General features: G+C 44.5%; 2 protein-coding genes across 17 annotated transcripts; one reads left to right on the top strand and one right to left on the bottom strand.

Moving 5' to 3' along the window:
- Nucleotides 1-31,453: 31,453 nt before the first annotated feature.
- On the bottom strand, nt 31,454-354,425 carry ABLIM1 (actin binding LIM protein 1). 15 transcript variants are annotated; one of them, XM_075935419.1, is made up of 25 exons: nt 278,619-278,772; nt 202,405-202,539; nt 175,785-175,968; nt 170,521-170,630; nt 152,273-152,399; nt 150,716-150,809; nt 111,804-111,891; nt 103,184-103,242; nt 93,777-93,839; nt 90,962-91,009; nt 84,170-84,247; nt 80,748-80,903; nt 73,445-73,480; nt 72,201-72,330; nt 59,735-59,839; nt 57,804-57,851; nt 54,697-54,843; nt 51,860-51,951; nt 49,928-50,024; nt 48,007-48,062; nt 47,649-47,709; nt 43,659-43,666; nt 41,748-41,822; nt 38,402-38,482; nt 31,454-36,436 (listed from the first exon to the last, which is right to left on the bottom strand). In XM_075935419.1, exons 1-25 carry the CDS (start codon nt 278,662-278,664, stop codon nt 36,323-36,325), a joined length of 2,238 nt encoding a protein of 745 aa, XP_075791534.1. In that variant the 5' UTR covers nt 278,665-278,772; the 3' UTR covers nt 31,454-36,322. The 15 variants fall into 15 exon arrangements, 2 of the variants coding, with proteins under 2 accessions (XP_075791534.1, XP_075791531.1); XR_012905702.1 differs by lacking the exons at nt 31,454-36,436; nt 93,777-93,839; nt 278,619-278,772 and adding an exon at nt 354,172-354,425 and having other exon boundaries at nt 41,748-43,666; nt 51,860-51,954; XR_012905695.1 differs by lacking the exons at nt 31,454-36,436; nt 93,777-93,839 and having other exon boundaries at nt 41,748-43,666; nt 51,860-51,954; nt 278,619-278,773.
- A 33,202-nt stretch (nt 354,426-387,627) lies between these two features.
- Nucleotides 387,628-447,601, top strand: FHIP2A (FHF complex subunit HOOK interacting protein 2A). 2 transcript variants are annotated; one of them, XM_075935415.1, is made up of 17 exons: nt 387,628-387,902; nt 404,100-404,178; nt 406,152-406,321; nt 410,621-410,725; nt 411,061-411,183; nt 416,049-416,321; nt 417,985-418,181; nt 419,428-419,542; nt 419,655-419,731; nt 419,838-420,030; nt 421,276-421,445; nt 422,381-422,524; nt 424,549-424,639; nt 426,507-426,650; nt 437,251-437,391; nt 441,841-441,944; nt 442,855-447,601. In XM_075935415.1, the coding sequence occupies exons 1-17, from the start codon at nt 387,858-387,860 to the stop codon at nt 442,958-442,960; spliced, it is 2,277 nt and encodes a 758-aa protein (XP_075791530.1). In that variant the 5' UTR covers nt 387,628-387,857; the 3' UTR covers nt 442,961-447,601. The 2 variants fall into 2 exon arrangements, with proteins under 2 accessions (XP_075791530.1, XP_075791529.1); XM_075935414.1 differs by lacking the exon at nt 387,628-387,902 and adding an exon at nt 400,890-402,432.
- The last annotated feature ends 11,939 nt before the right edge of the window (nt 447,602-459,540 follow it).

Below are 459,540 nucleotides of genomic sequence, written 5' to 3'. Positions count from 1 at the left end.
CACCCCAAACCTCCATTGTTGCAAAAGATTTTTGCCTTCGGGAAGGATGTAAGATGACACAATAGGCTACGTCTAGACTGACATGATTTTCTGCAAATGCTTTTAACGGAAAAGGTTTTCCGTTAAAAGCATTTGCAGAAAAGAGCATCTAGATTGGCACGGAGGCTTTTCCACAAAAGCACTTTTTGTGGAAAAGCGTCCTTGCCAATTGAGACGTGGTTTTGCGCAAGAAAGCCCCACTCACCATTTTCACCATCAGGGCTTTTTTGCGCAAAACAATTTTTAGCTGTCTACACTGGCTCTGTTGCGCAAAAACGTTTCCGGAAAAGGGCTTTTTCCCGAACGGGAACATCAAAGCATTTGCGCAAGAAGCACTGATTTCAGACAGTAGAACGTCAGTGCTTTTGCACAAAAGCAAGAGTCCTGTGTAGACAGCTGGCAAGTTTTTGTGCAGAAGCGTCTGCTTTTGCGGAAAAACTTGCCAGTCTAGACGTAGCCATAGTGAATATTTGTGAGTCAACTTCTACACACAAGCAACGACTGTGAACATGGGACACTAGGGGCTGGATTCACAGCCAAGATAAATGCAGCAAAAGGTAATCCTCATTGCTGGATCAAATGCAAAGGAACTGTTGAAAACAGGACAGGAAATCAGTTATACTGGAAGTCACATGACCCAACAAAATAAACTTGTGCTATTAAAAGAAAAAGAAAAAAAAGGTAGAAGTAAAAACTCCTAATTACAAATCAAAGTACAAAAATCATAGCAAGTGCTATAATAGAAACACAGATGGAATTCCTTATACCAATAACAACTACTTACTTAAAATTTTTGGATGAGCATTAGCTATTAAAAAAATAAATAAACAGCACATGCATTGCAAAGTGATAATACAGATAAGTGACAACGTGTTCAGAGTAATAGAAATAACATGTATAAAGTTGCAAAACTACAATTAAAATGGTTTACAAGAAGAGAGTGCAATTCAGAGAATCACATCAGCAGATAAAAACCAAATTGGGAACCGTTATGAGACTTCACGTAGACGTGTAGTGAGTGATAAGAGACTCTTTTAACTTCTCAAAATGTGTGACACAGAATTTGAGGGAACGGAGGTCAATTATTTCACTGCACCAAGTCTCCTGTAGCAGTAAAGTAGCACCAGGGACAGAAAGAAGGGAGTTTGGCATCACTACCGGGTTTACAATGGTGCCAATGGCACTGTGACACCGGGCCCACCCACACAGCTGGGTCTAGCCCCTCGCCTCCTATCAGGGCTGGCTATCGTGGATGGGGGGGTCCAGGTGTGGGAGAGTAGGTCTCTAGAGGGCCTGGGGGGGTGCTGAGCAGTGATGGGGTGGGAGGTGCTCGGCAGTGGGGAAGGTTTGTTTGTTTTGGGATGCTGAGGAGTGGGAGGTTTTGGGGGCACTGGGCAGTGGGGAGATCTATGTGTGTTGGGGGCTGTTCAGTGGGGGAGATCTATGTGTGTCAGGGCACTGGGAAGCGTGGGGCATCTGTGAGGGGAACTGTGCAGTTGTGGTGGTGGGACTATGGGGGGGCACTGGGCCGTGAAGGGGCCTCTGGGTGGCCCCAATGGCCTTTAATTGGCATTGGGGGGGAATCTGAAAAGGGGGGAAATGGGCAGCTCATGGGGGGGGCCCTGGCATCTGGTTAGCTGAGCGGCCTGTTTTCAGCCACCTCTGAAAGGGGTGGTTGATGGCAGCCATTAAGACAGTCCAGCATAACAATGCATCTCAGCAGCTGCCCGTTCTTCCCACTCTAACTATGCTGACACCTGGAGGGAGAAAAAGAAAAGACAAAAGAATAAGAATGGGGAAGGGAAAGGGAGACATGGGTGGGCACAAAGATCTCCTGGGGGGAGGGAAAGGGGACCACCCAAAGTCCCTCACAGGAGTGGGGAGAATAGAGAAGTCCTGGGGGAGAGAAGGGGGGAGACTGGAATAGGGTGAATGAGGGAGGGGGCATGGGACTGGGCATTGAGGCCCAGGCATGGGTGGAGGAGAATAGGGCATCATGGTATGGGAGAAATGGGGGGGGGGGGGGGAAGGGACATGCAGAATTCCTGGCATGCTGGGGGAGGGTGGTTCTCACAGAACTCTTTACCAGGGAGGGAATGGCAGTGGGGTCACAGTGAGCCACAGGTATAAGGAAGGAGGAGGGGGAGGAGTGCAGGGTGCAACTGAAATACAGAAGGATGAGGGTGGGAACAGACGGATGCAAGGAGCCCCTGGTGCATGCAATACACATACACCCCTCTGCTACCACCTACGCAGAACAATAAAAAGGGAGGCAAAGCTGAAGACGATCACTGGACTGGAGAGAGGCAAATAACAGGTGACATGATAAAAGTAACAAGTGGTCTAGAGAAGGCCGAGCAGAGAGTCTATTTGCTGTCTCTCAGCCAGACCAAGGGCACGTTCGATCAAAAGCCACTCATTCAAAACCGATGAAAGGAAACCAGAGAAGCAACTAGACAGGGGAACTCACAGCCACAGGTTTTCACTGGGACCAAGAAGCTAGCAAGAGTCAAAGAGGAATTGACGTGTCTATGGATAACAAGAATATCCTGAATTACAGTGCACTAGCTCACCTGAAGAAGTGGGCTGTGCCCACAAAAGCTCATGATACTATATACCCTCTTCCTCTGCCTCCTCCTTGTCCACGGGCCTGCCCTCCGGGAGGCTGACAATAGACATCTGCAGCTCAGAGCCCACAACAAGGCAGGGGGAAGGAACTGACTCCCCTCCCAGGATGTGGTAGAGGTGTTGAAAATACTGACAGGTGTGGGGTGCTGCTCCAGAGCGGGAGGTCTGCTTCTTGGTCTTCATGTACACTTGCCTGAGCTCCTTGACTTTTGTGCACACCTGTTCCTGGGGGCGATTGTGACCCTTCTGGCCCAGGCTGTCAGCCATTCAGCTGTAGATGTTGGCATTCCTGCACCCGATGTGAAGCTCTTGAAGGTTTCCTCCTCTCCCCAGACCTCAATGATATCCAGGATCTCTGCTCCAGACCAGGATGGGCCCTCCTCTTTCTCCCCCAGGCAGGGCTTTGGCAGCTGGATGCCAGCTCACTTGCATCTGTAGACAGCTTGGTGGGAGCACGGTTCTGCCATGGCACCACAAATGGGCTCTTCTGAGTGGCACAGGGCTGGCAGGGCCTGTCTTCCGCCACAAGCCCTTTCCCCTGTGGCTACAGCTTTAAAGGCTGCAGGAAAAGGGGAGTTATTGAGTTCTCATAGATTTGGACAGAGTAGCCACCAGGGCAGCTGTGAGAATCCCTGGTGGCCACTTATTTTGAAATAACCACAGCTGCCCCATCTACACACACCCTATTTTGAAATAGTTATTCCAAAACCGGTGTTATTCCTCTTGAAATGAGGGCTGCTTATTCCAGAATAAGCAAGTTATTTAGAAATAACAGGCTTGCTGTGTAGATTCACCTTGTTGTTTTGAAATAACATGAATGATTTCAAAATAATGCTGTAGTGTGGACATGTCCAAAGATACCACAGGACTACTCATTGGTTTTTAATGTTACCCTAAGTCTCAGAGGGGTAGCCATTAGTGTGTATGTTTAGACTACAGAGCTTTTCCAGTTCGCAATTTGCGTATCTTTTTTCTGACTTTTCTTTGTAGTGTAGACACAGCTCTACTAACAAAAGTTTGGAATGAATACATGCCTCCTGCGTTAGGGGAGGAGGCTCCATTGGCTGCCCCTGCCACCAGCAAAATATCTCAGCTGCTATTGGTCAGAAACTGGCCAAAGGGAGCTGAGATTTTTCTGAGGGGTGGGGCAGACCGCAAAGTCTCCCTCCTCACTTCCAGAATAGAGCAGCCATGTTTAAAGCAGCGGCTGTCATTGTGCTGTGCTTAAAGGTCATAGCGAGGCAACCCGCGGGCCGGATCTGGCCTGCTGACAGCCTCTTGCCCACCTCTGAGCTATATAGCCTGGTTCTTGGCTGTTTAACCCCAAAGTCATCCATGTTTGTGGGCATAAAGTCGAAGGCCACTTTAGGACATGTGCCACCCACACAAGCAATATCTACGCCTCCATTCTATGTACTCGTTACTTTATTTGGACAGTATGAATAAGCTCATGCAGCACAGAGGGCAGAAATTGGCCATCTCTCCTCAGTAGGCATAAAACTGGCTCCTATGCCATCTCATGATGCCTCTAATATAGACAATCCTAATCTACACTGGAAATGGGACAGAATCAGATAGATCGGGAGACCTAATCAGCTCCCTTCCCTTGTTAGATCAGTGAAGCTGGACTGTATCCTGGGATGTAGTTTATTTACACTTCTGTGTGAAAGCAACTCCATAAGTGTGGGAGACTCAAGAGCACAAGTAAATAGGAAGGAAGCCTGAATTGGCAAAGAGGGTAGTCCAACTACTCTGGCGCTCTTTCTTTTAGGTTTGTATAGAATTGCTTCTAACCAGGCTAAGGACTGGAGTAGAATCACATGGGATTCCAGTCCAACACTAAGAGACAATGGGGTTTTTGGAGGAGAGTAGAAGTTATTTTCCTAATAGATTTGTCCCAGCTGATTAGCAGTTGTGTGTAGTAAACAGACAGGAAGTATTCCTCAAAGTTCCCCCTCCCACTCTCCTTGTTTTCTTTCTTCTCTCAGATTTGATGTTTGGGCTGGTGAGGAGAAATCTGATCTCATCAAGACTGAGAAAATCTAAACAAAAGCCATCACCACCGGGTGAGAAAAGGCCTGGATTTGAGAAGACTTCCTTCAAACAACATGAAAGCCTATGTACAACAGGGAGATTCAGCTCAGAGCTGTTCAGAATTATTTCAGGAAAATCACTGCTGAGCCACACAACTCCTTTCTCCCCTCCCCCCCTTTCCTCAAGATAAAAACCCTTTGCTTAGAGCCACTGGATTTATATGAAGACTTTATCTGTAGCCCTTTGCCATTCAATCCATACTCCTACTTCCAGAAACAATTGACCTTGTCCTGATCCTGCAGTTGCCTAAGGTACTTGCTTATCCTGAAACAGGAGGGCTGTGTCTAGACTGGCCAGTTTTTCCGGAAAATCAGCCGCTTTTCCGGAAAAACTTGCCAGCTGTCTACACTGGCCGCTTGAATTTCCACAAAAGCACTGACTTTCTACTGTAAGAAATCAGTGCTTCTTGCAGAAATACTATGCTGCTCCCGTTCAGGCAAAAGTCCTTTTACGCAAAAGGGCCAATGTAGACAGCTCAGATTTGTTTTCCGCAAAAAAGCCCCGATCGCGAAAATGACGATTGGGGCTTTCTTACGGAAAAGCGTGTCTAGATTGGCACAACACTTTTCTGCAAAAAGTGCTTTTGCGGAAAAGCGTCTGTGCCAATCTAGACGCGCTTTTCCGAAAATGCTTTTAACGGAAAACTTTTCCGTTCTTCCTGTCTTTCCCCTTTCTTCTGTAGCAGTACCTACTGGAAGCACATGCTGCTGATGTATGAAGAGGATGTGAGAGGAATACTTTGTTCTTTAGAGTCTAGTAAAACTAGAAATTGCATGGGCTCTCTAGTGCAAAGAGCTAAAATTCCCAGCTTCAGCCCTGAAGCCAATAAGGGTTTCTGGCAGCACTTCATCTGAAGCATTCTCAGGCCCTTCCATTTGCCTGTTGGAGTGTGCCAGGACCTAAGTAGTCAATAGGAGACTCTTACCTTTCTTCCTTACATTTCTCATTGCTTTTTGCTTATGAGCAGGGTCTGAGAGGTAACAGGCCCTCAGAACTCTCCACATCCTAATTGATTAAAGGTCAATTCACTATCCCTTAAAACCAAGCTGCATGTTATATTTTAGAGTCTTATACCAGCATAAGACTTGCCTCTGCATACTAATAGGTGCAGCTATCATTATTGCCAGTGAATGCCACGTTAAGCATGTGTCTCAACATGTTGTAATTTTATGTCCTCTTCTATCTTAAGCTGCTTTGAGCAGCTAATTTGGCTGTAAAACACAAAGGCCATGAAAAGGAGTTTCTCTTCCCTATAATAAATTTTGTAATGTATAATTCCGGTCCAGGGACAGGCAAGGGACAGTCACTTGCTAAATAGCTTTGTTTGTTCTGAAACATTGCACTGAAATGTGATCATTTCCTTTTTGTTTCACCCTGGGCTACAATCAATTTGGTTGTTTCAAGAAACTGTTCAAATATTGACCAAAGATGTAAATGCACTACTGCTATTACACTTACCTATGCATCTCCTTTTGGCTCCAGCCCAGGTTTGAATGGGTAGTGTTTGTCTGAATATTTGTTGGGATTGGCTCTCTTCCCTTTTGCTCACTGAGGATGTGATCCTCTCCTCAGTTAGGTCCTGATCCAAAACCCATGTATGGACTTTCCATTGCCTCCTATAAGCACCAGAACAGCTCCTTCCATCAGTTTTTAGGCATTAGCTTCAGGACAGTGACTCTGAATTTCTATTGTAAAAATAGAATTGGGTTCAGTGTGCCAGCCAGCAAGCGCTTTGGGGTCCTTTTATCCACCCTGCTCCCCTATAGTAATATAGAACTGGTCTCTACAATGTATTACCCAGTGCTTTGTCCAGTCTAGTTTTAAGCGTCCCAACTGAGTCTTCAACCTCTTCCTTACAGACACTATCCCAGTCTGCTAGGCCTCAGAGGCACAATTTTCTACCTGATACTCATTTCATATTTTCCGTTGCTCAATTTACACTATTAGTCCTAATTATACCTTACAATTCTTCTCCTTCCATGGTGCTATTACACCCTTCGAATGCTTGTAGACCGCTTCCCACTTTATTTAGATGAAACAGCAAATAACTAGCGAGAGAAGGAGCTCTTTTAATGCTCTCTTCCTAAATAAGCCCCTCCAGCTTTATAATCATGGTCACTTCTTACCCCAATATTCCCTCCCATTTGTTTAAGTTTTCCAGTCCTGTGGCCAGTGATTCTGTGATAATGCAGTGTCATGTGGTGGTTAGCACACATCTCCCAGAGAACACTGCCCACCAAAGTTTTGCTCTCACTTGTGCACTGAGTGGGTTGTGACAGGTGGGGATTTGCAGCAGGGAAGAAAAATAGAATGCAAATCAACTTTGTGTTTCCACTTCCTGCCAACTTTTTATATGGCGAAACTAATTCGGCCTGGGAAAGCTTCCTTATGTAGGTGTCAAGGGAATATATGCCTCAGATCCATCCATTCAGCAAAGCACAGCCAAATCAAATTAAAAGTAAGTTTGTCTCATTAAAATCTTGAAAGGGGGAAAAAAAGCGGTTTAAAATATTTGTACTGTGCAGATAGGTGGGGGTGACAGTGGCTCAGATGTCCATGAAACAGCCATAAATGGTACGGCTTTAAAAACTGTAATGGTCACGCCCAGGTGTGTGCTTGCATGTTTTTATACTTTGTAGCATTTACACTGAGAGGTGACATCTTCAAGGATGTGGTTGAGCAAGGTGTAAAAGCCCTTAGCAAAGGTGTGACTGAACAACTCCTGTGGTACATCAGTCTTCAAAGAAGGCACTTGAAGATATTAAACTTACTTGACCAAGAGTTGCAGCAACTAAGGGGAGGGGCCAGGGCCCCATTTCTGCCTCATTGTACTCCATGGTATGTTCATACAAATTGGCTATAAAGCTGCCCTAATCGGCAAAGGGAGGAGTTTGAGCATTGGTGACTCTCCACGTACCATGGGAGGCAAACTTGAAACGTGACTGAGGGTGGATGCCATGGCCAGAGCAATGCTGTATGTGGGTCAACTCAAAATGATGCATCAGCCCATTGGATTGAACCATGAGGTTACTCTAGCCTGTGTGAAGGCCAAATAAGACCCTGGCTGAGCCAGATATCAGGGGGAAAATGTGGCACCTTTTGTTCCCCTTCCAGGTTCTGTGCCCAGGGCCAAGGCCTAAATCTTCAAAGGTACAGTCCCAACTCCACTGGGCTTCAAGCGGGTTCTGGAAGGAGCCTGCTTCAGCAGTAGGATGTTGCTTCAGTTGCCACCAGGCACCCACAAGTCTGCAGCCTCTCTTCTGAGAACGCCAATTGGGCTGTCAGACACACACTTGTTCACCAGGAACTGAACGGAGGCTACCACCTTATTACCTAGAGGCCTCTGAACAGCTCCCGTGGCTCACATTCTGTACAGCTCTACCTGTAGCCCATCACGACCGCCATAAACCATCCCGTCCCCCACCTGTAGGATATACTGGAACCAGTTGTGGTAAGTGGCACGGGCATGTGGCTCACTGTAAGAGCTCAGAATCCAGACTCTCTCATTCATGAGCATAAGCTGCAATAAACTCAATTTCTCCACAGAGAGCCAGCCCCCTGTATTTCAGACCAGATTGACTCTCTTGTTCCAGGAATTCACTGGAGTCTGCAAAGGCCCTTTTCCGACACCACAGGGGAAAGCACCCAGGGAAGCAAAACAGTAGCTAGGTCAGTGTTTTAGGCAGGACAGCAGGTGCAGGTGGGGGATAGCTAGCAGCGTGGTGGGAAAGGAAGGAAGTCCCTGTCTGAGAACATGGGAAGAAACTTCCGTCTCAGAAGGCTCACAGACATCTTAAGTCCATCCTGTTGCTTTTGAGGACCTGCTGCTTCTCTCTGAAGCACTGTGGGGGAAAAAACTATTCCTGAAAGGCCAGGTTCCCCTCTTCCACTGGTGGGCTATTGCTGACTTCTGTACAGTGATTTCTGACTGGCACTGATGAAAGGGAGACAGATTAGGCCAAATATAAACAAAAACAGGCGCTGTTTAGCTACTCAGCCACACAAAGTCTTTGACTTTTATACATTCCAATGATGCTTTACATTCCCTCAGCCATTAACTGCTTTTAAAGAGCATGTTTTTGAGGGTGGAGGAGGGAATTTCCCATTAAGAGCAACGGAGCTAGCAGTCCTTCGGGCCAGCTCCTCTTGGCTTGCAATGCTGTGACATTTCCTCTTCAGTCATCTGATCCAAACTGTTCGTGGTAGGAATTATAGTTAGCTTTGTAGAGCAGTGGGAAAGACTCTATCCCCTATGGAGTGCATCTCCTTTGGGTGGGAAGATGGGCTGAGAGTTGATAACTCCGCTCATTCTGGATTCTTCTCACTTCCAGTGCTGTTGTGGGGGGGGGGGGGCACTCCTGATCCACATCAGTGGGAGAAGTCAGTCATACAAGCTTGGTGTAGCCTCCTAGCTAGCGCATGATAGTACCAGTCATCCGGCTACAGTTAACACGGATATAAACGTGCTGGTACTCTTACTGGAAGGGGATTAAACTACATGGCTACGTCTAGACTGGCATGATTTTCCGGAAATGCTTTTAACAGAAAAGTTTTCCGTTAAAAGCATTTTTGGAAAAGAGCGTCTAGATTGGCACTGTCCATTTTCGCAATTGGGGCTTTTTGGCAGAAAACAAATCTGAGCTGTCTACACTGGCCCTTTTGCACAAACTTTTGCGCAAAAGGGACTTCTGCCCGAACGGGAGCAGCATAGTATTCCCGCAAGAAGCACTGATTTCTTACAGTAGAAAGTCAGTGCTTTTGCGGAAATTCAAGCGGCCAGTGTAGACAGCTGGCAAGTTTTCCGGAAAAACTGGCCAGTCTAGACACAGCCGATCAGTATAAGGCACTTTTATACGGGTGTAGCTGCATCCAGTTGAGAGCTTGTGAAAGTTATATCACGGTTAAAAAATAAATAACCCCTCCCCCCACACACACACCAATGTAGTTTGATGGATACATAAACTGTGTTTAGGCCATTAGGCCTAAATTACTGGTCATCTGAACATGCAGGGGGAATTCTCATCTCAGATATTTTGGCATTGGGGGAAAAAAGTTCAGAAAAGGTCGACAAAAATGATTAGGGGTTTGGAAGGCTGCCATATGAGGAGAGATTTAAAAGACTGGGACTTTTTAGCTTAGAAAAGAGAAGACTAAGGAGAGATATGATAGAAGTATATAAAATCATGACTGTTGTTGAGAAAGCAAATAAGGAAAAGTTATTTACTCCCTTCCATAACACAAGAACTAGTGGGTCACCAAATGAAATTAATAGGCTGCAGGTTTAAAACAAAACCAAGGCAGCATTTCTTCACACAATGTACACTCAGCCTGTGGAACTCCTTGCCAGAGGATGGTGTGAAGTACAGGACAAAAATAGGATTCAAAAAAGAACTAGATAATTACATAGAGGATAGGTCCATCAATGGCTACTAGCCAGGTCTCTGTCAGAGGCTGGGAATGGGTGACAGGGACATGATCATTTGATGATTACCTGTTCTGCTCACTCCCTTTGGGGCATCTGGCATTGGCCACTGTTGGGAGAACAATACTGGGCTAGATAGACCGTTGGGGTGAGCAGTATGGCCATTCTATGTTCTGAAGCATCTATCTGCATCTTTCGGTGCTTCAATACCCTGGGGATAGAACATCTACATTGCAGGCCTGGACAGAGAAGTTGCTGATCCAGAGCTGCCCTTTAAATACATCTTTACTGCAGCACCCTCCACCCATTCATCCCCATGGCAGTGAAACTCAGTGATGCAGGTTGTTGTTGTTTGGCTGTGTAGACATACCCTTAGCATCTTTCAGCATCATGGAGATTCCTACATTGGTTAAACTAATTGTCCCTCCCCAAAGTCTGGGAAAACATGAAATATTACATATTTTTACTACATTTTCACCAGCATTTTTGTTTGTTTAGCTCCCCCTCCAACTACGCAGGCTGTGGTTTGATGTCAATTGTGAGCTCACAAAAAGTTATTTATTCTGGCATCTTCCCCAAAGACAATGTTCTTTAGCAGTTGGCTTTTCTGTAGGCACAAACCACTTCAACCCAGCCAAAGTCAATAACCAGAAGCACCCTTCTGAAGTCAATGCTGCTCACATGAGCAAAGAATCCAGTGGTCCATAGATAAAAGCACAAATAAATTGACATGTATTCCAATGTGTTAAAAAATAACTAGATAACCACACATCCTTTGTAGCCTGATTGCCATAAATATTAAACCTCAGCACAACCTGCATAAGTGAAAATAATTTCTGGGGAACGTACCAGCTGCTATCTGTAAATTTATTTTCTATCTTCCTGCAGCAGAACTTTATATGAGGGTCAACCCGTCAGCTTCACTAGACAACAAACTAACAGCTTCAATTTTTCATGGAGGCCAGCAGAACTAAAGCACTCCTGCCTTTCCTAGCATCGTTAAGCTTTCCATTTAAATAGGCCAGATTCAGTACATCTATAATGAATTTATACTGAATCTCCCTTTCATGAATTTGCTGCATTCTATGGGGAGAAAAAAATCGCTGTAATCCAACTTCCTTTTTGAAAAGGCCTAATGTATCCACATGAGATCTTCTGGCAGAGACAACTGAGAGAATATAAATAGAAGTTAAAAAGAAGGGGGGGGGGGGCGGGGAGAGACAGAGAGATGCCAACAGGGTTGAGTAGCTGAAATTCACTGGTTTAATAGAAAGTTAATAGAAAGATGGATGATGACTGGAGCCACTGTTCTGAGAGACAATCAGGTCTTTATTTAGGCCCTTTTCCATTATTTGCATCTGACAAACTCTCTTGCAAAGGCAATTTCACTGTGCAGGACAGGTGCCTGCTGAGCAAGGCTATGACACGGACTCAAAATGCATAGCTCTGAACGGGCCGGGGGGAGGATGGGCTGGACCAAGGGGTGGGGTTGTGAATTTCAGAATCAAAACCTGGTCTTGTACTTCCTCTCCCAACCCGCGGTGGGGAACCTATGGCCCGGGAGCCACATCCCGCTCATGGCTTGTCTGGATCCAGTCCCCGAGGCATGGCACTTCCCCACAGCATTGGGGAGCTGAAGTTCCAGCCTGCAATGCCCACATGCCCAGGTCCTGCGCTCCCCACTCCACTCCTGCACCCAACCCTCTTCTTATCCCCAGCCCACTCCTGCACCATTCCTCCCTCCCAGACCCACCAGACCCTGCCTACTCTTTCACCCTCCCTCCCACCGAGACCCTACACTCCAAGCCCGCTCCCCACAGCCCCCCTTCTACACACTGAACTCTTCATTTTTGGCCCAAACCCAGAGCATGGGGGGGAGGGTTACAAAAACTACTACCTTGGTCAGGGGCAGATGACTGTTTTGCGGGGCCCCGGGTAGCGTAACTCCGCGGGGCCCCCCCCTTTGCCACGGCGCATGCGCAGGGCTTTTTTAAGCGCGGGGCCCGGGGCGGCCGCCCCGTTCGCCCTGCCCTATATCCGCCACTGACGTTGGTCCCCCCTAAGCTCTGGTGTGTGAGGGGACTGTGAAGGGGTGTTTTTTGCTTCTCACTTTTGTGCAGCCCTCAACTGATTTTCTGTGGGTCAGCAACCCCTGACCCAAAAAAAGGTTCCCCACCCCGACATAAAGAGAAGCAGCAAGGGTGTTGCATACATGGGAGCCTGATGCACAGAGAGGTCTGCGTTAAAGAGCAGTGAAAATGTATACTATTGGCCTGATATTTTCTTCTTTTCCCATTGGCCTGCTATTTTGTTCTTTTCCATTGAGATCTGGTAAAAAATATTTCAACCAAAGCCTTTTTTAGTAGAAAAATTATGCTGATTTGGTGATAATGAGGAGTTTTGTGCAAAAAGGAATCGTCCTCTAGCATACGGAAAAAACCTCCAAGCCCACCATCAAAACATATGTTTTCTAAATAAAGAGGGTTTTTTTGTTTTTGTTGGTGGTGGGGTTTTTTTGGGTTCAAGGTTTCCTTTAATTTAAAAGCAGAATTAGGAGTTTCAGTTTTTTTGGAAACAAAAAAATCCTGCGTTTGTCCACAGGTGACTTTTTTCAACTTTTTGATTTGCCAAAAGCTTTGGGGAAAAAAGAAGTCAGCCTTCAGATAGGCTAGTGAACCAAAAAAGCCACTAGTGGCATCTATCTAATTCTGTTCTAGTCAGCGTCTGTTTCTGTCAATTAGGAACAGGTGACACTGAAATGCGCCTTAGGTTTGCACTGGTTTAACTGAACTGGAGCAAGTTTGTCCTCAGACCAGTCCAATATCAAACCCTGATGCAAATGAGAGAGACTAGAGAGTGGTCTGCCTTTCACAGTTGAGAGAACTACATTACTCAGAGGTGTGACAAAAAACCCACACCTGTGACCAATATAGCTACGCCAACCTATCCCCCAGTTTAGATGCAGCTACATTGATGGAAGAATGCTTCCATCTACATAGCTAAAGTTGGACAGGGTGGGGAAGAGATGGGAGGTTGTTCCTACACTGGCAGGAAAAAGACTTCTGACCGTACAAGCTGTGTGTACACTCTAGGGTTATCTGGCACAGCTATGCTGGTGCAGGACCAGGAGCGTCCCTAGACGAGCTGCCAGCAACTGACGCCCTAAGCAAAACAGGCGATTGGCACGCAATCAGCACCCCTGCCTCCAAAGCCCTCAACAGCCATTTTTTTTGGCGCCCTGGGCGACCGCCTAGGTGGCCTGTATTGACCGGCCACCATTGTGCAGGACATAGCCTCAGGCCTGTGGGGATCTGTCAGACAAGGAAACAGCTGAGGAAAGGGACGGGGCCTGTTAGTTCAGAGGCAGTGTTTCTTGTAAGCTGAGGACGGGGGCACAAACCCAGGATAGACTCAAATGCTGTCCAGCTGATTAGCAGAGTGCCCACAGCCGGCAGCATATGTTTCTAGTGGTAGTGCACATCCACAGATGCCTTGGTGCACATAACAAAATTTATTCTGCTAAGGAATGGAAAAAATTTAGAGGGAACATTATCCAGAGATTATTCAAAATTCACACAGTGAGAGGATCTGAGGATAAGGGAGACACACGGTTATGTATCCAGTCTCTTTCCTTAACTGCATTCCAGTGCCAGGAGGCTCTAGCAGTCCAAACAACAGGCTGAGAATTACCCCTGAAGGCAGCAACACCAGACTAAGGCTTGTGTGGCTTGTGTCTATACTGCTAAGCTTACAGTGTGGCTGTGCTTTAATGCAGCAGTGTGGAGGTGCTCTCTCCCAGCCCTATAGGTAAACCACCTCCATGAGGGGAGAAGCTAACAGCACTGGGAGCAAGTTTACACTGACGCTTTACAGCGCTGAAACTTACTGCACTCCAAGGAGGTGGGGTGTTTTCACACCACTGAGCAAGAAAGTTACAGCGCAGTAAAGTGTGAGTGTAGAGGAGTCTTCAGATTAGTTAGTAGCAGGATAGCTCCTGACTCCCACCATCTCTCCAGAGATTTCTTCTTAAGGATCAGTCTCAATTCAAAGTTTTCTGCATGGTTGTAAGTTTCCCTGAAAGGCTGAAATGGAAACAGAGCCCATTCTCTGGAGGAATGCTTTGAGGCAACATCATGTGAAACTCTTAATAATGCGAGCCCGCACCTTTAACAGTGCATTTGTAGCTCTCAAAGAAATAAGCATAAACAACGAGGGGTTTTATTAGGGATGAAGCAAGCATCGTCATATAAGGGATACTGCATTGGCTGGCCTGCTTACCTTACATTCGACTCACCTGCCTCCCTAGCCACTGTGGGATTCACCATTGACACAAAGAATGTGGTGGTGGAACCGTCTTGCCAGGTAGCACCAGCAGCAGCCAGGGCAAGGTTCAACATCTAAGGATTGTAACCTGCTGGCTTGCCTATAAATATATACATTTATTATTTCCTCTTGATTTTGATTATATGTTTATTGTAAGTAGTTACGGTAGGTTTATATTGGCAGCTTGGCTGTAACACAAGAGACTTACGGGCCACGTCTTGTATGCTCAGCTAAGGCAAAATTAGTATTTTTTCTGGGACATTTTAGTTAGACATATGGTGATAAAATAGAGTGACTTTCCATGGTATAGAGGCTTCCAAGAATACCCTCAAATTTACCAGGTACATCATTTAGAAAAACCTGAACTAATTGATTGAGACCAAACCAAACAATCCCCTAGCACAGAAATAATAAATGATCGACAACCACAAAAGATCCATGGCAATGAACTGATGTATATGATAGTAAGTTGAGATCAATGACACACTGATCTACAGGGAAAAGACACTTCACCATTAGTAAAGCGAGGACATACAAATCAGGAGAAAAGGAAACATCCCCTGCTAAATATGCACCAAACATAAAAACATCAGTAACATATGATAAAAGAGGCATCCCAGCCTAGCAGAGATAGAAGGAGATGTAGTCCTTAAGTGGTGCCAGAATGATGGCCATCATCATGGGGAAGGGACAGATGATGGCTAACACCCCGGGTTGTTCTAGAAGGAATGCTATGAGCATGGTATGGAAATATAGATGTACATTTCTTATTTATCTTATTAAATTGGGGTGTTTGTGACTGTGCTTTAACTATACACTTGTAAATATACAAGAGTTCTTATAGTGTGAGTGTTGTATCTGTGCACATCAGGGTTCCCAACCATAAAATCATTGAATACTGGGTCTGATCCTCGGACAAAGGACCTATTAACCTAAAAGTGGTAACTGGAAATTCATAAGCAATCTTAGATCAGGGAAGAAGGTTCCTCCTCAACCAACACAGAACTGGCTTGAGCTCCCACCCAGTAAGCTGGGAAATTCACACAACTCCTCTGGATGCCTCTGAGAGACAATGCTTCCCCACTCACAAGCACAGAGTTTGAGTGTAGAAAAAGAAACTTTTAATAAAAGTGGAGGGAAGTAACTTGGCATTAATTTGGGAAAACACCACAAGTAGAGTTCATAATCAAAATCATGAGTAAAAGTCTCACCCCAAGTAGGCTAGGCAATGTCCTTTTCCTCTCAGGATCTTAAGTCCAGCAATGTAAATGTTCTCTTCATACGCCCAACCCTTCTCTACATTCCACTCACAGTTGCTACCCTTGGTCAGGGTAGACCCAGAGTTCAGAGATGCATCTGCAGAGTTCACCTTCCATTCTGAGTGGGGGGGAAGGTAACGAGAAATCTCACTCCCTCCGCTGGTCACTCGCCATCCGCTTGCTCTCTGGCGCCACCTTGCTGGCAATTCGTCTCACCTCTCTATCGCTGGCTGCTCATTACGTCTCTCCATCGCCACTCTGCTGGCCACTCAAGCTCTCACTCCCCATCTACTCACTGCTGCTGCCAGCTTGTGGTGGATTTGTGTCTGGGCCAAACCTAGTGATTTCAGCTCTTGGCCGAAAACACAGTCCAGCCACAAGAATCTGCTGGAGTAAATTTAAATAATAAAAGAGACTCCTTATGGAACCTGTTTTAGCTCTATCATTGAAATAGTGGGGGAGAAACAGGTTGAACCAGTCTTACAGCTCATGCCTGGAGGGTATGCAGCCTGCTGATTCAGAATCCTGCCCTCCCCAGCTTAATCTCATAGGGCTCTGGAAGTGGAGCCACTGTTCATCCAACTTTATTTTCACTGCCAGTGTCTCTCTCCTTTCTGCCAGGTTACACACAGACATTCTTCTTTTGTATTCTCACAATCATTACAGACATTACAATAAGTGTTAACACAATTTGTGATCTAACACCAGTCAAGCTGGTTGCTGTGAGCCAAACACTATTTGATTACAATGAGCAAAACACTATTCCATCAGCTGAATTTCTGCCACATCTAAGCAAAGCAGAAGCAAACTGTATTTACATAGACACACCCAGGATTTCGCTCCCATTCTAGATAGCTGTAATGGAAGCATTCCTTCAGACCCTGCTTACAAACACATTACAGAAAGTCCAGTGGAGAGCAACAAAAATTATTAGGGGGCTGGAGCACATATCTTACGAGGAGAGGCTGAGGGATTTGGGCAGATTTAATCCACAGCAGAGAAGAGTGCGTGGAGGGAGGGTTTGATAGCAGCCTTTAGCTACCTGAAGGGGGGTTCTAAAGAGGATGGAGAGAGGCTGTTCACAGTAGTGACGGATGGCAGAACAAGGAGCAATGGTCTCAAGTTGAAGTGAGGGAGGTCTAGGTTGGATATTAGAAAATACTTTATTTCCCTATGAGGGTAGGGAAGCACTGGACTGGGTTACCTAGGAAGACGGTGGAATCTCCATCCCTAGAGGTTTTTAAGTCCCGGCTTGATAAAGCCCTGGCTGGGATGATTTAGTTGGGATTAGTCCTGCTTTTAGCAGGGGATTGGACTCGATGACTCCTGTGGTCTCTTCCAACCCTATGAAGATATGATTATCCCTGTATCCCAGATGGGAAAAATGGAGAGACAGACTTGCTTAAACAGGCCCATGGCAGAGCCAGTAACAGACCCAGTTGTCCTGAATCCATTGGGCCTCCATGCCTCTTTTAGGCTAGTTACACCACTGCACATGCTGGTACTTTCCCTCTCCCTGCAGCTTAAAGCAGCCACACAACTGTTCCTGTCCTGCACACTTCAGCTGGGAGCTTCAGGGCTGGTTCCTCCATATAAACTGAGGTGGCGGAAAACCTTGTTTGACTGGGAACTCCCATGTTGGCTTGCAGAGGGGCAGTGTGGTCTCCAGGTAGGACAGGGGATGGAATAGTGGTTGCAACTCTACGCCCTTTGGGGAAGAATTCCAAAACTGAGCAACCCTATGGGGCTTGGTCTCCTCAGCCTTTGCGTGTGTGTAGGCCTGTTGAAATTCACTCCCATTGACGAGAGGGCGATTGGTTTAAAGGTCCGTCATCTACCACAAACCATATCAGATGCCTTTGAATGGGACTGCAAAGAACTCTAGCATAAAATGATTAACACTGAGGTTGTTGCTGTGGATCTGCTTTTGGTGGTGCCTTGATACCGCCAGTTCACTGTTAGGCGTGGTTGAGTAACTGGGACATAAGAATGGTGGGAAAAATAACTCTCCCTCATGCTCAGTAATTACTCTGGAAACTCCAGTGTCTCAGCTGTCAACAGGCACGTTGCCTCCCAAACACTAAAAGGCTGAATGTCTGCAGACCAGCTGTCTGAAAACATTTTTACAATTGCATGAGGTCAATTAGCACCACATACTATGCAGCCAATACAATGCAAACTATGCAAATGGGGGACAGATTTTTTGAGGGGCCACAAACTCCAGCACACCCCATCCAAGTAGTGGAGACCCCACCAAACCAGCCAGTAACCTGGAGTTTTAGGAGTTAAGTCCTAGCATTTATGATTAGATGGATACAAGTGGCAACCTACATGCCTTGTATGCACCACAGCTCACACTATTGGTAGCACCAGTGTGGAAACATAATTCAAGATAGGGACACCTTGTAAAGCCTGGATGTAGCTAATCACACTCTTGCCTGACTGAATATACCTGACAATTTCAGGCAAATGGGGCTAATCTCGGAAGCTAAAGCAACATTTTCTGTTCAGATGTAGCCTCCCCATCACACTGGGCTCTTTTCAGAGCCCAGAGCATGACAGTGCCCAAAGAATGTATTGCTTGCACCAAACTACCTCCCCCACCCGGAAGAGCACAAACTATGAAAAATATGCAGTTGCAAAGCAACAGGCATTTGTTAACTCTTCATGGGGAACTGGATTGGGTAATCAATTAAGATATTCACCAAGGCTACATCTAGACAGCGGCACTAGTTTAGGATACCGGAAGTATCCCGAAATAGCAATTCTGCATCTTTAAACGTGCCTGTTATTTTGAAATATATTTCAAAATAACGGGCACACTATTCTGGCATCCCTGTAACTTTTGTTCCATGAGGGTTAAAGGACTTGTTGGAATAGTGATTTATTTTTAAACTAGCTGGAGTTACCTGGCATTGCTCGGGAAAGTTGATATAACTGAGTTGAGGAGCCTGAGGGGGAAGGGAGTCGCACGCCTGCCGCCGGCACCCAAGCCCGCCCTCTGCGTCCTTGTCCCTCCGCAGGCCTAGTGAGTGACCGTCTCCACCTCTTCCCCCGGGAAGCTGCTTCTCCCCCCCAGGGGCGGCCCGTCCATAGAGGCGAACTAGGCGATTGCCTAGTGCGCCAAGTTAAATGGGGCACCAAATGGTGGCGCAATGTCATTGAGGGGTTTGGAGGTGGGGGCGCCGATTGCATGGGTCGCCTAGGGCGCCAGTTGCTGGCAGCTAGTCTAGGGCCGCCCCTGCTCCCCGCACTGCCAAGCTCTGTGCAGCCCCGGAGAGAGGCGTCGCTCTCATATCTCTTCCTTCCCACAGTACCTTAAAACCTTCTCCTGGATGAAAGTTTGGTTGTGGGAGCTCTTATAGTGTCCAAGTTATTAGCGCACAAACATACAAACATCCTCCTTTATATATTATAGAAGTTATAGAAGATAAGTGCCGTGCAGACAGTGCCAAATTTTGAAATGAGCTATTTTGAAATGACCTTGAAATAATATTTGCATAGCACAAATTGCGTAGCTTATTTCGAGGTAAGGGTGCTGTATAGATGCAGCCCAGGAGTTGTAGATAAGCATCTGCTCTGACGGCACAATTTGATTTTGGAACGTTTCAACTAAGGGCAGGCCAGCATGAGAGTGAATATGACAATGATGTGGAGGTGGTGGTGGTGAGCAAGGTGCCTTCACTGGTTATTCTGACTGGTCTCGTAGAATGACACCAGGTGAAGCAGAAGCTTGTTGGTTATGGGATTCAGGGAAAGCAAAGCAGAACCGGATCCAGTGCTGTACAGCACCACAGACGCATACCCCGAGTAGGACATCAGCTGGGGTTCTTCACCGTCTCAGGGCTGTAGCATCATGGAATGAGACGCCTGCCATGCCACAGCCTGGCATGCAAGGGTTCCTTTCTACTGTCTCCTCCACATGCAGAGCTTGACAGGGTGTGGGCCTTCATGAACACCAGCATAGGGCAGACCCTTGTGCTCCCTCTCTGTGAGTGCTTGTCTGTCTTTTGGATTCCTTCACCTCTTGTGCAACCCACCACACGCCCCCCGCCAGCGTACGTGCCCTTCACAGCAGGGCTGACAGCCATCACAGGCCCCTGGGCAAGATGTGTGAGGGGGAGCTCAGCTCTGTGCTCCCAGAAGGGGTGGGGCCTATGGTGAAAGGGGTGGAGCCAAGGGCATTCAGCCATTAGCACTGCCCAGGTTGGGGGGCGTGCCCTTTCCAAAGCCCTTAGAGCCGCATGGTGCAGAGCTCCAGCAGCAATTCAAAGGGGCCTGGGGCTCCAGCTATCGTCACTGCCGTAGTAGCGACGGTGGCAATCGGGAACTCCAGGCCCCTTTGAATTTCTGGCCCCAGACAACTGCTCCCTTTGTTCCGCCCTGTCAGCAGGCCTGGCCTGGCATTAAAGCAGTGCGACTTCACTTTTAAAGCAGTACACTGCATCTGCCCTGGAGACATGCACCAGAATAACTACAGTCGGGAGGAGTGACCCTCTGGGCTGGTCTCTGAGATCCGCACAAAGCGAGGGGATGCGAGTCCTCTGCCTACATTCATCTATTCAGTGAGATCGATGAAAGCAAGCACAAGGGTGTACTGGAGGAGATGGGGAGAGAGGCAATATCACAGGGCCTTCGCTGGAAGCTTATGACAGCAGAGCTAGGACTGAGTCTTTGAACACAGACAAAGCATTGAAGAAGGATGGGGAGAGGAGAAATAAAAGTGAAACTATTGGGACCACCACCACCCTGGAGAAACACTGAGCATTGGTGATGGACCGTCTGATGGGCCAGTACCCTAGAGCCCATCAGCTTGGGGTACAGCAGGGCCTTACAGGCCCTAAAGCTCTGAATGTAAAGGAGACAGCAGAAAGGAGTCCTTACCTGCCAGGAACCTCACTCCATTGCTCACTTTTTTTGTCTCTCTTGGGTCTGGCAAGGATTTGCTCAGACCAGGTAGCTAAGTGCAAGTCACCTCTTTTGCAGGGAGGGATGTGCGGGGTGGTGGGGAGGAAGTGTCATTTATTAACTCTTCTTACAGGGTGCAAGAGAACCCCTTTATTGGGCCTTCAAATCCAGCCCCTCTGCCAGATCTAGGCTAACACCCACAAGCATCTGCTTGTGTAACCGCCTGCAGACAGAACTGAACCTGGAGCTTAAAGCATGAGCTCAGTCCACAGCTTGAGCTGTGAAGCCAACCGGCTCTCATCTGAGGCTGTAGAGCTCACTCATTCATATCTGAAACAAAAAACAGGACCGTGTAGCACTTTAAAGACTAACAAGATGGTTTAATAGGTGATGAGCTTTCGTGGGCCAGACCCACTTCCTCAGATCAAATAGTGGAAAAAATTGTCACAACCCTATATACCAAAGGATACAATTAAAAAAAATGAACACATATGAAAAGGACAATTTTCTTCCACTATTTGACCTGAGGAAGTGGGTCTGGCCCATGAAAGCTCATCACCTAGTAAACCATCTTGTTAGTCTTTAAAGTGCTACACGGTCCCGTTTTTTGTTTCAGCTGCACCAGACTAACACGGCTACATTTCTACCATCATTCTTCTCTCTCGCTGTAGGTGGTCTAAGTGCCACTGCATGGGACTGTGAACCACATCCCGTAGGCTTGTAGGTTACACTTTCACATTCAGGAAGCCTTGACCTGTCCCCCAAGACTGGGCTACCATGGCAACAGCAGATTAGAGAGGATAACATGCCACTGTCCTCCCCCTCTTCCTCCTCCTACTCTATTCAGCAGGGTTGGGGAACCTTTTTTGGGTCAGTTTCCCCTCACATACCAGAGCCGAGGAGGGACCTAGCTTCATAGATTTTGTGCGCTCCAGCCTTATGGTGGGGTATCAGTGGGGCTGGAGTGCCAGCATGAGCTCCATAATGCTGGGGAAGGGGAGGAGGGTTGAGCCTCAGAGGCCAGATCCAGACAAGCCAGCGGATGCATCTGGCCCCCCGGCCTTAGGTTTCCCCACCCCGGGATCTCTTGTCTCTAGGGGAGCACTTCCTTCCAAGGAACTCTGGCAGGCTTTTTGTCAGGCTCATGTTTTATTAATTAGTTGTTGATCGTCAGCTAACTACTTACAGTTGGGGCCTTAAAACAGCCTATTATGCGTAAACAAGGTCCTAGTTTTCCTTAAAGGGCTAACCATCCTGGGACAGGCTTTCTTGAAAATTATGACCTGCGCAATAAGGGCAGAGTAGAAAGGTCATGTGATTTAGTGGTAGGGTTGCCAGATACTTTCACAAAAAATACTGAACATGGTAGGGAAAAAGTTGGTTGAGCAAAAAAACCAACAACAATAACAAAAAACAGGGGACCAAAGTTGTTGAGCAAAAAGAAAGAAAGAAAAAAAACGGCGTCTTTTAAATCCCCACGCTCCTCCCACCCACACAGGACACGGCAGAGGAAGAATGTCCCAAGTGGCATTCCATTTTACATGTCCAGTATTTTCTGTTTTTTTTACCAGAAGCCGCAAATACCGGACTGTCTGGGCGAATACAGGACACCTGGCAACCCTATTTAGTGGTTGTAGTACAATCAAGGCTGGGATCCAGGACGACCCTGACTGCTAATCCAGATCTGCCAGGCTACATCTACATTGGCAAGATTTTGCGCAAATACTCTTTAATGCAAGAATTTTTGCGTTAGAGTATTTGCGCAAGAGAGCGTTTACACTGGCATGTGCCTTTGTGCAAGAGATGTGCTTTTGCACAAGAGCATCCAGGCCAGTATAGATGCTCTCTTGCGCAAGAAAGCTCTGATGGCCATTTTAACCATAGGACTTTCTTGCGCAAGAAATTCATGTTGCCTGTCTACACTGGCCTCTTGCGCAAGAACAGTTATGCAAGAGGGCTTATTCCTGAGCGGGAGCGTCATAGTTCTTGTGCAAGAAGCACTGATTTCACACATTAGAACGTCAGTGTTCTTGCGCAAGAACTCCACGCCAGTGTAGACAGGCAGCATGTTTTTGCGCAAAAGCGGCCGCTTTGGCACAAGATCGCACCAATGTAGATACAGCCCCACTGACTTTGCAGTTTGGTTGAATTACAAACTCACTACTTCAGTTTCCCCAAAATGGTGATTGCAGGATTTCCCTCCCACAGTGGGTTGCAAACCACTTGGATGAACGTGTGCTCTTGTTGTTTGTGCAGTAGAATGTGGGCATAGAAGTATAATATTAAGCTCCTATACAATGGTTTCTGTCAGTAGCTCTTAAATGCTTTACAAAAGAGTTTTTTCACTGAGGAGGAAACAGACTCAGAGGGAAACATGCTTTTCAGGACAGTGGCAGATCCGGGAATTGGACCCAAGCCTCCAAAGTCTTAACATTAGATCAAATGCTAAAGTATACTACTGAGACAGACCAGCTCTAGGGCTTGTCCTACCCCTTTTACAGGTGTCCTGCATGTGTACTTTGTCTTACAGAATATCATACACGTGCTGGAGAGGTGGTATACGAAATGGATGATACCTGTGAGCCTAACTGGGCAAAGAAATCAGAATGGGCACCACAAGGGCTGTATGTTACTTCACTCAAATCTTTCTCTATGGTCAATTCTGCCTCAGGAACATGAAAAACTTGTGTAGTCTGGTACTGTATTGTTTTGTTTGGCGCCTAAAGGGGGGAAACACCAGATAAGGTCAATGATCTGTAACCTGGAGAATAGGCTGATAAGAGAACACCATCTAAACATGCACAGGGATTTAAATGACTTGTGTTTCAAAATCTTGAGCACTTGCTTACCATCTTCCACACTGTGCCCTTAAATGCATTACTGAGAGAGGAATCATTCAATACTCCAATAAATCTTTCTTAAGGCCGTCATGTTGCAGTCGTCAATTCCCTGAGATTCCTCCAGGGAATGACAATTAACTCAGGGCTAATTGGCAGTTATTTAACATCCAAGAGCTTGAGGGGGTAGCTGAGTTAGTCTGTTACAGGAAAAAAAAAAGCAAGCAAGCAAATGGTCTGGTAGTACTTTATAGGCTAACAAAACATGTGGATGGTATCATGAGCTTTTGTGGTCACAGCCCACTTCTTCAGATGACCGGAGTTAGGCATTATGGCCAAAAAGTAGATATTGCTCTACAATGATTGGTTCATTCACCATAGAACTATTTTGGATGCTTGGGTTGTTTGCAGCTTCACAAGGCACAGCCAGGTTCACTTAGGCTCAAAATATGTGGCAAACAGTAAATGTCTTTAATCAGACTCAAGTGTGGTTTGTTAACTTTGTGTGCATTATTATTGGTTTTTATTTGTATTGGTTAAGCACCCAAGATCAGAGCTCCATTGTGATAGGCATTGTCCAAACACAAACTCTGTTAAGTGACTTAAAAAATAAGAAATGGTCCTGCAGCACCTTAGAACCGAACAAAAAAATGTAAATGGTATCATGAGTTTTTGTGGGCACAACCCACTTCTTCAGATGAATGGAGTAAGCAGTCCAGGGCACAAATAAATAGCAGAGAAAGAGAAGGGAAGGGGAGGGAAAGAGAACGAAAAAAAAAAATAGGGGGGAAAACTCTTGTCAATTAGAGTGTTCATGCTAAATGGGGTAAATAGAGTGGGTTGAAAGTGCCCAGTGTTTAGCTTTTTATGTAATTAGCGTGTGGAATGTAGCGGCCTATCCAGTTCATGTCTTTGTTCAAACCTTGATTACAGGTGTCAGATTTGCAAATGAAGGCAAGTTTCACAGCTTCTCTCTCCAGCTGTTTTTTGAAATTGCTTTGTAATATAGACATTTTTGATCCATTAGAGAGTGCCCGGCTCCAAAGCGCTTACATGCTAAACAGAGAAGAGTCCAAGGGTGGGAGTGGAAGGAGAAACATAGAGAAGCAAAGTAACTTTCCGAGCACCTCTGTAGCAGAATCAGGATTAGAATCCCAGCTCTCCTGGTGCCCAGTGTAGGGGCCCTCTTCAAAAGGCAACTGGCACCCACTGGCATTCTAAGCACTGTAAGTTGTAGATTTGTTCAGAAGAAAGCTGGGACTTGAGTACCTTAGAAAATTTTACTGGCCAAAAGCATAGTGCTGCCAGCAAAACTATTTTGGCAGCACAATTCACACGTGGCTGCCTGTGATGGCGCAATATGCAGCACCAGGTTGTATTAGCTAGGCTACGTCTAGACTACAAAGACAAGTCGGAAAAAGATACGCAAATTGCAATTTGCATGTCTTTTTCTGCTTTTCTGTTGAAACGAGGTTTACAGGGATGGCGAAAGAGTGCATCTGCTTTTTCAAAATGCCTTGGACGTGGCATTGCTTTTCCGGGAAATGTGGGAATTTGGGGTCCAAACCAAGCATGGATGCAGGGAAAGATCTAACAGAAGGAAAGGGGTACTGTTCAAGCTTTCTAATGTAGACCTAGACTTGGATGAGAGGCTGTTTATAATGACTGTATTTGACAGGAGTCTTGCTACTATGAGTAAAATTGACTATAAGATTTGTGCGATTTTGTTTTTGTTTTGTTTAGCAATATACCCATTTTACAGTTAGGAAACTGACATGTTTTCCATCAGTAGACAGCCCCCCACAGCAGCGCCTGGTCCCCTTACCAGTGGATTTTTTAAGATGTGGAGTATAAGACGACACCATTTTTACTAGATATATTAAAATGTGTTTATTAAGATAAATGTGTAACAACTGAAAATTTCAGCAGTTACACCTTTACATGGGGGGAGACAGCTCCTAGGGAGGCACCTGCCTCCCCCTTGCTGCTGCCTCTGTATCAGAGGCAGCAATGCAGGGAGAGAGGCAGGCAGGAGCTAGTGCTCAAGGGGAGTCGGCTTTTAACTCCTGCCTGTCCCTCCCCACCTCTACCTCTGATACAGAGTCAACAGCGCAGGATGGGGAGGGGAGGCACACAGCTCTGGAGGAGCTGGTACAAGCAGGGAGCTGGCTTAAAAGCCAACGTCCTGTGCATACTGGCTTCTGCCTGCTCCCCCAAACTGCTGCCTTTGATGCAGCAGCAGCCTGGTGGGGGGGCGGGGGCGGGGAGAAAGCTGCATGTAACCGTGACTGTTAACCAAGCCCAGACTCATCGGTTAATGGTTTACACATGTACACTTTTACAACCCTAATTTTTACATAGCCACATTTAATAGTGGGACTATATAGCCAAAGCTGTTGATACTCCAGAAGTGCACTTTCAACAAGGCTCAAGCCTTTGCTCTGGGATGGTGGAATTTTCAACACTGCACCAGACACCTACTAGATTGGGGATTCGACCTGTCACATGGATCCCAACATTGTTCTGCCCACCGTTCAATTATGGGCTCCCATCTGAGCAAGGTGCACAAACTTCTCTACAAAACCCTTGGGCTCCTGCAGTACATGGATGCTAAAACCCTGTGACCCAAGATACATACATGGGTAGTTATATCATCATCATCTGAGGTTGCTCATGAAGGAACTGGGCACAGCAGCCATCTGAAACTCAGTGGCCCCTTGGACACATGGTCAGCTTCCTGTTTAAACTCTGCTGGATGGCTGATCTTTGCAAAACCTTGAAAATAAGAGTGTGTGTGAAAGAACAATTTGTAACAGGCACTCCTTAAGCAAATTCTCTCTCGCTCTCTCACTGAGCCATAGAAAACAGTCAATATGCTTCCCTAGGGTCCCTTTTTATAATAGAAAATAGCAAGCAGGATTGAAGTTTCATTTATTTCCCACCCTTTCCCCAAACTATACACAGAAATGCAAAGGAAATAAAACAACAGTGAGTAGGTGGGGAGGGTGGCGAAAAGGATATTGTACTCTTGCTACATGAGTGTTTCAAGAGATTTTTTTCTGGTGGCAGATGAGTATTTGTGGATGTTGTTGAGGTCCAGAGAGACTTATTTGAGATGCCCTGTGTTTGTTCTTGCGGGAGGAAGTGGTCTCAAGAGTGACAGCAAATTAGCACTGACATTTGACTCATTTTGCTCTTATATATGTACAGTGGTATTTTTAACATGCTATGAAGACTCTCCTAGCCAGATGCCTTGCTGGGCTGTGAGATGTTGTGCATTCCACAGTCATTACTCAGGGGTTAGAAATCCAAGATTATTTTAATAGGGGTAGGTACAGGGTGGAGATGACTGGATTTAACAAATGTTTTGTTTGATTGTGTCTCCGTATATTTATATGGTGAGGGACTAAAAATCCATTGGTAACACATGGAATAGACGCGTACATGGAACTGATGAGCTGAATAGATTAATGAACATCCAAAGGCCATGTCCAGTAGTGTGTGAAGATATTTATGTCCCCAGCTGCCCTGGATAGTCCCACTGAAATATGTGCTGCTATTTTATTACATTGGTGGGTAGATCACCTGCATCTCTCCTGAGGTCCTGCTGGCCCAGGCTCCAGCGGCCTACTCCCAGAAGAGGCACAGGCCTGCAACTGCCCACTCAACAGGGGGCTCTTGGCCTGCTGGTACAGCCCAACAAGCAGCTGGAGCCAGGTGGGCTGTGCTATCTCTGTCAGGTAGGCGCTGCTGGTGGGTTCCTAGGGAGCCCTCCACCCACTCTCATTAGTGCCAGGGGTGCCCTTTACACAGCCTTGTGCCCCTCCGGAACATCCACCCAGAATTTGCATGGGGAGTAGATGCTGTGTGCATGGACCTTTCTCTCTACCTTGGGCTGGATGGTTGCCATGGTATTTGGAGACGGTGCATTTAAGGGCTGAGCTTCCCTGATCGTGAGTACGGGCAGAGTGCTGTGAAACACTGGCTGTTTGACATAGCCAGTTGGACCCAGGCCTAGAACAAAACCAGTCTCTAAGCACTGATCACAGACCACCTGAATGTTCTGAATATGGGGGCAGAGAATGGGCCATTCTCCATCGCCCCGAGCCCTGGCACTTCTTGGTTCAGGTGGCAGGAGATGGTGCTTAGAGCACCCATGCAGCTGCAGAGGAAAACCCCTCTCTGGTGCCAGCTGTCTGAGAACAGAAACCTCCTCTTCTCTGCAGGTCTGGAAACTCAGAGAGACTCAGTAGCTCCCCACTCGTAAGGCGGGTGATGTCTCGGCAACTCCAGCACCAGGCTCCAGTCCTAGATTGGTCTGTGAGTGCGCCACACTGCCCTCCTCTGATTTACCATTTGAAATCCAGAGACAGCTGCTTAAGCCTGATGGCGGGGCAGGCTTGTTAGTGATAGCCCTGTCCCATCTATCACTCCCACCTCGTATTATCCTTTAAGAAAGGAACAGCCGTCCCACTAGTACTCTTACTACAACAGGCCAAGAGAGGTGAGGACTGTGGTTGCTACAGGCTGTTTTCTTGTACCTACAGCAGGCCCTTGTTTGAGCTGCTCTTGTGAATGCCCCAGTAGCAGATATCACAAGCAACCAACACTTCCTGTACTGCTCCGGGTTAATGTTTCCACACAAGACCCTGCTGCTCTGGTCCTTGAAATGAGAGGGGGAAAATGGAGGTTATTAGGCAGCAGGCAACTTATTTCTGATAGTCTGAGGGCTGGGCAGGAAGTGATTGCAAAATGGAAAGTACAAAGTGAAACACAGGGGGGTCTCGATCAGCAAGGTACTTAAGCCGATAGGCAGCCCTTACTTAACTTGTAAGCTCTTTGGGACAGGGACAGTCTCCGTTCGAATTGTACAGCGAACTGGGGCTGGGGAGGGGAGAGATCAGCACCTTACACACATGTAGCAAGGCATGTTGGAATTAAATTCTAATAGGCCCCCAGCCCCAGCTGTGGAGACTCCCTGGGCAGCAGAAGTGATGTGTGAGGGAGGGGAGAGAAGACAGGATTGGGGGGACATCAGAAGAGGGCTTGCACCACGGGCACAGTGCTGACATCTTGTGTGCATGTGTGGAAAGAAGGTTGGAGGATCTGCAGCTAAATCAGTTCCTGTGCCCTTTAGTGGGGACTCTAGGGCTGTTATTCACAACCACACTTGCAGAGGGGTTTTTCCGTACCCACATGCACATCCCCAGCACCCAATCCAGCTATGGCGGCTAAGGAGTTGACCTCAAATAGCAACCACAGGGACATAGCAACTCTCCCATTTTGGCTGCCCTGCCAAGGTGCCATAGGAAGCTCAGATCAGTTCAGGGCAGCTCTACTGTGGCTCACCTAGAGAGCTGGGCTAGGGCGGGCCTGGTAGGAGGCCCTAAACTGCACAGCATGAGAAGTACAATTGCATGTAACTTCCATTTGCACGTGCGCCTGCACGCACGCGCACACACACACACAGTCTTGGAAGCTTCACATGGCACTTCCATGCCAAAATTGTTTGCTTTCTTTGGCAGCATTTCTCTGCTGGGCACAGGGTGGAAAGGGCTGAGAATCCAGCTGGTGCACTTAGTCCCCACAGCTGCCATTGACATGAGGTAGGGCTGCAGCTGCTCAGTGTTAGGATCATTCAGCTAAACAGGATAATGCTCATTATAGAGCGTCTACTGCCTATTTCCAAGAATGTAGCCTATTCAGAGATGGGAGGTTAAACTGAAGACCGCCATGATGCGACACATTTAAGCATACGTCTAACCTCTCGTCAAGCATGTGATAAGTCCCATTGACTTCAGTGAGTCATAGTTAGAAGAATCTTGATGAATCGCTTAACGTACAAGTTTGAACAATCTTGCTGCAAGGCAAAAATGGGGTAATTAGTCAACAAAACAGTCTTATTTTTACGGTTTGTGTGCTTTTACAGCTATTAGCATGCTTTTGAACCCTAAAGTAACTGCACTGAATTCTGAATTCCCACTAGTTCTCTGTGTGTGCATGTGTGCGCACGCACGCATGGTAACTTTCTTATGGGAAACCCTGAATACTGTACGGCTAGTAAATATCCTTTGTACTTCATCTGCCTCCATCTGTTCAGCTGTATGTTTTTTTCCCCCTCAGTAAACATCCTGCTTTATAAATCTTTATAAAAAGAATTTTAATAAAATACTATGAACATGAAAAAATAAATAAAAAAGGGAATGAAACAATTTGCATCCACCCCTTTAGAATAAAGCACAAAACTTTATTCATTGACTTGATTTGAGTACAACAGTGATGCAGATTATAGAGGCATAGGAGTGCCATGTGTGTTGCTTGCAATATGAAAGTGGAGAAATCAGTAATTGTACAGAACAGCAACCTAGGTCAACTTCTCAGTTTGCAAACAAGCGGACTCGCTGTACAGACAGACATCAAAGCACTTTTACTGAAAGACTCGGCAACAGAACTGTCCCACAAATGAAAAAAGAATCTTTCAAAAAGATGGGGTTGTTAGGTTTCTGAAGGGAGGGGAGAAAACACAATGAAATCTAACACAAAACAAAAAACCCATTGCTGAAACCTCCCAATTTAAAATGAAATCTAGCTTTTTTATCTCCAAAAAACGTAAACCCCCAACCATCTGTAAAGCATTTCAAAGGCATTTAGGTGCCTAAACCAGATAGGCATCTAATTACCATTGACTTTCAATTCCTCTCTGCATCTTTAGAAAATAGGCACCTAAATACGTTTGAAAATCTGGCCCTGCGTGCTGTGTCTGATACATCCCCTGTAAATATTCTGCAAGACTGTGCAGATTAAATATCTGTTTGCCTTCAGAGCAAACAGTAAGGACTGCTTCATCTCAGTAAATAACCCTCACAAAACACGCCGTATCAATATTCTCTTGTGTGGAGGAACATTTTTAGGAAGTCATGAACATAAATACATTTCCTTGTTAGAAGCCCTTTGGGAAATAAAGTATTTAATGGCAATAATATTAATGGCCAATTATCCCTCTACTTCCTGCACTGGTGCTTACATTTAAAGGAATATGCTTGCCGGTGTCAGGCAGATGCCTGACAAGGGGGGCTTGCAATTGGAACGTCCAAATCTTTGCACAACACTGGGGCTCTTATAATGTAACTGGGAGACAAAAGATGGGGAAGGGAATCTCAAGACAAAACCCACACCAGCTGCCAACCACTATGGGCCTTGTACCCAATTACTGGTGGTGTTTTCATACGGAAGGAGAAAGGCATGTTCTCGCATCACAGAGCTCAGTAACACTTTCTGTGCTCCTCATTACATTGTCATAGGACCGTACTCCAGATCTAAACAGCCTTCCCTGGCATGCGTCAGGGAACCCTACTGCCCTTGTTTACCTAAGCAGTTCCATGAAGTCTGCGTGGGTGAACAGTGCAGTGGCTCTCGGGCTACTTAAGTGACTGCTGACTGCAGGATCGGGGTGCACAAAGATGACTGTGGCTCCAGGACAGGTCGGCTTCTTGCCCAGGCCCCTCCAATGAGGCAAACAGGTGTGTGGTGAATTTTCTTGTGACTGGTTCTCTCAGTGGATATAAAGTAACATCCAACATGTGGAGCGTGTCGTAGCAGAACAAGAAAACGAACCACCCCTCCCCCCACACAGAAACCCTGACAGAGTGTCAATAGAGATGGAAGAGGAGAAAAGGAGGAGGAGAAATGATTTTTCATTCATTACATACTCCTCTATCCTAAAGCCCATCCTTTACAAGTGCTGAGTATTCCCAGCTTCCACCGAAGTCAATGGGAGCTACAGGTGCTCAGGATTACTCAGTATTAGGTCTTTGGGATATAATCCAGCCAGTGCTGAGTGCGGTCCTCTCTTTCTCTCTGGGGTCTGATTCGGCAGTCACTTTTTACATCAGTTTATCTCCACTGACTTCAGTAGACATACTCCTGATTTACACTTGTTCAGATTTACATTTATCCATGACTCCAGTGACTTCAAAGAGATTGGTTGACCTGACATTTTTTTCCTCTTAAGCACTTTAAATTCACCTCTGAGGAGTTCTAGAGGAACCTCCATCCCTAGAAGTTAAGTGGTGGAATCTCCATCCCTAGAGATTTTTGTCTGGGCTTGACAAAGTCCTGGCTGAGATGATTTAGTTGGGATTGGTCCTGGACTCAATGACCTCCTGAGGTCTCTTCCAGCCCTAGGAGCCTATGATTCTAACCTGGATGACCCAGACCCACTCTCCACCCCCAAGGCATCCCTGCGATATTTATAACAGAAAAAAAATAGTTCTCTCTTTGGAAAGATTAACTTCAGCTTTAAAACTGGTCACAGCGTAAACTCCTTGAGAGGGACAACTGCTTATGAATGGATTTGGCTTCAACGAATGGTGACTAATGCAAGTTTAATTAATCTTTTCAGATTATTCCTCAATAATAGGACTTTTGGAACTGCTGGCTGAAGGTGGCTTTCCAAGGTAAGCCTACGAATGGGGAAAGGATGACAAAACCTTCACCACCAGACCGAGCTAAACTTTGAAACAGGCAAACATCAAAGGAAAGACAGCCCATTCCTGCCAGGAAGAAACAAGAACATGATTGGAATCACAATACAAATTTTTACACCTTGTAAAACTGATAATTCTCTCATCACTTTTCCAGCCCCCTTTGACAGCATACAGCAGCTGATCTGAGTTTACAAGTCACCATAAAGCATATTCCAGGAGCAGCTACTAACCAGAAACTGAGAACACATATGTATTCTTGCTAGACAACCTTTAAAATGTTTGATAGTCTCCAATCTCTTTTAAATGCCATTAGGATGAAGGTGTTATTTGCTAAGGCAGGCAGAATAATATAATAATATAATGTTTTAAAAGGAAAAAATGTTTCATGTTTCATTATTTCAGTGGGAAGTTGAGTGTATTGGACAAGTCTAAAAACTTTCAAATCTATCCTTCCTGTTACCAGCTGAATCCTAAAACATGCAAAGAAGACATGATGCATGCAAAGAAGACATGCAAAGAAGATATAGTGTATTTTCCAGCCAGAGTTTAAATGAATTCACTTACAATAGCCCATTGTCATTGGACTGGTCAAGTCTTCCTTATCTGACACAGAATTGCTTGGTGACGGAAGATAGGACAAGAAGCTTTGGGCTTAAATTGCAGCAATGGAGGTTTAGGTTGGACATTAGGAAAAAACTTCCTAACTGTCAGGGTGGTGAAACACAAGAATAAATTGCCTACAGAGGTCGTGGAATCTCCATCACTGGAGACATTTAAGAGCAGGTTAGAAAGACACCTGTCAGGGATGATCTATGGTGATTGGTCCTATAGTGGGGGCAGGGGACTGGACTTGATGACCTCTTGAGCTCCCTTTCAGTTCTAGGATTCTATGATTCTTTCTAATTTATATAAAAATCCTTTTTCTGTCTCTTAGTTGATGGCGGGGGGACAAAAACAGTAAGTCAAATTATTGATTCATATGGCACAGCATTCCTCAGCAACCTCATCATTGCTGGGATGGGTGCCGCACACCTGAATGAATAGCAGTGAATAAGGGGTAGCATTTTCAAAAAAGAAGTGCCTATAACCAAATTCTGCACCGACTTCCACCCTGGCCTTGCATTAGTTTGCACTCAGAGCATGTGAGCATATCAGCAATCAGGTGTCTGCGTACTTCAAATATGCATTCATATCTGCAAATGGGAACCTATGTGAAGAGCAGCATATCTGCAGGGAAGTTGAAGAAGGAAGGGGAATTTTTACCTACATCTTGAAGTTAGATCCAAAACCAACAGCATATGGGAGTGGTGCTAGGGAAATGATTCACAAACTAAGAAGCATTTCCCTGGGGCGATGTCTCTGTTTACTTGCCTCCTCTGGCTGACATGAGAGTAGAAAAATTTGTGGTGAGAATTAATAGCTCACTGGAGAAAACAGGCCCCAAGGCTGCAGTAGTGATTCTTAAAGACATGGGATCTCTAGGACTTGTGTGCAGGGGGACACTCAAGAAAGTTAAGATGACAAATAGCTAAAGATGTGAGGTGAAGCAGTTGCCTTAGTCAACAGGAGTGGAGAATTTAGCTACAATGAGCACTGGTTTCTTCTGTAATTAACATGCTTTAATTTCACACTTTTATTTGATTCATCCTAACTTTCCTGAACAGCCCCATGTATTTCTTAGTACTGGGGAAACCCCCGGTTGTGAAGGACAATGACATCAGTGTCTTTATCATCGGTGCTCCTTTTCAGGAGTTTGCTGAGATGTCTGGGCCTCTAAATTGTCTTCTTTCATTTCTTTCTAGGCAGGGATAGTGACAATAGGTCAAAACTGGTAACAAATAGGTACAATCTAACCTGAAAGTCAGACATTTTGAAATTCAAATGCTGTTTTTCAACTCTTCCACTGGATAATCTTCCTTAGTCTGTTGTAGAAATGTTTAATAATACATTTATAAATGGAGGGAGCTGAGCCACATGGTTTGCAAGCTTGCAATTTTTTCTATACCACAAACTGGAAAATTATAACTTGGAAAAAAGATGTAGATTGATCACCAAAATAACTGTTCACAAGGATCTGTCACATGCTGTTCGTGTGTATTCCTCTGCAGGTTTGGGGCCTACATGCTTTCAGGATTGTTTTTTAAACTGACACCCGATTGATATCCAGGTTGAAATGCAGCCATAATCTGCAAGAAGCAAACAGCACATTTCAGCAAGTCCCAACCCTGCCAAATTTAATCAGAAGATGTTTGCCCCTTAAGTATGCTGTGTTTGGTTTCACTGGTTATCCAGATTTGCATCTCACAGCTCAGCAGTTACACCCCCATGTGCTTGTTCATTATAATTTAGAAATGTGTGTTCCGCTTGTGATGAAACATGAAGCACAACACCACACAGAAGTGACTCTTGCTGCAACCCCACTGAAGTCACTGGAATTACCCCAGGGATTCATTTGGGCCCAAGTTGCACTGTTCACTGAACTTCCGTGCTCTTGCTTCGTTAGAGGTAATGGCTGCTGGTGAGACATGGTAGTGCCTCCAACAGCTCATCCCGTGGTCTGCACCATCCTTTTACCCTGGCTGTGCTCTCCAGCATGCAGGCAGTATGGACCCCCTGGGCTGTCCGCCAGATACTGAACTCTTTGCTCAGATCTCTTCAGGGGAACAGCACGGGCTCTGTTGGATTAGGCTTCTCTGGGACAGCAGTGGGAAAACGTGGTTTGGTTAATTCGGCACACTGAGATGATTATAGGACAGCACGCAATCCTGCTGGAGTAGAAGGGTAGAATTCAGTACAATGATCCAGAATCTCGTGTCTCCTGCATGACTTTGGCCACCACCTCCTTCTCCGGAACAGAAAACATGAAGGGCTCTGGTCTCTCCCATGGTGACTATATCAATTCTAAAAGGAAAATCTTGACATCCCTCTGTAGACTAGTGCTCCCATAAAAGAGATGGATACATTAGCAGTTCAGTCCCAATGAGGAGAAGAGATGGACCTTTCAGCAGCTAAGCTAGCTTCAAAGAAGTTAATGTGTTCTTCATGTCCAAGCAGTGACGTTATATATAGGCAAGCCTCACACTTTGGAGCACAGTAGGAAAAGAATGCAAGCAGTTATGAGTGTAACTCATGAAAAAAACCCTTCCCCTCCCTACAAACCGTGCCAGGCACAATGGAAAAAAACAACAAAAACTCAAAATACCAAGACTGCATCTTTGTAGCATCTAAAGAAAGACAAACAAATTCCAAACCTTCTTTTCAAAGCATGAGTGAAAACTCGTTAACCACAAGCAACAACAAAAAAAAATGCTCAACTTGATATGCTGCCCAGTATCGTCAATGTCTTACTGCAACAGTGATTTAACCAACGAGCCAGTTGTGAGATCACAGTGCAAGGGAGAGCTATTTCACACAGAAGAGGGATTAAATTGCATGTCTGCCCACCCAGGAAAAAAAATTCTCTGCTGATGTAACTCAGTGCAGCTGAGCCAATTTTCACCAGCAGGGAATTTGCCCCAAAGTCCGTGGGTGTGCACCAGGGCATATTTGAGAAGATTTTCCCTTTAATCCTTTCACTCCCTCCACCCACCACTTTCCCCAAAACCTTAGACTAAACAAGAAAACTTCCACTCCTCCACCATTCCCTTGACTTAAACAACTGGTGAAGCCTGCCATGTGAATTGAAGCAGAAAGTGTGGAGGAGGAAAGATCTGAAAACATACACAGCAATCCACTATTGATATCCTAGCATAGATGTGGTACAAGTGGGGGATTTGTTTTCCAATAATTTGGTTGGTATGCACCAGAACAGAGCAAACTGTCTGCCTCATTCTTTCAGAAGACAAAAAAGATTCTGTTTTAAAACAGTGCCAGTTAAGACATGGTTTTGCAAAAAGAATTAAATTTTGCCATATGAGTATACTACAGAATATATATACATATATATTCACTTCTTGATGTGATTACAATTCTTTCATTCTACTAGGCAGCTTAAGAGCACTTCCTGGATCTAGCAATAGAGTCTGTCATATTATGGACAAAAATAAAGGGAATATTCTTGAGGGAGAAGAAAAGAGCTGCTTTCTATCATGTATACAACATGTAAAAAGTTTACACATGTGAAAACTACCATCAAGTTTCTGAACACAGAAATTTTTACCCCAGTGGCAAATGTTCATCTTGGCCCAACTGCTATCAATATAGGTGCCTGTGTTAGATTTTCCCTTTTAGGTGGATGAGTAAGTTGTTCTCCAAAGAGAATTTGGACTTCATAATATAATATCCTATGCAGTTTTTTTTTTACAGGGGTATAGATGTAGAGTGAAATTAAAAGAGTTTAGCTTTCTTCTTCATGTCATTGCGTCTCCAAAGAGGTAACTTGTCAAACTCTTGTATTGTCATGCCAAATATTTCTTGAAAAACTTCTGGTGCTAAGTGGCGCTGGAGAAAGGGAGAAAAGCAGAGTCAGTGAGTCAGTCACAACCAAGGGGAGGCAAATGGAGAATGGGATTATGAAGGATTTTCCTTCCAAAGCACAGCAGCAGTCTCCGGGAGCTAGGGTTAGTTGGCAAGCAGCTCCAGTGCTAGTCACAGGGACACGATTAAAGATCCAGGGTCACAGACTGAAAGAGCGCTAACAAAGCTCCCAAAATGCACCACCAATGAATCAGTATCACCACATCTTATATAGTGATTTCCCCAGTAGGACCCCAAGCGCTTTTCAGTATCATCTCCATTACACAGCTGGGGAAACTGAGGCACAGAAAAGTGATGCCTGTGACTGCCTAATGACCCAGCCAGTGACAGAGCCCAGAACTGAACCCAGGTCTCCTGAACCCTAGTCAGGTGCACTACCCACTGGGCTTCATTGTGTCCTGTTAATTAGGCTTCTCAGCTCACTTTTGTGGCATAGGTATTATTTCCATTTAAGAATGGGAATTACAGAGCAATAAAGGGGAAGTTTTCATAAGGATTGCCTTTCTTTCATAGCAATAAGCTGGGCTAGCTGGTATGTGTAGCAGCATGCAGTGCATGTGTTGGGGATGGGAAAGGTATGGAAGCTATGGTTCATCAGCATTAGCCATGTCAGGTATCTAAAAGGGTGTCATAAGGAGGAGGGAGAGAACTTTTTCATCTTGGCCTTTGATGATAGAACAAGAAGCGATGGGCTTAAACTGCAGCAAGGGAGGTTTAGGTTGGACATTAGGAAAAAGTTCCTGTCAGGGTAGTCAAACACTGGAATAAATTGCCCAGGGAGGTTGTGGAATCCCCATCTGTAGAGATATTTAAGAGTAGGGTAGATAAATGACTATCAGGGATGCTCTAGATAGTATTTGGTCCTGCCATGAATGGAGGGGACTGGACTTGATGACCTCTCAAGGTCCCTTCTAGTCCTAATATTCTATGATTCTATGTCCCCTCGTCATGCTGTCTCAGACTCTCCAGTAATGGTCTAGAAAAAAATGACCTATAAGAGTTCTAGTAGTCTGTGATTCTAAGATATGATTTGTTTCTCCCTCAGAGGCTGCTTAGAATGTGCTAATTGGGGGATTATGCTCTCCCCTGTGCATGAGTCCATAGATCAGATTAATTCCTTTAGAAACATATATAAACAACCGTGATATTGTCTGGATGTTGGTGGCCTCCTTCAAGGAGACCGGTTTCGTAACCACAAGCAGCCAGAACATCACACTGTTTGTTGTCTCCCAACTGCCCAAGTTTCCTTACCCCACATTCATGAACAATTTTTATGTGGCAGTACAGAAATAACCCTCATGCTTCTAGACATAAGCCAAACACTAATAGGAGCTGGAAAGAAACTTCTGCTGTGGGCAGGTAATTCCATAACAGGGCACTTTGGAGTTCCTGGCTCTGCCAGAGCATCTGGCAGGGGGTCTGCAACAATTTGCATCGCAGGGATGCTGAGAGCCTTTGAACCAAACTCTAAACCCTGCTTATGATGGAAACCATCCCAAGCTAAGGGTGTTGCAGCACCCCCAACAGCCATGGCATCTGGAACCAGCCACTGTCCAAGACACGATACCAGACCTGATCTCATGTTCCTATGATTACTGGACAACATTTTACCAGTTTCTGCATTCCCATCAATTGATGGGCAAATACAAATTACTCAAAATTATACAAAGGATATTTGAACAGCTCTGTCAATTAAGTCATTCATAGTCATTCCTCACTGCGGATTTGCAATTGCTATAGTACTTAACCCTTCACTTTTGCTACCACCACCTGAATCCTTCCTCCTCACAAATCTCCATTTCTACACTAGGCATTTGTGAGAGGACTTCTTGGTTCTAACCAAGGGCCACATCTCTACATATGGCCATTCAAATAAGGAACAGCAATAAACTTCAATTGGCAAGTATGTTTAGAAGCTTGCTTCCTTACCTCAAGCCTGGTTCTGTCTACATCCCTTAATATTTTATTTCGCCCTCTGTTGGTCACCATGAGCATTTCATATGGAAAAATCTATGAGTGTATAAGAGGGAGGGGGAAAAAGATATAATTTACATTCTAAACAAAAGAACGTACATGCATTCCTCACCTAACCACACAAACAATGCTCAAAGAAGGAAATTACAAAACTATAAGAAAAAGTTAATTTAAGTTGCCTGAAAGTGAAGTCCAGTCTGTCTTGAACAAATACTCCCTCACTAACATAACCAACTCAACCACGTTTCGTAGGTACAATGCACATCAGCACCATTTTCATTTCTGTATAAACACAATTCCCACAGACTTATATAAAGATATATCTATATCTATATGCATGCTTTTAGCCACAAAGATGCATCTCTAGTCAATGTTTTACTCCTTGGCAAGTTAGCATGGAATTTATTTAGGCAAAAATATGTGGCATTCATGATTGCCATAATGTGCAGAATTCTAAGGAAAATAACTAATGTTTATTGTTCTTCAACCACCACCACCCCCACCAGAAAGTATAATCAGAAAAAGGAGCATTTCTTTACTTTGTTAGGCAGGCAATTGGGCCTTGTGTTGAGTGACATTTATCAGATGAATTATTTTCATGTTGTTTGTTGATTTATAAACAAGTCACAGGTTCTCACTGTGTACTTTTGACCTTGACATCGATGGATGGCTTGCAGGAAAAGGTTTTATAGGTAGCAATTTATCTTACATGCCTTCCCCTTCTTTAATATGGCATACATCCATTGAATCTTCTATAAAATATTTGATGAGGTTTTCTGGTTTGATTAACATTGTACTAGATATTATGTATAATCAGTTTTTGGGACTAAGAAATATCATGCTCTTCATTTTTTGGATAGGTTTAATGCCAGAGTTTAGAAATGAAAAGACTTGGAGTTTTTCCTGTCAGTTATTCCCTAATCGGTCTAACCCAATCAAAATGATATGCCACAAAAAAGAATAAATAAAATATGATGTCTGAAATACGTACATAAAATTCACAGTGCTGGAAACTAAAGTTCTCTGTTTAGTTACCAAACATCTACAGCATAGACAACAATGGTGTAGGTGTTCCTTTGCTGAGACACTCATGTGTCCTTGCTGTAACTGAGAGACCAAGTCTAAAGATAACAGAACTGCTAATGGTCCACTCTCTTTTGTCCATTTTCTCTTTGGCCTCACTGCTGAGCATGCCCATAAACTTCTCAATTAGGGCCCAACTCTTACTGAAGTCAACATGAGTTTCTCCATGGGCTTTGGTGCTAACTGGATTAGTCTTTATTGCTAGCTGTGGTGCTAATTTTAGTGATTTGGACATTTGACCAAGATCACTAATTCCTCTCTCAGAAACCCCTATGCAACCAACCAATATGAAAAATACACTTAACATTCTTAGAAATTAAGATTATCACTGTGACCAAAACGGTGTCTTGTCCTGCCTCACTAAGTTCATTTCATTGTCATCAACTATCCCAGCAAACTTTTCAGAAGAATAACAAATAAGATTCAGTCATAAATGAACATACCATTGAGTTTATTGTGGTTAATAACTTAAATAATGTGTACTTAACCGTATCTTACAACCAAGATGTCTTAGTAAAGTCTGACACTCTCACAATTGTACAATTAGTTCTACTCATACTTTACATTACATGGTTTCTGTTCAATACTTAAAAGAATACAATATACAATTTTATATGAAGTGTAACGTGCCATAAAACAACCACAGTGAACACAGGGAAAACTTATTTCAAAGGTTTGAGGTCATCACATTTTATGATTAAAAATTCATGACATAGCTTAGTTCATAACTCTTGGTTTCAGAATACACAAGTGACAACCTCCTTTTGAGGTATCCTTTGCTTGTTTCTATTGAGTGGTGTTCCATGAAATTCACTGTTTTCCACATTCCACATTTTTTTCCTGGGCAATACACACACACATTTTGAACCAGACCCTCAGCTCAATGAAGTTGGTGTTGCTCAGCTGAATTTACTTGGGCTACACCAATTTATACCTGCTGAGGATCAGGTCCTACATTATTAAATGTCAAGACAAATCAAACTTTTACTTCAACAAACTCATAAATGTTACCCTCAGGAAAATGGCAGAATTTGCCTCCCAAAGCAAGAAAAAAACCCAGTGATTTAAAAATAGGTTGCCTTGGTACAGCAATGGTGGCTGCTGCATGAAGCAGGCATTATATTGGAGCAAGGAGACAGAATACAGCAAGATCTGGGAGTGGGGGATCCCCCAAGGTAGACGTATCTTACTATATATTTTAGAAATGTCTGAGAGTCCATTTGTTCAAGAACTCCTCCTGAACGGTAAGAGCTAGGTCCACCATATTTGGTATGCAGGTTTCTCTGATCACAACTTAAAGCAAGATCGGGGTTTGATTGTGCCAGAATAATGGGACATGCCTGGAATTTGATTGTTTCTCATACAGTGGAAAGGAAAGAGTCTGGTAGGAGTTTTGTTAGAAAGCAAATATAGGGAAAATGCATCTATACCAGGCAGTTTCACATTATTTTTTAATAAGGAGAATGATCTTTTCTTATGGGTTAGTGCGTGCCCCCTACAAAGGTCTGTGCCTGTAACCCACAGGTACCAGACATGTTGTAAGGAGAAACATAACAGTTTTGCTGAAACTGCATTTGTTCTACTACCAATCAGCTTATACAGTTGGATAAGGTGGACAGTGTCCATGTACAAAGACTTCTCTTCCTGCTCCCGTAACTTGAGTATCAAAATGTATTTAATTTTTAGGATCTGATGCTCCTAGTAAGACCCGTATTCAGGTCTCTTTCCATGGCCTGAGTGGTCTGTAGAGGCCCTAGTGTGAGAATTAAGCCTTTCCCTTTCCACCAATGCTCTGTAACTAACCCTGCCTCACTGCAGTTACATGTGCCTGTCATAGAGATGCATGTTTATCCAGGTTTAAGCATTGTGGGCTCCTGCTATTTTGGGTCTTTGAAGGTGGCAGCTTCACTGCTAGCTAGAGAACTAGCTGCATTTGGCACCACTCAAGCACTTTCAACCTTTCAGTGTTGTCCCGTGAAAGCCCTCTGAGAGGCTGCATGCTGTGGCTGCTCTTGCCCACCCCAGGAGCAGACAGGAGGTGCACCCATGCCAGGTGAGGTCCAATGCAGAGGGAGAGGTTTGGCACATAAGGAGCAACAATTGGGATGAGGTAAAAGAAAAACAATGGGGATTCAAGACATTTCCTATGGCATCTCGTCTGCAGTACATAGTCAAACCTTCACTGTCTCGAAGGAAAGTGAGTAACAGCTGCACTTGCCTTTGGTTCCAACATGTTAGGCATAGACACTCCTCTGTCCATTCTCATTCCAGGGACATGACCATCCGGGAGGGACTGCATCGGATACAGGTATACGTCAGACACACAGGTTACATACACACACGGGGTAAAGGTACTCATGTAACAGTGAAAACAGAGTGAATTTATGCTCAAACTTTCCTCAGCGCTTAACAATTACTCATCATAGGGATCCCTCTCACCACTACTGCTTATGAGCTCCGGAGCCCATCTCCAATTTTCCTTCCCTCAAAGGCTCTGATTTGCTTTCTGCTCAGTAGGCTCTGGAAATGGCTCATTGTGGAACCCACCCGCAGTCAATGTAGGGGTTACTGGAGAGTGGTCATACCTTTCCCACCCCTGTGACTGAACGTGTTTCTCTCTGGGCTTGTAGCTTGGAACCTGAACTCAGACTCCACATGATGACATGCCATGGTACTAGTCAACCACTTGGTTAGCCTGCCCCTTGCAACTGTCATAGCCATTTCCTTCTGTGGATTACATTTCATTCACCCTCTTACAAGTTGGAAATCAACAGTCTTCCCTGGAAAGTATTTTTGCTTGTGAAGAAGTCATTATTCAGTAGCAAAATGTCAATTATATCAATCGCTTCGACACAGTTAAGAGTGTGGCTTGACTCTGAAAAAGTGACTGCAAAAAGGGCACCATGAAATTCCCATAACAAATGCCACTCAGTTATATCCAAGATGCTCACTTTACAAGTAAACTTTTTCTACCACTGTAATAAAGGCCTCTTACAAAGATTCCATTTAACCCGGGCTGCCTACTTTTCCATTTTATCCTCATTGGCACCCATGGAAATCTAATGCCTTTTGTGGATTTGCAAAGGGACAACTGACCGAAACTTAGGGCAACTTCCACTGAGATCAATGAAAAGAGATTCTTTTACCTCAGTGGGAGTCATATCGGGCATCTAGTGAACAATTCTGCTGAACATGTATCAGCATGAACAGTCTCCAGCTTACAACCTGCTGGGTATATTGGCTCTACGGTGATACCATTTTATTTTTGTCACACAGGAAGCAGCTCTTGGTTAGGAAGGTGCCATTTCTACTTAGTTATTGTTCACAGCAGAACCACACTTTATACATAGTATGTGGCAAAACATAAATATCTCATGCAATCTGTTATCCTCTCACCAGAGATCAGTTTTTGATATGGTACATAAACAATTTGCCCAAGGATTTAAATTATTATCAATATGTAGCATCTATATTGCAATAGCACCTACAGGCCAATTATGTTGGGCCTTCCTTGGGCCTTCCTATGTACAAATACATATTGTGAACATTCATTAGGATATGCATTGGCAACAAGTTATTAGGATCTGGAAAGGAGGGCCTTGGCACTTGCAAAAGCATCTACTGCTGGAAGACCTACGATGACCTCATCATAGGAGACCACTAGCCAGACTTCTCAGTTGGAGGGTGAATTCCTTGTTCACAGCTATGGGAGAGTTTGGGGCTCACAGTACGGAAAACAGGGGCTCCCAGAATGAAGAACAATGTGTCTAGACCACCCTTTGGTTGGAAGAAGACAAAGGGGAGAGAGAAACCATGGTCAGATATCAAGAAGCAGGAACCACTAAAGATAACTTTCATTTCAACATCAGTTAGCTTTGCAAAGCAGATCACAAAACGGGCGTGCGGGCCTTCTCACCCATACAGTTCTGGGACTGTAACAGGAAGAATCTGTTAGCTGTGCCTGTCCCTTGTCGATAAAAGTCTACATCGTTGATTATGCTTAAACATGCAGATAACCCGAAACAAATGTCTTAAAAAACCCTTCCCTGAAGCAGTCATTCAGACTTGAATAACGGAATGGATGTTTTTATCTCTGGTGTTAGTTGATGGATGAAAACCCGTACTCTACCTGGAAATCTGAAAAGCAAAGGAAAATCCTGTCAGCATTAAAATGCGGAACATGGATTGGTCACAAACATCAAACAGAATATTTTAATTATTGAGTGAAAGCAGAAGTTTGTAGCCTACAGCAAACAGCAGCTCACTGTTCACCACTTTAACACTATTGATGCTTCCTAGAGATATAGGAAGATAGTTATTATCAATTAAAAGTGTATCCTGTATTAGCTTCAGTAACTCATCTCAGCTTATTTTATAATTAAGCATGAAAAAGAAAATGGTCTCTGTCACAGTCAATCTACAGCACTGTAACTTGATGCACTGATGTTGTTTGGGATACGTGAGATATTTTGATTGACTTGAATGCAAAGGCCTGATCCAGTTTCTGCTGAAGCCAAGGGAAAAATTTAAGGCAGAAGGGAAGTAGAATCTAAAGCCTTATCCCAATGAGAAAATGGTACCAAATTTAATGGCACTGGTTTGGAAATTGACTTCATTAAATCAGTACACTCTTCCTGTGTAAGTACTAAGTCATTAAGCTAAAGAACATGAGCAGTAGGGTACAGCTAGAAGAAAGATATTTATTGTGGGTCAATTCAAGTAATGTTCATAAGTGCAGAAATGCAAATTAGTTAAAGTAAATAATCACCATCAAAATATTATTTTCTGCAGGGATGTCTACACTGCGGGCTAAAGTCGAGTTAAGATATGCAACTTCAGCTATGCTAATTGCGTAGCTGAAGTCGAAGTACCTTAGCTCAGCTTTTGGTGCTGTCTACACAGCAGGAAGTCGAAGGAAGAATATTCTTCCTTCGACTTCCCTTACTCCTTGTAAAATGAGGGTCACAGAAGTCGGAGTAAGAAGCCCGTTATTTCAAAATTATTTTGAAATAACGGGCTTGCCGTGTAGACGCATGCTCTGTTATTTTGAAATAAGCATGCAGTGTAGACATAGCCTAAGAGCACACTGAACTCCGACCACATCAGCAAACATGGCACTCTTAGCAAAGGGTAGGGACTTTGTCTGTGTCTCATGGATTTTCTAACTCTCCCAGAGCCATGAAGATTTACTGTAGATGGGCCTGGGGAAAACTTTTTGCGGAGTCAAAAATTTCAAAGGTCCAAATGATGCAAACATTTTTTGTGGAAATTTTCAGACTGTTTGAAAAAGTATTTTAAAAATGACCTGACAAATTATTTTATCCAGGTCTATGGATTGCATAGTTCAGACAGAATCTAAGGGTGAGATTATCAAAGAGGGCCACTGGAACTCCTACTGAAAGGCCAAAGCCGCACAAGATGACGGTACAGCTGGGAACAGAACCCAGAAATCTTAACTAACCTGATCCAGAGGCCTACTCCCTAAAATGAGATATACAGAAACTAAGTACATATTCTCTGTGTACGGGATACGAAAAATACATGGAGCTCTCTGCTGCACGCTATTATGCCGGGCATTGGTTAGCATCTCTTCACTTGGAGAGGAGAGCTGAATATACAACATAAGCCACATTCTTAGAGCAGTGGAGAAAATGTCACAGGGACTAGGAAAGGTTTCAACAAACTCAGATATACCAGATCATTTGTCATTCCTGGCTAGATCCATCTGGAGAAATAATCACGTCTGGAGAAGCACCTGCCTATTGATGCATACAATGTACATCTGAACAACCCTGCAGCGCTTTTAGCACATGTAGAATTTGACATTTGACTGTTTAGTACTAAAGAGGCTTGTCCGTCTCTATATTCAGTACAATGGCAGATATAAAAAAATACCAGTTGTCCCTGTTCTGCTATGTAAAGTAAGTTCCAAGTAAATCATAGAGAAGACGACAAGTGTAGGCTCTGCACTGTTTAATACAGATGAAACGCAGAGAAGTTGGCTTGATTTTATCCTGTAGGTTTCTCCATCAACTGATTCATCCAGCACCCTGACGTTTTACATGGCAATGAAGTGCTGTGAAATACCTGACATGCTCTGGAAGTCTAGAATAGCTCACTGGGGACTCCTAAATGCTAAATTTGTGCATGCAAATGACTGGGATCCTGCCCTTTAGAACCTCTCCAGTCCTGGTCCACATGCTTGGGGCCATCTGTTCTGCCTGAATGCCCTGAAGGTTATCCCAAGAGGTTCTTCACTTGTCAGATAAGCAGTTAACCTCACTGGCACCAGGACCTGGGATTTCCTACCCTAAAGATCTTTTGGAAAACGAAAAAAATGATACTAAATAGCAGATGGCAGCTTAGCACACCCAGCTGCCTGACATAATAAGGCCTGAGTTCACAGTCACGTCCATTTTTGAAGCCTAAAATTATGTCATAACTTTAGCCGTGTGTTTGTAGCCAGGTTATGACACCCACGTCTGACCTGTTACGACACACAGGTTGAGCCGTGTGCACTCCTAAGCATTTTGCCCAGCAAACCTTGTGTCAACCTAGACTGAGCATCCACAGTATCTAACTGATTGCATTGTGGGAAAACCATAGCACCTCTGAGTTCTGGGTTGGGAGGTACACAAGGCGGTACAAGCAGCACGTGGGACAGAGCACTCTGGGGGCTCTACCACAGAGTAGGGAGGAAGAAAGTCTGGCCAGTCCAATTACATGAGCAGGATTATGGGTCCCGTATGAGAAGAAAATAATATTGTTACCTCTTGAGTCAGCAGAGCTCACTGTCTGAGGTGACACATGGCTAGCTGTCACCACTGCTAACCATGTAGGAAACATGATACATGGGAACGCAACCCTTGTTTTAAAATGAACTTTTTTTTTTTACCTGCTCATTTACAAATAATCGTGCAAACAGGGCCTGATTCCTAGGCGAAAATCTGAACGAAGGGCACCTTCCCTTCTCCATACGATAGCGACTTTCCCTGGCTGGGAAGGCCTACATGAGACTCTCTTCATGGACCCACAAGACTATTCCAACAAGAGGCATGTCATGGTGCCACTGCCATTGTGGTTCTCCTGGAGGCGGTCAGTTTGCAGAGCAATGGACTCTCACTGGCAGCACTAGTTCCAAAGCAACTAGGCTGGCCCTCAAAAGGTGAAGCTAAAGAAAGTTTTAAAAGGACAAAGCATTTCTCCTGCTTTGGAGATGACTGAGTCCCCTATGATGTCTTGTGTCACTTCATACTTTGGCACCTATGTGCCATAATCAGTACAACTTGCGGCACACTGCAGCAGTAACAAGTGATATAGGCAAAGGGTCCAATTCCAGTTTCACTCTCAGCATTTGTACACAACGTAAGCCAGTGGGGTTGTGCAGGGAGTGACTTCTGATTTGCACCAGCAGAGCAGATATGGGAACTAGAACCTGATGTGCCTGAGCTTTCAGAATGAACGTTAGACATGGACATGTTGACCACTGTGGTCCCAGACTCATTTCTAAATTAGGAAACAGAATCTACACCTCTGAGCAGCCTCCAAGTGCTCTGTAACAGCACCTTGCCATTTTTATCTGGTGCATTTCTCACAACAGAAACAACATGTTTGGCCTAAAAGTCCAAGGCAATGACAAGAGCTGGGATTAGAATTTAGCACTCCCCATCTCCTAACCTGGAGGCTCATGGTTCCAGACTTTACTGCCCACGGTTTAAAGTTTGCAGGTCTCTAATACAGCGAAGCAGAACTCAGTGTGTATGCCTGAATTAATACATAAGGTTTGATTCTCATTTACACTAAAACCCCTTTGCAATGTCAGAGCAAAGCCCTTCTATAAATGAGAATCTAACTCAAAGAGTTTGGAAAAATAAAGCTGACAAATGTCTGCTACATGACAGCTGTTTTGTTTTACCAAGATCAGACTAATACAACCACCTCTCTGTACATATTTTAAATTAACTATGGAGTTTACCGGACGGGGATAAAAATGGAAACACAGACAGGAACCCAACCACATTTACTGCCTTAAAAAGGAACTGCAGAAACCAAAGCGAGAGTCACAGTTCACCCTGAGATCAAAGCAAAACAAGAAAAAAAAAGCCCAACTCAACCTTACCTCGAACACCACTGCTCACATCCCCATAACTATTGTACTGACCAAAGTCTGTAGACACAGGCTGTAACAGGAAGGAAAAGACAAGACACATAAAGACACAGTTCACATCTGCATGAAAGTGCAGGTATTGCTCACAGGAAGGGCTTCAGGACTTGCCACATGGTACACATTTCTAGTAAAATCTAGTCAATGGGGTGGGGGCAAAGCTCCCTGTAGCAGGTGAATTTTGTTTTATGGATCTTAATTTTTAAAGCAAGATCCATCCAATTCAGAAGCCTGATGGGATCGCCAGGGAAATCAATACCACAGACTCTGCCTTAACTCCACCTTTTGCTTCTCCACACTGCTGCCATCTTACCCTATGCAGTCCATTTCTTCCGTAGCCAGGGAGGGAGGAGGTTTTGGAGGCTGAGGCTAAATGGGGAGGAGAGAAAAGGTTTTTTTTTTTAATAAAACACCAAAAATCCACTGGAAAGTCCTAGTCAGACCATTTGGGGAAGCAGATCTCAAATTGTGGACTAAGGCTCCAGAGCAGGCCCTGCTCCCAGGGTGGCAGTGCTCCGGCTTTGGCCCACTCAGTCAGTCTTCAGTCCCCCTTCCAGGGGCTGTGTGGTAATTTGGGTTGTCAAAAAAGGGCATAGTGCAATGAAGCGTGAGAAACAGGACTAACAAATATTAAAAACCTGGCTAAGAGAGCCAAATACGTACACAACACCATGACTTCACTGGGAGCAAGGTTAGGGACAGTAGTAGCGGTTGAACCACAACCATTCTGGGGCTTTGGCTTGATTAAGCATCTAGCTTCCAAAGCTTATCCCAGCTGCATTAAGGAAACTTGCCTGACCAGGATACAGGCTCCAGCCCTTCTGGTTTCATCTAAAATAGCAAGGAAACAGGCCCTCCTGTGGTATCACAATGCTTCTGCTTAATGTCTCAGCGGATGCCAGAAAGCACAGCAACATTTTGGCATTTCTTTGGCTTTCAATGTTAAGCACGTGATCAAATGTGTGGTCCTACAGTAGCATCTCCGGAGTTAAAACATGTAATTCATTTTCCATTACAGGGACTTTCTTCCTTCTGCTCTGCAATTAGCATCCCTCCCCCTCCTCAGACAAGCTGCTTCAGTCAAAAATGTAAGTAAGCCCTGTGGTCTCTGGTTCAAGGAGACATTAAAAAATGGTAGGTGCAAAGGACCCGGTGTTCTGGAGATGAGAGATATTGATAAAGGCACCAGTTTGTCTGACCAGCAGTCCACAGATCTGACAAACGGCAGAGGCGCTGCCAATTAGCAATGATCATGTAACAGTGCAAAAGGGCATGGAAAAACTTCCACTGAAGGTGACTCTCTAGCCAATGCATTTACTTATTTTGTGAGTTCTGATGGCATTGGAAAGCCCCCAAGCCCTGTGGCCATGAAAGGTGTCAAGAGAGATGTAAGCCTTAGCCTGCTCCTTCTCTTCCTGGCCAAGGCGGCTGGCATTGCTGTAGACACCGCCTATTAATATAACAGGGAAGAATGAAGACTGTTGTTTTGCTGTGCAGCCATTGCCTAGGATGCTGGAGTAATGGCAATAGCTGGTTCCTCAGGGAGCTGCTCTTGACCTTTGTTGGCTTGGAGCAGACTTACGATGCAGGGCCTCAAGGGCAAGGAAAATGAAGTAAAACACGTGAGAGATAATCCTTGGCACTCTGGGAAGGGCATAAAGGTGCACCGGGGGAAAAAAAAAAAAGGTTAAAAATATATATACAAAAGGCCAAACTCTTGGCGGCATCGCTGGCCCTCCTACAAGCAAAGAGTTGAGCACAGCTGAAACGTTTGCCGTTTCTCTGGAATGCAACGCATCCGACTGAAATGCGAGCTTCCACAGGCAGACAGTGACTCACTAAGATCCAGTGCTTTGGAATGTGTTGCCCTGCTCTCTACGGCATTGCTGATTTCCTCTTCCCCTGTGGGAAAGGTTAAGAGGCTATGTGAAGCTCAAGGGCAGGCAAGGTGTGTTTAGTTTGTTGTAATTTAATTAGCTAGCCAACTAGTTTGTGCTAAGTGTCCACTGGGCCCCGTTACCAGGACCAAACTTTACATCACACATTCTGTCGAGAAGGCGTTATCCCTCCAAGAAGTTCCTTCTAAAATCCGCAATACGGTATTATTTCTAGATTAAACAAGTGTAGACCAAGACATTCAGGAGTGAACGCCCAGTGTCCAAGCACACACTCCACGTGGGCTTCCATGGACCACTTAAGAGACAGTTTTCACCTCTTTTGCTTCCATGAATTACCTGGAGAATCGTAACGGCTGGCTGGAAGAGGTGGCCTATCGCGAGTCTCCTTTTCCATTTCTTCTTTTAATATCAATTGCCCCAGACCTGAGTTAAGCTATAAAAGGGAAGAGAAAATATACAGTAAAATTCCAATTGTCCGGCATCCAGTGGTCCGGCACTCCCGATAGTCCGGCACCAACTGGAACCCGGAAGTGCTCCGGCCAGCCGGACAATTGGAGCTGCTCAGTGCTGCTTTGCCAAGTCCGTTGCTGCCGCTGCTGAAACTGACCCGCTGCTTCCCCAAGTCACCACTGCCGCTTGCAGCCCCAGCTGGCCTGCTGCTGGCGGCTGTGCAGGGCTTCCCCTGCCTCCCTGCAAAAGAGCGGAGGGTTCACCCCATGCCGTGCCGTTCCCTGCTGACCCGTCACAGCCCTCCTGCCAGAGTACCTCCTGATACTCCGGCATAGCCGATAATCCAACACCCACGGGTCCCAAAGGTGCCGGATTATCAGAAGTCTACTGTACATGTATATACAGGTTGAACCTCCCTGGTCCAGCACCCTTGGGACCTGAGCTGTCCCAGACCAGGGAGTTTGCCAGAACAGGGGAGGTCAGCTGCTAGCTGCCCCGCTCCTGGGCTCCTCTCCCGGGGCATCCGTGCCCTGCTGCTTGTCCCATTAAGCTGGTCCACCACAGCTCCCTACCTTGTTTCCCACCACTATCAAGGTCCCCAGTGGGGACCACTTGGCTGCTGCTGGTCCCGCTGCTACAGAGTGTTCCCGGCTGGGGCCACATGGACACTGGCCATGCTGCTGCCGGGGGTTCCCCAGCTGAGGCTGTCTAGCCACCCTGCCCCGCTGCTGGGGCTGTCCTACCGCCGCTGGGGATTCCAACCGCCTGCCCCACTCAGTTGGGAGTTCTCCGCTGCAAGCTCCTCGGTCATCCCAGCCCCAATGCCACTGGCAGTTTCTTGGGGTTCCTGGCTGGGGCCACCCGACTGCAGGCAGCCCAGCTGGGGATGGGACTCCTCAGCAACGTGGCCCTGCTAAGAGCAGGAGATTCCTGGCCCGGGTGGGAGATCCCAGGCCGCCCCACTGACACTGGGGGATTCCTTGGCTGGGGCTCGGGCTCTGGCTGCCACCCAACCCCATTGATGCTGGGGGCTCTAGGCCAGGGTGGGGGATTCCCAGATGCCATCTGGCCCAGCTCTGGGGTTCTTTAGTCCAGCAACATCCCAGGCCCTGCTGGACCACAGATGTTGCCGGACCAGAGCGTTCCGGATTTGGGAGATTCAACCTGTGTAGGCAAAGCACACTGGTGGATCCGTTTATTAAAACAGTCAAAATTGCTCATGAAAAGTCCATCCATGGTGCATAGTGGAGGATTTTGAACAGGGGTCTCAAACTGTCTGTAGCCATTGTGCAAGCTGGCATGGAAGTTCTGGTGGGCTGGGGGGTGGAGGGGACTGTCTGTTACCATTGCCCAAATCTGCCTTTTCCTGCTATTGCCCTGGCCTCTCCAACCCATGGCACCCTATCCCCTGAGAGAGCGGCTCAGGCATTACTGGGGGCCTGGCATGGGACAGTAGCAACAGTCAGATCCCCTGTATCCCGCACGGTGGCGGAAACTGTGGGGCACAGTCAGCGAGTACACTCATTCTGCTCCACTTTCCTGCAGTTTCTGATGCTTTGGGGAGCACTGGGGGGCCCAAGTGCTGCTGCTGCACAGTGCCAGGCCCCCTCTGGTAATCCCCAAGGCCACGTCCTTGGGGGGGACCAGGTACGATGGGGGGAGAGGGCAGAGTGGTGGCAGGAAGGGGGCGGGACTTGGAGAACGGTAACAGAGAGCCCCCTGCTGGCACTCCTGGGCCAGATTGTGCCCATGGGCCAGGAGTTTGAGACCCCCAATTGTGACTATTCAGAAACAGCATTAAGATAAGGCTATAACAACCTTCATGAGCTGCTCCTCCTGTAGCTGCCGACGTCTCTGGAGCTCTTCATCTTCTTCCTCTCTGCCGCTTGATCTGCGTCTCATGTCAGCTCCTGCTTCCATAAAACCATGGTATAAAGAGAACTTTCTCATACCAGTCCCATCATTACAAGGACTACTACACAGCATGACCTAACCTGATTTGCTGAAGCAAAACACTGAGCCAGACAACCCACTGCCAATACCCTTCTGGTCTCTCACTTATCTGCAGCGAGGAATGACACTGAGCTGAACACTGGTTCCCAAAGCGTTTAGACTTCCTTATCAATCTGGACGTCACACCCTTTGGTTGCACTAGGCAGTGGAGATATGCATTTGCTCCAACTGAAAGTGGAGTTGGGCTATTCCAAAACCCACTCCACTTACATAGCAATGAGACTGGAGCTGTTTTGATGTCCCAGTTTCATCACTGCAAGACTGGGGTTTGGACTAGCCAAAGTTTCACATGTGGTTAGAACACGCACAAGTGAATTGAAGGGGAGCAGCAGTAGTGTAGCTGGACTTAACATAGAGGTTTGCTATCAATTTAACAGAGAGGGGGAGCCTAAATCACCTGTCAACAGAGAGTTGGCATTAGAAGTTCTCTCTCATGCACCAATAGCTAAGAAAAATGGCCTGATTCTCATTTGCACTAAACCACTTTACACCACTTTGACAGAATGGAGGTATCTGAAAGTGGATAGAAACTATATTAAACCCACTTTGTGGCCGATTCAGACTGTCAAAGTAAAGCAGCTGTAGCATACATAAGAAGGGTTTAATGATCTTTAAAGCATAGTAATGAACAGGCTTGATAACATGGCTACAGGCAGTTTTGCTAACAGCAGTATTCTCCCTGTGGGACATATCCTGAATTCCTGACTCATTTTACAATCAGTCCAAGCTCTCATTATAACCAAATGGGAGTTTTTGAGTAAAAGCCAAACCTTGCAGTTGAACCATTAGGCTGTGTAAATTCAACACAATACTATCCAGGGAATGGCAAAATGGTATAGCGTGGAGGAAGTTAAAAGGTGACACAGGTTAAGATATGTTTGCCAGACATGCCATTTTGCTCAGTCTGTCTGTAACGCTCTCTGCAGAATGGTAGAAATGCTCGTTTTTATTTCTTAATTGGTGGGGTCCAGTTTAGCTCTGTGTGGATGACATCGGACTCAGTACGTAAGAACAACCATCCTGGGTCAGACCAAAAGTCCATCTAGCCCAGTGTCCTGTCTGCTAACAGTGGACAATGCCAGGTGCCCCCGAGGGAATGAACAGAACAGGGAATCATCAAATGATCCCTCCCCTGTCATCCATTCCCACCTTTTGACAAACAGAGGCGTGGGCCACTGTTCCTGCCTGCATTAATCAACATTGAAATTCATCTGCCATTTTGTTGTCCAGCCACCTAGTTTTGAGAGATCCCTTTGAAGCGCTTCCCAGTTTACTTTGGACTTAACTATCTTGAGCAGTTTTGTATCATCTGCAAATTTTGCCACCTCACTATTTACCCCTTTCTCCAGAGCATTTATGAATATGTTGAATAGGGTTGATCCTAGAATGGATACCTGGAGAACACCATTCGTTACCCCTCTCCATTCAAGCAAATCAGGCAACGAAACACAGACTCAAGACTTTGTTTCGGTTGTAAATACAATTACTTCATACTTTAGCTCTCAGATTGCTTTTTTTCCCCCTGAGAAACTAAACATGACTGTGCAGAAACTATACTGGCCCGAATGTACTTAGGGATGTTCTGTGTTCAGCCGTAAGTGAGCATTTTACATAATTGGCATGATTAAAAACACTCAAAATGCAGTCCATTAGCAGATGGGTAATGACTAAGAGGAGATGATGGCCAAATAGCCAGCAAGGAACCCACCAGACAGACAGACAATGCATAGTCTTGTAGTTGTCATTGGTGTTTTTAATTATGAGTTATCTATCTGATGTTACAGGTTGTGAAGTTTCAGTTGGCATGTATAAGATATTTAAGTGAACGGATTCCTTTTAAAAAGTCATTTATATTATTTGCCTCATCTCACTAAATTCCTAACTCGTTACAGTTTTATGAAGAGTTACACAGAATGTGCTGTTAAGTGTCAAATTCGTCACCCAATTCTGAAATAACCAACCTAAAGAGTCTGCTTTGTGCAGCTCTGAAGAAGTAACACATAAATTAGCTGTCTAGTGTCCCTCCTGGTCACAAGTGCAAACGAAAAAAAATGATTGTGTATGAGGTTTAAAGAAAACATAATGAATGAGACATCTCCAATGCAACAACATGGAAGAGAAAGGTATACTTTCTGTGGAAATGGTGTAGATGAGAAACACAACTTTTAGCATGGTCTCATTCGGAAGGTATCTATGCAATGACTGTTCGGTCACATTGCTTTCAGCATTGTCACAGAAAAAGCTACGTGGCCAGAGAAATGTCATTTTTCACAATATATTTACTTTTAACATAGGCCTAGCAGACGAAATGAACGATAACTGAAAGAAGTCAGGCTTCTATGATGCAGTCAAGACATTGCACCATCCATAATCAATTGCACAGAACTTATCTCCTCTATGAGTTAACATCCACATTAACAATCCCAAAGTTCTTTTACGAGACCTGTTTTCTTTGCTATTATTATTCCTAGCACATGACTGCTCAGAGGCCCTCATCAGAATCAAGGCCTCATTGTGTGATGTGGTGAGTAAACAGCAGCAGACACAGTTCCTGCCCCTGAGAGCTTACAGTTTCACTATTAGTTTAATGTATTTATATGTACCTTGTAATCCACGTCACTTAGTTCATTGTTTTTGCATACCTACAGCCGCAAGTGAGGGAGGACCTGGCCAGTGGTCCGTCTCAATCTTTGGTATCTCGTTGGGTGCTGGAGCATGGGCTGCTGGGAACTTGGAGGACTTGATGATATCCTCGGAGGACTTGCTCTGTGCTGCCAAAGCAGCTGCATCTAGATGGCAATCAGGGGAACTTAGCTATGTTATAGCCTACATCAGTGTCATGGTTTTCCTTATTTTGTTAATATTTTATACTCTACAGCAGTTCAATTATTAAAAGTGTATGCAGTGATCCTTTGGCTGCCTACTTCCTGCTTGCAGTAAGTTAAATTCTTTCCTTCATCCATGTCTTTGACTCAAATCTATGCTCTCCCTACAGTACAAAATACAGTATTTCACTGGAGTAGCACACTGTTAAAATGATCAGACAGATAGAACTCAGGCAAATACACCGCGCAGTGTTTTGCTTAATCTCCTGATGTTTGCTGATCATTAATGAAGACTTCAGTGTGCTGGCTTGTCTTCCCTTTAGGGTAAGAAAGCAAAAATAGTTCAGTGGAGTTGCACTAAGTTTAATTCCACCACATTTAAAAACATTTCCTATGTCTTTGGGGAAAAACTGCAGCAGCAAAAGGGTCTGCAGCAAGCAGAGAAAGGTGTTAGTCCTTTGAACCGCTCTGTCTCTAATAAATCATTCATGTTCAGTAACAAAAGCAAGCTTGAGTTTAGTAATAAATGTTAAATTCTGTTTAGATCAATTGTGCAGGAGAGATACAGTTATCCGACATAAAATGCACCATTGTGCTATATTTAAAAATACTTGTCAGGAATTCCAGAGTATTATCTCAATAGTGTGGCAGAAATCTAAAATTCAAATCTGGACCAAATGCTCATATAATGCAGGAATGTTCAATGTGGTTTTTGTTCGTTGACAAATGAAAAAAAACTAATGTTTTACTTTGCATTAAAAACACCCTTGTTACTTCTTAAAATACAAAATATCAGCCTCAGTCAAGTTGTTTTATTTTTGACCATCAAACTAGAGATGAATTCCTAGAATTATTTTTATTGAAAGACATCTTCTAAAACAAGCAACTAGGAGGCTGAAGCAGCTGTTTTTTAAAACAACAGATTCATTACATTTTAACGTTTATGGATTTAATTTGAGATTGTCAAAGCAACATAAGAAACTGGGATGCCCTTATTCCCATTAAAATTAATGGGAAATGCACATCCAAATCCTTTAGGCCACTATGGGTACTGCAAGGTTATTTTTCAATAACGTTTGTAATTCCGGAATAACCTTATGCACGGTCTACACAAGAAGCCTGTTATTTTTAAATACATTCAGAACAACAGGCTTTTTACTCCAATTTTCTGTAAACCTCATTGTATGAGGATTAAGGAAGTCAGTGGAATAGTAATTTATTTTGAAATAAGTGCTGTGTAGACAGCACCGAACTTCCAAATAAGCTATTTCAAAATAAAGTATATGCTACTGTGTAGACGTACCCTTTGAAAATATCTGTCTTAATGTGTATTGGGAATAGAAGCAATTTTAACATGGGGAGGCATTTCTGCATAAACATGCAGAAATCTGGGGAAGCTGGTTAGGGGATAATAAAAGCATGACTTCAAACAGTACTTACGTATTAGAATTGGTGAGGTCAGTGGTTAAACATTCACATGTTAATGGGAGGGTGAGAAGACATTAAAACCATAAAAAAACAAAAAGAATATTAAAAAATGTAAATGAGAATATGGTTTAAAATTTTTTTTAAAAGAAGAAGCTCTAAAACTGAAGTCTAAAACTGATGTCTTTTTCTGGGGCTCTGGTTTCTAATCTAGATCTCCAAATTTTTTCTCTTGTAAGATCAGCTGCTCTCTATTATCTGCTCATCTAAAACTTCTGTCTATCTGTTACCTAATCCTACAAAGAAACTATAATGGTTGGCGTAGAGTCTGTAAAGGCAAATGTAATTCCCTCAGGAAGTACAGTCACATGTTCTCCCACCAATATAAATATAGCCTTTTCCTATTAAACACTCAATACTCCTAGCAAAAGGCAACAGTGAATGAATTCAGCAATAACAGAGACCATGTTCCATAGCATCAGGCAGTAGCAAATCAGTTGACAGCTCCCATTATTATTATTATGGGAAAATGTTTAAACTATACACAGTTTGGAAAGAGGTTTAGAGTAGGAATGAAACTAAATATTGGAAAAACAAATAAGACTTTGCTATCCAAGCTCCTCCACTGGCTTTGACAGTCAAATCAACCTCCCCAGCGATACACTGCACACAAGACCTTCAACAACTCTACTTGTTCTTAGCACTTTAAGCAAATTTGCATTTGGAATACTGGTCAGCAAATAAATATCTCCATCTTTATGGCAGAAGCACAGAGTTGTACAGGTTGAACCTCTCTAGTCCGGCACTCTCAGGACATGACCCAGGCTAAACCAGAGAATTTGCTGAATCACATGAGGTCAATACTGGCCAGCAGCATTACCATCACTTCCACCGCTTATGGAGCTCTTAGAAGACATTTCGGGGTAAATCGGAGCTAAACAACAGCACAGAACACTGAGAACCAGGACTGGAGTCTATAAACAAACTTTATGGAACCATGGGAAATTTGGCCACACTCATGATAAGTGGACACCCAGCTAACTAAAATCATGCCAGGCCATGGATGATGGTTGACCAGAGTGTGCCAGAGTAGAGAAGTTCAATCTGTACTTTATTTGCCTGAAACAAAGGTTAATAAGACATATGATGAGACCCTCCTATTTAAAAAAAACAGTCTTACCATGATGAATTCCTGTACTCAGGAAAAATAAACTCAAAACCAAGAGGGCTAGGTACGGAATCTAAATCACATTAAAGACACAAGATGAAATCCTAGTTCCATGTAAATCAACAGGAATTTGGTCATCAACTTCACTGGGGCCAAAATTCCACTCATTGTGTCCACTTGGCAATCAGCCCAATAGAAGTTATTTTTAAACTAATAGTTCCAATTTGCACTGTGTACATGAAACACTGAATGTTTTCTGCTATGTTGTATACATGTTTAACTAAGTGGAATCTCCTACTTAGAAAATACAGAGACGAAAGAGGGTTTTTACCATGTTGTTTATAGATGGGTGGTTTCCTGTAAATGTTGATGCCTTGATCTGTGGAATTAAAAAGCAGAAATGAGTGAACATGGGGAAGACTTCAGCTACAAATTAAAAAGAAAAAACCCAACACCAAACCAACAGACACACTAACCCAAGGACTTAGCACAAGAAGAAGCCAGAAAGCTAACTAACACTACATAGAGCTGGATTACTTGAGGAAATACTAGAACAGGTGAAAAGTCACGGACATGTGGTATGAAATCCTTTGGCATTTATTTTGCAACATGTTGATGCATCTAAGACACGAGCCATTCATTTTAAATACTTAGAAGTTTATTAATAGCATAAAGGTTATAGAGGAAATGCAAACAAAGGAGATATTTTGACTGTGAATATGCAAACAATTTGGGGACAGCAACCCCAAATGACGACTGTCTGGAAAATTGTGCTTCAGCAATAGCAGCTTAATTTCCCTTCCAACTGATGAGTTGGACCGCGGGTAAAGCAATGTAGTGAACCTACAATTCCCATTAAAACCCACTGACCATGCATTCTGATCTGCCAGTTTGACGAACACAGCCAACTATTACACTGAACTGGGCCAGACAGACGCTGCATGTTAACTAGTGTTGTGCTAAACCAAACCACAATGTGGACTGATAATTATTTCTATGCAACAAATATTGTACAGCACATTATCTTTATACATTAGATTTTAACTGCAACTCCTAGAACCCTTACATGTATTTCTATGGCATCCTCTACAAGAACTGGGAATCTTTTTAAATAGATGCTGCTCATTTAGAAACAGGCAAAGTTTCATTCTAAAAAACAAAACAAAACCTTGTTCTTCACAAAAACAACAGGTAAGTTGATCCAAAATTAGTGCTATATTGCAAAACCAAGTATCAGAATCCCATTATGCATAATGAGTGCTATTAGGGACTGAAAATCCGTATTGCAAAATAACCATTCACTCTTGTATAATAATATATTTTGGTTACACTAGCACAATTGTCACAGAAAATGTTGAGAAGTATACAATGCACATCATAGGTCCAATGAGCTAAGAGAGACAACTTTACCTTTAGTATCAAGGAAATTAACCTTAGAATTCTATGAAAATTAAGGTAAAGCCTGCCTGACAATGCCCTATTATCACTGATTAAACTAGGCAAATTCAGAACACAAAGACACAGTGGCTTTTTTTTGTTCCTGCTAGTAGACCACGGTCTCAACTTGAATAGCAAATAACTATAAATACTGTGAGGATATTTAAGTCATGTAATAGATTCCCTCCTGCCTACACTGGACATTTCCTCATTCCACCTAAATGCAGGAACTGGAAAGTTTTTCACAGTAGAAAAGTTGTAAATTTGACTTAAAACAATCTGTCCCTTGTAAATAGGACATGGTGACTTTACGTATCCTTGTATGGGAAGTGAAGTTAGTTACGAAAAGACCTCACTTTGATTGGTCTTGCTCAAGAGCAAAACAAGTCAGGAGTTGTCTTTGTCACATTTAACTGCTCTTGCTGGAGAGCATCATCAGTGCTCCAGGCCCTATTTCCCTCTCTCATACACTACTACTGTAAGGCAGGAGTAATTCTTCCAACCACGTCTCAGAGAGCGAGCTGACATTCAGTGCCTGAGCCTTCTCTCACTTCCCCGAGTTCTGTTAACTAATGCTGAGCCACAACCCATTCTAATGCTGAAACCCACGACTGACAGGGCAAGATAAAGACACAATCCCTTCCTCCACATTTGCTAAACACAAGAGACACATCTCAGCAAGTTCAGGAGCAGGTCCCTATGAGTCAAAGCACTATGTGCACATACCAAATAAAACAGCATGAAATAATGGAGACAAGACAGAGGTGACAAAGGCTACATTCTACACTGTGACAGGACACCAAGACACAGAGTGCCAGCTCCTACCTGGAACATGGAAATGTTTAGGGGCCTGAACGTAAGTTGGAGTTAGAGGGCGACTGTCTGGCCGATAAGGGACAGGGGAGTTCCGGCCGCTGGACGGCTCATTGCCTCCAATGAGAAGAATGGAGAAAACAAAATGAGAGAAGGGAGAGCGAAAAAGAAGCAAGCATAATAAAAACCCAACCAAAAGACAGTTAACTCAAAACTCCAGGGAGGAAGAGAGGTTTAAAGCAAAAAATAAAAACAAACAATATCCAACAGACTTGACTAGCATTGGATGACTTTGCTTTTCAATATTCCTTCAGAGACAGAGATTCACATTCAGACTGGAGTGGAGTTTTAAGCAGCTCACATTCATGCTGACAGCATGCACGCAGGAACTGTGTGTTGGCAGCCTGGAGCTGAGAAGGGCAGGATGGGAGAGAGGAAGGGAAGGTTATTTGGCAATGGTTCAGTACCAAGGTTGACGGCTTTGGTTATTAGTTACAGGCATGTGGTATCATAGTTGATATGTAAACCCAAAAAGAAATGTGTTTCCAAGCATGTAGAAGCAGATGTTGGCAGCTGGAATACAATCCCCTAAATCAAAGGACCACAGACTTTACAGAAGGAAAAGAGCTGTTAGATCACCTAAGCCATCTAAGAGCATCATTCCCCACAAATCTATTCGCTTAGCCATGCAGGAACTGAAATTCTTCAACTTGAGTCTTCATTATATGACTATTCTGTTCTTTCCCCTCCCAGAAGATCCACCATAGTAACCCAGGTGCACTGAAGGTTGCTGAAATGATGCAGAAGGATCATCGGAGTGCTTATCCTCCCACTCCAGACATCAAGATTGGAGAGCAAGGTTTCATCCACCTGAGTTCACGGACACTAACCAAAACTAAGGACGCGATGGCCCTGATTCTCCATGTTCTTGCACCTTCTGCCATCATTTACACCTGTTTGAAGAGGAGGAGAGGTGCACTCACTGTATACAAAGGTCGTGACGCCAAAGGAGAATCAAGCCCCACTGTATTTTTTTAAATGTGTAGAAAGACACCAGTGCCAGCCAGAGCTAAGTGACACCGTAAAAAGGGAGTAAGAGAAAAGGAAAAATGGGCTTTAAAATGTGACAGTGAATAGAACTGCTCTTCTCCAAGGAGGACACATTTTCTAGTCAGGCTTTCTTGTGAACTCCAACCGGAACCTAGAGCTCTTGGCGAGGCACGTTTTCTATATTTTATCTGATTACTGAATTTATAAAAGTATTTTTGTTTCCGTTTTTTTAAACACTAACAGGGTGGCCAGTTAACTGAAAACGAAGTAAAATGGCAAGGCAATGCACTGCACATGCTACCCTGAGTGAAGCATACATGTAAATGCCAAATTTTCTAAGGCGCTGAAGGAAGTCACTTGCACCCTTATGACTTGTCTATGCACACGATGGAATTGACACACAAACACTGTGTTTGGGCATGATTTACATGCATTAAATCTGTCCATTCAAATACCTGTGCAAACAGGTATTTGCACCACTGATTGCTTGGTCCTATCACAGTCCCCAAATGTGCTGTTCCATCAGATGTGCCATGTGCTATGGTTTCTTCTATTCGGCTATGTCTAGATTGCATCCCTTTTTCGGAAAAGGGATGCAAATTAGACGTATCACAATTGCTAATGAAGCGGGGATTTAAATCTCCCCCACTTCATTAGCATAAAAATGGCTGCCGCTTTTTTCAGCACGGAGCTTTGCCGGAAAAAAGCACCAGTCTAGACGCGGATCTTTTGGAAAATAAAGCCTTTTCCGAAAGATCCCTTATCCCTCTTAAAATAAGCGTCTAGACTGGCGCTTTTTTCCGCCTAAGGGATCTTTCGGAAAAGGCTTTATTCTCCGAAAGATCGACGTCTAGACTGGTGCTTTTTTCCGGCAAAGCTCCGTGCCGAAAAAAAGCGGCAGCCATTTTTATGCTAATGAAGCAGGGGGAGATTTAAATCCCCGCTTCGTTAGCAATTGCGATACGTCTAATTTGCATCCCTTTTCCGAAAAAAGGATCCAATCTAGACGTAGCCTTCTAGTACAATGTTGCTGACTCCGGGTCAGCCAACGGCTAATTTTGAAAACAATGTATCAAGCCAGGAGTAGCACAATGTACCATTAATTAAAATGACATGGTTATCTGTGTGTGGCAATTCAATGATGTAATATTGTGTTTTGAAGTCACACTCCAGGGAATATACCATTTTGGTTATGCTAACTGCTAAGAGAAACTAGTTTCTATTAGAACAACATAAGCCACTTTTTAGTAAGACCCCCACCCCACCTCCACTGTAAATCTCAACATACAGCTACAGGTTGAACCTTTCTAGTCCAGCACCCTCAGGATCTGACCAGTGTTGAGCCAGAGAATTTGCCGGACTGTGATAGGTCAATATCGTCTAGCAGCATTACCAGCACTTCCCCTGATTAACGGGCTCTTAGAAGACATTTAGGGGTAAATCTGAGCTAACTAACAGCACAGAACACAGAGCCAGGACTGGTGGCTGTAAACAACTTAATGGGACTGCAGCAAAATTGGCCACACCCATGATAAGTGGACTTCCAGCTAACTAAAATCACGCCAGACCACGGATGTTGCCGGACCAGAAGGTGCTGGATTAGAGAGGTTCAACCTGTAATTTGACATTTTAAACTTGTGTACAAACACATCATTGTGTCTTCCTGATCCCACTGGTTGTAAGTAGTCATACATTTAGCATGAAAAGCATTTCATTAGAAAGGGTAATCAGAAGCGATCCCTTGCAGCAAACAGAGAAATGAGTTCAAAACAATGGGCTTTGTGAGTAAAACTTACAATTCCCATCTTGCTGTCATTTTACTGGCTGAATGCTGCTGGGGACAACATGGCTGACTTTGAGACCTTCACCACAATTTTTACAGATGGCAAAGCTGATGCCATTGGAAACTAGTATTTGAACCAGGGTTGCGTGTTCTGATCCCCGCTACCAACCCTGTCCTTAGGCCACTAACTAGTTCACATGTCTCGTCTCTGTGTCTGGAAGAGTCAGAAGATCATTGACTGCCATGTTTGGGGTAAGGCTGAGGCTGGCTTTGCAAGAATGTGAATGTGTTAGTGCTTCTATAAATAATTAGCTGCTCTGATGCCCTTCTATATTCCTTTTTATATTGACTGGAAATTATTGAGTACAACCACATTGACTAATCTGTGCTGAATAATCCCACATCTAGGAATCTAGGTGATGTAACAAGTTATATAACAAACAAACTATTATGCCCCAATAACCTGGTAACCGAGATTGAACCATGTCTTCCTGCACTTGATGCTTCACAGATGTTTCCATTCTGTTGTGTTCCCTGAGGTTCCCCTCTAACAACTTCCCGGTGACACCTGTCCCTAGTGAGGAATGATACTTCTGTGTCTCTCCTAGATGGGACCCCTGTCCATCACTGCACAGAATAGTACACTTCACAGCTCTTCTGGACTGGTGCCTTGTACTGCTACTTAAAAGCTTCAACTACTACTACAACAGAGTGGCTGCTATTTGAGAAGGAGTCGTCCTATATTACGACAGATCATTTACTCTCCAGAACCTGGTTATAACAGTCCCTAGAAAATTGCTGAGAAGAGTTACACAGAAGGATAGCTTGATCTACTGAGAGGCTCAGAAAATGATGGTTCTTAAGAAAAAAGGGTTTATGAACACTCCTTAAGTACAGCATATACATCATATTGGCTCTGAACTCTGTGTGTGTATGTGTGATGGGATACAATAGAGAGTGAAAAGACTTTCTGGGCAAATGAAACCATATTCTGACATAGCATTTGCCCCAAAATTTTACATATTGTTTTCAACAGTGGTCATACATGGTTAAGTCCATCACCATTCAACATCTCATTAGACAGAGAAATGGAAAATTTGTTATTTCAGCAAGTGAGTAAAAGAAACACATGCAGATTTTGAGAAGAATACTCATCACACCCACCCTGCATGCATGAGGATAGCCGCATGATTGAGACAAGACATACCTATGTAGAATGAAGCTGCAAGGAAGATAGAAAAAAAAAAGTAAAAAACATACAGCGAGGGGGAAAACATAAGGGTGAAATGAGAGCACAATGGACTAAGAGAAATGAAAAGTGATGCTTGTCAGCTCTGAGACCCAATCTGGAAGTCCAGCATCTTTGCCAGGCACGCAGGAGATCATCTCAACAGGAATGACCAGAAGATGGGTCATTCTTTCAACAGAAATTACTTTTCTCTTTACTCCAAACATACCAAGTTCTGGTTGCTGAGGAGAATTTCTTTGAACTGGATAAATGGAATCAGCCATGAAGTTCTAACTAAAAAGGGGAAGATGTTTATGATGGAATGAGAAAACCCACTGGAAAAAAAAAAATCTACGGTGTGCTTCATTTTCAAAACCTCTAGGACAGGGCACCTCAATCTCAACTAATATCAGGGGTCTTGCTGGAGTGTCCTCCTAGAGAAAGCCACTGCTGCTCCAGAAAGCAAATGTTTCTTAGCATGATACTTCTAGAGTTACGTATGGAATGGACATCACAAAGGGAATTTTAGCCTGTGAGTTGTCTCTATGGTCTGTGTTTGAAATATAAGGAAAAAAGAGCACACGTGTGTGAAAATATATGTAAATAAATGGACTCGCTCCTCTGCTCCTTCATCCACCATGATAACCTGCGGCTGAGGTGCAGGCATTAGACGAGGTGCAGGCTTGAGGTATGTAATTCCTTCCATGTCCGCAAAGGAACAAGTCCCATCCTGCCTCAAACACAAGCCTGTGTTAGGGCACCTTGTAAACTTCCCGAGCCCTGCAGCAGCCACAAAACACACTGGAACCTGCAGGGAATGGCTACGCCAAAGAAAAGAAGTTTGTTCTTAACCTGGGTTATCTAACTCAGATTAGGAGAACAGCGAGAAGACACGGCAACTCAGCTTCCACTCTGGTTAGTAACTTGAATTCAAGCCCATTAGGGAGCCTGGGCTGGAACTCAGGCATTTTCACTACTCTTTCAATTGAAGTTAGTTAACCTGAGCTAAAACCCACCTTTTTTGCAGTGTAGACCTACCCTCCATCTGCCACCACTGAAACTTGAAACACCTTGGGAATGCTAACAGGTGGGGTGAGGAGACAATCGGCAGGGGTTTTAATCTATAAAAAGCATCGTGGTGCAGCAGTGTCAGAAGTGGAATTCGGACAGCTTTCCCTGCTCCTTTTCCTTGGGATTTTGTTTCCTTTCACTAGCTAATTCTCTTCTTTAACTCAGGGATCTTACGCTTCAGAGATAAGCTGCTCACCATTTAGAACCAGGAAAAACTTCTGCATAATAATGCATGTTCCTGGCCCCTGCTGTACTCTGAACTGCCCAGCATTGCATCCCGCCTCCCTCCCCCCGGCCGCAGAGGCAACCCTGACTGAATGCCAATCAGTATATGCCTTTCTCTCGCTGATTCCTTATCCCCCTGCTGCCTTCTCTCTTGTTTACTGATGCTACTTTCTCTTTGCTTGCAAGGCTGGCTTGCAGCCAACAGTCCAGGAATCCCAGGCCTGGCTCACAGCCCAGTGCATTCTGGGATGCCTCTGACCACCAAAGAAGCCCCACTTCAGACAGCTCCAAATCTTTATGTTGTCTGCCATAGAAATAGGGCTAAGTTCACAGAAGCAAGCACAGAGTAATAAATATGCAGCCTCAGCCAGGTCCTGTCAAGTTATAACTGAGGGTATGCCTAAACTACATCCATCTGTTGGCAGAAGGATGCAGATTAGACAGGTCGACATTGCAAATGAAGCGGGGATTTAAATATCCCACGCTTAATTTGCATAAAAATGGCCACCGTTTTTGCCGACTCACAACTGTCAGCAAAAAGCGGCAGTCTAGAGGGGGATCTGTCGAGAAAGAAAGCCTTTTTCGACAGATCTCTTATGCCTCCTGCAAGGACGTTTACAGGATCTGTCGAAAAAGGCTTTCTTTCTCAACAGATCCCCCTCTAGACTGCCGCTTTTTGCAGACAGAGTGCTGAGTTGGCAAAAAGGCAGCCATTTTATGCAAATTAAGTACAGGATATTTAAATCCCCGCTTCATTTGCAATGTCGACCTGCCTAATCTGCATCCCTCTGCTGACAGAGGGATGCAGTCTAGACATACCTTGAGTCTCTGAAGATCTGAATAACCATGGCACTGACAATACCAGACAACTCCCACCAGTTTACAGCACTCCTCAGGCTGTTGGGAGCCATCGTTCAGCAACGGGTAGGTATTTCTGGCCTCTGCTTCACATGTGAAGTAGGAATGTTAAATATCAGTTAACTGAATAGTCATTTAACCTCACAAACTCTTATTGGTTACTCGACTATTCCATAGTCCCCAGGGGTGGGGTCAGCAGCCAGTGTGCGCCGACCCCACTCCCAAGAAGCTTCCTACCACACTGTGTTGCTGCCTTTGTATCTGAGGCAGCAGTGTGGCATGCCACGGGACCTCGCCCATGAAGAAAGCCAGTTTAAAAACCAGCTTCCCATGCAGACTGGCTGCCTGTCACTCCACACGGCTGCTTCCAATACAGAGGCAGCAGCATGGAGTGGCAGCAGCCCCTGTCTGGTAGAAGGGAGTCTGAGCTCCCAGACCCGGCGTGAGCCAGAACTGTGTAACACTAGGGCTTTTACCGGCATGACTAGGTCTATAAAGATTCACAAGTCTTAACAGTTACATTTTATAAATGTAGACCTGGCTTAAATGAGTCTATGCTGGCATAATGCATACGCCAGGAGTGCTATCAAATACGGAGTTGGAAATTAGAGATGTTAATCATCATTTAAAACGTTAACCAGTTAAACATTAGGTTTAACCAGTTAAGTTTGGAGCAGCCCCCTGCCTGCAGTGCAGTGGGCCCAGGCCAGGCTGGAGCAGCCCCCACCTGCGTTGTGTGTGGGAGGCTGCTCCAACATGGCCAGGCCATTGGTTAACTGGTTACCCATAAACATCACCCTTACGGGTAACCGGATAATGGGAAATGAAAGAAGAGAAAATGCACACCTTCTGACTTGTCGGTGTCTAAGTTACATCATTTTAGGGTTCCTTATGTTACAGAGACAAGATGGGAAAGGGAATATCTTTTTTTGGACCAACTTCTGTTTGAGAGAGAAAAGTTTGCAGAACCTGCACCCAAATTCCCTCCCAGACTCCACATCTCCTCTATTAATATAGTAGAAATATGCAGTCCGTGATAACTTATCAAAATTCATGGAGTGGCCCTCCTGCAAAAATTATTGCCCACCCCTGCTTTAGAGAGATTACACATGTGCCACCGGATTCTATTTAATGAAAAAAATGTCTGTCATCATGAGCCTTTTACAGCCTCAGCCAATACTTATCATCAGTTAAGGATCAAAAGGGATAATTTACATCATTAATTTAACCCCCGTTATGAATCCTGGCTTGTCTGATGCTTGGATTTCATTAATTTAAGATTTCACATGACCAGTTACATTCTTGACCAACTGGAATACAGCTTGCAAGGGTAAAGCCTTATGCTTTAGATATAATGACCTACCTGCACAGACTGTATTAAGTCAATCATGCACAGTGAATCAGGATTATACCTCCCTTCACTTATATTGGCTTTACAATGTAATTCCATTGACTTCAGTGGATTTACACCGGTGAGACAGGAGGCCCACTGCAAAGTAGAACTGTAGCCCTGTGCTGTAGTATTCAGTGGTACCTTGAGCTTTGTAAATAATTTGTACCCTTTTTCCCATGCTTCTAACTACTGAGGATGGGCTCAGTCCTGGGGGGGGAACCTCCCCACCCCAATGGCAGACCTGATCAGCATAGCTTAGCCTAGGCTAGCATTGGAGTTATATTGATTTACATCAGCCAGAGATACGGCACTTTGTTTCAATTTTAATTTCATTTTTTTATCTCTAACTGATCCAAAATAAAGTGGGTTCCTGTTTCCAGATGCACAACATGCCTGAACACTGGAAGGGGCGGGGAATCAGATGGAAGGGATAGGGGAGGGCGACAGAGGTGCAGAGAGCTGGCTGCTCCAGCGCTGCCCCTTCCACCTGAGACCCTGCCCCTTCTGGAAGTGTGGAGCCCCTCCCTTTCACCTTGCTCAGGGGCCTGGCAAAATCTCTCAGAACCTCTGATGCTGATTTATACCAGTTCAGACTCTAGCTCAGTGAATATTACTTAAGCCAAAGTTCTTCATACAAAATCTCTTGATACAATGGTGGAATCTTCTCTTTTTTTTAAACTACTAATTTACCTTATACAAAATATGGTCTTTCCCTGAATTCCCATTTAGTAATTTGGATTGACAGGTGATCCACAGATTTAATCCCCAACGGCCTTATTGAAATAAGTGAGAAGGAATCTGAACAGAGTTTTCCCGTGTTATCTGTTGAAAAAGCTGTTCTTTTAACAGCAATGGGAAAGGGATATAAATGCCACTGGGAGGAGTTTGAGCATTTATTTAGATTTATAGCAAAAGAATGTTGAAATTGCAAAGTTTATGGATCAACTGCATGCTGAAATGAGCAGTGCATCTATTTTTAAGGGTCCCCATGTTTCAAGTACAAAGTGAACTATCTTCCTGTGACAAAAGAATCGGAAGGAATGGGTTGGAAGTGCGTACTAATAAAAATACCTATAAAAATACAAGGACCAGAACAAGTAACAGTGACCTGAGTGTTTGAGGGAAATAGACGGTTGAACTCTATTAGCATTACTTGAAAGACCAGGGCAACAATCTGTTTGCAATTCTTTTATTGGTAACGCCAATGATGTCCACGTTTGTTGCTAGTACTGGAATATAAAATATCCTTAGCTCAAGCTACTGACTCTTTCCTGAGCTCTCACAACTAATGTAAATTGCAACCTTCTCACCCAACCGACACTCTCCATTTCACCAGAATGCTGGGGAAATGAGAGTTCCAGCTGGCCTCTGCTCCAGTAAAAATGAAAATAAAATACAACTTCCACAGTCGGCAAGAAGCAGAAATAGAGGTTAGTATCTGAAATGAGCACGCTAAAGGGGAGGAAAGCAAAGATGACAAATTCCCACCCCCTCAAAAAAAATCAATAGAAGAAAGTTTGAACAATTTCAGATTAAAAAGAAAGATTTTAACATTTGGTCAGACAGTAAACAGTGCCCTCCATAATTAACAGTGATGAGTTTTCTTGTTGCCACTGCTCTTTGCATGATGTAAAAGCTTTTGATTTAGTATTCTTAGTTGGCTGATCTTCATCCAGGCAATATTAGCGGGATATTTTTGACTTACATATTTATATTTTAAGGATCTAAAATTAATAAGAATTAAATTGGACATGATCAGTCCAATATGGATTACAGGCGGATGTGGAAATAAGAAAAATTCAGCCCGTTTCTTTTCTAAGTGTTTGATGATAATGCTTTCCTTTATATTTATGACATGCAATATACTTTCTGGCGCTTTAACTAGGGCCCTTAGAAATGACATATTTCCTCAAAGAGAAGATGCTATGTCAGTCTAACACTGTTGTAAGTGAAATGACACATTGTGAGGCATGCTGGGAACTACACAGCCAATGGCCACCTTATGGAGATGCACCTTATTAGCTTTGTCCAAATGCTAATAAATCTCCATTCCATAGGGTACTAGCTGGAAAGGCCTGGCTCCTTACCTTTGACATGGGGAATGAAGTGGTGTCGGAATGGGGAGTTAGGACGGGAGTCATTGTGGGTGGAGCTTTGACTGCTAGTGTGCAGGTGTGACCACCGTTGCACACCAGTAGACAGCAGCTCTTCAGCAGCAAGGAATCATGGGGCAGGACAAAATAAAAACAAAGAAAAAACAAAAAATAAGAAAGGCAGGAAAAGAGACTTCACAAGGAAAAACTACAGAACAATTGGGAGTCTGAAAGGTAGGAAGACAAAAGATTAAAGTAACATCAGGGTTTAAAAATATAAGGCAAAGTTATAGGAAGTATTTGAAAACAGGCTCAGATTTATACATCCCATTTAGAACAATATTCTCTGACATTCAGAGCTACTGATTTCCCAGAAATTAGCCTGCTATCCTCATGCAAACATCACAAACTCTGAATCCAAATTCATTTAGAAAACAGCTAATTTGATAAGTGTCTACCCAAACAGCAGCAGTCCAGAAGCATGCAAAATGTCACCTATTGTAAGACATTCCAAAGGGCAGCTGAGGCAGGGAGGAAAAAAAGCCTGCAAACTTTTGCAAAAGCATAATGCATGAATTGCTTAAAGAAATGTAATGCACTGGCAGTGTAAACTAAAAGGGACTACTTTAAAGTGGTCCACTTCTTTCTCAAGGGTTGCCCTGGAGCCAGACAAAGCAAGAAATTATTTAAGGGGAACTCGGTTTAATCATACAAAAAAAGTATGTGTTCTTGCCAATAATAAGGTTATGAAATAGGTATTGCTTTAATTGATCAACCCCCAGTAATGCTGGGTGAAAATTGCATAGTATTACAAATGATTAGTTCAAAGCATGTTTGGAAGATAAAAATTGAGAACGCTAAAGGAAAATGGTATTATGTATAAAACAGAAACAAGTGAATAATACAGATTTCTTGGGAAATGAGACAAAAATGTGATAAAAGTAGCTATGACCGGACACAAAATCCTCCAAAATTCTGTGCTGCACAAACTTTGGCAGATTTTAGATTTGCATAAAAACTCTGGGGCTTGAGCTCATCTCTATACTGAAGGATTGCTGGGGAACGTGTAACAGAAAGATTGTTCCACAGGAAAGTACTTGACACAAACATATGGCATTTTTAAAAACTGAAACAATGAGACTCGGTGTCGCAGTACACTTTGGAATAAAGCCTAGATTTGTCCAGATCTGTGAAAAGCAAACACAAGATGTGAAAAACCTTAAGAGATCCGATAGCACTAAACAGAAGTTTGCAGCTTTTTCATAGTTTGTTAGCCTCATTTGGTTTTAGCTACAGTACACATCTTAAAACAGCACCATCATGTTCTGAGCATTTTGTAACATACGATGTTGACTTTCTCTCCCACATCATGAAATTATGTTCTTAACATGAAATATTTTTTTATATTTTTTTATATTTTTTTAATAGCAGTTTTCAACTCTCCATCACAAGAAGACAATTAAGTCATTCAAATGCTATACACTCATTCTTTCATGGATTTCTACTTTTAAAAATACAGCTCCTACTACATATGGCTTTTTAGTATTCCAACCATTTGCTGCTGGGTAATCAGTTGTATGAATGCATTGCTTAATTTAAAACCTCATTACAAAGATTTATTTCATCAATATGAAGTGAAGTCTTATCAGATCTGGAGGAGTGTTAAAATAACCTTTGTACTCACATTTGAACAAAATTCCTAACGCAAAAATATGTATAAATGTCATAAATATAATCAACAATTATAAATGCATTGGGACCCTGAAGCAGTATGTATACTTGACTATTTTGTACATGCAACTAGCTTAGGTTCATAATTATTTAAATGTAGTCCTTGGCAACTGACTAGGCTTTTAATTCATAAATTCTGTCTGGCAAATACAGACAGTCCTCGGGTTACGTACAAGATAGGGACTGTAGGTTTGTTCTTAAGTTGAATCTGTATGTAAGTCGGAACTGGCGTCCAGATTCAGCCGCTGCTGAAACTGATCAGTTTCAACAGTGGCTGAATCTGGACGCCAGTTCTGACTTACATACAGATTCAACTTAAGAAACCCAGGCATCCCCAAGTCAGCTGCTGCTGAAACTGATCAGTGGCTGATTCCAGGAAGCCCCGGGGCAGGGGCTTTCTGTAGTCAGCCACTGGTCAGTTTCAGCAGTGGCTGACTTGAGGACGCCTGGGGCAGAGCAGCTGGGGTGCTGCCGGGTTGGTCCAGTAGCGCCAAGGAGCGGTGCTGCGGGACCAACCGGCAGCGCCCCACCTGTTCTACCACAAGCCGGGAGCTTTGCTCCACGTCTCCTTGGTCTGCTGGGGGGGGGGGGGGGCACTAGCTGCACCCCCCCTCCCCCCAGGAGACCAGGGACACCTGGAGCAAAGCCGCAGCGGCGGCAGGATGCCGCGCCTCCCCGGCTTTGCCACAGCAAAGCCTCAGAGGCGTGGGACCCCTCCACCTCCCCGGCTTTGCTCCAGGTGTCCCTGGTCTGCTGGAGACAGTCCCCAGCAGACCAGAGGCACCGGGAGCAAAGCGGCAGCGGCGGCGGGGTGCCGCGCCTCTGAGGCTTTGCTCTGGCCCACGAAAGCTCATCATCTAATAAACCATCTTGTTAGTCTTAAAGTGCTACATAGTCCTGTATTTTATAAATAGACATGAGCATTTTAAAATCTGCAGCCAGTTTTCAATGCTAAAAGATTGATAGTTTCTTCTCTATTTCACTAAATAACATAATAAGGAAACACAAGGCTTCAAACTCTAAATCACTGACGCAGTTACCCTTACCAGGTCTATGGAAATGCTGAGGGGAGCGTGACATTGTGGGTGTGTAGCTGTGTCGACTGTACACTGGAGAACTAATAGAGCCCTGACTAGTTGACCTTTGAATCATCCGATCACGAACATCCTGATAACCCTGAAGAATAAGAAGTATTAGAAGCATTAATACTAATGCTACAACTACTAAAATGTTTAAGTGAACTTCAGACAACTTTCCAACTATGTGACTTTCAATGCTCTGAAGATATCAATGGAACCTGCTAAAGGAATAACATCCTTTCATTGTAATATCTGTTTCATTATCCGACAGTTCTATCTATCTGTTCATCACATAGTCTCTCACAAAATCCATCACTGTAGAGTCCTGACAACTAAGTTCTAGAGTCTTGCAATCCCATTTGACTTTCAGGCTGAATTCTGGTAACTAATACGTAAGCCTCAACTTTCATAATTGACTAGTGATTTGGGATATTTCATCCTTAAGATGACCTATTTTTCAGAAAGTGCTAAGCCACAATTGTCTAAAAATTAGGCCCTTTTCAATGTTTCTCAAGTAACAACCCAAAAATTGAGGCACTCAAGATCACTGGTCACTTTTGTAAATCTTGGAACCTAAAAAAACCCAAACAACCTTCTGGCAGCATACTTTTTGAAGACCATAAGCATGTTCATAAAATTACTGTAGAAACTGAAGCATGCAGAGGTGGTCAATGTACATTTTACTTGGGGGGGGGGGGAGGCAAAACATGTGAAAATGTATATATAATGGCATCCACTAAAATCTTACGAGTGTCTTTACATTTTCTTTGTGTCACTATGATGTTCACAGTCCCCCCCTAGAGGAATGCCACAGTAATGTTTTCTCACAAAGATTGTAAGTATAAGCAATGTTCCAGATGCTTAGGGACAGATCTTCAGCTGCTGCAAATTAGTACAGCTCCTGATTTGGTCCTGATCTATTCGCCACAACAAAGAATTCATAGAAGTGACCTTTGCTGTATAGACTTTGATAAATGCCTCCGCTTTGCAGACATCAAACCCTGCAGTGGCTTCATCCTCCATAGCACTCTGATAGATAGCACTACATGGCCTCTCTTTGGATTTTCCTGTATTTTCAATCATCAGAAAAATTATACTATGTAAATAACCACTAGACTTGGGCTGCCTAGAACGATTAATAACTGCGCTTCCAGGCAGCAATAATTCTAGCAATAGTGACACATTGCCCCAGAGGGCTCCATGAGACTTACTTCTGCCGACGGGGTGGGAGACAGCGTCCTTGGAGACTGCAAGACACGAAAGAAAGAATGTTACAGAAACAGTGTTGCTCCTCTTTGCCAGCAAATGCTGATTTCAACACATCTAGGTGTGTTTAGACAACAACATAGAAGTAACTGGGGCCATTTTAGCTCCAAAGCTGGGTTTTCTCCATGCCACCCAGGGCCTGGGCTCTGACGCAGCTTAAGTTTCTGGCCACCAAAAAGCAAGTGTGATTACTTTAATTAAATATCCTGTAATGACATATTTGAACCATCTAACAGCAACAACTATAATGTAACTGTAAGATGAAAATTAAAAGGCTACATCAGTGTCTCCAAAGTGGCCCACAAATCCACTCTGAGCCCTGGTCTACCCTAGGGAGTTATTTAAAAGTAACTCCCCTTATTTTGAAATAAACAGAGTGTCCACACTACCAGGCTGGTTATTTCAAAACAACAACTCCTGCTTTCCACAAGGAATAATGCTTATTTAAAAAAAACTTTCAAAATAGCCGTAGAGTGGATGTCCTACTGCTGCTATTTCTAAATAACTACTCCCCAGAGTCAGTCAAAGTCATTACTCCCCAGTGCTTACTGGGGCTCTAAGTCAAGGTAGCATGTCCACATTAAGGGAGCCTACCTGTAGTGGCTTCCCTGTAGTGTGGACACCCTATTTCAAAATAGTTATTTCAGGAGTTATTTCACAATAAGTTACTTTGAAATAATTTTCTAGTATAGACATGCCCTGAGAACTGCTACCGGGTGGCTCCAGTTTGTTTACTTACCGGCTCTGCAGTCACAGAGCCTCACGACTCCCTTTGGTCACAGGAAGCAGCATGTAATGCAACCTTCCAAAATAATTAATTCACCAAAAGCCAAGAGACCCAATTCCCACACCAAGCAAGGAAGAGCAGTAGCAGAGAAATTGTGAACTTACGGATTTTGCATAGCTTGAAAATTTGCAACTCTTACAAACATCTTCAAAGTTCAGCTCAGATGTGTATATATATACACACCCTGGAACAAACCTTATCACTATATATTACAGAAGTATTTCCTCCTACCTGTGTATCTATTATGTTAACAAATTAATGCCCACATTACTTCATATTATTCTGAGTTTACCTTCACTTCCCAACTAACTACTGTAGCCACTGTCACTAAACTATTGGTCTGGTTGTCTTCCAGTAGATGGCGCTATGCGAAAACTTTTTCTATTGCAGATTTTTAAAGACACAAAAACAAGAAGGAGTTCTGTGGCACTTTAGTGACTAACATATTTATTAGGGCAGAATAAATGCCCCAATAAATCTGTTAGTCTCTAAGGTGTCACAGGACTCCTTGTTGTTGTTACAGATACACGCTACCACAGCTACCCCAATGAGACTTCTAAAGACACAGAACAGGGATTTATCAAGAAATAAACTGGATAGTTTAGAGCAGGGGTGGGAACCTTTTTGGGTGGGAGCCACTGACCGATAGAAAAATCAGTTGGCAGGCCGCACACAAGTGAGAAACAACCCCCCCCCCCCAAAAAAAACCCCTCTCGGACGTGGCCCCCGACTGAGAAGAAAGACACTCCCCACCTTCCCCTCCCCTTCTAGCACCCAAGCTAAGAGATTTTGTGGGCACCAGCCCTGCGGTGAGTAGCAGTGGGTCTGGAGAGCCAGCACAGGCTCTCCAATGTTGGAGGGGCCCTGAGTCTCAGGGGCTGCATCCAGGCAAGCCAGTGCCACATCTGGCCCCTGGGTCTGAGGTTCCCCATCTGGTTTAGAGAGACTATTATATCAATTTTTAAAATGGGTTAAAAGGAAGAATGTCTATTGCTACCCTATATTGTTCCCCGGAACCTCAAAGAAAAAAAATAAGGGGGCAGAGCAGCTGCAATTGCATTTTATCTGCTCTACTGCTGCAGAGTATTTCTTCCTGAAAAAGGCTCCCTAAATTCTGAGCAGTGAGCACCCAGCTTCACAGGCTAATGCAGGAAGCGGGCAGAGTCAATTATCTGTATCCTTAGGTCTGGGGCTAGCAAACTTGTGTTTGAATCTTTTGCAAGACAAAAAGTTCCATGTGCTCTCTCCACCTCCATGCACCTTCTCTGAGGTGACTGACTTTGGTGCTGTTTATTTTGACAAGGTTTCTGTACAACTTGGGGAGAAAAACTCAGTCTGATAAAGCTGCATTGCAAAGAAACATGAGGGATGGATGACAAATACCAAGACGTTCTATTACACAGCAAAACATTCATGGGTAAGTGCCAAACAGGGGATTTTGGTTGCAGGACTCAGCAAAACTCCTATATCTTCAACCCGCACAGCAATAACCCCCACTGGGCTGTGGCAGAAGAGGACCACCTTTCTGAAGGGATGGTAGCAAATTATTTTATTTTAATTGTATCAAGTGGATGTTGAAAAAATACAGCCCATTACAAGATGCATTACAAAACTGATTAAAGCACAACATCAGGTGAATGCAAGGCTCTCATATTTTATCTTTATAATGTCAGGTTAAAAGGCACATGCAACAAATCAACAGAGAGGAACAGAGCTGATTCAGAGTGTGCCCAGAGACCTGATTTATTACTTACAAACTATGACGGACCACAGCTTCCTTGGACAGCCCTTGTCAACGAACACCCCAAAGCCAAGAAAAATAATGCATTACCCACCAACCATGGCAACCACATGTTTCACAATGGCATCATGTGTAGACCCAGCATTAACGATGCCTTAGATAGTGATAATGCAGTGACTAAGGCTAAGTCTACACCGGCACTTTACAGAACTTTACTTTCTGGTTCAGTGGTGAGCTCCCCCTGAGTGCAGCAACTTACAGCAATGTAAAGCGCCAGTGTGAACTACGGGTGTTAAGAAGTGGGCAATTGTGTGAACTGCTGAAAATCTCAGCAGTTACATGGTTATATGCACTTGCAGCACAGGGGAGCAGCTGGGTCCCCAGAAGCCAATGTGCGCATAACAGCTCCCGCCTGCTGGTCTCACTCCCAGGGAGCTGGCTGCTGCCCTGCACTGCTGCCTTTGTATCAGAGCCATGTTCCCAGTGCTGTTACTGCCCTCCTCCTGGGGGTGGTTTACATAGAGTGGTGCCATGGCTGCACATTACACTTTTAAGCATAGACAAGATCTGAGAGGGAAAGTGGCTGCTGTTACAGGCTAGATTTACAAGAGAGCTTTTCCCCACAGCAGACTGCACTCTTTTTGGGAATATGACCACTTTGTTAGGTACAGTACCTAAATGGGTACTGAGCGCTTGAGAATATGGTCCTGAACGGGGCTTAATCCTGCATCTACTGACATCAAGCACAAAATGCCCAATAATTTCAGGGTTGCAAAATCAGACCCATACTCAGAAAAAGCCTCCCTGTGGCATTGTACATGGACAACTGAGGAATTCTTTGTGAAAGAAGCATCTTGAAAGGCTATCCCATGGACCTTTAATGTCAGCATGCAATGTCACCCAGCAGCAAAGGAAGGGAACTCAGCTAAATGACTCTTTAATAGACTGTCATGAATTAGAGAAATTGCCTTTGAGCTCCTTTTTAAAAGCTGAGTTATGATGTTGCATTAATGACCATCACAACCCACCTCTTTTAGTTTCTCTTCTTGTTGTTGGCAATATATTAGGAATATGAGTAATAAGTAACATGGTGTATGTTGTAGTCAGAAATGCATAATGCTATGTGCTTAGCACAATCACTCCAGTAAACAGCTTTGACTGAATGTAGATTTCAATGTAAACGCGTATTTATCACAGCTAAATCCTAAAGTCAACTTAGCATGTTTAATTTCATTAGCTGTTCTGTGTCAAATATTGATAGAGTTTGTAGTTGTTAGTATTGATCAATATGTTTTCACTACCCAGAAGATCTGTCTGAAAATATTTACTGTGCCCAAAGCATATAAAGCTGCATGGAAAATGAAATTCACCAATGCAATGTGATGACACACATCTTGGAAGTGTAATGTTTGTCAACCTTCATTTAAGGGCATGTCACTGATACACCAGTGCACATCATGTCTTCCTTAAAGCTGAATGCTGTCCTTAATTGAGCACAATTCTAAATGAAATCAATGGGACGCATACTCAGTTAAAGTACCACAGTCTTTAGTCCTGAATGAATAAAGGCCAGTACACTAGACTTATGTCTATGACATTTTAAGAAGGTTAATTAATTGAAGACTGATTTATATTCTAAACAATCTTTGTTTACACATTTGCATGACATTTCCAGATTACTAAAATAGACAAATCCAATCCAAACACCGCATGAAGAGAGAGATATAGTTGATTGGAAATACGCTTCATGAGATTACATATAGCCCTGTTTACGCTAGGGAGTTACTTAGAAATAACAAGTGGAGCGTCCATACTACCAAGCCCATTTCTTCAAAACAACAGGCTGGTTATTTTGAAATAACTCCTGCTTTCCACGAGGAATAATAGTTATTCCAAAATTGTGGCAGTGTGGATTCTCTGCTGCCACTATTTTGAAATAACTACTCCCTAGACTAATTCCAGCTAACTACTCCCCAGTGCTTCCTGGGGTTCTAAGTTGAGGTAGCATGTCCACATTAAGATAACCTGCCTTGGACTAATTTCGAGGCTTCCCCCTAGTGTGGACACCCCATTTCAAAATTATGATTTCGGGAGTTATTTCAAAATAAGTTATTTCGAAATAATTTCCTAGCATAGACATGCCCATAGAGTGTAAACTTATTTTTCCCATGCAGAGTGCAATTCCTCTCCATGTCTGTATGTATCTTATTTCTTAACAACAGCGATTTAACACTACTACCTAAAGGCCCTGGTCAAGAATGGTGTCTTATTGCATTTGACAATGTACTAACACAGAGCAAGAGATGGGGCCTACCCTGAAGCACTTTCGGTTTGAAGAGCAAAGACAGACAAGGGCTGGGAAGAGAAAGAGAGGCACAAAGAGTGAAGCGATTTGCCCAAGGTCATGCAGAAGTCAGTGGCAGAACCCAGGCCTTCTGACTCCCCATCTAGTACTCTAGCCACTAGCCAATACTGCCTCCCTAGTCCTGTAGATTTTATTTTACTTTGCTTTTTCAAAAATGCAAGTGAATTTAGTGCTGCTGAGGCATTGGGTTGAAGAGATGTCTCTGAAGCCTCTTATTTATCAACAGAACAAGTACCACATGAGGGCTGCAAACAAGTTTCCACCATGCTGCTTTGTCAAAGAGCATCAAAGGTGGCCAGATGCCTCCCCCTGCAAAAGGAACGGGAACTTCATTTTCCCTTGTCCATCCAGGTCTCTCTTCTGTGGCTAGCAGGGGGCAGTCTGATGTTGATTTTGATGGCAGTTTTTGCAAGGAGCGCTCCTGTCAGCTGGGGTCTGGTCAGAAACCACCAATTCATTTCACACTGACCTGTATTAGCCCTCAGTCAGATTCACCGCACACTTGGATTAGAAGTGAAAAAGCTCTGTGCAGTGCAGTCCTGAGCTGTGCAGTCCCCCGCACCCTCAACTGTTGCTGTAGTTTAAAGGCCCACACAGAGGAAGAGAACAGCTCCTATAAACTATGCAAATGGCCAGTACAATGGTAAGAGTCCCTAGGGACAATAGCCTGCATTTTCCAGCTTCCTATTCACTAGGCAGCAGACGGGTTTGTTAATGGAGCAGAATTTCAAAGACATGGAGCTGGGTGCCCAAACGCCACCTCTGAAAAAAAGTCTCCCCAAAAAGGAATGATTTATGTCATCTCTCCTTCCCACCCCTTTTTTCCACACTTAAAAATAAGGCTCAGTTCGGGCTAATTTCTTCCATATTGTTAGAGGAAGAAATAGATGCTCTGACAAAGGCTGGCATAAAGACTGCTGTGAAGGCAGCATCCATGTACACCGAACACACACACAATTTGCTTGGTTGTAGAAGGTTGGCTCCTCCTAAGGCTCTGAGGTTGTCCAAACGAGTGGGCCAAATTCTGCTCTCAGTTACACCCAGTGGAACAGAGCAGATTTGGCCCACTATCTGTTTAGATCAGGGGTGGGGAACCTTTTTGGGGTTGGAGGATACTGACCCACAGAAAAATCAGTCAGGGGCCACACGCAAGTGAGAAGAAAACACACATAGAGAAAGAGAGAGAGAGAGAGAGAGAGAGAGAGAGAGAGAGAGAGAGAGACAGACAGAGAAAACCGCACCTCACTGACATGGCCCCTAACTGACAAGGAGAAAGACACTTCCCACATTCCCCTCACACACTAGAGCCTAGGAGGGCGCAGGCTAGTAGATTTTGTGTGTTCCAGCCCTGCGGTAGGATGGAGGTCGGGTGGAGTGCCAGTGCAGGATTCCCAATGCAAGGGTGAGAGCCCCGAGCCCGGGGCGGATGGATCCAGGTAAGCTGGCCTTAGGTTCCTCACCCCGGTTTAGATCTTCATTTCTGAAAGGGCCTTTTATGCCCTAAGGAGGCCTGAAATGATCAATCTACTTAGAATCAAATGTACTGGGACTTGGGATGGCCATCCCAGCAATGTGCCTTTATGAGCAGGGAAGTCCACCTGGAGGAAGAGAAAGAAACCTGCAATCTGACAAGCAATCCCTTTAAAGCACAACTTTCAGAAGAGAGAGACCAAATGCTTGTTCTTATTGAGGCAGGATATAAGGCTTATTATCAAATGGCAGATACTGCAATTAAAGCTTCTATCGAGCAAGCCAACACATCATCCTGGATATTTCTATGTAGCACCTCATCTGGATCTATTCCATACCTGGAAAAATGCATGGAACCTTGATTTCCCCATGAGATATGCACGCTGAAGACCCAGTGTTGTTAACCCTTCCATTGCACACAATACTGTGATATTCATTTAGAGTCCTGGCGATGCACTAGGAACTTCAGGGGTTTAAAGTGAGCCATTCCTGGCTTGTGACACAGTACCAGAGTGGTGTTTGCCTCATGCAGTAATCTTGGAAGCAGCCATCAAAGAGTTAATGTCAGTTACAAACACAGATGAATAAAGGAACCCCCCCCCCCACACACACTTTAATTAGTTACTGGTGTTAGCGGAAGGTCAGAGATACAGAGCAGCCGTACACTTATTTCTGCAGCTGGCCCAATGATGAGATATGAAGTATGAGTCAACACTACAATTTCTTCCTTTACTCACAGATCAGATAGATGCAAGCACTTGGACTGAACAGCAGCAACAACAGAACTGAATAGCGTTGGTTACAAACTGTTTTGAAAGAGGATAGAAGCGTAGCTGGCTTTGAATAATAGCGTAAAACAGAACGGGTCGCTCATGAATTCATTACCTCTCCAAGACTCTGTCTCTCCTGTCTGTCCTCGGAGGCAGAAGTGTAGAATGGCTCATAAGTAATTAGGTCTGGACGTTCAATGTCATAAATGGCCTTGACTTTGGGAATAGCTGCTAAATCCTTGTAATCAAGGATCTCATTGTCTACTTTTGCCTGAAGGTCAAAGACAGAAGATAAATTAACACACACAAATGCACTAGTAATTTCTATTTTTACACAATTCATGCTTTAGGGGAGTTTTCTTTCACTTAAACCCTTCTTGACACTTGATTTTGCATCCGCTGATACACAGAATTATTTTTTAGAGAGTTTAGGCAAGAAGCAGCATGGTCTAAATAGATTAAACATAGGAGCTAGTGGGTCATAGTCCTCAGTTTGAAACCCCAACTCTGCAAATGACTCACTGAATGACCTTGGGCAATTCACTTCACCTTTCTGCTTTGGCTTTCCCCAACCTGCAACACATGTATAAACACCACTGGCTTCCCAGGTCACACAGATGTTGAGAGGATTGCATATAGCATTCTGAAGATGGAAAGCCCCTTCCATCTTTATTATATTAGAGCAAAGAACACCCTAAAATGAAATAGAAGGCAAACAAGACTCCAGCTTGCAAAACATAGCCACAAAATGATATGTCATGTCTTCAGAACTATCCCCACTTAGGATGCGTCTACACAGTGCTGTATACTCAAAATAAGATAAACTATTTCAAAATAGATTCAAAATAAGATACGCAATTTGCGTAGTGCAAATTGTGTATCTTATTTTGAATCTATTTTGAAATAGTTTATTTTGAAATTTGGCGTGTCTATACAGTGCCAAATTTCAAAATAACGTGGTACTTCAAGACATCCATTAACCCTTGTGGAACGAGGGTTGTCGGGATGCCGAAATAGCACGCCTGTTATTTTGAAAAATATTTCGAAATAATGGGCGGCTTGTGTAGATGCAGGATAGCGATCTCGGGATACCTCTGGTATCCTGAAATAGCTGTGCAGTGTAGAGGTACTCCTATTTACATTTTGATTTGGCACCTATCATCATAGTATCAGCCAGCCTGACTAGTAGATGCTGATTAGGCGTTAAACACTATGGCTACATCTACACTGGCATGATTTTCCAGTAATGCTTTCAATGGAAAAGTTTTCCATTAAAAGCATTTTCGGAAAAGCGTGTCTAGATTGGCAGGACGCTTTTCCGCAAAAAAGTCCCAATCGCCATTTTCGCAATCGGGGCTTTTTTGCGGAAAACAAATTTCTGCTGTCTACACTGGCCCTTTTGCGCAAAAGTTTTTCGGAAAAAGACTTTTGCCCGAACGGGAGCAGCATAGTATTTCTGCAAGAGCACTGACAATCTTACATGAGATCGTCAGTGCTTTTGCGGAAATTCAAGCAGCCAGTGTAGACACAGCCTTTGACATCCATTCCATAGTGCGATTTCATGGCTTGTTTGCAGCTGAAGGGCCAACTTTGGAAATGAGCTCCAAAGAGAGCTGCTTATTTACTAATCTGAAGAAGGAAAGTGCTGTAATGTGATACACCAAAAAATGTCATTTGTTTTTACATTACTTGGGTTAAAGGGAGAATACTGAGATTAAAAAAACCCACAAAAAAACCACACATCACAAGTTCTTACCTGCATTATGCAAGCAGCTTGAATTATTGAAACTGGATGAGCTTTAAACATCTAATTTCCTTTTCATCTCCTATGCTGAGTTTATACCTTTTGCATTTCACTAAGCTGAACTGTAAAATTAGGTTGGTCAGTTTCTACCCAGGTTTATTTTCACCCACACTAAACACAGACACAAATTTTCACAGCTGTATAGCATCTAGCTACCCATTACAATCTACTTGGCATGGCAGTTCCCATGCAATCCTTTGAATTAGAGCCACAAAATGCTGCACTTTAAATGCTGCATTTTAGAACCTCCGTCGCAATATTCCTACAGGGACTGCTGAGAAGTACAGGAACGTCCTACATAATGAACCCCTAGTTATATCAGAACACAGTTATATCAGAATAATGAGGCCTGATACCAATATGGCTTTATTTTACTTCCTGAATGGAATAAGCTATACTGGTAGAATCACTTTTTTACTCGTGTAACTGCACCCACACTGGGGAGCAGGGGTTCCTCCTTTAACTATGCCAGTATAACTTAAGTGGCAAATCTTTCTAGTGAAAACAAGCCCAAGATACAGGAAATGTCACAGAAATGCCAAAGTATAGCAAAGCAAGTTACTCTACAACACTGCGAAATGCTCTCTGCAACATTAAATGACTGTCAGAAGAAGCCCACAGCCTTTGGTGACTATGAGCCTATTAACAGGTGTGTAAGCAATCAGGGGATAACTATAAACTATGGGAATGGGCAGAGTTCATCTCATTTCTATAAGCTTTGGCCCTTTCCTCCAAACTATCTTATCCTAGTACCACAGGCCCCTCTCCTTTGGGACAAAGATGAATTTGCATTATCTATGAATGCAACTGACCCAGCTTGGGCTGTTGTTGAGCCTGGAACCTGAGACCCCAGCACCAAATGCAGTTGGGCTAAACAAGTTCCTCTGAGGAAGCAGTAGCACACTATAAACTTCTTATGTAGGCCAGCTACCAGAAGGAAAAACAAAGACTCTCCTACTGCGAGTTACTCTAACAGCAGAAAGCCTATTACACACAGTACTGGGCTTTCTAATCCTGGCCAGGAGAGGGAGTAGTGGTGCACACACAACACTCTGTCATGCAGTACAGGTTGAATCTCTCTAGTCCTGCACCCTCGGAGCCTGATAGATGCTGAACCAGAGAATTTGCTGAACCACAGAAGGTCAATATTGTCTAGCAGCATTACCAACACTCCCACTGCTTACTGGGCTCGTGGAAGACATTTAGGGGTAATTAGAGCTAAATAATGGCACAGAAAACAGAGCCAGGACTGGTGGCTGTAAACAAACTTTATTGGACCGCAGGAAACTTGGCCACACCCATGATAGCGGACACCCGGCTAACTAAAATCACGCTGGATCATGGATGTTGCCAGACCAGAGAGTGCTGATCTTGAGAGATTCAACCTGTAGCTGTTTTGAGGTTTTAGCCCTTTTGCCCCTGGGCTTTTTTTTTTTTATTTAAACCTCCTAGAAGGGAAATAAGGCTCTGGATTCTCAGTTTTCACAAAGCAATCTAGTACACCATGTGCTACACTTGATAGCCACATCAACTAGGGGATAACAAATTTGGCACTGTGTAGCTTACAACAACTTCACTATGCAAACATTCTATCTGAGATTTGCAAAGATGTGGGCATCCAAATCCCATTAGTTTTAATGGGAACTGACCTTCCAAAATCCTCAATTTGAAAATCTCATCCTTTATCTAGTTGTCAAGAGAGCATCGGCTTACTAATAGCAAAATATACTTACATAGATAGTATGGCCTGGTGAGCCAGGGATACTGGAACCTGGTCTGGAATAAATACTTTCAGATGATGTTCTTGTAGGCTGTAAAACAAATGTTCACTTGTAAGTCATCTATCTGCAGGTACAACACTGAGAATTTAGATTGTTATTCAAAAGCGGAAAGATTCATTTGCCTTCAAATGAATTAAAGTTGAAGAATGTAAATGCACCCTCCAGCATTCCGGGGAATTTCACAAGCTCGTGATGCAGGCAACGTTTCTGTTTTGGGGGGTTGTGTGTGGGAAGAGGGAATTTCCTAAGGCACACTGTGAAAAAGAAAGATTCACAACAAGAATGAACAAAAGGGAACATCTCAGAGAGGCAGTGTAAAAGCACTCCAAGATGTTCTTGTCAATGTCCTATTGGAAAAAATTATTTGACAAATGGCCAACCCTTCTCAGTTCCACTGGTGGTGGTGGGGGCGGGGGTGGGGGTGGGGGAGAAGGAGCAAGATTCCAATCCCGCACAGCAGCTTACCCATTTGCTACCACTCACTGTATCAGGGCCTCAGTCCCTGGAACTACATTAACGTGAATGAATGCAGAACTGGGCCCAACACCTGTCTGTAAGGGGACAGAAAACTCTCTCCTCTGGAATAGTTCACAATCCACATAACACAGTTTAGGTGCAACAGTTGCAGGTAAAATTCAGGCTGAAATTCTACTCTACAATGACTCTGACATTTAGTGCCACTGCCTTGCAACTGGAATCTACTGCAGTACAAAGTGAGTGCAATTATAAACTCAATGGAAGCTTTTGGCACATCATCAATATCCAATATATTACTTCCACATAGGGCACTGTGGATAAATAAATTCATCCGCGAGTTCAAATTTCCATGAAACAGAAACCCACTTAATCAAAAATCTCTCATCTCTTTTTTGAAGAAAACTAACAATGCTTTGCAATGTATGATAACTCCCCCTACATCTACCAAGTAGTACGCACATTGATAAAAGTGTTAGTGTAAATTGTCCTGATCTAGAAATTAACGTACAAAGAGCCTGATCCAAAGCTCTCTGAAAATAAAGGCAATACTCCCACTAATTTTAGTGTGTTCTCAGTCAGGCCCAAGATTTCTCTCTGAAGATTCAAAGCCCACATTCACCTCTTCTGGAGAAAATCAGAAGTCTACAAAAATAATATTCTCAAACCAGAGGTTAAGTAATGGAGCTACTTAAACTGTGTAGAGCCACTTGTCGCCCAGTGGGTGACTCTGGTTGAGTGTAGTGGGGTATTGTACTCCAGGGCCCCTGAAAAATGAAACTGTTGGCAAACTTGCTCCTGTCACTTGTTGGCCTGCGACACATATCCAAAGAAACAATGACTGTCCACTGGAGAGAAAAACAACATGGGACAGTCTGACTCACAGATCTTATTTAGGAATCTCTGCCAAAAACACAACTAGGCCACTGGGGCTCTCTTAGCTCTCAGCAGATATTTCCTGAAAAGTCTTCAGCAGAGTAGCAGCCATGCTCCCAGGGTCCTTTTAGCTTTTACGTTACTATGAGCAAGCTAATGGGGCATCATTAAAAGCAGGCGGAATTCTTTCCCACCTGATTTGACATGTGTTTTAGAAATCCCATCAAAGAAACATACATTTGGGGCACTAGGGGAATTCAAGGACTTGGAAAAGGTACCAAGAAAATTAAAGATTTAGCTCAAATGCAGGAGACTACAATGGAGAACAGATGAGGACACTGTGGGATACCTCTCTTTTGCTCTCTTTCCCTAGCAGAGCTGAGCATATTTTCTTAACTGGATGTTGGACCCTCTCAGTAGCTACAAAATCCCATAGTGCAGAAAGAGAGCACTGAAATGTCTACGATACTCGCTTCCTTCTGCTCCTCCCATAACACAACCATGAGGAAAATAATGTAAATTAGCAAAAACAAACAAACAAAAACCCATCAAGAATTAACTGGGGGAAAAAAAGTCAGGCTGTTAATGAGAAATGTTCATTCCCTTTAACTCTGACATTTCATATGGCTGCTTTGAGTAGAGTCATATGGTCATATGTAGCAAGTTGTTTCAGTTACCATGGTGATTGTTTTTATTACAAAGCATAAGGAACAAGATTAAATAGCTGAGGTGCGATTCAGGGCATCTTCCCTCATTACTCACCACCTGCTTTTAGCCAAAGATTTGTCTATTTTTTCTAATAAATACAAACACATTGTGAGATTTCAGAGGAACTACAGTCTTCTCTGTGCCATCCTCAATCCCCATACACTCTTTGGAAGGCAACAGACAGAGATGTTTGTACATCTTGGGAAAAGGGCGTTTTATAGTTACTTTAGGGGCTCAGAAGTTGCCAAGAAACAATCACTTGGCCCAAGTGTTATTTTCTTGCAGTATTTCTCAGACTCACCTCCCTCCTTGGCCCCTAAAAATATGTTCTGAGATCTCCTCTCCTATTTAGCAACTTGTTTGACTGTGTTTTTTTAAAACACTGAAGATATGTCTATACTTGGGAGTCGATCGGCACCACTGCAATCGAAGAAGTGAGTGTCGATTAAGCGGGTCTGCTGAAGATATACTAAAATCGATGGGAGAGCACTCTCCCATCATTTTGTACACTCCACGTCTTTGGGAAGTGTAAGGGAAGTCAACAGGAGATGCTCTCCTACTGACACAGCAGTAAATGAATCTAACAATAGCGACAAAAAGTCCTGTAGCACCTTATAGACTAACAGATGTATTGGAGCATAAGCTTTTGTGGGCAAAGACCCACTTTGTCAGATGCATTCTATAAGGTGCTACAGGACTCTTTGTCGCTTGTGCAGATCCAGACTAACATGGCTACCCCTCTGAATCTAAAAGTTGACTTCATTTGCGTAAATTGCATTGTTTTAGGTTGGGACTGCAGTCCCTAAGTTTAGTTAGTGCAGTCTGCTTTCCAAGTTTAGGCCCCAGTCCTGCAAATACATACACTCCCTTTTTCTGGTCTCGCATCCCATCTGATTTTGCATGCTTATTAGCTTCCCATCAATTTGGCTGTTAGAAAAATGGCTGTTTGCCAGATCTGCCATACCCTTACACCCATGCTTCTGTTCCCAGTCTCCAACTGCACAAGTTTAATGCTCAATCTACTGCAAAGCTCTGCGAAGATCTCTCTCATTAGTAATTATTATTATTTGTATTGTGCTAGCACCTTGGGACCTCATTCACAAACAAGGACCCTATTGTACGAGGTGCTGTCCAAATACACAACACAAAGGCAACCCCTGCTCTGATGAACTTAAAGTATTTATAGAAACCCAACAATCAGCATTGAAAGGGTTTTCTTCAGTTGTTCCCATCCAATGTCTTGCTTAATTTTATAACTCTCTTCTTAAGAGGCAAATCTTTTCCCATTGTTTTTCATACCCCATACATCCTTACTTAGCCACACTGGCCTTTCTTGCCCTTTTTTTTCCTGTTTAGAGTTACGCAGGATGAATTTCAACTGCAGTGTCTCCAGACTCCAACTGTTTCCTAAACATTTCCTATGTGACTACACATTTCCCACACCCTCTGGACTTTTAAGGCTTCGCTACTTTTACAGCTGCTCCACAGTCAAATACATGCATGCTGCTTTCTTATCAGACCTATGCTAAAGATAATGGCAATGCTACAGTCCCTGTTTTTTTCCAAACTGTAGTTACTTGGCTACTCATTTCCTAAGAGGTAGCTTCTGACTATCCATCTATGAATAATATTGCCACCCTTCTTCAGGTGTGCTCTTTAATGTATCATACTATGCATACATATCCTCAGGCTTGTCGACTCTGCTTTACAAATTTCAAGAGTTTTTGGATCCACTTTTACACAACTTACATCTCAGGGCTTGTCTATGCAGGGACACTCTTGAAATTGAATCCAAATTAACGTTCAAAGTAGATTAGTTAAACCATATTTAACAGTGGTACAGATGCTCTTTTGCAGAGGAATGCTGTTAGGAAAGTAGCCTTAATTTAGCTTAGTTTAATTTACTTAAGTGAGTTAAAACACTTTAATTTCTCAGGTATCCCTGTGTAGACAATCTCAGAGATATTATCTAAAATAACTAACCGTCCTCCCTGGCCTACACCCACTTTTGTGACTTTACATATCTCTAAATGTCAAAACAATTTGGGCCAAATTCTGTACTGATATCAACTGAGATGTAAGCTGGATGAGAATGGTTTAGAACACACAAAATTAGTAAAACAGCAACTCTCACTCACGGCCCTTGGGTGAGCAATACGAGAACTTCTTGCATGCCGGAAGAAGGAGGTTACCTACCCCTACGGTAACTGACGTTCTTCGAGATGAGCATCCCTGTGGGTGCTCCACATTAGGTCGGTGCACTGCCGCCGAGCCCAGTGATGGAGATTTTGACAGCTGTACGCCTGGCCCAGGCAAACACTGGCCGAGAACACCACGCGCTCACTAACTGCCTACACTTCACATGCGCAAGTCCCCCCCCCAGTTCTCTCTCTACCCCAGAGTCCACTGCCAGACAAGCATAACCCCAAAGTAGAGGGGAGAAAGGGAGAGTAATGAAGCACCATGGGGACACACATCTCGAAGAACATCAGTTACTGTAGAAGTAGGTAACCTCCTTTTCCTCTCTGAGAGATGTCCACATGGGTACTCCACATGAGGTGACTACAAAGCAATGTCAGGAAGGCAGGCTTTGTAATCAGGAAGGAAGGCAGTGGATAAGACAGATTTTGAGAATCTGAGGTTTGACAGAGGGCCCTTTAAGAGTATTTAGCAAATGTGGTCCAAGGACCACGTAGCAGCCGAGCACGTCTGCTAGTGGGACCTTCCTGAGGCAGGCAATAGAAGTGGAAATTGCCCTGGTGGAATGGGTTGTTATTCTGTCTGGAGGAGCCACTCGTGCTTGCTCATAGCTGAGCTCGATACAGGCTGCGATCCAATGCGACAGTCTCTGAAGATAGCGTACTGCCCTTATTGCGGTTCGCTTTGGAGACAAAGAGTCTAGGAGAGGATCAGAAGGGCTTGGTGCATTGTAAATAGAGAGATAGAGCTCTATGGAGATCAAGAGTATGCATCTTGGTTTCTAAGTCATTCACATGGGGCTTCAGAAAAAAGGTAGGTAAATGAATGGTCTTTGGGAGGAATCTGAGATGGGTGCGCAATGTGACCTTGCCCTTGAAGAAAATGGTATAGAGAAGGCCGGCCATGAGGGCTGCGATTTCTCCCACTCTTCTAGCTGAGGTAATGGACACAAGGAATGCTGTTTTCGTGGACAAGCGCAGCAAGGAGCATGAAGCCATGGGTTTGAAGGGAGCCATTGTAAGCGCGTTAAGTACCAGATGGCGGTCCCATGGTGGCATAGGTGGGGCTACATCTGGATAAAGTGCTTGGAATCCCTTCAAAAAGCAGCGTGAGGGTGGATGCACGAAGACTGAAGTGTCGTTGATACTGACATGGAAGGTGGTGATAGCAGCAAGATGGACCCTGATGGAAGCTGGCTTAGACCAGTCTGTCTGAGGTAGAGGAGGTAGTTGAGGATAGTTGGTATTGGTGCTGTGGATGGTGAAAGGTGCTTTTGAGTGCACCATACTGCAAACCTCCTCCATTTGTGTGCAGCGTAGGTAGTTAGTAGCACGTGGCGCTCTCGGCCAGCATATGCATGGTTCAGGGGTACAGTTGTCAAAATACGTCACTGGGCTCAGCAGCAATACACCAACCTAATGTGGAGCACCCAGGGGAACATCTCTCAAAGAAGAATGGGCATATAACATAAGAAAAAGAGAACTAACTCTTTTCACACTTCCTGTTAGTTGGTGAACCTTCTACAATCTTGGTCTGACTTCTCAGCATGTACGTTACTCTTGTTCTGCACACCCATTGATGGTCAGATGGGTGCAGGTTAAGCTACATTGACCTGTTTTCTGAGCAACCCTGGCATATTACTAATACCACATTTGTGCCTGCCGAGTTTGACTAGGATGCTCCTAGGAGTAGCCTCCCCAATCACAGCAGTGTTAAGCAATGAACCATTTAGTACTTCCATTAAACACCTCTCCCTGCAATTTTCATAGTGTGTTTTCTTTACTCTCCCTTTAAGAGGATAAAAGCCATCTACATCTCTACTTCTCCTCTCTCTCTCCCCCCCCCCTCCCTCCAAAACTCCAAGCATTTGTGACCTCTTTGTTGGATACAGGAAATCTAAGAATGCATTTTAAGAACGGAGAGAAATGCATGAGTATCATCATTGAAGCTAAATGATGGAATCAAATCTTAACGGAAGCATCTGTATCGCTTCTTTGTACTTTCCTCCTCTTCAGCAATCTCATATTTTTATTTATTTTTTCCTCTTCTTATGCATTTGTATTAAATGGAAAAAGTCTTTCCTGCTATTTTTATGACAATTCTGTTAGGCCATTGTGCATTTCAATTCTGGATTATGGTATCTCTCACACACATATGCCCCAATTTGTTCTTTAATTAATATTTATTCATATAACAGGCTGGCTCGCCTTGATTTACCTCTATTTTTATGTCATCATGCACTGCACATCATTTAAACTGTTACATTATTTAAAAGGAAAAAAATTAAAAAGAAAACACTAGAGCCATCCACATCACCCAAATGCCGTAATGTGATGGCTGTGCCTTTCTATGCTACAGATGTTCAGAGTCATGCTCTATGGAAAGATATGGGGGCAAGCAAGCAGATCAGAAGCGATCCCATGAACATCTGGTTGACTGGATGCACTACTATGTTATAAAAGACACTGCCAGTGTTGTTTACAGTACCTGCCTTAGTTTTTTGATTGAGTTCATTATGCAAGGCGGTGGTAACAGCTGTAGAAGAAGGGATAATTTTTCATTCTACATATAGTCACTTAACAATAACATTGTTAATACAGTTAAAACAGACGCTCCTTAGCTAGAGTCTAGTTTAAGTGTGGTAAAGATTTATATAAAACACCACTTTATAATTTAGCTTTTTCTGAAATCACTTCCACTTGATAAATAGGATTTTGTTATAAAAATAACTTATAGTCCTCATAGAACAACACAGATAACTTTGATCCTTTGTCTCTGACTGTAAAGTTTTCCAGGGGAGATAAGTTACATAAGGTATGGATCCACAGCCTAGTGAAGTCACTGGGGGGAAAAAATCACATTGACTTCAATGGGCTTTGGATCAGGCTCCTACTGCATCATAATTATTATAAATGGTGGTGTATGTGACCCACCAAGAAATCAAATCCTAAAGCATTCTTCATGCATGCCTGTTATTTTGCCAATTAATTGTGGCTTCTAGTTTCTCTTTCCAGGAACATTCATATGGAGAGACTAATTATTTCCTCTTCTAACAATCTACAATGCACGATCATCAGGAAAGTAAAGACCAGATTTATTCACAAGTTTGGTTTAGTTTTAAAAAAATAACATGCACACACGCATGTGTTCACAGATAGGAGCAACTTCATTCCATCCTAAGTGTAGTGACGCAAATAAGCTATCAAGACAAGTCACTGCATACTAGTAACAGCCAAACCAACTATGCCACAAAACCATGCAAATGAAGGTTTCCTCCAACAGCGGTGTTAAATTGGCACCATGAAAATCCTTGCTTCCAGAATCTCATTGACTTCACCAACGTCAGGATTCACTGTTCTTAGATTCTATCATCAAGAGTTTATCTTCTTACAGATTGTTAACAGACACAATTTTCTTAAGAGACTGTAAATGTGGTTTTTAAAGACTATTTAAAGACTCCATGTGTGTAATTTATGCTGAACTATAATGCTTGACTCCTTTTAGAAAAACTTTAAAAACAACAAATAGTCTGCTAGCACTTTATAAAGATTAACAAAACATGTACATGGTATCACAAGCTTTTGTGGGCACAGCCAGCTTCTTCAGATGAGAAGAAGTGGGCTGTGCCCACGAAAGCTCATGATACCATATACATGTTGTGCTAGTCTATAAAGTGCTACCAAACTATTTGTTGTTTTTAAAGTTTATATCCTGTACAGACTGACTTGGCTACCCCTCTGATCCTTTTAGACAGACAGCTACTGGTGTGATTGTTAATGGCCAAAGTCTGCACTCCACTCCTGAAGCCAAACAAGGCAATGGTGGATAGAAAGATTTTATCTTTATGTCATGGAAATTTGACTTTTTGAGGAAGAATTAGAGAATTTTTTTGTATCTGGCACATGGAGGGAAGCAATGAACCACATTCTGCTTGAATCACACCCTGGGAAATCAGTGTGTAAAATCAGGCTAGATTTTGAGTTTGATTATGTGGATGCCAGCAAAATGAGAGGGCAGCATTTGACCCTAAATCACCTACATCTTTACAATGCAGACTAGACATCTTAGCAAGCAGACTAGACTGTCGGGTTGCTCTCTTAATGGACAGGCAGGACAGACCATACTGAGGAATTGTTTAAAGCCTGCAATTCTTAGAAGGAATCAGGAACAGAGCATCACAGAGGAAACTGGATATGGGCTTGAGTCCACTCTTACTAAAGACAATGGGACTCTTTCCATTAACTTTAATGGGTTTAGTCCTCGAACAGTGTTTCTCAACCAGTGGTACAAGTACCCTTGGGGTACTTGAGAGAAGTCTGGGGGGGGATACGTCAACACAACTGAAATTTGGAGAAAACTGAATTTTTGTTTTAAGTTTTACAGCGTTTTTATATTTTTGTACGTTTTATACCCAAAAATGTCATCACTCGCCTGGCTACGATTAACTTGTTTAAACAAATGTGTTGCAATGGTAGAAAAAAATGTGTGTGTCTGAAAACTGCAGGTACTAGGTGTACTTATATATATTTTAAAGAGGTACTACAAAAGGTAGAGAAATACTGCCCTAGAAGAACTATGCTGCAGGAAAGTATCAAACCCCTTTGCACCTGCTGGACTCAGAGAAGTCTGGAGGAAGAAGAGCAGCCTAGCATGAAGGGATAAACTCCATAACTCCAACCTGGATAAGCCACAGGTCAAGTCACTGCCTACAGGGAGGCAAGAACTAATGGGCAGCACATCAGCCTTCCCTTGACCAGAACCCATTCAAAAAATAGAAACTTTACAAAACAGATATTAGTCAGTTTAGCTCTGTTAAAATACCCAGTTGGAACTAGTCAACACTTATCTAGAATTCGATGTTTGAATGACATTTTTTCATGAAAAAAAAACAAAAACATTGTGAAAAATGTCTCCATTGTTCCGAACCAGATGTATAAAAATCACAATAGTTTTCATATGAGCGGCTCGTTAAGTAGTGTTTTCATTTGTAACTTTCTATTTCAGAACAACCACTTTCTGTAACCCATTGAATAATCACACCAAAGTGATAAAGAGCAGCAGGTTATTTTTGTGTGCTTAAAAAAAAAATGGAACCATAACATTGAACAAACAAATTAAGCAGAAGTATGAAAGAGCAAACAAGATGCATTTTGTAATGGAAAAGATAAAGTTAGTGCTTCAATGGGTGAGAGAAGGCATAGAAAGCGGTGAGAGATAAGCAGCAGCAGCAGACACTAATGCAAAATAAGGAAGTCTCAATAGAGTAGGCTATTAACCACAGTATGAAAACACCACAGCAAACCTCTGTGGAGCGTGGTCTGCGCAGAATCAGACTCTTTGGATAAAAGAAATCAGATGAGGAATGCTGCCATGAAATATAAAAGAAAACAAAAGAATGAAAAAAAGAAATATTTCTCCTGGATACAGAATAGCACAACAAGAGTTCAAGGTCTTTTGCAACAACGATACTAATACCTATTTTCGCTAAGTTGGACAGTAAATTGGGTGCCGTGTAACATTGATGTCCCATATGGTTAGCTGCGAACCACCAAACAGCCAGACAACTGTAAAATAAATTCCTGGCACGGATGAAGAGTTGCATTATTTCCTATTTGTTTTGGCTTGATAATTCTCCAAACAAAAATCTAATAGGGAAAAAGTTCTGAAGCAATCCTTGTTCTTATGAACTCCACCTAAGAGTCAGCCAGTGAGAGCACAGATTAACTGGTATTCTAGTGCACTCTCTGATATAAAACAGAGGTTGCTGCGGACTTCTGAAGCTGTTTCAACAACACATTTGTTTGGTTTTAAAAGGAAAGGAAATCCAGCAGAGCAAAGAGCCCCCAGAAAATCTATATCTGCCCAATACTATGGGATCACAAGTACTCTCAATCTGCCATTTTGAGGCAGTGCTATTGCACTGTACACATCTCTATTAATTTAACTGATATCAATTAAGACCATGTGAGTGAAAAGTGCTTGCTGGTTTGGGTGCATAACAAAAAAGGAAAGATATTTGAAAGGAAGAACTGCCGTTTCATCGGGGCTGGAACTAAGTCAGAAGATGTGTCAGCTTGGAGCATATTTCCAATGTCAGTGATAGAGTTAGGAGTGCTTTGATACAATTAGAAGTCCCATGGGTCTCTGTCAAGGGAACATATTGTATACCTGCAGCCACACACCAATAAATACAAGCAGTCTGACTCCCTACCACTGCCAAAACAGACTGTTTTACATCAATACAGCGGAATGAACAATGAGCCCTAAATTAGCCTAAAAGCCTGACAACCTACTGCAGCTTCCACTCAACAGCTCAACCTACTGCTCCTTAATCAGGGAAAGGCCTGACTCTCTTGGAGCACTCTTCACAAAAGGGCATGTGTTCACCTTCTAATTTCAGATGAGAAGGCATTAAGATACTAGAACTAGAGTCTAGTGGGTATCACAGAATCAGCTAATGGGTATCGGCTGATGCTGTGATATGCCTGTCATGGACAGCAGGACTTGTACAAATGACACAGTTCAGAGTGGGGAAAGCCCCTGGCCTGAGAGAACATCTACCATGCTTAGTGATTTCCAAGATTTCCCAAGCTGAATCAGCCCCTCTCTTCCTAGGGAGAGGAAAACGGTGATGATATTTTCCTGCACATTTTGAGAGAAAAAATGTCAAAACCTTGGTTGAAAAATTTGACCACCTCAGCTATTTAATAATCACATTCTCCATAACTGTAAAGTCATTTCTATAGAAACTTGGTATGAATCTGAAAAGATCAGTTCAGACAGTCACCCATACGCTACAATAGGAGCCTCATTCTCCTCTCTAATATCAGTGTTTTTCTACCAAGGCTATGTCTACACTGGGAAAGTTTGGCGACAAAAGTGTGTTGACATGCAAAAATGAAAACTGGTCAAATAGTTCTTTCTGCCTCCCACTGTCAACATTCGTGGCCATATTGTTAGCTCCCTTGCTGACAGAGAAAAACAATGTGGGAAACCAACCCATAGCACAGGGTTATGAGAACAAGAGTTGAGCCCTCTGCTTCTTGGGATTCTCTTGTAGCTCTATGAGCTCTGAGGTAAAGAAGGTAAAAGCAGCACAGCAGTCTCTCCAGACCTACCCCTTACACCAACAGTCTGCCTGCCACCATGTTTGTAGCAGGGCAGAACAAGAGCATTCCAATTATTTGTTCTTTGTTTGTTCCCTAAAAGGAACAGCTAACTCAACCATCAGATACTTCCCAAAGCTTTGAAATGGGAGGGAGCACATGCCTGAAGGACAGCAGAGATCACAAAACACTGAGCAAAGCCATTGAGGCAGGCATTGTGGGATACTGGTGGAAACCCGTTCTCTCTACAAAACGAACAGCAGAGTCCAAACTGTCTCTTTGTTGACAATAAAACGAGAGGGGGAAACAAAAGTTTCTTGCAAGGCTGAAAGCTTTTTGGTCACCAAAACTGGGTGTTTCCCCCAACAAAAGTTGCATTGTACAGCTCTCACTGTTTTGTTGCCAAAAGACCAGTGTAGACAAGGCCTGATTAATATTTGTACCTGATGCAGAGTCTTCAGAACAGAATCGTCTCCCAATAACAACAACAACCTCAAGGTCTTGCAGATAGCTGCAGCGGCACAGGAGCCAAGCAAACAGAGCTGTAAACAGGGGAGTTTGAGTGGGCGTTTGTAAAGGGAGTTTGGATATTGGAACTTGTTTGGAGTTTGTTTTTGCTGTGGAGAGGGTGTTTTGGTTTGTTTTTGTGTTCAGCGGACTAATAGGATTTTGGTGAGAAAGTAGATAAAACACAGAGGCAGTAGTGGCCATGGCCCAAGTAGTAGAGAACACAAGGAGGATGACTGGATGTGGTAGCTGCGGTATGTACATGATTCTGGAGGGGGTACCTGAAAGGAGTTTTGTTTGCATGAAGTGCCGCTTGATAGAGCTGATGGAAGAAAAGATCGAGGACTGGAGATGCAGGTGGAAACTCTGGTTGAGTTTAGAAGGGGGTTTGAGCAGATGATGGGGCAAAGGCATGACGTGGCTGAAGGGGAAAGCTTAGATATGCAGATGGAAGAAAGATCAAGGGCCTCAGAGGGGGGACTGCTGGGTGAAGAAAATGGACAGTGGAAGCATGTGACTCAGAGAACCAGGCAGAGGAAAAGATGGGTCAGTGAAGGAAAAATAGAGCTCAAGAACAGGTATGTGGAGCTGGAAAATGAAGAAGGGGTACAGCAGGTAGATAATGAAGATGGAAGGGTGAGGAAGAAGAGAAGAGTGGCTAGTCCCATAGATAAAGGGGAAGACTTAATGGAGACAACACCAATAATGAGCATTAGGATTACAAGGGAAAATAGGAATGGCAAGGACTTGCAGCCAGAGGAAGCTAGAGATAGACCAGAGAATTTCACTGTCACTAGGAAAAGGCAGGTCTATGTGATTGGGGACTCCTTATTGAGAAGAATAGATAGGCCTGTAACCAGAGCTGATCCAAAGAATAGAAGGGTGTGCTGTCTGCCAGGTGCTAAGATACGAGATGTGGAACTGAGGTTGAAGAGAATTATTAAGGGAGCAGGAAGGAATCCATTGATCATCCTTCATGTAGGAACAAATGATATGGCTAGATTCTCGCTGGAACGAATTAAGGGAGACTATGCTAGGCTGGGGAGGATGTTCAAGGAAATTGAGGCTCAGGTGATCTTTAGTGGGATTCTGCCTGTTCCTAGAGAAGGGCAACTAAGATATGACAGGATTATGATGATCAATAGATGGCTTAGGCAGTGGTGCTATAAGGAGGGCTTTGGGATGTATGGTCACTGGGAGGTATTTATGGACAGAGGACTGTTCTCTAGGGATGGACTTCACCTAAGTAGGGAGGGAAATTGACTTCTAGGATGTAGGCTGGCTCAACTTATTAAGAGAGCTTTAAACTAGGAATTTGGGGGAGACGGTTGGGAGATGCCCAGGTAATCTCTACGCCGGATTTTAACACTGAGAGGGAGGAAAACGAAGAAAGAAAGGATATAGTTGGGGGTAGGAGAATGAACATGAGGAAGGGTGGGGTGGATACTAGTCTAATAGGTCATATTGGAGGTATAACGTCTGTGCCAAATTGGGTAAAGAATGTGAATGAGGCCAAACAGCAAAAATTAAGATGTTTGTACACCAATGCGAGGAGCCTAGGTAACAAAAAGGAGGAACTAGAGCTATTGGTCCAGGAAGTGAAACCAGATATTATAGGAATAACAGAAACATGGTGGAATACTAGGCATGACTGGAGTACAGGTATTGAAGGGTGTGTGCTGTTTAGGAAAGACAGAAATAAGGGTAAAGGTGGTGGAGTCGCATTGTATATCAAAGATGAGGTAGATTGTAAAGAAATAAAAAGTGATGGAATGGAGAAGACAGAGTCTGTTTGGGCAAAAATCACATTGGGGAAGAAAACTATCAGATCCTCCCCTGGGATAGTGCTTGGGGTGTGTTATAGACCACCAGGATCCAATTTGGATATGGATAGAGACCTCTTCAATGTTTTTAATGAAGTAAATACTCATGGAAACTGTGTAATCATGGGAGATTTCAACTTTCCAGATATAGACTGGAGAACAAGTGCTAGTAATAATAATAGTGCTCAGATTTTCCTAGATGTGATAGCTGATGAATTCCTTCATCAAGTAGTTGCTGAACCAACAAGGGGGGATGCTATTTTAGATTTGGTTTTGTTGAGTAGCGAGGACCTCATAGATGAAATGGTTGTAGGAGACAACCTTAGCTCGAGTGATCATGAGCTAATTCAGTTTAAATTAAATGGAAGGATAAACAAAAATAAATCTGAGACTAGGGTTTTTTTATTTCAAAAGGGCTAACTTTAGTAAATTAAGGAAATTAGTTAGGGAAGTTGATTGGACTAAAGAAATTATGGATCTGAACTTAAAATAATTCCAGGCCTCCTCCACTTTAAAGTTGCAGAAGCTGTCAGAAGCCTGTATCCCTAGAAAAGGGGAAAAATTTATAGGCAGGTGTGTTAGACCAAGTTGGATGAGCAAGCATCTCAGAGAGGTGATTAAGAAAAAGTAGAAAGCATATAAGGAGTGGAAAATGGGAGGGATCAGTAAAGAAAGCTACCTTATTGAGGTTAGAGCATGTAGGGATAAAGTGAGAAAGGCTAAGTCAGGTAGAGTTGGACCTTGCAAAGGGAATTAAAACCAATAGTAAAAGGTTTTATAGCCATATAAATAGGAAAAAAACAAAAAAAGAAGAAGTAGGACCGCTAATTACTAAGGATGGAGTGGAGGTTAAGGATAATCTAGGAATGGCCCAATATTTGAACAAATACTTTGCTTCAGTCTTTAATGAGGCTAATGAAGAGCTTAGGGATAATGGTAAGTTAACAAATGGGACTAAAGATAAGGAGGTAGATATTACCATATCCGAGGTTAAAAGCCAAACTTGAACAGCTTAATGGGAGTAAATCGGGGGGCCCAGATAATCTTCATCCAAGAATATTAAAGGAACTGGCACATGAACTTGCAAGTCCATTAGTAAAAATTTTTAATAAATCTCTAAACTCAGGGGTTATACCATTTAACTGGAGAATTGCTAATATAGTTCCGATTTTTAAGAAAGGGAAAAAAAGCGACCCGGGTAACTATAGGCCTGTTAGTTTGACATCTGTAGTATGTAAGATCCTGGAAAAATTTTTGAAGGAGAAAGTAGTTAGAGACATTGAGGCTAATGGCAATTGGGACAAATTACAACATGGTTTTACAAAAGGTAGATCGTGCCAAACCAACCTGATCTCCTTTTTTGAGAAAGTAACAGATTTTTTAGATAAAGGAAATGCAGTGGATCTAATCTACCTCGACTTTAGTAAGGCATTTGATACAGTACCACATGGGGAATTATTGGTTAAATTGGAAAAGACAGGGATTAATATGAAAGTTGAGAGGTGGATAAGCAACTGGTTAAAGGGGAGACTACAGCGGGTCATACTGAAAGGTGAACTGTCAGGTTGGAGGAAGGTTGCTAGCGGAGTTCCTCAGGGATCAGTTTTGGGGCCAATTTTATTTAATCTTTTTATTGCTGATCTTGACACCAAAAGTGGAAGTGTCCAAGATAAAATTTGCGGATGACACAAAGTTGGGAGCTATTGCCAATTCAGAAAAGGATCGGGATATCATACAGGAAGATCTGGATGACCTTGTAAATTGGAGTGATAGCAATAGGATGAAATTTAATAGTGAGACGTATAAGGTTATGCATTTAGGGATTAATAACAAGAATTTTAGTTATAAGCTGGGGACACATCAGTTGGAAGTAATGGAGGAGGAGAAGGATCTCGGAGTATTGGTTTGGATCTCGGAGTATTGGTTGATTATAGAATGACTATGAGCCACCATTGTGACATGGCCGTGAAAAAGGCTAATACGATCTTGGGATGTATTAGGCGAGGTATTTCCAGTAGAGATAAGGAGGTGTTAGTGCCATTATACAAGGCATTGGTGAGACCCCATTTGGAATACTGTGTGCAGTTCTGGTCTCCCATGTTTAAGAAGGATGAATTCAAACTGGAACAGGTACAAAGAAGGGCCACTAGGATGATCCGAGGAATGGAAAACCTGTCTTGTGAAAGGAGACTCAAGGAGCTTGGCTTGTTTACTTTAACCAAAAGAAGGCTGAGGGGGCACATGATTGCACTTTTTAAATATATTAGAGGGATAAATACCAGGGAGGGAGAGGAATTATTTAAGTTTAATACCAGTGTGGACACAAGAACAAATGGATATAAGCTGGCTAGTAGGAAGTTTAGACTTGAGATTAGATGAAGGTACCTAACCATTAGAGGAGTGAGGTTCTGGAATGGCCCTCCAAGGGAAGTAGTGGGGGCAAAAGATCTATCTGGTTTCAAGATTAAACTAGATGGGTTTATGAAGGGGATGGTTTGATGAGATAACATGATCTTGGTAACTAACTGACCATTCATTACAAGCGGGAAATAGGTCAATGGAGGGATGATAGGAGTTACTATAGAGAACTTTCTGGGTGTCTGGATGATGAGTCTTGCCCACATGCTCAGGGTTTAGCTGATTGCCATATTTGGGGTCGGGCAGGAATTTTCCTCCAGGGTAGATTGGCAGAGGCCCTGGAGGTTTTTTGCCTTCCTCTGTAGCATGGGGTACAGATCACAGCTGGAGAATTCTCTGCATCTTGGGGTCTTCAAAGTATTTGAAGGCTTCAATATCTGAGATATAGGTGAGAGGATTATTCTAGGAGTGGTGGGTGAGATTTTGTGGCCTGCACTGTGCAGGGGGTCAGACTAGATGATCATAATGGTCCCTTCTGACCTTAAAGTCTATGAGTCTATGAGTCTTATATAGCAGTTTTCATCAATAGAGGACAAAGTGCTTCACAAAGGAGATGAGCAGCTTTATTCCTATTTTACAGATAGGGAAACAGACTCAGAGCAGTGATATGACTTTCCTAAGATCACTCAGTAGACCAATGCAGAACCAGGAATCAAACAGGAATACGTTTCAGTCCAATGTTCTATCCACTAGGCAATGGTATAGTGTTATGCATAGGTCATCTGGCCAGTATACAAGAGGGTATCTGCACTGCTTATTGAAACTGGGTTGGGGCCAGGTCTTACCTACACTTTATTCTTTCATTGCAAATTTTGGGTCTGTTCCATTCAGCTCTGTCATCCCTGCTTCTGTCCTGGGAGACAGGCCCTGTAGCGTTCTCTGTGTACTTAGAAATTTACCTCCATCTGTTTCCATTCCCGTGCCTCAGTATTCACACTGCATTGTAATCCTCGCTTATAATTGATGGTCCTGGGTCTCACTGCCATGCTAATGCTAAATGTCAGTGCTTGGACCAGGGTCTCAGGGGGTCTGGGGCTCTAATGCACACCTTAGAAGGCTCCTGAGGTCCTGAGTGCTTGGCTGACTCAAGACTGATTTGTGTGTGAATGGAATGGGGGCGTGGGCTGAGACGTGCGTGGGTGCCTGGTCTCAGTGTGCAATGCAGACATACCTCACAGGTACGTTTATACGGCAAAAAAACCAATGACGCGGGTCTCTACTATGGCTTGCACTCCAGTGCTAAAAAGGATCATGTTGACATTCAGGCTCAGAGTGGAGCTTGAGCTCTGAAATCCACCCCTCCCTCCCAGCTCCAGAGGCCCCCCCCTCCCCCCCCCACCCAAGCGGCAACTGCTCCCTAGCTATTTTTAGCACTGTCACACAAGTCTGCGGTCCTGTGCTCTGGAGCAGAGGAGACTCACTGCGCAGACCTACCCTGAAGTGCTCACGCTGTTATGGTCAGCAGCAAACGACAGAAAATAACCCAGTTCTGGAAAGAGAAAGTCTTTTCTGAGCAAGTATCTGTTCAGAACAACTTGGAAGGGCTGAACCAGGGAAGAGCTGAACCAGGCGGCAGCCATTAGAACAATGCTTTGCATTGCTTCCCCAACACGGCCTGGAATCTGCCACTGGATTGTTAGCCCAGTTGACATTCGCTGTAATGTTGACACGGACACCCTCAAACATAGCAGCCTCCTGTTGGCTACATTCATAATAAACGCATTAAGGAAAATGTTGTACAGTGTGGTGGGCCAGCATCACATTGCTTAAGAGAACTACTACAAGCAGAGCACACAACGAAGATGGCATGATGTGCAGGGAACATCCACCCCAGGGCCTCTTGGCCCATTTTTCATCTGCAACCTGTGATACTTGAACCCAGACATTATCTCCACACTCAGAGGCGCGCACATTCCTCTTTTCTGTGCATAAGCCAACTTGTGCAATTGGGGTAATTGACTGCATGGCAAACTAAGCAATTAATGCCCACAAAGCCCTGTTTGCACTTCTCACACAGCCAGGTTCTCAGCTGGTGTAAATCAGCTTAGCACAACTGAAATAATCAAGAATCTAATCCAGAAACTTTGTCCCCACAAATTTCTCTTGGTTCAGGGCTGATTTAAAATTTGGTCCTAAATATTTAGGGCCAGATATAGCATTAAGCATATTTCTTCTCAGCATACAAACCAGGATAAATTAGGTTTAAAGGATAAACTTAAAAAACAACAAATATCTGGTAGCACTTTATAGACTAACAAAACATCTAGATGGTATCATGAGCTGTGCCCACGAAAGCTCATGATACCATCTACATGTTTTGTTAGTCTATAAAGTGCTACCAGACCTTTGTTGTTTTTTAAGTTTATCCTGTACAGACTAACTCAGCTACCCCCAAGCTTATGTTTCAAGGGTTCATTTCGATGGTGAAGGAAGATCGGTCCACACTGAGTAACACTGCAAATTGCTCTAAAGAACACAGCACAGCTGATAAACAAGGTACAGAGATGTCATGACTTTGCAAAATTAACAAGATTCATCCATGAATTTGTTCTGTTCTCATTTGTCCCTTGAGATTTTTCCCTCTTAGGAATCAGGCTGTAAAGTGAACACTGTCCTGGAGATAATGTTTCCCTCGGAGTAATATATTGCAAGAAATACATAGAGATGGTGAACATAGGAAATGCAGTGGCGCCTCTGGAGTAATAACACTCTACTTGCTGCCACGATCGTTATGAGGAGGCAATAAAAACTCATGGGAAATCACTCTCTGTCAAGGAGAAAGATCAGTTACTAGGTTGCAAGTTATCTGGACTATATCTGATCTTAGCATATCCCTTCCTGTTTGGTTATCTTACCCGTAGCTTATCTTCTGCCTTAGTGGACTGCTTACAGTCGGGATGCCATACAGTGGAACCTGGAATAAAATAATGCATTACTCAAGAGCAAATCAGATGATGTCAGGTCACAGAAAGCAGAACATTAAAATAGTAAAAGCAGATACCTCATTGCAACGCAGTAATCTACAAATTTCCACCCCAGCACAAGAGAAACATGTGAGAAATACAGTAACATTTAAACAAAAAGACTTTGCCCACCTACAGTGGCATCTAAGGGTCTCAAAGTACTTTTCACATATTAGCAAATTAAATCTCATGCACAGCCTGTACAGCAGGGCTAGGATCGGTTTGAATCAGATATTGCAGCTGGAAGAGACATGTTGACAGGAGTCAGGGAAGGAGACTGGTTTAGTGGCTGGGGCACAGAAGTGAAAGAAGTGGCTCCTATATCTAGCTGTGGTACAGAATTCCCATGTGATCATGCACAATCCCTTCCAACTAAGCCCTTTCATCTTTTCTCTCACTAGCAAAACAGAGGTAATAACACTATTACACTTAGGGGTTGGGTGAAACCCGATTGAAACCAGCCTTGATTGGTGGAGAATGTGCATGTGTCTATGTGAGAGAGAATCAGCAGAAAGAGAGGAGCAAGAAGCCTCAGACCAAGTTGACACTAGATCTGGAAGATTGGCTTAAGGTGTGCAACTCCAGCTACGTAGAATACATAGCCAGAGTCATCTTACCTTAAGCCAAACATGGCAGCATCCCCATTGAGGGAGGCTGACAGGAGCAAATGCTCCCATCGGCTTTTCTTACTCATCGCAAGAGCAGGAGTACCAGACGCCGGCAATGGTGCCCTCAGAATTCAATTTAACGAGCCTTAATGAGACTCGCTAAATCGAACTCCAGAAGATCAATCGTGGCAATGTAGGTCTTCCACGGAGTGACGACAAGGAGTGAGACACAGCTTGGGAGTCCTGGTGACATGATCCTGAGGAAAACACAGAGCTTTTTGGTAAAGCGCTGGCTGAAAGAAGCTTAGACCGCAAGCAAAGAAACTATCTCCAATTGTTTGATTCCTTCTGTAATCAGGGAAGCAGGACTTTATACACAAATGGGATTGCATCAAAGAAATACCTGACTCCATCGCCAATTTCTGCTCCGAATGAAAACTACCCACAAGACCCCAAAAATCAGCTAACCACTTGGGACAAAGAAGAACAACAATACTTCATTACTCTCCTCCCCTAAATGGTGCTGTGAGGCTAAATTCATTGAGACTCGTAAGTGTCTTAGATGGAAGGCACAATAGATGCAGAGTATTATAAACTTAGCATCACCAAATCCCATTCACCACCACTGAGGATTCAGGATGCATTGAGGACTAAGGGAAAGAAACAGCAGCACAGCATCTTCTGTGCTAAAATCCTAACTGCTGCACTATGCCCGAGTAGCCAGTTCAGGGGGACACCACAGTGGGCAAGGAACCTCTCCGCTAGGCCATGGAGCAGTTCCCTGGAGGTTGCACATCTGTCACATCTCCCCTGCTGTTATAAGAGGGGCATTAGCCAGGAGAGCTGCATAGGGTTAAATTCAACCTCTCACCTGACCAGCCCCACTCCCCAAATTGCTGTCCAAGGATCTAGCACACAGGAGGGCTAAGAACCCTCCATACCTGGGCTCCTCCCATGCACGGAAGGGCCATATTTGAGGGCGGGATTTCACCTTCCTCCGTAGTGTGAGGAATGGATCGCCAAGGTAAAATACCCTCCGTGGGCTGAATCTGGCCCACCAAGCTGCCAGATATAGCCTGCGAATACAGTGGGGAGCCTCAGGCAGACGCCCTGCCTGCCCCTCTGCACCCTTCTGAGAACTGCGGCTGTTGAGGGGTTCTGTTGGAACAGCTGTGAGCCCGGGGGAGGGAGGAAAGGGTTCGCGTGCAGCTCTCGCCCCCAGCACAGTCCCATTGGCAGGTTTCTGGCCAATGGGAGCTGCTTGTTGTCAACAGGCAGCTTGCGAAGCACCCTCCCCTCTCAGGCTTGTAGCTGTTCAAAAACCACATGGCCCCTGCAGCTAGTGTGGGTGTGGGACAGACAGGGAGTCTGCTTGAGAAGGCTGCTGGCTGGGAGTCAAGCCGGTAAGTCTCCAGGCCAGAGCCTGCCTCTGGCACCCCAGCCCTCTGCCTTTCTACTCCACATAAACCAAACCCGCTACCCTAAGTCCTGCACCCATATCCACTCCTAGATCCTGCACCACAGTCCCCTGCCCTGCAACCCAAACCCTCTGATCCCCTGTACCCTACCCCACATAACACAAATCCTCGGCCCCCCACGTCTCCATATCCCCACAAAGATCCTGCACCCCAATCCCTTGCTCCAGGTCACAACCCAAACCCCTGCACTCTAGTCCCCTAACCCAGGTCACAACTGCCTCCTTCACACAAACTCTCTCCCAGAACCCACATCCTCTTCTGCATCCCGATCCCTTACTGCAAACACTCTTCAGCACCCAACCCCATCCCAGACCCTGCACCTCCTCCATTAAAATGGAAAAGTGTGACCTTTGACCTTTCCAAATTCTTTGAGTGACCTCCCCTCCCCCCCAATCAAAAATTATTGCCCATCCCTGTGCTAGGTTCATGCGGGCATCTCTCACCTAACCAATTCCCTGCATTGGCAGGACCTTGGGCACTGGTGGTACCTCGCACTCCCCTGTTCTCTGCCTGTAGCATAACAGTTTAGTCTCCCAAGAAGAGAAATGCTGCTACTCGTTACTATCCAAATTGAAACTGCTTCTGAAAAGGGGCTAAATCTGAGTGGATTTTTTTACCCTGATTATACCCAAGTGTGGTCAAAGCCAAATCACCATTCCAACCACACGGGAGCCAAACATTTGCCTGCAGGGATGACCCACAAAACCACCAAAATCCCTGGCATTTCAGCCTGACTATTATCTCATGTGTAGGCCCTGGAAATCATGCCCAACAAAGGCCAGGTTCAAAGGTAAGGGTCAGGGCAGCTCTGAGGGAAGCCTTCATTTCAAAAGGTCCCTTTCTTGTGCTGAAGCCCAAACCCTCAGGAGCGATTCCAATTTGCCGGCAGCACACAACGTAAACAGCATCAACAGGAGCCTGGAGGAACACGCGGACTGAATCACAGCATCAGATGCCTAGCTTTGAGTCTGAGCCAAGGAAGAAGAAGAAAGTGCTGATTCAGCAGGGGAAGCAGTCAGCGATCGGGGGAAGTGTAACAAAGGATGTCATGTACCAAAACACCAGCCTCTGGGCCAGGGCTGCAAAGGTCACGAGGAAACAAGCCCTTGAAGGTTCACTGAGAGGCAGGATGTTCTTGTGGTCAAAATGGGCTCAAGAAAGCCCAGGTTTCGTTCCCAGCTCGGCCACAGGCTCCTTGTGGGACCCTGGGGAAATTCACATCCTCTCTCTTGGACTTTGTTGCCTTTCTGTAAAACAGGCAATATTACTAGCCCTTTCTCCCACCCTGTGTCTGTCTTAAATAGTTACATCGCAAACTGTCTGGGGCAGGGGCTAGATCTGACCATGTATATATCCAGCGTGTAGCACAATGGGGCCTTGATATCAATAGGGGCTTCTAGATGTGAACATCCCATGGGCAGAATCGGGTGGGGAAGCCATTCCCCAACTTTTGGGGTGAAGCAGAGTTGAGATGTGATTTTCAAGGAGGAGCTGGGCTAACAGCTTCAATTTTGGAAGAAGAAAAAAAAAAAGTAGTCCTGTAGCACGTTGGAGACTAACAAAAATACATACATAGTATCGTGAGCTTTCATGGACAACATCCACTTTAGGTTTTGCCCACAAAGCTCATGAGACTATATACGTATTTTTGTTAGTCTCAAAGGTGCTACAGGACTACTGGTTCCTGCCCCTCCCCCAAGTTGCAGACTAACACGGCTACCCTTCTGAGATTTTTTTTTAACCTCAGCTTTGGTTCACAAATTGGAGAGGTTTAAAAACACAGCCAACTGCAAATCCAAACTCAGATGAAGCAAGTATGAGGTTAGATGTGAATATTTTGCACAGTCCTGTACTGGCTTCTAGGTTTTATCCACCCAAATGTGCTTATTTATTTTGAAACAGTTCAGAGCTATGTAAATCCTCTAGCTCTAATCCCAGTTCAGTTTAGTTACCTTTCTATTGGAAACTCTGCAGGACACTGCTGCTAATCCCTGCATTGGCATGTGTTTGTTTGCTCCTTGGCAGACCCCAAACAAAACGTTCAACTGTCCAACCTTTTATTCTGCATGCCTCAGCACCACAGCACAGAGCAAGCTCTCAAATGTACAAATTCAGGTTAACAGAAAATGACTGGAAAATGTGAAAGGCTGAGTGAAAACTACAATAGGCTGCTCTAAACTCTAAGCAACACCTCATCTTGGCACCCATCGGGTGAGACACATAGTTTATCAGATAAGAAAACACATGGGAGAAAGAAAGTATTTGGTGCTATTCCTAGATATCCCCCTAGGCAAACCCATAGGCCATTGTTATAGAAAGGTAATCTGAGTCTAGAAACCACAGGTGGAATAGTTTGTTTTAACACACACTGTTCTTTTTGCAGGTTTCCTGTGTTTTCATTAGCTGTAACATTCAAGTAAATACACTGGATACAATTCTGGCCCCAAAATTCACACTGACAACAATGAGGCCAGGATCGTATTTGTGTTCTTATGCAAAGAGCAGTGGAGGAATGAGATGCAGACATAGGCAATGCCCAGTAGAGATGATAATTATGAAAGAAGGGAGCTTCCTGCTTTCACTCATTTTAATGATACACCCTTGGCTATAGTTTATACTTCCCCTCAACCCTGCAAAAGGCGTGGGAAGCTACCACCACTCCCTCTGGTGCCGGGGGGAATGGCTCTTTTGGGGGAATCTACATTGATGGTGTCACCATAGTCCTATGAGCTGGAGCTAAGAAGGACTTTCACCATGGGAAGGACTTTCAGGTACACTGTACATAGAACTAACAAGTTAAGTACAGCCTACAGCAAGCAGGGAAAATTCTCCCTGAAGAACAGGGTGATACAGCCAGTGCAGCAAGTTGGTAAGTAAGGAGCAAAGTAGTGTAACTAACTTGCATTATTTTGCCACTAGGTGGGGAAAAAAGGGTTTAACTTGCATCCAAGGGGCAGGGAGGTGAAGGAAAGGACTTAGCAGCAAAGAAATGAAGAGACAAAGGAGCCAGCTGCCTCTCCTCCATTATCCCCCAATCCTCTTAGGCTACATTTATCACCAAGATGTGTGTGGGTATAGTTCTCGTTGGCTTTACGGTGTTCAGTAGTGCTGTTTCACAGCATTCAGGATGCTCTGGGAGCGAGGAGGAGGAGTAGGAATGCAGCAAACTCAGGGGAGGAGGTGGGGACTTGAGAGAAGAAGTGGGGCAGAACAGGGGCACAAAGAGGCAGGATGGAAGTCGGGGCGAGGGAAGTTTGAGTATTCCCAGCTAGAGGGGAAGTTGGCATGTATGCTATGGTTCTACAATAGGAGTTACATGTATTTATATCAAGGGCTGAAATGGGTCACCCAACAATCCCCACTCAGTGTATGCATCCCCATTCAGTGACTGCCAGATTGGTGCAATTTACACCAGTTCAGCACTTCCTACCATTAACATTGTGATGCTGGCAGACCAACGTGTCAGATCTTGCCAAGGCTCTAAGCATCAGCTGAGCACTGAAATTCATAGCTGGAAAGCAGACTAGCTCACATGCCTGTTAGTATTGTTCCAAATAGAGACTAGACTTAGCAGAACGCGATTAGTGTGGAGCCTATGGAATACTTGTAAATTGCTGTGAGAATTAATTTCACTTGTAATGCCTGTATCCCAAGCTATAAGGGGATATATGAGTTTTGGTTTATAAGTGTAAAAATGCTGGAATGGTCGATCCCCCATCAAGCTACATAAGCTAAATGGGCCATTGTGCAACATCAGGATTGGGTGTGAAAGGTTAACCAGTTAACAGTCAAGCATCACCCTAAACAGGTAATACTTACCACTTCCGGTTTACTGTGGGGGCTGGAGCAGCTCCCTGCCTGCTCCAGCCTCGCAGGGCCCACCGCAGGCAGGGGCTGTTCCGGCTGGCCAGATGAAGCACCCCCTGTCTATGGCAGGCTCAGGTTACACCCTGGCTTCCAGGGAGGTGGCTTCTCTATGGCAGGGAAGCCTCTTTCTGGGAGTGTGGAGCAGGAATAAAGCTTCACTGCAGGCTCTGCAGTATAAAGTTCACATGTGTAGCCGCTAAGATTTTCAGCGACTTTTTACATGCCTAATCAGGTTACAGGGATGTGGTTAAATGGCCTGCTGAAGCGGCTGTGGGCAGGAAAGCCTGTCCATTTCATGTTGGAAAAAAGGGACAACACAGGCAGAATTCTCTCTCTTTGTTATCTGAACTCTTACAGGGCTGGTGCTAAGAAACAGAAGAAGAGATCCCCGGGATCAACCGTGTTAGCCCTTAAAGACATTCAGTGCTGACAGATTACTACAGCTCTTACCTTTTAGAGTCACAGACTAACTCACTTGTGCATAAATGTCTGCTTGTTTTCACCTGTAAATAACTCATTTCTTTTCTTGGTTACTGTAAGAGTGGCTATATTAAGCATTGTCTTTAGAGGTCAACTGCAGGAATAAACTAACCTGGGGTCTTTTGAAACTGGAAGCAGCTTGAATCTTTTCTGATCTTTGAGCATGGCAACCAACTATCAACGAGTCTAGTTTACCTGGCAAGACTGACTTGAATGGACTGCTGGTGGCTCTATTGTAAGAGGGTCACAGTGCACCAGGGGCTCACATTTGGTACATGGCTGCTGAAATCTAATTACAGAACAGAGCCAGTTTGGGGTGTCTACCTGCTTTTTGACAGTCTGCCCTGGCACTCCCGGTTGTGAACCACTGCAGACAGCATGTCAGACATCACCACTGATTTTTGGTTGAACAATTCCATTTTCTTTTCACTGATTCATATTTTTCAGACCCTAATTAGACCTGGTATCCCCCTTTGTTTTATAATTCATCACTATGGCCCTACTGAATTCATGGCCATGAAACACATCACAGAATGAAATATGATTTCCCTGATGAAATCTGCTTGCAGCCAGGATGTTCCTGCTCCGTGCAGAAGACTTTTTACTCCGACTCCTGTAACCCTCATTATACAAGGAGTAGGAAAAGTCAGAGGAAGAGTGCTACACTTCGAAATAAAAGCTGTGTAGACAATCCCAATTTCAAAATAAGCTACGCAACTGATATAGCTCAGTTTGCGTAGCTTATTTCAAGTTAAGTCCTGCTGTGTAGATGCACCCTAATGTGCATATCATTTACAAGGCTGCAGGGTCAAGCAAGCAGGAGGAGCTGGGCTGGGAAGAAGGAATTATAACATGTGTCTTCAATAATAGCGAACAGAATACAGAAATCCATCAGCCCAGTAATTCTTCCTTTCAACTATCTTTTCTTCTTGATGGATTGCTCCAGTGGGAACCTTCCTTGAATTCTTACAATTCAGTTCACTCTCATTTAGACTGCCTGACTCCACATCCTATTTATCTCTTCCCTAGTCACTTAGGGCCATGTATTTAAAGTTCTCTTGACATGTGCACACTCAGAAAGAGGCTTCTCAGGCTCATTCCCAATCTTTCAGGCACTCATCAACTTTAACTTCTTGCTGGTAAGGATGTATACTAGACATCTTCCTACCTATATTCAGTTAAACTAGGCAAAGTGGAACAAATGACTAGCCTCAGAGTTGAAGCAGCATTTCCTTTGAAAAAAAAAAATCAGATCCAAATTTGGATCAAGTGGGCATTTCAACCAAAAAGAAGAATATTCTCTTTTGGATGTGGGGGAAATATGAACAAAGTGTGATTGGCAGTACTTAAGGGAATAGAAAGAGTTAGACGGAAGATAAAAAACTAAGGAGATGAAAATGGACAGAAAAAAAGAAAGAAGTGGATTTGAAAAGAGATTTTAGAACACTTGAGCATGGAAGTAAGTAGAAGGGGATAAAAGAGCAACATGACAAGATAGAAGGGGAATTCAGACAAGCAAGCGTGAAGAAACAGACAGAGGTTCAGAGATAGAAGTTACAGAAGTATTTGTCTCTCACACTCACACTTTAAGCAAAGGCCCATTAAAATTGTTCAGGTTCAAAAGAGAAGAACATGAGAGCAAAACAATTAGGAGGAAAACAACCAATATGGCTGCTCACTCATTCTGGTGTCCCACATGCAGTAATTTGTACACCAAAGAAGGATTGTGTAAGACATCACTGTCAGAGGCTGATGACTAAAATCTACCTTTTGCTACATGTTTAAAAGCACAATTTGGGGCAACCACAATTTGGAGTCACTGCAGGGTAATTATCAGAAAACAGCAATGATAACAAGACAGCTGGAATTGCAGGTACCTAAGTTTTCAGAGGATGGCTTCTGAACTGCCATGACCTTGAGAGGGGAAAAAAAGGAAGTCTGCCCAGCAAATGAGTCAGATCCTTGGCTGCCAGACATCAGACAGGCTGGTAGAGGATTGATGATGATATGATGTTTCCTGGGTGACTCTCTGACCCTCAGCCTGTTTCTGGCATGGTTGGGGTAGGAAGACATACTTACCTTGCAGGTACATTTCTTCTCCTTCTGTGAACATTTGGTTGCATCTGCTGCATCGTGCACAGCTCGGATGGTAATGCTTGTCACCTGCCTAAGGAAAAAGAAAAAGGGCAATAAGGAAGCAATACACCATCTTATTATAATTCATGGATAGGTTTCTGCCTGTCTCCCTCTTGTTTCTTTTTAATGTATATGATGCTGCTTTGAAGTTGTCATGGAATACACACTGCTTAATAGCTGCAAGAGTTTTCCCCACACTGTCCCAACATAGTGGGTCAATTTGTGTAGTTACTACCTGAATGAGTTAGCCTTAATGGCCAATTAATTCCTTGGCACTCTTTTCTGTCACTGGAGCACTGTGCTAATTTAATGAGGGATTTGAGGGTGAATTCCTGGTGCCATCAATTTATTTCACACAGGTCACCCAAATGACTTCAGAGAGTAACCTCAATTCAAGGACTTGCACTAGCGGCCAGACCTGAATTTGAATGAGTGACTTAAAGGTGCTAAATACTCAAACTCCTATTAGCAAATCTAAAGTCCCTGAGTCATTGAGACTCTAAAATACACTGAAACGCATAACAAACAAGACTGATTAGATTTTGGTACTCTATAATATAATGTAATATATGACATGTGCCAGCAATGCCCCCCGTCACGTACATTGGACAAACTGGACTGTCGCTATGCAAAAGAATAAATGGACGCAAATCAGACATCAAGAATGGCAACGTGCAAAACCAGTAGAAGAACATTTTAACAACTCTGGACAAATAGTTACTGACTCGCAAGTTGCCATTCTCAGGCAAAAAACCCTCCCCAAAACCAAAAAAAACCCCAAACCCTTCAAAAACAGAGTGATACGAGAAACTGCTGAAATGGAATTCGTATGTAAATTTGACACTGTCAAAATAAGATTTAAGTAGAAACATGGAATGGCTCACTCATTACAATACGTAATTTCCCTTCAGTTACTCTCATGTTCTCATTGCTGTTGGAGGTGAGCCCATCCACTCTGAATTAACTAGTGCTGATGTCCCCTCCCCTTCCCTCCCCTTTGCTTTCCTTGGATCTGAAGAAGTGAATTGTATCTCATGAAAGCTTATGCCTTAAAAAAAACTGTTAGTCTTTAAAATGCTACCGGACTCCTTGTTTTTAATGTATTAAGCTTGAGTTTTATTTTACTTAGTAACTTACTTTGTTCTGTGTGCTATAACTTATAACCACTTCAATCTTCAAAAAATCATTTTTGTTCACTATTTAACCCATGTAAAACAGTTTTTTGGGGGGAGAGGAGGGAGCAGATGCGTATATCTTTTTTACGTGAGAAAGATAGCAAACAACATGGCTGTGTCTACACTGGCATGAGTTTCTGGAACTGTTTAAAACGGAATACTATTCCGTTTTCAGTTTTTTTGGAAAAGGAGCATCTACATTGGCAGGCTGCTTTTCCGGAAAAGCCCTTTTTCCGGAAAAGCGTCTGTGGCCAATGTAGACGCGCTTTCCCGGAAAAGAGCCCCGATCGCCATTTTTACGCTTTTTTCCGGAAAAGACTACTGGGCTGTCTACACTGGCCCTTTTCCGGAACAGTGTTCCGGAATAAAGACTTATGCCCGAGCGGGAGCAGAATAGTTTTTCCGGAATAGCGGCTGATTTTGTACAGTAGACCGTCGTTGCTTTTCCAGAAATTCAAGGGCTAGTGTAGACAGCTCATTCCGGAAAAGCGGCTGATTTTCCTGAATAAGTGGTCCAGTGTAGATACAGCCCATGAGTTTAACCTGAATAAAACTATATAGTGTAAGATAGATTTATCTGGGGTGCAAGTCCCATTGGGGCTGCGCACCTAGGTGCTGAGGTAAGTCCCTTTAACTGAGCCTACCCAGAGATGAGCTGATATCAGCATCTGTATTATATTGCTGTAGGCTGTGTGCTCTGTGCCAGTGCTAGATGAGGCTGGAGGGCATGGCTTAGCAAGACAGAGCAAGGGGGGCACCCAGGAGAGCAGGAAGGTTAGCTCAGTGACATTTCAGTGCATCAAGTGACAGTCCCAAATGGATCTCTGTGACTGAACCCATTACACATATTACTTTCCTTTCTCATCCCAGCAATCCCTCACTCACTCTCCTCGCTCACATACTCACCCACACACAGATCACAGCAATTTTACCAGAAATCTAACAGCCAGAGGACTAAACTTGCAAGCCACGGAGAGATGGCAGGAAAAGTACATCCATCCTTTTATTTAGGGGAACAAAGGCCATGGTAAGAGCTGGTGTTTTGGGTACTAGTGACTTGGGTATTGCAAGGTGCTACAGATTTAGGCACTGCTAGTTGACTGTCAGCTGGGGGGGGGGGGGAAGCTGCTTTTTTGTTTTCTAACAGAATAAGCATTTTTCTTGGAATTCTATATCAAAGAAAGGAAATCAGATTAGAGAGAACCATTTATAAACAGCCTCCAGTGTCTTTTAAGTCTAAGCTGAGGAAGGAGAAGACGACGACCCAGGCATGGCTATTTCTATGATTTACCAGCTGAGGATATTACAAATGTTCTGTATGGAAAATATCTGTACCTCTTTCTTACCTCTCTCTACCCACATGTTATCTTACTTATATCATTATTCATGGATTCTTACCAGATCCTCTCTCCTTTCTATAATTCTGTATGGCATATGGGAGACACTTTATGGTTTTATTGATACCGATATTATACAATTTCAAGGAAACAGACCAGATATGCCATGTGAAAATGTTAAAATTTACCAAGTTCCATAATCTTGCTTATATGTTGGTAGCACCTTTCTATTACAAATTATAGACATTTAGGGTATATCTGTATTTGCAAGGTTGTGCTGTGTCTCTGGGTAACACCCATGGACAGAATGACATCAGGACTGAGCTGTCTGATGGTCCATCAAAGGACATCAATGCCAATGAATCCATTGAAAACATCAGGGAATACACCAAGATTGTGGGGCGGGGGATCTACCTCTGGACAGAACTCTAAGGCTTCCAAGCCATATGCCAGGCAACTTGTGTTTGGAGCAATGGAAATACAAGCTGCATGGCAAAAAACTAAAAAAAAAAAGGCAGCTGCATCCACCATCCCCGCCATTTTGTTTTCAGTTCAGTCCTGAACTCTTCATGTTCTTTATCTTTATAATAATCCTTTTTCTCTTTATATATAATCCTTTTAGGCAATGAAGGAGGGGCTGGCAATTGTATTTTGGGGAAGATCCAAACTTATATTGTGCTAGCAGAAGTGTAGTGAGGGTGTTATGCGCTTGAGGACAAAGGCAAAATTCCCTCCGCCCGGTGGGGCCTCAAACCTGGTGCATGGCTGAGCCCAACCCTGGGAGGGGTGGGGGAGCTTGTACTGCATCTTCCCCCGCCCCCTCCAGCTTGGAGGTCAGGCCCCCGCACGTACTAACCCGCTAGCGGAGATGAAGGAGAGTCGGGCTGGGGGCAGGTACATGGGGAGGAGGCTCCAGCTGGTGCATGGAAGAGGAGCAGGTGAGCCAAGGGATGACAAGGGGAGAGGAGGGGGACTAAATTGGCGCCCCCCCCAGCATGGCATGCGGGTGCAACTCCCTCTCCCCCCCCCCCCCCCCCCCCCCCGCTATGCCACTGTGCACTGGTAACATGGTTAAGCCTTTGGGTTAACATTTTATGTATGGAAGCAGAGTTTTTAAAATCATTTCTCATTGTACTGGAACTACGTGCTGATTGGGACCCAGAAAACTGGCCTGCGATAAAGGGGGCTGGGTAATTCCTGTTTTGTTTCTTGAACACCAGGGTGGGGAATCAGCAGCACAGTCTGTGAATAGTTGGAGAGTTTCACTTGGGAGTATCTGCTCTTCCTTTTGCCGCCTGCCCTGACCTTAGCAATCCCAGAGGGGGCTGCCCCAGGCACACCAGATCCACCCTCGTGCCAAAGAGACTCATTTCAAAACTCACCTTTGCTGCCCCAGCATTCCCCTCCCCCACACTGAGGTGGCAGCAGCAACATGTGTACTCCCTGCATTTAGAATTAGTGCAAGGGAACAGCGATGTTAAATATCGGTTAATTGAATAGTCGAGTAACTTCATGAATTCTTAGCAATTACTCGGCTATTCTATAGTCCCCGGGGGTGAGGCTGGCAGCCAGTGTACTCCAGCCCCACTCCCAAGGAGCCCCTGCCACCCTGCACTGCTGTCTCTGTATCAGAGGCAGCAGTGCGGGGTGCCAGGTGGGAGCTGGTCCTCGAGGGAAGCCAGTTTAAAAACTAGCTCCCCTCACGGACGGGCTGTCGCCCTGTGCTGCTGTCTCTGATACAGGGGTGGCAGCAGGCCCTGTACAGGAGGGGTCTGAGCTCCCGGACCCGGCAAAAGCTAGAAATGAGCTGGGCTTCCTGCCTACTCAGCTCCTAATATACTGTAAATGCAGAGCTGCAGCAGGGGTAGGTCCTGGACCCATTGTGAGTCAGGACTGAGCCAGTCTGCTGGCCAGCCAACTAAGCACTTTCCTGGTGCGGGGTGGGGGAGGGAAATGCTTATCAGCTTTTGCTTATCGGTTAACCCACTATACTATTACATCCCTAAAGGGAACAGTCCAGGATTCCTTCCCCTCCCTGGGGTAGCAGGGGACATTTTAGCTGGGCAGACATTTAGCAGGAATGTCTCTTGCTAAGTAAGGTATGAAACACGAGCCACACTAAACACCTCACAAACCTTCACCAGGGACTTTGCCTAACAACTAATCAACACAATGTAGGGAAAGGAAGCCGAATATTAACGGCTAATTAGCAAAGCAGATGAACAACAAGAATGGTGTTTCCTTTCTACAGTTTCAGTTCCCTTCCACAGCTCTACTGCTTGCTTCTTTGTTGATCTGAGACTGCATGGACCAAATCACCCCTGTTTAACCCCAGGAGGTTGTACATATCCTCACAGGAGGCAGAACAGGGCTGTAAGAGGCTGGCAGTGGTTACTCGCAGTACGTCCACACAGTCAGCTGATGTCAACTCTGTTGAGGCAGGGATAGGTGGATTTTGCTGACTCCGAGAAAAGTGACTCATTATTTCACCTGGACAGAAAGGAAATGCAGGTGGCTAAGGTGTGATCAGAGCAATCCTAGGAGTGAAGCACCCCTGTGATGAACTTGATGTTATGGTATACTGGAACAGGATACCATACTCCAAGAGGCTCTGGGAGACAGACCCATAGTCTCCTATAGACAACCACCTAACCTCAAGATGATTCTTACCAACCACCACAGGACATACCACACTAATACCAACCCTGGTACCTTGCCTTGCAACAAACCCCGTTGCCAGCTTTGTCCACATATTCATTCTGCTGATACCATTATTGGACCTAACCAAGTGAGTTATAAGATCAAGAACACATATTCCTGTGCATCCAGAAATATAATCTATGCTATCATGTGCCGAAAGTGTCCGTCTGCTATGTACATTGGACAAACATCTCAGACACTTCGCCAAAGGATTAATGCCCACAAAACAGATATCAGACAAGATCACAAAGAAAAAATAGTTTCTTGCCATTTTAACCAGAAAGGACACTCTCTCAATGACTTAACCACCTGCATTCTGCTAAAAAGACCTTTTACATCTGCACTTGAAAGGGAATCCTCTGAACTGTCATTGATGTTAAAATTCGACACTCTCCGAGAAGGAACGAACAAACACTCAAACTATCTTACCCATTACCAAGATAGCTTCCCCAATTATCACCTCTAATACCATTAGCTCACTAACATCCCACTCTCCCCACCTCTAATATCATCAATTCACAGACACTTACCTTCCTTCCCTCCCTCCCCCCCGCATCCCCCTCCTGTTCTGAAATGTGATTTGTCCTTTTCATATGTGTTCATTTTTTTTAATTGTATCCTTTGGTATATATGGTTGTGACTATTTTCTTCCACTATTTGATCTGAGGAAGTGGGTCTGGCCCACGAAAGCTCATCTAATAAACCATCTTGTTAGTCTTTAAAGTGCTACATTGTCCTGCATTTTGCTTCAGCTACCCCAGACTAACACAGCTACATTTCTATCACTATTCTTTATGTTATTGTTAGTTACTTCGTTAATTAAACTGAACCCCAAGCAAGGGTCAGTTGTTGACTCTCCAGTGTGTAGCCTTTGTTTTGGAGCAGGTGGGGAAAGGCACTTAGCAAAGAGATGCAGGGCCGCTCTGAGTTGACACTGGTGTGGGGCATACCACACAGGGAATACTTTGTTTTTAGGGTAAATCCTTTCCTAGCTGCAACAAGCCTGAGTAACAGAGTCTGTGGCTCAGGGAGGCTATCAAGGAAGGAATCTTCCCATCCAGAAAGGACTGAGCCACACGACAGCAACAAATAAAGGCCTGCACTTAGGTTAGCCCAGGGGGTGGGCAGTAATTTTTTTTTTTGGGGGGGGGGGGGGCGAGGGAACGGGACTCCAAGATTTTGGAAAGTAGTCAAGGGCCGCATTTTTCTGTGGAGGGGTGTGGCATCGAGGATGGAGGTTGGGTACAGAAGGGCACTCGGGATAAGGGACTAGGGTGCAGGAGATGACGTGAGGTCTGAGGGAGTTTGAGTGAAGGAGGGGGTTCTGACCTGTGGCAGGGGAATGGGGTGCAAGGTCAGGGAGGGAGAGTGGGTGCAGGAGGGGCAGGGGTGCGAGAGGCAGGCTCTGGCTGGGAGGCACTTACCTAAGCGTCTCCCGGCCACCAACCCTGCAGCATCCCAAAGCAGGCTGTGCTCCCTGCCTCTTGCAGCTCCAGACTGCTTAAAACTACAGGCTGTAACCTCCATGTGGCTCTCAGCTGCAGGGGCAGGGAGGGGGGGGAAGACTTGTGTTGCCTCCATCTCCCGGGCCAATCTCTCAGCTCCTATTGGCTGGTTGTTTCCAGCCAACTGGAGCTGAGGACTGGGCTAGGGGTGGGAGACCACACAACGCCTCCCTCTCCCTCCAGAGCAGAGAGGCTATCGGAGCAGCCCTGTGCTTAAAACAGCAGCTTCTACGTGCCTGAGGATCCCGGGGGGGGGGGGGGGGGGGGTGGCTGGATCCAGTGGCTTGGCAGGCCTGATCTGCCCATGAGAGGTGTCTTGCCCACCTCTGTGTTAGCCACTGGTGTTGCTCTTACCTTCTGCACTGGTGATGTCTGGTGAACTAACCTGACCTAGCACTTCCTTGCAGAGCACACCCACACCAGCTCAAGCAATGGCCATACTGGAAGATGCAGAATCGCCCCTTTCTGCATGCTAGTAAGTCTGATCAGAAGCAATCTATGGCTCTGCCTCATCTCTAGCATTTCAGGGCAATTAGGAAGTAGCATGAGTTTTTCCAAAGGGGCTTCATTATAAAATAATCAGAACGCTTATCGACACTCCATGTGTCCTCTCCCTTCTCTGTACGCTGGGGTGAGGAACTATCACCCGCAGACTGGATCTGGCCCGTTGCTTCATTTCCTCTGGTCTGCAGCACGTCTCTGCACAGTGGCCTGGAAACTCTGAGCCTGTAGCCCATAGGTTCAGAGCACTAAGCGTATACTCCAGTCGACCACTCCCTAACATCCCTAACCCAAAACCCACCTCCTACACCTCAATCACCTGCCTCAGCTTGGAACCCTCTCTTACTCCTCACTCCCTCCCATCCCCCACCCCTCAGCCTCCTGCCCCAGCCCTAAGCCCCCTCCCACATCCAAGCTCTCTCTTGGTGCCTGCACCTTAAACTTCCTCTTGCACCCCAGCTCCTTGGCCCCAGCCCAGAGCCCCCTTCTGCACTTCAAATCCTGTGACCCCAGCCCAGAGCCCCCTTGCACTCCACAGACCTCATCTCCAGTTCCAACCCGCAGCCTGCAACCATAGCCAGCACTCTCTTCACAATCTCCTGCCCCACTCCAGAGCCCCCTCCTGCACTTGACTCTGTCATTTCTGGCCCCACCTGAGCCTAAGGGAAGGCCACAGCTCCATGCTCCCCATGGGGCTGTATCTGTGTGTGTGGCCTCTGACTGACTTTTTTCTGTGGGTGTGTGGCCTGGTATAGAAAAAAGGTTCCCCACCTCTGCAATCACATGCAGAAGAAAGAGAAGTCATCAAATCTCAGCCAGAGAAGATCAAATCCAGCTGCAACAGCAGCAAACAAAATGGGATTTAAAACAGCCATAGGAACAAAGCATTTGAAAGGCAACAAACCTCACACAGCTCAGAACAAGATAAGGCCTGTCCAGTACAGAACATTGCTGGCATTTCAGTTCCACCTCCCCTCAGCTGTATAAATAGAATTCTCCTTTCCTTTGTGTCACGATAGATGGAAGTTTTATCCTGCTACTGTGTTCTTGTTAACGAGGACTGAATATTATCACTACCTGTAGCTCTAAGTACATTCATACTAAGCCAACCCCTCTTGTAAATTTGATTCCCAGGAGTCTGGGCATGCAGCTGTTCTTTCCCCCAGAGTTACAGCCACTGGCGGATTATCTTGTAGGCCCAAGGGGCCAGTGCCCCCACCTGTGGGGACCACACTAGGGTTGCCAACTTTTGGAATGCAGAAAAACCGCACACTCACTTATTCATTCACTTACACGGGGCTGGACAGGAGATTCTGGGGCCATGGAAGAGTTACCGATGTAGCACTTCCTTGCATAGCAGACCCATACCAGTTCAAAGGGCTGTACAGGAAGATGCAGGATCACCTCTTTGTGCACGCCAGTAAGTCTGACCAAAAGCAGTCTATGGAATTTTGCCTCATCTCCAGCATTATACACCTAGCATATCCCCGCTGTGCAGAACTGCTCTCCTGCCCCTCTCTTCTCGTATGGAGCTGCCCCCGCCCCGCATCCCCTCTCCTCCTGCATGAAACTGCCCCTCCCTCATTTTAAACCAGTTGCATTAGGATAGGCAGTTCTAAATTATTTAAAATAATAAAGGAAGCAAATTAAAATGCAGCAACTGTATATGGTTCCTTTGTTGTCTTGCATAAATAGATAGCTTCTCCCCATAGCTGTTTTTCAAAAAGACTTTTCCAGCTAGCTCAGTACGCTATATATAAGCTATCAAGGCTTTTCCGGGTCCCCTCCCCCCCCACCCTCACTCAGATACATTCTTTCCCTAGATGAATGAGCCTTTTACAGAGACAAATGCCCGAGTTTTGCCAAAAAAGCCAGGACTGTGTTGGTCCAAACGGGCCATGTGGTCACCCTAGACCAGGCCTGAGCATGATGCAGCCCGCCAAGCCACCAGATCTGGCCCACAGAGGCAGCTCAGAGCCCCAGGTAGGCTCCCCTACTTGGCCTGCACACCGCTCAGAATCGTGTCTACCTGGCCTTGCTTCCCTTTCAAAACTGTAATCCTCGAGGGGAGGGAGAAAGCTTCAGGTGCTGTTCCCACCCCCAGCACGATCCCACCGGCTGGTTTCTGGCCAAAAACTGGCTAATGGGAGCTGCCTGTTTGAATAATAAACAGCCACAGAGCACCACCTTCCTCTCCTCCAGCTCAGTTAAGCACAAGGCTGGGCAGGCAGACTGGTTTGGCTGCTGGCTGGTAAGTCTCCTGGCCAGAGCCTGCCCGTCACCCCAGACCCTCCCTTCCTCAATCCTCTGTCCCCGCATTTCTGCCCCCCTCCTACAACCATATCCCTTCTCAGATCTGGCACCCCGGACTCCTGCCCCAGATCACCATCTCCTCTTAGCCTAGGTTACCATCCCCAAACCCTGCATCCCAGTCCCCTGCCCTAGGTCACAACCGCCTCCTTCACCCAGACTCCCCCCAAATTTCATTCTCCCTTCTGCACCCCAATCCTTTACCCCAAGCTCCCTTCTGCACCCAATGTCCATCCCAGACCCTGCACCTCCTCCATTAACATCATGGAAGAGTGCAGCCCTCGACCACTTTCCAAAAGCTTGGAGTCACCCCCATCAAAAATTATTGCCCATCCCTGTCCTAGACTATAGTAAGAGCTGTGTGGGGAGCTCTGGACCCTCCACTTGCCCCAAGGCAAGGAGCCAGGGTACCTAAGAACAGCCCCCAGCCCATGTGCCTGCCCCCCAAGAGTGCGTCATCCAGACAGGTGGAGTTTCCAGGGTTCCCCACAGCAGTCCAGGCTCCCTAGGTAGCTCTTAGCACAGCCTGACTTCTGACCAGGCCAAGATGAAGGACCATGGGGGCAAGGGGAGGAACAGGAGTTAGGGCCCTAGAGTTGGCGGTGTGGGGGCCCCAATAAATTTTAATCTGCCTCTTGTTACAACAGGAATGGCTGGTTCATCGCCATCAGTCAGTTTCTCAAAAGGAATTTATATTTTTCATTTTCCTCCTACTTTCTGCCTCTGAAAATGTAGCCAGTATCCCCAAAGAACTACAGCTTGCAAGAGAACAGTGCCTGGGGCATATTGCTCTGGAGAATTCTGCAGCATGTTTAGAATGGTAGATGCTTTAGCTGTATTTATTATTTATAGCACCTCAAGGAATGCTGGGTACTCCAGAGCACATAAGACAACTTGTGTCTGCCCTGTGATATCATGGGAGAAGGGTAAAGGGAGGGGAGAGAGGTCCTGGGGTTAAACCTTGGCTGGAAACCTGGATTCAATTCCTGGCTCTGCCATAACATGTGTGAGCCTGTGCAAGCTGCCTCAGTTCTCAATTTATAAAACACTTCACAGGGATACTGTGAGGATGCTTCATGAGGTGCTCCTATTATGTATCAAAGGAAGGGGTGTCACAAATAGAAAACTAACAGCTCCCCAGCCTCCTTATTTTCCTTAATTACACAGTTGCTCAGTAAAAGGTAGCACACAGCATGATGGAGCAAAGATTTTCTATAATCTTTGGTGACCTTGTCAGCATTACAGAAGAGGTGGGTTTGGAAGAGGATTTGACAGGGGAGTGGTGAAGCTTGGCTTATTAGCTCAAGAACAGTGTTTGATGCACAGGAGTAACATAGAATAAAGCTGGGAGGCTGCTGTGGAAGACATGGGTGACTGGACCTTCAAAGCGGCACTGGCAGAAGGGGCAGGGCTGGTGGTCAGAAGAGAAGTGTTTGTTCAAGAAAAGTCAGATAAGGAAGGAGGCGCAAGAGAATATCTGCGTCACTTTCACAGTAACATAGTCGCTATACAAATGAAGGTGGAAAATTTATCCTTATTTTGAATTCTCCCCTACCATTGTCATCCTGCCTCATATGCGTGTGATCCAGTTTTCCTCTGACACACTGTAACCATGATATTAGCTGATATTGGTAGAAAAGAAAACTTGAGAAAGCTCAATGGGCCTTTTTTCAAACTTAACAATGGAATGAGGCCATGATGCTGGTTGCACTGATATACATGGAGACAAACAAGTCACAGAAGTACATACCGTATACATCCCAGTGTGTGCGTGTCTGTATGGAGGGAGAGAGAGTTCGGCCCATACCAAGCAACAAAGCATAAGAGATTCTATATTTGCTAAAGTTGCCTCCAAAGCATTCCCAGCAGTTCTCAAGAAAAGCAAGGCCTACAAAGCTACTTGTCACATGTTATTACAGCCATGTCAGACTTTGAGATCAAGCGAGTCCTGCTGGGTTCAGAACCTCTCCCAGTTAATGAGGAAAAGGACTCTTGAGAAAGCTGAGTCAGGTCCTGAAGAGATCATCCCCAAATAAGGAAATAATAAAAAGTCAAAAAGAAAAATGAATCCTTTCCATGCACTCTCCACATTCTACACCACCTCTTGCGAGGGACTTATCTGCCCTGCCAAGAGATTCAAGGATTGCTGATGTTTTATATAGTCTAAGTAGCCAGTAGTCATAGGGATGTCTCAGGAGTAAAACTCCAGTCTCACTACTTCTGAAAAGTGCTAGCAGTCAGTGGGAATTGAAAGCAGCAGCAACCTATTCTGAGTTATAGCAAGCCTTTATCCTTGTTACAGTTGGACATTGTCTGAATTGTCAGACAACTATGTGAAACGAATCCGTGGTCAAAAACTTTAAGTTTGATTGCCAAAGAGTCAGTCAGTTAATGTTATCAGATGCAGTGGGCTTCATGAGAAGATAACCCCTTACGGAGTGTCTTGATGCTAAGCTACAGAGTGTAATTGTGTAAAGGCCAGTTATGATCAGCAGATGTAGAGCTACCCATTTAGCTAGGACACCAAGGTATGGAAAGAATGTAATGTAGTCATTCATAGTCATACATTTTTTATTCTTTTTCATCCTTCCAGCTCTGGCCTCAGAGTCACTTCATGTTAGAAACAAGAGATGTACAATCCCAATATCTCAACCAAGTCCCATGGTTCAGCCTTATAATCAAAAGTTGCTAATTCCCTAGATGTTATACTCCTTGTTCTGTAGCTTGTTCCTTTCTATTTGACATCAATCGCTAATTTGTGCTCAAACATTCTATTCCTTATCCACTTCCTCAGATGAGCAGAGAGTTTTGCCCACAAAGGTTCATGTATATATTTGTTAGTCTCTATGGGTAAGTCTACATTTGCTCCCTCTTTCGAGCAGGATGCAAATGAAGACATTTGAAATGGCAAATGAAGCCGGGATTTAAATATCCCATGCTTCATTTGCATATTTGCGTTATGGCACTATTTCAAAATAACAGACGCTGTTAAGACGTGGTTATTTTGAGAGAAACCCTTCTCTCGAAATAACCCTTATTCCTCATACAATGAGGTTTACCAGTTATTTTGAGAGAAGAGTTTCTCTTGAAATAACCGCGTCTTAACAGCATCTGTTATTTCAAAATAGCACTATTTCGAAAAAGTGCCATAAAACAAATATTCAAATGAAGCATGGGATATTTAAATCCCAGCTTCATTTGCAATTTCAAATGTCTTCATTTGCATCCTTCTCGAAAGAGGGTGCAAGTGTAGACATACCCTACAGTGCTACAGGACTACCCATTGTTTTTTTTAAAGTTACAGACTAACACGGCTACCCCTCTGAGACTCCAGAATGAGTTTTTTATGAATAGCTGTATTCAGACTTCATCACAATTTTATATGAAAATCTCTAGCTTTCTGGAAAAACTGTCATTTGAAAAACTTTTTTCCAAAAATATTGCAATTATGCTACAGTTGAGGGAATTTGGTTTAAAAGATTTACAGGTCTCCTTTGAAAACAGTCAAACTGATTATAAGTTTATAAGATTTCCCTCCCCCCCCCCCCAGGTTGACACTTCAGGTAGTTGGCCAAATTTTAGCTGAAATTAATTTATTATGAATGAAAACCACAACCCTTAGAATAAGAAGTTTACAATTGAATCTAACTGACCCCACTGGAGAGATGCTACTGGACACCAACATGTAAAATAGGCTTACGTACAAGGCTTGGTTAATTGACCACAGATGTGTGGATGGCACTGAGTTACAAAGTAAACTTTGACAAATGGAGTGTTAAAACTGCATTTTTCTCTAAACTGCTTTGTTCTCAAGTGTGTATTAACCTCTCTCACTAAAAGAAACTTATGCTTTTTTAACCAAAGTAAGCAGTTCTATTATCAGTTTAAACTGATGACTATATACAGTTATCTCATGACCTTCCTGTTACTTTTCCTTTCCCACAGGCAAATCCATCATAAAGTTTTAAGCTGAGACTTGTCTGGACATATCAGATAAGCACATAAGTAAAATGCACATGTTATGCATTCACCAAATAGTCATCTAACTTTCTTGAATTGCAAAATTTTACAGAATGAGGAAACATTGGCCCAAAAGAAAAAAATAGTTTAAAATAATGGTAACCATTCTATTGAGTCTGATAGTTTGAAGAGTTATAATGAAGCTACCCTGCGTTGGGCTCAATTTTCCCCTCCTCTGTTTGCTTCAACAGCACTAGGGTTACCAGATGAGTTTCAAAAAAAATACCGGACACACGTGATCTCAGAACGGGATGGAGGTGGTGGGGCGGACCGGCCAGGAAGGGAGCGGGGGAAGGGGATGGAGAGAGCAGAGCTGGCCAGGGGTAGCGGGTCTGGCCAGGGAATATCGGGGGAGGAAGAGGGGAACCGGCTGGCGGGAAGCAGGGCAGGCCGGGAGGAAGTGGGGGGGAGTAGGTCTGGCGAGGGGGAACCAGCCAGCGGGAAGCAGGGCTGGCAGGCAAGGGGTTGGGGGGGGGGGGGGGAGAGGGAGCAGAACTGGCCAGGGGAGGAACCAGCCAGCAGGGAGCGGGTCTGGCCGGGGCGCACGCAAATCCCGGGCTGCTGCCCGTCCTGCGCACGATCCTGGAGGGACACACGGGGAAGTTCGGCCCCAGGGATTCCATCCTGCTCCAGCCCCGCCCCCACTCTACTGCGTAATTGCATACTGCCTGGCTGGTAGACACGCTCACGAAGCTATGTACTGATACTCATGATAAAACTTAATTAGAAAACACTGGAAATTTATATGTCTGGTATTTTCTCAATTTGTTTCCCAGACAGAAAGCTCAAATACCATACTGTCCAGTTTAAAACCAGACACCTGGCAACCCTAAACAACACAACACATGCATTGCTGTAGCAGAAACCAGGAGTGGGATCTCTTTTCTTAAGAAAAATGTGGCATTCAGTGCTCGTAAAAGGATCCTGATTGATCATCTTGGGAATACAAGTCTTTTAAGGGAATCAGATCTAGGTGCCTGAGCATTTGAAGAACTGCGTTTTACTCCATGCTCAGTCTTGGACTCCCCGTGTGACTTTGGACAAAGTTTTCCCCGTTTATAAAATGGAGATAAATAATATTTAACCCATTCTGGAAAGAACTTTCAGAGGAAAAGGCCTGTATGTTATCCTCAGAATACTGGTGATAGTCTGAGCAGAAAAAGTTTGGAAACAGCTGTGATGTAATCCTTACTGAGACCTCACCCTCCAGTCTGGATTCAGGACCGTGCAGCAGAGGTTGCTATTGACAAGTTAGTTGCACACACAGAGCACTGTCAGTGACAGTATGCACTACATGTTAAACCTCTCCGAGAACACTAAGACTTACGCATGTTAGAACATTTAATAACTGTAGAAAAAACTGTTTCCATATTATCTATGGTACAATGCCACTTTTGCATGATTCAATCTAGACTAACCTCTGCTAGTCACAGAATGGAAAAATGAGAAACCCTTAGAAGTCTACAACAGAAGAGGTCACAGGGCCTGGTCTTTTGCATCATGCTGTATATATAGGGCCCTTAGTTTCAAAAAAATACTGGACACATGATCTCAGAACAGGATTGGGGGGGGCTGGCAGAGACGAGGTCAGGGGCAGCGGGGCTGGCTGGGAGAGATTGGGCGGGGAGGGGGGAACCGGCTGGCGGGAAGCAGGGCTGGCCAGGAGAGGGTTGGGGGGAGTGGAGCTGGCCGGGGGGAAGCAAGGGGGGGGGGGCGCAACCGGCCAGAAATTTCACCCAAGTTTAATGTAATTTGTGCCTCTTTATCCCTGTGATTGACTACCCCACATCAGAGACAGAGAGTTGTGATTTCAATCTGTTCTTAACACACAATGTCAATTTGCCTTCAAATCTATTTGCACCTTGTCAAGAAGCCCCTTGGATGCAGAACACGGAGAAAGCAAAGGTGCACATCCCTATATATCAAGTGAGCACCCATTCCCATGTGTGGTACAAATACAGGTGTATCTGGGTTGACAGAATAGCATTGCACACAATATCAAGAAAACCCACTATGCAAATACACATACAGTATGCGCCGCAACCCAACTGTTATCTAAGGAAACCTAATAAGGCTATGTCTAGACTGCAGGCTGCTTTCAGAAGAAGCTTTTCCAGAAGAGATCTTCCAAAAAAACTTCTTCTAAAAAAGAGCGTCCACATGGCCAAAGCACATCGAAAAAGCGATCTGATTTTTCAAAAGAGATAGCATCCACACTGAATGGACGCTATCTCTCATTTAAGCTGTGATTACTATGGATGGAGCACCTGTTCTTTTTCCTCTTTCCTCTTCTTTTGAAAGAACTCCCTCTTCCCCGTCCACACATGTCTTTTTCCAAATGAGCTCTCTCATAAAAGGCTTCTTCCTCATAGAAAGAGGTTTACCAGTGTCGGAAAAACCTCTCTGTTCTTTCGATTTTTTGTCAAATGAATGCGATTGTAGTGTAGACGTAAGTGACTTTTTTTTTTTCCAGAAAAATGACTTAAAAAAAAAAAAAAAAAAAAAAAAAAAAAAAACCTCTGCAGAGAAAAGACAGCCTAAGTGTATTTCAAAGTTCCTCCACCCTTTCTTTCCCTATTGCCTACAAAACACACTTTTATCTTTCAAGTGCTCTGAGAACTCTGACCTGATTACACAAATGTTTTCCTCTTGTGCAAGTACAAGAGCTTAAGATTTCCTATTATTTATGACTTCATTCCTGTCCTCCTTTCCAAAACAACAGCACATGGGAGCCAGAAATGTAGAATAACAGAACTCCGCTAGGATTTCTCCCATGCTATTAGGTCTGACAGAGGAAGAATGAATTACCAACAGACATTTTCTGTCAGCCAAAACACATGATTACATGCATTTTTGATGTATTACAATTGCACAGCTGTACTTAGGCCTCCTACACTGCAACGCCTTTGCAGCCACCTGACAAATAGTGATTATAAAATGTACATAAGATTTTACTTTTATGCCAAGTTTTAACCACCATTAAGGCCCTGTGCATTCTACAACTAAAACTTGACCTGTTCACATTAACAGCACAAGGGCTGTTCCATTCAGAGCAGTAGGAAAATTTAAACGGCCTCTAACTCCATTCTGGCTTGAATTTTCCACCGACTTTTATTGATTTAGCAAGTTACTGAAGATGTTCCGCCTCAGACACAATACTAAATGGATGATTCCTACGCTTAGAAGAACATCAGTCTACATGGACAGTCACTAAAATTACCAGCAGGTGTGAAGCAGAATTTAAAAAAACTTTGAAGATAGAATTCTAATGTGATAAAACTGTCTTTGTTTTGGGATGGTACCTTTAAAGCCCCGTCCCTGTAGCTCTGATAATATTGCAATGAGGCCCACAAATACTTAGATATGTATCCCTCTACACATTTTCAACCAAAATCAGGATAGAGAAGTGGTGAAACAGCTCAGATTTTTCCAATTTCTTAGATAATTTTTTAATCTGGTAGGTTTGCACACATGCATTTATTGTAACCCAAATTAGGAGACCGTCTTCACCAGATGTACTGTAGACAGCAACATTATCTCAGTCACTTCTCCTTTTTCACTGAGGTTTCCGGCAGGTGAACACAAACATGGCCAAAAGGAAGTAAGACCCCTCTTAATATTCAAGAATAAGTTTGAGGCTATTTGACTTGGGCTACATCTACCCTACAGTCCAGACAGATCTATCCACCAGGGCTTGATTTAGTGGGTCTAGTTAAGACTAGGGATGGGACGTTTTAACCAGTTAACAGGTAAGCCTCACTCTTAATGGGTGAGGTTTACTAGTTAAGATTAACTGGTGGGAGCTGAAGCAGCTCCCTACCTGCTGCGGACAGGGGGTGCTCCAGCCCTGCAAGGGAAGGGGCTGCCATGAACAGGGGCTACTCCAGCACAGCCCCTGCCTGGGGGAGGGTGGCGGTGGGCACACTGCAGGCAGGAACTGCTTAGACCGGGACCCTGGTGCACCCCCCGCCTGCGGGGCACCTTGGCTCTCCACAGGCAGGGGCCACTTCAGCATCCTGGCAGTAGCAGCCTGTCTGCAGCAGACCTGGGTTCCCTGCGGGAGTAACCCTTGCCTGACACAGTGAGGGGCACTGCAGCTCAGCAGTGGGCCTCGCCCCGATGCTTGACCCCTTTTAATCATTTAACCGGTTAGCCAATGAACTGGGGATGTAAAATCCCGTGTTAGACCTGCCAAATTGACCGCAGATCACTCTCCTTCAACCCTGTTCCTCGACCCCAAACAAGAAGAGTAAGGGAAGTTGATGGGAGAGTTTCTCCTGTTGACCGCCTGTGGTGTAGACCCCATGGTAACTGAACTTAAGGTCCATCGACTCCAGCTACGTTATTCACATGGCTGGAGTTGTGTAACTTAAATTGACTTTCTGTTGATGTGTAGCCTTAGTTTAGATGCTCCCCCACAAAGCGTAACAACTGTCAGGATCCTGTCTGAGCCTCATGATCTGACTTACTCTGGCCATTAAGGAAATTAACATTCTGTCTAGCCCTTCAGCCATATAAAACGTGCTGGGTTAGTGTCTCACATCCAGATGTCATTCCACTGGCTGCAGAAGCCCCATGTTCAAGGGAAGCACTAATGGGTGAAGGAGTGTGTGCAAGTGACTGAGCAGGCTACAAGTGCCAGGTAAGGTCCAACTGCCTCCCTTCCTGAGGTCTCTAGCTGTAAGGTAAATCCAACCAACCCCACCCAGAACACACGCCGGAGACTAAGCTTCCCCTCCCCTTCTCCTCCGTGTCTGGTTTTTTCCTAGGGTTTCCTATAGGATATCCCTGTCTCTCTCAATTTCCCTCTGACTACACTCTCCTCTCTTTCACCCAGGGAGGGAGTGGGAATAGGAAAGCTGGTTTAAAGGGAGCGAAATTTACTCAGTGGCTTTATGCAGGGGTCGGTCTCATGCTACAGAGGGATAAACAGAAGCAGGAGGATCTTACGGCCCTTGAACACAACCAGATTATCTCCATGGGGGCACGTCTCTTGATAAAAGAAGACGAGAACACTGCACAAGTATTCTTTTATCAGGATAACTCTAGGAATCAGGATGGCAGAGAGGAATTGCATAGAAATCACTGAAAACCAGCCCTCCCATTGATTACCCCAGTACCGCAGCCTGCCTTGCCACTTGCACTGATATTTCATGCCTCGTTCCCATTCATGATTTAGACTTCTGCATGTGCTAGCAGTGAGCACTGCTGTCATGCTAATGTATCCCTCAGCGTGGGGGATACATTAAGCTTTACAGTTTATTGGTGTTATCACAAAAGGTGTTATCAGACGCTTGCTGTCACACTCCTAGGGTTAGAAGGAACCACCGGGGTCATCTCATCTAATACCTGCCCAAATGCAGGGTTTATTGCGCCTAAACCATCCATGACGGGTGGTTATCCAGCGTCCTTTTGAAAACCTCCAGTGAAGAAGCTTTCACAGCCTCCCAAGGCAGCCCACGAAAGCTCATGATGCCATCTACATGTTTTGTTAGTCTTTGAGGTGCTGCCAGACTTTGTGGTGGTGTTTTCAGTTTTTCCAGTTACAGACTAACTCGGCTACTCTCTGAAGCCTTTGTCTTACTGTTAGGAAGTTATTCCTGAGATTTAATCCAAGTCTGCTGTGCTGTAGTTTGAATTTGTTGCCTCTTGTCCTGCCCCCTGTGGAGAACAACTTTTCTACCTCTTTTTTTGTGGCAACCTTTACAGTATCTGAAGACTAGGGATGTACAATTTTGTTTCAAAAGGTAACTGTGTATCCGCTAAAAATCCTAGAGGTTACATGGTTACAGGCTGTGGGTTCTGCCGTGTGAAGCTTTATACTGAAGAGCCCGCTGTGAAGTGTCCCCTGTAGTGGGTCCTCTAGCCCCTGCTGGTCCTTTTCATGGGGAGTTCTTTGCTGCCTCAGCGAAGCTACTTCCCTGGGAGCAGAGCTGGAAAGGGCTACTGGCCCTGCTCCTGGGTAGGAGACTTCACTGCTGCAGCGAAGCTGCCTCCCCGGGAGCAAGGCCAGCAAGGGTGCTGCGGGCTCTGCGGCCAGCTCTCTGGGAGACCGCATATAACCTGAGATGGGGTGGGAGGGTGCAGGCCGGGCCAGGTCCACTACGGACAGCACCTGTTCCAGGCAGTTGGCTGGAGCAGCCCGTGCTTGTGATGGGCCCTGCGGGGCTGGAGCAGTCCCCTGCCTGAGGCAGGCAGAGAGCTGCTCCAGTCCCTACCGGTTAACAGGACCCAGTAAGCATTACCTGTTTAGTGGCACGAGGCTCAGATTTTGGAGCTATCTGATGAAGGCCGTAGGGTTTTGAATGTCTCCAGTGGTGTCAGGCCTTTCCCTACTCTGGCACTCCGAGTGCAGAAGATGAGGGTCCGCAAGAGAGCTTCAAAACCTTGCCTCTACAGCGACCAGTTACAAAAAACTTCCTCCCAGAATCAATCACTCACACACACACACACACACACACACACACACACACACACACACACACACACTTACTTTGGGGAATTGCTGCCACCATCATGTGCTTTTTTATCCCTAAAAAATAGGTGTGAACACTTGAAATCGCCAGAGATACCCCCAAGCTCTTTTGCCCCAAAACAGCTTGAAAAAAGGAGAGAAACAAGCTGCAGTCTCTGGTAGCTGACCCCTCAGTCAGAGGCATGCAGATACACACACAGACAGATCTTCCAGGACACAAGAATCAAATCACCACCTTAAAAAAAAAAAGGTTTTTATTACAAAACGAAAGATAAACATGATAAAGAAGACTTGGTTGCTGGATGTTACAGAGCAACTAAGGAAAACAAATTAAGACACAGAGAAAAGTCTCTGGGCACAATGCAAGGTAGTAAATGGGGAGGAGAGGCATAGATTCACACAGAGCAGCTCAAACCAAACCACAAAATAAAGAAAAATTACCCTGAATGTGACTAGATCCACTTTTTCTTACTTCCAATTTTCTCTGTGCTCAGTCCATTCCCATGACCCAAATTCCTTGGAGGCATGGTAGTCCTGCCTGGGTTTAAATCATTCTGTATCTCTCAACTCCTGATTTATCTCTCCCACACAAAGAAAGCAGGCAAGGTATCTATATCCAATTCAAATTTCAACACTCTGTCTCAATTGCTTCTCCCAGCCCTCTGGCCAACACCTTTGCTAACTACCTGGGTTTAACCCCTTAGTCACCGGGTGCTGGTCAGGATGCTTGTCCATGAGGAAGTAGTGAAGCCTGAGAATGTTTGGAATAGTGTTCCTGATGTAACTCTGGAATTGAACAGTTGCCACTGAGTGTGTCATTTGAAGAAAGTGGGGTTACACAGTGTAACCTAATTTTATCTACGTACTGTAGATTATTGCAGATCAGGAATAAGAGGAGAAAAAAAACCCTGGTTGACTTAATTCTCCAATTGGTTTTGTGAGATGTTTGGTTTTTTTATAACTACCATGTGTATTGAGCTCATTTGTTATGGAAATCATTAAGATGCACTAAATACAGAAATTCACATTGTAACCACAGGATGATGTGAGATGCACAGTGTGAAGTGGGTAAACATTAGCCCCGTTTTTTAGATGAGATAAAAGTGGCTTGCCCAGAATCTCAAAGGATGTCTTTAGCAAAGCCAGGACTCCCAGCCCTATAGCTTAACCACAAAGAGCGTACCCTTCCTTTGTGCAGCTCTGAGATCTTCTTCAAACACTCCCACTAAAGAGAAATGATGCTTGATAGTCTTGTCATTCTGGCTTAGCGCACCCTGTCCCTGCAAGCCCTCTTCTGACAGGAGCTGCTGCAGGAAGTGTGCAGCCTTCAGATGTACGGTTTGGCACTAGTCCCAGCCCAATTCACATCCTTTTTGCAGGTTAGGTCCAAACAAATCTGGATAAAAGTTACAAGGGCCACAAGAAGGGAAGACAGATCCTAAGCATGCGGGCTGGCAGAGTACACACCAACATAAAAGAACAACAGGGTAGAAAATGAAGACAGGCTATAAGAAACAAAAATCAAAACAACAGTATGTTCTAACATGAACCCAGAGGATTCATAAAGTACTCTCTGAACTGACGCATATGTGCAAACTAGGGATACAAGAGAGTAGTCAAGTCAACTACTCACATTCTGTCCCCCCACCATCTTGCTGCCTCTATATCAGTCAAAAGCCAGTCCCCCCACCCCCAGCACTGTCTCTACCCCTTTTCCCCCGCTGCTGCTTCTATCAGAAACAGCAGCAGGGAGGAGGGGGGAGAGTAGGGGAGGCTGCTCTGGCAGCAACCCCTTTCCATGGGGGGAGGAGGAGTCCTAGTGCCCATGTGAAGGTGGCGCAGACAGGGGCTGCTGCTGGCTAGGCAGGCAGCCCAGCTCAATCCTGGCTCATGCCAGGACCAAACCTTGCTGCATCTCTGCAATCTAAAAGACAGTAGGAGCCAGGCAGCTTGCCTCCTGGCTCCTACTGTGTTTTAAACTGCAGAGCCACAGAAAGGTTTGGTACCCGTGCAAGCTGGGACTTAGCTGGGCTGCCTTCCTCCATCGAATAGTCGGTAAAAATTCTATCGACTACTCGATGACTAAACAACCTAATTTTAACATCCTTAGTGCACCTGAATATGATGTATGTTGTATACCGGGGACTCTTCTGGTTTCCAGAAACAAACTAATCTAAGAAGCCCTTTTCACTCTGATTATTATGATTGAATACCTGTTTCAACAAATATAAACACATACAGCTGGCTAGGTTTCTGTGCCTTTTGGTTAATTTCAGTGTGCAATCATCAGTGCCTGGGGGGTACCTTTGGGGCTTCCTTCCAACAGTCTGGAGACAGTGAGTAATAAACAACATCTCAGCAGTTGTCCCATCTAAGCAAGTGTACATATTCTTCATCATTTGTTCATTCTGGTTGCACTGTTCCCAACCCCAAAAAATCACAGTAATTATTAGAATGGATTTGAATACATCCAGTACACACATTCTCAGGAACCTTGTGTTTGTAACGTTAGTTTAAAAAAAGAAAAGAAAAGCTAACACTAGGTTTAAAATGTGCATATCAGACACCGCAGAACAAACAGTTAACCTAGCAAATAGTGAAGGCAGAGAAGTGTCTCTAATTCTTTTCCACTGGAATAACTTAGAAATGTCTAACCATCTTCCTCCGCTTGAGGCTCAGAGTGTACTCCAAGAGCAGAGCTTTTCATATTTTACAACAATCCATTTCCCTCCTCTCTCTTTCTCCATTTTCTCCCCTCTGATGTGCAAAACATCCAATTAGGGAGACAGAACCATGCAAGCATCTCCTTAAATCTTCCTCTGCATGACCAATTGAAAACATTTCCTGAAAAGTGGAGATATACAGGCATTTTTATTTCCTGCCTTGTTTCCTTCATCTTCACATAAAATCAGGGCTTCCAAGTACCATAGGAAAACTATCAGACTTCACTGTGGGATAACGAGTGTAGGGCATTCCAATACTATGAAAATGGATGGAATAGGTAAAATAGGAACAACGACCCGGATCCTGAAAGAATCTAAACACCTTTGAAGATCTGGCTCAAAGTAACAGGTGATATGTGGCATCACAACTTACTAATATTGAACTCACATAGCAAATATTTATGTTGCCTACACAGCTGTTGCTTCTTTATTCTGAAGGAAGCAGCTCAAGGTTACCACTGAAATAGCACAGGCCTTATAAGTTTTTTTACTGCTTTACTCATCAGGGACCACAGTTTTCCAGTCCTGATGCAGTAAATTCAGTGAATAGTAAGACACAATAGGTCTATTTGCATAAGCATTAAGCGTCTCCAATTCCACTCTCTCCTGCATGTGGAGGATAATGCCTTAAATCAATTTCAGATTATTTATGATACTCAGTTAGGAGACCTCTACACAAAGCCTTTTTGGTACATACACAGATGTAAGAATAGCTATGTGTGTCACTGCTGTTGAACAGGTGCACTTTTATTGAGTGGTACTTTCCTCCCAGGAGGGAAAAAGCTTACTAGATTCCAATAAGTAAGTGCTGGAGAGCCCAGATGTCTGTCCAGAAGAACCCTTATATCTGTATGGTCTTCTAATGGGTTTTGAGCAAATTATGTATAAAGTGCCTTAGTTTTGCTTCAGGAGGCCATTTCAAACACTTAATCGCCCACAAAAGACAAATGTGTGTAATATGCCTTCATTTGTGAAGAACTTGCTCAGAAAGTGGAGCCAGTGGGCATCCAAGTTTCTGCAGGGTTTCCAAACTTGCCTGTTTTCCCAGAAAAACCACACTAACAGAGCAATGCAGTCAGCAACCGGAGCCCTATATGAGTTGTCAGTAAGTAAATCAAGACCTGGAATCTATTAGGCGTGTGCCCAACCCATTTATCAAATATGTTCTCAGGTCTCAAAACTATGGCAGGGATTTCAAGCTTGCAATTGAATGTTGCTGTGTTCTGCCTAACAAACATCTTTCACCAGTACCATTATTGACCTGCTCCTGCTCCTTTGGAAGTTGACAGTAAATTCCCAGTGACTTCAATAGGAGCAAGAATAGGACCTGACAGTGAAACATCTGCACCGTGGAACCTGTTGCATGTAGTTTAACCACAAAATGCATGTTCATTGTGGTCTTGTCATCTAAGGTTACCAGGCGTCCAAGAAGGGTCTGCTGAGCGAGACAGAAATGAGAAGTAACCCATCTTGGGTTACAAATAATTTCAAACTGCTGCAAATGGCTTCAGCTTAACCACATCCCTCTCCCACAGTGAAAGTCTAGCCCTGAAAAAAAACCTGGGCAGATGCTTTGTAAGCTCTTTGGGGCATTACTGTCCCAAAGAGTTTACTATAGTTTCTTTCATACTTGTACAACGACCTAGCTGTGGCCTTTACCAGGAATATAATGCAAAGTTTAAAAAAACAGTGGTGATGACAAAAGGAAGCAGAGGGAGCTCAGAGCTGACCTCAAAATGGAAATGCAATAGTATGTTTGCCTTCGCTTAAATCCTACCAAGAGGAAACCTATCATGCTGATAGCAGCAAGAGCCAAAAAATTGAAGTTTTAGTGTATCTTCTCAAGTTCAACGGTAAAACGATTAAAGTGGCCCTTGGTTACTTGTATTTTACCAAATAAACATTTCACTAAAAGGGTGATACTTGTCCTTTATCATTTGTGTGTGTGTCCCGTCTCTTGAGGTGTTTTAGCAGGTTTTATATTCTCCCCTTTGGGGTCCTGTATTTTACTTTTGAGTGAGTGAAAAATTTTGTAAGCCACCTCAAATATTTTAAATAGAGTGGCAGGGTAAAAATATTTTAAATAAATAATAAATTATTATTTTACAATAGATTCCCTTGGTATGCTGATGGAATGCACAGCTATGTGATGATGACAGCTGGCATACCCTCCTACCAGTGTAGGAAACAACTGGATGCTACTGGTATAAAGGCACTTCTTGCAATGCCATCTTGCTACATTTTGACCAGCTTGGTGCACATTAGTGATTGAAAATAAAGCCGAAGTAACACACAGGAGAATGCTTGGCTAAAATCAAAAAGTAAAGGGGCTGCAAAAAGAAATGTCTTTGATGTAGTAACGTATTCCAAATAGCAATTCATACAAATAAGCCATGTATTCTGTAAGTACCTGCAAGATTCCACAAGTCTTTTTGTGGCAATAATGACACTTTAAATTGGTTACATTGCAGTGACTTGTCACAACCTGTTTTTCCTTATTCAGCATCTCCTACATCCTCTTAACATTCCTTAGTGTAGTGTGGGAATGAAAATAGGCTCAACATCATTGCTTACTGAGAGTCACGCCCTCTCCTGGAAGCTGCCATGGCAACTACACTTTTGCTGGGGCACTGCCAGCTTCGGCATACTCTCTCTTTCACAATCAGAAGTCTAGTCTTTTCAGAATGGAGATGTCACTCATCAGCTTTATAATCCTGTTGGTTAAGAATCCACCTAACTTTTATGCAATACCAGCTGCTCTCTCAGAAAGGCGTTTTTATATAAACACCCCTGCCTCTGTAATCTCCACCCTAACTCATCTGATGAAGTGGGTTTTACCCACAAAAGCTTATGCCCTAATAAACCTGTTAGTCTCTAAGGTGTCACAGGACTTCTTGCTGTTTTTCCCATATCATGCAACTTTGCTTAGTACTTTAGGATTTTGGAAGTACTGTACACACACGAACTCCAGAATTCTGCAATATTGATCCCAAACACTGTAGCTTACACTGTTGTGTCCTGTCCTATTATTGTCTATCATTTATCCAGAAGGAGTTTCTAATTTTCTGAATAAAAACAAATTAAATCCTTGCCCCTTGCCCTTGCTACGCAGTCTGAGACATCCACCTGTTTCCATGTGTTATTATTAAACTTTTCATTTCCTCATTTTCAAGCAAACAAAAGCCATCTTTTAAAAACAGAAGCGTTTCCAAAAGTAACTGACAAGCTGAACTAAAAGGCAGTGAAAGTTTTAAATTGATCTCAGCCTTTATTGCTATACAGTAAAACCTAGAGAAATAATCAAAGAGGAACATGTTTACTAAAAACTACTCAAGAAGAAAAGTTCATAGCTTTCAAGCGGCTTCAGTGCACACTAACAACTAAAAAGTACACAAGCTCCATTTAAACTCCATTCAGCATATAAACATAAAACTGTATTAGCTATTTTCTCCTTTTCTAAAAAGCAGAATGACAGAGTCCCTCTGATGCACATGACAACATGAAAAGTACTTGAATCCATCCTCAACTGGATGTTGTGATTCATAAACTATTCAGCCACATTGCAAAGTCACACACGCTCTCTTCCCCTGTCCCCAGCACAATATTCCCATTTCTCAGCTAAAGGTGGCATTTACATCTTGTTTTCACAAGGAGACAGATACCTTCTGCTAAGGCTTCTTTAATCTAGTTCCCAGTGTTGCTGAGTCTGCTGAGCAGTGCACTCCGCCCCTCTTCACATTCAGGGCACTACGAGAAATGCCTTGCAGACACCAAACCGTCCTCAGCTCATGCTCTCACTGAGCCAGCTTTCAGAGCTTCCGATTATGTAAAGTATGTTTCTTACTAAAACACACCCACCATCCCTGCCCCTCCACTGCTCTTCGATCGCTATCTAGCACACACCCCCCAAAACGGAGAAAGAACAGATTCTTTTGCCTGCCTACTAGACACAGTCTAGTAGTTACTGGGGCAGTCCATTGTGAAAAAAGCAAAGGGGGATGCTATAGGACCCCTCTGCAGGCAGTACCATTCCTTGGTGTTCAAGTATGAGAATAGGATGTCAGGTAGAACAACTCAGAAAGTTTCTCCTTCAGAGAGAAGTTTGCGGTTAGACTGACACCAGAGTCTGCACGGGTTATTTCATATTCCTTTCAGTGCTTACGAGTTCAAACGTTCATGAACTGAACAGCACAGATAAAGTGCACTTTTTTAAGACCCTACCAGTCTGACAACATTCAGAAAAGGTCCAGAGAGCCCCTTTATTTCTAATGTCTTTTTTTAAAAATTGACCACCCCATAGACTTTCAGTTTGACCTCACTGAGACGGAAGGAGCCACTGTTGGGTACTTGTGTACCCTGGGCAGGGACAGTGATTTTACACTGGGATTCTCCTCCAGCCAAATTCTTACCAATGTGAGAAGAGCGGTGAAGAGCCTTGTTCAGTCAGGCACCTATTGGCAAGTATTTGTATTTAGAGCTGTGGGGAATTTTTCAACCAAATGTTGTGTTTTTTTCACTGAAAAATGCTGGATACAACTAAACAAAAAATATTTTGTGGAAATTCATCAGTTTGGACAAAACCTTGTCCAGGTGGTTTGGAAGGTCCGGTGGAATTTCCTGGGGGTGAGAGATGGTGTTATGAATGCCCCAGGTGGGAAGGAGAGACAGCAAAAGAGGCAGTTGCCCTGGGGCCCAGGCATTGATGAGGGGCTGGTGGCACACTCCAGGGCTGGCTGCTCCAGCCCCCAACCCTTCTGCCCAAGGTCCTGCTAGGAGTGCAGAGCCACTCCCCCCCACACAAACATACCTTGTCCCAGGGAGGCTGTTAGCTCCCCTGTGGGTAGGGAGACTTACCTGGGATGGGAAAGATCAAGGGTCAAGTCCCAAGTCCCTGCACTGAATCAAGCAGAGGAAGAAATTGAACTTGGGTCTACCACATCTGAGGTGAGTGACCTAATCACTGGGCTACTGGTTGTTTAGGAGTGTGATGGGGTGCAGTCACAGCAATCCCCTTGGGATTGTTCCCTGGTGTGCTGATCATGCCACTGACATCTTGCCCTTTTGGGCTCCCCACCAGCCTGTCCTAATAGGCAGATCCTCTGGTCTCCTCCAGTCAAGGCACAGAGTTGGGTAACTGTCCCTCAGCAGAGCAATGCAGACACTGAACTACTTCAGCTCTGGGAAGATGGATTTTTAGGGCATAAAACCCAAGAAACCAACCCCCCAAACGGGACCAAAACTCCCCAAACAAATCCATATTTCTCTGTGTAAAAGTTGTACACAGTGAAAGCTCATCAGGTAAGCCCCCTTTATCAATGAAAGCGGGATATGTACAATGGTTGTTCACTTCCAGGTAACAGTTATTTACATTAGACCTGATAGTAAACAAAAGTGTTTGTATTAAGTAAAAACAGTAGAATTTAAGTAGTTGCAAGTGAAAACAGACCGACCAATGTAAGTTACTAAATTAAAATGAAAAGAAAACACATGACTAGTTCTAATTCACTAAGGGTATGTCTACACTACCCTCCTAGTTCGAACTAGGAGGGTAATGTATGCATACCACACTTGCTAATGAAGCCCGGGATTTGAATTTCCCGGGCTTCATTAGCATAAGCGGGGAGCCGCCATTTTTAAATCCCCGCTGCTTCGAACCCCGTGTAGCCCGGCTACACGGGGCTCGAACTAGATAGTTCGGACTAGGGTGCCTATTCCGAACTACCGGTACACCTCGTTTCACGAGGAGTAACGGTAGTTCGGAATAGGACCCTAGTCCGAACTACCTAGTTCGAGCCCCGTGTAGCCGCGCTACACGGGGTTCGAAGCAGCGGGGATTTAAAAATGGCGGCTCCCCGCTTATGCTAATGAAGCCCGGGAAATTCAAATCCTGGGCTTCATTAGCAAGTGCGGTATGCATACATTACCCCGCTAGTTCGAACTAGCGGGGTAGTGTAGACATACCCTAAGAAACCTATTGCAAGCAAATTCTTACCCTAAGAGCTGTTCTTATGTTAGGCAAAATCTTCAAGTCAGAGACAATTCCTTTTACTCCATCATGGGTCTCAACCCTCTCTGTATACTTTTTGGAATATGCCAAGCCAACCAAAGACCAAGGGCTAATAGCTTACCATTGCTTAAATAGACTCTCCCATAGGGCAAGAAACTTGTTTTACATCCCCCCCTTTCTGTGGAAAAATATCAGGTTCAAAAAACAGATCCCGGTACCAAGTGGTATAGTCACGTGTTTTCCTAGGACCAACCACCTTCTGGACTTAAAGAACAAACAAGGCTATTTACATGTTCTTAAGTTGATCAAGTCATTAATGCCGGGGGAGGGAGGGGACACACTAATTATGGCACTCATTACCACATTTAAAACCATGAACAGTCTCATACTTCATATTTCTAACTTCTCATATAAGAATGATACTTGCACCAAAATAAGATATACAGCAGATATTAAAATTGATAGATTACATGAGGTATTTTGTTCAAAGCATCTTTGAGTTATGAATATAAATATACACAAGCCAATTTTCATAAAGCATGGGGAATACTGTCATGGGTAATAAGTGATATTTCCCCCCCTCAATCATTTTTTAAAATGTTGGTTTTGTTCTGATGCAGACCAAAGCCAATTTCTGAAACTTCTAATTTTCCACAAAATGGATTTTTTGTTTTCCGGCCAGCCTTACCTGTTCTCTGCCTGAGATCATGTCCCAGAAGAAATGTGTGCAGGGCTCTGCCCACAAAAACCACCGCTTGGTCCATAATCAAATAATCCAAGATGGCTGAATTAGAACAGACACTGATTGCTGTGTGCGCCTCTGCTGATGAAGATTTCTCAGCAGCTTGTGTCACATATATACATGCACCCTGATGGGGGTTGGGAAGGAGGAGGCTGCTGCACCAGTGTCCCCATCAAGTAGTGAAATGTCCGGCGGGGCTTTCCGGGACACTTCACTACTTGATGGGGCACCGGGACAGAGTATGTAAATTCATGACAGTCCCGGAAAAATCGGGACATATGATCAGCGTATATATACACAGTATGCAAAGTCCCATTTACTATAATAGTAACACCAAACTGCAGACAAGGTAAATCACAGAATTAACACAACACACAGTCTTCCATCATTCATTTAGGCTGCTCTTTGTTGTCTCTTTTCTCTGGGTTTGCATGTTTATTCAGACCACAAACAGGGTATGTGTCTTTTCATGTGCCACAAAGCACCCATCAAACTCTGGGTGCTATTGAACTTAAATACTTATAAATTCTCTCACAAGTTTCAGTTCTTTTTATAAACCCAGGATACCTTTAGAAAACATCAGAGGCAACAGCTTCTAACTCCTCATATTCTCAATCTTTCCTTTGCAACAACAAAATGCGTTGTTTACAAAAGCTGGGTGTTTTTTTTTTTCATTTTAAAGCAAGACAAGCCTTGACTTGTCTTATTACTACAATTACATCCACAGCTCAGAATGTGATGTGCTTTGTGATATCAAATGGGGATTGCCATGAAAACAGCTCATCTAAACAGCGTACGCAAGAGAAAGAAAACCAATGCATGAGTGGCTTTTAAAAAGTTTCTGAAAAGCATTCTTCATTGTTTTACTGAATCCACCCACATCAAAAACCCAAGCACTAAATTTGTATTTATTAGGAAAGGCCTGTCTAGGGTAAGCCTTTAGCACTTTTGAAAAATCTGCCCTAAGTGCAGGAGCCTTACTCCCATTTTGAAACGTGACATAGGCACTTAATAGTCAATGCACTGAGGTAGGTAGATAACTTTACACATGAGACTAGTCCCATTTAAATGTTGGGAGAGTCATGACCTTAGACAATACTCCTTTATCGCAATAACACTTTCTATAAATACCAAGTATTTAATTAGTATTAATTATTTACTACCTGAAGCAAACAAAACTCTTCACAGGAACCTATCTGAAACTCATCTAAGAGGCTCTCCCAAGTTCATGAACAGTTCTGACCCCCTGCGCTGTGCAGGGGGTCAGACTAGATGATCATAATGGTCCCTTCTGACCTTAAAGTCTATGAGAGAACAGGGCCCTACTAAATTCACAACCATGAAAAATTCACTACGGACTGTAAAATCTGGTCTTTTGTGTCCTTTTACCCTGTACTATACAGATTTCAGGGGGGAGATCATAATTGCTCAAATTCGGGGCCTTGACTCAAAAAGGGAGTTGCAAGGGGTTTAGAAGGTTATTGTAGGAGTGCTCACATTACTGTCACCATTACTTCTGCGCTGCCTTCAGCACTAGGTGGCCACAGAGCAGCAGCTGTTGGCAGCTCTGAAGGCAGTGCACTGCCAGCAACAATGCAGAAGTAAGGGTGGTAATACCAAACCATGCCACCCTTACTTCTTTGCTGCTGCTGGTGATGGTTCTACCTTAAGAGCTGGGCTCCTAGCCAGCAGCCACTGCTCTTCAGATGTCCAGCTCTGAAGGCAGCGCTGCCAATAGCCGCAGTGCAGAAGTAGCAGTACCGCAATACCCTTTACAATAATCTTGTGATCCTTTCCACAGCTCCTTTTGGGGTCATGACCCATACAAGTACAACACCAAAATTTTAAATAGCTGACATCATGAAATGTATTATTTTAAAAATCTTAGGACCATAAAATTGACCAAAATGGACCCTGAATTTGGTAGGTCCTATTCATGAAATCAACGAGCCTAGTTCAATCAGCGTATGGAAACAAATACTTGGTTACATACAAACCACTCAACAGAAAATTATTGGAATTATTGAGAACACACAGTTCTGCACTAGCAGGAAGGAAGAGGGAAGAAACATTTTGGAGCAAATTTGTGGGCACCTGTTGCTTGTGAAGAGTTATTCCTTAGTATCATCGTCTCTTCTTCAACAAGGGCAAAAAAATACTTTACTCAGCTATAGCAGGCATTTCTCTTTACATTTTAAACATCAGTACATCTCTAAGCTGGTGTTTGTCTAGGTCTTTCTAGGTGTAACAGATGATGAATTCCTGAATGCCAACATTAAAATAACAGCATGCTTCTGTACAAACACACATTGCTGTGCTCCTTGTTAAAAAAAAAAAAAAAATCAGGAGAGCCTCAGCATAAACTGTCACATGGACCATAACTGATAGGAACTTGGCCATTTAAACTGAAGTTAGATGAGCCTATTGGGTCATTGGCATTTCTCTATTCAGGTTAATCTGTTAAGGGGTTATTGCACCATAACTTGCAAGATGGTGGACCAGTTTCAAGAGCTCATAGGAGACAAGCAAATATGAATACAAGAAAGGAATAGTCTTCAGAACACGTGATACTTCCAGGGCCAAACAATAACCAAATCGTTAAGAGTTGCTTCATCAATAAGGCCCAATAAATTTTTGCTACAAGAGATCATATTGCTGCTTGTCTTTTGAGACAAATATTAAGCAAGATCTGTTATAGAAATAAACGGATAGAGAAACCAAACGAATCAGGGATTTGTTAGCACATATGGAGCCTTTGATGTTTAGCTCACTAGTTCAAATCCTGCTTGTAACAGTAGAGACCAAAAGCCAGCATGGCAACTAGAATAGGGTTTTGTCTACACTGACAATTGAGCAACAAGCTTGTCATTCACAGAGGCTTAAACTATACTGCAGAGTCCGCAGTGAAGCTGGCTCCCCAGCAGTGGGGCTAGCAGGGGCTTCTGGCCCCGCTCCTGGGGAGCCGGCTGTCACTCCACATTGCGGGCTCTGCAGTATTGTATTGCAAAGCCCACAAAGCAGTCGGCTCCTTGAAAGCAGGGCCAGGAGCCGGTGCGCACCAGAAGCCGTCTTATAAGTTTTATACTGCACAGCCTGCCCTGTGTGTAACCACTGAGATTTTTAGCAGTCACACGTTTACATTTTTAAACAATTTTTTACATCCCTGCTTTGTCTGCAGCAGTACTCTCCTGCCAACAGAGCAAGCTCCGCTCATACGGGTGGAAGTGTTTCGTTGGCACTTCAGTGTTTACACTGGCTGACTTTTAATGATATAGTGTGACTAAAAGCTGTGTAGATCTACTCAGGAGTTAGAAGACCTGAGTTTTATTACCAGTTCTGCTGTGTGACCTTGGGCAAGTCACTTACTTGAGTGTGGCTCAGTTTCTTCCTCTGAAAAACTCAGACAATTACACTTACATCCTTTGTCAAAGGTTCTTTACATGTGTGGCTAAAACATATGCACAAAGGCCCAATTGACTTTAATGGGCTTTGAGAGCTAACTATTATTATAAGTGGTAGGTTATGCAAAATGAGCTGGGACACAATCTTGCAACAATCTAGCCTGTGTTTATCTTTACCCATGTGAGCAGTTACACAAATGCCTAGCAGTTTGCAGGGTCAGGCCCAAGATGTCAATTTGACATCTTTCACTGGCTAAGCTTTAAAACACCAAACAAAACAAAACTTTAACTTTAGTGGGAAAGTCTATTTTTTTTTAAAAAAAGAACAATCCAAATTCTTTTCATGCCATTCTATCCTGATAAGGAAAGCTTTTCATTGACGCCAAGAGGAAATGAGCGATTTCCCATAAATAATGGTTCCTTTCTGGTAGCAAAACCTGCAAAGGATCATTGGCCTCTGTTGCCTTGACTTCTATTCACATATATCCTTAATGTACAATAAAATGTATGACTCCTTGTACATGGATTAGATTTTCTTCTTATTGGATATTTATCATTTTCAATGTGTGTACATGCAGGCTTCAGCTCCCAGCTATTTGTCATCAGCAGTAATGAACAGAATTATAAGCAAAATCTCTGACTCAAACCCGTTACTTTTTTCACCCCTCGGTTTTTTTGTTTGCTTGGTTTTTTTAAACTAGATTCAGCTTGAGAACATAAGAACGGCCATACTGGGTCAGACCAAAGATCCATCCAGCCCAGTACCCTGTCTGCCGACAGTGGCCAATACCAGGTGTCCCAGAGGGAGTGAATCGAACAGGTAATGATAGAGTGATCTCTCTCCTGCCATCCATCTCCACCCTCTGACAGACAGAGGCTAGGGACTCCTTTCCTTACCCATACTTGCTAATAGCCATTTATGGACTTAACCTCCACTACATTTATCTAGTTCTCTTTTAAACCCTATTATAGTCCTAGCCTTCAGAACCTCCTCAGGCAAGGAGTTCCACAGATTGACTATGTGCTGTGTGAAGAAGAACTTCCTTTTATTTGTTTTAAACTTGCTGCCCATTAGTTTTCCAGAGCCTGGAAAAATAGGATCCTTCATTTAACCACAGAATCAGAACACCAACAGTTACCACTGTCTCCAACAATGCACTTCAGACTTGACCTAATTGATCAGAACCAGGGGAAGGCTGGAAAATATTCATGTTCTTTCATCCATTCGATACTTGGCCTCTCTACAGAGAATGCCAAAGGTGTCAGTATGGGTGCATGTGCTCCTTTGTGAGTGCAGTATTAAGGGACCACATTTTCAAAAGACTCTAATTTTGAGTGCCTCCATTTTTGAGTGCCAGATTTAAGATATCGGGGGCCTGATCATCGGGGGCCTGATCTTCAGAGGTGTTGCGTCCCCATGATAATGAGTCTGCAGGTCTTAGAAGTTTCCAACCAGGCACTCAAAATGGGCGCACACTTATAAAAATGTAGGCCCTCATCACTGATGCTACCAACTCATTTAGCAAAATGAGTTTTTATGCCATCCCTTTGTGCTCTCCCCATTTTACCATAAGCAGCTGTGAAGAAACACAGTTACACTGCATCAAGTGTAACAGGAATAAATGAGCTTTCCAAAGGGACTGCCTATCGCTGCCTACTGATTCACTAGAAAGGTATGTGTGTATGATGGATGGTGGAGGTTATTTCTCCTTTGCTACTTGCATAAAACATGACATTCCCAGTATAATACATATCCTCCTTTTGAAAAATAAACTGAAAGCTCTGTAGGATCAATTAATACTAATTTTGTTTCCAAGTTAAAAACAAAAACGTGTAAGTGCCTTTTTCCACTGGACAGCAGAGGAAAATCTGTGATGTCACAACCTGCAGTCTAATTGCTCATGCAAATGTGATACTTTGTGCCCAGGAATCAGGCAAACACACAATATTAATCTCTATTGAAAAGGTTAAATTTTAAACTATTAGAGGAATCTGGGGGGTTATGAGTAATTCATCCCCAGCAAATGAGGGAGGAATCAGCTGCACCTGTACACCCAGTCTACAATATTTTACAAACCCTGACACAAGGCAGCATCCTAGGAACCAGTCTGCCAGCTAGTAATTGCTGCTTTAGCCCTAGTACTTGATCACACCTTTTCTCTGCCCCAAAACACCTGCCTGTAACCAGCTTCAACATGCTTTGTTGGGGGCGGAGGGAAGGCAGGGGGCGGAGGGAAGGCAGGGAGAAGGAGGAGGAGAAGCCTGGGACTCGGCTGGCTGAGAAAAAAAAAAAAAAAAAAACTATGCCAGGTTTATATCAGCCCATGTTTCCTAGGAACTTTTTTATTAGCCCTTCCCCTAGAAACTATTTAAGGACATCACCCCCTTTGGAACAATAGTTTTCTAGCAGTGCAAAAGGACCTTAGCAGTAGCCAGGAATGTAGCCCAATGTTTCACAAATTATTGTTTCTAAAATGGTCTATCGCTCCATTTGAGAGCTGTTTGCTAGGGAAGAGTATTTTAATGCCACTCTCACTTTGAGATCTAAAGAACTTTATTTGTGGATTAACCAGGTTAGTAAAATACACTGTCATCTGTGTTTAAGCCAATGTCTCAATCAGAGACTCTCTCTCTCTGACTCATTTGGCAAGATATCAATTTTTATTAAGTGAAAGTCTCTAGTTAGTCTACTGACACCAGTCAAACATTAAAACTGATTAGGAAGGAGGTACAGTATACTCATTACTGTATTTGACTTTCATGAGTTTATACATGATATTGATAGAAGTTCATACATGGGGCTGTTGCTGCCCCCTACTGTATTACTCCGAATTATGCCAATGAGTGTTGTCCCTGTTCAAGCAAAATTTCCAGAGACTTACCAGAAACAACACGGGAAAGTGTTCAAAAGGTAGAGGAAAAGATATGCAAAAATAAAACTCCAACGTAAGTATATATGCTTCATATTCACGGTCAAATGGCTCTATTTTAGCAAGGTGTTGTGACTGTTTAACGCGCAGGTGAATGAAAAACTAATAGTACTTTGTCACACACTGAGCACTAGAAAATGAAACCTGATTTGGTGCAGCTGTTTAACTTCCGCTTTGATTTCTTTTCAGTTGTTTGTTTTTGAAAACAGGAAATAATATTCATGTAGCCAAAATCACCGTGAGAAAAACCAACCACCGGAACATTTGCTGAGCCTTAGAGCTCTTGTTCCTCAAAGCAAGACCCCAATGGCGCAAAAGCCAGGACTTCAGCTTGCCAAGGTGAGGACTAGACAGATGGCTGAGGCCTGGCTTGTCAGGCTAACTTAGTCGCTATTTTCAAAGGAATTCGTTCATTTATGGCACAGTTTAGCTCAAGCTACTCAGAGGTCCCTTCAGAGAGGCAGGTTTCTTTTGAAGAACGATGCATTTTCAAGCCAAGATGATCTCAGCTCAGACTTCCCTTACTCACAGCCATTGCAGCAAAGGCAGCCTTTCTTGAACAATACAGAAAAGAGGGAGCTCATTCTTACAAACTCTAGTCAGCTGCTAGCATCCTCCCCTGTATTACTTTGGTTGCAGGGCCACAGAGAAAGTTCAGCTGCTGTACAAAGGGTATGTGTCCCCTTCCTACAGTAACAGTAAGAAAGCCACCCAAGGTCAATTTTTGTTTTTTAATTTATGAAGTCCCAGGTCATCTTAGTTTTCTTCCGTTTGCACTTCCCCCGCCAGTGCATATTATTTTTAAAGCACAGGTCAAACTATAAGCTGATATAAAAGTCAGAGGGAGCCCTTCTCCCTGCTCAAATGAGTCTCTTCCCGCTGATTACCCATGTGGGTCTCCAAAAGGATTACACACATATTACAAGGGAGGACGATAAAGGGCCTGACTAATTGAATAAAGAACAGATTTATGCACGAGGCATAAGGGATTGGTCGAAAAAGGCTTTCCTTGCCTACTGATCCCCGTCTAGTCTGCCGCTTTTTGCCGTCAAATTGCTGCGTCGGCAAAAAGCAGCAGCCATTTTTCTTCTAATGAAGCACGGGATATTTAAATCCCCGCTTCATTAGCAATTTCGGTATGTCTAATTTACATCCCTCTGGCGACAGAGGCACGGATGGCCCCATTTCAGATGGGTTAGCATTCAGCACTAGGGATGTAATCAACTACTTGAATTCCTCCCACCCCTCCTTGCTGCCTCTGGTACGGAGGCAGCAAGGGGGGGGGAGGAGAAACAAGAGAAGGTGCTAGGGGGAACCAACTTAAAAGCCAGTTCGCCCCCAGCATCATCTCCGCTGTGGTGCTGCCTATCCACGCTCCCCCACGCTGCTGCCTCTAACAGAGGCAGCATTACAGGGAGTGGACAGAGGATGATGGTGTGAGGCAGCCTCTTCCCGCAGCAGGCTCAGGCTCACCACAGGCAGAGGCTGCTCTGCATCCCGCGGAGCAGCCTCTGTCCATGGTAAGCCTGGGCCTGTTGCAGGCAGAGGTTGCTCCGGCAGCAGCTGCTCCAGCAGCAGCCTCTGTCTGTGGTGGCCCGGGCTGGTCGTAAACAGAGGCTGTTATGGTCAGGCAGGCAGCCCGGCTCAATTCCAGCTCACACCAGGTCCAGGACCTACCCCTGCTGAGGTTCTGAAATCTAAACATGCTAAGAGCCAGGCGGGCAGGCAGCCTGGCTTGTAGTACGTTTAAACTGCAAAGCCAAACCAGGGGGAAGTCCTGGACCCGGTATGAACCGGGACTGAGCTGGGCTGCCTTCCCTTATTGACTAACCCAGTAGTCGATTAGCCAATTAACCACATCTTGACATCTCTACTCAGCACAGCTCAGTTGTACCTCTGTTGCTGTTACCCATGCTACGAGGCTATACCGCTATTTATACTTGCACAAGCTTGATGACAGTCATTGCAAGTACCTATACACAAGAAGGGAAATCACACCCCTAGCTTACAGTGTAGAAGTAGCTTAAGGGCAGACATTTTGATACTCATAAGAGCTATTTGACCAAGTCCTCATACATACACTCTTCCAAAAACACCCTGCTGGTTGAAATTCTTTCCCCTCTTTCTTTCAACAATTAACTGCAAATTAAAATTAAGCATATTTTTAAGTAATGTTAAATATTAAATGACACTGAAACAAAAGAGGGACCTAAGCCACGTACTTCAGATTAAGAACTGAATCCAATCTAAACTAGCTCTTTAGAGTTTCATGGGCCCACAGAGTCAGGAATCATGTTTGCCTCTCACACCTCAAGAGTAGTGTGTTCTGCACTGGGGAGGGTCTTGTGACTTTTAGCCAGAGTTCAACCACCTAGCATCTCTACAGCTATGAAGAGCCTGATGTCACCGTGTATGGATCACAACTCTAAGGGCTACTAGTCATTGCCAATGAGACTAAGATCAATACTAGCAGCAAGGAGGATGTGTTTCTAACCAGTGTATAAATGGATACTCTCCTTCCTACAGACAGTGACTCCGGAGAAGAGCTAGTTTGGGTGCAAATCCAGGCTTCTGATTGTGCCTTCACATACCTACATTGTAATGCCCTCCCATCCTCCATTTCATGGTCTCAGTATCACACATATCACCTTACCTCAAACTCCTCTCTTCCAGCAAATAGACAGCTCGTGTTCCTACCCTTCTTCACAGCAGTCAACTAGAGAGCATTTATTACAACATTCAGTACTTTTTCTAATCTTGACCCAGAATGCGCCAAACAGTCTCATCACCAACTTTGTGCAGTACCAAACAAAAAAATCATCTTGTGGACATCTCCACAGAAACCTGAGCAATCCCTTTCTCAACTACACATTCTTCCCTGGTGGCTGGCAGGGCCTCAAAGCCCTTAGAAACAAGCAACTCTGTGCCCACTGAAGTCGATGATAAACTTCCACAGGACAAATTCTGTGCATAGTCTGCAGTCAGGTGAGTGAACCCAGCTGTTAAGCAATAGATTATATATTACTTACCTCTAGGACCTTCCCGGTAATGAACTGGTGACATGCTTCGCATTTGACCCCAAAGAGAACCTGGTAGTCCTTTTCGCAATAAGGGGAACCATCCCTGAAATAAAATATCCAGAAGGTACAAGTTACAATGGGGCTTGTATTTTTTCCTTTGTCCGTAGTGGAAATTCCCACTGACAGCAATAGGTGAAGGGGCAGAAAGCAAGGGTAGCTATTTTGCAGCTCAAATGAAATGGCATTATAGTTTGCATCTTTTTAAGGGTCATCATTTCACATATAGGATCATTTCATTTCAGAGAACAAAGAGGAGCCATTCAACCACAAATGTGGGCTAGATTCTCTGCTGTTGTCAATGGATATAAAATCAACTGAGCTATGCCCTTTGATATCCTTTGTCCACATTCTATCGTACATATGCATGTGCCTGCTGCATCTCTCTATCCATTACTGTAAATAAATCCTTGGTAATCTTGATAGTGTATAAACACAGGCACATCTCCACATGAGTGGCATCATGAAAATTCAAAAGGGAGATGGGCAATGCTATCTTTGTATGTCTGAGGAATTAATTAGGAACACCTTAGTCAATTTAAAGAATGTATATGGTAGCAGGTACTACCTTATACGTTCCTTGTTTAATTTCATAGATGCCAGCCTGTTTATATATATGCCCATGAAAATGAGTGATAAAAAGTTTGCATCTGTCACATACTCTAGTGCCCCTATATTTTTTCTTCCCCACCTAGATGTTTGAAGGGGCTTTGCCTAGACTCCCTCCATCTTGCAGCTAATGCGCTCTTTCTGATTTTTCTCCCTTGCCTTGATTTCTCCTAACTTTCCTCTTCATTAGTCCCTAATCCGGAGAAGGTAAACATAATGTAAGGTCAATCCTACCCATATTCTGGTCTCTGTTCTAGTAAAGGGAGAGACATGTAATGTTTTTCTTTCTCCTCAAGTTCACAAACTTGAGAAACAAAATAATTGGACAAAATGGCACAAAAGCCAAGCCTTGGAAACACAAAAGAGACATAGGGGAGTTCACACAACCCTCTTCTGGATCAGGAAAGACTTGCAACCCTCCTACTCATAGTATTTATTTTGTTAATTCCTGTTAATCACTTTTTGTTACTTACTCTAGTCAGCCTACAAGGGGAAAATTCCCCGTCGGTCTCAGTTCCAGTATTCTGCTTCTACTATGAGGGAGGATTTCAGTGTGATAAGCACAGAAGAAAAAAAACTGACTTGGGAAACTAGAATTAAAAAATTGGAGCTGTTGAATGACAACATGCGCCACATTTAATGAAATGAGAAAAGCTCCAAGCTCATTGTCACCTTTGTTTATTATTGCAATTCCTAAAATCTTGGGGGTGAAGGTGTATAGCCTGCCCCTCCATATCCTCCAACATATGCCCCCACAAGTGATCAGCACATGCCAAAAGAGCAGCTTTTCATAAGCGCGGTTTGCCCAGCAGATTGGAAAAGAATTTGGCCGCATGGTACTTTTGGAAAGTAACCACAGATTTCATGCCAGGCAATAGAAAAACACAGAAGGCTCCTTACTTGCTGATGTATTCCCCAGTCAGGACTTTGCCACAGGCCTTGCACTTAAAACATCCCAGGTGCCACTGCTTATCCAGTGCTAGTAGTGCTTGGCCATTTTTTATATCTCTTCCACAGCCAGCACAATCTGCAAATAAATAAATACACGCACGGTCAGTGACTTGGCTTTATTTATCTTCATTAGCCTACCTACTGAATACCACTTCTAGGTTAACTAGAAGGGGTCATTGCAAAGCAATCAAGACACCTATATTCCCACAGAACAGCGGTTTCTCCAAGTGTGGTCTGTGGATCACTAGTGGGCTGCGACCATCTTGTAGGTGGGCCATGGACTTAGGACTCACCCTCCCCCCCATGCAGTGAGGAGCTGCAGCTCCGCCCTCCCCCATGAGGTTGGAGCACCAGCACCACCTTCCCACTGTGGGGGAGGGGCAGGCCAGCTGGGGGAAAGGCACTGTAGGAAGCCACTTGTCTGGAGGCTTTCCCTTATGCTCCCATTGGCCGGAATCATGGCCAATGGGAGCAGAGGGGGTGGTGACTGGGAGCAGTGGGAGGCACAAAGCCAGGTAAGTGCCCCCCATTTCCCTCATGCCAAAACCCCACACCCCAATGTCCCTCATGCACCCTCTTCCCACCAAGACCTCACACCTGCAGCCTGCTCCAGCCCCCTCTGTTCCACTCAGACCTCCACCCCACTCCTGCACCCAACCTCCCTCCCAGTCATCTCCCCTAGCCCACTCCTGCACCCTCCCTCCCAACTATACTTCCACCCCTTCTTGCACCCATTTTGTCATCATGGATGGTTGGCTAGAACGACTGCCGTAAGGGGTGAGCACACCTCCCAGCCCCATCCCAGGGGACAAGGAACCACAGATGCCTTCTCCTCCACACTGAGCACACTTAAGAATAGCCTGGAAGACACCATCACACCTTCAAAAATGCTGATTTGCACCCAGCCCAGCTCAGCCAGCCCTGCAGATTTTATGAGGAATTAACAAAATATGCTTTCCCTCACAAGAATGTCTTCAAGGGAGCCTCTTGTTTATTTGTTTTTGCTATCAGCAAAGTCTGTTACTCCAAGAGAGCTATATCAAGCAGCCATGGGCTGACAATTTCTAATCTATAATGAAATGCTCCTCGGTAGTTGTCCTTCTCAGGCATTACTTTTTCCCCTCCAGATGGCAGCAAAGCACTAAATGTTACATGGGTACTTAGTACCAGCAAACTTTCAAAGACTCAGGATTTGTAAAAGAGGCAAATTGTTACAGCTAGATAACATAACAAAGGCTTTGGCGGTAACTGCAGTATAACAGGGCGTATCCTCTCTTACACATAAGAAAGGAACAACTCCCATAGGCATTTATGGTGCACCAGAAATGACATTTACATGAGAACTTCTGTTCTCTGTTTGGAATCAACACTAAACATTGATATTTTGATCTGCTTTGATGGCCGGAATCAAGCAAACAGAGCCCCATGCAATGGCACTGAATGCCCTCTGCCAGAAAGAGCTAGAGATGTCATGGTGTTTCATATCACCTCAGCCCAGCCGTGGGCTGCCTTTCCATTCACATCCAGGCTAGTTAAATCTTTCCCTACAAGGACACACCAGTGGGCAGTGAGATTTGAAGAGGAGGATACGCTGGGGCCCAGTGAAGAATTGCAGACTTCCCCCAGACGGTGCCCCGAGCACAATTTGAATGTTGGAGGGTCCATAAGAATAATAGCAAGAAAGAAACCTGATTAGGAAGGAGGCTGCAAATGGTATTGGAGGGTGCTGGGATCTAACTTGATATCTTAACCTCTGAGCTGAATATCACATCCTCGCCCTGACATCAGGCAGTTGAACGCGAGGATCATTAACAGAATAATGAAGACATTTCAGCCCAATCAAGGCACCTGAAGGAATATCTGCCCAATCAAACTCTTCAGGCATCTCAAACAGGTCACTGATTGTCACAATGCAAACTCAATGGACAGACTGAGGATCCATGAGACATTCCCACCGCCTGTCAGTTTGCCCCAGTACAAATCCATGGCTTGCAATAAAGGTACTCCAGATTTATGCTGGTGAAAATGAGAGGAGAATCAGGCCTGAAATGGACCATTAACTTTATGGATAACAGTCCAAATAAAGAAAAGCACCGAGCAGATGCTGAACAGTTGCCATCCAGAAAGAGAGAGGAAATTTGAGACCAACATAAGATTCTGACATGGTAACATATGTCTGAGCCTCCTGATGTTGTGTTACAAAGACACGCAACATCAAGATTTCAAGATGACTTTGCCTCAGAGGGCAAAGTCTAAGGAGTGGCTACAGAAGATACCATTGCAATGACAAACTGATGGGTAGTAACAGTTCCCTCCAAGTCTCTGCTTCAGGTAACATGCCACCTCAAACCTCCATCAGCTTCCATGGTCTTCAATATACAAATGCCACTCACTTATCACCTCTTAATTTTAACCCGCAGTTCTACTAATAGCTTCCATCTTTCCAGAGGTTGAATAAGGCAAAACGTTCCGATTGTGCTGTTCCTATCCTAGGACTGGACTCAACTCGCAGTTAAGTTTTGATTTTTATTATGATTAGAAAATCCATTCTGCCCAGTTAAGCAAAACCGCCCTTCAGATTACACAAACATTAGAAATACAGTATTCTTTTGTACTGACAGCAATGATGACATTTCATACTTAACCTGGCTTTCCCTCAGCAGGACCCCAAGTTCTTTACAAAGGTGAGCGAGCATCATTAGCTCCAATTCACAGAGCTGTTGAGTGACTGTGCTATGGTCACAGTGAGCTAATAGCGTGTGCTGTCCTACTAGACTATAGTTGCCTTTTAACAGAAATGTTTATCTCCTCTGGCGAAACAGCTGTTTGTAAATATAGCAAGCTAGCACTTCTCACGCAGCTACTACAAAAGGAGAAAGGAGATAAATATAGACGGGGTTAAGGGCAGGAGACCCTTTGTTCATGAACATTCTACAAACAAAAGCCACTCACTCGTGCCTGTGCAACACGCGCTAGGGACTTGGAGTGAAATACAGAACAGCGTGGCTAGGCTCAGCAGCAATGCAAGGCATGCTCTGCTATGGCCCAGGCGATACACTGGCCCAGAATAGGCCAGCAAGTAAAGGAGTTACAGGGGCACTTAGGCTGCAGGGTCCAGGATTATGTGAATTCAGTGGCACTAATGCCCTACATAGGGAACACGGAGCAGCAGATGCCCCTAGTCAATTACACAGGCTTTGGGCTAGAGTGACCAATGTTTCCCTTCCTCTGCACAACACAAGCCAAATGCATCACGTCCTGCTCAGCACGGCCCCCAGCAAGCCACATCTTCCGCACAGCAATATAAAACGCTGGGGCTTCCTAAAGCTCCATTACTCTGCACCCGCTAAGGAAGGGTTATATTCCAACACACCTTTTCTGTCTCGCACGAGCTCTGACCAGGCCAGCTCAGTCTAACGATACACCCCCACAAGTTTACTCTCCATAGCATTTACCATCCATAACAGCGCCACATCTAAAGCGCCCAGAGTGCTAAAGCAAGTGTGAAAAAGAACAACAGGCTGTGGAAATGGTACACGAATGAGGGCGGGGTGGGGGAGGGACTTTACGTTTTAATATGACACATGGTTAAGATCTTCATCCCCCAACCAGCCTGTACAGCCTCATTAGAGAGCTCTGTGAAGCTGCATGTCAGGACCGTAGTGGCAGATGAGCTGCTGCTCCTGATGCTTCGCTGCTGAAGATCTGGACAGAAAAGACATTTGCCTTTTGCAGCTTCTGCATCACTCCCCATACCTGACAAAAAGCGAGGCATCCTGCACAGCAACTCATTTGTCACTGTCTAAATTAAGCAGCAGGTTTTCCCCTTTTGCCTCCTCTGACCAATAGCAGCGCTGCTTTCCCACAGCTTGCTCACATCACATGCAACGCTCCCCAAGATGGGCTCTGAGCCGATAGGGCTGCATTAACCCTGAGCATGCTGCGTACAACTTCGCCCAAGGCTGTTTGGATTGCCTGCCTTCCCAGAAATCTGTTGGTGAGCTTTCCTATTTCCTGCCATACACCTCTCCAATTCTCTACACAAAAAGGTTACCCCCTTTGCTCTGGCTTCTAGCACCATACTCACTGGCAGAGAGCACATCCAGCACACTGCCCTCCTCATCACCAGGGAGCCTGCACAGAGAGGTCAGCATGGCTGGCCATGAAGGAACCATGTAGGTCACCCCAGAGATGCAATCATCCTCCTGAGTAGCCCCTGGCAGCAGGCATCTAGCCACAGCATATAGATGTGCATCCCAAGGGAATCCATGTTCCAGTGAAAGTATCCCCAGCCCGGTGCCAACGTGGCAGCTGGTACAGAGACGTCGGCAAACAAATCAGAGTGGGCAGTTTTTCCTTTTTTGTTAAATAAAGGAAGCAAACGGTCTTAATGGGAATCTTCATTCACTGTTTAAAATTAGACAGGCTTAAAGCCGGTGCTGAACAGGGGTTTAGATGAGTAGAAGTAAACAGCAGTGAAATCATATTGCAGAGTTCACTATTTTCGCATGATTCTTATCCACCCAAGCAAAGAGCTGATATTCCTAGCCACATTCCTGAGGCACTGAAGGCTAATCACTTTTGCTTTCTGATTCCTGAAAGTTGGCAAAGCACAGTGAAGGGTTCTTTCAGGTAAACAATTAACCACAGCGTAAGGCCTAACAATTACTTCTGCTCTTAAAAATTCAAGGACTTCAACATGACTGTGAAAGTTTATTGAATTCACGTGGGATACTGTTGCCAAAGGCTTAAAGTGTGACCTATCTCTACCCACTTGCCAAGTACCATAGTGTATGTAGTGTGCATACAGTGGAGAGTAGGGATGTAAAGGGTTAACCAGTTATCTGGTGAGCATAACTAGGCTGAAGACCTGTTGATTTGATGGTGATGCTTACCAGGTAAGCTGTACCCAACCGGGCCCACTACACTGAGCCATGGGGATGAAGGAGAGAAGGCTGTTCCAGCATAGCCAGGCCTGCTGGGCCACGGTTGGGAGGCCACTCTAGCCCAGACAGGGCCTTTGCCCACGGAATCCCAGTTCATTGCTTAAACTAACGGAGGGAGCTAAATTTCCCAAGGGAAGTAACTCTCTTTGAAGCTGAGCTCTATGAATGGCAAGTGGGCAGGCAAGAGGGGAAAGGTGATTTTAAAAACTGTGAAAAATACCTAGATAAGGTCCTTTTAATAGATTGGAAACAACTCACAAATGATGCAGCCTGGGAGCACTGGATTTTAACACAATCTATGTGAACAACAGTGTGTTAATCATAAACTGTTTATAAAATGTCTGAGTTAAATATCAGTTTGTGATATAAACATTGACCTATCATTATAAGTATCCCCCCAGATTACTCTGAGCCAATGGGGGGTACAAATATTTCTTTTTTTCCTGTTTGTTTACTTACTTCATTTGATAGCACCTTGCAAATAATTATTTTAACCATTTCCCCATGAGGGGTTGGGTTTCCCTTGATTGTGGAGGGTTTTTACATAGTAATTAAAAAGTAAAAGGGAAACATGACTATGTAAAGCTACCAAATGGGGAGGTCTCATGGACAGGTTAATAGCTCCAAGGAACCTTGTGTAACTGATTAGATTTCAAGTGGACAGATCCCTTTACATTCTATTGAGTATTTTAGTCTATGTGCACACACACACGTGTACAATCACACATTCTATTGGTTTGCAGGAAAACATGTCTGTTGGGAAGGTTAAGAAAAAAGCTATGTGGCAATTTGAGGGCTGATTGGATTTGATAAAGTAGTATATTCCAGCAGACCCCACCACACTGTCTGAGCAAGTATCACTCCTTATTGTGACAGGGTTGCTCTGCCGCCCCACACTGCCGCTGCGCTGTCCCTGGTGTGCTGGGGAGAAGCGGCCATTCTGCGCCGCCCCCTGGTGGTGCTCCACCTGCTCCGATGCAGCCAAGGGGCAGGCAGAGGCGGCTCTGTGCTCCACGCCGGAGCCCAGCGGGCCCCAGGGGGCGGGGGGAAGAAGCAGCGGGGGTGTCCCGGCCTCAGCCGAAACCGCGCCTGCCCAGGATTGCTGGCAATGCCGGCCCGGGCAAGAGCCGGCAGGGAACGGGAGAAGGGGAGGGGCCAAGGATGCCGGCGTGGCCCCCTCTCCCCTCCATTCCGAGATGCACCAGCGGCGGGATGTTTAAAAGAGGCACCTCCGCCGTGAAAAGAGGTCGCCAGGAGGAGAGCAGAGGGGCGACCCTGAGCCACAACACAAGAGCAAGGAAGGTAGGAAGTGACCCAGGACAGGGTAGAAACCCGGGGAGTTGGTGCGTTTCGAGTTGGAACCCCCCCCAACCAGAATTGGGACTCTGTCCCAGTCCTTAGGGCCCTGGGTTGGGGCTCGGAGTGAGGGCAGACCCGAGCCCCCCTACCATCTCCTGTTGACTAGCCAAAAGTCAGATGGGAGCCGAAGGATTTCGGGTCATCAGACTGTCAAGGTGGCGGGGAGCACAAAGAGGGTACGTGGCCCGATGGGGGTGCTGGGCGGGGAGTGGACTGATGGACCCCAGGTGAGGTAGCCCCCTCTGCCGCCTGACACTTATACACTCATTGTGTTTCATTTTATAGACACATTTATCTCCTATTTTCATCAGGCACTTCCAGGATTTCTATTGTCACCTTAACATCTACCTACTCCTCCCTATAACACGTCTTGCAGCCTAGTCTTTCATGCCTTAGTATTATTCCCTGCAAACCTCCCACTGCAATCAATACAAATCAGCCGCAGTCCATCTAATTATTGTCACCACCTCCCTCTGTCTGTAACAGTAGATTCTCTGCAGAGAAAGCAAAAAGGTTTGATGTAAATAGATGAGAGGGAGGGAGACTTAGAAGCTGTCAAGTAAGATGAATAAAGAATTCTGGGCTCTTCTGCAGGGGTGATGAGGGACATGAAAAGATGTTTATTTCTGATCCACAGCAGCATCCACAAAGTCTTAGTTGATCAAACTGTTCAGGATGATAAAAGCTTGTGAATCAAAGCAGCCTTTTCTCAAAAAGAGACTTATTCTCACTGCGGCAAGTTTCCCCGCTATGTCTTGGCCAAGCTAGATCTGGTTGAGTCCAGACTGCCTATCTAAAGATTGTTGGCCTCCCTTACAGGCCTCCATTAGCTGATCTTCTCTTTCATTCACTGGAAGGTCCCAGAAGAACTTGGGAAGCCTCATGCTGCGACTTTCCCTTTGGAACCATCACACACAGTGATGCACATGATGGCTGACAATTGCCTGCGCAGGCCCTACACTATCATTATCTTCAATGACTCACTAGTGAGTGCTTCGTGATGCCTGGATTATGAAGGGCTCTTCATGAAAGCAAAAAGCTTTGTTTGGCTGCACAGGGCTCCAACTTCCCTTTTAGCTGCCTGGGAAACAAGCTGTTCTGCGCCAAGCATAATCACTTACTCTGCAGTCTGTAATAATCCTCATCCATGTCACCCAGCTGGAGTCTCCTTTGTTTCTTCTGATGAGTCCTGTGTGTTCTCAACAGGCAACGAGAGAATGGCGCTCTTTGCTTTTCTCCAACCAGCAGCAGTACTGATATGGGAAGCCAGGTGTCCAGAAGTGAAGGGCTGAATATTTACAAGGCCTTCAACCAGGCAGAAAAGGACGGCTGCCAGGATTCTGTTATGTCTGCAAATAGCTCTGGGAATTGTCAAAATGCTTAGCCGCTGGGGAGATTATTCAGCATTTTCTCCAGCTACAGATGCAAAAGTGCACCTCCCTCTTCCCTATGCTTTTCTTTCTTTCTTTCCTCTTTCAGGCTCAGAGCTGAGATGGAGGACATTGTTATGCTGGAAGATATTAATGGCTGCCATCAAGCTGTTTGTTGATCTTCTACAGCCACCAAAGAGGTGCTAACCAGATGCCAGGGGACTTTTTGTGTCTCACATTGGTTCTTCCAATTTCCCTGCAAGTCAACAGAGTTCTGGTCATCAAGACCTAGAACCTTTACTGATATTCCAGAATTGATCAGAGGTGGTGTTCAAAAGCTATTGTGAAACAGACAGCGATGCCACCAATTTGAAAGTTGGACCCTGCTTCCCTTACACTGTCTACCAACTCAGTTCTCCAGATCCTAGGCTAAGGCATTGTCTACATTAGAAAAATTAAATGGACTTAAGTTAGGTCAACGTACAGTACAGCCGCCGCCAGTACTGCTATGGTTAAAGTCTACACTTCATCCTCTCTCTCAGCAGTGTGTGACCTTACCGGGGCACTCCTACTGACTTAACTGCATGGCACTGAGAGCTGGGCCCTCCGTCCCTGCACTGAGGCCAACTATCCAAGCTGTCAGCTCCAAGCAGGATCACAACTGAAGCCCAGCAGCCCTGGGGATGACAGACAGAGCCGTCTCTACGCTGTAGTGTAGACCAAGCCTTCACAGTTGCACCCAGAAGTGAATCCAGCTGGCGGTAGGATTTCTCAGTACGTATTTGCCACTAGTTGAATAGTATGGTGGATTTGCAGGTCAACTGTGTAGCTGCAAACATCACCATATCTTAGCTACCACCACTCAGGCACCATTTGCTGTTTTAGCCCCGGGATATTAGATGAAATACCTTTTATTGGACCAACTTTTGTTGGTAAAAGACGACAAGCTTTCGAGCTACACAGAGGTCTTCAGCAGGTAGCTTGAAAGCCTACCTCTTTCACCAAGAGTGGCTGGTCCCGTAAAAGGTGTTATTTCACCCTCTTGTCTCTCTGATCTCAGCATCCAATCCACGAGCAAAAGCATGGGGTGTCTTGAAGCCACGGGGAGGAGGCAATGCTTTGTTGATTGCAGCAGCCCATGCCCTGGGACACAGCAGACACATAGCCAGATTCTGCCAAGGGTTCCACCTGCTGATGTCATGGGCAGTGGGTGAAGGTAGGGTTGGAAGAGGCAAACCCCAGCTCTACCCCTATCCCTGCCTCGTCTGCTCAGGCCTTGCCCCCCTCAGGAGCCAAGGTCCACACACAGAGCATGGACAGTGTGGGCAGTGCATGGCCCCAGCCTTCCCAGCACTGGAGCATGGGAAGGGCGGGTACTCGGGGGCAGCAACACTCTTCCCCCAGGATGCCTACAGTAGGTGTTCTGGGGGCAGAGTGTGTGTGGGGGCCAGGCTGGTGGTTTGGGAAGGCCATGTCTTCCCCCACCATTTATACCCATCGCCCATGGCTAATACCCTGCTCCAAAAGCTCACCTAATTCCACAGACCTGCTTGTGAAGTCAGAGACCATCCAGCATGAGTAAAGTGGGAGATATCGGAAAGCAGCCACAAACCACACAGTTTTGACATGCCCTATAAGTGGGGCAACATATAAAGCCCCAGCCTAAAACAGGTGCTGGTTTGGATCATGTGGGAACAAGCTTTTACCTGAACACCTTTTAGGCAGCAGCAGCACTTTGCAATACATTGAAAATGGGGCTTGTGAAAGGACCAAAAGAAACCAAGATCCCTAACTTAAGCCCGATTCTCTGTCCTTAATTGACATCCACAAACCTATTTATTTTTGCGCAAAAGCATGTCAGACTAGTGTCAGGGCCAATTTTAGTTTTCACATCCAGCATCAGGTATTCATTGAGCCAAACCCACAAAATCCTTAGCACTGAAATCACACAGCATCTCAGAAGAGGCATTCAGCATGCATAGGATTAGGACCAGACTCTTCCCCACTGAATATCTACATTGGCCATTGACAGAGTCAGACAAGTACCCAGGAATCTGCTTCTTCAAGACAGGCCCAATAAGGAAAACAGAACACCACGAGTCATCACCAACAGCCCCGGCTTAAACCCCTCCAGCGCATCGACACTACACCTGTCCCAGAAAACAATCCCTCACTCTGGCAGGCCTCGGGAGACAGGCTAATCCTTGCTGATAGACAACCCCCTAACCAAAAGCAAATTCTTTCCAGCAGCCACGCATCACAACTCAGATACATTCACCCAGGAACCTTCTCCTGCAATAATCCCCGTTGCCAATGCTGTCCACACATTTATACTAGTGACACCATCACAGGAGCTAACCACATAAGCCTCCACATCAGAGGCTCTTACAACTGCATGTCCTCTAATGTGATCTATGCCATCAAATGCCGGCAGTGCCTCTCTGCCATGTATATTGGCCAAGCTGCCTATGACAAAGGATTAATGGACACAAAATAGATATCATCAATGGTAACAAAAGGAAACCTCTAGGGGAACATTTTAACCTGCCTGGGCATTCAATAATGAGTAGCCATTAAAAGTATCCATTCTTCTACAAAGGAATCTCACAAGCCAACTGCAGAGAATGAGAGTGCAGAATTGACCTTTGAACGCAAATCTGACACTTGGCCTGAACAAAGGCTTGAACTGGATGGCCTGTTATAAAACCAACTTTCCTGACAACTGAACACCCTATTGACATCAAAAGCTAAGTTTGGGACACTTCCATCCCACTCAGTTAGCCTCATTAGCACGGAGACTACAATTGACAGGTAATTTCCCCCCCTCCTCTCCCTTTTTATTCCGAGGGTCCCCCTTTTACTCTCCACACATGCTCATCTGAAGTGGGTTTTGCCCATGAAAGCTCATGATACTATATTTTATATATTTGTTAATCTCTCAGGTGCCACATGACTACTCTCCATTTTTAAAAAGCTTCAGGAGTAGCTGAGTTAGCCTGTACAGGACAAACTTAAAAAACAACAAATGGTCTGGTAGCACTTTAAAGACTAACAAAACATGTAGATGGTATCATGAGCTTTTGTGGGCACAGCCCACTTCTTCAGATGACCAAAAGTTACAGACTAACACAGCTACCCCTTTGAGACTTTTGTACATTGGCTATTGTTCTCCTTGGCCAGGTATAAACAATACAGCAGCTGGTACCGACAATGCTCTTAGTACTTTAGGTATAAGAAAAGATGACCTAGTGCAATACAGACTCATTTGTCCAGGTTCCTGTTTCTGAACAAACTGCATACTGCAAACTAGCTCCTCTCTAATGTCTGCCCCTAGTACAGCAACCTCTGTGTCACCATTTCTGGAGAATATTTTGAGTAATCTTCCATTGTTGTGTTTGGAGCACACTAACCCAAACAGGTCTAATCTCCAGCAGCTGCAATGAGGCGTATCTAATTGTACTTTTCATCAAGGCTCCTAGTCCTGAGAATGCCAGCAATCCAAAACCTACAACATGCCATGCCTGGAACAACTAACTCTTTCGCCCACATACCCCTGGAGCAACCTTGGGTTCCTGACATACTTTTCAGCACTTTTTTGAATGTGACACTTGAGCTTCCAGTGTGCCACACACCTCATCTCTGGGAAACCTTTTCCTGGAATTGCACTTACATATCTGCTCATGTTGCCTAATGTGATGCCCAATTACTGGGCAACACTACAAATTCTTTTGACTGGTACTTTGAATAAAGCTACTCTAGTAAGGGCAAAGATATGGCGACTGTGTGGCTAAAAGGGCTCAAAGAGTGGTTACACTAACATCAAACAATTACAGAACACTGGCAAGTAGTTTTATGCACTATTCACATACGTTAAATGGGCCTAGAAATAATTACTAAAAACAAGTCAGCATATTAGCTAAAAAGTAAATATAAACACACCCCTCTTCCTGTGTTAAAAGATCAGTCTTGAAGGTTAAGAAAGCAGCTCTGTCAGACCAGCAGCCTGCCACAAACTAATATGTACAAATCTAGAACTGCTAGCAGAAGCACAACCTGTGACCCCAAATGCCATGGTGATGGATAAGGAGAGAGAGGCACTATTCAAAGGGTGGCATACAGGGCTTTGCACCTGGTAAGGAGGGAAGGCCAATGCAATCTGCAGAGTACTGATGTAATGTATGCCTCCTGCTTATCAGACACACAAACAACCATATTGAAAATTTTAGTTTTGATAACGTCAAGGTATTATAATACAATATGTTAAATATATGTAAATGTCAATTATAGACTTTTAATATGATATTAACATTAAGTCTGAACACCTTTCTATGAAGTCAAAATATAAAAAAAATCAAAGTGAAATGACACACAGAAAAAAACACTATTTCAATTCACCGGGAAAAGCTTTCTGGTCGAAAATATCAGAATTGCCTCACAACCATGAAACATTTAGATTTCAGCAAAGCAGCATTTTCCAATGGAAAACTTTTGCACTGAAAAGTTTCTGGCTAGCAGTGGTCCCTGCGAACTGTGCACTTGTACAGCCGCTCAGGAGTGATTCAAAAGCTGCCTCGCTGATTAGCAGAGGGCCCACACCTAGGTTTTGTTTCTACTGGTGGTGCACATTTGCACATGCCTTGTTGCACAGAAAATGTATTCCACACGTTAATGGAAAAAATTAGAGGGAACACTGCTGACTAGCGCTAGCAGTAAGGATTCATACACTCCATTAGAATGCTACTCTGCGTGCTGATGCATAGGAGTTAGAATTCTATCAATATTGTGCCCTTCCATGGCATCTGTCACTGCAGAATCTCAACGCATTTTATCAGCTTGGAGAGTTAGGCCTCATTACCCATTTAGCGGCTGGGTAAATTGAGGCTAATCAAAGGGCTGTCTATAGTTACAACACAGCAGTACTGGGAACCGAACCCAGAAATCCAGATTCGTAGCCCTCAGCTCTATGACTGCCATGATGGAAGGGCCAGGACGCAAGCAACCATAAAAAGAAAATGAATTAAAGAAAGCAATTTGCCTGGTGCAAATGCTTCTAAGCCTAGGAAATGTACTGCAAATCTCTCTAAATGAAGGGGCAATTAGAGTCATAGGCATTGTACACCAAAATCATTTCAAAAGATTAACCTGATGATCATCAGTGTGATCTAATAAAATGTCAGCCAGAATTAGTGGTCCAGGTCATGCTGGCTCTTGCCAGAAAGGAAGCAAAGTATGAACTCCATGTCAGCTCCTAGAATTTACAGCTCATTAATGCACATGAATTGGTTTAATGGGAAGAGGGAGGTGACGTTTCAGGTCCACTACATTGCTAACATGCAGAGCTACAGGGCTATGAGAACATTATGGGGGCAAGCCAGTTCCCTCAGACTCCGATGGGCTAAAGAGGAATCTTTAGGATTGATGGGTAGGGGGCCCCTTGTTAAACATCCAGCAGATTCCAAGCTCTAGGGTCTCTCCACATTCAAGGCCACAGGTGACACTGTAAGATACATTGAAGGGTGTGGGGGGGGGGGGGGGGGGGACAGTGAATATGGGTGTGCAGTGACTTACAAAAATTATAATAACCTTGTAATGTGTAATAAGTACAAGATTTTACTACACCTACAGAAAGGGCTTTGATTAATTTGACAGTTTAAAATACATAGTTCAATAAAGAGATTTCTGAGAAACACAAAAGGACATGCTCTGCCCTCAGATACACCCACTAAAGTCAGTGGAAATTGTGAGAGCATATCCTGAGGCAGAATTGGGTCCATTGTTTTATTCTGAGGCACTGCTAGCTGTGTGCCAAGGGTTTGCACAATACTCAGAAACACTCCAGCTTTAATGCACATAATGAAATTAAATGGTATTTCCTTAGGGTGAAAGAAAAAAATATCACCCACATGAGTAGGATGTTGTTTAATATCTCTTTTGTAAGCAAAGTTACTACAGATCATTTGCTTTCAAATAGCATGATCAACTCTTACCTTCCAAATGCTAGACTAGTCCTTACAACAGATTTCAAATAATGAGAAAGTTTCAGGAAAGCTTGTGAAAGAAGCAAAAGCAACGACATTTTGAAAATCCTAGGCACAATGTAGCTAAATGCTGAAGAATTCTAACTGCAAATGTTTCACTCTGGCTATAGTTGGGGGAAATGTTACACCCATTTTGGTCAAGCAACCTGTAAGCAGAAGTTATGCCTGTGAAAAAGTAACCAATTTATTTTATTATGTACAGTAGCTACCTCATACATAATAAAAAGGAAAATTATTTATGACACTGACAGCAATTAGGTTGCCTTCTAAGTATAACATGTTAAAAATGATAATCAGAAAATCAGTGTTTAATGGTGACCTAGAAAAGATATTTCAAAAATTGGACTGGCCCTCTATATTTTTATTCTTTATTATGTAGAAAAATAACTTCAAAGGGTTTGATATTTTTTGAGGGAAGGTGGGAATACAAGTAGGCAAATCAGATGTGTGTAATTATTTGATCCCACTTTTACTGTAAGATGCATATTCAATGGAAGCTCTATCATTTTTTAACTAAAGGAACAGGGATGCTGATGCACTAAATGATATCCTTTCTTCCATGTGTTTATTAAACATAGAGAGTATTATATGTATTAAATACTCAAAGACCCAATCAAAGTTCAGAGCCCCATCAAAGTAGGTACTGTACAAACAGGTAACAAAAAGTAAAATCTCTGTCCCATACAGCTTTCATTCTAGGCATGAGACAGGAACAAAAGGAGTACAATACAAGTATCAAACAAAAACAAACTAATTACCACAACTGTGCATGCAAATTTTTAGAAATCACGGGCTGCCTTATCTGTATGGGAAAATACTCAACACACACTATCCAATGTTGAAGAATAACAGTAACATAGCTGTATTGCACCGCACACAATATGAAGTTGCCCAAATCTGTTTGGCAGAGCAATTTGGTGCATTCCTTTGAGTGGTATCACTGAGTACTTCAGCACAAAATGAACTTATCATTATATATTTTCCAAAGCCAGAGAAAGCTGCTGTAGGGGATTTATGTTACATTTCAAGGCAGAAAACCACATTTTTCCAAATGCAAACTATGGTCTGGTGAAAGCAATCCTTCTGAATGGTGATTTGGAAAGGGAGTTATGCTAGTTCTGGCTGTACAGACCCATGAAGTCTAGTATTCATGTCACGTGGAATTTCTCAGCAAATTGGAACAGTTACCCAGGTCTCCTAATCCCAAATCAACTCTTCCTCTCCAAAGAGCTGCATAACCTTTTAGCTTCCTCAAAACACAACACCGAGACCACAAGACAAGGCTATCCAGACAATACAAAACAGAAACCAACACTTATTTCCCACACTTATTATTTCCAAGTCCAAAGAATATAGGTCTTCAGAGAGAGTGGAACTGGCAATTCTGAATAGCACTGTTCATTAGGACTTTGGGGTAAATGGGATCAAAAATATTGTGGGGAAGAGGCAATCAGAATCATGTAGCAGATCTGAATAAAACTTGAAAAGCACAATGCCCAGTACCAAACATATCAATTACAGTACTGACAAAAAGAGGTTAGATATCCCTGTATAGCAGACAAAGAGCCTAAGTGGTGGATATAGCACAAAAAGCCGAGGGGAAAAAGTTGTTGAGCACAACAACAACAAAGCAGCAGCCCGGCTGCCATTTGGTCGAGCACATTCCTCCATGCTCACCTTAATTTTCTTTGAAATAAGATCCCTCATTAATCTATTTAAAAGTAACCAGTGGAAACTGACCGCAGGATATGACATAAAACAGAATGAGAATTTCTCCTCAGTGGAATGCATCACAAACGTTACTGAAAAAAGGGAAAAAAGACATCAGGAAAGATTGATGATTGACTCAGCCTGCAGGAGAGTGGAGGAGATCTGGAATATTTTACACTAATTACAATTTACCTGTTGATGCTAGCAAGATATCTCCATTGAAGTGACAACTGACAGAGCTTGGAAGAAATATATTCAGAGAACTCTTCATTAGACTCTCAGAGCCCTATGAACACATCCTGCACCCACCTTTATTTCTCTTTTTGGTGAAGCTTTGCACTAAAATGACTAGAAACTCCAGAAATTGTAACTGTATCTAGCTATAAGTCCATTCAAAATTCACAACACATGCACTAAAAGATGTGCACACGTTTCCAAGCAGTACATAAAAATTCCTAGGGGTTATTTCACTGTGGTTTTTCAGCACTTTACTCAGCGGGACCCTACCCCTTGTCAGGACAACGCTCTAGGTGCAAGCATAATACAAAATTACTATTGTCTGTGGTCTCCCTTAGAAGCCAGAAATGTAGAACTGGAAAGGCCTCAATAGGCCATCTAATCCAGTCCCTTGCACTGAGGCAGGGATGAAGCAGATGATCCCCGACAGGTGATGGTCTAACCTTAAAAGTCTCCAATGACAGTTATTACTCCCTATGTAATTTGTTCCTGTGCCCAACTATCCTTTTAGTTGGGACATTTTTCCTAACATCTAACATAATTCTCCCTTGCTATAATCTAAGCACTTGCTTTTTGTCCTAGTCTAAGCTGTTAAGGAGAACAGTTGATCACCCTCCTCTTTATAACAGCCTTTTATATACTTAAACTATTATCAGATTCCCCACTCATTCTCTTCCAGATTAAACAAACCCAATTTTTTCAATCTTTCTTTGTAGGTCATTTTTCTACACCTTTAATCATTTTTGTTGCTCGCTCCTGGACTTTCTCTAGTTTGCCCACATCTTTCCCAAAGCATGGTGCCCAGAACAGGACACAGTATTCCAGTGGAGGCTTTATCAGTGCTGCATACATTGGAACGGTTTATTTCCAATGTCTTGCTTACAACACTCCTGCTAACACACCCCATAATGGTGGTGTGGCTTTTTTTTGGGGGGGGGGGGGGGGGAGTTTGGCAACAGCATTATATTTAATCATAGTCATTCTGTAATCCAGGGGTCAGTCCTGGGGTTGGTTTTATTCAGCATCTTCATTCATTATCTGGATGGCTGGCAGGGCCGGCCCACCACATTTTGGCACCTGAGGCGGGGAGCTCAAATGATGCCTCCTCGCTTGGGCCTAAACTTTGAAAGGTCTCAATTCTGCCTTCTTCCTGTTCTTTGTGCCCTCCTTCCTTCAGCACAGCACTCCACCATCTCTGTGCATGTAGAGCAGAGAGAATACAAATGCACCAGCAGCAGAAACAATTTTCTACACTCTAGGTCCTCGTGGCACCCCTCCCCCCCACCCTCCGCCACAGTCTGACACCCGAGGCGGATGCCTCAGTTCACCTCATGGTAAGGCCAGCCCTGATGTTTGGATGGATTGCACCCTCAGCAAGTTTTCAGATCACACGAAGCTGGGGGTGAGAAGACAGAGGTAGAGATGCTGCAGGGTAGGGATAGGGTCTAGAGTGACATAGGCAACTTGGAAGATTGGGCCAAAATAAATCTCATGAGGTTCAACAAAGACAAGTGCAGAGTTCTGCACTTAGGATGGAGGAATTCCAAGCACTGCTACAGGCTGGGGACCGACTGGCTAAGCAGCAGTTCTGAAGAAAAGAACCTGGGGATTACAGTGGATGAGAAGCGAGACAGGACTCAGTGGGCCCTTGTTGCCCAGGAAACTAACGGCATATTGGGGTGCATCACTAGGAGCATGCCAGCAGATCGATGGAAGTAATTATTCCCCTCTACCTGGCTCTGGTGAGGTTCTCTCTGAAGTACTGCGTCCAATTCTGGTCCTGTATTACGGAAAGGATGTGGACAAATTGGAGAGAGTCTTGCAGAGAGCAACAAAAATGATTGGGGGTTGGGGCACATAATTTATGAGGCGAGGCTGAATCACTGTTGCCCTGTAATATACTGTGGAGAGGTGAACTTTTATTTGCTTTAAAAAGCATTCAAATACAGCAGCAGAGCCTGTTCATTCTCCAGTCTCCCATCCCCCACCTCCCTACTTATATAAAAGTATCTCCGAAGAATCTGTTCACATAAGTATCCTTGTACTGGAGGCATGATTCACTCATGGTGGCATTATTTTTAGAAGATCGTGTAATTACATTAAACATTACAGATTAGAGGCAAGAATGAGTTTCTCCTGACACCACCCTCTTCTGAAAACTGAAGACTTAACCCTGTGCAATTACACATGAGAAAAACTAGGACCTACAAACTCTGAAGCCTCCTTTTCATCAGTAAGAGCCTGTTGGGTGCCTCTCAAAGAACACTGACTGTTTCTTTCAGAATAGCTTCAGACAGAGGCTGTGGTGATTCAGGGAGGATTGTAACTTGTCAATGTGCATCTGCCATCCAAAGTAACAAAGGGCTTTCTAGGGCCCTTTCTAAAGTAGTAACGGGTTCCCAGAAACCAGAACTCAGCCGCAATCCTCACAACAAATAAGCATCAACCAAGTTGCTTTCAAAACAACTAAAACACATGGCAAACTTTTGAGGCTCCTGGACACAGGAGAAGCTTAGGAAAGACTATGGCATACTTACTGCTCGAGCTGGAGATCTCTTTTGGACTGGTGGACATTGGCTGAGCACACATTTGGCAGAGACAATCCCTTCCATTAAAGGTAACCCGGTCTCCTGGTGGAAACGGGCGTCTGGAGAGTGAAAGAGACAAGTAAGTGTCATTCAAGGTTAATCTAGCAATTTCATTCTCTTTCCCGTCTCCAGAGCCTGCCGCCTTCTTCTGATGCAAATAAGTATCTTACAGAAACTCAGGCCAAACTACGTCTGAAATGCAGCCATAGCAAAGTCAGCTGTGAGGAGAACAGAGGTCAGACTGGCTGGTATGTTGGTTCCCTAAAGATATCAGCTGCACAGTATCTAAAGAGAAGGACACAGCAGAGTTCACTTAGACTCAACGGCTACAGCACCAATTGCCTTAGCACGTCACTAACAGCACCCAACAAAAGGGAGCCACAATCCTCCCAAAAGGTAGGCAGAGGGGAAATGGTGATTGGAAGGCTCACAGGCATCTGATGAAATGGGTCTTTGCCCACAAAAGCTTATGCTCCAATAAAACTGTTAGTCTATAAGGTGCCACTATAAGGACTTTTCGTTGCTTATAAAACCAAGTTTTATAAGCAAGTTCGTGGCTGTACTCCAGTTCCTAGAACTTTAAACGGGTACTCGTGTTACAAAGCCACCCCCACTCTGTCAGCAGAGGACGAGGGCCACACCTAAAGCAAGGGTGAGATTTACTGGTAGGGCAGCAGGAGAGATGTCTGCTTTGCTGCTGAATCTTGTTGTACCCGTTCTGTCGATAAATATAAGATTTCTGCCTCTATGGTTGTTAAGCACTTTACACCAGGTCATTACAATTAGGAAACATTCTCAAACTCCAAATCTTCCAAAAGGGGCACCGTGTTAATTTCCTGCTACATGCTGCCTGCATCTCAACCCACCCAGACATGTATATTAGCAGAAGTGTCCTTAATAAATCAGCATCAGTTTCTTTCTGCAAAACAAATAGTGAAACATCATGGGTGACCAGTCTTTTATTTGCTCCTCTCAAGTTAACATGCTACATGTTTTACAGGCCATCATTTACTTTACTGCATTTAGGAAATGCTCCAACAACATACACGGAATATGAATTCTTCAGTGCAATGCCAGTCTACGGGCATTGTTATTTTTAAAAATGATGACCAGTACACTTAGATCAGGACTTGAAAATTGGACAGACTCTACTTGTGATTGGACTAATTTTAATAGCCCCAGGCATCTACGAAAGATGAGGGTGGTAATTCAAGAAGTCCTGCTCCCTTGCCATCCTCCTGATAGAGAAGCAGGGTCCTCACTTAAACACTGCTTCATGGCTCCCTCTTTCATATCAACTTCTAGGGATCAGAGAAATTTAACTTTCTTATCATCCTTGCCTCTAGCTGGTGGAAGGGGGGAGGTTTCTCCCCACTGCAGAGCTTTCTGGCTGCTGGAGAAAGTCCCGACCCTACACCTTAACAGGGCTATTGACTGCTACAGGGAGCTGTTCTAATACTGCCCAGACCAGTGTGCCCTCTAAGCTGTGCTCCTGCGTGGCCGCACTGGAAAAATGTTAGGTCCGCCCATGTCATTTTTAGAGCCGTGCAGCAACAGTCACTGCTCACCTTCCTGCTGGTATGGAAGGTGAGCAGTGGCAGTGGCAGCCGGTGGCCTGGCGGGTCCCTGGCCACAAGCAGCTGCCCTTTGCTCCGCCTGGCGCTGAGGCATGTGAGGTGAGGCTGTTCTGGTCAGGCTGCTCCTTGGAATGGGCCTTGTGAGGCTGCCACTTTACTCCAGCTGGAGCTGGGGCCACCTGTGGTGCTATTTTTAGTACTAAGGTCCCACAGGGACTGGTACCGTGGTACTAAAAACAGCACCATAAGCAGCCTCTGCTCCAGTCCCAGCACATGGTCCTGCCCCAGGAGCAGCTGGGGATGGGCTGTGGGGGCTTCTAGGCCAGGACCATGGTACTCAAAATAGCACCGCGGCCCTGGCTCCAGCTCCCACAAACTGCTTTCCATGTCAAAGGTAGAAAGTTAGGAAATGGAGCACGGGTAGAACTAAGGGGAAGGTGGGCGAGGAGAGGAAGTGGCTTGTGCTGAGGGGAAAGGAGGGGTCTAGGGCAGGAGAAGAACGGGGCAGGCACCAAGGGGCAGGGTGGAGGAGAAACAAATGCTAAGGGTGCAAGAGGAGACAATGAGGGGAATGGGCAGGAGGGGGAGGGGAGAGAAAGTGTCAGTGGGGGTGCAAGAAGGGACTGGGTGATGCTGGGAGAGGAAAGGGGAGGGACAATGTGGGCAAGAGGGAGGAATAGGAGAGGAGAGGAGTTGGTGCTGGGAAAAGAGAGGTTGAAAGAGGGATGGGCATGCAGAAGGCAGGGGATGGAATAAGTTGTGTGAGGGCACAGAGGGGCACGAGGAGAACTGGGGCAGAGGGTGGTGACCAGGGAGAAAGAGGGGAAAGATGTCAGGGCAATGAAGGAAAGGGGAGGCACCAAGAGGGGGCAATGAGGGAAAGGGGAGGCACCAAGAGGGGGCAGGGGTAAGGGAAGGTGCAGGAGCCAGGGATATTGTGGGGGTGAAGCAGAAGGGCAGACATGTGGAGGGGAGGGACGGGCACCAGAGGAGAGAGGCAAGGCAGGCGGGTAGAGGGAGGTGTTAGGAGAGGGGATGGGAAGGGGTAGCCACAGATTATCAGAGTGGGGCTAGAGGAGGAGTGGGCATAGGGGGAAGAGAAGTGCTGGTGTAGGGTTCAAGAAGGATGGGAAGGGGGACAGGTCCCCAAAGGGCTAAGGGGAGTGAGAAGGGCAGGAGCCAGGACAGTAGAGGAGGCTGAGGGGTAGGGGAAAGCAGTAAGTACCAGGGGAGCAGATGGGGCAAGGGGACGCTGGGAGACATGGCAGAAGGAAAAGGGAGAGGTTTATAAGATATTTATTAAGAACTTGGGTGCCACAATGGCACACATTTGAACAAGCCACATGAACTCAATACTGGTGCACAAGACAAAACTCACTCCGCTCATGGTGGAAAATCTTAGAGGGAGCACTGGCCCAGACCCTATCCCTTTGGTTCCTCCTCACCCGTGAAATCTTTTGCCTGCCTCTGCTGCTGCTCATAGCACAAGATGGGATGGTATCATTACTGTAAGCATGCTTCTAGGAGCAGAACTGAAACTGACTATGGTCTTGTTAATTTCAGTCTGTGTCTGCTGATAAAACCATAAGAAGTGGCAGAGGCACCTCTGCTGTCTGCAGACTCAACAAGGCACCACTGCATAAGTTTACTTTCAGCTCATTTTGGAAGATTATTCTCACAACCATAAAGCCTAGAAGATTCATTTCTTTTGTTTTTTAATGAAAGTTTAGACTTGTCAGAAATGGATGGCTCAGGGTCATTCCCCACGTCCACCCGAAACACCCAAATTATGTGGATCAAAGTATTTCTTTTTGATTCACATCTGGATCTCTGCTTGGGCTGAAATGACCAGCAGTAAGTCACATCTCTGCTGGATGTGCTCAAGAAATGGCTTACATGCCTATGTACAGAAGTTGCCCAAGAACCTCCAATAGTCTGGGATAATATCCTAATCAGAGTTAAGGCAATAAAAAAAATGCATCTTTTTCAGCTCTCCACATCTATTGGCTATTAGTGACTGCCTTCTGGCTCCACATTCAGCAGACATGCAATAGACAAAGGGGCCAAAATGGTTTTATTCAATTTCTCTTGGTAAGTGGCACAACAAAATGAAAGAATGGAAATATAGTGGAAATAGCATCTTCCAAAACAGCAATATAGATTATGGAAAATAGCAAATTATTACATTATATTATTGTGCTATCACTGAGAGGCATCAAACAAGGACCATTGGGCCAGGTACTGGAAACGTAACAGAAGACACTTTGTACCCAAAGGAACTTTCCAATTAAGTTTAAGATAAGGTAACAGGTGGATACAACAGATAGGAGAGCACAGAGTAAGAGTGGGACAATTCTCATTAATACATAAAGTATCATGCATAATACACCATCTGGCAAGCCACTGAAATGTAAGAACATTTTCTAAGTCACACCAAGCGCAACCAGTAAATAGACTACTACTTAGGTGTTGTAGATGTTAGTTCTTCACTATGGGAACTGACTTCTGATTGAAGTGTCTAATCGTTACCACTATGCCAATAGTTATAATATTTTATTCTCCATGCCATATATTACTATTTCTGAAACTGCTACTCCCATTACATTGGAGATCGTTTCCTTCTTTCATTAGGGCCTGCCTGTGACTACAATAAACTCAATAAAATCACTTTGGTCTTTGCATATTTGATGTGCAATATCACCAAGTCGTCCAACCAACCCCACCCCCCTTCCCCCTGAAAGTTTCTTACTCACTTCTTCTGGATTTTGTTTAGGATTTAGCGGAAAAAAAAATGAAATATGGATGCTTTAAGTTTCCAAGCCATATTATTGCAATCACAGGAAGAGTGTTTCTTTGACTGAAACAGATGACAACATTAGTTGACCAGCTGCCTGACTGAAAAAGAGCATTACACTATGTCAGAGTGTATGTGTTGGGAGCAACTGCAGACCAGCTGAAGCAGTATTTCCAGCCCCCAGCAAGCAGATTAAGACCAAATCCTGAGAACATTTAAGCACAAGTAATTTGACCCATGAAAGTGTTCATAGATGGATGTGAATAACTTGTCTGCTTGTGCTTTATTGAGCATCACTCTTAGAGCTCTTCCTAGTGGCCAGAGGAAGGGTAGCAGGCATGAAGGGGAAGAGGGACAGACACTGAAACAGGACTGGGAGCCTGGTGCTCCGATCAAGAAGAGGTCTTTTGTAGCTGCCTTAACCACCAGAGCTCATAGAAAGGACAGGGTGTGCTAAGTTGGGACAAAGTAAGTACCTAACTCTGCTGCCCCTAGGCCCTTAAAAGATTCTGGCTCTGAGTTCAGCCAAATGTGAACTCCAGTATCAAAATGTTCTTGATAATCTCTTCCACAAAAATCCTGATATTAAATTCCTTCATGTGTGACAGCAGCAGTGGTGCGAGAGTACAGGGCATTATTCCTAGCAGCAAAGCTTTGCTGGTGGATGCTTTTCAGAAAAGCTAATGGGCATTGTGAACTGCCTAAAGTTCAGGCCACAATCAAACATTCCCAGTCAAGCACCTTTTAATAGAAAATGTGTCTGTCAGACTGCATGCTGTGACAGCACAGTTCCCCCTGTGCTCCTTCTAATGGGGTTAATGTCACAGAAAGGGCTCACTCACTTGCAAACAGTGCAGGCAAAGCAGTTCGGATGGTAGGTTTTTCCCAAAGCTGTCACTACTTCTCCTTCCACGAATTCCCCACAGCTATTGCAGCGGGTTCCATACATGCGCTGGTAATCCACAGTGCAGAGGTAGTCCCCATTCTTAATGAAAAAACCACCTTGGGCCAGGTCACAGCCACACACTGGAAAAACAAAACAAGCACAAATCAATTACAAGTCAAATCTGTCTGTCAGGTTGGAAAATAGAGAGCTGTACAAATAGCATCCTGTCCTTCCCCTGTAGTGTTTTAGGAGATCTGGGCATAGTTTCACATGAGATTAAATTGGTAGTTTTGGTCCCTCTAACAGAGGGTCTCCCACCCGGCATATGACATGGTATGCTGGTAAATGACTGGCATTTTCTGGCTACAAGAGGTTGTTCACTGGCTTAGCTGCCTACAGAAGCCTGTACAGCAGCAGCTAGCATGTGTGGCCCTAGCCACTGTCAAGAGCTGGTCAGTAGCATACACATTACCAGAGCTGCAAAGAAAAATAGTTAAGAAAAATAATATTTGAGAGACTAGATCGTGCACTGCTAAATGGGTAGAAGACAATACTGGCTGCAAAGGAATTGGCTTCATATTCATCAATTTAAACACATACCCATACAAAACACTCTGCAAGTGTAGGCCCCGCTGGAAAACTATCATATTTAGTCTGCCTGTCTGATCTGATTTTAAGAAATTATAGATTCTGTACAGAACGCACTGCCAAGGGAACATGTCCTTGAGAGCCACTGACACACACCAGCACCGAGGTATATAGGATTTAGAGTTACCATTTTTATTTATTAAAGATGACAGATCCTTTGAGTGAAACTGCTCCTAGTGGAATTCTAGTGAACGCACACAATATCCTTCCAAACATCTAGAGACTGCCCTATACACAGTTTTAACTGAAATGCCCCTTTTGCTTCCCACTTCAGATGACATGCTTGGGGCAGGGTTTTGGTTTTGTTGTAGCTGCATTAGGAGGCAGTTGCGGAAGGAGAAGACATTGACCCTCATCGGGTACGTTTAGGGTTAAATTTGTTCCCGGTCATCAGCAATGTATGTCTTTACTGGGAAGTGGCTGCTTTCACAGCTGATCCATGAATGCAGGCCTCACGGGCAGGAGACTGCATGGAAATACAAGGGATGGAAAAAGTTGGATGAATCCTACTACTAGACTGGAGGTCTTTGTCCATGTGCAAGTCCAAGACATCTTGTCAAAGGGGCATCATAAGACACCAAGGCCACCACACTGAGAACAGTAAAACTCTAGAAGAAAAACAGTAAATTTGACCAAGATGTTTGGCCAAGGGTTAAGTGCAATCTGAGTCATGGCACTCTAGGACCTGTGCTTTCCACCTCCAGCAGGGCCACTGCAGACTCCAATAGGCAGCGCAGCTGCAGAGCAGGGACAGTGCGTGGAACAGCATAACCCTATCAAAGGGTGCCACAGTCCCCATTCTGGAAGGTACTTCCCAGCACTCCTGGGACCTGCTGCTCCTGCAGATTACCCCTACCCCACTGCAAGGTCTGTGGTTTGGACATGGGGCTGGAGCCTGAATTCCTATAACACACCCACCCACCCACCGGTCTCCAATTTCACTGAAATGTCAACATCCAGAACACAACCCCTCATCTGGATTCCTGACACCAATACCGTAAAATCCTGATATTTACTTGGACAGCTAAAGCTGATATCTGATTACATGCCCCAAGAAGGTGGCAGCATAAAGAACATAAAATCCTCCCATCTCTCTCTTTTTAAATGTAGCTCTGAAGCTGCAGTAGAGCGTTAAGTGTCCTGAAGCACAAAGAGAGTCCGGGAAATGGAGAAAGGGAGCAACCACGGTACAGGTTGAACCACTCTAATCCAGCACCCTCGGGACCAGACCGATGCTGAACCAGAGAATTTGCTGAACCACAGGAGGTCAATATTGTCTAGCAGCATTACCAACCCTCCCACTGCTTCCTGGGCTCTCAGAAGACATTTAGGGGTCAACTGGAACTAAATAACAGTACAGAGCACTGGGAGCCAGGACTGGTGGCTGTAAACAAACTTGATAGGACACTGGGAAATCTGACCACCCCCATGATAAGTGGATATCCGGCTAACTACAATCATGCAGGACCACAGATGTTGCCGGACCAGCGAGTTCAACCTGTAGGTCAAATTTAGAACCTCTTACCCTTGACAGTGCACCTTTAATCATACTCATCAGTCACATGCTATTCACCATAGGGGTGGGAGTTATGGGTTTCAGTTTCTCAAAGATACAAGGCAGTGACTAGCCCCAACCGGACAGTAAAACCACCTTAGAGACCCACAGCCCAAGCTTCCCATCCTCCTCTCATTCACTCGTCCATGGTGGAGTTGGCCTGTACCAACAGAGTTTCGCATCAATGCATGCAGGAGGAAAAGCGACAGCTCTAAAAAACCAGAACAGATTTTACTGTTTAATGGACTAGCGCAGTCTGGCAGCAATGATTTCTTTGTAAGTGCAGGTCCTGTTTAAGAGACTTTCATGGTTTCTGTCAGAAAGAATGACTCTTAGAAATATTTAGTCTCTGGTTTAGGTTAAGGCCCTCCCCGCCCCAGCAGGTAAGGCTAGGTCACTCTTTGCATACATTTCTTTACACTGCTTAAACACTTAACACTACTTTCCTCTGGGCTTTGAAGCTGTTGGGTGGCTGAATGCGAACCCTTTGGTACAAGAAGATAGTGATGCGGGTGGAATTCCATCACGTCAGACCCATCAACGTGAAGTGGGAGAGATTAGGTGTTCAGAACCCAGGAAGTTCCAATAGGCTGCATCTCAGTTCGCTCAGCTTACTGGAGAGTTACAGTACGGTATGTGAATAAAGAACAGAACACTACAGTTTGCACTGAACAAGGCAACCATGAAAAGAGTACATCCATGCATGCATATGAAGCTGCTGATTTTGCAACCTGGAAATTGTTCTTATATAAGTCTTTTGTACTGGTTGCATGAGTGTGTCACATCACCACCAGACAGCACTTTGATATGAACCGATGGCTGAACATGCAGTTCTCTCTGGCCGAGAGTTTGACTGACAAGGACGTAATTGTATAGATTTTATTGGTAATAGGATGCAATTCTTCCATCAATTATAGAGAGAAAGAACACAGAGCTCTTGATTCTAGGTTGTATCAACAGGTGTGTTGTAAGCAAAACTCGTGAAGTCATTCTGCCGCTCTACTCTGCACTAGTTAGGCCTCAGCTGGAGTACTGTGTCCAGTTCTGGGCGCCACATTTCAAGAAAGATGTGGAGAAATTGGAAAGGGTACAGAGAAGAGCGACAAGAATGATTAAAGGTCTAGAGAACATGACCTATGAAGCCAGGCTTCATGAACTGGGCTTGTTTAGTTTGGAAAAAAGAAGATTAAGGGGGGACATGATAGCGGTTTTCAAATATCTAAAAGGGTGTCACAAGGAGGAAGGCGAAAATTTGTTCCTCTTGGTTTCTGAGGACAGGACAAGGAGTAATGGGCTTAAAGTGCAGCAGGGGAGGTTTAGATTGGACATTAGGAAAAAATTCCTAACTGTCAGGGTGGTCAAATATTGGAATAAATTGCCAAGGGAGGTGGTGGAATCTCCCTCTCTGGAGATATTTAAGAACAGGTTAGATAGACATCTGTCAGGGATGGTGTAGACGGAGCTTGATCCTGCCTTGAGGGCGGGGGGCTGGACTCGATGACCTCTCGAGGTCCCTTCCAGTCCTATTATTCTATGATTCTATGATTCTCTCTAAAAGATCCAGTGGTAGCTTGAGCATCAACAGCCTCTGGCAGAAGCCCCACTGAATTTTGTTTGTGAATCAACAAGTGCTAATAGTTGAGTGTACTGGTTCTTTCAGTAATATTGCCTATGGGTCTGATTCAAGGTGAGCTTTGTTCTATAGAGGGGAGAACTGGGTCCCAAATATTTGTTTATTTTAGAATATATTCCCCTTCCCACGCCTCTAATTTTAAAGAGAAGGCAGAGCCTCCAGCTTTGAAAGGAATTCTTACTCACCTTTGCGAGGTGACATCATATGAACCATCTGAAGATTCGTATTGAACAGTAAAAAAGGGATCTGGCATTTTGGTTTCACTTCTACTGCATCATCTTGTACAGCTGAGTCAGTGCAATTCAGTAAGATAAGCTGCCCTTGGCATTGTCAGAGGACACCACCATATGCCTTATTGCTCAAGACAGCCCATCAGATATTTTTCAAAACTGATGAATGTATTTAGATCAATTTGCTGAAGTCATGATTACTAAGTGATAATTATATGAGCAGCTTCCAAGGTGCTTTCCACTTAAAATACCACGGAAAAGAGAGAGAAAAGAACCTAGGAGATCTTGCCATTACCTTCCTTTTAGACCTAGGACAACTCACTTATTCTCTATTTGCCTCCGTCCTTTGTCTGTTACATTAGAGTTGTACTATTTCCTGCATCTGTCTTGAACATTTAGAGCAAACTCTTCGCTCTTGCTCCACAGCGTCTGTACCGTATATAACACAACAGAACCAACATGGGCTAATGTAGCAACAACGAACAACTTGCAACAACCTAAATCAAAATGCCAGATAGAAATGGAGCAGTATTTAAGTGAAGGGAACAACACAGCACTGCCAACTCTTGCAGGTTTCACATTTCTGCAGAGCACAGCATCAATATTTCATGTGTAAACAAATTACATTTCACAGAGGCATTCAAACTACACGCAGCCAAAAAGTCAATTGCCAATGACTTATGAGAATTATAGACACATTGGTAAGGCTTTTATTATACTGCAAAAGGCTCTACACCTGGTTTTCAGGTCTGCCTGCCTCTCGTTTCCTCTTCTCTCCTCTTGTTTCAAACATTTTCTTCAAATGAAAAATACAAAATTATTTAAGCTGATGTCTAGAAAATAATGTGGCCTCTGCTCTGCACCTTCACTTGTCTTCTTGCAGGGTGTAAATACTGTGATGGATGCTTAAAACCAGATACTTCTACCATGGTGAGATCAAATGGATCATCAAGGTGTTAGTCACTCACAGCAACAAGTTAACTGTCATTCTGGGTCAGCCCAATGGTCCATTTAGTCCAGTACTAGTCTCCACAATGGCCAACACCAGTGGCTAAGGAAGGAGCAAACCCCTTGTGTAAAACTATTGTGCACTGAGACACGCAGATGAGGAAATCTCTTCCTAATCGCCATTGTTTTGCAATTTGCTTGCTCCTGAAAAATGAGCTTTTACACTTAATTTTTGTTAAAGCTTGATATTGAAAGGTAGTCAACCTGTCACAGGATCTGGCCTAGAAACTGTATGTGTCTTCTGAGATTTCACTTTGCCAAGGGCTGCACTCCCAGCTCTGCCAATGAGTCATTTTTTAGAAAAAAAGTCACTTAATCATGGTTCTGTTTACCTGCTTGCACAATTATTATAATAGGACAGGAATTTTAAAAGCACCTAATAAAATCTAGCACAGGGACTTGTGCTGCTAGGTCACATAGCCACTTTTGAAAATCTCTCCTATTTGTTCATTTTTTTAATTGTATCCTTTGGTATATATGGTTGTGACTATTTTCTTCCACTATTTGATCTGAGGAAGTGGGTCTGGCCCACGAAAGCTCATCACCTAATAAACCATCCTGTTAGTCTTTAAGTGCTACATAGTCCTGTATTTTGTTTCAGCTACCCCAGACTAACACGGCTACATTTCTATCACTCTCCTATAATGTGCCATACAGAGGTCTTGGGCAGCTAACTCATTTGTAAAAGAATTCTGAAATCTTTGGATGAAAATTACCACTGCAACTTTTAGCATCTATTCTCTTATGACCAAAAGGATTCATACAGGAATCTCCCAACAGCAACAATGGGATGAATCAAAACTCCTCCTAGAAATCTATATATATTTTTTAAATTGGAAATTGGGGTTCAATAGCTAATCCTCTTTCTGCCCAACCTAGCCTCCTTTCCCCTCAGTCTTCTGTTCTCCATTCAGACACTTTGTTCATGGTCAGCTAGGCCAGTAACATCTGCAACCAGAAAAATGCTGCTGCAGCAGGCTGCTTTCCCGCAGCATGACAGACAGATTAGATTTACAAAAAGGACTGTAGCTGCACTTGATGTACAAACAGGAATGGGACTGAACAGCTTCTTTAAAAAAAACCATGCAGAAGTGATTGTTATTATGTCCATAGACATCTCCTCCGAGCTTAGAATTTTCTGTTGTGCACTTAACACCTGTTATAGGAACACCGCTGGTGGGAGGGGAGAAAAAGGGATTGTTGCTTTCATTTTTATGTTAAAAAAAAAAAAAGACCATCTGCTCAGCACTATTCATGTCACCTGCATCAATGTCTGACCAGGCATTTCAACAAGATAAACCTGTGCACAAGGAATCCTGTCGCTGACAGTGCTGAGTTATTGCAACGCAAATATCAGGTCATCAGTGAAAAATGAAGAGCACCAGGATAACGGCAGCTACCAGGGTCTCTCTAGTTTGGGTCCTCCCATCCTGTGCTCTTAGGCAGCACTATGAAAGAATTGATTAGCTGTGACAGTAACGACATACGATCCATGCTTGATATTTTTTAGGCAGGCATCCATCATAAGGAGACAGTGTTAGCGCCAAGAAATAAACCTGCCAAGCAAGTCTATACAGGAACAGGTGACATTTCTTCTAGGATTTTTCCTGCTTGATAAGATGGAAGCAATTCCATTTTACATGGTCAGAACCTTTCTTCTGAAAGAAGCGACATGAAGGTGCATTTCTACCTGGATCTGTATTCACTGAAGAATCAGAACCCACTAGTTTTGCACTCTTTGATATTATCTTTCCCAGCAACTGGAGAAAGTCAGCCTGCTTCAGGGAGGCTGTATCTACATTCCAAGCATGTGATCCTTCTCCCCCATGAAGACTGTCCTGGAACAAAGACATGCACCATCTTTTGCTCTGTTTCTCTCCCCCCCCCCCCCCCCACTTCTCTCTGTTCATGTACATGGAGCTACTGTAACTCAACGTCAAAACACAAGGCACCCAGCTGAACCTGAGAGATTATTAGCCAAGTTCTATTGGCTCTCAAAGCTGCAGACTCTATGGTGAGTAAGTCTAAACACTCCTACCAAAGGTAGCTGCTTAGGGGCTTAACATCAATTGCTGAGATTCTCCACAGGGGGTTCCGGATAATTTTTAAGCCATTTAGTGGTCAATAGTCATTAGCATGCTTTGATGGAGTTGATGCATGTAAAAAGAGTTCAGACATTTTCAGAAGTAAAATGAATATTACTTTCATGCCCAGTTCTGCTGTTTCTAAACGCGAATTCCCATCAACCGCCATGGGGATACTAGAAAAGCTTAAAAAACAACAAATAGTCTGGCAGCACCTTAGAGACTAACAAAACATGTAAATGGTATCATGAGCTTTCATGAAAGTGCTATTAGCCAGGAGATAAAATGGTGTCCTTGGCCTCTGTCTGGCAGAGGCTGGAGAGGGATGGCAGGAGACAAATCGCTTGATCATTGTCTTCGGTCCACCTCTCTGGGGCACCTGGTGCTGGCCACTGTTGGTAGACAGGATACTGGGCTAGATGGACCTTTGGTCTGACCCAGTACGGCCGTTCTTATGTTCTTATGTTATGTATTGATGGACACAAGGTTAATATTCTTATTCAAGTCTAAAGTTTCTAAATTACAAATGAACAGATTGTTCCCATGTATTCATTTTAAGTTCCTCTTATCAGCACTTTTCTCATCTGCTTTGGAGTTATTTAAGGAATGAGTTTATAGCAAAATAAGAAGCATCTGGAAAGCAGATGAATAGGATCAGTATCAGAAGTCACACGGCAGAAAGTTAATATTAGAATTAAAGATTTATCACTCAATACTAGAAGCCATAATAAGCCCATTGCAAAGACTGAACCAAAGACCTGGAGAACTTCATCTGATCCTTAGCTGTCACTGTAGATTCTCTTCCATCCATGTGTTATGCGAGTTTTTATCCCAACTACTTGATGCTTCTTTTGGCATTCCTTGTATCTCTGGATTCACTTTCTTTGGTGTAAATCATGAGTAACTCCATTAGTTATGCCTGTGTGAAACTGTAGATAATGACCAGGTAAGGGAAAGACTGTAACCTTAAGTTGGTCCCATCGTCTGTCATTCTATATGTGAATGGGATGTCCTATTTACTATCACTTGTGTACTCAGATATTGCGTATAATCCCTCAGACTCTTGCCTCCCAGACAGCTCTATATTTTATGCTATTTCCTTCCTGATTCTTAGCATCTGTCACTTGCAGCACTGTTCTCTATAAATTTACTCTTTGTTCCGCTGAGCTATCTCCCTGCTTCATGTTTTGTACCTGCTCAGTGAGTCCATTACAATGTGATTCCATTTGTAATATTAATAATGCAATAATTAATAAAAAATGTAGTCAGGCCAGAAACAGATTTATTTTCCAGAACAGCCCAACCAGCTAAGCTCCCCTGACAATCCACATGGCTCCTCTAGTCCTTCCCTCTACAAACACCACCACTCAGGCTACAGAGAACTATAAACCATTAGGCTAGAGTAGGCACTCTTGATGGAGAGGGTCTCTCCATCCCTCTTCCTGCTCCAAGCGGATCAACACTGAGCCCTGACAAAATGCTCAGGTGGGGCTGCAGGGGACCAGATTTGCCCCTAAGAGACTAATTCTCCCCCCCCCCCCCCATGCATCAGTGCAGCTTCCATATTGGCAACTGCATGACTTTCTGATGATAGATTGTGCTACCTATGTGTGTTGTTTTTCAGACGCTCACCAAAAGGTGTCAAGATGCTAAGATTTCTATGGACACCCACCTTTAACCCACAGACAGGTATAACACAGATTGCTGCAAAGTAAGTTTCCTACATGGCTCGCCCATGTGGCTCAACACTGGACTGCTGAATAATACCTAGGGATGAAAGGATATTTCAGCCTCCATACACCACACAATCCTTGGTCTTTCTGCAGAGATTGCCTGTGATGGCACTGATTACTGCCAGTTATAAATGTGATCTTTAGGATGCAGATACCCATAAGCAACTAGAGTGAGACCCCCACCCACTTAATGTAAATATCCACTGAACTGACACCACACATGATGACTGAGTTACAGGTAATATCAGAGCCTTAATTCTGTTCAGTCAGCTATATTTCTATTTTCTCCATTATACCGATGAAGAACAGAAGTAATCTTTACAAGTTATATCACATTCCACTGAAGAAACTTTTCTGTCTGGGTCTGATGTTTGTAAGTTTCTTTTTTTCCCCAGCACTCTTAACAACCAATAGCTGCACCAGAAGCACAATGGTAGGAGAACAACAGTCATCTATAACAGAGCAACATGACAGATACCCAGATGAAATATCAATGTTGTGTGCATCATGCTGGAAATGGTTGTAAGAATCATTGAACCATTTAAAATACCTTTCACATTAAGCCAAGCACTAGCTAGAGATCAAAGTCACTTATGGGTCTGGGGGAAATGAACCTTGCACAAAATGCAATCAGTGGAAAAATGTCAAAGGTTGGCCTGGGAGAACTTGGCTGTAATTATCCAGATGAGAAATCTTCCTAGAAAGATTTTAAATAAGGAAACCAAGGATGCTGGCAATAGAGTGAAATGGAATCTACCTCATTCCTCAAATTCGGGCGCGGGGGGGGGGGGGGAGGAAAGGTACAGAACTCCAACCAGTGGAAAGATCTATTCACAGAGCTCCTTCAGGCATATAAAGAATCAGTACTGTCACATTTGGTCAATGAGCTGGCACATAAAGCACAAAACACAAGAATTGAGAGTGCGGTAGTTAATGACATTTAAAGCAAACATACCAGCGGCATGCCGAGAACGAGCAGTTGTCTTAAAATGTATAATGCTGTCATCACGGTAATGATGTTAGGATTTTCTATAGCACCCACCAGTGTAGTATCTGACGGTACGTCAACACTGCACTGGACGTATCCTGAAATAGCTACCCCTCGTCTATACGAGCTGCCCGTTATTTCAAAATAATGGACACGCTATTTTGCCATCCCAGTAAACCTCACTGCATAAGGGATGACTCAAAATGGCGCATTATTTTGAAATTTGGCACCGTATAGATGCGCCAAATTTCAAAATAAGCTATTTCAAATAGATTTGAAATAAGATATGCAATTTGTATAGTGCAAATTGCATCTCGTATTTCAAGTTTAGGGTACTGTGTAGATGCACCTAAGAGCCAGATTCAGGTAGGAAATCAATGGGAGTTCAGTGCCTAGACTTACATTATGCTGTATTGTTGTTTGCATTACAGCAGTGCTTAGAGGCCATAGTCAAGATTAGGGCCATGCTGTGCTCAGCACTGTAAGGACACACAGTACCAAACAGTCCCTGCCCAAGAGCATCTACTATCCAAAGGAATGTTTTCACAGCAGCATTAGCCTGAATGATCAGCCCATAGGTCCAGCCACCTGGGATGGCTCAGCACAGGTGTCAGCAGTCATTGCGAAGTCCTGAGTTACCTAGTCCTTGCTGGTGAGGCACTCACTCATGTGTGTTGCTAGGACTTCTGGGGGCATATCCCATAGTTACTTCTGCCTCAGCAAGATGAGCTGCTTTACAACCCTCTCCCAATGAATGGTTGGAGAACTGGTCCATCTTCTAGGCACACAGTAAGTATTGTGAAAAAACACGGGAGAATTATCAGCATGTTAGCAATTTAGCCTATGTCCTCACGCCAAATGGGGTAGGCTACTAACTCACTTGAGTCAAAGTTAGGCAGGCGACTCGTCCAGTATCACACGAGACAGTCCTGCTTTTCAAGGATTTGACCCCCAGCCGGTACTCAGACAAAACCAGACATGGCTTTGTCTGGCATCAGATGGGGAATGTCATTTTGGAGTATGTGCCACTCCACCTCCAAGCAGTTTGACCTTGCACGTACCATCCATCCAAGGTCATGCCCACGCCCAGCAGCGTTCCCTGTAAGCTGAGCGCTTGGATGGCTGCCCCGGAAAGATTCAAGCGCTGCACAGCCGATTGGCAGAGCGCCCACAGCTGTCAGAATATATTTCTATTGGTGGTGCACATCTGCACATGCCTCGGTGCACATAATATTTATTCCACCCATTGATGGAAAAAATTAGAGGGAACATTGCCCCCCACTCCAGAAGAATACTCTTTAAAATTGTTCTATTATTCAGCATGGCCTCATACACACCAGGCATCCAAAGCAGGGGTGGGCCAGAGGCAGCTGGTGGGCCAGATCCGGCCCACCAAGCCACTGGATCTGGCCCATGGCTGCCTAGTTGGGACCCTTAAGCACAGTGCAGGTGAAGATACTTTAAATGTGGCAGCTCCATGCTGGGAGTGAGGCTTGTGCTCTGTCCTGCCCCCCAGCAAAATCTGTCAGCTCCCATTGGCCAGTTTCTGGCCAATAAGATCTGAGAAATTTTGCTGGCAGCAAATGAAGCCTCCTCCCTCCCCCCTGCCCCATCCAGAGCAGAGCCACGCGGAGCAACTTGCAACTACAGCCTTCAGGTTCCCAGGTAAGTGCCTCTCAGCCAGAGGCTGCCTCGGGCACCCCCTTCGCCCCCTTAACTACCTGCCTAGGCCACCACTCAAACCTTCTGTATCCCCTCTCCCCACCTCCTCCAGGTCACAACTCCCTCCCGCAACCCTGCAGGCCAGAATCCTCTCCAGCACCCACACCCCCTCCCTGACTTGGCACGGGGAATGGTGGGGTGTCTAAGGGGTTTTGCTTGTGAGGCTTCTTGCTTGCCAGAATGGCAACTAAAGTGCTCTGTGTAACTGATTTGGTGCCTTATAGGGAATGACCCCAGTTTGGGGCTGTAAGTTGCCCTGGTTCTGAACAATTCATCCTGATTTGGCACTCTCAGCAGTGCCCAGACCGACCAGATATATTACACCCCCATTATTGCCTAATCCAGCCAAGAGGCTTGGGGGCCATAGATGGTTTGCCCAGCCCTGCCCAAAGGCTTCAGGTTGACCACTGTTCCTTCCTAGCCAGAAAGTCAGAACTCCACCTGTTGTGGTCAGCCACAGCACAGAGACTAAGGGCTACTGTTTGTTTGCTCGGCCCTGCCAGGGGTCCAGAACTCACCATACTCCAATTACTTGGTCCAACAGAAAATCCCCACAACTGGATGGCAGAGTGGATGGCCCGGCCCCACAATACGCATAAACGTAAACTAAATGCAAAGCCAGCAGAGATCGGGAATACTGCACAATTACTACTGGTAATGTAAATTCAAACAAGAACCTAACACTGGGACAAATTAATGAGGGACTAAGAAATTAAAATGAAAAATACTAAGATGGATTCCTAGTCACCCCCACAGTGTGTCGTGCTTTTAAAATAAGCTAATATATAAATTCAGCTCCATGATTTGTGCACATATGGAACATAACCAAAATGAGCTTCCTTTTGAGCCTTGTGTCATGGTTTATGTTGGCTCATAACCATCCTATTGATACAATGTGTTTCTATGTGTGCATCCACAGCTATTTCTTATAACGTTAATTAAACTTGCAATAAATCCAGATATAGAAAACTCAGAATGGCAGAATCCCAATTGATGACTAGATACAGGATTTTTACTACCAAGTAAATTTGGGCCATGGAATTAGAGGTGGAAAAGACACCGAGGATTATGTGAGACATCACTGCTGTTCTCTATGTCCTTGTCATCTTCTCACTGGATTTCTGGATAAACTCTTTGGATCTACAAATGAAGACCATGCACTGCTAGAAGTTTAACAGTCTGCTTACCTACTGCTTATATACTTCTTATGCTTATGCTCGAGAGACTGCGCTGCCTTCCTAATCATTTCCTGGTATAAGTCAAGATCCTGATTTACATAGTTTGGTTCCTCTGTAGCTTAGAGATCCACTGTCTCCTGAAAAATAACCTTGCCCACCGTGACGTAGCTGCTATTACTTTTCATATACTGGTATCAAACAAGTCGGTTTAGAGCAGGGGCAGATGATCGTTTTGCGGGGCCCCGGGCAGCATAATTCTGCGGGGCCCCCACTTTGCCACGGCGCATGCGCGGGGCTTTCTGAAGCGCGGGGCCCAGGGCGGCCGCCCCGTTCGTCCTGCCCTATATCCGCCCCTGGTTTAGAGAATCAAAAAAGTCAGCTTAGCCAGCCAAAGGATCATCATCAAACTGAACTACATAGCAAGAAGAGAAAAGCATTTTGCAAGACAGGAAAAGATGCAGGTACCAAGAGCAAAAAACACCATTCCATTTATTTGTCTGATCTGAGTAAAGGTCTGTAAATCAACAATGTCTAACCCTCTACAAGTCAACTCAAACTCTCTCTCTCTCTGTGGGTTTTACCCACAAAAGCTCATGACACTATATATTTTGTTAAGTTTCTCAGTTGCCACAGGACTGTTTGTTCTCTCTCTCAGGTTTACTGTCATTTGTCAGCATGTTAACACGCAGGCAGAAAGTTCTTTCAATGACTCAACAGTATATCCCTTCTTAAGGTTATTTTAATTATTCTGGAATCTCCTTTAAAGAAATAGGCCCAACAAATCTCTTACACGTGCACAAAAGCTATGACAATGTCAAGTGAGTTTGAGGTCCATTCTTTTTCAGTCTTTCGCCATGTACCACTTCCAGTCAAGCATCATAAATCACAACCCGGGAAGAGCCCCCGCAGGACCAGGATCTGATGCACCTGAATACAAAATTCTGTCTACTCAAAAAATTCAATCCAAATGGGGCACATGACTGGCTTTGTAGATATATTTAGTCCGGAGGTCCTCAAATTTGACTGAGGAAGACACTGGTCGCTATGGCTTTCTATGTCCCCAAATAATGGGCCCCAGCAACAAGCACCAGTAAACTGTCTTCTTGGCCTTCCGTTTTCAAATGGATCCAGTAACTTAGTAAAATCTAACATGGCATCTGTCAACATCTGTGATCATCATCCAACTAGTGCAATTAATTCCATTTCCCATCAAAAGCTCAGCTGACGAGAGAAACCCTAGGTCTACTGAAACTAAGCTACATGTCAACGGATGGGGATTTAAAGCTGCTGATGCCAAAGCGCACTACAAGAATTCCCTTGTCAGCATGATAATGAAGTCCATCGTTTTGTTCCTGTCAGCATCGAACGGGGGCATCAAGTTAACAATTAGGTGTTTTCTTCAATATCCAATTGACACTGTCGCCTGCCAAAAAAATAAGTAAAATAGAAAATGATTGTTTAAATGAGCAGCAAAGTAGAAACCTGTCACAGGAGACAAACACATTTCACATTTGTTACCACAGATCTAGTGTCCCATGGTAATGTTTAATGGTAGCTCTGGAGCCTAAAGGAGCATGTGTTTGAAGAAGTGAGGCCAATTCACACCTGCTGACCCAAACAACACCTCTGTGGCCTGCTGAGCCAACTGGGTAGGGAGGGAGTGCTGCTGGAGAGAGCAGATGGCATTTCCAATGTTATACACTTCAGGAGGTATGGATGAAAGACAATGCTTTTTATTTCCACTGGCAGCTCTAGGTGAGTCCCACCACCGGATACTACTTAGATTTGCTAAATCAGCGTCAATCCCTTTCCACTTGAAAACCTGCTGCAAGCAGCCATCCCCTCCTCGTTCCAGCACCACACAAAGCTGGCAGCCTGGTGATCACTTTGCATCAACCCAGCCTGCTCGTGGCAGACTGTCTAGCAAAAGGCAAAAATCTAAAAGTGAGAGTAAGAAGAACAACCCCAAACATGGCTGATATATGAAAAGATCATCATCAAAAGATCATCATCAACTTACTACTACACAGACAACTTGTCAACAGCTCAGTCACATTAAAATATATATTAGAGATCTGCTTCGCATCACAAAAAAGAGTCTTTTTGCCCTCAGCCTTCAATTAGCTTCCTAACAATTTCAGGATGCAATTTCTGTCCTGGGTTTTCTGAACTCTGTGCAGATCTTATCTGCATGACTTCATAACAGCCTTCCAGAGCACGAGGATGCTATGTGAGTTACTAGTACCCTCCGACAGCACGTCTACACCACAAGAGCATGTCAACCTCACTCATGTCAGCATCAGCACCATGTTATTAAATCACACGTGCACATGTATCTGTATGCGCACGTACACTTGGTTCTTTGTAAAGGCAGGGTATGTCCTCACCAAGAGCACTTGTACTGTCAACGTGGGGCATCGTAGGATGGTTCCCGAAAGCCAATAACAGTCAATTTAAGCAATGCAGTGTCTACACTGCCATGGCATTGACATAATTACATCAACCATGATTCTACGCTCCTCAGGGAGGTGGCATTACTGAATGGGCAGAGAGGCATTTATATTGATGGGAGCCAAATTTAAAAGAGGATTAGGGTTGCCAGATGGGTTCAACAAAAATACCGGACACACTTGACATTACATCACAATCTACATTACATCTTGTTTAGAAGACACTGGACATTTATATTTTCTCAATTTGTTTCCCAGACAGAAAGCTCAAATACTGGACTGTCTGGTTCAAAATCAGACACCTGGCCACCCTAAAGATGATACTTCCACAGCCTGGTCAATGCAAGGCTGATTACATTGACCACATTGTGCAGTGTAGACCACACCTAACAGACAAATTCTGTTCATTATATTACAGTCCCATTAATTAAATAATGTTATTTCCCTCACAAAATAGTTTATAAGACTTCATGGGATCTTTGGGCGTGGGATGGGGGGGGTTCCCAACTATTTGTAGAATTCCGGAAGGTTGCTAAATAGATGTGTTATGGTATCTATTGCAATAATTTCAACAAGACAGGCAGTCCCCGACTTACGTTGGATCCGTACTTACGAATGGGGCTTTCTCGCCCTGGAGGTCGAGGTGGCGGATTGCTGCCTGCGAGCTCCGGGGCAAGAAAGCCCCATTCGTAAGCTGCTCCCGGTGCCCCTGGTCTGCTGGAGACCGTCTCCAGCAGACCACAGGCACCGGGACTGAAGCCGCAGCCGCGGCGGGGTCCCTCGCCTCTTAGACTTTGCCAGAGCAAAGCCTCAGAGGCGCGGCACCCCGCTGCGGCTCTGCTCCCCGTGTCCCTGGTCTGCTGGGGGGGGGGGCACAGCTAGTGTGCCCCCCCCCCAGCAGACCAGGCTTTTGTTGTGGACCCTGGGGCAGAGCAGCTGGGGCGCTGCCGATTGGTCCTGCAACGCCGCTCTGGGCACTACTGGACCAACCCAGCAGCACCCCAGCTGCTCTGCCCCAGGTCCTGATTCAGCCGCTGCTGGTCAGTTTCAGCAGTGGCTGAATCAGGACACCTGGGGCAGAGCAGCTGGGGTGCTGCTGGGTTGGTCCAGTATCGCCAAGGAGCGAGGAGCGGTGCTACTGGAGCAACCCAGCAGCACCCCAGCTGCTCTGCCCCAGGCGTCCCCAAGTCATCCGCTGCTGAAACTGACCAGCGCTGACTACAGGAAGCCCGAGGCAGAGTTGCTCTGCCCCAGGCTTCCTGGAATCAGCCGCTGATCAGTTTCAGCAGCAGCTGACTTGGGGACGCTTGGGGTTCTTAAGTTGAATCTGTATATAAGTCAGAACTGGCGGTCAGTTTCAGCAGCGGCTGAATCTGGACGCCAGTTCCGACTTACATACAGATTCAACTTAAGAACAAACCTACAGGCCCTATCTTGTATGTAACCCGGGGACTGCCTGTATTGCAAATCTTTCCTGTGACATATAGAACTATAAATAGCACAACTACTCCAGAACTGTTTTCAGAATTATCTTCCCCCACTTGTATCATCTGGTAACAGAACAAAGGTCACAAAACTAACGGCTTAAAACACATTCCACACGGTTGCTAACAGTATTCACTTACATGACCTGAGTTTCTTTCCATCCCTTTAAGGGTCAAAGATCCAGTTCAAAAATCAACATATTACAGAGCAGCTTAAGACCCAAACATCGAGTTTAAAACAAAAAATCTTTTGTATTGCAGACGATGTAGGCTTCCAAAAACGATCATACAACTGAAATGAAAGTATCTGCTCATGATCTAAACATCTGATAAAAGAACTGGTAGGTACATATTGTAATAGCTCCTATTGACTACTCAGAAAAAAAAATCTAAACCATGAAGTGGTAGTTACATATTTGTTCAATAACTATGAATACTACTTTGTGCTTATAATTCTTTTTCTTATTAATGCAAGCTAATAATTACTCATCTTTGTGTAATTATTTGTGTTTTGGGGAATGCTTCCAATATGCCCAACTTCAGTTTGGTCTTACAATTCACATGAGACATTAGACAGAAATTGCCACTTAGCACAGATGTGCTAGTTTCACTGCTACATTCAGACTGAAGCACTTGTATAAAGAGGAAGGGCCTTCAATTCCACCCACTATTATGCTGCTGGTTACAAAAAAACTAACATAATTACATGCACCTACCCCATGTGCTTGGTCCTAGGAAGCTCTAGGACATCACTCTACCTTCATTAACAAGCTAGGACGGACAAGAATCTCCTGAGATATCGGTTGGAAGATGATCATTTATATATTTGTTTCTATTAGGCATCAGCAACATATAGTAAGGAATCTGCTATTTACACATTTCTTACTAAAATTACTACTTGCCTGTGGAAGTAATGCAACTTAGTGTTATGCAAACTGAGTAGGAGCTACATAAAGCCAGGGTTACTAACACACAAAAAAGCTCATTCAACTCAAAAACCACACTCAACCAAAACCCACCTTTCCTACTGGCCCACAGATAAGTCACATTTTCAGTTGCTTTAATATCAAGTCTTTTCATGATAATTTTCACAGGTTCTTCTCTTACCACTTATAACGGGACGAGAAGAACCACGACCAGCAGACAGAGATACAAAATCAGGTCCTGTTTATATCATATCCCTCCTCCATGCTGAAATGCAACAGCCTCAGCTTCTACGCATCGTAATTGAGGACCCGACCCTGCACGTTATTACGCATGTCAGTAACTATGCTCGAGTGAGTCTCATTCAAGTGTATGGGTCTCCTCATGAATAAATGCTACTCATGTGTGTGAGCATTTGCATGATCAGACCTTAAATCTATTGCTAGCTAATCAAATATTTTCCTGTTATTAATTTTTGGAGTTAAAGATTAACTTGCACCCTAAAAGAAGGCCTCCAATTGAATGTCCTTTCCTTCCACCTTCCTAGGATCGATCGATCGATCGCTCTCGCTCTCTCGCTCTCTCTCTCTCGCTCTCTCGCTCTCTCACACACACACACACACACACACACACACACACGATAAGGGTGAATTCAGTATTAACAGCATACTGATCTTATATATGGAATTGAATGAATATTCATGCAAAACACTATTTAATTAACTTTGCATCTGGAACCCAGGACTTTGATATTCCCTAGCAGGGCTAACAGCTCTTTATTATACAACAGTCCAAGAATGCTGCTTTAAAATAGTGATATTAGAGTGGTGCTGCTAAAGACCTTTCGTCCTCCTCAATATGTCCATCATTCTCTTTGAGTCAGCTGTTGTTGAGTGACTAAGATTCCATGCATATCATCACGAAGGCAGAGCTCACCTCCTTAGGGATAAACGACACCATTTCTAGCTCTCCACTTCCTTATCAGCTCTTAACTTGAGCCGTAAATAGAACTAGCCATCCAGACCATGCAGTGATGGGAGGAGAGACACGTACACTTGTGGTTCTAAAGCGACATGAACCAATAGAGGACCGCATCTCTGGGCCAAAGGAGCAGAGCACTCAGAGGTTATGCTTATCACCACGGTCAGGAAGTTTTAATAATTTTATAGAAAGAAAGACTTGCAGCCCTATTCTGAAAGCCAGCATTCTATGGAAATATGCCAGAGTGGGGAGCAGAGAAAGCACAGACTGTTTAAGGACAAGTTGGTAGGGAATACATTGGTCAGAGTACTCATGGTGGAGAATGTGCTTTTTCCATGAACGACTGCACTGAAACACTGAATTATATTCATGACTCAGAAAATATAAACAAATATTCATGATTCTTCCTTGGTAAATTCACTAGCACTGCCCCTCAGGTAGCACATTCAAAGTCCAGTGCAGGGGTCTCAAACTCCCAGCCCACAGGCAGTTTCCAGCCAGAGCAGTCACACAATCCAGCCTGGGAGTCCCAGTAGGCTGGGGACCGTGTCCGTTTCCATCCCGCAAGCCCAGCCCCTTCCCACTATCACAACTACCCCTCCCCCTATTGCACCCCTTCTCCCAAAGGATGCGGCCTTTGGGATTACTGGGGGGGAGGGGCCTGGCATGGCGCCACAGCTGTGGTTGGATCCTCCATGCCCCGCACGCCCTGCAGCAGCGGGAACAACAAGGAGATCAGGAGGGCCCAACGACTGCCACTGTGCCACATCAGGCCATCCCAGAAGTTTAGTGGCTTCTTACATCCTCTTTAAATGAAGATTGTACCCAACATTTTCCATCTCAATGAACTATAGCAATACCATCTGTAATACACCGAACACTATGGCATAGCTGCAGCACATATAGTTAAGAGAAGAAAAATGGCTAAGAACCAGAACGGAAGCCAAGGAGAACATAAGAACGGCTGTACTGGGTCAGACCAAAGGTCCATCTAGCCCAGTATCCTGTCTACCGACAGTGGCAAGCACCAGGTGCCCCAGAGACGGTGGACTGAAGACAACGATCAAGCAATTTGTCTCCTGCCATCCCTCTCCAGCCTCTCACAAACAGAGGCCAAGGACACCATTTTATCCCCTGGCTAATAGCCTTTTATGGACCTAACCTCCACGAAATTATCTAGCTTCTCTTTAAACTCTATTATAGTCCTAGCCTTCACAGCCTCCTCTGGCAAGGAGTTCCACAGGTTGACTACATGCTGTGTGAAGAAGAACTTTCTTTTATTAGTTTTAAACCTACTCGCCATTAATTTCATTTGGTGTCCTCTAGTTCTTCTATTTAGGGAACTAATAAATAACTTTTCTTTATGCACCCTCTCCACACCACTCATGATTTTATAGACCTCTGTCATATCCCTCCTCAGACTCCTCTTTTCTAAACTGAGAGAGAGAGAGAGAGAGAGACACACACACACACACACACACACACACGTACGTGCCGGCTTATTCCCACTGACGCCTCGCTCTTCAGCCAATTCCCACTCTCGCACACCACCAATCCTACAGCGGGAAGTGGAACCCTTTTGCAGCATCACTATTCTAGTATGTAAAAGTTCAAATATGTCAGATGGGCAGGATTTCTGTGGGTTTCCCTCGTAACTGTAAGTCACTGGTTACCAACCCATTGACCATGACTGACTGTGGATCCTAGAGCCTCTGCCAGTCGACTGTGATCCTCGGGCAGGCTGTCTCTGCCAGCCTGGCCCCACACTGCAACATCTCTGCAACCCCTCCGGGAGGGGAAGGAGAGACAGCTGCGTGTTCCCTCCACCAACCCCCAGCATTCTCCAAGCAGCTTCCACTGGCTGGGAACCAGCCAATGGGGGCAGTACTTATGGGCGGGTGTAGCAATGCAATACATGGAGATCCCCTCTCCCCGATACCGGCTGCACACAGATGTGCCTGCATTCAGCCAGCCAGCTGTGGGGCCAGGCAGAGTCAGCTTTGCCTGAGCTCCACTGCGCTGCCAATTAGGAGCCACCTGAGGTAAGCACCTCCCAGGTAGAGCATGCACCTCCACCCTTATGCCAGTCCTGATCGTGTACCCGAACTCCCTTCCAGAGCAACATCCCTCACTCCATCTTGCTCCCAACCCTATGCCCCAGACTAGAGTCCCCTCCTGTACCCAGAGACTTGGGGTGCAGGAGCAAGGCATGTGCTCTTTGGGTGCAGGAGAGGCTCCAAGCTGGGGCAAACTCCTTCTCTGAGCTTGAACTCCTCACTCCCTGCACCTCACCACTCTTGCTCCAGCCTGGAGCCCCCTCTTGCACCAAATTCCCTCACAGAGCCTGCACCCTCACCCCCTGCTGTACCCCAACCCCTCGCTCTAGCCACATGAAAGTGAGTGAGAGAGAGAGACAGTGATGGAGGGAAGGGGGTGAGGCCTTTGCGAAGGGTTGGGGTAAATTCTGGGTAGCCCTTAAATGCAAAAAGCAATCTTGGGTTCAAAAAGATTGGAGACCACTGCTGTAAGAGCTGGAGCCTAAGCCAATATGTTAAGTGGAATAAGACAACTAAGATACCGGTAGCTGAGATATCCTGTCCTCATCACAAGGAGTTGCTTACGTTCGTTAACTGTGCACTTTACAAATTAAGGATGTCAAATGCAAGCCTCTGGGAAGAAGAATTATGCCAAATTAAATACCAAACTAAATTGAGAGGAAAACAAGCCTGAAACTTCCTTAAAACAGCTGCATTCCATTTGTATGAACCATATGGTCCTAAATACATACCATATGGTGTACGGAGCTATCTATCAGAAAAATATAGCCTCAGTTAAATATGAAGGCAATGAACCAGGTCTGCATTGCTACATGAAGGGAGCTAGTGGTTTCAGCCTCGTTCTTAGGGAGCTAGGAACCCCAAACAAAACCACGTACGTATCCTTGTTGACAGTCTAAATCAGGGGACCAAAGGCTGAATGAGCAATGGAAGTGAAGTCCTCTCCCTAGGATACAGCTCAGCTGAATAGGCAATTAGCAGTGCAGCATGATGAAGTCCTGTGGATAAGCAAAGGGCTCTGACTTAAGGACTCACCTTTCACAAGCCCCAAACTCAATTAACGATAGAATGATAAAAGCACAGCTCCATATCTAAAGACAGACACAAGTTTCTTCGGCCTTGCTCTTTGCCGGGTGACATTGGTTCAAGCAGTGCAGATCATATTACAGAAGATTACACTGTCAGCAGCTCAGGAACATCTTCATAAACAGCCACAATCAGGCCAGTTATCAGCCAAGTTACAAAAATCAGCATGCTTGGAATTATAGAATCAAAGTGCAGCCGGTGGATACTAGATACTAAAAATGATCATGAGACTAGAAGGGACCTTGGGAGGTCATCAAGTCCAGGCTCTTGCCCTCAAGGCAGGACCAAGCACTTGCTAGACCATTCCTGACAGGACTAAGAGAAGAAAAGCACAGATCCAAAAGAGGTGCCAGTATGAGCACAGGAAGCAGTTCTTGAGCTCTACTTCTAGCTCTGACTCAATATGGGACTTTGGCAAATCATTTTGGACTTTAATGTAAAGACCGGACTCCTGCTGATGAGCTGCTATTCACACAAATAACTGACTGACTAACCCTGAGGAGTTACTCAAAGCAGAGAGTAGGCTTCTTAGCCTGTCCCTGAGACACCTTCTACTCCGGTTTCCCCATTTGGAAAGTGAGGATACTACTTGTCTAAATGGAAGAGCATTCTGAGGACCAATCTGCTACTGTTGCACAGATCTTTTGAAACTATAAAGCACTATATAAACAGCTTAGCTTTGGTATTAAAAACCCAGTAACTGTAACAAAGAATATATGTATGTTATCCTAATAGACCCTAATAGACCCACAGATAATCATGGTGGCCACTGAGATCACGACTTAGCACTGTCCTAAGTAGTCCCATACAAACTACAGGGTGGAAGGGCCAATACATGCTGTAACCTACTTTAAAAAAAAAAAAAAAAAAAAAAAAAAAAGGAAACAGCAAAAGGCTGCAATTCAGGCAAAGTTGTTCACTGCAACAAGTCACTTTCTTACATGAACAGCTAACAAACCAAAAGCTTTAGTCACACTTCTGTTACAAAGTCTTATAGTTCTCCACAAAATATTCCCCAGCTATCCCATCCTCTTGCTCAATGACAATTTCAAAGGCAACATTTAATTGAAAAGAAGTCATCTAATGATGCAGTAACAAAGAGTGTCACCTTTCATCCTAGTAATTTATGCAACACTGAGAAGGATAAATATTCTATTTGTATTCTCTGGCTATGGTGTTCCCAAACAATCCCTTGAGGTGTTAATTTATTCCTGTCTCTCTCTGTGTGAGTGAGAGAGACACAGAGACATAAGAAGGGTCATACTGGGTTGTTCTATCTATAACCCAAGATCCACAAACCTGGAAATCCCGGACGTCCCTTCATCTCGGGCATTGGCACTCTCACTGAAGGACTGTCTGGCTATGTGGACTCTCTGCTCAGACCCTACGCCACCAGCACTCCCAGTTACCTCCGTGACACTACGGATTTCCTGAGAAAACTACAATGCATAGGTGATCTTCCAGAAAACACCATCCTAGCCACCATGGATGTAGAGGCTCTCTACACAAACATCCCACATGCAGATGGAGTACAAGCTGTCAAGAACAGTATCCCTGATGATGCCACAGCACAACTGGTGGCTGAACTCTGTGAATTTATCCTCACACACAACTATTTCAGATTTGGTGACAACATATACCTCCAGACCAGTGGCACTGCTATGGGCACTCGCATGGCCCCACAATATGCCAACATTTTTATGGCTGACCTGGAAAAACACTTCCTCAGCTCTCGTCCACTTACACCCCTTCTCTACCTACGCTACATCGATGACATCTTCATCCTCTGGACCCATGGGAAGGAGACTCAGGAAGAATTTCACCATGATTTCAACAGCTTCCACCTCACCATCAACCTCAGCATGGACCTATCTACACGGGAGGTCCATTTCCTGGACACCACGGTACAAATAAGTGACGGTCACATCAATACCACCCTATACCGAAAACCTACCGACCGCTATACTTACCTGCATGCCTCCAGCTTCTATCCCGGACATACCACACGATCCACTGTTTACAGCCAAGCACTGAAGTACAACCGCATATGCTCCAAACCCTCAGACAAAGACCTACACCTACAAGTTCTTCAACAAGCATTCTGTAAACTGCGATACCCACACGAGGAAGTGAGGAGACAGATTGACAGAGCCAGACGTGTACCCAGAAGCCTCCTGCTACGGGACAAGCCCAAGAAAGAAACCAACAGAACACCACTGGCCATCACCTACAGTCCCCAGCTAAAACTTCTCCAACGCATCATTAGTGATCTACAACCCATCCTGGACAATGATCCCTCGCTTTCACAGGCCTTGGGAGGTAGGCCAGTCCTTGCCCACAGATAACCTGCCAACCTGAAGCATATTCTCACCAGCAACTACACACCGCACCATAATAACTCGAACTCAGGAACCAATCCATACAACAAACCTCGGTGCCAACTCTGCCCACATATATACACCAGCAACACCATCACAGGACCTAACCAGATCAGCCATACTGTCACTGGTACATTCTCCTGCACATCCACCAACGTTATATATGCCATCATGTGCCAACAATGCCCCACTGCTATATACATTGGCCAAACTGGACGGTCCCTACGTAAAAGAATCAATGGACACAAATCTGATATTAGGAATGTCAACATACAAAAACCTGTAGGGGAACACTTCAATCTTCCTGGACACACAATTGCAGATCTAAAGGTAGCCATCCTGCAGCAAAAAAACTTCAGGACCAGACTTCAAAGAGAAACTGCTGAGCTACAGTTCATCTTCAAGTTTGACACAAACAACTCTGGATTAAACAAACTGTGAATGTCTAGCTAACTACAAAAGCAGCTTCTACTCTCTTGGAATTCACTCCTCCAGATCAGCTACTAGAAGTGGGCCTCATCCTCCTTGATTGGATCCACCTCGTCATCTCCAGCCTGATTCTGGCCTGCATATTTATACCTGCCTCTGGAAATTTCCACTACATGCATCTGACGAAGTGGGTCTTTGCCCACGAAAGCTTATGCTCCTTCACTTCAGTTAGTCTATAAGGTGCCACAGGATTCCTCGCCGCCCTTCTACAGAGGCAACCATCAGACCCTAAGTATATAATTCAAGCTATATCATTATATTTGTAACTTGTACATAGGCCTTTATAGGATTTCTATTTGCTTGAGTAATTGTAACTTTAATTGTTACTTTAGTAAAACAGACTAGACCTTGCTCTTGTGAACGTATGAATGGTCACTATCCTTGGTCTTCATGTCTTCCTAGAGACTCAAAATCAGAAGCAAGTATCAAAAGTGAATTTCATTCTGTTGAGCTTGGAACTGTCGACAACAAAGCCAAACATACAATAGTAGTCAAAAAGAACATTACTAAATTCACTTTAAATAAAATATAAAAGCCTACATTTTCACAAACCTGATCATGGTCCACAGCAGAGGGGCAAAGGGTATGCAGTGGAATACAGACAAGGATCACACATCTCAAGAACGGTATTTCTGTCTCTACACTTCTATCTGAAGTCAGGACCTATAAATAATATCTTGCAAACGTGTACGGAGCTCCAGATCTCAGCCCTACATACATCAAGTAAAGGTACATCTCACACAGATGACACAGAAGTTGCTTAAACCTGGTAGAATGGGATCACTCCCTGACATTCCATTCCATATTCTTTAAGAAAATATAGTTATGATATGAATAGGATATGACAGATGTACTTTATGCCGGCTAACTCATGTAAGGTATCATTGGAAAGGTTATGATTTACTGAATAGGACTGTCCTGCTCATATGCATGTATCATTTTTGTATCTGAAGTTAGGAATAATGACTAATGTATGTGTATTTCAACTATGCTGCTTTGGATGATGCCCCTTGCTAACACTTCAGGTACAACAATGAAAAAGCCAGACAGGGCTGATGGAGGATCAGCAAGGACAATGACCTGTGAAAAGGCTTGGCCTTCTTGGGACGTGCCATATTGCTACTGACTACATGGATACTGAGATGCTACAGAGTCAGGTGACCTGATCTCCTGATACCTTGCATCTTGGAGTGCTGAACGTTTGCACTCTGAGGTGGGGGGGGGAAATCAAAAAAGGATACCCATCTTACAGAAAATCTGTATAAGGCACAGGAAGAAAACAACCAAGGCCTTTTAGTTTGCTTCACCTCTGCCTCTCCAAGAGACACCTGAAAAAACCTTTTCGTCCCCTTGAGTTATAGAAGTGCTGGACCCAGGCTGAAAGATACTTAGCAAGTGAAAGACTCTACCTCAGACAACATCTAGGGTGAGCAATTGTTATTTTTAACTTCTCTTTAGTGAAACAACCTTAGTTTACTAAAAAGATAGAACAAAGCAGATTGTGTGATTTGCATTGTTTGTTACATCTTTAACTACTTAAAATACACATTTTGTAGTTAAGTTATTTCTGGTTGATAATATAACCCAGTTTATGTAATTCCTATCATGGTAATCACTGGATCCAACAGTAATAAGAATAGAGGAACTGGTTGTTAGTGTCATCTTTTTTTAAGGCCTGAATACATAAATGTTTGCTTAGAGAATTTGTTCTTTTTTTGGTACCATTCAGCTGGATACTCTTACACTTATGACTCAGCCAGCTCTCCATTCATCCTCCATCTTCCCCACCTACAAGTTCAGGAACCATATATTTTGAGAAATACAGATGTCTTCTAAACGAACCCATCTCTGCCAAAGGCTGCTGCCCATGACAATATACAAGGTTAACCTCTCATGATTAACTCAAGACAAAGAGGTTTGAGCCATTTGCATGATATTAATTCACTACCTTTGCAGATGAAGCATTTGATGTGAAAATGCCTGGACTGGACACGGAGCACTTCCCCCTTACACGGCTCCCCGCATTTATGGCAGTGGATGACAGGCTTCTCAGTGGAGTGAGGAGGCTCTTGGGAGTGGGCCACTGTAAAAAACAAAAGAGACCATTATAAGAAAAGGAATACTGGGTTTTCTACCCTGCAAAGATCTGTGCTCTCTGCCTCCGGTGAGTGGTACGTAATCTCTCCATAGATTACACAGTACCCCCATCCCAGATATTAACAGAGATTCTGTGCACCTGTACCCTTTTCAGAATATGGTGCTTTAACTCATGCTCCATTTGTGCCATATCACGCTGAGACAGGCAGGGCAACAGAGAACAAATCTCTGTGATCTCAGTCACTCGCCCTGTCCCTGATTCCACACGTACTGCCTACAGTTCCAGGACACATTCCAAGTACGCACGAAGGCGTATAACAAACTAGGCTGGCAGGAAAGCAGGAAGCCCAACCCAAGCATAATGAACAGAAGTAGTTTTCCTCCCAATGTAAATTTGGGGAGGCAAATCAACATCGCAGCTTGGGTTTGTGCGCTACCTACTGCATTAGAATTCCATCTGATATCTTAAGGAGGGATGCGAGGCACAGAAAAATTGGAGTCTGCCTGCTACTGTATACAAGAGTGCAAGTACGCAAACTGTGTGTTGAAGGTTAGACAAACAAAAGGAAGTCATCTGGCTTGTTCTTACTCCTGCTGACTTCAATGAAATGTGACTCTTACATGTAGAGGAACAAGCCAGATACAGGAAAAGCTACAGAGGCCAGAAGTAGCGATGTTCAATACCATGTATTTGAATAATCGTGAAACAGCATCAAATGTTAGTGGTTACACAACTCTTCAATAGTCCATGGTGGTGGGGGCCAGCAGCCAGTGCTCTCCCGGACCCACCTCTGGGAACCCCCCCGCCATCCCATTCTGCTGCCTCGGTATCAGAGGCAGTAGCACGGGGCGGCAGCAGCCCCTATCTGCAGAGGGCCTGAGAACCCCATGGACAGAGGCTGCGCTGGCATCCTACAAAGCAGACTCTGTCCATAGCGATCTTGGGACCGCCATGTACTGAGGCTGTTCTGCAGCAGCCTCCCCTGCTTCCCACCCCACGTTGCTACCTCCTGCCTGTCCCACACCTCTTTGGGAGGCAGCAATGTGGGGGGCCGCAGCTCTGCAGAGCCGGCACGCCAGAGAGCTGGCTTTAAAGCTGGTTTCCCATGTGTACCGACTCCCGCCTGTCCCCCTCCCTATGCTGATAAAGAGGCAGCAACATGGGGGGGGGGGAGGAAGGCAGCTGCAAAGGAGCCAATACACATGGGGAGCTGGCTTGAAAGCTGGCTCCCCATATGTACCGGTTCCTGTTCTCCGCACTCAACACCCTTACTTCTGCCTCGCTATCAGTTTAAATACTGGCTCTTCACAGCCTCCGGCTCCCACCTCTCCCACTCTGCCTCCGAGCAGGGGAGGGGGGGGGGGAAATGCCTGTAGTCAACAGGATTAATTGATAAGCCTGGGCTTATCAGTTAATCATGCAGTCAACCACATGACGACGTCCCTAGATAGAAGTGGGCAAAGCCATCTTCAATTTAAGCTTGCCAAGTAGCCAGATGAGAACTTGGAGCACCAAGAAATAAATAAGTACTCACCCCTTCCAGCTCAGTTCCCAAGCACAAACTCACAGCATGACTACGACAGAACAGTGACAAGGGAAAGCGCATTCTGCATATTGATCACACGGACATTCCTCTTTGTCCTAAATCAGGGGTGAGGAACCTTTTTTGGGCCAGGGGCTGCTGACCCACAGACAAATCAGTCAGGGGGCCTCACACAAATGAGAAGCACAAAACCCCCAAACCCTCACTGATGTGGCCCCCGACTGGGAAGGAGAAAGACACTCCCCACATTCCCCTTGGACATCAGAGCCTAGGGGGGTCCAGAGAAGTAGATTATTTAGCCTTAGGGGCTGGATCCAGGCAAACCAAGGGCCTTAGATTCCCCACCCCTGCCCTAAATTCTTAACCCGACTAACTAGCACCACGAGTGGCTTCTAAACAGGAAGAGAAGGAAAGCTCTCTTCAGTATTACATCCACACTTTACCATACTAAGAAGACTGCGATTGCTCCATGTTTTACTTCTGACCAGCAGTGTTTAATTTTCACTTCAGCTGTCTGGAATCAGGCTAGAGGACTCAAACTCCTCAGGGACTCCAATGTAAAAGTACAGGGTAAATCAATACGGAATTTGGCCCAGTTTGAGGTACTTAGTGGTGCCCAAAAGAATCCCTTTTATTACAAAAAGTTTTACTCATTATATTATTTTCAAAATAGTGACATTGCTCACCAATGTATTTTTAGGACAACACATACACACTCTGCTGTTCTATCTTGCTTGAACAACTCTGTTGTTCTGCTGGCATTTGTATAAAGTTCTATCTGGGTATGTATTCATGACACATACAGCACCATGCACCCAACTACTCCCTTGTTCTGGGAGCCTTTCCCACTGCTCTGTGCTAAACTCCTACTTCCTTGACCTACATCTTGCCAAACATCCTTCCTGGTCACCCTCTCTCACTTTCAACTTTGCACCTTCCTTCACACGGCTGTTTAAATTCACTCCAGCCTCTCATCCAGTATCTGCATGTGAGTTCCCCCTCCTCCTCCAATAAACTTCTGGAAATTGACCTACTACTTCTTCAGATACTTTTGCCATAAAGCCCCTCTGTTTTACTCTTCTTTATGCATGCTCATATCGTTCTAACGTAAATTTGTTGGGGAAGAAACTGGCTATTTCGTACAGATTCTCTCTTACACTGTGCTCGCAATAGAATGGAACGGTGTGGTGTTGACTTGCATTCATGAAGGGACAACAAGAACAACCAGACAGAGGTGATCTGTTATACACATTAGCTGGGCAATAGGTAGTAAACAGAACGAACAACAGTACCAATCCTAACGGAAATGAAATAGTTCAGGCAACAATTGATAGCTTCAAATTCAGCCAAACTTTTAACTCAGCAGCTATCATCTGGTTAGAACAGTTTTTCTATTTAAAAATTGTTTAGAGACAGCTTAGCTGCCTGGATTCCTTGATTGGAATATGAAGCTGTACCTCTTCCTCTGTGGTACATATTATCTCATCTATATCCCTAGAACTGTGATTCAATTCACATGAGTAAGCAGAACGCGGAGAGGAATGCCAACTTATACTTTAATTAGCAGTTACTTCTAAATAAGAACCCATAAGTCCATTGCCTTGAGTGAACCTCTCCTAATCTGCAATGCAATGCCATTTTGGGGATAGAAGAGCAAAGGTTATTAGTCTTCCAAGTAAAATTATTCAATACTGTATTAACTTAGTAACAAGTTAAGTAGTAGAAAAGAGGAAGAAAAAGTGGAAACCTATAAAAACAGCATGAGCAAAACTTGCCTCTGATCTGCATGGTGGGGAATGGGTCAGAGCCTATGCCCACAGAAGGTAATAGTAAAGCTCCCATTAATTGTAATCGTGCAAGGTAACCACCTTTCCCATAACGTTCTGCTCTATTTTCCTTGCATACCTGGTACTCCTTAATAACTTCTATGCATATCAGAGGCCTGATTTTTTTTTTGCACCTGAGAAAGAGTTTCCCCCCAATATTTGGAATGAAATAAATAGGATCAAAGCGGGGAATCAGTACTGTACTGCCGGTTAGGAGTTAACTCTCTTGCCTTTCAGGCCCACCTAAGTGAACACAATGCTCTCAGCTACTATGTCCAATCTGAGCTCTTTGATGGCACTACGCTGCCCTGCCTACTGGCTCAGAGGGGTAGCCCTGTTAGTCTGTATCTGCAAAAGCAGCAAGGAATCCTGTGGCTCCTTCGAGACCAACAGATTTATTAAGGTACATGCAGTCCCTGGGTTACGTACAAGATAGGGACTGTAGGTTTGTTCTTAAGTTGAATCTGTATGTAAGTCGGAACTGGTGTCCAGATTCAGCCGCTGCTGAAACTGACCGCCAGTTCTGACTTACATACAGATTCAACTTAAGAACCTCAAGCGTCCCCAAGTCAGCTGCTGCTGAAACTGATCATCAGCTGATTCCAGGAAGCCCGGGGCAGAGCAACTCTGCCTCGGGCTTCCTGTAGTCAGCGCTGGTCAGTTTCAGCAGCGGCTGACTTGGGGACGCCTGGGGCAGAGCAGCTGGGGTGCTCCAGTAGCACCACTCCTCGGCGCTACTGGACCAACCCAGCAGCACCCCAGCTGCTCTGCCCCAGGCATCCTGATTCAGCCACTGCTGAAACTGACCAGCAGCGGCTGAATCAGGACACCTGGGGCAGAGCAGCTGGGGTGCTGCCGGGTTGGTCCAGTAGTGCCCAGAGCAGCGCTGCGGGACCAACCGGCAGCACCCCAGCTGCTCTGCCCCAGGGTCCACAACAAAATCCTGGTCTGCTGGGGGGGGGGAAGAGGGTCACACTAGATGCGCCCCCCCCCCAGCAAGCCAGGGACATGGGGAGCAAAGCCGCAGCGGCAGCAGGGTGCCGCGCTTCTGAGGCTTTGCTCTGGCAGACCAGAGGCACCGGGAGCAGCTTTTCTCGCCCCGGAGGTCGAGGTGGCGGGACCGCTGCGCTCTGGGCGGTCCCACTGCCTGCGAGTTCCGGGGCAAGAAAGCCCCGTTCATAAGTGCGGATCTGACATAAGTCGGATCCGCGTAACTCGGGGACTGCCTGTATAAGCTTTCATGGGTAAAACCCAACTCATCAGATCATACTGGCAGCAGCTCTGGCTTTGGTATCAAGGTTCAGCAACCAACTGCCACTCCTTTCCAAAGAGTCACTCGCAAGCTTTTCCTTTTGAAATGTACATTACACAGAAAAGGTTTCAGTGCCAGAGATGACCTTTTCACATTCACCAGTGTGCATGCAACAGGGAATAGGCAATGTGTATGGGGGGGGGGGGGGGGAAGGAGGTTCATGAAGTTCATAGTCATTTTTCTGACTGTACCTGTACAAGTTTATTGGAGACTTGTAAGCTGGAGGCTGATTTGAAGGTGGGGCCCTTGAGCTGGGTCTAGAGATAGCCCTTTCTAAGGCAGTGGTTATCAGGATCTACTGGTAGATCCTGGACCATCTGACAGATGACCTAAAGTAAGTCCCCTGTTTAGAAGGCCTTTGCAAACTTCTGGACAGGTAAAAGAAAGCCATACTACCATCAAGGCAATTACAAGTTTCTAGCCATTTCCCAGTAACTAGAAGCAAATTTGCATCACCCTGCTTTAGAATAATATAAAAAGTCTTATAATAAAAATATCTATAAAACATCTCAAACAACATTTCTCTAAAACATTTTTATGAAATTTAAAAAAAAAGATATAAATCATATATAAACAGGATTTCATGAGATGAAAGAGCCATATCCCAAAGCTTCCCACATGTATATTACTTAGGTTACACACTTCTTGGGGCAGCAACCATTTTCTGTTCTGTTTGTACAGCCCCTAGCACAATGGGATTCTGGTTCAGGACTCGGGGTCCTATATGCTGCTATTATACAAATAAAATAATAAAAATAAAACTATAACAATACATCATGATAACATGCTGTAACTTGCTGCACTCAGGGAGGGGTGTTTTTCACACCCCTGAGTGAGAAAGTTAGAGCACAGTAAGAGTATGCCTACACTGCAGAGGAAGATGGAAGCTGCCTCTGTTGATATTAAGGGTTCAAATTAGTGGTCTAGTTAAGACAGCTAATTCAAAGTGAGAGGGGCACTCTGGTCAATGCTGGTAACCATGCTTTTACAAGGAGCAGGGGAAGTCAAAGGAAGACTGTTCTTTGACTTCTTGCAACGTGGACAGCGCCAAAAGCCGCGTTAAGCTACTTCGACTTCAGCTATGCAATTAACATAGCTGAAGTTGCATATCTTAATTTGACTCTGTCCTGTGTTGTAGATATACCCTAAAGTGGCAGAGTACACAAGCCCTCAGACCTGGTCTACACACAAAGCTGCACCAATGTAATCAAAATTGTAATTTCATATTGGATGTCTCTCAGCGATGTTTGTGTGCTGACACATATATATAGTCGAAACTAGATATGCCTATTTAGCTTAGGTCAGTACATTTACAAGAGCAGGCAAAATGGATACATCCAGTTTTAAATCAATGTAAAAAAGTCCACACAGAGGTTTACATTAGTTTAACTAACCTGATTTTTAAAACCAGATTTAGTGGAACAAGTGCAACTTCTGTGTATAGAAGAGAGATGCTAGTAATACAGTGACATACAGTAATCACAAATGCATGAGTATTTCTTTGAATATTTATCTAAATTTGTCTTTTTCATGCTTAACTGTTAATCCCACTGTAAATATTGAAGCTTTAGCTGTTACAGTGCTTCCAGCTTTGCATGGATTAATTTGAAAGCAAACAATAAGAGACCAAAGCAAAATTTCAGTGATTTTTCTTGTTATTCTGTAGGCTAGTTCCAATTTTAGAAGTTAAATTGTGTGCTGGAAACAGCACCAGGGCCATTTGCTTTATACAGAACTAAATTTGCAGCCAAAATTATGGACAAAAGAACTGTCCAACAGAAGAGAAATTAAAGTCCCTGGGCTTAACAACATACAAGTGTAACTACGTCAGCAAGTGAGGTTCATTGGCTGTGAAATAGCATAGACACTCAAAGGGCTAAGTGAGCTATGAACAGGGCACACAAGAATCCTCCTGCCCCCATACCTGGACAATTTTTTCCTACTCAGAAAATCAGTTACACCGTTTTTAAGGGGAAAACACATCAAGTCCCAAGAATCCACCAGTGCTGCAACCACTTGGTTTTTGGAGTCTTGCTTTACTGGCTGGGTGCATTTCTCTGCCACCTGCTATTCTTTAAGAAAACCTCATCTAAATCATGATCTGACAATATAGATTTTTTACTGCATTTTGTATCTGTGCCACACTGGTGCACAGCTGGAATAATTCCACTAGTCTAGATATGCAGAATAACTCAGTTGTCCTTGTTAGCAATATTAAAGTCTGCTCTATGAGTGAGACCTAATTGAAAAGAAAAGGCAGTGCTCATCTCCCAACTCACTTTTTCAAAAAGTGACCGATAACACAAACTTCCATTTGACAGACTAAGCATGTTCCTGAGGGTGACTATACATCCTCTTTTGACTGGGCCAGTCCCTTTCTTAAGTCCTGTCACAGCCATCTCATCTTTTTTTGGCAAAAGCGGGAATATATTTGTTCCATTTGCTCTTGCCAGGTGATTATCAGAGAGGGGACTAGGAGGGCCGTTTGGGCTGAGCCTCAAGATTAAAGGGAGTCTCAAATTTAGACACTTGTTAATTTTTTTTGGCACGTGGCAACTCATTTTATGTGCAAACCCCTTGGACCAAAATGTGATGCACACTCTCAGCTTAGAACTTCGAATTTAAGCAAATAAGAGATGTGATTTGGTAAATGACTTTTTTTTTGTTAACTGATATAGTGTGTATCATATTAAAGAGCTTAAAAAGTTCTTAATATTAATATAATATATTGGTTCTGATGGCACAAGATTAGACTGTGATCCATGTTTCCTCTTGGATCAGCTGATTATATAAACAAACTACTCCTGGAGGCTGGTGCTGGATCAATGTTGTTATTTTTTTATCATCATTATGGAGAGGGGCCTCAAAAGCTGCACATGGCCAGGACCACCCTGGACCTCTTAAGAGGCCTGCCTGCAGTGGGAGGAAGAAGGGACGGCAGGCTCATGCAAGCAGCTCAGCCTATAATGGTGAGTAGCACAGGCTAGCCCCACACAGATGAGTGGAGCCGGCCTGATCCACGCAGGCTTGGGGGAGGGGTGCAGTTTGGGGTGGGAGGGGTAGAGAATGAGTGGTGTGGGCCAGCTCCACATGAGGGTTCCCCCGCAGCAGCTGATGTCAGCCCCTGACTGGAGTAGGAGGGGGGCAGTTCTAGCAGGTAGTGTTCTGTTTACCCTTTTAGGAAATATGGTCAGCCTAGGAGTACAGTGAGGAGGAATGTGCAAGAGATGAGCAGAGTGTCCAGTCTTGTCCTCGGAGACGGCAGGGCTCCAGCAATGGCCTTGAGGGAGAGGGGGCATAGAAGAGATTCAGGCAAGTGGCTGAAGCCAGCCCTGCTGCCAGGTACCCCTTTGGGATATGTGCTCACCTTAACATTCTTACACACACAGGGACACACTGGCTGTGGGAATTTTAAGTCTGTAAAATCACTGCTGCCTTCTGAAAAGCAGCCCCGGGGACAGCGCCACTGCTTAGCCCACTCTTGCCCCTCCTTAGAAAAGGAAAGAAAACCTGCAGCCACTCCCGCTGATATTTCTGTGCCTGAAACTTATGCACGACTGTTCTGTGGACTGAAGAACCACGCTGATGAATGCTGACTCAACTGCAGGTTCTGCTGGCAGGACTCCATCCCTCTGCTGCAAACCACAGAAGAGCTTGGCTCTTTACCACAAATCAGAGAGAAGATTCTGGGAAATGTCGCACTAGGAGGAGGCTATAAAGGGAGGTCACAGCAAACATACTGGGCCTAATCCTGCTCCCCACAGAAGTCAATGGGAAGAGGATCTGGACCACTGAGCTTTCGAAAGTACTGACTTTTGTCTGAGCCTGATTTGCACTTGGTCATTTTCCAGATTCAGAAATATTTGCCCCTGGGCGGATTTAACCAGTTTGCAAGGCAGGGTGGATTGATTTAAATAATGGATTTAAGTCACCTAAAGGAAAGCCCTGAGTTAATCAACTTCTGTATTTATGGCACCTTAAAGACTAACACATTTATGAGGGTGTTAGACCATAAGCTTCCGTGCGCAACAACTCACTTTCTCAGATGCTAAAGAGGAAAAGAAAGACGGGAGGGGTGGGGGAAGGGGGAGGCGAAGGCTAGAGAGATGAAAGTATAACAACAGTGCTAAATACATTCTCATTCACGGGTAAAACCACTAAAACATGTTGATTAAAAACTAAACAGAACCTTCACACTAGATCCAGAAGGTTTGCTACATAAGAGGTATAAAACTCAGCGATGGGCAACCTAAGCTAGTGAGTGGGCCACAAGAGTGGCCCTCCATCTCAGTGGGCCACAAGATTGTCATATCCAAGGTGGTCTCCTGGGATAGTTTTGTTAACTGCACTGGCATGTCTAGAATTTGTGGGGTGTGCTGACTGAACAGTTGCAGGGCTTTGATTGGACGCAAAGGGAGCACATGACTCTCAGTCAATGATGTATGCAATCAGCACGCACCTCTTTTCACGTTCCTTTATTTTACGTGCAGGTCACTTTAGAAATACTGGTAGAAATAAACCCTGATATGGACAGAAACCAACTTTGCGCACGGGCAGTGATAAGCAACATGTCTCTTGCGACACACATAGAACCCTAATGGGATGCATGTGGTCCTCAGGTTGCCCACCACTGCTATAACTAGGTATATTTATTTAAGCAATTATATGCTTAATATATAATTTTATTAACTATACATTTTAGGAGGTTAGAAAAAGGTGATATGGATTATTTACTAGATAATTAACTTTTTGCTCATCATTTCCATCAAACTACATTAGGATGGAATTTAAACAAACACAAAATACATAAAAATCTATATGCTAACACCACAAACCCTTAATAGTACAGAGTCTACTGTGCCACATTTATAAATCTTGACTTCAAAAATTAGAATCAGAAGGAAAAAAAACCCTCTATACAGAAAAGAAACCCTTAATTCAAAAGTTTTGAAGCTCATGGATTGTGCATTTTTTTTATTTAAATGTTTTAACATTTTAAATTTACGCCTTTATCTATTTTGTATTGAAATTCAGATTTCATTTGAAACTAGTTTATTTTCAAAAGAAAAATCGTATAAACTATAAAAATACAATTTCAAAATTGTTTAATCCATCCTGCTGCAAAGACATTCCCTTGCTCAACCTGTCATTTGGGGAAAGAATAGGAAAGTGGGAGAGTCTCTGTGACGGGCCAGCGAAGGGCCGCACTGAAACCAACCAGGCGCCAATTCTGGCGCCAGCGGAAGGTCGGGGAGGCGTGGCCAAACAGGCACATGGCCGTGAAGCCGCCCACGCCGAACCCCGTGCAGGGCAGGACTCCCCCACCTCGGGAGACACTGCCGACCGGCGGTCGGGGCAGTCCGTCATGCCCCGGACCAGGAACGTCAGGACGTAACCCCGCCCCCTTCGGCCCGACACTCCACACAGAGTGATGTCGTGGGTGGGGAAAGGAAGGGCAGCGTGACCTCTGGTGGGAGGTTCAAAAGCCACCCAGGAGGCAGAACCGGGGGAAGGACCGCAGGGAAGCGATTCCTTCCCTTCCGTTAGAGACAGGAGGCCGGGACCCCGGAGAAGCAGGAAGGGGCATCCAGGACTCATGTTGGAATGGTAAGACCAGGCATGCTAGGGGCAGGGCCCCTGGGGTCGGGGGAGGCTAGGAAGCAGCCCAGGGCAGGTCACTTTTGGCGCCTGTGGGCTGACGCGTTACAGGGTAGGACCCTGTCAGCTGGGTAAGGGTAGTACCCGAACCTCTTAGTGCCCCGGGCTGGGACCTGGTGGAGAGGGTGGGCCTGGGTCCCACTAGTCCTACCCCATTACCGCACAATCAAATTCGGGAAAATCATGAGGGGCAGCCCCCCCCCAGTGAGAGGTAATTATAGACAGCTGGCCCCGTGAGCGGGCCGAAGGACTACGCGATTCCTTGAGTGGGGCCCAGTGAGCCCTGCGATCAACCCAAAAGGGGGTGAGTTGGGGAGCTTGCGCCTGTCTAACCGCCAGACCCCAGGTCTTCAAGACGGTGGGCTCACTGGGCCCCACACCTAAGGCAGGGGTGGGAGCTCACGCCCGGACATAATCCGTCACAGTCTCCATCAACAATATCGGAGCATCAGCTCCATGGACTTCTAAGAGCCAAAAGGCAATTTATGCTCTTTCCTGCAATGGGACCTTAAACCAGATATCTTACCTGTTCCACGTGAAGGTTAACCTTCCACAGCACAGTGCAGGGGAACGCTTTTGCCCTGGTGGCCTTGGTCATAATATATCCTCTTCTCCTTCTCACTTTGCAAGCCACCTTTAAGCTTGCACTTGGACAACCTGAACTGCGTAGGAATCCAATCCAAGTTTGGTAAGAGAAAACTCCAGTGACATCTTAAGGCTTGACCCTATGAGGTCCTGAGCACTCTAGGGTGCATCTCGTTGAAAATTCTCAGAGCCTCAGAGGATCTGAAGAGTTGAATCCAGTCAGTGCTCTCAAACACACTTCCTGGAACACCTGCTCTGTAAACAATCATCTTCAGCTCAATGCTGGATTAACACAGGAAAAATAATGCAGAGAATTGGTAATATGAAACCACAACTGACCTTTCTCCTAGCAGAGAGCTGCTTTCAAGTTTCCTGAGAGGCCACTGCCCTCCACCCAGCCTGGATGCTCCTAGGAGTCAAAGTAAGAGGCTACCACCACATCTTTTCCAAGTGTGACTGATTTTTTCCTATTCCTGCCTATAGTTTCTGCCCTCACCCTAAATGAAATGGTCTCTCAACCTATCTTCCCTCAGGTTTTTCAATCAGCTCTTCTTTGGATTTGGAAATAGTGAAGGGGTACAGGGCACCAGAGCTGGGAAGGTATGGCGACGAAAGTGCTGTTGACATGCAGGAGTCGCCAAAAGTGAAAAACGGTCAAACCGGTTTTTCTGCCTTCTATTGTTGACATTTCATGGCCACATTGCTAACTCCCCTGTCAACAGACAGGGCACAGCAATGCAGGTAAGCATCCCACAGTGAAGTGTTGTGGGAAGGCAGAGCCGATCCCTACACTTTTCGGGATTCCATCATAGCTGATGTCAAAACAGTATAGCAGTCTGTTCACTGTTGCGTGCCTTGTTCAGGGCAGAACAGGAGCATTGCAATGATTTGTTCTTTGTTTCCCAAACAGTACAGCTCACTCAGCTGTCACATATTTCTCATCACTTAGAAAGGGGAGGGATGGATGCCAATAGGGCAGCAGAGATCACAAAACAGAGCACAGCCATCAGGGCGGGCATTGTGGAATACCAGTGGAAGCCAGTTCTCTTGACAAAACAAAAAGCAGAGTCCACATGGGTTTCTTGTTGAAAATAAAAAGAGGAAAAGAAAAAAAAAGTCTAACAGGGCTAGAAGTTGTGTTACCAAAACTGGGTGTTTTTCCCAAAAATGTCACATTGCAGTGTAAACGTTCTCACTGTTGTCACCAAAAGGCAGTTTTTGGTGACAAAACATGCCAGTATAGACAAGGGCTTAAGCACAAACAAGGCAACATCTATATGCTATAGTGAGATGTACTTTAAGTGACCTGAATACATGTGTGCAAACAGCATACTGCCCAATCAATGTACTCATTCTGACAAGCAAAGAGGCTCATGTACAGCTCCCATTCTGCTCTCCTCTTCTAGTGTTCATCTACTGTTTGGACAACGGAGCCTCACAAATATAAGAATGGCCACGCTGGGTCAGACCAATTGTTCATTTAGCCCAGTAGCTCATCTAACTGCCAGGTGATTACCAGGTTCTGTTCACTCCTGCTTAATCATTAAGGGTGCATATACACCCTACGCAAATTGCATCTTATTTCAATGCTATTTAGATATAGTTTATTTCATCATTTGGTGCTGTCTACACAGCGCCAAATTTCAAAATAAATCGCTATTGCAAAACATCCCTTCCTCCTCATAGAATGAGGTTTACAGGGATGGCGGAATAGCGAACCTGAAATAACGGGCTTGCTGTGAAGACACAGGATAGCTATTTTGGGACACTCCAATATTCTGAAATAGCGTTGCAGTGCAGATGTACCCTAAGTGATCCACCCCTTGTGTCTACTCCCAGTTCCAGGCAATATGCATATGTCGAGCTAGACAACGAGGAGTCATTTGAGCTACCTGTCTAGATAGGGAAGACGCAAGTTGTGTCAATTCCATCCTAGTCATGTAAAAGGAAAGGCCAATTATTCCCAATTTTTTTGCTAATTGTTCAGCAAGAGGGGACTTGAGAACACATCATAAGAATTTTCTCATTAATGCCAAAATACATGCTCTATCAGTTTTGTCTTTCCTGGCAGAACTAATGGTGTGCATCTAAGTTATCTATTCTCAAGCCTTCGGTCGATAGCCAGAGAAGCGAATCATGGACACGATCACAGCACAGACACTGATTGATTGGTTTTGACTCCACTCATTGCAGAGACCATAGCAACCAAGGTACTTCTGTCCATTACCTAAAGAGGAGACAGTACAGTACATTGCATGTCTGCACCAACCCAGCGATGGGGATGTTCTCAATTATCTTATTTATACAGTACTCCCAAGAGAGACTCTTTTGAAAGGAAAAACAAGGCCTTGAAGATAATAATGAGGAGGAGGCATAGCTAACTACTCTAGTTGGCTGGGATAGATAAGAAAAGAAGAAAAAGGAACACGGATAAAAATGTAACTTTCACAACTATCTATCTGATTGTTAATTTATGTGATACGGTTGGATGAAATGACTTCAAAATTATGTAGAAAAATCTAGGGGTAAATACATGAAATAAAATGAATGTCAGTAGTATATATGCTTCAGAGGGGTAGCCAAGTTAGTCTGTAACAGGAAAAACTTAAACAAAAACAAATAGTCTGGTAGAACTTTATAGACTAACAAAACATGTAAATGGTATCATGAGCTTTTGTGGGCATAGCCCACTTCTTCAGATGACTGAAGTGTTGGATGTCCAGAACCAAAATAAATGAGGGAAAGGGGAGGGGGTGGGGAAAACAGAAAGACAGAGTAGATAAGTATCAGAGAACGCCAAGAATATATGCAACAGGAAAAGCTGGAAAACAGAGAGTCTATTAGCACCTAAAAACTAAATAGTTAAATGAGGCAGATAAGAACCATTAGTGAGCAAGAGAACTAAAACCAGATTCTCAGACACAAAGAACCATTGACACCTTCATTGGTTGGTTGGTTGGTGTCCCAGCCATCCAGTATCTCTAGGTATAGTATAGGCAAGCGTGTACACATCACAAGGATAAACCTGGGGTTAGCTGTCATTTTACATAAGGGCTACGTCTACACTGGCCCCTAATCACGGAAAAGCTATGCAAAAGAGGTAAGTCAGGATAGGGAAATCCGCGGGGGATTTAAATATCCCCCGCGGATTTAAATAAACATGTCCACCGCTTTTTTCCCGGCTTGGAGAAAAGCCGGAAAAAAAGTGTCTAGACTGGCACGATCCTCCGGAATAAAGCCCTTCAAAGTAGGAATAAGAGATCCTCCGGAAAAGGGCTTTATTCCGGAGGATCGCGCCAGTCTAGACGCTTTTTTTCCGGCTTTTCTCCAAGCCGGGAAAAAAGCGGCGGACATGTTTATTTAAATCCGCGGGGGATATTTAAATCCCCCGCGGATTTCCCTATCCTGACTTACCTCTTTTGCATAGCTTTTCCGTGATTAGGGGCCAGTGTAGACGTAGCCAAGGAGTAAAGCAAAGGTAGAATAAACTGAAAAGACTCTAGTGGTCATTATAAACAAAGTAAGGGAAAGGCTGTTATATCAGTAAGTAAAATGTCAAAGGGATAAATAATTATTGTTTAATCTAGTTTTGTAACATTAAATACTGACTGAATTCTGAAATTCTGTCTGACCACTCTGCATGTCATGAGTCAGCCCTCTCCTTTCTTTCTTCTACCTTTTGTCTTTTAAGGCCTTTATGCTGCAAACCACACCACCTGCAGTGTCATGTGGAATGAGGGTCTTCGGCACTTCTGCACAAGCTAAACGTTAAGCATGTGAGTCCTTCCAGTGAAGTCAATTATTTAACTCCAGCTCTCATTTAATCCCATTTTAAACCCTGTTATAGGATGTATATAAAATGTGCTGTGAGTAGCATAATTTGCTTGACAAATTCAATTCAATGGTGTTTGGCAAAATGACTGGCAAAAGATTAAGAAAATTAGGGGTATTTTCTCATTGGATTGCAGGCCAGATTCTGATCTCACTTACACATAGGTAAATCTGAACTAACACTACTGAATACTCTATGCCTTTAATGTGGGATTGTCAAAAGTATCTGAGTGGCCTAGAAATACAAGTTTTACAGGTTGTACCTCTCTGGTCTAGCATCCTCAGGACCTGACAGGTCCCAAACAAGGGAATTTTCTGGACCAGGGGAGGTCCTCTGCTACTGACCCCCCAGCCCATCTCCCCTCCCCGCTGCCAGCACTAACTGCCCACCCTGCTGAGCTGCCGTGCTGCTGTGGCCCCAGCAGGCTGGACTGCAACATCCCCGGCCCCGCTACTGAGGCTGCCATGGTTGTGCATCCACAGCCCTAGCCCCTGTTTGTCACAGCCTTTTCTACATACGGGAGATACTGCAGCAACAAGGAATCTGGCAGAGTCTCCTGATGGAGAAAAGTGACTCCAGCCACAGGGAACTGGCAGCCTTTCACTGCTGGGTCCCAGCTGGTGGAGCCTTTCCCTGCAGCAAGGAAGAGATCCACAGCCAGGAACTGCCAATGTCAGAGCATTTCCCCACCTGGTGAGTCTTCCTGCTAAGAAGAAGGGCTCCAGCAGTGGGGCAGGACATTGCTAAAAAGCAGTGTAGGGAGACACTGCTTGGACAAGAGGATCCGTACTCAGACATTTACTGTTCTTGCCTAGACAGTGACTCATCATTAACACTGATGTTTATACGTGTGCCAGAACTCTACTCACTGCTGAAAGAAACACGCAGTCAGGGCTGGCTCTAGGCACCAGCAAATCAAGCAGGTGTTTGGGGCGGCACATTTCTTGGGGCGGCATTTCCAGCTAAGCAGTCACCCCCGGCAATGCCGGCCCCACCCCGCTGATTTTAAAGGTCTGCAGGAGCTCGGCTTTGGCTGCGTGTCCCCGGGAGCTGGCTACAGAGCGTGGTGCAGCCAGGCTCCACCCCGCTGGCTCCAATCCTGCCACAGACCCAGCCCCCTTCGCCGGCAAGAGACTGCTCCCTGACGGCTGCCCAGCTCACTGCACCCACCCCGCTGCGCCCTGCTGGCTCCGCGCCACCTGTTCCCCGCACCACCCCTGCGCCCCACACCCTGCTCCCCTGCACTCCCTGGCTCTATACTGCCTTTGCTCCCCCCGATCCCTGCCCTCTTCTGGCTCCATGCTGCCTGTTCCCTGCGCTGCTCCTGCACCCCAGTCCCTGTGCCCCTCTGGCTCTGCGCCCCCTCTGCATCCTGCAGCCCCTTTTCCCTGTGCCCCCCATACCCCACACTGCCCCTGGATCCCAATCCCTCTACCCCTCCCATTCCCTGCGTCCCACTCCCTGTGCCTCCCCTGCACCCCGCATCCTGCTCCCAATCCCTGTGTCCCTCTAGGTCTGTGCCTCCTGTTCCCCACCATGGTCTAGATGCTGTTTTTTCAAAAAGAAGAGTTTTTTTCTAAAGATCTTGTACTCCTCAAAAAATAAGGTTTGCAGGATCTCTCAAAAAAGGCCTTTCTTTTCGAAAGAACTGCTTCTAGACCATGGTTTCACTTTTGAAATAGCGTTTTTCAAAAAAATACCATGATGTGATTATGCAAATGAAGCATGGGAAATTCAAATCCTGGCTTCATTTGCAATTTTAATATGTTTAATTTACATCCCTCTTTTGAAAGAGGGATGTAGTCTAGACATAGCCTTAGAGACTAGTAAAAATAAATATAGCATCATGAGTGGCACAACCCACTTCAGATGAGCTTGAGTGGAGAAAAAAGGGGGACCCAGAATTTATAACAGAAAAAACTAAGGGAGAGGAAAAAAAGTACCTGCCAATTGTAGTGCCAGCGCTAATAAGGCTAATTAAGTGGATTGGAAGGGTCCCATAATTAGCTTTTGATGTTAATGTGTGGACTTCATTTGGTTAATGATGGAATCTCACTGTTGTAACTGAATATGTGTGGCCTACAAGACACATGCCTTATTTGTATCCTAAGAAAATGTCTAATTCGGTGACCAAATTGTGCATTCTACAGTGTAATTTGTCTTGTCAATACTGAGACTACAGACAGTTACAGTATTCATATTTCACATGTTAGTCAGTGCTGGAGAAAACAAGACTCTTTTCTGCAAAACAATTAAACAAACTCCACATTTAACGAACTCCACTTAATGCAATAGGTTCTCATATGTTCTCTGAAGCTGAATTGATGTAAACGCAGCTTTTATTAAGGATGTTAAATATTGGTTAGTTGATTAGTCAAGTAACCTCATGAAATGTTATCGCCTAGTCGACTATTTTATAGTTCCCAGGGGCGGGGACAGCAGCCACTGTATCAGAGGCAGCAGCACGGGGTGCTGGGGGGGAGCTGGTCCACGAGGGGAGCCAGTTTAAAAACCAGCTTCTCTCTCAGACTGGCTGCCTGTTGCCCTGTGCGGACACTTCTGAGAGAGGCAGCAGTGCAGGGTGGCAGCAGTGCCTGTCTAGGGTCGTCTGAGCTTTTGGACCCAGCACGAGTCAGAACTGAGCTAGGCTGCCCACCCATCCGCCTGGCTCTTAATACACTTGAAATGCAGAGCTGAAACAGGGGTAGGTCCCTGACCCACTGTGAGCCAGGACTGAGCCAGCCTGCTAAAAGTTTACTGGCAGGGAGCGAGGGGGAGACGAAAATGCGTGTACATTAGTCTATAGCATTAATCTATACACTTTTGCGCATCAGTTAATCGACTACACTATTACATCCCTAGCTTTTATATTTTTTTAAAAAAAACACTATCACTAACACAAAGGTACTGAATTTACTGATAAAGTATGTTGCAAGCCAAGCCTTACTATGAAACAATTGATACAGAATCAAATGTTGACTCAACTAAGCCTATGTTTGAATGAGAAGACACATTTTCTAGAAGACTTGTTACAGGACAAACTGTTAGTGAACCAAAGGGCAGAAGACTATATAGACACAGGATTCAGTATGATGCTACATCTTAGCATTAGGACACGGTGGGACGTGGCAGTTTTCACTAAACTGGGTGAAAAGCTGAAATGTGAATCCGGTTTGCATAATACCACTGCAATAAATGCCCATCTCAGCACCCTGACATTCTCCTTCTTCCTCTCACTAACAAAATAATTCTCAGCGCACAGTTGACCTATAAAAAAGACAATATTTAGAGGCAATCTATCCCATTCTTCATTATTTTTATTTCCGCTAAAGGCAGGACACGTGTATTCCTCACAACACCCAAAGAGGTATAGCACCCAGCACATTTAAAAAAAAAAAAAGAAGTCAGTCATGCATAGGCATCTGGTATAATAGATGGGGGAAGGCACAGCCTTGCTAAACCATCAGTCTGTCCCCACCCATACTCCCACCCCCAGAATGCCTTCTGCAGGTGTTCTGGGGGCAGACTATTGCTGCCCCAATGCCCACCTTACCATGCTCCTGGCTGGGGGAGTCTGGAACCTCGCAACACCCACCATCCCATGCTCCGGAGCCAGAGAGGCTGGAGCCATGAGCCGCACATCCTCCTCCTCGTGGTGGGTGGGACGGGGAGGTGGCTTGGCTCCTAGGGGTTGGGGCCTCACAGAAGGGGTGGGGGCTGGGAGCTTGCCTCTTCCAACCCTACACCTTCTCTGATGGCCCATGCAGTCATACAGATAAAAATGCCTATTTGATAGTAGGCAGAAGCTTTAAAAAGAATGCCACACAGAAAGACCCAAAATTATTTGAAATCACTCAGCTACATAAAAATGTAACACAAAGTAAATAGCTCCAATCAACATCCTGAGTGCCAGTCACACAAACATCCACTGTCCATACAAAATATTATTCGAAGTGATGAATGAATGAATCAATGAATCAATCAAAAAGACAGAAGAAATTGTTCATGTGAAATCTTGAGTGGATGCACAAAAGGGAAAAGGTCAGAAGTGCTGATTTTGAACTATGGGCTGAGGACTTTCCAGTCTTTTGGAAGTTAGCAGATAGAGATTTTTGCAAACCAGCAGTCTTTTCCATCACTGCTATGATCCTCATCTATGAGCACTGAAAATCACTGGTATATATAGGATTCCTTGCTCATTCAATTACTTTATTAGTTTATTTTATTAGTAAATCTTTAGTTAGATCACTAAGGGCTAGCTGATGGTGTGGTGTGATACGATACCTCAGTAAGATCAGAGATACATACTGACCTGATGGTAAGTGTCTGATCCTTTGGGATCAGATACGTCACATACAGTGAACTGGGGTTTCAGTAACCTCTCGACATATTAGATCTGTTTGTCTGCATGGGAAGCAAGGGCTGAAATGCCTAAAGAGGACAGTATTTGGCTTCTTGTTAACCCGGAGTAGTACTGCAGGCTCTCATGATTGATGATTGATCACTTGTTGCCGAGTACATTCATCTTTCATTTGTAGTTGTGGACCTTCAGATGGCTGATAAAGCGGATCCTTGAAACACAAGTTCTATTACAGCAAGGACAGATGTTTCCAGGTACAAAAGAAGGCTGTTGATCATGACTAGAAGCCAGTCTCTCCTTCATCCTGCACCTCTTCAGCATGTCAGCAGGCAAATTAAAAATGCAGGGAGCCGCTGTGTAGAACTTCTCTCCATTTTAAGTGATCCTGGGCAAGTGTCTCCAAAGTGTCAACATCAAGTTTGCACGTCTTTAAGTTATCTTTTATTAAGTCCTTATAACGTTTCCATTGTTCTCTCATGTTACGGGATCCTTCTTTCAGCTGAGAAAACAGGACCTGTTTTGGGAGGTAATAGGCTGGCATCTGAGCAATGTGACCAGTCCACCAAAGTTGCTGATGGATAATCATTGCCTCCATACTGGTAGTCTGTCTCTTCCAGAACAGTTAGCACACCTGTCTTCCCATTTGATCTTCATGATCTTGTGGAGGCAGGGTTGGTGATACCTCTCAAGGACTTTCAAGTGACGTTTGTAGGTTGTCCAGATTTCAAACCCATACAATAATGTTGGGAGAGTAATAGCTTGACAGACAAGAAGTTTGGTGTCTTGATCTTCAAAAATCCTGTGCCGTAAACGAGCAAAGGCTGCATTGGCACAACTCAGTCAATACTGAATTTCTACATCAATATTTGCCTTGGATGAAAGAAAAAAAAAAAAAAAAAAAAAAAAAAAATCGATCAACATTCTCCAGTGCCTCTCTGTTCATTTTAATAGAGGGCTTATGGTACCTCATTTGGAGAGGCCTGATGGAGCACTTTGGTCTTCTGGATATTGAGGGTGAGACCAAGACATGCATAAACATCGGCAAACACATTCAAGGTAGTTTGAAGATCTCTCAGAAGGAGCAAAAACTGGTCTGGTGAATCTAATTACAAAATAAACCATGCCTTTTTGGTAGGATTGCCAGATGGTTTAACAAAACAATACTGAACACCCCCCCCCCCAAAAAAAAACCCCACAGTTGGAAAAAAATTGTCAAAAGAAAGGGGGGTGGCAGGGGGGAGAAAGGGGGAGAAGAGACCAAAGTTGTTAAGCAAAAGTTTCACCACTCTCTCCAGTTTTGGGCCACATACTAATCCCTAATACATCCCCCCCCCCCCGGCCTGCCTAGTGCCCCCCCATACCAATGCACTCACCCCTGCCTCAGATCCAAGCCCCCAATGCCCCCATCACAATGCACTCACCCCCCCCCCCCCGAAGACCCAGGCATCCCCAGCGCCGGGAGCGCCCCACCCCAATCAAATCCCCCCCGAGCCAGGCACCAGAGGAACAGGACAGCCGTGTAAGTTAATCTTACTTTTAAAGTCGCTGCTCCTGCCGCCCCAGCCTGGCTGCCTCCGCTCACAGCGTATAGAGGGAGGCATCACATGACCAGCTCCCGGGTCTCCGCTGGTCACGTGGGCCAGAGCAGCATGCACTCTGCTCCCACCCCAGCCTGGTGCTGCCCAAGCGTGGCGCCCAGCAACTGCCCCCCCCCTTCACTATGACTAACGCGCGCCTCACTCCCCAACCTCGGCCAGACGCAGAAGGGGAAAATTGTCCCCACCGGGCTTCCATCGGAGGGTAACAGGAAATACCGGACATTTCACATGTCTGGCATTTCCTGGGTTTTTTTTTTTTTTTTAAAACCAGATGGAGCCCGAAGATACCAGACTGTCTGGGTAAATATCGGACACCTGGCAACCCTACTTTTTGGGGACTGTCTGCCCTATTTTGTGCATTCTCAGTGTAGTCTGTCCCAGGCACCTATCCATCTAGTTCTTATTGGGGATATAAAATCCCAGTTAATCAGTTAACTGGTTAAATGTTAGGTTACTGTAATGTTTAACTGGCTCCTACTCCCAACTGCCAGCCGGCCAGCTTCCAGCCCCATCTGCCAGCCATGTGGGGCTAGAGCAACCCTCTGCCCAGCTGTGGGCGGGAGGCTGCTCCCCGGATAACTGCTTAATTGTTACCCAGTAAGCATCACCCTGTAGCATTATCTGTTGGTATTCCTAGTTTTTATCTCCTCAATTATGGTATCACTCAAGCTTTATCCTCAGCATCAGGCCATACCAACCTGGGAGGGGTTGCAAGTGCTTTGGAAAATAGGATTAAAATTCAAAATGATCTGCACAAACTGTCAGAAGTAAATAGGATGAAATATAATGAGGACAAGTACAGAGTAGTCCACTCAGGAAGGAAAAAAAAATAAAATAAAATAAAAATCAACGACACAATAGGAAGTGACTGCCTAGGAAGGAGTGCTGTGGAAAGGGATCTGGGGGTTATAGTGGATCACAAGCTAAATGAGTCAATGAGGTAACACTTGTGTAAAATAAGAAAACATCATTCTGGGTTGAAATAGCAGAAGTAAATTACATGAAAAGTAATACTGATTAGGCTTCAGCTGGAGTATTGGGTTTAGATTTGGATAAACTGGAGAAAACCCAAAGACTAGCAACAAAAATAATTAAAGTTCTCAAAAATATGACCTAATAGGAACAATTGAAAAAAAAAAAAAAGTTGTTTGATCTGGGAAACAGAAGACTGAGAAGAGCCGTAAGAGTTTAAGAAAATGAAAAGGTTGTTAGAGAAAAATTCTCAACCTCTGAAAGCAGGACAAGAAACAACAGGCTTAAGTTGAAGCCAAGGAGGTTCAGATTGGACATTAAGGCAGTAAAGCACTGGAAAAAATTGCTGGGAATGGGGGGGGGGGGGGGGGGGGGAGGGAGGGGCAGGGAATTTCTGTCTTTGGAGCTTTTTAAGAACAGGTTAGTCAAACAGCAGTCGGGGATGGTCTAGTAGTTATTACATAGTTCTGCCCTGAGTGCAGGAGACTGGTCTAGATGACCTACTGAGAGCCCTTCCAGTCCAATGCTTCTACACCAGAGAGAGTCATGTAACAACATAACCCCCTCAGGGTCTAACCACCCCGCATAGCCATCTCCTGTATGTAAAACTGATGAGCACATATGCTTAGTCCACAGGCTCTCCCATATGAACAACAGCCCTTCCTGAAACTCAGGTCTTTTGTACATTTACAAAGTGAAAGTCAAGATCTTCCTATGCAATGTTATTTCAGTAATTACCATCACCAAGCTCCACAGAGCACATTAATTTTTAAATACATGAATGCCAAGAAAACACTGATGACTGCTGGGAAAGCAGACTCTCCCACATACATTTATACTTCTTGGAAATGACCTTGTACAAAAAGGAGGAGAAGAAATACACCAGCTTCTGCTTACTGGGTGCACACATCGTGCTGTCTCACGTCAACTTGTGTTTTGTAGTTCTTCAGTAATAATACATAGTTATACAGCTCCACAACACCTTACCCATAGTAGGAACATTTTTTTAAAATAAAAGAAAAGCATTATTTGTACTGTAATGAACCCTGCTAGAAGCTGCAGAGAGATCTGAACACAGGTTTTTCCAGAGTTAAGTGTGAAACCTGTTTCTGCTTGAGCTAAAGGTTTAAGTCACTGTGACCTATCAGGTATTAGTTAAACAAAACAAATTAAACCTCTGATGTGCCTCTAGGTTCAGACAGCAATTCACAAAAATCCATGAGTAAGTTACAGCAACATCAGTGGTGCTGTACTGAGGCCTCCCTTGCCTTGCTGTCTCCTTCTGTACACTGGGCACCTATGCCAACGTATAACAATGGGATGGCATGAGGAATAAATTGATTTTATTTATATGGCACTAGTCTTACAGTGCTATAAGTGCCAGATATTATTTGCATCATCTTGGTCAGTTATGCAAGGATGCAGGTGACACTCTGTTCTCTGTGGTGTGACAATGAGGACAGGCAGTAGCAAAACATACAACTACACTACAGGCGCACAGCAAAATCACACATGCCTGATTCGGGATTGCACTTGAACATATGCTTAATTTTAAGGCCCACTGAGGTCAATAAATCTGAAAGACGTGCTGTCCTGAACAGAAATGGGATATGTGCTTAAATGCTTTCCTCAATCAGACCCACAATAAGCAGGGGAGATGTCCATGCTCAATGAATGGGTAAGGACTAATCACACTGAACAGGATTCCCACATGGTTAGTGCCGTGGTTTTTAGGCAGAGAACAGACTTTTATATAATCAATATCACAGGGATTTTCATCTGTTAATGTAAGCTGGGTCTGAAGGAATGCTCCCGACAGGCAACTGGAATGGGGGGGAAGAGACCCTGGGTGTGTTTATGTAAATACACTTGGCTTCTGATTTGCTAGATGTTCAGCAGATGGAGAGGTATTGTGCTTATTGCAATCAACATAATTTGTGACCCAATACTACCTATATTTGTATTAATACAGGGAGAGCACAAATATGGTTACCCATGTTTGTAATTATTGTGGGAATACAGAAACTCAGGACTGTGAGTAATCTGTTCCAAAAGAAAGGGCTCACAGTTAGCAGAAGGAATCTTGCTAAGCAGGAGCTCGACTTTCAGAGCTCTAGGAGAATAAGAAGGGTGAGGGAAGGTTATTCTGGTTAGGAGGACATATACCTTGTGCAGGGCTCGGCCTTGATTGGTTTGACCTGTTTCGTTCCCCCATTCCCTCGTCCCTGCTGTTTAAAGAACAGTGCTAAACGGATATCATTAGGAGCCTCTTACTTATGCCACTGGGGTGAAGCTGTATTTCTTCTGCCCTGGATACCAAGAGTTGAAATCACTGGGAACTGAAATCAGTTAGAAGTGATGAGCACAAGTCACAGCCAAGAGGTGGATGTCCGTGGATGGTGACTGACAGCCAGCAGCGTGTCAGTGGAAAAGAACAATAATCGGCCAGCACAGCGGTGGCCGAGAGGCACAACAAGCAGCCAGTGGAGCAAGTAAGATGCCTCTTTACTTCCTTCTACCCAGGATGAGAAGTGAACTCTGCAGATACACCTCAGACCTCGGAGTTTGCACTGACTGAGGGCAGCAACTATGAGGGGGGTGCAGACATGTGAAGGGGACATTTACATTGCTGGACAGAAGAACCTGAGAGGAAAAGGACATTGCCCAGCCTACTAGGCATGGGACTTTCACACACAGTTTATGTTTGCTACCCACATAGCTAGCTTAAATAGAAAGCTCAGGGGTGACTTGATTACAGTCTAAGTAACTATATGGGCAGCAAATATTTAACAATGATTTTATCAGTGCAGCAGAGAGAGATAGAACACAGTCCAATTGCTGGAAGCTGAAAGTAGATAAATTCAGACTGGAAAGAGGGTGTAAGTGTGTATCAGTGGGGGTAATTAATCATTGGAAGAATTCCAGGCTCATGGATTTTTCCATCTGTGATAGTTTTTAAATCAAGACTGGCTGTTTGCCTAAAAGATCTTCTTGCAGAATTGCTTTAGGGAAGTTTTATGTCCTGTGTTACACAGAAGGTCAGACAAGATGATCACAGTCGTTCCTTCCAATCTTGGAATCCACTCATCAGCTTATGACTTACACCTGGACAGCCCCTTAAACACAGGTATAAATGTGCTTGTGGAGGAGGAAGCTATTTGTATTTTTTTTTCTTAATACCATATGCAACTAATTTGACGGATATTATCCTGACCGACTACATGGTATTAAACTGAAGGAAGCTCATAGGGAAAACAAACAGGAAACTGAAACAATGATAAGATATAAGCAGGGAGAATATCGCTGTTCCTTAAGAAACAAAGAGAGAGTTATTAATTAGGCAATTCCCACCTGATTGGCTCCAGACAGCATAGAGACACTTAATCTTCCCAGACCAGGGCCAAGTAACAGGAAGTCAATAAAACCCCTGCTTAGGCAGGAGTGGGGTAAGCAAGCAGAAGCAGATGGGGTAAATTTCTAAGAGGGACACAGAGAATGCTGCAGGAACTCTCTCCCAGGACAGAAACAGGGACAGCATGGCTGAATGGAACATACCTATTCTTTCCTTGCAAATTTTGGGTAATACCTGGTATATAGGGACTTTGTTGTTTTATTTTTCTCTGTTTGCTATGGAGTTGTGGATGAATAAGTATTTTGTTTTTTGATTTACTTTAAATCGTTTGCTGGTCACAGGTTCCTTGAGGAAAATGGGGAACAGATGCCAAATGCTTATCTCCTTATTTTTTTTTTTTTTTTAAAGAGGGTTGCAGCTGGAGACTCACTCAGAGTGGTAAATCTTCAAGATTACACTCAGGGCATGTCTTCACTAGAAAATTATTTTGAAATAACTATTTTGAAATAGAGCGTCCACACTACAGGGAAGCCTCAAAATCAGTCTGAGGCGGGCTTCCTTAATGTGGGCACACTACCTCAACTTAGAGCCCCAGGAAGCACTGGGGAGTAATTACTTTGAATGACTCTGGGGAGTAGTTATTTCCAAATTGCACCAGTGGAGCATCCACACTACTGCTATTTTGAAATGGCTACATCGAATAAGCATTATTCCTTGTGGAAAGCAGGAGTAGTTATTCTGAAATAACCAGCCCCTTATTTTAAAATAATGGGCTTGGTAGTGTGGACGTGACACGACATGTCAGGGGGTCCCCAACCCTTCACCCCCATCCGCAGCCAGATGTGACCCTCAGCCAGCTGGTAGACTAGAAGGTTTTATTGGTTCTCAGGGACACAGCATAGCATAGGCTCGATGTTAGCACAGGCACCAAAGCAGACAGTGTTAGACCCTTCCTCGGTCTAAAACCTCCTCACAGCCCAGCCGAGACTGCCCCCACTCCCAGGCCTAGTTCCCCACCAGGTGACATCCCCGCCTATATCCTTTGTCTCTCTCTCTCTCTCTGGGCACAGGGTCCTTATCTCCTAAGTCTGCCCTCCCCCAGGTGTCTAGGCCTACTACACATCTGGTGTGTACATCCAGGGAGAAACACAGGGTTACAAAAGTAGACAGCACCCCTACTATGCCACAGGACCCTCCGCTTGTTATTTTGAAATAGGGGAGTTATTTTGACTTCCTAGTCTAGACCAGGACTCAGAGAGAGTGGCAAAGGTGGCAAATCCAGTCAATAGTGAGATGCACTTACAAAGGACTAACTGGACAGCTTGCTCTGGAAACTTTAACCAAGCTCTACCAAGGCAATCTGTTTAGTGACCACAAAGATGCTGTCTATGTATAAGCTGAGATTTGAGCAGTCTTCAAGAGCATCCTCACCTATAAGTGCTTCCCTTTTGGTACTGGCATAAATAACGGCACTGAGAGATTTGGATGGGAAAGAATGCAGGACTGGAGACACACATCGAGCAAGTTTCTTGACCGTGAACTTAATACCAGTACTTGGCACAACCATCTCAACCAATAGGGTGCTGCATGTTTCCCTATAAGCTTTTATTAGACAAAAAAAGGGCAAAATGCAAGTAGAAATCTTAACTTTTTGCTAAAATATATTGATTTTCTGTGATGCTTGGTGGACTGGCACTCCTTGACATCTCCACACTCAGTCTTAAGACATCCTAGGCCTTCCAGACACCTGTGCCTAGTTGTAATGCAGAACAGGCACAAATATTAAGGCTGCAGAGATGGGCACTTGAGCATTAACATCTCCATCAAACTTCCATCACTTCTCCCTCTTTAATCAAGCACGGACAGGCCAGAGTTTTCTTCTGGAATGACAAGTCACAGGTCCATTCCTCTGGGTCAGCCCCACAACTCCTACTAGGGATCATAAGTTAAAATACCATTATCAACGTCTCACTTCATATTTTGGAACTTACCCTTCATGCCCCAGTGAGAATGGGATACTCCCAGGATCTGTTGGCCAAGACATCAAAACTCTGGGCAGATCCTCAGCTGTTGTGAATTGGCTTTGCTCTGACTGGGGTGCTTGCCACAGGCCAGCCACCCCTAGCTAGAACATGTATTACCTGACCGCATTCAAAACGAATACACTTGTGTCACTCCACAGTCGGGTTTTTACATTGCAGAGAAGCAGGTACTGACTGAGAATCATGCATACGTTGTTTTTTCAGTTACTGAATACTGTGAGGGCAAATCACTGAATGAAATAGTGTAACAATCTGTCCAGTACACTAGATCAATAAGAGCCTTTAAATTGGAAGCACGCAGATGCATATTCAGAGAGCCGAAAATGTAGCATCAGTCAATAATCTGCCACAGTCATTGGGTGACTGAAGAAGAGCCGCCTGGACTCAGTATCTTTTTGTGCACATCTCTCAGCTAAATAGATACACACAGAAATCATTCCACATTATGAATATAACAAAGCATGCTAATTCGTTATAAACCATACTAACTGGTTTGCACTTCAGTGAACTGAGCTTGCATTTTTCTAGCTGAAATCAGCCCCTCAATTCCTCGCCAGCATGTTTACCATCGACCATGTGTTCTTAGAGACGGGCAGAATTTTACACTAAATAAAAAGAGGACCGCTCATGTCAAGGCTAGAAGAGAGAATGCCAGTTTCCTTACACTAGCATATCATCTCACAAGCAAACACTACTGGAGAGTGGCATTTGAGTAGCTCCAAAGTAACTGCAACTCCTGTTGTCCTGGATGAAATGGGGGAAGGTGTTGTAGAAGTAACAGTCTGAAACAATAAGGCAGAAAAATGTGAAAAGATACTAAAGGCAGTCTGCAACACTGAGGTCCCAATAGCAGTTGTTGGACTCAAGAGATGGCATTTAACCCTTGTTTTAATCTAAAACTGAATGCATGGTAGGTATTTAAAAATAGCACTAACAGGACTAGAAAACATTGCATTGGACTTAAATTCTAAAGTCTCTTGATTTCTCCCCCCCCGCTTCTTCCCCCCAGTAGGCTATAGGACGTTTTCAACACACTGCCCAGTGCTGCATTCTCCTTCTGTTACACTTGCAACATTCCCCCTCCACTTCTCTTTAATACAGATTTACACAGCACCTGCCGGTGCATCAAGTTTTATTTACACAGCACACAAAATGCAAATTGTTTCGGTTGGAGAGAGTCTAGCTATCAGTGGAATGGGAAATTTTAGCCAACAAAACAAAGTTTTGTGAAAAAAAGCACAAGGCATCTTTAGCCCCGACAGTGGTTTTTAAAGTTTAATTCCAGTCTCTGCAAACTCCATTTACCTCTGCTGGAAGAGATAAAGGGCTGAGCTGACCCTAGTGGGATTCGACCACTATCATCTGTGGTTTATTAATCCTAGAGAGGCGCTGATAGTACCCACATAACATACCTCAAACCCTGACTCTTTGTGATTCCAGAGCTGGACATCGCTTAAGCAGTGACTGTCAACTGGCCAGCAGTCTGCCACACTGGTCAGTGGTTTGGCCACATCCATGGACAGACCAACTACGGGGCACTCAATTGATTTTGTCTGTCACCTTAACAGGTTTTCAACTTAGGTTTTAGAGGTGAAAAATCTACTTAATTGGCTTAATTTAACACAAACTCTTTCCTACATTTCTGTCAAGCCTACTTTTTACAGTGATAGAAATGTAGCCGTGTTAGTCTGGGGTAGTTGAAGCAAAATGCAGGACAATGTAGCACTTTAAAGACTAACAAGATGGTTTATTAGATGATGAGCTTTCGTGGGCCAGACCCACTTCCTCAGATCAAATAGTGGAAGAAAGTAGTCACAACCATATATACCAAAGGATACAAGTAGTATCCTTGTATCCTTTGGTATATATGGTTGTGACTACTTTCTTCCACTATTTGATCTGAGGAAGTGGGTCTGGCCCACGAAAGCTCATCATCTAATAAACCATCTTGTTAGTCTTTAAAGTGCTACATTGTCCTGCATTTTGCTTCTACTTTTTACAGAGATTTATAAGCAGAGGGAAATTACATAGATTCTTTGTGGTATGCAGAGATTGCCTCACGGCCTTCTGTTATTGCCCATGAATCCTCCTATTAAAATATTAAGTTTCAAAATTAGCTCCAGACCATGAGTCATATCTGAGTTACATTGATATGAAATACAATCAACGCATCAAGAGACAGAGACCTATGTCACAGCAACGAACAACTCGTTGGCTGGCCAACTCCCTGATTTCCTCTACTCCAAGCCTCTGTTTTACTTAAGCAACAGCTTTCAAGGATGGTTTAAAACAATTAAATGTTATGTTTCAGTTACAGCTTGCAAAGTCCAGATACAACAACAACACCCTTTACAAAACAGCTCATTTCTATACAAAAAGATAAGCTACAAGGGCAAGCTCCTTCACGTCCAGGATTCACTGTATCATACTCCATTTATATTTTAAAATGAAACCAAATTCGGTAGCTAAAGACTACCAAAGAATTATACAAAATACTACAAAACAGTAGCTAGAAAACGCAAGTTCGTAACAATTTCAAACAAGCGCTTGCCAGAAAATCACAAGGTGCACGACAGACCCTACTGTCGGGGAAACAGATGCAAAAATACCTAATGAAGCTCATTGCATTTATTGACATGAGGCTTTAATAAGCGGGGGAGGGGGCGGAAGCAGACAACAAATGATAACGACTAACTCCATCCTGGAAGGTACACACCTACATGATTATGGCTGATATATTTATCAATACATGTTAATTACCTTTTTCTTTCACCATGGCAAATGAGTCCTCTTTGTAGCAGAGACAGCAAGGATTAACTGAAGTAATTTATATAGACTCACGTTCCTTCCAGCAGTGTTTGGCTGGGATGGGGAAAAAGGGAGGGGGGAGGTGAGGTAGTTTATTCCAGAGAAGTCTCTCCCTTGGTCAGATTTTCCACAAGATCTGATAGAGAATGACTGCTCGTCACTGTCCTTTTTCTTCTTGTGCCTCCTCTCTCCCTCTGTCCCTTTTCCTATCACCGCTGTCAGCTCATTCCGTGCTTCTGGACTCTGCCCCTTGTGCTGAAAGGACCCACTGCAGCTGCTGCGTAACAAATGCAAAATTCCACCGTCCCTAATCTCTAGTCATTGACACCACCTTCCGTTTCCCCTTGCCAAGCAGAATGGCACTGGCAACACTGTTATCCCCCAAGTGACAGATAACAGATTGCAAAGTGAGGAGCACTGAGGAATGCTTGGGGAACTGTTTAAACTGCAAAATTGATATTCGCTCGCTTATCACTTTTCCTCTGAACCAAACTGACCCTGAATAGAACCCAAGAGGAATATAGAACAAGGGCTGATTATTTGTATTTTTTAGTGCCTAGGAGACCTAGTCGTGCACCAAAACTCCATTGTGCCAGGTACTTTACACACAGATTAAAAAGTCCTGAAGAGCTTACCATCTAAATATAAATACAGAGGGATACCAACAAGCAAGGAAATAATAAGATAATATCGGCCATTCGACAGACAGTGGTCTGATACCAATAGCTTAACAGTTGGTAAATTTTTGTAGCCGTCACAGCAAAGGAGAGGTTTAAGGATAGTTCTGAATGAGGATAAGAAGTTAACTTTCTGAATTTTTGGAGACTTCCTCAGAAACGTGAGAAAGCATAGAAGTGACTGGAAATGTAACAAGTGGGCAATAGCAGCAGAGCTGACTTTCTTGGATGAGCTCTGTTTACCCACTCTTATTTTCATAGGAAGAGGGATATAAAATGTTAACAAATCATAGACATACATCAATATCCAGAAAGCAAACATGCCCAGAGATGTTCTAATGTGCTTTTAATCACAGCACACAGACAATGGAATAGTCAAATGAGACTATGCAAATTGGGCATAAGACAGTTTTTTAGAAAAACAAAAGTCAGTCAAATATTTAAAAAAACAAACAAACAAACAAAAAAACACACCCAGAAAGGTCACGCTTGCTCTAAAGGTCAAAATGTTCATTAAGTGAAATTCTATATGTTTAAGACCTAAACTGCCTTTATTATTTCCTTTAAAAATTAAGGAGATAAAAAACCCCATTAGTGCTCATAAAACTCAAAAGACTGATGTTTTGAAGAAGGTTGCCTGTCAATTCACACCCACACCCCTACCTCTGTCCATTCCACACAGCACCGGGATGATCTAGATCAGGCCTAGGCAAAACACCCTCTACAGGCCGAATCCAGGCCACCACGCCAATGAATACAGCCCATGGAGGCAGCAGGGAGCCTCAGGCAGATTCCCCTGCTTGCCCCACCCCAGCATGCCTCTGCGAAAAGCAGCTACTGGGCCATTTGTTCTCCACAAACTGTGAGCAGGGAGGAGTGGTGCCTCATGGCTGCTCCCGCCCCCAGCACAATCCCATTGGCCAGAAGCTGCCTGTTTGTTAAAAAAACAGCGCAGGAAGCACCAGCACCCCTCCCCTCCTGCTCTTATTCACACACCACATGACCCTGCCGCCTGTGTGGGGGTGTGGCGGGCTCCTGCCTGAGAAATGAGCTCAGCTGCTGGCTGGGAGTCTCACAGGTCAGTCTCCCGGCCAGAGGTTGCTTCTTGCACCCCAACCCCTCCCTCCGCAAAAATCTCTATCCCACATAACCCAAACCCTCTTCCCCCCTCCTGAGACCATGCCCCAATTTCCTGCCCCAGATCACTAACTCCCCTTGCCCTAGGTCACAACCCAAACCCCTGCATCCCAATCCCATGCCCCAGGTCACAACTGTATCTTTCACCCAAACTCCCTCCCAGACCTCACGGGCCCTCCTGCACCCAAATCCCTTACCCCAGAGGTGGTAAGACAGCCTCCGCGGGCCAGATCAGGCCCACCAAGTCGGTTGATCCAGCCCACGGCCACCCTACCACTCCCCTGCCCCCAGGCCAATTGAGACCTGGAGATGGGAACTTGCAAAGTCTCCTCCTCCACCTCCCAGGGGAACGTGGTACCAGAGGGAACCACCAGCTGTTCAAAACAGCTGATAGTTCTCTCTAAGCACTGGGGGTGGATGGCAAAGACTTCATGCACTCCCCTGCCCTCAAGCCAAATCAGGGAAGCCTCCTGGCCATGCCCTTTCACTCAAAGACCCACCCCTTCTGGAGCAGTCCACAACCACTTCAGAAATTTGTGAAGTGGCCTCCTTTCGAAAATTATTGCTCACCCCGATCTAGAAGGTGTTTGGCCCTGCTGTGAGGGCAGGGGACTGGACTTGCTGACCTCGAGGTCCCTTCCAGTTCTAGTATTCTATGATTCTAGTCCTGACATGCTTTTCCAGTCTTCCAGTTGCCCAGCGCTAACTGAGCGGTGATCTTAGGATGGTTATTAAGTTGATGTAAAAAAAATAATAATAAAGCATTTACAGAGCAGCCAAGCCTCCTAATTTCATAACAATTCTCATGGTATCTGATGTTTTCTTGAAGTCCCAGCTTCTGGATTCATGTTATTCTGGACTCATGTTATTAGGACAGAATCTTAGATTTTACTGATAAGAAAAAGTAGTATGTTTCTAGAAAATGTCTGTTATTTTGTGTTTGTACAGCACTTAGTATAACGGGTCTCCATTCTTTATTGCATGCCTGGCAAGAATAATAAAACATGAGACCCAATGGCTCAAAAACCAGAAGGCCAATATAAAATGCACTTTTAAAAATACCTAATTTTAAGCCAGTTTCACAACTGAGGGGGACTGAGCCATGATTTGTGAACACTTGGGATTGACAACAACGTACTTATATATATTTTCCTTCTTGAAAGGGCTTTATTCATATTGCTTTGCAGTTATTAACTAACTACGTACAAAACTCGTTTTGGACAGGTACACTGTCTCACCATTTTAAAGAGAGGGGGGAAAAAGTTTTAGAAGTTGAGCAATTTGTACAAGCTGAAAGGGGAAGTCAATGGATCATCTGAGTTCAAAACTCAGATTCACTCACACTCACTTCCAGCTTTGCACATCTGAATCACAGAACACTAGAACTGGAAGGGGTCTCGAAAGGTCATCGAGTTGAGTCTCCTGCCCTCATGGCAGGCCCAAGCACCTTCCATCCCTGATAGATGTCTAACCAACCTGCTCCTAAATATCTCCAGTGATGGAGATTCTACAATCTCCCTAGGCAATTTATTCCAGTGTTTAACCACCCTGACAATTAGGAAGTTTTTTCTTAATGTCCAACCTAAACCTCCAGTTTAGCTGCAGTTTAAGCTCCAGTGCTGCAGTTTAAACCCATTGCTTCTTGTCCTATCCTCAGAGGCCAAGGAGAACAATTTTTCTCCCTCCTCCTTGTAACACTCTTTCAGGTACTTGAAAACCACTATTATGACCCTTCTCAATCTTCTCTTTTCTAAACTAAATAATCCCAATTCTTTCAGTCTTCCCCCATAGCTCATTTTCTCTAGACCTTTAATCCTTCTTGTTGCTCTTCTCTGGACCTTCTCCAAATCTTTCTTGAAATGTGATGCCCAGTACTGGACACAATGCTCCAACTGAGGTCTAATTGAAACTGGACTGCAACTCAGGCCAGCCTAAGGGAATTCCTTCCTAAAGTCTTTATTTCAGGAGAAGAAAAAGTGAATATATAGAATCACTGTGCAGACACCCTTCTGACAAAGTGACAGATGGATGATACATCTTGGAGAATGAGAACATACAGCTCGTGATAGATTGTATTTACGGCAAATATTTTAAAGTGTTTTGCGAATATACACACACACACACCCCCACCCCCATCAGGAACAACAGAAAAAAAATTAAGCAAGCCAGCCTCTCTCAGCTCTGGAGTTGGTATTTGATTCAACTAATTTCTTAAAACAAAAAACAAAAAAAAGTGTAGAGAAATGCCGGGGAAAAATGCCTTTTGCCTAATGCATTAGGCTGAGCCTCTATTGTTAGCTCCCTCATGTGCAGCAGGGACACAGTCCAAGCAGTTTGGCATTCTTGCTTCTGTGACTCAGTATGTTACTAATAATAGCATGGGCTTCTCAGTTGGTGAAGATGGGCTAAACCCCTTCAGCCCCTACATATTGTGCACCCTGTCACATTCCTGACTTATCACAGCCATTAGAGCAACCTTGCTTTGTTCTTAAAAATCTCATCATATTCTGTAAACAGCTAGCCAAAGAGGGTCTTTGAAACAAAGTGGTATGTCTGGCCTTCAGTCATAAATACAAGCTCTGCTATGTCACAATTCCAGAAGGCACTACACATGGCTATGATTAACCCTTTGCTGTGACCTTTAGACACTCTGAAGGTTTGCATCAACAATTATCATTCATTTTCCACTTTAGCAACTGCTGACATGTCAGCTAACTGCTGGTATCTGGACTTTTTGTTCTCCGAGTCCACTACCCCCATTTTTCACATGTGCTAGAGATTAGCACTGCTGTATTTCATCTCACCCATGGCTGCAAGGAAGGATTTCTCCCACTGCCTATCAGCCAGCCAGGGAAAACTGGGAGCTTTTAACGTGCATGTAAAAATAGCTTTAAAATATACACTGTAGTAAACTACATTGGAGAGGTTGGGAGCCAACTAATTTACTCCTGAGTCAAAGAATATAATATCAGTTACTGGTATTGTAAATAAAGTCAAATGCATTACATTTTTATGCCTGAGCGGTTTTGATTTTTAATCTCATTGCTTAAAATTTCTTAGGGTTTAATGGGTCCCCTGCCAACCTTTCAGAATCTATTCAAATGCCTCACTAACTAGAAAACAAGGATGAGTAACTAGCAACTCTGGAAGTACACAAACACAAAAAATTCAGATAAAAGTGTGGTTTTAAAATGCCTATTGTCTCTTCAAAAATATACCTGATGTGAGGAATACAGACAGTTCAAATCAGATATACAAATGACCATGCAGCAGTCACACAAAATAGTACATTAAAAAAAGTTAAATTGGTTACCCAGAATCTTAGATTGTTACTCTCACTTAAAGGCTCTGAAAACCAACTTTTCATCTTGCTCTCATTTCCTACAGATGACACAATGGTTTATAAATACCACTGCATGATGTTTCCATGATTTTTTTCCCCCCAAAACTGACTTGTACCGGTTGTTCACTGAACAATGAGTCAGTAATCAAAAATTAAGAGGCAAGGGGGACTATTTTGCTAAATAACATTAGAAAAAAAAAACCAACCTACTTGAACATGCCTCTCCATTTGGATCAAAGCCAGGCAGACAGTTTTGACAACAAACCCTGCTGCAAGCATCCACAGCTGAACAATGGTTCAGCCTCAGGGTACGTCTACACTAGCCCCTTAGATCGATCTAGGGAGGCTAATGAGGGTGACCAGAATTGCAAATCAAGCCCGGGATTTAAATATCCCGCACTTGATTTGCATGTTCCTGGCCAGTCGCCATTGACTAGCCCAAAGTAACTGCCCACGTCTACACGCGGAAGTGAAACAGGATTCCCAATTTAAAGCCCTAACTCAAATGAGCTGGTATTCCTCCTGCAATGAGGTTTACCAGCTAATTCGAATTAGGGGCTTTAAATCGGAATCCCGTTTCACTTCCGCGTGTAGACGTGGGCAGTTACTTTGGGCTAGTCAATTTCTAAAATGGCGACTGGCCAGGAACATGCAAATCAAGCGCGGGATATTTAAATCCCGGGCTTGATTTGCAATTCTGGTCACCCTCATTAGCCTCCCTAGATCGATCTAGGGGGCTAGTGTAGATGTACCCCAAGTCACTTAGGAGCCAATACTTGTGTAAAACTCTTATCTTTGGCAAATGCCTTCTCCAAGCACAAAATCCTCCCTCCTCTTACTCTGGTTATTTGTCCCTAGCTTAACTGTGCTGGAACTGAGGCCATTGGGAGCTACACGGGATGAAGGTGGAGGGAGGCAGGCCAGCAGACAGTCAATGTCAGCAAAATGTCTTGTGGTCCGCAAGGGGATTACCCTGATGGGCCGCATTTTGCCCACCACTGCCTTATGCAATAGGCCACACCATCTCTCAATGGAAAGAGAAACATTATTTTTGCAGCAAATGCTATTTAGCCACAGTGCACATAAATATCCCAACAAGTCTTTGGTAAGGCTACTTAAGTTTGAACATCTCTCTCTCCAACACACACATTGTCCATAAACAAATGTGACCAAATCTTATTGAAAGGTAACAAATTTTAAATTAATGAAGATTGCCTATCTCCTAGAACTAGAAGGGACCTTGAAAGGTCATTGAGTCCAGTCCCCTGCCTTCACAGCAGGACCAAGTACCATCCCTGACAAACTTTTGCCCCAAATTGCCTCCACAAGAATTGAACTCATAACCCTGGGTTTAAGAGGCCAATGCTCAAACCACTGAGATATCCCTCCACCCCAATATGTCTGGTGTTTAACAGTCTTGTTTTAAGGGCAATCAGAACACTGTTTTTAACGCCTTATGGCACCATGAACATAGGGTTGCCAGATGGTTTCAACAAAAATACCCAACTCCTCCTCCTCCCCCCCCCCCCCCCCCCCCCCCCCCCACACACACACACACACACACACACCCTCCACCGCCCGGCAAAAAATTCTGTTGGGGGAAGTTGTTGAGCTTGGCCCCTTTTATTGCATGCAGAGTCAAAATAGGGATAGGAAGAGAAGAGGTTGAGCACTAAGTCCCAGGGAAGGCATTGCTTGCCCTTGCTCAGGTCTTTAGGGGTTTTGCCGGTGGCCAACTTGTTTTCTTGGTTGAGCCAGAAGAAGGGACCTTCCCTGCAGAACTAGGGAGTTCAGGGGCGGGGATCCGGAGGCTGGGCCCAGTGGCTGAGTGTGTCGTAGGGTTGCCAGGTCTCTGGTATTTTTGCCTCCTGGCAGGGAAAGAGCCAGAAAATACTGGACATTTTAGGTGTCTGGTATTTTCTGAATTTTACCACCGGACAGGAGGCAAAAATACTGGACTGTCCAGGTCAATACCGGACACCTGGTAACCATACATGAATGTCTTCAATAATATAAGAGTCATAATTCTTCCAAAAACACTTGGGTTTTTAAAAACCCAGAAAATCCACAATAAAAAGGTTATATGTGTGGGAAATTCAGAATTAAGGAAGCCAAATTACCTCAGTTGTGTCACCCTATGCTCCCCTCTCAGATTTTCTAAACCCCCTCCCCCATCTAAAAATCTCTCCCTTTCCACGCACGTCACAAGCATTGTGAAACTGGTGGAACTCCAGCCCCCCTCCACCCTATGAAACTTTAAGATGCTTTGGACATGAACTGTGCCACTATTCCAGAAGCAGAAGGCAGCTTGTTTGGCCCAGACTTGCTAAAATAGGATGATCAGGTACCCCGACAAGAACAAGGAATTGTCAGGTACTAGTTAATTCTTGAATTCTTTACTCCCTTTCACCTGCTTACCCTGAAATCTCTTCCCCATACCAGCCAAACTGTCTTGTTAGGGGATTCCCTCTCTCCATATTATAATGCAGCTCCGCATTTAGGTTAAAACACCTATGATATCTGAACCTTTTCAGGCCAGCCCAGTGGCCTAAATCTCATGCTGGAAACTGGGGTGTGATTGATATACTGCTGTGACGGCGCGTTGGGGGTTCCCCGTCTCCTGCACCCCGAAATGGCACAAACAGACTGCACCAGCCAGTGGAATTGAGGGTGGTTTATTGCTCCTCCAGCACAGCGCAGCACAGATGTAGTCTGGTCACAGGAACTGGGCTAGGATGCCTCAGGCCCCCTTGAGATGGGGGAGACTGGGCCCCTAAACTCCAGCCCCTTCCCCTAGCGCTCTCCTCCATGCCCTCCGACAGCCAGCAACCAACCCCCTCACTTCCAGCCCTGCCCCCCAGCCAAGCCAGCATTCCACCTTCCTTTGTTCCTCTCCATGGGGGGTGTCTGGCCACTGGTTTGCATAGTGACTCATCCTGTTTTGCTGGGTCGTGGTCCCCACGACAGCCAGTGGGGGTTCCCCAGAGCCAGCAGCATAGAAACCAGCCAGGTACCCCCACTACGTCACAGTTCTCCCCCCTCCGAGAGCGAACTGAGCAGGGTCACTCTGCTCGTGACCTAGGGAAGTTCGGGTCCTCTGCGTGGGAACCCGCCCTGGGGACATGGGTGCTCCCCTTGACTCGGGCCGGCCGTGGCGAGGCCCCACATGAATTGGCTTCCCTCTGTCCACTTCGCCGCCCCGCTCCAGGGCGACTGGCACAGGCCTGTCCTCGGGGGTCACACCCACCCTTCCACTGGCCTTGATCTCTGGCCAGGGTCTCTCGGGCCGGGGCCATGAGCCCAGCGAGCCTTCTCTGGACAGCCAGGGCGGCTTCCACCCCCGATGCTCCATCCAGGGAGGACTTCCCCTCCCATAACTCTCTCAGCCATCCCAGAGGGTCTATCTGGGGTAGAGACCCCCAAGCCGCTTTCCTCCTGTCTTGGGCCTTCCCGCCCCTCTGGCAGGAGTCACAGGACCGGCAGTACCGCTGCACGGCCGTAAAGATTCCCGGCCAATAGAAGTGCTGGAGCAGCCTCAGCCGGGTGCTCCGGATCCCCCGGTGGCCCCCAACGGGGGAATCGTGGGCCAAATACAGCAGCTTGAGGCGATACTTTCGGGGGACGACCAGCTGCCCGCTGGACCCCCCCATGCCCCTCGCCTTCCTGGGGGGGAGCCACTCACGGAACAGGAGCCCACGCTCCCGCAGGAATCTCTCCTGGCCACCTCTCCCCCGGGGCTGAGCTGCATGGAGGCCAGCCTGGTCCCTCAGCCTCTGCAAGGAGGGGTCTGCCTGCACCTCAGCCTGGAATTCAGCTGCTGAGGCAGGGGATCGGGACCTGTCCCCCCACCTCTGCCTAGGTCCGGAGTCCCAGCCTGGCTGGACCCCGTGTCCACTGGGATGGGACCCTGAGGATGCTGCCAGGAGTCCTTCCCTGGACCCACGTTGTCAGCCCCCCGCTGGCTCTGGCTCCAGGTAGTGACTAGAGCCCGCTGGGATTCATGGGGCCACTCCTCTAGGTCATTCCCCATCAGCACCTCGGTGGGCAAGTGCGGGTGCACCCCCACTTCCTTGAGGCCTTCCTTCGCCCCCCATTTCAGATGCACCCGGGCTACAGGCACCTTAAACGGGGACCCGTCTATGCCCTTCAGGGTCAGCTGCGCGTGGGGTAGTATCCGCTCCGGGGCCACTATGTCGGATCGGGCCAGAGTCACCTCCGCCCCCGTGTCCCAGAAGCCCGTCACCTTCCTACCATCCACCTCCAGGGGTATGAGGCACTCGCTCCGCAGGGGCCGTCCTGCCCCCACCCGGTACACGGAGAAATCCGCCTCCTGAGAATCAGACCTCCCAGGGGAGGTGCACAGAGCATCCTTCCCCTCTCTCTGAGCTGAGGTTTGCCTGCCAGCCCCTGCCTCTGGGGCAGCCTGCCCTTCCTCCCGCCCCAGCCAGTTAACCCTGGAAAGTCCCCGGTCCTGGGACCTGGTGCACTGAGCCCTCTTGTGGCCTTTTTGCCCACAGCGATGGCAAGTTAGGCTTTGGGCTGTCTCTGTCCAGGCCCTGGCTGGTTCTCTGGGGCGCAGACGACCTGTTCCTTGGTCTCGCCCCGTAGTTGACTCCCTCCGTCGCTCAGCCAAGATCCGGTCTCTGCGCGGTTCCCTCTCTCTCCGGGACTCCCGTTCACACCTGGACCGGCTCTCCGTGAACTCATCCGCCAGTCTCCCGGCCTCCTGGGGGTTCTCTGGTGTCCGGTCCTTGAGCCACAGCCTCAGTTTGGGTGGGCACGCTTCATAGAACTGCTCCATCATGACCAGCTTGAGCAGCTCCTCTGCGGTCTGGGCTCCGACTCCAGACACCCACTTGCGGCAGTATTGCGCCAGGCGGGAGGCCAGGTCCACATAGGTCTCCCGTGGCCCTTTCTGTACCCCCCGGAACTTCTTCCTGTACATCTCGGGGGTCAGCCCGAACTTGTGCAGCAGGGCCTCCTTGACTCGGTTGTAATCCCCTGGCTGTAGGTCCTCCAGCTGACTGAGCACTCCGGCCGCCTCCTGGTTCAGTGCGGGGATAAGATCCTGCAGCCAGTCAGCTGGGGGGACCCGTTGCAGTCCACAGGCCCTCTCAAAGGCACTGAGGAACCCGTCTATGTCACCCATGTCCTTCAATTGGGCCACCACGGGCCTCTCCAAGCATCTGGCAGTCCTGGGACCCTGGGGCCCCTCCGCACTTGGCGCAGCCGGTGCCCCGCCGGTTCTCCGCTCTGCCATGGCCAGCTCATGCTGCCGCTGCCTCTCTCGATCTTGGCGCTCCTTCTCTCGATCTTGGCGCTCCCTCTCTCGGTCCTGGCGGTCCCTCTCTCGGTCCTGGCGGTCCCTCTCTCGGTCCTGTACTTCCAATTCCCTGATCCGCAGCTGGATCTCCAGGCGCCGCAGCTCCGCTGGGCTGGCCCCTGCCCTAGATGGGCTACGGCTTGCAGGCCTCCTGGGAGACGCTGTCTCATCTCTCCGGTGGGTTCCAGCGCTCCTCCCCCTCTCTGAGCCTGACACACTCTCAGGGGGGGTCTGGCTGCTTCCCATGGGGACAAGATCCTGGCCCTGTGGCTGGTCATTCTCTTCCAGCTGGGCAATCAGCTGGGCCTTGGTTGCTTTCTGCACAGGCAAGCCCCTCTCTCTGCACAGCCCCACCAGCTCTGCCTTCAAGAGTTGGGCGTAGGCCATCTGCCCGCTGGGCCCCTCGGTGCAGACTCACCAGTCTAGTCCTTCTCTCGATCTTGGCGCTCCCTCTCTCGGTCCTGGCGGTCCCTCTCTCGGTCCTGGCGGTCCCTCTCTCGCCCCACGATTCCCAGGAACCGCTTCGCTCTGTCTCCAGCACGCCTGGCTCCAGGGCTCTTGCTTCTACAGCGCCTTGTTGCTCACCGCTGGAAGCTCCATCCACGGGGTGCAGTGCATCCCACTTCTGACACCAGTGTGACGGCGCGTTGGGGGTTCCCCGTCTCCTGCACCCCGAAATGGCACAAACAGACTGCACCAGCCAGTGGAATTGAGGGTGGTTTATTGCTCCTCCAGCACAGCGCAGCACAGATGTAGTCTGGTCACAGGAACTGGGCTAGGATGCCTCAGGCCCCCTTGAGATGGGGGAGACTGGGCCCCTAAACTCCAGCCCCTTCCCCTAGGCTCTCCTCCATGCCCTCCGACAGCCAGCAACCAACCCCCTCACTTCCAGCCCTGCCCCCCAGCCAAGCCAGCATTCCACCTTCCTTTGTTCCTCTCCATGGGGGGTGTCTGGCCACTGGTTTGCATAGTGACTCATCCTGTTTTGCTGGGTCGTGGTCCCCACGACAGCCAGTGGGGGTTCCCCCAGAGCCAGCAGCATAGAAACCAGCCAGGTACCCCCACTACGTCACAACTGCCCTTCGAGCAGAAGAGACTCCCGTCATTTAGAAGTCCCATTGTATTAGAGAAAGGCATCCTGTTCCATCCAGTGCTTCTTGCTCAGAAGAGAAGACATGTGACATGGCTGAAAAATGGAGGGAGATATACAGAGCTCTGATGGGGACACAGGTGAAGAAGAGCAGGAGCAAAATGAATCTCAATTAGAAAAAAAGATCTGCAGACAGTGTCCTAATTTCAGATAGAATCCTGAAAGCTTAATGAGGTATCTTAAAGAAACTGGAACTTCCATTGTCCTTAGTAATACAAAGAGACATCTGAGGAACAAAGAAAGGTAGATTGCCACATTTAAGAACATGCTTCACTTAGTAATAATGTACTTAATTCTACCTGCCCGGACAAACTATATTAGTCACAGATATTCATGTGAGATATTGCTGCAAACCTTCATCTTTAAACATGAGCTGTAACAGCCATGGACATTTACAATAAAACTGCTCTCCTGGGCTGTGGGGAAGAGGATACTTAACTCATCCAAAATAAAATTAATTCCTGTTATGAACTGAAATGAAGGTGAACTAACCAGACACTTCCTACAGCTTGTGTTTAGGAACCATGGAAGAGAATCAAAACTGCCAATTCTAAGGCAGCCAGTTCTTCCCTAGTAAACTACATTTGTCTCAAAAAAATTGAGAGTTTTAATGGTAATTCGAGTTTTGTTTCTGTACCTGTTTTGTAAAAGTTGTCAATAAATTCTCCTTAAAATGTAGTACAGTAAACTTCCGATAATCCGGCACCTTTAGGACCCAGGGGGTGCCGGATTATCAGATATGCCAGAGTACCGGAAGGGGGGCTATGAGAGGTTGGGGGGGCAGGGCAGTGGGGAACTGCACGGCATGGGAGAGGGTGGCGCTGCAGGACCAACCTGGCAGCACTCCAGCTGCTCTGCCTCCGGCTTCCCCAAGTCAACCGCTGGTCAGTTTCAGCAGCAGCGGACTTGGGGAAACCGGGGCCCGAGCAGCTCCAATTGTCCGGCTGGCCGGAGCACTTCCGGGTTCCAGTTGGTGCCGGACTATCAGGAGTGCCGGACCACTGGATGCCGGACCATTGACGTTTTACTGTATACTAGTTTGATCAAACATCAAGGACGAAATTCAAACCTACTGAAACTTCACTGGTGCCAACAAATTAACAAGGCTGAATTTGGCCCTTCATCAACACCCACAGGGGGCTTGCACAAAAAACAATGCCTGCAACCATCTTCCCATAAACACACACCAAGATCTATGGTAGTCAAAAAAAAACTAGATGTGGATCCAAATGACATCACTGGATATGACTGAGTTGAATGGAGCAACTTGAAATGCAGAGACCTAAAAGATGAAAGATGCAACAGTCCAGGTGACACAGAATTAAGCATAGGCAAGAGAGGAGGATGGAAGAGTGTATTTTAATGGTGTAGATGACACAGGGACAGTTTTTACCTTGGTGCTTAAATAGCTCACTTCACCATCGCATCTGGGTACCTGACAATCTGTGGATTTTATTTTTATAACCCCCGCCCCTCCCCCCCAGTAAGGTAGGGGAGTATTATCCCCATTTCACAAAGGGGATGGAAGTACAGGGTAGATTGAGTGACTTATTAGAGAATAATTCCATGAGAACGGAAAATTAACTCAAGTTCTGAGTTCCTATCCAGGAGCACCATTTATGGAGGGGCTATGGGGAGTAGTAGCCCTCCCTCCTAAATTTGACCCCCCTTGATTTCATACTTGAGGTCTGCTTAAAGCTGAATATCCTGACTCCAGAGGCAGTTCCTTTAAATACAACAGAGTTTTAGCTGCTTGCAGCTTTGCCTTTCATAGAATCCTAGGACTGGAAGGGACCTCGAGAGGTCATTGAGTCCAGTCCCCTGCCCTCATGGCAGGACCCAGTACTGTCTAGACCAGTGGTCTCCAACCTTTTTACACCCAAGATCACTTTTTAAGTCTCAGAACAGGCGAAGATCTACTGCCCCGCCCCTTCCTTGAAGCCCCGCCTACATCACATGAGGAAATCTAATGTAAATGCACTGCGCAGGTGCGCAGTTCAGAGAGGGCTCAAGAGCTACTCTTGGAGCCCCTGAGATCTACCGGTAGATCGTGATCTACTGGTTGGTGACCACGGGTCTAGACCATCCCTGATAGACATTTATCTAACCTACTCTTAAAGATCTCCACAGATGGGAATTCCACAACCTCCCTGGGCAATTTATTCCAGTGTTTGACTACCCTGACAGTTAGGAACTTTTTCCTAATGTCCAACCTAAACCTCCCTTGCTGCAGTTTAAGCCCATTGCTTCTTGTTCTATCCTCAGAGGTCAAGATGAACAAGTTTTCTCCCTCCTCCTTATGACACCCTTTTAGATACCTGAAAACTGCTATCATGTCCCCCCTCAATCTTCTCTTTTCCAAACTAAACAAACCCAATTCTTTCAGCCTTCCTTCATAGTCATGTTCTCTAGACCTTTAATTATTCTTGTTGCTCTTCTCTGGACCCTCTCCAATTTCTCCACATCTTTCTTGAAATGCGGTGCCCAGAACTGGACACAGTACTCCAACTGAGGCCTAACCAGAGCAGAGCAGAAGAATGAATTATTGTGTTTTGCTCACAACACACCTGTTAACGCATCCCAGAATCATGTTTGCTTTTTTTGCAACACCATCACACTGCTGATCTTTGGGGCAGGGAGTTTTATTATAAAAAGAGGAAGGCAGCTAATTAAGAAGAACAAAAGGCTGGGCATTCCAGAGAACTGAAGGATTGTTAGATCATCATGAAAACATTGCCGGGTATTCCACTTAAAAGATGGCGGGGGGGGGGGGGTGAGGAGAGGAAAAAGTAGTAGTGTTGTGCTGCTGTGACTTGCATTTGGAGTACTGTGTTACATTTACAAATATTCTTGAAAAAGGGTGAACAGGGACTAATCCAAAGCTGACTGCAAAGAGCTACAAAGGGACTTCACAAAATCGGGTGTTCAATGTGCAGTGGCAGCCTAAAAAATAAAACACTAACAGAATACAAGAAATCATTAGGAAAGGAACAGAAAACACAAAATACTATATTGCCTCTATATACAAGTCACTGTATGCCCACATCTTGAATACTGCATGCAGATCTGGTCACCCCATCTAAAAAAAAAAAAAAAAAAAGATATTTGGAAACGGTACAGAAAAGGGCAGCGGAAATGATTGGGGGTAAGGAACAGCTTCCATATGAGGAGAGATTAACAAGACCGGGACTTTGTCTTGGAAAAGAAATGACTAAAGGGTGCAGAGGATCTAGAAAAATCATGAACGGTGTAGAAAAATAGAATAAGGAAATGTTATCAATTCCTTCACTAACATAGCACAAGAAGCTGACCCACTGAAATTTATAGGCAACAGATGTAAATCAAAATAATTTTATTTTTCACAATTAGTTTGTGGAACTCTGCCAAGAGATGGTGTCCCTAACTTCCATTTGCAAGAAGTTGGGAATGGGTGATAGGGGATGGATCATGATGATTGCCTGTTCTATTTATTCCTTCTGAAGCACCTGGCATTGACCACTGTCAGAAGACAGGATAGTGGGCTAGAAGGACCTTTGGTCTGACCCAGTATGAGCATTCTGATGTTCTTATATAGAGCTGAAATGTATGTGCCCCTTGCTATAACCCACTAGACCTCACTCTCCTTCCAGAGCTGAGAGCGTGCCCAGGAGTCTTGATGGGGTCTGCCTCTCTCCACAGAGTTAGTAACAAAGTAAGAATATACATTAAAACTTGAAGGCTAACCAGTGTCCGTTACGTGACTTGCCACAAGATGGCAAAATATGTTAGTGTTAGAGCTAAGTGGGTCTAATATGTATTTAATTTCCCTTCTTTTATATAGGAATTAGATACAGTGCTCCTGTCAGCTAACTGCTAAATTGTCTGCTAAAATGTAGAGTTATCCAGTACAATGGTAGCCCCTGAATAGAGATAATGTGGGGGGGGGGGGGGGGGCAGATGGCATTGGTTCCCTCCTCCCCATTTGGTGCTTGGCTTTTACTGAGCATGCTCAGTAATACTGCTGAAGCCTCTGTCCTCAGTCTGCGCCCCCATCATGCTCTCACTCTCTTCCCCCCACCATCATGGCATGCACAGATCCCCCCTCCCACCCCAAAATCTGAAATGGCACTGCTCTGGCCTAACCACCAGAAGATCCTAGGCAAAATAAGGACAAGATGAACAATGACCCCACTCACAGAAGCTCACAGACTGAAACCACGAGAAAGTACAATATAGTAAAAGAATGCAGAACAATGTAGGGTGAGGTCTTAATGGTGGGAATGAGTCTGGCCCTTGCTCCCCCCTCCTTCCAAGGATCAAGAGGCAGCAAGGCAGGTGTGGGAGGAGCTGGTCTTTGTCCTCTCTTCCCTTCTCTCTACGAACAGGAAGCAGGGGACTGTTTGCTCCAGGTCCCTTCTTCCCATGACCTCACATTGTAGCTGGCCAGAGGACATCTTTAGGGAAGAGGCGGCAGATATGATTGGAGTTGCTTATCCTTCCCCCATCCAGAACTGTCAACACTTCCTCTACTAGATGGCAAGGCTGAGAAGTTCCTGGTGCTGCAGTCAGGCATAAGTTTCTCCCTACATCAAATTCCCCCACTTCATGGGCTTTCCTTCCCCCACCAGCAAGAAGATAAAGCTTGAGGCGTGGGGAGGAGACAGGGGGTTGAGCACATCTCAGCCAGGAAGGTCCAGGGGAATAGAGCTCTCCCTTTGTTTTTTGCAGAAAAGGGAGACATGACAGCTAAATCTGATCCCCCTTATTTTAACCCATGCCGAGGAAGCGAGGGACTGGGAAGGGGAAGCTGTGTTCAGAAAGAAACAAAAGCACAAGAAGAGTCCCTGAAAAGGGTAGTAAAGACAGGGCTGGCCTTCCACATTCTGTCCAGCACTGCCTGCACTCATCCACATCCTGGAGTTAAAGCGTAAGCAACATCCCCCCCACAATAATACACATGCCATTCATGTATTTATAGCTGCAAAGGAGGTAAAAATACAACTTGAATTATTTCTCTCTACTCAAAGCCGATTTGGCTAATCTTTCTCATCAGGATCAAGCTGCAGAAGGAAAAGCCATACTGGCGCTCTCGATTATTGGATAAAACAGTCAAAGAATTTAGGCAGAGACGGGGGGCAGAACTCTGTAGCAGTGACACCATGGCTGGAAACCATGCACATAGGGATTAAAATTAAATCACTGAATGGTACTAAACAAGTTAGACTGAATCAAACCCTCATGTAGGTGACAATCCATGGAAGTTCAGGAAGACAAGGGTTAAAGCCAGGTGGAAAGGTTTGGGTAGAAAATGTAGTGTCACCAATGATCAAACTGCATCAAAATATACTGCACCTATCAGAAGATGATGAATTGGTTCCAGGGAATACTCTCAGGAGCATTAAAAGTTTGTTACCCAACCAAAATATTACTAAAGCATCAGTGCTTGTGCACCTTTAAAGAAGTCTCACTGAAGAGGTTTTTTGGTCCAGGATTCTACTCTTAATTGCACTTAATTCTATGTGATTCTCGCTTTGCAGTCAGACAACATGCAAGCCTGTTTTGAAACTGAGACTGTGTGTTCTCACGAGGCCCAGATCAGATTTGTCCCCAGTGTAATACTGCTGAGGTCAACTGAGTTACAACAAAGATCTCTGCCCTTTGATTCATTCTAGTCACCCTCTGTGAATTCTGCTATGGACTCAACAAAAACATTATTTAAAAAAAAATAAACCAGAGCTGCAGTTACACACACACACACACACGATTAAACGAACAAAAACATTGTACCTTTGCAATCTAAATAGCAGCTGCGTTAAAGTTTCAACTATTATCATTTTAAAGGACAGTTTGTAGACAAAACAGTTTCCTTATTAGAAAAAGAGAGTACTTTCTATCAATAAATATTGCTTACATGCACATCTTAGCTACCTAAATGTTGAAGGCAATATCATTGGCACTCTGGGTGTGGTTGTTATTAGAAGTTGCAGGATGCTATGTGTTAGTATACAGGTTTCACCAAGCATGGCCCTTCATTCTGAAAGTCTAGTCTGACTGTGCAACACCGAGAAATCAGCAATCAGTTTCCAGAGATGCGAAGAAGTAGGGAGAGGAAACCAAGGAAAGAGAAAAGTAGAGCTGTATTGTCCATCTTTTTTCCAGGGAGGGAGTGACACCTTTATGGCAACAAGGTGCAAGAGTCTTGAAAAAAAACCCTGCACATTATCTAGGACAAATAGGGAAGAATGATGTAGTCACTCAAACGCTAGAGAGGAATTGGAGAATGACAGAATATAATTCCCTAAACTGGAATTGGGGTAGGCACAAGGACAGACCCCCTACAACTCTTGTGAAAAGAAGCAGGGGTAGTTACTTGAAATTCAAGCAAGCAGGACCTCAGTTTTACATCTGATCTGAGAGTCCCCCGCAGTGCTGCACCTCCGAGCATCACTTGCTCAATGTCAGCACAGAAGGAAGGTGCCACCTACTTGATAAACAAGACTAGCAGATTTTGCTCTTCCTTTCTATCCCAACACAGACCAGGCTCAGCCTTACTTAGCCTTATGAGACCTGACAAGATGACAGGTCACTGTTACCGTGCTGGGACTTCAGATCAAGGGAAATACATGCACCTCTCTCCAATGAAAAGCGCCAATAGTCTGAACACCTCTAGAACAAGGCTGAGCAGCCAGGACAAAACATTCCTACAGAAGATTCTTCCTTCCTCCTTTCTGATAACTGCAGCCACTGCTCTCAGAGGCGATGGTCTTCCAAGAGATTTTTGAGCTTCTCTTGGGGTAGGTCTACACTTGCACCGTCTTTTGAGAGAGGGATGCAAATGCAGCTGAGCGAAATTGCAAATGAAGGGCAGATTTGAATTTCCTGTGCTTCATTTGCATAATTGCACCTGGGCGCTAGTTTGTTTTTTCGAAATATCTAGACGCGATTATTTCGAAAGAAAACCCTGCTTTCGAAATTACCTTGTCTCATAAAATTTTGAAAGAAGGGTTTTCTTTGAAAATAACCATGTCTAGACAGCATTTTTTTTTCCAAAGAGGAATGCAGTGTAGACATAAGCCTGGGAGTCCAAGGGTGTGTACAGGACACAAGAATGATGCCATCATCTAGCTACCAACTCATTGCCTGAGACTAATCACAAGGAGATCACACCCTTCAGTTTGCTTGTCATGGCACAGCCAGAAAATCCATTAGAGGGGAAAGCAAGCTGGCAAAAGTAGGCACAGATTCAAGTCAGCTAGTGAACTAAAACTAGATTTTCTGTTCTGACTACGGGAAACCAGTTCCTCTCGAGGATGGACGCTGAAATTCCACTCCAACCCTAAACCATGATTATTTGTTCAGATCTCTCCCCCCCCCTCCCCCCCACTCCGAACAGATCCTCTCTGATGCCTTCATTTTACTATAATCCTTCCTTGGATCCCTACAGTCCCTACCCACTGCTGCCTCCATCCCAACTGTCATTTGCCTCATTGCCCCACTTGCCATTCCTCCTCTTTGTAAGCTTCCTGGCACCACATCAATCCTCTCCCCAGCTCCCTAGTGTGCTCTTTTCAGCCTTTGGGGATTCCTCCCTTCTGATCCCCTTATAGCTTCTGTCTGTCTCTTTGCTTGTCCAGCTCATTCAAAGCAGGCACTAGTAACAGCATGCACATTCTCAAACTAAAGCGATTCTGCATCGCCATAGCAAGTCCCAAAGACTGTCGGGCTTAAACTGCCCAGGCTGCATCAACACATTTCCAGTTTCATAGTCACTTGTGTGAGGATCGAATCTGCCTGGGCAGGACCCTTTTGCATCCGAGCTGCTGTCAGTCCGCATGCACAAAAGAGGCTTGAGCATGAAAGTGCCATCACAGATGTGCACAGAGGACAGTGAGCACAGTAGTGCAAATACAAGTGACTGTGAGTGGTTCAGTCTCATGATCTGATGGAGTCCCACAACAGGTCCAGAACCCTTGGGGTTTCCGCTGACCCACTGACACCATCTCTGACCCTGAACCCGCACTAACTCCTTTCGCACACTGTTTAACGTCTTGACTTTATTCCACATCCCCAAGATCATACCAGTTAGCCACTGGCTTTCCAGGATCCTCATTCTCTCCTCTCTCTTTAGATTCCCCAAGCAGAGCCGGCCCATGATATTTTGGCACCTGAAGTGGGGAGCTCAAATGACGCCCCCATGCCACCTTTTCTCCTGCCTGCCAGTTATGTCTCTTGTGCCCTCCTTCCTCCAGCACAGCACTCCACCATCTCTGTGTATCTACAGCAGAGACCATACATATGTACCAGCAGCAGACAATTTTCTACACTCTGGGTCCTAGTGGCGCCTCCCCCTCCCCACAGTCTGGCACCTGAGCCAGCTGCCTCAGTTTGCCTCATGGTAAGGCCAGCCCTGCCCCCAAATTTGCCACTGGTTTTCTCATGCTTGCTATACGTTCATCTCCACCTCCCCTCTCCCGGCCATAACTCTGTACGTTTCATTTCGACCCGTTGCAACTGATACCTGAGCAAAGCCTTGAAAAGCCAATTGAGCTTTAACTGGTGAGGTCAGCAGGAAAATAACTGCTTTTCAGTGAAGGCTCAGCCTCTACAACAGCATCGCTCTTGGGAAGACAGGCACGCAGACTGTGTTACAGGAGGAGGAGTTGCAACAAGGAAATGATGGTGGGAGTGAACAAGCTATGAGCCAAGGTGCCTTTAGCCTAACAACAGAGAGGAACAGTGCTACGAAAGTGACCCCAAAGTAGGCTTTTGCAACATTCTTTAATCAACTCCTGAGGTGACAAGAGACTGTGAAACCTAGAAGACTGTACAATGCCTGACTACATGTGGTACTAGGAAGGGTGCAGTGCTTGCACTCTGTCCCAGACTAACTAAACACATTCTATGGGAACATTCAGTCCATATTTGCTGATTTTATAAAACAAAATGAAAAGCACTAGCTGATTGGCAGAGGGCTGAAGTCTCCCGGCATGTCCTGAAACAATATAATTACAGAACAAGAATAAGTTATTCCATATTGCCCCACTCAGATCCCCTAAATCCTTTCAGGAGAGGAGAGGGGGGCAAAATAATTCAAAACCTGCAAATGCCAATGAGAATATCTGGTTGGGCTGATTGCCTCTAAACCAGCATTCATAAAAGGGGGCCGTGGACCTGCTTTGGGAAAGCTGCTAGCAGGCCTGAACCACTTTGTGTACCTAAACGGTCCATAGCCATGGAGACTTGTGGTTCCCATTGGCTCCAGCTCACTACTTCTAGCCAAAGGGAGCCACGGGAAGTGATGGCTTGGGCCATACCGTTTCCCGCAGCTTCCCTTGGTTATAAATGGTGAACCAGAGCCAATGGGAGCCACGAGGCTCTGTGACTACGGAGCCGTTAGATAAACTGGAGCAGCTCTTTAGCAGCTCTCAAAGCTGGGCTCACTTTGAGAAACACTGCGCTAGGGAACTCAAGACTGCATCTTGCATAGAGTGAAAGCATGTCAAGAGTTAAATTACCTATAAGTCCTGAACATTTGTTTCCTGAAAAAAAAAAAAAAAACACTTCTATCCTATATTATCCAAGAAGTTCATGACCCTCTAAAGGTCTGAACACAGACCCTTTCCTCATGAATTTCACTCCACTAGTGTGAATGGCCTGTAAAATATTTAGCATAAAATCCAAATATGGACTGGGCAATTTCTCATCCAAGTTGTGAGGATAAACAGTAGCATAGACACAATGGGCCTCCCAGCTGAGCAGTTAAACGGTTACATTTTATAGTACCGAACTTGAGGCATTATAATCCCAAAGCAGGCAGGTGTGGTAAGAACAGGCCTCATGCCCTTTCTGCCTGTCAAGTCACTGGCAGTTTTAAGAGTAATGACAGCAAGTACTGGACAGCTTTGATTTCTTATATCCATTTCACCATCTCTGTTCTAAGTGGCCGAGTTGCTGTAACTTGGCTAATCTCAAGGAACCTGACATTTTACTACACCTCACATGGTCATCACTTACATTAGTGCAAAGTGGATGTGAAATGGCACCATAGCAAAATGGGGCACTTTGCAATGGTATCAATGACTGTACAAGGTATAAAACAGCAGACAATCAGACCCACTGGATTTACGCAGGAGCTACATTGCATAATGGATTTCAGCATCTCCCCCAACCCTCCATTTTTTTTGACCTTCCCAACACTGGGGATTTCATCCATCGGTGGCTGGTCCACAGGCATAGCTGCACCAGTTCTAACTCCTTGTATAATGCTACAAGTCACAAATGAATCCGAAATAAACTGCACTGGTGCAAATGGTGACTTACTGATGCTTTTCATGTCTAGGGAAGAGGTTCACTTGGGTCTAGCTACTCTGTTGCTGGACACTAGTGGCAGAAACTATGCAAATCCCCAGTAAGACAGGGCCTGTCTGATTACCCATACATGCTTAGTTGCTTGTCTGCACTTTCCAAGACAACGGAGTGATTTGGCAAAGCACTGTTCAGTTTCTGCAGAGATCCATCATGTAGTCCATTACATTTTTAAAAAAATTAATTTCCTCTAATAAATTCTGACTTAAAAGGAACTTGTTTCAAAAAGCTGCTTCCAAAAATAGCCACCAGGCACTATTGGCAAGACATGGTTAATTGCTCTTTACAGCTCTTACCCAGTTCACACATTTTGCTTCTTTCTTTAGCTTAGGCACACACCTTCACAGCAGTTATCCAGAATGCAATGACTATCCAGAATGACACACAGGCTTCTGCCAGCCTTACTTTTCCACCAGAAGGAAAAATTAAGGGCATAGTTAAATGGCACAAAACAATGCACCTGTGCAAAACAGTATTTCCTAGCACATATAACCCATAATACATGTTAAGGTTCACTCTTTCCCTGCCTTGCAAACCTAAACACCTTGCCACCATAAACAGCCACTTAGCATAGACTTTTCCCAACATCAGAAGAGAATGACCAGCCTGCAACATATTTCCTGACCCCCTAAAGAGGGGCACAAATCTCCCCTCTAATCCATATGCATGTTGGGAAACAGAATAGCAGGCACAATATCCTCCCAGCAAATCACAGAGATGGAGTTTTGCCCAACGTTTCTTAGCATTTTACAGGTGAAGGTTAGAGAATTCAACAGGCTTGGGATTCCTACCAAACTCCTTTTCTGAAGTGTCATGGTTGGTGGTGTCATCAAGGCCAAACTCTTCCCCAACTCCAAACACACCTAGTTTTTTGCATAGAGGTATATTTCTTTAACAGAGGCTATTAAACAAAGAATTTTAACTCAGTCCTTAGCCCAGTGGTCCCCAAACTGTGCACCACACTCCCTAGGAGGGTACAGAGGAACAATCGGGGAAGGGAAGGAAGCAGGATGAGAAGGGAGCAATACCACAGCCCATTCCCCCAGCTGCAGCTTCTGGGCCACAGCTCTGCTCCCAGCCTAGGAGGGCATGGACACATTCTAGTATGGGTCATGGGAGGAGGGGCACATGAGGAAAAGACCATTGCTTTAGCCTCACCTTCAGGGACATCCCTCCCAGGCATTTCTAGTATGCCAGCACCTGGCAGCTTCCCAGCCCCACTCAGCTCTGCTCCCTTCCTGAAGCAGTGACCACAGGACGGCTTCCCTGCATTCCTTGCCTCCAGGGACCTACCACAGAGCTTGCTCCACTCCTGCATGGCTTTCCCTCCTTCAGAATTAGCCTGTCTCACTCCTTCCTCCCCCAGCTGCCTACTAGCAACCCTTTACAGATCCAGGTGTAACCCAGCCCTTGTTAATTAGGTGGACTGGACTCATCTGCTCAGGTGCGGGGCACTGAGCCTTATTATACCCACAGAGACCAGCTACCCTGTGAAAGATGGTAACAAATTAGCTGAGCATCTTGCTAGTGCTAGTAAAAGCCAGAATGATTATTACTGAGGAAATATTTATTAATTTGAAAGTCAACTGATAATAAAAATTCACATACAGATTTTTTTTCTCGCGTGGGAATAGAATTATTATCATCCTGACCACAGAATGGGACATATGTAGCTGTTGTTGTAATTCTCAGAGCAGGGGAACAGGGCAAATCTTGATCTGGTCTAGATGCATGAAACAGAATTTGCAAGTTCTCTTCCACCCTAACATCCAAAGATACATCAACAGGCAGATCTGTGTATGTCTTTTTCACTTGTTCTGCCCACCACTAGCAATACTGCAGCCATTTCATGCCCTTCTAGTTACTCTACCCAATAGCAGGTGAGTTTTCAGGGAGGCATTGGTGTCCAGACATTGAAGCAGGGAGGGCGGAGTTACATTTGCCACAAACTTACTGTGTGGCCTCAGGCCAGTCATTTACTCCGTGGCTCAGTTTTGCTATCTGTAAAATGGGGGTCAGGATAGCAAGCATGCTTTGAAAAATGTCCTCAGCTGGAAGATCTCACTAGAAAGATGGATTATTTATTATCTTGACATTTATGCTGATCTAGGTACCCTCATCAATGGAGAATCTGGCCACTGCACACATTTTTAATGGGGAGAGCCCTGCACAGATACAAAAATGCGGATCCACATCCGCCAGGCTGAACTCCGACTCAACTCATCCAACCGCAATTTGCAATCCAGATATTACTTGCATCGGTATAACAAACCATCTGAAGGAGAGCAGGGAGGGGACACAGATGAGCAAGGAGGGAGCAGGGTCATGCAGGGAAGAGGCAGACAGCACAAAAGTAGGGAATTGGGGTAAAGAGCAACAGGGACTAGGGTACGGAGCAGCAGGGACCTGGGGCCGGGACTCCACAGGTCAGTACTCTATTAATGCGGATATGCAGGACTCTATTAATGGGTTTATCTAAACATCACGGCTGTGAGGTAGGGAAAGTACGCATAGCCCCATTTTACAGATGGGCAACTAAAACAGAACAAACAACTTGCTTACGGTCACACAGGTAGCCAGTGACAGAGCAGGAACTGAGCCTGGTTCTCCGGAATCCCAGCCTTCTGATCACAGCTGGTAATATCTACACTGCAGCTAGGTGCAAGCCTTCCAGCCCGGACACACAAACTCATGCGTATGAGGCTCAAACTAGCATGCTAAAAATAGCAGCATGCACACTGTGTCTCAGGCCTCAGCTGGCTCAGTGATCACACTGCTAATTCTAGCATACTAACACTATCCCTACTAGCATTCTTCCGTCTACCTAGGCTGGGGGGCGGGGCTTGCTCCAGCTGCAGGGTAGACCTACCCAAGAGAGGCATCACAACAGCACCACTACTGACATGGGGTCATAAAAACCACACGCCGTGCAGTGGTGTATTCCTTCAGTGAACAAGTTGGAACAAACTCCCTCGAAACAGGAGGTGTGGGAATTGCAATCTGCACATTGCAACAGACCAAACCAATCTGGAACTTTTATCCTACTTTCCTACCTCAGAGCTCCCGCTATGCAGCTCCTACTACACAGACAGGGGGTATTGCCTCTTTTATCCGCATCTGAAAAACTGCAAGATCTAAATTGTTTGATCATCGTTCTTTCTAAAAACATACCAGGGATACTATTATGGTTGTTAGAGTCAGGAACAGAGGAGAATTTCAAAGCACCAACAATTCCCACACACTGCCACTGGTTTTGAGTCTCTGTCTTGAGATACCTGAGAACCCCTCATTGACTTGAGCTGGAGTTTTAAGTGCTCCACTCTTCTGAAAAATCAGCCCCAATGTGTATCACCATGGCCACCCATAGACGGAAGAACCCACATCCAGTAGCTCGTTTTAACCATTTGAACACTATTGATTTACCAATTCCTTTTCTAGCCTCTTGACAAGGCCATGCAAGATTGCCCCGATACTGCACCACATTCTGTTTTCAGAAAGTGCCTGTCTGCTTAGCTGCTATGAGCTAAGTTTCATTGTGCTGTGATGAGACCCTTCAACCCACAGGCTAAGTGCAATCCAAGGTCCGATCACGGTTCTCTCACTTACCAAATTCCTCGGGACTGTCAAATAATTGTTCACACAAATAATAATCATCCGGATTCAAATAGGGCAGCTGCTTCAGAAGAGACTGCTTAGGAACAAGATACAGAACCTCCGTGATGTCCCCATCCTCAATAACTGACATCCTCCTGACCGAGGTCCTGAACTTCACTCGCTCCGATACCAATTCTTCACTTTTACGTGAGCCACAGAGTTTCCCAAAGCTGTTTAAGAGGGGGAAAGATGGCATGTCCACACAGCAAACAGCTCAGGAGGTGAAAACCAATAGAGTATATGGTCAGTTCTGTACTCCCTGGTGTACTGCCTCGCAGATCCTTGTCTTTTTTTCTTGCCCGCCAAAGGAGATTAGGGAAGATGTATTTTTAGTGATTATCTTCAAGAGATTATGACAGTACACTTGGTCAGGTGACTGCCATCTAAAACTGTTGCAATCAGCAACTTATCGCTGGGGTACGAGTTAAACTTGAAGCAAAAGCCTATAGAGTATTTGAGAGTCGGATTAATATCCAGGGCAAGAGAAGGAATGTATCTGAGGTGCATAAGAGGATTAGTTTGCAAAAAACATCTTAGCATGTTTAAAATCTTATAATGGGAGAACCATCATAAACCCCACACATACATCTGTGCATATTAATCTGCCAAGCTCCTTTGCTAGGCAGAGCTCCATATGTGTTACAGCAAAGGTAGGGCCAGCTTGTCCTATTTGTTGTAGACTTTACGGTTATGTCTAGACTGGCATGATTTTCCGCAAATGCTTTGAACGGAAAAGTTTTTCCGTTAAAAGCATTTGCGGAAAAAAGCGTCTAGATTGGCACGGATGCTTTTGCGCAAAAGCACTTTTTGCGAAAAAGCGTCCGTGCCAATCTAGATGCAGTTTTGCACAAGAAAGCCCCGATCGCCATTTTTGCCATCAGGGCTTTTTTGCGCAAAACACTTTTTAGCTGTCTATACTGGCCCTCTTGCACAAATACATTGCGCAAGAGGGCTTTTTCCCCGAACGGGAGCAGCATAGTATTTGCGCAAGAACACTGACAATCTTACATTAGATCGTCAGTGTTCTTGCGCAAATTCAAGCGGCCAGTGTAGACAGCTGGCAAGTTTTTCCGCAAAAGCAGTTGCTTTTGCGGAAAAACTTGCCATTCATTCCCGCAGCTGCTTTTGCGGAAAAACTTGCCAGTCTAGACGCAGCCTACAAGTCAGGCAGACTCTTCTCCATAAATTGACATCCTTGGGAGAAATCCTTCTTACAGCAGACACCATTTTATCAATAACCAAGCCTAAGTATCCCCCTGCCAGGATCATTCATTCCCGCAGTCCTGCTGTCTCCTTCCTCTCCCCCTTTTAGTATCACTAACTGGAGGTGTTTCATGGAGATTCTAGGGCTGGCTCTCTCTGTCTAATTTATAACAAGAATGTACATTAAACCCAGACTTGCTAATCTAATGATCTCATGGGTTTTTGTCTTGAGGAGAGGATCTTAATCACAAACCCGGCGTTCAAAAGCCATGGAAGAGTCCAATGCAAGAGATAAAAAGGAACAATATTAAATTTGTCTCCATGGAAGAAGTATAGATAGTATTACAAGCATACCCTTTGATTTTTCTGGGGAGGGGAGCAGGGACAGATCTTAAATCCTCATTGAGCCAAAGCCCACAAAGAAAAAGACAGGAAGATGCTCAGCATTTCGCTCCAGAATAATCTTTTGGTAAGATTTCAAAATTTCCCCACTGATATAGCACCTAAGGGGGAGATGTTCACAGACAGAAAAGGACAGTTAGGTGCCCACCTCCCACAGAAACTCCCCCTTTTGTGCCTGTGGAAGTCTCAGGTTCACACCAAGCGGCACAGTGACTGGGGGAGGTTTTTGCACCTGGGGGAGGTTTCCACCAAATCAAGAGGTACTAAGACACCAAAATAATCAGCTTGTGAAACACAATGACAAACTGCTAAAGAAACCCACTGTCACCCACGCACAGAGTTCAAATACTATCGGTTGAGGGGGCAGGCTTAAAAGAGGAGATTGTTTTAAAAATAGTAAATAAAAAAATATCTTAACTCACCAATGTAGGTTTTTATTGTCTATTGTCTAGGCCTTTAAAAAAAAAACGTGAAGTGTTATTTATTTTAAACAGCATCGCTGGGTACTATTTGTGTCACTCAAGTTAAGCCTGAGTCAAGATTTCCATTAAATCACTCTGCTCCCAGGATTTTGTAACTGCCATTAGCAATGGGCCACATCCTGACCTATTATAAATCTGTGTAGCTTCCTTGATATCAGTGAAATTACACCAATTTACACCCACTAAGAATATTGCTCAATAAACATAACAGTAAAAATCAGAGGCATCCTCCATCAGAATCACACAGAGCTCTCTGCAAACTTTTGTGAATTAACCCTCACAGCCTTCCACGGAAGATAGGGAAGCATCAGCCACCTTAAGACTTCCCAAGAGTCACTCTGTAGCACTCCAGGGCCATTTGAAATTTGACAGGGGTGATGTAGAGCAAAGATCTTCCTCTTCCAAAAGGCAAAAGCTTCTCCCTGCTGCGTTAAAGGCAGCTTTCCAATCTGTGTTTGAAGTCTAGGGTCAACGACATGCTGAAAGAGCTGCCCACGTTCACACACACCATCCAGCTCAGAATAGTCATATTATACCCATTCACTGCTATACTCCTTTCATCAGGAGAAGAGCTGAAATAGGTCTTAGGAGAGTGGTGCCTAGTGCCCTGCCCTAGGCACTGACTGCACTCATTGCATCTTCCAGAGAGGTTGACCTGTTGGGCAGCTACATTGGGCAATACAGAACTTGAAGAGAATTAGTCCATTATGATCTCTTGTGTCACAGTGATCAGAGGCAGAAGAAGCCACAGGCTTTCCCTGGCATCATGGTTATAAACGCAGTGTGAATTAATTGCTGATAACTCATTGCTCTTAATAATGTTATAGGACTTTCAATGAGGATGCACAAGGGGGAGGCAAGGAAAGGCACAAAAATCTGCATCCCTTGTACTCATCTACTCAGAACTGCAGTCACTACACAACTACTCCAGAACAGGGAGCCAGTGGCACTAGCTTCTTCAAGGGGAGCAGAAATAATTGAGCTCAAAACCATCTTCCTCACTATCCCTCCACCATGACCTCCAAACCAGAGCTGGCATCAGGGTTCTGGAGGAGAGAACCACAAAAGCAGCACCATTTCAAAAGACACCTTGGCCACTCTCTCCCCATTCAATGAGGAATTGTACCTAATTGGCACAAAGACTCTGGGATACAGCAATCAAACATTCTGGTTTTACATAGGTAGCTTCTTTCATGTCACTTCCCTGTCTCCAAGGAACTTCTTTCAAAGCACCCAGAATGTCTCGACTTTTCATTTCAATGAACACATTAGGGTTTCTTTTTTAAAAAACTACAAAAGAATTTGGTCATCCTCATTTGGGAAGTACAAATTTGCTCTGGCTTCACCAAGCAAAGACCGTTCCGTGGAACAAGCATTCAGTGTGTTGAATGGTAGCTGGAGTGAGGAGAAATGTTGAACAAATACCGAGGCTATCAAAATGACTCTTTTGTACAGAATGAATGTTCATGCTACTTGTTCAGTGTTTTGTAACAAACTAAAAAAACCCCACCACTCTAAGAATTATCAGAGTGTTGCAGATGACTCAGAAGTAGCCCTTAGTGACACATATTTTAAAAGACACTTTTGGCTACTGCATGACCAACTCAGGACATTAAACATGTGTTCTGTAGAAATATCTTGCATTTGTATTTACTGCTGCAATGATGTCCCTTTCCATCACTATCCAGCATATACTACCTGGACTTGGTACTGTAATTATTTGTACTGCCAATACTGTTACAAAGCAATGTGGTGGGGGAGGGGCGCCAGTTTTTAATGTCCATCATTTTGATTTTTCCTGTTAAAAGATGGTAGTCAACCTCTCTGTCACAATCCCCAGCCTAAAAAGGCAGGAAAAGTGAGGTCAGCTGATCCTAATCTGCCTGACAACAAGAGGGCTTTTAAGAGGTATGCACTTGCCCCTCAGGGCTCTCAGCATGTGCTCACTCTCTGTGCAACTTGGTGGTGCCAGAGGGACAGCTATCTGTACGCCCCCTCAGTAGGGTTGTCAGATGGTTTCAACAAAAATACCGGACACACTTGACATTACATCACAATCTACATTACATCTTATTTAGAAAATACCGGACTTTATATTTTCTCAATTTGTTTCCCAAACAGAAAGCTCAAATACTGGACTCGTCCAGTTCAAAACCAGACACTTGGCAACCTTACTTCTCAGGCAGCTTGGGCAGGCTGTTTGGCTTGATAGATTCTCTGAGGAAGGAGCCTGGTTGCTCTCACTATGTAGTCTAGAAATCTCCCACCAGAGTGTGTGTGTCTGGGACAGTCTTCTGTTGCTGGGCAGAGCATATTCATTTTAGGTTAAAGTGACTGCAGTGAGACCAGGCAGCCGGATCTCTCTCACACACACTCTTCCACCTTTTGCCTTCCTGTATGCATACCACATGCAGGAAGATAAATCAAGAAAAGAAAAAAAGAAGACAGAAGAGAAAAGATCCTCCACCTGCCTGATCTTTTGCATCCTTTTCTCCATTTGGAGACATCCACTTACCTTGGTCTCCAAACACCGAGATGGTGGTATGACCCCCTATTATTTGCATGCCCCAGTTTTAGTTACTCACATTTTGGGTTCTGGCTTCACACCATTGTTTTGTTATGACACCCGGATTTTGTGTTTGTTCTTTAAGTTCAGTGTTGTGTTAATAAAGTCATTGTTACTTCAGCCATTTTGTGTTGCACTTGACTAGTAATCCAGTGATAGAGATACAGCAAGGGTGGAGAGCCTGTGTTCATATAGACAAGATTAAGTCTGTGTCCATCAAGTGGGATTTTGCATTACTGTTTTTAACTGGAAGTATGTTTTTAAGAGTCTGCATCTTGCCTATATGATCCAAGAGGACAAGAGAGCAAAACAAGACTAAGGAACCTGGGCTAACCAGAAGGGCTCCCTGAGCCAGACTGAGTCTGCAACGGTTGGCTCTAAAGCCTGAGGTAGCAGATATGGACGAGTCTTAGAGGGATATGGGATGAATCTCAGAAATGGATGGAAAAGGCGAGTGACGGCTTGAACCACACACAGCCTAGAGTTAGATTTTTTTCTTCTGCAGTGCATGCAGTGCTGATGAATGAGTCCCAGCCTGACAAAGCACTATAATTACAGCCCCCTGACTTACAGCTCAGATATCCCACATAGACAAACAGCAGCGCAAGCTCCTCTACAATGCAACATCCCTGTGCCTCAACTCTTCTGTGGAAGGACACCTTTTCTAAATCCATTTAACAGCCAGTTTATGGAGTCTTGGTTTAGTGCATGTCGATTTACAAGGCAACTAGTCAGTAGGCATCCGGAGTGTGCCACATATCGGTATCCAGCTCTAACATCCAGCCAACCAGAACCCAAAGGACAAAGCCAGACATCAAATCCTCAAGAAAAGTACCCCACTGGGTAAAAAGGATCAACTCCCAACACAGAAATACAACAGGGATGAAAGGGGCAGCAAACACAAACTTAAAAGTAGTCTTAATTATCTGTAATTTACAGATGAGCAATCCCTGAAAAATATCCTGTAGCACACCCTAAGGAATCCAGTCACCTTAGCCCAAAAATAGCGTGAAAGCAGCAGTCTCAGTATTAACCAGGCAACAAAGTATGGGTAGAAACCACGAAGTTCAGATCAATTTCCAGACTGGTGCCATGAGTCTAGTGTTTACAAAATATAGGGGCCTTGTAGCCAGATTTGGATTTGGATTTGGATTTTGATAAATAGTGCATTCAAGATCTGGGGTTTAGTATGGCCCCTAAGTGACCATAATGAAGCAAATTAACTAACTGAGGCTGTAATAGTTACAAAAATAAAAGAATGCTAAGGAAATACATATTTTCTTTACATATACATTTCAATTGAAACCTAAGATAGATATTATTTCTGCACTAATGCTGCTAAGAACATAAATAACAACAAACTTGACTGCACCAAAAAAAAAGTTCTATAGTGAAACAATATATTCATGGAACAACAAAACAGCCCTTAGATCAGGGGTAAGGTCACTGCAGTGGTAACTCCACTGAACTCAGTGGAGTTACACCAGAGATTAACTTGGCCTTCTATCTCTATAATGCTGCCTTGCACTAGGAGTGATACCTCTGTTGCTTCTGCCAGCAGAGCCAGATTCCTACTGATGCATTTCCATGTAATTTTATTATGATTTATTGCTTCACAGAAAACAAGTTTCAGCAATAATCCCGAGTTTATCAGACCAGTTCAATGGAAACCATCTGAGAATAAAAACAGATAACTTGGAAACAAGTTGTAAATTTTACTGCACAGTTAGATAGTCCCAAGCAATAGGTGATGGCTCTATCCAAGATGACAAGATTATATACTTTCCCCATGCAACTGTCTCTGTGAACTGAGAATAGAAAGAAGGTGCCTCCACGCAGATGGAAATGGAGCAATGACTGACGCATTCACACAAAGAAATATCACTGTCTACGTAATACCAAGGAACAGTGAAGGCAGGGATGTAATTGGAAGCAGTACTGTTCTGAAATGCACTTTCATAAACCAAATTACTCCCAGTCACCAACTATAGTCAAGTGGGATATTTTTTACAGGTTTTATCATGGAGCTCAGGTTTCATCCCTTTGCCATTTGCAATTTACTCACACAATAACCATTCAGCAAAGTACAATAGACTCCACCTCAGAATATCCAGGATGGATGTCCACTCACACCACTCACATCCTCATCTTACCCATCCCGCCGAAGCAAGCAGTGATCTTCTGTGCGTACTGACACAAGCCATTCTCGTAGTAGGACTCCTCAGTAAGAACCTGTTCGCTCATTGCATCAAAGAGAACTGCCTTTCTCTGCACAGCTGACCACGGACAGTTCGCTTGAGACAGAATGCAAGACTGCAGAGGTTTCTCTTCCAGTTTATCTCCATTAATAATTCAGGAACTACATAAAAATCTGATGAGCTCTTAGAACCGGTAGCACAAAGCCACTTTAGGGCTCCTGAAGTAATTATGTTTTAGTCTTTTTTTTAAAAAAACCTAAGATTACCCCACAGTACTCCTATATTTCACTGGCATTATTTCCAAACTGAAACAAGATGTATGCTCCTGATGCATAATGGGAAATATATTGAGGTTTATGTTCAGCTCTGAGAAATATCAGATATAGCCACCCATCTGAAAACCCTCTAGCAGAATGATGAGCATGACAGAAACTATATAACAAGGGTAATACAGCATACTGCATCAAGCAGATACATGCAATACCACACAATGTTTCCTGTCCCTCCTATTACATTATATGTATTATACTCACACACGTGTACTTTGTGTGACTTGAGCATTACTGGTGATATAATATACATTTAGTTACTGGTACCCTGCAGCATGTGATTTTTCAGAGGAAATAAAGCACCAAGGCAATTGCTGAAGCATGAGGCTTGATTAATCATATTGTTATCTTAGCTTACATAAGTATTCACAAGCAGTGACAAAACTGAAATGGCCACACAGTGCAGTGGCAGGAAGAGTGCCTCGAGATCTCTTACCCTGTCCCTGTTGATGAGAATGGGGAACCAGACTGATCTTGGGGATAAGATGGCTGGCCAAAAGTTGAGGACAGAAAAAGAACTGAGCTGGCATTTTTCATCCCTCAGCCAACTGGTGTGAAGACAGCCTGAGCAGTCTGCGTGCACCTGTTTCAGCTCTGCTTTTCACAGCCAAGGGCAAAGCACTGTCACACTAGTGAGAGGAGAAAAAGGAAACTCAAAAGGTAATTATTCTACAGATCACACTAGCAATGATACCCCCCAGCTGAACAAGTGCAAATTGGCTTTAGCCATGTCCTCTCGGGTGTTAAATAATGGCTACAGAAGAACACACACTATTACAAATCAAGACCTCCTCAAAATGAATATATTCCCTGAACAACAGCCTATGCCTGCTGCCTCTCCATTCTCTCAGTGCTCCCTCTTCCTATACCCTCTGGCTATGTCTAGACTGCAAGCCTCTTTCGAAAGAGAGCATCTAGACTGCACGCGGAATTTCGAAAAAGCAAGCCGCTTTTTCGAAAGAAAGCACCCAGTGAGTTTGCTTTCAAGAACGCCTTCTTTCGAAAGAGCACTTTCGAAAGAAGGCGTTCTTCCTCGTGGAATTAGGTTTACCACCGTCGAAAGAAAAGCTGCATTCTTTCGATTTAATTTCGAAAGAACGTGGCTGCAGTCTAGACGCAGGTGAAGTTTTTTAGAAAAAAAGCTACTTTTTTCGAAAAAACCCCTGAGTCTGGACACAGCCTCTGAGAGAGACGTCATCTATTTCAGGAAAACAGAGCCAATACAGGACACATTATAACATATATAACATTATACATGAAGGTTAGATTCAGGCTTGTTATTTACAACTGACTTAAAATCTATATTAGATATTTAGGCAGAGATATTACTTACAACCAATTTAAAATTCTAATGATTCATATTTAGTGTAATTGCCATTGTAAAAGCAAAAAAAAATATATTAAGCTAAAAGCATTCAGGGGGTTTGCTATCTTTCATTGTGTCAGAGGGCTCTAGGGACTCCATACAGACATGTATTGCTTTCAGCTTATGAGCCTCATTATGAGGCTACATCACATATAAGCAGATATCAAAGTTAACCATTTAGAGCACAAAAGAGTGCCAAAGCTGTGAAGATTTTCACCACAACCTCTTTTTCTTTCACATATAGCCTTAAGTTTTGCCTCCCATATTAAAAGCTCTGAAGTCAAACACTTCATTAAATGAACATTTTGCCGGTTACCTAGCTACTCAGTTATCCACAGATACATTGCTGATAAGGGGCCACATTTGTATCTCAGAATGCAGATTTATGCAATATATGGCCTATGAACTGAATTATGTAGTCAGCTGACATGCAATTAGTGGAGGGGCCAGAACCAGATTTTGTGGTTTTTACACACTTAAATTATGGAGTTACATGCACTCAAGAGAAACATACAGAATATTTGAGGGGGGAAAAGGTGCAAAGAAAAAAAGAATGTCATTTTTATTAGTCTCATTTGGGACGTTGCATATCTTGCCATACTTTGTCAACCATGATTCTTGCTTTTAAAATGTAATATATAGCATGCATACAATGGATGTCAATATCATTGCTTTCTAAACTCTCCCAATATGTAGGCAGTACAATCTCAAGTGTCTTAGAAGACAATGCTCATTTCTTTCTTTTTGCTGGCTTTGCTGATCAGGCCTGCCTTCATAAGACCAGCTTCCAATGGGTAACTCCAGCTTTAGCAACTACTATAGATTAGCTGAAAGCTAAATAAAAAAGTTCTGGGAGCATTGGGATTGAAGACCAACCTCTGCTAGGCAACTGTTTTCATGGGTAGTTGCTTAAGACAAGTTTTACTGCATCTTACATTTTCCTTCTCTAATTGAAAGCCAGATTAAAGAGGAGTCTGAAAAGGAACCAAAGAAATGCACTACAAAAAAAGATGAGAGGGATTTAACACACTGAGAAATGAGGCAGTTTGCAGAAACAAGTCAAACTAACAGATCCAGGACATCCTAGGTAGGGTGACAGTCTGTCATTATGTTTTTCGAGAGCCTGTGCTAGACAAGGGAGGGAAGTGTTTAATGCACGTGTCATTGGACAGTACACGTCAACAACATTCAAATTCCAGGCTCCAATAATTCTCTGTCGCTCACTGGCTGCAGGGGGATTTGTGTTGCATGAGGATGGCAAAGCCTTTCAGTCTGAGCTTGTAAATAGTTTGTCTTGCAGAGAGCAAGCACCAGGTCTCCCTTTGCTTTGTTCAGCATGTTGGCCAGCAACCCGCTGTAGAAGGTGCTATGCAAAGGGCTTCCAATCTATCACCCACGCAGGATGTTGGGTGGCATGCATTAACTTCCTGAGTGAAACATAATCTAAAGAGAAGTCATCCAGTTGGGCATACTAGTCTGAGTACAATCCTTAGAGGAAGATATGTCTCAATCAGGCCTGTTTGCAAAGTATTGGACTGTAAAGCTATGTCTACACTGCACTCTAAACTCAAAATAAGATACGCAATTAGTGCTACGTAAATTGCATACTTATCTCAAGACTATTTCTAAATAAAGTGCTATTTCGAGCCATCCCTTACTCCTTGAACAATGAGGTTTACAGGGATGGTGAAATGTGTCCGCTATATTTCAGAATAGCGGACACGTTCCAAAGACGCGGGGTATACAACTTTGATGTATAGACGTACCCTAAGGTTGCTCATGTTTAGCAGTGAAAAATGGCTAAACCCTTGCACAATACTGTGAAGATGTGAACCATTATTTGTCTATAATGCCTATTTCAACTGCAGAAGTGAAGCTTGGTAAATCTGCATGGGATACTAGGCCAGACTTGCATCATTTTGCACATACAGGACTACTGAGTTCTGTCTCTCTCAGGGTCTGATCCAGAATTCAGTTATGTCCGTGGATTTTACATCAGGCTTTTTTTTTAGATTATGCTGAGCCCTGCTTGGGTCTAACAAAGGGAGCACTGGTGGTGCAAAGGACTTCCTTTCCCACCCTGCAGCTCTGCATAGAAAACAGGCTCAGTCCAGGACTTGTATTCCTTGTGTTTGTGTTTCTACCAACATACAGTAATGTACACACCAGAAGCTGAATGTGACTATTCTAACTCACGATAAACATACAGGTAGGTTATGAACAGCCTCAGTGGTTGGGCTTTCTGAAAACAAGCTCCTTGGTTGGATATATAGACTAGGTAATGTTCTCTCCTCATATCAAGAGCTCTCTCGTTCTGTGGTCACTATTAAGCACACGTATGAGGTGGTCAGCACTGAGTTCTCACTGTGTCTGATCAGCTTAGGGAAGGACGATGCATTTCTGATTCTGGAAGGAGAGAGCCAGCCAGGCAGTTGTGAAATGTTACACATCAATTCAGCAGGAAAAAGACATTCTAATGTGAAGTAAAAAATTGGGAAATATTTGTTTTTTAAATCTCAGGTAGTATCTGGAGATACTTGTCTGCAATATCACTAACCATTTGGCTTCAGCACAGAACAGGAATGTATCAGCCCAGTTCAGCAGTGGTTTGGCTATGATGAGTTTGGACAGAGATTTCTCATTTCTTCCCAAGTTGGAGGAGGAAAAAAAATTGGATTGGGTGAATGAGAGTAAGAGCTGAAATGTATAAACATTCCTAGTGAGGCTTCTCCTTAACTAGCTACAGGGATGAACCACACTCTCAGAAGGCATCAGTATAACTGATATTAAAAAAGGGAAATATTTCTAATATGGCCCTAAGAAAAAAAAAGCCATCCAAAAGAATCTAGAGAAACAGAAAATATGTCCTGAGACCATATTGTATTCCGCAAGGAAGTGGAGATGATTGGAAACACAGGGAGCACCTGTCGGTGCACTAGGGCTCAAACACCCATGGGTATAAGGGGGGGACTGCTCAGCACCCACAGATTGTAGACCCTCCGCTGCTTTGAGGCCTCTTCCCAAGGTCCCTGGAAAAGAACAGGTGGGAGATAGTTGGGGTGGGGTCAGAGAAAAGTAGGGGAGAGGAACCTCAGCAGAAGGGGATCAGGGTGTTAGGATGGAGTGAGGATGGAGCATCTTCCAACAAAAACAAAAGTAAGTCGGTGCCTGTGACTGGAAAAATACAAAAAATAGGTTGGGCCCCAAATCAGCAAAACAAGAACACAAAGCACATTTTTATTTACAGGATCAGGCTAAGACATTTCTTTCATCCATAAAGGTATCACTGAAAAACTTCAGAAAGTCAAACACATTAGAAATATGTATGTGATTCAAGTTTCAATTCATATATAAGAATGGGATGACATTAGACATGTTCAAAGGGAGTTAGCCCATGACGTTCTGATCATTTCAGGTACAGCAACTAGCTGTTCCTCATTAAGAATGTCCTATGACCATCTGTATTTCATTTTACTCATTTTTTCATTCACAATTTTTTTTCATTCATACCAAAAGATCCATAATAACACAGGGAATCTTTTTGCTTCTATAACATTTATGACCAAGAATAATGGTACCAGAATTATTGCTTTTCTGTCTGAAGAACAAAGTGACAAATTCTCCTCTAATTGATGACATCTGCAGAACCTTTCAACTGAATTAAAGTACTGTGCTCAGCTTCCTGTTATCCTCTATGTAAAATAACTTCCACAGCAGATGAGCCTTTGATAACAAAGGATCAGCTTTGTAGTGCTTTGTAAAACTGGATGTTACAGCATACTGAGCTTCTGGTGACATATTTTCACCCTGTCTGTGGCTTTATAAATTGAGCCTGATTCACACCCCTAAAACCTATCAGCCATACAAGTTTATTCTTCAGCAAAGACAACTACAGCAGATTTTCAGAATCAACATTTTAAAAAAAAACATTAAAAGCATACACTTGAGATTTCAGCCAATTATTTTCTCTTATTTTTGTTCAAATCAGCCGTAGTTACCACCATCATCTGTACCTGTTTGTTAGGATCAAATTGTATAGAGTGTCAATCTTCATGCTTCAGACATAACCCAAATACCTGCCTAGTGATAAGAAGTAACTTCTCAAATAGGTGCTCTCTGATCCAGCAATATCTGTGGTCCTGCTGGATCACGGATGTTGCCAGACCAGAGCGTCCCGGATTTCAGAGGTTCAACCTGTATATTTGTGAATAATATCCCTAGATCACATTATATTGTATAAAATATACATTGCAACTCGCATACAACAACAAACTACTTACAACATCTAACTTGAAGATTTGGAACTCTTAATAAGTTATCACATTTCCCATTCAATTCACACACTCAACAACTGAAATATTTTTAAACAATCAAACAGAAAACATGAACAAGCAAACAAAAACCTAAAAAGAATTCCCTGAACTCTGTAAGACAACATAATCAAGCTAAATAGTACATGGCTTCACTCTGAAAGGTTATGAATCCCCCCAAAAGTAAAACCCTGATTTCTACACAGAACTTAATTTTCTAAAGTCATGCTGGACAATTCAAGTGCACTTAGTTCTCAGTCTATTACAAGGTGGATAATGGATGATACCTTAGAGGATGGAAGATTACTTGTTTACATGTGCTCAAAATTTAGACTGGGATTTCCCAAAGAGCCTAGTTAGTTGCCTAACTCCCTTGGGGTCCTTTTGAACTGATAAATTGGATACTGGACCTCTCTGCTCAACTGGAATTATCTCTGGGTACGGCCCTCTTTCAAAGAAACAATGAAACAGAGATTCTGCTTAGCCTGAACTGGCTTTAAAGAGTTCACAGCACTTCTGGTAAGAATAAGCCTTTGTTTGGGTGTTCTTGGCCAAGATATTTGCTTGCCATTCAGTTCACTGGCTGGCTGCTGCCACAGAAGTGTTTTCATTTCTGTGGTGCTGTATGTCTGGCTTTTGAAACACTTTTTCTGGTGAAGAACACTGCTAATATCCACTGGGATAATTACTGCTGCTTCCAGAATAGCTCAGTGGGGGAGGGGGCCATCCTACTCCCTATTAAGTCAATTGCAAAGCTCATAGACCTTTATCCCCAGAAAGATTTGGGTGCCTAAACCCTGTTGAACTCAATGGGAGTTAGGCACCAAAATATCTTTGAACGTAAGGTTTCATTCTCTGATGGCCTCACAGAACTCCTTCTGTCTTCATCTTCCCAAATTCTTAACCAGAGCTGGTAAGAGAAGAAGACTTCCCCAGTGATTTAGGTGTTGACTTGAGAAACCTGGGTTCAGTTCTCTGCTCTCCCACAGATTCCAAACACAACACGTGCAAATCTTTCCATGCCTCAAGTCCCCATCTGTAAAATGGAGATAATGACACTGCCCTATGTTGGAGAAAATGTTGTGAGGATAATCAAACACTTCAGAAACTGGGAGTCAGACACTGTATTCATGGAGGCCATACAAGTACCGTATTTGGCTCTGAAGAGCACCAGAAAGTGACATTTCAACTAGGAAAAGAAAAGCGGCAGTGCCCTCCTTTCCTTGCTTTTAATTACTTTCTGGTATTTCATTATTAGATTTTCTTTTAATTTTCTGATTCTGGCTGTTATTTAACATTCAAATTGCTCTTTTCCCTCTAAGGACCAAGTTACATGATGAGGCAGAGATAACTCATTCTATACAGTTGCTATGATCTGGGAATTCTATTTTTATCATGGTTCAATTATTCTGCCCCTGAAGAGCAAAATCATTACTAGGCTGGTTGCTGCTACTACTAGAAGAGAGCAGAGTTAGTCAGGTTATGATAATAGATATTGATTAAATGGAATCCTGTTTCCCTTGCTTTTTATCATCTCAAAATGTGTATTTTAGTGTAGTCTGCCTTGAAAAAAATAATCTCTACTCCAAACTATTTTTGGACACAAAAGGACAGAGTGTGCACTAATGGATGAGCCTATTGGGTTGTTACAACAATAAGATTATGTGACTCAGCACTTTATTTCCCGGCAGTGTAATTAAAGACTAAATGTATTGATCTGAAATGCCAAGAATACTGCACCATACATTTTGCAGAATTATACAATTCTGCAGTTCCAATTGCAGAAGGTCAGTGCACTTTCATCATTCGAAGATGGATTTTGCAGTATTATCTGAGTGCCAATAATGTATTCAGTGCTGTGCAAAATACTGTGTAACCCACACACCTAGTGTGGTTACTGAGTACTGCAAGTGGCACCTAGACCACTACAACATTAAGATCAAGAGACCACTACAGCATGGGCTAGGAACCCACTAGCTTTTAGCTCAGAGGGTAGAGGCTCCTATAGTCAGCTCCTGAGGTCCCAGGTTCAAATCCACCTTGGTGGTGGTTACAACTGCATTAAAGATTGCTCTGCCCCAAAACACTTGAAATCTAAACTATGATTCTAGAATTCATTTCACTTGAAGCACATGAATATTCCTATTGACTTTGGTGCAAATGCTCACTTGCTTAAAGTTAAACATGTGCCTTAAGCCTTGTCTACATTTACCACTGTGGAAATGGATCTCCCAGAAGGTCAATTTGGTGGGTCTAGTAAAGACCCACTAAATCAACTGCTGATCATGCTCCCGCTGACTCAAGTACTCCACCAGAGTGACAAGAGTAGGGGGAATCAACGGGAGTGCTTCTCCTGTCAACCCCCCACAGTAGGGATGCCACAGTAAGTCAAACTAAGGTATGTTGCTCCAGCTACACTAGTCACATAGATGGAGTTGCATAACTTAGTTCGACATCACCGCCTAGTGTAGAGCTGGCCTAAGTATCTACAAGATTAGGGCATAGGTAGAAAGGATGGGATACAGAGAAAGCCAACAGCTCTTTGATATTAGATATGATACCTGCTTTTTCCCCAAAAAAAGACGTCCAGAGTGTGCCTAGACTACACCTCTCTGTCGACAGAGAGATGTAGATTAGGCACGTTGAAATTGCTAATGAAGCCGGGATTTAAATATCCAGTGCCTCATTAGCATAAACATGGCTGCTGCTTTTTTTCTAAACAGAGTTTTTAAAAAAACCTGCACTCTATATGCGGATCTGTCAAAAATAAAGCCTTTTTCGACAGATCCTGTAAACTTCATTTTTTGAGGAATACAGGATCTGTCGAAAAAGCGTTTATTTTCAACAGATCCACATCTAGACTGCTGGGTTTTTTCGAAAAAACTCCGTTTTGAAAAAAAGCGGCAGCCATGTTTATGCTAATGAGGCCAGGATTTAAATGTTAGGAATTGTTCACCAAGATATCACCCTATCATATTATACATTCATACAGCCAAAAAAGGGCGTGCATGAAGTGATGAAAATGAATAGAGACGAAGAAGACGGAATTAATTCCTTTAAATTAGATATTTTTCTTTACTTTCCTCCTCTGGGATTTTGACCCTTTCTCTCCAATGAAGAGTAGAGACTCTTTGTAGAAATGTTTCTTCCCAGATGAAAAAGGAACATTTTACAGCAGCTCTGGGACAGAAATAATTTGTGATATGACAGGATCGGCAGGGTTGAAGTCTGAGTGTTGTCTTGGTCTCTGGACTCATTTTTTGTGCTTTTATAAAAATACATGCTGTTCTATTCAAGAGCTTTCAAAGTGGCATATAATGAAGGAAACTCCACCCTTGCCATTACCTCACATTAAAACAAGCCACATGCTATTGTATTCACTCTCCTAATGGTGTCATGTGACAAGTGATAAAGAATCACAGAAAAAGGTCACTTGATTCAAACACTGAACATGGAATTTTATCAGAATAAGGAAACAGTGTTGTCCCTAAAGCCACTTTCTCTGCTTCGCTCTGACTAGAGTATTCTCCATCCATTCCCCATGACAGGCTTCCTGTTACAGAGGTAAAGAACTAACACATACACTCTCACAACAAGACTCAAATGTTTCTCATCAGTGCACCAAGATCATCATTCTCTCCAGCATCCCTTATGGGATGACACTTGCAATCAGTTACAGGCTAAGCTAGGACACATAAATTAGTGCGTGGAGCCCTGAGGAAGTTAAGTGTCCAAGAGAGGCCTAAAGCAATCTTTGAGTCAAAGTCTGTCAAAAACAAAACTGAGAACAGGAGGTTACCTTTCTATGTGGCAGAAATCAGGGCCCTGCTCCGGGCTGCCAAAAATGACATCAGACCAACTCATCCACTGCCAACATTACTACTAAAAGCAGCTTTAAATATGCTGTGTTGGCTTCTCTTTGTCTCATAATTAAATGAATCTGACAGTACTGCTGAGACCTTTCTTTTATGGTCAGTGCTATCTTCTAATTAACACATCAGCAGCGCACACCCAGCAGTGATCCATTATCTTAAAAAGCCAGAAGAGTGATAGCTTAGCAAGATGATATCTATGTTATTGGCTTCTTTCTTTAGAGAGAGACTATATTTCATACAGAGGAAACACAAGTCAGGACCCTTGCAGGCACATGGACATAGCAGGGGCAAGATTTCCAATTACATTCAATTAATTACATTTAAGGAACAGAATGACATAGGATAGTGGCAGCATATTATCAGGCAGCACCTAAAATGGTGGTAGCTTGCAAAACTAACTTATCAGTTCTTCAAGACCCTTGATAATAAGTTGTATTGGTCCGGTACAGTTGTCCACTTTTTTCCTATTGCAATGATCTTGGCATGCCACAGACTAGTCAAAACTGGCACCAGTTTAATTGCCCCTTTGAAATCATGAGAGAAGTTTTTGAAGCCAATGAGTCACAACTGCAAAAAAAGGAGAACAACCCGGCGCCGTTTCAGATTTCAGTAGTGGAAGGCAGCTCTAGTAATGATTCCAGGGGCTATTCAGGCACTTAAAAACTTTAGTTTATTTTGGCAGGTAACTTAGCAATTAACTGACAGGAACACTGTATCTTATTGCTAAATTTAAAAAAATAGAAAATTAAGTCACTATTAAACCCACTTAGCTCTAATAACATCATGTTCTGACATCTTGTGACAAGTCTCTTAATGGACACTGGTCAGGTTTAAATTGTACTGTATATTCTTACTTTGTTACTAACTCTGCAGAGAGCAAGTCTCCATCAGGATGCCTGAGGCCTGTGTCAGGCCTGGGAGGGGGCAAATACATCCAAGCTCTGTATAAGAGTATTAGAATGGTCACATGGGGTCAGACCAATGGTCCATCTAGTCTAGTCCAGTGTCCTGTCTTCCAACAGTGGCCAATACCAGGTATTTCTAATTACATTTTTGAATACATAAGATGGAGGTGGCTCTCACTGTGCTATGGGAGACAATTTTTTTAACTCTTTTTGCTTCACCTGTTTGTCTGAGACTCTCTCACCCTCCAGTTAACATGATGTGCCATCACCCAGGTATCTAGGCACATATTCCCACAACAGACATTTTCAATTTTTCTGTTTTATTTAAACAAATGAGAGTGGTGAAAACAGTTTATTTCTAGTTGGGGAGCAAAATGAAAAGAAGCCCCCTCAATCCCAAAAGAAAAGCTCATTTTTCCCCACCTCTGCTATGATCATCACTGTACATCAGATAGACTGACAAAGAACCATACAAACAAATGATCAGTGTCAAAACCCTCTGCATTTCATCCTCCACTTTGGTAAGTCACATGCTTGTACAGGCTATTCCATTTCAATGACGTCTTTTCCTAATATAACACAGGATCAGGTCCACAAGAAAGCAAATAAAAAGGTAATTTTAAAAAGTCTACTAATGAAAACTGGCTCATGAGCGTCATCTCGCATTCCTTGGAAATATTTTCAGATGAATCAGTTAAAAGAGGTGCTGACCAGCTTAAGTGCTTATCAGTGGAAACCCGTATGTTATAAACATATGTCATGCACATTTTCAATCTGGAATTAGCTTGGCAGCTTCCCGTTATTTCCCTTTAAGTATGAATGAGCTACAAAATCAACCTATTATGATTTTGCAACCCTGCTTTTTGTGTATTCCAAAGCTTTACAAAATATTCCCCAAAACCAATCAACTGATTCTGTGAGACTTTCTAAAGTCTTCAATATTTCCTTAGCTGCTTACTGGATTATCACTAAAGCAAGACAAGGTCAGATGCAAAATAGAAGTTTTGCAAAACAAACTGAACTATTCTGCTAGTGGGTGAGAACGAGTGTGTGAAACGGGACATAATATAACACCCTAGTCTGTTTTTACTCCCCAGCTACTTGAAATGAGAACCAAACATAACAATCAGTAACCATATATATTAGTCTCAGAGGGGTAGCCGGGTTAGCCTGTATCTGCACAAACAACAAGGAGTTCCGTGGCACCTTAAAGACTAACAGATACATCTGACAAAGTGGTTTCTACCCACAAAAGCTTATGCCCAAATAAATCTGTTAGTCTATAAGGTGCTACAAGACTCCTCGTTGTTTTTCTATATACAGGTTGCACCTCTGTAAACTAAGACTCTTGGTCTGGCAACATCCATGGTTAGGCAGGACTATAGATGTTCCAGGATCAGAGAGTCCTAGTGCACTGTGGGACAGAAATGGGGAAACGGGGGGTGGGGGGGGGGCAGTGCAATACAGTGATGGGGCAGAAGCCCAGCACATGGCCCAGCTGGGCCCTGGATGAGGGCAGGTGGGAGCTTGGTGGGGCAGCCTAGCTAGGCTGCCTGGGATGGGTGGGGGAGCTGGGAAGCTTCGGGGGGGGGGGGGGGGGAGCGGATGAATTGGAAAGCTTGGCATTTGGCAAAGCTGGACTGCGGGGGAGTGGGTGGAAGCCCAGTGGGATGGCAAGGCGGGGGATGGGGCTGGCAGCAGGGGAGCAGAAATTATCTCCCCTAGTCCAACGAAATCCCTCATCGAGGACCAGTCAGGTTTCTGAATCTGCCAGGCCAGGGAGGTCCAAACTGTACATTAGATTTTTAACTCATCAATTTCCTTCTAGTCCTGACTAACTGATAGCGCAGACGTGCACTGACCCAGCAGCAGTACAGGGAAGGAAATCATAATTCTCTTCTGATTGGAGCAATGGGAAAGCAGAGGTTTTAATCTACAGTGGGCCCAGACTGACAGTAGATTAAAGCTCCACCTACTCACAGTAAATTCCACCCATTCACAACATACCTGCTTAGAGAGAAGAGCAGTATGTACACAGGCATACTATGTTAATACGTGATATACATACACATACACTCTTTATAGCCTCACTCCCACAAAGGCAAATAGCAGCTGTGAAACAAGCACACCAGTGATGTATTATTTGTGAAGTCCCATGTGTTTGGTGTTGCTACTACTAAATACAAATAAAAGCAGTCCAGGCCCAGAAAAGTTTTCATTCCAAGTATGCAATCCTTACAGCTCTTATTCCTCAAGTTGGTAGGCTCCACGTCACTGGCCAGGTACAATAACTAGCACAATCACAGCTGAACAATGAGTATATATTTTAAAAAGCTATCCTTCCCCTTTTAATAGGGTTACAGGCAGAAGGCAATTGAGGTTATTGTGGGTCTCTCGGGAGCAATGAGTCTCTGTGCATAGAGAAAAGGAAGTAGATATCTGTATGCTCCGCCTATCAGCAAGAACTGTTGATCAACCAACTTTCATTTGCTATTCTTAAAACAGAGCCCAGGAACGCTCATCTCTTTGTAACTCTTAAGTAGCAGGTACATGCTGGCACTTCTAGAGTAATAAGACTTCCAACACCTGTGCAGGAAGGGACAGTGTTGCTCTCAAGGACAGCTGCCCAATATCCCTTTAAAAATCTGTTTAAGGGAGAAAATTCAAACATACAACTTAAAGTCTAGCTGTGATAAAAAACAGCAGGGCTAGGAACGGGACCAGTTGTTTACAGATTCCATCAAGAAACACGAAGAAAAATAGCTTAATTAATGTATAAACCAAGCTCTGTTCAACAGAACTTCCTCAGGCTGTTTCCCGTCTGTGAAAATTAACAGCAAAGTCTTTTATACAACTGAAACTATAAAATTTATCACGAGATGTTTACACAGCAGAGATACCTTGGGACAGACCTTTGCAGTTTCCAGAGTTATGCTGTGCTGGTACTTGTAGTTCCATTTGTGCTCTCAAGCAGTAATGTTTCCACAGCTACTGCTTCTCTGACTGAGTAGAGCAAGGTGGCAAGCCGGAGGAAAGACCGGGATCTCCAGCAGCCTTTACTCCTAATATTTTGTGGGCTGAGTAGCACTGAAGGGAGTGGCCCTGTCAAACAGGGAGTGCCTGGGCTCTCAAACAGTTTAAAGGAAGAGAGAGAATTTTCCTCCTTAAGTCCACTTAGTCATTCTGGATGATGGCACAGTGCACCTTTCTAAATGCATTACATTTTCCATTTTATGGCTCATCTGGAAGCAATAGCTAACTAGAGTAACAGTGACAACAGCTTCCTTTTAAATAGCAGCTTTCATCCAAAAAGATCCTAAATCACCATAAAAGATTATTCTAAACGTAGACTTGGCCACCACCTGTTCTACTCCAAGAGTCTGCAGAGTTCTCTGGGCCCCATTTCTACCACACTATTCCTTAGGAAGAAAGAAGACGCATGTTGAGTGCAGCTCTTGGGAAATTATGTTTCTAGTCCCACCCATCCCCTCCCCTGCCTAGCATACAAACCAGATTACCTGTACATTTTATAGACTCTCATCCTGGCACCAAAACATGCTGGGCGGGGGCTCTGCTGCTACTTCTCCTCCAAATGTGTTTTGAAAAGATGCCAACAAATACACCACATACTCTGAGTAGGAGTAGATAAATCCAGATTTTGACCAATGTTTAGAGTCCCGCAAATCCACAGATATCCACCTTATATTCACAGGTATCTGATGTGGATACCAGAGGCTCATTTTTGCAGACACAGATGAAGATACTCATTTTGTATCTAGAAGTTTGCAAATTTGTGGATATCTGCTTTATATCCACAGGTGTGGATGTGGATATTCACAGGTCATTTTTGCAGGTGCAGATGTAGATATCAATTTCTGTATCCATTAAGGGCTCCACCAACAATGTGTAATTCTCTGCTTCTAACACTAGATCAAACATTTAATTTCCTGAACTTTGAACTTCATTTTTCCTCCCTGACCTCTCATCTTCTCAGCTAGACTGTCAAATACATACACAGGGTCTCACACTTTCTCTTACATATACACTGTCACACACACACAAATTGTCTGTACACCTTTTACTTGCAGTCTGCCATGCTTTGCCTCTGACTTCATATGTTGTTTTCTGATACCATGTGAATGCAAGTACAACACGAGACAGGGCGTTCACTCACTTCAAGCTTTTATGTGTTTGTCTGAAAATGAGTATCCCAGAAGAAATGTTTGAGGGGGTGGGGAAAAGAGGGAGGAGTGATAGTTCTCTGTCTCTTCCAGTGCCCTTTTGATCATCAAAGTGCTTCACACACATTATCTAATTAATCCTACTGCCACCCTTATGAGGTAACCAAGTATAATTATCCCCATTTAAAGAGACTGTGAATTCCCAACCCCTGGAGTTGCTGGGCATTTGCCACACTTTATTGTTTAGCAGCTTTTGGGATCAGGTTCTCAGATACTAGTGAAGAGGGCTAAATAAGTACTCTTCAGTGTACTGAGGCTCTTCAGTGTGCATGAGGGTCGTCATTCAGACTACTGAATTCCTGGTGCCTAGTCCTGTAATCTGTCCACTTGGTTGTATTCTTCTCTTTGTAGCTTTGTTGCCCCTGTCCCCAAAATTATTTGATGTCAATATATATATATATATGGGTGCATCTAGACTATATTCCTCTTTTAAAAGAGCCATGTACATGAAGGAAATCGAAAATGCAAATGAAGCACAGATTTGCAAATCTCACGCTTCATTTGCATAATCACGTCCAATTGCTTTTTCAAAAAAGGGTTTTTTTTAAAAAAAAAAAGCAGTTGACACAGTTCTTTTAAAAAAACCCTTTTTCAAAAGAAACCTTATTCCTGAAAAAATTAGGTTAGAGGGTTCTTTCAAAAAAGGGTTGGGTTTTTTTCGAAAGAACCACATACGCCGCTTTTTTTTTCCGAAAAAAACTTTCGAAAAAGCGATCGGATGCAATTATGCAAATGAAGTGTGAGATTTGTAAATCTTCACTTCATTTGCATTTTCAATTTCCTTCATTTACATTCTTGTAGTCTAGATGCACCCTATATGTTATACAACTAAGCCTGCTCCCAAACCAATACTAGCAATGAGTCTATCATATTGTTATAGGACATGCTAATGCACCCTGATACAGTACTGTACAAAGCATGCAAGAGGGGACAATACCCACAGTCCAGTAACCAGTATCTTACACTTAACAGGCAGTACCATGCCCAAAAACCTTTCCACACAAATCTCAGTCACTGAAATGCTCATCTCAGAGGGAAGCAGATATATAATGGACAGTTATGCAAGTTAGCAAATTTATTGGTGCCTATAACTCTGTCAAACTTTAATAATTTATGCTGATGTTTTCTATGCTGCATAGCTGTTTCAGAGTGATCTTTATGGATGTTTTCAGTAAAAATATTTTCGCTGTTGCCAAGATCAGATGAGGGGAAAATACATTGTTTTGCCCACATTAAGAAATTCATTCTCAGAATGTATTTTAGCAGCTCTAGCTCAATGTTATGGAGCAGGGACTTGAAATTTGGCAGGCACATCACTCTGATGTGAGGCATCTGCTTTCTACTGTTCCTATGACAAATCACTCAAATTTGGCCAAATTACGAGCCTTAGGGGGGGGGAAATATGGTTTGCACATGCTCAATAGAGTCTAGCTTCTAGTTCTCCGAAGAGTCTGTCTGTGATAAGCATGCTCCAGGCCCACATAACTGTGCGTATCCAGGCTGCACATGCACCATTCCCACAGACTGAATGAGCATGCTCCATCCCAGGGGCTGCACGGACTGAGCAGGACTTTCCCTGCAATTGATGTTCGGTGACACAGACGTGCCAGGTGCTAGAGATGAGACCAGGTAGAATATCTCTCCTGTGCTTCTCTCAAAGCTTCTGCTGCTTGCATCTAGGTAAACCAGGACAGCCTGACTTAGAAGGCAGAAGCCTAATGAGGGGTGGGGAACACGGGGAACTCAGGGTAGGGAGAAAAGAAGCAAAAGGGGATGGTGGAACTGAAATTAAAGACTATTATATGCATAGTGGGGCTGAATTAAGGCTGCACAAGCAAATCTTTGGGGTGCTTACCTCTGCAACCTTAATGTTCATTTAATGTATTTTTTGGATGTAACATAGTCCCAGTGGGGGCAGGCAGCCTCACAAACAAATTCCTAGATGCCAGAAGACAGAGTGGCTAGGCCAATTTTGACACCATTCTGATCTCTCTTGGCTCCAATATGCAGGCACTTTCCATTACTCTTAATGGCGATCTGAAAGAAATTACTGACTAACTTACTCTTGTCGTTCCAGCTGAGCAGTAGAACCTCTAAACTGCTTTACTCGAGGCCCTAGCCGATATCCTCCCAGACTGTCTATCTAGATGCTTCTGTAGCCATCTGAGTGCGTAAGACTCTAAAAAGGATTCTGTCCTCAAAACACCCCTGTGAGGCAGAGAGGTCTCATCTCCATATTACAGACCAGGAACTGAAGCATGAGGTGGATTAGAGGATTTGCTCAAGAGTACAGAAGAAATATGTTGCAGAGCCAAAACCCAGATTTTCTGAGGCCCAGGCTATCTGAGAATATGACTTTAAAAGAGCAACAGGACATCTTATAAGAGAGCTTCCTTATACTGCTCTCACACCATTTTTCTCCTTATCTCTTCACTTTGTGTCACTTGTCCAATGAAATTTTGTATAATGGCCCTGGAGACCCATACAGGGGGCAGTAATAGGCATTTTATTGGGTATTGGGGATGGCAAACAGCAGTAGTGAGAGCATTAGTGAGAGCAGCAAGACTAGCAAATGACAGTATGTTAATTATAAGCACACTCTTACTTAGTGCATCTGCCAACAGCTTTCTTCACCTTTCAGGCTCAGCTGTGGACTCCCGGGCTGCCAATGTTCTCTTCATGTGCTGCTTTCAAGTGTGATCCTCAGCTACTAATAGTGGGCCTCATCCTCCTTGATTGGATCCACCTCGTCACCTCCAGCCTGATCCTGGCCTGCATATTTATACCTGCCCCTGGAAATTTCCACTACATGCATCTGATGAAGTGGGTCTTTGCCCACGAAAGCTTATGCTCCTACACTTCAGTTAGTCTATAAAGTGCCACAGGACTCCTCGCCGCTTCTGTAGAATCGTGGTGTCAACCAGTTCTGAAGCAGCAGCCACTATAGTGAACTAGCCACACTCAACCAGCCAAACAGCCACATTGTTCAAGCCAACTAGTGACACTCTACATGCACAATAGCGATATGTGGCTAGTGTGTTGGACACCACAGGTCTAGAACATTCTCTGTCTACTGTAACATCACTGCCTATTGACCACAGATGGTGCCTCTTTCAGATGTACATTAAGAGACAACATTTATAGTAGTTTCATTAGACTTTTTTCTACAGAAAACATTTTCAAATGTGAGTGTTTAGAACCATGGTGACCACATATTTTAGAGCTCTGAAATAATAAAACTGTTTTGACAATTTAGACAGCTTAAAAATATAGTCAGATGCTCATTTCCTGTGCTTTGCTAACTGCATCCTAATGATAATATTTTACATTAATATTGAACCTTTCAACCTAATGGATACTGGGGCACTTAAAACTATAGCTAGGATTTCAAGGATTCCTATTTTAATATAGCACCACTTACATTCAGGTGAAGCGCAGATGTCTGCTCATAAATAGCTCACTAAACAAGAATTTTGGCCAAGGACATGTCAGAAAATGCCTATTCTTAGAGGAAATATTCCATCCAAGGATCTCAAAGTGTTTTAAAAACAATAATTAAACCTTGCAATGTTCCTGTGAGGTAGGTCAGTATTATTGTTCCATTTTACAAAGAAAACTGAGGCACAGAAGCAAAAATTTTCAAGTCGTGCTGCCTAAAGTTAGGCCTTTAAATCATAGGATCAAAGGATTGGAAGAGAACTCAGGAGGTCACCGAGTCCAACCCCTTGTCCAAATCAGGACCAACCCCAACAAACTCATCCCAGCTGGGGCTTTGTCAAACCAGGACTTAAAAACCTCTAGGGACAGAGATTCCACCACCTCCCCAAGTAACCCATTCCAGAGCTTCACCACCCTCCTAGTGAAATAGGTTTTCCTAATATCCAACTTAGACTTCCCTGACTGAAACTTGAGACCATTGCTCCTCGTTCTGCCATCCGTCACTACGGAGAATGGCATCTCTCCAACCTCTTTGGAACCTTCCTTCAGAAAGCTAAAGGCTGCTATCAAATCCCCCCTCACTCTTCTCTTCAGCAGACTAAACAAGCTCAAATCCCTCAGCCTCTTGTAAGTCATATGTTCCAGCCCCCTAATCATTTACGTTGCCCTCTGCTGGACCCTCTCCAATGCATCCATATCCTTTCTGTAATGGGGAAGGAGAGCAGAACTGGACACAATACTCTAGGGCTACGTCTACACTGGCATGAATTTCCGAAAATGCTTTTAACGGAAAAGTTTTCCGTTAAAAGCATTTTCGGAAAAGCGCATCTAGATTGGCAGGATGCTTTTCCGCAAAAGCACTTTTTGCGGAAAAGCGTCCATGGCCAATCTAGACGCGGTTTTCCACAAAAAAGCCCCGATCGCCTTTTTCACGATCGGGGCTTTTTTGCGGAAAACAGTACTATGCTGTCTACACTGGCCCTTTTGGGCAAAAGTCTTTCGGAAAAAGACTTTTGCCCAAATGGGAGCAGCATAGTTTTTCCGGAAAAGCACTGATGATTTTACATGAGATTGTCAGTGCTTTTGCGGAAATTCAAGCGGCCAGTGTAGACAGCTGGCAAATTTTTCCGCAAAATCAGCTGCTTTTGCGGAAAAACTTGCCAGTCTAGACACAGCCTAGATGTAGCCTCACCAGTGCTGAATAAAGGGGAATAGTCACTTCTCTACGGCTGTGTCTAAATTGCATCCCTTTTTCGTAAAAGGGATGTAAATTAGACGTATCGCAATTGCTAATGAAGCGGGGATTTAAATCTCCCCCCCCCCGCTTCATTAGCATAAAAGCGGCTGCCGCTTTTTTTCCACACGGAGCTTTGTTGGAAAAAAGCGCCAGTCTAGACGCTGATCTTGCGGAAAATAAAGCCTTTTCTGAAAGATCCCTTATCCCTCTATGAAATATTTCATAGGGATCTTTCGGAAAAGGCTTTATTTTCCACAAGATCAGCGTCTAGACTGGCGCTTTTTTCCGACAAAGCTCCGTGCGGAAAAAAAGTGGCAGCCATTTTTATGCTAATGAAGCGGGGGGAGATTTAAATCCTCACTTCATTAGCAATTGTGATACGTCTAATTTACATCCCTTTTACGAAAAAGGGATGTAGTCTATACGTAGCCTACATGTGCTGGCAATGTTCCTCCTAATGCACCCTACTATAACATTAGCCTTCTTGGCTACAAGGGCACACTGTTGACTCATATCTTGCTTCTCATCCACTGTAATCCCCAGGTCCTTTTCTGACAAACTGCTGCTTAGCGTGTCGGTGCCCAGTCTGTAACAGTGCTTGGGATTCTTCTCTCCCAGGGGCAGGACTCTGCACTTGTCCTTGTCGAACCTCATCAGTTTTCTTTTGGCCCAAACCTGAAATTTGTCTAGGTCACTCTGCATCCTGTCCCTACCTTCCAATGTATCTATCTTTCCTCCAAGCTTAGTGCCATCTGCAAAATTGCTGAGTGTGCAATCCATCCCCTCATCCAGGTAATTAATAAAGATGTTGAACAAAACCAGCCTTCAAACCAACCACTTGATTTCGACCGCCAACCAGACATCAAGCCATTGATCACCACCCATGGAGTCCAACAATCTAGCCAGCTTTCCATCCACCTTATAGTACATTTATCCAATCCATGCTTCCTTAAGTTGCTGGCAAGAATTACGTGGGAGACCGTATCAAAAGTTTTGCTAAGGTCAAAGTACATCACGTCCACTGCCTTCCCCATGTCCACAGAGCCAGTTACCTTGTCATAGAAAAAGCGACGAGGAGTCCTGTGGCACCTTATAGACTAACTGAAGTGTAGGAGCATAAGCTTTCGTGGGCAAAGACCCACTTCGTCAGATGCATGCACGAAGTGGGTCTTTGCCCACGAAAGCTTATGCTCCTACACTTCAGTTAGTCTATAAGGTGCCACAGGACTCCTCGTCGCTTTTGCAGATTCAGACTAACACGGCTACCCCTCTGATACTTGTCATAGAAGGCAATCAGGTTGGTCAGCCTAAATCTGTACTTAGGCTCCTAATTTTTTAAAGAGCCCAGCACCCACAAATCTATGGAAGATACAAGCACAGCGCAGCGGCCATTTTGATTTAAATGAAGCAGCGATTATTTAAATCACCACTCCATTTCCCTTTGTCGTCCTGCTTAATCTACATGGCTCCATCAACGGAGCCATGTAGTTTAGACGTACCCTATGATTCCAGGAAATCCATGTGTTCTACTCCAGACACTTAGAACTCTAAACTCAAGACTAAAATGCTCGTCTTCTGCTACACTGTTTATAGGGATTTAGTTTATTGTTCTGTGGTTTACAAAAATACTGTAAGTGTTTGCTAAGCTACAAAAATTTGCCTGCTGCTTTTCAGTGCCTCAGTGCAGCCTGGGAACTCACTGATACTGATTGCTTTCCCTTGCCTTGGCTCTGAACCCAGGCGCCAAACAAAGGATCACAACTGGATAACACACAGATAAGACGTTTGGCAGCCACTCTTCCGTCATATGTTTTCTGTTGCCAAGAAACAAAAGAGCACTTATTAAAATTCTCTCCTTAGTTAACTGCTCTGTAATTCTCTTCAACTACTGGCATCTTGTCGATTAAGCAAGTGCCTCTTACTTTGGGGAAGGAAAGGGCTTTGGTTCAAGGAGTAACATTTATTATATCCAATTATATTTAACAAGCCTTTGGAAATAATAGGTCGGGACAAGATCCTCAGGTGGTGTAAAGCATTGTATCTCCATTGCATTTGCACAAAAAAATTTCCTTCCTAATAAGATGACGCCAGTGAAGCTATGCCAATGTATAGCAGCTGAGGTTCTGGTTCCTAATTTTTTCCCTTTTCCACTAGTGTGAATGTTTAAAGCAGGGAATATGAGATATAAAGGAAACAGGTCCTAAGGTTTAAAAAAAATAAGTCATCGTCTTATGTGTGTTGGAGAGTTAATTAAAAAATCTGTATTGCAGGTAGTGCTACACCAGAATCTGTTCAATTTTTGCCTTTAAAAAAATTAATTTCAAAGATCAATTTTAAAAGGTCCAAAATGTTACCTACCTTAATACGGTGGTAGCCTGGCTGAGACTGTCATCCAGAGTCTAAATAACAACTCCCGAGGAAAAAAAATTAGCCATTCTGCCATTGAGAAAGAATATATCCATGATTTGATCACAAATTACCCTAGCTTATTTGGAGCCCGATCCAAACCCCATTTAACACCTTGGATCAAGCTGTTGCTGCAGAATCAGCAGGAGCAACAGAGAAAACCTTGAAAAGGATGAATGGTGTCAGGTAGTTAGGACCAAAGATAGGTACTAGTTAAAAAGTAAGTAGCACACTATCTTCTCAGTTACCATAAAATAGGATCTAATCTAATGGAAACATCTGAGTAAATGTACATGTTTATATATGTGTTTTCCAGACTAGGCCCCTAAATGTACCACTGCAAATGAGAGCACGCGTTTCAGAAAAACTTATTATTCAGGAAGGGTTTCCATTTTTCTTTAAATGTTGATGAAAACATGTTTTGTTTTGTTTTTCTTGGATTGAAACTCGGTTTGGAACAATGCAGGATTAGGTCAGTGCCTGGGCAAGGGGGAAGATCGTCTGGAAATATAAGCCTATTTCCACGTGAAAAACCGGGTAAAAATGTAAAAAGATGATCAACCCATAGCAACAATGGTGAAAGGTAAGTAGCTATGGAAAGTTCCCTCCTTCAGTGTGAATACGTCTAGCGGGATCAGTAATGCAGAGAAAGGCATTTAGGATATTTAACCAATAAACTCTTCAACAAGATAACTTGAGACGTGGGTTGAACTCCCCTTTCCGCTTCAAACTTCCTGTCTGACCTTGAGCAAGTCAATATATATGGGAGCCAACAATTAGGGATGTGAAATCCTGTTTTAATCACTCAACTGGTTAAATGTTATGTTTAACCAGTTAACCACTGAAACGTAGGTAGGCAGAGGGCCCAACCAGGCTGGGACACCCCCCAACCCACAGCGTGGTGCTGCAGGACTGGGCAAGCTGCAGTGTCCCCTCCCCGCCACCCACAGCATAGCATGCCTGACCATGCTGGTATAGCCCCCACTGCAGTCGGGGACTGCTCTGGCCAGGCCAAGCGCACCATACCACACAGAAGGGGGAAGCTGCTCTAGCCCGCTTGCAGCACGGGGCGCTGAGCCCAAACAGACTGGAGCAGCCCTCCACCTGTGTCGGGCAAAGGGCTGCTCCAGCATGGCCAGGCCGCAGGTTAACCAGTTAATCTCTGTAATCCCTAGAAACACTCCTTCCCTACCTCACCGGGGTGATGCTACGACCATTTTCATAAGAAATGAGGAAGGGAGAAATCTCTGTCTACAAAACAGGAAAGGGAAGAAATAGCAAGCAAAGAAATGTTCTAGTTTTTAAATCAGGGTCCATGCTTAATCTGCCTTGTCTGACACTGACATATTAAACATGATAGTCATCATCTTGCCCCCAATAATTGTGGCATATAGCTGTCCAACGTGAGCAGACAAGGTCACAGAATTTGGCACCCATTATAGAAAACAATGGCTGAGCCATCACGTTATTAGGAATGTGTTACAAGGAGTACAGTGCTTGATGACTCTCCTCACACGGAGCAACTGTTGGTGGCACTGGCTGAGGAGAAAGATGAGCAGAGCTATTTTTACTACAGGCAGTCCCCGGGTTACGCGGATCCGACTTATGTCGGATCCGCACTTACGAATGGGGCTTTTCTCGCCCTGGAGGATGCGGGCGGCAGGACCGCCCAGACGCACCGCGGTTCCACTGCCCGTGTCCTCCGGGGCGAGAAAAGCTGCTCCACGTCTCCCTGGTCTGCTGGGGGGGCCCAGCATGGCCAGCCGCGGAGGACCCCAGCTGCTCTGCCCCAGGCGTCCCCAAGTCAGCCACTGCTGAAACTGACCAGCGGCTGACTACACGAAGCCCAAGGCAGAGTTGCTCTGCCCCAGGCTTCCTGGAATCAGCCGCTGATCAGTTTCAGCAATAGCTGACTTGGGGACGCCTGCGGTTCTTAAGTTGAATCTGTATATAAGTCGGAACTGGCGTCCAGATTCAGCTACTGTTGAAACTGATCAGCGGCTGATTCCAGGAAGCCCAGGGCAGAGCAACTCTGCCTCGGGCTTCCTGTAGTCAGCCACTGGTCAGTTTCAGCAGCGGCTGAATCTGGACGCCAGTTCTGATTTACATACAGATTCAACTTAAGAACAAACCTACAGTCCCTATCTTGTACGTAACCCGGGGACTGCCTGTACTATTTTGAGGTCAAGGTCGTGCAAAGGAAGACGTCCTTGCCCCAAAGAGCTTACCATCTAAATAAGACAGAGAAAGGATGGGCAGGAAAACTGACACAGAAAGGCAAAGTGACTTGTCCCAGGTCATCTACCAGGTGAACAACCAAGCCAGGAATTAGAACTTAGATCGTGTGAGTCCCAATCTGGTGTAGGGTTGCCAGGTGTCCGGTATTCACCCGGACAGTCCGGTATTTTCGCTTCCTGTCCGGTACAAAAATTCAGAGAATACTGGACACCTGAAATGTCTGGTATTCTCTGAATTTTTCCCCGGACAAGAGGCGAAAATGCCGGGCACCTGGCAACCCTACAAACACTCAGCGCCCACCCTAACCTCCTCCCCCTCCCCCCCGCAAGCCTCCCTCCAGCCCCCAACACTCCCAGCCTCCCGACCCCAGTCCACATGCTTACCTGGTTCCCCGAGGCTGCCGGTCAAAAGACCTAAGGAAAGCAAAGTCTTAGGCTGTGTCTACACTGGCATGAATTTCCGGAAATGCTTAAAACGGAATACTATTCCGTTTTCAGTTTTTCCGGAAAAGGAGCGTCTACATTGGCAGGCTGCTTTTCCGGAAAAGCCCTTTTTCCGGAAAAGCGTCTGTGGCCAATGTAGACGCGCTTTTCTGGAAAAGAGCCCCGATTGCCATTTTCGCGATCGGGGCTTTTTTCCGGAAAAGACTACTGAGCTGTCTACACTGGCCCTTTTCTGGAACAGTGTTCTGGAATAAGGACTTATGCCCGAGCGGGAGCAGAATAGTTTTTCCGGAATAGCGGCTGATTTTGTACAGTAGAGCATCGTTGCTTTTCCGGAAATTCAAGGGCCAGTATAGACAGCTCGCAGCTTATTCCAGAAAAGCGGCTGATTTTCCGGAATAAGTGGCCCAGTGTAGAGACAGCCTCAGTGTTCAACTGCTCCCCTGCACTCACTCTTAAAAGGGACATGCTGTTTTAATGCTGTTTTATTTATTTATTTATTTGGATTAATAAGTCTGTGGAGTCCTTTTTTTTTCTTTTTTTTTTCTCTCAACAACTTTGGTCTTCTCCCCTTCCCTTTTTTCCCCCTTCAACAGAATTTTTCCCCAGTGTTTTTTTTTGGGGGGAGGGGTGTTGGGTGTTTTTGTTTCAACCATCTGGCAACCCTAATCCGGTGGCTAGGATCAAATGTGGCAGATTTTTAAGTGCAGACTTATCTGATGGGGCTGTTGTAAACTGAAAAAAAATCAAGTGGGAAAGACAAAATTATTATTTTTAAAATATTTCATCACTCTTGTGCTTATCATCTCATAGCAAACATTGCTAGTTAGACAAACTGGAAGATCTCCATGGCCCCATAAACTGCTGGAAGGGGCAAGCTGAAACAGTTAAGAGAGTGTAATGTTTGACTGCTGGAAGCACAGCAAGAGTGCTCTTGATGGGATTAATCTACAAATATTCTGATGATATCTCCTTGCTATTTCTGTGCTGTGAGGCCATTTTATTTATCCTGGCCTCCAGCAAGATCCTATTCAAAGTTATTTCATTAAAATGTTATTACTACAAACATCATGTACAGAATGCAACCCCAAACCAAGAAGAGTTCTTCCTATTGCAGTGATTAGATAAAGCAATGTAGCACAAAGAGCTATAAAATGCATGACATTTGTGTACTATTATGCCTTCATCAGCTGCCTTGGCTGCAGCCTCATGGAAAGGCTCAGGGCATTAACTGCTGAGGAACCTGGCAAAATTATATGCTTCCTTTCAGCTAAATAAGGCAGTTGAATATGAAGGCATTTCAGGCCTCAGAGCTGACCATCCTTATTCCTCTGACATATAAGTGATGTAGACAATTGGTTTTAATAATCAGAACAGTACAATACAGGTTAAACCTCTAAAATCCAGCACTCTCTGGACCAGCGAAGGACGTTGCTGAGTAAGACACCTTATACCAGGGATGGGCAAATACTGGCATGAGGGCCATATCTGATCTGCTAAGACCCCCACCACTATACTTACCTTGCTTCCATAAGTATGAGCGATTGCAGCTCCCCTTGGCCATGGATCACCATTCCTGGCCAATGGGAGTGGCTGAAAGCGGTGTCCTGAGCCGCACCACTTCCCGCTGCTCCCATTGCCCAGGAATGGCAACCTGCAGCCAACGGGAGCTGCAGAGGAGCAGATAAATATAGTCGTGGTGGCCCACCAGGATCTAGCCCTGGTGAACCGCTGCCATTTTATTGCCCACCTCTACCTTATTCCGTAAGTGAGAATGGCGGAATCTCACTCTTGGAAAAATGTGGCCTGTGCCCACATTAGAATCTAGGTTGCAGTGCTACTCTACACCAGTGCCTGGACAGAATGAGTTGGAAGATGAGGATCTGATAGCCACCACTATATCTGTGCCACAGTACGCAGAATTTTGTACAGCTAGACACTTTGTTTCAGTAATCCAAGATGATTATGTGTGTCCAAAATTGAAATGCATAACTCTTAGGCTGCTCTTACTTCCATTGCACTTCTTCCTTCCAAAACTACCAGCAATAACTTTCATTTCTGTTTTTTTCATACTATGCCAACCCAAACCAATCAGAAAACTGTTCTGAACCATGGCCCTTTGCCACCACTGAACAAAATTTACAGTCCACTTTTAGGGGCAGAAATCAATACTAGCCAATGAGATTTGGCTGACACTTGACTTCATGTGTAGCAACCCATTTATACACAATGAATGAAAACACCCACACATTGATTCCACTAATTTTTATTGTGAGTTCCATATTTGTGCCATGACAAACAAAGGGGGATAGTAAAACTATCTGACAAATGGGGCTGTTAGTGGGCAGTCAGGAAATACTAGAAAATGCAACCCTCAGCCTAACTCAAGGGCAGCTGCATTGCTCAAGAAGAGAGCCCAATATGGACATGCAACTTCTAAACGGAGTTTGCTCTCAGAGGTTTGGAAGGCAGGGCACCACCTACGGTACATACACCTACGCTGGAAATTTAAATCCTCCTTCCCAGCCTGCCTGAACATTTGTTTATGCCCTACAAACTGATTTATATGGACCAGAGATTCTAGGAAGCTGAGTTTCCAGCTACCTTTGCTATAGAGTCACCACTTTTTTTTCAACTAGGAATTAATTCCAGCTTTAAACCTGACTTTTTCCTAGGTTTAAATTCATCATAGACATACAGGTTAATTTCAGATTGTTCTCACACCTTCTCAGTGCCAGGAAAATTCTCCTACTGATCCCATCAAACTAAATTTACAACATTCATTCCATTTACAGTGGCCATTCCATTCCCAAGAATCCAGAAATATCTTCCTCCTAAGTGTTACCTACAGCATATAGCCTCTTTAGTCCCAATGCCCACTGCTAGAGCCACAATTTATGACAGATCAAATTGTGCCAGAAACCCTGAGCTTTACTTTCCCTTACCACTGATAGCTCTTCCTTTCTATCCCCCTCTAGTCCATGCAAACTATGGCCCCAGAGATACCAGGATCTCTCATCCAACCACTCCACTTCACATTCTATAGATCTGACCATGCCTCTTCCAATTCTTGCACTGACTCTAGTTATCCAGCATATCAAGTTTAAACTTTTGTCCGACTTGTATGAATTTATTTACAAATTAGCAGTTTCTAGAAGCCTGGGTCAGGATTAGGGGCTCCAAATATACAAATGAAGAGTAAGAGGTAGCCTCTGCTTCAAAGACTTTCCAATCCAAATTGTTTTTAACTAACTAGTTGAACAAGCTGTACTGCTACAGAAAAACAGTGTCACCATTCTTTAAAAATCTAATCTTAGAGACTGGATTGCTTGCGGAGTGGATGGATAATAGAACCTATGGACTGATTCAGATCTCCCTTACCCCAGTGTAAATCAGGAGCAACTCCACTGATTTCAATAGATTTATAAATGTGTAAAACCATCATGAGAGCCAAATCAAGCCCATACGGCTTTATCGTAGGGGTGGGGGTCATCTTTATGGGAAGCCCTTTTTCAACTATTGGTAGCAAACTATTCCATTAACTTGTCTTGGGGGTAAATTATGGCTACACTCTGTACTGAAAGCTGCCACACTATAAAACGTGCCCCCTTCAGTGCCAACACACTTGACAACTTCTAGAAACAGCTTCTAAGAGATTTAAGCTCCTCTGGGAAATAAAGTTACTGGAAGGTAATCAAAAGGGAGATCAGAGGCATAACTTGGCCACATTTCACGACTCCAGTGCTCTCGGAGTGTGATACTTTCTGTTATACTAATGCTGAATAATAAATACACTTAATAGCCATGGTCATGGGGTGTACTTATCCTGCACCAGCCCCAAAAGGGTTAACTGTGCTTTGCAGACTGAGGAAGCCCCACCCCTCTGACTCTGTTGGGCATGCTTAGCCTGGAGCAGGGTCGTCCTTAGGCATATGCGGAGTATGCAGTTGTGTAGGGCTCCACACTTTCTGGGGCACCACTCTGCCGTCCCGGCACGGAGGGGAAGCATACGCTTGTGCTCTGCACCAGAACCAGTAGGGGCACTGCCGGCACTTACGGCCCTGCCAGAAGACCCCACCCGGCTGAGGGACTCCAGCAAGGAGGCTGGAAAGCTGACCCCGGCTGGGGAAGGGAAGCTGTCAGCCTGGGCGACAGCGTCGGGGGGAGCCGGGGCTGCGCCGGGGGCGGGGTCACGCGCGGCTTGGCATTGCGGTGCCGTTTTTAAAAATGGCCAAGCCGTGTCTCTGCAGGAGACGTGCCAAGCGGGGTGTGGGGGGAGCAGAGCCTCGCTAGGGCGGGACTAGCCATGTTGTGATGGGCCAGGGCTGCGAGCACCGAGTGGCTCAGCTCCAGGTCCAACATGTGGTCTGGAGCCCAGGCTGCCAGACTCCAGCCCTGCAAACGGGAAGGCAGAAGGGAGGCGAGATGAGGCGAGGTGAGGGGGAGGGGTGGGAGAGGAAGGGGCTTGTGCTGAGTGGGGGAGAGGAGGCAGGTCAGGAGAAGAAAGGGGAAGGCACCAAGGGGCAGGGGTGCAGGAGAGACTAATGCGGGTGGGGGGAAGTGGAGACAATGAGGAAAAGGGCAGGAGGGGAGGTGTTAGTGGGACGGGGGACAGAGTGATACTGGAAGAGGAGAGGAGAGGGGAAGGGCATTGGGGGCTAGAGGGGGAGGGGAGAAGGCTTAAAAGAAGGGGTGGGCATGAGAAAGGTGGGGATGGAGCAAGTCATATGTGAGGGCACAGAGGGGCAGGAGGGGAATGGGGCAGAGAGTGGTGAGGGGGTGGGCATCAGGGAAAAAGGGGGCAGGGGCAGTAAGGGAAGGGAGAGGCACCAGGAGGGTGCAGGGGTAAGGGAAGGTGCAGGTGCCAGGGGATTCTGGGGGTGAAGCAGAAGGGCAGACACCTGCAGGGGAGAGACCAGCACCAGAGGAGAGAGGCAGGGCAGGTGTGTAGAGGGAGGTGTTAGAAGAGGGGATGAGGAAGGGTAGCTCATGTGATCAGAGTAGGGCTACTAGAGGAGTAAGCACGGGGGGAGAGAAGGGCTGGTGTCTCAGGGCAGGCTGAGGGCAGTGAGAAGAGCAGGAGTCAGGACAGCAGAGGAGGGTGGGGGATTGGGGGCAGCAGGCACCTGGGGAGCTGATGGAGCAAGGGGAGGAGACATGGCAGCAGAGGGGAAAGGTAGAGGTTTATAAGATATTTATTAATAACTTGGGTGCCACAGTGGCACATCCAAACAAGCCCCATGAACTCAGTACTGGTGCACAACACAAAATTCATTTTGCTCATGGGAGGAAACTCTTAGGCTACGTCTACACTGGCATGATTTTGTGCAAGAACTCTTTTGCGGAAGAGTTCTAGTGCAAAAACTCTTCCAGAAGAGAGCGTCTACACTAGCATGTGCCTTTGCGCAAGAGCATCCATGCCAGTGTAGACGCTCTCTTGCACAAGAAAGCTCTGATGGCCATTTTAACCATCGGGCTTTCTTGCATGAGAAATTCATGTTGCCTGTCTACACTGGCCTCTTGCGCAAGAACAGTTGCACAAGAGGGCTTATTCCTGAGCGGGAGCATCAGAGTCCTTGCGCAAGAAGCACTGATTTCATACATTAGAACGTCAGTGTTCTTGCGCAAGAACTCGTGGCTAGTGTAGACAGGCAGCAAGTTTTGGCACAAATGCGGCCGCTTTTGCGCAAGATCGCGCCAATGTAGACACAGCCTGAGATGGAACACTTCCCCCAGCCTCTCCACCCCCCGAGTTAATGTCACACACATTGGGTTAATGCAATTGCAGGATAGTTGCATGAGGGGAGTTTGGTGGGGGCCAAACTAATTCCTATTGGTAGGAGGATGGTGGGAAAAGTCCTTGGGGAGGGGGGAGAGTGTCACATGACACCTTTTACTTTTGGTCATGTGTCTGTCTTGCCCTGAGAGTGTTGCCTCCAGAGGCATGGCTAACAGGGGTCAGGGGTGTGGCTAACGGGGCGGGGAGGAGTCAAAGAGTACATTTAAAAAAAATTCTTTGGGTGGACACCCTAATGAAATATGTTGTGCATGCCTATGACAGGAAGCAGTAGAGCATGTAACATCAGGGCTGGGTCCTAGAGAGCTGAATGAACTGTCTGCAGCACAGTCTGAGGGAAGGGATTGGCTGCTGGGGTTTCTGGGAAGGGAAGGGAGTTAATGTCACACACATTGGGTTAATGCAATTGCAACGATAGTTGTATGAGGGGGGTTTGGTGGGGACCAAACTAATCCCTATTGGTAGGAGGATGGTGGGAAAAGTCCTTGGGGGGAGGAGAGTGTCACATGACACCTTTTACTTTTGGTCATGTGTCCATCTTGCCCTGAGACTGTGCTAGTATGCGCACACCCGGTAAACAACTGTAATATAACTAGTGTAGGGAGTCCCGTGCCTGGTGAGTTTCACCAGGGACCTAGACCTCAGAGGGTGCTCTGGATTCCCCCAGCTGGAGCCACATCGACCGCGACTCTTGAAGCGAGGATCAGGGACTCCCCACAGTAGAGGGACGTAAGCATTCCAAGTGCCTTTTACTCTTATATGCATTGCTCTGCAGTGTTTGCTAATGTGAACTCTGTAATAGCTGTATAACAACCATTTAGCAACATTAACTCTGTAGTAGCAGTGACATAGTGAGACTAATAAAACAAATTATCCCTAATCGACTCTGTGTTGAAGTGAATCCATAATCCTGTTTGTCCATGGCTCTGTGAGCTGACAGTTCCCCTTTTGGAAGTTAAATGCCACTAGGATGGGTTCCTTTATCATTTTTCTCCCATGAGGATGTTAAACTGAATTACAGTATGATCACTATTATTGGGCAGTTTAGCTACATTCACTCTTAGATTAGATCCTGTTCACCATTTAGAGCTGAATCAAGAATTACTTCTCCCCTTAGTTCCAGGGCTAGCTGCTCCAAGAAACAGTCATTAATGGTCTCTAGAAATGTTATCTCTACATCCTGTCCTCAAGTGACACATACCCAGTCAATACGAGGATAGTTGAAATCTCCCACTGTTTGCCACCCTTCTATGTGGCAAAAGATCAGAGGCACCCACCACACAAGAGTGAATTCCCAGGCGAAATGCACAGGGCGAATATTATGAACAGTCCAGTGTGGTTCCCACACATCCATCCCATCCTCCTTTTCCATGGCAATTTTGAATGTACAGAGATTTCTCTAAGGTGTAGGCAGCTCTTTAAAAACAATCCAAGTTGAGTCACTAATAAGACCAGAAAAAAAAGGCACACTGAATCCAATTGGCATGATTGGAAACAGTCAGTCTCTGAAGCGCAAGGCCTGAGGAGCCAGCTTGTCAGGGAGGGGGTATGTTTTGTTCCTGGCGGGCCCTTGTGCTTGTCTCACCAAACAGCTAGGGAATAATTCTAGCATCCCTTCCAAAAAGGCTTTGCAAGACTGGCTTGCTCAGCTCCACGCTAGCATGCCACATGTCATCAGCAGCCATCAGTGAGGGTAGAGAAGCACAGAGATAATTCAATGTGCAGAAGCACAGAGGTAATTAAAAGTGCCTGGAGCAGGAGGAAGGCAGAATTTATCCATATCGCCAAGGCAATGTTTCTATAGAAGACACCTGGGCATTTTAGAAGCAGCACTGCAGTACATCTGACAATGCTGCTTTCTGAAGCCCTACTGTGACATCACAATGTCTCTCTCATGACAGCAATTACCAGCTGCCGTTGTGAGGAATCTCCAGCAGGGAGTTTTGTTTGCTCGGAGTTTTCCAAACACTGAGACACTAATTATAACATCAAGGATGTGAAGAAATAAGGAAATATTCCTGCTTGGTCTTCCTCACTCCATGAGCCCTCCCATTTAAAGTCTAGCATAGCATGGCAACCTTTTGTATAAGACTGGTGTACTCTTGCTCCCAAATCCTAGGCAGTCATCACCATAGCACTCACCTTCTAGATGTGGGAAGAGCACCTTGGTGTCCCCCAAAGACAATGCATTGTTGGTTTGCAGCGTTTGAATTTACTGGGTTCCTTGGACACAACACCTTCCATGTTCCACCATTCGTGTACAACACAAACACTCACTATGAAGTCTACTCACAATCTTAGAAACTGGAGAACTCCCAGAGTATGTGGGGCTGGGGAGGCACCAGATTTAACACAGGAGAAACAAACAGAGGTAGGCTGCCGTGATGCTTCTTGGCAGCACCTGGGCTGCACTGTGCTACCATATGTCCTTCGTGTGAGGAAGCCTTATCTGTGTGTGCCAGGGATTAGCTCCCTGACTCCACCAGCACTCCCCTCTCAGACTGCACCAGCTCTGCTGTCCCTCTACAGGTAAGCAATAGGCAAACTCTGACTCCCTAGGTACTTTGTGAACCCCCTGCCTCCCCAGACTGTCCAGCCTTGTTCCACTGGATACTCACTCACAGATCTGCTATTCCCAGAGAAACACTCCATCCCAGCATCACCACTCAGCACTCAGATGGGTTACCTGTTTCCACTGTGAACATGTATTTCACAAAGAACACAGACTTCAGAAAAAGCAGGTAGACTAAATGGACACAAACTGTTACATATAAAATAAAATAAAATCCCGCTTTCTGGAGTCTGATCTTCTTTAACAAAACATTTTCCTGCCTCATAAAGGTTAGATCACCCAAACTTTTCCACCCAGCGCTCAATAGCCAGACCAGCTGCGATACTTCTGGTCATAAAATAAGCTAGGGTACGTCTACACTACAAAGTTAATACGAACTAACGGACGTTAGTTCGAATTAACTTTCATAGGCGCTAACACTAGCGCTCCGCTAGTTCGAACTTAATTCGAACTAGCGGAGCGCTTAGTTCGAACTAGGTAAACCTCATTGCACGAGGACTAAGCCTAGTTCAAACTTACTAGTTTGAATTAAGGGCTGTGTAGCCCCTTAATTCGAACTAGTGGGAGGCTAGCCCTCCCCAGCTTTCGCTGGTGGCCACTCTGGGCACCACCAGGGAAACTCGTATGCCCCCCTTCCGGCCCCGGAGCCCTTAAAGGAGCACGGGCTGGCTACGGTGCCCGTGCCAGGTGCAAGCCTGTCAGCACCCAGCCAGCAGACCCTGCACCTGGCACGCCATGAGCTAGCCACCCGATGCCCCCCAGCCCTCCACCTCTTCCCAGGACCAGGCTGGCGGCTCTCGGGAGCCTGGCCAGGACTGCAAGAAACGGGCACCCGCCTGGTATAGTGCAGACATCGTGGACCTCGTCCACGAACTCCGCACTAGGCACAGGAAAGTGGCCATCTAGAGCAGGAGAGCTGCCAGCCTGGCCACCCAGGAGCAGGTTTCCATGAAAATCAGGGTGGCCCACTGAGACCCCCGACCCTGAGCCCTGAGCTTACAATGGCCGTACTGGGTCAGACCAAAGGTCCATCTAGTCCAGTAGCCTGTCTGCCGACAGCAGCCAACCCTAGGTACTCTGGAGGGGACGGACCAAAGACAGTGACCAAGCCATTTGTCTCATGCCATCCATCTCCAGCCTTCCACAAACTTTGGGCAGGGACACCATTTCTACCCCCTGGCTAATACCACTCCATGGACCCAACCTCCATGACTTGATCTAACTTCTCTTTAAACTCTGTTCTAGTTCTAGCCTTCATAGCCTCCTGCAGCAAGGAGTTCCACAGTTGACTCTTTGCTTTGTGAAGAAGAACTTTCTGTTACTAGTTTGAAGCCTGCTACCCATTCCTTTCCTTTGGTGTCCTCTAGTCCTTCTTTAGGGGAACTAATGGAGAACTTTTCTTTATGCACCCTCTCCACACCACTCTTGCTTTTATAGACCTCTATCGTATCCCCCCTCTGTCTCCTCTTCTCTAAGCTGAAAAGTCCCAGTCTCTTTAGCCTCTCTTCATATGGGACCTGTTCCAAACCCCTGATCATTTTAGTTGCCCTCCCGTCTCCCAGCCTCTCTCTTCCCCTCTCCCACCTCTTCTTCCCAGTCTCCCCCAGTTTTGTTCAATAAAGAAAGATTCTATTTTTGAACACACGTTATCTTTATTTTGTACATCAGGAAGGGGGGCTAGGGAAGGGTAAGTGGAAGGAGGTGAGGGAGGAATGGGGTACGCGCCCCCGATGGGGAGGACTGGGGTGGCTCTGCGGGCTTCTCGGGGTGGAAGCTCTCCTGCAGCCCCCCGATTGCCTCCTCCTCCCGGATGGCAGCCTGTGGCAAGTGCAGCCGGGGTGATGGCCGAGTGCTGTGATGTTCCGCGTGTGGGCACTCAGGGCACTCCAAGCCAGGACTGCTTTGCAAGCAGGGAACCCTGAGAACTGTCTGTCTGGGGTGGGGGTCGGGTCCCTTTAAGCACAGCCCTCGGCTAGCCTGAGACAGCAGCTCCACGCTCTAAGTCCTCATCTGATGCCCTGCCGGCACTACTTCCGGCCATCCTTAACTTCTGTTCAGGGTCCACTCTGTGTGGACATGCTAGTTCGAATTAGCAAAACGCTAATTCGAACCAGGTTTTTAAGTCTAGCTGCGCTAATTCGAATTAGCTTAGCTCGAATTAACTAATTCGAACTAAGCTAGTTCGAATTAGCGCTGTAGTGTAGACATACCCCTAGATAGTAGGTTGTCCTTTAGGTAAAGAATATAGGTTGTGTACCTCTGTCCCCTGAAATAGAGTTCCAACCATCCATTGTTTTCACTTTTATCTCCTGTTGCTTGTTTTTTTCCTATAGAGAATGTCTCCTGAGACTTTGCAATCACTAGCCTAGCTATTTGTGCACTCTGTAAACAGGCCTTCAATGTGAAATATACAGTACTCAGTTTACATATAACCAGGCATGAAAAAAAGAGTAGCCTGACACAAAGAAACTTGTTTATCACCCTCTGATGACCACTCCCAACTCACAGGCCTTAAAAGTATACTTTTCAGTATAAAGGCATAACTCTTTACAGAGGCCCTGGAGGCTTTTCGCCATCCTCTGTAGCATGGGGTACAGATCACGGCTGAAGGATTCTCTGCATCTTGGGCTGTGTCTACACTGGCACCTTTTTCCGGAACTGCTTAAAACGGAATACTATTCCGTTTTCAGTTTTTCTGGAAAAGGAGCGTCTACGTTGGCAAACTGCTTTTCCGGAAAAGCCCTTTTTCCGGAAAAGCGTCTGTGGCCAATGTAGACGCGCTTTTCCGGAAAAGAGCCCCGAGCGTCATTTTCGCGATCGGGGCTTTTTTCCGGAAAAGATTACTGGGATGTCTATACTGGCCCTTTTCCGGAACGGTGTTCCGGAATAAGGACTTATGCCTGAGCGGGAGCAGAATAGTTTTTCCGGAATAGCGGCTGATTTTGTACAGTAGATCGTCGTTGCTTTTCCAGAAAAGCAAGCGGCCAGTGTAGACAGCTCGCAGCTTATTCCGGAAAAGCGACTGCTTTTCCGGAATAAGTGGTCCAGTGTAGACACAGCCACCGGGTCTTCAAAGTATTCAATATCTGAAATATAGGTCAGAGGATTATTCTAGGAGGGGGTGGGTGAGATTCTGTGGCCTGCACTGTGCAGGGGGTCAGACTAGATGATCATGATGGTCCCTTCTGACCTTAAAGTCTATGAGTCTATGAGTGTATATTGTCACACATGACTGTGTCACACAACCTTTCAGTAGAGACCTAACATGACACCCTCTAATAAAGTATTATGCAGAGATATCTGACCCAAGCAATTCCTCTAACCTTACACAAATATCTGTACCCTCTATCAGCTGGCACCAAGAAGTCCCTGGGACTCACAGCTGCCATTTCTAAACTCGCTATCATCCTACATCACAACTGAATTCCTCCAACAGCCGCCAGAACAGTGAGCACCCATTGCTCCCAATCCACTTCTGTCAGAACTGCCATAGTCTTTACTCAAGATAATAGTTTGTCTACGTTACTGTTGGCTCTTTGGCGGAGTTGCAACCCAGATGTCATTTGCAGTACAGTATTACAGAGGAGCTGGGCTGTTCATGGTGCTCTGCATGAATCCCAGGCAGTGAAAACTTTGCAGCACTCGGGAATGGCAGGCCCAGCTATTGGCAGTCCCTCCAAGAAGCTACTACGGAAAATGGCTACGGGCTGGTGAGGGGTGATCAGAAGGGAACTGGTTCCAGGACTCTGCATAAGAAAGAGAGGCAGCAATAGCAACTGAAGCAGCTGTTAAGCCTCAGTCCAATAGCGATCGAAACCCAACACTGTACAGAACTCAAATTGAGATCTGAGCTGGACCAACAGCTCTCTGCTTCTCAAGTGCAGGCGAGAGGGGAGGGTTACAGAAAAGGCTAATGGCAATGATTTTTTTAAAAGACTGAATTTTACCAAAGCCTCTAGAGCTGGAGATAGTAACAGCAATCAGGCACCAGTCAGTGAGGGTTGCTATTTCCCTTGGTAGCTAGGGCTGCTGGGTTTGGGAACAGGAATAACCAGTTTTGACACATTACTCCAGCCCTCCTTTCCCCTTAATCCCTGAATGCAGTTTTTAAAAACCTCCTAGATTCAAACAACACCCTTTCGCCAGTCGACACAAAGCAAGGATGTTACATTTGTTGAGGGGAACAAATCGTCACACTGGAGGCAAAACAGAGGAGAAACACACTCCCTTTGCTAAGCTTCTTCCTAAGATTGCTAGAAAAAACTGCAAAGTGCATTCTTGAGCATTAATGCCAACAAACTTTCATTAGGTTACAATTCTAAAAAATACACCACCACTCTGACTACCAAAAGGTTAGTACTAGTCCAGCAATCTTATACCACTTAAAGACTTGTAGACTATCTTTTAAGTACCATTAGCCCATAATTATCTAAGTACCAAAGTGCACTGGGAGACAGCAAATATGCATTGTACCCTATGATTCTGGTATGTTAGTAATCAGTGGAGCACATCAGCAATGACTGATATTCACTTGCCTAGCAAAGGGTCTGTGCTGCACTTCTGTGTTAATTGCAAGTTTCTCTATGCACCTGCAACCCAGAAGAGTTTAAGACTCTAGCGATCAAGTTGTGCTGTCAGTTACAGTGGTGAGACCCCACTGAAAGCAGTGGAGTTGCATCAGTGAGCAAATTATGGGAAAAAAGTAGGGGCGCCCTTAGTGAATTTGGATGGTCCTGAAGGCAGTGTGGAGTAAGTGCTAGGGTATTTCTAGGCTGGCTCATTCGCACTTCCAAGATTGTCCTCTCCTCTCTATCCCCTGTTCCTGCCCTCTGCCTCTGTCTGCTCCTATATCCCTAATGCCCAGTCCTCGCCCCCATCACCCTCTTTCTGCCCTGCCTCCTTCCCCACTCCTAACTTCTGCTCCTGCAGCTATCCAACACTACCTCTCCTGCTCCACATTTGCCTCCCACACTACATCTAACACCCCCTCACCTCTCCTGGCCCTGGCCCATCCCTGGCCCTGGCCCCTCTTCCTCTCTGTCTTGTGCCCACACCACAGCCACCCAGTGCAAAGTTCCCATAAGAGGCAAGCCTGGGTCTCTGCCACTCTCATTCCCTGGATCACCTCCCATTCTCCCTACCTTGCAGGTCCCCTAGTCCTCAAACCACCCCTGTCCCTTCTGCCCACATCTCCTCCAATTGCAACTCCTTTCTCCAGGCATGGGCTGGAGAGAAAGATGGGGAGAGGAATGATCGAGACAGGATGCAGCAGGACTGCACTGATCTCGACTGAGAGCTGGACAGGGCATCAGGCAGCGCCCCTCAGTACATGCCAGGATAAACTGGCTTCTGTGAAAAACAACAGGGGCTGTATCTAGGCTGGCAAGTTTTTTGCTTTTGCGGAAAAACTTGCCAGCTATCTACACTGGCCGCTTGAATTTCTGCAAGAACAGTGACTTCCTACTGTCTGAAATCAGTGCTTCTTGTGGAAATACTATGCTGCTCCTGTTCAGGCAAAAGCCCTTTTGTGCAATGCTTTTGCGTGAAAGGGCCAGTGTAGACAGCTCAGATTTGTTTTGCGCAAAAAAGCCCCGATCGCGAAAATGGCGATCGGGGCTTTTTTGTGGAAAAGCGCGTCTAAATTGGCACGGACGCTTATCCACAAAACGTGCTTTTGCGGAAAAGCGTCCGTGACGATCTAGACGCTCTTTTCTGCAAATGCTTTTAACGGAAAACTTTTCTGTTAAAAGCATTTGCAGAAAATCATGCCAGTCTAGATGTAGCCCAGGGAGTTCGGTGACACTTTAAAAACTAACAAATCTATTAGGGTATTAGAGCATAAGCTTTTGTTACATTTTTGTTAAGTGAGAGCTACAACTCACGTCCTCATGCTGAAGAGAAAAAGAAAGACGGAGGGAAAAAAAGGATACAAAGATGGGAGTGTGACATCAGTGCTACTTAAATCAAAGAATGTGGCTCATCTCCAACAGTGGTGAGAAGTTGAGAATACCTGAATAGGAAATTACCTATTGTAAGGGAGAACCACTCCAAGTGTTTGCTTCAAGGACCTTGGTTTCACACTCTTAACCTAGCTGATTTGCAGGGCTTTAATGATAGTCACTATGGGTATGTCTACACTACCCCCATGGTTCGAACTAGAAGGGTAATGTAGGCATACCCCACTTGCAAATGAAGGCCGGGATTTGAATTTCCCGGGCTTCATTTGCATAAGCGGGGAGCCGCCATTTTTAAAACCCCGCTGGTTCGAACCCCGTGCAGCGCGGCTACACAGGGCTCGAACTAGGTAGTTCGGACTAGGGTTCCTATTCCGAACTACCGGTACTACCTCTTACACTAGCGGGGTAGTGTAGACTGTGGGAGTCACATTTGTTTTAATTCTGAGCCACCAATTATTTAAAAAAAAAGTTAGTGTCAGTGGCAAATAAACGAATGCCAACTTGACAAAAGCACCGTTCAATATCTCAGAATCTTTAGGGGGAGTATTCTATGGGGCTGTGGTACAGCACATTCCAACACCAGAAAAGAAGAACTTAAAAATAAGAGCATTAGAACTGTACATCTTCACTCATATGATTTTTTAAACGTGATAGATGAGTTTAGTCACTAACGGCACAAGGGCCCATAAGCAATATCAGTCTAATTTAACCCGACAGCCCAGAGTCCAGAGAATCAGTCTTAGTCTTTTTGTGCTTTAATGCCCTAACTGAATCAATCTATTCATTCATTTAGTATATTTTTTTCCTTTAGGACTCCTAACATGGTTTTACATTGGTTTGGTTTGTGATCTTTTAAAACTTGAAATATTCAGAGGTGCTTTCACATTTGAACACATAGTAACAAAATAGCTTGCAGAAGTGATAGTTTACAGGTAACTTTCAACCTAAACAGCTTTAATGTAAGTCAACAGACTTCTGAGTTTACACAATAGAAGCACTATTGCAGTTATCGTTAAATAAAACTTTGGGAGGAGATTATTCTGAAAAAGTTACAGAAAAAAATCCAATTTGCATTATAACCTCTTTAGTGGAAACGTTTGCACAGTTATTCAACCTATGCTGCAAGATTATACCTGGACAGTTTTCATCCCTTCCATTTATGACAATTACTCAGAAGCCTAAACTAGAATAATGGGCCGACACAAAGTGATGAGTAAGGAACACTGAGTACAGTATTTTTCTCTAATGCACTAGCTCTAACTCCTAGGTAAGCAGGCAACTAATGAATCTTTGACTACAATCCTCTACCTCTGATCCCAAGCCCCCCTTTTTTAATCTACTGGTGCATTTTGCAAAGTAGTGAAGAATTTCTATTCGATAAGGATTAATTTTGCACATACATGTAAAAAGAAAGAAGGCAGAACTTCCTATACCCACAAAGCGCATTGATTGATATGTACTAGATTTTGATGGAATAAAAAAAAGAATCTCAATTCTGCTGCTAGTTATAATTAGTCATGTCAAAGAGTATGCAGTTCAAACACTTTACATCTGTTACAATGAGTTAATTCTCTTTCCCTCCCAACTGTCTTGGAGTTGTTCCTCTTGGGTTAGAAACAAAATGCACTGGCATGTCAGATAGATGATGTCATCTTCAAAGCACCGTTCACCCAAGAGGATCCCAAAGTGCTGTACAAACTTAACTAATTATTTAAACAAACAATCACCTAAGCTTGCAATCACTCTGTGAGCCACCCTGTTCTTACATAAACAGAAAGTCACTTCACCCTCCACAAAATGCAATCACCTCTCTGAGGGAATGTTGGCTGTTCAAGAGCACTCATCAGGGTTATCAGCATTGTAGGGAAGGAAGAGAAGAGCACTTGAAAGGGGCGGGCGGAGGGGGGGGGAAGGAGGGAGAGAGCGGGAGATGTAGGATGAATGATGGTAGAAGTAACTTCAGAAGTAGGTAGATAAATGTGTCCGGTTACCTGCAAATGAAAGCAGCCCCATGATCATAGGTGAGTCAGTCCATCTCTAGTGTGAGCAACATTATACAATCAATATGCAATAAAGCCTACGTTGACACATGCACTAATCAGCAGCTGAAGGCAACAGAGGACAAATATCACATTACACAATTCCAACAGGATTTATTTTCTGAAAATTCATGTAAACTTAAATTTATATATGCATTTTTTCTAACCTTTAAACTGACTGACTCTTGAAGTTTAGAATCTTATTTTAGAGGGTTTTGCCATTCTCAGACCAAAAAAAACTTCAGAAACGGACTTCAAGGAGAAATTGCTGAGCTGGGATTCATATGCAAATTGACTCCCGAAACAAGGTTTAAATAGACACATGGAGTGGTTCTCACATTACAATAGATAATTTCCCACTCAGATACTCTCACCTTCTATGACTGTTGGAGCCACATCCATTCTGATTTAATTAGCGCTGATGTCACACTTCCATCTCTGTTTCCCTTCCTTTTCTGAATTCTTTTCTTTTCAGCATCTGAGGAAGTGAGCAGTATCTCACGAAAGCTTATGCCCTGATACTTTAATAAATTTGGTAGTCTGTAAAATGCCACCAGACCCCTCCTTGTTTTTGCTGAAACAGACTAACACGGCTACCCCTCTGAAACCTCTTTTAGAGATTGACCCAGTGTCAATTAACTCGGGCATTGCCAAAGACGAGGCTGTATTGACAAGAGAAGAAAATGTGATTACTTCATTGAGACATACTGATTAACAATGATGTACCTTCGGTCCATAGCACACAGAATCTTGATTTATTTGCTACACAGCATTCTTTGTACAAATGGTGACAAAACACTCTACAGCCCAAATCCATCAAAAGCTAGAAGAAGGTTTAAAAAGGAGGACTACCATGAGAGGAGATAATTTATGGAGCGAAGAGGGAGGGAAGAACTAGGAGCATGCAGAAAGGACAAAAAGGGGCTAAGACTAGAAGAACAGGTGTATACTATGGAGGGGCAAAGGAAGAACTAATTTAATCCTCCCCAACTGGAACCAAATCTATACTAAGATGCTAAATGGGTCTATTAAATTTGAGCAATTTTTAGTTTCATATGGCCTATGCCTGCTGCAGGGATTATATAAAAGTGTAACCACTTAAAAGGTTAACCAATAAACATCAGCTTATCGGTTTCCATTACAGTTACCTGCCGGCTCCTGCTCCCAGCTGCGCTGCAGGCTCTGTAGTATATAAGATTTATACCACAGAACCCACAGCACGTGTAACTGCTAGGATTTTAAACAGACTTTTAACAGTTACACAGTTACATTTCTAATTGATCTTTTTACATCCTTAAACTGCAGGCTCAGGTCTGAACTAGAGGCACAAGGTGCATAAAACCAACAGAAAAGCAATTATTTCCAATACTGCTTCTTCAAAACACTGGCATTGATCTAGGGTTCATTACACTGCATCCAAACGGTATCTTAGAAGCACATTCTTTCTTTCATGTAAAACCCCAGCCAGGACTCTCACGCCCCAGCAATATTAATCTGAAGGTTAATCTCCTCCCATTGTTCAGGATGAAGTCAGATCTTGTTAACCTTTTGGGCCCTGTGTAAACTCTATTTTCCCAGGCTTTTCTGAAAGCACGGCAGGTTAAAAGAGGATTCCACTTTTGTGCGCTGGGAACCCTCTAATAGTTGGCACTAATGAAATAAATGTTTACTTTCTTATTCTTATTTCTTATTTATATGATGGTATGCCAGGATTAAAACAGACGTATTTTATTATGGCAAAGAACAACATTTTCTTCACCACTTTGCAGACTCAAAAGGTTCAGCTGTTGAGTGATTTACCAAACCAGACTCAACTTTTTACCTGTGACTGACAAAAATGCTGTCAAGACAAAGTTCAAGTGAAGCAAGTCTAAGTCAACTTCAACATGCAACCAATAGCATGACAATATACACACTACCCTACCTTAAAAGATCATCTCCACACACAGCAGCAAGGAGGTTCCCACAAGGTCCTCAGCTGCTTTATTCATGGCTGACTGGACCCCCTCTTAAACCACCACTTCTCCCAGTTCAGGACCCCCTCCTCACCTCTCCCCACAGTGCATGCCCTTCCCCTTGTACATAAAAGTGCATTATATAAAGCAAGTGTATTTTATTTACTGGGAGGTGAGGGAAGGGTGGCGGGAAGGGGTGGTGATGGGAGTGGGAAGTGGGGGCACGAGGGCATCCCTGCGGTCAGAGGTATAGGGGCAGCCTATTGTGGGGCCTGGTCCAGCATCACCCGGAGGGCTTCCCAGACCCGCACCCTGTGGCAGTTGGTCTGCCGGGTGGCAGCCGTTTGGGGCTGCTGGTAGGCCTGGCCCTCATCTGCCATCCACCCCAGGAGGAAGGCTTCCCCCTTCCCCTCAATAATATTATGCAGCACGCAGCATTCCGAGATGACCTCTGGGATGTGCTGCACCCCCATGTCCAGGCAGGTCAGGAGGCACCTGAACCATGCCTTCAGATGCCCAAAGGTTGACTCCACGGGGTTGCAGGCCCAGTCCAGGTGGGCGTTGAAGGTGGCCTGGCTGTGGTCCAGTTGGCCAGTGTATGGCCGCATCAGCCAGGCCATCAGGGGGTCGGCCACATCCCCCAAGATGCAGACGGGCATCCTGACGTCCCCAATGGTGAATTCCCGTTAGGGGAAGTAGGTGCCCACCTCCAGCCGGTGGCACAGGCTTAAGTGCCTGAAGATGTGAGCGTCGTGGGCCCGGCTGGACCAACCCATGTATATGTCCTGGAACCGGCCCTGGTGGTCCACGAGCGCCTGGAGCACCACTGAGCAGTAGCTCTTCCTGTTTATGAACCAGGCCACTCGGTGCTCTGGTGCCCAGATGGGGATGTGGGTCCTGTCAGTTGCTCCCCCACAGTTCAGGAACCTGAGGCTGGCGAAGCCAGCAATGGTGGTGTCCAGGTCATGGGGGCAGATGACCTCTGGAGCAGCACGTCATTGATGGCGTGGACGACCTGCATAGGGGCACATGGGAGCACAGGGGATGCATGGAATGAGACACAGTGCGTACATGGGCCCTTGGGGTGTGCTCACCCTCCCTTTGATGGCCCCTTCCCCCACACAGGCCAGAGCCCTCTGCTCCCGGGGTTTTCCCCACCACCACCAGCGGGGCTGTGTGCAGGAGGGACAGCATGACTCACTGGGTGCAGCGCTTCCTCCTGCCCCTATAGCCTCCCCCCTGACCCGGTCTGGCCCCTTCCCTCCCCCAGAACGAGCCCGTGGTCCACGGAGGGCCTTACCTGCCAGACGACCACGCCGACGGTGGACCTGCCCACCCCGAACTGGTTTGCCACCGAGTGGTGGCACTGGGGTGGACAGTTTCCACAGGGCAATCGCAATCCTCTTCTCCATGGGAATGGCGGGGCGCAGGCGGGTATCCTGCCTCCGGAGTGCAGGGGCGAGCCAGGTGCAGAGCTCATGAAATGTCCCCCTGCGTATCCTAAAGTTCTGCACCCAGTGCTGGTCGCCCCATTGTCCCAGCACCAGGTGCTCCCACCAGTCCCCACTGGTGTCGTGGCTCCACAGGTGCCTGTCGGTGATGGGGTGGGAGTGCCCGAGTGTAGCTGTTGCATGCATCTGATCGAGCTTGTGTTGCCTGGTCTCCAGTTCCTGCTGGAGCAGTGTGGATCCCTGCAGAAGGACCTCCACAGCCTCAATTATGGACGTGATGGGACATTGCTGGGTGGGGTCCTCCTCCAGCTCCATGTCTGTGAGCAAGGCAGCGATGGTGCCCAGCGGCACGTGCTCAGAGGCTGAGTTGGAGGGCACGGCTGTGTGTGTCTGGATGCCCCAGTGAGGTGCCTCTGCATGCAGCTACAGGAAAAGGGCTGTCCAGGTGTCCCTTTAAGTACGTTACCCAGCAGGGGTCCGGCACGTGCCCACAGACGCCGTTGGTGACCCTTTGACATGGCCGAAGTGGTTCTGGGGCCAAGTTATTGTGTAACGGCGTCCCACCAGTGTGCACGCTTTCTTGTGCAAGAGCTCAGCGTTCTTGCGCGGCGTTCTGGCCGGTGTGGATGCTCTCTTGCGCAAGAGATCTTGCACAAAGATATTTGCGCAAGATATGCTTGCACAATAACCCGCCAGTGTAGAGATAGCCCTAGCTATCAACATTTGTTTATACCAGCTATATTTGTAGACTGATTTCCTCAGCTAAATCATCAGCTGGCAATGCTATATTTAACTCTGATAAATCTTTTCTCATAAGTCAGCCTTTGCTTGGCCTATAATCATTTTTTTCACTCTTCTCTGAAGCTCTGAAATGAAGGATGAGAGTGCACATTTACCCATCACTGGTGCAGTTTGTATCTGATCTTCTTCTCATGAAAAAATGAGCTATGTGAGATGACTTTCCAGTCCTGGAAACAGACCCCTTAACTTGGCATTGGCATGGTTAATAGCAGGAAGCAAATCATCTGAACTGGCTGGCAGCTGGAATAAAACTAAGTGGCCTGGAATGATTTGTTACTATACTGCCAACGACTATAACAGAGAAGGTTTGTATTTGTTAGAACATCAAGCCATGGTATTATATCCTTTTTAGAGATGGGCCTGAACCTTGAATCTACATCTGAACACCCCCAAACAAGGGGGAACTATGGCCTAGAGAACCAAACTTTGCAGCTGAAGGCCCATCTCTAGTTTTAAGATTGGGCTGCTGGCATTGTGCGTCTAATATTCTAGATAACTGAGGACACGTTCCCAATGTGAGTCAGTGTTTTAATGGAGCCACCTGTGGGTAGCCAAATATGAAAAGTTCTAATGAGGGGTAAAAGAGAGTTAGAGCTCATAAGGCTGAAAATAAAGAAGTCTAGTCTGGATACTGCATTACTTCTTTAGGCGTGCGTGACACTTTCCTTTGGAGGCCACATGCATATTTTCCTTTCTCTCAAGAATGCTACAGTGTTCCTAAATGCAAAGGAAGATAATCCCCAAAGGACAGACAAACTCATCATGTTCCTATATTTGCATGAATTATGACACTTTTACATTAATTTGCAAAGCACTTTATAAATTATGTGGCTCTACTACATCTTCATGAAGACAAAATTTCTTTGGCTTCAGTGGGCATTCTACCAAAGAAACGAATGCAACATTGGGCCTATCTACAGGAAGAATTTTATAAAACTCTGAAATGCAGCTATGTCTGGGGGGTGGAGGGATGGGACACAGCAGCTATGTAATAGCATGCAGCAACACCACACAGCCAGTTAAGACAAGAAGCAAAGGTTACAGTGTCCCAATGAAACTTCACAACTAATTTTGGTAGACAGAACAACCAATTAGAATCATAAGAAAATATCAAGACTAACAGCTCTATTCTTGCAAAAAAGTATCACAAGAAATATGATGGCCAGAAGCAAACAAGACCTCAGGTGATAATTCAGCTTCAAAGGACAAATGGAAAAATACAAACAATCAAAAAAACAAGCACATTTACATTTGTCTGTTTCATATCCTGGTTTTTTGCAATCTGCGAAGTCATTTGACAATGGCGCACAGAAAACTCAATGAATTACTCCAGCTTATTTCCCTTCTAACTTGCAAATGCTGAGAACTGCATACATTATCTCGTCAGGAGACTGGTTATGATATTCTGGGTATAATGCAACATGCAAAGAACTGATGCAAAAAGAAAAGCACATTTAAAAGAGTTCTCTCAGTTAGGGCAGATTGGGTCAAACATCATTGCAAGCAGTCAAAAGACAAACCTTTTGCTCACTATGCTGGAACATCAGTTTCGTGCTATACTGATAAGTGTTATAGAAAAATCTTAAACAATTAGATTTATTTGCTAGTTAAGGCATGTGCTATGACTATCACATTCCTCAACCAAAATGCATAGGGTGGCAGATGTCCACAAGATTTTCCTTTTTGTGTTGTTCTTCATGATCTCGCAAAACATCCCTATTTGGGAAATATGATAGTTAACATGCAAATTAACGATGTGCAAATTTCACACAAATCCCCAATGAAAAGTATCCACCAAGACTCCTCATCGTGCAGTGGTTTTCAACCTGTGGTCCACAAACCCCTTAAACTACGTTGAAATTTTGTAAAGGGTCCACAAATAAAAACCACTGCTCTGAACTATACCTCTGCATTATTTCAGTCAATTTAGTATGAAAGCTTGTTTGTCAAGTCCTCATCAAAGAGGGCAGGCATTTGAATGGATTACTGGAAGTTTGGTTGTACATTGAATCAAAAAGTTCAGAAAACACATAGTGTTCTACAAGACACCGCGTAGGCGCAAAATGAAATGTATAGTTAAAGGTTTCCAATGTTTTAAATGATGTTCTGAAAATAAAAACCAAATGCTTTCCCCTGTAACGTACTGAGCATACAACCTACAGAGCTCTTTAGTCAAATTTAAAATATTATACTAAAGTCTATTCTTTGAAAGGCTGCTCTAAATCTCTTGCCAGGATTGCTCCTTTTGTGGTTCACTGATAGTTCCTTAAGCTTTTGACTCTCTTGTGGAAAACACTAACATGAGAATGACGGTGGGAGGGGAGTTACTGACAGGCTAATCCCCCAGAAAAGCACTGAACTAGACAGTCTCATTACCGTGTTTGTGGATTTCCCCAAGGAAAACACAGCTCAGGTTTGCACAGTGTGAAGGGTATAAATAACCATGCCCACCAACTGGGGGGGGAGGGGGAAATGGGGGAAGGAGAGAGAGTGAGAGGAGTCTAAGGGGCCTAGCGATTCAAAAGGGCCTGAGGCTTCCAGCCATCCCTGCGGCTATTGCAGCAGCAGCAACTGCCAGAGCCTCAGTGCAAAATGCTCTGGGTGGTGCTGAGGGCTGCCTGAGGGAGGGCCCCGGGAGAGCCCCACCCCACCCCGCCTGCCTGTGGCCCCGCCCCTTCGAAGGGCACAGAGCCCCTCCTCTCACCTTGCCCAGAGACCTGGCAAGTCTGTCGACCCCACTGTAAATATCATAGCGCTCTGTTAATTATTTTACAGGTCTCTAAAAACAGATTGTGCTCATATATTTACCAGAACTGTAATAAATGTTTTGCCCTTCTATAACACCTTCCTTCTGGGGATCTCAAAGAGTTTAATAATTCAGGCAATCTCGCAGTGTCCCTTGTGAAGGAGGGAACCATTATCCCCCATCTTACACATGGGACACGAACGAACAAATGAACAGCTACTTGGAATCACACCTAAGACCTGTATAATCCAGTACTCTGGTCAGCGCCATATGCTTCTGAGAAAGGTATAAGAACCCACAAAAGGTATACGCAGGATAACCTACTCTCCGCAGTTGATCTCAGCCTGATCTCTGAGGGCATGTCTATACTAGGAAATTATTTTAAAATACCTTATTTCAAAATAATAACTCCCGAAATAACTATTTCGAAATAAGCTTATTCCCTGATGAAAGCAGGAGTTCTTATTTCAAAATAACCAGCTCCTTATTTGACATAATGGGCATGTTAATATGGACGCTTTGCTTGTTATTTCAAAATCAGCAGACCTGGGCTGATGGTTTTGACCCTGGCTTAGTCCTGAAGCATGAGGTTTAATACACCCCTCCAAAAATGCTATTGGTAATTTTAACTGGATATTTTAAAGAGTTTTTCCAAGCCCCTGATCATTCTCATCACCTGTGATGGGCTGAAGTCACAGCAGACCCTTTGGGGATGCTTCCCGGAGTGCTGAAAAAGCCACTGACACTCACCTTCTTGCTCTCTGGGGCTTGTCACTAGCCTGTCCTGCTGGGCCAGCTCACCTGGTCTCCCCCAGCCAAGGTACAGAGCTGAGATCACCATTCTCCACCACCCTCCCAAAGGAGCAGTACAGACACTGAAGCTCTTCAGGTTCAAGGAAAATGCAGTTTTGGGCCCAGCTTCCTGGGATACCTCTCCCCAAATGCGATTAGGGTTGCCAGGTGTCCGGTATTAGCCTGGGCAGTCTGGTATTTGCGGCTTCTGTCTGGTTAAAAAAAAAAAACGCAGAAAAAACTGAGCAGCAGCTGGCAGCTGACTAAGTGCCAAGCCCCTTGCAGGATGGGAAGAAACTTTGCACACTCCCCCTGTCCCCAGGCCAGTCAGGGCTTGCGGTGAGGGGAGCATGCGAAGTCTCCTCCCACCCCGCCCCTGTCCTGCAAGGGGCCTTACAGGGCAGGAGGAGACTTCATGCACTTCCCCACATCACCAGACCCTAATTGGTCTGGCGGGGGGAGAGTGCGAAGTCTCTCACTCCCTGCCCTCCAGTGCATGGTGCTTAGAGTCATCTGCTAAGCGCTGCTCTCTCCCCCATCCGTAGGCCCTGATTGTCCTAGTGGCAGGGGAGTGGCAGGATCTCCACGGGCCAGATCAACCCATTTGGCAGTCCGGATCCGGCCCGCAGAAGCCCTTTGTCCCAACCCTGCCATAAAGCATTCCATGCTCCATATAGCTAAGTTTACACACACGAGTGATATAGACACCAAAACAAGAAATACAGATCCAGCGGATTATGACATTAAGATCGATAGGTTACATGAGGTAATTTGTCCAAAGAATTTTGGTTATGCATATTTGTGTCCATAAGTCCATTTCATAAAGCATGGGCAGGCGGGGCCGTCACCTCACCCTTTTCTGAACTCCCTTTAGTTCTGCAATATCCTTTTTGAGCTGGGGTAATCGGAACTGCATGCAATACTCCAGATAAGGCCGAACCACTGAGTTATATAAAGGCTTCATAGTATTTCCTGCATTATTCACCATCCCAGTCTTTATGCAGCCTATCATCATCCAAAACTGACTGCAGCTGTACACTGAGCAGCCTACAGTGACATGCAAGTCCTTTGCTTGTTACAGTTAACTCAGAACCCTGTAAAATGTAGGAACAATTCAAGTTCTTCCCTCCAATGCGCATTACTTTGCATTTATCAAAATTTTATTTCATTTGCCCTCATGCTGCTATTTTGCTACTATTGTTTAGATCAGGAGTAGGCAATAATTTTTGAAGGGGGGCCAGTTCACAAATTTCAAAAGAGGCTGTGGGCTGACCTGGAAGGGGCGGAGCCTTGGGTGGAAGGGGCGGGGTTGAGAGCTACCCTACCAGGAGCTTTGCTAAGCTTAGGGTCCCTCTCCCCTGACTTCTGGCCAGTGGAAGGGACCTGGAGCAGATGGGAGGGTGCTGGGGGTTAGCCTCCTCCCAGAGTTGTCTGGGGTGGAGGCTTAGAATTCACATAACAACAGCTTGCAGCTCCTGGCACATTGCCCAACAGGCACGGAGAAGGCACAAACCCTTTAAATAGAAGCAGTTAAAAGGGCTCGTAGCTCTGGTGCCGCTAATGCGTTGCTAGGGAGCCAGAGACACGTGAGCCCTTTCAACTGCTTCTATTAAAAGGGCTCGCACCTTCCCTGGGGCTGCTAGGCAAGGTGTTGGGAAGTCATGAGCCCTTTTAATAGAAGCAGTTGAAAGGGCTCGCAAGGCTCCGGCTCCCTAGCCATGCGCTACGGGCGGGGCCTGGAACTGCCTCACGGGCTGAATAAAAGCCCTAGACGGGCCGGATCTTGCCCCCTGAGAGTCTTTTGCTGGTTTAGATCCTTGTCAAATTCATTAGTCTTCTATGGTCTTGACTAACCTACATAACTTTGCAGGTGTCACTACATGCTGCTCACTCCCCTTTCCAGAGCATTAGCAAATGCATTGAACACCACAAGACCTATCAAGCATGGAACCTTGAGATCCCTGCAGTTCAGCTTTAGTCATGATAAAAATTAGCCATTTCATCTTGCTCTTTCATCTCCTAGCCAGCCTTTGATCCATAACAATTCTTTGCCTCTCACCCCGGAACTAGTTAATTTCTTTTAGTAGCCTCTTGTGCGAGACTTTTCTGAGGGCTAAATGATGTCAGCAGGTTTCCTTTTATCCACTTCTTTACTGACACATTCAAAGAATTCTGAGAGATAATGAGACACCATTTTCTTATGCATGAACCATTCTGGTAAGACCCCATCATAAGGAACAGAGAGGTTAAAGAGGCTTCCGTAGGTCACATATGAAGTCCATGATTCAGCCATGAATGGAACCCAAATGGTACAAAGGCATGAGCTTGAAAACAACTTGCCATTTTATTTATACGGCAGTGTGACGGGGCAGCGCCCGAGCCCCGCACAGACCGAGTGCCGTCCCCGGTGTGCTGGGGAGAAGCGGCGGCGCCGCGCCGGCTCCTGCGCTGTGCGGCTTGTTCTGCCGCAGGCGGGGCCGAGCGCGAGCACACACGAGCGGCGTCCGGCCGCGCCAGGAGGACAGGACTCCAGCTCGGCACCGCCGCGCCGGACGGCGCAAACACCCGGCAGGACGACAACGCCCAGGGTAGGAGGCGGCCCCGCCCCACGGCCGGAGACGTCATCGGGGCAGGACGCTCAAAGGGAGCGCCGCCGCTGGAGCAGAGGGAGGAGAGCCGCCGGACGGAGGGCAGCTAGGCGGAGGCATCTCGGGCCCTGGCTACGGAGACTCGAGAGACCCAGCCGCCACGGCGACGCGACAAGGGAGGTAGGAAGCGACCCAGGGCAGGGTACCGGAACCCGGGGGGTTGGTGTGTTAAGGGGACCCTCTCCCCCACCAACCAGGACTGGGGGTAGCATCCCCCAGACCTTAGGGCCCTGGGTCGGGGCTCGGAGTGAGGGCGGGCCCGAGCCCCCCTACCCTTCCCCGCCGGCGCAGACTCAAGTAAGTCAACCCTAATTGTGGACTGATCCTGCCGGACTCGGGGCAGGACACCAGGGTGTAAGGAGCACCTAGGACGGAGACCTCGGGTGAGGGACGACGGAGGGGCGGGACAGCGGCCCTGCTCGGCCTGGAGGGGGTCGCCCCGGCGCCACGCCCCTCCACAGGCAGCAACTGCATCATGAAGTGCATTTAAAATTATGACTTGTAAATGACAATCAGCACTGCAGACCATCTTCTTCAGCTGTTAAATTGTACTTGTGCCTTGTAAAAGTGCCCAGAATCGTCTTTCAAGAGAGGGGGGGAGGGAGGGTAATTATACAGCCACCTAAAAAGAATAGGCTCCTAAAAATACACCTGAAAGATCTTAAATTGAATAGAGCGTTTGAGTCATCATGAAATCAAATCTTGAAAGTATTTTCTGCTTCTACTGTATTTCCTGTCCAATAGCAAACTCCCTCTGATAACAGCTGCTAAGAGCTTTATATAGTATTTGTAGGTTTTAACCAAGCTCAGTGTAATTTTAATCTATAATTAAGCATTATCAAATGCACAAAGCTAAACAGGCATCATTGCAGAGGCTTAGCCAGACTCTGGTCTTGTTAATCACAGGAGAGACTTGTGGCTGGTCTAAAAATGAAATCTTCCAAAGTGCCCTTTACGAAGAGGCAGTACAGGGAAAAGCAGTCCTACCACTACTTGCTATCACACTGGGTAGGGAAAAAATTTTGGGAAGAGAATAGTAGATCCCAGCACAATAACATCTGGAGCTAAACCAATTCCTCCCTCTTTCCTTCCCACAGATCCTGATTTCAGTGGCACTGGTGCAAATCCATTGGTGTTAATGGAAGAATTCTGGATTAGGATGTAACACAGCATTTAATTGGCTATTGAAGGGGGGAGCAGAAGAGTCACTTCAGCCCAGCTAGAACTCTCACTCCTGTCTACCACTGGGACTGGAACGACCCCCTGCTGCTGCAGGCAGTGGCTGCTCCAGCATCCTGGTTAGAGCAATCCCTGCCTGCGTGGCACCCGGGCCCGCCACAGGCAGGGGCTATGCTGGAGAAGCCTCCTGCCCATGGTAGGAGGGGAACTGCTCCAGCCCCCACCAGTTAAACCTTCACATCCCTGCTGTGGATCTGAAATGAGAAACTGACCTACAGTGTTTTGATCATCAGCGCAGATGACTGTCATTCGGGGTGTTTTAGTTTAGGAAGCAGGGAGGATGGAATAAAAATCCTAGCCTATCTCCTGTATTCGCTGACTTCTGCTAAAGAAAGCACTGATTAAAGACTATTTCACAATTATGTTCTTATCTCTCTGGGATATTTACAGTATGTTTCACTAAACCGAAGAGGTAGGAGGTGCCTATTTTTGTTGGAAAGCCAAGATAGCTTCACACTGAATAATAAGGGTTTCTCTTCACTCCCCCATTACATGCATTTGTTTTGCACAGCATTGTATAATGTACAGTTGTGAAACTGCCTTGCAGTTCGAGTTTCCTTACTCCACACAAAGAGAGACACTCCTACATTTCTGTCATTATCATGGAAATTATGGGTTGGCAGGAAAATAGAACAAGTCAGCTGGAGATTTCTAGGGTATACTCCCAAGAGGACTGAAAGAAGCAAGTTAGAGTTACGTGTGTGAGACCGAGAAAGAAGGGGGACCGAGCAGGGCTAGACTGGCCAACATTAGAGACATGGAGATGGTTCTTCTCCTCTCTCTACAAAGACATGTGGGAGCATGAGGGGAGAGGGTCCCCTCCAGACTCTTAGGATTGTATTCTACAGAAATACATCACCGTCAATAATAAGAATCTTCTTACATTTGCTGCTTCCTGGGCAGAAGAGGCTGGATAGATATAAATCCTGGATTTCTTTGTTTAAGTTTTTAATCTAAACGTTGAGAATATTTCTGTTTTCCTTTTGGAGATCAGCTGCCTGCTTCTGTTCTTCTAAAGAAACGTAATAGATGTGAAGGAAGAAAATAATTCCCCAGCAGAGAGGCAAATAAATATCTTGAAGCTCTCCCTTTCCCTCTGCATTTTCAGAGATGCTTGCTCTTTCTTCACATTGTGTAATGTGTAAATTAAATCATTCTAAATCAGTCATTTGCTCCTCTGTGCAGGCAGCACTACATATTCTCTGTTGTGACTTTTCAGGGCCACAGAGACTTTCAAGGAATTGCTGCTGTCTGTTTCTCCCCTAGGCCACTTGTACCATTTGTGACTATTTCAGTTCCTGGAGGTCATCTCTGTTCTTTGTTTCTGTAATGGTTACATACAACAGCAACAAGGAACTCAGGCTGCCCACATAAATCATACTGCCAAATCACAGTAGCAATCAATATATACTGGTCAGCAGAACATTCAGTCAATTCACTGGGAACGGGATGAGAGGTTTGGTACTTTTTGTGCTAGGTAAATTAGACAGAGAGAGAGAGAGAGAGAGAGGGAGAGATCAAGATAATGGCCAGAAACAACTGAAATCACAGCACTATATGCCAACTTCTGACTACCAATAGCTTTTTATCAGATTGCACTTCAGTAATTATATATCACACTATCTGCTAATATTGATTTTATGTGCCACAGACTGTAAAAGCTACCATACATAAAGGCTATGTCTACACTGCACCCCTTTTCCGGAAAAGGGATGCAGATTAGACACTTCGGAATCTGCGGGGGATTTAAATATCCCCCGCGGCATTTGCATTTACATGGCTGCCGCTTTTTTCCGGCTCGGGGTTTTTGCCGGAGAAAAGCGCCAGTCTAGACGCGATTTTCCGGAGAATAAACCCTTTTCCGGAGGATCCCTTATTCCACTTATTTCTCCGACAAAACCCCGAGCCGGAAAAAAGCGGCAGCCATGTAAATGCAAATGCCGCGGGGGATATTTAAATCCCCCGCGGCATTTGCAATTCCGAAGTGTCTCATTAGCATCCCTTTTCCGGAAAGGGATGCCAATGTAGACACAGCTCCCGTGTATTGTATAGTTAACTATTTACTGTCTGTTTCAATTTTTGACACACGTTTTACCACATCAAGTTACACTATGTAAGCAGGGTCTGAAGGAATGCTTCCTTTGCAGCTAGCTGGAATGGGAGCGAAACCCTGGGTGTGTCTATGTAAATACAGTTTGTCCCTGCTTCGCTTAGATGTGTTAGACTGATATTCAGCAGATGGAGTGGTATTTTGCTCATCGTAATCGACTGAATTTATGACTCAGCACCACTGGGAGTTGAAATCACTTGAGATTGATGGGTAGAAGTCACAGCCAAGAAGTGGATGGCAGCAGTTGGTAGCGGAGAGATGCAACGAGCGGCGGCAGCATGATGAACAGCCAGCAGAGCAATAGTGGGGAGGTGGAATGAGAGGCTAGCAGAGCAGCGGTGGAAAGGTGAGATGAATGGCCAGCAGAGCAGCAGCAGAGAGCAGGCAGGTGGCGAGGGATCAGCAGAGTGAGTAAGATGCTTCTTTACCTCCCCCCAATTCAGGTGAGAGATGTGCTCTGCGGTTGCACTTCTGAACTCTGGATCTGACCAAGAGAAGTGTTGGGCACATGAAGCGAAATTTACATTGCTGCACTTAAGAACCTGAGGAGAAAAGGACATGGCCCAACCTACTTGGGGTGGGACTTTTACTCACAGTTTTGTTTATGAACTCCGTGATGGTTCCTAAGTTAACGCCCATTCCCTCCCTTTTTTATTACAAGTTTCTATGCTCAAACTCTGTGCTTGTGAGTGGGGAAGCATTGCCTCTCAGAGGCACCCAAGGGTGGTGTGTGAATATCCCAGGTTACTGGGTGCGGGCTCAAGCCAGTTCTGTGTTGGAGAGATGGAGACAAACCTCTAGATATTGAACCTGGTCCTGGCTGTTGCTGGCTCTACCTGGCAGAAGAGTTACAAATACATGCATGGAAGTTCCACATTCTCCTCCCAAATAACTGAAGATTTGGCAACTCTAACCTACAGTCCTGCAAGAGAAGATGGTCGTAGACCTTCCTGACACATAATATGAAAATATTAGACTATGGAACAACAAGCTGGTCAGTGTTGAAGAGGCAGCATGGTCTATGACTGAGAAGGAATTAGAAGCCAGTTCCATGAAGGCCTGAGTTTTACTCCTGCCACTGTTTCACCATATGACCTGAGGCGAGTCTTTTCACCTGTCTGCCTCAAACCCATTTTACAGATGGAGAAATAACACTTTTTTCCTTGTTGCACAAGACTGCTATAAGGGTGAAGGTCTATGTAGCCCTTTCAAGATATAAACAAACATCTAAGGACTAGATTCTCAAGTGCAGTCCAGTGCCAATGAGCTAGGCTCAAGGTGAGGCTAAGGCTATATCTACACTTACAGCAGCGTATCGAGTACATACATGGCACGCGCCCCAGCAATGAGACACTATTTAGTTGAGTAGAACCTTAGAGTATTTACCATACACCGTATTCTATGCACTCAAGCAGTGCATCCCCCTATACTGCTATTTTTAGCAGTATAGTGCCAGGCTGCCTTCCCTGTGACACAGCCTTTCCCTACAGAACTGGAAGACTCCAGAAGCAGGAAAAGGCTCTAGCAGAGGAGAGCTGCAGGAACATTTCCCTGCTGTCTCCTCCATCAAAGCCTTTCACTGATGTGCAGCCTGCTTCGCACTGCAACATGTAGCTACATGTACCCAACCCATGGCTGCAAGTGCAGACAAGGTGTAAGTCACCTTTGTACACCCCCTGGCCAGGGGCCAGTTCAGGTCTCCAGTACAATTCAAAGCGACTTGATTTGTGGTTTGAGTACCATCCCTAGATTTTAAATAGCCTATGACTATAATGAATCAATTTCAGCTTTACATTTTTATGGAAAAAAATCGTTAACACAGGAGTTATAAATCTCTTGATTCTCATTTTTCTAATAAGTAATGGTGGAGGCATCAAAGCTTAGCACACTGAAAGACAAAGTATCACTTCAGGTCACAAATCTGGATAAGGCTAGTAAAGAAAGTCTTTAAAAATGGGATTTTCAAAATTGATTTTCTATATATTGGGCTGCAGTGGGCACATTTACAAATATCTAAAAAGCATACTAAGGATCTTTTTCACAATCCTCCTAAAGCAATTAACCACACACACTTTACAAGAGTGTATCAAATTGCATTTCAAGGAAAATCTGAAACTTGCAGGAGACCTGTCCATTGATAAAGTCTAGACCAGTGGATTTCAACATGTGGTCTGTGGACAGTTGGGGGGCTGCAGACTATGTCTAAGATTTCCAAAAGTAGACACACCTCTATTCGAATTTTTTAGTCCTCAAATGAAAAAAAGCTGAAAAGCACTGGTCTGGAGGCTTGAGGACAGAACTAGTTTCCACAGCTCAGACACTAATTCTTCTTGTTACTTTAGGCAACTTTTGACACAGTTTCTTCATCTTTAAATTGGGGCTTCCTTCCCTACAATAGAGACAATTCTGATAGGATGTACTAAGTCTACATTTTACATGCATCCATTAGAGAGCTGTATAGAGGCTAATTTGGATCTAAAGAATTAAATTACAGTAAAATGTCAATGTATTTCCACAAGGTGCTAAAATATTTTTCTAGTAATATCATCAATTTTTTCTGCAACTGATCTGATGTGCTCACAGTTCTATATATATTGTGAATATTTTAAAATTACACAGACAGTGTTAGTAGAGTAAAGCTGCACCTTGCTACTGATCTCTTCTGGAGGGCTTTCCTTCTGGACGCCAAACTGCAAGTATGAAAATTAGGTAGAAAAATACAGGAAATTGTCGGAGAAAAATCACACAAAACAATCATTCCAAAAGTTTCTGCTTTCATTCTGAAACTAAAAAAGAACATTCCCCAAGTGTAGTGATGCCTCCAGTTAGATTATCAGTGCAGAGTGAATTCAAGACCTTTGAATCCAAATGTAAGAACCTCTACTGCAGGGATTAAAGGAGTAAGTCCCTTATTTCGGAAGCAGTCGCAAACTCAAACCTCTACAGCAAAGGTCTCAAATTCATGGCCCACGGGCCATCTTCAGGCTGGAGCATATTCACAATTTGCTTCAGGAGACCCAGCAGCCAGGGGCACATTTCCAAACCCGTCCACCAAGCCCTGCCCCTTCTCCCCACTAATGCACCTTCTCCCCCCATGGCACCCCATTCTCCAAGAGAGGCAGCCTCAGTTTACCAGGGGAACCTGGCACAGGGAAGCAGCAGCAGTCAGTCCCTCCCACACGCAGCAGGATCTGTGGGGAAACAGAATGAACTCAGCAAGCATACCCCCAGCCCAGGAGCCAACTCCATCCCTGGGGCAGCCTGTGCTGGCTGTCCAGCCACTCCCAAGGTGGGTGGGTGGGTAGGACTTGAACTCACCACTCTACCCTCCCCAGGCAAGTGCCTTAGCCCCAGAGCTCAGATGCAGGATCACTCCTTGCCCTGATACTCATGTCTCCTCCCTCTGGAGCCTAGATGCCTGCCCCTCCCTCCCCAGAGCCCCAGCCATGCCCTCCCAGCCCAGACACCTGTCCTCTGCACCCAAGAATAGAGGGCAAAACAGCCTGATACTCAGTCCCAGGCTTGTGTTGAGTCTCTTGGACACTGCCCTCTCCTTCCCTGAGGGCATGTGGGCAACTACAGCTGCCAGGAACCCTCTAGTGCCCTCTATCTCCTCCCAACAGTGTCTTCTGCGTGTGAGCTGGGCTCTGCTGGGTCCAGAAGCCCCTAGTAGTGACCAGCAGAGTGCAGTCTATTTCTCTGGGGAAAGAGATTCTGCATGCACAATTTTAACTTCTGCAACATTCCACATTGTGCAGTGGCGCAGAATTCCCCGAGGAGTATGGAGGGTAGATAACTTCAGTGAAGACATAACCTAAACACGGCTAGTCACTAAAGGGAGATGAAGTTCCACCCAGCATTGCCACACTTTACACAATATGCTCTCTTCTCATGGGTGAATACTTTCAAGTAGGAATAAGAGATCCTCCGGAAAAGGGCTTATTTTCCGGAGAATCACGTCTAGACTGGCGCTTTTCTCCGGCTTATCCCCAAGCCGGAAAAAAGCGGCAGCCATGTAAATGCAAATGCCGCGGGGGATATTTAAATCCCCCGCGGATTTGCAATTGCGATGTGTCTCATTAGCATCCCTTTTCCAGAAAGGGATGCCAATGTAGACACAGCCTTGGGGGTTTTTTTGCCTGTTCTGGGAAAGATTTCATTTTTGAAAGGAGCAAGACTGGTTGCAAAAAGCAAAAGCAGAGTGACCCACCTCCAAGCACCCAGCTAGTTGTTAGCCTTCTAAATTAAACCACTATCAAGGACGGGCAATATTTGTATAGATAAGTACCTTGATGGTGTCCCTTCATTTGTGTTCAAAAATTCATGGTCTTTGAACGAGAACTAACACAAGCCTACATAGAAATATAGCCACAGTGCTGAAGGCCATGCCCAACAGGTACCCACGGGGTTCAGGCAGGTTTGTACTTGGCATAGCTAAGTTGTACCCCTGCTGCTCATGCCATCACAGCTACATTATCGTTTATACTGGCTCTATTTATTGTTGAGCCAGTGTAAGCAAGTATATGTGAACAGAAGAAATCAAACCCCCTAGCTCTTTGTGTAGATATAACCATAAAGATCCCCTGTACAAGCGGGTTCTGGACTTGTAACACTCAATTGCCACAGGCAATCCTAACTTGCCGGGGAGTCTCACAGAAATAACAGAATTAAGAACAACATCTATAAGGTCTGCAGGATCACAGCCTTATTATCATGCATTGCACAAATGCCATCTGGATGTTTTCACTGCAATTAGATGAATGCTGTAGCTCCAAAGTATCCCCTGCCTTTCTGCACTAGGCTAGAGAAAATTGTCATTTGCTTTAAACATGCTAGCCTCAGGGATGTGTGAAATATAGCACACATGGGCATTTCACGTTTTACTCTGTCAGCATACACACATCATCACTGGGGAAAAGGGACACTACTGCTCCCTGTCAGGCTCAGTGTCAAATCCAGAGACAAACAATGCCCCTGATTTAGCAAAGCATTTATACCTCTGCCTAAACTTAAGTACACGGGTCGTCCCAGTGGCTTTCAACCTCAGACTTTGCTGAACTGAGGTCCAAATGATTAACAAGAATGATTGAAGGTCTAGAGAACATGACCTATGAAGGAAGGCTGAAAGAATTGGGTTTGTTTAGTTTAGAAAAGAGATGACTAAGGTGGGACAAGATAGCCATTTTCAGGTATCTAAAAGGGTGTCATAAGGAGGAGGGAGAAAACTTGTTCATCTTGGCCTCTGAGGATAGAACAAGAAGCAATGGGCTTAAACTGCAGCAAGGGAGGTTTAGGTTGGAAAAGTTCCTAACTGTCAGGGTGGTTAAACACTGGAATAAATTGCCCACGGAGGTTGTGGAATCCCCATCTGTGGAGATATTTAAGAGTAGGTTAGATAAATGTCTATCAGGGCTGGTCTAGACAGTATTTGGTCCTGCCATGGGGGCAGGGGACTGGACTCAATGACCTCTCAAGGTCCCTTCCAATCCTAGTATTCTATGATTCAATGAACTAGCAGTGCGGACTGTTCTTCAGAAGACCAACTATAAATCTATTTCTGTCGATCAACAGGAACTGATGAACAGAGACGCAGATCATCAACCACTGTAAATTGACATAGCTCCTTTGAAATCATTAGAGCAAAACCAGTTTACACTAGCTGAGTCTCTGGCCCAGAATGGCTTGCATTGGTTCAAGCCTCTGATTTGTGAGCAGTACTGAGAGAGACAAGGAACTCATTCTACATTGAAAGTGACATCAGGAGAGTGTGTAAGCTGCCCCTGAAGCCATGCCTGAAACAAATGGTAGAGTTTGCTGGAAAAGCCACTGCAGACATTTCCAGTTTACCCCTAATGTGATCCAGCCCCTGCACTTACTAAATGATAAAAGTCCGTATTGCTAGACTAATCTGAAGCACACTAATCTGAAGTCCACTTTCTTTTTATACCCCATTGAGTGGGGTACAAATGAACACGTGGCACTTTGGAGTTTGGAGTATTTTGTAGGGAGGGTTTTGGGGGGGAAGGAAGCACTCTCATCCCTGACAAAACATGAACAAGCACAAAACTGTACACATCAATATTAGGAGCCACTAATGTGGCTCAGAAAGGTTTTTCTGGCCACAAAGCATTTGCATTTTTCTACAGCTATTTGTAATGAGAGCAAAGAAAGGAACCTTCTCCTCTGATTCAGCCTAGATGATTAATTACACTGAAGTGACAGCAATGCTGCAGCTGTGTGTGCCAAGATAGCATCCTTGGGACTCATCATTAACTCAGAGGACCTTCCAGTGGGAATCAGGATGAATAGTCTGAGTGTTAACTATTAAATCCCCTGCAACTTTCAACACCACTTCAGAATCTGCTTGTGGGCTCTCTGAGCTAGCTGAGCTCTCCTTATCTTCTCACTCCTGACTAAAATGTGGAGAGAGGCAACCAAAGCTCCAGGTACTTTGCTGGGCTCATAAAATACCCCTGAAGATGGAAGCCATGGGACTAAAATTGCATTTTTCTTAGATCTGTGAAAACAAAGGTGTTTCATTGCTGCTACTCGCAATGAAGAGCTTCTCCCCATTTCCAATATTTTAAGCAATGGAATTATAAGCAAAAAGTCCACAGCTGAAACCTAAAAAGTTAAGCTCCCCTCCTCCCCCAAACTCTCAGATCCATAGGTGGATCTTGTAGTTCAGGCATGTCAGTGGCTGTAATACTGGCTATAAAACCATGTTTGCTAAGCTTTACCCATGCACATTAATATGCATTAACCTAGTCTCCCCATCAGCCATGCTGTTACCAAATCCTGCCAGTTCTTCCTTAGCATTCTCTCAAAATTCATGCCTTTTGCTCCATCCCTCAACTGAAGCCCTGGTCACCTCCCACCTCAACTACTGAACCCATTTCCTTGATTCTATCACTTCTCACAGGTATATTCTTCCAGTTGCGATAAAACCATGTTCCTTGTTCCCTGGCAGGTTCCATATGACCCAGGATCCCTTTTCTGAATTCCAGTTGTCTTCTGCTTCAAATTTCTCCCATGCCCCACACATCTCTGATCCTTCCTAGGTCTTATCTCTAACTGCTCTATACTTTAATCACTCACATCCTGTGGCCTAGGAGCTCAGCCCCTAATTACCCCACCAGAGCTCTCTCTCCCACAGCTTTGAGAGGCTGTGATGCATCCCCAGTGCCTCACTGTCCCCGTGTGTGTCACCCTCCTCTTTGAGAGTTTTAGATTTTGAACCCCCCAGGCCACCCAGACTGAAAGTCAGCCACAAAGTTTTCATTCATCACAAATCAAGACCCTTTTTAGTCCCCCCAACACAAAGCCAACTGGCTCCCATTCCACCAGATGGCCTGACTCACAACATGCTGCACAATCAATGCAGCCTTCAGCCTGGGTGTGATCAGGTGAGCAGAGTGCAATTTTAAAGAGTCATTTTTGTGACTAAAAGCTTTGAAAAAATCACAATTGCCTCCATTCAGCCCACAGTGGCAGCTTCCATCACACAAGTACTTTTGTGTTCTCTCCCTTGCTGAAGCTCATGTTTGGGAAGCACTCCTGGCAAACATTCACAAAGCCACCTTGTTACCCTCCTTTAAAGTCCTGCTCCAAACTCTCCTTTGGCACGATGCCTTTAAAAAAACCCAACAACTTGACAACAGTTACACTGCTGGTGTGCCCAGACCACTGCCTGTCATGATGACCCATGTTTCTCATTGTTTCTTTGCAGTCCCCCACTGTCAATCAGGGGAGTGCAAGAAAATCATGAGAAAACGGGTCATCATGATAGCAAGTCCATCTGTTGTCTCTTATCTTTCACTTAAATTGTAAATTCTTTGAGGGCAAGGACCACCTGTTCTTCTGTGTCTGTACTAAAGCTAGCAAAGGTGGGAACCACATAGACTCACAGAATCATAGAACCGGAAGGGACCTCGAGAGGTCATTGAGTCTAGTCCCCTGCCCTCCAAAGGTGGGAACCACATAGACTCACAGAATCATAGAACCGGAAGGGACCTCGAGAGGTCATTGAGTCTAGTCCCCTGCCCTCCAAAGGTGGGAACCACATAGACTCACAGAATCATAGAACCGGAAGGGACCTCGAGAGGTCATTGTGTCTAGTCCCCTGCCCTCATGGCAGGACCTAGTACCTTCTAGACCATCCCGGACAGATGTCTATTCAACCTGCTCTTAAATATCTCCAGTGATGGAGATTCCACAAACTCTCTATGCAGTTTATTCCAGTGTATAACCACTCTGACAGTTAGGGAGCTTTTTCTAATGTCCTGACTAAATCTCCCTTGCTGCAATTTAAGCTTATTGTTCCACATCCATGACTGGGGTTCCCCGGCATGAACAGAGCAGCAGCGGGAAGGGACAGGGTGGGCCGGAGCAGGGGCGGGGCTTGGGGTGAGGAGTGGAGTGGGGGCAGGATAGGGATAGAGCAGATGCAGGGCGGGGATGGGACCTGCAGCAGCTGGCACTGCCCTACAGATGGCCCTGGTTTTCAGGCATTACGTCTCTGAAGTGAAAGAGTTATATATTGTTTCAGAGAAGAAAAATACAAATGTGACATTCTGGTGTTGCAAAACTGGACTCTCTGAAGGTGTCTAGAAAAAAAATAAGTGACACGGTTATGTACAAAGGAACAATCCAGCAGCCATTTCAGAAACCTCAGGTTACAGTGACAGATTAACCTGCAGACTATTCGCTTCCAAGTGTTCAGCACAAGGTGATATGTCCATGCCTGGCTGTTTGTGCCTAAAGAGCCACATTCTGACACTACCAGTCATGTTGACACTTATCTTAAAGAATAAGGGATCCCACTGAAATCATTCAGACATGTTAGTTATCCTAATGGTATTAGAATTTGGCCCAAAATGACCCATCCAGACTAAAGGGTATATTCCTTTATGGGAGGAATGGTTACACAGCTGCATAATAACTAATCACTTGGAAAAAATGCAAAGGATCGATGTACAGGCCCGGAGGCTGGATGTTTGCATAGATGTGGACCCCGAGGCTCAGCCCCACCCCCCAGCACTGGGGAGCCCGAGCTGGCTCTGCAGCCCCCCTCACTTCCCCAGTGTGGGGCTGTAAGCACAAAATCTACTAGGCTGAGCCCCCTCTAGGCTCTGGTGTGCAAGAGCAATGGGGGGTGTTTTTCTCCTCAGTTGGGGGCTGTGTCGGTGAGCGGTTTTTTGTTTGTTTGTTTGTTTGTTTGTTTGTTTTTTGCTTCTCATTTGTGTGCAGCTCCTGACTGATTTTCCATGGGTCAGCAGCCCCCAACCCAAAAAGGTTCCCCATGCCTGCCATAAGCCCTTGGGATTTGATTTCTGAAACAGTTCTGACATTCCAAACCTTCAATGAGTGAAGAGGCGAACACTGTGTGTAATGTCAAGGCACAACTGGCTAACCCGATTGCATTTCACATCACTGGAAACCTGTATAATTTTTAAATATGGGGTCAGGCAGCAGGTCATAGTTATCAGTGTATTTCACAAGGCTCAGAAAAAGGCTGAAGTAGGATTTAAGCCATACATAGCCCTTGGGCTAACACTGTGCAAAAGGGCAAATTACATCCTTAATGCAAACATATATTGCCATATTCCCTGCACTCAAGTACACAAGTACCAAAATGAACAGTTCTGCATTAGAGAGACAGGTTTTAGCTTCTTTAAAAACTGCCATTTGGTAGCCCAGTCAGCACAGCTTAGTGTCCCTGAGAAGAGGAAAAGAGACTGTGCCAAGCATCTTTATGGAGCCAACCCCTTTCAAGCTTGTAACTAGAAAGAAAGTCAGCACGTAGAGAGAAAGGAGTGCTTTGCTTTGGACACATTTATTTAGTTAGAAAGCAGAGACAAATTTCTATCTTTTTGTCTAAAACATGTAAGCAGGCAAGAGAAACATTATAAATTTCCTCTTTTCCCCTCCTCCATCAATAAATCAGAGCACAAGGCAATCAACCGAGAGGGGAAAATGATAGAGGGTGAAAGCTTAGCCACAATCACAGGCTGTATACCAGTGATACACCAGGGAGCAGAAGTGAGCGGGTTTGAAGTCATGTCAGGATGACCTTCAAACCCCATCTGCTGAATTGGTTTTAGCTTCATGTTTCAAATGTCAGCTGCTAAAGAGATGATTGTGCTAGTAACACTTCGGTAATGAAGGACCCTAGATGTTCCTTATTTACATTGGTTTTAGAGAATGATGCTCCCTCGTTGGGAATGGCAACCTGAAAGTGAGTTGACCTCAAGGGAGGTGATGGAAAAGTAAACAAAATGGGGTTAACTCTTTAATAAAGGAAGATACAACAACATTTCCACAAAGTGCAGCATAACCTCTGTTGGTTTGTCCCTCCAGTCTGCTCTTTAGGTTTGGGGTTACATCAGCTTTTGCCTGAGAACTCTAATAAGGAGAAAATGCTCTGCTTTTAAATTGTCTCTCTGCTCTGTGTAGGAACTCTAGAAAATTGGCATTGCTGGGTTCCATGTTTGTCTATCAGTTTGCAGACCAAACTGGCTCTGTTACAAGTAACAGGATAGTTTTCAAACTGCCATCCCTTCAAACTCTGCTTTGGACTGGAGACCCAAGCTGTACTCTTCAATACACCAGGAATATTGATTTTGTCAGTCAAACACTGGCCTAATTTACCCCAATATCTTCAAAGTTCCCTCTTACTTACACTGCATTAGCCCCGTCCTGAGTGATGCAGCTAGGTCAATCTAATTGTTAGGTGTAGCGGGAAATTTAAGACAAAGTAACTGAGGGTGTGAATTAAAGCATATTAAACCCTTGTTTAAACTACAAGAGAAGGGAACTAAGTTACTAAATACACTTTACTTCTGAACGACTGTCCACACCATGGTTTAACGCATTTTAATTAATGTGCTTTAACATCACCTCTTTAGTTAATCCATCTGAACTCTGCAGTGTAGATATGCCCGTCTCTCTCTCTTGCCTACCTGAAACCTCTCCTAGGGCTAAGTGACAGATGGGGAAGGAATCCCGGGCTCTGTCAGCAGACCTGGATGGGCTCCCTTCTTGGCTGACAGGCTCCCCTGCCACTAGGCAGCCGGGCTCCCAGCTCCACCACCAGTCCCGGGGCCATGTGGACTCCACTGTTCCCGGGCCATTGGGACTCCATTGTTCTACTGCCAGCCTGGGGCTACTGGGCTCTCAGCTCTACTTTCTGCTGCTGGGCTCCCCGGGGTCTCTGGTGCAGCCAGAGGGGTTCAACCCGTGTATACTGTCCATGTTCACCCTGCCGCCATACACCAGAAGTTCCCTAGTGTTCTGTTTCAAATTGTGTACTATGTTGGTATGCACTAGGGAACTTTTAGGAGCGTCCAAGCAGACAACATGCTAGTGTGGACTACAATTCACACTCCTCTGATGCACATAAAAGCATCGTGTAGACGATGCCTTAGATTTACACCCAATGTTGCCTCCATCGTGGATGGTGCAGAGACATGCTGTGTACTGCTAAGGAACCACAGAAGGGAACCAGGCTACACAGCTATGGGAGTGAGGAGGACTCACAAGGGCTCATGTGCACTCTGCATTTAGGGCTGGGTCCTGCAATTTGCGGTCACTCTTAGATTCCACTGAGGGAGAAGAACACTCATTTCTCATCGGAGTTTGTCGGCTGCCTCCACACCACCACCCTCTGTACCCTCTGACAGTCTGAGGGTCAGCACACACCATCCCTCCCCACCCACAACTAGCAGCAAATCTCCCCAGAAGTTAATGGGGCTGCATTCGCTTTTGTACACTACTTCTGCCTTGTTGGGGAGTCATCTCCAAAACAGACTCCCTGAGGGGAAAGCTGTGGCAATATGGTTCCACTAGAGCCATATGTCAGTTTCATCAGAGGATCAGAAGGCAATACGCAGGCAAATGGCTCTGAACTAGAGTGACCACCCATTCCTAATTGGGTAGAACAATCCCAAAATGTACATTTCAAGGCCCGCTCCTGGGCTGAATGACGCCGGGACAGAGTTTATCCTAGATTCTCTGCACTGCTGCTCTGTGCCTGCACAAGGCTTGGGTAACACTTGCTTTTTCTCAATCAGACTGAGGAGCTGAGGTAGGCCTTAGCCCCTCCCCCATTGCCAAGAAGCCCCATGTCCCACCCCTGGCCAGAAGCCAAAACCAGGCAATAGTAAGTGATGTCCAGGAAGAGACCTGGAATCCTGGACCCTCCAACTGTCCCAGGCAGCATGCCCCAAGGGCAGAAATATGGGTCAGGGTCTGCTCTTGGACACCCCAGCTCCCTGTTCCGGGCAGGTGGAGGATCTATGGCTTCCCCAGTAGCTCAGGTGTCCTGGCAGCTCTTATCACTGCCCAACTCCAAGTTTCTGATGTAGCTAAGGAATAGGAGAGCAAAGGCAGGACCATGGAGAAGACGAGGCTCCTGTATGTGCCCTGTTTTTTTCATTTTAAAAAGGTGTCACCCTACTCCGTACTTAGCAGATCCCCTGAATTCTGCACAGACCTCCCCAGGTGAGATTTTCTGCAGTGGGTGTAAACGATTGCAATTTACTTCTTCTAACTGCAAATGGGTCAGCTTTCAAATTATGTGGCACTGGCAATGACTTAGCCGTTTCAGACAGGTACATCAATGCAAACAAAACGCCATTCAGCCTTTGCAAACTTCTACTTGCGTTCACTTTAGTGGTAAATTACACAGAATGTCCCCTCATTGTATAAATGGAACAGCAAGATTGGATTTCCCCAATAATCTGCACAGCAAATGAACACTTGAAAACGCAAATGCTACTCCATGTAACTCTGCTGATTTCACTAGATTTACATCACTGATGATTCTTGCCTGAGTTCCCATGTTGCTCCATTTCACACACACAATTAAGGTATGTGACTAAAGCCCTGCTCAGCTCCAGATGGCCAAATGTCAGATAAATTAGAATTCAGCCATTGCCAAATTGCTGCTTAAAAAAGAAAAAAAAAAAGCTGAGGGTACCCTGAATTTAGCCCAGTACATTACAGCAATGCTACAAGCTGCTTTGTTCTTTTGGAACCCACTCCAGTGGATTTGAATGCAATGAAAAGAGGGAATAAAGTCACTGAATAATTGTATGGCTCTCTTCAGTCTGCAGAAGCACATTTAAAGCAGAGGCTATTTTAAAAAAATCATTGAAAGGCAGAAGGCTGCAGTGTTACTGGCTGATTTATGGATTTTTCCTCTCCATAAAACTTGGGGATACAAAGCCAAATCTTGCTCTCAGTTACAGCAGTGAGAACCCAGAAACAATGATCAGCTGCATCTGATCTCTTTGTGCAGTGGCTGATTAAAATTCCTACATAAATGCATATCAAATCAACAAAAGGTTTGCAATTTTGGTTGTAATGCCTATGGTACCCCCTTGTTAGTTTCAGCTGTTGCCTAGTGAATTAGCCCATATAAAGAGTCCCCTTCGGCACCATCGCTAATGTTTTCTAAAAATACTTTCAGAACATCATAAATAGCAAGATGGATGGAATTCATAAACCCCCTAGGGGCACAAAGTCTTTTTGCATCTGATAACTACGGAGTGAAGCTAATGCACTGAGCATAAAATGCATCTTTCTGCACTGGTTTGTTTGGTCTTTTGTGCCTTGCAGAAATGAAAAATGTGAACTTCCAACATCTCCAAAAGCTGTCTATGGGGCTTGCTTTTCCAACATATTACACAATCTCCCAAACCTCAAATTTCAACTTGAAAATTCAATGAGATTTTCATTGAACACAGACCAGGTATTATCAAAGGAAATTTCAGCTCTCTTGGCATGCTACATAGCACTAGTTAGAGAAAAGGACAGAACAGCAGATAGCACTTGTCTAGTGCTTTGCACTGCACAGATATGCACAAACATTAATTTACCCTAACAACCTTCCTCGCAGGTACATCTACCTAGATATTTCTAAACATTCGTCATCACACTGAGAAGGTAGGGTAAGGATGAGTTATTATGTGAGCATAATATAAAGGAAAACACACAGGAAATCCTTTTCTTTCCACTCCGCTTTTCCATTCTCCACAGTGAAATCTAACATCAACCGTGTGATGTCAACATTTTTGGCTGTCGTACCTCTTGTATACATTATGGGGGAGAACTTCAGAAGCACCAAAGCAGCCACTGAAAGTTAGCAGTACTTATGCTCTTAAAGTCCCTAAGGCATTTTTGAAAATTCCAATCTATGACCATGAAGAGGGCAAATGGCTTTTACTTATGTGCTTCTTTAAGTTTTAACATAGCTGTATGAACAATAGTTACGGGTTCAGGAAGTTTTTTGGGGGGATGGTTTTTTGTTTTCTAGTCCAGAACTCTCTGGGTCTGGAAACATCCATGGTCTGGCAGGATTTTAGTTAGCTGGATGTCCACTTTTCATGGGTGTGGTCAAGTTTCCCATAGTTCCATAAAGTTTGTTTACACCCACCAGTCCTAGATCTCTTCTGTGTTGTTATTTAGCTCTAATTTACTCCTAAATGTGTTCTCAGAGCTCAGTATGCAGTGGAATGTAGGAGATGCTGGTAGATAACATTGACCTCCCACAGTCTGGAAAATTTTATGGTTCAGAACCAGTCAGGTCCTGAAGGTGCTGGACTAGAGAGGGTCAACCTGTATTATGTTAGCTAAAGTAAATCAACTGATATTTATTTATCATTTTAACAGGCTATTATCAGACAGAAAGTATATCATGGCAGATTTTTTTAAATTATTTTACAGAAATATATAATCTATTTATCCAGAAAGTTTATGGGTCTCTCATACGTGAAACTCCTAATGTGTATCATTGGTACGTACATAATACAGCCTTTCTTCTTTAGCTCAATATCAAAACAGCTGGTATTAGAAAAGAAAATTGTTTCCTTTTTTTTTTTACTTAGGTTACTTCAGTTCATGTTACAGCAGTCCCTTCATCCTAATCAAATTCTTTCTCCAATTATTCTGGCTTCAGCCAGTAGTTTAGGAACTAAATAGGGCACAGTTTTGTTATTTTGTGCTTAGCATCTGTCAATTCAACTATGACAGAAGTTTTGTAACTCTTCCTCAAAAGTTCAAAACCCCAGCAGTTCTGGATTGTCCCAGAGGTCTGAGCCACTATAAATACTCAACTTTGAATAACCACATTAGTTATTATTCTTATATTATTCTTATTATTTTCTACTAATATATTTTACATGTAGCCTTTTTTTAAATAACTTGTCTTGCTTCAATTTTTAAAACTCAGATTTCAATACAAGAGAAAATTACTCAGTAGCAAAAAAGGACTCTTCCTTCCTCACCTTGCACTGTTTTATATACACAGACACAGACACAGACACACACACACACACACACACACACACACACGTGGCAATATGACAAGAGGTCAAACTGAGCACAATTTCAATGAGATCCAATCAATGTGGGGTTTCTCTTCACTGTTAAAAATTTGCAGAGAAATTCGCAGATTTGTCCTATGGGGATAATACATCAAATGCTTTTAAATTAAAGAAAAAAAACTAATTTGATTTCACATACTGGTAGGAACTAGTTCACCTTCGCTTACATTATTCAGTCCTCTCATCTTTTGCCAGATCTCCATGTATATCCATAGCCAAATATAAGTGTTGCTTTCCTACAAGCACTACTGGATTACGTTAGGACCTAAATATTTTGCCAGTGTTCCTCCCAGGAGAGAATTTGGGTATGTCTACATAGCAAAGTTATTTAGAAATAACAGCTGTTATTTCAAAATAACTTTACTAGCATCTACACAGCCAAACCACCATTTCGAAATTAATTCAAAATAGCAGAGCGCTTATTTCGAATTTGGTAAACCTCATTCTACAAGGAATAAAGCCAAATTCGAAATAGCTATTTTGAAATTAGTGCTGTGTAGACACTTATATCGAAATAGGGGGCCTCCAGCTTTCCCAGGGGGCCCTGGTGGCCACTCCAGCCTCAACCAAGAACACTCCACTCCCTCTCTCCTCCCCGGAGCCCTTAAAGAGATAGACTCTGGCCACAGTGCCTGTGCCAGCTACAAGTCTGCCAGCCCAGAGCCAGCAGTCACTGCCCCATACCCAGTGGCCCCAAAACATGAGCCAGAAAGCCACAGGCAGCCAGCCCTCCACCGCTCCCCAGGAGCAGCCTGCCAGCTCCCAGGAGCCTGCCAGGGCCCGGAGAAGGCGGGCACCTTCCTGGTCCAGGGTGGAGATCATGGACCTTATTCAGGTTTGGGGGGGGATGCCCCCAATGTCCATGATCTCCACACTAGATGGAGGAACATGGCCGTCTATGGCAGGGTAGCTACCAGCCTGGCCACCAAAGCCCACATGCGAACCGAGGAGTAGGTTTGCATGAAAATCAAGTTGGTCCAGCGAGACCCCCAATCCTGAGTTCCCCTCCCTTCTTCCCCTTGCTTCCCCCTTCCAGCTCCCTCCTCCCAGGTTTCCCCCTCTCCTCTCCCACCTCTCTTCTCCCCTCTCCTTTCCCTAGTCTCACCAGAGTTTCATCCTCCCCCCCCCCCCCAGTTTTGTTAAATAAAGACAGTTTGTGTTCATGAAAATACATGTATTTTATTTGACATCAGGAAAGGAGGTTAGGGAAGGGTAAGTGGAAGGATGTGAGGGAGGAATGAGGCACAAGCCCCAGTGGGGCAGACCAGGGAAGCTCTGAGTGCTCCTCAGGGTGAAGCTCTCCCGCAGGGCCTCCTGGATACTGATAGCCCCTCGATGGACCTCCTGGATGGCAGTCTGCAGAAAGTGCAGCCAGGCTCCCAGCAACACATCCACGAGAAGGACCAGCCTTAAATGTGATTCAGCGTCCACTCAGTGTGGTTGCGCTATTTCGAAATAGCAAAACTCTATTTCAAAATGCATTTTGTGTGTAGACGCATTATTTCGAAATAACTTTATTTCGAATTAACTACTTCGAAATAAGCTATTTCGAAATAACACTGTAGTGTAGACATACCCGAAGTGTCTGAACACAGGCTATGTCTAGACTGATGCTTTTTTTGGAAAAAGGTATGCAAATTGTGCTCCGCAATTTGTGTACCTTTTTCCGATTGTTTTTTCAGACGAGGCTTTTCCGAAATTAGGTCCATCTACACGGGACCAAATTTCGGAATAACCTCCTCTTTCGGAAGAGCCCTTCTTCCTCATAAAATCTTCCGCAAAAAATGTCAGAAGAGCAGACGCGTTCCCTGGACATGGCGGAGTTTTTCTGGGATACTTTTCGGAAAAACTTCGTAGTTTAGACATAGCCAGAGACACGCATAATAACACTGCATTTCCACACATGCATGTAGCTGAAGAACTGGAATAAAGGAGTCAAGAAAGCCCTTCAATAGTACATCAGTTTTCTTTAACAGGCATGAAAACATTTTCATTTGGAGGTGTGTTTGGCTGGTTTCCCATCCACACACAATCTAATTTTTAGAAGATTGTTGGCTTAATTATTTAGATGTACAGGAAACATCTGTGAAACCTCCATCTTGGTTGAAACACCAGGAATCAAGCCAGGGATCTCCAAAGCTGTAAATCTCAGTCTCTACAGCTTGAGCTCAAGTCAAGGAGACAGATTTTGCCTTCATCTATTACAGAGCATACTCTGGATCATACATCAGAAATTGACTATGAAAGTTCATGCACACAGTGCATCTAGAATAGTGGTGGACCAATCAAGTTCACCGTTTCCCTTCCACATAACCAAGGTAGGAAGGGTTTTCTCCCTTTGGCTTTCATTCCTCTCAATCCTGTTCAGTGTCTTCAGAAGCCTAAACGCAGTGTTTCTCAAAGTGATCCGAGGACCCGCTCTGAGAAAACTGCCAACAGATCGCTCCAGTTTGTTTACTTATGGGCTCCACAAGCCACAGAGCCTCACAACTCCCACTGGCTGTGGTTCACTGTTTATAAACAAGGGGAGCCATGGGAAGCAGAAGCCTGGGTCACACTGCTTCCCATGACCCCCTTTGGCTGCAAATGGCAAACCACAGCCAATGGGAGCCAAGAGGCTCTGTGGCTGCAGAGCCAGGAAGTAAACACACCGGGGTGGCCCGGTAGCAGCTTTCGCAGAGTGGGTCAATGGACCACTTTGAGAAACACCGGCCTAGTGTCAAGTAACCGTCACTGTACATATTATCTTATTGCACATGGACTTGGTCATACTCCCACTGAACTCAACGGGATCATATATCATTGCTTTCAATGGAGCTGCTACCAGGCTAAAAGTCAGCAGGCTCTCAGCTAAAGCTGTAAAGCGGGATCGGCAACCTACGGCTCCAGAGCCAAATATGGCTCTTTTGCAGTCCAAGCTCAGCTCCCCCTCATTCCGCCCGCCCCCCCCCCCCCCCCCCCCCCCCCCGCAGGGAGCCTGCATTGGTGCTCCAGCCTCTTGGACCCCCACAAGATTGGAGCGCCAGTGCCGGCTTCCTGTGCAGAGCAGTGGGGGGCGGGGAACACCAAGGCTCCCCGATGGATCCAGCTTGCAGGAAAGAAGCAGAGAAGAAGTGGCTCTGCGTGCTGCTGCTTCCCTTCCCCTGGCTGGGGGACAGCAGCACACAGACACGCTTCCTGGAGGCTTTCCCTGCTGCTTCCATTGGCCACAATATGGCCCCAATCCAGCCAATGGGAGCAACGGGAGGCTGTACCGGGGACGTGGTGCTGGCAGCGGTGTGAAAGCAAGTAAGTGGCCCCCCCATTACGCCAAAGCCGAGACTCCGCACTCCCAGCCCCCTCACTCACCGCCTTGTCAAGACCCCAAATCCTCACCCTCCTCACTCAAACACCCCCAACCTGACACACACACACACCCCCTCTACCAAGACCCTGCACCCACAGCCCACTCCTGCACCCTCCCCCCTGGCCAGATACCTACCCCCACTCTGCTCCTGAACCCTCCCCTGCTCCTGCACTTCCCCCCGGCCAAACACCCTACCCCCAGCCCACTCCTGCACCTTCCCCCTTGGCCCCACACCATACCACCAGCCTGCTCCTGCACCCTCCATTGCTCCTGAACTCTCAGTATATTTTCAGTCATGCAAATGGGCATTCTTATACAGCTCTTTGTTGACCACTTGTTCTGAATTTTGAAGTATTTTGGCTCTTTTATTTGAAATGGTTGCCGACCCTGCTATAGAGCAAACTCATTCTTTCTCTCTGTAGAATAGTGATAGAAATGTAGCCGTGTTAGTCTGGGGTAGTTGAAGCAAAATGCAGGACAATGTAGCACTTTAAAGACTAACAAGATGGTTTATTAGATGATGAGCTTTCGTGGGCCAGACCCACTTCCTCAGATCAAACAGTGGAAGAAAGTACTTTCTTCCACTTTTTGATCTGAGGAAGTGGGTCTGGCCCACGAAAGCTCATCATCTAATAAACCATCTTGTTAGTCTTTAAAGTGCTACATTGTCCTGCATTTTGCTTTCTCTCTGTAAGCGTCTAAGTGCCACAGTGAACCACACCCAGCAAGTGTATGGGTTACACTCTCTTCTTTCTATGTGCTCTAGTCCTACGAATCTTACTCATAGTGCAGAACTTACTTGTATCAGGAGTTCCTCTGAAGCTAACTAACCAAAGTACAAAACTAACAGCATTCTATATCTTCTCTTTTACATCTTCTGTGTAAGAAGGCCTGGAAAGAAGAGTTCCTATTGGCAAACGTTTCACAGCACTAGGTTAGATACCTATTCTCTTCCACTTCTTGACAGTTAATCAGGATTCAACTCGTTTTCTACCTTAACTGGAGACTACCCATGGAATTTTCAATGCCAAAAAATAAAGTGGACCCTTTCCTCACTAGTTAAACGAAAACTGTGGTTTGAACACTAGTTTCACTGACTTCTGCCTTGATCACAGGAGGTATATAACAGCCTGATATGACAACAAAAATCTGCTCTGCTGTAACAATAATTATAGCAAAGTGTTTTTATTAAGCCAAATCCCACAATCATTACACGTACAGAACTCCCACTGGAAGAAATAGTAATCAAAATGACATACTTAAAAATATCAGAAATACAGAAAAGTAAATAATAAATATCACCAATATATTGGAGAAGTTGAGATTAGTTCGCCACCTGAATTAAAAAGCATCTCATTTTATGGCTATATAATGTCATTTTCCTGTGATTTTTGCAAACGAGTTGTCTTTATTCATTTGTAAAAAGGCATGTGTATGTGATTAAACCACTCGTGACCTTTGACAAACTATAAAGAAGGATCACTTTTAAATGGTATGACAATGTGATAACAGGGGAAATCTCAAGAGTATGAAGCAAAAGAAATGCTACAAGATTTGGCATATGGCAAGTGGCATGTACTCCAATATACTGTTTAGTTAATAATGTTCTTGCTATACAATAATATTTTTCAGCCAGACCCTGATTTGGCTGAATGTTTTAAATCTAATTGACTCCAATAAGAGTTAAGCACATATTCAAGTTCTCTTTTGAATCAGTACCTCACAGCTTACTAGTTTATTTCTCTCCTATCTTCCTAGAAATGGGAACTGAAAATGTTTGTCTAGTTTTCCTGTACCTGTGTCTTTATCATCACCTGTGCCTTTATTTTTTTTACTTCCCATAGCAGTACCTCTTTAGCGAATCACCACTATACAGTACAGATATCCCTGGAGCACATCCGCCATAGCAACCATACAAATACAGAAGGGATATCATACCACCTCTCTTCTAGTGGTAGGAGCATAGCAGTGTCATAAAAAGCTGTGGTCCATCAGCATGTCAATCTTTTTTACACTCATGTCAACAGATCCTCTACTTAAAGTGCAGACCTAAAAAAAAAAAGTACATAATTTCCAGAAAAGACAGTATGCATATAATCTCTTGTAGTAGTGACATTACAGGATCTAAAATCATGTGATTAATATTTAACACAAACTGGTCCAATGGCATGACTCTAGAAATCCGGGATATCTAGTTTCTGAATGAATGAAAGGGGCCCAAATTGTAGAGCTAGAATATATCATTGTATTTAATCAATTTGGTCCAATCATTACACCTAACCCTGCAAAATACTTAGTTCCTTATTCAGGCAAATGGTATTATTGTTCATCATAGGAAGCACAATGTTCAGTAGAGTTGGCAGAACTGGGCCCTTTAATTGTGATAAATTGTTTAAGAATGAGCAAATTCCTTCTTTAAAGCATGCAACAATAATGGTTAAATATTTTATATCTGCCAATAATATTAATATTCTATCTGCTACAGAATGGGGTTATTCCGTGTGGTTTTTAACTGTGATGCACAGCTGCCTGGAAAGATAACCCAGCTCAAACACACAAAATAATAATACAAAGTATCAAGAACTGGTCCCAGGATTTTACAAGCACAACTCTGCCTTCCATTATGATCTTCTGCCTTCAAAGTGCATAAGTAAAGAGCAAATTAAGAAATTATGAGAATTGAGCAGAACTGATTTTCATTTTCAATTATTTACACATTTGATTAAAATTTAAATGTCAATTCATTTCAAATCCATTACAAGCAAAAAAACTGAGCAGACAAATCCCAAGAAGACTGATTTCAGAGCTTGCAAGCTACATGCCAGCTTTTGTTATTTTTCACTCAACATATAAAAGCAATTTTGCCTGACTTTCCATCCATAAACCGATGCTTGTTTTCCTTGTGTACAAATCTATTCAAAGTTGTACATCTAAAATAGATTTTACCTCATTGTCCAAGTTTCCTCGTATTGTTGTCATTTGCCGCTATACCATTTTTCCCCTTTATTCAGGGCTAATTTTCATTAATGTCAAAAGAACGTGCAATCAATCTGAAGGGCTGGTAGGTTAAACAAAAGAGCAACCTAAGAGAATGGCTAATTTTAAAGTCTAATAAATTAGTAACTTAATTCTTCTTTGTCATAAAAATAAATGTTGTATCAGACTTGAATGTGAAACAGCTGGAAGGTTCAGTTCATGGGGTGCATTATTTGCCTAAGTGACAACACAACATCACCTGATCCTGAGTCTATTGACTTCAATGAGTTCAGGATCAGGAAGTTTGGAGGGAAAAAGATAACTGACTACAAGTTTTTGGACAGGCGGGGCTGTAAGGTGCGCAGCGCGCAGTGGATGGGGCTGCACATGCACCATGCACCCGGGGGCGGAGCCACACATGCACCGCATGCCCGCTGCCCAGGGCGCAGGAATGGCTAGAGCAGGCCCTGTGTCTGGTAGGCCAATGGTCTCCAACCTCGTTAAGCAATGTTTTCAGCAGTTTGTTTATGCAAAAGAAATTTGCCCGTGGGTGTCTCATCTTTGCCTTCAAAATTGCTATGGGCTCCTCAAAATGTTACCTAAAGATTTTTTTTAATGGAATAAAATAACCTATCACAGGAGCTCATTATGAAGCTGGTGTCCGCAAAGCACTGTGAAGATACAAAGTGCCCTAAAAAAGCTCAGTGTCAGCCAGTAAGGCACAAGTCTGTGTCAGACACACAGCAGAGCGGCATGGTCGCAGGAGCGGCTCTAGGTCAGGCATGTCAAACTCGAAGCCTACTGAGGGCTGCACAAATGAAAAATATTTTTTCAGGTCTTGTTTGACTAATACAATAATTTGATGTGTGTAATTGTTGTTATTTGCTCATATATATTTTAATTTATATATAAATTTAAGGTAGTTTTAATTCTGTATATGATACATAACTTGTTGAAATAAAAACAAGTATAGACAGTGGTTAATCAAATAGAACAGGCTTCTGTGAAAATTTGAGATACTTTGTAAGTTTGAGATTTTGCATAAACATATAATTATTCATGTGATTGCCCCAAAAGGACATATTTATTGATATAAAAATTAACAGAATACATTTTGTGATTTTATTTGGGAATAAATAAATAAAAAACATAATATTAGCAAAATATCCCCTCTGCTCCCCCAGAGTCAGACACTCCCAGCCCCATCCCTGCTCTAACCCAATACCTCACCCCTCCCCGAGAGCCAGGCACTCCCAATCCTCCCCCCCCAACCTAATGCCTCACCCCTCCCCCAGAGCCAGGCACCCCAGCGCCCCTCAAATGATGCCTCACCCCTCCCCCAGAGCCAGGCACTCCCAGCCCCCCCTGCAACCTAATGCCTGGGTCCCGGAGCCACCGCCGCTGCCACGCTTCTTCCTCCAGGCGCGTGAGCAGAGCGGCCAGCTGTGAGCAGGCGCTTGATGCCGTGCGCAGAGAGCACGTGGTGGAGTGCAGAGCAGCTGGCCGGCCGTGAGCACTTGCTGGAGTGCCGTGCGCAGAACGGCTGGCCAGCTGTGAGCAGTCACTGGGGTGCCATGCACAGAGCGGCTGACTGGCTGTGATCTGCACTCAGCCACGTGCTCAGAGTGGCCAGCAGGCCGCACTTTATTCTTTTATAAAAATATAGCCGCAGGACGCAAAAAACTTCAATCGGGCAGCATGCGGCCCGCCAGACACCTGTTTGACATGACGGCTCTAGCCCATATCTCCCAGAGCACAGGGGCATGTAACTGCCACCCCACCCCTGAGGAGGGTGTAGCATGAGAAAAGGAAAAAGGCTCCAACTCCTCTCTGCCTTATATGGGAAGTCTGAGAGACGTGGGCAACAACATCCAGGGACTAGCAAGAAAGGGCAAAAACTACAACTATAGATGACCACTCTGCATTGGGAGAACGGGGGAACTGAGGAGAAGTAGTTTGCATTTTCCCTGCTCCCTTGGGCCATACGCTAGGGTAATATATAAACTATCATTATTATTAAAACTGATGACTTAGAGTTAGCACTCTGTGAGACTCAGGTGCAGTTTTTAATTGGATGCTTTCTCACTCCCAAGGCTTGCAAAAGCTGGAGGTGCTATGGTAAATATAATATCAGAGCTTGGGAGCCAGAGAGGAAGGAATGTTTTGTAGGACTCAACAGCAACCCCTTCAAGGGCCTCAAGGGATTAACAGAAGTGGGGTGCTGACAAGTCCAGTCTATTTCTCTTCATTAGAGGATGGTGGGTATTAGGGATGTTAAAATGCATTTATTTTGGTAAACATGTAACCGCTGAAAATGTCACATTTACACGTGGGGAGGGGGAGAAGTAGCTTCATTGGAGCCAGGGAGCCGCCTGCCTCTCCTCACGCTGCTGCCTACTGTTCACACGATCACTTCCCAAGCTGTGTATGAGGCATACCTTGAGAATGGAAGGTTGTAAACTGGGAAGCAGTTGTGGGAAAACTGGGGAAAACTCAAGTGAGACACTCAATGTTCCCTCTAGTTTTTTCCATTCTTGTTTCAAATACATTTTGTTATATGCACCAAGGCAAGTGCAGGTATGCACCCCCAGTAGAAACACTTGCTGCTATCTATGGGCGCTCTGCTAATCACCACCTGAATCTCTCCTGGATGGCCACCTAAGCGCACAGCTTGTAGGGAACACTGCCTCAATGCCATCTCTCTGTCTTGAACAGTTCCACTTTGTTTCTCCACCAGATTTGTGGAGTAACATCAGCAATCCCCAGTTTCAGAGTCTGATTTCCATTCCTCTTCCAGACAGCAGATCATTTATTAGAAATCATTTTAATCTGGAAAGTACTTAAAATCTGTGAAGTAGAATAGGAGAGGTTGGAAAAGACCCAGGAAAAATAAAATTAAAAAAAATCAAGCTGGGTCACTGGGATGGGCTTTCAACAATGTCTTCAACAAAGATGTTGCTCCTAGATTAGAACAGAGCTTCCAATTTTTCAAAGCTCCTCCAACTTTAAGCATTGGATTTTGGACCACATTTCATATGTTCCATCATTTTACTTTTCCCACCAACACACACAGCATTTCCCAGCCTCAAGATTCCAGGAAAATGACAGTTAATCAGTGGAAAAACTTAAAAAAAACAAATAGTCTTGCAGCACCTTAGAGACTTAACAAAAAACATAGATGGTATCATGAGCTTTGTGGGCACAACCCACTTCGTCAGATGAAACAGTGGTTAAGTCAGGCATGACTTCACCAGCAATCTCTATCAGAGATGGCCGTGATTGGATGAGAGAGAGAAATACCTCGCCAGACAGAAAGACATTGCAGCCTAGACTGGAAAAGAGGTCTGGAAGTCCACGTTAACCCACCTGCTGGAAGGCTGGGTCAGAACTAGACATACGCAATATTGTTGAGACAATGACAAAACCTGAAGAAAACAGTCTGTGGAAAGCCCAGCAACTAGCTTTATGGGAGTCAGGAGAAGCCACACACGCCTGTTCACGGCTAATACAGCTGGTTGTAAAGCTTGAAAAAATGAAAATAAAAATTAGTTTTTAATCACACATAGGAGCCGGCACTTTTTTTTTTTTATTTGTCACCAAAAGACCTTCAGCGTTTACTTCAGCAGAAATCCACACCTACAAGCAAGTAACATGCAGACTGCATATATAAAATAAGAAATTATGCCTGGGAGAAACAGCAGAGTAAGTTATACCTTACTTCATCCTAAGAGGAAATTCAAATCCACAGATGCCTGCTGATTATTTTTGCAGATATGGATGTGGATACAAATTTTATATCTAGAACCCTTCACATTTGCAAATATCTGCAGATGTGAATATGAATATATTTTTGCAGAGACAGAAGTGGATGCAGATACAAATTTTGTATACATTTTATAATATAGATTGCTTGTTATTTCAAACTAAGCAATTCCATTCATTCACTCGTGGATTATGGAGTAGTAAGCTCACCATCATCACTGTGTTCTGTGTAACACCCATTCCCATGACATAGTACAACTAGTTGATGTTATACGTAGAAAATGCTTTTATACCTCTTATCAGGTTCTATGAACATCTAGTTACTTTTGTTGTGATGCTACATTCATTAAGGAGCCATAGCTAATAAGCAAAATGTCGTTTAACATGTATTCCTCTCTCTGAACAATCTACCTTTGTGGCTGAAAATGGTTCAGGCTGACTCTCTTGAAATCTTTTTTGAACGGTTGGTAAAATATCTGCATTATTTGATTATGGGAACGCAAATAGATAGAACTGCACGTCTGGCATGCCTCTTTCTTCTTGTTACACTAAGTCTGCCACCAAAAAGCTCAGTTTATTTGTAAAACTTCAGCTTTCTATGGGCTCACACCTCCAGGAGAAGTGTTTTTGACATGTTGCAAGCAATTTGAGAGAATATGCACAAGTAAAGTATAATATAATACTTGTATTAATACAATGTCTTTATGTTAAAGCTTTTTACAAACAATTCAATCCTGTAGTGCTCTTTTGAAATAGGAAAAGAATGTGCCAGGATAACTTCAAAACTCAAAGGCAGTCACGTACAGGGCCAAGCACATCAGCTGGTGAACAGTACACAACAGCACTATATAAGAGTTTAGGAAAAGAAGTGAAGAACCTTGAAAATGGACAGCCTGATTCCACATTCATTCAGAGTACGGAGAGTCCTTCCATTGACTCCAGTGGGCTTTGGATCAGGTCCTGAAACTGCAGGGGCAATTTTAGGTCACTGGAAATGTGCCAGGGAATTTCCCAATGGCTGCACTGTAGTGCTCTGTAGGGACAGGGTAGGTGTAGGTGATGGGGGAGACATCAGAATGGAGGGAAGCAAGGGGAAGCCCAGTCGCACAGCCCCTGAATCTGCAATGATCTTTCTTGAAGTTGGGCTGCTGGAAGTGTGCTCACAAACCTTCTCTACCAACATCAAGCAGAGACAGAACTCAGTCTGCAAATCCGATAACTGCTCTGGGAGATGACAAGATGCAGGAGTCATGGATTGATGCTGGGTATCCAGCTGCCACTGCCATGAACGTCAGCTTTGCATCACACACAGCCACACTACTCATGGAATAACAGTATTTTCTATGTCTGGGGGCTCAATCCTACCCACTTCCTCCATCCTGGCTCTTTTAAAAAAACTACAGTCAATCCTGTCTTGCTTGTGTGTTGGAGAGAGAGGGAGGGAGGGAGGGTGCTTACTCTGTGCAGGGTCTGTCATTAGGGAACACAAAATGGTTGAGCTATCAATGAAAGGCTTCTGCTTGACTATTTTCACCAGAACCTCTGACAATGCACCTTGGGCCTGATACAGTGGCCTCTGCAGCAAATGAAAGGGCTCCCATTGACTCCAGTGGGTACTGCATCAGGACCAGTGATGGCTCCTAGGCTCTTCTGAAAATACTGCTTATGTAGCACACTTACATATCCCAAGCCATCATGCTTTTCCAGCTACAGAGTTCTCAGGCATCACAAACTCAACTGAACAACGGATCTGAAATTTTTCAATATGTTCAGCTCCCACGTAGCTTCCCAAACAGCTATTTGTGTCTGTCCAAATTTTTGGTAATTTTGGCCCTAGTTAAAGTTGCAATAACTAGGATCAATTTATCCTAATTGTGAGCTCAATTGTAAAACAAACCTGAAAGTTCATAAGAGGTCACAACAGCCTATAACAAATGCTGATGGGAAATGGAATAGAAAGGGAGGCAGAAAGACAATTAGTGCAAACAAAAAGGATTATGGATATAACTCTAGGAAAGTGTTAAAATTATGCTGAGTAAACAAGAAAAGTGTGGAACCAAAAATCCATAAAAGCAAACCAGTATTTTGGATACTAGTCCTAACTGGTGGGCAGAATAATGAAGAGATGGACTACTGCGCCCACCATTCCCTTTGTGAAAGGAAGAGACTTTGGGGAGAAAAAATGGCTATAACGAAAGCTGCACCAGCATGGCCGTCAGGCCTACCTTCTCCCGGGATCTCACACCTTCGACATGAGGATCCCGAGAGATGTCCTGACCAGACAGAGCCAGAGAGAAACAGGGAGCCAGATAACCTCTGCTGGCTCCAGATGAACCCCAAGCACTACCTGGGATGAAATGTGATTAGTCTCTAACTACAACAGCTCGGCTCATCTCTACTAACTTCTCTTCTCCAAAGAGGACACCTATTACCCTATGTTACCATTAAAAAGATGATCAAGCAAGGGATTTTTACTTCTAATACTCTCTCCAATGGAAGGGAAAAGAAACAAGGGATATTGTTAAAATGAAAACTGTATTTTACATTTCAAATGTTTAACTGTATTTTCTTCTTCTCTGTATCATTAATAATAGGTTAAAGTGATTTTAATGGTGTGTTTGTCAGAGTATTAAGCAGGCAGACGTCTCTGTATACCAAATGCCAAACCTTGTTTAAACCAGTAACTGGGTCTTAACACTTCTAAATTAATATAGCATCATCCAATGTGGCATTTGGCCAAAATAGCACCATTGACAGCCAAAGTGTTCCAGAGACTGCTGCAGGACCTTTAACGATCTCATGAGATGACCACTTCAGTTTACCGTCTCTGAATGCCAGCACCACCAGCATCAAACACAGTGCTTCCTTACATGATGCTAGGTAACAGAGTCCACTCACTGTAGGTGGTACCTTTTCCTTGCCGCTTTGGAGAATAATGAGGAGATGGCTTAAATGACTGCTGCTTGGAGCAGCTGGTTCTGGAACCCACAAGAGGAGAGGCAATTCTTGATTTAGTCCTAAATGGAACACAGGATCTGATCCAAGAGGTAAATATAACTGGATCACTTGGAAATAATGACCATAAAGTAATAACATTTAACATTCCTGTGGTGGGAAAAATACCTCAGCAGGAGAATGACACAAAAATGAGGAGGTTAGTTAATCAGAAATTAAAAGGTACAGTGACAAAAGTAAAATCCCTGCAAGCTGCATAGAAACCTTTTAAAGACACCATAATAGAGACTCAACTTAAATGTATACCCCAAATTAAAAAACACAGTAACAGTACCAAAAAAGTGCCACCATGGCTTAACAACCAAATAAAAGAAGCAGTGAGAGAGACAAAAAAGTCTTTTTAAAAGCAGAAGTCAAATCCTAGCGAGGAAAACAGAAAGGAGCATAAACTATTTTTACACAAATTAAGTGTAAAAATATAACAAGAAAAGCCAAAAAACTCACCAAACTTAGTGATTGGGCAACAAAATGGCTTACATACAATATGATGGGGACTAATTTAGCTACAACTACTCAAGAGAGAGATGTTGGAGTCATTCTGGCTAGTTCTCTGAAAACATCCACTCAGTGTGCAGTGACAGTTAAAAAAGCAAACAGAATGTTAGGAATAATTAAAAAAGGGATAGAGAATAAGACAGAGAATATCTTATTGCCTCTATATAAAATCATGGTACGCCCACATCTGGAATACTGTGTACAGATGTGATCACTTCAACTCACAAAAGATAAATTAGCATTGGAAAAGGGCAACAAAAATTATTAGGGATTTGGAACAGGTCCCATATGAAGAGAGATTAAAAACACTGGGAATTTTCAGCTCAGAAAAAGGAGATTAAAGGGGATATGAAGGAGGTCTATAAAATAATGACTGGTGTGGAAAAAGGGAATAAGGAAAAGTAATGTACCTGTTCCCTTTACATAAGAACAAAGGGTCACAAAATTAAATTAATATGCAGCAGGTTTAAAACTAACAAAAGGAAGTTTTTCTTCACTCAGCACACAGTCAACCTAGTCAACCTGTAAAACTCCTTGCCAGAGGATGTTGTGAAGACTAGGGCTTTAACAGGGTTCAAAAAAGAGTTTGATAAATTCATGGAGGTTACGTACATCAATGGGTAGGATGGGTAGGAATGGTGTCCCTAGCCTCTGTTTGTCAGGGGCTGGAAATGGATGACAGGAGAGGGATCACTTGATGATTCCCTGTTCTGTTCACTTCCTCTGGGACATCTAGTATTGGCCACTGTCGGCAGACAGGATACTGGGCTAAATGGACCTTTTGTTTGACCCAGTATGGCCATTCTTATGTTCCTATGTTCTAGGGAATCAGATCATTTCAAGTCCAAGGCCCTCTGCTGCTTGCTGCATGCTGGGCGGGGAGTACATCAGGGGTATCCACTGTCAGGCTAGCTATACGCTCTGGCGATAGAGCCCTTCCTCTGTCTCCTCCATCGGAGGTTGACAGGGTTGGTGCTCTGAGAGCCAGAGCTGCAGCTGGTCCTGTTGGCGTTTGCCGAAGATGTGCTCCTCGTGGTCCAGGACCCAGGCGATCTGGCATGGTTGGAGACCTGCCAAGCAGTCTACTTAGCAGCCTTCTCTGTCCAGGTAAACTGGGTCAAGAGCTCTGGCCTGGTGGTAGGAGACGGGTGGCAGGCAGGCTCCCTCCCACCCGCGCTTCAGGCCACGAGGTGCTGCTCTGCCTGGGCATTTTTCTATCCGCCATGCATCCCTCCCCGCTGGAGAACTAGCAGGGTCTGGAGGCCAAGATGGGGAGTGGCTGCAGAGATGGACAGGACTGCTCCAGTGTCTCTCCCTATAGGGGAGGGCACTGGGGCACTGGTGCTAAATCAACTGGTCCTGTCCATGCTCTGGCACCGGCTCAACACCCTGACCCTAACCCCGGAGGTCATGGCCAGACTCCAGAGGATAGCCCTAGAGTTCTTCTGGCCAGGACTGCACTGGGTTTCTGCAGGGGTCTTGTGTCTTCCCCTGGAGGAGGGGGGTCAGAGCCAGGTCTGCATGCACAGCCAGGTCCAACATTCCTCCTCCAGGTCCTGCAGAGACTCTTCTATAGTGCAGGTAGTCTAGCGTGGAGCATTTTGGTGCACATCTTCCTCCGCTGCCTCCGAAATGACTGGCAGCTCTTTTTTCTCCCCCTTACCCCTGACCGGGTTTTTTCATTATATGTCCCCCGGAATCAGTTGAACCCAAGGTCTAGTCATCCCTCCCAAAAGGCTGGGGGAAGGGCTTTTAGAAATCTTTCTCAGAGCTTGTTTTAGAGCTCCTCCAGAACCTCTTATCGAGGTTCTGAATGCACTTTTCCCCACACCTTTTTATTTATGCACACCCCATCTGTGGCCCCACAAAGTGGTGAGACCTCCTCATCTACTTCCTCCTGGCCTCGGCAAAAGCCGCTATATACCAGGAGGAGGATGCTGGACGAGGGGGTGCTCTGCAACGGTGGGGCCTACTTCCGTTCCTCCCTAGTGTCACATATACGGGCAGAGTTCCTCTGGGCGGTGTCCACTGGCTCCATCGATAGGAGCAGTGGGCGCTGTCCAGGGTTCTCTGCTCGGTGTCCCCATCCGGCTCCCTCGTTTTAAACCTTTGACCCGCACCCCCTGACCGTGTTTTTCATTATTTGTCTCCTGGAATCAGTAGATCCCTAGGTCCAGCAAGGCTGGGGGAGGAACTTTTAGAAGTGGGGTTTCAAATAGTGCTTGCTGCATGCTCTGTGGTCAAGCTCTGCAACTCAAGTTGCTCTTTCTTCATGACCTGGCTCTCCAGCTGGGTCACCATACATATCTCCCTATTTCAGGGTGTCAAAGTCTTTCCTTACCAACAGTCTTAGGCAGTACCAATGCTTCAGTGAAGTCCACTTACGGTATGCCTCCTTCATGAGGGCAGAGGGGAATATACACAGAGGGAAGAGGAGGATATACACAGCAGATACACTCAGCTGTAATCCATCCCCTACCCCTCCACATGATAGTGCTTAGGGAGCCACCCCAGATCTGGTGTGGCAAATTTCCTGTACTCAACCCCCAAATCCTGGTGTCCCTCCCACCTGCATCCCTGTTTTCGGGACTTTGAGATGAGGACTTTCCCCAGTGAGAATATTTTTTGCCAACTCTCAACAAAACTGGATTCCATTAGAATTAGAGACCATTGCACTTGAAGGGGCAACATATTTTCATAATTCCTGAACTAAGGCCTTCACCATACACCTTGATTATTTATAGCCAGTCCCATTTATGATTTATATAGAAACATAAGAACGGCCGTACTGGGTAAGACCAAAGGTCCATCTAGCCCAGTATCCTGTCTGCCGACAGTGGCCAGCACCAGGTGCCCCAGAGAGCGTGGACCGAAGACAATGATCAAGCGATTTGTCTCCTGCCATCCCTCTCCAGCCTCTGACAAACAGAGGCCAAGGTCACCATTTTATCCCCTGGCTAATAGCCTTTTATGGACCTAACCTCCAGGAATTTATCTAGCTTCTCTTTAAACTCTATTACAGTCCTAGCCTTCACAGCCTCCTCTGGCAAGGAGTTCCACAGGTTGACTACATGCTGTGTGAAGAAGAACTTTCTTTTATTAGTTTTAAACCTGCTCCCCATTAATTTCATTTGGTGTCCTCTAGTTCTTCTATTTAGGGAACTAATAAATAACTTTTCTTTATCAGCCCTCTCCACACCACTCATGATTTTATAGACCTCTATCATATCCCCCCTCAATCTCCTCTTTTCTAAACTGAAAAGTCCCAGTCGCTTTAACCTCTCCTCATATGGGACCCGTTCCAAACCCCTAATCATTTTAGTTGCCCTTTTCTGAACCCTTTCCAAGGCCAAAATATCTTTTTTGAGGTGAGGGGACCACATCTGCACACAGTATTCAAGATGTAGGCGTACCATAGTTTTATACAGGGGCAGTAAGATACAGGGGCATCAATGATGCCAATGTGCTTGACAAACATATAAGACAGGGTTTCTCAACTTTGGAAGCCTCCGGGGGCCACAATGATACTCACAGCATATGCCGAGGGCCGCAACTTTAGTGCGGTTTCATATACATGCAAATATATGCAAATAGCTTATTTCACACTGATGGGCATGAACACAAATATTAAGGCAAGTCTATACAACATGCAGGCCCCATTTAAGTCAGTTCTGCTGATATTAATAAAATGCATTATTTACCCCATTTCCACCCATATGACAGCACTTTTAATGAGCAATGACAGTTCAGGAATTTAACTACTAAAATTCATATCAACAGAAGACCATTATGTTGACTACTTTTTTGTTTTGGCTCCCAACCCGCAAGCTGTGTGTTGAGCACCGTGTAAACCCAAACTACAACGTGAGACGCAAACCCACGGGCCGCGGGTTGAGTAGCCCTGATATAAGAGATAGGGTCCCTGCCACAAAAGTTTACAACTCTGGCCCCAGTCCTGCAAGCTGTTTCATTTGATAGGGTCCTTACAACTGCACAGAGATCCAGTAAAGTCAGTAACACTCAAAGCCAGCACAGGGCCTCATCCAAGCAAAGCAGTTTGAAGACTAGAGGCCCCTGTGTACATAACACCAGGAAAGACAACAACAAAGATTTAGGAGGAAGCTGAGGACAGTCACATGAGATGCTTCACTATAATCATGAAGTTGCTTGGTGTGTTAAAAAAATTGTGAACCCATGAAGATGTGCTTAATGTAAAGAGATATCTAGGGTGCCTTTTTAAACTAACATTTTACTTGTCTATTATGATTTTTTTTCCCTGAGGCAAAAGAGATCATTAATATCTTTCATTTGTTTTGATGTGATTCAAATCCATACCTTTCTGCTTTCACTTCCTCATTTTTCAATGAGCACTAAGAGTAACCAAACAAAATCACAGCACCAAACTCTAGATAGCCACGCCTGCATCAATTCTCAATTCAAAAGCAGCAAAGTTTAAAATGAGAGTGGTTCTGCATTTAATCAGGTCTGAATTGCTCACTGAAAAAGAAATAGGGAGTCCGATTTTACACACACCTGAGAAGAATTTAGGCCCCTTACCATTAGAAATCATGCAAATCTGGTCTAAAACTTTAAAGTGGTCCTGTTAGGGCAGGTGCAAATGTCTATAAACACTGTTAATATTCTGATATTGCCATGAAAAATCGTACAGAGCAACCCATGTTCAGTATCACTGTTCAGTAGTCAGGCAATGGCTGAGTTATTAATATTTCATTCATAATATGTAGTAAACAACTGAGTTCTGATTAAATATAACACAACACAGTAGCATTCTCCCTATAAATACATTCATGTCATCTTTAAAAAAGGAACATTTAGAAACTGCTCCTCCCTGCACACTTTTCTAGTCCCATCATTTGGTGCGTTTAGCTTTCAAATTAATTACTCAACCAAATACCGGACCTAGCCAACAAGGTCTCATTAATACAGTCCTACAGGTGTATAGCTGGACCTATTGCTAAAGGATGCTCTGCAGCTTTAAATCTTGCAGCATCGAGCTCTGGAACATTTCCACCCCAGAGCTGCAAAATGGTACCAGGCAGGGAGAGGAAAGACATTTCTCCTCACCTCACCTATATCCTGGAGACAGTTCAGCGCCTCCCCCCGCACCTTCCTATCCCCCACCCCACAATGACTCATGTGCAGCCGGACCCCAACCCCCGAGGTCACGCCAACCCCATGCAGGCAGCATGTCAGAGCCAATCTGCAGCAAAGTTTCCTGCAGGGGGCTGCTGCCCAGCCCAGCCCAGTGCAACGGGCTCGGGGCTGCGGAAGAAAATGCCAACCCCACCCAAGGGGCAGGTTTCTCTCTCCCGAGTCCCGGCGGCGGCTGCAGCGGCAGCCTGGCGGGGACTCACCTCTCGCAGACATGGCTCAGGCGGTGGGGGAAGGCACCGAGCCGCGGTGGCTAAGGGCGGGAGGCGGGAGACGAGCAGCAGCTGCCGTGGTCCTGCCGGGACGGACGCCCATGTGCCGGGGGAGGAGGCGAGCAGGGTGGCACCTGTCTGCGGCGTGTCCCGGAGCAGCAGCGCCGAGCAGGGCGCTCCATGGACAATAACACCAGCCGCCGCAGCCAATGCAGACAGTGAGCGGCCGGGGCTGGGCGGATCTAGGCTGCCTCCCTCCCTTCCTCCCTCCCCCCACCTAGTGCAGCAGGCAGGGCCGCGACACCCGGCAGATCAATACATCCCCTTGCAAGGGATCTCCGGGAAGCCGCTCCCCGCAATGCACCGCCTGCCCGGGCCAAGCGCAGAGCCGCGGGAGGCAGCGAGGGGCTGCGGTTGCAGATCAGAGCGCCGGGGTGTGCGCCAGGGACGCGGCTGTGCCCCTGCAGCAAAAGGATCTGCCCCCGGGGGTGTGTGGCGGGCAAGAGAGGGGATCTGCGGGTGCAAGAGAAGCGAGCGGGGTTTCAGGCAGCCAAAGGAAGCTGGGGACACCTGTGCAGCAGCAGCACGTGTCCCTCCCAAACGATTCATGTGTGTCCCGCTGTGGAAGGGACCAGGGCATATGCTGGAAGGAAGTCACAGCTGCAGAAGGGCTATGTCCTATGTCTACACAGCAGTGTTATTTCAGAGAAACTGACTTTATTCCAAAATAACAGCGTGTGTCTACACAGCAAGCTGTTACAGCCGCTCCCCGAGTTACGACCACCTCCACTTACGACCATCCGCACTTACGACCAAAGCGATCATAAATGCGGATTCGAGTTACGAACGGCAATCTGTGCTTACGAACAGTGCAGTCACCATGTAATTCTATAGGATCCAAGTTACAAACACGTCGAGTTACGGACCAAGTGTTGGTCCGTAACTTGTTCGTAACTCAGGGAGCGGCTGTATTTCAAAATAATGTCTAGCTGCAGAACTTCTGCCTCTGACTCCTGTAACCCTCATTTCAGGAGGAGTAAGGGAAGTCGGGGGAAGAGTGCTCTTCCTTCAATTTCCTGGCCAGAAGCAAAATTAAGGTAATTTGACTTCAGCTACACAATTGATGTAGCTCAAGTTGCACAGCTGAATTCAACTTTTGTCCTGCTGTGTAGACATACCCTGGATGTACCACGCAACAAAGGGTAAGTGCAACATAAACGTACCTTAATATAAATTCCCTGTGAGTGAGACAAGAAAAAACATCTTCCCCCACCAAAAGATGATTATATTAGAAAGCCCCCAAGCAGTCCAAAATGTTAATAGAGAGACACCTTACTGTATATACATCTAGGGCTATGTTTAGACTACAGTGTTTTATCAGAAAAATATACATAAATTGCACTCCACAATTTGCGTACCTTTTTCTGATAGTTTTGTCGGAAGAGGATTTTCCGAAATTTGGCTCGTCTACACTGCCAAATTTCGGAAAAACCTCCTCTTTCGGAAGAGCCCTTCTTCCTCATGGAATGAGGAAGAGAGGGCTTCCGAAAGAACACGTCTGCTCTTCCGCAAAAAAAAAAGCAGAAGAGCAGTCGTGTTCACTGGAACAAGGAGACACTAAGCACAATCCAAATGCAGCAGGGAGCCAACATTCAATCAATATGACATGCAAGATTGAGACACACACTCTGCTCCAATATCCAAATTACAAGAGAATGCGAGAAAGATACATCCTCAAATTACCAGGGATCATACAAGTCTTGTAATCAAAAAGCAGGGAATATCTCAGTGATATCTGAGAGAAAGGAGAAGAGATGGCAGAGGCTATGTCATGCTATGTAGCAACTTTCTGAATCAGAAATGGACTGAGAGATCAAACCCCAAACATAGTGGCTATGTCTACACTGGCATGATTTTCCGGAAATGCTTTTAACGGAAAAGTTTTCCATTAAAAGCATTTTCGGAAAAGCGCGTCTAGATTGGCAGGACGCTTTTCCGCAAAAGCACTTTTTGCAGAAAAGCATCCGTGGCCAATCTAGACGCGTTTTTCTGCAAAAAAGCCCTGATCACCATTTTCATGATCGGGGCTTTTTTGCGGAAAACAAATCTCTGCTGTGTACACTGGCCCTTTTGCACAAAAGTTTTTTGGAAAAAGACTTTTGCCCGAACGGGAGCAGCATAGTATTTCCGCAAAAGCACTGACAATCTTACATGAGATCATCAGTGCTTTTGCGGAAATTCAAGTGGCCAGTGTAGACAGCTGGCAAGTTTTTCCACAAAAGCAGACACAGCCAGTGTGAAGTCCCATTTTTCCCTGGCACATCATACAATTGAGAGTACTGTCTCTTTTTCTCTTTGGCAATGCATTTATGCTAGTACAGGAAACCATGGCCATCCACAAACACTGGGAGCCACATCTCCTGGTCCCCACAGTGAGCTTCCTGCGGCTCCCAAAATTACTGCGGGCAATTCACTGCAGCTGTCAGGAGCCACAGGGAACTCACCGTGGCTCCCCGCTGCTCAGGGAAACTCACTGTGGCTGCCAGGCAGCTACCAGGAACTCACCACAGGGGCCAAAGCTACGGTGAGTTCACCGTGGCTCCCAGTTCCTTCTGCTAGGCCAGGCCAGGCCAGGAGATTTGTGAATAGGCAGAACCACGAATAGCAATTCCGTGAATCGTGATGGTCTCCTGTAGTTAGCAAATGACTAGAACTAAATTGTGCATGGGTAAAACAGAAAGCAGGTGAGTCTGCAGCAGAAGGGATGTGCACTAGTGCATGCAAAGATCTCAGAAAGGATATGTGTGTGTGCACACATGGGCACATCAAAAGTGTGTTATATGTGTGCACAACAGAAGCAGCGTTTATGTAGATCTGCCACATCTTCTTGTGTAGATCTGCCACCGTAGAGGTTAGCATCCTGACATTTGTACAACAGTGGCTTTTAGAAATGTCCAGCTCTGTGCTCCATCCATCACCTTCCCATGCCATGCACAATTCAGTTCAATTGTATTCATTGTGTCATCCTGTTTTCTGCAACTGCAAATGTCACCGGATCCTGTAGCAAGACTGGAATAAATAACCAGCTTGCATTCCTCCCTCGCCAGCCCCAAGGCACCGGTGCTGGATGTTGATCTGTTGCTACATTAAAGCACAGTGGTGTGTGATCATGCATTAACATCTACTTCAAAACCAGTTCCCCACTTTCCCCTTTTGTATGTGCAATCATTAAACATTTCCATTGGCAAGCATCTCAGCCTTCCCTTCTTGCACTGCGAGAGACAAGATTTTCCTAAAACAATGTGATGGGATGACATAATTGTGCATTTTATATATTCAAGGAATTTCCTGTGCATTTTGCTGGATGGGTTTCTCACCAATGTTATTGCGGGTTCCTCGATGTGATGCTAAAAAGGTAGCATTAGAGAGGTGTCAATAAAAGGCAGACATAGGTTTTGGGTTTTTTTTCAAGTAGAATTCCCTGTCTTTCTGCTGCTTTTGTAATTGACAGGAGGAAGGATGGGCACAAGCATTCGTAACTTAAAAATTTGTGAGAATGATGCACACACAATTACCCATTAGTGTTATGTAAACTTTCTTTCTATGGTAGGCAGGTTCAACACAGAGAATGAAAGGAAAACACTTTAGAATTGTATGTAAGCACATTGTACAAGCCCAGGTTATTGTTTTTTGTATTTACTAGCACATATCGCTGGTGTTGTTTAAGTCCTTAAGTCAGGACAGGGGGCTGGGAGTCGGGTGGTGCAGGGGTCAGGGTCGGGGGAGGGGCTCTGGGCAGGGGAGTGTGTGTGTGCGCGCACACACACGCATGGGAGAAAGGGGGAAGGGGAGAGCCTCCCCCTCAAGATTTGTCTCAGAGCTCCCTGCTCTTCCTCTTTCTGTCCCTATCAGGGAGCAAAAGCAAAAGTGCCTAGCTCGTCTGCTCCCTATGCTCCCCAGCCAGAGGAATGCAGCAAACCGTGCACTTTCCCCCCACTCCCTGATGAAGGGACACAGACAGCAATGTCCCCATACGAATTTTGGGGGGGCAGGTAGAAGATTCTTGGCCAGGGCAGTCCTGGAGCGGGGGCATGCCCCAGCCAGCATCTTTCCTCTGCCGGGTAATTCTGTATTTTTTCTATGTGATTTTCTGAGAAGCAACAAGGGCGTCATTTTGGGAAAGCAAGGAGGAAGCAGCTGTGTGTACCGGGACACTGGTTGTTTTTCTTCCCGTTCCCCTATCCAGGAGAGAGGGAAAACTACACAGATTTTGTTAATTACTTCTCTGCTCTTCCTCTCACCACCCAGAAGGAAGAGGCATGAACACGAGCTGTGTACTTTCCCCTCACTCCCTGATAGTCAGGGAAATGGGAAGAAAAGCAAGCAGCAACCTGGTATGCATGGCTGCCACCCCTGCCTCCACCCCCGCTCCCACCCCCCGCTCTCTAGAAATGGTGCCCTTGAGAAGCAATCCATTCCAAACTTATCCCATTTTCCTGGCACAACCAAACCCTTACATTGCTTTACGTTATGATAAGAGGAAGCTGTATACTGAATTTGGTAGTCCTAGCTCTGTGTTCCTCAAAGTGGTCTGTGAAACCACTTTGAGAAATCTGTTAACGGGCCGCACCGGTTTGTTTACTTACCAGTGCTGCAGCCACTGCACCTCATAGCTCTTATTAGCTGCATTTCACCATTTGCAGCCAAGTGGAGCTGCGGGAAGTGGTGGTCTGGCCCACACCACTTCCTGCAGCTCCCCTTGGCTGCAAATTGTGAAACGAAGCCAATGGGAGCCGTGAAGCTCCATGGCCGCAGGGCTAGTAAAAAAACACATCACAGCAGCCTGTTAACAGGTTTCTCAAAGTGGTTTCACAGATCACTCTGAAAAACAGTGCCCTAGCTCCTATCATTTAGGACGAGTTCTTGAACAAACAGACGAACCACAGAAAAGCTCTCTCAAATATATACAGGCAGTCCCCGAGTTACGCGGATCAGACTTACGAACAGGGCTTTCTCGCCCCGGAGCTCGCAGGCAGCGGGACTGCCCAGAGCACAGCAGTCCCGCCACCTCGACCTCCAGGGTGAGAAAAGCTGCTCCGGGTGCTCCTGGTCTGCTGGGGACCGTCCCCAGCAGACCAGGGACACCTGGAGCAAAGCTGGAGAGGCGGAGGAGTCCCGCGCCTCTGAGGCTTTGCTGTGGCAAAGCCTCAGAGGCACGGCACCCCGCCGCCGCAGCTGCTTTGCTCCCGGTGCCTCTGGTCTGCTGGGGACCATCTCCAGCAGACCAGGGACACCTGGAGCAAAGCCGGGGAGGCTTTGCTCCCCGTGTCCCTGGTCTGCTGGGGGGGGGGGGGGCTGCAGCTAGTGTCCCCCCCCCCCAGCAGACCAGGCTTTTGTTGTGGACCCTGGGGTAGAGCAGCTGGGGTGCTGCCGGGTTGGTTCTGCAGGGACCTACCTGGCAGCCCAGCTGTTCTGTCCCAGGCTCGAGATTCAGCCGCTGTTGAAACTGATCAGTGGCTTATTCCAGGAAGCTGGGGGCAGAGCAATTCTGCCTCCAGCTTCCTGTAGTCAGCCCCTGGTCAGTTTCAGCAGCAGCGGCTGAATCTGGAGCCAGTTCCAACTTACATACAAATTCAACTTAAGAACAAAGCTATAGTCCCTATCTTGTACGTAACCCGGGGACTGCCTGTAGTAGATGAACTAATGATGGAGGGGGAGGAGCACTTATAATTGTTTCTTGAGAAAAATGTGGGGTATGTATTATAGCAGGAAAAGGACGTATTGTTATGCATCCATGATAAAATTCTGTATTGTGCAGACTTGTATTTGAAACTGGTAAGTCATTAAGGTAAAGATAATATAAATGTCATTAATGTGCATGTATATCATTCCTATTTCTTTTGCATAAAGTTTTGTAATGTTCAAAATAGTGTTTTGTTTCTATTTTGAGATAGCAAATGAAAAAAGAATGCTTATTGTGAGTTAAAGTTGTTGTTTGCATTTAAAAGGAGTGGGTCAGATCTCCAGCTGTTGTAAATTAACAAAGCACTGAAATCATTGGAGCGACACCAATTTACACAGCTGAGGCCCAATGTGTTTCTATTTATTATATGGGCCATATACAATTTATCATCTTAATTATGATTTCCTGGCTTTTGAGCATTTGGTCTTTTTTATAAGATTGTGGGCATAATCGTTCACACTGTGAGACCAGATTTTAAAATTTACTGAGGTTCCTAAATATGCACTTGGGCCCTAGTAGGATTTTCAAAAGTGCTGAAACAGACTAGGCCCCTAAATCTCATTGAAGATGAGTCCAGAAATAAAGTTAGATTTTGCCACAGATATTTGTAGTAAAAATCACAGATCACTGGCAATAAATAAAAATTCACTTAATCCTTGTGATTTCTCCCTCACTTTTAAATACAAATACCTGTGGGACCCAGAGCTAAGCTCTAGGGTCCCCCTCCATCTGCTGCTGAAAGCTGTGGAGTCACCTGCCTTACTTGGGGGCAGGGAGCTGTAGGGTCTCCCACATACACTGCCCATAGTGGTTAAGAGCTCCCCAACATCCACTCGTGGTGGCCAGGAAGTGTGAGTTCCCCTACTGTTGACAGCGGCTCAGAGTTCCATGTTACCCCTTGCAGCCTGTGGCAGCTGGTAACACCAGGAGTCTCCTGCTTACTAGGTTCTTAGATGACATTAAGGGTACGTCTAAACTACATGGCTCCGTCGAAGGAGGCATGTAGATTTGTTGTTTTGGCAGTCAAATGAAGCCACGATTTAAATGATCGCGGCTTCATTTAAATTTACATGGCTGCCACGCTGAGCCGACAAACAGCTAATCAGCTGTTTGTCCACTCAGCGCACTAGTCTGGACGCTCCCCTGTCGACATCAAAGCCCTTTGTCGGCAGCCCCGGTAAACCTCATCCCACGAGGAATAACGGGGCTGCCAACAAAGGGCTTTGATGTCGACAAGGGAGCGTCCAGACTACGGCGCTGAGCGGACAAACAGCTGATCAGCTGTTTGTCAGCGCAGCGCGGCAGCTATGTAAATTTAAATGAAGCTGCGATCATTTAAATCGCGGCTTCATTTGACTTTGCCTATGTGTCTAATCTACATGCCTCTGACGACAGACTAGACAGAGGCATGTAGTCTAGACACAGCCTTAGGAGTAAATTAGAGATAAATAACAGCACAGAACACTGAGAGCCACACCTGGAGGCTGTAAACAAACTTTATGGGACCGTGGGAAACGTGGCCACCCCATGATAAATAGACACGGGGCTAAGTAAAATCATGCTGGACCAAGGATGTTGCCAGCCTAAAGAGTGCCAGACTAGAGAGGTTCAACCTATATTAAGAAACGTTAAAAGTAAATTAATAAGGCTTTTTTGATAGTGCAACCAAGAAAACCTAGACAAAAGTCAAATTTCTAATATTGGTGATGTTTTCATGGTTTCTAACACAAAAGCAGCTTTATCAGTTCTTTTCAAATTTTGCAGAAATATTCTCATATAGAGCACTAGGTAACACTGTATATAGTCCTTAGGACATATCGTTTTATGCAGAATTACACAAAAGAACGCTGAATTTTATTGTACCTGAATTGACATGAAACAGTGTGGGCTACTGGGCTCAGAATCCAAGACTGTCTACACAAATATAATGTGCATACTTTAAAATGGTAGCAGGATGCTGGATAGGAAATGCCTGGGAAAGCCTCTAGGAAGAAGACCTACAACAAAACACAGAAAAGGAGACCGAGTGACAATTTACTGTTTCCCATGTAGAGGAGTTCCTTGTTCAGTTTTAGAAGAACTCAGCTATTTCTGTGATTCTTAACCACCTTCTCATGGCACTATGATTATCTGCAGTGATACCAACAGAACCATCAGCACCAAAAAGCAAATCCCCATCACTTGAACCAAAAGAGTAATTCCATTTGCTGAGAGGACACAGTGGGGTCTTCTAAGTTAGGTCAGAGACTACTAGAAGACATGATCACGCACACCTAGCCTGCAGGTAACATAAGAATGTTTCCGGAAGCCTGGAAATCTTGAATTCTATGTTTAATTCTACCACTGCATCTCTCTGTGATATTGGGCAAGTCACTTATTTTCTCTGTACATCAGCTTTCCCTTTGGTTAAACAGGGATAATAACTATACTTCCTTTCCATATTCATAAGTGTATAATGAGGATCAGGATGAAAAATTTAAGAAAAAATTAAAAATCAGACTTTTTAAAATCATCAATACAATACTAAATTTCTTTTAAATTTAATAAATGCCCGTTACAATTAAATTTCATCACACGCATACCAAAACTACACTTACCGTGTCATAGAAATGAATTAATGTCTCTAGTCCGGGAGCAGGCAAAATATGGTCTGTGGGCTAGATCCAGCCCTCCAACTTGTCTGCGGCCCAGTGGGAGTCTCGGGCAGGCTCCTGCCTGCCACACCCTGACATGCCACTTCAAAGTGACTAGCTGCTGAGGCCATGTTCTCTCTTTGGGGGCAGAGGGGCTTCATGCACTGCCCCCACCCACAGCTGCCTGGGCTGTGCTTGCCACCAATTCTCCTCCCCAGGTCACAACCCCCTCCTTCACCCAAACTCCCTCCCGGACATTACACTCCTTCTTGCATTCCAGTCCCCTCGCCCAAGCTCCCTTCTGCACCCAGCCTCCATCCCAGACCCCGCACCTACTCCATTAATATCATGGAAGAGCGCAGCCCTTGACCATTTACCAAACTCTTGGAGTGGTCCCCCATCAAAAATTATTGCCCACCCCGATCTAGTTTGTCTAGCCTAATACCAGCTCTTGGTACCTGAAAGTTCTGGGCTTTCAGTTTCTGTTTCTCAGCAGACTAAACTCACATGTGCAAAGAAAGATACAGGCTGGACAGGATTGTTGTTGTTCTGTGCTTATGTGGTGGTGGAACTGGGCCAAGCATGGCAGAGAAGTTAGTTAAGACACTATCTTAAAGACAGAGAGACAATATACAGGAAAGGACAAAGGCAGAGTAGAAAGGAAAAGTGGAGTGGATTGGAAAGAAAAAAGGAAAGCATTATTCAGCACACAGCCATAGGCAACATGTGGGGGGCACGAGGGGCTGGCTAGCAGCTGGCAAGGAGGTTGGAGGGTCTGGTGCCTGAAGCTAGAGTGTGCCCCCTTGCACTCACCAGCAATGGTGGGGGGGGCAAGCAGAGCAACGGCCCCAGCTCACTGTGCTCCTCCAGTCATGTCATTCAGGGGAGGGGCAGGACTGCCCTGCACTCACCCTCGGGAAGCAGAGCAACACAGCTGGGGGAGCAAAGCTAATCCCCTGGGCCACATTGCTTGGCAGAGGGGGAAGGGTTGGGGGTTGGAGATAGGGTGGGGAGGGATGGAGCAGGGGTGGGGAGAGGTGGAATCTGGGGCACGAAGGAGGTTTTCCCAGCCCTTCCTCAGACTCGGGGGGAGGGGAGTCAGATAGCCAGTGGCCCTGCCTGCCCTCCTTCACCAATTGCCTCTGCACATAGTCTCCTATGTTCTCCCACACTTTTGCCACAGAAAAGCTGTCATGGCTTCTGGGCATAAGAGAGACCCTACCTGGGAATATTTTGAAGAAATTCCTGCTCTGGGTAAACAAGAAAAACGTGTCAAGTGCAAGCAGTGCAAGAAGATGATGCAGGGCCTAGTTGAAAAAATGAAACATCATAAGGAAAACTGCTTATTGAGAGAAAATGATGTGGCTGGAGATGTGGACATACCTGTAGAACAATCTGGATTAGGGATGTGAGCAAGCAGGAGAGTAGTGGACTACTACACTACTTGCTACTTCCCCCTTGGTATCGCTGAATCAGAGGCAGCAAGGGGGGGAGCAGGAGCTGATGGTAAGGGGAGCCAGCTTAAAAGTGGGTTCTCCCCAGCACCATCTCTGTGGTGCTGCCTGCCCCTCCCCCTTCTCTCCTGTGCTGCTGCCTCTAACAGAGGCAGTAGCATGGGGGCACAGCGGAGGGGAATCTGCCATAAAGCAGCCTCTGTCTGTGGTGGCTAGGGCTGGCTCCGGGCAGAGGCTGCTCCGGCCGCAGCCCCTGTCCCAGGGGATCCTAGCTCCCCAGTCCTGGCTTGCGCTGGGTCCATGAGCTACCCCTGCTAGCTCTGCATTTTAAATGTAGTAAGAGCCAGGCTGCCTGCAAGCCCGACTCTCGCTACATTTAAAATGCAGAGCTGGGCAGGACTAGCTCCTGGGCCTGGTGCGAGATGGGACTGAGCAAGCCTTCCCTCATCAATCATCCAGTAAAACCACCACCATGGATGAGTTTGTAGTTAGGACCAGCAAATACCAACAAGACACCATAAAAGATTGCTTGGTTCATTTATGCTACAAATTTTCCTTTTCATATTGTTAACTATAAACATTTCATTGACATGACTGAGTTCTTATAACCAGGTTACACTCCACCTGGTAGAGCAGACATTGGTGGAAAGCTATTAGACACAGCGTATGAGAAGGAACTTGAACAGTGTACAAAAAATACTGAGGGAAAATTTGCCAGTTTATGCCTTGATGGGTAGAGCAACGTACGCAATGATCAGAAATATGTGCCTGTGTGACAACAGAAGATTGGGTTGCATATCTTTTGGAAACAATAGATATATCAGTAAATGCCCACACAGAATATTTTTAAAAGTGGCAGTGAAAGATGTAATAAAGGGCGAACAAAAATTCAATTTTCATGTGCGCAGTTTTGTCACAGACAATGCTGCAAACATAGCAAAGATGAGAAGATACTTAGAAGAAGAAAGAGAAGAATGCTCCTTAATAAAATATGGCTGCAGTGCCCATTTAATGCATCTTTTAGCCAATGACTTAGGTACGTCTTCTCTTGGAATAAAAGAAAATGTTGTTGAAGTCGCAAAACACTTTCATAACAACCATTTTGCTTCAGCTTTGCTGAAGAGAGCAGGAGGATCCAAACTAATTCTCCCTCAAAATGTTCGATGGAATTTTGTGGTTGATTGTTTTGAACAATTTATTAAGAAGCTTCAGGGGGTAGCCGAGTTAATCTGTACAGAAAAAAAAAAACCAAATGATTTGGTAGCACTTTATAGACCAACAAAACATGTAGATGGTATCATGAGCTTTCGTAGGCACAGCCTACTTCTTCAGATGACCGGAGTTTTGAGTTTAGGATGTGCAGACCAAAATATATAGTAGAGAAGGGGGAGGGCGGGAGGAAAAAAAAGGAGAGGGTGGGAGACAGGGAGCAGAGGGTATAGAAAATTCAGAAAGGTAGGGGGAATCAGTAAGTATCTGAAGACTGGGTAGTTAAAACGAAGCAGATAAGAATCAAAGTCAATTGATAGTATTTTTCCTGACAGGAATCTACACAAAGAGCTGTTTGCACCTTCACTGACTGTTAGGTAGATAGTGTCCCAACCATCCTTCATCATGATTGAGTCCATTAGCCTGAGAATTGAATTTGCGGATGAACTCTAATTCCAATGCTTCTTTGTGTATCTGGCTAGTAGAATTGGTTTGTAACAAGACAGCCACTTGAAGATCTTTTAAACAGTGATTAGGAAGATTAAAGTATTCCCCAATAGGTTTCTGTATGTTTCCTTTACGTATATCTGATTTGTGTCCATTGATTCTTTCCCACGGAGACTGTCCAGTTTGTTCAATATATATAGCAGTGGGGCATTGCTGGCAGTAAATATATAACCAGCTTATAGTACCTCCTGATAGTCCGGAATATCCGATAATACGGCACCACCTAGGTCCCAAAGGTCCCGGATTATTGGAAGTCTACTGTATTTCCTAAATTAATAAAAAATCAAGTTATATACAAATTATACAAAGTACACCTTCCTAGATGCAATGTATTGAGCTGTAAAGTAACATGTTTTAGGGACTGGATTTGAAGCATTTTTTAAGAAATATGTGAAGAATTACATTGGAAAATTTGATTTCAGTTATTTATTTTCTCTTGGTGATTTAAATCACTTTGATTTAAATCAGTCCACTGTGGGATTAATTTGTTAGAATAAGTATCATGTCTCACTAATTTTGATACCAATTTACTTATTTTTTTACTCTGCACTAATTATACATTTTGTCTGATACAGGCAGTCCCTGGGTTACGTACAAGATAGGGACTGTAGGTTTGTTCTTAAGTTGAATCTGTATGTAAGTCGGAACTGGCATCCAGATTCAGACACTGCTGAAACTGACCGCCAGTTCTGACTTACATACAGAATCAACTTAAGAACCCCAGGCGTCCCCAAGTCAGCTGCTGCTGAAACTGATCAGCAGCTGATTCCAGGAAGCCCGGGGCAGAGCAACTCTGCCTGGGGCTTCCTGTAGTCAGCGCTGGTCAGTTTCAGCAGAAGCTGACTTGGGGACGCCTGGGGCAGAGCAGCTGGGGTGCTGCTGGGTTGCTCCAGTAGCGCCGCTCCTGGGTGTTACTGGACCAACCTAGCAGCACCCCATCTGCTCTGCCCCAGGCGTCCTGATTCAGCCGCTGCTGAAACTGACCAGCAGCGGCTGAATCAGGACCTGGGGCAGAGCAGCTGGGGTGCTGCCGGGTTGGTCCAGTAGTGCCCAGAGCGGGCGCTGCAGGACCAATCAGCAGCGCCCCAGCTGCTCTGCCCCAGAGTCCAAAACAAAAGCCTGGTCTGCTGGGGGGGGGGGGGGGGGGGGGAAGAGCACACTAGCTGCGCCCCCCCCCCCCTCCCCAGCAGACCAGGGACACGGGGAGCAGAGCCTCTGAGGCTTTGCTCTGGCAAAGCCTCAGAGGGAGGGACCCCGCCGCGGCTGCGGCTTCAGTCCGGGAGCCTGTGGTCTGCTGGGGACGGTCCCCAGCAGACCACAGGCACCCAGATTGAAGCGGCAGCAGCGGCGGTTCCCTGCGCCTCTGAGGCTTTGCTCTGGCAAAGCCTCAGAAGCGCGGGAACCCGCCCGGTGCCCCTGGTCTGCTGGAGAAAGCCCCGTTCGTAAGTGCGGATCCGACGTAAGTCGGGGACTGCCTGTATTAAAGTTTATCATCAAAGCCACAGATGGGGGGAAAATAAAATTATAAGGATGAGCAGCAGATTCAATGGGTTTTAGAAGTAAAAAAGAATGAAACACCAAACAATGGCCAATGTGAAAAGGGACAAATTCCATCTCTTTTTGCTTGCTGCCATCTGGCAATTATGTAACCCTGATAAAACCCTTTAGTATGTGTGAAACACATGAGACTCAGGACATTTTTAAACTACACAATCTTTGTGAGTGGGAATGTTAGCTGAATTATACACTCTAACACAAAAGCTCATTCACACATACAATCTAAAAAAAATCAGAGCTGCTGGTTGTGAAAAAAAACACGTTAGGGTTCATCCTGCATTTTTGAGCACCCAAATCTATTTGCTGTTAATAGGAATTTTGAATGCACAAGGAATGCAGGATTGGGCCCACAGCAGAAGGCCTGGAAAGAGAGCAGTTAACAGGCAAACCTGCTACATGAAGCAATCTTTTTTAAATGCTGCCTAACAACTGGGGAAAAAATGAAAGCATGGCTACCTCATAATATTCTATTCCCTACTTGGGCACCCCTTAAGAAGTCCTAATCTGGAACCCATCAGTGTCAATAGGTTTGGGATCACAGAGCTACCCCCCCCACACACACCTTTCCTAGGGACCCTTGTCAATTCCCCTGTTGATTCCTAGTCATTTTTCCGTCTAGAAAAAGAGAAATGTAAAATTAACTCTGAAGATTGCTAATAGTAATTTATAAACTAACTTTTAAGTACAGGGTAGAGAACTCCATGCCATCCTCTGCACATGTTCCAACAGTGAAAGCATTTGCTGTGCTATGGGCATATGGGTATTTAGTTATGCCATCATAGTTGGTTAAATGTGCTAACTAGGTCATGCTATCAACTTAAAATGTAACAGATGTTTCCTAGCACTGATTTCATACTGTAAAGATGGTGGAATATCATAGGTAGGCCACAATCAAAATCCCTGATCCAAACACGCCTGACTAGGGTTGCCAGATGTCCGGTATTGTACTGGACAGTCCGGTATTTGTGCGCTCTGTCCTGTAAAAAAAAAATCAGAAAATACCAGACATGTGTAATGTCCGGTATTTGCTGATTTTTCTGGCTGTGCACCAGACGGAAGCCTGGCGTGGGCGGGGGGAGCGGCTGGGAGTCCCAGCTGGGAGGCGGGGCTGCGATTGCCGCCGGGAGCCCTCAGTCAGTTGAGTGTGAGGAGAAGGGGGAGCCTGCGCGGGACAGGCAGTAAGTGTCCAGGTCAGTCCCGCTCCCCGCCGGCCAATTTGCTCACCCCGCCCCCCCCTTCCCGGCCAGCTGGTTCTCCTTTACTTCCTCTCCTGATCTTCCTCGGCCAGCCCCTGCACCCCCCCAGCTCTGCTTCCCGCCGGCCCATTCCTCTTCCTGATCTCCTCCGGCTAGCACCGCTGCACCTCTCCCCACCCCCGCCAGCTCTGCCTCCCGCCCCCCTTTACTCCCAGCCAGCCCCACGGCCCCCGAACCCCCCAGCTCTGCTTCCCGCTGACCCGTTCCTCTTCCTGATCTCTCCTGGCCAGCACCGCTGCACCACCCCTCCCCGCCAGCTCTGCTTCCCCCCCTCCCTCCTGGCCATCCTTGTGGCCCCCAACCCACACCAGCTGTGCTTCCCGCTCCCCCTTACTCCCGGCTAGCCCCGCCCCTTCCCGTCCGGTCTTCCGTCCCCCGATATCCTGTGGCCAGCCCTGTTCCGCCCGACCTTCCTCCCCGACCAGCCCTGCTTCCCGTTGGCCTCCCCATCTCCCTCGGCCAGCCCCGTTGCCCTCCCCCCATTAGCTGTTTCCAGGCCCCCCCTTCCCAGCCAGCACTGCTCCCTTCCTGGACGGTCCTTCCCCCGCTCCTCCCCCCATGAAGCTTGTCCAGTTTTTTGTTTTCTTAAATGACTACCTGGTAACCCCTAGCAGTGATCCAGGTTGTTGGAGTTTTTTTTTTTTTTTTTTTTCTCAACAACTTTGGTCCTCTCCCTTTTTTTTCCTTCAACAAATTTTTTTCCCAGGGTTTTTTTTTGGGGGGGGGGGGGGGGGCGGGTTCAGTATTTTTGTTTCTGCCATCTGGCAACCCTAGCCTGAACACTGGAAAGGTTTGGGATCTGAATCTAGATTTCACATCTGGCCATTCTCTATATATTGGACTAAACCAAACCCCTGGATCTGAGCACATCCTGATTTAGGAACAATCTTATCCATGTATGAATTACACAGTTTAGGCCCACTTCTATTTAAGATCAGTGTTGTTTAAACCTAGGTGGAGCAGATGAGCACTTTCATTATCTCTAACCTCCTATTTACAAAAGATACAGTAACTTCTTCCCATACTACTGAGGCTTATCTCTTACTGGTGTTGCCCTAATTTCTCACATGCTCTTTTCTTATCTTATTTATACTTTCCAACATGAAGACTCCATACTGCTAGGCCACTAACCTTCTGGCTGACGAGTACAAGACTGCTTTCAGAACACATCAAGCTCACTTCTTAACCCATTGAATGAGTTGCAGTTTGGATTTGAGAGACAAAAAGTACTGCCTTCTTCAGGGGCTGAATGTCATGTCTCTGGCTATGTGTAGACTACGCTGAAGTTTCGAAAGAGGATATGCAAATTCCACAGAAATTTGCATATCGTCTTCCAATCTCCAGAGCTTTCGAAAGTGAAAGCAGAGCTTTCGAAAGTGAAAGTAGTTGGGATGCGGTTTTTTCAGCAACCTCCCCTTTTTCAAAAAGCCGCTCTTCCTCAAAAAATGAGGTTTATATGTCTTTTCGTAAAAGGGGGAACCACAAAAAAACCACGTCCCGACTATTTTCACTTTCGAAACTTCAGCATAGTCTAGACGAGCCTTCAGTTACCACAGTAGGACTAGAAACTAAACCTAGGTCTCTTACATGGCAATGCCCAGTTTTACAGCTAAGCACATGTCTGCACCTAGAGACATGGCCTGTAGTAGAATCCTTAATATTCTGGTGATGGAAATTTCACAAGTACCCAAAATGAGGAGGTTAGGCAAAGGCAAGAAGTTAGTTATTTTTTCTTTAGAAATAAACAATCACTGACATTTCCATTAACAATATATCACCAAGCGTTAGACAGATAAACCAACAATTCTGTAAGTCTTAGGGAAAGAACGAGGGCCACTATATTACCCAGGTCAATATCTTTGTATGATATACACTCAGCAAAACCACTTTCTTATGATCTTTCTATTCACAGATGTTTAAATAAATCACAAAGAGATCCCAAACTGCTTTAGAAACACACTTTTCTTCTCGGGAATGGCTAGACTACAAGTTTTTGTCGGAAAAAGGAACACACAATGCACTATGCATTTTGCATACCTTTTTCCGATTCTTTTGTCGAAAGAGGCTTTTCTAACATTTGTCCTGTCTAGACTGGCGAACGCATTCCCTGGATGTGATGGAGTTTTTTCAGGATACCTCTGGTATCCTGAAAACTCCCCACAGTCTAGCCATACCCTTACAGTAAATCTGTTAACATATATCCTGGATATTTTAATTATATTTTCTTCCCTTCTTCCCAGTAACATTTATTTGAATATTTGCATATTTATTAAGCAAATGATGAATATGCAACTAAATTGTTTCTGGTCCTCCCAAAGCCCCCGGTGCCAACTTTAGCCCACAGAAAAGTCAGTTGAGCCCACACAAGTGAGATACAAAAACACAACCCCTCCAAACCCCTAAAACCTCACTAATGTGGCCCCACCTGTGCTTGTGGGTGCTGGGATAGAGTTCTGGGGAAGGGTGCCAATGAGTGCTGGGGCAGGGGACAGGGTGCTTGTGGGTGCTGGGGCAAGGGACAGGGTGCTTGTGGGTGCTGGGGCAGAGTACTTGTGAGGGCCTGGGAGGGAGGGGACTGGGACTGATGCCTGGGGATCCTGTAGCTGACAAGGCCCAGGAAGTGTGTGGGTTGCTCCCCTGGTCCCCAAACAGCAGCGTGGTACCTGACACGCTGGTCCATTGCACGCCTGATGCCTTCCTGCGCAGGGGGAGGGGGAGTCCCAGACCGTGCCAGCCCCAACCGCTCGGGCAGCGCGCACCTTGTTCCTCCACTCCCCATGGCAGCGCGCGCTGCCCAAGCAGCTGGAGCCAGCGTAGTCCCGGATCCCCATCCACTCCTCCGCGTGCAGGAAGGTAGCAGGGAAACAAAGTCTCCAGTGAGCAATGGACCGGTGTCTTAGGTACCGCACTGGCTGTTGGGGTAGAAGGGAGAGCAGCCCGCGCACTTCCGGGATCTGGCGCGCAGCTGCAGAACTGCTCCTCGACCCCTCAGGAAGACTGTGCTACCTCCATTGACACTGAGGGTTCAGCGTGGCGTTCATCTTGGGGGCTGCGGGCAGCGAGGCAGACTCTCGCAAAACATTTTCTAAGGCCTGGTATTTTTTTCCTAAGGACCGGTACTGGGCTGCGGACCAATTTGGGAAACACTGTTTTAGACAGAAAGGTGGCCAATGTATGACACCCAGATTTGTCCAAGAGGGTATTTTTCTTTGCCCAGGACCAATCCTGAGCTCACACAGACTCTATGCTAATTCCCAGCAATACCTTCTGTTATTAATTCTGGATTGTACAGTACAGAATTATAGATGCCAATAGATTGCTAAATGCTCTTGTTTACAGAGCTGATAAAATAAAATGCTTGCTTATGCTGCCCTCTGCTGGATATGTTCTCACACATATTGTTAGTAGCTCTTTTGGCAAATCATGCTTGCTTTCCACTAAGACTGGCTTTGTCTTCACTGCAAGTTTTTTCCGGCAGAAAATATGCTAATGAGGGACTCATTAGCATGAGTCACGATCTCATTAGCATATTTTCTGCCGTTTCTTTTTGCACAATGGGTTTTTGCTCAAATAGAATCAGTGTGGACGGAAGTTTTTTGGCACAAAATCCCTGTTTTGCACAAGATCCTTATATCTGTCCCGGACTAACATAAGGATCTTGCACAAAACGGGGGTTTTGCACAAAAAAACCCTGTCCACACTGCTTCTTTTTGATCAAAAACCCCTTGCACAAAACAAAATGACGGAAAATATGCTAATGAAATCACAACTCATGCTAACGAGGGACTCTTTTTTTGACTTTCTGCCAAAAAAACTCACAGTGAAGACATAGCCGCTATGTCTAGACTGCAGGCTACTTTCGGAAGAAGCTTTTACAGAAGAGATCTTCCAGAAAAACTTCTTCCGAAAGAGAGCATCTGCACAGCAAAAGCACATAAAAAAAGCAATCCTACTTTTTCGAAAGATAGTGTCCACACTGAATGGACGCTCTCTCATATTTAAGCTGTGATTACTATGGATGGAGCGGCCACCAGAGCATCCGTGCTTTTTCTTCTTTCAAAAGAGCTCCCTCATCCCCGTCCACACACGCCTTTTTCCAAAAGAGCTCTTTCGGGAAAAGGCTTCTTCCTCGTAGAAAGAGGTTTACCAGTGTCAGAAAAAACCCTCTGTTCTTTCGATTTTTTTCCAAAAGAATGCAATTGCAGTGTGGACGTAAGTGAAGTTTTTTCGGAAAAACGGCCGTTTTTCAAAAAAAAACCTCTGCAGTTTAGACATACCGTAATACACTATTTTCAAACATAGAATTTCTCTCTATTATATTTAGATTGTACATAACTGGTGCCAACAAAATGTATAATAAACTAGTTGTCTATTTCATTTGTAACTGGTACTGAGGAGCTAGAAAAAAGGGCACAATTATTTCTATACTCTTTTTTGGAAGATCCTGTGGGCACTGACTGTTATTGGTAAAGCTATACAAGAAAAGGCATCATCCATCATGCACATCAGGTAACTTTATGAATAATAAGCAGGGTGTTTTAAGGCTGCCAAGATTTGAGTTTTTTTAGATAACTGTGTCATCATTAATAAGCTCATCTCATCTGACAAAATGGGTTTTTCCCACGAAAGCTCCATACTAGAGAGAGAGAGAGTCTAAGGTGCCACAGGACTACTCATTTTTTATGTAGCATTTAGACAGCTGGTTCAGCGTTAAGATATTTTGATGATGCCAAAATTTTAGCAAGCCCTGATTGTGAAAAAAAAACCACTGCTGTGCACTGAAACTAGGACAAAAATGTCCTTGTAATTTTGAACAAGTGCATAAAGTACATATTTGTTGAAAGTGTTCACAGTCCCATTTATGTACTTGCACAGTAACAGATCGGCATAAACTATTCTTCATGAGTCAAATTAGATCCACTCTTTCAGTATCAAAGCTTGTTTATGATTAAGCAGATTATCTGATGCTGTTTTAGGGATTGACAAATTAGTTCAAAAATATAAAAAATGATTAAATCCTGTTACACATTATAAAGGAAAATCCACACAACCAGAACAGAGCTTGAATTTTTTTTCAGCACTCAGATTTGTTTGCATTGGGTCAAGGCTGAGGTCAAAATTCTCCTCTCATATTTACTTGATGTATTGTACTGCTGTCTCAAAGGCTGACAGTGATTTCTTCTATAGGTTCCAAGCAAACCACAACTTCATCCTTATTCAAATCACATGCAACCCATTTAAATCATTAAACCCACAGAATTTAATCCTTAAACTCTCTGCCTCAGTTTCCTCAATTTGCCAAACTAACTCAAAATAATATTGGAAGAATTAAGGGATTAACTTCTGTAGGGTGCTTTAATGAAAACTGCTGAGCATTTCTATTTCGATAGGCAGAATATTGGGGTAAAATCACACCATGCAGCTCTGGGAACAGAATTTTTCTTAAAACACTACTATTTGTATTGAAGGATCCCAATCACAGAGCGCTGTGTTAGTCCATACTTTCCTTAAAACTCAATTTTAAAGTTTTTATCCACAGAATCTTACTCAACAGATCTGCTCCACATGAATGCTATGCAGAATATTTGCATACTATGTTGTCCAAAAGGTTTTATTACCACTATTTACTCCCTTTAGCCCTGCAGAACAAACAGCTCTGGAAAGTAAATGGATTCTCTTCTGCCCTGTGAAACATCAATACAGGTATTACCACAGTCTGATTGCAGAATGCGTTTTACTGCTGACAAATCAAAATCCAGAGAGCACAGTTTCACTTTCAAATCTCTGAATCAGTCTGCAAGGTTTGTGGTTAGAAAAAGCATCTCCAGAGGAAGAGCTCCTCTCTGTCATTTTTTCAGTCACCTTTTCAAAAAGACAATTTCATTCAGCAGATCTCTTAGGACATATTTAGAACCTGAAGTCTTTTAGCTGGTCAGCAGTAGAATTTTCTCCATAATGTGCTATTAGCCAGCTAGATTCTTTTTTTCACCTTTCTCTAAAAGGGATAGCCCACAGGTATAGATAGAATGTGGAACAGGTAGATTAGTGCTAAGGGCTACAGAGCATCCTCTTGCTTAGGCTTTGATTACCCTACAAGTTAGGGATGTAATTCTCACATAGACACATATCCTGTCTGAGGAAGAACAGAAGTGTAGCCATGGCAGCTGTCCCAAGTATGTACCCACATGGATCAGGTGGGTTTGTACCTGGCATTGCTAGCCTGTGCCACCGATGCCCAAGCTACTACAACTACACCACTAAATTTAGCATGCTAGCTCAGAGGAGAGCTAATATGTCTATGCAAGCTGGGAACCACAGCTCCAGCTAATAGGGTACTTGGAGCCTGAAATGTCCGGCTAGTATGTCTTGCTCACATCTGACTGCAAGATGTGGGTTGGGAAGGAATTCCACAATCTCCTCCCCCAACCCTCCCCATCATGTTGGTAGGGAGGGACCATGGGGATTTTCCACCTTGATCTTTACAGCATGGATGAACTGAGAATGTCTCACCTGATCAGTTTCCTATTATTGCAGGGGCCACAGGCATTGGTGGCACCTCAGTCTTTTCTGTTCTCTGCTTGTGGCAAACAATAGTCCAGAGCCCTGAGGACTGAAATGCTTTAGTCTGACAAGCTACTGGCTCAACATAGGCATAACTGGGAAAAATTTAATGTCCTGAGATTTACAAGTAAAATTACATGATCCTTCTAGCCATAAATGAAACTATGAATGGAAGAGAGGATTTTATTCATACTGTAACTCTATGACAAAGAACTAATGGACACAAATCAGATATTCAAAATGGTAACACACAGAAACATGTTGGAGAACATTTTAACTTGCCTGGGCACTCACTGATGGATCTAAAAGTAACTATATTATTACAAAGCAATTTCAAAAATCAACTTGAGAGAGAAGCCACAGAACTTGGTTTCATTTACAAGTTTGACACCTGGAAACAAGGTTTGAACAAAGACCTGAACTGGATGGGCCACATGTCAATGACATAAAAGGCCAAGCACTGGGTACTTAGAGCCCACATTATTAGCCTCATTTAGCATAGACACTCTAATCAACAATTTTTCCCTCCATTTTTTTTTAAATGGAGATTGCCTATCTCCTAGAAGTGGAAGGAACCTTGAAGGTCATTAAGTCCAGTCCCCTGCCTACACAGCATGACCAAGTACCACCCCTGACAAATTTTTGCCCCAAATTCCTAAATGGCCTCCACAAGGATTGAACTCACAACCCAGGATTTAGCAGGCCAATGCTCAAGCCACTGAGCTTTCCCTCCCTGTCCCTTTGCTTTATCTGCTATTTATTTGTACCCTGGGCCCCTTAATTCCATTCATCTTAAGAAGTGGGTTGTGCCCAGAAAACCTCATGATATCATCTACATTTTTTGTTGGTCTCTAAGGTGTTACAGGACTATTTGTTGTTTTTTAATTTTTTTTCTTATTTGAGGGTAAGCAGCAAAACCTGTATACAAGTTATAGTGTTAGATCTTCAGCTTGTATAAATCAGTGTAATGGTAATTTCAACAGCTCTACTCTTGGACCTGTCTCAGGAACATTTTTTTTGTTTATTTCCCAGCCTTCTTTTCAGTGGCTCTGTATTGTTTTTTGAGATGCAGATTTCCCCTCTAATATTTGAGAGACCTGTAAACTCAGCTCAAGCAAGAGACTCTTCAACTGAATTTTCCTGGAAAGAAGAAAGATTCACAGTGCACCAGCAGCTAAAAGACTAATGTTAATATGGGCCCTTTAAAATGTGCCAGTGGTTTCCATAACTGCTAATGAAACCCATCTTACTAGGTCTTATGTTTTCCTAATCGTTCCTTTGTTACACATGCTAAACAGATACAATTTGCTCCATACTGTGCAAGGGATTGGAGAAGCACAGAAATCAAACAACCATCAATAAAAGTGTATGATTTTTTCTTACTGAAGATGTGTATATTACGAAAGTCTAAGCAGCATATAAAACTGCTTTGACATCACAATTATATTCATTCACTTTGCAGACTATGACCCAAGGAAAGCAGGAGTCCACTGAGTGCTTTACTGGCTACTTGCCAGCCTCTGAACAGTGTGTTTCATGGGAGTGCAGTAAGAAATTCATTCAGAAAGTTTAGCATTTCAGATCATTCTGGGAGCTTAGCACCACAATGGCAGTTAAAGTCATTACTGTTACGGCTAATTGCAATATAAAGAAAAATGTTATAAATCATTTGTAATTTATCTTATGCCCTCAGTAGATTAGCTCATCATAACATTTTGCATCCACAAAACAGCTTCCAGGTATTGCTTTATAGAGGCAAGTGATGACAGCACTGATCTGGCAAGCCTCTACTCACCAGAGTAAACCCAACATCCATTAATTCACTATCCTCACTTACATAGTCAAAAGTAACACTACAGTTTAGGTCAGGAGTGGATAAAGTTCAGTGTGACTTAAGTCTGGAACTCTGGATCTTGGAGCACATAAGGAGATTGCAGATGTTTTGCTGGCAGATGGAAGATATGCTGGAAAACTAGGACAGTTGGTGAAAGTTTACAGTATGTTTCTATTACTGCAGCTTCAAGCTGAATTTGAGGTGCTGTCATCTTTCTCAGGCTGACAAGATTCAGAGGTGGAAACATAATGTGAGAGAGGCCCCAAATGTCCACCTATGCACACATCACTCTCACCATGCAGGAATTGAATTCTGAAGTATTTACTCCTTGAGTAAATAACTCTTTCTATGCCCCTATTGCACAAGTATTTCTGATTAAGATAGTGTGTAACAATAAAAATGAGGTGATGCCAAAACTGAGTAAAATCCAGTTAAGTTTAGGACTAAACTGACTGATTTCCTTTGAAATTAATGAGAGCCAATGAGAGCTGTGGGGGCAGAGGGAGGCTGCCATCAAAATGAGACTGACAATGCACCCTCGAATTATTCACCCTGTCACAGTTGCAATATCCAAAATCTCTCAGGGGGCATCCATATCATCATGAGGCCATTGTGTCCAAACAAGAGGTCAGGGTATTCCCTTACATAAGTCAGACTCAGCTGTACACTCCTTTTACATTCCCATTAGAAAACACCATGGTCTGCCTCTATTAGGGCCAGGCAAGTCAGGGAGTAGCCAGCCCTGGTCTGTGGAAGAGTCAGGCAGGGAGGTGTTAGGTATCGCCAGACTCAACTGAGGAGTGTTAAGAGACTGAGGCTGATCATATTGATGAGGGCCCCAGTGACAGGGAGGGAGAGGCAGGGTGCAATTGTCCCGGAGCTTGACGATTCTAAAGGGCTTGGAGCCCCGGGCCCGATAAATCACCACCGGAGCACTAGGTGATGTGCTCTGGGTGGCTCTAAGGGCTGGGAGGGAGGAGCATGAAGCCCTCTGGTTGGCGCTGAGGACTGGCTGCCCCGCCCCTGCCCCTTCCAGGAGTGCAGGGCCAAGCAGCCCCCAGCCTTCCTCAGAAGCCCAGCGTGGCCTGGCTGTCAGCTCCCCTGCCAGTGACTATGAGAGGCATGGGAGAACACACCCCTCTGACTGCAGCACAGAGCATTGTGGGACTACACAGAGATGCAGGGTTGCCAGGTGTCCGTTTTTTGCTCAGGCAGTCCGCTATTCATGGCCCCTGTCCGGTAAAAAAAGCAGAAAATACCGGACATGTTAAATGTCCGGAATTTCCTGGTTTTCTTGGATGGAAGGCTGGTGGGAACATTCTTCCCCTGCCGTGTCTGGCGGGGACGGGGGAGGAGAGACGGGAAGGGAAGGAGTGCGGGGATTTTTAAAGGCGCAGCAACTTTTTTTTTTCCTACTATGTTCAGGATTTTTTGTGAAAGCATCTGGCAACCCTACAGAGATGGCAGGCCTTGGGGCTGTCTCTGGATTGAGGGGAAAATCCTGATTACTAGACTCTAAACTTTCAGAGGCTGGGTGCCCACTGCCTATATTAGGAAGCAGGTCAATTACTTATTCTTGGCACTCCCAGTTTTCTTATTTTGTGTTTGGACAATAAACAGAACCCTGAGACAAAGATTAGGAACTGACCTTAGTGTGCTAAATGTTCTCCCAGGCTGGGGAGTGTGCCCACCAGTCTGCCAGGAATAAGTATCAAAATATAGACTTAAGAAACATCCATTATAGCTCTATAGCAAAGTCTTAGATGGACAAAACTGCTAACAGCTACTTTGAGATATGTTTACTCCCATTAACGTTTTCCTTTATACTTGAGTAGTTCCGCTGATTTCTGTAGGACTGCTTGTTGAGTAATAATGCATTACTCTTCATGTGACTGAAAATGTTAGGAAAAGATCATCATTGAAGTACAATTAATTCAGTAAAAATGCTATTAAAGCTCTTGATATGGGCAACGGTTGCTTTATTTCTGTAGGACAAACAAGAGGTTATTTTGCTATTAAACAGTATATGAATAATACAGAGTTCTTCAATGTCTTCAGGTTGACATTAAAAATCTAAATTCATGTATTCATAGTAACTCCATCTGAGCCATCCAACATATGAGGATAGGACAAGAAGCAATGGGCTTAAATTGCAGCAGATTTAGGTTGGACATCAGGAAAAAAATCATGATAGCGTGGCTAAGCACTGGAATAAACTACCTAGGAGGTTGTGGAATCTCCGAGCTTGGTCATGCCTTGAGGGCAAGGAACTGGACTTGATGACTTCTCGAGATTCCTTCCAGTTCTAGTATTCTATGATTCTATGACAGGAGACTGAAAACCTTCAACACAAGTTTTACTTCAACATTAGATTAGATTTTTAAACCTGGCTTCCTTTTCACACTCACAGTGCAGGTTCAAGTGAAGTCATTTAGGGTATGTCTACACTTACACCCTAGTTCGAACTAGGGATGCAAATGTAGGCATCCATTACTCCTCATTTTTTGAGTAACGTTAGTTCGAAACAAGGGGTTTGATTCGAACTAACGCGGCCCAGAGCACACTTTCACTTTCGAATCAGCTGGGTTCCGAAACAGCATGCGGACGAGATTATGCTAATGAATCGCAGGATATTTAAATCCTGGCTTCATCTACTATTTCGAATGCCTACATTTACATCCCTAGTTCGAATTAGGGTGCAAATGTACACATGCCCTAAGATATCTGACTACTGTGAGCTCCATCAGGCAGTCAGACACCCAAATAAAATCACAACTATCTGGACACAACTGTCAGGAGAAAATTTTGCCCACCATTATTTCTGCCCATGAAATCAATCTATTAAAAATGTATATCCTTTTGACTGAAACCCTAAATGCATACAAAATCAATTCATGCAATAGAAAAAAAAGATCGATATAATTTGTGGCAGTGGAAGCATGCGGATAACAGAGAAGACTATCTGTTTTTGACAAATAGATGAGAATACTGCATACACCCTAGATCTGTAACCAGAGCCAAAAAGGCAATAAAGAAAAATAATGTGTATTTACTTCTCATCTGTGTGTTCATTTGACCATCTATCAAAACAGAAAGCTGCAGCTGACCAAATTTCTAGTTATTTTATTGCTGTAAGTCATTTCTTGTAGGCTAAGAGGTATAGTGTTAGAATTGAGAGATTTTCAGTGGATTAAAAAATGAGCTTGTTTCAATGGCACACATTTCTAGATTTAAAATAGAATAAAATAGACTTCTGAGCAGCAATCTGTAGGAACTTTTGCCACTGAAAATCAGACCTATCTGGATACCCAAGATCAGAAACATCTCTTGAAAATTTGGTTTAACGTAACTGTCCACAAAGGGAGCCCCCCAATGGATCACTACCATGTCATGGTTGGAGGGTTTGTGTATCTCAGTGACCCCTAGAGCTATGTCGGTGGGAACCTAGCGCTCCTGGTAGGATCGTCCATGCCGGACAGGTAGAAGGGTAGAGACCAGACTAAGTGTGATTCACTGATCCTCCAAGTTGGGGCTTTAGCTCAGGGCTAATAACCCTGACCTAGAAAAAAAGATTGTTACGGAAACAGCAACGAAGAATTCTCCTAATGGAGAACCTTTGTTGCTACCCTACACGCCAGCAGGTGTAATAGGCATTAACTAACTAACCACAAAGGGAGAAAGGTGCTGGGATTAGAATTGTTAAGGATTTGCTCAAATTTACACAGCAACTCAAAAGCTATGTTCTAGTCTTGACTCAGCCTCTGTAATTGTTGTTGTGTAACCTTTTTGTCTCATCAATTCAGCTGTCAGGTTTTTTTTAACTTGTTGGCTCCCTGTAGACTCTGCAAAGCCACTTTGATTCTTTTTCACTGAAAGGAACTCTAAGAAGATTAAAACCAATGAGTAGTCCTATGGCACCTTAGGGCATGTGTATACTCCAAAAATAGCTATTTCAGGATAAGTTTACTCCCTAAGGAAAGCTGGAGTTATTATTTCGAAATAACCACCCTTTATTTCAAAATAACAGGCTTGGTAGTGTGGATGCTTTGCTTGTTATTTCGAAATAAGCGACAGTATTTCGCAATAACTCCCTCATGCAGACCAGGGCTTAGAGACTAACAAAAATATATAGAGAATCATGAGCTTTTGTGGACAAAACCCATTTCATCAGATCTGAAAGCTCATGATACTATATATATATTTTAGTAGTCTCTAAGGTGCCATAAGACTACTCATAGTTTTTAAAGTTACAGACTAACACAGCTACCCCTCTGATATTTTCTAAGATGATTGAAATCTTTGTGCCAAGTCAATTTATATAGCCTATTAGCACCTTCATGTGATAAGAATCTTGTACCCTGTTTTCATAAATTCTAGTTTTAATCAAGGTCTCAAGTAATTGGACAACTAAACAGAAACAAAACAGCGGGCAGTAAGATCTGCTCATCAGGGCACTATAAACATAATATCCATAAGCTAAAAAGAAAAGCAAACAAAAATTCCTTCATCTTGTTACCTGGGAATCCAGTCAGCTATCAGGACCTGCAGAGGGAAACCTATCTTACCAGAGGCATTTTACCTTTTTCTCCAGGGTTAAATCCGAAATAAGCTACGCAACATTAGCTATGTCAATTGTGTAGCTTAAGTCGAAACAGCTTATTTCAGCTTTTGGTGCTACACGGCTGTAACTCCGAGAAAGAGCACTCTTCCTCCTACTCCCCTTAATCCTCGTAAAATGAGGGTTATAGGAGTCAGAGTAAGAAGTCCTATGGCTAGATATTATTTTGACATTTGTCAAAATAACTGCTTGTGTGTAAATGCAAACTATGTTATTTTGGAATAATATTAGTTATTCCAAAATAACGCTGCTGGGTAGATGTAACCCAGGAGTCCTTTGCATATTCCTTTTCTTGAATATCTGTGCAGGAAGTCAGGAAAGGGATGGATGTTGAAGTTAACTTCTAGTAAACTGGGATATTCCATACCCTGTCATACACAGATCTAGTATTTTCAATTAAAACTATTTTAGGAATTTTGCATTATTTACCTTCCCACTTCCAAACAATCCCTTTATCTATCATATTAATGACAATTATTCAACTGTGACTATTTCTTTAAATGTTCAATTTCATACAAATTAAGTTCTATGCCCTTCTCATCAAATCCAACCCTCACCCAAGAAAACCATCCAGACAATACTCCCTGCTGAAGGTACAAAGGTATTGCCTTTGTCTGTTTTCAATTTTACCTGTGCAACAACAAATAGTGTTTCAGAGAAAAAAATACACATACTCATCTTCCAAAATAGTAGGATTAGAGACACAAGCATGCAGTTTGGGCCCCAAATTTTGATTCTCGTGGATATTTTACCAAATGTGCATTGCTTCTATTCTTAATAAATGGGTTTGTTTGATTATGACAATGCAAACATTTTCTAAACCCAACAGTATGGTGGTAGTACATAAGACCCAGAAAGTGAAATTGTCTATAAACAAAATGTGAAACTGACAAGTTACTTAAGTGACCTACATAAACTAAACTAACAGCATACATAGGGAAAAGTCAACTTGATTTTTAAATTACTCCTGGTTTAAAAATCTGAGATATTAGTGACACAGATAAGGATTTTAAAATGAAGTTCTGGGCAAGATTTTCCCTCTTGCTACAGCTCTTGAGGGGAACAATAGAGAATTCCCCAACATAGGATGTAGGACAGTAACTGACTTACAAGGTCCACACTACTGGCATGGGAGACATGCTGGAGTGGGCCAGGATGGAGTGTTTCAGGTAGGGTGACCATATTTCCCTATGTTGAATACGGGACCATGGATAAAATTACTTGTATTCAAGTGAGTTCAATAGCAATCAATCAGAACTATGCAGTAAAAACATTCAAATTAACATTAAGTTGACTGAGAGCCCCTGTTAAAAAGAACTACTGTGTAGCTGGATTCTTTTTATTTACCTTCTTATCTTTAAAGCTTTAGGATTAACATGGAAAGAGATGATAAACACACACACTGCCAAACGCTTCTCTTACACAGGGCAGGTGACCAACTGACACAACCTTCCCTGCTCAGTACCTTTTATGGCTCGCTGGGCCACTGAGATGGATGCACCTCTCCCGGTACTTGAACTTCCCAAGGCAACACGTGGGGAGGGGCATGCAGGATCACGTGCCCCAGAGGCAGTCGGTGAAGGTAGGACTGGGGGAGGCAAGCCCCCAGCCCCGCCTACAGCTCCATCCCTTCTGCTGAGGCCAGAGGGGAGGGAAGGAGGTACAGCAGCGCGCTGAGTGAGTATTCCCCAATGGGGAGAGGAGAGGATGTGTACACCTCAGCCTCCCTGGCCCAGAGCACCGGAAAGGAGGAGGGTGTGCTCCCCAGTCTCCCTGGCCCCAGACCACTAGGGAAGAAGAAAGGTGTGCGGCCCGAGCCTCCCCAACTCTGGAGCACCTGGGAGGGGCAGGCAGAGCACGGCTCCTGCCTCTATGGCCCTACAGCATGGGAAGGGTGGGCGCTCCAGGGCAGCCACACTCCACCTCAGTAGCCCTACAGTAGGTGTTCTGGGGTGGGGCCATGCTTGGTGGCGACGCCTTCCTCCGCCTAGGGACACCCACGATATGCCCTCTCCCCAGATTTCTGCCAGGGTTCACACCAGAACATGGCCAGCAGCATCCTTTTGGACTGTGTGGGAGGAAAGGGATGGGAGCTGCTTCCAGGTGAGGTGCAGGGATAGGACCAGATCCATCTTTGCAGAGATCATCTCTTTCCCCCTCCCCATTCCTCACTCCATTGTGGCTGAAAGCAGACTGCCCCTTCCAGCCTGCACAGTATCGAAAGGCATCTAACACATCTAGGCTACTGCTGGCCACCAACATGGCCCAGTCACCCCCATCTTCCAGCTACAGCGCAGGCAGGAAGGAGTTAAGCCCCTATGAATGCATTGTGCTCCAGGGCCCAAGGAACCTGACTGGAGGAGCTTCACTGTATTCTGCCAGAGAGGTGGCTCAGCAGAAGAAGGTGCCTAGAGGACACAGCAGTCCAATGCTCCCTTCAGACAGGACCCAGGATGGGAGGGAGGTGGGTGAAGAGGATGCTAAGCCTCTGCCTGCAGGTTGCTGTGGTGTGTGAACAGGCTGGAAATCCCTTTCCCCCTACCACTCCAGAGGTAACTGAAGGCCGGAGAGGCTTCCCTGTGCTAGTGCTGTGTAGGGATATTTCAGGAATCTACAAAAATGCACAGCTACAATATGTAATTTATGCATTATGCACCAGATTCTATAGCATCAACTGCAGTTCTGCACAAAGAATGGCTACAGATTCAAGGCCTAAGATTATATTCAGTGTTACTCTCACTAACTCAATTTGTTATGTATAATAGGCCTAAGGGGGGTGCTTAGGAGTAATCATAAACCGGTAAGATTGTCTCTTTTCTTTTCTCAAAGTGAGAAATTCAGAGTTGAGCAGTCCTTACAGTCCTAACTCATTTTTATGACCATAAAATTAATTCTAAGCACATCTAAATGTTCTAGATGTTTCTAAAATTGTTTTATGTGCAAAGGCACTGTTAGAATAATAAGAGATCCTCAAGCACTTCGAAAAGCTCTTTTCTGCTTTACCATCTGTGTTTAAGTGATTTATGACTTCATAAATTATGAAGTATGCTTAGAAATACTTTCACTGTTATAAAACTGTCTACTTATATACCTTCCAGGTGCCTAAACTGATGAACGGTTTCACTGTTTGTTCTTCTACCCATATGGATGCATAAGCTTCACCCAGAAAAAAATACTGTTGCACTTGTAAATAACATTTAAAACTCCTACACTCTCATAGACACCTCAGTAAAAAATATAAGAACTCAAAGAAAATCCTCAGAAATTCACACTGACGAAATTATGTGTCCCGGTTCAGGGACATGCAATATTGTAGCTGTGTCAGTTCCAGAACACTAGAGACCAGTGCTTTTTTTGTTTAAAAAAAAATTAAAAGGTGCCGGTACTAGGGTTGCCGGATGGTTTAAAAAAAATTGATAAAAATTTATCAAGCAAAAAAAAAAAAACCCAAACAAACAATAAAAACAACCTCTGGGTAAAAAAAAACCTGGGAGGTCGGGGCCGAAAAGCAGTCACAGCCCTTTAATTTTGAAATTGCAGCCCCTTTAATTGCTGTGTCCCCCTTGAGGGCTTCTGTCCGGTATGGTGCGAGTGCTCCCGGGGCTGGCTGGGGGCTGTGCTGGGGGAAAGCAGAGAGTTCTCCCAAAAAAAGCACTGCTAGAGACACAAGGTGGGTGAAATAATATCTTTTATTGGACCACCTTCTTTTGGAGACCTGAAGAAGAGGTCTATGTACCTTAAAAGCATGTCTCTTTCACGTCTCATCAGAAGTTGGTTCAACAAAAGATATTACATCACCCATCTTCTCTCTAGATCAGAGATGTCACTCTGCACAGAGGCAAAATCCCATGCTCAATTATTATCTGGGAGCAAGGTGCACATTTAGGATTCCATATTCCCCTCAATCTACAGCAGTCTCCCACTAATGCCATTGGAAGTTAGCAGAGAACCTCGCTTTTTAATAACTCCACTTGTAGGTGTTGTTTGCTTATTCAGCACCATTCAATGAAAAAATCTGCACTCCTGTAGGACCACCACTATATCTGCCCTTTATTTTACTTCCTCTCCACTATGTTGTCTGTTTTTCTCCCTTTTCCCTATCTTCTTTGTTCTTCCCTTTGCGCTTCCTCTTCCCGGCAGTTACTCCCATTTCCCACCTCCCCCACTCCTACTACACTTTCCAGTCCATCTGCCAAAAACGATCAGCAATTAAATAGCTGATGTTGACACAGAAGTATCATCACTGGGCTTTAGGGAGTTCACACTTCAGAGTTATTGTCTGAAGCCATCTGAAGATGCAGGCAGACATCACTGCATCGGTTACATTCCATTCAATTTGGAAAATTTTCTTCAAAACCATAAGGGCTAGAAATATACTTCCTTTTTAAAATGAAAGATGAGAATGTGTCCTGTCTACAGGGGCTGTAGATTTCAAACCCTTGACCTGAATATTATATTAAATTAGGGGACGGCACCCGCTGCTTGCTACGCTCGCCAATCCTCCTCTCTCTGGTGACTTTCATGGCCAGAGAGCATCAGAGCGTGATGACCTTATTCTGTCACCTGGCAGGAAAACCTTTTTTTATAGAGCGATATTAATATTATTAATTATTATTATTTGACTTTTGGAAGCACACAGAAGCCCCGTCTTGACCAGGACTTCATCATGCTAGGCTCTCTACAAACACATACTAAAATGATGTCCCTTGCTCCAAAGAGCTTACTGTTAATACAAGTCCAAACACACTGAAAAATACCTATTACATCTTTTTATCTTAATCTCACATTATAGGCACTTTCCAGATATATGATCAAATGGATTAATTAGCTCAAAACATAAATACAGTGATACCTTCAACCTATTTATATTATTGCTTATGTACAAAACCTATATCTACTAAGACCATATTGTAAAATATCACTATTTGGGCAACCTACAAAAGATTAATTTAGTTATCTTAAAATAAAAGGCTCAATAAAACAAAACAATTTTACCAATGCTCTCTTTTGTTGTTATGAAAAAGAAACATCTCAGCTGCACTCCGCAGTTAACTCTTCCTCCATTACTTATGTACAATTATTCACTTGCAAACATCAATTTTGTTTGGTTTTAACTCTCGCTTTTTGTGTCATGTTAAATTTAGGCCCCAATCACATAGGCACTCTTAGACCCAGTCCTTCAAAACACACAGCAAAAAAGTTAAGCACATGGGTAAATATCCACAGGATCAGACCCTTTCACCAAGACTACGTAGGTGTGTGATGTTAGAATGTGCATAGGAGCTTGCTTGCTACTGCCCATCCATGAGGAGCCCCAAGAAGTGACTGGCTCTCCCTGTGGGAACTGGGGTCTGTGTCCAAACAAAACAGCTTGCAGGATCAGTGAGAGAGGCCTATGGTCCCATCATTTCTACACTCTGCTAATGCTTTTACTTATTATGTTCTCTTTCACCCAGCTCCATCACATGGAGATCTTTGATCATTCTAAGCAAAGTGAAAGGGACTCCAGCACCCTTCCTCCCAGTATGGCATCCTTGATGTTTATGTGTAATCACCAATGGATTTGAATCTGGGACTTCGGGAGCTTACCGCAGGAGTCTCTACAGCTTGAGCTATAAAGCCAACTGGCTCTCAGCTTAGGCTGTAGAGCTCCCTTGTTCTTATCTCTAGCTGTAAGTGGTCTACATGCCACTGCATGGGACAGTGAACCATACTAAGTATGTGGGTTACATATGCGGCTGGGTGAGAAGAGTCCCTCCCCACCGCACCCACCTCAGACAAAAGAATGGAGCCTTTAGTCTCTGTGCAGCTGGTTAGAGGTGATTCCTCCACCATCCCTTGTCTCTATAGGCTGAATAAAAGGGATTCCCCCATTGTAGATAAGGAGTTTCCTAAGGGGCTACACGAAAGGGCTGGTTCCTTTGGGGCTAGAGAGGGTCCCGTGGGGCCTGGATGGGGGTTCCTAGGTGGGGCTAAACAAAAGGGCAAGTGCCACTGGGGCTGGGCCAGGGGGCTCGCTGCGGGGCTCCCTCCACAGAGCCGCTCCGTGCCGCGGGGGCAGCGGCCCCTGCAGGCCGAGCGGGGCACGGCGTCTCCTCAGCAGCCGGCGCCGCAGAGCGGGCGGGTGTCCGTGCCACGGTGTCCGTCGGGGAGGGAGAGCAGGAGGCCGCCCGGCTGCGCCCCCCGCCCCAGCCCGATCCCCGCGGCCAGGCCCCCCGCATGCGGCCCTCACCCTGGAGCGGAGGCGGCGGATCGAGGAGCTCTCGCGATCCTCCCGGCAGCGGCTGCTCCAGTCCAGGGACAGGATGTTCTCCAAGCTCACCTCCATCCTGCAGCACGCCGTGGAGGCGGTAAGGCCGCCGGCCGGGCCCGCCACGCCACGCCGGGGATCCAGCCGGGGCCTAGCCGGGGAGCGGGGCCGCCGCGGGGGAAGGCGCCCGCCGCTGCCCCTCCACCCCGGTCCTGCGCCGCGTCCCCCCTGCCCGCTGCCGGGCGCGATTCCCGTTGTCGGGCCCGCCGGGGAGCGAGTCCCTTCAGGCCTGCCCCCGGGGGGGTGCGGGCCCGGCGGCTGAGGGGTGACCGATGCTGTCTCCCTGGGGAGGGTGAATTCCAACGAGCCCCCCCACCCCTGCTGTGGGGCCCCTTGTCGCTGTGGGCTAGGGACTCCCCGCCCCAAATGTGTGGCGCGGGGGGTAGCCGGGATTCCCTAGGCCCGTGGACAGAGTCACCCCGGGGTCACCATCACCACCCCCGTGTCCCCAGCCAGCGGGGGGAGGCGAAGATCTCTCTCGGGCCGTAGACGGGCTGCGAAATCCCCCACAGGCCCAGCCACTGCCAGCAGCATCGGTAATAACCCCCCATGAGCCCAGCTTCCCGCTGCCCCAAAGGACAGAGAGGTGCAGGTGCCTTTCCCCCGCTCCAGGATTTCAGAAAGTGTGTAGAGCAGTCACTGGTCAGTATTAACAGGAATAGCTGCCTTGCAGGCCCCTTGGCCGCCAGGCAGGATGCTGTACAGGAGAGGTGGTTGTTGCCTATTGTTTCCCAGTGCCTAAAACAATGCTGGGGGCTTTGCAGAACCAAGCAGAGGTACAGTTGTGTTAGGGGAGCCGTTCAGGATTTTTTTTGTCACATAGGCTATGTTTACACTCGCGGCTTCTTGCGCAAGTACAGAATCTGCAGAGCGTCCACACTACCCGCTTGCTCTTGCGCAAGTAAATTTACAGTACGGCGTGGTAAGAGGGGGCTCCTTGCGCAAGAGCTACGCTCTCTTTTGATAGGTGTAAGCCCTCTTGCACAGGAGCTCTTGCGCAAGAGGGCAGTGTGGACGCTCAGCGGGATTTCTTGCGCAAGAAAGCCCTATGGCTAAAATGGCCGTCAGAGCTTTCTTGCGCAAGAAAGCGTCCACGCTGCCATGGGCGCTCTTGCGCAGAAGCACAGTTCGCACATGGCAGTGTGGATGTTTTCTTGTGCAATAGTTCTTGCACAAGAACACTTGCGCAAGATGTTCTTGCGCAAGAAGCCGCGAGTGTAGACATAGCCCAAGTGTGGTGCAGCAGTGCCAGGTGTCTCTCAGGTTCCCTGCAGAGTTAACGGCCTCCAGAAATTCTGCTTTTTTAATAAATAAACATTGTTTTAAAACTATATTGACTGAAATGTCAAAATGGATTTAGACTAGGGTAAAGTCAACTCCATGGTCTCCAAAAAGGCTTTATTATGGGGAGTAAAGTATCATGGCACATTTCTGCTGTTTTTGCAGGCTGTGTAAGATTTATTTATCAAGATGTGTTTATTTTATCTTCACTGTTGGCATGCTGTTATTGTCTTAAACAAGATCCACATTTTTTAAAATAGTTTATTAATTATGTAGCTTTTCTTAATTTGTATTTCTTTTCTGCTCTTTTTTTATTATTCTCTGAAAAGTGTTTTGAGATAGGTGACTTACTATACTATATTGACAACTCCTATGTGAGAAACCTATAAAGCCCTGATCTTGCAAACACTTACGTAAAAGTAAGATGTAAGAGTGTAATAGTGTAAGGCTGTGTCTACATTGGCATCCCTTTCCGGAAAAGGGTTGCTAATGAGACACTTCGGAATTGCAAATCCGCGGGGGATTTAAATATCCCCCGCGGCATTTGCATTTACATGGCTGCCGCTTTTTTCCGTCTCGGGGTTTTTGCCGGAGAAAAGCGCCAGTCTAGATGCGATTTTCCAGAAAATAAGCCCTTTTCCGGAGGATCCCTTATTCCTACTTTCAAATACTTGAAAGTAGGAATAAGGGATCCTCCGGAAAAGGGCTTATTTTCCGGAAAATCGCGTCTAGACTGGCGCTTTTCTCCGGCAAAAACCCCGAGCCGGAAAAAAGCGGCAGCCATGTAAATGCAAATGCCGCGGGGGATATTTAAATCCCCCGCGGATTTGCAATTCCGAAGTGTCTCATTAGCATCCCTTTTCTGGAAAGGGATGCCAATGTAGACACAGCCTAAATGTTTAACTGACAGGCATCAGCATACCAGTTTCCATTATAGTGACACTCAGGCTCCCAGCCTGGCTCCTGAGCAGTCGGCTGCTGCCTCACACTGTATCAGAGCTTGCAGTGCAGGACAGCGGCCAGCTCTCCAGGAACGGGGCTGGCAACAGGGCGCTAGTGCTTGTAAGCCAGATGCGGTGAACCTGCTCCAGCTGCCAGCCCTGCTCCCAGGTAGCCTGCTGTCACCCTGCACTGCGAACTCAGCAGTATAAAGCTTTTACACAACCCTCGCACGTAAGTAGTCCAATCAATTTCAATAGGACTGGTCATGTGTCAAATTAAGCACGTATTTGTTTTCAAAATCATCTTCTTGCTGAGGCTATTGAATGAAGTTTTAAAGGAAGATAATGATTTCCATAAGAACACTGTGTTGTTGACCCTGTGCAAGAACCATAGTGAATAGAAGATTTTATGTAGGACCAACAAATATTGGATGTGTGACCCGAAAACAGTATTCATGAGAGCAGCTTCATTGTCTTCAGTATGACTGCTTAAGTGAATAAGGATGACAGGATTGGGCGAAAAGCTTACTCTTGCTGGCTCTGCAATGAAAGTTAACTAATAAATATTATTCTCAGGACTGTGCTTACATGATTGGTTACTTATTTATGTTCCAATATAATCAAAATCAACTGTGTTCACTTTAGGACTTCAAGAAATCCCAAGAAAAATCAATAAAAGTTAAAATTAAAAGATATTCTATACAATTAGAGAGTAAAAAATGAAAATAAATGTAATTTTGTAGCTGCTATGAACCAATATTGCACACCCATTAGCATCCTGTTTACAAATTGAAGACCTCATCCTGTGTCACTTATTCCTATGAGTAACCGCAGTGGCTACATCTAGACTGGCATGATTTTCCGCAAATGCTTTTAATGGAAAAGTTTTCCGTTAAAAGCATTTGTGGAAAAGAGCGTCTAGATTGGCACGGACGCTTTTCTGCAAAAGCACTTTTTGCGGAAAAGCGTTCGTGCCAATCTAGACGCGCTTTTGCGCAAAAAAGCCCCGATCGCCATTTTCGCAATCGGGGCTTTTTTGCTCAAAACAAATCTGAGCCGTCTACACTGGCCCTTTTGCGCAAAAGCTTTTGTGCAAAAGGACTTTTGCCCGAACGGGAGCAGCATAGTATTTCTGCAAGAAGTACTGATTTCTTACATGAGATCATCAGTGTTCCTGCAGAAATTCAAGCGGCCAGTGTAGACAGCTGGCAAGTTTTTCCTCAAAAGCAGCTGCTTTTGTGGAAAAACTTGCCAGTCTAGACACAGCGAGTGAGTATTGTGGAGCTACTCACAGAAGTGAGTACAGGTTGAACCTCCCAAATCTGGGACTCTGGTCCATCAACATCCATGGTCCAGAAAGAAGGACCACAAATGTTGCTGAACAAGAGAGCCCCGGAAGCAAGGAACATGAGCCAGCTGGGAGTCTCGCAGGTGCTGGGGAGCCCCAGGTGGGCAGGGGTGATCTGGCGGAGAGTGGGGAGTCCAGCCCTGTGGAGCCCTAGGTCGTGAGCCCCTGCCGCAGCTAAAAGGAATCCCTGGTTCTAGATAGGAACTCAGCAGCTGAACTAGTGGTGGGTGCAGGGAATCCCTAGCTGAGAACCCTGGTGGAAATGGGGCCAACGGCGGCTGGGGGTATCCCCGGTGGAAACGGGAATGGAGGCAGCCAGAGGGGGATGCCTTGTAGGAGCAGGGCCAGTGGCAGCCAGAGAGTATCCCCAGCCCTGGGCCGGAACCCCAGCATCAGTGGAGCCAGCAGGAGACCCCATCCCAGCCAGGAACCCAGGCAGAGAGGCGCTACCGGTGACTGGGGGGAATCCCAGCCTGAGGAGGCTGACTCTGGGAGCCCTGGTGTTGGGCCACCAGCGAGGCAGGAAGACCAGGCTCTGTGGACACTCACAGCCCAGAAAGGAGTCTTGACCTCCCCTTGTCGGGCAAACTCCGTGGTATCTGCATGATTAGGGGCATCAATAGTAAGAATTATAGAATAATAGGACTGGAAGGGACCTCAAGAGGTCATCGAGTCCAGCCCCCCACCCTCAAGGCAGGACCAAGCTCCGTCTACACCATCCCTGACAGATGTCTATCTAACCTGTTCTTAAATATCTCCAGAGAGGGAGATTCCACCACCTCCCTTGGCAATTTATTCCAATATTTGACCACCCTGACAGTTAGGAATTTTTTCCTAATGTCCAATCTAAACCTCCCCTGCTGCACTTTAAGCCCATTACTCCTTGTCCTGTCCTCAGAAACCAAGAGGAACAAATTTTCTCCTTCCTCCTTGTGACACCCTTTTAGATATTTGAAAACCGCTATCATGTCCCCCCTTAATCTTCTTTTTTCCAAACTAAACAAGCCCAGTTATAATGAGTGAAACACAAATTCACAAAAGTGAGAGGATGTTGATCATGACTACAGTTTCCTCTGTGAAAGATGTGCATGGTACAGTATTTTAACCACAGGACTGAAAACCAGGAACTCCTAACATCTAATCCCAGCTCTTACATTGTTTTGCTTTGTGATTTTAGTGCAGTGTCTCCTAGAAGTCAATAATCCCTTGACTGTTTCAGACCAAGCAAGTGGGGAAGGAAGGTTAGCTGGTTCCAGAGCAGTTTAGAACCGCCTTCTATTTGTATGTTCTAAAGAAGCAGGATTTTTATCACACGTTGGCCCACTAGTGCAGTGTCTTGCCTGTGAAAGTGATACATACCTGATGCTGCAGCAGCAGATTTTCACTACTTTACCAGTAAAGGTACATTCTACAGCAGTGGCATCACACACCCTGTTTTGATTATTGAAAAACTCTTCCCCTCCGCCCCCCCCCCCCCCCCCCCCCATAGCAGCAAAACTTGTTGAGCCAAAAAAAGGAACTGAATAGGGCAGCAAAACTTGGTTGGGGGGGAGGGCTGGGTTGCCTCACGCCCCCCCCCCCGGAATTTCTTCACGCCCCCCGTTTGGGAATCCATGTTCTACAGAATGTTAGAGAGGTATGATTCTTTCCGTATCCTCTCAGACTTGCAGTTTCATTCATGTATGTAATATTCCTGTCCCTCTCTCTTTAAGTACAGGAACAATTAACTTTAGAAACACATATTCCTAAAATATGTTTCCAACCCTCAAGGTAACATTTGATTATGCTTATTATCTTAGCTTTCATATATGAAATAATTATCTAGTCACAGCGACTGATTCTATGACCTATGATAAGGAATTCCAAAGGTTAACTGTACACTATGTGTAGCAATATTTGCCTTTTATTTTGTTCCAACTGTACTGCCCTTTAATACATTGATTATTCTCTTCCAACATTCCAACATTGTGATGGGGCAAAAATAAGGGCCCAGTGATTTTGCTTTCTTAGTTTTGACTATCTCAATCAATTATTTTCTAGCCTTTCTCCTTTGCTGGCTAAATAATCCTACTTCGTGAATGCTTTCTAACCACATCTCTTTTGTATCTGATAAAGATCTTCATAATACAATAGTAAAAAATCCTAAGTTTTTGTAGTCTCTTATCACCTCTGCTGGACCCGTTATCTCATTTATCTGAAGAAGTGGGTTGTGCCCACGAAATCTGATGATACCATCTACATTTTTTTTGTTAGTCTTTAAGGTGCTGCAGAACAAGTTGTTGTTTTTTAAGTTACTATGGCTACCTCTATGAGACTACCCCGTCTAGTCTATTTTTTTTCAATCCCTGCACAGATGAAAACAGTAATCGAGACGCTGATCCATCATTGTGTGATGTATTACTCTCTTAGGGTATGTCTACACTACTCCGCTAGTTCGAACTAGTGGGGGTAATGTAGTCATCCGCAGTTGCAAATGAAGCCCGGGATTTGAATTTCCCGGGCTTCATTTGCATGAAGCCGGCCGGCGCCATTTTTAAATGCCGGCTAGTTCGGACCCTGTGCCGCGCGGCTACACGCGGCACGGACTAGCTAGTTCGGATTAGGCTTCTAATTAGAACTAGCTAGTCCGTGCCGCGTGTAGTCGCGCGGCATGGGGTCCGAACTAGCCGGCATTTAAAAATGGCGCCGGCTGGCTTCATGCAAATGAAGCCCGGGAAATTCAAATCCCGGGCTTCATTTGCAACTGCGGATGACTACATTACCCCCGCTAGTTCAAACTAGCGGGTAGTGTAGACATACCCTTAGAGTGCTCATATGAACTATAATAGTCAAGTAGAGGTGCACCATCTGAAGACACCATGAATTTGATTTTGTGTGTGAATTTTCCTGTTCTGTGTTATTTTGGGTCCAAATTCTTAGTAGGACTACAGATATTTGGTAGGGCTGATTGTTATGTTTCTGAGAGTTTGTCACAGATTTGTTTTTACCCTGCCTTTAGACTACTGTGTACCAGTATATTATTATATGTGTCTGATTAATCCCGAGTGTTGACTCTTCAGGGCTGCCAAGAAGTAAACAACAATGCACAGCAAATAGAGTTTCAAGTTGTATGTTTTTTATCTTTTTTTCTCCTCTGTACTCCTCACCTCTGTCTTCACTGGAAGAAATGGAATCTGTGGGATTCTTGGTCTGTGTTCAAATAAGCTTCATTATTTGGTCCAGATTTTGTCAAGATTGATTCTGTGAATTGCTACAAGGGTTCATCTACACAAATTCTGCAGTGGTGCATCTATGCCACAGTAGCACTTCCATGCAGATGCAGTCAGAGTTAGGTTGATTTTTTTTCACACTCTTGAATGACAAAGTTATACTAACCTAATTTCCTAAGTCTTTCTTAATACTAACCGTTGAAGCTTTTTAGAGATACTTACATCTAGCAAGAAAATCCTAAACTTTGAGCATTTGGAACTGCTGTTAATTAAGCAGGACAATTCTGTATCATTATATAACTGCTTGATAATAACAATAGATGTTACTGCCTGTAGAGGCAGATACTTACTGTCTTTCTCATGTCAGTTGTATCTTATTACAAATTTACCTAATTTGTTTTAATTTCAGTTTCTTTTCTGTTCTTGTTATGACAGATTCCTTCTGGCCCAAATTGACCTTTACAATGACTAGGCATTTCTTTTAAAGAATCAAACTTGCTTGTACTATCCCAAATCCTTAACTTCATCTGTATAAGAGTTCAGAGTGAGGTCTTGTCTACTTGATTAGATTGAAATTAGATTAAAACAGATCAGATTAAATCTCCCATTATAATTTCTAACTAATAATTTACCAAGGTTTATGGTGGAGTCTCTCATCGCTAATAATTTTTTAAATCAAGGTTGGCTTCTTTTAATGGTACACTATATTTCTAACATTCGGCGAGCTACTATGGCCTGTATTATTTTAGTCTGGCTAAAATCTAGAAATGATCACAAAAATCCCTTCCATATTTGATAGTCTATGAATAAAATAAGAGAGTAGAAAAGTTTATAACTATTGCTATTAGAAATAGTAATAAGCTAAATTCCTGATCTTGCAAATACTTACACGTGCTAAACTTTATCAATGGCCTTCTTTAAATTGGTGGGTTATTTCACTAATCAGAAGGGAAATAAAGGCATCAAGAACTTTTTAAGGCTCTTTCCTCAAAGCAAACATTTTTATTCACTAAGCAGTCACAGATTTAAAAAAAAATGAAATGAAAAACATTAGTTAATAATCTCCTGAGACTTTCCTTGCTTCAGCCATCTGGAAGGGAAAGAAACACACCCTTCTGATTAACGCCCCTCTTTGAGATAATTTCTTTTCCTTTTACCCTCTGTGCTGAGCACCGATGTGACCTCCCAGGACCTTCCTTCAGAAGTTTAACTTTTACCTTGAACATTCACCTGGCTGAGTGGCACTGAAGAGAAAACCCTGACTTCAGTTTGCAAAAAGATGTGGGAGGCAGCCTCCCATAGTCTTGAATATTCATGAAAAATGTTACAGCAAATATTTATAAAATCTGAGATGAAGATCCACATGAATGTTGTCTGACTTCTTGAGACTTTACATGAGGTTTTTATTTTCTAATGAGTCAACTTTTTTTGTTGTTTAAGAATTGTACGTTGGGCGGGTTTTGTAATTAGCAGTCACCACAAAGATCTGTAGTTTCTGTTACATGTAAAGTACTAATTTTGGGGGAATAGCTCATTGGGATTGGGTTATGAGTTAAGTGTCCAGAAAAGAGTGGGCAGTATGTGTTCAAAGCCCATGGAGCATATTAGAGCACACACTTGCTCCGCAAAGCCTTGGCTACTGGAGCGGATGACCAGAAACAATAGCCAATCACTACTGACTATGGTGGGTGGCTTTTGCAGTTCTGTTTATTGCATTCTGGCTATCTGAGCTAGGATCACACACATCATTCTTTTTATAATTGGGATCTAAAACTTTCCCTCAAAGGACGAAAGTTTTTCTTTGTGTAATTGAGGGCTGAGGATTGGACATGACACATGGAAACTTAATTAAACTTAAATTAAAATATAGTAAACATACATTTAACCCATGGCCCTTATCTTATTATAACTGAAATGAATAAATGATTGTATCCCTTTTTCACCTGTAACTTTCAGGTAGCTTCTTCATAGCTCATTAGTAAACTTTGGATTGTTTGGGTTTTATCCAGGTCTTAGAAGTCAAGTATCCACATATTTAGAAAAGATGTCATTATTCCAATTGGTAATAGTAATTCTCATGTACCAAAATTCATTAAGTACCCCTGTAAAAATTATTGCCCTCCCCTGCCTTAGTTGATGATGGGGTTCTTTGTTCCTGTCTGTTTTCTTGGGAGTATGTGTGAAGGAGTTAAACCACAATTAGCCTGACCTTTAAATTAAAAGATCATGTGTAGAAACTGGGAATGAGATGTATTACCCTGCGCCTTTGGCATCAAAGGGTAGGAATCATTTAATGCCCTTGTCTACAGCAGCTATTCTGGGGGAATCTCTCACCACTGGGTCCAATAGCGGGAGAGTTACAAGGCATGGCTGTTTTTTACCATGTTATCTAGACCTGATCTGTGACAGTCTAGGCAACATGGAGATAAAAGAACCTGCATCAGGTCTTTACTATTATTTTTTATCTCTTTTACAGTAGTATCAAGGGAATTGGCTGGCTGTGGAATTTGAACTAACTTTTCACCCCTATGTGTGATCCCTCTCTGTCAGAGTTAAATTATGTTCTCAAGAAACTTGCACTTCTGCCATTTCTATACCTGTTTTGTAGATAAACAAAATTTATACTAGTCTCAGAGGAGTAGCTGTGTTAGTCTGTAACTTTAAAAACAACAAACAGTCCTGTGGCACCTTAGAGACTAAAAAATGTATTCTATCATGAACTTTTGTGAAGTGGGTTTTAGCCATGAAAGCTCATGAGGTAATATATTTGTTAGTTTCTAAGGTGCCACAGGACTGCAATTTATACCAGTATAATTATTTCAGTTGGGGCAAGGGGTGTTATAAATAAATATACCAGTACAAAATCTACGTGTATACCAGGCCCTAGGTTATATACCAACAGTAAAAAAAAATAGTGTAGACAAGCCCTTAGTCTCTAGGGCATAGGTTCTCAAACTTTTCTTATTGCATATCCCCTTCTAGATCTACTAGCTGTTCATGTCCCCCTACCCTTCTCATCACTGAGAAGCCTATGTTCTTAATACTTGCTATCTTCAGCCACCTGCACATATTTCACTGTAATGTACAGATGCATAGTGCAACTGTGAAAAATAACATTAAGTTCACATCTCAGTTAAACTGGATACAGTAATTCCTCATTTAACATGGTAGATACATTTCAGAAAATGATTGTGCTAAGTGAAAATGTGTTATGTGGGGTCAATTTTCCCATTGAAGGAGTGATGAGTTAGTAGAGGAGTTTTGCTGCACTAAACACCCTCATTTCCTATCAGTCTGTTTTTCTTCCTCCAGCTCTTATATTTGCTAAGGTTAATCCCTTTGTGAAGGAAACATCTTAAATAAAAGGACACAGGACAATTTCTGAAAACAAAGTGCTGAGCACCTTGAACAAAGGGGTAGGGGACTCCAGGAGCATGTAGGCTGAAAGACCAATCCTGCTGTCCTCCATTAGGCACAACTCAGTAAGGCCAAGGAGAATTCTGATTGTGTAAGAATAACAGGATCTAGCCCTGAATTACCTTTTCACCTCTCAGAGCAGTCCCTTGAGGCCTGGGTTGAGGCAATTTGTTGGGGGAAGGACACTATCTGGGAAGCGCTGCAGCTTTTTCTCTGGATAAATTATTGTCAGTGTTGGAAATTGAAGTCCTTGGTCTGAAACGCTGAATTCACCTAGGAACAGATGAGGCTAGAATAAAACAGAGAGGAAATTCACTTTAGTCAAGAGTGAATTTTTAATATATATCTATTTTAATATCTAATGTTACTTTTGAAAATAATGTGTGCTGAAATGCCAGGGGGAGAAGTCCTTTATCCCTGAGAAATGTTCTCTGCAGCCATTTATGAAGCAAAATTGAGTTCTGAATATATTTCATTATAGAAACCAATACAAACTGATGGTAATAATGGCTTCAGCCACCCATCCCTGGCCAACAGGGTATGTAAGCCTGGTCTGTAAAGATCTGTCCTGTATCTTCAGTTACTCCACTGTTTTTCAGTAACCAAACAAGATACATAGTAAAATAAATAATCTGCTTTGCCCTCAACGAAAGGCTTCCAGACTCCATTTTTTTACCTCGTGACATTTAATGTTACGAGGTAAAATGTAATGTCAGTGCCCAGGACAGTCTTGGGAGAATAGAAGAGCAGTTAGATAGCAAGAAATGGATAAATGGTGTGTAAATTTGATTGCTTAGTTGACATTTGGGAGAGAGTGTCCTAATGCTGATATGTGTGTAGTTAGCCACCGTGCACAGCTTTTTTTTTAATGTCTTTCATTTCAAATTCCTGTGTACCAAAGGTCAGTAATGTAACGAATGCCTCTTTCCTTCAGCATGTGATGTGCTGTTCATATATTGGATTTTGCCGTTTTAGCAAAGATAAATATAAACTTCATTAACTAGAGGAAAAAAATGTATAAATCTTCAGAGGTATGCAAAGGTCTTACAGCCCTCCATTGCTATTGGCTTTATTAGGAGTCAGGGTGAATAAAAATCAATGATTTAAAAAAAAAAGGATTTTTAAAAATTTAAATCGGGTTTTTAGATAAAATGCTTGTTGAGGAAAAACCCTATGTAAAGAGAGTTTTAATTAAGGTACACCATAGCTCAAAGATATCTCATCATGGAAAAGGGATGATAAATTCTAATTCTCATTCATGTAATGTTTTTAAGAAAAGTTTTGTAAATGAGTTCCAATAGTTCATGGATTAGGAACCTAATAGTATGGGGCTCCAGAGGCTTCTGTATAAATTATTTAGGTTAATCTTTCTATCTACCCAGTGGGATTCAGTGCTCAGTCTAGAAGATGCCATCAGAGATGCTTAGTTTTACAGTTCTCAGACTGTGGATTTGTGTTTCCAGATATGTGTTGCCAGCTGCTCTTTCAAGTGTCAGTCTCTTAATTGTGAAGGAGAGCCAGGAACGCTAAAAAAGCAGCTGGAAACCAGGAGGAGTCAACCTCAAAGAATCAGGAACCTCTTTCAAGGATTGGAGTGCCTAGCCACCAATGAGAGAGGAATGTTCTGGGGGAAAAGGGATGCAGCTGGCTAGTGCAAGAGAAGAGCAGAGGGAGAGAGTAGGAAGGGGAGATAATGTGAAGAGCAAAAAGCAAAAGAGTGTGATTAACCTTCCTAAAGGACAAAACACTTAGTTATAAACAGATTGAAAGTATTTTCCTAATATCCTTTTTCTATGTCATCAATTCCATTAGTTGGCAAAGTGAGTTGTATTATGGCTGTGCATGTGTCCATAAGGCAATTTCACTATTAAGATGAGACTTCAGGGGGTAGCCAAATTAGTCTGTTACAGGAAAAAAAACAACAAATGGTCTGGTAGCACTTTATAGCCCACTTCTTCAGATGACCGGAGTTATGAGTTTGGGATGTGTACACACAAAATAAATAGGAGAGGGGAAGGGGCTCCCTCCCTTTTTCTTCCCTATCCCCTCCCCTTCCCCTCTCCTATTTATTTTGGGATGTGTACACATCCCAAACTCATAACTCTGGTCATCTGAAGAAGTGGGCTGTGCCCACGAAAGCTCATGATACCATCTACATGTTTTGTTAGTCTATAAAGTGCTACCAGACCATTTAAGAACATAAGAACGGCCGTACTGGGTCAGACCAAAGGTCCATCTAGCCCAGTATCCTGTCTACCGACAGTGGCCAGCACCAGGTGCCCCAGAGAGGGTGGACCGAAGACAATGATCAAGCGATTTGTCTCCTGCCATCCCTCTCCAGCCTCTGACAAACAGAGGCCAAGGACACCATTTCTATCCCCTGGCTAATAGTCTTTTATGGACCTAACCTCCATGAATTTATCCAGCTTCTCTTTAAACTCTATTATAGTCCTAGCCTTCACAGCCTCCTCTGGCAAGGAGTTCCACAGGTTGACAACACGCTGTGTGAAGAAGAACTTCCTTTTATTAGTTTTAAACCTGCTACCCATTAATTTCATTTGGTGTCCTCTAGTTCTTCTATTATGGGAACTAATAAATAACTTTTCTTTATCAGCCCTCTCCACGCCACTCATGATTTTATAGACCTCTATCATATCCCGCCTCAGTCTCCTCTTTTCTAAACTGAAAAGTCCCAGTTGCTTTAACCTCTCCTTATATGGGACCCGTTCCAAACCCCTAATCATTTTAGTTGCCCTTTTCTGAACCCTTTCCAAGGCCAAAATATATTTTTTGAGGTGAGGAGACCACATCTGTACACAGTATTCAAGATGTGGGCGTACCATAGTTTTATACAGGGGCAGTAAGATGTTCTGGGTCTTATTTTCTATCCCTTTCCTAATAATTCCTAGCATCCTATTTGCCTTTTTGACCGCCGCTGCACTCTGTGTGGAAGTATTCAGAGAACTGTCCACGATAACTCCAAGATCTCTTTGCTGATTTATCGTAGCCAAATTAGCCCCCATCATACTGTACGTATAGTTGGGGTTATTTTTCCCGATGTGCATTACTTTACACTTATCCACATTAAATTCCATTTGCCATTTTGTTGCCCAATCACTCAGTTTGGTGAGATCTTCTTGGAGTCCCTCACAGTCTGCTTCTGTCTTGACTATCCTAAACAGTTTGGTATCATCTGTAAACTTTACTACGTCACTGCTTACCCCTTTCTCCAGATCATTTATGAATAAGTTGAAAAGGATTGGTCCCAGGACTGACCCTTGGGGTACACCACTAGTTACCCCTCTCCAATCTGAAAATTTACCATTTATTCCTACCCTTTGTTTCCTGTCTTATAACCAGTTCTCAATCCAAGAATGGACCTTCCCTCTTATCCCATGGCCATGTAATTTACACAAGAGCCTTTGGTGAGGGACCTTGTCAAAGGCTTTCTGAAAATCCAAGTATACTATATCTACTGGATCCCCCTTGTCTGCATGTTTGTTAACCCCTTCAAAGAACTCTAATAGATTAGTAAGACAGGATTTCCCTTTACAGAAACCATGGTGACTTTTGTCCAACAAATTATGTTCTTCTACATGCTTCACAATTTTATTCTTTACTATTGTTTCAACTAATTTGCCCGGTACTGAAGTTAGACTTACTGGTCTGTAATTGCCAGGATTGCCTCTAGAGCCCTTTTTAAATATTGGTGTCACGTTGGCTACCTTCCAGTCATTAGGTTCGGAAGCCGATTTAAAGGATAGGTTACAAACCACAGATAATAGCTCAGCAATTTCCCATTTAAGTTCTTTTAGAACCCTTGGATGAATGCCATCTGGTCCCGGAGATGTGTTAACATTAAGTTTTTCTATTTGTTCCAAAACCACCTCTAATGACACTTCAATCCGGGACAGTTCCTCAGATTCATCACCCACAAAGGACGGTGCAGATTCAGGAATCTCCCCAACGTCCTCAGCCGTGAAGACTGAAGCAAAGAAATCATTTAGTTTCTCCGCAATGGCTTTATCGTCCTTGATTGCTCCTTTTATAGCTTGATCATCTAGGGGACTGTCACGGGGTACGCCCCCGTCAAGGGGCTCGGCCCCCCCCTACCGGGCCGGTACAGCCCCCAAAGTCCCAACGCCAAGGTCCCGGCCCTTCTCTCAGGGCATATACGGTACTACGGTCCCAATGCTAAAGTCCCGGCCCTTCTATCAGGGCATATACGGTACTACAGTCACAATGCAAAAGTCCAGGCCCCTCTATCAGGGCCAATACGGCAGGACAGTCCCAATGCAAAAGTCCAGGCCCTTCTATCAGGGCCAATACGGTAGTAGAGGCCTAGCCGCTCCGAGAAGCCTCTCCTGGCCCGGGGTTTGTTTGTCCAGGGAAGGGGAAAATGGGTGGTAGGGGGACCCGGGCCCTCCCTCTCCACCGGGTCCCAGCCCAGGGCCCTTTAGGCAGGGTCTATGGCTCCTGCCGGCTCGGCGGGGGATCCGGCCGATACACACCGAGCCAAATCTTGTTTTCCTTGCCCTGGGCTGCTTCCTACCACGCCCTGGTTCCCCCCGGGCCCCTTCGCCTCTCGGGCAGTACCTGTCGGGGTTGGGGGCGCGCTCCTGCCGCCCTGGGTCAGCAGCTGCGTCCTCCGTGTCAGGGTCCGGCGACTCTGGACCCAGCGGCTGCAAGAATACTGGTCCAGCCTCGGCTCCTCCTTCACCCAGGGGCCTCCCTGCCTGCCGGGCTCCTTCGGCCTTTATACCCGGCCGCTGTTGGGAGCATGCCCAGCAGGGTCGGAGGGGCGGGGCCTTCTCTGCCAGCTGGGCCTGGGCTATCCCCTGCTCATCAGTGCGGGGCCTGTCCGCCCCGTCACAGGGACCCACAGGCTTTTAAGCAGGCCACAGGCTTTCATGTACTTAAAAAACATTTTGTTATTTCTTTTTGAGCTTTTGGCTAGCTGTTCCTCAAAATCTTTTTTTGCTTTTCTTATTACATGTTTACACTTGATTTGACAGTGTTTATGTTCCTTTCTATTTATCTCACTAGGATTGGACTTCCACTTCTTAAAAGATACCTTTTTGTCCCTCACTGCTTCTTTTACATGGTGGTTAAGCCACGGTGACTCTTTTTTAGGTCTCTTGCTATGTTTTTTAATGTGGGGTATACATTTAAGTTGGGCCTCTATTATGGTGTCTTTAAAAAGTTTCCATGCAGCTTTCAGGGATTTGGCTCTAGTCACTGTGCCTTTTAATTTCTGTTTAACTAACCTCCTCATTTTTGTGTAATTCCCCTTTTTGAAATTAAATGCCAGGGTGCTGGACTGCTGAGGTGTTCTTCCCACCACAGGAATGTTGAATGTTATTATATTATGGTCACTATTCCCAAGCGGTCCTGTAACGGTTATATCCTTGACCTGATCCTGCACTCCACTCAGGACTAAATCGAGAATTGCCTCTCCCCTTGTGGGTTCCTGCACTAGCTGCTCCAAGAAGCAGTCATTTAAGCCATTGAGAAATTTTATCTCTGCTTCTCTTCCTGAGATGACATGTATCCAGTCAATATGGGGGTAATTAAAATCCCCCATTATTATAGAGTTCTCTATTTTGGTAGCCTCTCTAATCTCCCTCAGCATTTCTATGTCAGTATCGCTGTCCAGGTCAGGTGGTCGGTAATATATCCCTACTGCTAATTTCTTATTATTGGAGCATGGAATTTCTATCCATAGCGATTCTATGGAACATGTTGATTCACTTAATATTTTTATTTCATTTGATTCTACATTATCTTTCACATACAGTGCCACTCCGCCACCCACCCGGCCTGCTCTATCCTTTCTATATATTTTATTTGTTTTTTTTTATTATGATCAGGTCCATGTAGGACAGTTTTTTAGAGCCATGGCTTAGGGAATAAAGATTACATTCTGTAGCATTAGTCTAGTAGCGCAGTAGTACAGGAGAGAGTCTCCTTCAGCCCAACAGGAAATCTAATTTGATCATTTCTAACCACTTGGATGTTTTGTTTTTGTTTTGTATCCACAGCTTGCTCCATCCCTTCCATTGCAAGAAGATTTTGTTTACCACTGGAAAGCAATTACCCATTATTACATAGAAACCTCAGGTAAGTGGGGTTTTTTGTGGGGGGGGGGTTAAATCTTCACTATCGAAAGAGGCAAACTACCACTACCTCAGTGTTGTTTAAAAGGGAAGATTGGGAAATAGCTAAACTGTTTGCATTAAGCAAGTTCTTCTTTGTTTTTCCAAACTAACAAAAAACAGTTGTTTTAAAATATCCTTTATCTTTGATGTACCCTTGACAAAGTACCTTGGTAGACACAGGGTGAACAACAGTGGATGTAATGCCTTATTTTCTGTGCACCATGTTGAGAATTTTACCTTTTAATGTCATACCTAATTTCTGACTTCACCTTTTTGGTTCACATTAAACAGACATCTGCATGACCTTTCTCATTTCTGTTGCATTGCCTGTTTTCCTTTCCTTTCTCAGGTTTTACCATAAACCTTCATAAAATAACTTTGCCATCATATACACATGAATAAACATTTCTGAAGTGAGCCATGCTTAATGTAGATCACATTTCCACTGTTCCTACACTTGTTTAAAACAAATACATAAATAATTATCCTTTTAATCATTGCTCCAAGTCGGTTGTCCTTAAAGACAAATATTACCATGCCCTATGTACTTTTATCTTTGCATACCAATTGGAGTGGCTATTAAATGTTGTGTTCACATCCTCAGGACTTCTGATTTCTTGTTTAAATCCCTGTGTACTGTTAAGAGCTGAAACTTGAGACCTCTGGCCTTGGACATGCTTTGTGGTGCTACCTAGGATGAAACTGACAAGACGTTATGTAGAAACTGACACATAAGCATGTGTGGTGCAAAATAAAAAGAAATTAATCTTTGGCTGCTGTAATAAGTATTTATCTGCAAAAAAACAAGCTTCCATTCTTGCTTCTGCCTTTCCCCAAATGAAAATCTGCAAAAAGATCTTGAAAACAATGCATATGGAATGATACCTTTGAAGTCAGCGGGAAGTTTACCTTTGACTTTAATGGGAGCAGCTAATTGGTGTCGAGAGAGAGAACTGAAATCGCTGAAATGTGGCAATTTTTTTCTGTGACCTTGTTTCCTTTTGCATTCAGATAACCATTATTTTTAGATTATTGCATAAGAAGAAATGACTAATTCCACAGTGTAGATTGTCCAATTAAAATATGGCAAATAAAAATGTATTTCTAATTTCCTAGGAACACATAAGTGACATGCAGCCTTTTGGGCTAATGCCTGTTCTCAGTTACTTTGGTGCAAATTCAAAGTAACTCCATGTCCATCAGTGTAACTAACATCAGAATTTGTCTCCTTTCTAGATATAGATCTATGAGCTGAATTGTACTCTGAAATTTGAGTTAAACTATACACAGTTTTTACCAAAATGATGTAACAATCATACTTAAGAATTTTTTTTTAATGAACTGAGCTGGAAATTTGTGTATACATTTTTTGTAAAGTTATTTTTTTTTTAATAAAAGAGAAGCTTTTCTCACACATTTTTGAAGGAATTGATCAAGTGTAAAAGAAGTAGATTCTAGTTGCTCTCCCTGGATTCCACTCTTGGATTGTTTTTGGGCCATCTGGCTAATGATTGTGTCAGAAATGTAGTATTCCGCACTTTTTCACATGAAAATCAAACTTCTCTATAATGTGTATAGTATATTACACTTTCAAAAGGGACCAGTAATTCTTGGTGTCCAATTTGAGGTTCCTTAAAGAGACATGATTTTCAGAGGCATGTGCTCAGCTCTTCAGAAAAATCAGGCCTAGGATGTCTCAAATTAGGCACCCACAATTTTTATTTCCCTTCTGAAAATTTGGACCAGCATATTTCTGTAGATGTAAAAATCCAGTTTAGTTTCAGCTTATTGACAATTTTTTCAGAAGGTTATTTATAGTTTTTTAGAATAGTTAATATAGTGGCTATATTTTAAACAAAAAGTTTATAACTGAACTTGATGGAAAATGCAAATTATGGGTTTTTTTCATCATTTTAATAGAATATTTTTATTTAGATGACAAAGCTCCTGTGACTGATACCAACATTCCTTCTCACCTGGAGCAGATGTTGGATATCCTAGTTCAAGAGGAAAATGAGAGGGAGTCGGGAGAGACAGGGCCTTGTATGGAATATTTGCTACATCACAAGATCTTGGAGACATTGTACACTCTAGGGAAAGCTGATGTAAGTATATCTTAGGCAGTATGCAACAGGTATTCATCTTTTGAGGTACAGGCAGTCCCCGGGTTACGTACAAGATAGGGACTGTAGGTTTGTTCTTAAGTTGAATCTGTATGTAAGTCGGAACTGGCGTCCAGATTCAGCCGCTGCTGAAACTGACCAGCGGCTGACTACAGGAAGCCCGAGGCAGAGTTGCTCTTCCCCGGGCTTCCTGGAATCAGCCGCTGATCAGTTTCAACAGGCTGAATCTGGACGCCAGTTCCAACTTACATACAGATTCAACTTAAGAACCCCAGGTGTCCTGATTCAGCTGCTGCTGAAACTGACCAGCAGCGGCTGACTTGGGGACGCCTGGGGCAGAGCAGCTGGGGTGCTGTCGTGTTGGTCCAGTAGTGCCGAGGAGCGGCACTGCGGGACCAACCGGCAGCGCCCCAGCTGCTCTACCACAGGCGTCCGGAGAAAAGCCTGGTCTTCTGGGGAGGTGGGGGGGCACAGTAGCTGCGCCTCCCCCCCAGCAGACCAGGGAGATGTGTGCGGCGGGACCAAGACGCGCCGCGGTCCCGCCGCCTGGGTCCTCTGCGGCTTGGGTCCCCGTCTCCCTGGTCTGCTGGGGGGAGCTGCAGAAGAAATTCAAATTACCCTCCATAAAACCGTCTTTCAGGCATCGTGCTCTATAGATAACTTAATAAAGCTGAGAGGAATATACACGAGATCCCATATGGCATCTCAAGTCCACTTTGCTATGCTCCAGTGGTAGGACTAGAGCGAGAATGAGGGGCTCCAAGAATCCTGGCTGGTGGAGTAGCCCCTTTGGAGATGTGGCACGAGATACACCAGCTGACTGCTTTGATTTGTGCCTGACTAGTTTGATACCTGAGAGCCCCCACAGCTGGGAGGGTGGGGTGGGCAAAAAGATCGTGAAAAGCTGCCTGTGCTTAGACTGCATCTTGAGTCCTGCTCTGCTGTACTTGGCAGCTTGACCCTATATATCTGAAAGTCTTTTCAACTTCCTGAAGTTCAGAGTCACATGGGACCAATATTTATTTCAGCTGTAGAGACCTGGATGGCTCAGGACTAGCTGTTAGATTGTGATAACACATAATTAGCACTTCCTGTAAAAGATGAAACTGTGGAAGCATTAATTAAAGTAGACACCTCAGAGCCTTTCACACTTATGTCGGGTACAAATCCAGCCCAGGTCAGTAGTGACCAATAGGTGCTAAGTTTTCACAGCTTGTTTGGTCTGAGTGAAATGTGTTTGGGATCTCAGTCCATTTTCCAGTAACAGGAAATGTCCTCAAAAACTGCCACTGCCTTGGTTGGTGCCCTTCTTGGCAGCTTTCTCTGTTGAAAGGCCAAGGATTGAATGGACACAGAGACTCAATTTTCCTTTCATCCCGGATGGTAGTGTCTTCATGTCATAGTAGAAGTCCATCCATTGGGCAGCGTAAGACAGCTTGTTCTGAGGATAAACAGATCACTTTGTTTTCCAGGGTTCCAGGGTTGTCAGTCTTGCACCTTTCACACATTCGGTTGATGTTTTCGGTCTTGTCTGGCTGGTTCTTACAGCTATAGATTGTTGTTCCCCAGGCTCAGAGAAACTGAAAACCATCTCTTCATTTGGGGACCACTTTTCTCCCAGTATTCCTATCAGTGTGTCAGCTATCTCGCGGCTTGGTTAATGGGGTGCCATAATGTGGCTACAGTATATACAGGCAGTCCCCGACTTACGTGGATCCGACTTACGTCGGATCCCTAGATACGAACGGGGTGAGGCAACTCCCGCACATGCGCAGCAGCATTCCCGGGGCTCGCTCACCTGGGTCCTAGGATCCTCCTCCTCGTCGGGCCGGCTCCGACTGGGGTCCCGCAGAGCTGCCGGGCAGAGGAAAAGTGCCCCCTCACCCCCCTGCCAGCAACAGGCTGCCCCCTCCCCTGAGCAACAGGCTGCCGAACAGACAAAAGCAGCCTCTCTGCCCCTCCTCCCCTCTATACATGCCGGGCTCCCGGAGCGCAGCAGCGTCCCTGGGGCTCGCTCACCTGGGTCCTAGAATCCACCTCCTCCTCCTCTTCGGCCGGCTCCAACTGGCCTCTGCCTGCAGCAGCTGGCCACAGGGACAGGGATCCCGCAGAGCTGCCGGGCAGAGGAAAAGTGCCTCCCCATGCCCGCTGCTCCCCCCCCCCCCCCCCGCGGCCTCGCATCCTGCATGCCTCCCCCTTCCCCCCCTGCCAGCAACAGGCTGCCCCCTCCCCTGAGCAACAGGCTGCCGAACAGCAGACAAAAGCAGCCTCTCCGCCCCTCCTCCCCCTATACATGCTGGGCTCCCTGGGCAAACAAAGACTCCACCAAAACAAACAAAGTGCTGGCCTCATTGTGTTAGCAAAAAAAGGACCCTCCTCCTAGAACCCTGGGTGGTGTGTGGAAATAAAGCTATTAGCTCAAAGCATGGTGCAGAGCTGTTTGGTATTTGATGAGTTACTCCTTTAGTCCTGAGTTTGTCACAGGGACAGAAATAGATGTGAAATCTTCTGAACAGGGGAACAGACAGCAAAACAAACATTAGAGGGGAGTTAACCTTTCCCTATGCTATCCAAAACTAAAAAAAATGTTTGGCTAGAGTTTCCCCTACGATATGTACCAGTTCCGACTTACATACAAATTCAACTTAAGAACAAACCTACAGTCCCTATCTTGTACGTAACCCGGGGACTGCCTGTAATTAGCCATTTAGTTATTAGAAATATAGTTGGTTTGATATAACCATAAACGGTGAAGAAAACATGATGCAGTTGAGCTTTGTGAAATGCATAATGGGCAAGTGCTTGTAAGAGTCAGAAGTAATTACATTCACAATATGTCTGCATAAGTGATTGTTGGACAGCATGTCATCTATACTGTACTGTTTGTGAATTACTAGTCAGGCTTTACCACTTGTGGACTAGATTACCTTTTCAGGTCCCTTCCAGCCCCTACAAATCTGTGATTCGATACCTCTGAAATAAATATATGGTTCAGTGTGTGCAGGGTGTTGCAGTTAGCTCCAGTTAGGGAATAGTTTCACTTCATTAGGACTATGGGTATGTCTACTCAGCAAGTGGGTAGAAGTGATTCCCAGTGTGGGTGCAAATACATGTGCTACCTCCGCTTGAAGCTAGTGTCTAGAAATAACAGTGTAGCTGCAGCAGCTGGGTGTAGCCATCTGAATACAAACTCACCTGACCTCCTGTGTATATGCTGGCATAATTGTCTGTTAACAATCTAAAGTTCACATGTTTGGATATGCCACTGTGAATGCATCACACACATTAGTGATTTGCTTTAGCATTTTTGTCCTGGAAAACATTTGTGGGGTGTTCAGATTATCATGTACAAGACTGCAAGGTAATCCAGCTAACTGGCAGTCAGTTAACTCGGATTCAAAAGCCCCTCTAATGTTGACAAATCCTTAATCGAGTTTCAGGGGCTAGCTGAGTTAGTCTGTACAGAAAAAAACAACAAATGGTCTGATAGGACTTTATAGACTAACAAAACATGTAGATGGTATCATAAGCTTTCGTGGGCACAGCCCACTTCTTTAGATGACCGGAGTTTTGAGTTTAGGATGTGCAGACCCAAAATAAATAGGAGAGAAGGAAGGGGGAGGGAGGAAAAAAGAAAGGGAGGTGGGAGACAGGGAGCAGAGGGTATAGAAAATCAGGAAGGTGGAGGGAATCAATAAGTATCTGAAGATTGGGTAGTTAAAACTAAACAGATAAGAATCAAAGTCAATTGATTGTGTAGATTCCTATGTCAGGAAGGATACTAAGCTGCTTGCACCTTCACTGACTGTTAGGTTGATAGTGTCCCAACCATCCTTCATCAAGATTGAGTCCATTAGCATGAGAGTTGAGAGTTAAGCTTGATCATTTTACTTGCTGTAGGGCTGTTCTTTAAGTTGTTGATCATGATGTTGGGCTTCTGTGGTGATCTACATTTCCCACAACCCACTCATTGTATTCTGTGATGTAACTAAATTGAATGAGCATATGCTCTAGGATGTTAAAAGTACCAACTTTTGTGACAATAAATAGAATTTAAAAGCTGTGATCAACTAATTAATTGAAAGTGTGTGTTCATTATAAAATAAAAATGTTTATGGTTCGCAAGACCTAATATTTTCAGTTGTTTTGCATCAACTGTTTCAATGTATCTATTTATGATAATGTTGTAAAATGGATGTAAACAGTGTTCTCACAGCCGTTTTGGATGATCAGATTGTATGTTGAGTTTTTCATCTTTGTTATATTTCTGTTGTGGTCTAGTGTCCTCCAGGAATGAAACAGCAAGTTTTGACTTTCTATACCAAGCTTCTAGGAAGAATACGACAACCTCTTCTCCCACATATAAATGTACATAAACCAGTGCAGGTACTGTTCAGGTTTCAAACAATATTTATTTTTGCACATGGAATTTAGTGGCTTTGTCTCTGATCGGGTTTTTTTGGGTTTTGTTTTTAATCCCCTAAGTGCAATAATAATTTTAACCAATTACAGATTGGCACCTCAGAGTTACTAGAGTACAACTAATAAATAATATCTCCTACATCAGTGGGACTCTCAAGTAACTCTGTTGAAGTCAGTGTACCTTATGTCATCAGAGAACTGCTTTGTGGAAAGAAATCAACCCAAAGTGCCTGCCAATAAATAGGCTATTGGATTTCTTCTACTTTAATTAATCTTTTCTTTCCTCTCTACCTCCTCAGAAATTAATCAGACTTTGTGGTGAAGTTCTAGCAGCACCGACAGAAAATGAAGAAATTCAGTTTCTCTGCATAGTATGTGCAAAGCTGAAACAGGATCCATACCTGGTCAACTTCTTTCTTGAGGTTTGTAGGTCAAAGACTGTTTTGAAATATTCCTATAAACACTAGTACATTACAGCCAAAAACACTTTTGTCACTTTCTTCAAAATATTCAAGGGATTTATTTTGATTTTCTGTTAGGCCTGGTGTACATTGGGGATAAGTTCAAATTAAGATACGCAACTTCAGCTATGTTACTTCAACTCCAGTGATGCAATTATCTTCATTCGATTTTGGTCCTGCCAACACTGTGGGAAGTTGAAGGGAGCGCACACCCTCCCTTCGATTTCCCTTACTCCTAATAGAGGCAGGACTACCAGCATCGGTGGGAGCATCATCTCAGTTTAAATTAGCATGTCTGTACAAAAGATTGGCTTCAATCTTATCTGTAGTGTAGACATGGCTTTTGAGTGACAATCTCATTCTTCTGTGTCACAGCTTCATTCTGAACTCGCAGTTTTTTTTTCTCCTTGAAACCATGCTTCATACCACCATTAAAGGGCACTCTCCAAATTAGAAAAACACCATCTTAGTCAATGAGGAAGTAACCATGCCCTGAATGTAATGTGAGAGCCCTGCATCCAGGAATGAAATTGGACTTCTTTCTTTGTTCTTTGCCTCAGGCTTTTGAAGTCTAAGGCTAGGTCTACGCTACAAAGAAAAGTCGGAAAAAGTCGGAAAATCCGCAATTTGCGTATCTTTTTCTGCTTTCTTTTCGAAAGAGGCTTTTCCAAAATTTGGCGTGTCTACATGGCACCACATTTTGGAAAAACCTTCTCTTTCAAGCCATCCCCACTTCCTCGTGAACCAAGGTTACAGGGATGGTGAAAAAATGTGTCCACTTTTCCGAAATTTTTTTCAGAAAAGCGGACGCGTTCCTTTGACGTGGTATCCTGGAAAAGAGCTGCAATCTAGACATAGCCTAAGGCCGTGTCCAGACTCAGGGGTTTTTTCGGGAAAAGTAGCCTTTTCCCGAAAAAACTTCCCCTGCGTCCAGACTCAAGCCGCGTTCTTTCGAACTTATTTCGAAAGAACGCGGCTTTTCTTTCGATGGCGGTAAACCTCAATTTACGAGGAAGAACGCCTTCTTTCGAAAGTTCCTCTTTCAAAAGAAGGCGTTCTTCAATGTAAAGAGGCCGTCTTCAAAAGAGAGCATCCAGACTCGCTGGGTCTCTCTTTCGAAAAAGCGGATTTCTCTTTCGAAAGATCCGCCTGCAGTCTAGACGTGATCTTTCGAAAGAGGCTTTCGAAAGAGGCTTTCGAAAGAGCCTCTTTCAAAAGAAGCCTGCAGTCTAGACATAGCCTAAGTGACTATCCCAGAAGGCTTTGAATGCATCTTGCAAAATGCTGAGGGCCTGCCTTGGAGGATTGGGCCCTTATTTGCTTGTAATACATGTGGTGTGGAGTATTAGCTGGAATAGCCACAGTGCTGACTAACTTCAAAATTAAAAGACTGCACAGCAGGAAGATTTGGAAACTTCAGGATACTACTGAATTTCAAAGAGAGTTCTAGGTTCACTGATTTTATCTTAGAGCTCAGACTAAGCCGTAAGAGATTATTGGAAGCTCCCATGTTTACCAGAAAATGCTTCTAAACCTCGTAGCCCATGGCAGTGGTCTTCACAACTTCTAGAGAGGAGTTATTTCACAAAGGACATTTTAGATTTGTTTTATTAGAATGCAGTGTTTTGACTCTGAAAGGCCATGCCCATAGCACTTTCAGGAGCTGTAATGTTGTGAAGTGGTGTCTGTCTCAGACATGTAAAGGTACCTGAGAAGCTACGAAGGTAGCTGAAAATCTGGTGCATCACTCCAAAACTGTATCTTCCAGTTAAGGATGTTAAGAAGTGGGTAAATGACTAATCATGTACTCGATACAATTTGTATCAAGTACACAATTAGTTGATAAGGGACCCCTCTATGGCTCTGCAGTTTAAATGTAGTAGGAGCCAGGTGCGCAGGCAGCCAGGCTCCTACTACATTTAAACTGCAGAGCCGCAGCAGGGGTAGGTCCCACACCCAGCGTGAGCCTGGCTCTTAGTACATTTAAAAGTTTCAGAAGGGTAACCAAGTTAGTCTGTAACAAGAAGAACATAAAAAACAATGAATAGTCTAGTAGCATCTTAAAGATTAACAAAACATGTATATGGTATCATGAGCTTACGTGGGCACAACGCACCCTGATGCAGAGGCAACAAGTGGGAGTTGGGGAGAGCGAGTAGTCGACTAATTGACTATTCTTTTACATCCCTACATATCAGGTATGGTGGAAGTTTTTGAAGTGCTGTATCTCATCTACTGCAAACCTCTTTCGAAAAAGAGCTTCTAGACTACAAGCAGTACTTTTGAAAAAGCAAGCCGCTTTTTTGAAGGAGAGCACTCAGGCATTCTGGATGCTCTTTCAAAAAAGCACAGTTTGAATTACATAGTGCCTTTTTTCAAAAGAGCACTTTCGAAAAAAGGCATTCTTTCTCGTAAAACGAGGTTTTCCGCGGTCAAAAAAACTGCCGCGTTCTTTTGATTTACTTTCGAAAGCAGGGGAAGTTTTTTGAAAAAAGGGTACTTTTTTTTTGAAAAAATCCTGTAGACTAGACACACCCTCAGAGGAAAGCACTGCTAGAAAGCACTTAATATGTATTTTACGTAATCTTTTTAAGGTGATTCAGGATCCTGTCCTGTACTCTGACAGGAGGCAGGAGAGTAGCTAAATTGCATGGCTAGATACCTGCAAACTTAAATATACACAGAAACTCTAAATGCATGTGTTCTGATGGACAGACGTCTGCACGTTACCTGCAGCTGCCAGAAATAACTGAGTTTTACCCCAGCCCATCACTCTACAGCAGTGTTCCCCAACTGGTGCTCTGTGGAACCCTGGGGTTCTGCAAAACTAAGGGTTCCACGAAGACCCGGCACTCCCCCGCCCCCTCTTAAAGAGACAGAGCTGCGGCAGGAATTGTGGTAGCAGGGCTTCCCCCCCCCTTGATGAAACGCGGCGCCAGTTTTCTTGAGTTTTGTTGTTTTGCTCGACGAAACACGGTGGGGCCCTAGGGGTTACTTGGCCAAATAAAATTGGGATACACTGCTCTAAGGGGTAGTTAAATACTTAAGTCTTGTCATACAGAGGTTATTGTTCTTGATACAGGTTCTTCCCACTTATAGATAACAAGAAAAATACTCCAGGAGGTTCAGCAATAGCAGATTTAGGGATGGTATACATTAATATACTCCAATTGCTTTGTAGTCTTATGCCTCTCAGAGTGTAGAAAAGACAGTTTTGTGTTCTTTGAAACCCTGATCTTTCCAACGTACCCCAAAATCATACTTCTTTTGTACCATGGAGTAGACTGTAAATTGTGATTCCTGGGTTACCTCCCCTAGGGCTTCTTTATATTAGTGCACAGGAGCAATGCAGAACAGTGTCTCCACAAAGAATGCACATCAGCTTGGCAAGTGTTCAGATAATTTCTCTAGTTTGCTGTCTGGTTGTATTATTCCTTGCTGGTTTGTATGTACTAAAATCTGGTAACCCAACTGATGACTCTTACATTTTTACTTGTCCAGTGTTTGAAATAAATGTGACCTTATCATAGATACCATAGGATTTATAATCTCTTTACTGTGATCACTTGAAAAATTGATCTTAAGCTTAAGTACAGTTTATGCATCTAAGGCTATACCAGAAGAACAGAGGATCCTTGTCCGACAACCAGTTTTTCACTTGGTTGTGTAGAACACTAATCAAAATGTCTCTTTTACGTACACAAAATATATTTATAGAAAGAAGGCTGGGTCACATTCTTTCAAGGTAATAAAGCAGATGTCCTGTAGCTCTTGAGAAAGTTTTATAGAGTACAAGCTGTACAATGATAAATTAGCACCAACTTACCCTCTGTGAAACCTACTGGACTTTTAAAAAAAATATAAACTGAAAAACTGTATCAGTTGTCTGAGAGAGGCTTTCACTTTGAAGGCAAAATCTCTAGAAGCAGCGGCTCCGTGTCATCATATGATTAGAATTGGAAATGGTGTTTCCATAGTCACAGAGATAAAAAGGATTGAGGTCTTGACCTGAAAAGCCATGTTTTCTATTGAATCTGCTAGTGTCAAAAGGTGCTCGCATAAATAAATTCATGTTGGAGATTGGACAAATCAAATAGTATCCATTTCAGTTGTTTGATATAAAGAACAAGGGCATCTCTTTTCATTTATCTTTGACAAACTAGCATAGAAGCAGCCTTAAAACAGGTTGGTATAGAGCTTGGGAGAAATATAGATAAAAGTATGAAATTTCTTAAATTTAAACATTCATGTGGTTTTGCACCCGTAACATACTAAGCGACTAATCTATCTAGTCTTGTTAAAGAGCTGCAGTAGAACTTCAGAGTTATGAATACCAGAGTTACAAACTCACTGGTCAATCACACACCTCATTTGGAAGTGGAAGTATGCAACAGACATCCACAGAGACAAAACGAAAACAAAAAAACCCTGCAACCAAATACAGTATAGCACTATGGTAAATGTAAAGTATTAAAACAGTAACGGGAAAGTTCAAAAGAAGATTTGACAAGATAAGGAAAGTGTATCTGTGCTTGTTTCATTTAAATTAAGATGGTTGAAAGTATTTTCTTCTGCATAGTAAAGTTTCAGAACTGCATTAAATCAGTGCTCAGCTGTAAACTTGAGAGAAATAACATAATGTTTTGTTCAGAATTACAAACATTTCAAAGTTAGGAACAGCTTCCACTTGCAGGGTGTCCATAACTTTGAGGTTCTATTCTACTTGATGTGTGTGTTACATAAACTTTTATTTTAGTAAATTTCTGTTTTAGGGCAAACAGCATTTTGATCAGTATAATCGCCTGTCCTAATGTAATGCTTTTCAGAACAAGTTAAAAGCTTTGGCTTCCAACGAATCAGCAAGTGTAATTACTGAAGACATGGTAAAAAGACAAGATACACTGGTGACGGACACAGGACAGTCTTTTCAACCAGAACAAATAGCTAGTGCTGCTGGAGCAGAACACATAGAGAAGGAAGATGATCTATCAATGAGCCTGGATGAACTAAATGTCACTTCATCACCCGAGGCTTCAGCTGTTCGTCCAAACCAAGACTATAATTTAGTGAATTCTTTGCTAAATCTCACAAAAAGCCCAGTAAGTCATTTTTTATTTTACTCAGTGTGGTAAAATGAGTAAAGTGTTTTAGATGTTTCTCTAATGGAGGCATTTATAATAGATGTGTGTATATAAATAGTTTAATTCTTAAGAAATAAAATATTTTGCAGATGGGGTGGGTTTTTTGTTTGTTAGTTAGTTTTGTTAGACTATTTCTTTTGCAAATTTCCAGGTCAAAAAAAATATTCTCAGAAATTGACTTTAATCTGATATTCATTTGGATCAAATTGTTTAAGGATTGTATGCTTCCAAATAAGGATGTGAATGGGTAATGTGTTAACCTGTTACCAAGTGATGCTTACTGGGTACCAGTTAACTGATACCCAGGAGCAGCCCATGGCCTGCTGCAGGTGGAGGGCTGCTGCAGCACATGGGGGTCAGGAGTTGGCTATTGCACACGCAGGGGGGCTGGGAGCAGGAGCTGGCCCCTCTGCGCTTGGGGCTGCTGGTTCCTGCTGCCAGCCCCCAAGTGAGGAGGCCAGCAGTGACAACCAGAAGCCCCACACGCAGCTGTAAGGAGGGGAAGGTGGGAGTGACACCCCACCTAATGGGTTAACCAGTTAAATCTAAGGTTTAACCGGTTAACTAATTAACTGGGATTTTTCCATCCCTTCCCTTCCAAAGCAAGTTGAGTGGGTTAATTAGATTACAGAGACTGGAAGAAAGGGCTAATTTATATAGTATCAACTAAACCAAAGTAATAACAAATGTACTTTTTGTAAAAACTTCAGTAGACCAGATTCTGTGTGTGAACTTGATTTCTTGTCAAAATCACCACTATGGTTTCGATCCAGGTCCCACTGAATTCAAAGGGATCATTTAGAATTAACTTCCGGGGGAACTGGGTAAGATGTACTGTGATGGTGTCAAGAGCAGAAATTTTTACATACTCCATAGTTGTAAAGTGGTGTTTTACATTAGCGCTATAGGTTGAACCTAGGACTCTCTGGTTTGGCAACATCCATGGTCTTGAGGGACCATGAATATTGTTGAATCAGCAAGTGCCTTGACCAGAGAACCCTGGTGGCTGGAAGCAGGAGCCAGTTGGGATTCCAGTGTCAGAAGGGCCAGCAGCCAAAAGACCAGCCGGGAGCGGAGCCAGTCCAACAGCTGGGAGGGTGGAGCAGTGACTGGTAGGAGCTCAGATGGACCCAGGAGCCCAGCTGGGATTGGAGCCATGGTGGCAGCTTGAGGGCAGGGAGCCTGGCTCGGGCTGAGAGCGAAGCCGGGTGTCCAGGGCCGGAAGCAAAGTCAACATTCATGAGGGGAACCTGGAGGCCGGTGGCCAGGAGGGAAGCCTGGGGGCTAGCAGCAGAGGGTCCAGAATTGACCTCTCCTGATCCAGCAATATCCCTCGTATGGGACCAGTCAGGTCCTGAGGGTGCCGGACCAGGAAGGTCCAATCTTATAGATAAATAAACTTGAGTGTCGTGCTTATTATATCAATAACCCTCTTCAAGAGAGAGATTTTTAAAACAAATTTAGTAGAAATGACTGTTGTAATTTCTGAACAGGAACATCAAGAAATCCATTCAATCCCTCTTTTGCTCTCTGTTGAAGATCCTTTGGTTTCTTGTGTGTGACTTTAAATGACCATTCTTTCTGATTTTTTTTTTTACCTCTTCCATGTCTGGTTTCACAGGATGGCCGAATAGCAGTAAAAGCATGTGAAGGCCTCATGCTCTTAGTAAGTTTGCCAGAGCCAGCAGCGGCCAAATGCTTGACCCAGAGCACTTGCTTATGTGAATTGCTGACAGACAGGCTCACTACACTCTACAAAGCCCTTCCTCAGTCTGTGGATCCATTAGATCTTGAATCAGTCGAGGCAATTAACTGGGGGTAAGACTGTTATTTCTGTTGTTAACATTTTCAATAATTTTGCATCACATACTGAAACTAAATTCCTACCATTAGCTAAGTCCTTTGTAACAGATATGGCACCATGCAAGCAGTTTCATTAACAGAATTAAGATACAATATAGTATTCTTAAAACTTGAAACATACTTTGCACTGATTATTAAGTTAAGGACAGGTTCAGCTGCCAGTCCATGCGGTCAGTTATTTGAGGGCAGCTTTCATTGAATGAGATTAGAGCTTTGTCTGTGGTGTAGCTGCAGAATTACGTCTTTTATTATTTTCCTGTTTAAATGTCAAGGACATAGTAAATTCATATACAAACTTTTTGGTGCCTGCAGTTAGCACAGAGATCCAAGAGAAGGCAGGAAGTATGCATTTGATGGAGGACTGTTGCAACATTTTGCAAAATCAAGAGGGCAGATACAGTTATTGCATAACTATCAGCACTGGGCAAAAGATAGTAGGCTTGTTGTCCTAACTACTTTTATGTTAGACTCTAAATATGTTTACTTTGGAATTCACTTCCTCACATCCTGCCCTACAATACTCTGAGCTCAGTATTTGATCCTAGTCTGTAAATTCCTACGCAGAAATGATATATCTGATTTTAAGGCATTTTTTTTAGCGGCCAAAGGCGGTTTAAGATCTAGTGGCTGGAAATAGAAGTAAGAAAAAAATAAAATTAAAAATAAGATGCAGTTTTATAATAGGATAGTCAGTGTTGGAATATCTTACCAAGAGATGAGGTGAATCCATCCTCATTGGAGTCTTCAACTTGAGATTAGCTGTTTTTTTTTTAAAAAGGTGTGCTCTAGTTCAGACCCAGCCTAAGGAATGGGCTTAGTAGTGTTCACTCACATAGTATGGAAGAATAATCCCTCTATCTAAGGAATGACTAAATCAATTTCTGTGGCCTCTGATACTTTGGAGGTCAGATTAGCTGACCCTTCTAATTTTAAAACTTGTTCAAACATTCTAGATCCATCCATGTAGACTTCTTCTGCTGACCATACCAAATATACCTTAGCATGCAATTGAATTCAATAGAATAGTAGCAGTAGCACTACAGAATCTGTGAAACACTAGCAAGAAAGCTGTTAATATTCCACCTTTTCTCTCTTAGTGCAAGCTTGCTCCCATTAAAGCAGAATGTTGTCATAGAATTCAGTGGAAATAGTATTGGACCTTGTATTTGAAATGTGTCTTTTTTTCTCTTGTATCCCCTAGTTTGGATTCATATAGCCACAAAGAAGATGCATCTGCTTTTCCAGGAAAAAGAGCCCTGATTTCATTTCTCTCCTGGTTTGACTACTGTGATCAACTAATTAAAGAAGCACAAAAGGTTTGAAATGTTTGTTTGCATAAACATGGGTAATCCAAAACTAGTTTGGCAAATATATTGTTCCACCTCTCTTGAGTCTGAAAGATAATGTTTTTGTGGCCTGTGTTTTTAGACTACTGCTGTTGCTATGGCAAGATCTGTACGGGAACAATTTTTTGTTGGTGTCATGGAGCCCCAGCTGATGCAAACGTGAGTGGTCTCGTTGTATGTGAAACAGCGGGACAGAAAACAGGGCAAGTTGATCATTTTAGTTGGAATCCAGTAGCTTTCTAACAGGAATCATTTTCTTGTTCAGTTCAGAGATGGGAATCCTTACATCAACAGCACTTTTGCACCGTATTGTCCGTCAAGTCACTTCAGATGTGTTGCTGCAAGAAATGGTTAGCTTTATACTTGGAGGACACAGAGAACCAGAAACCTTGTCAGATATCAACAGACATCCATTGCGACACAGGTTAATCGAGCACTGTGATCACATATCTGATGAGGTGAGAAATCATAATATCAGTGTTTCTGAAATGCTGTTCTGCTGTGGAAAGTGACTACAAAAAATGGCATTGTACGATTCTGCTTTGTCAAGCAGTTTTACAAGTAAAAAGACAGAGGGTGGGAGGATTCTAACTTAATTATCCAACATACTGTGCACCACTCAGATTCTGTTGAAGTCAGTGGTGGGTACAGGTGCATAGTACTTCTGAAAATGCCACTTTTATGTAGGTGCCTAACTTCAGGCATACTGCTTTGAAATTTGCAGCCTATGATTGCAGCTATAAAATCTCCATGGCACTTTGTCTCAGTACTGTATTTTATCCACTAGTCTTTTTAGGCCTTGATCTGATACCTGGGTCTACACTGGCACAGGGGCCCGCCATGTTGGTCTGGTTGTAGAAAAAGGCTATTCAACTTCGGAAGCCCCGGGGGACACAATGATACTTACAGCACATGCGGGCCGCAACTTAAGAGTGGTTGCATATACATGCAAATATATAAGCAAATATATGCAAATAGCTTCTTTCACACTGACGGGCATGAATACAAAGATTAAGGCAAGACTGCACAACACACAAGCCCCATTTAAATAAGTTCTGCTGATATTAATGAAATGCAATATTTACTCGATTTCCACCCATATGACAGCACTTTTAATGAGCAATGACAGTCCAGGAATGTAACTACTAAAACGCGTATCAACAGAAGACCATTGCATTGACTCGCCATTGTGAAGCGTGTTGCCATTGTAGGCCATCTTCAAAGGATCCCACCTGCGGGAAGTGTGTTGAGCCCCATGTAAACCCAAACCATACCGCGGGCCACAAACAAACAGGCCACAAGCCGCATGTGGCCCGCAAGCCGCGTGTTGAGTAGCTCTGTTGTAGAATCAAAGCCTTATATTGTAAATTCTTTGGGCAGGGTTACTCTCAGTTTGGTACAGTTCTCCTCTATTACAGGCCTGTAGCTATCGGAAGCTACATAAAAGATAAAAGTTGTTATGGATAAATGTGTATATTCTTTCTGATTTCTGTGTGGTCTGTTCACCTACATGAATAGCTCACCCAGTATAATGATGTCCCAGTCCTGATTGGGATCTTTGGGCTTGTCTATAATAGGAAAGATTAATGAGAACAATTTCCCAACATGCATAAATAACAGCTACTTTTAAGTAAGCTAAGAACAGTGGTGTAAATAAACACTGCTTGTATTTATTTAACTCCTTTATTTTTTTTATGTTGCAGATCAGCATAATGACTTTAAGAATGTTTGAGCACCTTTTACAAAAACCTAATGAGCATATTCTTTACAACTTGGTTCTAAGAAACTTAGAAGAAAGAAACTACACAGAATATAAACCACCCTGCCAAGACGATAAGGATGTGGTGGAGAATGGACAGATAGCAGGAGCAGTGTAAGTGGTTTTTTGTTACATTGGTGAGGGACTTCACAATGGCTGAGTGCAGCTTTCACTTCTTATTTGGAAAAAAAATTAAGATCAGGTTTTCTTTCTTTAGGTGAAATAAAATTGAACCTGGATAATATTTAGTTGTTCTCCTTTGCCCCTTGTGTTAACAGCATGTCAAGTTATAACCATAGTTAATGTAGATTAGTTGTTTTGCAGTTTGAGCAGCTTTATGTACGTGATTAGAACAATGATAGATCATTGTATATTAGCAAAAATGTCTTTCTTACATAATAACACACACAGGTTCTGATTTAGATTTAGCAATTTGCACAGGCTTAACTTTAAGCACACAAGAAATGCCACTGACATCAGTGGTGTTGCTTACATACTTAAGGGTAGTTATATGCTTAAGTATCTTGCTGAATTGGAACCACAGCATCTTTAAGCTTCATAGTGTTTCATATGTAATCCTTACCAACACCCTTTTGTCCTTGATATATGAGAATTATCCCCTTTTTTTATAGATGGGGTAGGGGGCAGGAATTGGGTCAGAGAGATTAAGGCCCAGAGCCTCAAAGGTATTTATTTAGGCCCCTAACTTTCATTGATACCAATGGAAATTAGAACCACATACCTTTGAGGATCTGGGCCTAAGTGACTTGTTATGCAGAGGCATTTGGAGTCAGAGCCAGAACCAGAAGTCCTGGCTCCCCGCTCAGACCACTAGATTGTGCCTTTTTTTTAAGTTAGTTATCAATTTATAAATGTTGATATTGTGTAATAATAATTGAGTTAAATGGTATCCTAATTGTGATCATCTAGAATGTGTGCTGGCTGGTCAGCAAAGAAAAATAGACCATGTGCCTTTGATTCAGAAGGCGTCCTATCTACGCTAACATTCTGTGAATTATTTTGTGTGTCTGTGTAATGTAAACTTTCAGAGACCTGGAAGAAGATCCATTATTTACTGATCTTTCTCCGGACAACACGTTGTCTAATCCTGAGTGGCTAAGTGCTTCTCCTCCCATCAGCCCAGAACATCCAAAAAATGATGGGAAAACTGAAGTTCATAAAATTGTAAATAGGTGAGTTGGAAAACTAACTTTAAAAAGCTGTGCATCATTTAAATCAGGTAAGTAGTTAGCATAGTGCTGATCTTTATAACTAGGGATGTTAGCGTGTAATTTAATAGTCATGTAAGTGCATCAAATTTTAGTGGTTACACGACTATTTGATAATCCCTGGGGACAGGAATGGTAGCCAATGTGCTCCAGTCCCACTCCTGCATTGCTGCCTCTGTATCAGCCGGTTTTTAAAGTGGCTCCCCTCACGGATTGATTCCCTCTGCCACCCCACTCTATTGCCTCTGTATCAGAAGCAACAGTTCAGGGTAGCAGGTGGGAGCCATTCCGCGAGGGGAGCCAGTTTAAAAACTAGCTCCCTACGCAGACTGGCTGCCTGTCATTCTGCACTGCTGCCTCTGATACAGGGTGGCAGTGGCCCCTGTCCATGGGGAGTCCAAGATCCCTGCAGTCCAGTGGCTGCAGGGGTGAGGGATGAGAGGCACTGCCGCAAGGTGACCTCTGTCCGTGATGACCTGGGCTGGCCACATATAGAGGAGGTACGGCAGCAGCCCCTGTCTGCAAGGGGTCCGAGCTTCCCACGGACAGAGGCTGCTAGAGGGGGATGAGGGAGGCTGCTGTGAAACATGGTATTTGGTCAGTTAATACATATTAGCAAAGCAGCACTGGCTACCTACCAACCTACTCCAAAATCAGTGGTTGAGAGAGCCAGGAAATAGCCTGAGACCAGTTGATATGGAAGGGTATATCTACGCTTGCACCCTCTTTCGAGAGAGGGATGCAAATGAAGACATTCGAAATTGCAAATGAAGCCAAGATTTAAATATCCCGTGCTTCATTTGCATAATCGCATTATGACGCTATTTCGAAATAACAGACGCTGTTAAGACGTGGTTATTTCGAGAGAAAACCCTTCTCTCAAAATAACTGGTAAGCCTCATTATACGAGGAATAAGGGTTATTTCGAGAGAAGGGTTTTCTCTTGAAATAACCGCATCTTAGCATCTGTTATTTCGAAATAGCGCCATAGCGCGATTATGCAAATGAAGCACGGGATATTTAAATCCCGGCTTCATTTGCAATTTCAAATGTCTTCATTTGCATCCCTCTCTTGAAAGAGGGTGCAAGTGTAGACATACCTGAAGTTAATACTTGCTTTACTCCCCATATACGACTGCATCTAGTTTATGGTGGAAATGGTTTAGGGCACAGACAAAACTGCATCTGTTAAACTGCTCATTTTTATTTCCATCAGTAGAATGGAAATGTTCTGGGTATTTGCAGTGCTTTGATGAAAGAATGAACCGTTTTTCATACATAATAAGATCCACATGGCAGAACTCACACTCCGGTATTCCTCTCTCCCTACATATACAGAACTCCCATTGGCATTCATACATGTAGAGAAAGCTGAACATTGGATACAAGATCTGTAAACCACATTTTCTCTAACTCTCTAGAAACTGTGTAATGCTAGTCATTCCAAGGTAGTGGTTTTGGATAACAGTAAATGTCAGCAGTACTTGTAACAGGAACATATAATTACAAATAATCACTTAAATTTTTAACTGTTCTTTCATCACAGCAAACTGACAAACTCAGGATTTATTTCCTAAAAAAAATTAGTCATTTTCACATGAAATCTCTTCTTTTATTTGATTCATCAGGCTTCGAGCCTAATATAGTCTCATCTTTAGCAAATGCTAGGAATTGATTATAACTTTCGACTTCACTTTTGCTTCCTGACTTTCAGAAGTCACTTTCCCTCTCCTGGCTCCTGTACACTCGGTGTTAGATCTACAAATTCTTATGCACACAATTAACAGAAACCATAGTTGAACTGATAGATGTGTGTCAGAACATTTCATAGCCCTTCTTTCTCTCACAATGTTACTGGATAACTCCCTATGTTAATTGGACAGATGGGTCATTGTTGTGTCTACCACTCATGTATTGATAATGAAGAAATACTGTCCTACCATTGTAGGGATAGATTTATTTATTAATGTATTTTTCTTTCTTTTTAGCTTTCTCTGTCTAGTACCTGAAGAAGCCAAATCGTCCTACCATGTAGAGGGCACAGGTTATGATACCTACCTCAGAGATGCCCACAGACAAGTATGTCACACAAACTACAGCTTTTCTTCTTTTTCTTTGTCCCTCTTAATTAGACAGTACTCTGGATTTTGAGTAGCATGTGAAAATTTACAAATAATTTGGGGACATGTACAGTACTATTAAAATATTTGAAGGTAAGCTAGTAATGGAAAGGGTGGAAATTCAATTGCCTTGGACTAACTAGGACTTTACCTATAGAGATTTTTAATTGAGTTCTGAATCCCCCTTACACAGCTCTCATGGGAATTATAGATGACATTAAATGCGTAAATATTCATGTGACAAACCTGCACTACAGATTGGTTTGTAAATTGTCTTTGCATTTATCTGCATTCGTCTCGATTAGAGGAGTGCCTGGCAAGATCCTTGAAAGAACTTAGTGGATGTTAAAATGCTGTAGAAGAATTAAACAGCCCTGTGCTTTAAAATAATGGTTTAATGAGAGAAACGTGCAGCCTAAGGCATGCAGATTTGATGTTAAGAATATTGGTTGAAAGAGAAAGCTTTAAAGTTGCATATTTTGAAATAGAAACAAATAACAAAATAGTAAAGTCTCCAGCAGAGGACATTCAGCATTTGCTTGCTGCCTTTCTTGTGAAGTCCTGTGAGTCTTCTGTAATGGGACAGGGTTTCTGGGGGTGAGAGTAGAGTAACTGGAACAAAAATACATGCAGTGGAACTCTAAGGATTTCATACTCTCTGAACTTTGCCTTCTACACTTCCTTTATGGTCTTAGCCACAGCATTTCCTGGAAGGAAAGGAAAATGTGAAGGAGAAAATTCTCAAAATGTTTTAATTTTGGATTCAGGAAAGGGCATACTATTTCCTCTTCTTGCTTCCTTGCCTTGGGGAAAGGCAGATTCTGGGAGCCATTGGAAAGTAGGATTAGTTTCTGCCTTTTACTCTCACTTATATGTATGATCTCAAATTATTCCACCCACAATAACATAACCCTCCACATTAATGCAGTTACACACAAATAGTTGCTCTGCCTCCTTGCATCTGTGCTTGGAAGAGCAGGTCTGACTCTTCCCTCCCTGGCATTAGTTTAACTCCATTGACTTTAGTGAAGTTACTCATGGCTTGGGATAATCACACCCACTGGGTACGTCTAGACTGGCAAGATTTTGCGCAAAAGCAGGTGCTTTTGCGCAAAAACTTGCAAGCTGTCTACACTGGCTGCTTGAATTTGCGCAAGAGCACTGACTTTGTAATGTACAAAATCAGTGCTTCTTGCACAGATACTTTCACACTCCCGCTCAGGAAAAAGCCCTCTTGCGCAAGAATACCGGTGTAGAGAGGGAAAAATTGTTTTGTGCAAAAAAGCCCCGATGGCTAAAATGGAGATCAGGGCTTTCTTGTGCAAAATCGCGTCTAGACTGGCCATGGATGCTTTTGCGCAAAAGCACTTTTTGCGCAAAAGCATCCTTGCCAATCTAGACACTCTTTTTCGGAAATACTTTTAACGGAAAAACTTTTAACTTTACTTTCCGTTAAAAGTATTTCCGCAAAATCATGCCAGTCTAGACGTAGCCACTGGGTATAACTTACTTACGAGGCCTGACCAGTATTTCTGTTCCAAGTGGCTAGTTTAGGGCTTAACTCCCCCCTCTGGATACTTGAGTAAGTCCTTCATAATGTTGCAAGTATCAAGAGGGAAATAAAGTGCTGGAATGAAGTCTGATACTTTGTTGTGGATATTTTCAAATTGGCAATATTCAAAGAGTAGGAGGTCTGAGCTGCCATTCTCACTCTTAAATGATGTACGTTAGTAAAACAGAAAAGAAGTTGTTTCCACAAAGGTTTGTAGTTTCTTGCTTTTTCCCCCGCTTTCATTGAATATATTTTGCTGATTCTTTCTTCTTAGTTCCGGGATTATTGTGCAATCTGTTTACGTTGGGAATGGCCGGGGTCACCCAAATCTTTGGAAAAGTGCAATTTAGAAGCATCGTTTTTTGAAGGACACTTCTTGAAAATTCTTTTTGACAGAATGGGCAGGATTCTTGATCAGGTAACAAAATACATTGTTTCTGACTCTCTCATTTCTGAGGCTTCCATCCTTGATAAATGACTGATCTCCACCTGGTCACATTAACATCCATTTTAGATGTTTTATAGAAGTGTATTATTGTGCAACTCTCCCACAAAACTCTATGTAGCTCGAATGCACTAATTGTTATATTGTAGCTGTTGAATTGTTGGGTTTTACTAATATTGGCAATCTTGTCAACATTCTGAGGGAGCATTCTTTTTCTTACCTTTGCTTGAATGATTGGCACTTTATCAATAGCAAGGGTAGATTATGACATTCTCACTTACACTGAATACCATAATCATTTGTATTAATTGCCTGTTTTGTGTTCTAAATGTTTTCATGAATGATGCCCTAAACTGAATGTCATTTAAAGCTACAGATAGGCCAGTTCTACACTATGCAAGACATTTGATTTAAGATGCACAACTCCAGCTACAAGAATTGCGTAGCGGGAGTTGACGTACCTTAAATCGAATTTCTCTGGCATCCCCACTGTGGAAGGTCAATGAGAAAAACTCTCCCATCCACTTCCATTACTCCTTGTGACCCCGTGGAGTACCAGGGTCGACAGGTATGCTATGACCATTCTATTTAGTGGGTCTTTACTAGCCCTGTTAAATTGAATCCTGGAAGCTCGATCTCTAGAGCTTTGATTTCCTTGTAAATATAGACAAGGCCACAGAGTATAAATGTCACTACAGTTATAGGAGGACAATATGATGCATAGGATGTCCAAGTGTTTTGTGCTTGTTTGTTCTTCCAGTAGGAGATGGGTTGTTATGGAGGAGTGAAGGATAGGAGAGAGAACTTTTTAACTGCCTATAATTTTCCTTTTTGTTTTATAACTACAAGGTCTTTGTGTGTAAGAGTTTTATTTTGTTCTGTTTTGATTTTTCTAATATTTATACATGGCTATATATTTAGCCATGTAAATTCTTCAGTACATAGAGAATTTCACAACCTAGATCACCTATATTTTTAATAAACTTTGCTGTATAATATGGTTCTCAAAACACTGTGCAGGAAATTAAAAGCCAAACTAAAATACTATATCATCTGCAGAGTTTCCCCAGACTTGTTCAGGGTTGAAGTAAATATTTTCTTCACACCAATGGTGCAAGGACATTTCTAGAGGGTACTTTTTCTAAGCCCTCCCAACAGATAATTTTAATAATACATGTCTTCACCATTTCATTATGTACCAGTGTTAAAAAATGTAGTTATCTGAGTTGAACCAAATTGGGTCTTCTTGTTGAAGAAACATGAGTGTAATACATGAGGTCCAGATTAGTATAATGAAATGTATAGAATATAATTCTGAGTAGAAGAGGATAAATCCTTTTTGGGTACCCACTTTCACTTTTTCTATGTTAGCATACTTCATTCTCTACTGAACACCCCCCCCCCCCCCCCCAACACACACACACACATTTGTCTCTTCTTCTTTATGCCTTTTTATCTCTTTGTGGCTGCATTTTCACTAGTAAAAAAAAGTGTGTTGGTAATTTGAAGTAGCAAACTGGCAGTATCTAATTTGAGATAAAATCCTACTCAAAATAAGGCTGTTTATATTTTGCATGCAAGTTAAGAGGTTGATTTGCCATGAAAACAATAAATGGTCTTGTCTTAAATAGAATGTATAACAATTTAGTTAACTCCAGGTAGCTGCCTCAAGATAGGGACACACTACTTTTCCCTAGAGAAGACAGGGCCTGAAATCTAAATTATTCCCTCCGTAGTGCTATGTGGAATGCTTTTCAGGTGGTATTGCTGTAGAATAGATGCAATGAAACTATTTACAGAAGGAACATATGGTACTAGAGAGACAAGGTGAGTGGGGTAATATTGAAGATACCCTTCTAGCATGTGATACTAGTCCAGTTTTTCTCTGCAGCTTTAAACCATGTTTAAAACTAGATGCTGTTAGTACCAGATTTCTTGTGATCATACATTACTTTTGGTCAAGGTAAAAGTAGAGAAACCAAGGCTCATGGGCAGAAAGGCAACACCGTGTACAAGCAGATCTGCCATGACAGTCCTTTAAGAAAAATGTTGTGTGATGATAATTTGTAAAACCCAGGAGACTGAAAAATAGCTTTCATTGTGCTATCCCACTGTATCAGGGATTGTGTCATTTTCAGTTCTGCCCACTCTTTCTAGGCTTTGCATGCTGAGAACATGTTTTCAGCCTTAGCATTGCATTTTCTTGGGGTTTCTTATAGATCAGGTTAGATACTTCTTACATTACTTAATAGTGGATGTTTTCCACTTTAAATAGGATTGCTTTGAATCTGAAATCAAGTAAACACCTGTGTTAAGGAAATGAAAGTGTAACCATATACACGTTTAACCGATGAACCTGGTCTCATTGGTTAACCTATGCGGGGAGCTGGCTTAAAACCTGGCTCCCTGCACAGACCAGCTCCCATGGAGCCATTTTCTCCCTCCATGCACTGCTACCTCTGTATCAATAGGCAGGCGAGAGCTGGTATGCGCAGGGAGCTGCCCCACATGAAATTTTCAGAGGTTACAGTTACTTCAATGTATTTTAGCATCCCTGCTGTGTGTACATATAGATCCTGAACTTCAATATTCCAACTCTTTGACCTAGCTCACTGTAATTTGGGGGCTGTGAGAAATTTTATATTTGGAAGGAAATGGAAATGTTCCCCTAGCATGTGGATTTTTTTTTTTATCTATCCAAACTCTTATCTAGATTAAGTTAAAGAACTCTATGTGTTGCTCCCAAGATCTTGATTCCAGTAAATACTTGTTCTATGTGTTACTAACTAAAGCAATACTGGTTTTAAATAATAGATCTGGAGTTTCATCTGTTTTTTAGAACCCACTAATCTGATGCACATGAAAATCTTGTTTCATGAGACATAAATTGTAGTGAATAAAGGAACTGGAATATATCCCCAAAGGATATCCGAGGAACAAATGCCTACTGTTAAAACAAAAATAGCATCTGTTATTGAAGCACAATGTCAATTTGATCTAGTACCTGTCAGCAAGGCCCAATTTCTGAGTTAGTCAGGCAAGATGTCACGGTTTGTGGTGTTAAAAACAATACTTGACTCAAAAAGAATTAAAAGAAACTGCCTCAGTCAGACAGCAAGAGTGAATTGCTAAAGCTATTTCCTACCAAAAAGCCCATACTTAAAGCCAAATTGAAACCTGGCTTGGGGATAATTCATAGTGAAGTGCTAATGTAACCCAGAAAAATCAAATGTTGGTTCTATCAAGTCAGATGAACGTGATAAAATTGATATAGTGTATGGTTATTTAAAGGTCCACATGAAATGACAAGTTTAGCAAAACATTCAGTTCTGCTTACAAATAGTGTTAGTCTTCTTTTAGGCTTTGGTATCATAATAAATTAATTAATAGTTTTTATATGGCATTTTTCATGAGTATATATCAAATTGCTTTACAAAGCAGGTAAATCTTGTTGCAGTTTCAGGGGTAACTGCACCTGAATACCCCCTCCAGGGTCTACTCCAGTAGCACCCTGGCGGGTCTCAGAACGCCAGTTGTCACCTGCCTCAGTGCACGGATCATGGTCCCATTCCTTTCACATTGTGGTTTTTCATGCTACACAGTCCCTGCCTTATACTCTAATAGCCCCAGCAAGCGGGTCTACCTAATGGCCAGCACCTGTGCATTGCTTTCTCTCCAAGGGCTAGGAGTGCTGTATCACACCACCCCTTTCTCAAAAAAGTGTGCTTATTTTTAAAGGTAAAAGCAATACAAGTTCTTACATGCTTACTGAATGCTGACCAGTGGTCATCCCCAGCTCCAGCAATGGGCTCTGGGAAGTGTCAGTCTTACCATCCCTTCAGTAAGGGCTGGAATTCCCCAAGGCCCTGTCTGTCTGTAGAATCAAAATGAACACCACAAGTCAGTTCAGGATCATCATTTCATATCAATAGCCCTTTTGTTGTTTCCTGGTCTCCTTGGGTATGTCCATGCTGCTGCAGGGAGTGAGCCTCCCAGCCCAAGTAGACAGCTGCATCGTGTCAAAGCTTGAGTTTGCACACTAAAAATAATAGAATGGACAAGGCACATTGGATAGCAGCTCAGATCCCTTGGACTTGAGAGGGTGAGCCCCAGCTAAGGCTGCCATGTCCGCATTGCTATTTTTAGTGCACTTGCTCAAGCTCACGAGCACAATTTGTCTATTTGCCTGGGACATTCAGTCTTAGATGCAATGTTGACATATGCTGGAAAATCCAGTGCAAGCCACACTGAAGCATGCTGCTTTTTTGAAATTGTCAACAGTCCTAAGGCTTATGATCTCTTTCTGTGGTAACTCTTCCCCAAGGTACAGTCTGCAGCAATCTCCAGAGGTACGGTATGGCACAGCCTTGCAATATTTCACAGGTGTCATCATCTTCATTAAGAGATGAGGCAGTTGAGGAACAGAGAAGTGGAGTGACTTGCCCAAGGTTTACCAAACAGGCCAGTGGAAGAGCTGGTAGTAAAATAGAATCCAGATCTCCTCAATCCCCATCCAGAGGGTCTGTCTACTGGATCACTCTGCAGCCCATGGTTAATAATATGCAGTATGCTTACATCATGGAGCTAGCCTTTGTTTCCTTCCCGTCCTTGTTTAGAATACTTAGTTGGCTGTTGAAATGGGTTGGATTGAGTTGCTTCTGAAATATATCCCATAGAAGCAGTTTAGGGATGCTAGACAGTGTATAATTGAATAGCATGAAATTTTAGCAGTTACACGTCTCTTTGATAGCCCTGGGGTGGGGCTGGCAGCCAGTGTGCTCCAGCATCATTTCCAGGGAGCCCCCTGCCACTCGGTGCTGCTGCTTCTGATACAGAGTCAGCAGCGCAGGGTGGCAGCAGCCCCATTTGCAGGGGACCAAGCTCCCCGTGGATAGGGACTGCTGCCACGGAGCAGACTCTGTCTGCAGTGAGCCTTGGCTTGCCGTGTGGGATGCGGAGCAGCCTCTGTCCACAGGAGCCCACGCCCTTTGCAGAAAGAGGCTGCTCTGTGGCAGCCTCCCTGGCCCTGCCTCCTGCGTTGCTGCCTCTGATAGATGCAGCAGAGGTGGGGGGAGGTGGCTTCTGTCCATCCCTTTCATCCTCTGCTGCCTCTCTATGGGTATGTCTACACTACCACCCTAGTTCGAACTAGGGTGGTAATGTAGGCAACCAGAGTTGCAAATGAAGCCCGGGATTTGAATTTCCTGGGCTTCATTTGCATATTGCCGGGCGCCGCCATTTTTAAATGTCCGCTAGTGCGGACTCCGTGCCGCGCGGCTACACGCGACACGGACTAGGTAGTTCGGACTAGGGCTTCCCACTAGCGGACATTTAAAAATGGCGGCACCTGGCATTATACAAATGAAGCCCGGGAAATTCAAATCCTGGGCTTCATTTGCAACTCTGGTTGCCTACATTACCACCCTAGTTTGAACTAGGGTGGCAGTGTAGACATACCCTTCCAGAGACAGCAGTGGGGGGAGGCAGATCTGATGCTCAGGCAGTGGCTCTCCCTCCCCTGTCCCTTACTGCCTCGGATACAGAGGCAGCAAGGGAGTAGGGAATGTGTGTAGTCACCTAGGCTTATCGGTTAATCGTGTTAATCATTGACTTCTTTAATGCAATTATTTGGTTCTCTCATTTGTCCTTGCAGCTTTTAACATTTTATTTAAAATATTACATTTGTAGTTATTGTGGTTGTGAATAAATCTTTGACGGTTACCTAATGCAGCTGTGTTACTGAGTGTGCTGATGAGGAGACAGAAATAGTAGCTCTGTGAGAAGAAATGATAGCCCTTAAAAGACTTCCAGCTAGTTCAAAACAGAGCGCTCTGTCTCTGAGCAGCCCAGCCTGCTGAAACCACATCACCCATGTGCTTCACTGTCTGCTCATTGAATACTGGTCATATTCCAAGTTCTCTTCAGAGTCCATGGGATTCATTGACTCAGATGACACAGGGCTTCCCACAGCAACTTCGTTCTTCTGCTACTGTGGAACTGTCAACCTCAAGAGAAAGGTGCGGGCACTAGAAACTGAGCTTTGACAGTAGCTGGGCTCACACTGTGGAACTTGCTTCTTTGCAAAATCTGGGTGGGTGAACATAAGAACACGAATATTGGTGCCTTCAGAATGACATGTAAATCCCACTTTGATGTACCTGTCCCACGAGAACACTACCTCCAGCTTATAACCATCCTAGTACCTAGCTCTTACCCAGCATTTCCTAAAGTTGTTTACATAAGAAGACAAAGTACCAGTATCTTCATTTTACAGAGGCAGGCTGATATACAAATATAATTCCCACTGACTAGGGTTGGAGAGAGAACAAGGAAATTCATATGTTCACTTCAACTAATCTGTAAGGTATTTGAATCTCCCTTTGAATGACATGTTATAAAAACAGAGAGGTGTTGACTGTGCTCTTACACTTCGGTGGGGTATTATCTCTGAAGTATAATGATGACATTTAAAATGTCAGCATTAAGTATTCCACTGCCAATCATTTTAGAAAGATCATCCAACTGTATTAAGTTTTTGTGCTGAGTTAGAATGTCGCCTCTCTCACAATGGGATTCTTGTGTGGAGATGATCGGTAGCTGAGGAATAAGCACCAGAAACAAAAAAAACTGTCAAGTATCAGAGGGGTAGCCGTGTTAGTCTGAATCTGCAAAAGCGACGAGGAGTCCTGTGGCACCTTATAGACTAACTGAAGTGTAGGAGCATAAGCTTTCGTGGGCAAAGACCCACTTCGTCAGATGCATGCATCTGACGAAGTGGGTCTTTGCCCACGAAAGCTTATGCTCCTACACTTCAGTTAAAAAAAACTGTGATGAAGATACAGGTTGCATGGAAATGGATTCACTTCATGGGCTGAGGGAATCCTCTTACAGCTGCCTGTTGATAGCATCCTTTTCTCTGAAAACCTTTCTTACCAAGGAAGGCTGGACAGCATCTTTCAGTGTTTGACAGTGCTGCCTTTTGTATTTGGTTAGGATTTGGGATAAAAAGGTCACTAGAAAGCAACACAAAATACTTTCTCCATGAGGGACTGGTCATGGGGGTTTCCTGGTCCCATCTCTAAACCTTCCATTCACATTGCAATACTTGGTGCTGTCACTAGATGGCCTGGCTACCTATGGGTGTTCTTCCTAGTACAGACAGATGATAATAGAGTAGAAGCCATAAACATGGTTTTGTATTTCACATTTTCCTGTCCCTGTTTTATGTCAGCGTAGTTAGTAAGAAGTAGAGGGAAAGTCAACGGCACTTCAATCTTATTCTAAAGAGATTTTATGTTATTTCTTTGATGTTTCTTTAACAGGCATTCCTAAAGAACGGGGCATGAACTGTGTTCTCACAAAGGCAAAACCTAAGGATCCTGAAATTTTCTACCTAATTTAATCCAAGTTTGAGCTCAGACTACAAAGATTTTGGGCACTGGTCCTGCACTGAAATCAACAGCACTCCATGCAGTGCAGCAATCCCCCAAATATGATTAATCTTAAGCCCTAACTCTTTTATCCCACTTTTCACCAGTAGATCTTGAAGCTGTATACAAAGTAGGGCAAGTCTCATTATCAATATTTTATAGATGGAGGCTGAGGTACAAAAATAATTCCCATTGCACACTTGTTATTTATCTCTTAAATTAGAAAGGGGGCCAGAGATACGGTAGCTGACTTGTGACTTCTGTTTAAAATAAAACAAGTAGTTTGAATGCTTCCTGGAAACACGGATGACAGGATGTTGTCCAAGCTGTGCATCTGATTGCTAAAGAAGTTTGAGAGAGAATTATGAGACTTCAAACTGTGTGTATGTGTTTAAAAAAAAAAAAAAAAAAAAAGCTACTTCCAGAGTAGAATATGTAAATCCACAAACACTGACTGGTGTCCAGATATTTAAATTCTATATTTAGGCATGCATACACACTCTGAAACAGAATCTACATCTGTTACTAAAGACTTAAATTAACGCAAAGTATTAGGGATCAGTCCTGCAAGGTACTGAGTGCCCATGCCTGCCATTGGCTTCAGTAGAAATTGAGGGTGCTTAATACTTCCACAAGGCTGGCACCTAAAACTGTAATCTAGGAAAAGCCTCTGAATTAATCACTAACCAGTCCTGTCTTGCATTAAATGAAAGCCACATACCAGCATTAATTTTGCTGTGACAGAGCTCCCCTCTTCAAATTTCTAGGTTCCTTCTTTGTGGTTTTCACAGAGTTGTATTAGTGTTAATGGAATGAATGGGTCCAGAGAGCTAAAGGTGTTAACCTGACCTAAAACTGTCCAACATGAAACAGTGTTAAGCAAGGTTTGGCATACAGAGACCTCAACCTGCTTAGGAGCTTGGCACTAAGTTCCATGAAAGTCTTTTTAATCTTTTATTAATGATGCAGCAAAGAAAGAAAACACATTTTCTGTCTCTTCTGTTGACTCTCGCTTGTAGTCTCACTGCTGGATAAATACAGGCCCAGGACACGATCCTATCAGCCACCGGAAGACGTGGCAAGCTGGTAGGGTATTTATGTTAGCTACATCTTTCTGGTCCCAGGCTTACAAAATGGTTACAAAATATGCAGTCTTGGCTGGTCAAGCCAGGGTCGTACTAGACAGAAGGCAAAAGGGAGAAGTATAGGAAAGAAAATAAATAAGGTGGAGAAGGAAAAGAAAACATGGAGGGTAGGGTGTGACAGTCTAATGGCACAAGTAGTATTTAGGATAGAGTTGATGCAGGTGGTGTCATTTGGTTCCCTTTCTGGCTGGGTCTGGTCAAGATTAGGATGAAGATCTGTGCTCCCAGGAAATGGTGGAGATGGCAGCCATGATGGTAAAGCTTGCTCCAGTAGCCAATATATATCCCCAGAGTCCCTTTCTTGAACAGCAGCAAAAGAGTGATGAGTAGAATATCCCTTTATTCTTTGTTCACATATAGGCATAATTTCTGACAACAATTTTGGTTCATTGATTTCTGTTCTCTTTTGTTTTGCCGGGTGTTATTTTCATACAGTCCTTGATAGGGATGTTACATTTCCATTTATCAGCTAATTGAGTAGTCGATGGAATTTCCATTGACTCGATTAGTCAATAAGGGAGTGAGGCGCAGTGAGGAACCCAGCACAGAGATGGTGCTGGGGGGGAACCAGCTTTCAAGCCAGCTTCCCCAGCCCCGGCTTCTGCTTCCCCACTTGCTCCCTTTGATATATAGGCAGCGGGGAGGGGGGGGAGAATACAAGTAGTTAACTCAACTTCCCGATAAGCCTAAGCTTATTGGGTATTCGACTCCTCTTTTATGTCTCTAGTCCTTGAGTTATATCAGGAGGCCTTTTTGTTTAGTCTAATTCAGTCTGTCTTGGGTTTTCCACCTTTTCCCATCAGTATTTGTCACTATAGCTTATTGTGGCATTTCATGCTCACTTTGTACAGTTGAGTGCACAATTAGGGTATATTTGCACACTTAAGTATCACAATACCTCCTTTAACAGTAGAACCAACAGCTACTGTGAACAGCCTTTGTAATTGCTACCTCAGCACATGTTTTTTGTTTTCTTCTAACTTTCCTGAGAATTTTCAGTAACTGTGGGACAGCTGGCAAACACTCTCACTCCTTATCATTCTGGCTCTGATCAGTGATTATCTGGTGGGTTTCTCAATCCCTTTGAGGGCCTGATATGCAGACAATACCAACAGTAAGCAATAACTCCGCAGCCATTCATTCTGTGGGTTTTCCCCACTGCAACAAGATGCTATCTTAGCCGGTGGTATGAGCTTTGTCCCCAATGTGAAACACAGATATCAGCAAAGGCCTTGACAGAGCTATAAAAATCCCCATAGCATATGAAAGCCATGAAAAAAGATTTTCAAGTATGATGAAACGCAATGAAAATACACGCAAATACTGGAAAATGCAGATTTTCTGTTCAGTAGCAAAGAGCCTGAGCAGTAGCCATTGCTGCCTGGTCACATTTCTTTTTATTTAGATTTTTTTTTTACACTTATCATTTGTGTATTATTGGGAGGAAATTTTTAGTTTAGTTATTTATTAGCGATCATAGGTCCTTATATTGCTCCCATTACCATGTAATCTATTGCTCAAACTATCATAATGGAAGAAATTATCAATGATCAGATTTTCAGAGCATGTATGTACTGCAGCTAGGACAGGGGTGGGCAGTAAGCAGCCAGCGTGCCAGATGCAGTACACCAGGATTAGCCCCAGGGAGGGGACCCTGGTGCTTTATTTACCTGCACATCCACAGCTATGTCCACTTTTAGCTCCTGTAGGCCTCCGCTAACCCTGGGAAACCAGGCTTATTGCCCACCCCTTGAGCAGGAGCATAGCTACTTTCAGTTCATTACCCTTCTGCAGCTAGCCTCATCTGGATCTGATACAAGAATGGGAAAATCCACAGCGCATGCCCCTCAGCTATGTTGAGAGGTTGTTGCAGGGATGGGAGGATTTTGGCCTGACTCGGTACTTGTGATTGAGAGGAAAGCAGCTGTTTATGCAGGGGGTAGAAGAGGAGAGCATTGGAATGAAAATAACAAATAATGTTCTCTTGTCTGTTTGCAGCCATACGATGTAAATTTACAAGTTACGTCCGTGTTGTCCAAACTCTCCCTGTTTCCCCATCCACACATCCATGAATACCTTTTGGATCCCTATGTAAATCTGGCTTCAGGCTGTCGATCGCTCTTCTCTGTTATTGTGAGGGTGAGTAAACAACTAACCAACATGTATATGTAGCAACTGTAGTGATAAACTTAATAGCTTTGTAATGAATGCTAAAGGATAGGTAACTTTGGCTTTATAGTATGGCATTTGCCTCTTAAAAGGGATATACTTTAAAAAGCACTAAACTATGGACTTTCCTACCAAAGAACATTGAAGAATGCACTTCTCGGTAAATCTTTTTACTCTCCAGGGGCATCTTTGAAATTGTTTTATTTGCCATGTTTGCAGAATTTCAAAGATGTGGCTATAAAATGATTTCTTTCAATGTTGTGACCTTATTCCCAGTTGACATGGCAGTATCCTGTAATGCCATAAGTACAGGCATATGTCTGCACTAGAACATATGAGGGTGAAAGAGCTGGTTTTATTGAGGTATAAGTAAATTATTCTCCTGAACATGCGGTGCTTTTGAATGGAATGTTACTTCATATTGTCCTATCCCCTTCAAGCATGATTGTTTTACTCCTGTCCACCTGTAACTCTATTGCAGATCTGTGTCCACTGTAAAAATCGCTGTACTTACCTCAGCTCCTTCATATCTCCCTCTGATCTCCTCACTCCCTCTAATACGATCAGTTCCACAAATCCCCCACAAAATACAGACAAATGTGTTAAGAACCCTTCCTGCCTGCAAACAGCAAAACCAGTTCCACCAGGGGTCCTCTGAGAAATGTCAGTTATGAAGAGATCTGGCCCCCAAAGGATGTAGCTAATGATTCCAAGCCCACATATAAGGAGAAACAGGATGAAAAGGAGCTAAGGAAGAAGACCTTGTGACATTCAGGGAGCAAAGACTTTCTGCCAGAGGAGCTAGCACCAAGCTGCCTCTGAGAGATTTAGAGCCCCCCTGGAAACACAAAGGAAGTAGATGGAGATTAGAAGCCTTGAGAGCCAAGGGCTTTTTTACTTGATTATAGCCTATGACTTGTTTTACTTGATCTGTTTGATTCCCATGGGTCAAACACCAATGTTAGCTGCTCGAACTGGAGTTTGCACAACATGGTGTCCATCCTTCTTTCTACAGTCCTTAAAGCCAATGGGTTAAAGCTGCTGAATTTTTCAGTGGTTACACATTTACACACAGAGGAGGGGAGGAGGTGGGAGTGGTGCTCACAAGGAGCCAGCTTTTAAGCTGGCTCCCCATGAACTCAGGCTCCTGCCTCTCTCCCCTCTGTTGCTTCTAATATAGTGAGAGCAGGGTGGGGGGCGGAATCTGTGTGTAACTGAGAGGGTTAGCTGACAGGCCCAGGATCATCGGTTAACTGGGATCATAGAATCAGAGTTGGAAGAGACCTCAGGAGGTCATCAAGTCCAGCTCCCTGCCCAGAGCAGGACTATTCCCAACTAAATCACCCCAGCCAGGGCTTTGTCAAGCTGAGACTTAAAAACCTCTAGGGATGGAGATTCCACCAGCTCCCTAGGTAACCCATTCCCATGCTTCAACACCCGCCTAAGGAAATAGTTTTTCCTAATATCCAACCTAGACCTCCCCCTCTGTAACTTGAGACCATTTCTCCTCGTTCTGCCATCTGTCACTACTGAGAACAGCCTCTCTCCATCCTCCTTGGAACCTTCCTTCAGGAAGTTGAAGGCTGCTTTCAAATCCCCCCTCACTCTTCTCTTCTGCAGACTAAACAAACCCTTCTCAGAGGTCAAGTGCTCCAGGCCCCTGATCATTTTGATCGCCCTCCGCTGGACCCTCTCCAATGTGTCCACATCCTTTCTATAGTGGGCGGCCCAGAACTGGACACAATACTCAAGATGTGGCCTCACCAATGCCGAATAAAGGGGAATAATGACATCTCTGGATCTGCTGGCAATGCTCCTCTTAATGCAACCTAATATGCCATTAGCCTTCTTGGCTACCAGGGCACACTGTTGACTTACATCCAGCTTCTCATCCACTGTAATCCCCTGGTCCCTTTCTGCAGAACTGCTGCTTAGCCAGTCGGTCCCCAGCCTGTAACAATGTTTGGGATTCTTCCGTCCCAAGTGCAGGACTCTGCATTTGTCCTTGTTGAACCTCATCAGGTTTCTTTTGGCCCAATCCTCTAATATGTCTAGGTCACTCTGTACCTGCCCTCCAGCGTATCTACCTCTCCCCCTAGCTTAGTGATACATATTCACATCCCTAATGCTGCTTCCAGAAGCAGCTGGCTGGCTGAGTGCAGACATGGCTCTGCAGCTCGAGGCAGGGGGGAGAGAATGAGGCAGCTTCTTCTGCCACTGCCCTCGGCACTGTCCAAGCAGCTCCCTGGACCTTGTGGGCACAGGCAGCAGAGCAGCACATGGAAAACTCCCCCTGGGGCTGCTTACAGAGTGCAGCCATTTCTAGGTGCAGCACGAGCCAGGCAGGCAGAGACAGTTTCTCTGAGCCATACTGTTCTGCCAACTAGGAGCTCCCTATGGTAAGTGCCTCCTGGCCTCAGCCTCTGCCCTTAACCCCTGTGCCAGCCCTGAACCTGCACGCAAACTCCCTCCCAGAACGCACGCCCCTTATCCGTCCAATGCTGTGCCCCAGCCTGGAGCCCGCTCCTGCATCCAGAGTGTGGAGGTGCATGAGGAAGTAGTGCAAGTTCTGGAAGGGAGTTTTCCCAACCAGGAGTCCCTGCTTCACCCCAACTCCCTCACGGAGTTTGCACCCGTCACTCCTGCGCCCCAACACTCTGCTCTAGCCTGCAGCTTCCCTCGTACCCAATTAACTCCCAGTGCCCTCATCCCTCCTGCACCCCAGTGGTGCTCCAGCCAGACGAAAGTGAGGGAGAATGAGCAGGGGAAGGGGCGGGGCCACAGGGAAAGGGCAGGGTAGATCCTGGGTTGCCTTTAAATTCAGATCATAGTCTTAGGCATAAAGAGTTTGGAGACCACTGGTCTAGTGACTAGGTTACACGTTGGTTTATGGTCTGTACAACCTTTGAGCTGACAGAACCGAGTCTTCTAGCAGAGGGACATGTTTTTAGATCCAGAGTTCCCCAAGTTTAGTTTCTCCTGTGCAACAGGGGCATCATGTTATATGAAAACAAGGAGGAGTCCGGTGGTACTTTAAAGACTAACAAATTTATTCGGGCATAAGGTTTCATGAGACACAACTCACTTCCTCAGATGCTGAAGGGTGTGTCTAGACTACATGCCTCCTTCGACGGAGGCATGTAGATTAGCCAGATCGGAAGAGGGAAATGAAGCCGCGATTAAAATAATCGCGGCTTCATTTAAATTTAAATGGCTGCCCCGATCTGCCGATCAGCTGTTTGTCGGCAGATCGGGAGAGTCTGGACGCGATGCCCCGACAAAGAAGCCTTTCTTAGGCTTACCTGTGTCGATGAAGAAAGGCTTCTTTGTCGGGGCATCGCGTCCAGACTCCCCCGATCTGCCGACAAACAGCTGATCGGCAGATCGGGGCAGCCATTTAAATTTAAATGAAGCCGCGATTATTTTAATCGCGGCTTCATTTCCCTCTTCCGATCTGGCTAATCTACATGCCTCCGTCGAAGGAGGCATGTAGTCTAGACACACCCGAAGAGAAGAGAAGAAGAAAAGAAAAAAGGAAGGGATATAGAGGTGGGAGTGTGGTATCATTGCTAAATAAATCGGAGAGGATGTTGCTAAAACAGACTAACACAGCTACCTCTCTGAAACACGTTATGTGAAGATGACTGCCCCTCTTTCCCCTTATTCAGGGCTCCCTAAACAAAGTCACAGCCCTTCTTGGGGTCTAGGTTTTTAATTAAGTTCACAAAATTGCCAAAAGAAACACACAAGAAATCTCCACACGTCCTTAAACTGAGCATAGCCCCTCCTCCCTGAAAGACTGTCCCTTCCTCAGGGATCACTTCAGGAGACCCTCTCTCTTTCCGCAACACCCTTCTAGCTCTGCTCTTGTTTTTAGCTCTCTTCACTCTCTCAGGCTTCATGAGGAATATGGGGGGCTTGAAAGGAGCCACATTTGCTCCTTGGAGAAGTTGCTTCTTCCACCATTTCTCTCCCCACACAGTCTCTTCTTTCCTGAGTTTTTGGGGTCACTAACCAAGCTTCCTGCCTCTGGCAGTCTCAACTACAAATTCCCCTGCAGCTTCCTGCTGCCCTTTCTGTGGGAATCATCTGATTCCTCCTAGCTGAGGCCCATCTTGTAATCAGGGCTGGCTTGGCCCTAGGCTCTCCAGCCCAAAGGCAAGCCACTCTGTTGCCACTGCACTCTAAAATCACAGGGTCTCTGCAGTAATTAGCAGAGGGAATGCTGCTGTAGGTTGCTTGCACAGTAGAAAGCTGAGGATTCAGTAGCAGAAAGATTCTGAACATCCCTTGTCTGTTGGGCAATTGTGAAGATGAATTAACCACCTTAAAAGTTGATTGTTGTTTGAACTCTCATTGGCTGTCTCTTTATTTGGCTATCACTTCATATAGTACTACTTTGCCTCTGTGTGATTTCAGGTTGTTGGAGATCTTATGGTGAGAATCCAGCGCATCCCAGATTTTACTCCCAAACTTCTGCTGGTCAGAAAGCGTCTGCTTGGATTGGAGCCTGAAGGGCCCATGTAAGTAAATCGATTGCAAACCCTCCCATGGCAGCATATGCACTCTCTGTCACTAGGGTGACCTAATTTTGGGGTGCGGATGCCGCCTCCTCGGCCAAAAGGGGTTTGGCTGTCACTATAATCTGTAACACTTCACTAGTCTCCAGGCAACCCGGGGTCCATAAGCGGCCCAGCTTGCCGGGCAGCATGGCCCAAGGGGGGGGGGGGGGGTGGGAGAGAGAGAGGCACTCTATAGCCCCCAGTTCAAGGTAGTAGACATAGGGTAGTATGTCTTATTGGTTAGAATCAATAAATGGTAGCCCTCAATCCAGGGCAGGATGGCCTACTGGCCAGAGTCAATGAATAGCCCTCAGTCCAGGGCGATATGGCCTACTGGCTAGAGTCAATGCAGTTGGGGCTAGTGTCCCGGTAAGGGGACCCGGGCCCACCCTGCTCCACCAGGTCCCAACCCAGGGCCTTTTGAGTAGCAGCATGGTCTGCCCCCCCCTCGGCAGGGTATCTGGCGGAAACATGCCAAGGATACCTACCTCTTTGTTTGGATCAATGTCCCACGTGGTAGCTGGGTCTTCCAGATATCCAGCAGCTGCTTCTCCCTGGGATTCCACGGGGTTTGCATTGTGGCTGTCTCCTGGGTCTCTGGTTCTTGCCACTAGAGTGGCTGGCTGCAGCAGTTCAGGAGGTCTGACAGAAGGTCCTTCTCATTCGCTGGTCAGCCCGTACTGAGCTGCTCTGCGGCCTTTTATACTGTTCGAGCATGCCAGTCTGGGTAAAGGGGCAGGACTTCCTCTGCCCACAGAGTCTTAGCTGCCCCCCCCCTCCAGTATGGGGTATGCACTCCCCAGCATATCTCTACACAAACTGTTTGCATGCGCGACTTCTTCTTAGTCCCTGTTGTTTTTTCCTTTCCCAGTATTGACCACATGACATTACTAGAAGGAGTGATTGTACTGGAAGAGTTCTGTAAAGAGCTGGCAGCAATTGCATTTGTGAAATACCATGCCTCAGTTACACCCTAAGCAGTTTCTTGATGTGACTGAGCTACAAAATCAAGTGCATTTTGGTAAATAAAAAAAGAGTTGTCTCCACCCAGACAAGAAGAAAGAGAGAGAGCCTCCTAACAAAGGGTCAATATCATTTGACAGTTGTTATGGATGGCATTGGAGGGTGAGTTCTTGGTCACTTCATGATTTCTTGGCCTTGGCTGCACTCTGATGGCGTTGTAATCAAATGGATATTGAACCCAGGATGCAATCAAAGGGACTTCAGGGCAGACACAACATAACGTTTCCAGTCAGTGTTGGAAGAGCTGAAAAAAATGTCTGAGGAGCCATAAACTTCATAACTTTGGTTACCAGGCCATTCTTTTAACAACATTTTAGATGGTAAGGGGTTTTGATATGCTCTGGGGCTCATATACTTAAATTGTCTTTTGGGATTGTTATTGCTTTTTGAAATAGCAAACTATTTCTGTAATGTTTTCATGTCACAAGTCTTTTCTCTTCAGTTGAAAACATGAAAGGAAAACAGTAAAGCAGCATGTGTAGAGATACAAGTGATACCATCTAAAACACTGGAAAGTGGATGAAAAGACCTGTTAATTCATATGCAGTATATGCTCCAGGTGGAATGAATTCTACATTTGTGAATCTTCTTACATTGTAGTGAATTTTGGGCTGGTGAATTCTGATTCACAACTGTGTTATCCCAGTTTTACCCTGTTGTAATTCCTTATATTACTGAAATTATATTGCCATACATTGGCGAATCAGGGCCTGTATGTAAACAATGATCATATCCTCAGTATGCATGTTTCATGTGTGGTGCTCTTTGTCTTTCCAAATGATTTCTCCTGAGTTCATCTGTGTAACTAGATTTGCCTTAGATTTTTGTATGTGAGCTCCAGTTTGATCCATGTCATCTTTACAAGGATGCTAGTTATACAGGTCATTAATAGTAGTTGCTAAAACAGTATTTTTTTAAAATGCTATTTAACATTGGCTTAAGGATATTTTGTGCCTTGAAAATTGGCAGTGTAAATGTTCCGTTATTTTAAAAAAATATTTTATTGCTTGTTTAAACATAACCATAGTGTCCAGACAAAAAGAGTGACTGAAACTGTTTTGGGCAGCAGTACAAAGGATAATACAATACCTGGGACCAAAATTCTGGTTTTCACAACCCTGGGATGCAAAGATGTTTCCCGGTGCATTCTTTGCAACATGAATTCCATCAGCCAGGGCAGGAATTTCCATTGCAGGCCGAGAGACATGCACTCAAGCATACTTCGCTAATATTCCTCCTGGATGATTACAGTTAACACTTGCTGCAGACAGCAGAATATGCATTAGTAACCTGAAAGGGTTGGATGTGCTCCTTAACCTTCACATCACTCTTAGTGATCTCTGGAGAGAGATCATCCCTCCTGTTTTCACAGGAGAATACCTTCATATTGACATGGTAGCAAGGACAGACGAAGCAGGATTGAACCCTTAATGTTCACATGGCGTTTCTTTGTATGTTTTCAATATCCTGTTGGACAGTAAGTGCCCGTTTCTGATCTCATTTCAGATTAAATTAGGACTGATTTAATCAGTCAGTAGCATTCCTCCTGATCTCCATGGGTGTAACTGGGATCAGAATCTGGCCTTCCATAATTTTGATGTCTCTTTTTTTATCAGAAGTCTTCAAGTGGCTTGTGAAACAAAATTGAACACTTTCACAGTTAAAAAATGCATCACTTAGTCACGGCATAAACTCCAGTGAAGTGTCCTGCAGACAGAAATGTCGAGTACCACTCCAAAAAAGGAGTATTGCCCCAAAGTGGTTCTGGCCAGGGAGTAAGATGACTCAGTAGCTGCCTACGCATCTTCCCATCAACTTCAGCTGGAATGAAAGATGTTCTCAAGAACGGGTAGCAGTGGGAACCTTGGACTTAGCAGGCATATGCACCAGCTTTGCTGAACATGGTCCAATAATGTTTTCAAACTAAAATAGCTTAGTAAAATAAAGTTAAAGGGTATTTTCCCTTCTTTTGTGTTCTTTACATGGATATTTGGAAATTAGCAAGTGATTTTTTTTTTTTTTTTTTACAGAGCAATGTGTACTACAGTTGATCCATTTTAAGATGCTTCATTGATATAATATATTTGCCTGTGCATACAGTATAAAAATGTTTGTGTGTACATTTCTGTTTAATGCATACTTTTGGATAATTTGGCTCCAATTCTGCAAAGCACTTATTCATGAGCTGAAAGTTAAGCATCTACCTAGGACCCTCTTAAAGTGAATATGAGTTAGGAAAACAGTTGAAGTTAAGCTTGTTTTTAAGTGTTATACCAAACAGCAGTAGAATTATGCATGTTCTTAAGTTCTTTGATGAATCAGGCCTTTGTTGTTTTAAGTTGAGTTTAATTACCCTTCTTGGAAAATTTAATCCTATTTTCAATATTTATTAAAAAAATAAATTCTGATTTTTAGAATACTCCTAAAGTCCCACTTGCAATGTAAACTATAGAGAACGTAATGCTATGAAAAATGGGAGTAAAAAAACAAAATCCACATTCAAGTATTGCAGATAATATGATCATTATAAATCCATGTGAGATGCAGGATCTCAGAAGGAGACATGAGCATTATTTAATTTTTTTTACCAGTTGCTGCGATCTGAGCTAATTACACAGTAAGAGATTGCATCTGTCAGTTTATGCATGGATAACTGCAGAGTCTGTAGTTTTAAAATACAAAACAATCTCCCTTAGGGATGTAAAAGAGTAGTCAAGTCAACTACTCGCGTTTGCCCCAACTCCCACCTTGATGCCTCTATATCAGAGGCAGCAAGGCAGGGGGAGCAGGAGCTAGTGCTGGAGGGAGTCAGCTTAAAAGCTGTGGCCGAGGGAGGGGGAAGGAGCAGGACAGGGGAAACAGAGGCACAGCTGGGAACCCGGTGTGAGCAGGGACTGAAGCCATTCCTGCTCACACTGGGTCCTGACTGCTGCGCCTCTCTCCTATAAATGTAGTAAGAGCCACCTGACAGAAGCGCAGTGGGGATAGCAAGCACCCCCTACCCCCGTATTGACTAATGTAGTAGTGGATGGAAATTCCATTGAGTACTCGATTAGCTGATTAATCAAAATCTAACATCCCTAATCTCCCTAGCTGCAAGCCGGATTGTTTTAATGCTTGCAGTTGAATAATAAGATATTACTCCAAATAGTCTTAAATTCATGATGTAGTTATCCAGAATTTAGTCTTCAATGTGTTTAGTAGCTGGGGTGATATTATTTTGCAAAACAAATATTACTCAGGCCACAAATTACAAAAAGTTGCTCCATTTTAATAGCAAGTGAAGCAGTGCTAAGGAAAGCTTGAGACCTTCCAGGTTTCATGGGTGCTGCTTACAATAATTATCATAAATTGTGACAACAACTTTTCTTTTTGTAAAAACAATCGATTCTTCCTTAAGAGGTGGAAATCATTTAATTTTATTTCTTGTTTTTTATGCACTTTTATTTTTAAAAGTAAAAATTAGTTCAACTTTTATGTTTTTAGTCATGGAATCTATGCATGTCATTGAGTTACCCATTGCGTGTGAGTGTGTGTGGTTATTTATTGCCCACAAGTGAACACCTAAGAACCATGGTCTGATATTCAGAAGTTCTGATATTCTACAAATTCTTCCCCTCATATTCTGAATCGCTGGTGTTTATCACCTTTGAAGATCATGGCAATAGTATTATTTTCAAATATTTGAGGGGAAAATACTGGGTAGTTTTGGTGAAATAAGCAAATTCAAACTACATTTTAACCCTGATGCACATTTTTGTAAATAAGGGCACATTTTTATTTTTCTGCCATTCATTGTATGTTTTGATTAGGACCTGATGTAGAAACTTTTGTAATAAGCAACTTCTGTCAGAACAGAAGTTTGTCCTTAGTCTGTTTCCATTATGATTGTAATCTTCCTAGTATTCAACTCTTGTCTGTGTAATGTTCGTATAATGTATTCATCTGTGCAATATAGGAGCTGTGATTTGATTCACGGCTTCAGTCTGAAAGTACATGACTTAAATATATGTGTAAGGACTGAAATCCTGAGCTTGCTTACACTATTGCAAGTGTAACAATTGTTACACCTGATTTTACAGGGCAAGAGTAATCATGGAATTGCTTTTTGTAAATGCATGGTAAAAAATTTTTTATCATGCATTTGCTGTATAAATATACAGTTACCATGCAGTTATGAAGTACTATGTGAAACCTACAGATTACATGGCAGTTGTACTCTGGGTTGTGTGATAATCCAAAACTATAAAATGCATATCATACAGGGCTTTCCAATCATGATCACTAATAATATTTTCTGTGCCCTGTAAAGTAATTACTCTCTATATTACACTTTTTGTTTTGCCTCCTGCCTTGTTTACATTAAACAGGATATTCTGTAAACTTTTTAAATTGAACTTTATATAGGTCACTGAACAGTGGTGCCAAGGTTTAGCAAACACGGGATATGCAACAAAGGAACTGTTAAAACAACCACATTATTGTACATAAAGTACTAACTTTTACAAAGGAGGTTGTGATAAAATTACATTTTTGTGCTAAAAATGCATGCAGGATTAAAAGGGATATTCTAAAAATAAATTAATTTAAATGAAGTGACTTATATTTTTTGTCAGTATTCCAAGTAAATTTTGTGTGTGTGTTGAGAGGAAGAAAATGGTTCAAAATCATTGAAGTGAAGATGATCTTGCTTTCATCCTGAGGGATTTTCAGACATGCAGCAAACTTTATATAGTAATCACAACAGCCATAAATGGTGGGATTTATGTTTAAAAGAGTACAGCAAGGGTTCGCTACACTTTTGGATACAAAATGAAGCTGTATGCTCGCTCCCACTCAAACTGGCAACAAAAGAAGAAGACAGAATGTAATCACTCAGAACTCAGGCTAGTGCCCTCTGCTCTTAGGGAAAAAAAGTCCCTTAGGATCAAGTGGTCACAACCCTGGTCTCATGCCACCCGAAGAGTAGAGTGCTCTCTCTCACAATACATGTTTATTGATTCTGAAACACAAATGTCAGCTACCTAGACACTGCCATTGCTTCCTGAATCTTAAGATTCTGGCTTCCCCCTGATATATGCTGGGGTGTGCTCTGAAGTGTCAGTGACGATCTTGACTGGAGAAGGGACCCCAAAATGGGGGTGAGCCTGTGTTCTGGAGTGGTACAGAGAATAGTAATCTTTCCCAGGGTACGTCTACAGTACAGCGCTAATTCAAACTAACTTAGTTCGAATTAGTTAATTCGAACTAAGCTAATTCGAACTAACGCATCCAGACTAAAAAACTAGTTCGAATTAGCGTTTTGCTAATTTGAACTAGCATGTCCACACTAAGTGGACCCTGAACCGGGGTTAAGGATGGCCGGAAGCAGTGCCGGCAGGGCATCAGATGAGGACTTAGAGCGTGGAGTTGCTGTCTCAGGCTAGCCGAGGGCTGCGCTTAAAGGGACCCGACCCCCACCCCGGACAGACAGTTCTCAGGGGTGCCCCGCTTGCAAAGCAGTCCTGGCTTGGAGTGCCCGGAGTACCCACACTGGGCACATCACAGCACTCGGCCATCAGCCTGGCTGCACTTGCCGCAGGCTGCCATCTGGGGAGAGGGGGCAATTGGGGGGCTGCAGGAGAGGTTCTACCCCCAGAAGCCCACAGAGCCAGCCCAGTCCTCCCCATCGGGGGCTCGTGCCCCATTCCTCCCTCACCTTCCACTTACCCCTCCCTAGTCCCCCTTCCTGATGTACAAAATAAAGGACAATTGTGTTCAAAAATAGAATCTCTCTTTATTGAACAAAACTGGGGGAGACTGGGAAAAGGAGGTGGGAGAGGGGAAGAGAGAGGGTGGGAGAGGGGAGGGCAACTACAATGATGAGGGGTTTGGAACAGGTCCCATATGAAGAGAGGCTAAAGAGAATGGGACTTTTCAGCTTAGAAAAGAGGAGATGGAGGGAGGATATGATAGAGGTCTATAAAAGAACGAGTGGGGTGGAGAGGGTGCATACAGAAAAGTTCTTCATTAGTTCCCATAATAGAAGGACTAGAGGACACCAAAGGAAAGGAATGGGTAGCAGGCTTCAAACTAGTAACAGGAAGTTCTTCTTCACAAAGCAAATAGTCAACCTGTGGAACTCCTTGCTGCAGGAGGCTGTGAAGGCTAGAACTAGAACAGAGTTTAAAGAGAAGTGATATCAATTCATGGGAGTGGTATTAGCCAGGGGGTAGGAGTGGTGTCCCTGCCCGAAGTTTGTGGAAGGCTGGAGAGGGATGGCACGAGACAAATGTCTTGGTCACTGTCTTTGGTCCATCCCCTCCAGGGTCCCTAGGGTTGGCTGCTGTCGGCAGACTGGCTACTGGGCTAGATGGACCTTTGGTCTGACCCAGGACGGCCATTCTAAGCTCAGGGCTCAGGGTCGGGGGTCTCAGTGGACCACCTTGATTTTCATGCCATCCTGCTCCTGGGTGGCCAGGCTGGCAGCTCTCCTGCCCTAGACAGCCGCTTTCCTATGCCTAGTGTGGAGGTTGTGGACGAGGTCCACGATGTCTGCACTGGACCAGGCGGGTGCCCGCCTCTTGCGGTCCTGGGCAAGCTCCCGGGAGCCGCCAGCCTGGTCCCGGGAAGAGGGGCAGGGCTGGGGGGCATCGGGTGGCTGGCTCGAGCTGTGCCAGGTGCATGGTCTGCTGGCTGGGTGCTGGCAGGCTTGCACCTGGCACGGGCACCTTAGCCAGCCCGTGCCCCTTTAAGGGGTCTGGGGCCGGGAGGGGGGCAATAGAGTTTCCCTGGTGGTGCCCAGAGTGGCCACCAGGGCAAGCTGGGGAGGGCTAGCCTCCCACTAGTTCGAATTAAGGGGCTACACAGCCCTTAATTTGAACTAGTAAGTTCGAACTAGGCTTAGTCCTCGTACAATAAGGTTTACCTAGTTCGAACTAAGCGCTCCGCTAGTTCAAATTAAGTTCGAACTAGTGGAGCGCTAGTGTAGTGCCTATCAAAGTTAATTCAAACTAACATCCGTTAGTTCGAATTAACTTTGTAGTGTAGACATACCCCCAGATACCTGACTGGTGGGGATTGCTCAGATACTCGGTTTAAAAATAATTGCCATTTTGGGGGTCAAGAATGAATTTTTCTCTAAGCCATATTGGCGAGGCTTTGGGTTCTTCTATAGTATGGGGCTTGTGGCACTTGGTAGGATCATCTGGGCATTTCTTGCCAAATACATTCCCTGCCACTGCAGCATCCTCCCAACATTGGTCTGTCTCAGTCCCCTCTCTTCTCGGCCTGTGCCACACAAGAATTTGATTTCCTGATGGTTGTAAGTACTTTAATATAATGCAGTTTGCTGTTTCGATGCAGGGATAATGAGTGGAGTTTATTGACTGTGATACACAGACTAGATAACGTGATAACTAGATAACTTCTAGCCTTGAATACTGTGCTGTGAGCCTAGTCTGGCCACGTTTGGCTCCTCAGATCTTACAGAATCACAACCTCCGTTTGTGGTACAGATCTCCACGCTAATGTATGTGGCTTTCTGTCTTTGGAGGAGTCCCTTACTTTGCTTTATTTTCTTTGACAGCTCTTTTTCCTTGAAAACTCCTTCACTTTTGGATGCCTTGCAGTTTTCATGAGCTTATTAAAAATCTTTTGTTTCTTGGGTTGGGGTTATTTTGTTTCTTGCTTCTTTATTTTGTTCTTCGATAGAAATGGCTTTGTTCTGTGTTTGTTCAGGATCTAACACAGAGGTGGACAATAAGTGGCCCATCAGCTGGACACAGTTCGCCAGCATTAGCTTAATTTACCTGTGCCTCCAAGGTATGGCTGCTTGCAGCTCCAGTTGGCTGCGGTTTGCCATTCCTGGCCAATGGCTAACACTAGCCATTGCTTCACAGGCTAACCCTAGTGAACCACGTCTGGCTTACAGGCCACATATTGCCCCCGCCCACCCTGATTTAGCATGATGGGATCTTGTCCCATGAATAGGAACTCCTGGAAGTATGTTAGTGCAAAAGTAAATGCTCACCCTGTTAACTGTAAGATGCCTATGCTTGCATTGCCTGCTATAGAGGTACAGGCAGTCCCCGGGTTACGTACAAGATAGGGACTGTAGGTTTGTTCTTAAGTTGAATCTGTTTGTAAGTCGGAACTGGCGTCCAGATTCAGCCGCTGCTGAAACTGACCGCCAGTTCTGACTTACATACAGATTCAACTTAAGAACCCCAAGTCAGCTGCTGCTGAAACTGATCAGCCGCTGATTCCAGGAAGCCTGGGGCAGAGCAACTGTGCCTCGGGCTTCCTGTAGTCAGCGCTGGTCAGTTTCAGCAGCGGCTGACTTGGGGACGCCTGGGGCAGAGCAGCTGGGGTGCTGCTGGGTTGCTACTGTAGCGCCGGTCCTTGGCGCTTCTGGACCAACCCGGCAGCACCCCAGCTGCTCTGCCCCAGGCGTCCTGATTCAGCCACTGCTGAAACTGACCAGCAGCGGCTGAATCAGGACGCCTGGGGCAGAGCAGCTGGGGTGCTGCCGGGTTGGTCCAGTAGTGCCCAGAGCGGTGCTGCGGGACCAACCGGCAGCGCCCCAGTTGCTCTGCCTCAGGGTCCACAACAAAAGCCTGGTCTGCTGGGGAGGGGGACACACTAGCTGCGCCCCCCCCCCCCCAGCAGACCAGAGACACGGGGAGCAAAGCCGCAGCGTTGGGGTGCCTCGCCTCTGAGGCTTTGCTCTGGCGCGGGACCCGCCGCCGCTGCGGCTTTGCTCCCAGTGCCCATGGTCTGCTGGGGACCGTCTCCAGCAGACCAGGGGCACCGCGAGCAAACCCGCCGGGGCTGCGGCTTTGCTCCCGATGCCCCTGGTCTGCTGGAGACGGTCCCCAGCAGACCAGGGGCACCGGGAGCAGCTTTTCTCGCCCCGGAGGTCGAGGTGGCGGACCGCTGCCTGTGAGCTCCGGGGCGAGAAAGCCCCGTTCGTAAGTGCGGATCCGACATAAGTCGGATCTGCGTAAGTCGGGGACTGCCTGTATCTTGATAGAGCCGTTTATGGATTTGTGAAGTCTCAGGCTTTTTTATCTAGGTGCCAAAGGTTTGTCATTTCCCCTAAGTCATTTAATTGCTATATCTGCATGAAGCATTGAAGGATGTTACCATTTAGGCATGGTTGTTTTTTCTAGCAATGAGGAAATTCCTTCAAAACACTACTGAAACATTTATCCTTTGCTGTTGCTTTGACATCCTCAAAACATTGCATTGCAATCCTGCATTTCATTGTCAAACTGATGCATAGAGGCTTCATAGCTTGTATGAGCTACAAACTAGTCTTGTGCTTCAAGACCTTGAGGCTTTGCATACACTTTTTTTTTTTTAATCACAGTATCCCACCCAAGTATGGCCTCTAGTATAATGACATTAACCTGCCTCATGGAATTCAAGTAAAAGTCATCCAGGATACAGTTAATGCAGGACCTGTGAGATCTGTTAACCTTTTAACACATCCAGTGCTAGTGGTGTCAAAGTCTCAAGGAGATTTGCTGGTTTGAAATGTGAGGCAAGTAGGTTAAGGTAGATTGATGTTCAGAGCATTGGGTGTGACAAAATTTGCATGAGACCTTTGAGCCTAGAACCATATGCTGCTGATGCATCTTTTTTCTGCTGAAGCTTTTTTGTTTGAAGGATGAAGAGGAGAGCTGAAGTGCAATTTGGAAATCAAGTGAAGCTTATGAAGGATTAGAACCTTCCGGTGTCCAAAATGTCTGCGGAGTCTCAAAAGGAAGGAAAGTATGAGAAGCTGAACTTTACAAGTTTGGGCAGATGGCTGGCTGTCTTTGGAGTCAGAGATCTGTCATACAAAGGTGCAGCTAACTGAAATCTTACAACTTGGCATCTAGCCATATGGCAGGACCCATTCCCAATGCCCTTGGCAGGATGGTTTTTGTGGAATATGATATTACTATAGAATAATGATTATGACATTTCTCCTATCTCTGAAAATATATGGACATATCTGACTGCTTCTGCTATTCTGCTTTATGGCATCATAATTAAATATGTTTTTCCCTTGGTGTAATATATTTTAAAAGTATAAAATATTAAAACTCCTGGAAACAACAAAGTTTTGGCCCCCTGCTAAAGTACTGTGTAACAGTGGTTGTAGGACCCAGTAGAAAAATACAGAGCTAGCCTGCTGACTCACCATCGTAGCCAGATGAGATGGATCTCGTTACCATCAAACAGCTCTGAGGAATAGAAGAGTTAGAAGCAAGGGAAGAGGGTCCTTGAGAGAGTCCCAGATCAGCCCACTTTTGGAGTTCAGGCTTATATTTGTACGTACCCTTCTGTCTTAGGAATGCATTACAGTAATAATTAAATGCCAACATCAGGAATGTCTCTGGGGTTGGAGAAGAGATGGGGTGTTTTTGGGGGAATGTTTCAAGTGGGTAAGGATGCCAACAGTCTACAGTATTTCACCTCCCATTTACCTAGGATGAAACAGCACAAAATTCAGGTCTTACACATGATCATTCATAAATGTCCATACCAAGATAGAACAGGGCTGAGAAGAGCAACAAATAAAAGTTGGGAGGCTGGACTGATTGGATTAAATATATTTAGCCTGGCTAAATGATGAGTGTAAGGCATGGTGAACATAAATCTTCAAATACATGATGGGTTAAACATCAAGAATAGAATTGTCTAGCATAATTTAAAGGTGTTTAACAAGTAATAGGATGGCATTAATGAAAATCGAGACTCAATATCAGTGAAAACTTCCTGACAGTGAGGTCTGTTAGCCCATGGGGCAATCTTCCCAAGTAGAGTGGTAGAAATCCCATCACTTGACACATTTTAAAATGAGACTGGACAAAGCTCTATTAAATGTACAACACAAATCCAGCCTGCCTTGGCAGGGAAATGAACTAAACCAGTCGTATATCTCAAGATTCTGAGCTAATTATGGGTTCCTGAATAGCTTAAATTGGTTCTGCCAGAATGCAGGGGTCTGGATTCATCTGCTTGAACAATCTCTTGTAAACCAAATAGTTCCTTGTAATCTGAGTAAAGCAGTCCAGTAGGTGTAAGCCATGTGAGTAATAACCTCATTCCAAAAGTTGCAGCTTCCATAGCGAGCAGGGTAGGTTATTGCCTGATTAACCTTGCCAGCATGTCCTTCATGCTGCAGTGAAATACAGGAGAGAAGCAAATAACCCAGTTCCTGAAACTTCATTATGCTTTTCTTGAGAAAACCCATTGCTATCCCCTTTATCTCACTACAGGTCTCACTAAAGTATGACAGACTTTTCTAACTTTAATCTCCCTGTTTTCTGAGACAGCCTGTGTGGTTGTCAGAAGTCACCAGTGTGGAATCCCGACAGGCCTCTTGAGCTGTTCAATGATGATAACCATTTTGGCTGTGTTCCTGTTTGCTGCTCCTGTGGGTTGTGTTGACTTTGTGCACACAGTCAGCACAGCAGACTCTGAGAGAGCCCCCGAATACCACAAAATCAGATAAGGATTGAAGGCACCAGGCCAGGTTTATTGTCAAAGTACAATAGTAGTTGTCAGTTGACTCTACCGAACCACTATACATATGAACCCCCCCTGACAATGGATCAGCTCAGTCAGTGAAGGGTCTCACTGGCCCCTAAGCAGGACCAAGACACATCTGTATACACAGGTACAAATTACATGTCGCTCCTGATGTGTCAGGACATTACTTAGATACAACCCATCACCTTGCACTAGGTGGTTCAATCAAAACATCTCTATCCATCTTGCTGTCATTTTAGACCCTGTCCTGCACTTGGGTCGGTATGCCCTGTTACCTGTGGGGAGTGTGTGGGTACCAAGGAGCTTATAGATGAGGTGGTGTTACCCTTCTTCTGGAATGTGCTTTCAACCTGTGCCCAATACCAATTAGTGTTTTACACCTGTGCCTCATACCTATCAGCCCTGTTGGTGCCAAATTCTGTGAGCAGAGGCCTGCTTGACCATTGTTGGCTAGGCCTCAGGTCTCCCACCCAGCCTGTGATACATGGGCTTATGGTTCTGGCCCTCATCTTACTTGCAATCCTTACCATTCTTCTGCCTTTTTAACAGTGTTGGCACTTCTGCTATTCAGGAAAAAATCCCTTACCTCAGCCCGTAAAGGATCCCCTTTCGGCTGACGAGTCTTAGGTCTGTCCTGCTTCTAAAAGCCCAGTGCTGGCAGAAGCCACACAGTAGTTACAAGATGTCTGTGCATGCACGCAGCTTGTGAGGAATGTTGGTTGCAAGTGCAAAAAACCCAACATGTTAAATCTTTTCACTGGCTAGTCAGTAAAAAAAAATAAATCCAGGCTAGTTAAAAATCAGCCAGGTGACAACCCTGATGGTTAAATCCATCTCTTCAAATCCCCCAGAACATCTTTTCTCCCTTTACTGTTGAATTACCATAATCAGCTACGAATTCAATTTAACAAAACTGTGAATTTATGACAACAAATACCTAACAGGGGCCTGATGCTGTAATCTGGTCCATGCCTGCACAGATTCAATTGCAGGCCTAAAGTTCTTCCCATAGAATGATACTGGTGTGGATTCTTGGGGTGAAATTTTGGCCATTATAAAGCCAATGGGAGTTTCCAACTCAGTTCTGAGCTTTTGGTAGTGTTTTAACTTTCTGACAAGGAACAACTGCAGATATGTTGTAGGAGGAAAAACTTGAAGTGGCAGAAAAGTACCATCCATAACCTTAAAACAATCTGTGAAAAGGAAATTGGCCTGAAAGAGTTGAAATTTTCATTACATTTCATTAATTTTAATTATTCATTTATTATATATGATGTCTGAAAACAGGTTGATAAATTGTCTAGGTTTGGGGCTTTGTTTTGTTTTTCATTAATGTTTCATAGCTTGCTGGTTTTACATTTGGAACAGAAGTCTCATTTTTCCTGGAATACACTGTGACTGGCTGACTGAACTAATAGCATTATGCCATCACAGATGCCACAGAAGTGAACTCTGAATAATTGAGAAGAGAGAGGATTTTTAGTCAGGTCAAAACTTTGTGGCTACGTCTATATTGGCAAGGTTTTGCGCAAATACTCTTTACCGCAAGAATTTTTGCGTTAGAGTATTTGAGTAAGAGAGCGTCTACACTGGCATGTGCCTTTGCACAAGACATGTGCTTTTGCACAAGAGCATCCGTGCCAGTGTAGACGCTCTCTTGCGCAAGAAAGCTCCGATGGCCATTTTAAACATCGGGTTTTCTTGCGCAAGAAATTGATGTTGCCCGTCTACACTGGCCTCTTGCGCAAGAACAGTTGCACAAGAGGGCTTATCCCTGAGCAGGAGCGTCAGAGTATTTGTGCAAGAAGCACTGATTTTATACATTAGAACATCAGTGTTCTTGCGCAAGTACTTGCAGCCAGTGTAGACAGGTGGCAAGACTTTGCACAAAAGCGGCTGCTTTTGCGTAAAATCTTGCCAATGTAGACGTAGCCTGTGTGTTTTTTGGAGGGGTGGGAGGATTGGGAGAGGAGAGTAGGTCTGTTTTTACATAACACCTATTTAACTCAAATACCTGACAAACAGGAGAAGTCTGTTGTTTAAGATTCACCCACGGTCTTGTCCATGTAGGGACATTTTCTTCAATATATACTAAGATGTCAATTAACTGATAATAATATGGGCTGTGTTCCCTACACTGGCCCTGCCAAAACTGAATGGGGCCAGGTGGGCCCAATCAGCTAATTAGGCTGCAAACGGGAGCCTTAGGAGGCAGCTACTTAGAGGGAAGTTCACCTCTGCAGGAACGAGCAGGGTCTATATAAACCAGGAAGCTCGTAACAGATGAGGCTGCTAGGAAAGGTTGCAGTTATTCTTTGGGAAGAGGGAGTGAGTCTGGGCAGAGAAAGGGCATGGGACCCTGAAGAGTAGGAAGCTGTCAAGGGAAGGAGCAGTGGGGGCTGAGGGAGTGAGGCCAGTACTGCTGTGCTGGGATGAGGGTCCCTGGACTAGAACTTGGAGTGGAGAATGGGCCTGGTTTCCCTTACCAGCACTGAAGATATGGCATAACCCAGCAGGGCAGTGAATAGAAAGACTGCCTGGGTCACTATGGTAGTAACAGAGGACTGAATCCCAGAAGGGCAGAAATGCTGAATGTCATAGATGGGAAGGCTCAATTATAGAACTGAAAGGAACCTTCAGAGGTCATCAAGTCCAGTCCCCTGCACTCCTGGAATGACAAGACACCATCTAGACCATCCCTGACAGGTGTCTGTCTAACCTGCTTTTAAAAATCTCCAGTGATGGGGAGTTCACAGCCTCCCTAGGCAATTTATTCCAGTGCTTAACCACCTGAAAGGAAATTTTTCCTAATGTCCAACCTACACCTCCCTTGCTACAATTTAAGCCTATTGCTTCTTGGTGTATCATCAGAGGATAAGGAGAAGAATTTTTCTCCCTCCTTCTTGTAACCAGGCTGGTGACATCACCGGCTAGGCCCAGCGCCGGTCCGGAAACACACCCACGCCACGCCAGGCAGGGCCATGCCGGCGGGACGCAGCGCGGGGATTTAAATGCCAGCCGGGAGCATCCACCCCCAAGAGCAGACGATGGATTGGCCCCAAGCCGAGGAGGTAAGCCCCGACTCGGCGGGCCAGACCTGCATGGGGAGAGGAAGCAGCCCAGGGCGGGCGAAGGGAGCCTGCGGACTGGCGCGTTTTGGCTACGGCCCTGCCAGTCGGACCGGACAAGGATCACGTCCGAGTCCTTAGGGCCCTGGGCTGGGGTCCGTGAGAGGGGGTGGGCCTGGGGTCCCATCGGGGGAAGCGAATCCTCCGGCGTCTCGGAGGAGACCCGAGGAATTAACAGTACGATTGACTTGGATGCTGGGAGGCAGCCTTGAGGGTGTTGGGACCACGGGACAAGGGGGCGGATTGGGAAGAACGGACGGACCCCCGTGGGTGAAGGGGGGCACGTTTACAAGTGTAAAAACTTCAAGGGGTATTGGCCTGACTCAGCTAATTTCCAGAACGGTCAGGAGGCAGAGCTGTCTTAGTTGTGAATAGTGCAACCCAGGACACAGGGAGGTGGTGGAATCTCCATTTAAGTCTCAGCTTGACAAAGCCCTGGCTGAGTTGATTTAGTTGGGATTGGTCCTGCTTTGGGCAGGGGGCTGGACTTGATCTCCTGAGGTCTCTTCCAGCTCTATGATTCTATAACTCACCCCCATCTGGACACTCATATACTAGAATAACTGTATGTGCTATACCCAAGGCTTGACAAATAATGCAATCTACTCTCCCGTGGCGAATAGATTGCAACCCGGAAGAGCCGGGTTCGGGCGATCTGCGCATACGCAGATCACCGGACAGCGCGGCTGGCGAGCGGGGCTTGCTGCGGTTCGGCAAGCCTTGCTTATACCTGTATAACTGTACCGGTACAGCTTGCAAAACTTTCTTGGCTATACAAGGCCTTACAACGAGGACTGAGAGAGCTCCCAATTCACTGCTGTGGCCCTCATTCAAAATTACTCTGTAATTCCTCTGTTTCAATTTTTACCTCTCTGGAGTAAGAGTTATCTCTTATTGTGTACGTATAGTGCAGGGAGGTCCTGATGTCAATTGCAGTTATTTTAATAATAAAATAAATCAAAATAAGGCTTGGTATTTCTAAGATAATATGCAAGTAGTAAAACACAACTTGCTAGACCTTATTTATGCAGCCTAACAAATCCAAAAAGGGCAACAAATTTGGGATGTAAAATCCCGTTTAATTAGTTAACTGGGTAAAATGTTACATTTAACCTGTTAACTGCTTAAACAGGATCCTGCAGGGGAATGGCTCCCTACCTGTGGTGCAACACAGTCGGCCAGGCCTGGCCTGCCTGGAGCAGCACCCCACCCGTATCAGATGGGGGGGCTGCTCCAGGCCAGCTGGGCCACCAGTTGATCGAAAACAATCACCGAGTGAGGGTGAGGCTTATCGGTTAACTGATGACATCCCTACAACAAACCCAATGTTTTTTTCCTTTTGTAATTCATTTTTAACTCATTGGGTATGGCTAGACTACATCTTTTTTTCAGAAAAAGCAACGCAAAATGCACTCCGCATTTTGCGTAGTTTTTTCCGATTCTTTTGTTGGAAAAGGCTTTTCCGACATTTGGCCCATCTAGACAAGGCCAAATGTCGAGAAAAACCCCTCTTTCAGAAGCCCCCTTATTCCTTGTGAAATGAGGAACACATGGGGCTTCCGAAAGAGTGCCTGTGCTTTTTTGTCAAAAAAAAAAAAAGGCAGAAGAGCAAATGCGTTCCCTGGACACAGAAAACTGTGTAGTCTAGATGTACCCATTATACCAATCTGGTCTGCTCACCCTTTTCTTGTCAAACTTCAAAAAGAGGTTTTCTTGTTTGTTATTTTATTTTAATGCATGGACCAACTCAATATATTTTAAGTATTCCTTTAATAAAAAGAATACAAACCATTACAAGATGAACTGTCATCGAGTTACCTAGTCCGAAGGTATTTCAGTTTCAAAAGCACTTCCTAAAAGTTTTTTCATTCCTAAAGTGA

The sequence above is a fragment of the Pelodiscus sinensis genome, chromosome 8, assembly GCF_049634645.1.
Source record: "Pelodiscus sinensis isolate JC-2024 chromosome 8, ASM4963464v1, whole genome shotgun sequence".
NCBI classification, from domain to species: Eukaryota; Metazoa; Chordata; order Testudines; family Trionychidae; genus Pelodiscus; species Pelodiscus sinensis.
Note: the sequence above shows the minus strand (reverse complement) of the source record. Positions and strands in the feature narration are given on the sequence as shown.

Excerpts from the sequence above, each read along its gene's own strand:
- ABLIM1 (XM_075935419.1), bottom strand. The coding sequence starts at position 278,664 with ATGGAACTACAAGTACCAGCACAGCATAACTCTGGAAACTGCAAAG. Across the intron at positions 84,248-90,961 it reads CAATCAAAAAACTAAGGCAG|CCTACAAGAACATCATCTGA; the intron begins GTACTGTAAACA and ends TTTGTTTTACAG. Across the intron at positions 73,481-80,747 it reads AGAGACAGAGTCTTGGAGAG|TCTCCAAGGACGCTGTCTCC; the intron begins GTAATGAATTCA and ends CGTGTCTTGCAG.
- FHIP2A (XM_075935414.1), top strand. The coding sequence starts at position 402,250 with ATGCTAAAGTCCCGGCCCTTCTATCAGGGCATATACGGTACTACAGTC. Across the intron at positions 410,726-411,060 it reads ATGTACATAAACCAGTGCAG|AAATTAATCAGACTTTGTGG; the intron begins GTACTGTTCAGG and ends CTACCTCCTCAG. Across the intron at positions 421,446-422,380 it reads GGACAGATAGCAGGAGCAGT|AGACCTGGAAGAAGATCCAT; the intron begins GTAAGTGGTTTT and ends GTAAACTTTCAG.